At 38.0% G+C, this 451,821-nt stretch overlaps 2 protein-coding genes and 1 long non-coding RNA gene across 10 annotated transcripts; 1 reads left to right on the forward strand and 2 right to left on the reverse strand.

Annotated features, from left to right (window-relative positions):
• Positions 1–944: 944 nt before the first annotated feature.
• NHS (NHS actin remodeling regulator) lies at positions 945–245,307 on the reverse strand. 2 transcript variants are annotated; one of them, XM_026714262.2, is made up of 9 exons: positions 244,487–245,307; positions 26,875–27,027; positions 21,690–21,820; positions 18,998–19,060; positions 16,819–17,014; positions 11,678–11,809; positions 7,203–10,151; positions 6,045–6,171; positions 945–2,894 (listed from the first exon to the last, which is right to left on the reverse strand). In XM_026714262.2, exons 1-9 carry the CDS (start codon positions 244,920–244,922, stop codon positions 2,264–2,266), a joined length of 4,818 nt encoding a protein of 1,605 aa, XP_026570047.1. In that variant the 5' UTR covers positions 244,923–245,307; the 3' UTR covers positions 945–2,263. The 2 variants fall into 2 exon arrangements, with proteins under 2 accessions (XP_026570047.1, XP_026570048.1); XM_026714263.2 differs by lacking the exon at positions 18,998–19,060 and having other exon boundaries at positions 244,487–245,044.
• A 50,728-nt stretch (positions 245,308–296,035) lies between these two features.
• On the forward strand, positions 296,036–303,166 carry LOC148125106 (uncharacterized). Of its 3 annotated transcripts, XR_015744537.1 has the most exons (4): positions 296,036–296,260; positions 300,141–300,291; positions 300,409–300,533; positions 300,639–303,166. It is a non-coding gene; the product is annotated as an uncharacterized LOC148125106 (long non-coding RNA). The 3 variants fall into 3 exon arrangements; XR_015744535.1 differs by having other exon boundaries at positions 300,141–300,533; XR_015744536.1 differs by lacking the exon at positions 300,141–300,291 and having other exon boundaries at positions 296,040–296,260.
• Positions 303,167–331,448: 28,282 nt separating this feature from the next.
• REPS2 (RALBP1 associated Eps domain containing 2) lies at positions 331,449–446,643 on the reverse strand. Of its 5 annotated transcripts, none has more exons than XM_087938263.1 (18): positions 444,633–446,643; positions 416,042–416,165; positions 411,290–411,438; positions 409,334–409,460; positions 405,389–405,480; positions 403,288–403,426; positions 398,100–398,163; positions 392,445–392,587; positions 390,603–390,694; positions 388,713–388,779; positions 379,737–379,779; positions 375,349–375,485; positions 360,786–360,844; positions 357,683–357,760; positions 339,715–339,792; positions 337,898–338,046; positions 336,192–336,297; positions 331,449–333,812 (listed from the first exon to the last, which is right to left on the reverse strand). In XM_087938263.1, exons 1-18 carry the CDS (start codon positions 444,861–444,863, stop codon positions 333,744–333,746), a joined length of 1,947 nt encoding a protein of 648 aa, XP_087794389.1. In that variant the 5' UTR covers positions 444,864–446,643; the 3' UTR covers positions 331,449–333,743. The 5 variants fall into 5 exon arrangements, 4 of the variants coding, with proteins under 4 accessions (XP_087794389.1, XP_087794391.1, XP_087794393.1 ...); XR_015744538.1 differs by having other exon boundaries at positions 333,676–333,812; positions 336,192–336,319; XM_087938265.1 differs by lacking the exon at positions 339,715–339,792 and having other exon boundaries at positions 333,040–333,812.
• Positions 446,644–451,821: the final 5,178 nt, after the last annotated feature.

A 451,821-nucleotide genomic window follows, 5' to 3' on the forward strand; every position in this document is an offset into this window, starting at 1 on the left:
TGCAGTCTGCATGCTCAGTGCAATTCCTTGTTTATAACTACTCAAAAAAAATATTATTAGCATCATTCTGCAGCAATTGCAGAGAAGACCATCCAACAGAAATCTGAAAGCCAACTTAAGGATTTTCTCAGAGAACTGCTGATGTAGGTACTTTCATATAAATAGCAATAGCACTTAGATGTATATACCGCTTCACAGTGCTTTACAGCCCTAAGAGTCAGCATATTGCCCCCAACAATCTGGGTCATTTTACTGACCTTAGAAGATGGAAGGCTGAGTCAACCTTAAGCCTGGTGAGATTCGAACTGCCAAATTGCAGGCAGCTGGCAGTCAGCAGTAGTAGCCTGCAGTACTGCATTCTAACGCCACCACAGCTCTTAATAAGAGATTTGATTCCCAGATTAAAAAAACAAGAATAAATGGTTATCAATTTATTCACTGAGAAGGAAATGGAAGGCAAATTGTTTAATTGAATAAAAATGTTTGAACTTCAATAGTATTTGCTAAATTGCAGTGTTGAAGACTGCTGTATAACAGCGCAATTCTTAATATATTTATTCAAATACGGCAGACTTATTTTAGCGGTTCATAAAATTGCAGGATATATTAACTATAATGAAATAAATGGGATATGAGCATAGCCTAGGATTCAGTTACTTAAGGCTCAAATTTAATTTTTTTTAAAAAACTTTAATTTAGTATTAAATGTATGTTCTCTGAGCCATCCCCAAATGTCACTTTAAAAGATTTTGTCTTAGGATAGTAGCAGGTTTTGTCTCTCTCTTTCTCCGTGTGTGTGTGTGTGTGTGTGTGTGTGTGTGTGTGTGTATTTGTGTATGTCTATCATGTATCTAATTAGTTCTTATTCACTGTTCTATTTGGATTTTGAGAATTAATGCTAATTTATTTTAATTGTAAATTAACTTTTAAGGCAGATCTTTGCATTTATTTTTTATATTTTGTATTTTGTTACTACACTATTACTTATTAAACCTCATTTCCCTCCAATTTCCAAATGAATATTTGGTTGATTGTCTATTTTTTTCATTTTAAAACTTTTCTTTCCTATTTTTTTAATCTACAGTTATTTATATGAACTTTTGATTCTTTTTAAAAATTTTGTAGTGTCTTTGCAGTCCTCATGTTCAGTGCAATACCTTGTTTGTAAGTATTCAACAAATAATATTTTTACTAGATCATCCTGCAGCAATCGCAAAGAAGACCATTCAACACAAATCTGAAAACCAACACAAAGATTTTCTCAGAGAACTGCAGTATGTAAACAAGTGGAGGATGACAAGGAAAGAAACCAAATGAAAAAAAGGAGAACGGAAACAAACTTTAAAGAACTTTAAAATTGTTTTAAGTGACAAGTGAAGAAATCAGTCAAAAGTGATACAATTCTTGATATACCAAAAACTTCCACATAGCTACACTTCTCAGAATTCTTATGAGGGGGAAGCCAGAGCAGAAAACTTGGTTTATAAACATTGTAGTATTTGTCAATTAGCCTCTTTTCAAATAATTCATTTTAAAATTAGCTTGCTTGGAATGACATTGTCAAAGGAAATCAGATATTACTTAATTTGATAGTTTTTATTAATAGGATTTCCACTATTCCACGTATTAAATTTATGTTAGAGGCTTTATTTATTTAATAGTGGTAGTGATTGATATGTAAATAAACTTGATCTGAAAATTGTATTCACAGAATACAGTCATTACCATATATTTATCCTTTTTTATCATATAAGATAGTTTTCATTTGTCACCCACAACATTTTTCTCTGCAATAATTTTATTTACATTTGCTTATCAAAAATACAGATTATGTACATCTGTTTTATCCATTCTATTTTGTTTCAATTCATTTTAATGTAAAAAAATTACTAATTCCTCATCAATTTTATGTTTGCCACCCCTAAGGAAGCACAACAGTAATGCAATGTTTCTGGAGAGAGAAAATAAGAGTATAGAAAACTGGGTAAATTTACATTGAGGGTGGAAATAAGAAAGAGAGGGAGGGGAAAAAAGAAAATTAAAGTTTCACCATGTATTTCTAGTCATAGAAAATGGGACGTAATAAATACCTACAGATCATTTAATCCCATCTTTCAGCAATCTTTTAACATTTTCAAACATCACGTATTGCCTTGTAAGGTATTTGACTGCTACAGAATAGGCTTTTTAAAGTGAAATGAGCTTAGTAAATGCAGAGTTCCCCCATTTAACAGTCAGAATTGTGCTCAGACCCTTTGGCAACTTATGTTGAGCTTTGAGAAGATCGATCATCGTGTGGACTCCCATCTGAATTCTCTGTCTCTCCTTCTGAAATGGCTTGCATTGGGGTGTTATACAATCTGCAGCGGACACTGTATCGGCTACTGCTTGCAGCGGGAGGTGCTCGTGATCGTCCTACACGTGAAGATGCTGATGTGGGAAAACTTTTGGAAGAAAACCCTTCTACGTTTATCCTTGGGGGGCACGGAGAGAGAGGAGCTAATGCCTCAGCTCTTGATGAAGCTTGGAAGGCTTCATCTGCAGTTTGAAGAGGATCCCCAATTAGTTCTCCAGGAGACTTGGGAGAAACAGGACTCTTTAGTATCTCAGTGGCTGACATCCTATAGCTAGAATCAGACCGACTACCTTTTTTCAAGAGCAGTAGTTTAAATTCCTCATTTGATGTACTGGACTTTTTGGCATTCCGATAAATAAGTCCAGGAGACCTCTGGCTGCATGCTGGACTTCCCACACTGGTAGGAGTAAGGGGAATATTAGTTGCAGGTGAGGTGCTGCTGACAGAAGACACACTATTACTACTAGATGAAGCTTTCAGTCTGTTCTTTGAAGAAAGGTCTCCAGAATCCTTTCTTCCAAGCACTTTCCTTTTTGACCTGTTATGAAAAGAATTATATTCAATATTCATGGTACTGAAACATAAATATTCATATCTTTGTGAATTTATCTAATTACACATAGTCAAATTTGATACAATTATATGTTATATGGCATAGCATTTTGGGGTCCATTGCCTAGATCCAGAAATTTAAATCAGATCTCATTCTAGAACTCCCCTATTGCACTATTAATAACTACATAACTACAAACCTAAATCATCATCTGTGAAAATGAGGGCTCTACCTTCCAGATATTAGAACTGGCAATGATGTCTAAATTGGAGAGGCAAATGGAAAAATTATAAAACAAAAAGACTAGGGCTGGTGAAATGGAATTTAGTTATATTGTGGCTTTCCTCGCCCCTGATAATTTAGGAAACAATGCAAAACAAGAAAAAGGGACAAATCTGGTGCCAGTAATATATGGTAGTTGTGATATGCAAATTATGATGACATATCTGGATCATTACGATTACAAGATTTTTTTTAAAATGTCAAATCTCCCAAGGTCACTATCTTGATAGAGTTTGGTATCCTTATATGAAGATTAGTAAGATTTCAGGTCCCCTAGAGTTAATCTGTGCTGCCTCATCAAGCCTAGGAAGGATGAGCAAAGGATGCTGGAAATGTACACCTAAAGTATATATACTCCCAGTAGGATTGTCCAAGTCATAAAAGTCATCCTAACTGTCCAGGTAAAATGAGATAGTGCTTATATTGATCAGCAGAGATATGGGAAGATGCTAGAAATGGCTGATTACTTTAGCAACAATAGTAAAGGCATCAATTCATACTTCTATATTTTACCAAGAAAATAATATAGATAGTCTTTATAAAGCAATTTACATTATAGTGTCAGATGGTGTCAGGTTAAATGGCACTGAACATGTTATACAGCATGAGCAAGGATCATTTGGAGTACTAAAAGTATTAATGGTGTGGCTAGATTAAATCTTTTAAAACATCTAACTGCTGAGGCTGCTATGAAGGAAAAGAATCCAAAACTGCAAAAATAAAATTACATTGGGAACATGCTAGAATATAAGAAACATGAACATGGGAAAGCTCAACACCATGAGAGACAATAAGATACAAATGAATTAGTTACATATTGACATCTTAGATATAATCTAATAATAATGGACTAAAATTGGCCACTTTCAATCTTAAGATCTTACTAATTATTACAATTTGAAAAAAGAAAAGAAAAAAGAACAGTGTTGATTTAGTTAGAAAAGCTTTATAAAACCCTAGTAAGACCACACCTGGAATAGTGCAACCAATTTTGGTCACCATTCTACAAAAAAGATGTTGAGACTTCGGAAAAAGTTCAGAGAAGAGCAACTAAGATGATCAAAGGCCTGGAGACTAAAACGTATGAAGAATAGTTGCAGGATTTGGATTTGGATGGCCTAAAGAAAAAAAGAATCAGGTGTGACATGATAGCAGTATTCCAGTATTTGAGGGGATGCCACAAAGAAGAGGGTGTCAAATTATTCTCCAAAGCACCAGAGGGCAGGACAAGAAACAATGGTTGGAAACTAATCAAAGAGAGAAGCAACCTGGAATTAAGGAAAAACTTCCTAATAGCGAGGATAATTAACCAGTGGAACAGCTTTTGCCTTCAGAAATTGTGGGCTCTCCATCAATGGAGACTTTTAAGAAGAGACCAGATAGTCACTTATCTGAAATAGTACATGTTCTCCTGCTTGAGCAGGGGGCTGGACTAGAAGACCTCCAAAGTTCCTTCCATCTCTATTCTATTCTACAAATATAGCAAAGACAATATTTGCATGCGATAGAGGCAATGACTGAATAGCATCAGTTAGACTTAATGGAAAACTCTTTGCTATAACAATTATCCAAGTTATGCTCCAACTACTGATGTGAAAGACCAGAGGTTGGTGAGATTTATCTTCATGTTCAAATTGAAATTTATAGAAAATGCAAGCAATCCATACTGCTTTTGGTTGGAGACTGAAAAATAACTGTAGTAAGTAGCAAAGAGAATAATGTAGTTGGCTATACCACACAAGAAATAGAAATAAAGCAGAAGAATGGTACCAGTTTTTGCGAATGCATATTTTTCATTGCTACATAGTCTTCAACAAATAAAATGTCAATGTACATAGACCTTGCCAGACAGAGTACACAGAAATAAAATTGACTATATTATTTGTAAATGAAGCTAGAAAAGCTCAATTAATACAGCAAAGACATGCCCACTGGAAATAGGTCAAGCAGCAGCAGAATGTAAGATTCTACCCAAACTATAGCAATGAAACTAGAGAAAGACATAGTGGCCAAGATTGGAAGACATGAGTCTGCATATCAATATCAAAGAAGCAATTTAGCAGATTGTGCAAAATATTGCACAATATGCTACATTTCACATATTAGCAAAATAATGCTTAAGATCACTCAACACAAATTAGAACTCAACATAGGAAAAGGAGAGAGCAGATGTTCAAGCTATCTTGAACACAAAAAATGGGAAACAAGAGACATTAATGGGAAAATCAAAGAATACCAAAAAGAAGTCAATAATATGTACTTAATTGTGACATTGAAGGTCTTTGAATGTTTCAATTATATCAAGTTGTGGAATATTCTGTGGAAAATTGGAAGTCTAGAACTTTCCCATTGCTCTATGCAAAACATATACCTAGGAGAGGAAGCCATGGAATATGGTGTATAGAACATGGTGGCGAGGGAGACATACCATTCTGGAGAAAGTCTGTCTGTGCAGTTGATCCAAGCTGACACCAACTTGATGGCAGATAATCAAGTGATCAATCAATAAAATATTTCATATAAAAGTCATGCATTAAACCTGTATCCCTGCTTTATTTGAGTGGGAAACATTTTCCCTGATGTTTTCTTCACTTTGGGGTTTTGCAGGTTCTACTGGCACTTGCAGGAGGGAGAAACGAGGTGGGAATACGGCCACTTCATTTCGCTTTCACAAAGCAGTTTCTAAGGAGCATTTCATTGAAACAACGTACTTATCTGATGGTCTGCAATTCCTACTTTAAATTATAGAAATAGTTATATTGGTCTGGACTGAAAAATAGTTTCTGAAACAAGCATTTTATCACCATTATGCTATTATAACAATAAAAAGTAGTTACAGTAACATTAACTTACCGGTGAATTACTGCAAACAAATCTTCTGTTGTTCGCGGTTTATTTGGAGACACCAAAAACTCTTCTACTTCGATTTGAGAATCCTCATTTAAGGGTGAGATTATAGAATCATCACTCATAAAAGATTCTTCAAAAAAAGCAATAAAGAAAACTGCTGATAATCAGGTATCAGAATTTGATTACATAGTTTCCTTAATTAATGGAACTAGGTGTATAAGAATCAGAACTAAATACTGGATAAACTGTTACATTAATATTAATGATAAAGAGCTCTTTTGTGGCTGAAAATTAAAAGGAATTGCAGATTTATCTATATGCATACATAAATAGTCCTTGGCTTATGACAGTGTTTGGGAATAGAACTTTCCATCGCTAACCAATGCAGTCATAAAGTTTAACTCCATTGCTTAACAACAGCAACCCCTGCAGTCCCAGTTCCCATTGTTAGTCAAATCCCTCAACTGTTAGGAAAGGTAATATCCTGCTGGCTTCCCACAGCCAGGGTCAGTGGGGAAGATGGCAGGAAATTATAAATCCCAGGTCAGCAGGCAACTAAGTGGTTGCAGCTTGGTGACAAAGAGAGCAAGGAGAGTGCAGAAAAGCATGGTTCAAGGTCAGAGAGGATGCATGAGAGATGCAGTGTGTATTGGGGAGTGGGTGCAGAAAGGTGCGAGGGAGTGTGAGAAAGGCATAGCTTGGATTGAAGAGAGTGCATGAGGATATGTGAGAGGGGTAGTACAGGTTAGGGAGGGTGCATGAGTGGCTAATGTAGTGCAAACACAGAGTCCGGGGGACTTTCTGTAGAAGTCAGCAGGGAAGGTTGTAAATGGCAATCACATAATCACAAGGTATTGCAAAACTGGTTGTGAATGCAAACCAGTTACCAAGTTCCTATATCATGATCATGAGACCATGGGGGTGCTGGGGTGGCTGAACCCCAAGAACCAGTCATAACAACTATTTGTTCAGTGCTGTTGTAACTTTGAATGGTCATAGGTCAAGGACTAGCTGTATATTTCTTCAAAGAATCCTACATTTATTAGTGCAATATGTTAGGGTTTCACTGAAATTAATGGAAATTATCCATTAATATAATCAAGGAAGTATTTCTAGCATTAAGTGCTACCTCTAGCAGTGTAAGAATAATTAAGAACTAACCTTTTAAGGTATCATCCTCTGTAGTTTCTTGTGTCTCAGCTGCTCTGCTATCACTGTCATCTGAGGCACTTTTGGTTGGAATACCTGACATATCATTTTCAGAGCATTTTTCACTTGGTGAATCTATATTTGAGATCTCTGGTTCATAATTGATATTCTCAGGCACTTTGTCATCAAGTTGGCTTATATCAAGCTGTTGCTTCAGCTGATAACAAGTATCTGTTCCCCAAGTTAAGGAGTCAGACCGAGGAATATCTTCATGTAGTGTTTCATATTTCAACTTTTGTTCACAGTGTGCAGGTAATTCATATGGAGACTGCATGGGGTAAATACTCTTATCCTGTTCTGATCCACAAGTAATTTTGCCTTCAAGATTGCTTGGAAAAACGGTTGCGCCTTGTGGAAATTGTTCATCAGAAAACCCACAAGCTTTATTAGTTGTATGCTCTAGCAAAATCCCATGTACTGAATGTATTTGATCTGGTATACTCTTAGTTGCTGGAACACTCTCTACTAATGAGTTTAGATTCTCTTGACAGATATTTCTTTCACTAAAGAGTAAACTATCTTCTCCTAGTAGTTGTTCTGGACTTATCTGTACTGGGGAGGGATTGATATAAGACACTATGGCATCTTCCATGAAGAACTGATGGGGTCCTTGTTTTTTACTTACATGTGGTTTCATTTTGCATGAAGAAATAGCAGTTACCAAACTATGTTCTTGAATGGGTAGAAAATCTGGATTGTTTTTCTGTTTCCTTTCTTCAGGCTTATTAATTGATCGAAGATGTACTGACTTCAGCACTGAAGGCGTAATAGCAAGAGCTGGTGAAGAATTAGTATTCAGTGCTTCTTCTATCATATTTGATTTATTATTATTGAAAGCATGCAGCTGGGGTCTGGGAGCATATGGTTTAATCAAAACATTATGAAGAGCACTTAGGTCAAGATGAGTAGGAGGTATAACTGGAAATTCTAAGTCTTTGTTTAAAAATATGTTGCCATCTTTAGAAGAAGATTGTTGTAATGAGGATTTCCTTTCTGGTACTTTTGGCTTTCTTTTACTACCTCCTGGGGATAGGGGACCAGAAAAAAATGATGTTGGAAATGATGATGTTGGGGTTTCTGACTGACTGGAATAACCACTTGAAGGAGAAGCTAAACCAGCCAGTTTTTCTGGGGATGCCAACTTAAACTCATTCTCAACAGAAGGAAGAGAAGGAGTGGTGGCTCTTGATCCAGACTGTGATGTCTGAGATTCAGAACTTTCTGGTGACTTTATGCATTCTATGACTGTAGTACCCGTAGCAGTGCTTGAATTAGATAAAGATCTATAGGGATCATTAGATTTCAAGTCATTTAGAAGCCAGAGATCTGCATAGTGAGATTGTTCAGCACCTTCATCTTTAAATGATGCAATGTCCATGGAATCAAATGGGAGACCCTTTACGTCATTTTCATCCTGATTATGCCAGGAAGGTTTCTGTTTACTTGGCAGGCTAGTACTTTCTACCCTTGAAGGTGTGTTTGCAAACTCGAGGGGCAGCTTCATTTCCCTAGAAGTATGAGGCATATGTTGCTGCCCACTAGTTATCTTTGGTTCTTTCTTCTCCAAAATATCTGTTCTACTATCAGATTTCCTTAAAGATGAACTGCGTTTTGGTGGGGCTGGCTTCGCCTTTGGTTTCTTTAGAGAAATGCCTGGTTTTCCTTGCTTCCCATGATCCAGATAAGCTTGCCAATTGCAGTGAGTGAGATTGGAATCAAAACTTGCATTCTGGACATTTTCAGAGCCCACAGCTGCATAGTTGCAAATATAACTTTTATTTCCTTTGAGTCCACAGTCGAAGTGCATGGAGGTATAATAGCCTTCAGTATCAACTGAAAAATGTGAGCTAGTCTCTGCTTTATCCAATGGAGTCTTCTCTACAAAACTGTCATAAGTGGCCATGCTTGTAAAACTCGGACAGCCTAGACTATCAGTCTTAGGATGTTCGGGGCTGAATTCTTGATGGCAGGATGCATCATGATGATGATGCAAATAATTCCACTCACTGTCACTTGTGTTGCTGTTATTAGGGTCATCTAGTAGATCAGAAGTGAAAGAACTTGCCCTGTGACCTCTAATTTTATGTTCACTGTAGGGTTCAATTATGAAAATACTTGAATCTTCATTAGCATTAGGGGCAATGTTCAGTGACAATTCTGAATCGCAGTGTGAAGAACCTGTCAGTGGAGGTGAAGCAGCAGGAGGAATTGTTTCAGATGTTTGGGAAGGACATGTTGAGCTACTTCCACTCCAGTTTCCACTGGATGATTGATGTTCATCTTTCTGGTCCATGTGACTGCTGAGAAGAACCCCAGCTGTGGATATAGAGTGAACTGGACTTCCAAAGGTATCAGAGTTTGAAGAAATATCACAACTTCCAGAATCTACTATTCTTGATAATCTTGACCTCCCTCTTTCATTTGAGTTATGATTTGGACTATGAAAATGCAGAGAACAAGCTAAACCCCTGGGATGATGTTCCTGTGAACAATGGTTATTAATGGCATCCTTACTCTTTGTGGAGATGCGTTCTTGATTTGTTAAAAAGTGCTCTGCCTCATATGCTGAAATTTTGGCACCATTGTTGTGATCTTTTTCATTGGCTCTAGCACCTTCACGAGGAAGACTCCTTGATCGAACACGATAGCTCATTGATGTAAACATAGAGTCACCATTATCTGTCAGCACCAATATATTGCCAGCTGAATGAGACAGTGAAGCTACTGCACTTTGACCCCTCTGAGCTCGTATTCTTCTCCGGGATGGGGCAGCAATGAGAATATCTTCTGTTTGGCACTCAGAGTCTCGGGTACCTGATCTCCTGTTGATGTTATTAGAGAAGTCTGGATTTGTATGCACAATGACATTCCGTTCTCTTGCTACTGGTGATTCATCAGAATCTAGGATATATAGATAAAAATTTGTGAGTCAACACAGCTTTCAACTGGCTAACAAATTATGACATTGACATTGGCCTAAAAAGTTCACAAGGTAGGTTTTAGTTTTGCTAATGAAATTTTCACAAAGTAGAATTAAAATAAAAATAGTTGCTATCTTCACACGATATGTTTCACATACCAATGCTTAACACTACCAAAATTGACCCTTATTAAAGAGGAAAACTAATCTGAACAGAGAAATATCAATCTATTACTGCTACCCTCGCAAGTGGTGTTTTCTGTGCAGACTCAAAATGCATACTTGTAAAGGAGTAATCAAATCATGTGTATCTGAAATTAAGGAGCTGGCTAGTTTTATGCCAGCCTGATCTTTCAATTGTTGCCATAATAGAAGAAAATTGATTCTTTAACAAGACAAGCTTTAGTGACCTTAATCTAGTTATTACTTGATAGTTCAGTGTAAGAAAAAAAAACTAAGTGAACTTGTCTAATCAAATGAATATTTAGCAATTAAAAGAAAAAAGTAATACATAAAAATATGGGGGAAACTAGTTGATCAAGTTTTCAGAACAGATAATATATGTACAACTGTTTGGAATTGTAAGTGTAATCCAAGTAGGAATCAGAAACAGAAGAGTTAATTCTACTTTGTTATAAAGCTACATTGACAGAATCTTACAAGTCTGAAAGTAGATGTCTTCCCCTCCCCAAGTCTCATTTACAGTCCAAGAGAATCTCCCCTGAGCCCTTTGCCCTGTCCTCTATCCAGTTGTGGACTCACAACAGATAACAGATAATCAGAATTGGAAGGGACCTTGTAAGTCATCTAGTCCACCCACCCACCAAGCGGCAGACCCTTTCTGACAAATGGCAGTCCAATCTCTTCTTGAAAGTCTCAAGTGATGACACTCTCACAACTTCTGAAGGCAAGTGTTCCATTGGTTGATTGTTCTCACTGTCACAAAATTTCTCATTATTTCCAGGTTAGATCTCTCCTTGTTCAGTTTCCATCCATTATTCCTTGTCTGACTCTGCTGTCTCTTATCTTACCAGTCCCTTGACAGTGTCTTTTGGCCCAGTCTCCTAACTTTTCCCCACATACCATCATCACTGGAATAGATCTTCTAAATAAATTAGTCTGTGACAATTTATCAGCATGTTCATTACCAGGATATATTTGTTAGGTTTTTACATGGAAAAATAATTTTAAACTACTTACTTTTGATGTATAGAGCAAACTAAAAGAACACAATTCAACAGAAATCAGGTAAGATTGTATTTAGACAATGTGAGCTAGTGGTATATCTGTACTACTAAGGGACACCCACAACCCATTGAGACTGATTCTGTAAGGAGCAATAGAGATGGATGGCAATATTTACAAAAAAGATGAAACAAATAAAACATACCAAATACATCATATTTGAAACCACAGTCAGGAATTTGGAAAACTGTTGAGAAAGCAAGCTAGAATTGCATTAAGACAGCACTACAGATCTCTAGGGAAGATTTCATTTATACTCCACCTATTTCTTGTTGGACTCTTCTGGGGATGCCAGAGATGGTTTTTCTCCTTCTCAGTTTCCGTCTTCGCTGCAGTACGGATTGGGAGTGAACAAGTGAGCAGCGTATACTAGCTTCTCGGTCAAAACCAACTCCTGCAATCCATAAATAGGTGATATTAGCTTTTAGAAACAAAAATCCCTAATGGTTTTAACTGGAAGACTACATCGGGTCAAATGAATTTATCAGATTATGCATGAAAAAAATAGAAGACAGACCTTAGAATTCTTTTTTAAAAAAATGCATACCACAGCTAACCCTCACAAAAGAGAGAAGGAAGTGAAAGGAATGAGAGGAAGTTAGCTACTCTCTTTATAATGACTATTTACCAAAATGTTTTTCAAGATTATTACATTCTAGAGGCCCCAATATATGTAAAATGAAAATTCAAGAGGAGGATGAAAAATTTTCAGCTGTAAATTACTAAAAAAAAAAAAAGCAGGGGGGGAGAAAGATTCTATGCATTACTGATATGTAATAGGGAGGTTAAAATACTATGACAAATCCAAATGTTTTTTGGATTTTCCATATGTCAATCCATATAAAATATCATTCAGATTGATGTTATATTGGTATCTTTTGACACTATTTCTAGATACAAAAAAAAGTCAACCAACTAGCAAATATTTTGCCTCCAATTGGCAGAGTTTTCTAGAGCTCCAGGCAGGATTTATTTGCTACTTAGGTTTTAGATCTGGTAATCGTTGAAACTGAAGATGGAACCACATGAATGCAAAGCCCATGATGTCTCACTGAAGTGGACATTCATTTTCAACTGAATGCTTCCTCCTCTCATTGATAATATGAATAGGGTCTTGCTTCCACTTGTTCATAAATTTGCAAAGACTATTTTCTAAACAAATACATCAAAGTCTTTTCTCAACACTAAAAATCTGGTGAAAAGACCACTATATGAAGAAAAATAAGTTAAAAAAATAATAAAACACCCTCCATTTCTAATAAAAATGTATACTCTCGGTATCTGTCAAGAGTACTAACTAGGTGGACTGAGTACCATTGTGCTATACTGTATTTAGTCTATTCTGAACTGTTTTATAATTAGCTATCAATTTTTGCTTTTAACTATAATCTGCCAGGAATCACCTGTTGGGGAGTGGGAGTGACAAAATGTCCACATGTATCATGACTTATGATACAAATACATAATGATGGAGCTTGCATTACAATATTATTGCGCGCATCATTTTACATCATCATTTTTACAACATTGTGATTTACTGAGAAAGCCACTGTTTTGGAGTGCAGTGGCATAGAAAATTCATAAAAAAATAAATGTAATGTTGTACTGACACACACAGTAATTATGATGGTAGGTTAATAATAATAGTTTAAGTTGTACATGTATTCCCATTAAAATATGATACATTAAAAAGCTGTAGCAAAGCAGAAAAACATTTAATGAAAAAAACATTTAATTGGTAGTAGGCTGAAGGAGAATACATAAAAGCAATGCAGATAATTCAATGTGGCATTTTGATCATGGGCAAAGCATTCAATGGGAACATACTTCATGAGCTTTCATATAGCTGCATATGGTTTTGCTGTACACACTATCCAAACCAAAACGTTTTCTGGACAAGGTCAAAAGAAACTGCCATTTCTCTGGAGGTAGTTTCCCTTCAGCAATAGGAATTATTCGACCTAATTCCTAATATTGAACATAAGCCATGTTGATTTTGGTTTATAAATAATAACATTCTTTATTAACTGTATAAAACCTGTATTAACACGTTTAACACTTCATTTTTTATTTTTTGCTTCCTTGGTAAGTGAGCCTATCAGATCAGTGGTTGCCAACCAGTGGGCCAGGGACCACTGGTGGTCTGCAAGAAAATTTTGGTGGTCCACAGAAAAAAGTCACCCCCCAAAGCAATTAATCCAGGCTGCATGGGAACACAAGGCTGTGCTGACCACATGGCCCACGGGAACACAAGGCTTGCATTGCAAACAATATGAGGTAGTGAGGGGAGGGGGAAAAGGGCGGAAGGGGGGAACTTGCCCCACGTGCCTGGACTAGCCACTGGGTTGCTTCTTTCTGCTTCTTTCTTCTTCTGCTTTTGGCTACATGCAAGGAAAGCAGCAGAAATCTTTCTTTCTCTCCCCCAACTCTGCCAGAAATGAGTCTTTGGGACCCCGCAAGGCCTCCTGCTCCAAGAGGCTGTGCCAGCAAAGACTCATTTCTGGTGGAGTTTGGGGGAGAGAAAGAAAGATTTCTGATGATTCTGCTGCTTTCCTTGCATGAAGCCAAAAGTCTCTCCCCACCCCCCTGAGAACAGAGCTGGAGATGGTATCCTGTGATCCCAAATAAAGAATGATTGATCAGTAGGAAAACGGGATGGGGAATTTTCCTGCAGACTTTTGGGGGGATTTTCCCAGGGTCTCTGGTCCGTGGGATTTAAAATTATGAGTTTGGTGGTCCCTGAGGTCCAAAAGGTTGGCGACCCCTGTATCAGATCCATCTTCTGATTACATAAGAAAATGTCATAGTGAGTCCAAGTTTTCAGTCAATGGAACAAATATTATATGATACATCAAAGCAGATTTCCTTCTGGTTGGTTTACGAATTTATTACCATACTTTCTGTAGCACAGCCAAATGTCACACTTCATAAAGCCTACTTGTAAATTTGAAGTGGGCCAATGGATTAGCTGCCCATGTAACCATCTTGTAATTCTGCATCACTGAGACCGTCGTTCATATGGCTCTTGATGTGGTTGGTTTTCTTACTGTGTGAGCATAATGGAATTGCCCACAAGTTATTTAGCATGATTTCTTGAAATAGATAGAAGTGTGAATTTACTTTGGGAACTTTTTTATAGGAACATCCTGTCTATGTGGAATGTCTATGAATCACTTCTCATCACTCCTACTCTTCTGAATTATGATACCAGAAATGTATCTGCCATATTGGTGTTTTAATTGGGACATCCCTTATGGGCTTCAGTGGTGGATCTGTTATTGCTCACAGCATCAAACAAACAATTTATTGTGGGTGATGGTGATAGGGAACTCCTTCATTTCCTGAAGACCTTTGGTAAGATTTTGATATACTTGAAATATATCAAAGTATATCAAGCTTCCAGTGGTTGCTTTGACATTTTGAGGAGTTAATTCAGGGAATCAATGTGGCTCTTCAAAAAATTTACATAGGTCTAGTGGTTATGACTTGAAAAGCCCAATATCTCTTTTTTTTAAAAAAAAATGTTATGCTCTTTGTTGATTGTTTTTGGAAAGCAAACTGAGGTATCTTTATGCCACTCGTTCTTATCAGTATATACGTTAAATAGTGTATTAACTCTGGCATTATTATTATTTTATTGTGTACTGATATGGAAACCATTGTGATTGCTCAGAGGCAATACTGTGTACAGAGAACCTTTTGAGATCTAAATGAATAAATTAGTCTATTCATTCAGATTTATTTTTGGTTTAAGCTATGGAATGAGATGAGGAACCAATGAGCCAATACAGCTAATTCAGAAATGTTACCAATCATGGATTTTCATTCTGACTTTACATTGTATTGCAAATTCCCATCTCTTTCTCTCTTTTTATGTATCATATATAATATATAGAAAGAAGATTTCTAATAAGTGAAGGGATTTTGAAAATAAATTGTACACATCACTTAGAATATTATTCCTATACATTAGCATTATGGAAGGCATTGAAGCAAATATTAAAATGTTATTAATTTGCTGTAGCACTTATGACTCATACCATATACTGTTGATGAGAAATATTGCACTGTTTTATTACATCACATAACAAACATGATTATCACATAGCGTAAAAAGCTGTTGAATTCAAGTATGCCTTTCTAATATAATTATATCAGCATTAATGTCCATGGAAAAATCACAATGTAGAAATTTAATATGAAGTCTTTCTCACTGAATTTAATGGGGCTCATTCCCATATTAATAGATGTTAAAGTTATCAAAAAAAATTAAGAAATCTTATACTTATATATACCCTCCTATTCTTTCGTAAAGGCCTAAAGTCATGGCTCTGCTAACTGGCTTGAGGCCCCAATGGGGGAATGGAGATGGTTAATTAACAACAGGTTCCACCTCTTCCCATTCAGTCCCCACCACATGTCCTTAAATTTTAATGTTTGGCTTAAATTTATTTATTTCTTAATGTATATCATGTTTCCCAAAAATAAGACGTATCCCAAATTAAGCCCTAACTCGATTTTTACATGTGCACCAAATAAGCCTTATCCCCAAAATAAGCCTTAATTAAGACCTCGTTCACTGTATCCCACCATTTGATTGTATGAGGTGGGGTGAGGTACATGCATAAAAATCAAGCTAGGGCAGGGGTGTGTGGTGGGGTAGAGCTTCTCCACATGCACCACACCAGCTTACCTTAGGACTGCTGCAGCCAGGCCTTCTACGCTCTGACGCCTGTTGTGCCACTGCCTGATTTCTTCTGTGGCTGGATACCACATGATGCATTGTGCCAGTGCCACTTGCAGCAGGAGACCGTGTGGTGCATCACACTGGTGCCGTGGCTCACACACGCAATGACGCAACATGCCATGTGACTTCCTGCTGTGAGCAGCCTCACTGGCGTGACATGCCATGTGGCCTGCTGCGAGCAGCAGCACCGGCATGCTGAGTCATGTGATGTCCTGCCGCAAAGGTGGCACCGGCATGATACACCATGTGGTGTCGGACTGTGAGCTGCTGCGAGTGGCTGTAGAAGAAGTCTGGTAGCAGCACAACAGGTGTCAAGGCATGGGAGGTCTGGCTGCAGTGGTCCTAAGGTAAGCAAGTAAGACATCTTCAGAAAATAAGACCTGGTGCTTATTTTGGGGCCCAAAAGAAAATAAGACTAGGTCTTATTTTGGGGGAAACGTGGTATGTGTATAATGTATATGTATAGATAGACTTTTATGAGTGTAAGCTGCCCAGAGTTACCCTATGCTAAGATGAGGACAATAAAATTTATAAATAAATAAATTTGCTAATTGTAACATTCTATATTTAGATAAATATTTATTGCAATAAAATAAGTTATTAAAAAACCTTCAAATCAACCACCACAACAAAAAAGGAGGACAAAAGATTTGTACCAGTGACGTTGATGGGGATAATACAAGAGGAAATCACTTGGGCATCTTGTTTCATTTTCTCCTCTGGTGTTGGAAGGGGCAGTACTTTGCTCCAATTTGTTTGTTTATCCAGTGTAGAAGGTATATTATGTATTGGGTTTTTTGGCCTCTGCCCTAGCATGATATCTGTATCCTCTTCCTCTGAAGGGTGGTGGGACTGTAAATAAATTTAATCAAAATTAGCATCCAACAACAAAATAGTAAGAATTGGAAGTAAAAAAAGGAAGGACATTCCTTGGAACTTATAGAAATTTTCTTTCATGTTGTTTGCAAGCAAGCTTAGAAATAAACAATTTACATATGATTGACAAGCTGCAGCACTGATTTCAGTAGAACTCTAGCATGGCCTTCTATATATTTTGAAAGATATACATATTTTGTATTTTTAAAATACCTGATTTTACTTCAAAGTAAAGTCTCTCTGAAATCAGCAGAATTTAAACAAAGGAATACTGAGCTATGGATTTAAAGTTAATGAAAGGTGTTACATTCACTCTGTCAATATACTTAACCATGCCAAGTAAGATCTAGTGATTGCATTCACAGACTCTGGATTGTTGTTAGTAGTTTCTATGAAATACAAACCTGGTTCATTTGATTAATTTACTGTTCATAATACAGTGTTAAACAAGAAAACGGGGTTTTGGTCACCAAATTAAATATGTCATGTGAACACAGACATCTAATAATAAATACTGGATATCAAAAGAAAAGTTGAAAAGTATCGTTTGAACCAGGAGCTTTAGAATACCTGAAAGCCAATTGTAATTCAGAACAAATAATTTAAACAAAAGGCAAAAGTTAAAGAAGTAAGAGACATCAACTACCTCAAAGAGTAGAATTTGAAAGAAAGAGAAAGAAAAAGAAAGAAAGAAAGAAAGAAAGAAAGAAAGAAAGAAAGAAAGAAAGAAAAAGAAAAGCAGGATTGTTGTGCTTTGTTGCTTTACTATGTGAGAGTACAACGATAGGACAATCTAGACAATATCTGGAGAACTAAAAAAATAACAGTTTCTTGAATGATAAATACAGCTTTTCCCATTTTAAAAGTGCATATTTTTCATTTAATCAATCATCATACTCTATAGACTGGAAGTAGCCATCCTGAAGTTTGTCTATTACCTATGTTCAATTTTCAGTTTCAGTTTTGATGACTACTTGATATTTTGCCCTTCTGTTTATTCGGAAGCATTTCATTCTTTTAGTTTTTGTTAAAAGGACAAGATTTAATTTTTGCATTTTTAAAGTCTGCCACAACACTTAAATATTTTTATTTTTTATATTTGAGATCCATAGTCAAGTTAACTTTAGTTTATTTTTGTCACAAATGTGCTACTCAACATTCCTGCTGAAGGCACATAATAGACTTACAATCATTCTTAACCCCCAATGTCTATGCTGAAGGCTGCACTTCACAGTGATTTAACCAACTTATATCAAGCTACGTTCTTACCTTGCCAGAAATGCCTGTAATATTATACATAAAAATGTAAAAGAGACCCGTCTTCTTGGAAAATATTTCTATCCATCTCTAGGTTAGGAAAATATTGCCATTTTCTTTCTTTCCAGCTTTTGTGCTGTTCCTGGCAGCCATGAATAGTTCATATAAACTACAAGCACAAAAGACTTTGTTTCCTAGGTAACCTCTGAGCTAAAAAGTTGGTGCACACAAAAAATGGCCCCTATAGCCTGTATTAGCTTGCATTTTGTGACCAATACCTTCCCTGCATAACAATGTCTTTTGGACAAAAAGAATGAAGTGACCTGACCACAATCTCTGACGGTCTGCCAGGGTTGCTCTTCAGCAAACAATAGCAGTGATAACAGTCCTTTGACTAGGTCCATGCGGTAGCTTTAACATCATTGGATGCATTCTTGTAGTTTTCCGAGATCACCATCTATTTTTCTAATTTACTTCAGGCATTTAGATAATCAACAAAAGAAAACTTGCTCATCGGCTATTAAATAAAATAAAACCTAACACCAAATTGGCATGGAGGATGAAAAAAAGTTAATGGTCTTTGTTGATAAAAGCATGAAATAAAGACAACAAAATTAGTCAGCCAAAAGAGCAGCAAAGAAAGATTAGGGAGTGAAAGGGACAGATTGTATAAGGAGGTTTTATTCGGTTATTTTCCAATACCTTTTTACTCCATGGAGTCATGTGGCAACATTCAGTAGGGGAAGACGAGCGGGTTCTATAAAACTATAAACATGAAATGTGGAGGGAGAGGGAAATGATTAAAAATTAACACATATAACAAATGTTTCTATGATTTTTGATCAAAGTACATCTGAAATGCATAGTGTAGCTTTAAAAAAGTTTCTTCATTGCATTCTGCTTCTGTGAGAAATAAACTATGAAATTTTTATCATGAGAAGCTGTTTATCAACTATAATATGCTGCTTAATTTCTGCATATTTAGACAGAGTGGTTAGCTACATGGGGGGTGTTAATGGGCATAAAAATAATGTGTGTAGATTTTTCCTATGAAAGCTCTTTGATAGTTGACAATACCATCCTTACAGCAGGAAATAATTCACTGATTATATAATTCAATTTACTCTGATATATGGGTTTTAGGCCATACTATATAGTCAAACCATGGAAATAGGTATGGGAGTATCAGATCAGTAACTTTTGCCTATTAATCTCAAGTAATCTAATCATGGAATTTCATCTGATGAAATGGAACCATATAATTTATAAAGAGCTAGTCAACCTACTGCAGCACTAAAACAACTTTTAATTTTTCTTCATAAGGTTGTCCTTATTGTTTTATAATAATTTATTTCATATTGTATATACACTATTCCTGAAACGGATCGCTGTTAGGTAATGTAGAAATATCAATAATAACATTGTCTGTGTGACTTAATATTGAAATTGGCCATGATGGCTGAGAATGATGGCAGTGATGATTCAAATATTTGGAGGGCACCAGTTCAGAGGTTTCTTCAAGAAGAAGAAACAATCATTGAGTTGCAAAACTCAGCATAAAAGATGGTTTGAGAAGAGAAAATTAGGGAAAGATGTAAAGTCTTCTTCAACTACAATAAAAATTGTTTAACATTATTCATTCATTAAATGGTGACTTCACTCAAAGTATTCAAGCAGAGAGTGGACAGCCATCTATAAAGGTTTTTTTTTTTAATGTCACCAAAAGGTCCTATTCTAATCTTATGAAAATCATTAATATACATGCACTGAACTTGCTAGTACGTGAATATGAAGATGCAGTGTTAAAACACTGATTGTAATTAGATGCTATGCAATGTAAGTGAAAGTGAGACCTATGAGGGTATACAGCAAATCATGTCACAGTTACACTTTTGCTGATTCAAAAATTTGTATCAGTGAGGGGAAATAACTGTTATACGCTAGGTCTATTTTCTTGAAAGGGATGTACAAATTGGGGGGGGGTTACAATTTATCAAAGAGAAAGCATGTAATTCAGACTGTCAGGCAGAAGAAATAAATTCCATCAGAAGGAATAGGTCACCTGATAAACAGAAAACCAGGGGGACATTGCATTTACTTTTCCATTTTAAAACCTAGCAAAGGTGAGGACATCTTTTATTGCTGAAAACTGCTGTCCTTCAAACAACTTGCAGCAAAAAGGTATTCCGGGGAAAAGAAAAACATGTGCTCCATCTAATCTTGGATGATGTCCAGTGAATTTCATCAACAGTATTATAAAACTGAACAGAGAATTTTCCTTCCAGAAGCAAACTGAGCCATCTGATTAGATAGGGGTATCTACAACAAGCTGAAATTTCATTAGAATGAAAAAAAATGTGCAACTGGTTCTACAGTGCAGTGATACAGTACAAATGATTTGAATTTACATCACAACTTCATGATGCACAGTTCATTTCCCTCTTTTCCCATGTAAATATCCCAGTCACGTGATACAAATCAAAACCCCCATGGTACCTCACTACCTCCTCTATTCTTGCAAATGCTTGAAAATTTTGGATGACCTAGGTCAAGAGTTTCTCAACCTGGGCAACCTGAAGATGTTTGGGCTTCAACTCCCAGAATTCCCCAGCCAGCCACAAATGAATTCTGGGAATTGAACTCCAAACAACTTCAGGTTGTTAAGGTTGAGAAACACTGCCCTAGGGTAACAAGGCCACTTTATTTCAGTGAGTTTTTATATAACCTGAAATGTAACAAAAGCAGAGTTTTCTAACATGGTGCCTTGTTCTGTATTACTACTACCATTTTTCTTTTGCCACATTTGGTGTGAATTTGACTTCTGAGAGTTGTAGTACTTCTTGAGAGTTGTAGTACTTGACTCACTTGAAGGATTATAATTTGGAAGAAACTAATTAATCAATCAATAAATTTGTTTGATGGCATCTTCTCTAGTTAATATACCAACCAGCATGATGATTTTGTAATAGAAATCCTCATGTTATTGCTTTATTGACCATTATTATCACAAATAAATGCATATATCCTAGCATAGGCTCCTTCTGACTAACACAAATAATTATCTATCTGCTAAAAATGTATTTAAATTTAGAATTTATAGTCAGACCAAATAAACATTTTTTTTAAAAAAATGTGGCTTGATTAAAAAAAAAACATACTGGCAGGAAATTGAGATAAGAATACCACACAATTGTTGTTCATTTTGTAATCTACTGATAATTAGGCTTTACCTTTATACCTTTAAATTGGCAGATGTTATTTCTCCTGGCATTACCTGGCAATTTTCTCCCATTAGTTGACATTTAAGATAAAGATGTTTGGCTGGATAAGTTGCTGGTAACCCAAGCTGTACTAACACATCACAAATGCATTAAGAAGACAAGGGAGAACTTACTTTTAGCAAATGATGGTCCTTAGTCTCTTTTTTCTCCTTAGTGTGGATCACAGGAAAAGACGGAAATGGGGGAGCTACCACAGTTTGGCTCACAGTTTTTTGTTCTTGGTTATTACCCTGGTTTCGGTGCTCTGTAAGAAATAAGAAGGCAATTGTTCAGCAATTTAACATTTAAAAATATGACAAAAATATGTGAACTCAATCCAGATGCATTGCATGGTAATTACACTTAGTGATGAATTACATGTAGTAACTATCTATAATAGTTCTATCAATATATTTCGACTTTCAGAATGATCATATTATAAATAGCACAGTTACAGAGAATGGAAACATCTGAATGAATTCACAGCAGAAACACAGATATTTAATTGGAAGTTATCTCTAAACTCCTACATTATATTTTTCAGTGAAAAGTGTGGAATTTTCTAAAAAAAGTGGTGCCTCAGTGATAAAGCCAATATTATGTGGTGGTTAAGGTATCAGGCTAAAAAAACCAGGAGACTGAGAATTCTAGTCCCATTTGATCACAAAGCCAGTTGGGCCAATCACTCTCTCTTAGCCCTAGGACCCAGACAATGGCAAATTAGTTGCCAAGAAAACTGCAAGGATTTGTCCAGGCAGTCACCAAGAATTAAAAACTGATTCAATGCCACAAATGCTTGCTTATAAATACTCTTCAGCAATAACTAATTTCCCAAACAAATTTTTGTTTTTTTATTGGATGTTATGATGAAACTAACTGACATCTCTGAAAAAAACACACACATAAAAAAATAAACAATTTCTATTTTCATTTGTTCCCATTCATTCAACATCTACCATCAATAAAATCCATATGGTAGGGAATGAAGCTGCCATAGTATAACTTTGATTCCCCAAAGACAAAAATTGTTCAATATTTATTGATGCAAAATATTTAAGAGAAAATGTAATTGTGTGTTGAGAAACCACTTTATAATAATAGTAGTAAAAGTACAATATATATTTTTCATTACACATGACATTGAGTTTTGGAAATATTCAGAATCAGAATAGAAGCTGGAAAGGACCTTGGAGGACCTTGCTCAAGCAGGAGACCCTAGACCATTTCAGAGAAGTCACTGTCCAGCCTCTTCTTAAAAACCCACAACTTCTGAAGCTGGCCATGGAATCGGAATTGGCTGGGTGCAGGAACCAACACTGTCCATGGCCCTGGTGCGCTGCTCACTTACGTGGGCCAGCCTTGCTGTTTGAAGTCTGAACGAAGCCTTCAACTGAGCGAGGAAGCACTGCAGGCCCTTCACACCTGTGTCCAGCCCACTGGAGTTTGTTGCGCTGCGGCAGGAATCAGACCCTGTCCCATGGAGTCTGCTGCCGCTTGGATGGGGAGGAGGAGGAGAAGAACAGAGAGGTTTGCGCCAGCTGGCCAGGTAGGGAGCAGATCAGGTGGGGAGGGGCAATCATTAGGTGGATGCCACTGCTTCAGTGGGGAGGATGAGAAGAAAAATGGCTGCTCAGGTGGTTCCTGCCTGTCCCCCCACCTGCCACTGCCAGCAGCTTAAATGTCCCAGCTCTAAAGCAGAGATTGCACGTTATCTCTCTCATACACACACACACAGTTTGGAGACACCCCCCACCTTCCTTGTGGCTGCAACTGCAGCGCTTCAGTGCCTGTCTGGCAGGGTGCTCAGGTAAGTTGGTGTGGTGGGAAGTGGCTCTGCAACCCCCCTGCCACTTTGTACTCCACCCCCCCACTACCTTGTTGCTCAGGTGGCTCCTGCTGCCTGTGCCACTGCCAGCAGCTTGGCTGAAGATTGCTATTTCTCCCATATAACGCCCCCACACACACAGAGTTTGGAGAGCCCTCTTCTCTTTCCCCCCCTCTCTGCAGCAGCAGTTGCGGTGCTTCAGTGCCTGGCTGGTGGGGCGCTTAGGTAAGCTCCGCATCCCCCCGCCTTGCTTTGTATTCCAACCCCCACTGCCCCACTTTGTGGCCATTGCACCAGTGCATTGCTCAGCCTCCTGCTAGATTACAGTGGTGAGTAAGAAGAAGTGGCCAAGAATAAAGCAATGCGAAGGGGTGTGGAGGACGAAACAAGGCAGGAGGAGCAGAGCTGCCCCATCTGCCTCACCTTGCCTGAGGGCCCTTCAGCCAGGCCAAACCCTCACACACACAGATGCCACTCAGGGCAGCCACATCCCTCTTCACTAACCTTTCCAGCTTCTTTCACCGCCACCTTGTGCAGAGCAACTAAAGTAGTCTGTGGGACTATGGTAAAAAATAGTTCGGACCTTCTAACTTCTCATGAAAAAAAAAGATCTTGTGAGGCTGGAAGGTCTGAACTATTCTTTTTAACCATAGTCCTACAGACTACTTTAGTTGTTCTGTATGCAGTGATGGAGAACTGGGCCTGTGCATATGCAAGCATGCCAGGATGGTGTGGGCTGGGTCGAAGTGAGGAAGGCTGGACCCTTACAGTTTCCAGGATGGCCACACGGGCCGGATTTGGCTGGATCTGGCCCGCAGGCCTTGAGTTTGATACCCCTGCACCTTAGTGTCAGTCTCTATTTCCATGACTTTTTTGTTTGATAAAAAATTTAAAAATTCTAAAAATTAAATATTATCCTTGTTGCGAAGTGTCAGTTTACAATAGTTTATAAGAGTTCTTGGCTCTTTGTTCTCTGTCTTGAAAATTCATCACTATCTTCCCCGTATTAAGTCTCTTTTTCTGTGCTTTTTTATTTTTTCCCTCTTAGATCATTAAGAATTTAAACATTTCTAAATAATTATTTTTTTTTCAAATGTTTAGGTGAGAAAAGAAATTGAAAAATTGAAAAAAGAATTTTATAATAAACTGAAAAAATAAATTTAAAATTGAAGATTTAAAAATTAAAAAATAAATAAATTTAAAAATGATATTTGAATGAAGAATTGAAAAATTGAAAAAAGAAATTGAAAAATTGAAAAGGGATTTTTCTTAAAAAAATTAAGAGATTCTAAAGTTTAAGAATTTGTAAGAGTTCTTGGCCCTTTATGAAGGAATATGAACTTCTTTTTTGTTGGATGTCTCAGGCTATTTTTAAGGAGATGCTTTGCTCTTCTCCCTGCCTTGAAAGTTTATCCCTTTCCTCCCTGTCCACAAGAGTTTTGTAATTATCCTTTCCCCCCGGATTTCTTGCCCTTTGGTTGCCTGGCCACTGCCGGAGTTTTCAGGTATGATGTGTTGATGTGGGCATTCTGTTTAGTTTCACACCACACTGCTCCCAGCTGCTGCTGTGGGCACCACTGCTCAGTTAGTCCTTTGTGCTGCTCCCAGTCACTGCTGGTCCACCAGGCTGGTCTTAGTCGCTGCTTGGGGTGCTTTGTTCCTCTGCCACAAAGCTCTGCATCACTTCTGCTCAAGGTCTGCCATGTTGCTCACAGCTGCTGATCTGCTGCCACTTAGCTCTGTTTTAGCGCTGCTCAGTGGCTTCCATTTGCCTCACACTGGCTCCACTCAGGTGTCAGGCTGGATCGCTGGGCTGCCTCTCTATTTCTCAGCTCGCTGTCTCTTCTTCTCTCAGATGGGTTGGGCCACCTCTCGGTTGGGACACTGGGCTGCCTCTCAGTTGGGCTACCTCTCAGACAGGCTACTTCTCATCTCCTTGTTCAAGGAGTTCAAGTTCTCTTTTTAATCCCTTCTGTAGCTTCTCTTGATGTTGTCCACTTGATACAGAGTTTGTAATCCACACATGTATTGAATATGACAGATGAATAAATTTGAAAAGGAAAACAAAATCTCAGCTTAAAAGGAAAAATATAGTATCTCAGCTGAGAGTAAAAAAAATGTCAGCTTGTAAAAAAGATTACACAAATATATATACATGATATAAAAAGATAATACAAGGTAGCCCATAAAATTCCACAAAATATTTAAAAAGTATTAGAACTTTATAAAAATATTGTAAAAAATATTGCAGTCTCTGACTATTTGTAACCCACAAAAAAGGTAGAATAATTGCAGTCCAGGGCAATAAAAGCAGTTCAGGGCAATTTACCATCGAGGTAATAAAATTTACAACCCTGTTGTAAAAGTTTACAATAGTTGTAAACATTCAATACAAAGACTGGAATCCTAATAAATCCTTATAATTATGCAGAGAGATAAAGAAAAAGAAAACAGGTCTGCACTTATTAGAGAAAGAGAAGGGATAAAAGAACATGCATGCAATCAGATCTGTATGCAATTCATTTTGCAATTATGTTTGTGTAAGCATGCTCTGTTAATGATAAAAAGAACTACGCAGTCAATATTGAAGAAAAACAGTTCAGTCTATATAAAAAAAAAATTCTCAATGTCACCAGGAGAACAAAGGAACTGCAGTCTGATTACGCTATAAAGCAAACCTCACCAGAATCAACTTTGCATCCAAATAAAGATTGATTTCCAAGATTTTTCTTCTCTCCAAAATCCAATCTTTTGTTCTATTCATTCCCCCCCTGTAGTTGCAATTCCGTGCATGTTTGGGGTGTTTTGTTTTATTGTTTGGCTTTTAATTAGATTATTCAGGAGTGCCCCATTTCTGCATGTCTACTCTCCAAAGGGACTTGCCATGTTAAAGTTGTGATCTTAATATATTTTTGTTTTATATTCATTATTTGAGGAGCCATTTCCCGACCACAAGATGGCAGAAGAAGATAAAATTTATCTAAAACAGAACAGCTATCATCCAGAGAGCTGTTATATAATTTTACTATCAGTATAATATTTCTCCTTTTAGCTCTTGGCAATGCTATTAAAATAAACCTCACCCTCTATTTGTTGTGAAATTATTTAATATATTATTTTAAGGAAATTATCATATTTTCAATATGTTATTGTTCTGAAATGTTAAGAAGAGAACAGGTTATTTATACTAATATCTAAGGATGACATACTTTTTTAAGAATTCGAAAGTGGAATAGCAAAGAGAAACTGTCTGGAAATGGATTTTACTGTAAGAATGAGAGGAGAGGAAAATTAAACCATTGTAAATATGTGTCAGTTGCCAAATATTTAATCATGTGATCCTGGGAATGCTGTGATGATCATAAGTTTGATGACCAGTCTTAAGTCACTTTTTTCAGTGACACTTTAACTTCAAACAGTTGCTAAATGAATGGTTGTAAGTCAAGAACTACCTGTAATTGGATTTTTGTAAATTATGCAGAAATAAAAATTACCCTTTCTCAACGCTCTCAAATTCTGCTTGGCATGGTGATGCAGCTCCTCCACACATGCTGGCCTGGTGGAAGGAAGGAAGATGTTTCTCTCCTGATGCCAAGGGGCATGATAATACACGTTCAGTTTGCTTTCCGCATCCAAGTTTGAGACAGCTGTAGAAATAAATGAAGAGGATACTTAAAGAGATTTCCAGCAATGGCCCAATCCTAGGCAGTGACAGATATTTCTCCATCAGGGCACAAAGGGAAAATATATGCTGCAAACTCTACTTAGGCATCAGTAAATGCTAAGCTCCATTCAGTTGCCCCGACTCCCCTCCCATAAAAGATATTACAGGGTCATAAAAAGAAAACTCTGTGTGTGTGTGTGTGTGTGTGTGTGTGTGTGTGTGTGTGTATTTCACAAATCTGAATTTTAAAGAAACTCATCTTAAGTAAACTATGAATATAATAGGAGAAACCAAGCAAATCTTTGGTTATTATTTATATATACATAAACATAATTTTATATTTTGAATCTGATAAATCACCCAATTTTTTTTATTATTTCACCGGTTATACATATTTTGTAGTTTGGAAACTGAACAAGTTTCCTAGATATATTTCTAACATTCATCAGTGATCTCATACGTTCATGGTTCTTCATCATACTCATCATACTTCATCATACTTCATCATTGTAATCTTTTCATGATTCTCTTTAGAGATGGTATCAAGTTACATGTGAATAAGAGCCATTGTTAATGCCATTCCATTATCAGAATACAAAACCAAAGCTTGCAAGGTCTAGTAATGAGTGAATTTATTAATCAATAAACATAATGTTGCTGATGTTGCAGAAATTGTGGAACCCTGAGCATTTGGGGCTGGCTACATTGGCAGGACAAGGGAGTGTCCATGCATCATAACACAACTGGAACAAATTGATGCAAAATGAGGGTTCGGTGGGAGTCATGGAGTCATTAGATTAGGATAATTGATTTTGTGATTGAATTTAGACAAAGTACAAAGAAAACTTAAAATGTGAAAAAAATATGATTGGAATTTGTAAATCAGATTTCCAATTGGAAACTGATACAGGCATGCTATCTAACACATATTCTGCATAGAATAATATTGTGGCCATATATCTAGACATCTATAATGGGTGAATGTTGTAGGTGGCCAAAAATATTACCATATATAAGACACATGAATACCAAACAACATAGATTAAATTGATACACTAATTAATATGTTTGAGAATGGGGTCCAAACTGAGATTATGTAATGTACACAAACATAGAGAGAGAGGCCCTATTTGCCAACATCACATTAGACTTTTGTAGAAATGCATGAAACAGCCAAGTAGAAAGACTATTGCTAAGCAATCAGGACTTATAAGATTCCTAACATTAAATTATCCCCAACAATATGATTTTATTAAGTTCCCAACTAGGTGAACCTAAATATGGAATCAGAAATAAATATTTCATTAAGGGCAACAGAGCCTTTTGGTAAAAAGGTGTGACAACTAAGATTAAAGAATCTCAATAAAGTTTCCCAACAACATATAAATAAGGTGACCAACTTTTTTACAATGAGAAGGAGGACACAAATAAATTGAAGAAAAAAAACCAAAGCCACTTGTGCGCGGTGCCCTCTTGCGCATGGTGCACTCTTGCGCGTGGTGCACTCTTGCATGCGATGTATTCTTCTCAAAACAATTCTCCTGTGTGGAGCACATGTGTATCATAATCATGTCTCACCGCACCGAGCCTTGACGAATTGTCATGTCAAATACAAATACATCACATCACACACAATGGATCGGCCTGGCATCGATCCAATACGGAGATTTATAGATTAGTCTTCAAATATCAAAAAGGAGGACATGTAGGAGGACATTTTTTGAGAGAGGACAGAACTTACAAAAGGAGGACTGTCCTCCCTAAAGGAGGATGATTGGTCACCTTAATATAAAGAAAGGAGTGGCTATATTGGAGCATGTGAGGATTCTTTGGTGCCTGGAAGATTTGAAGAGAGTTTCTTGGCATCCTCAAAATGTACCGAATTATCTAGTAGTTAAATAGTCCTTGACTTATAATCATAATGGAACCTGCCCATTAAAGATGGAGATCATCCCTGCTCTCCCTAATGCAACTGTGAAAAAAGGTGCGGGTTGTTAATTAGAGCATGGGGTGTCTTGAGGATGAGGGAGGCTCTAGGACACCAGTTTGCTCTAGTGGTTAAGGCACTAGGCCAGGGAGACCATGAGTTCAAATTCTGCCTTAGCTGTGAAAGCCAGATGGGTGACCGTGGGCAAGTCACACTCTCTCAGTCCAACCCACCTCACAGTTATGTTATTATGGGAAAAATAGGAGGAGGGGGGAGCACAGGTGGTCCTCAACTTATAACTTTGTTTAGTGACCATTCGAAGTTACAATGGCACTGAAAATATGTGACATGACCATTTTTTACACCAACAACCATTGCAGCAACACCTACAACCATTGCAGTCATATGATCAAAATGTAGATGTTTGACAACTAACTCATATTTATGTTGGTTGCAGTGTCATGGGGTTATGTGAGCACCAAAGAATCCTCCCCTGCTCAGAGGTGGTATTCAGCAGGTTCTGACCAGTTCTGCAGAACCGGTAGCGGAAATTTTGAGTAATTGGGAGAACCGTCAAATACCACCTCTGACTGGCCCTGCCCCCATCTATTCTCTGTCTCCCGAGTCCCAGCTGATTGGCTGGGTCTTTTTTTGTTGTCCTGTACAAGAGAATGGAGCTGGAAAGCAGGTTAGTGGGGTGGGGAAGGAATGTGATTTTGCAGTATCCTTCCCCCAGGAGTGGGGTGGGAATGGAGATTTTACAGTATCCTTCCCCTGCCAAGCCCACCAAGCCATGCCCACCAAGCCACACCCACAGAACCGGTAGTGAACATTTTTGAATCCTACCACTGCCCATGCGCCAGTATAACCACCCCTCTCTTTATATGTTGTTAGAAAACTTTATTGAGATTCTTTAATCTTAGCTAATGTTATTGTCACACCTTTTTCTCAAAATGCTCTCTTTGGGGACCTTCTGGGGAAATGAGATTCACTTCATAACCTTGTTATGAACTTAACAATTGCAGTGATTCACTTAACAATGATGGCAACAAAGATTGTATAATGGGGCAAAGCTCACGTAACAAATATCTCACTTAGCAATAGAAATTTTGGGCTCAAATGTGGTCAGTAAGCCGAGGACTACCTTTATTAAGTATGTTCACTGCCATGAGTTATTTCTAAAAATAATAAAGGTGAGATACAAATAGATAAATGCCATTTTTATTTTGAAAATCAAGTTTTTGGTGTTCCAAAAGTGTTTTGGTGTTCCAAGCATCTATGTCCCGAAGGTGCTTTTCAAAAGGCAACTGAAAAGCACCTTTAGTATAATTATGGTCTGGATGATTAAGAATCTCCATAGACATCTAAGCATCTATGTATTGCTATCAGCAAGCTCTGCATGAAATACATCTGAAAGCCTAAATGAAGTACCTGACTTCTTTTAAAAAATTACATTTATTGCCCTCATACAGGGCAGATATATCATATCAATCAAACTCTGTGGTGGGCAATTTTTCCTGAATAGATAGATGACACTGAGCATTTTCTATCCTAAATTCCTATTAGTTAAATAAGTCATACGGATATACTGTAATTATCTAGTTATATAAGTGTTGGTGTAAATCAAATAATCATGCACCAATCGTTTATTTGTCTATCCTGCCCAACTTGAAAATGACTCTGGACACTTCACAGGATTATAAGATACAATTACACAAAAAACAAAACCACACAATATTCTATCAAACACAATTGACATATGAGAGAACTACAAAACATAAAATATCTCAACATTTAATAGATGAGTATTACATTTTGATTATATGAATAGAAATCTGGCATATTGAATAAATACCAGTGTTGTTAAAGACTATTTTTAAAATGGTTTAGAAAATCGTGCCAACCATTGGCTTGTTATTGTTTCCATTTCCCCTACACTCTCATGATTCAATACAGATGGGTTAATGGAAAATAAAATACACAGCATGATATGTTTTAAAAATAACGTATGGTTAGATCTTGGCAGGACTTATACACTCATTTACGCAAGATGACCAAGCCCAAGTATTTCAAAACAGTAATAATACATACCTATTTCTTAATTAAGAACATTGGTGAAGGTTTTGTTTAAAAAATTCCAGTCACTATATACTACTCATTACAAAAATTAAGAAAGCAACAACTTTTAAAGTTAAATGAGGCTAAATTGTAAGAGGAGGAAAAAAAATTGAATCCATAGCCAAACAGAATGATGGGCAGAAACTGAACTGGGCAGCCTGTTTTGCACATGGAGAGTTTTAGATTTAACTTGTATGGTCTTTTAAAAGGGCTAAAAACAATTCCTATTTGAAATCATGGGTGACTGTTTCCCATCAGTGTCAATAAAACTCAGGTAATAACCCCTTATAGCTTTTTGCATTAAAAAATGAACATAAAAAATGAGCCCCTTTAGAAGACCATAGGAGTTAAATTTTGATGATTAGGCAGAATAGGCTAGAAAGAAGAGAGGCATGATCTAAGCTTTCTTTATATCTTTTTTATACTTTTTACTACATTATTTACTATTCCAGTTTTTTTTCTTTACCTTCCTCTTACCTTGTTTTGTTTTATTTTGCATTTTTAGCTTTTTCTTTCTCCTTTCTTGTTCTACTTTAGTTTGCATTAGTTCTTATTACTGTTGTTAAAACTCTTGATAAAAATTAGGTATATATGAAAAGTACTTAATTAGTAGATGGATACAGGCAATCTTCTTATGACCAGTTGCTTAGCAATCATTGGAAATTATGACAGATCCATCCAAAGCTTCTTATGATCCAATTTCAAAATTATGGTTATGTTGCCTCCATGGTTGTTTATCCTTATGACTGACTTCAGGGATGATGCAACCCCTTCTCCGCACTTATGTCTCCCACCCATCCCACCATGGCTCACTGGTCTTTGGCCTGCTCACTACTCAACCATCAAAGGCAGGGGTCTCCAACCTTGACACCTTTAAGACTTGTGGACTTCAGCTTTGCTGGCTGAGGAATTCTGGGAGTTGAAGTCCACAAGTCTTAAAGTTGCCAAGGTTGGAGATCCCTGATCTAAGGGAGCCTAAAGTTTGGTAGCAGAAGCTACCAGGAAGTGGGGGTCTGAGAACTCATTATCATTTAACCTTTTCTTTCTTTTTCCCTCTCTCTCACATACACAGACACCCAAGGAAGGAGACAAGGTAGTAAACCATCTACTATGAATCAACTCATTGGACAATTTGACAACCAGGAACTTATTGTATAATCTTGAGGAAATATGTAAATTCTTTTTTCATTTCACATATAATAAGGAAGCAATAAAAAGAATGCAATAACAATTTATATTGTGTTCAATAGCTGCAAAACAAATAATACAATCATTCTAATAAAAATGACACAATATTTTATGGAATTTTAAAGTGCTACAATATTCAGTATGATCTGCAAGATAATGTTCTTACAAAATCCCACACAAGGGATCCAACTGCAAGGATTGTACTGGATCTCCTTTTATTGTTTAAGACATGGCTTGTTACTGAAGCATTAGGACCTGAATGTTACAGAAGCCTAATATGTATGTGTTTATATTGTGAGCACGCTATATTGTATAATGGCTTCTCCTTTTTTTCTTCTTTTTCATTGGATTATTTCCAATGGTATCTTAAATTTCTTGGGGGGGGGGGGGAGGGAGGGTTAATAATATTTATTGAAAACTGGCCACCAGATTTATTTCTTTTATTAATTATTTGTCCTGCCCTTATTACTCTCTAAGTAATAAAAGTATTTTTCCAAGTTCAAAGATGGCAGAGGAAGTATAGTTACATCGCGGGTAGAAAAGTTGCTTCTAAAAGAAAATAAAATGGTAGGAGAAAAGGTGGAGAGAGAAAGATAAGTCATAGAAAAATAAAGAAGACTGGAGAAAGGAAAGGAAGATTGGAGAAATTAAAAGAGAGAGAAGCCCAGATGCACCAAGAGTCCTACCCAAGAGATAAGAGGCCCATCAAAGTGAGGTGAACAGAGAAGCAAACAGACTGCAGGCAGCAAAGCCAACCAGTTGAGAATAAAGAGGTGCACCAGTGAGCGAATGGGACCAGCTGTGGAGCAGGGAGGAAAAACAACTGTGGGTGGAGAGGCCAGCTGACTGAGGGCAGTATAATGACTGGCAGAGAACAAAGAGGGGAACCAGTGAGAGAGCAGAGTAGGGAGGAAGGAAAGAGAAGAGGAACTTGCTGGGGACCATCCGGATGGTCCTGTTTGCTGGTGGAAGCAGCACCCCTGGAGCGACAGACAAGCAAACGGGAGCCACATGGCTACATAGCAAAAAGCAGCAGCAGCGTAGCAGAAAGGAGAGAGAGCCAGCAGCAGCATGGGACAGTGCAGTGAGCTAGAGCCTGAGAGCACCACAAAGAGCACAGGGGAAAGAGATGTTGGAGCTGAGTGGAGGACTGAGTGGAGCAGACCACACAGTGCAGCTGACCTGACCAGAAAGCTGCACGGCAGGCTGAGAGAGCTGATCAGAGCAGGGACGAACCTGAAAAGACCTGAGCACCGAAGGATAGAAGAGAGCTGACAGAGAAAACAACAAGAGGCCAGAGCAGCAAACAACAGAAGTGGAGGCAACAAATTAAGCCTGGGGTTCCAATAGACAGGGAAGGAAGACCCATGTAGAGAATAAAAATACAGGACAGAAAATAAAAGATAAATAAATAGGCAAAAAATATGGACAGGAGTGGAAAATTAGAAATCAAGGAAGAATAGGATTAATAAAGATCAATCAAATAAATAAGGCAAATCTTAAATAATAAGATAGGGGAGAACTGGAGCTCAAAAACTTTTTAAAAATATAGGGAAGAAAGGGATAAATAAAACTAACATAATAATAAGCAAATAAAATAATAAATAACAAGGTATAAAAATAAACATAAAAAGGCAGCAAAATGATTTTTTAAAAGATACAAAACTTTTTATCCTTAAAAGAACCAGCAAAAAGAAACAAACTCATGGAATAGGTGACTGATACTATTGTGGTATGCAATATATGTTCCACGTATGTGCTTATTCCGAAAGAATACTCAAATTATACAAACTGATTGAACCAAATAAAGAACAGATAATTCCCAAAGGATTTGACCCTGCTGATAAGCCCTTGGAAGAAGACAAATGGAGGTATGTCACACATAGAAGGAAACACAATAATCAAAGAAAGAAACAACACAAATCTAACAAACCCCTGCTGCCCAATCTAACCTAATCAGAAGCAGCCCCATTAAAACTGAGCAACCAATTTCTCCCCTTAGTTGAAAATACTCACACGCACAATCTCCCCCTCAAAGAAAATATGCAAACGCTTAGAAAAGAGACATCACCAAATATCCCTAAAATAATCACATTAACAAATTCACCTGGGATCAGAGGTGGTATTCAGTAGGTTCTGATCAGTTCTGGAGAACCGGTAGTAGAAATTTTGAGTAGTTCAGAGAACCGGCAAACCACCTCTGACTGAAGATTTTACAGTATCCTTCCCCTGCCACGCCCACCAAGCCACAGAACTGGTAGTAAAAAAAATTGAATCCCACCACTGCCTGAGATAAACAGAAAAGCACCCCAGACTACACCCCCTAAAAAGGAAGGCAAGTGTTGGTGATAGGAAATTCTATTCTCAAAGGAACGGAACCAGCCATCTGCAGACTGGACATACAATCTAGGGAGGTATGTTGTCTCCTTGGAGCAAAAATCAAGGATGTGGCTGGGAACCTAACCAAAATAATTAGGTCCACAGATTACTACCCTTTTCTACTACTACTTGTAGGGACAAATAACACAAAAAGGACTTGAAAACAATGTTGAGTAATTATGAGCGGCCAGGCAAGAAAGTTAAGGAGTTGGGTGCACAAGTAGTTTTTTCATCTGTACTACCAACCAAAGATCAACATCTAGTAAGAGAACAAAGGATTTTAGAAGTGAACCACTGACTAAAGGGTTCATGTAGCAAAAAAAAAAAAAGTTGGATTCCTGGGCCATGGTCTGCACTACCTCCATGATGGGCTTTTGGCAAGGGATGGGCTGCACCTCACAAAGACTGGGAAGAATGTTTTCTGAAAATGACTGGCTCAACTTATCAGGAGGGCTTTAAACTAAAATTGAGGTGGGAGGGTGACCAATCTCCAGGACCTAATTCCAAGTAAAAACCCCTAGAATACAAGTCAAACAATGAGGTAAGGAGGGATGGCAAGGAAGACAAACTCAAATACCAAATAGGAGATATAAGGAAGCATACCCAGAATCAGACATAAAGACCTCAAGTGCCTATATACAAACGCACAAAGTTTGGCTAACAGACAGGTTGAACTTGAACTATTAATACATGAAGGTAGATATTATATAGTTGGAATTACAGAAACTTGGGGGGATGAAACCTATGACTGGAACATACTGATAGAAGGATCAAACTGTTCAAAAAAACCAAGACCCTATAAAGAGGAGGTGGAGTTGCCTTGTATGTAAAGGAGTACTAAATTGCTACAGAAATGCATGGAACCAAAGACAAAAACCTCCTAGAATGCATATGGGTCAATATAAAAGAAAAAAAAAGAATGATATTGCCATAAGTGAATACTACAGGCCATCCAACCAAACAGAAAAAATAGATGTACTTTTTGCCCACCAACTAACAAGTATATGTAGGAATCACACTACAATAGTAAAATGGGGGACTTCAATTACTTGACATCAATTGGAAGACTAACTCCTCACCAAGTGAGAAATAGAATAGGTTCCTGACCAACCTAGCTGACAACTTCATTGTTCAAAAAGTAGAGGAGGGAACTAGAGGGACAGCCATACTGGACTTAATTCTTACAAAAAGAAAAGAAGTGATAGAGGGAGTCAAAACTGCAGGAACCTTGGGAGAAAGTGACCATGTCATACTAGAATTCAACCTAACGCAAACCCAAGTTATAAAACATAATGATACCAGAGTCCTAGATTTTAAAAGAGCTGATTTTGACAAACTCAGAGAATTTGGGAAACATTCCTTGGATGAAAATCCTAAAGGGGAAAACAACTCAAGAAGCTTGGGAAATACTGAAAAATGTGATAATAAAAGCCCAGTCCAGCACAATACTACTAAAAAAGAAAAACAAGAAATCCAAGAAGAAACCAGCATGGCTGCACAAAGATCTCCCTGACAAATTGAAAGACAAAAGGGACAAGTACAAAAAATGGAAAGAGGGACACACAACTAAGGCAGAATATCAGCAGATAGCCAGAATCTGCAAAGACAGTCAGGAAAGCAAAGGCTCAGAATCAACAAAGACTTGCAACAAAAGTCAAAAATAATTTTAAAAAGTTTCTTCCAACATATAAATAACAAGAAAAAAAGGAAACAGTTAATCACTAAAGAGAGAAGATGGCAAGGAAGTAACAGATAGCAGAGAGAAAGCAGAGCTGCTTAACTCATTCTTTGCATTGGTTTTCATGCAAAAAGAAACTATAGCCCAACCTACCAAAAACAACTGTAAAAAGCAGACTAGAAATAAAAGTTAAAATAAGCAAAAAAATAGTAAGAGAACACTCATCTGATCTTGATGAATACAAATCACTGGGACCTGATGGAGAGTTCTAAAGGAGACCTGATCTGGGACCTGATCCCAGAGTTATAAAGGAGCTGGCAGATGTAATCTCAGAACCACTGTACCACATCTTTCAAAAGTCTTGGAGTACTGGGGAACTACAAGAGGACTGGGAAAGAACTGATGTGGTTCCCATCTTCAAAAAAAAAAGTGGCGGGAACAGACCAGGAAACTACAGACCAATCAGCCTAACATCAATACCCAGGAAGACACTGGAAAAAATTATTAAAAAACATCTGTCAACATCTAGAAATGAGTAAAGTACTAACTAGAAGTCAGCATAGATTTGTTAAAAACAGATCATGCCAAACCAATCTTATTTCACTTGGCAACATAGTGACTAAGTTAGTAGACCAGCAAAGTACTGTGGACATATTATACTTAGACTTCACCAAGGCATTTGACAAAGTAGACCACAACCTAAGCTAGAAAAAAGTGGGATAGATAGCATCACCATCAGATGGATTTGTAACCGGCTGACAAACCGTACTCAATGAGTAGTACCTCATTGAGACCTTAACGGTACTACATCTACCTGGAGGGAAGTAAGCAGTGGGGTACCACAAGGCTCTGTTTTAGGCCCAGTACTCTTTAATATCTTCATAAATGACTTAGATGAGGGAATAGAAGGGGAACATATCAAATTTGTAGATGATACTAACCTGGCAGGAATAGCCAAAACCCTAGATGATAGGCTCAAGATCCAGACTGATCTTGACAGACTGAATACTAGGTCCTATCTACCAAAATGAAATTCAGCGTAGGCAAAAGTAGCCAATGATCAGGGACTACAGAACAAAATCTGAAGAATCCTGGATTCCCTAATTCTTCTTTACATTAACCATATCATTGAAGTGAGGAAACAAGATATTATAGAACTAATGTGTCAGCCTTCAAGATTTTCTCATAATGAGCCCATCAGAATATGACTCGTGCATACATTGATGACAATAGAATCTTAGCAAAGTTTTTCTTTTCTTATTTTTAACATGGCATGAGCTTTTAGCCTTTGTCTTCTAAATTAGGATTCTAATTTTGATAAAGATTTGGTGACCCATTGAGGATGAAGTGTTAAGGGTTGTTGGGATACCAGTGACTCTTAGCTAAGAGAATGAGGAAGTGTTTGCATGGGGAATACTAACCAGTGAGATTATCCAGCTTTACCCACGCTTTTCCAGTAGTGTTTATAGCTTAGGCAATGATTTATGTCTTACTTTGCTGTTACTCCAATATGATGATAAATAATAAAAATGATATTTTATAAATGAAAAGGTGACATACATCATTCAGAGAGAAACACAGTTCTCCTGTCTTGGAAATAGAATAAACAAGGAGCAAAAGACTGAGGAAGTATGCAGTGAAGAGTCCTTTGTATTTTCCCATGTGTGGACTTAGAGTATAATCCTAAATCTATCTGCGTCTTCAATATGAAGGATGATTGATTGTCAAAACAATCTGCACTCTGTTTTTAGCAAACCTGCTAATGAAACTGAAAAACTCAGGGGGCTTTTTAGTAGGAAAATAAAGCAGAGCAATCACTCTCTGTTAAAAGATTTGTTCCATTATGTTCCTCTGAATTGCTTCTAAAAACCAGTATTGAACTTTAATCCAGGGGTAGAAAAAAAATGCAGCCACTAGCATTCGCTTTGTGGCCTCCAGAGATTCCCAAAGCTGGTGAAAATGTTGGCCCTTTTTCATTGGGAGGGGAACCTGGAAGAGAGACAGCAGTGCCTTAACAATTCAGTGAAATCAACTTCCTTAGATATTACCCTAAATATATTCTAGGAATTTATGATGCAGATCCTGGCTTCCTAACTATACTAAACTGGCTGTCATCTATGTATCTATGCTATCTATTTCAGACAGTCTTTTTCAACCTTTCTATTGAAAAAGGAAGTGCCCCTTATAAACATTTTAATTGAAGGTCAGCTGTGTTGAATAAAAAAGGACTTCTGAGTAAGAGAACATAGAAGAAATGGAGAGAAAATGTCAAGCAATTTTCTCTTTCAAGGAAATCAATGTGGAAAAAAATAGAGGGCTTTTCAAATGAATTTCTTGTATCACTCAATTTTTATTCTCACCAGTTTAAAGTAATTTAAAATTTCTTTTGTTAATACAGAGAGGGGAAGATAGTAAAATAACTAGCAATTTGATCTTCCTTTCCTTCCTTCCTTCCTCTTTCTCCTTTGTGTTATGTGCAAATAGATGACAGCTACTAAGAATTGGAGTTAAGATTCTTAACTAGCTATTCCATAGCAATAGCAATAAGACTTATATACCGCTTAAGTTAGGCATCTAAGTTAGTTAGTTAAGTTTGTTAAGCAAGTAAATATTCAGATTTATAAATGAGTTCCCAACTGCTCTATCTTGTTGCAAGAATAGATTTTTGGGGACATGTTTGCATCATTATCTGCAAACAACTGAAGTGAGTTCTGACATTATAGTGACCTTGCTGAAATTCTTCAGAATCTCAGGTTTGGGAAACAATGTATTGTTCCCCTGCTTCTTGTTTGTGCCAGCATTTCTATTTGTTCTGTCAGCAATTATCATGAGTAAGCCAGGATCTAAGAAGAGTGGCTTTCAGTTCCTCTGAGTGATCAAAGTCTTTTCCTAGAGAAGTGTGGGTTTCTTGGCTCTCCTATATAATAAACCCAAAACCTGGCATTTAAAACGACAGCTTCAAATTCCTTCTGGGAAAAAGAAGGATGGAAGAGTTAGTGGCAGAATATAAAGCAGATGAAAACATAGGTGAATTTGAGTTCATTTACTTTTGATGAAAAAGAAGCATGAAATAGTGCAGTTTTTCCACATGCAAGCCTAAAAATCTTTGGCAGGTCACATGCCTTCAGCAGCCCTGGGTATTATGCTGCAGCTCTTTTAGACAATTTTCCTGTTTTGCTTACGAAGCCACTTTGCTAGACAGATTTGCTTCTGCATGTATCAGAACAAGGCTCAGGGAGTGAATAGCGCAGCACATGCATTATTGATTATTTCAGATGTATATTAATAGATAAGCCTGTAGCAGTACTTCACACTGTGTCCTGTCCTGATGCATTAGAATCAATGGATAACAGAAGTTTATTCTTAGAGAAATGCTGTATATGTATGATTTTCAATGGTAGTGAATTCAGGTGTATATTGCACACATATTGTACATAGTAAAGTATAAAACAAATAAAGTAATAACTAGAAGTCAGCATGGGTTTGTTAAAAACAGATTATGCCAAACGAATCTTATTTCATTCTTCAATATAGTGTCTAAATTAGTAGATTAAGTGAGATACTGTGGACAAAGTACACTTAGACTTCAGTAAAGCATTTGACAAAGTAGACCACAACGTATTTCTTGGGGAACTAGAAAAAAGTGGGATAGATAGCATCACCACCAGATGAATTTGTAACTGGCTGACAAACCATACTCAATCAGTAGTCCTTAATGGTACTACATCTACTTAGAGGGAAGTAAACAGTGGGGTGCCACAAGGTCTTAAGCAGGGGTGGGATGGTACTGGTTCTGCCCGGCTATATAGAACTGGTAGCTCTGAAGAGCAGCAGACACCAAACCAGTTCTGTAACATCAGTTGAATACCACCCCTGGTCTTAAGCCCAGTACTCTTTAATATCTTCATAAATGACTTAGATGAGGGAATAGAAGGGGAACGTATCAAATTTGTGGCTGATACTAAGCTGGCAGGAATAGCCAACACCCTAGATCAGAGATGTCATGTTGCCCCAGCGGCATCATGTGATGTATCAAGACTTTTTTCTCCTTTGCTAAACTGGACATTGGCATGGCCAAAGCATGTCACATCTGGCCCATGGGCCAGGAGTTTGACAGCCCTGCCCTCGATGATAGGCTCAAAATCTAGGTGGATCTTGACAGACTTGAACACTGGGCCCTATCTAACAAAATGAAATTCAATGTAGAGAAAAGTAAAGTCTTACACAGGCAAGAAAAATCAAAAGTACACATATAGACTGAGTGAAACCAGGCTTAATAGCAGTAACTGTGAGAGGGATTTTGGAATCTTAGTGGACAACCAAGTACATATGAGGCAACATATGCCGTGGCAGTCAAAAAAGCCAATGCAATCCTAAGTTGCATTAACAGAGGGATACAATCAAGATCAAATGAGGTACTAACACCACTCTATAAAGCCTTAGAAAGACCACACCTAGGATACTGCATCCAGTTTTGGTCACCACATTATAAAAAAAGATGTTGAGACTCTAGAAAGAATACAGAGAACAGCAACGAGGAATGATTAGGCGACTGGAGACTAAACCTTATGAAGAATGGTTACAGAAAATGGGCATGACTAGTCTGGTGAAGAGAAGGACCAGGGATTTGAAGGGGAATGTTTTGAAAACCAAACAAAGTAAAAGGGAACAGCAGAAAAGGGAATTACAGAAGGCAGCTTTAAAGAGGGAGGGGGATAAAAACTGGAGTAAGAAAAGGAGGGGAATAAATGAAGGAAAAAAGGTGTAATAAGAAAAAGAACCAGGAAATAAAGAAATATGGAAATCAAACAAAAATGAAAAGAAATTGTTTATTCAAAAGACATAGAGATAATGACATAGAGATAAGAATTAAGAAAGAAAGGGGAATTCTGCAAGGTGATGAGGTGTAGTATAAATGTATTTAAATTATAAATTATTTAGAAAGTAGGAAAATATAGATTTTTAAAATGGAAAGAATGGAACTGATATTTCCTTGTTATTAGAATATATGTTTTTTTTAAATTAAACTAAATATATAGATAAATGGAATAAATGTGAAAAAAGAGATACTATGATGAATCTATTAACTATATTTAATGAATTTAAGAATATAGTTGAAATGAATGAGGATGGCTGTAATGAGATTAATATCAGTTTTTATGATTAATTTAATATATTAATATTTTTTGAAATTATAAATGATTTGATGTAATTGAAGGGGAAAGTGCCATGCGAATCTGATTTAAAAGGTATATATATGTTATGTAGTTTATTTTTTATTTATTTATTTATTTATTTTTGTCAATTGCTTGCAAGATAATAGGTATAAGTAAAAACATAGTTATGAATAATGGATACATATAAGAAAAATAAAAAACAATAAAAGAGACAATAGGACAGGGAAAGTAGGCACATTGGTGCACTTATGCACGCCCCACACAGACCTCTTAGGAAAGGGGTGAGGTCAATAGTAGACAGTCTAAGGTTAAAGTTTTTGGAGTTTGGGGAAGAAACCACAGAGCCAGGTAAAGTATTCCAGACACTGACCACTCTGTTGCTGAAGTTGTATTTCCTGCAATCAAGTTTGGTGAGATTAACCTTGAGTTTGTATCTATTGTTTGCTCTTGTATTGTTACGGTTGAAGCTGAAGTATTCATTGACAGGTAGGACATTGCAATGTATGATTTTATATACTATACTTAGATCGGACCGAAGGCGGCGTAGTTCTAGGTTTTCTAGGTCTAGAATTTCAAGTCTGGTGGCATAAGGTATTCTGCAACTAGAAGAGTGAGGAACTCTTCTTGTGAAATATTTCTGGACTTTCTCAACTGTGTTAATATCAGATACATAATGTGGGTTCCAGACTGATGAGCTGTGTTCAAATATTGGTCTAGCAAATGTTTTGTATGCTCTAGTTGTTGTTAGGAGATTATTATTATTAATTCTTAAGGTGATAATTAAAAAGTTAAATGAGTACTGGGATTTAAAGAAGAATCAACTATAAGGTGCAGGGGTGGCACACTGTAATTGGTAATTGTGGGGCAAACTTTTTTGAAATGTTTGAATTGAGATGGAATCTTTGAAATGATGAAATAAGAATATGCAATGAAATTGCAAACCTGACAGATAAAAGTATAAAGCACAATGAATATGAAGATATGAGAATTATTTAAAGTTAAAAGAAATAGGTTAAGAAATGAATTGAAAATATATAAAATAAGTTTGAGGAAAATATTTGAGAAAATTAATAGAAAATATGTAAAGTAATGATAAGATATGAAATTAAATGTGAAAGATGAATATGTAATCAAGGTCATGTTTGTATGGAAATATGAAAAACTGGAATCATGCTGTTCACTAAAAAAAGATGTTATTGAAATGTGGAAAAATAAAATAAAAATGTTTATTAAAAAAAGAGAGAGAAGGACCAGGGGAGACATTAGCAGTGTTCCAATATTTGAGGGGCTACCACAGAGAGGAGTGGGTCAAGTTATTTTCCAAAGCATCTGAAGGCCAGACAAGGAATAATGGATGGAAACTGAACAAGGAGAAATTCAACCCAGAAATAAGAAGACATTTTCTGAGAGTGAGAACAATCAACCAATGGAACAACTTGCCTTCAGCAGTTGTGGGAGCTTCATCACTGGAAGCTTTCAAGAAGAGACTGGACCTGTCAGAAATGGTGTAGGCTCCCCTGCTTGGGTGGGGGGTTGGACTAGGTGACCTACAAGGTCCCTTCCAACTCCGTTAAATCTGTTAAAATAAAAGGTTTCCCATCCCAAGTTGACTTTAACTGTAGACTGTAAGAAGAAACTTGGGGCATCAAGTTTTACAGTTTTTTTACCAAGGTTCCTGCTTCCATATGGAAAGCAATTCCTATAATTTTTACCTATTTGCCCAGGTCTCTGTTTGTCCGCACCATCAGCTAAGTATACTCTTTGACCCTCTAGTTTGCAGGCTAATAAGACCCTAGAAATGGAATTCTAGTTCAGGAAACACCCAATTTGTCTTTGATGACCATTATCAATTGTCAATTATCATTATCAATACTAAAGAACCCTTTTCCAGCAGTGACCACAATATGATTGACTTTTGTCTCAACATATGTCCACACAAAAACCACCACAATGATGTGATCCCCAATTATAATTTCAAAAAAGGCAACTATGATCTTATAAACAACGATCTCTCATCCCTTGATTGGCAATCTCTATTCACTGGATGCAATACTGTTGAAGACCACTACAACATATTTTTACTTGAAGTCAAAAGAGTCATCAAACTATATGTACCAACAACTACTCCCAAAACAAAACAAAAAAACAGATTGCCCATAACAATAAGGAAACTTCAATCCAAAAAGAGATCACTCTGGCGGAAAAACAAATCTGGTCACGTTGCCAATTTCAAAAGCCGATACAAAAATTTATGCCACCAAATAAAGACCGAATGCACCAATTATCACATTAAACAAGAGGAAAACCTTCTAAGCACCAATTCCACCAATGCTTTTTACAATTTTGTAAACAACAAACTAAAAGATTCAAGGTCCATCCCACCCCTGATAGGACCTAATGGTAAAGACTGCAACGATGACACCATTAAAGCCAACATCTTTAACACATTTTTTGGCTCAGTATTTGTAAACAGCAATGGATCATGCCCAGCATTTCCTAGCCGAACCACAGATAACTACAGTGATCTAATACATATCGATTTTACAGAAGACAATGTTGAAAAAGCACTACACAATCTAAAACCATCCCTATCTATTGGACCGGATGGAATATGTGCCTATTTCTTAAAAAAGTTATCCACTGCCATAGCCAAACCTCTAAGCATAATCTTTGAAAAATCTTTCAGGACCAGTTCCTTGCCTAACCTATGGTCACAAGCCACAGTCATCCCCATCTTCAAAAAGGGAGACCCTTGCCTAGTTGAAAATTACAGACCAATCTCCTTATGCTGCGTCACCTGTAAAGTCATGGAATCAATTATTAACCAATCCATCATCCTCCACTTAGAGACAAACAACCTACTCTCCAATAAACAATTTGGTTTCAGAAAAAACCTATCCTGTAATCTGCAACTCTTACACTGCAAAAATATATGGGCCACACAACTTGATCAGGGCAAAACAATAGATGCAATCTACATAGACTTTTGTAAAGCCTTTGATTCAGTGGTACATGACAAACTACTACTAAAAATAAAATCCTATGGTATCTCTGGACAACTGCATAACTGGATAGAAGCATTCCTGTCAAACAGACAACAAATGGTCAAAATTGGGAGTGTCCTATCAAATTCTGTACCTGTCAATAGTGGTGTCCCCCAAGGCAGTGTTCTAGGACCAACTCTCTTCATACTCTACATAAATGACCTCTGTGATCATATTAAGAGCAACTGCGTTCTTTTCACTGATGATGTAAAGCTGTTCCATACCACAGACAATACTGCTACCCTTCAAAAAGATCTTGACTGTGTATCAGAATGGTCAAACAAATGGCAACTTCAAATCTCAACAAATAAATGCCCTGTCTTACATATTGGCAAAAAAAATCCGAAAATAAAATACAAGCTGAATAGTCAAGATCTTGTTGATGATCCAAGCTCTGTAAAGGACCTTGGAATACTCACCTCTAATGATCTAAGTGCTAGTGCCCACTGCAACTACATAGCCAAAAAGGCATTAAGAGTTGTTAACCTAATCTTACGTAGCTTTTTCTCTGGTAATATCACACTACTAACTAGAGCATACAAAACATTTGCTAGACCAATACTCGAATACAGCTCATCAGTCTGGAACCCACATTACGTATCTGATATTAGCACAATTGAGAAAGTCCAGAAATATTTCACAAGAAGAGTTCTCCACTCCTCTACTCGTTGTAGAATACCTTATGCCACCAGACTTGAAATTCTAGACCTAGAAAACCTTGAATTACGCCGTCTTCGGTCTGATTTAAGCATGGTATATAAAATCATACATTGCAATGTCCTACCTGTCAATGAATACTTCAGCTTCAACCATAACAACACAAGAGCACACAACAGATACAAACTCAAGGTTAACCGCACCAAGCTTGATTGCAGGAAATACGACTTTAGCAACAGAGTGGTCAATGTCTGGAATACTCTACCCGACTCTGTGGTTTCTTCCCCAAACCCCAAAAACTTTAACCTTAGACTGTCTACTATTGACCTCATCCCTTTCCTAAGAGGTCTGTAGGGGGCGTGCATAAGCGCACCAACGTGCCTACCGTCCCTGTCCTATTGTTTCTTTTATTTTTCTTTTATTTTTCTTATATGTACTCATTTCATGTATTCATAATTATGTATACACTTTTACTTATCTCGTAAACAATTGACAAATAAATAAAATAAATAAATAAATAAATTGTTGTCTGAACTGAGGTTATTTATTTTGCTCTACATTTTGGTTGACTTTCAATTCAGGAGACTAGCACGAAATATCAATAGCTTCAATCCATTCTTATTTTACACAATTTAAAATCAGCCATAACTGTAATGGTAATAAAATAAAATATAATGTAAAACATCATCAATCACTAATTAATAAATAATCTTATTATATTTCAGGTCAACATCAAAGTGCCATATCTTTCTTACTACTATAATCTAACCTCTGAAGACATTTCTAAAAGTCCAGAGTTAACAATGTTTCAGAAGATGACAGGAGCACTCACTTTCACATCTGGGAGCATGCTACTCTACCCAAAGAAAGCTCACTTCAATATCATCTCACACTGAACATGCCAGTAGGTGGGATCTTCCATAGGCCCTCCCTGCATATTGGCTAAACAGATATAAGGCTGTCTCAGATATAGCTAGATATGTAGTATAAAGCTGTATAAGGCTTTATATTTAATGACTAGCCCTTTGAATTACATTTGGAAGGAACTGATAACCAATGCAGCAATCCTGTAGCCGCAGAATGATTTGATAGTAAACACACAAACTTCCACAGATTTTACCAATTGAAAATTCTGGACAGTTCTGAAAGATAGTTCCATGTAAAGTAAACTGTAGTAATCCAGTTAAGAAGCAACAAGGGTATGAATAAGAGTTTTTTCTTCTATGAAAGAGCATAGCTGGTGAACCACTGAGAACTGGGAAAAGGACTTTGAACCATAGCTTTCCCTTCTTTTTCCAGTATATCTATTTTTTCTGTCAACACAGCTACATTTATGGTTTTGTTTTCCATTCCAGAAAATACACGTCTTTCTTATGTGTATTTTCCTTTTTTTCTTCTTTTTTTCTACATTTTGAGGATCATACCATGACAGATATGATTTCCTTAAAGCAGATTTTTTTGAAATAGTGCATTCTAGTGTCCAGATTATTTCACATTTGCTCTCATTAATGCTACTGGGAGGTAAGTATTAAGAAGTGTGTATCAAGGGAGGGAGGGAGCGAGAGATTTAGAAAACGGAATCTGAGAAAACTAGATGATAGATCAGAGTTTATTACTTTCAGTAGTAGTCAATAAATTCATATTCTACTTTCCTTCTTTTCCCATTATTATACCTTTCCCCACCCCATCCCAAGCTCTGTAATATCCTAAAGCACTGGTTTTACCTCTGTCCTTCATATTCAGATGTATATACAATACAGTCAAAGAATAATGTGTGTGTTTGTGTGTGTATATGTATCCATACTATGCCACAGTGAACCTGTATAGTGCATGATATGGTTTCTGGCATAATGTTAGCATACAAACAAAATTTAAGGCTGATGCTCAGATTTTCCAATCCAGTGCTGTCAAGTATGCTAGATTACAATTTCCAGATTTCCTAGATGTTGGAGAATAATAATTCAATACATCTGGAGAGCATTAGGCTGTCATAGTTATAACAACTAAATGTCTTTAGTGACTCTCTGAACTGAAGTGGTAGAAACCACACTAGATTATTGTAGATCAGGAGTGTCAAACTTGATTTCATTGAGGGCCATATCAGGGTTGTGTTTGACCTCAGGAGGCCTGGGTGGGCGGGGCCAGCTTGATGCCACTCATGTCATGTCATTCGCTCTGCCAGCAAAAATGGCTGCAATGGCCTCCTGCAACCCTCTGTCAGTAAAAATGGAGCTTGGGACAGCTGCATGCGGCCCTCGCAACTGCTGTTTTCACTGGAAGAGGCACCACTGGTTCTTCGCTGTTTCCAGGGTGGCCCCACAGGGCACATCTAAGTACCCTGTGGGTCAGATCTGGCCCATGGGCCTTGATTTTGACACCCCTGGTGTAGATACAGCGGTATATTTTGTGCTCTTTCACCAGATTGAAAGTGGTGTTTGCTATAAAAAAGCATTTAAACTAAAATTTCTCCTCAATGTGTTACATTAAAATTTATTATTTAAAAACACGAAGAATTACAAAATATAATCATCTTATTGAGTATGAAGTAATTGTATATATGTGCAGCAATTCTTTATATCTGAGTCAACAGGATTATGAACTAACTTCAAAGCTTCCCAATGAGATAACATTTCTTTCTTTTTCTTTCCCACAATTGTTTCTACTACTGCTATTTTCTATACTACACAACATATCATTTCCCCCCCCCCCCCAAATTATCCAAAAGACATCAACCCACAAAAAATGAAGATGGGGGAGATAAGGTTGTATATTTTGGGTGGTTTGAAGAAGTAAAACAAATAAACATACAATGTCATTGGAAATAGGTGACTCTTTGGCAGGTCTCTGCTGATTCAGCCAAAAAATTCCAGTTAGCAAGCCTAAGCATGTCCTAAACATTGTTGGATCTCAAAACATCCATAATATTTCAACATAAAGCTATTCAGTGTCTTAAACTATATTCTAAAATTGCATATCTCCTGTAACATCCATCTAAAAGGTTATGGTCTGAAATGACCTTTTTTTGGAGATAGCAAATTATCACTAGTGATCAAGTATGAATAATTGATAGACTATATTTCAATGTTATTGCTTCAATACCACTTCAAGCTTGTATTAACCATACCTATAGAATGCATGCACATGCATACACAAACATATACTTTCTATTTCTGATCATTTTCAGCCACAGGGACAGAAAAAAAAACAAATATAAAAGATTTCAATCAATGCTAAAATTATCTCAGTTACAGATAGTATACATGATTCATTTGTTCATTAAATTGGCATCAAAGAGTACAGAGTTAACAGTACAAATGAATTCATCATATGTAAATACAGAATTATTTTAATATTAAAATAGTGTTATGGTTGCAACAGAATTAGTTATTAACGAATCCTTCCAAAGCCTGTTGCTTTCCAGATGTATTGAAACTAAACTTTGCAGAATTCCCAGTCCAATGACCATTCATTAGTGATTCTAGAAGTTTGTAGACTTAACATGTCTGGGGGTTATTTTTTTGAGGAAGACTGACATCATATTTATGACATTTATTATTATTACCTTTATTGTCAGAGTAGAACATGTGTACAATGAGATTGGCTGAGCCTCCTTTAGTGCACGCCCCTAACACAACTCATAATGAGGACAGAAGCCCCTAACCCAGTCCCAATCTTATTATACTATGTGATCTTGTTGCACAATGCACTGGCCCTGCAAGTCTATCATTCTATGTTGATATGAAGTTATTTTCCGTTCAGAAGTCTGACAGCCCATGGGTAGAAACTGTTCTTCAGCCTGTTGGTGCAGCTGGCTATGCTTGTATATCTCCTCCCCGATGGCAGGAGAGTGAAGAACTGCTTACCGGGGTGTGAGTCCATATAATGGATAATATAATTTATCCTTTATATCTACATTAATGGTTCTATTTGTCATATTGGGCACTCCTTATAACATAAATTACCCATGTATTGAACCTGTCAACTATAAATTTAAAATATACCAATTCCAAGGAAATTAAAATCTCTTTAGTCTAGATCAGCTTATGCAAGGAAGTAAAAGAATACTACATTACAAGGGTAAGAGATTTCTAGAAACCATTCAGTTTCCTTCCATTTTAGGCAGACTCATTGTCATTTAAACAACACAACACTCCAATTTCCCTTCCTCCCCTTCTCATTCTAATACTGGCAATAACGATGACTAAGCATATAGCTGGATGGAATGGTTTTTAGAACCTGCAACTAAATTTAAGTGATTAGACCACTTAAAAATAATTGTTCTCATCTTTCCAGGACAATTGAAGATCAGAGAACAATTAGGTGGCACCCATTCTGTCTTCCAAAGCACCAAAATGCAAACAGATGAATTCTCTATAGCCACTAAGACTTTTGCAATCACTGCAAAGCCAACCAGTGTCCCAAGCAGACTCACCGATTGCAATGGATTGCAGTCTATCATGAAATGTTGTAAACTGGAAAGGCAGAGGTTTCTCAGTTACTGTGTTAGTCACCCACTTCTTACTTTGCACTGATTTTCATTGCCTGTAAGTCTTTGCATACTTGAAAAGGGAGGGGGGAGAATCTTTCTTAGCGTAACTTCTTATGTCTTGCTGCCATTCTAAACGTTATTACAAGGTTGTCATATATCATCAACCAGCTGTGTTTTTGCAGAGCAAAAAGCAAGGGGAATGTCCTTCAGAAAGAGGGAAAGATATGATTTCCACTACCTCTACCCATATTTTAGTTTTTGTGCTGCTTATATCATGAAAAAAATTAAGACTCATGAACAATCAGTAAAAATAGCAGAAATATTAAAATTATCTTGTAAATGCCCACCATCTTGGTGCAATCATTCCATGTTTATAATGATCTTTGGAAAAATTCCAAAATGGATATTAATTTGGGGAGGGGAATGGAGTGTTGGGGAAGCAAGTATATGAGATACCCTTTCAAGTTCAGGATGGCCAAAAAAGGCTCACCTGTAATGCTTTTTAGTGTAATGAGAGTTGGAGTTGGGTGTGGGAGAGAGAGGTACCTGAATCAGAAATAAAGAACCAGAATATGTAGCAATAATAACAGATTTTTACCATTCATCTTGCAAAAGATTAGAAATCAGGAAAATGTTTTTTATTTATTGATTGATGACACATTATGTTTTGGGGAAGGAGGTGTACCTTTACAACAACAAAACAGCAAATACAATTCCATTTATGATGGATTTTCAACTGCAGTTGCTCTTCTTTTCCCTTGTTTCTGTCATTTGAAAAGTACAGCCGTGTGCCAAATATCTCTTAGTGGCTGGCAGCTTCTGCATCTCCACACCTTGCCAGCAAGCAGAAATGCTGCATACTAAACTCTTGCAGGCAATAAGAGAATCAGACAGAAAACAGCAACATACTCCTGCAATTTCTGCATTCCGTTAAGATAAAACTTAAAATACAATGCAAAACATTTGGAAAATTCCCCCAATAACACCATCAAATATTACTTTTAAGAAAGCAAACATGGTACAATATTTGTTTTAATCAGAATAAATAAAGGATGATGCAAGGAGTGATCTCTATAGGAAAGAAAATGTATTACCATTGGGAGAAACTCCTGGTCATTTCAATTTTCCAGTCAATTCTTAGAGTCACCCAGTGATTGCAGCTTTTCCTTTTAACTTCACTTCCCAGCTGTGTAAAGAATTAGTTAAAAATGATGTCACGGCTAATCATCTCACTCCCTTTCTTAGTCTTCGTCCCATTCACTTGCTGAAAAAGCCGAAGCTGCTACTCTGATCATGCCAAGCTGACCAATAAAATGGGATCATCCAAGTTCCGGCGTCAACCACTTGGCCATGCAAGGGCTGATCAGTGCTGCATCACAGATGCTTTTCTTCTCAGGCTACTGCAGCACTTCTGCTAAAACTGCATTGTTAAAAGGTCCCAGGATATCCACACAGCCCTAATTGTTCTAACTTCATTATGGGTCCAACCTTAACAGAGCCATCCAACTTTATTGTTAAAGGAAAGGATCTTTTTCTTGGATTGAGGGGAAGTGCCATCTTTCCCAAATTAAAGGGGCCCCTAGGGTTGGTTTTTTTTAATGCCTTGTTGCATTAAAACTGATCCATCTCCCCCGTTTTCTGTTCCACCTCCCTTCTTGGAATATTACATCGCCAGAATATGATTCCAACTCAAAACCAGTAGTGGGGGAAAAAATTCTGAATGGAAGCTATTTGCAGTGGAGTCATGCACTGAATTTGTGATGTAGAAATCAGAATCCCTGCAGTTTTAAACAAAGACTCAGACCTGACATAAAGCTACTGGCATTTTAAAACCTTTTCTTGAAGATCAGGACATTGAAGGGGTAGGCTCTTCCAATCAGATTAATGGTTGGTACTGCAAACTGTGCACCCAAATACTAGTCCTGTGTAGGCTGGTCTACAAATGGATCGTCTCTTGAATTTGCATCTAATGTTTACCTTTCTGGAATGGCGTTAAAATTCCAGTTGAAATGTGAAGGTATTGTAACAAAACCTCTTGATCAACAAGGACAGAAAACAAACCATCTCCTAAACCACAGTAAGCAATGCTCCATAAGAACCCTCTTCCCAATGTTTCATTCTCCAGCATTTCAAAAGACATGTATAAAAATGATGCTATTCCTAATTATCTGCAAATTAATTCAGCTATGGGCTCAGTATAGAGCCATAACCTCTCAGCAGCAAGGCAGTACCAGCCATAAAGCAAGGCCTACTAAGCAGCTAACTGCCCTGTTTGTAGCCATGGGCAACCCCTTCCCCCCTCCCCTCCAAACTTGCATATTTTCTCCTTGGGTGACACTGGACCTTGTATTGAGAATTACTCATCCCTGATGTGGACTGGAGGCAGAACTAAACATTCTTTATAAGACTCGGTTGCATAATGGAAGGCAGCCGCCTGATTTTACTTCATCTTTCACCCATTCTCAGCCTAACTGTAGAAGCCAGAGAGATTCAAGCAGAAGCAGCTGCAACATTAGTTGCAACAGGAGTGAATTTCAGCATGCATACAGATAACCTCAGTCTGTGGAAATTGGACTTATGCAATATCTATTCCACTCTTCTTTCCTGTAGAATTATACACCCAAATCAAACACAATAGGGAATTAACAGCTTCTGTAAAAAAATTACCCTTTATATGTACCTATAGAGCAAGACCTATGGAAACATGTCATTCTTAAAAGAAAACAGCCAAGAGCAAAGCCCCTACTATCTACTACCCTAGCCCACTCTAACAAAGCCCCTCTGCAACTGAACAATCAGTTTCACAGAATCCCCCTAGAACAGGGCAGTGGTGGTATTCAGTGGTGGTTCTGACCAGTTCTGGAGAACCAGTCGCAGAAATTTTGAGTAGTTTGAAGAACCAGCCAATACCACCTCTGACAGGCCCCACCCCCATCTATTCTCTCCTCCTGACTCCCAGCTGGGTCTTCTTTTGTTGTCCTGCACAGGAGAACAGAGCTGGAAAGCAGGTTAGTGGGGTGGGGAGGGAATGGGATTTTGCAGTAACCTTCCCCCAGGAGTGGGGTGGGAATGGAGATTTTACAGTATCCTTCCCCTGCCACGCCCACCAAGCCATGCCCACAGAACTGGTAGTAAAAAAATTTTAAATCCCACCACTGGAACAGGGATGTCAAACTCAAGGCCTGTGGGCCAGATCTGGCCCGTGAGGTGCTTAATTCTGGCCTGCAGGGCACCCATGGAAAGAGCAAAGGACAGCCTGAGGTGCCTCTGCCAGTGAAAATGGTGTATGGCCCCCCCTGGGCTCCATTTTTGCTGGCAGATGGGTTCAAGTGGCTGTCCAGGCTGAAAATAGGGCCCAGGAGCCTGTGCGCAGCCCCCAGGCTCCATTTTTGCTGGCAGATGGCTTCAGGGAGCCATCCAGGCCGAAAACAAGGCTGGCAGAGGGCTTCAGGAGGCTGTCCAGGCCAAAAATGGAGCTCAGGGGGCCATATGCACCCCCCCCAGCTCTATTTTTGCTGGCAGAGGGCTAGCAAAACAAACTAAAAGCAAAACAAAACACAAGGAGAAATGTTTCCCCTTTTGCATTTGAGTGTCCAAGGAGGGACAGGAAAAGAGAAAAGGAAAGAGGAAAGACAAAGAAGGGGAGATAAGAAGAAAGCAAGGAAGGAAAAAGAAGGAAAGGGGAAGGAACAACAACCAATGAGGAAGCAAACAATTTTAGAAATGAACCACTGGCTTAAAAACTGGTGTCATCAACAAAAATTTGGCTTCCTAGACCGTGGTGTGCATTACGTAGATGAAGGGTTACTGGCAAGGGATGGACTGCACCTTACAAGAACTGGAAAGAATATATTTGGAAAACGACTGACTCATCTTATCAAAAAGGCTTTCAACTAAAATTGAGGGGGAAAGGAGGGTAATCTTCATGACCTATAGCAAAAATCACTAGATAACCAATCAAATAAGGAGGAAGGGAGTAAAGAGAAAAAAAGAAATTAAAAAAAGAAAAACATAATAAAATAGAGAGGATGGAAAGGATCTAAATCCCAGCTACAAAGCAGGAGATATAAGAAGCATACTCAAGACCAATAAGGACTCAAATGCCTATAGGCTAACATTCAAAGGTTAGGGAACAAACAAGGTGAACTTGAAATATCAGTACATGAAGACAGATATGAAATAGTTGCCATTACTTAAATTTGGTGGGATGAAACTCATGACTGGAATGTATTGATGGAAGGATACAAACTTTTCAAAAGAAACAGACCTAACAAAAGAGGTAGACTTGCATTGTATATAAAATATAACTATATCTCTTCAGGAATACACAAAACCAAGAAACCTTCTAGAATCCATATGGGTCAATACAAAAGGAACAAAAAATGACGTTGCTATAGGTGTATACTACAGGCCAACCAACCAAGCAGAAGAAATAGATGAACTTTTTGCTAACTGATTAATGAATGTATGTAGGAAATATATCACAGTAGTAATGGGAGACTTTAATTACCCTAATATCAACTGGGAGACAAACTCTGCAGCAAGTGGGAGATTCCTAACTAATTTAGCTGACAGCTTTGTCATCCAAAAGGTGTGTGTCTGGGGGGAGGGACGGGACTAGAAGAACAGCTATATCGGACCTAACTCTTACTAATACAGAAGAAGTGATAGAAGGAGTTGAAATTGCCAGAATCTTGGGCGAGAGTGACCATGTCATATTGGGATTCAATATAATGCAAACACAAGCAATAGAACATAATCCAATTAGTGCCTTAAACTTTAAAAGAGCTGATTTTAATAGACTCAGAGACAGCCTAAGCAAAATTTTATGGCTAAAAATCCTAAAGGTGAAAACAACTCAAAAAGCATGGGAAACATTGAAAAATATGATCATAAAAGCCCAGCCCCACACAATACCACTGAAAAACAAGAAATCCAAGAAGAAACCAGCATGGTTGCACAAAGATCTCTCCTATAAACTGAAAGATGAAAAAGATAAATACAAAAAATGGAAAGAGTGACACATAACCATGGCAGAATATCAGCAAACCCTAAATCAACCCTGAATCTGTAAAGAAGTAAGGGAAACAAATACTTTGAAAAAGAATCAAAGATACTTTTTTTAAAAAAGTTTCAACATATTAATAACAACAAAAAGTCAAGGAAACAGTTGGTCCAATAAAGAGAGAAGATGGCAAGGAAGTAATAGGCAGTAGAGAGAAAGTAGAGCTGCTTAACTTATTCTTTGCATCACAAAAATATAACTATAAAAGACAGACTAGAAATAAAAAACAAAATAGGCAAGAAAATGGTAAGAGAACACTTGTCTGACTTTGATGAATGACCTTGATGTATATAAACCACCAGGATCTTATGCATTACACCCAAGAGTTCTGATAGAGCTGGCAGATGTTAAATAAGAACCACTGTATCATATCTTTAAAAATCCTGGAGCAACGGGGGACTATCAGATGATTGGAAAAGAGCTGATGTGGTTCACATCTTCAAAAAAGGAAAAAACAAACAAACCCAGGAAACTACAGACCAATCGCCCTAAGATCAATATCTGTGAAGATACTGGAAAAAATAATTAAATAACAGATTTGTGAACATCTAGAAACAAATAAAATTATAACTAGAAGCCAGCAATCTTATTTCATTCTTTGACGAAGTGACTAAATTAGTTAGACAAGTGAAATGCAGTGGACATAGTATATTTAGACTTCAGCAAGGCATTCAAAGTAGACCATAATCTATTTCTTACTGACCTAGAAAAAAGTGGGATAGATAGCATTACCATTAGATGGATTTGTAACTAGTGGACAAACCATACTCAATATGTAATCCTTAATGATATTACATCTACATGGAAGGAAGGAAGCAGTGGGGTATCACAATGTTCTGTCTTAGACCCAGTACTCTTCAATATCTTCATAAATGACTTAGTTGAGGGAATAGAAGTGGACTCATTAAATTTGCAAATGACATTAAGGTGGCAGGAATAACCAACACTCCAGAAGACAAGCTCAAGATCCAAAAAGATCTTGACAGACTTGAACAATGGGCCCTATCTAACAACATGAAATTTAATGTGGAGAAAAGCAAGGCTTTACATTTGGGTACAAATACAGATTAGGCAAAACCTGGCCTTAATTGTGAGTAACTGGGAAAGGGACTTTGGAGTCCTCGTGGACAATCACTTAAACATGAATGAGCAGTGTGTGGCAGCAGTCAAAAAAGCTAATACAATCCTTTGTTATATAAACAGAGGCATAGAATCAAAATCACGTGAAGTATGCGTACCACTTTATAAAACCTAAGTAAAACCAACTTGGAATACTGCATCCAGTTTTGATCACCATATTACAAAAAAGATGTTGAGACTTTGGAAAAAGTGTAAAGAGCAACTAAGATGATTAAAGATTTGGAGACTAACCTATATGGTTGCAGGATTTGGATTTGGCTAGTCTAGAGAAAAGAACTGGGGGTGGGGGGAACATGATAGTAGTATTTCAGTATTTGAGAGGTTGCCACAAAAAGGAGAGGGTCAATTTATTTCCCAAGGTACCAGAGGACAAGACAAAAAACAATGGATGGAAACTAATCAAAGAGAGACAACCTGGAATTAAGGAGAAACTTCACAACACTGAGGAAAATTAACCAGTGGAACAGCTTGCCTTCAGAAGTTGTGTGTGCTACATGGGGGTTTTTAAGAAGAGACTGGACAGCCACTTGTCTGAAATGGTATAGGATCTCCTGCTTGGGCAGCAGGCTGGATTAGAAGACCTGCAAGGTCCCTTCCAGCTCTATTCTGATTCAGACTCATTCAGAAAAATAAAACATGTAGGATAATCTACCATTTTGCTTCTTTGCACAAATGAACATTTACTAGCAGAAATCCAACATTAATTTGAGTAAAGGTCAATACATGGTGCATTTCAATAGATTATTTTAATGATTATTATTTTAATGTTAATTCCACATATCTATAAGACAGAGAGATGCTAGTAGCTTGTAGCTCACTAACAAAACAGAAATTGCATTCCCATCATACTGTCCATGAAGGCAACCCCCTACTCTTAGGACTTTAGAAAGGACCTTAGATTCAATGTTCATTTAAATTAATAAATCACTGGCATAAGAATCAGATTCTTGGATGATTTAGTTCAGTATTAGTTCTCCATGATGTCTGCCATAGGCATTTCCCAAATATATCTGGATATATTGTGAACATGGACTTTCTACATCCAAGTGTGCAAGGGTGTTATTAATGCTATTCCCTATGGAATAGCATTACAGAGGAACTTCATTCAGAAACCCCAAAATAACCAAGTGGGTTGTTTCATGGATGTCTGAAGGTTGGTGGGCAATATCATGGGCATGTTGTGCAAATGCATGAATAATTGTGTGACACAAACAATGCAATTTGTGCCATGTATTTGATGTCATGACAGACAAGATCATATAGCATAGCCACATGATATATGGTTTATACTAGACCCTCTTGGCTGTCTTCTACATAATTATTTTGACTTTATTCTAACCCCTTTATGGGTAGATCCTCTCAAATCTCAAAAAATTCATGAAAATGTGAACTACTACATGGAAATGAAAAAATAGGAAATGCTGCTACAAATGAATATTTGGCTGAGAGGAGAAGACACTTTGAACAGCTATCACATCCCAGTGAGTCTAACCTTATAGATAGGCTATATAGAGCACTTAATTTTTTTCTATTATACAGCTTCTTATATTCAAATTAATTCAGACCAAAGATCTAACATTTTCATGAATTCTGGAGTAATAAATTCATGCATTATGGATTATAAGACTACATTACATTATAAAAACAAAGTATTAATAAATATTTAATCTTTATTTCCTGATTTTTCTGGTTATTCAGAAAAAAATAAAGGCCGGGTTGGGAGTAACACTAGGAAAAAAAATGAATCGTTATTTTTCCTCAATACTGAGTATTCATTTAAGCTCCAATCAATACTATATTAAGACTCTCTAATTGACATTTGATATTACTATCCATATTATATAATTTAGAGATTTTTCCAGCCTGGTAATCTCCAAGATGTTTTGGGATAACAATTGCTCAAACTATCAGCAAGCATGGACTTCAAACTTTCTGGAAGTTATTTCTAATATATCTGAAAGTCAGGGTTTAGGCAGGGTAATATAATACAATCATTATGCATTTCACTTTTTATTCAGATTATTCTTGTACAGAAGCAAGCTTATCTAAATCTCTAGTGCTATTACCTTTTCTTTCTGTTTCTGTTTCTTGGGACATTAAACTTGAATAGTGTTCCTCATAAAGTTCTTAAAAACATTAAACTTATTTTTCTATAGTTGTTCTAAGTCTCTCACATCACACATTTTTTTATTGTTTGTGTTTTGGAATCATTGATACTCATGGTGACACTGATTGCCCGAATTAGTTCATGCCTTTCTTGGAAAGGTTTTTTGTTTTAAAGTATTCACTCTTGCCTTTTTCCTAGAGCTGAGAGAAAGTGGCTGGGCCAAGGTTTATATAAGGTGGAACTAGAAGTCACAGACTCCTGGTTTTTCGCCCATGCCATTCCTACAATCCACTGTAACTTGAGAGACCAGCTGGAGATTTTAAAAGAATAAGAAACTATATAAATACCTCTATCTATATTCATATCTATCTATATTTATTTATATATTAAGTTGAAATTGTATAATGAAAGAAATGTGTATATAGAAAGATGATAAGGAAATGTAAAAGATATCTTGATGCTGATATAATGATGTATAAAGTTTTATTTTATGTTTTTAAATTTTGAAACCTAAATAAAATTTAATTAAAAAAATAAAATAAAAACACAGTTACAGGGGGGGAAAAGTTGATGTTCAAAGTTCCTGAATTGTTTTTGTTTGCTTAGCCTGCTTGAAAGAAAATCTGTGACTTTTACTTTGAAGTCTTTGGTCAACATTCTACTAAAATTGGTCCCGTTTTTCTTTTGTCAACCTAACTCTGTACCTAACAGAAGGAAAATGTCATCTTCTGCCAAGATCAAATTAGCTGTGCAAACTTCAATTATACATACAGAAATGTTCACTCTAACATTCCAGGTCATATATTAGCTTTTCTAGGCAGGAAGATTCACCCTTATGCAGGAAAACATTAACTTGGTTAGATGTAAATCAAATGGCAGCTTTGAGGTCTGTTTCAGTTATACTGGATATGAAGGTCAGAACATATATGATGTAATAGCAATCCCAATTTACATCATTCACTTGTAAACTTGTGTGGGGAGAATACATGGGAAATAAGATAAATAATACTCCTCTGGTTTAATGTGCCCAACCAACAGTAAGAAATTCTCTTTCAGCTTGTTTCTCTGTTCATACACAACTGATCAGCTAGCGGGGGTGGGGGGATCTTAAAAGCAGTGGTATTCTAATGACAAATTATAGATTTCATCCTCACCTCCTGGATGCAAGAGAACATACTGTTAATATAACACATATTGCTTCACACATCTCCTTTGGACTAGATATAGCAGCATCTGAAAGCCTATCTACAAAGCTCTCTGTGTCAAAGCAAGATTGCAAAGTGGGTAGAGGTATCTGAGTTCCACAATATCAGATTTGTATCCAGGACATACAAATGACTTCAACCAAAGAACAAAATGGCTATCTTCAGAAATCATCTAGATTGGCAATTGATTCCTTCACAAACATTGACAAAGTACAGCATTTTCTATTCTGCATAATTAGGATTATGAGATATTACATTTTTCTCCAAACCCTAACCATCCCTGCCTATCCCACTACATAAATAGCTGTTTATGCTGCCCTTTTCAACATCTGCCTAACTGAATAAAATGAACAATTATCTCCTGAAAGACTCTTTAATATGGAATATGGCTATAGACTAAGATATGAAAATGTCTTCATGCTCTGATTAAGTAATTCTAGAGTTCTCATGACCTTGTAGTCAGTTTTCTGTCAGTTTCTATGGCAATTTCCTTTCCCTTCAAACTCTGCAATCACAGGAGTTCAGCATGGAGATTCGCAGGGGAGGGGTTAAGCATGTCTAGTTGCACTCTTTCTAATATGCAGAAACAGAAGATAAATTGTGAGTGATGCAAAGGCAAAGGATTTCATAGCTGGTCTTAATTTGCAATTAACCCATAGGAATGGGAATACCAAGAGAGAAGGAAAAGGGCGCTGGTGCTTACCTGACACGCCCATTCTCCTTGAGCTGCGAAGAGCATCCAGTAGTGGGAGGTGCTTCAGTCTCTGCTCATCTAGGCTGGGCTTAATTTGCGGAACGCTCCTCCTCCTCCACAGGACTCCTCCCCAGCGTTCCCCAGTTTTGGCGAAGATGAAAGAACAAACACCCTCGCCCTTAACACTGTAAAAATTCATTGGCTGAAACAGGATCCCACCAGATGGAAGTGGGTGGGGCTAGATGCTCTTCACAGCTCAAGGAGAACGGGCGTGTCAGGTAAGCACCAACACCCTTTCTCCCACGAGCTGCTCAGAGCATCCAGTAGTGGGACATACCAAAGCTTGGCCTGTCCTACGGGAGGGACTCCGTCTGTTTTGGGATCCCCTCCTGGTCCTTATGGACCCATTGCAGCACCCTTCTGCCAAAGGAAGCCTTGGCTGATGCAAACACATCTATTTTATAATGCCTAATGAAAGGCGATGGAGAGGCCCAGGTTGTGGCACAACAGATGTCAGTGATTGGTGCCTGCGTGGCCCATGCTGCTGATGTTGCGGTGCTCCCTGTTGAATGAGCTGTTATGCCCCTGGGCACCTGAAGTGCTTGAGTCTGATACGTTTTCACTATTGCGGCCCGTAACCAATGGCCTATTGTGGAGGATGAGACCTTGCATCTCTGGTTTTTGGGCTGAAAAGACACAAATAAAGCCTCCATTTTTCTAAAAGAGGCTGTGTGGTGAATATATATTCGTAATGCTCGCCTCACGTCTAGCTGATGCCACTGTCTTTCCAGACCTTGGGATGGCTTGGGACAAAAATTAGGAAGTATCAGTTCTTGTGCCCTGTGAAAGGCTGAATTAACTTTGGGTATGAACGTAGCATTGGGACAAAGGACGAGCCTGTCGGAATGGAAGACGCAAAGATCTTGCCTGATCGACAAGGCTGCCAGTTCTGAAATACGACGAGCGGAAGTGATCGCTACAAGAAAAACTACTTTATACGTCAGAAATTGAAGATTTGACAATTGCAAGGGTTCAAAAGGGCACTTAGTGAGTGCAAGAAGGACCTTGTTAAGGTCCCAAGTGGGATAACGGTGAACCATTGGTGGGCATAAGTTTGTGGCTCCTCGAAGGAAACACTGTATGCGTGGATGATGGGAAAGGGATAAGAGACCTTCATAATGATGACTGACGCCAAGGCTGCCACTTGTCTTTTCAACATATTAGGTGATAATCCCTTTTCAAGCCCATCTTGTAAGAACTCTAGGATCTGCGTCACAGATGGAGAAATGGGATCAATTTGAGACTTAGTACACCATTTGTAGAAACTGGACCACGTGGCATTGTAGATGCGAGTTGTTGAGGGGCGTCTGGCAGCTTGGATAGTGGCGATAACTCTGTTGGAAAACTTTTCGCTCTTCAGACGACACCGCTCAATCTCCAGACGGTCAGGTGCAACCATTGAGGGTCCAGATGTTGAAGGGGTCCTTGGGTTAACAAGACCCTGTCTGGCAGAATTCTCCATGGTGGTGATACAGATAGACTGCAGAGGTCTGCAAACCATGACCGTCTGGGCCAATAGGGAGCTACTAGAAGCAGTTCTGCCCTCTCGTCGAGCAGCTTCTGGATGACCTTGGGGATCAGTGGAAGTGGCAGGAATGCGTACAGAAGCCCCAGGGGCCAATGGCAATGGAGCGAATCTAAATTTTCCGCTCCTTGTGAGGGGTATCTGGAAAGAAATCTCGGGAGCTGAGTATTGAGGGGGGAAGCGAACAGGTCTACTACTGGCTGCCCAAATCTCCTGACCGCCTCTTGAAAGAGGGTTGGATGGAGGCACCACTCCGATGGATCTATCGTGGCCCTGCTTAGCCAATCTGCTTGTATATTCGACAGTCCTGAAATGTGTTCTGCTCTGATAGAAATCAGGTTGCTCTCTGCCCAACAACACAAATGCTCCGCTTCTTGCATGAGGTGTTTTGACTGAGTGCCCCCGTTTGTTTATGTGAGCTTTCACGGTTATGTTGTTGGTCAATATTAATATGTGTTGGTTGCGTACCTGTGGAAGGAAGCTGCGAAGAGCCAGGTGTACTGCTCGAAGCTCCAGCTAGTTTATGCTGCGCAATCATTCTATGGAGGACCAGCGGCCTTGGGCTGTGAGCGATTGAAAGGGAGCTCCCCATCCAATCAGGCTGGCATCGGTGGTGATGGTAAGTCTGTGGGGCTCTTTGAATAGGCAACCCTTATTTATGGTCTGGTCCACCAGGGGAGAGATATGAGGACCTGTGATGGAACTTTGACCTTGTATTTGGAGTTGCTTCGGCCGGATCGCTGGTACAGGAGCAGGAACCACTGGAGGGATCTAGTGTGGAGCCAGGCCCAAGGAATAATAGATATACATGAGATCATCTTGCCTAACAATTTTGATAAATCAGCTAGGGACACCTTCCTGCGAACCCTGACCTCCTTAACTAATTGATGAATGCTGTTTTGTCTATCTGGTGACAGGAAAACTTTGCCCTGCACTGTATCTATGACTGCCCCCAGATGGATTAATCGAGTCGAAGGTGTTAAATGACTCTTTTCCCAATTGATTGAGAACCCGTGTAGTTGTAGGGAGTGTAATGTGGTCTGAGTATCTATGACTGATTGAAGAACAGAAGATGACAGAATTAAGATATCATCGAGGTAACACTGCAGTCGTATGGGGACACCCCAAAGATGAGCAGTGAGGGCTACGAGAACCTTTGTAAAGGTCCTGGGGGCAGAGGCTAGTCCGAAGGGAAGAGCCACATATTCAAAATGGAGATTATTATAACAGAATCTTAAACATTTATAGTGGGATGGCCAAATTGGAGTATGTAAGTACGCCTCCATCAGATCTATAGATGTAAGGACACACCTTTTCTGATACCAAGTAAGATAGATTGTAGGATGTGCGTTTGAATTTGCGATATACTAAAAATTGATTAAGGCGTTTCAAATCCAAGATTGCTCTCCACTCCCCTGAACTTTTGGGAACAACGAAAAGATGTGACTAGAAACCTCACCCTCGTTGGTTGGTAGCTACTGGTTGGATGGCTTGTATGTCCAGTAAGTGCTGAATAGCTGTTTCCATAAGACCCCGTTTAACCGGATCTCTGGAAAGAGGGCACGGCATAAAGAAGTCTGGGGGAGCGGATTGAAACTCCAGCGTGAGGCCAAATCTGATCGTGTCTCTGACCCAGGAATCAGATGTTGAGGAGTCCCATTGGTCCACGAATAATTTAAGGCGGCCACCAATGGGAGGCGGGTCCATGGGGTTATCTTGGACGCTGGAAAAATCTATTTCCCGCTCCTCGGAAGGATTTCTTGGGTTGGCCACCCCTTCTGTTCCTATCCCCAAAGTCTGACCTCTCTGGCTGTTGCCCTGGTCGGAAAGGTGGGGATCTTTGGTATCTGGTTGAGAACGGACCCTGATAAAAGGGCCGAAAGGATCCCCTCCGAAAGGACTGAGGGTTTCTAGGGTCTGACCTCTGAAAAAGGGAGGGTAAAATTTTCTTTTTATTTTGAGTCTTGATGAGTAGCGGATCGAGGGAAGGGCCAAACAGTCTGTCTCCCACTAGAGGAAATGAAGTGAGCTTGCATTTATGTTTAATGTCCGCTTGCCGGTTCTTTAACCATAGCAAGCGTTGTGCTGTGACATGTGAAGTGATGGCTCTGGCCGAAAACTTAACTGAATGAAAGGTTGCGTCAGCTGAGAATTCAGCAGCTGCTGTCAGCTTTGCAATGTCTTGGTGTGCTCTAGTATTGGAATTGGGGACATGCTCCCGTAATAGCTGGAGCGATCTGAGGGAAGAATGGGTAAAGAAAGAAGCGGCCGTGGCTGCTCTAATGGCCCATGCATCAGACTGATGGGCCCTGCGTAGGGCTATCTCGGCCCGTTTGTCCTCCGGCTTTAATGCCTCCAGTGCCTCACTGGGAATGGAGGACGAGGACGCTAATCCCACAATGGGTTCATCTACCTCAGGAGTATTCAACAATTTTAAGAAATCTGGGGCCAAATTAAAGAATTTCCTGTCATAACCAGTGGGGGCCGGGTACACTGCTGCAGAAGCCCACTGTTTCTGTACCAGGTCTGCAAACATGTGGGGGACTGGAATCACGTCTGCCTCAACAACAGGTTGGGTGAAAATGAGATCCTCTGGTTCCTCGTCTGATGGAGTTGGAGTGGTAGAAGGGGCCGACTTGTCCAGTTGTGCAGTATTTTGGGCCTTGAACAAAGCTGTGGCTGGAACAAGCCTGCAAATACAGGTTGGTCGGGAGCGAGGCTCTCATCCTCAGACATCCCCCTTTCTAAGGGGTCTGTTTCCAACATGGCCGGGTCAGTATCATGCATTGATTCTGATTCACTCTGGTCCATGTGTTCAATGTGTTCCACCTCTTTCACCTCCTCTTCCTGCTCCTTCTCCTGCGGCTTCTGTAGGAGCATACCCCCTTGACACTGTATCTAGGTATAGCGTAGCTCCAACGTGGCCCATGACCGAACTGATTGCGAATCATACTCAGCGGGTGCGGGATGATCCCTGGTCAGAACTGCATGTTGCAGGCCGGCTGCGATTCCCTGACGGATAGCCATCTCCATCCAGGTCTTCATTCACTCTGGCACATCCTCTGGAAGAGATTGTTCCTGTCAAAGACCAGCAGCCGTTGGTGTGAATGTCGCTTCGGGTATTCTTCGCATGGTTGGTGATTGAGCTGACTGGACCTGTTGACTCAGGGGAGCCACGCTGCGCCTGGATGAGAGGGAGAGATCTAGGGGAGTAGGAGGGAGGAAAGAGGAGGATGGCTCCGGACTGTGTGGTGAAAAGGCTTGAGAGGTCCTGTGTGCCTCCCATGTGCACTTACCTATTTGTTTTTCCAGAGCCTTTTAGAGTGGTGGCCATATTTGCAATTTAAAACAAGGTACAAAAAAGACGTAGAAGAATTTGGAACAGAGGGAAAGCCGAACCAGTTAGATAAAATATTAGAGGGAACAGACAAAAAATTAATCTCTAAGATGTATAATTATCTATTAGAATTTGAAATGGCAGAAGAAATAGTAAAGGGCCCCATGATCACATGGGCAAAGAATGTAGGGCATAACATTAATTTGGAAGACTGGCAAAAAATTTGGAAGCAAAATTATAAAGTAACAAAATCGGTGGTCTATAAAGAAAATCAATACAAAATGTGTTATCGGTGGTATCTGGCACCTTCAAGGTTGGCTATAATATGTACCCAAACCTAAGCCCGCGTTGTTGGAAACGTAAGCAAATGAGGGGGGTACCTTCTTCCATGCCCAAAAAGTAAAAAATATTGAAAAAAAATCAGATTTTGGATAAAAGAAATTACAAATATTCAACTAGAATTCAAGGCCGAAATATTTTTATTGGGAATGATAAAAGGTGATTATGCAAAAGAAATGAAATATTTAATTCTTCATATAATTACAGCAGCAAGAATTGCGTTGGCAAAATGCTGGAAGGGTGACCAAATGCCAACAAACAATTTGATAATTCAGAAGGTCCTTGACTGCTCTGAAATGGATGTACTTACCCAAAAATTAAAAAATGAGGTTGACTCAAAATATTGTACAGTATGGGAAAAATTGTACAATTGGATTAAAAACCAGGGAATAAAAAGATAAGGAATAGAAAAAATAAAGTGGTTAGACTAAGAGTAGTTACTAGAAATAGGAAATGAATATTAGAAAAATTGTTTTTGAGAAAAGAACACACTGTCTAATTGATTAGAAATGTATATGTTTTATGTTTATTCATTTTGTTTTACACATTGATTTTGTTTGAAACAAAATGTATTATATTATGCATTGTACATATTTTTAAAAGATCTTTAATAAAGTTTATTTTTAAAATTTTTTTAAAAGTCTTGTTTTGATTTGTTCTTTGACATCAACCACCAGCTTGCTTCTTGGCCTCTGATATAACGTCTCTAATGTGTATACACTCTGCTTGCTGCCTCTGTGTCCTATTTCATACATCTCTCTATTGATGGGGCACGACAGGGCAACTGTGGTACTTGCATTGGTTTGTCAATGAACTTCTTTATTTCTGCTATAGTCAGTTTGCACATCAAATGTGGCTCATATACACCTTCAGACCAATCAATCAGCTCCAGTAGGGTGGATGCTCTGGCTTGACCTCTACCCAGTGCATGGTCCCATCTTCACAGCCAGTATTAACCTTTGTACAATCTCCTCCAATGGCCTTCAAGCTTTTGTCAATGCCTTTCTTCTTCATGAAATACACCAGATTTTCTGCAATCACTTGAGCAGGTTTTCCTGTTTTTGAGCCTTTCTCTGGAGTGAAATGATAAAGATATCTCCCACCTGGCTCACTGTACACAGAATAATGTTCTTCTTTGATGGTACTGGGGAATTGGTGGTCTGAAAAGTGTAGTTATGTATTTACCAAGCACATCTAAATTATATTAAAGTAATGAAAACATCTTTATAATCCCCAAGGCATGTCACAACTTTGGAGCACCCCTAATTTTTGGAAATTGAAAGTTGAAAAATTGACACGCATTACACCCAGCATGTATGCATCTTGGAAAAAGTTATAGAGAATAAGTCAGTGATGCATTAACAGCTTCAAAGATCCTTTTAGAAGACCCAAGTAATGTGACTAACTTTGTATTATTTTAGTAATTGTCAATGAAAATTATTGTTACTATTGATTTTTGGAAATGACTGGTTTTATTCTGCGCTATCTACTTAACATCCACTAGATGGCAATAGGTGATGATGAATGTAAATGATGGGCTGTTACTGTAATGAAAGCAAGGAGCACCAGCTGAAACTATGCAGTGTCTTTTCAAAAGCCATGCCTGGATAATAAAAGCCTTCTAGATCAGGGATGTCAAACTCCCGGCCCGCAGGCCAGATGCGTCATGTGCTGGCTATGCTCACGCCCAGTTTAGAGAAGGGAAAAAAAGTTATGATACATCATATGCGATGCTCCCCTGACAATGAGAGTTTGACATCCCTGCTCTAGATTCTAAAAGAAGCAGGGAGACATGGGAGGAGTTAGTTACCATGCTAAGTGCAAAACGATACCAAGAGGTGGTTTACTTTGCTTCACAGACTGAACACCTTTGGTCAAATGGATGATGCCAGAATGTGAAATATATTATGGATAATGTGTATAATAGAATGCCTGACTATTGTTCTGAAGAAATTTTACAATGGAATAAGGCATACTGTAGGTAGTGAAATAAAGTGATTCAGAATAGGAAATGGAATAAGACATTATATATATTGTCCTCACATTGGTTTAATTGTGCACTAAACTTAAGAATAGCATGACTGTAAAAAGTTATAGCTGGAATTAAACCTGAAGGATGAAATAGTAATAAGGTGATATTTTAATTTGTTAACTAAATGTAGAAAAAAAGACGTAGAAAAACTTATAAAAATAAAAGGTGATTTTTAAAAATTATTAAATATCAAGACAAAACTGATGTATACATAATTAACTTAGAGTTGACAGTGAAGAAATATTTGAATTTAAAGTTTCTCTAATCCAAAGGAATCCTTGGTTTGAGAAAAGTGATGGTGACTATATTGGAGAAATAAATAGGAGAGAGAAGAAAGTAATGACCATCATAGATAAGATGATGATGAAGGACAACAATATGTCAGTAACAACAAAGACCAGCATAATTAAAGCAATAATTTTTACAGTGGCCATATAAAGCTGTAATAGTTAAATCTTAATTATAGATTTAGAAGTGACAATAAAATAGATTTCAAGAAAAATTAGACAATCAATTCTAGTTTTCAATCTCAAACCAGAAGGTTTTTGACAGCACAACATTTTCTAATCAGAATGCTTCAAAAGCAAAATAATTTGAGCCTACCCAATCTATTTATTGTATTCTATTCAGAGCACTGAAGATCTTTATGATATTGAACAAAAAAATGACATGAAATTTAAAAAGCAAGAAAAAGAAAAGCATAAAGGAAAAACACATACTTTAGAACTGATTTTGCAAAAGTAGAGAGTAATTGCTCAATTTATTATGCAGATCAGAAAAAGGGAATAGATTCCATTTCTCATATAAACTTTTGTTTGTTCTAACAATTTCCCGCTTACCATCAGGAAATGTAGACAACTATTGTAGAATACAGTAATACCCCGCACTCCGCCCCCCACCCCGTCCCTGCCTGTCTGTATTAAAGGTCTTTTCTCATGAAAGTTCATTTCAATCACAAGTTGGTTCCCAGGCGTATTCTTATTTCAGAATTAATTGTCCACCTCTACATTACCAAAGAAGCTATTAAGAGGGCATTGATTGTTGTTAATAGCTAGAGGCCATCCATGGTTATTTATAGACATACACAGGATGTTGATTAAGAGTAAGTAATTATTCTGCACTGAAAATGTAAATCACAATTTTTTGTTGACAAGTTGTGGGTGCAAACAGGCAAGAAGAAAAAGGAAGAATGATGTTTTCATGGAGAACTCATTTTTCCTCTCTCCATATATTAAACAAATAAATAAGCATGAGTATACTTAGCACTTATACCAATAACTGTAACACAATATAAGCATGAAAGGATTTAAAGATGCTATACTGATTTTTGCTTCAACTTTTGTCAATCCTGTCTCCAGGCACAGAAGTGCATTTGAGACAACAGCAAATAATAGGCCATGGGTCATAATCATAGTTATAATCATTAATCACAACTTACAAGCAACAGAATTATACTTGATTAGAAATAATGAAAATTGTATTTCAACATATTTACACATATTTGCTTAAGGAAGGCTACTCTAAATTTGAAGTGAAAGTAGGAAGGGAACATAGTTTTCAGTGAGCTAAAATGATATTATATATTAACACTTCTGCTTTGATACATTTTAATTGATGTTTCCATATTAGAAATTGCATATTTGACAACTGTGTTTCTATAAATCCCTCGGCAGCTGAAGTGGTAAAAGAGGAAGTTAAGAAGAAAGTTCTACAAATGCACCAAGAATTCCTTTGAAATACTCAAGAAATTAAGGACTTGGCATTAGTATCTGATATTTCTAGAGTCACACATTTCTTGTTCCTCCCTCATTACACCTAATCCAGCATTTTTTTTAAAGTTGTGAACCAAAGTTGGATTGTATATTGCTATACTTTAGATGGCATAGAGAAATAATAGTTTACTTATTCAAACATAATGGCTAATTATGGCTTGCTGTAAGCACAGAATAATGATAATTAAATTATGGATGGAAGAATTAAACTTGACAGGCAGTTATGTAACACAAAGCAGAGGTGGGATTCATCCGGTTTGAACCGGTTTGAGCAAACTGGTTAAAATTTGCACGGTTTTGGGTTTGGATCAGTAAGTGCCATCCGGAAAGTGCTGAAGCAGATAGAAAACAGGCTGCTTCTTTTTGCTGCAGCGCTTCTGGATGGGACTTATAGGTCTGAATCCAAAGCAGTAGCTCATGACTAAATTTTACTGTGCTGCGCAAGACACTCTCCCGCCAGGCCACCAGCAGAGTAACCCACTCTTACTCTCTCTTAGCATTATGTTTTATTATCAATCTATTGAAAAAATCTTAAGTTCCTATATTAGCAAAACAATATTGAAAATAAATGGTATTTGCTATGTTAAAATAACATATTAACCAGAATCAAAGCAGGAAAGTAGAAACAAAATTCATTTCTGGCTTGCCAATGTAATTTAGCAGTCAAGTAAGTGTGACTAACAGCTTTTTTCTTAAAAAATAAAGCAAAAATCCTCTTCAGATTATTATGACTGTTGGGAATTGAAGCAAAGGTCCATATTAGATCTACTAATAGCAATAACATTTAGACTTATATACCACTTCACAATGCTTTATAGGCCTCTCTAAGAGACTTACAGAGTCAGCATTTTGACCCCAAGAATCTATATCCTCATTTTACAACCTTGAGCAGGTGAGAAAAGTACAGTAAAAGCTCCAGTATTACTAGGATTTCTGTGCAGTGTGGATGAGCAGAACAGACTCAGGCAAATTATTTTTGAACTTTTATGTAATAAACCACAGCAATAGTCCAGCATGAGTTACATTTTTAAAAGTAAAAGTAGCATCTGGGAAAAAATTAAGTGCTTTTGGAGACAAAATGGAGGGAAATAATAACAGTTTTTGTTTTTATTTGCTTTTCTGAAGCTTTCTTTTCTGTGCAAAAGCTGATTTTAATATTTGTTTTTAACAATTAAATAATTGCTAAATAACTATTACCATGAAACTAATCAATTTCTGTTCAGAGTTGGTATTTAGCAGGTTCTTACCAGTTCTGGAGAACCGGTAGCGGAAATTTTGAGTAGTTTGGAGAACCAGCAAATACCACTTCTGACTGGAGATTGTACAATATTCTTCCGCTGCCACACTCACCAAGCCACGCCCACAGAACCGGTAGTAAAAAAAATTGAATCCCACCACAGATTCTGTTTTTTAGTCTACTACTATCAGCAGAACCAACAGATAATTTAAGACACTACACTTGAAAACATTTGAAGCATACCAGACTGAGAGAGGCTGATATGGATTATATATATATATAATATATATATAATTATGGGAAGCTAGCCACGCCCTTCCTAGAAGAATGAAATATTTTGAGGAATATTTAAAAAAGGCAGAATATTATATTTCCCTAAATGAGAAATGGAGAAACATGTTTTTTTTAGAGGCAGGAAGCAGACTCAGTCTTTCTTAATAGCCCTCAAGCAGAAACTGAGGAGGCCACCTTTTAGAAATGCAGATTTGGTAATCCATTCAAGGCAGGGTATTTTGAAACAGGGAGATTAGAAGATTAGATTTTTTTTAGGGGTCTTCTAATTATTTCTTAGGTTTTGGATTAAAACATGGATTTTTTTTGTATTTTGATAATCTTCTAAGCAGTAAACCACTAGGGACCCATAGGCAGGGGTAGGATTCTACCAGTTCGCACCTGTTGCTTACAGAAACTGCCTCTCTGTTAACCCTTATTACATTCTTGGCAGGACGAGACTTCCTGTCTCTGGAATGTCTCTGGAGTTATTTTTCCCCTCCTTTGCTGGTACTCTGCTTGTGTGGAGTGACCATTCAAAGTTACAATGGCACTGAAAAAAAGTGACTTATGACTATTTTTCACACTTACAACTGTTGCAGCATCCCCACAGTCATGAGAGGCCAGGCAAGGAGATGCGTGCCTTGATATGAGTGATATTGAGTTGGCCACACCCAGCCAGTCACATGACCACCAAGCCACCCCCACCAAACCAGTTGTTAAAAAATTTGAATCCCACCCCTGCCCATAGGAGATTAAAAAACCCAAACTTCTGCTGTTCTTAAGAAATTTCACACAGCTGAATTTCTGCTTTTAAAATGCAAACAGGAAAGAATGTTTTCTCTACCATCTAATCTGATTTGAATATTAGATGAGAGTTGACATGATTGCTCATCCCCACAAGCTTTTCCATCTATACAAAAATCTGGTATAACAGAAACTTTAAAAGGCTAGCAAAAATATGTTCTTTCACCAATCATATTTTCTGTCATTATCATGCATCAAATGTTAAAGAAAGTTAATGCCAATCTAGTCTGCTGCGATAAACTTTAAATCCAACTTTGATATCTCATATGCTGACTATGGCAACTTTTTAAAATGTAGCATTTCTTTTAAAAAGAATGTAAATATTTACTTAAGGAAACATCGATTATATTGTTCTTTTAAAATTTCTTGTTGTACTTGATTTAAAAATGTGCTGTATTTTCCAAAGATCAACTCTGTATATATATTTTTGTGTATTTTTCATCAAGGGGAAAAGAAACACCAACTCCTGGAAAATCCTGTTCTAAGCTCACTGTTTATAATAATGGAAATCAACCAACTTGTCTTAAATACAAGCTCTATTTCTTTCTATTTCTTGTTTAATAGTTTGTACAATCCAAAACATAGGGACCATTTTTCAGCATTACCCAAGGAAGGAAAGAAAGAAAGAAAGAAAGAAGGAAGGAAGGACACTTACAAAGCTCTTTGGAGGAGAACTGGCGCTTTCAATCTCTCTAGGAGGAAGCTGGAGCCCATGGGGGTGCCCCAGAGAAAGCCCATCACTCTAAGGACAGAGCTGAACGCTCGGGAGATGGGAGTCTCAGTGAAAAAACTCCAAAACCCCAGTGGTTGGTTACTCTGGGAATGAAGAAGGAAGAGCCAGAGGAGAGGAACTCAGGCAACGAGAGTGGCATGCCGTCTGAGAGAAGTGAGATGCCCAAGGAGAACCAGAAGCCCCAGAAGACATGGGGAACCTGGCCCAGAGACTGCTGAGGGAAGCATTCAGGAACCATCAAGCCCACGAGGTCCTCATTCAACTGGCTGCCCCCTCCTGAGCCACCCCTAACTAAACGGGGGATGGAGGGACAGTCCAGGTGGCCTCTCCTGGGCCAGCACCAGCTCAGGAAGCACAACCATCTGTAACACCAGCAAAGCAGCCTCTTCAGCCAGCCTCATCTAGAACCTTTCTCTGGCCTTGTGCTGAAGAAGAAATCAAGACTGGAGGGTAAGAAATCAAACCTTTTCTAACAGGCAATATAATACTTTGTTTAAGCACAGACACACAAAGTCCCCTGCACATATACACCCTTCCTTTCCTAAATATATCTAGCATTATCAAATTCCTACCTCAACATCTAGCTATTTCCCCAGATAAAGCAAAAAGAAAATCTTGCCATCGGAAAATATATTTTAGCAATTGTATCTTAAAACAAAACTAACACCAGTTAATACTTTTGAAACAAGTTCGCAAAATCCACCAAAGATTAGAGCTTCCAATGAAATTTTAGACGTGATTAAGGTGTGTTTCTCTTTAACGAAGGTAAATAATAGTGAAAATCAAGCCCCTAATCGACAAGTATTCTTATTTCATTTGATTTTTTTTATGCACTATATTCATCTATTGTCACTCGGTGCCGTTCCACATGCTTGTTGTAGTACAAGAAATTCCCTAGTTTTATGTTACCTACCAAATAGATATGTCCATGGAATCAACAATGCTTCTTTCTAAGGAAATTAGTAATTACCTTTATATCTGCACCAAACGAAAGCAGCTATTATACTGCGAACATTGATTGATCAATCAATTTAGTTTATTACAGTCATAGACCAGAGACCAGAACAAATAAAAACACTCAGTAAATGTACAACTAAAAATTCTAGTATAAAATAATAAATAGCAACTAAGATCTATGATAAAATCCACTCTGTCAATTATATATTGTCAAACTATACTAAAATTACAATCCAAAACTGTGTAGCCCGTTGTCAGTTTAATACTAAGAGGGAAAGGAACAAGCAGAGCAAAGGGATTGCCACATTTGTTGTAGAACATAACTATGGTGGATTAGACACGTGTTTCTGATGAATCCCCAGTGCTGCTGCACAGAATCTAGCCACTTAAGCTGTACTTATGGACTGTCCCATCTTTAAGCAGCCACTGGAGATAAGCTACTGCAAACACTGAAAAACATAAACTCTAGGAAAATTGATTTAAAATGAAAATTCTGCATCTAATGTTCTCTTGGTAATACTGAATTCACATTAAGAGCAGACAGCTTCCCTTTATTGATGAAAATGATCAGAGAGAATTTTGGAAAATATGTTTTATTTGATTAATGGGCAACAAATGTACTATTTGCTGTGATCAGTTTTCTATTTATTTATAATCTATTCTGCAGCACAGAAATTAATTTGTATAAAATTTTATCTGTATAAGCAAATTTTTAATTATTATTATTATTTTATTGTACAATGTTCTTGGTTATGTATAAGATTTCTATATTCACAATAACAGTATACTGCCTGTATAAGTAACTTTTCATAGACATGGAAAGAAGAAGCTGAGGTGGGGAACATATTCTTGTTGGTAAAAGTAAGCAAACACATTGTTTTCTTCTTCTTCGTGTGTTGTTGATAAGAGTTTGCAATGACCTACTCCTAAAACATATACCTTATATAATAGAAGTGTTAAGCTTGCAGTATAGCTTATTCTGCTACTTGCACTGTTCATGGGTGTATATGTATATGTGTATATATATATGTGCACAAACATACACAAAGTGATGACTTATAGAATCAAGTTGAACCTATAATCCAGGCAGAGCAATGTTCCCTGGAGAAATCAGAATGTGAAGAAGCAAGGCTCTCTTTGGTTTTGTTGATTTCTAAGTAGGCCAAACCATTTTGGAAGATAGCCAGGAACTCATTTAATATTTATCCCTGACCTGTTTTATTCTTTCAAGATTTTGGTATAAAATTAGTTGAAAGCTTTTTCTTCTATAGTCTTGAAAATGCATCACTGTTAGTGCTATCTTCTTAAGCAAGGGTTATAGTACAGATATAAATAATGAAGTCAGAACAGCAACTTTCTTGATCTATCAGCAGAACTTTAATAGTTGCTGTTAAGACACTATTAATCTACATTTGTTACATCACGAGAAAAAAAATTAAGAGTGCAATGCCTTACTTAACCTTCATTTCTTTTCAGTCTACACTAGAAGTATTAATGCAGAATTAGGAGAATTTACACTTATCTTTATTCAAGATAGTGCCTCAAACATTCTTATTAACCCAAAAGATTTATTAACTCTTTAGGACACTGTAATGACATTTAGATGCTACAAGAATAAAAGGTTGTGAAACCTACACAATGAATGAAATGTTATGGCTAATTGGATTAAACTTTTAAATTTTATTACTTGGTCCAGCATGGAAATCTGAGACAATAAAGACTGGATGTGGAGTTACAAGTAGTAACAGGTATGAACTTTAATAATGCAGTGAGAATTTTAAATCAGGGACCCCCAGCGGAGGTATGACAAATGAAGACAGCTTTGCAGAAGTGAAGTCAATGAAAACAGCAAAGATCAAGGAATTGGTGATAAGACCAGTTCCCTGAATCCTTTCCAAGAAGTCAGGAGATTGCCCATGTACACTCTGTACATCTGCTCCTAAAAGGATTCCGAAGGATCGAGGTTTACTGTAGGTTTCAACACTGGAAGATGCTGAAAGATTAGCTGAAAGATTAGCCATCTTGTTTGCAACCATGGTGGAGACTTTTAAAGAACATTAAGACTAACATTAAACATTAAATTAAGAATTTTCTAATCATTTCTGGAAGTTGGATATTAATTGTCTTAAAGCAATTAGAAATCTTTGGAACAATAACTTTGAAAAGTCTTCATCAGAATTTTTTTGTTGGATCTACAAAAGAGATTTGTTAAAGCATTGAGGAAATTGTGCAACAGGATAAAGTAAGATTGAAAAGAAATCAAATCCTATGACAATATTTGATTGAATCAAAGATTAAGACCATTAGAAATAAAACGAAGGAATATAATATTGGTTTATTTGATCAAGATTAAATTAAGACATTTTTTCAAAGTTTTGCATTGTGAAACATAGACTTTTTGCTGACACCAGGACTGATGTTTTATGTACTTGCTTATAGATAAAGGATGGGATATGGGATGAAAAGATATCTATTTAATGTTATAGTGGGTGAAGATTTATTAAATATTTATATTTGTGATGAAGATTGAAAGTTATTTTTATGTATATATTTTCATTTTCTTCATTATATTCTTTCTTTCTATTCTTCCTTTCTATTTTTTTTCTAAGTTTATTTGTATTAGTTTCTTCTATTGTAAATCAGCATTCATAATAGAAATTCTATTAAAAAAACAAGAAAGTTGGATCAGAATTGATTTTGGCTTAAAAGACAAATCCCCAAATTCAGAAATTTGTATGATGCAATTGATCATACAGTATTAAAATCAACAAGGGTATTTTCTATTGATTTTAATCAATTTCTGTTAAATCATTTTCAAAATGATGAAAAGGTCTGTACAAATACTTGATTATGCATTGATCAATATGATGAATCTGGGTGATGGCTATTTTTTCTAAGGTCAAAAATATCAAGCTACGAAAACATGCATCAATTACCATCTCATCTCTTATTATTTGCAGTAATGAATACTGTCACTATGGTCACAACTCATTATTTTTAATCTCAAAGCACTGAACTATTGGAAGTTCTAACAAGAGTATAATTAGACTACACTGCAGTTTGCTTAGGTTTAATCTTCCAATTCTAAATGTACTGCAGTTAACACGTTGCAATGAATTTCCTGCTTTTTATTTTCATAATAATAATTTATTAACTGTATATGCCCAACATTTAAAAACAAAGAATAGAAAAAAATTCAACAGAAATAGCACAAGACAGAACAAGAATGGCAAAGAAAATAACCTCAAAAGGGAACACAAAGCAAGAAAGGGGCATTAGTCATCCTTACCAAAGACCTAGGCAAAAAGCCAGGTCTTTAAGGTCCTTCAAAAAATCATCAGTGGTGAGATTCAAATTTTTTCACTACCGGTTCTGTGGGTGTGGCTTGGTGGAGGTGGCAGGGGAAGGATACTGCAAAATCTCCAGTCAGAGGTGGTATTTGCCAATTCTCCGAACTACTCAAAATTTCCACTACCGGTTCTCCAGAACTGGTCAGAACCTGCTGAATATCACCTCTGATCAGGGTGGGAGCCATCCAAATCTCAGGAGAACCTCATTCCAGAGGACAGGCATGAAGACAGAGAAGGCACACTTCCAGGACACCAATAGGTGGCATTGTTTAATTGGGCCAACTCTGCCCGATTAAAACAGCAGGGCACATACTACAGGTAAAAAGGATGCAAGTTTTATTATCTTTTAAGGTGGGAGCTACAGGTTTGTGAATATGGAGATTCAGCCAAAGTTTCCAAAAGTGGCATGCTTTATTGTGCTTCAAAACAACCACCTCCATGTTGATATTATTTTAGTAAATAATAAGTTTTCCATTCATGTAAAAGCATCATAGAACTGAATAAAGCATAGGCTATAAAAAAATATCCCTTCCTGAACATGAAACAGAAATATCTGTTCCTGAATATCAATCTGTTCCTGAACATGAAACCTGCTGAGCTGCTATAAAGTATTGTTGGGTTGATGTAAGACAAGAGTTTTGATTTACAACCGATCTTATTGAGCTTGAGCTTGATAATTGTCCCTCAAGAACTCTATGAAACTTATTCATTGCAAATGCTGTTAACATCCGATTCTCAGGAAGCAGAATAGTACAGCTTTCGGCAAAGATAGAAGAGATTTGGTTAAACCCAGCTTTTATTATTTTATTAATCCTTTTTTTTCTTTTAAAATCATTACTAATTTTGAAATTATGTTATATTGTTGATATAACATTTTTCTTCGATTAATTTGATATGATAAAAAATTAAAATGAGAAAATGAGTGGGATGACCCGGGGCATGACACAAAGGCAACACAGTCAGAGAATGAGTTCCTTTATTAGCTCCAACTTTGCCCCCAGTGACCTGGTTACCTTCTGGTCTGGAGAAAAACTCTCCCACGAACCTGCAACAACCTTTGGCTGCAGATATTCCAGTCCAAATGTTGTAAACTGAAAACTTTAAACTATAAATCCAACAAGGCAAATAAGGTAATTAAATCCGGGCAGAACAAGATATGGAGTTCCAGAAACAAGTAACAAGACAGTAAATCAAACCAGTTGGAGGATGCCAGGAACTCAGGTAACCACAGCCAAATGCAAGATAAACTTAATGTTTGTTCCTGACAACCGCTCCACCCACCTGCCTCTCCTTTAAATACCATCCCCAGGTGTGGCTTGTAAAGGGAATCAGGGGCCTTTCCTCTCTCGTAAGCCACACAACCCATGTTGCTCTCTTCTCTGTTCTTCCCTGCGTGCCCCCTAGGATGAGGAGGGGCTGGGCTTGGTCTTCCTCTCAACTCCCTCTCCCTTGTTCTACCTCGCCCCTGCTTTTCCCTGCCTGACTTTGCCCTTCCCCAGTTTCCTCTACAGCCAATGGAGCCACTCTCCCGCTCCTTGTCAGCTGTTCATCTTCCTCCTCGGATTCAGACTCCAACGGGGGCATGACAATAAGTTTCCTAGAATAAGAAAGCACTCTCAAATTTCAGATTTCATTTTTAACATCATAACATAGTAAGCTAACTTGGACATAAGTACAACTCTCTCCAGCCCGCCCCCTATTTTTTAAAAAATCCCTATCTTTCTACTTTCCCAATTGCTTTTGTAAAAGAATACTGTTTTCAAAGAATGTTAAATAGCATCTTCAACCTTTTTTTCAAGTTAACCACCATTCTGGAGGCATGGAATATATTTTTTCCCTAATTTGGGAGTTGGGGATTTCTCCTCAGCCGGTTATCTATATATATATACTGTATATTTCTCAAAACACAGGAAAACTAGCCAGAAAATATTTCTTTCTATACACTGATAAGGCCTATGTGGAAACTAAATTTCAAAGCGATTTGGTGTTTTTATTTTTTGTTTCTTGTTTTTATCCTTTCTTTGCTCCTGAAAGACTCAAGACAACTCATCTGGAGAGTGTAAGAGCCAGTTCACTGCTACAAGCAAAGAGCCTGATGCCAGCTCAGGACATTTTCATCACAAAGGACTGGTGGGAACCTAATCTCCTATCCAAAATAAATTAACTTCTGGCCTTTGACATTGTGTCGGCAGAAGGCAGTGTTGCAAGACTTTGAACCTGGATTTTACTAAAAGAAGAAAGAAAAGAAAGAAAAAGAGCTCTTGCATTTGATACAGTATATAGCATGCATTAGGATTATTTTGTAATAGTTTCATTATTATTTTCTGCAATAAATGTTTTCATTGGAAGTTCTTACATCTTTGAACTCCTGTTTATCTGTTTGTAGTTCAGCTTGTTGGGAGAATCTTATAACCCCTCTGGCCAACTTTAATTAAGCCTATTATTTTTTACAATTAACTCAGTTAAATGTCACAGTTTAATGCTTACAATTTGGAGCAAAAAGCTTCTGAATTCCTTATTCTCTCATTAGAAGGATGAAAATGCTTGGGGTTTGCTACAACTTATTGTCATTTAGAGGAAGGAGACAACTTGGGGACCTCACGTCATCTCCCAAAGACCTGTTCACACTTTACAACTGCATCACCTAGCAGTAGAAATTCTGGTCACAATTCTGGTCATTAAATAAGGCCTACTTGTAGTTGGTCCGAAAGGAAATCAACTCTGACTATTCTTTGGAAGGACAGATATTGAAGCTGAAGCTCAAATACTTTGGCCACCTAATGAGAAGAGAGGACTCATTGGAAAAGACCCTAAGGTTGGGAAAGAGAAAAGAGAAGGGGCTGGCAGAGGATGTGTTGATGCTGTAATCGATGCAATAAACATGAATTTGGGCAAACTCCAAGAGACAATGGAGGACAGGAGCGCCTGGTGTGCTATGGTCCATGGCAGGGGTGGGATTCTACCAGTTCGCACCTATTCGCTAGAACCAGTTGTTAACATTCTAAGCAGTTTGGAGAACCGGTTGTTAGAAGAAATTACTGGCCTAATCCTGTCAGGAAGGCAGGAAGGAAACATTCTGGTGTTGCTTACAGAAACTGCCTCTCCATTAACCCTTATTACATTCTTGGCAGGACAAGACTTCCTGTCTCAGGAACTTCTCTGGAGTTTTTCCCCCTCCTTTGCTGGTACTTTGATGTGTAGAGTGACCATTCAAAGTTACAATGGCACTGAAAAAAGTGACTTATGACCATTTTTCACACTTAAAACCGTTACAGCATCCCCACAGTCATGAGAGGCCAGGCGAGGAGATGCATGCCTTGATATGAGTGATATTGAGTTGGCCACACCCAGCCAGTCACATGACCACCAAGCCACACCCACCAACTAAGCCACACCCACAGAACCTGTTGTTAAAAATTTTGAATCCCACCACTGGTCCATGGGGTTGTAAAAAGTCAGACATGATTTAGCGACTGAACAACACCTGTAGTCAATTTTTCTTTATATTTAAAATTAATCCATTTTTTCACAGTAGTTCCTTTATTGCAGTACTTTATTGCATTTTTGGCTATTAGAGTGGGGTCATCAGCAATAAAGCAGGTAATTGATGTCTCTTGCTCCATGTTAAAACCAAGCACATCTTTTCTTAATTCAAATTGTTGAACCAGCACAGGATACAGCTGGGTTGGTCCAGTATAGAACTTCGAAAGATTTTCTGCATTTTTAGCAGGATAAAGGTATTTGATATAAAGGAAAGTAGATCAGAAAATACTACTACTGAAAATAATACTACTACTACAGTACTACTGTACTGCAGAACCATTGTCAGTGAGAACATTGCCCATGGCTTAGAAGAAACTATAGAAGACTCATTTCTTCATTGACATGGAGAAAAATACTACTTCTAACTGCAGAAGTATTGTCTAGTGTAAAGTTTGTTAGTAAGAGCAGTTATCAGTGATATGTGTCTTTTGCAGGCAAAGTAAATGGGAAAAAATCTTAATGTAAAATCTGGTGATTAGTCCTGGAAATGAAATGGAGGGATGCCTAGATGGCATTTGGGACAAAACGAGCTCCCTAAAATGACAACTATATATAGAAGATTGAAAAGAGAGGATTAAAAATAAGAAAAGACTGAGCACTTTATATTCCTCTGGAAAAGACACAGAATAGTTCATCTCTGTTGTTTTCCATATACGAATACTCAGAAAATGAGCAATAAACAAGTTTAAGTTTTTGTTTTTAATACAGGAAGACAAATATGATTTTAGGTATATTTAATAGATATAAAATAATTAATGGAATTGCTTCTGCGATTGTAATGCAGTAACTGAAGGATAACATTCATTTACAAAATGAGAAGCAATATAAAGGAATAAAGTTTTATATTACAAATTTTTAAAAATATCCACATCTACTAAGAAATTCAAATGAATGAATTTAAATATACTATACAGACCATTTCGGTTAAAATAACTGGAGGAACTAATAAAAGAAATATTACTTTGTTGTCCTCTAGCACTCTCCCAACTATGGGGATGCTATGGATAATGTTTTCGAAAACCATATTACAGATTTTTGAAAGAGTCATGAAGTAGTAATATTGAGAACTATAATTACTGCAGCATCTTGCAGGATATGAATTTTTACCAAATATGGTTCTTTCAGAACCTTCTTTACTTGTCTTTAGACGATGAAGGGACACATGTATCAATTAGCCTTGACTTAGTCAAGGAAATGAAAATCTTCTAGAAAAAAATGTCCCAATGTTTGACTTTAAAGGAAATTAAGATCAGAATAACAAAGCAAATTTGGGGCTTTTTAAAAATGGATTTTAATCAATTTATTAAATAATAAATTCACAGGAACAAAGTTTAAGATGGCTCAGAGGTCCTGAAAAACAGACCATTAACTCTTTTTTTTTTAATGTGTATTATAAGCATTTGTGTGTGGTGTGCATAAAAAAAAACAGATGGGCTGTATTTAAGAGAACAACAGAGTTGGAAGAGACCTTGAAATTCTTCTAGTCCATGGGTGTCAAAGTTGCCGTGTCATGTGACATATCATGATATTTTTTGCCTTTAAGGAGCTGGGGTGGGCGTGGCCTGCACGTGACACATCCACAGTTGCTCTGTGATCATATTAAGAGCAACTACATTCTCTTCGCTGATGATGTAAAGCTATTCAACACCACAGACAATACCCTCCAAAAAGACCTTGACTATGTATCAGAATGGTCAAACAAATGGCAACTTCAAATCTCAACAAATAAATGCTCTGTCTTACATATTGGCAAAAAAAAAAATCAGAAAATAAAATGCAGGCTGAATATTCAAGACCTTGTTGATGCTCCAAGCTCTGTCAAGGATCTTGGAGTACTCATCTCTAATGATCTAAGTTCTAGAGCCCACTGTAACTACATAGCCAAAAAGGCATTAAGAGTTGTTAACCTAATCTTACGTAGCTTCTTCTCTGGTAATATTACACTACTAACTAGAGCATACAAAACATTTGCTAGACCAATACTCGAATACAGCTCATCAGTCTGGAACCCACATTATGTATCTGATATTAACACAGTTGAGAAAGTCCAGAAATATTTCACAAGAAGAGTTCTCCACTACTTTACTCGTTGCAGAATGCCTTATGCCACTAGACTCAAAATTCTAGACCTAGAAAACCTAGAACTACGCCTCCTTCGGTCCGATCTAAGTATAGTATATAAAATCATACATTGCAATGTCCTACCTGTCAATGAATACTTCAGCTTCAATCATAACAACACAAGAGCACATAAGAGATACAAACTCAAGGTTAATCGCACCAAACTTGATTGCAGGAAATACGACTTCAGCAACAGAGTGGTCAATGTCTGGAATACCCTGCCTGGCTCTGTGGTTTCTTCCTCAAACCCCAAAAACTTTAGCCTTAGACTGTCTACTATTGACCTCATCCCTTTCCTAAGAGGTCTGTGGGGGGCATGCATAAGCGCACCAACTTGCCTACCATCCCTGTCCTATTGGTTCTTTTATATTTTTTTAAATTTTTCTTATATGTTTCCATGTATTCCTAACTATGCTTTTCCTTATACCCATTATCTTGGAAGTAACTGACAAACCAAATAAAATAAAATAAATAAATAAACCCATGGGCTGTGCAAGAAGGAAACATTTAGCATTTCAGATAATCGGTTGTTCAATCTCTTCTTGAAAACTTCCAGTATTGGAGCACCTACAACTTCTGGAAGCAAATTGTTCCACTGATTAATTGTTCTCCTTAGTTCTAGGTTGTTTCTCTCCTTGGTTAGTTTCCATCCATCGGTTCTTGTCCTGCCTCTTCAGCTGCTTTGGAGAATCGGTTGACCCCCTCTTCTTTGTGGCAACCCCTGAGATATTGGCATACTACTATTAGGTCACCCCTAGTCCTTCTTTTCATTAAACTTGACATACCCAATTCCTGCAACTGTTCTTCATATGTTTTAGCTGCCAGCCCTCTAATCATCTTTGTTGTTTTTCTCTGTACTCTTTCTACGTTCTCAACGAATTTTTTATTTGCATCACTGTTACAGTTCTACACACAATTCTAATGGGGAAAAACCTTAACTGCAGAATTAAGCCTGTGGTATTACAAAAAGCTTAGTGAATGTAAAAAAATGGTGCTTGCATGTGTGTTTGTGTGCGTATGATAGATACAGGACATGGAAAGAGATTCAGGTCACTAAAGAAGTATATATACAGAGAAAGAAATTGTCTCAAGAAGCCTAAAGCTCCTTGTTGATCTCAGGACTATCCAGTTCCTCTAGCTGCTGTTTACTTAATAACACCTGTCATTAAAAGCTTTCACACAATCATTTACTTTAACCAAATGATCCTAGAAGTGAAAAACAGTCATGAAAATTATTCTTTCCAGTCTTCTGCGTGACAATAACAAAACTGCTTTTCACAGCCTAATTCATCTTACTGTGCAAGATTGTTCATTTTGGCTTTTTGGCTTTGCTTCCATCAACTCATATGTGAGAAACAACAATCTCATAATGTTGACTGCCATCTGAAAACTGTGAAATCTAGAACCGATCTTTCAAAATAACTATCAAATGTAGTCTTTTCCCACTTGCCTTCCTTTTTAAATCAGAAAATGGGGAAAGCCCTATTTCTTTTTAGTTCGCATATTCCTGCATCACTGCAGTTACATGATCAAAATTTGGGCACTTGGCAACTGGCATGTTGTGGCAACCTTGGGTCATATGAAAGGTATTTGTGACTTTCACAAGGGCCACAAGGGGGTTTCTAATAAGCAAAATAAATAGTGGAAGCCATATTCTCTTAACAACCACAGTAGTATAATTGGGTGTGACTCACTTAACGACTGTATTATTTTGTGACAGCAATTTTGGTCCCAATTGTGGTTGTAAATTGAGGACCACCTGTATGCACTATTTTCACTGGCAGAGCCAGTAGAAATACCATTTGGTATAGCTCTTCAACTGTGCCTCAAGCATCCCTATCAGTACTCTCCACAGATCATATATCTTATTCTAACCAGAGCATGTTAGCTTATTCAGCTGATTATTTAGCTACCATAAACAAAACAAGCCATGACTTAATGCAATATGTGACAACTCCTCATTTTCATCCTCAACATCCAGCCTTTCTATCCACAGGAAAGCCAGGATTAAAAACGTCAACAGATAAGTAGAGTTTTAGTCTTAAGTTAAAAGTTTCATTTATCCAGATCTATGAAATTTTCCTTAAAAAGTCAAGAGTAATTTATGAAACACAAAACACAAAAGCCAATTTCTGAAATTTACTTTCACTATCTATTTCATGTATTTGTATAATCTTGAACTAAATTTTCCTTTTGGCTTTGGTTTACACATTTCAATTATATATCAAATTTTACTAAACACTTTGAAAGTAAAACACAAGCATTTCATGTTGGCAAAATTGTCAAAAGAAATAAATATAAACAGGAAACAACATGCTTCAGAGTGCAGTTATTGCACTTATTGGTGAAGTTGGACTTACAAAGTAAAATAGAACAATAGAAAATATAAAAGGCAGACATCTTCTTTTTGTATGTAATATAAATGATAAAATCCAACTGTTTCCCCGTAATGCCTTCATCCTACTCAAGCATGTTTACTGATATTTCTTGGTGGAAATGACTGGAATTATGAAGACTCCTATATCTCCTTTCTTCTTATTGTTTAATTGTCACTGAGACTGGATTCCCACCCTAAGAATTTTATTACAAGCCGTTGCAATTATCTGCAAACCCAGACTAATGGCCTCATTTTTCTACTCTACTAGAGTTATCATATCTAGATTTCAAAACTTCAGATGACCAATGGATGGCAGCAAAGTGGAACAGATGGCTAACTCTTTGTTGCCATCTAGTAGTTACCTATACTTTTTGCCACTTAGATATCATAGCACAGTGATCCTCAACCTTTCCAGTACAGTGGACTGGTGGAGGCAGCAGTGAGATTGGGGTTGGGGGGAGAGGGAAGAGGAATTGGTTTCACACATGTACTACTTTCAGAAATGCAGCTTTGCACACGTATCTTTGTGCATGCTCACGCACCACTTCCACGGCCTGCTTCTGAACTTGCTGTGGCCTGACCCTGGGCCATGGACTGGGGGTTGGAGACCCTGCATAGCATGTATTGATCCCACAAAGCAAAATTGATCCCACAAAGGGACTAATCTGCTATAAAAATAAGTACTCACTGTGGCTGACACTCAAAATGGTGTCTATTAATTCCAATATAATCCTTTAGGTATAATTTTTTATACTTGCAGTACTTGTAGAAGCCTTTTTTTTCTGTAGCTGAAGAAAAGGCTTCCTTCATATTTATATTGATCTCATTTTGTGAAATAAACAGAGCAGTCTCACATATTTTAAGTATACATACAACTAATGATTTGGAAATTTGAAACAGTTTTATCATTTGTACAAATGAATAGAATGCAGCACATCATTATAAGAAGTCCCCTGGGATGCAAATAAAAGAATAAGTAGACAATAGTCTTTTAAAAGACGGGACACAACAGATACTCCCAGCTATGCAGCCGAAAATAGAACAAGATCCGTTTTGGTCTACAGAATCTTTTAATGGTTATATTATCAAATCTTTTAGTCTGTACTTACTGTATTAACACACAAAGAGGTCTTTCATTAGCTGCTTTCGTTATGAGAAAAGGTCAGTGGAAAGTAAATGATATGTTACCTTTTGAAAGCCAGAATTACTTGAAAACGAAACTAGTTAGAGACTCCCTTTCCATTCTCTGTTGCTTCGCCAGTGTTCTGTCGAAGTAACTGAGAGGAACCAGGATCCACAACAAAGTTTATTCAACAAAATAAGTAGCAATACAAACACTGACTAAACTCTCCCCCTACTAACCCTCTTTTATACGTAGTTAAACCTAATAATTACTCAATCTACTTAACTGCATTCCCTGTGCTTGCGCCACAGGGGAAGGAAGGGGGATTGCTCCGTGCCTGCGCCTGCACGGACACAACAAAAAGGGCTTTGAACTAAAATTGGGGGAGGGGAAGGGAGGCAATCTTCATGACCTTTGAAACCTAATTCCAAGCAAAAATCACTAGATAACCAATCACATAAGGACAGGGGTGGGATTCTACAGGTTCGTACCTATTCTCTAGAACCAGTTGTTAACATTCTAAGCAGTTCAGAGAACCGGTTGTTAGAAGAAATTACTGGCCTAATCCTGTAAGGAAGGAAGGAAGGAAACATTCTGGTGTTGCTTACAGAAACTGCCTCTCTGTTAACCCTTATTACATTCTTGGCAGGACTAGACTTTCTGTCTCAGGAACTTCTCTGGAGTTATTTTTCCCCTCCTTTGCTGGTACTCTGCTTGTGTGGAGTGACCATTCAAAGTTACAATGGCACTGAAAAAGTGACTTATGACCATTTTTCACGCTTATGACTGTTGCAGCATCCCCACAGTCATGAGAGGCTAAGCGAGGAGATGTATGCCTCAATGTGAGTGATGTTGAGTTGGCCGCAACCAGCCAGTCATATGACTACCAAGCCACACCCACCAACTAAGCCACACCCACAGAACCGGTTGTTAAAAAGTTTGAATCCCACCCCTGCATAAGGAGGCAGAGAGTAAAGAAAAAGAAGAAAGAAAAAAATAAATATAATGAAGTAGAGAATGATGGAAAGGATGGAAATCCCAATTACAGTGTAGGAAATATAAGAAACATGCTCAAGATCAATAAAGGACTCAAATGCCTATACACTAATGCTCAAAGTTTAGGGAACAAACATGGTGAACTTGAAACATTAGTATATGAAGGCAGATATGACATACAGTAGTTGCCATTACTGAAACTTGGTGGGATGAACCTCATGACTGGAATGTACTGATGGAAGGATGCAAACTATTCAAAAGAAACAGACCTAACAAGCAAGGAAGTGGAGTTGCATTACATATAAAAAAGATCACCACATCTGTACAGAAATACACGAAACCAAGGATGAAAACCTCCTGGAATCCATATGGGTTAATATTAAAAGAGGGAAAATGACATTGCTATAGGCATATACTACCATAACACTAACCCAACGAAGCAGAAGAAATAGATGAACTCTTTGCTAATCAATTAACAAATGTTAATCGAAACATACCACAGTAGTAGTGGGAAACTTTACCATACCACAGTAGTAGTGGGAAAATTTAACTACCCTGATATCAACTGGGAGACTAGCTCTGCAGCAAGTGGATGATTGAACAGATTCCTAACCAACTTAACTGACAACTCTGTCATCCAAAAGATAGAGGAGGAAACTAGAGGAAAAGCTACACTGGATTTAATTCTTACTAATAGACAAGAAATGATAGAGGGAGTTGAAGTTGCCAGAACTTTGGGCAAGAGTAACTACGTCATACCGGAATTCAATACAAGCAATAGAACATAATCCAACTAACGTCTTAAACTTTAAAAGAGCTGATTTTAACAAACTCAGAGAGAGCAAAAACTAAATATCATGGATAAAAATCCTAAAGGGGAAAAATAACTCAAGAAGCATGGTTAGTCTAATGAAGAGAAGGACCAGGGGAGAGATGATAGCAGTGTTTGAGGGGCTGCCACAGAGAGGAAGGGGTCAAGCTATTTTCTAAAGCACCCGAAGGCCAGACAAAGAATAATGGATGGAAACTGAACAAGGAGAGATTCAACTTGGAAATAAGGATAAATTTTCTGACAGTAAGAGCAATCAACCAATGGAACAGCTTGCCTTCAGAAGTTGTGGGAGCTTCATCACTGGAGGCTTTCAAGAAGAGACTGGACTGTCAAAAGTGGTATAGGGTATGCTTGGGCAGGGGGAGTTGGACTAGATGACCTACAAGTTGGATTAGATGACCTACAAGAGGTGAGCTATTATTTCTCTAGAAGCAGTGGTATATTAACCATAAAGCAGACTCAACACGTGCTTAGGGCACCAGGCCCAAAGGGGGCACCACAAAAACGTTTATGTAGCCTAAGCTTGGCTTCATTTGTACAGTATGTACAAAGGAGGGGGGCACCAAGATTTGTCAGTGCTTCGGGCACAAGTGAGCCTTAATCCGCCACTGACTAGAAGGCAAGTTGTAGACCTTTTACTAATATTCAACTTACTGTATTTTGATTGCCTTGGGACATTGTGAAACCACCAGCTGTAAAGCATTTGTCTTTGATCTCTCTAACTCTTTTCATAGCTGGCAGACAACTGTTTCTAACCACTGCCTTCAACCTTACTTGGCCTATTAATTCAAGTATTACGGAGGTGATCTTTAACTTTTGACCTTTGCTTATGTTTCAAGTTTTCGAATGGCTTCCTGCCTGTGATTAAAGGATGACTGTTTATGGGAAAGCAGTGTATCTACTATTTATTATTCTGCTAATTGTGTATAACTTCTTTGGACTTTAATGGATATGTTTATGTACACACTACTGGCCTTTCTCAACTTGATAGTCTCCACATGGCATGACATGGGATATAATAGTAACATGACAACTGTGGAATGGTATAGCTTTAAAGAGCAGCTTTAAAGTGCTCTCTCGGGGTTCTTCTGAAATTCTACTTTCCAATTACTAAACTGTATTTTTAAATGGTTAAAACCCCTTTTAATTAAAAAAAAATGATAACCTTCCTTGCATTTTTAGTTAGAAATTCCTACCAACATGTTCCAAATTTTAAAAAAGTAAGACATTTAAGCAATCATTATCTTCATACTAGAATTTATATTCCACCAATAAAACAGTGGCTTTTAGCTGACTGCACATCACAACATGCAGTTCAGAAACACCAGTCATTTCTTCTTTTTTTTACAATTTTTTTTTATTTTATTTAAAAAAAAACAAAATTACAAATCTGTTTTTACAGATTTACATTAACAGCATTCGTGTCACTATTAAGACATATATCTCCTTTCATACCTAAACATCAATTCTTATTTTTATCCTCCACCCATTTGTACCACCTATCCCAAACCGCATAATAGTCCAAATCATCTCTGCCTTTTAGTTCCACTGTGAATTTATCCATTTCCACACAGTCCATTATTTTTTGTATCAGGTCTTCTTCAGATGGTATCTTTTCTTTTTTCCATCCCTGTACGAAGGCTATTCTTGCCACCATTATAATATATATAATGATGTATTGGATGACCTTGCTAAATTTTCCCTTAATTATTCCGAGTAAAAATATTTCTGGTTTGAGTTTTAATTTATGTTCTGTAATTTCTAATAGCTTTGTATCCTCATCCAATATTTTTTAACTTGTGGGCATTGCCACCACATATGGAAAAAAGTTCCTTCTTTATGTTTATACTTCCAACATTCTGCTTTTGTATTTGCATACATTTTAGCAAGTCTTGCTGGAGGCTAGGTGCCATCTACAAAACATTTTGTACTGATTTTCTTTAAATGCTGTTGACAATGTCAATTTACAGTTACTAATCCACATTTTTTCCCAGTCCTCTAAATTTATATTGTGACCTATGTTTTTTGCCCAGGCAATCATCGATCCCTTTACTATTTCTTCTAGTTCCACTTCCAATAAATAATTATACATTCTTGTTGTAAATTTTACCTCCTTGCCTGTCAAAATTTGGTCCAGTTGTTGCAAATCCTTTTCTATCCCTTGTTCTTCTAAATCTTTTTTTAAAATAATTTTATTTATTTTATTAAAAAAAACAAAATTATAATTAGTTTCATTTAACCTTTTCTTCCCTATATATTTTTAAAGTTTTTGAGTTCTAATTCCTCCCTACCTTATTATTTAAGATTTGCCTTATTTATTTGATTGATCTTGTTCTTCCTTGATTTCTAATGTTCCACACTTGTCCTTATTATTTTCCTATTTTATTTATTTTTTATTTTCCGTCCTGTATTTATTTTTATTCTCTACTGGAGTCTTCACTCCCTGCCTACTGGGACCTCTAGCTTAGTTTGTTGCCTTCACTTCCATAGTTCGCTGCTCTGGCCTCTTGTTGTTTTCTGTGCCAGCTCCCTTCTATCCTTCAGTGCTCAGGTCTTTTCAGCCTCATCTCTGCTCTTGTCAGCTCTCAGACTGCCATTCAGCTTTGTGGTCAGCTCAGCTCCTCTGTCTGGTCTGCTCTACTCAGCCCGCCACTCAGCTCCACTGTCTCTTTCCCCATTGCTCTGCGCACTGTTCTCAGGCTCTGCCTCACTGCACTGCCCTTTGCTGCTGGCTCTCCTCCCTACTGCGCTGCCATTGCTTTTTGCTCAGCAGCATGTGGTTCCTGTTTGCTGGCCTGTCGTGCCAGTAGGCTGCTTCCACCAGCAAACAGGACCACCTGGATAGTCCACAATCTTCTCTCTTCTCCTCCTGCCTGCTCTGTTCTCTCACCAGCTCACCTCTTTGTCCCCTGACAGTTTTTGTGCTGCCCTCAGTCTGCTGGCCTTTCCTCCCCACAGCTGATTTTCCTCCCTGGTTGGCAGCTGCCCCCCTTTGCCTCTTTGTTCTCCGCTGGTTGGTTTTGCTGCCCAGAGTCGGTTTGCCTCTCTGCTCACCTCACTTCAATGGGCCTTCTAGTCTCTTGGGTAGGCCTCACAGGTACAGTTGGGTTCTCTCTCTCCTAATTTCTCCAATCTTCCTCAACAATTTGAAAAATATCTTCCACAGAGCAAAGAGTTTGTTGTTTAGTAAAAAGAGCCTTCCTATTGTATGCAAAATATAATATTGAATAAAAAAAGCTGTAAGAATATTTCTTCAAATCAATGGACCTATGCCTACATAGCAAAACCAGAAATGAGGAAAACAGTGGTATGATATCAGCAAGACAAAGAATTAATAGAATTCAGGTAGACCTTGAGTAATGATTGGCTTAGTAACCTTTTGAAATTATGATGGACCCATCCCTGAAGCTGCTTATGTCTCATCTTTGAAGTTACAAAGACACCTATACATGTCCATAGTCCCATGACTGCATTTTTTACTCTTGGCAACTGGCTCGCCTTTATGGCTGTTTGCAGCATTGAGCAGTCATGTGATTGTGATTTGTAATATTTTTTTTGCTGGTTTCCAGTGTTTACTTTCAGTTTCCAGCAAAAAATGCCCATTGGGAAATATGATTCACTTAATGACCACAGCAACAACCATATTATTTGATGACTGCTTATGATTATGGGATTTGCCTAACAACTGCTGCAAAACATGTAAAAAAATTGGATTTGGTCATGTGATGCCTCAACTTACATCTGCAAAGACTATGGCTGTAATTCTAGCCTCAATTATGGTCATAGGTTGAGGACTGTTTGTACAAATACACACACATACAAAATGAACACCGATCTTGAATATCTGTTAAAGCCAGACAGAAAACAAAGGGAAATAGAATATAGTTTCCCGGATAGCTGGGCTGGTTTACTCACATCCTGAGCCAGAATTCTTCATCTACACCAGAGATGGGAAAGATGGTCCCTTTACGACTTGTGGACTTCAATTTCCAGAATTCCTGAGCCAGCATGCTCAGTCCACAAGTCATAAAAGGGCCATTGTTCTCCCACCCCTGATCTTCATAGGTTTTTCCATTCCCCAGCCTTTAAGTGTATCCAACTATTGTTCTTTGCAACCTTCCTGTGATTACAAGGGTTCACATAAGCTGTTTCAAATTGCAGCCCAGGTGGTATCTATGCTACAGAGCCCCAATGACAAGTTTCTTCTCTTCCAAATGATGAATTGTCCTTGTTCAATCACTAGTTTCCAGCTACTGAAAGCTAATCTGCTGTTGCTTCTGGAATTAAGAAAAGCATTAGAAATACGATATATTTGATATTGTAATTAGGGGAAACCACCTTCAATCAACATATCAGTACTAAAATTAATTGTGTAAAGAAAAGAAATTGTGCTGCATTCAGTTACAGAGAAATAGGGAGTCTGAATATATATTGGGGGGGGGGCAGGGAGAACCTAAACTCATTTCAGAAGGGTAAATTGCTCTTTCCATGGCCTTCATGAGCTCCTATGCTCACATATGCCTCTTCTCCGCACTAAGTAGTCATACAATCTTGGACCTTCTTACCACTTATATGGAAAGGAAAACATAAATATCTTGAACATTTTCCTTATACTCAAGAACAGTATTCCTCAATGCTGGCTAGGGAATTCAGGGAGTTGAAGTGCATCTTGCCATGGTTGAAAAATATTGCCCTAGAAATTTGAGAACCAATTTTCAAGGGGGGGGGGGGAGAAACTCTAATGATCAAACAAAAAGGGTTTTCATTCTATTAACAAAAAGTATTTTTGTTAGTAAAAGAAAATAACTGGATTCTACTGTCCTTTTTGAAAGGCTGTGCTTTTTGGAGAGCATATCTATATCTGAAAGACCTGTGGAAAATGTAATAGTGGATTAAGCTAATAGTGGATCAGCCATCTACAAAAGTATACAATATAACAATAATAAATTATTCAAAGCTCATGCTTCATCTCACTAAGATGTTTATCTAGCATTGTTTTTTTCTATTGTTAATGGAAAATATATTACCCTGAGCAGACAGGAATGCCTAGTGAATTATATATATATTTTTTCAATGAACTGTCTTTGAATACCACCTTGTATAAATACTGGAGGGTTTTTTCAGAAAGGGCGTTGGTACTTACCTGATACGCCCGTTCTCTGTGAGCTGTGAAGAGTATCCAGAAGTGGGGAGGTGCTTCAGTCTCTTCTGGAAAGGCTGGGCTTAAAACTCCGGGACGCTCCTCCTCCTCCATGGGACACCTCCTCAGCGTCCCCCAGTTTTGCGAAGACTGAGTGCCAAAGTCCAGGACCATCACCTAATCTAGATCCCTGACTGGAACGGAACCCCACCAGACGGAAAGAAATGGGTGGGGCTGGATGCTCTTCACAGCTCACAGAGAACAGGCGTATCAGGTAAGTACCAATGCCCTTTCTCCTATGAGCTGTTCGGAGCATCCAGAAGTGGGACATACCAAAGCTTGGCCTGTCCTTAGGGAGGGACTCCGCCTGGACCGAAATCCACTCCTAAACTCTATGGACCCTCTGCAGGACTCTTCTGCCAAATGAAGCATCTGCTGAGGCGTAGACATCGATTTTATAATTTCTGACAAAGGGAGATGGTGAAGCCCAAGTTGCCGCTCTGCAGATTTTGTCTATGGAAGCCCAAGTGGCCCATGCTGCTGATGTTGCCGCACTCCTTGTTGAGTGGGCTGTAATGCCCTTAGGAACTGAGATGGACTGGCATTTGTAACTTTTACCTATGGTGGCTCTCAACCATATACCAATGGTCGTCGACGACACCCTATGTCCTAAAGTGGATGGGTTGAAGGATAGGAATAGAGCCTCAGATTTTCAAAATGCTGCCGTGCGGTCTAGATAGATGATTAACGCCCTTCGAACGTCAAGTTGATGCCATTGATGCTCCAGTCTATGAGATGGTTTCGGACAAAAATATGGAAGCACCAACTCCTGGGCTCTGTGGAAGGCTGAATTTACTTTAGGGATGAACGATGGATCCAATCTGAGAACCACTCTGTCCGCATGAAATACGCACAGGTCCTTTCTCATCAACAATGCTGCCAACTCGGAAATCCTCCTTGCTGATGTGATTGCAATTAAAAAGACCACCTTATATGTCAGGAATTTGAGACTAGTGGTTCTTAAAGGCTTGAATGGGCCAGTTGTAAGTGTGGTTAACACCTTGTTGAGCTCCCAAGTGGGATAGCGGTGAATTACAGGAGGTCGTAAGTTTGCAGCACCCTTAAGAAAGCTGTGGACATGTGGATGGTGCGCTATGGAACGAAGGTCACCCCAGGATATCACTGAGGCTAAGGCTGCCACCTGTCTGCGTAAAGTATTTGGAGATAGGCCCTTGGTCAACCCCTCCTGTAAAAAGTCCAATAATTGTCCTATTGATGGGGCAGTTGGGTCAATCTTAGACCCCTGGCACCAGCAATAGAAAGCGGACCATGTGGCTTCGTATATACAATTTGTAGAGGACCATCTGGATGCTTGTATGGTAGCAATGGCATCCTCTGAAATCTGTTGGGTCCTTAAACGGTTCCACTCAACCTCCATACGGCTAGGCTGAGCCATTGTGGGTCCGGGTGAAGTACCAGCCCTTGCGAGAGGGAAAACCCCGACGGTGGAATTTTCCAAGGTTGTTCTCGACAGGTCCTGTAAGTCTGCGAACCACGTTCGCCTGGGCCAGTAAGGGGCAACCAATATCAGTTCCGCTCATTCCTCCAATAACTTCTGGATCAACCTGGGTATTACAGGGAGTGGAGGAAACGCATAAAGAAGTCCGGGAGGCCACTGAAATTGCAGAGCGTTGATAGCCTCCGCCCCGAGTTGGGTACTTTTAAATATACCAGGGCAATTGGGCGTTGAGGGGAGTGGCAAATAGATTGATCACTGATTGCCCAAACCTCCGCACTGCTTCCTGGAAGAGAGATGGGTGTAGGCGCCACTCTGCCTGATCTATCGAGGCCCTGCTGAGCCAGTCCGCTTGTGTGTTTAAGGCCCCTGCTATGTGCTCTGCCTTGAGTGACAACAGATTGGCCTCAGCCCACTTGAACAACCTGGCCGTCTCCAGCATCAGAAGTTTGGAGTGAGTATGCCCCTGTCTGTTTATGTGGGCCTTGGTTGTGATATTGTCTGTCAAGACCAGAATGTGGCGTGATTGGAAAAGGGGTAGAAAACTGCATAACACCAGATGAACTGCTCGCAGCTCCAACAGGTTGATGCTTTGTGATTGTTTGGAAATAGTCCAAATTCCCTGTGCTGTGTGGGATTGGAAGTGAGTTCCTCATCCTACCAGGCTGGCATCAGTTGTGATCGTTGCCCTGCAAGGTTCCTTGAAAGGACACCCCTTGTTTATCGTGTTTTCTGACCACCAGTGAAGCAATCGGAGAACATTGTGCAGTACCTTTATCCGGACGTTGGAAGTGGCTCTTCCAGATCACTGGAAAGGAACCCTTGCAGATCTCTAGAATGGAATCGAGCCCAAGGCACAATGGAAATACAAGAAATCAGTTTCCCTAACAGTTGAGACAAAACTGCCAGGGAAACCCTCTTTAAGGCTCTGATCTCTCTGGCCAAAGACTGGATACTATTCAACCTGTCCTGAGAGAGAAAAACCTTGCCCTCCACGGTATCTATCACTGCCCCTAAAAGAACTAACCTAGTTGAAGGGATCAAATGGCTTTTATCCCAATTTATGGAAAAGCCGTGACCTTGAAGGGTCTCCAGAGTAATCTTGGTATCCAAATTTGCTTGATGTCTGGAAGATGACAAAATTAAAATTTCATCCAGATAACTTTGTAAACGAATAGATTTGATCCTGAGCGGGGCAGCCAAAGCTGCTAGGACCTTGGTAAAAGTCCTAGGGGCCGAAGCCAGACCGAATGGTAGGGTGATATATTTGCAGTGCTGAAATCTAAGGTAATCTAAGCAAAATCTAAGGTATTTGTAGTGACCAGGTCTGGTATATGTAGATAAGCCTCTATCAGATCTATAGAGGTCAGGACATTGTTCTCTCTGATGCTGAGAAGAATGGACTGGAGAGTAGTCATTTTGAATTTTCGATAAACCAATGATCTGTTCAGACGTTTGAGGTCCAGAATTGCTCTCCAGCTCCCCAAACTCTTTGGGACCACAAAAAATAGAGAGTAACAGCCTTGACCCCATTGTTCCAATGGGACCTCTCTAATGGCCCGAATATGCAGAAGATGATTGATAGCCTCCTGCATCAACGCTCTCTTCCGGAGGGGAGGATTGAAACTCTAGCACCAAACCAAACCTAACAGAGTCCCTGACCCACGCATCAGAGGTGGAGCTGTCCCATTGATCAGCAAACAATTTTAGCCGCCCTCCAATGGGAGCTGCTGTCAAGGACTCACTTGGGGCGATGAAAAAATCAACCTCTGGTACCTCTGGGGTTTCTTCTATTTTGGCCTCCCCGCTGACCTCTATCGGAAGTTTCAGACCTATCCTGTCTAAAACTGGGCCTGTAGCCTGATGTTCTCTGCAATCTGGGAACATATGGGCCTTGATAGTAGGTCCAAAAGGAACCCCTTCGAAATGACTGGGACGTTCTGTTTTCAGACCTCCGAAAAAGAGGAGGAAGCACTTTTTTCTTGTTTCTATTCTCAATAAGCAGGGGCTCCAAGACACTGCCAAATGATTTATCCCCCAATATTGGGGCTGATGCCAGCTTGCATTTATGCTTGGTATCCGCCTGCCAATGTCTGAGCCATAGCAGTCTCCACGCTGATACGTGAGATGCTATGGCCCTAGATGAGAATTTGACTGCATTAAATGTGGCGTTGGGAGAGAATTCTGCCGCTGTAATAATCTTAGCAATGTCCTGGTGGGCTCTGACATTTGATGCCGGCAATATATCCCTCAAGTGGAAGAGCCATCGTAGGGAGGACCATGTAAAAAAGGACATAGCTGTAGCTGCCCTAATGGCCCAGGCATCAGAAACATGCGCCTTACGGAGTGCCAACTCTGCTCTCTTTTCCTCCGGTCTCAGGGCTTCCTCGGCCTCGTTGGGAAAGGTTGAAGAAGAGGCCAGTGCCACAATGGGCTCATCTACCTGCGGCGTTTTGAGAAAATTTGAAAACTCTGGTGCCAAATTATAATATCGTTTATCGTACCCTGTTGGGGCTGGGTAGGATGCTGCTGATCCCATTGATTGTTTTTGTACTAATTCAGCAAACATTCGAGGGACAGGAATAGTTTCTGCCTCATTAGCCAGTTGTGAGAATATTAGATCCTTGGATTCGTCCTGAGACCCTGTTGACAATGGATGAGGGCTTGATGTGCCTAGTTTAGCGGTGTTCTTTGCTTTGAACAGTAAAGATTTAAAGAGGTGCAGATGAAAAAGGCCAGAAAAGGTAGGTCGGTCCGGAATGAGGCCTTCGTCATCTAACATTCCTTGTTCTAGTGGGTCAGCCTCTGACAACCCCAAGTCCATCTGATGGATCGACCCCACCTCCATGGGAACATCCTGGTCATCTAATTCCACCTCCTCCCGAAGACCCTGGGCTGGTATGTCAGGGATATTGGGGAATACCTGAGTTTGATGATGTCCCATATGCACAAAGGACCGAGCAGACAGGGATCCCGCTTCCGAAGTAGCCGAAAACTGTCTGGTCTGGATGGATTGCTGAACTCCAGCCACAATGCCCTTTTGTATGGCTATCTCCATCCATTGCCTCATTTCGATGGGAATAGTCTCAGGTAATCCCTCCTCCTGTCTTAAACCGGCGGCCGTAGGGGTGAAGGTTGCCTCTGGGATTCGCTGGGCAGTGCTCATTGGAGGAGATATGCCTATGGGAGGCTGTCCAGAAATAGCCTGTCTGGGCTGGGTGGATAAGTCCAAGGACCCCAACAATGTACTTGGGCCCTGATCCGATTGTTGTGTCATAGCCATCTTGTCCGCCTCCCTGGCCTGTTTTTGCCACTGCCTTTCCAAGGCTTGGTGCAGTCTATGGGCATCCTTATCCACCACCTTAGAGGCCTTTTTTGGGCCCACTGACTTATCTCAGGACTTATTTGTCTTGGAGTGGAAGATGTTGTCACCTTACATTGTGGAGGACTGAATCTCACGTCTCTAATTTTAATAATAATAATAATAATAATAATAATAATAATAATAATAATAATAATAATAATAATAATAATAATAATAATAATTTGTACTTAGGGGTGGTGCCTATGCCTGTGGTTGAAAGTAGGGCGCTTCTCCAGGAGTGTAAGTCTATATATATATCTCTATATACAAACACACATATATATACATATGCCCATATCTATATGTAAGCCCGTATATATGGGAAACAGTATCTAAGGGTCCCCAGCAAGGGAAACCCCCCAAGCGCTCCAAGCAAGAAATATTCAGGATCCCTGGTCCCCAACAAGGGAAACCAGCTATACAGGTCCTGGATGGATCCTTTCCTGTCAAAAACGTCCCGCTGTGTGAAATGGCACTTGAGGCTTCACTCCAATGTAACAATCCAAAAGCAATTCCTGTTTAAGGACTAGTCTGCTTATCCAAGGCCAGCAGGCTAAGAGAGAAATAATCATTTTTCCAAGCAATTTAGAAAGGAGACATAGTTGTATTTTCCTAAGAGTTCTGATCTGTTGAGCCAAATCTCTGATGCTTTCTTGTCTGTCAGGGGAGAGGAAAACTTTGCCTTCCAGGGTGTCAATGATGGCACCAAGGTGAATGAGTCTAGTAGAGGGTGTTAAATGACTTTTTGACCAATTGATTGAGAACCCATGTTGTTGTAGGTTTACAAGTGTAGTTTGAGTGTTTGAATTTGCTTGATTGATGGAAGATGCCAGAATAAGAATGTCATCCAAGTAGCATTGAAGTCGGATGGACCTATCTCTGAGTGATGCTGCCAAGGCAGGCAAGAGCTTTGTAAAAGTTGTGGGAGCTGAAGCTAGGCCAAATGGGAGAGCGATATATTCGTAATGGACATTGTTGTAACAGAAATGAAGGAATTTGAAATGTGAGGGCGTAATTGGGATATGTAAGTAAGCTTCCGTGAGGTCTATGGAGGTAAGGACATTGTCTTTTTTGATGCTGAGTAAGATGGATTGGACTGTGGTCATTTTAAATTTTTGGTAAACTAAATATTGGTTTAGATGTTTTAAGTCCAGGATTGCCCTCCATCCCCCTGAACTTTTAAGGACCACGAAGAGGTGTGAATAAAAACCAATACCTTTTTGACTAGAAGGGACGAGTTGTATGGCCCGGATCTCTAGTAGATGTGCTATGGCTGTGTCCATAAGAAACCTTTTTTTCTGCGTCCCTGGAAATTGGGGACTTCATTAAAAAATCTGAGGGGCGGGGGTGGAGCTGAACTCCAGTGCCAGACCAAATCGTACTGTGTTCCTGAGCCATGTGTCAGTGGTAGAGGAGTCCCATTGGTCAGCAAACCTTTTTCAGCAACCGCCAATGGGAATCTCGTTGTGGTCGTTACTTGGACCTGCGGAAGGGCCTAGATCCTGTTCCTCGAAATTGTCTCCTAGGATGGAGTCCCCTTCTATATCTGTCCCCAGGTTCAATTCTATCTGTCTGTTGTCTGAATCCAGGCTGTCTTTGAAATCTTGGATAGTAGGGTTGGTAGAAGGGGTGAAAGGAACCCCTACGAAAGGGCTGTGGTGATCTGGACTCTGATTGACGAAAAACAGAGGGAAAAAATTTCTTTTTGGTTCTGGTTTCAATTAGGAGGGGTTCAAGTGCACTGCCAAAAAGTCTGTTCTCTGAGATGGGAGCTGAGGCAAGCTGCCACTTGTGCTTGACATCTGCCTGCCAATGCCTGAGCCAAAGTAACCTTCTAGCCACAATTTGGGAAGCAATGGCCCTAGAGGAAAATTTAACTACATTGAAGGTAGCATCTGCTGAAAACTCTACAGCAGTGATTAATTTAGCCACATCTTGATGTGCCCTAATGTTTGAGGCTGGAATGGTATCCCTCAGGTGGCAGAGCCATCTGAGAGATGATCTGGTGATAAAGAAGGCAGCTGTGGCTGCTCTGATGGCCCATGCATCCGAGACGTGTGTCCTGTGGAGGGCTAGTTCCGCCCTCTTTTCCTCAGGCTGGAGAGCCTCTTCAGCTTCACTTGGGATGGCTGAGGAAGATGCAAGCGCAATGATAGGCTCACCCACTTCTGGAGTGTTTAGAAATTTAGAGAACTCAGGTGCCAAATTATAGTATTTTTTATCATGTCCTGTGGGAGTGGGATATGAGGCTGCTGCAGCCCATTGTTTTTGTACTAAATTGGAAAACATGTATGGCACAGGGATAACCTCTACCTCAGTGACTGGTTGAGAGGATATAAGATCCTCTGTTTCCCCAGGAGTATTTGGTGAGGGAGGAGTACCCGTATTATCCAGTTGTGTGGTGTTCTTGGCCTTAAACAGCAAGGATTTAAATAATTGTGGGCGGAATAATCCTGTAAATATGGGGAGGTCAGGTGAGAGGCCTTCATTGTCAGACATTCCGCTTTCTAGCGGATCCACCTCTGACAATACCTGGTCAACAGTGTGTACCGACCCTTCCTCCATTTGATCCATTGGATCCCTTTGATTTCCCATATACTGTGTGTACTGAGGGTCTCTGACAATGGGTAACGATAGTTCTGCGGGGGTGGTGGTACCTGTTGAAGATGTGGATCTGTGATGCCCAGAGATCGTTCAGAAAGAGATCTGCAACCCGAAGCTGAGGGTGTTCGTCTTGCCTGAATAGCCTGTTGGACGCCTGATGCTATGCCCTTCTGGATAGCTAGCTCCATCCACGCCCTCATGTTGGCAGGGATTTCCTCCGGAAGTTCCTCCTCTTGTCTGAGGCCAGCTGCAGTTGGCATAAATGTTGCCTCTGGGGCCCTCCTTGGAATGTTAGAAAGACCCTCCTGGGGAGGTTGTATCGATATGCTGCTCCTTCTGGATAAATCCAGAGGGGCAGTTGGAGGACTCTGGACCTGTGAGGTAGAGGGTATGATGAATGGTGAAGAGGTGGGCTGTGCAGCTGCTCATGTACGTTTTTCCACCTGCCTTTCTAATGCCTGATGGTGTCTGCGTGCATCTTTCTCTGTTGCTTTAGAGGTCTTTTTGGGCTCCATGGACTTATCTCTATTTTTAGCAGTTAGCCTAAATCTGGAGTTGTAGCTGCTGGCCATGGCAATGCCTTTGACAGCAATGAAAAGAGGCTATGAAATTAGGTGGCTGGAACACCTAGGGGCCTGCTCCCTTAAGGGGCAGGGGTTCCTGGAATAAATAGTTCCCTGATGCCTTTAACAAATGTTGTCTCCTTGTACTGTTTTACTTCTATCTATCTATCTATCTATCTATCTATCTATCTATCTATCTATCCATCCATCCATCTTTTAATTACTTAAAGATTTGTAGAAATTTAAGTTAATCAAGCCAGTTTTTGAATAAGTACTTGTAATATCAAATATGCGGACCAGAACAACCCCCTCCAGACCTGGCACCTATATGAGGGCACAGAGGTCTGTAACTGATAATTAGATCAGTTTAGCTGCACTTATTGCCTGTGGAATCCAGCAGTTCAAGTCCTCTATCATCCAGTGGACTGGTGGCAGGGACTCCCCCTTCCCAGGTCCCTAAGAAAGGAAACCTTGTTGGGAAACTTTCCTCACAGACAGTAACAAGTACTCAGCAAATTTAACCGCGCAGCCTTTAAAATGCTGGCTGCCTCGTGGCAGAATAAAAACGAAAGCAGCTATCACCGCCCGGCCTGCTGAAAGCAAAACCGCTCAGAGGGAAGGCGCAGGGGCTAATTCCCTGCCCTGAGGTGTTCTGCGGGAAAAGCCTCGTAATAAAAAGGGAAAAGGGCTGCACTTTTAAATGGAAGCTTTAAACCTCGAAGGGACACAACGTTTACTCAGCTGGCTGGGAGATCGGAGAGATAATCCTCTTTGTTTAGAAGTTTAAGGCAGCATGTCTCTGAAAGGAGAGGCTTTTAGCCTCAGGGCAGATTGGAAAGATAAGCCTCCCCGTTTGTGAGGTTTTAGCCTCGAGAGGCTGGAACGTAAAAACAAAACAAAACAAAAAAACGAGCAAAATGACTTTTGGAGGTTCCCAGGGGGGTAGTTGGTGACAGAAAATATGGTATTACCTGACCTGAGAAATAAATCAGCTAAATCGCCAGTGTTCTGTTCCAACCAGGAAAACAATAACACAACCTGTCTGAAGAAAGGCTGAGCTAAAAACCGGGGACGCTAAGGAGGAGTCTCGTGGAGAAGGAGGAGTGTCCTCAAGTTTAAGCGCAGCCTTTGAGAAGGGACTGAGGCACCTTCCCATCACTGGATGCTCTGAACAGTGAAACCTGTCTGAACTGAGTGCAATCTAATCCGGTATTTAACAATTTAAAATAGGCAAGAAAATTGTAAAAGAGAACCTGTCCAGCCTAGACAAGTTCAAATCACCAGGACTCAGATGGATAAAACCCCAAGGTTCTGAAGGAACTGGCAGATGTGATCTCAGAACCACTGATCCATATCTTTCGAAAATCCTGGAGTACCAGGGAACTAATAGAGGACTGGAAAAGAACTGATGCTCCCATCTTCAAAAAGGGGAAAAATGAATCCAGAAAACCACAGACCTATCAGCCTTACATCAAAAGATGGAAAAGATAATCAAGCAACGAATCTGCAAGGCAAACAGAGTCATAACCAAAATCCAACATGGATTTGTCAAAAACAGATCATGCCAGAAAAATGTATTGCATGCTTTGATAAAGTGACAAAATTAATGGACCAGAGAAATGCTGTGGATATAATTTACTTGGATTTCAGTAAGGCATTTGATAAAGTAGACCCTAAACCACTACTTGATAAGATAGAAAACTGTGGATTAGCCCGCATCATCAACAGATGGTTTCATAACTGGCTGACCAACCATACTCAACATATAGTCCTCAATCAAACTGCAATTATATGGAGGTAAGTATGTAGTAGGGTACCCCAAGACACTGTCTTAGTCCCAGGACTCTTCAATATCTTCATCAATGATTTAGGTGAGGGGATAGATGGGGAACTTTATAAATTTGTGGACGACACCAACCTGGCAGGAATAGCCAACACTCCAGAAGATAGGCTTAAGATACTGATTAATCTTGAGAGACTTGAACTTTGGGCCCTATTTAAAAAAATGAAATTCAATGGTGAAAAAAGTAAGGTTCCATATTTGGGCAAGAAAATCCAAATTCACACATATAGTATAGGTAGTACCTGGCTCAATAGTAGTAATGGTGAGAGGGATTTTTGGAGTCCTAGTAAACAATCAAATATGAGCCAGCACTGTGCTGCAACTGCCAAAAAAGCCATCACAGTTCTAGGCTGCATTAAGAGGGATAGAATCAAGATCACATGAATACCACTTTATAATGCCTTGGTAAGACCACACTTGGAATACTGCATCCAGTTTTGATTGCCACAATGTAAAAAGAAAGTCGAGACTCTAGAAAGAGTACAGAGAAAAGCAAAAAAGATGATTAGGGGACTGGAGCCTAAAACATATAAAGAATAGTTGCTGCAATTGGGTATGTCTAGTTTAATGAAAAGAAGGACAAAGGGTGACATGATAGCAGTACTCCAATGTCTAAGCACAATGAAGAGGGAATCAAGCTATACTCCAAAGAACCTTGAAGGCAGGACAAGAAGAAACAGATGGAAACTAATCAAGGAGAGAAGTAACCTAGAATGAAGGAGAAATTTCCTGACAGAACAATTAATCAGTGGAACATGCCTCCAGAAGTTGTGAATGCTCCAACACTTGGAAGTTTTAAAGAAGAGATTGAACAACCATTTGTCTCAAATGGTACAGGCTTCCTGCCTGAGCAGGGGATTGGACTAGAAGACCTCCAAGGTCCCTTCCAACTCTGTTATTCTGAATAAGCTATTTTGTATAAACCTATCGACCTACCTACCTAAATTCATACATACATATATGGTTTCCCCAAAAATAAGACCTATCCCAAATATAAACCCTAGCTTAATTTTGTGGGATGGGCCTAATATAAGCCTTATCCCAAAAATAAGCCTGGGGGATGGCCATGGCCAGCACAAGAAGCAGCAAGCACATGTGGCTGATGGTGTCCGGCAGCAGCCACAGCCCACAGCTTCATCTGTTTGCAAATTGGGACATTCTGAAATGGAGCAATTAGCTCTGTTTCAAAATATCCCATTTGCATGCAGACAAAGCTTCGTCTCCCTCTGGGCAGTGGGAATGTGCAGCAGAGCCAGGCGAGGCAAAGCACCCCCCTCAAAAAAGACCTAATGGGTCTTTTGGTCAAATATATTTGTGTGTGTATGCATATATATATTCATATATATATATATATATGAATATGATCCGGTCTTATTTTCAGGGAAACATGGTACATACATACATACATACATACATACATACATACATATTAACATAGTATAATGTAATAATCTCAATTTTGTAATATAAAACATAAGTATGTGGCCATATGACCAATTGCATGTCCTAACCCTGAACCTCTGCAAGCCTCAGAGTTAAAAATGGCTGCTGCTGCAGCAATGACTGAATCCAAGTCACATGGCTACAAAGGCCTCTTTTTGATTGCAGTTTTGAATTTCTAACATAAGTACCCTTTCTGAGTAAATTCATTCTTGTGAAAATTTGCTAAATGGACATCCATACCTGGGAGACTACCTGTACATATACAAGTTACTTGGTCACTTACTATCCTGTCATATGTAATGGCAGAGTTATCCTTTGATTTTATTATACATTATTAATAATTATTTGCTTATTATATTTTTAATATGCCCAATAACCAGAGTTCAATGGGGAAGATACTTAATTAAAGCATTTGAACAATACTAATTAATGAATGGTACAGGAAATTTAAAAAGTAAAACCTATCCTAAGAGCTGGAAGAACGATGACTTGAGCTGGTTGCAAAGGGATATCCAGGTGAGCATCAAGCCAGCTTCTCAAGAAAGGACAGTGCTCAAATAAGGCCACATCTATGAAAGGTAGCCTCTTCTATAACCACCCGTTTAACTTCTGTAACCACCATTTAAGTTCCTTGTTTTACCTGAATGATATCCTACAAGTATCTGCTCTGTATGTTTCACCCCTCTCCCCAAGCACATTGCTATGTTCTTTTATTTAATTGTTTAACCTTTTTTAGAATGAAAAGCACCCAAAATCACTGGGTGAGGGGTAGTCTTTATCTATGCATCTATGTTATCATAAAGAGGGCTTGGAAAATTATTTCATATTAATTTAACTAAAAACATTATTTGATCATTTTCCTCATTAAATTTAATGTTTGGAAATCACTAAAGAACTGGTCCATAGCTGGCTCTGTGGGGCATCCAAAGAATTGAGGAAGTTTGTTACCTTAGGTTAGCAGGATCATACCATCTACCCTGAAAAAATATGAATAAAATGAGGGGATACTCTTAGCAACCTTTAACTACAGGTGTGACAAGGAATCTCTCAGATCATCCTAATTGGTCCAGTTTTAATATTCTATAATGCAGTTCCTCTCTTCCCTTAACCTCTTTTTTACTGCTATTTCAGCTCTTTTGTTAGTGTTGCTTTCTGTTCTGCCAGCAAATCTTACAGTCAGCCCACTGAAAATGGTTTTAGTTGGCAGAATTTCAGCAAAAGGAATACATTGTGGATCACACTAACCCCCTCCAGCTCAATGTATTTTTTAACCTTTGAAATGTATCTCTTCACAAAATTGATATTTAATCTTTCAGTTAATTAAGCATGCTATTAGGTGGAGAAATGATCTTTGGAACACACTTTCATTTTACACAGAGTCATTTTTAATGTTTATGCTACAAAAAGTTTCACTGACATAATGCAACTTTGCATGGTTGTGCAATGACTCATCTGATCAGGAAATAACTGTCTCTACCATTTAGGTCACAACACAAAATTGATGTTGGAGCAAAAAAAGCCTTTGAATTCTGGCAGTATTCAAATGTAGTTACCTGACATATGTTTAACTTTAATACAAGACAGCCTTCAGCCTTTGATGCATGACAAAGAATTCTGAATATTGGATCACTCATATTTAGACAGAGCTATTGGGACTCAAGAACTGATGTGTGAATGGTGCAACAAGATTAAAATATTGTCCCTAGCAGAGTCAGGAAAGAACAATTGTGACTCTTCATTTTGAATGCATTGTTTTATCAGGAAGAGCTAAATAGCAGAAAATAATGTAGTAGAAGAAAGAAAACAAATTATAGTGCGATTCCTAAGTTTTCTTCCTAGTCAACTGATACTGATGGCCCGCAGAAAGCCACCTACATAGTTTCAATTACACTCTTCCTAACAATACAGAAAGAAAGCATGCCTGCCAGTGGGGGGGCTCACAGCAAGCTCTGAGGATTGTGGGAGACCCCCTGCAAGCTCTGGGAATGGTGTGGGGGAGGCTGGCAAGATCTAGGAATGGTGGAGGGGCTAGCATGACTCGCAGGCTTACCTGTGAGCAGGCAGATCAGGGCTGCTCAGTTGGGGTGCAGGCACCATGTGGGAAGGTTGGTTAAAGGCAAGCCACAAGGACCCAGTGTGCTGCATAGGAGGTGAGGAGTGACTGGGCGGGGCAAGCATCAGGCGGGTGGGGTAAGCGAGCATCGGATGGGCAGGGCAAGCAAGCGAGCAGTGACTGGGCGACTGGGTCAGGAGCATAGCCAGCCAGAAGTCACTACTGGTTCGGCGACCCACACCAAATCGTCGCTACCGATTCACCTGAACCAGTGCAAACAGCTGAATACCACCACTGCTGCCATATCCTTTCAACAGGTAGGATTTTGCCTATTCTTCCATGGCAAGTGCCCTTCTTCCTTAATAGGAAAAAAAAATCTAGCGCTATTTGTGAACAGTTATTGGAGAGAGGTTTTGGGGGCTAAAATATTGATAAAGGAATCTTGTATCCAAATTTAATAAGATTTCAGCCAAATCAAAGTATCTCATTTTTAACAGCTTCAATCCCTTTCAGCCTCTGGCTGTTTTCCAAAACAAAACAAAAATCAATAGTTAAGTCATTAGAAAATCTTTCACCACTTCCGGTTTGCAAGGCTTCGGCGGCGGCAGGAATCCGTGATCGTGCGCGGTTCCTGCTGCGCTCGCCGCTGGAGTGCCCCCGATCCAGCTGGATTTGGGGGCTAATAGTTACCCCGTAGAGGTAACTGAAGACAGGGGAGACCCAGCAGGGATCCGGGGGAAACGTAACCCCCCTCCTCAGCTGGCTTAACTCCCTTTTCCGAAAGCGGTGGAGCGGCGGTCAACAATGGCTGCCACAAAGAAGCTTTCATCCGGATAAGAATGTGCAGGAGGAAGCTGAAGAAAGTGGAAGTTTTTGGCTGAACCGGGATAACAAGTAACATTTAAATACCCTGAAATTTTAATTTCATTAAAGATACATTGTTCCCAAAGAAGATCAGAAAAAGCGGTGGATGAAAGTTAAAAGGGAAAGTTTGTTTTTTCTCACTCTCCTTCCTTATGGTGATAGAAGATGGAAATCGGAAAAACCCACTTTGGCACCAGCAGGTAATTAAATTTGAAAATTAAAGCCAAGGGGACATTAAAGATTTCTGAACATTGGAATTAAAAAAAAAATTTTTTTTTGCTATAAGTGGGAAGGGAGAGGAAAAGAATTAATATTAACATTTTGCTGGAGGAGGCTGCTTGGAACTTACAAGATCAGAGTTAAATTGTAACAAGACTTCTAAAAGATATACTTTGGAACTTTGCAATTGAACTGTACCCCAGGAAGAGAAAGTATAAAAAGAAGAAAGTGCTAAATGAAACAGTGTGTGTCTATTTGGATTGCTTAGTGACTTTAGGACCTTTGAAAATTATTATTTGAAAGATTAAAAACATTTGGGTTGTTTAAAAATTTTTTACAATGGCATTTCTTGTTGATGAACTGAAAATGGAATTTAAAAAGCTAAAAGAAGAGGAACAAGATAGGAAGGGCTCTTCTGGATCTGTTTTTCATTTCTTAGAAATGGCAATTTCTACCTAGCAGAAATTACAAGAACAAGAAGGTTGGGATGAAGAAGAAGAAGCCATCTTTAATGAACAAACAACTTTAGCTGGGGAAGAAAAGGGAAAGAGGGGAAAGAGAATGGAGAATTTAAGACTTAAAAAAACAACCCAAAAAGGGAAAAATAAGGTGAAAAATCGATGCAATGTCAGAAAGCAACAGAAAAGAGGAATATAGAAGAGGGTGGAGATTAAGAGGGTGGAGAGCAAGAGACGGGGGGGTGTAAAAAGGCTAGATTGGAGAAGAAAGGAAGGGAAAAAGGGAAGAGAAGTTACAAAGGTTTGAAACGAGATGTAAAGAAACAGGATTTATTCAGAGATAATGGGTAAAAATATAATTAAAAAAGAGATTCTGCAAAAGTACGTAAGACTGTATTGTTGTATTTGTATTTGAAATAATGTTAGAAAACTGGAACAGTATATGATTATAAAATGGGATAAAATATTAAAAGGAATTGTAAAATGCTTAAGATTTAATGATAGAATTTAATTTGCTATGGATTATTGTTTTAATTATATTATAAACTTATTATTTTCCTATTTTAAAATATAGTACGTAGCTTTAGAATGTACTAAGCAGAATCAGAATGAAAATTATATATTATTTTAAGTGTTAAATTTAGGGGAAAGATATAAAGGCGTCATACTTCAATCAGTGATTACAGGAGAAATTTTGTGTTAATGAGAAAAGATAATAGATAATTGAAATAGAACAGATAAAAGATACACGCATAATGATTTAAATTGAGATGAAATAAATAAAATAGAATTAAGAGAGTGAAAAGAGGGGAGAAGCTATATCGAAAATGTAGAATGGTAAATAAGATATGAAATGATATATAAAGTGAGCATGAATTTGATTTATGTCTGTACAAAAAGATGTAACCCAGGACTAAGCCGCTTTCCAAAAAGAAGTTTTATATTTTCATGTTTTGTGTTTTGTTTGTGTATGTTTGTTTATTGAAAATTAATTTTAAAAAAAATTTTTTAAGAAAATCTTTCACATGTAAAAAGTTACAGCTTTAAGTCCAAACTCTTTCAAAAGTCTTGAAGAAGCCAAAGCCATTTCAAAACCAAATGGTGACTCACCCTCTGCCGGTTCCTGCTGGCATCCCCAATGTTCTGGCAAAGAAGCAGTGTTTGATACCAGCATAAGAGATGCATCTCCCACCAACTCTATTCCTTGATTTTAAAGGAGTAGCTGCAAAGTTACACTAATAATCTATATGGTACTAAAACCCTTAATGTCTGTTTGTTTGTAATCCACAGTTGTGTAAAATTGGAAAATATAGGACAACCCGTTAATAAACAAAAGTAACTTAAATGGACCAGTTTACAGAATGTTCTCTATCCCGTTCTCTCTGACCTTTTTGCCCAATCAGCCAAGGCCCAACAGGCAAGTAGCCATTGATATTAGAACTGAACTGAAATTTGAAATCTGTTAATGAGGTGGCTAGTGAGGGAAGGATAAGGGTGCAACTCAAATGCCTGCTGATGAGATAGGGATGACTGGGAGGTGCTGGCAGTCAATGAGTGAGTGCTCTTCCTCCTTGAAGGGAGGGAGCCCTTGGAGATATGCTAGAATGGGAAGAAGGGATACAGTTTTTCTCACAGACCACTGAGTCTTCTTTTTCCTCCCCATCCAATTATCAGACTGGCCCCAGCTACTCCCTAGGAAAAAATGACCCTTGACTCCATAGGCTTTAGAGAAAAGGTACTTTTACTAGAGATGCTGAATGCAGCATGGATGAGGCAAGCTCTGAGGAAAAACCGCACAAAAATTGTGTAATGAAAGCAATCCCCAATGTCCAAAACCCTGTCCCTTGGTTTTTAGGAAAGCACCTTAAGGACAATGGAACCAGAAAGATACTGAATAGTCCCAAATTACAGAATGATATCAAAAGCGTCCCACCCATTTTTGGGTTGGCAGCCTACATTTTCTGTCCAATTTATTCATATTATATTAAGCTTAGAGACAAAATATTTTGACTACAGCTTGACTCTTAGTTACCGAATGGACATGTCTGTTGTTGCTTGTCAACAATATGCAATGGTTTTGCCTCATCCTTCTTCTAGTGTTTGTTTTGTTTTTTCCCCGAGACCTTGAATTTCCAGAAGTTCCATGCAAGTACTAACTATGTCTAGTCTTGGTTAATATTTCTGAAATTAACAAAGACCATCTAGATACTGTCATCTGTTCTGATAGGCTGGAGATACCCCAATAGTATTTCATACACACTGCCATACCACTCCATACTGCCATACCCAAGTTATGGTTAGTACAACCAAAACTATAAAAGTGACATACTGGCTATCCAGGATCCATGAAAAGCAATCAAAGAGTATGCTGACAGTGTTGGGCCGCTCACATTGGGTGCATTGCACATTACTATGCCAATAACGCACAAAGAAATACTGGGATTAGAAAATCTATCAGATCTCTATCAGATGAAGTGGCACAGCCCATCAAGTGGCACAGCCCTGCTCTAGACAAGGGGCCCAAATATAACTATGCTCTACAGCTTATTTTCCATACAGGATTGCATATAGGAAAGCCAGGTTGGTCTAATGATTAAGGTACCAGGCTAGAAAGCAGGAGGCCATGAGTTCAAGTCCCACCTTAGCCTTGAAACCAGCTGGGTGATTTTGGGTCAGTTACTCTCTCTTAGCTCAATCCACTTCACATGGTTTTTGTTGTGAGGAAAATGGGGGAGGGGAGATGATATTGGATATGTTCACTGCCTTGAGTTATTTGTAAAAATAATAAAGGTGGGATATAAATAAATAAATTACACTTCTATAGATCCATCCTATACCCCCTTTTCGCCCAGATGAAGTTAGCAGATTATTATCTATTTGTTCTTTGAAAGTAGATAATAAAGCAGTCAGATATATCTAAAGCTTGCTTAAATAACTCTCTCCCTTCAAACCTCTCTGTGAGGTTCTCATTATTCATCAGATTTTTCCCATTTTTTCTTCAAGAGTTCAAGGTGATTTCCGTGAGGATTTAACTTAGTTTTAGTCAGGATTCCAAGAATAAGAGTGGACTTGAATCTGGAGCTCTCCAGTCTTGGTCTAATACTTTAAGCATTAAGTATCACAGGAGCTCTTGTTTCTACATAGAGAGAAATAATAGTAACAGTAACATTTCACCCAGTGTTTTCTAAAACTGGTCCACTTCTTCATTGTCCTCTGTGTTGGTTGAATCTCAGTATTCTAGCACTATGAACTATTCCCAAGCTAATCCAACCTGCACACCATTTGGCTATGTTGGTACATAAAAAGCATTGTCTCCCTGAGGGAATTTTAACTGGTCTGTTTTCAATAAATGCCAATTGCAGTGTTGTTGCTCAAAGCTCAGAAGGCTTTAATAACATGGTAGTTTAAACCTGTCCTCCTAAGGGGTTAGATGAGGGAGGGAAAAAAGGCGAAGAAGTTTCTGAACTCTTATGCATTTGGCTTTTAAAAGGCTTTATCTAGTGAGCTCCATGCAAGCTGTATTACAATAAAGATGCAGCCAAAATCATTAATGCCAGTTCTGTAGAAAGCCTAACATTCTATGTTGTGAAATATTCTGCTTGGCAACAGACAAATAAGTGCTCTCATCCATGAAGAGGGTGAAAGTGAAAGAGAGATTCTCAACTATTGCAAAGAGGAAATGTTCAGTCTAAAAAAACAAGCAAGACTATAACAACATAAATCATTCAGAGTTAGAATAAGAAAAATGCTTCCATGCAACTCAGGTTGTAAATGACAACCTGAAAAGCAAGAGAAAATGAAGTTTTGAAAAGGAGCTTTGGGGCAAGATAGACTTACTCTAAGCAGAACAATTTTCAGGATGCAGAATAGGTATCCAGCAAAAAAAATTCAGTCTTGTTTATAATTCTCAACATAACTTGAGGCCAGAACAGATAACAGAAGAAAGCTATGTAAAAAATGCTTGTCCTGTGGTGCCAGAATCTGCAAGGAATGAGGCCCTATAATATCTATTCCAACAATCATGTTGGTTTAATTTAATTACTAATTAAATCATTAGGGCTCCTGAACAGTTGTGCAGCAAAGATTAACAATGCAAATAAATACAACCTCGCTTTACTTTTCTGTCTGCAGATTTTTAAAACACCATCCTGATTTAGTGTATTCCTCCCCATTAAAAAAACTATTCAGAATAAATTGTAATCATCAAAGGGCTGTGTGATGACCCAGATTTGAAGTCATTCAGAGCATGCATAAATATGCACATTGTACCTGTTGTCAGTTCCTTTTAAAAAAACTGCATTTTTATCTGTGTTCATATAGTTCCAGCAATGTGAATACCCAAAAAGTGCATTTAATTTAAGGAGATATTGACAGGTATGACACCAGCATTCTGGAATCCAGAGTACCGTCTGTCCCTAATTGTTTACTTTGAGTGAATAGGAGGTTTTGTATGTATCTTCAAAGGATGTGTCACGGTAAATATAAATTGTCTGTAAATATAAATATAAATGTGTGTATGTGTGTGTGCACATAGGTACGTATGTATATTTAAAAATACAAATTACCCTGCTTTGGTCTTTAACACCTACTTTTCTCTAACATGTTTCTAAAGGTAAATTTCTTCGTTGTTAGCTTTTTACTTTTTTAATGCTTTGTGCATGCAACTGTCATTAATGTATCAGATGCTACTTTGGTAGATTTTTAAAAGTTAGATAAAACACCATATAAATTTTGTGTGCTACTTTGATTCCTGCTTGGTGGTAGCAGAAAATCCAGATATGATCTTGTTAGGATCCATGGCTTCTCATATAATTACAACTATCAGGTGACAAAAGATTAAACTTTTCAATGGTATTTGTGCCATATAAAGTGCAATTCCCATTTATTTGTATTCATGTTGTGGATTAAATTAAATTGTTTTGAACTTCATATGGGCTTCTTCAAATGAAGAGTTTTAGCTGCTTAAGGTCATGTTAGAATATGAGATGCAAAGAAATGTGAACACTTCTTAAGACACACAATGAAACCGTATACCAGGAACCATTAGGCACAATTCACCTTTATGTTTATTTATTAAATCAAATTAAATTAATTAATCATATCTAACAACCTTATGATAATCTGGAAAAGATAGAGTATTTTTTGGTTTACTTATTCCTCAAACTAGCTCTGGTCAATGATCCTGTTTAGGCTAGGTGGCTAAACCATTTTAAGCAGTGCTTTGTGTGGGATATTGTTTTGGGGAAATAACAATAGTTTAGCCCCAAACCATGAAAAACACCAGAATATAAATTATTTAAACAATTCTTATTCATAATAAAACTGCAACAACTAACTGGATATTTCTGGTCTGAAATCCATTTACTGTCCTTCTCACTAGAAAAATAAAGATTACAGTTTCACTGATGTGTGCATTTGAGCCATGAGTGAAGATGTCATTTGCTTCCCCTTCATCCTTTTAATAAAGTTATTGTGATTTCTTCATAGTAACTTAACAATTCTCCAGAAACTATAAATCAGTTGGAGAGCATGATACCAAGCTTAAGCCTCTTTCGATTTCAACATGAATCAACAAGAAAGCTGAGAAAACCAGAATACCTGTAGTCATTTCTTAGATTAAGATGTTATATGATAACAAATGTTGAAACCTGAGGAACCATGGAAGGGAGAAGCTACATAAATGTTGCATCAACCAAGTTTAAACTCATCCTACCTTAACTGGCCTCCCAAAAATGCTGGATGCCAACTTTCTTAATATATTTGGTCAAAGTCCATCTGGCTGATACTAGGTTGTGGCAGTCTGCCTTTACTATGTGTGGTTATCATGTAACCATTACTCCAACTGGCAAATTACAGCCTATGAAACACTGATTAAAATTTAGATACTGAGAAATGGTACAAGTTTTAACTCTAGACTGTAGTTTTTGCAGAGTTTGCAGAAAGAAAACAACGTTTCTGCTTCAAATCATGACGAGTACATCTGAGATTTAGTTTGGAGACATCTTACCAGTGGTGTAAAATGACCTCTGTTTTTTAGTCCAATGTTCACTAAATGAAATCATCCAAGACTTAAGCCACAAGTATGCATTTGCAGACATCATGTTGCCTTCAGCTGCACTTAAGGGCTATTATCTCCAGTTTTTCTCATTGATGGAATACTGTTCAAAAGAAAAGAGATTTTGGAGCTTGTCCAATAATTAAGATGTTGTGCTCTAAAGAACATAATAATAGGGTGAAAGAAATCCCATAACTTGTCAGCTGAGTATACGTATAAAAAAACTTCAAAAAGCAGTCTGGCTGAGAGAAAAACATATATATTGTAAAGATTTTAAGTGATTGAGTGCACCATTGGTTTAGAGCAGAGGCAACTTCAAGGCTTGTGGACTTCAACTCCCAGAATTCTGAAAGTTGAAGTCCATGAGTCTTAAAGTTGCCAAGTTTAGGGACCCCTGGTTTAAAGGAGGGGTGTCAAACTTGATTTCATTGAGGGATGTATCAGGCTTATGGTTGACCTTGGAGGGCTGTGATGGGTTGGCCATGGTGGGCATGACTGTGGTGGGCAAGGCTATCTCGACATCGCTCATGGCTAGGGGCACCTGTGATGGCCCAGGTGGGGCTGGGGGAATCATGGTCTCCAGCAGGGGTAGAAAAGAACAGAGTGAGCGCCAAACCCTTGTCCACCAGAGGAGCCTTGCCATTCCTCTCAGGTCACATGGAGGACTCCTGGACAGTGGCACAGGCTGCCTGGAGCCCTGGGCAGAGGAGGGCAAGTCTTCCCCAACAGGCTGCCCAGCTGCGTTTACCTCCTCCTCAAGGCTGCTGCTGCTGTGCTCGCTCTCCTTGGCCAGGTTGCTCATGGTGTATGCTGGAGGGTAAAGTGTTTGGGTCAGAGGGAGACCACCCCCTCTCCATGCGAGGAGACCTGGCTTTGTAACCAAAGCATCAGGAATAGGATGGGAGAGAGGTCAGGAAGAGGGTACAAGGAGATGGCAAAAGGGCAGCAGGGCTACTGATGGCCAAGTGCTAAGGCTGGACTTTCCTCAGACCCTCCTCCCTCTCATTATAATTTCTTTCCTTCCTTCCCTTTTTCCTTTTCTCTTCGTTCTTTCTTTCTTCTTCCTTCCCCTCTTTCCTTCTTTTTCCTTCCTTGCTCTCTTCCCCTCTTTTTTCTTTGTCTTTCCTCTTTCCCCTTCCTGTCCCTTCTTGATGCTCAAATGCAAAAGAGGAAACATTTCCCGATGCCTCCTCACCTTGTGATCAAATGCCACTTTTGCTAGTAGTTTGCGGCCACTTAAAAAACTAAGAACAAACCAGGCTCAGTTCAACCCATACTTGCATTTAGTGGGGGCATCCACAGACAACAGTACAGCAAAACTGTTCAAACGATGGCTGTAATAATTGATCACAGCTCCTCCGTTTTTATGTGCAACAGCTTTAGCATTTAGGAAGAGAGGTTAGTTGCTTTTCTACTAATACATAATCCTTAAAAGGGCTCTCTTGTAGGGACCCTGCCATGGTCTAATTCAGATTGGAAATATAGTGAAGGAAAATATTTCTCCCCTCTCTGTTATGTCCTGTTTTACCCACTGGAAATGGCTGTTTGCCACACACAAAGAGGGGAAACTTTCCTAAGAGCTCACAATTCAAGATTACCAATGTTAACTTAGATTGCCAACAAAGTTCTATCTGTGACAAAACAACACAAAATTGCTTTCTCCTTTGAACTGAGGCATCTCCAACTGGGTTGCCTCTCCTTTCTTCCTTCCTTCCTCTTTCCCTCCCTTTTCCTTCCATCCTCCCCCGCCTTTTTAAATTTGCCAGAGACTCCAGACAGAGACTTTCCATTTTGACCCCTCCCCCATCATTCCCTCTGTGCCTGATGGGCCTCTGCATGGCTCTCAGCTAACTTCTCTCACTTGGATTTTTATTACCTCCCTGGCTTTAAGCCACCTCTTCCTCGAATGCTCTCCTACACCCACATATAATGCGCACCCACAAAAATACACTGCAGAAACAATATCCCTGTTATGCCCCTGCTGGAGTCTGAATCCAAGGAGGAAGACTAACAGCTGACGGGGAGTGGGAGTGTGGCTCCGTTGGCTGTGGAGGAAACTGTGGAAGGGCAAAGTCCAGCTGGGCAGAGCAGGGAAGAGGTAGAACAAGGGAGAGGGAGTTCTGAGGAAAACCCAGGCCCATCCCCTCTTCATCCTAGGGCATGCAGGGAGGGAGAAGAGCTCAATGTGGGTTGCATAGCTTACAGGGGAGGAAAGGGCCCTGATTCCCTTCATTAGCCACACCTGGGAAGAGAGTTTAAAACAGATGCATGTTGAGTGCGGCATCTGCTGGGAACAAACATGAGTTTATCTTGTGTTGACTTGGTTATCTGTGTTCCTGGCATCCTCCCAACCATGTTGAATTACTACCATTCCTTCATCTCTGTAATTCCTTCTCTTGCCCTGCTGGACTAATTACCTCATTTTGTCTTGACTGGACTTATAGTTACAGCTTTTGTTGACCATGTTTTGGACTTGATTCTCTGCAGCCAAAGGCTGTTCCTGGGAGAGTTTTTCTCTGGCCAGAACCAGGACATTGGGGGCAAAATTGGAGCTAATAAAGGGACTCTTACTGATTATCTGATTGTGTTGCCTTTGTGCCATGCCCCAGGTCATCACAATCCCAATCATGCCAAACTACAGATCCATCAAGCCCGCCACTCACCTGCCCAGCCCCCTCGCACCCAAGAGTAGCCGTAACAAGCAAGACCAGATTTTATCATAGATTTTAGTTTGTATTTATTATTTTATACTAGAATTAACTGAGTATATTTTATTGTCTCTGGTCTCTGACTGTAATAAACTGAATTGAATTGAACAACTAGATGCAGGAAATTCTAACAGGAATCTGCCTTTGTCATAGGATAAGGAACTTGGGGGTAGAAAATGAAAATGACATGAAGCCAGTTGGATGGATAACTTTTGCTGAGACTCTTGCTCAGACCAAGAAAAAGGGTCCTAGCAAACCTTTTTGAAAACATTGCCAAGAAAACTGCAGTCATTAGGCATCAAAATTGACTGCAGGACTTCTGCCTACAATAATTTAAGTAATCTTTCCTGATTTTCCTATGAAGGCAGACTGCTGAAATGGTACTTTGTAAATTATTTCACGATTGAGAAGTAATTTCTATATATTATTTATCGGCCTTGGTTAGTGTTCCAAAAATGTTGGTTCTAAGTAAACATGCATTCTTGTTTTGATGTTGGGGAGTTTTCATAAATCCAAAAGTGAAACTTTGAATTAGATTTACTGATTGTCTTTTGGAATTCTATTCTAACTTGCTTTTTCCACTTACCAGGAAAAATGTTTGACAATTAAGCAAAACATGCCTCTGAGTAAATATGCAAAGGACCTTGCTTCAAAAGCATGCTTGGAAGGAATCTTTGTGCTTTAAACTGGCAGGTGTGATTGCAGGATGGAAATAGATTCTGTTTAAAATAAAAAGTCCATTTGTTATTGCTGCTCATTTTATCAGGGCTGGAATTGTCTTCCTCCAAAATCTTTTTGATGCTGGAATTCTGTCCTTGGACTGGAAAAAGTCCCCATCACGTCCCAATGAAATGAAAGCTGTGTAGCTGTAATCTCTTGAGAAACAACCAAGCAAAAATAGTTCAATCTATTTTTTATCATGGTTAAACCGATCAGCATCTTGTATAAGATCAAGTAAGCTTTTCTCTCAGATAACATAAGTAATAATGTTCCATCTCCCCGACAGACCCTCCATAGTTCAAGGTTTAGAGTGTCTAAGCCAGAAGACATCCCCTTGGGATAGGAGAAGGCTTTTGAAATCAACCCTTTTTGCTTCTTTAGGAAGCCTAGTGCTCTTGAAGATTGCTTCTTGAAGAAAAAAAATTAATCAGGTGAGTCCCTGGCTGAGGTGGGGCAACCAAGCAAGTTCACTATGGAAGAATCAGCCATTTGTAATGGACAATAAAAGGTGCCACTGCTTCTTAGGCACTGTTTTTTTGTTTGTTTTTGCATATCTACCTTTCATGTTGAAAGAAGCTTTGTCTAGTTGCAGCCTGCCGTTTCCTTTTTTATGGAATTATTGTCATTTTTCAAGTTTTGTGATTTAAGATGGCAAGAAGGAGGCACTGAGATATCTGAGCCAGACAAAAAAAGCCTGATATAACGTGAAACTAAAGCATTGTGGAAACTATTCCTGAATTTTTGTAATTTTTGGCTTAAATCTTTCAGAGAATTTTATATCGTTAGCTGACTCAACAGATTTGGGTTTTGGAGTTTAAACAAGAACTCTCTGTATGAAGTGTGGAGACTGCTGCAAGGGGTGAACAGTTTCATTGTTAACAGTTTCTGATTGGTCATCTTTGGTTATCTATGGTAAAGATCTAAAAAGCCTCTTTTTGAGGCTTTTATATATAATAGTGCAGATTAAGCACAAGAGGGAGCCAGAAGACTATAGTATTGCTAACTCTTTTATAGAACATTATTAGTCTTATTAAACCCAGTGCAATATAGGTTTCAAGTCCACAAATCTGAAATTTTTAACTTTTAAACTTAAATTTTGTAATTTTAAACCCCAAAAGATGATAATGCGACAGAGAAATTAAAAAGATTATCAGGAGATATAGAACTCTTAGTGCCATTTATGGATGAGTACATGTCAAAAACTCATGAGCATATTCAAAATGTCAGAATAAAGCTGAAAACTAAGTTCAATTCGATAGCTAGGAAACTCCAGGAAGAAATCCAATGTTTGAAAGAAGTTATGAAACAGGTGAAAGCCAGAGTACATTGTATGGAGCAGTGGTCGTCAACCAGTGGGCTGCGGCCCACTGGTGGTCCTTGAGAAAATTTTGGTGGTCCACAGAGAAATGTCACCCCCAGAGCACCCCCCAAAGCAATTAATCCAGGCTGCCCAGGAATACAAGCCTGCCCCGCCCACATGACCCATGGGAACCCACCCCGCCCTCTTTACCTGAAAAACTTACCTGGCAAATTTGCCTGCTTACTCCTTACCTGGCAAACTTGCCTGCTAGGTTGCTATTTTTCCTTTTTCCAACCATCAGCTATTCTGCTGTGCCGGGAGATTTAGATTAACTAGAAAGCAGGAAATCGTTGGATTTCTTGCTTTCTAGCTAATCTTTAGATCTTCAGCTCTGCTTTTAAGTAGAGCCGAACCTCCCTTGGGACTGAAGGTTCTATTATTCAATTGCAGACTCAGATAACCGATGGCAGAAACACAGATCTCTCTAAATGAATCTGTGATTCTGTGAGCAACTCAATCTGCCTGCCTGCTCTGCGTGATTTTGGGTAAAAGTTGCTCCTTTTTTAAATAAAAAATTCAATATTTACATACATGGTGTGTTGTGAGTTAATTTTGTGAGTTTTCTTGCTAGCAAATTTTATGGGTTTGCTTGCAAGCAAATTTTATGTGACAGACTGAGCTAGCCAGTCTCACTCATCTGATTTCATTCATCTGAATGAATCTGTGTTTCTGTGAGCAACTCAATCTGCCTGCCTGCTTTGCCTGATTTTGGGTAAAAGTTGCTTTTTTATATAAAAAAATCAATATTTATATAAATAGTTATAATATCTACATACAAGCCATGCCCAGCCAGTCACATGACCACCAAGCCACACTCACAAATTAGGCCACACCCACAGAACCAGTTGTTAAGACATTTGAATCCCACCACTGCCTCTATGTGTTTGGGGGTGGGGGGGAGAAAGAGAGGTTAGATCAGATCTCTCTCTCTCCAATGTCAGCAAGACACTGTCAGTCAAAATTCATATTAGTGGTCCCTGGGATTTAAAATTATGAGTTTGGTGGTCCCTGAAGTCCAAAAGGTTGGAGACCTCTGGTATGGAACATGTATTGGAGAAGACAAACTTTTTATGTGAAGCTGAATTGGAAGAGATAACAACTCTGGAAACTCAGATAAAAGAATTTCAATTAAGATTTCATGGAATACCTAAACAACCAGGAGAAGATATCAGATTAAAAATGGTGAAGGCCTTGGCTCAGTTAATTAATAAAGAGGAAAACAAAATGGAAATTGATTTAGGCAAGATATACAGAATAAACTCCAGATTAGCCGCCATGAGAAAGTTACCAAGGGATATTGTAGTTCATTTTGCAAAAATGATCAGTTTCTAAATTGCCATTTTAAACACAGGCTGAAAATGGAAATAGATATTATTGTCTTGAAGGAAATTGCAGTCAGAATTTTGAGAAAAAGGAAAGCTTATGCTTTTCTTACTGACATCCTGAAGCAGAGAAAAATTTTATTCCTTCTAATTAGAAGGGGTGATATTTACTTACCATGAGCAAAGATTTAGGCTGAATTCCATAAAGAAAGCCAAGGACTTTTTGTTTTGTTTAATTCCAAATCCAGGTGAAGCAATGGGTATAGAAAAGAAGTTAGTGGTGGAGCAAGCCCCAAAAGGTGGCATTGAAGAAGATGATGTGGCAGAGAGAAAAAGAAAGAAAAAAAGATGTGGCCAAATAATATTAAGATAATTGTACAGGAATATACCATGATGCTTAAAGATGGAGATTAAGTCTATCACGTGGAACATTAATGGAGCACGTGCCCCATCTAAGCATAAAAAAAATTTCATTATTTGAGGAAACTTAATGTTGATATAGCCTGCCTTCGAGAAACACATATTAAGAAACAAAATAAGAAATATCTGATAAATAAATGACTAGATGATGAATTTATATCAGCTGGTGTGAAAAAGATGAATGAAGCTGTTTTATATACACTGCTCAAAAAATAAAGGGAACTCTTAAACAAAACAATGCAACTCCAAGTCAATCACACTTCTGTGAAATTGAACTGTCCACTTATAGCAACACTGGTTGACAATCAATTTCACATGCTGTTGTGCAAATGGAATAGCCAACAGGTGGAAAGCATAGGCAGTTAGCAAGACATCCCAAATGAAGGAGTGGTTCTGCAGGTGGTGACTACAGATCACTTCTCAGGTCCTATGCTTTCTGGCTGATGGTTTGGTCACTTTTGAATGCTGGTGGTGCTGTCACTCTAGTGGTAGCATGAGACAGAGTCTACAACCCACACAAATGGCTCAGGTAGTGCAGCTCATCCAAGATGGCACATCAATGTGAACTGTGGCAAGAAGGTTTGCTGTGTCTGTCAACGTAATGTCCAGAGCATGGAGGCGCTACCAGGAGACAGCCCAGTACACCAGGAGACATGAGGAGGCTGCAGGAGGGCAACAACCCAGCATCAGGACCGCTACCTCTACCTTTGTGCAAGGAGGGACAGGAGGAGCACTGCCAGAGCCCTGCAAAATGACCTCCAGCAGGCCATAAATGTGCATGTGGCTGCTCAAGCAGTCAGAAACAGACTCCATGAGGGTGGTATGAGGGCCTGATGTCCACAGGTGGGGGTTGTGCTTACAGCCCAACACCGTGCAGGACATTTGGCATTTGCCAGAGAACACCAAGATTGGCAAATTCACCACTGGTGCCCTTCACAGGTACTGGTACTTTTCACAGATGAAAGCAGGTTCACACTGAGCACATGTGACAGACGTGACAGGGTCTGGAGACGCCGTGGAGAACGTTCTGCTGCCTGCAACATCCTCCAGCATGACCGGTTTGGCAGTGGGTCAGTAATGGTGTGGGGTGGCATTTCTTTAGGGGGCCGCACAGCCCTCCATGGGCTTGCCAGAGGTAGCCTAACTGCCATTAGGTACCAATATGAGATCCTCAGACCCCTTGTGAGACCATATGCTGCTGCGGTTGGCCCTGAGTTCCTCCTAATGCAAGACAATGCTAGACCTCGTGTGGCTGGAGTGTGTCAGCAATTCCTGCAAGATGAAGGCATTGATGCTATGGACTGGCCCACCCGTTCCCCAGACCTGAATCCAATTGAGCACATCTGGGACATCATGTCTCGCTCCATCCACCGGCACATTGCATCACAGACTGTCCAGGAGTTGGGGGATGCTTTAATCCAGGTGTGGAAGGAGATCCCTCAGGAGACCATCCGCCACCTTATCAGGAGCATGTCCAGGCATTGTAGGGAGGTCATACAGGCACGTGGAGGCCACACGCACTACTGAGCCTCATTTTGACTTGTTTTAAGGACATTACATCAAAGTTGGAACAGCCTGTAGTGTTTTTTTCCACTTTAATTTTGATTTCCATTGATAATTTTTGTGTGATTTTGTTCTAATGAACATGTAATGTAAGTAATGAACAAAGTATTTAATAAAAATATTTCATTCATTCAGATCTAGGATGTCTTATTTTTGTGTTCCCTTTATTTTTTTGAGCAGTGCATAAAAACCCAATTTAAACCCAAGCTACTTATAGCAGATGAATATGGTTGATTTGTAGTAGTGGGAATTGAACTTAATGGAATAAAATCAATAGTAGTGGGTGTGCATAGGCCAAATGATGATAGAAGCAATGTTTTTGAATATGTAATGAACCAGTTACTACCCACACTTCTCACATAGAAACTGCCTTATATTGGGGGACTGGAAAGGAGTGACTACACCAGCTTTGGATAGAACATCCATCAAGGGGATCAAACCCTCACAGGGTAAATTATCCGATTATCCAATACTTTTTTGACAATCTATTATTAATAAATTCATGGGGATACAAAAATGGAGATGCCAGAGAATATACCTTCTTTTCTGAAAGATATTAATCTTATTCAAGGATTGACTTGATATAGATATCTAAAAATATCGCAAATAAAATTCTGAAAGTGGACATTCTGCCTAAATCTTTCTATGCGTATAATCTAGTGCTTTTGTTTTTAAGAGAAAAGAGCTCAAGTTTCAAATGGAGATTAAATGAAGCTATTCTACAAAAGGAAAGGATTGTAAAAGATTGTAAAAAGAAACTGCAGGAGTGCTTTGAGAATAATTTGGGTAAAGGGACAAGCTTAACGACAGTATGGGATGTTAGTAAAGTGGTTATGAGGGGCTATTTTATACAGCACAATCAATTAGAGAAGAAAAAAATCACAGGAAAAGACACAAAGGATATTGGATGAAAATTAGACAGAAAGAAATTCAGCTGCAAAAGACGCCTATGGATTCTAAAAGTTTATGCCATATCTAATTTTTATGGCAACAATTACCTATGTTAACAGTACAGGAAATAAAAACAGAACTGAACTATACAAAACAAAGATATTTCAAATTTGCAAATAAACCAGGTAGATCAGAGGTGGTATTCAGCAGATTCTGACCAGTTCTGGAGAACCGAGAGCGGAAATTTTGAGTAGTTCGGAGAACCGGCAAATACCACTGCTGACTGGAAATTTTACAGTATCCTTCCCCTGCCACGCCCAACAAGCCACGCCCACAGAACCAGTAGTAAAAAAATTTGAATCCCACCACTGAGGTAGATGGTTGGCATATAAATTAAGAAAAGAAAGGGAAAAGACAATGGTTTGAAAAATCTGTGAAGGCAGTAATGTAACAACAGATAATGAACTTTTTAAAAAGTCCTTTCATAATTTCTATTAAAATTTGTATACAAGACAGGAATAGACGAATATCTTTTAAGACAACAGTTGCCTAAACTATCACAAACCCAGAGATAACTTATGAAGGACCTGATAACTGCCTTTGAGGTATCAGAAGCCATTAAAAAAATGAGGCCAGGCAAAGCCCCAGGCCCAGATGGTCTCACAAGCCAATATTATAAGTGCTTCAAGGATGAACTTCTTTTAACCACTAAAGGACACAATGAATGATATATTACAGGGGGGAAAGGGACCCCAGACATGGAAAGAAGCCAACATTGTGTTGTTATCAAAGGAGGGTCAAGTTATTACAAAGACAAAAATTATAGACCAATTTCATTATTAAACCCAGATTACAAACTTTTTGCTGCCATTTTGGCAGAGAGACTAAAGAAGATTTTACAGGCATATGTACATGAAGACCAAGCACGCTTTCTGTGAGGAATGTCTTAAATATTATTGAATGCTTAAAATGAGAAACAGACTGCTTTAATATTTTTAGATACAGAAAAAGCCTTTGACAATCTAAACTGGGCCTTTATGTTTAAGGTACTGGAAGAAATGGATTTTGGAAAGAATTTTATCCAAGGAATTAAAGCGATCTGCATGTCACAGAACACAAAAATTGTCATACATGGTGATTTAACTAACTCATGTGAAATTCAAAATGGTACAAGGATGCCACTTGTCCCCTCTGTTGTTTATTTTGGTATTGGGAGTTCTGAATAGAGGTATCAGATAATAAGGAGTATAAATATTAAGAAAGTAGTTTAAAAATGGAGGGCATTTGCTGATGATCTGGTTATATTTCTACAGGACCCCAAAACAATATAGAATATTGGATGAGGAAATTAAATGAGTTTGGGGCTTTGGCAGGTTTCAAAATAAACAAACAGAAAAAAACAATGCAGATCAAGAATATGTCTTTTCGGGATAGTAATATATTGAACAAAAAGTCAGGCTTAGGGTTGAGAAAAAGGTGAAATACTTAGGGATTATGTTGACAAATACAAATGTAAAACTGTTCCAAAACAATTATGTCCCTCTTTGGAGGGATATTAAACAGGACTTGCAAAGATGGGATAAACTGCACTTATCATTAATGGGTAGAATCTCTGTAATCAAGATGGATATTTTACCAAAGATGCTTTTTTAATTTCAGATGTTATCACTACTTATAACTGACAATCCATTTAAACAATGGCAGAAAGATATTTCTAAGTTTATATGGCAAGGGGGAAAGCCAAGAATTAGATATAAGCTACTGCAAGATGCTAAGAAAAGAGGCGGTTTGAGTCTACCAGACATGAAATTATATTTTGATGTAGGCTGTCCGGCCTGAGCAAAAGAACGGGTGAGCCTCCAGAATAAGAGGTTCCTTGAATTAGAGGGCTATGAATTAAGGTTTGGATGGCATGGCTACTTATGGTATGGTAAAAGTAAAGTTAATTTGGATTTAATAATCATTTTGTTAGACGTGCCATAAGAGTTTAGAATAAATATAAAACAAGGCTCTCTACGAAGTTTCCTCCTTGGGTGTCATCCCAGGAAGCTTTCTTTAGAAAAGAAATGGTGGCCAAATTGGCTGATGTATGGTAAAATTTTATCTTTTAACTCTGGTTGCCAAGGGAAGAACTTGAATCAGAAGGTTATGTATGCCATTCATTTACTTATCAACAATTAAAAAAAAGATTTAAACTGGATAAAAAGTGCTAGGGATTTGACTCTATTAAAAGTTAATTGGAAACTTTATTATGTGGAAATGCTGAACGTATTATTGCTAAGATCAATAAAATGTCATTGAAATTGAATTTGGAAAATGAACATGTAAAACATTGTATGATTCAGTTGGCAAGGAATTTTGGATATAATGTGATGCTTGAACAATGGGAAAATATGTGGACGAAGGTTTTAAATCTACATTAAATTATAATCTAAAAGAAAATTTATGTAGGATGATGTATCATTGATACTTAACACCAGGTAAGTTTAAGACGTATAAAGGTATGTAAAAGGAATGTTAGAAGTGTAAAAGTAAAGAGGAGACTTTTTATCATCTATGGTGGACATGTGATAAAGCAAAAAAAAATTGAAGTGTGATTCATATTTTAATACATAAAATTTTGAAAATTGAGATAAAGATGGAACCAGAATTTTTCCTTTTGGGCCTAATGGAAAAAGACATGGAGAAAAAATTTGGAATTTTGTTACTATATATGTTGACAGAAGCAAGACTATTGTAGGTACAAAAATGGAACGACACTTCAATTCCTACCATGGAGAAATGGTTGCAGAAGTTGATGGAGTTGGCTGAAATGGCAAAATTGACTATTTTGATTAAAGAAAAGAATATAAGTACTTTTGTTTTCACATGGAGACTGCTTCTGAACTTTGTGCTTGAAGTGGAAAAGAATGAAACTTTTATTTGGGGGTTTATTGATTAGATTGATGGATCTTTCTAGAAATGGCTTGTTTATATTATTATGAAAAAACAAAAAAGTTGTGATTTTGATGTTAATGCCTTAATTTCCTGCAACAGAGAGAGTTGGAAGTCAATGTTTCTTTTTCTTTTTTTCTACCCTTCCTCACTATTCTTCCCCCTCTTCCTCTCCATTGTTCTTCTATTTACTTTTGTATGTTGTATCTTATTTTATATTATAATTCAAAAAAATATGTTAAACAGAGAACAAAGCACGGGAGGCTGTTTATTGTGGCAAAGGGCTTTCAAGGCCTTTGCTGATGAGAAAGAAGGTCTGGAGGCAGGCATGCGCCCCTCCTGAGCTTCATTCTCATCAGCAATGGCCTTGAGGAAAGCCTTTTGCTGCCCCAAATGGAGGCCAAGAGGGATGCACGCATTCCTACCAGGCTCTGTTCTCATTAGCAAAGGCTTATAGACCGGAGCCTATAGGCATGCAATCTGTCATCCCTGCAGTCCTCAGCAAGCCTTTGCTGAAGGCAAAACTGTGGCAGAGGGGCTGGGGAGGAGACCGCTCCATTGATCATCAAGATCTATGTAAGGTAAGTGACCTGGTCGGCAAGATGTGGGGGGAAGCATGTGGCCTTGGGTGGTTGGAAGCACTAGCCCCCCACCCCATGGCTTTTCCCACCCTGCACAATCGTGCAGTTAACAACCCACACATTCAATTAGTAATGCATCAGCAAAAGCAGGGAGTGATCATGTTCAAGTTATGTGATCCATTCCTATTAATTCTCAGGTTATGAATGCAACTGGCAGGCTCCATTACATTTGTAACTCAAGGATTAGCTGTACAGCATGAAATATGGTGAAGAGGGGCCTTGTATATTCTAATCTGTTATTCTAATGGAAAAAAATCAGTCATGATTTTTTAAATACAAAAAGCCATGAAATTATAAAATGATTTTTATTTTTGTTCCTTTCTAAATGAAGAAATAGACCACTGAGAAAACTCAACATATATGAAATCAAGCCCATCACTGCTCTTATTTACTGATCTGGGATATGTGCATAAAAGCTACACTTAAGATGAGGAACACAATCAATCCAAGGGTTCTGTCCTACTCTCCTTTAAGTGAGTTGAATTGGACCTATTTCAGTGCTGGGATTTAGCCAGTTCATACCAGTTTGCCTGAACTGATTGTTAACTTTTGTTGCAGTTCAGTGAACCAGCTGATCCCACCACTGGCTGGCCCTGTCCTTCACCTCTTCCCTCCCAGACAGTCCTCACCTGCAGTGGTGTGAGCCCTGCAGGCAGGAAAGTAAGGCCAATGGCGGGGGAGGGAGCCTTCCGCAGTCGACCAAAGGGCCATCTCAGCGGGGGACATGGCAAGGCTCAGCCACCTTTTGGGCCCAGCTCTTGGCTTCCACGAGGCCCAAGAGAAAGCGACTGGATGAGCACACAGCCCTTTCCGTGGAGCAAAGCCTTGGATGACCTGATCCATACTGAAGACCTTGAGGGCTCCAAAGTGTCCATGCACCTCCGCCAGCCCAAGCATCCTGCCCTTCAGATCCCAATGGGTCCAGCGCCCAGCAGCAGCACTCCTAGCTAGCAAGGGCTGCATGTTCACAACTCACTGCACCGCAGCGAACTCACCCCCAGTGTGGCACTCTCCCTCAAGGACCATCCACCCACTGGCCAGGCTGGCTCAGAAACAGTGCATCCTCCCGTTGCAGGCTGGATGCGAGACCCGAGGTGGAGGAGAGGGCGAACAGGCAGCAACTTCCCAGAGGCCCCGTGGAAGCTGAGAGCTGGGCCTGAAAGGCAGCGGAGCCTCACCACCCTCCCCATGGTAGCCTACCTCACCGCCGCTTCTCCCCTTCTCCAAGCCCAAGCAGTTGATCTGAAAAGTGCTGGATTTCAAGGAGCTCATTGCTAGAAGGAGAAGTGCTGCTGGAAGGCCAGGTGAGCCCTAACCCTAACCACTACTTCTCCGGCTGCCAAGCCTGAGCAGCTGATCTGAAAATCACTAGATTTTTAACGTCAAGGAGCTCAGTGCTACAAGGAGAAGTGTCGAGAAGCCATCAGCAAGACTTCACAGGGCACTGATGGAGCTGAAGGGGGTGTTGCTGGTGCAGGAAGCCTCCAAGGATGCCGCTTCGACCGTCTCCTCCACAGGGGGCTACTGGCCTGGGCAAACTTTCAAGACAAGCAGAGGCATCTGCTGGACAGCACTGAAATTGATCATTACAACAGCCTGGTTTGTCGGGTGGTCACTTTTGGGGATTTTGGCTCTGAGAGGTGGGTGGAAAGGGGGGAAATGGTGACCAGAGGGCTGGGAAGGAAAGGGAGGTGAAAGGCAGGCACTTCGCTTCTCTCTCTCTCTCTCTCTCTCTCTCTCTCTCTCTCTCACTCTCACTCTCTCTCTGGGCTGGAGAGCTCCGACCAAGCTTTGCAACTGAAGTTCGTCTTGGAGGCTGAGGGCAAAGGCAAAGGCTTTGGGGGTGGAGAGAAATCAAAGATACTACTTCTTGCTGCAGTTGTTTGCAATTTTGATAGCCAAATTGATTCACTAAATAGGGGCAAGGACAATGACTGGTGTCTCCAAACTGCATAGAATCTTAGCTAGGGGCTCTTCCCAAACCCCTGTGAACCCCCAGCAGACCACCCCTGAGAGTTGCCCTACCTAGAAATCATATTTCCAGGATCCTTAAAATCATAATTCCACAGTCTCTTTTTTTCTCCTACTGATTTCATACTGCAAAACTCTTACTATCACTACAACAACTAAGTTTTCTTCTTCAAAGTAGCATGAAGAAAAGAAAGGTAAATGTGATAAACTGTTTATTGTAAGACAGCCTTTGTCCATGTTGACCGTGATTGATGAAAAATGTAGTCTACTGACTGGGAATAACTGAAATTGTAATCTATCAATTCTGATTTTTGAAAGAAACCATGTCAGAAAAAATTGAACAGCATTTACTATGACAGTATCACATTTTGAGAAAACTGTCTAAGAAAAAATAAGTGTTTATCGGAAACAAAGCTTGACTATTAATAAAATATGGATCTCCCCCCCAAGTTGAACTAGGAAGAATTAGCAGTTAATAAGGAATCTTAGAGAGGCAGCTGTGTTGTGTGAAAATAGGAGGCATAGCACAAATAACTAAATACCAAACATTTTAAAAAGATGTTTATGTTTTAGTGGGTTTGCAATGAGAAGTAACGGAAGAAGTATGCACTTCTGGAAAGAAAGCCCTCTCTGCATGCCCAAGATTGAGAAACAGAGATATTGTTATTTGCTGCAGTTTGGCCCAACAAGATTTGAGAAGACCCAAAAATTGGAGGGCCCCCCACAAAAAGAATAGTTTTCAGGGGATTGTGTCTACCTAGAGAAAATCCCACATTTTGATGAAAGAAGATGGGAAAATTTTCAAGCTCAGATTGTCATGACCATTTAGTGGGAAAGCTGAGAACTGTAAAACACATGTGAAGGTAGCCACATAACACATAGGAGTGGGACTTGGTTTGATATTGTTTTTCTACTTAACTGTCCTAATGTCCTACGTTTGTTTTAGGGCTTATGTCATAATATAAGGTAGTCATAACTTGAGTTTCCTTGAAACAATAGCTTGTTTTTATCTTATAAAAAGCATTCCATAGAAACACAGGGTGTTGATTGTAGTTTACAATTTAATATTTCAACCACATACTTTTCCTCCAATCCAGAATCATTATTATTAGCTAAGAATGATGGGAGTTTTATTACACACTTCTGAAATGGAGATACTAAAGTCTCCCATTAAATTAAATTATTTGCTGGACTCACATAGGGCTGTTCTCATATGAACTCTGAGATAAAATGTAACCTAAATGACCTCTCATGTTTAAAACCTGAACGTCTATGGAGATTCTTACTTATCTAGGTCATGATTGTCCCAAAGGTGCTTTTTTCAGGAGGCAACAGGACTTTCTTGTTTTTTCTTTTGAAGACATTTCATTTCTGATCCAAAAAACTTCTTCAGCTCTGACAGGATAGTGGAGAATGGAAGGATTTATATTCCTTGCAGACAGCTGGTCATTTGCATTCTTTTAGAGAGGAGTTGAGGCCACTTGGAGGTTTGTCTGTGTCCTCAGGGTCACCTGTGGAGGTTTCTTGGCTGCAGAATATTTTCTGCCGTATATCCCTTCACTGTTGAAGAAAGGCACAGGGTATTGGGATGCACTTTGAGATGAACACCTTCTAAATGGTGTGGGAGTATGAACAGATTTCCAGAAATATTGCAGACTACAGGAATAATTTGCACTTCAGTTTGAGATGCAGAAAACACAGACTCATCCCCAACAACCTATGCATGTCTTCAACAATGAAGGGACACAGGGCAGAAAACATACTGCAGCCAAGAAGACTCCACACCCATTTGCGCTACTCAAATGACCCTGAAGACATAGATAAACCTCCAAGTGGCCTCAAGCTGAAGAAGCTTCTTGGATGAGAAGCAAAACATCTTCAAAAGAGAAAACAAGAAAGTCCAGTTCAGAGGTGGTATTCAGCAGATTCTGACCAGTTCTGGAGAACCGGTAATGGAAATTTTGAGTAGATTGGAGAACTGGCAAATACCATCTCTGACTGGAGATTTTACAGTATCCTTCCCCTGCCACCTCCACCAAGCCACGCCCAGAGAACCGGTAGTAAAAATTTTTGAATCCCACCGGCTCCAATTGCCTCCTGAAAAGCACCTTTGGGTAAAACCTGAATGCTAGCTGAAATTCGACAGATTTTCTGCTTCTATTACTACTTTTACTGCTTAAAGTTTACTGTTAAGTTAAAGTTGAGCCCTGGTGTCTTAATAAAGATATCCATATAATTTTCTTGGCAACAAAATAGAGGTAGTTCACCATTCCTTTTCTTCTGGAAAGTTTTTTCAACTTTCCAGTCCCTCTTACAGTGTAGTATTTTTTGGTGGTCTAGTATCCAAGCAGTATCCTGATCTATGTATCATGCTTTCTTATAGAGATCAGCCAAGCCCAGACTTATTCTGGACTTCCAAATGCATAGACAACTGAGAAATAATCATGTAGAAAAATATAAATATAAAAAGCATAGGTTTCATTGGGATACATATTTTTAAAATTCTGATAAAGTTTATATATTTCACATTTCAAAGCAAATTAAAATTGGCAGACAATATAATTAGCAACAATGGGCTGTTTTATATGTATGAGAGGTATAGAGAATGAATTTACACTTATTTATCAGTGTTTAGCACAAAGAGAAATGAGGAAATAGAAAAGTGGTATTTTTTCTATATAAGCCTAATATATATAAATCTCATTTCTTTCTCTGCTGATTTTCTCCAATTTCCAGATTAATTCCATTCCTTGCTGTTCAATGTACTACAGCTTGCCTCTTATGATATATGATTTGTTCCTCTGGATATGTTTGATAAGCATCCATCTACGGTCCCACCTTGTACATAATATTGTTACATTTGGAGTTCATTGAGGAATAGAAAGACAAATATTCAAATAAAATCAACAGCAATTAATGGCTTAGGAGGCATTCCAATCCATGATTGTATTGCACAATTCAAAACCACCATCACATTCTTTCAAGCTCTCTTTCCAGATGTTCCTTGGCTAACAGTTATATCCATTTGCCATCCACAAACATGAAATAAAGAGGTCTCAGATCTGGAAACTATAAAGGGTTTTATATTTTATATCTATGTTTCTATTACTTCAAGACAGAGAAAAGAAGTATCCCATAAAAAGGGGCAGGAATGCATATTTTACAGACTCAATCAAACTTGTTGAAGAATTAGTTACAAATCAATAAATGGGTGCAAATCATATTTTTCAGGCAGAGAAATTAGCCTAGTGTAACATCTTCTCTACTGAAAAAAGGCCAAATATTCTGAAGAAGCCAGTATAATATCCCTAAAATCAGATAGTAATTCTATATAGCATTACATGCTTTGAGCAACTTTTGAAGAGGTTTTCAAATAGAAGAATGGAAAAGAATTCTCAGATTTCCAGTAGTATGATGTTCTAAGACATCAATGAGCACAGTGTGGCTAGTATTTAAACCTCTTCCCCCCCTTTTTAATGGCAATATAGGATTATACTATAATTACATTATTCATCATATGAGACATATCCCTTTCTTATTCCACATTAAAAATATTGCTCATGCTCACATCCTGGTGGTATGTGAGCACATTCCCACTTGCGTGATGTGCTTTTTGTCTGAATCCAGGCCCTTGGAACCCTCATGTCAGAAGGCTCCTCTTAAAGATCTTGCTGGAGTCCATCAAAAGTTTCTCTGCCAATAATAAAATTCCAAATTTGTGACACCACTGAAGCAAAATTAGAACACTAGTTCCCCCAAATCCTGCATATCAGTTCTAAATCTTTCTTTCATTTCTGCAAATTCTGCCATCTGGATAAGCTTAGGACAGCATTCCCTCCCACTGACATGCACACAAAGATAAACTCTCTAGAGTTGTAGCCTGGAAGTTTCCCCCAGGCCCTGTACCGATTTCCATCCCTCTCCTCCCACCTCACCCCCAGTTAGTAATATATGCTAGTCGTAGCTTTATTTTTGTTTCCTTGGTTGATCCCTCCATCTGCTTATGACTGCATCAATTCATCAGTCGTGTTCCTGTCTCTTGCTGCTCTACACCGTAGTACCACTCAATCATTGTCTCCTATAAACCAGTCAATCCCCTTAAATAAACCCCCCAGAGCTGGTAAATCCTTCTGACATTAGTCAGACAGTGAAAGAAGCTGAACTTGGCCTTTTTCTTTCTTTTTCCTCTCTTTCCTCTCTAACAATAATTGTTAGAGCTTGCTGACCTCTAATCAAAAAAGGAAGCAAGCAGGTTTTTCAAAACAAAACAGCTGACCTGGCATTTGTCTTCCCTCCCACTTCTCTTTTATGGTTTGGTATTGGTTTTTCATTCACAGTGACATATATTAGAGTCATGCTTGAGATGTCCCTAGTAGGACATTTGGTAATGAAACTGGGACACTGTTTATTTGTCTCCAGAAAAAAATAACGGGCCTGAGCACCGCCCACCTGCTTTTATGCACATTACTATAGCCCAGGGGTGGGCAATTAATTTTCCCAAGGGGCCTCATTAATTTTCCCAAGGGGCCTCATGAGAAACTGGACTAAACCAATAGGGCTGTGAAGGTGCCTAAACACTCAGGCACATGCCTAAATTGAAATAGAAACTGACTTCAAAATAAAAGCAATGAAGTTGTATTGCATGCGTGGCATACACTTATTTACATTTGATGTATAATTTCCAATTGACCTCATATGGGCTGGATAGGGACAGTCAAAGGGTGTAGCCTAGGACAGTCAAATGCCCAGGTCTACTATAGACAATGATACAACTGTACTTGAGCACAGTTTATTTATTTATTTTATTTTATTTGGTTTGTCAATTGCTTACAAGATAATAGGTATAAGAAAAAACATAGTTATGAATACATGGATACATATAAGAAAAATAAAAAAAACAATAGGACAGGGACAGTAGGCACATTGGTGCGCTTATGCATGTTGTGATACCGTATACAAAAGCAGCCAAAAGACACTGCCAATTTATATTGTTACACACTGTTCCAGAATTGTCTGCAGTGTTTTTCAACATAACACTCAAATAAAACTAAGCCACTGATGAGGGTGTTAAAGTTTTTGCTATTTCTTTCTTCTTCCAAAACATAACAATCAAATGCAAGCAGTAAAAACCAAACAAAAACATCATATAAAGGAGCAACAAGGAGCTATTCAAATTGCAGTAAATATAGTAAGCAATGTCAAATCTACTATGAGTGAGGATGGAAATAGCTTTGGCTGACATGGGAAATTAAGGCTGATAGGAAAAAAATGGGCCTCACCTCAAGGCCACTTAATCATAACAGCTGCTAGGCTGCTATAGTCAGCTTATCTCCAACTCTTTTTGAATCCCCTAATCATATGATTAATAACACCTAAGATCGTAATAGTTTTAGTAGTGCCAAACATCTCATACTTTATTGAGTGAATGTAGAAAAGGGGAGAAAGGGATGAAGTTCATTAGCCTTGCCCTTCTTACCTTGTATCCAGAATTTGCTTAAACTGAAACCCAGAATAATCAACAGGTTCTAGATTGGAGTGTCCAAACTTGGCAGCTTTAAGACCTATGGAGTTCAACTCCCAGAATACCCAGCAAGCCATGTGTATGCATGCATGTCTATGCATCTTTATCACCCTATCTGCTGGCTTTTGAGAGTTCCTTATCAAACACTTTTTGTGTGTATGAAGTGGAAAATACACAGGTTATGGCTCAAGATGGGCCACAATCTGGCCAAACTGAAATCTAGAACAGATATGCCCAATCTTAGCAACTTTCTCTATGTAGTCAGTTGTTTTTTCATTGTTCATTGTTTCTACCAATTTGTCTAGAATTTGTTAAACTAATCAGCCTATAATTTCTCATTTCTCTCCTGGGTACCCTTTAATTTATTGGCTAGCTCCCAGTTGTTTTAGCCCAATCTGAAGACAAGTTACATATTTTCTGCCACATGGTCAGCTTTGTCACAGTTCAATTTTCTAAAAAAAACTATTATTTTGGCTGGATGCCTTATATGTTTGCTATTGCAAAGTCTCTCTAAATGTCCCAGAACATGTTCTTGGTACCTCAATTTACTCCACTTTTTCCAATTCCATTCCTGGGAAAATCAATGCAGGCTCAGATATCTATTTTACATATAGTTGCAAAGAATTCCTTTTATTAAGCTCTTACTTGTTTTGACAAATAGAATATAATTTCTCTGCAATCTCTCTACATCCTCTTGGAGCTTCCTTTTCACTCCTTTGTCATCTCTTGGACCAGACTTTCTCTAGCTGATTATCTGCTTTAAATAATTTAAGGTTCTTATTGTTCCCCTTAGTAAATGTTTTTGCCACCTATCCTTCAAATTCTATTTTGCATTCTTTCATATATCAGATACTCATTCTTCAAGAGTCGGATTCTTTTTGATTCTCCTTATTAGAACAGCCTTAACTTGCCCAGATTCCTAGACACTAGTAGGTAGCTATGTTGGTCATGAACTTAGCTGACTGTTCTTGCATTGCAGGATACATTCCAATCGAGGTTTTATTAAAATGGACTTATAGGAATTATTATGAGATTTGGCTTGTTTGTTCTTTTCAGATTCCATTTTACCAGATCCCTTTTTTTTTTAGATTTTCTTCTTTTATTGTCTTCTTTATTGGCCACTAAGGAAGAGATTAGCTTGGACATGGGTAAATGGCAACTTCAGAATATGTGTGTAAGTAAGTAAAGAGTATAAGAAGAAGGCATTCAAAAAGCAGCCAACTCATATCAGCATTGGGTATGTGTGAGACAAGTTATGTTTCATGTCTGTGTGTGCATGAGAAAGCAAGGAAATAAGTCGGCCAACATCAAAGAAAAAATAAATTAAACAGGCCAGTAACTTAAGTGGAAAAACATACAGGGTTGTATTGGTACTGTTGATCTGGAGGACATTATTTGTCAATACCTTACAGAGAGATATCAACTTGGATAATTTGCTGAAAAAAGAAGAAATACTGAATAATAAGAACAGTAAGTACTACACAAGATCAAGCCTATGTTTGTTTACTTCTATCTCAAGCTGCAATAATAGAGAACAGATGCTGGCCATAATTTTAAAACAAGGTTGCTTTTCCAGTTCAGTTAATTTTAATTTACTAATTGTATAGGAAGCTAGTTTGTCCTGGCCAAGAACCTGTCTTAAGCAATTACTGCAAATTATGCTACCTTGCACCAAAAATGGAAGTTTTCTAAAACAACAATAGCTGATTACCTTAAAGCACGCCTGATTTCAGCTGATAAAGAATATTAGAGAAAAGTCAAACCATCTCTGGTGGCCAAAATGGAAAAAAAGTCAAAATTCATACCCAAGGGATAACTTGATTAGGACAACCCAGGATTTTAAAATGGTGTGCAACTTACAGAAAGCCCTCTGTGATGTTATACAGAGACATGACTAAAAACTTTCAATTCAATTTTTGCTCAATTTAGGCAGAATAAAATAGTATCATCTTGTGGAGGCCTGCTCAGCCTATTCCCTAAATGATAAGTCTGGCAATAATGTTGGGAACTTTCTCCCTTTCTCTCCACCCAAGCTATCTGAGTCTGTAATTTGGTCAATTACTGAAAGAATGTTATTGGTTGCAAGTAAATCTCAATGAAGAATATTCTGAGCTGAAAAAGTTGCTTCTCTGAGATGTTATCTTACAATTCTACCGCAGTTCCTATTTCTCTGTTATAATAAGCAATTGTCTATGTTCTAACATGACATGGAAGATTTTCTCTATTCTTCCTACTACTGGTAAATACAATTAAAAGAAATGCACAGTTCCATTATATTCAAGCTCTATGAAATTCTCTTTTTAAAACATTTTAGGTGGCATCTCTGAACAATCCTGTTTGAATTCAAAAAGTGGAGTAGGGTGGAGCTGCTTAGTGCTTTGAATGAAACCATCATGGATTCCTGGGCTAAATTGGACATTTAAAAAAACAAACACGTGTCCCAGATCAACATATTTATAACATTATAAGAAAGCAACATGACAAGCATGTAGTAAAACTGGAAGAGATCTTTATAATTTACCCCTCCTCTGTTCCAATAGTCCAAGAGAAATCCTATTCCGGATCTCAGTATATTTCCTGTGAGGATTTTTTTTTTAAGATCTTAGATTTTAGAAGACTTCCAATATTAGTACCAAAATGTCATAGTCACGATAGTACCATAGTCATGACCTAGCAAGAGATAACATATTCTGAAGAAATGAGCAATTAAAAAGAATAATCCTGGAATTTTGCTATATATTCCTGCATGAAAATATCCACAAAACAAGAATTACATTACAATTAAATTTCTCTGCTTATTATCTGATCCTAAAGTCATAAAGTTAAAAGGTATCTCTGATATCTTTCCCTTTTTCTTCTCCCCACTCCTCCTCCTCCTCCTCCTCTTGCTCCTCCATCTTTCCATTTCACTGCAACACCTGGGATCCACTTTGACAGTGACGGGGTTTGGGAGATGGTCAATCCCCATTCATAGCATGGCCACCAACCAATCACTGCACCTCCTCTCATGAGGGCAGTGCCAGCTGCCAATGCAGAGGTGGGGAAGGCAGAAGGCAATCCTGCCCACCAGAACAGCCTGGCAGTGGTGGGGTGGAAAACTGAGCAGCACCAAAAACAGCATTCCTTCCTTCCTTCAACTGTGCAGCAATTGATGGTCCCCACTTTCTCACCAATCTGCACTGCCCCGCATCTCCCTCATCCATTCTGGAAATGGCAGCCCTGTTTTCTGCTGCTTCTCCTCCCGGCATTGTGTTCCTCCTTTGAAAGGAGGAGACGCAGGGCGATACAGGCCAGTAAAAAGGGGGCACCTTGCAGGTGGAGGAGAGCCGCATCTCTCCCCCAACTTGGAAAATCCCCCTCATTTAAAGATGAGGAGCAGCGGCAGTCAACATGGCTGCCATGAAGCCGGGGACAACTAGAACACCTTAGAAAGTGCAAGAGCGAAGAGAACAGTGAATAGACATTGTTGCTGGGTGAGACAATTCTTGCTTTTCTTAAAAATTACCCCAAGGAAAACAACAAATCCTAGAGAAGAGATTCTAAAAGTATAAACATTTAAGCATCAAAAGAAAATACTTTTAATAGAGATTTATGTTGAAAAGTAAATTGAGAGAGTTACAGATGAAAGGAAAAGTGACTACTTAGACTCCTGGAAATTTACAGAGGAGGAAAGGGGTATTTGATATCTGGTGGCTGTGACTTTTAAGTGTTTATTGCCTTTGTTTGATCGCGGGAAAAAGAGACTCGAGACCAGTGTGACTTTCAGCTCTTTATTTCGTTCTCAAAATCTGCTCAAACCGCGGAGCCGCAGCAGCCTCTTTTATAGTGGCTGCTCGCGGCTCGCGGCCAATAACAGCTCCTTGAACCTCCCGCCGTCAAACGGACCAATCCCAAGGTAGCAATACAGGCCAATCAGAATCGAGTAATTGGACCAATCAGTAGGCAGTATCGGTGGACCAATCAGGAGGCAGTATTACAAGTATGCTAATATAGAACACCCCTCCCCTCTTGGTTTAGTCCAACCTACGTTACGTAGTCACGTAAGTAGGTGGGGCTTTTATGGTGTCTACTTGACCTGCGCAGCTCAGTTGCGTTGTTGTCTTCGGCCGGTTCGGACGGTATCACTGTTTCTCCCATCCTTCTCCGTGGAACCTCCTGGAAGGGTGAGTCAGCCATGCCACTCCCACCTGGCCTACCTGGGCTGGTTGAGTCGGCCATGCCACTCCCGCCTGGTCTACCCAGGCTGGTTGAGTCGGCTCGGCTGCTCCCTTCTGGAGTGGCTTCGTGTTGGCTTTCCGCTGCCTGCTCCGTTCTACCGAAGTCATCTCCAGGTAAGTAGTTGTGGTTTCTTACTGGGCTACTGGTGGTGTTGGTTGGCAGTTTATTGTTGGAGTTTGTTGTGTTGTTTCTTGTGTTAGTGGAGGGTTTCGCCCTCCCCTTTTATTTGCGTTTGAGGAGTCTCCCCCCTCTCTGGTTTGGTTATTGTTATTTTTTAATGTTTGCTGTGGTTCTGGTGTGTGTGTGTGTGTTCTTCTCCTTCGCACCTAGGTTTGTTAGTGTTTCTTTCTAGTGTTCGTGATCTCAGTTGATCTATGTGTCTCCTCCAGTTTCTTCCGTCCTCAGTCTCTAGTCTGTATGATCGGGGTCCTGTTATTTGTGTTATTTTAGCCGGTATCCAAAGTGGGTCCCCCGTGAGATTTTTTGCGTAGACGAGGTTCCCCGTTCTGAATGTGCGGTGCTTACTGGAGGAGTCTGGTGGTTTTTCAGGGTTGTATGTGGGGTGTAATCTATCTAGATGCGATCTTAATTTCCTGCCCATCAATAGTTCTGCTGGGCTTTTATTTGTCGTGGTGTTAGGTGTAATGTGTTGTATGGTTAGCATTGTGCAGATTTTTTCTTGGATGTCCCCCGTTTCTAGTTTCTCTATGGTCTCTTTTGTATACCGAACCACGCGTTCCGGCCGACCGTTCGTAGCCGGCCGACCAGGTGCTATCAGGGCATGCCTTTATGCCCTGTTTGGCAAGGAACTTTTTAAATGTCAATGCCGTGAATTGCGGCCTGTTGTCTGAAACCAATAGATCCGGCAACCCATGTGTGGCGAACAGCTTCCTTAGCTGTCTGATGATGGCCTCTGTTGTTGTGGAGTTCATAGTGCTTACCTCCAACCAGTTTGAGTAAGCGGCCACTGTTATTAAAAATGTGTGTCCTTTTGTCGGCCCTGCAAAATCTATGTGTATTCTCGACCAGGGCCCCCTTGGCGTTTCCCAGTCGAGCACAGGTGCAGCAGGGGGTGTAGGTCTGGATTTTTGGCATTGTGTGCATGTTCCCACCCATTTCTCAATATCCTTGTCCATCCCTGGCCACCATACATAACTCCTGGCCAGGGCTTTCATCTTTACAATACCCAGGTGTCCCTCATGCAATATATTCAGTACTTGTTCCTGAAGTATTTCAGGTATGATTACCCGATCCCCCCACAGTATGCAACCTTTTAACATTGAGAGCTCTGTCTGCCTGATTCAGAATGGTTTAAAAGTCTCGTCCGTATTGGTTTCTGGCCACCCTTTACCTACCCAATTTAAAATCTGTGCCAGCCTTTTTTCTCTTGCGGCTTCTTTCGCAATGTCCGCCGTGGTTATGGGTAGGTTTGGTAGATCCTCGATTTGTAGTGTGGATGTGGCTGGTGCCGGGTCATCTTCCAGTTCAGGTAGGAGGAAACGGCTCAAGGCCTCAGCGTGTGATATGCTCTTCCCTGGCCGGTGGATTAATGTGTAGCTATAGGCAACAAGGAACTCAGACCACCTTGTCATCCGTGGTGACAATATGTTTGGGGTGGCCTTGTCCCCTGCGAGTATCCCCAAGAGTGTTTTGTGATCTGTAATAAGTGAGAAAGTCCTACCGTAGAGGTACTCATGGAATCTTTTGACTCCTGTGATTGCTGCCAACGCCTCTCTGTCCAACTGGATGTAATTTCTCTCTGCCTTGGACAGTGTTTTGGAGTAGAACACGACCGGTGCTTCTCTCCCATCGGGTAGCGTGTGGCTGAGTATGGCCCTGATGCCGAACGGTGATGTGTCGCAGGTGACTGTCAGAGGCAGGGTGTCGCTGTATTGCTTTAGCACAGATTCGGATGTCAGCAAATCTTTAATTCCCTGGAATGCGGCTTCTTCTCATTGCCCCCAGGTCCAGGTAGCTGTCTTATCCAGCAATCTGTGTAATGGTTCCGCCATCGTTGCCTTCTGCGGCAAAAAGACATTATAAAAGTTAATGAGTCCCAAAAATGCTTGTAGCTCTGTTTTGTTTTTTGGTCTGGGGGCTTCTTTGATAGCTTTGACTTTCTTTTCCATGGGGTGAATTCCTTCTTTATCTATTAGGTACCCCAGGAATTCAACTTTCTCGGTGGCTAGCTGGCATTTTTCTTTTTTTACTTTGAGTCCCGCCTCTTTAAATCTCTGTAAAACTTCCCTGAGGTGGCTTTCCAATTGGTTTTTGTCCTTAGCTGATACTAGCACATCGTCGAAGTATGGCACCACCCCTTTTATTCCCTGTCATAGGCACTCCATCAAGCTTTGGAACACCCCTGGGGCCATGCTGACTCCAAATTGCAGCCTTTTGCATCTGAATGCCCCCCTGTGAGTCACAATGGTTTGTGCCTCCACTGTTTCGGGGTCAACTGGCAATTGCTGGTACGCTTGGGCAAGGTTGAGCTTCGCGAAGACTTTTCCTCCCCCCAATGAATGAAGGTGTTGTACCACTGGAACGGGGTATGCGCTTTGTTGTAGCGCGTGGTTGAGGGTGGCCTTATAGTCTCCGCAGATGCACACAGACCCATCTGGCTTTATCGGAGTCACAATTGGGGTTTCCCACCGTGCGTGGTCTATTGGTTCCAATACCCTCTGTGTGATGAGCTTATCCAACTGCTCATCGATCTTCGGTTTTAGTGCAAAAGGGACTCACCTTGCCTTTAACCTGATTGGGGCTATGTTCGGGTTCAAATTAAATGAAATAGAGGACCCTCGGTACTTGCCTAGTTTGCCGTCGAACACATCCTGGAAATCCCTCGTCAGGCTCTCCTCCCAGTCTGTCTCAGTGACACTGTTGATTCCGGTCACTCCGATTCCCAGAGGCGCGAACCATTCGAGTCCCAATAGGCTTGGCCGATCCCAGTCTACAATTGTTAATGGGAGGATTTCTGTATGTTCTCTGACGTTAACTTGGAAGTGTCCGAGTCCAACTACGTGGATCCTGTTCCCCTGGTAGTCCTTCAAGGTCAGTCTTTGGCTCTCTAATTCCTTTCTTCGTATGCTTGGTATCAGGTTCTTAAGTGTGTTCCATGATACCATAGACCACTACGAGCCAGAGTCCACCTCCATCTCGCATTGTTGGCCTTCGATGTTGACTTTCACGTGTACCTTTCAGGCATCTGTTGCGCTATAGAGTGCCCAATGGTTATCGTTTGGTGGGTCTCTTCCTTCTGGTAGGTTTCGTTGAGCCGCTTGCTTCTGTTTTCTTGGCTCCAATGGCTCCCCGCTTGTCTTTCTCTTGTCCTGGGGGAAGTGCTGTCTCGATGTCTGGGGCTGTAGCTTTTTCGGTTCCGGCAGACCCTTGCTATATGTCCCCGTCGTTCGCAGTGCCGGAAAGCGCGTTGAAATGACACTCGGAATGGGGGTGGTCTCCTCCACACCCGGCGCACTGGAACCCCGACTTACGTTCTCTCCTCTCCCATCTGTTTCATTCCAATTGGAGTCTATGCATTTCTTCTTCTTTGTCTTCGGTCTCGGACAAGGATTCGATGTCCTCATGGTGTGTGGAGGTGGTGGTGGACTTGTGGTTGCCCTCTGGCTTTTTCTCTTGGGCTTGGCTCACCTCTGCCGGTGTTCCTTGGGTTGCTGTATTCATTAGCTGCATGGCTGCTGCTGATTTTTTTGCGGCTTCAGCGGCAGTGGCTTCAGCGATGGCTTCAGTGACTGTGATGTTTGGTCGGGTCAACAGTCAGCTCTGCAACGTGAGATCTCTCAGTCCGAGAACCACGCGGTCTCTCATGGCCTCATCCATGTTGAGGAACTCACACGCCCTTCCAATGTCCCTTAGAGCCGCTACGAAATCCCCGACGCCCTCCCCTTCTTTCTGGTCTCGCTTATAGAACTTGTGTCTCCGGATAAGGTTGGAGATGGTCGGCACATAATGGGCTCTCAGTAGCCGGTTCAAATCTGGCCATGCCATCTGCTTAATGTCATGGGGTTTGGCCAATGCCTTGGCCATTTTGAAGACTGTGGGCCCACAGTGCATCAGGAATACAGCTCTCTTCCTTTGATCAGTTATCTCCTGTAGCTCATTGCTCTCGAGGAACATGAGGAATCTGTCAATGTACAATTCCCAGTCCTCTGCCATTGGGTCGAATGGTGCGGGTGGCGAGTTGTTGCCTGCCATTTCTTCGGTTGTTCGGTCCTCATTGCCACGTGCTCAACTAGTCTTCTTGTCTCAGGATCCCACCTTCATCGCCAGTGTTTGATCGCGGGAAAAAGAGACTCGAGACCAGTGTGACTTTCAGCTCTTTCTTTAGTTCTCAAAATCTGCTCAAACCACGGAGCCGCGGCAGCCTCTTTTATAGCGGCTGCTCACGGCTCGCGGCCAATGATGGCCCCTTGAATCTCCCGCCGTCCAAACGGACCAATCCCAAGGTAGCAATACGGGCCAATCAGAATCAGGTAATTGGACCAATCAGTAGGCAGTATCGGTGGACCAATCAGGAGGCAGTATTACAAGTATGCTAATATAGAACAGCCTTACACTTGCCAGAGGTAGAAAAAAGAAAAACATTTTATAAAAGAGACAGTAAATGCTGGAACTGGTTCCTCTAAATCAGTGGTTCTCAACCTTTTTTTGCCCATGCCTCACCTAAGCATCTCTAAAATCCTGATGTACCCACTCCATGATATATAATTCTTATTATTCAAAAAGTGAACTCCTACTCACAGGGAAGCCTAGAAGCCCATTAACTTGGTTTAAACAAGGTTCCAAAAAATATGGCATTTATGAAAGAGAAAAATTAAAGAACAAAAGACAGTAGAAGTACTGAGGAACTTAAAAAATAATAGTATGAAGGGATATGAAAAAACAGCAAATAAAGTTTCAAAACATATAATAGAGAACTGAAATGCATAAATATAAAATAATTTTAATGAAACCTTTTTTGTAATACTTTGATCATATTAATTACTATACATACCCAACAAATGTACCCAACAAAGGTACCCAACAAATTCAAAATACAATTTGACCTCACGTCAAGATTATTTTTACAATGCAATTCTATCCATATCTATTCAGAAGTTAGTACCATTGTCTTCAATGGGGCTTACTTCCAGGAAATCACACAGGCCTGGAAAGGACTACTACGCATGTGTGGCCCAGCCCCAGATTGAACTGAGAGAAAAAGTCTTGGAAAACACAGACTGGGAAAACACAGACTAAAAATAATTGTAAATGTAATATTTTTTTCCCTTAAACTTGGGTTTTGGTTATGTATTCTCACTGCCGGGCTTCCCTCAGCAGCCATCTACTCTGTCTCCGCACAGAGCAGAGTTGCAACCAACCAGCAGCAAAGCCCACAGGAAAGAGAGAGAGACTCTGCCAGTCCCATGATCCTTAATGAGAACACATCTGATTGGCTGGCAGTTGCTCCCTCCACCCCCCAGCTGGGATATCCTTTTCAGACCAGGCCCTAGGAAATGCAAACAAAGACAACAACAGGTAAATGAAACACAGCTGTTTCATCACAAATATATAAGAACAATTAGTGGGCTTTCAAAAATTCAGTTAAGAGCTGATGTTCAAATTGCCCCCATTAAAAATCAAATGCCCCCCTCCCGGTGGGGCATGGGTCCCACATTGGAAACCACTGGTTTAGAGATTTGGTGAATCTGTAATTGTGATATATTTTGTATGACTGTTAACTATTTAATTAGATTGCCCTTGGGTATCATCATGTTCTTGTATTATTTTGTTATATTTTATTATTTTATTCTGTTTTTAACCTTATTTTCCTAACCAGTGAGATGAGTTGTCATATAAATTGATTTAATGAATAAGTAAATATTTACATATTTCAAATTGGCAGACAGAATCTCTTCATCTTTGTTAAACATCTTCTGGAAGAAATCCCACATAGATGATCTTACTGTCTGTTGACCAGGACATCTATCTTAGGTCAGGAATGTCAAACTGAAGGCCTGTGGGCTGAATCCAGCCCACAGCATGTTTAAATCTGGCCCGCGGGGCTTGCCTGGAAATATCAAAGGATGAGCCTGCGGTGCCTCTGCCGACCAAAACGGGCCATAGAGGAGATGCATGCAGACCCCCATGCAGCCCATATTTGGCCTCCCTGGCCTCCAGCAGCACTCTGCCGGCCAAAAATGGGCCTCACAGAAGCCTCGCGAGCCCCCCACTTTGCCTGGCAAGGTGTTGCAGGAGGTGTCCATCCTGTCTCTTCCTCTCACTCCCCACCTCCCCACAGAGGACAACTACAATGCTGATCCGACCCTCAAAGAAATCCAGTTTGACTCCCCTGCCTAAGGTAATAGTACTTTTGCTCCATCAAGGATAGAGATATTTTAAAGATTACATTAGAATGCAAACTATTTCTGTTGCAGAGAAAAAAAGGAAAACGTTCTTTCAGAGAATTAATTCAAACAAGTGATGAGATATGATTTCAACTTGCTTAGTTTCCTGTAACTCTAGTATAAGTTTGGCAGTTGCCAAAAAGTCAATCACGCAAATCTTGAGGGAAGCATGGGCTAGGTAAAGATGCCAAGATAATTCTGTTGTTTAATTTTTCAAGTCCTCAAGGAACTGTTGCCTGACCCTATCTAACAACTGAACCAATCCTGGATGCATTTAATTTTGAGAAACTAGTTTCATACCTTTCTCTATAATCAAAGAATACAACATCCTGTTAGATAAACCTCAGATTTCATAACTCTGTTCTGAGTTCTTAATTAACTGACAACAATGTGAAGAATGAAAATCAGATATCTTAAAAACCCAAATCTGTTTATTCTTACTGTATTTAATGTCCATTTATTTCTTGCAAGAGCTATTATCTTATTCTCCAGGTGTAAACATTATGTAAGGTCAATCATGCATGACTTTCTCTGTTGATCAGAACAATATAAGAGATCTGTTCTCCCACTTCTAAACCTTATGCAAACCTGCATCCAGTATTTAAACAGTCACACTGATGTATGTATGTATGTATGTATGTATGTATGTATGTATGTATGTATGGTATTCAGCTTTGTTCGGGTATTTTCCTACTTCATTGTAGTTGTGCTTTTAAAGTTGTAGCAACGTTTCGGCAGAATCTCATCTGTCATCATCAGGCTTCTGTATAGTGTTCATCTGTGAGTCAGACTTCTGTGAGTCAGAAGAAAAAACCATTCTGGCACAGCAATAGGCTGCCCCAAATTTAAATCTGAAACCACTGTAAAAGTCTGACTCACAGATGAACACTATACAGAAGCCTGATGATGGCAGATGAGATTCTGCCGAAACATTGCTACAACTTTAAAAGCACAACTACAATGACGTGGGAAAATACCCGAACAAAGCTGAATACCATACATGTAAGTACCCGCGAAAACTTAAGAAAAAAAAATATATATATACATACATATACATATATAGATACACACACATACATATATATATATATATATCATGGCAGGTGCAATCAAACTGTTTTCTCATCAAAACCGCAGGCTAAGGTTCCAATGAAAAACAAAATACAACAAAGCCTGACAATTGACTGCTGATAGCTGATATAATCTAAGGCACCAAATCATAGGGGAAAGGAGAATAATTAAGATAAGTGACATAAGCCAGGTTTCATGCCTAAGGTGGGACTAGAACTCACAGCATGATGCTTTAAGCACTAGAAGAAACTGGATCTCATTAGATATTAGTGCTTCTAGATTCCTTCATATATTATTTGGGAGTAACAATGAGGGCGAGATTGCAATCTTTTGCAAAACTAGTGTGGATCATCCAGTCAAAGCAGCAGAAGTCCTGTTTGCTGAGCAGACTAGCAGTACAGTGCAATGCTAATTGCCTCCTGGCCCAGAAATGCTATGATCAGCATTTTAGAACACAAGAGCAGAATGGCAACAGAAGAGGTTGATCCAGGGCTGAGAGACAGAGGCTGCAGCAGTATCAGCCTGAAATGGCCAATGAGCAGCACTCTCTCACCATCTGATTTTACCACTTGTGAATAAATGGGAAAACACATAATATTTTATTCACCTTAACACTGGATGTTATCAGCTTAATTAATGTGAAATATTACATTAATTAATACCTATATAACTAAAGACTTAAACTTGTCTAACTTATGGGATAAAATGAAGGCAACTTCATGAGAACATTACAAAATATGTTAAGCTATACTGTGGTTCAACATATGTAGGGCAAGGCTTAGAAAAATACAATGTATTTATCCCTGCCTATCCATTGGGCTCAGCAAATGTTTTGAGCTAGCCTGCTAAGGCTGCCTCCCTAACTAGTGCTCTACAGATATAATGCACATACAGGCCTCATGGGATGATTATTTATTGTGGTACTGATAAGCAATTCATATATACATTCAATGAGGACCAAGCCAACCAGAACTTCTGTCCAGTTACTTGAGCTCTAAAAGTATGTATAAATCACTAAAAGAGATGAGTGGGAAATATTTCATTCCCAGCAAGAATGCCTTCAGATACAATGATTAATTAAAAGTTAACTGAAGAGTGCCAATGTAAGTTAATCGTTAACTTTTTCTTTTTTCTTGGTTCATGACAATGGATGACTTCCATTGGGGTTGCATAGTTTTATAGCTTGTATCTATTAAGCACAGTAATACAGAACAACTCCTGAGAAATAACACCAAATAACTCACTCTTTGAACAAAGAAAATATTGTTAGTTCTTTCCCCCTTTAATTGGAGTTCTACAGGAAAATAAAAATGACTCATTTGCAATCTAGATATGGGTAATGGAGGAAAATTCCATGAATTTATGATATAACTCAAGCACAGTGAATTAAAAACTGAAAATCCTAGATTTCCTTTAAATGTATATTATGATATCGTTAGTTTGACAGCACTGATTCTGATTTCATCTGGAAATTAGTTCAGGGCTTTTGTTGTTATTATTTTGTGCCTTCAGCAAACTAAAGAGAAACCTGCATTCTGTTGACTTAGCTACATTTGTAACTTTCAAATTCTATATTGCAGGAGTAGTTTTATTATTAATGCTTAACCACATTCTTACAGTTCAATAGCAGCATTTTTTATTTAGGCTTTAATTACAAATATAAATACAGACAAACCCATGCCAACTGGAAGCTATACTGTAAGTAGTTTATTTTATAGTTTTCCCAATTCTACTTTTTAAAAAAAGCAAAGACAAAACCCCCAAACAGATATTTTTAAAAAATATGCAAAAAACCCATATTGCAAAATGAGCAGCAACTGGTAATCATTAAACAGAACGCCTACATAAAGCAGAATGTGTGTTCCTAATAAGCAATTAAATGCTGAGGCACTTCTTCAAAACATCAACATTTTCAAATTAATGGGACATTGTAGCGTTTGGTGGCTGAGGAATTCTGGGTGTTGAGGTTTACACATCTTAAAGAGGCTGAGTTTGAAAAGCACCGAATTTGTATGCATTCCACTTGATGTCTAGGATGCTAACTTATTGTATATTGTGGCAGAAACAACTATTTTCCTAAGTTAGGATGTTCAACAACTGATGAAAATTGGCCTTCAATTTCCTAATCACACAATATGCTATGGCTCAGTTTTTGAAATAGATGAAGTTGTTTTCCTAGTCCACATGAAGTGCCTACTCCTGTTGGATCATATAATTGTTTAGCGTCAGGTGAGAGGGACAGTTGGTCTACTCCATTTATTTGACAGGAAATAGGTAATGTAAATAAAATGCAAAATCCCCATCCATTGATTCTGATGAGCTAAGGCTGTAAGGAGTCTTTCAATGCAGAAAATAATAGGATACTGACCACAAATGAGCAAGGATAGGGGTTTTTGCAGAGTATCGTGGATAAAGACAAGATGATGTCTGTGATAATATGACCAAAGCTCTATCTGTTTTTAGGCAAGTTCTGCACACAAAACACATAAAACACAGAGCTTTGATCACACCATCACAGATGACATCTTGACTTTTTTCACCATACCCTATGGAAGCCCTTGGGCAAGGCCCTTACTTTCTCTGGTACTTCTCTGACACTGACATTTGCTTCTCTCTGCATGTCAATTTCTATATGTGTTATTGCAATGAAAATAGCCATTGGTTATTAGAGAGAATATAGCCATTAGCACCCAACACTTTAGAAGAAATATGCTTCTGCTTTCAAAGTAACAGTGGGCATTGTTTTGGTATGCAGTCCATTTACTATTTTCAGAACTCTAGGATGATACATGACACGTTATATCAAGAGAATTAAAAGACAGAGAAATTGACAAAACCAAACAATAACCAAACAAATAAGTGGAGCTGCAACGGGAACATTGTGATAATAATTATCTTCAGACCACATAATTAAAACGTTTGGTGTGTTCATCCATGTCATGCAGAAATAGGGCATAGATGCAGGTTTTAAGCCCTTCATCTGTGAAAGCATCTGCTTTTGCAGTGCTTGCTTTAGTCAAACAGTCCAATTCAGGTTTTCTAGTGGGTATTGAAACTCAAAGGAGTTACAGTCTGCGCTGTTATTCAGTTCCATGGCTGCTCCAGATATAGCAAAAGCAGCGTCTTGTCTCATTGCTCCTTTATACCATCTGGGCAAAACCTCTCAGGTACATCTAAGCATTTGTGACTTTTTAATGAATAAAACTGCACCAATTTCCACAACTACACATGCAAATAACAGGAGAATAACTTAGCTGTCAACACATACCACTGCTGCTTTTTACATATACACTTTAAAAAAATGATAAGTATGTAGATGTGACATTGGTATTCTCAAAAATAATGACAATTGTGTGAAAGAACATGTCTATGGGTAATGTGCACATTTAAATGGTGAGTTGGACAGAAAGAAACAACGTACTGTATTTCCCCAAGAGACATACCTTCTCTGCCTCAATACTCACTTTATGAAACATTCTTCTCCCCAAAATTAGACTAGCTCCATCTCTTTTGGTGTTCCAAAAAGCCCTAAAGTCTTGGCTATGTTGTCAGGCCTATGCTCCCAAGAAGACCAAGGACATACTCAGATGATCCATTGTTGAGGTGGCCATTTTCATCCTCCCATGTGGTTTGCATTTTTATTTATTAATAAGGTTTTATATTGTACATATTTCATTTTTATTTATTTTCTTATTGATGCTTGTTAGCTGCTCAGAGTCATCTTTGGTGAGATGATTGCTATATAAATTTGAAGAATAAATAAAAACAAATAAATTTCATATATTGTCTAGTAAATAAGTACAGCTTCTAAGAGAGACCATGAAAGCTGAGCAAAATAAAATAGTAGAAAATAGCACAGTTCCTATAATTTATTTATTTATTAAATTTATATGCCACCCAATCTCACTATCCAAATTGACTCTGGGTGATTTACAATATAATGGCAACAGATAATGTTCTATTCCTTATATTTACTTTCCATCTGAGGACATAAGCCTATTTACAAACTGTCCCAAACAATGAGGTATAAAGGAATGGATTAAAAACAACACAACAGCTAAATGTCAATGATCAAACCCTTAATATAACAGTAGTACTTAAAATAATGGCTGCTCCCACCAAAGATATACTGAAATAGAAGCATCTTCACAGTATCAGAGAAAGCAAATGGGAGCTACTTGTATTTCTGGAGGGGGGGGGCAATCTCCATATCATGGGGTCACTTTTGAGGATGGTTGCCTTCTGGCCAGCCCATAACCACATGCTTGAGGAGGTGGAGGCTCAGCAGAACCTCTCTAGTTCTTTGGACTGGATGGACAGATTTAATTTGGCAAGGAAACTCCTGTTGTAATCATCTAGCACACTTTAAATAATCAACAGCACACTGAACTGCATATAGAAGAATTATCAGAAAATCAAAGATATTTAGTAGAAATATATACTAATTCCATAGCAAGGAAGATAAAGCAGGAATGATTAAATTTATTATTTTATTCAAAGTGTAGATATGTAAGTTACATTTTTCACTTAGATATCACATCTGGCCTTTTGTGCTTGTGATGAAAAAAAATGAAAGTTTGACTTTGGTTTTATTGGTCAGATAGATTTGTCGTTATAGAAATGGTTAGTGATATATTAATGTGTAAAAGCAAAAAATTGAGGCTGGAATGTTTTTATCTTGTACTGTACTAAAAAGAGCCAGAAATCAATGCCTCCCACCCTTGTACCTCACACTTTCTTTTCCCCTCTCCTTTTCCTTCCCTTAATTTCCTTTCTATTTTTCTTTGTATTTTATATATTAAATAAATAAATGTAAAAAAATGTTTGGTTTTGCATGTGTCCGTGTGTGTGTGCATGTATGTGTATGTATGGATATGGGGGGGGGGGGTGTTTCCCCAAAAATATGACCTACCCCAAAAGGAAGTCCTAGCTTGATTTTTAAACATGTGCCCAATATAAGCCCTACCCCCCAAAATAAGCCCTAATTAAGATCCCACCCATTCCAGAGTGCATGAGTAAAAATTAAGCTAGGATGGGGATGGGGGGGTGGAGCTGCCCTACTACTTACCTTTGGACAGTTGCAGCCAGGCCTCAAACACCCTGACACTTGCCTTGCCCACCCATTTCTTCTGTATACACACACACACAAAACACACATTGGTATTCAGCCGTTTCTCACCGTTTTGCCCGAACCGTTAGTTAATTGCTTATACAGTTCAGAGAACTGGTTAAAAATAAAGTGCAAGAGAGGTTTTTTTCCCTCTCTCTTGCTTCAGTTAATAGCTCCGGTCAGACAGCCAAGAACCATTTAACAGTTGCAGCTGGAATGCAACTAAATGAATCAAGTCAATAAACAACAGAAACTGACAGGATTAGGGTAGGGAAACCCATCAATCACCCATCTAGGGATGGGATTAACCTCTTCCCTTCAGGAAGAAGGACAAGATTACAAACATTTTTATTATAAAGAGTATTAAGTGACACTTCTGTGATCAGCTGATACTCCCTGGACTTCCCCAAGACCTTTTGTAGCTGCTGCAGTGTTGGCTACTTCTTGTTTCTTCCTGGGGGGAAAGATACAGGATGGGACAATGATGCAGCTTGATCCTACAGGCCCTGGATTTAATGCATGTGTGATCCAGCCAGCTGTATTGCTTCTGCTGTGAAGTACACAATTTAGAACATAGAATAATAGGGTTGGAAGGGTTAATGCCTTTTGACAGCACTCCCAGGCTTTCAGTTAGCCTGAGTGGCTGCTCTTAGTTTCCCTCTCAGCTGCTGCATTTGCTTTGGGGTTTTGACTTTTTTAAAAAGGGGCAATGGCTGTTTTATGTTTTCTGCATTGTTTTAGTGTTTCCTGGCACTGTCCTTTTGGGGTGTGCTTCCCTCACTCTTTTTGAAAGCTTCTAGTGATGGGGCACCCACAACTTCTGAAGGCAAGCTATTCCATTGGTTGATTGGTTTCAGCCTTAGGAAATTTTTCCTTAGTCCTAGGTTGCTTCTCTCTTTGGTTAGTTTCCCTCCATTGTTTCTTGTTGTGCCTTTTGGTGCTTTGGAAAATACTGTAGATTGACTACCTCATTTTTCTAGGAGTCCCTCAAATTTTCTGACAAAACAATAAATCAGTGAAACAACTTTCCTCCAGAAGTTGTAAATGCTCCAACACTGGAAGTTTTTAAGAAGAGATTGGATAACCATTTGTCTGAAATGGTGTAAGGTTTCCTGCTTGAGTAGGGGGTTAGACTAGAAGACCTCCAAGGTCCCTTCCAATTCTGTTCTTCCACAGACCAAAATAAAAATAATTTGCCTCTGATTTGCAGCAGGTATCCAGTGAATCACATTTAAATTAATGTGATTAATCTTAAAAGCAAAGTATTGTTATAAACATGCCCTGTGGCAGTTACATACATGTCAGGATGCATACAGACAACGACCCAGGTACACAGCAATTTCAGAACCATTTATATAATTTTTGCAAAAAAAAATGAAAAAGAAAGAAAAAAGAGCAAGTCAATCCTAATGTCAAAGTTACTAGCAAGAAAAAGTGAGTTCCTTCCAACAGTAATTCTTTCAAATGTTGCAGAATATAAAACATCTTTAGAGATTTGGGCCACTGATGCATTCTGGAATTCTGCAAAACATATTCTGCAAAACATATCTCCCCTGCAAAATGGTGGCAACCTCTCTGTACCACACAACCTCTGATACCTTTACATCTCACTTACTGTACATTCCTGCATCTTCTGCTGCATGTGAAAGAATCTGGTCTAAGTTTGGCAATATTCATACCAAATCTAGAAACAAACAATGGTTGTTTTTTTAAAAAAATCCAGTAGAAGAAGCAGGAAAGACAATGTTTGAGAGGCTAGGGAGAGAAATAAATAATAAAATAAATAATAAAAAAATAAAATAAAAAGAAATAAAGTAAAGCATACATTTGATAAACACCAGTTTGCATACAGAAAAAATAGATCTACAGAGGACGCTATAGCCATCACTCTTCACACTGCTCTGACTCATCTAGAACAGAGTGGGAGCGGCTATGTGAAGATACTTTTTGTGGATTTTAGTTCTGCGTTTAACATAATTCTTCCACGTAGACTAGTGTCTAAACTTCTGGACCTTGAGCTTTCTAATTCAATCTGCCTTTGGATTATGAATTTCCTGTCTGGCCGCTCACAGAGGGTCAGATTAGGTAATCATACCTCGTCAGCCCTTATTCTTAACACTGGTACACCACAGGGGTTGCGTGTTGAGTCTCTTACTCTATACTCTTTATATGCATGACTGCATTCCAACTCATGCTAGTAATACTATTGCTAAATTTGCAGATGATATAACAGTGGTGGAGCTTATCTCCGGGGTGAATGAGTCTGCCTTCCGAGATGAGGTGGACTGGTTGCTTTCATGGTATGGAGACAATAACTTGGTCCTCAACACCAATAAGACCAAGGAGCTTATAGTGGAATAGAAGGAACAGATCAGACATCCAGACCTTGCTTATCAATGGAGACCGAGTGGAGCAAGTGGCCAGTTTTAAGTTTCTGGGTGTTACCCTAAAAGAGGACCTGACCTGGGGTGCCCACATTGTAGCCCTGGTCAAAAGGGCCCAGCAGAGATTATACTACCTGAGGCTTCTCAGAAAACAACAACTGAATGGAAAAACTGCTGGTGACCTTCTACTGCTGCACCATAGAGAGCATTTTAACATACTGCACCTCTGTATGGTTTGCCAATTGCACAGTGGCAGATCGGAAAGCACCCCAGAGGGTTAATGTCATTGCCCAGAAAATCATTGGTTGCCCTCTCCCCTCTTTGGAAGAGCTTTAAAGTTCCTGCTGCCTTAAGAAAGTTCAAAACATTCATTGGTGTTGGGGGTTTCCGGTTCAATGTGTGAAGGGTGAAGGATGTGTGTTTGTATTTATTTTCATGGTCATGGTCATGATGTGCACTGAAGATGGTATTTGATTACACTGTGCGAGGTGCAATGACAATAAAGTAAACTAAATGTATTTCTATTCAGAATATTAAAAAAGGCCATTATAATCCAAAAAGAAATCTATAAAACACAATGTAATTCAAACAATGTAAATATTAGTCAATCTTAAATCTAATTTTATAAATTAAATTAATAAATATTCTAAATATATCAACAAAATGGGAACTAAGTAACAAGTAAGAAAACTACAAACAAATGTACAGGATTTTTAGAAACATTTTAAAAAAGATTTGTAAATCTAAGATGATGTCACTATATCTTTCAGGACATGAGAACTTCAAAGTATTCAAATCTGAAAGTGCAGGAGTATAGAGATAGCGTTATACTATACTGGATCTAAAAGGATGTTGGCTATAATTTGTAATTTAGACACCAATGTTCTTTGTGATGTTTGATTTGTAACAGTATCATTCCTATTCATTGTCAGCTTGCACTCTCTAAATATGTTTATAGATTTGTAAGCCCTTCCCACAGAGGATCATTCATTAGTAGCTCTTTTTCTTTGCAGTGGTTGTTGAAGCATAGAGGCCCCCAAGGTTATGAAGGTCTAAATCTGAATTCTATCCCTTTCCAACTGAGGCCAGTCAGAAAAGCAATGACCCGATCAGCCTCTTACTTAAACCGTTATCTATCACTAACATCCGTGACAAAAGTCAACCACATGCCAGATGGCAGCAGTTGCTGGGATCTTCCCTGTTAAACCAACATAATTGCTTGGGGTAGAAATCACAAAAGGAAAGGAGAGAAGGGGAGAGGGAGAGATTCAACTTAAAAGGGTATGCTAAAAGCATGAAAGCAAGTTCTACACACTCTGTCATCTCTAGCTAGATAAAACAAGATTTGATATCAGAATGTAACAATATACAGGGCCTAGTGGCCATCCTAATTGGAAAGCTCCTGAAGTCCCCAGCAGACTTGATAAACAAAATCAAAGCAGACATTTTCTCAATGTTATTCTTAAGTTCCCACAATTCTTAATTATTCATGATCAACCATTTATGGACACCCTTTTCCATGTGAAAGGGACATTAAGTCATTTAGGGAAACACTACCATCACTCAATAAATTTCCCTATGTAGAACCATCTAGAGCCATCCAACCATCACTGTGCCAAAGTAACAGTAATAAGTGCAGCCTCTGTATTATTTGCTGCAAAGTAATATGGTTAATTTGCTGTATTAATTTGTTTCTCAGTTGCAGAGCTGAGAAAATACAATTAACAAGAATCTGCCTTTTTGTTATTTTTCACACTGGGAAAAAAGGAGTATGTATTACAACACTGGGAAAAAAAGAGAGAGAGAATATTTAACTGTGGGCTTCTGCGTCGGCAGAGCCAAGCAACTGGAGCCGCTGTAGTGCTCTGACAGCACTCCAATTCCTCTCTATTCTGGCAGCAGCTTTTTTTATAACATTGAATAGAAAGGACAGCTTCAGCATCAGCAAAGCCGAATGTATTAGGACCACAGTAGCCCTGTGATCGGGCTACAATTTCTAATATGACCGAAAAGTTCATTGACTGGAGAATCTCAGCGTTTCTGCCTAAAGATGAGAGCCATTTTTTTTTTTTGCCACGTCCCTTTAGGGCCAGACTGAGTTGTGAACTGGGAAAGTGACAGTTGACAGAGAGGCATGGTAAAAAAAATGAAGGACTCAGTCTCTGGGCAGAAAGGCATGTATCTACCCATGTGTGGATTCTCCAATTGACGTGCTGGAGAATACATTAGCATTAGCACTTAAACTTATATACCACTTCGCAGTGCTTTACCGCCCTCTCTAAGCAGTTTAGAGAGTCAGCATATTGCCCCCAACAATCTGGGTCCTCATTTTACTGACCTCAGAAGGATGAGTCAACCTTGAGCCAGTGAGACTCGAACTGCCAAACTGCTGGCAGCCAGTGATCAGCAGAAGTAGCCTGCAGTACTGTATTCTAACCATTGTTCTTAATGCTGCTCTTAATACAAATGGAATATGCAGTATTTATTATTATAAAAAAGGAACAAATTGTGAAACAGCAATGATATAAACCATAAAGAGGACTCAGTCACAGGCAGGAAGCAAATAATAAGGTCACCCATACTGACTCTGTTTAAAAATGTATACAGTGTGCATTTAGGAAAGTTGTATTATAATAGGCTGTGTGTATTTCTTCAAGTGAATTAGTATAGGCTCTTCTGCTAATTTATTCTCAAGAGAACCTCTGTAAACCAGGAAAGCCCATAGAGTCTGGGCACAGAAAGAATTACACAAGCCAAGGCAGCTATTGTAATCTCATTCCAAGTGGTGCCGAAAGCCTTGATTAAACCATGATCTGAGACTCAAGGGCAATCGCGAGTTCTCTCTGAAACCCAATCAGATCCATTAGCTGATTTGCATAACCTGAATAGATTCAGCATCCCTGAAGCAGGGAGGAGCGATAGTAAACTTTGCAGGGAATGATCCATCCATGAGAAATGACTGGTATTACTAGTTCTCAACTCCAGATTTTATTTCCACTGCCCTGAGTAAAAACCCAAATCTAACCAGAGACCTGTCTGCCTTGTGAGTCAGGTTCTCAATAAGATGGGTAAGATTCCATCTTCAAGTCCTCAGATTGGAATTAGATGCAAAAGAATGATTGAGGAAAACAGACAAAAATTGCAAAGAAAGGAATTTTCAACCCTGAAATGTTTTTCAAAATTAGAAATTGTGCTATTATAAAAGTCAGTTCACATGTAAATATAATTCTCTTTTTCTGCACAAAGCCATTGTAGTTTCACAACTTAATTAAGAAATCATGTGCTTTTGTTGTTGCTGTTCTTAAAACATTCAGGAAAAAAAATCCACATGCATCCATTGCTAATCTTCTTGATCTATTATCTCCTGTTCCTATCAGCCTAGATTCGTTTATGCATCCCAGATGATAGCCAGCCTGCTGCCACCATCCACATTTTGTGTCATCTTGAGTCCTTAAGTTAATTTGGTGTATAGCTAATACTAGTTTAGGTTTAGGTAAGTATATTGTCACCTAGAGAATGAACATGTATGAAGTACCACTGTCATGCCTTCCCTACATTGTTCTACCTTTTTTCACCAAGAGAGAATTGTCAGAGCCTTTCTGCATATTGGGGCAGCATTACAATTTACAAGACTTCACCTATTTGAAGAGAGGGGAAGAAGATTAATAGAAAAGGCAATCTCTCAAATGGACTTAGACATGAAAAACTCATTTTTAGCATAGTAAATGTAAAAATCTGAAAGGTTCTATGGGAATAGTTTGATATTATTATAGTTGCAAACATCAGTTCAGAGCAGAGAAGCTGCTACAAAGGTGAACACAAAGAAAATCTTCCTTACAATTTTTATCTATTGTGCATAAAATTTTATATAGACAAAGAAAATAATATTGCAGGTATCTTGCAGAATCTGGCTATAAACTGCATTTATAGCTATACTGTTATCAAAAACACTCCTTCCAGTGTTTCAGAAAATCATTAAAAAAAATTAATGTTTCTCTTTTAAGCTCATTTGATATGATCCATCATGATTTTTTTAGCTTGCTTTCACTTCTATGTGTTTTGTTTATATAATCTGCATTGAGATCAGAATAGCACAACAATTATCATTAATTTCAGAAAGATGGTTAAACAAAACAATTTATGTGAAATGCTCTATCACAGAAGCTGTTTTTTGGGTTATATTTATGATAAGATGTTCAGTTATTCTCAGCTGCTATTTTTGTGTTTCTAATTATTGGTTATTTTGTTTTTATTTTGTCATGTATATGACATGGGCAGCCATATAAATGTATTAAATAAACAAATCAGTAAAGTTGGCTTTACCATTAACTGGATTATTTATAATGATACCACATACTTCTGAGTAGCAAGATTTTTGTGTGGGTTACTTTGGCTACACTTAGTCTGTCCATGAAGCAACTTTTCTTGAACTCTGGCCAACCTGGAAAAATTATAGGTCTGTTGACTAGTAAAATTTCACGAAGGTTGTTCTAAATTATGAACTGCCCAGAGTCATTTGTTGAGATTGCCGCTATAGACATCAAATCAAATCAATCAATCAATCAATCAATCAATCAATAATTCAAAGCTAATCAGGCTGCCTTGCTAGTGCCACACTGTAAATATTTTAAACGAGAAACTTAGGAAAACCCAGCTATATATTCATGAGTAGGCAAATCTTTGGGATAGTCTATACAGACTGCAGATAAGGTTTACATGATTGTGTCTTCAATTAAAAATATTCCCTAAACATTGAAAACTCAGTGTCAGTAACAATGTGATCTAGACAAATAGTAACTGCGATCTCGGGTGGTGGGGGATGTATGCAGGGTTCTCTCTTCCCCTGCATTCCAACCCCTGTGGAGGACCATTTGATCCTGCAAATTTTTTATTTTCTGAAATGGTATGGTCTGGATACAAGTTTACCAGCTCAGCCGGAAGAAGTAGGCCAAAGATGCTTGAGATCATGGCTGATCCTACTCCTGAAGGTTGGCATTTGTTAAATTACATGAAATTGCTTAGAAATGGAAGGATGCAGGAAGGAACCAACTAGCAATCAGGCATTCTCATTAAGGGCTGAGTCAATTTACAGAACAGTGAAACAACAGTTTTCTTTTATAGTATAATGAAAGAAGGGAGAGGCATGCACAGTTAATTCAGCATGCCATCTGGTGCAATTCTGTTCTAAAGCAACAGAACTAGAGCACCCATTAGTCAGCCAGACCAAGCGTCAACCAAGAACAATACTTTCAATAGTTGTTTTAGTGACCTAAATAAGGCAGTCCAAATTATTCTTAAAAGTGTAACTTAACACACTATGCCAAAGAGATCTGAGAGAAACCTGTTTATTTGTTCTCTTTCTACTTTCTTTTTGTATGCACTTTTGAGCCTTCACCCAAGTTATCAAATTGAGGTTTCAGCAGTGATATAAAGCAGACAACTATTACCATTATCCTCAAATATTGAGGGAAATCAGAAAGGTTAAGTAAAAGAGGCTTATCTACAAGCAAACGGAGAAAATCTTAGATTATGCTCTTGGTCTTTGCAGAAAACCCATTCTCGGAATCTGATTCATGTGGGAGCAGCTGGTCCAGCAAATCTTTATTTTTAATCACAGCATGTACAAATGTAGAGATCCCATGATAATGGAAAGAGACAGCTTATTTTAGGAACTGAAAGAAGAGTTTACATTTAAAATACTCAGCATCCCAAAGCTTAATCAAGTTGCCCTGCTTCTGGAAGTCATAGATTAATGATGCTATGCATATAGCAATGAAGGATGTGTGTCTAGGTGCATGTGCAAAAGTGTGCAAGCATGTGCTAAAGACACACCTGCTTTACCATGATGTATAGGCTTTTACATGTTGCATGTTGGGATTCACTGTTTTTTTTTTCATGGATGCTGGTTTGATTTTTATTTTCTAGTTGATGTAAGGTATTTTTTCACCTTTTTTCAGGCTAGTCATGCAATCAATGGTAGACATCCAATTATAAGTCTTATTGTTTCACCTACTTGGCATAACTGGTTTATTGGAGTGGGGGGGAATCAGATTTCCTTGATTTGGTCTTCTCATTTTCAAACATTTGGAAAACTGAGGACAAAAGAAAACATTATTTTATTTTGTACTTTATAAACCTCATGTCAAAAGATTCGGCTTTAAAAGAAAAATAAATCACCAGGGAAGAAGAGAGGATGGCATTTCCCTTCTACACTAAAAATAGGACTTGGTTGCATTTCTATTTATGTCTTCAAAGGAAGAACATTAACTGGTCAGACCAGTTCTATTTAAAAAAGAAAAGAAAACAAAGAAAAATCCATCAACAATGTAGCAGAGCATTAGTTTTACTAGAAAAAGAAACAAGCAGCTATCAAAGACAGTTTGGAGCTGCTGGCCAAATCTATTCTGTCTGTGACACATGTCTTGCCCTAAATAGGCAGCAGCCCTTCTTTGCAACTGGATAGAGTTGTTTTGCTGCTTTAAGGAAGGGCCAAATTTACAGTGATGGTAATGAGCGTCTGTGGGGATGTGGGGGCGTGCAAAAAATTCAAGATGACAGCGATGACTGTGAGATCAAAGGTCTTTCCTTTTTCATGGGTTATAACTTATGAAAAAAAGGGTGGGGTTTTGATCACACAATCACAACCATTATAAACTCACTAAAGGACACAAGCCACTTTCTCATGCATAAAGAAAAAGGCAAATTTTAATCTGCCAACGTTTTTACTGTATTCCTTCTGGAATTATTTATCACTGGGCTTCAATACCACTCTATACCACTATCATGAAATGAATGCCTAAATGTAAACTGTTATGTCCTGAGGACTCAAGGAGTTCTCACTCAGGTCCACTCACTTTGTGTGGGCGTTATTCCCCCATTCCCATTGGTCGGTTCTCCCCAGCAGCCAGCTATAAAAGCAGGCTGCGGGGTCCAACTGGCTGCTGATTGCTGCGAGCCAGTTCCAGGCTTGGCAAGCACGGTCAGCCTCTCATTGCTCAAACTTAACACTGGCGACGAGGATGGGATGGCTACCAGAAGCACCTTGCAACCGCTGAGTCACTAGCCACCGATCTACAGCCCAGAGAGAGCGATCGGCTGGCAACAAGGGAAACGCTGATCCGCAGCCAGAGAGAGCGGTCAGCTAACGAAACGAGCGATCAAAAAGAGCAAACGCAGATCCGCAGCCAGAGAAAGCGGTCTGAGTCAAATAGTTAGAAGCGTCTGTAGCCGCTTGTTAGCCTCGCTACGGGAAAGTGAAGCGCTGCGAGCCGCAGCCGCTCTGCATTTGGCGCGAAATTCAAACGGGTGTCATTTGAATTTCGAGCCAGTAGGAATCACAGCACAGCGCTGTGGAGAGTCACTAACGCCCACTTTTTTTTTGGCGCGAATCAAGACACCTCCAACGGCTAGCAGCCAACGTGGTAACCCAGAGAGAGAGAAAGAGAGGGTAGCAAAAACCTCTCCAGAGCTGATATCACTAGTAACTCACGAGCGTTCGTAGTCCCAGAGAGATTTCTCCCCGCAGGTAGCCCAGCCGTTCCAGCACCATGGGTTCCAATCCAGTATTCCCGGCGTTTAAACCAGACGAAGAGAAGTGGGAATCGTATAAGAACCGTTTCAATCATTACATCGATGCGGTCGGCCTGTCGGATGCGGGAGAGCATCGGAAAAATCCTATTTCCTAATCTACTGCGGAGCCACCGTTTACGATACCGCTGCAGCACTCGTGGCGCCGAGAGAATTAAAAACGCGTTCCGTGGTCCGAGTTGCTTGAGATCCTCACAAACCACTACGCTCCCAGGCCTTCACAAATCGCCAGGAGGTTCACGTTCCGAATGAGGAAGCAATCAAGTAAGGAGACCATCAACCAATATATGGCCGCCCTCAGAACAGCAGCCCTGCACTGCGGGTTTGGAACATACCTGGAGGACATGCTCCTCGATCAATTGGTTTGTGGGGTCAAGGATCTCAACCTACAGAGGCGACTGCTAGCTAAAAAGACCTCAACCTCGCGCAAGCGGTAGAGGAGGCCCTAGCAGCCGAGCTAGCAACAAACTCAGCCACCGAAATTCAGGACCCAAGCGCCAAGCTAGCAGCGTTCCCAGTCCATTCCGAAGAGGTGGAAGCGGAGGAAGGCCACAACGATGAGAACGATGTCCATCGCCTCACCAATGACAGACGGTCGCAGGTAGGGGCCAAACAAGAATACACCGGTCCACCCAAGCACATCACCCTGTGCCTAGCCTGTGGGGATCACATCAAAGGGCCACCTGCAAGTTTAAAGGAGCCGTTTGCAACAACTGCCATAAGAGGGGGCACATTGCGAGAGTCTGCCAAGCCCCCAAAGCGCTGCACAAAGACCCCGTCCTCGCACTCGGGACCACAGAGGCAAGTATTAAACTGTCGCATGCACCGCCTTGCCAGGCGTACTTGCCACTCTGTTAGTAAAATTTCTCTCTCCGTTTCCCTAGAAGGTAAACCGTGCCACATGGAGGTTGACACAGGGTCAGCGCTCTCAATAATCTCGTGGAACACCCTCAAGAGACTCCACCCCAGCCTATCTACTACCCGGCTTCAGAGATGCCAGTTCGGTCTGAAGGACTACCAGGGGAAGGCCATTCCCGTGATTGGCAGAGGCAAGTTCTTTGTCAGTTTTAGAGCTTTTAAAGGCCACCTACCTCTAGTGGTAGTTAACGGCAATCTACCCACCTTATTGGGGCTCGATTGGTTTCCCCACCTCGGCCTAGGGTTAACAGGAGTCCATGCTGTCTCAACCTCAGACACTGACTCCTTATTCGCTGACTACGCAGATGTGTTTAGCGAGGAGCTGGGGTGTTATAATGGAACCCCCATCTCGTTCACCGTTGACCCCCAGGCAGTCCCAATCAGATTAAAACCACGTAGAGTTCCATTTGCTATTCGACCAAAACTAGACGCTGAATTGGATAAACTACTAAAACAAGGGGTCATTGAGCCAACAGATTTCGCCAAGTGGGAGACGCCCATAGTCACACCCTCAAAAAGATGGTAGCCTGAGAATTTTCTCGGACTACAAGACAACAATCAATAAATATTTACAAGTTAGCGCCTACCCGTGCCCGTCATTCAGCACTTATTGCACACATTCGAACCGGGCAGTATTTTTGCTAAATTGGACATGTCTCAAGCATATCAACAGTTCCCTGTTGATAACCAAACAGCGGAACTTCAGACCATCGTCACTCACAGGGGTGCCTTCCGATGCAAGCGTCTCCAATTTGGCGTAAGTGTTGCCCCGGGTATTTTTCAATCCCTCATGGAGCGGATTTTACAGGGCCTCCCTGGTGTAGTACCCTACTTGACGACATCTTGGTCTTGGCCAGGGACAGACCCCAACTCTTCCAGAGAGTGCGAGCAGTGTTAGAGAGGTTCAGACAGCATGGCCTCAAGTTAAAAAAAAGAAAAATGCGCCATTGCCACTAGACAGGTGGACTTTCTGGGTTATAAAATTGACGCCTCTGGCATTCACCCCCTGGAGTCCAAGGTCAGGGCGATCCACGAAGCTCCCACACCGACCTCCAAAACGGAGCTACAAGCTTTCTTGGGACTCCTAAACTTTTATGCATCCTTTTTGCCCCAGAAAGCCTCAGTAGCCGAACCCCTACACAGATTACTAGACAAAAAGTCACCGTGGCACTGGGGGCACAAAGAAGACCAGGCGTTTAACGCCGTCAAATCACTACTTACGTCAGAGGCAGTGCTCATCCAATTCGACCCCAACCTTCCTTTAGTACTGGCAGCAGACACATCCCTTTTGGAATTGGGGCGGTCCTTAGTCACCGACTCGCCAATGGCGCCGAGGCCCCCATCGCCTTTTTCTCCAGGACGCTCTCGGCCACGGAGCGAAATTACAGCCAAATAGACAAGGAAGCCCTAGCAGCTGTTGCAGCCGTGAAAAAGTTTCACGAATTCCTTTTTGGCCACTTCTTGAACTGGTCACCGACCATAAGCCCCTCCTGGGCCTACTGGCTGGCGACAAACAGACACCTCAAGTCCTCTCCCCTCGGATGACAAGGTGGACGCTTTTCCTAGCGGCCTACTCATACAAACTTATCCACCGCCCGGACAAAACTCTATCCCACGCTGGCGCACTCAGTCGCTGCCCCTTACCCGCTCCGGCTGAAGACCCAGCTCCTGTCAATGCCATTTTTGAAATCACCCAGTTGGACCTGCCCATCACCGCCCTTGACATCGCCGCCAAAACCAAGGCAGACCAAACGCTCGCCCAGGTGCTCGACTGGGTGAGGAGGGAGTGGCCGGGAGGCAATGTTGATAACAAATTCGCACCCTTTAAGACTCGCATGCAGGAGCTGTCCAGTTTGCAGGGTTGTCTTCTGTGGGGCACTCGAGTGGTCATTCCGACCTCGCTGCGCACCGAGTCCTGGAGCGTTGCACGAGGGACACCCGGCATTGTGAGAATGAAGGCGTTGGCACGCAGCTACGTGTGGTGGCCGGGTCTAGACGAGGACATTGTCAATTGGGTAAGTTCCTGCAGCATTTGCCAGGAATCCCGTCCTGCTCCCCCATCGCCACCCCTACCAGATGGGAGAGCGCCAGCGCCCTTGGTCTAGAATCCATATCGATCTGGCCGGCCCGTGCATGGAAAGATGTTCCTAGTGGTCGTGGACGCTTATTCCAAGTGGATAGACGTGGCGCAGCTATCCCACCACCACCACTAGCAATCACCAACGTGTTAACGCGCCTGTTCGTTACACATGGACTACCCGACTCCTTGGTCTCCGATAATGGCCCACAGTTCGCATCAGTAGAATTCAGCCGTTTTGCAGCCAACCTAGGCATTCGCCACATTTTCACAGCCCCATTTCACCCTGCGAGTAATGGGTTGGCTGAAAGGGCCGTCAGGACCACCAAAGAGGCCCTCGCTAGGTTTGGCAGAGATGACTGGCACCACAAACTCTCACGGTTCCTGATGAGCCAGCACTCAACCCCTGTACAGTCACCAATAAGTCACCTGCGGAACTTCTGATGGGCCGGCGCCTGAGGACTGTATTAGATAGACTGCACCCACAATACTGCCCTGACTCTCCCTCGCTTCCACTTCGGGGTTAGACATTTTGTGTTACAGGAACCGATATTCGCAAGGAATTTCGCTGGGGACCCACTTTGGATTCCGGGCGAGGTCATCGCCGTCACCGGGCCGAGATCGTATAGAGTAAGGCTGGAGGATGGTCGCGTCTGGAGGAGACACATAGACCAACTCAGAAGGCGCCTCAGCAACCTCGCAAACAAGAATCCAGAGTCTCCAGTCGAAGGGGAACCGTCTCATCCGCCACCCAGCCACACCGCACCCAGTGACCAGTCTGCGGCAGCGGTCGCCCGGTCAGCCCAAACTCGGACGACAGTGCCCAGAGAGTTGACCAACCGGATCCAACCCTCAAGAGCTTGACCCCAGAAACCAACCCGGTGGTTTCCGAGGATGCCCAGTCCAGAGAGAGTGTTGGCGACACTATGCCAGCTCAACCGTCACAGACTGATACCGAACAGTCAGACAATGTTCCCGAGTTGCGCCGCTCCGGGCGCCAACACAAACCCCCATCTACCTCAAGGACTATGCGTGTTCGCATCTGGGGGAAGGGGTGTTATGTCCTGAGGACTCAAGGAGTTCTCACTCAGGTCCACTCCCTTTGTGTGGGCGTTATTCCCCCATTCCCATTGGTCGGTTCTCCCCAGCAGCCAGCTATAAAAGCAGGCTGCGGGGTCCAACTGGCTGCTGATTGCTGCGAGCCAGTTCCAGGCTTGGCAAGCACGGTCAGCCCTTTATTTGTAAAATAAAGTACTGTTGCACTCATGCTCTGGTTCAGCCTCTCATTGCTCAAACTTAACATAAACCAAATTGGGAAGGTTGCTGTTTCCATATATTATACCTAGGAGCTCACTTTTCTCTTAAGACTATCCCTCCCATGGCCATTCCTATCATTAGGAAAAGTAAAACGGTTGCTTTAAGCTGAACATTTAGGAATTACAAAATTATTTGATATTTATTTCCTATTTTAGCTGTCTCTTGCATTGTGGCTAAATTTTTCCTGCAAGGATTCAAGAAAGATACTTATGAATTCTTCTGCTTTGTGTAACAAAACAGTTAGCCTAGTTGAGCTACCATGTATATTTACATAGGTGAATGGTTTGAGGTATGTCATTATTATACTGCCTAAAGTGGCAAAATGTCTGAACTATCCTCATCCTTACTTCTACTTAAACTGGAGAAACTTGGAGCTTAGACTCGGGGAGTCCTCTTGTGTGGAGGCTGAAGGGGGGGTATTGGATGCCCAGACCAAAAGAGTGCCGAGAAGGACGGGATCCTAATATCCAAGCCTACACGCAAGAGGACTCCCCAAGAGATGTCAGAGTGTGTCTTCTGACCCTCCGGTGCTCACCTGCAACTCTCTGCGCTCCTCCAGGCCTGGCATGCTGAGTGGGGGGAGCAGCCCTGATGTCTCTGCTCCCCCCCCACATGGCACCAGACATCGCTGCCTGGGGAAGGCACAGGAAAATAAAGCGAGCAGAAACATAGCTCTCACTGGGGTGAAAGAGCTGAGATCAGGGAAGGCCAGTGGTGGGATTCAATTTTTTTCACTACCGGTTCTGTGGGTGTGGCTTGGTGGGTGTGGCAGGGGAAGGATACTGCAAAATCTCCAGTCAGAGGTGGTATTTGCCGATTCTCCAAACTACCCAAAATTTCCACTATCAGTTCTCCAGAACTGGTCAGAACCTGCTGAATACCACCTCTGGGGAAGACACAGACAACAGAACGGGGTGCTTTTCAAAGGTGGCAGCTTGTGTCTTCTGTTGCCTGTGCCTTCCTCGATCTCAGCTCTTTCGACCCAGCAAGAGCTGTTTCTGCTCGTTTTCCTGTGCCTTCCCCAGCAACGATGGCTGGGGCCGTTGGGTGGGGGGCGCAGCAGAGCAAAACACTGAGAGGGACAAGAAAATTGATGATGACACCCCCACCCCACATTCTGGACCTTTGAACTGGATGGTGAGTGCAGACTTGCCCACTCTGCCCCCTCCCACCACCAGCAGCTGGTACTTTTCCTGCCCTGGGCCGTCCCTACAGCCTGCAGCCATTGAGGAAGAGCCCAGGCCAGGAGAGGTGAGGTGGAAGGTGCTGGAGTGCCGCACAAATGCAAGTAGTGTGGTGCTTCTGCACCTTCCAGCCATCTCCATCGCCCCTTCAGCCCGCCTGTGGCACTAGCCGCCTCTTGCTGCAACAGCACCATTACCTTGTCTTAGCTGGCGAGGGCTGCACTGCTTTTTGCATGTTACACCACCTGCAAATTTGTACATTACAGGTACCAGCCCCTACGGCGGAGATTTTCAACCCCACCACGGGCTGGTCCCATATTCCAGAGCTGCAGTAGTCACAAGACTGGCCCTTTGGTCATCCCAGAGCAGCTCATCCATGAGTGATGTCGAGCTGGCCACACCAACACTGACCATACCCTCCCAGCCACCTGAGGTCAAACACAATCCTGATGCGGCCCTCAATGAAATCGACTTTGACACCTCTGCCCTATAGTGTCATCTTAAGGGTAGAAGTTGAAACAGTTTATATCCAGAATGTGGGGGGTCTGTAGATATTTTCACAGCCCTCTTTCTGGCTCATGCAGTACACAGGTCCACAATGGAAGGCAGGCTGGAAGCAATTGTTTTTTCTGCAGTTCTAATTATCCGTTGAAGTCGGTGTCTGTCTTATTTGGTGCAGAGCCAAACTAGACAGTTATAGAGGTGCAGATGACAGACTCAATAATTCCTCTGTAGAACTGAATCAGCAGCTCCTTAGCAATCTGAATTTTCTGAGTTGGTGCAAGAACATTCTTCGTTGTACTTTTTGGGTGACATTTTTGATGGTAGGCTTCCATTTTAAGTCTTGAGATATTACAAAAATTAGAAACTTGAAGGTCTCTACTGTTGATACTGTGTTGTCTAGTATTGTAAGAGGTAGTAGAATAGGATGGCTCCTCCCCAAATCTACTATAATTTCTACAGTTTTGAGTGTATCCAGTTCAAGATTGTTCCGGAAGCACCACAAGGCTAGTTGTTCAACCTCCCATCTATATGCAGATTCGTTGTTGTTTTGAATGAAACCAATCACTGTTGTATCATCTACAAACTTCAGTACTTTAACAGAAGGATCCTTTGAGTTGTAGTCATTAGTATATAGAGAGAAGTGGAGAGATTACTCAGCCATGTGGGGAGGAGCTGTGCTAATTGTACAGGTATCTGGTGTGATTTTGCCTAGCTTCACCTGCTGCTTCTTATCTGTTAGAAAACTTATGATCCACTTACAAGTGTAGTCAGGCACAGCTAACTGATTTAGTTTAGTTGAAGAATATCTGGAATGATGAATTTTAGTCACAGATCCATCTCCAGAAGAATTTTTATCATGATAGATTCCTAGCATTCTGAAGACAAAAGGCCAGACTGCAATATTTAAATACAATTAAACTGATTTAAACCTGCCATGTAGATGATGGATTTATTTTAAGAATAATTATGGTTTGTAGCTTTTATGGTGATTTTATATTTCAAATAATGATCCTATTTTGTAATATTGGCATATAACTGTATTGTAATCAACACTAATATTTTTAATTGAAACAATAAAATAAGGAGAGGGAGAAGCTGATAGTATTACTGTATGCATTTAAAATAAATTGAGGCTTCTGAAGATATATATTAACACCAATATCAGAGAACCTTTCAGAGGCTGCAGCCTTGAATTAATTTCTCTTCACTGCATACCAAACAGCCAGTGGCATAAGAGCAGATTCCAAGTTTTACCTTAGCACTGTCCAATGGAGCAGCTGCATTGCAGAAAGCAACTCGCATGCATGTCCCCACGCTGTCAGTTTGCAGCATGTCATTTCAACCATTTGAAAGAAGCCAGCCAGGCAAAGCAAGCTCATTACAACCAGTCAAACACCCAGGATGCTGACTGGAAATACCCGTTTCCAAGCAATTCAGTGCCACCATAATTGATTACTAAAAATAAAAAAAATAAAAGTCAGTAAACAAACAAACTCAGACAAAATTTCAATTTTTTTTTAACTCTTCCAAAATGTAGTTCAGTTTGTCATATATATGAAATGAAGTGGGGTTTGCAATTCTGCCTGATTCAAATTTACTCTTTGAAGATCTATATAAGATCTGTTGATAAAAGGTACGAGAGTGGGCAGAAAGAAAATTTCTGGGAATAGCAGCTAAATGTATGTGAGTTATGTATGCATTTACCGTATTTCTTGAACAAGATAGTGGGATGCTTTACTCTGACTGATTTTGGGCACTAAACAGAACAAACTAAAGAGCGATCAGTCAATTGACTATTATTGCCATCAAGTTGTTTTTGACTCCTAGTGACTACATAGATCTCCAATTAAATTTCCAAATAACAAAATTTTTCTCTGATTTAACATCCATGATTTAAAAACAGTGCAATAATTAATTCAGCATTCATGGTAAATAATAATAGATGGCTATCCCCACTCATCTTATGGTCCAACAATCAACTGAAATAAAATATCCTTTAATAAGCCTATCACACCACTGTGACAAGATGTTCCTTCATATGGGCCTATCTTTGAGACAATCTGCCTCTAGGTATAAGCTAGGTACAAGCTCTCTGTTGGGACCAGACAGGCAAGCAGTATCTCATTTAGATCCAAAAACAACCAAAGCTGCAAGATTGAATGTTATAGTATATTGTTTGATTTTGGAGTAGCATATTGTCTGAACCCAGCCATTATGACTTATCAAATCATGTCTTAATATGAAATCTAAATCCACCTTGTATAATCCTGATGGGCATTCTAAAAGTTACTATAATATGCAAGAGGAAAAGAGGGAATGATTGTGCTAGCTGCCCCTCCATAAATTGCATTTTCAACACTTCTCTCATGTGCAGGATGAACTTTTGAAACAAAGAACCTCTTTTATCCATGGAATCCCTCAGCATGGTTTTTAATCTTTATTCTTCCATTATCTTCACTTCATAGATAAAGCAGACTAACTGTTTCAGAACTTCATCTTGCACATAAAGCAGGTAAAGAAACCCAAGATGGAGGGAGGGAGTTAGCATCTGTATCCATTTCGTTGTCTAGTAAATAGCTTGTATAGAATCTGAAGTAGATTTCTGTGACATTGTCTCTTCAAGTGTTTCTTGTTTCAATTCTGTGATGTTTGCGGCTAAATTAGAAGGACAGATCATGTCACCCATTTGTAAATGTTAAGAAATGTGAACTGGGAGCAGAAGTAGCATACATGTAGCTGTGCATTCTGAACCTTATCAAACACTGTTGATCCTACTAACCTTATCCTGATTCACTCAGAAGATAACTCTCTGAAAACTGAATAGAATAGAACCAAATGTTGTATGGGAAGCTGGCCAAAGAAATAACAAGACAGGATTGACAGTGAGCTAGATTAAGTCAGGATCCATGAGGATTTCTTTATTTAGCGCATGGCAACCACTACTTATAGTGGTTCAAATGTTAATGTCCAGTCCACCCAGCCATTTTAGGTGGTCACAGGTGGTCTATGTTGAATCCATATCCATGAGGAAATTTATGGTTACTGCTTTTAAAGCAGTTGAAAAAATTTCTTCTCAAAAGTCATGCTTTGCAGGTTTATTCTATTGTTATTCTCCAAAACATTTTGTGTTATTTAAGAAGCAAGAATTAGGTGTACCAGCTGACCTAGAAAGTACCCCATAGTGGCCCATCTCAATAAAAATGGCTACCTGTCTATTTCCAAAAGGCTTAGAAAATTAATTACAAAGAGAATTTATTTTCTCAAGTGTACAATCCAAAGATTACAGTATGTATTAGCATGTCTTTCTGACAAAACAGCTTAGTCAATATACAAAACACACTGCCTCTCTGCTCTGGTATAATATTCCCCTAGTACAACTATGTCTCTTCCAAATTCTTTTTACAGAGATCAACATGGGCACAAACTGGGCATGCTGACTTACAAAAAAAGCTCCCTATAAGAAAAATACAAGGAGAATGAAGTTTCATACAGCTCACATTCAGAAATAGGGACATGATTTGTTTACTGCACCACACAAACATCCATTGATTTCTTTAAATCAAAATAATTTAAATAACCCTTTTTACCATTCTTCTCTTGAACGTGAATAAAGAAATAACCCTAAATAACAAGCAACAGCTAACTAGAACTGACGTGGGGTTTGCCACTATAACAGCAATCTTCCCCTTTGCGCAGGCAAAGCAAACCTTGTTGAAACTGCCATCTTTACCCCATGGATGTTTTAAATCAGCAAACCTTAGTGATAACTGATTTTAGGTGACATGTAATTGTCTCTTTTCCAATGCAATGGATAAAGTAACTGCGTTTTGTTTGACTTCATGCATATCTCCTAGCTATTTCGTTCTATGAAAATGTTCTGCCTCCCAGTTTACCAAAGCTGTCATTCATAGCAAAAGGCAAATTAAACAGTAAAACAAAAACAGAAAAACTGGAAAAATAATTCCACGCTCGTTACTATATCCATTATTGTTGTACAAATTTCGTATCAGCCCTCAGGAACATTTTCAACTATTTTGATTCTCCACCCCTGACCTTTACTTGACACTGCCTACAGATCTCTTTGAAAGTGGATCACACCATGGAATATTGAAACTCATAAGCTTGTTTCATTAAAGGTATATATTTGCTTTTCCTGAATGGCTTCATAAATCCTGTGCTCTCTGCAGAGTATCAGTAATGAAATATATTTTATGCTGTTGCTGCTTACATTTCTATTTGAATATATTGAAACAATAAATTGTTGGAAACAGAAAACTGTTTTGGATCAGCAAAACTCCTAATTGGAGATTGTTCTAGATAAGCAAAGTTCTTGCTTAGAGTACTTAAGCTTTTTTTAAAAACTGAAATATTGTTCCAAATGAAGAACAAACTCTAATTCCGAAGTTAGCCTTAGAATAGTATACAATTTAGACAAGATCTTTGCTTGAATACTTACAGAATTCTTTGAAAACAAAACATTGTTTTGATAATAAAGGTATTAATATATGTGCTCAGTCATGCTGTTATATATATATATTCTTTTGCCAGAAACATATTCTTAAAACTCTGCATTCAAAAGAAAGATTTTCTAAGCAGATATTCACCAATCATCATCATTCACACTTATTATTAGATTTTGAAAGCGCCCAATCACTTTTTTTGTGTACCTTATATCATTCTCATCCATCCAAGTAGCAGATTTTTCCCACAGACCACATTCAGAAAGTTGCAAATTTTTTCCCCAAACTCCTCTCTGAATCTTCCAATAGCACAATTAATTAGATCATAACAAGCAGCTATCATCAATATATTGATTTGTACTTTTAAATATAACCATAACAAGCCAAACTATACTTGTGACATTTTAGTCTTTTTATTTATTATTAAATGGATACTTAATTTCTTGCATATATTCATCAACTCTATTCCACAACAGTAGACCAACTTTGTTCAGATCTATTACATTCTTCCCTTTTCTCTTAGTTTCACAGGTATGTAACATTTTGTAGATTTTTATAATAAGATTTTCAAATGACATTTTAAACCAGCGTTTTCTGCTGTAGTGTTATCCACTACTACAAGAATCTGAAATTGTGAAACATCTGTCCTGCTCTGCCTTGGAACTTGGTGAAAATATTTTAATTAATTAATTAGCCACCCATCTTAATTATGAGAAGTTCAAACTATCAAACCAACTGCAAAGCTGGGCTTCCCATGATTAAAGATTTTGAGAAGCTTTGACAGTAAGGGAAGACCTGATGAACAGGACAGGACATATACTATATCTTGCTAGATTAAAATAATTTAAAAAATGATAAGCAATGAATGCCAATGGACTTTGTTCATTCCAATGGCAATACTCTACACAAAAGAAATGCATCTTGGATCTGAATGTAATTTACTTACACAGACAAAAAAGAATAATGAAGAAAATGTGTCTGACAGCTTTCATACTCCTAGTATAGCTGGAATTATGTTATTTCAAATTTTATTTTGCAGGAACTTTATTCTTTCAGACTTTGAATAACACTGCACATACATGCAGACCAAGTTTGTTTTTATTTGTTCTGGTCTCGGGTCTATGACTGTAACAAACTGGATTTATTGATTGATTGATTGACTAAGCTGTTGATCAATTCCATCAGTAAACAGTTTCTCCAAGATTATCATTTATAAGTGCAGCTGTTGAATCTGTGCAGCTTTCTGTACAGTGCTGAAAATAATTAATTGGATAATGTGGAGGCTAATACTGAGGGGAAAAAATGATACAACTTAAACTGTATCAATAATCCACCAATCTTCCAAGTTTATTTAAAATGAATATTTTCCCCCCATTTTATGTTCTATACAACATGGGCCAGTTAGCTCTCTTCACAGTATGTTGATCTGTTGCCTTGCCCTCAACTTTAAAAGTCAGGGGGCAACCCAATAGTAATCCAAAATTATCTAGCAGCATAATCATTGCATTCACAAGAATGCTTTGAGTTTCTCAAATCCCATTTGGTCCTAGGGATTAAGTTTATTTCTAGTCAATAGGTCTTTGGGATTGGCCATTCCCACTAGGCTACCTGCCAAAGAACACAATGCTGGACACTATCAAAGCTGACATGAGCCAGAGCATAGAAAAAACTCAAAGAAGCAGTGCAAGATCAGAAGATGTAGGGAAACCTGGCCCATAGAATTGCCAAGTCTTGGACCCAACTGAATGGATGATCATCATCAGTTGGCTACTGTTTGTGAATATGCCTGATAGGCATTTTGTGAGTGTGTCCAACACACATTCTCAAAATGCTAAATGCGCCTTTGGCACAAGAATTCCTTGCTTCAAGCTGAAAAAACTCCTTCAATATCTCTTCAAAGGATTAATTCCTCTCTTTCATACATAGTAACCCTATCCTAGTTCTACATTTCATACTGTTGTGTACTGGGCTTCAGTAGACAAGGAACAGGCAGCATAATACAACAACATTTAGTGACTCTAAACTGGAACTGAAGAACAGCAGGCAAAGGCCTGTAATTTTACACTCTGGGCCCACAGGGCACTTAACCAATCATAATACTTGAAAACCCCACCCAAATATGAATGTTCTCAGTTTCCCTCCAAAACAGTTGGAGTTAACAGTTGGGGTCATCTAAAGGTTAGTCTCACTTTAGCAGGGCCTAACACAACTTTATATGCTCAATACATAACACATACCATATTTTTGGATTCTGCAGGAGATTCTGCAGAAAGCCAGATGGCGTATTCAATACAGATACAGATTTGATGTCATTGTCAATGTAATTTTATGTGTAGAAAGGGAAACGGAAGAAAGAGAGTTATCCTCAAAGAAATCACTTGTTTTTCTTTCACAGCTAAAAAGGAGAGCAGATACCTCTCTTTTTGAGTTTTCTTCAAAGGATAATTTCTTAATTATCCATATGGATTTTATGTCTGTATTTGATGCTACCTCAACTGTAGCTCATTAATAGCCATCTAGCTACAGATAAACTTGCAATTGTGGACATTCTGGTCATTTTAGAAATGATTTAAATTTAATTATGGCTTTAGCAAGAAAGTTTTCAGTTAGAATTTCAACTTTAAACTGAAATTGGCAATAAATCTGTAAGCAAATAGGTAAGAATTGGTTTGCACCATTATATAGATGCATAGGGACCAGTTTATCTACCTCAAGCAGATTTATCTATTTTACGTATGGCATGTGTTAGCCAGGGATCACCAAGGTGGCTGGCTGCCTCCGTGAAAGGAATTTTTTTGGTGTGTGTGTGTGTTATCTTTACCTGTAGGACTCCTGAATGCCGGTAGGCAATCAGGGGGGGCTTTTGTCCCTCCCCGGTTTATTCACTCACGGGAATTGAGCTGCCGACCTCAGTGGTGCGCAGGCCCAGAGTCTTACCACCTGAGCCACTGTGGCCCCTACCTTAAGCAGAGAAGAATGTTCTTTTGAGGCCAGGATGTTTTAAACTGTTTTCATAGGTAGAAACTGAAGTCTAAGAGATAATATGTGATTAATAGTATCAAGCTATTCTAGAAGGTCACTTACACATCCTTACCCAATGTCACTGCTTTGTCCAACAGGCATAATTTCAGATTGTATGAAGATGACAGCAAGTTCCAAAATGGATGACAGTGGTCCACCTAAACTCTGATTAGTACAGTACTCTCTTTAAGCCGTAGGCCCTAAGTGGAGTAAGTTTCAAATCACAAATAAGTCCACCAGTTTCTCTGGTGATAGAAATTTATTTAATTATTTATTATATTCTGCTCCTCCTCTAAGAATTCAGAATAAAGTATACTCATATTTGATTGTCACGACCTGTGCGGTATGCTAGGCTAGTTCAAAATTGTGTATATCTTATACTGAAAGAAAATTTGATCCTAGATCTCCACAGACAGAGTCTGACATTTTATTCACTCTCCCACCCCAACTCTATGAAATTACTTTCTAAACCATTAATTTGTCTATTGCTAGAACCATTCACTTTAACAATTTGGAAATCAGTTTTATTTCACTTCCATCATTTAATATTAAGGGAAAAGTCTCTCTGTTTTCAGAAAGAGTTTTACAACAAAAAATAATACCCCTAATCTTCAACCTACATTAGTTTATTTAGTGACCAAAGTTACAATGGCATTCAAAAAAGTTTTTCATGTTTATGACTGTTGCAGCATCCCTGTCACATCATCACAATTCAGATGCTTGGCAACTTACTCATTTATGACAGTTGCAGGGTCTTGGGGTCATCTGATCACCTTTGGCAGCCTTCTGACAAGCAAAATCAATGGGAAAGCCAGATTCACTTAACAACCATTTTAATAACTTAAGAACTGCATGTACACTGCATGTGGCAAGAAATGTCATAAAATAGGACAAAATTCACTTAACAATTGCTTTGCTTAGCAACACAAATTTGGGGCTCAATTGTTGTAAGTTGAGAACTACTTGTAAATGGCATCCAGTTCTAATTTTCCTCAACCTAGCATGAAAAAAATATATGCAAAGGTCTTTTTTCCTCAACTGTTTCCCAAACCATTTCTACATTCTTTACAAGGTTCCATTTTTGCTATAATAAATTAGTTTCATCTGAAGCTATCCAGGTCAGTGAAAGAAAATTGAATATACACACACTTAAACATATATATTGAAGAGACATATGACCAAGAGCACAATTTTTCCCCTATACACACCTAAATCACACCTAAAGCAGCCAACCTCCTGTATGTATCCTTAGTCCAATTTCCAACCTTGTCAATCTCCAACCATAAATTTATAATTCATAATATCTGTATGAAAGATGCACACACTCTATAATCCTACTAAGAAGACTATTGGGCAAAAAGGACTTGATGTAATTCTGGAATTTCAGAATTTCAGATGTTCAGAATAAGCCTCAAACTAATTTTGTTCAATCTGCAGAAAGAGCTGAGAATACATTTTGAGGTAAGCTATGTTACATGTGATGCCTTTTGGTCATTAAGTTCTTCTTTTGAAAATAATGTATATCTTTCGATGCAGGTCCTTTTTTCTGGAGCAACAGAAAATTCATTTGGCTCATTATTATAGCCAACAGATTAATTTTTATTGTCTTTTTGTAGTTAGAGTAATCTAGAATTGTGGAAGCCTTTTTACTCATTGCAACACATTTCTGGCTCATATTTAATTTTTGATCTACCAAAATGCAGCTGATTCTTGGCTGCCATGTAGCTGGGACAGCCGAGGCAACCAACAACTGTGCAGGAATGGTGCAGATGAACAGTGACTGGAGCTGAGTGAGAAAATTCCTTTTTATTTAGACCCTAACTTTAAAGAAAAAAAGAAAGAGGAAAATCCAGGAAAAGAGACTCTTAGAACTCTTTTTCAAAGTGGTGAACAACCATAGAGAGAAAAATCCTAGATCCAAAAGAAAAGAACTAAGGGGAGAAAAGCTAAAGAACCTTAAAACATAACAAATTGGACTTTTAAATTGGGTAGGCATTGTTTTGGTAAGGCATTATAAAATGCTGGACCATCTACTTGAATCTACTTGAATAGCTGACTTTGCTTCCATAAACTGAACTAAATTTGGATTAATTAAATCTATAACAGCACTGAAATCTAAGTTGAGGGCACCATGTACTGGTGAATGGAATATACTAAACCCCTACAAGTTTAGAAATTTTTTGGATGAAATAAACAACATTCATCTGGACAACTGTGGTGATACTTACTGTTCTATAACTAGTTACTTTATGATTACTGGAGACTCTTATGAGAATAAGGAAGACTTTTAAGTGAAGCATAAGTGATATTTGATTTGCCGAAGCTTCCTGGACTACTTAAATGGAATTGATTAATAATCCTGAGATGTAAAGAACTATGATTATTGAACTTTCTGAGGAGTAATATTGGACTGGAATATATTGTTTTGGGTCTTGAGTAAGAGCGGGTCTTATTAAATTATGACAAGATGCTCCATCAGGGGGAAAGGAGTGAGATTTCAAGAGAAATGGCGTTGATGTTTCAAAACATTAGGGGTACTATGGAAAAGAATCACAGAGAGATAAAGTACCGAATGCAAGGCATATATGGGAAAATAAAAAATATGCAACAACTGATAATGAATGAAGATCAAAGAGTCCAGGAAAGAGAGGAGATAGCAGAAAGAATGGAAGAAAAGATAGAATGGACAAACTAGCAAACAAAGCAAAAAGATGAGAATGAAAAAACGATAAAGACAACAATGACTGATGAAATAGGAGATAGGGGTTTGGGTGGATACTCTGGAGACCTGCCAGCTTAGGAGGATAGAGATGGGAGAAATATTCAGTCTGAATGGTGAAGATACAGATGTTGACAGAGATAAAGATTCAAGAGCGGAGTACGGGAGGCAAGCCAAAAAATGAGTAATAATTGAAATATTAATAGTTGAGAAATGATGGATAGAAAGATGTGTGTGTGTGTGTGTGTGTATTCTTTTTCTTTTTTTCTAATAAGATGGCCTGATTAGAAATTTGAATAGAGGTAGAAATAAGCATATATATTTACTTCCTTTATATGAAGCTATAGTTAGATGGAAATGTTTAAATAATAGGAAGACTGGTACTTGAATGGCATATTGTGACTCTGAACAACCAAATAATGAGGGGCTATGTCTTTTAAAAACATGTGTATTAATATTAGGATTAGCAATGGTGACCTGATTAGAAGCTAGAATAGAGGTAGAAATAAGAAATAGGGAGAATATTAGCAGATATAATTTTTATATAATAGAATATAAGTAATAATTAGATGGAAAAGATCAGAGGTTGAAAGGTGGTATTGGAATATTGAAATATTGAATAGCTACTTTAAAAAACCATGTATATTAATACTAGGATTATATAAGTTTGTTTGATATAACAACTATTGTGATTATCATTATTAATGTTTATATCAAAATGAATTATACTCAGGGGCCACACTGTTTATGTATTGATATCGATGTATACTTAAAAATAAAAATCTATTTTTTTTTAAATGCAGTTGATTCTTCATATCCAAACACAGACCTTTTCATTTAAATCAAATACAGCTCCACCCACCCACCCTAGTTCTTTCTCAGCTTTCCAGCATATCAAAACCATCTTAAGCCCTTTTACCACTGCTAGTTTTGGTATTAACTGCAAATCAGATAAGCATATTTTTACTTCCACATCCAAATTACAAAGGCATCAATTCCTAAACCATGTTAGAATTTGCAGCATCCTACTTGTGATTCCTGTCCTGCTGACATGCAGAACTCTTTAGTTATGGTTCATTGGCCAGCTATATGTTCACCGATCAGTAAATCCATTTCCACAATCATAGACAATGTGTCAAAAGCTCTGATGAAATTAAAATTTATTCTGTCCACAGCAATTCTCTAATTTATAAATCAATTCATTCATTCTGAGTCTTGGGGATATTTCTGTACAGGATCTTCGCTGTTCTTAGTACTGCACTGTTTTGGACAGATAATTCCAATGTTCCCAGGATCTGTTGGAGCTACTCTTTCAGTTTAGGAATCACAGCCCCAAACCAGTGGTGGGATTCAATTTTTTTTACTACCGGTTCTGTGGGTGTGGCTTGGTGGGTGTGGCAGGGGAAGGATACTGTAAAATCTCCAGTCAGAGGTGATATTTGCTGGTTCTCTGAACTACTCAAAATTTCCACTACCGAACTGGTCAGAACCTGCTGAATACCACCTCTGCTCTAATGCTCCTACCTCCAGTGGTACCAGCTTGGGTTTACTTTCCGCATTCTCTCCAGTTCCTCCTTCAGGCCCTGGGTACGTCTCCAACTTCTTCTTCCTGATGTTGCTCTTACTTGGCACCACTTCACCTATTACAGTTGCTGTCTTTTAGTCCTTATCTACTATCACAATATCTGGTTGATTGGCTAGTACCTGTTTGTTTGTCTGGATCTGGAAGATCCACAGGATCTTAGCTTTCTTGTTTGCCATGACCTTGTGTGAATTCTTCCATCTGGACTTAGGAAGGTCTAGCCCATATTCTGTGCAGATGGTCCATATGGTCCTGTAGTGTTGGACCTGGTGTTTTTTATTGAAGAAGGGGAATTTTATTGAGAAAGGGATAAGTTTATTACAAGAATTGGAGGAATTTGGGGCAGTACCAGGATTAAAAATTAATGAGAAAAAAATATTAGCGAAAAATTTGATAGAAAGACAGGAAAAAGACTTAGAAGGAAAAATGGGATTGCAGATGGTAAAAAAACCTAAATATTTGGGAATTTGGCTATCAGGGAGATGTTCATCTATAAAGGAGGACAATTATAAGAAATTACTTCAACAGATAAAGAAGGACCTGACAAACTGGGGGAAATTACAACTGTCTTTATTAGGGAGGATAGCAGCGATAAAAATGAATATTCTACCAAAATTACTATGCTATTTTCAGACAATTCCTATAAAATTAGAAAGAATATTTTTTTTTCAGGAGCTAAACAAGTTAGTTATGAAATTCATATGGCTGGGTAAAAAAGCACGAATAAGTCTAAAAACACTACAAGATAGTAGAAGTAGAGGCAGACTTGGACTCCCAAAATGGGAACTGTATTACCAAGCAGCAGTACTATTATGGGTGAAGGAATGAATAAATTTAAAAAACAAAAGAATTTTGGCAATTGAGGGCTATGACTTCCAAGCAGGGTGGCATGCCTTCTTATGGGACAAAAAAAACAAGACACATTCATACTTCCATAGACATTTGATAAGAGAATCACTACTGCAAACTTGGGAAAAGTTTAAAAGAAAACATTATACGAAGATACCAAAATGAGTCTCACCAATGGAAGCGATATTACATCCAAATATGAGAGACACAAGGAAAATGGTCAGATATGAAGAACTATTGGATAATCAGGGGAAGTTAAAAATGATTGATAAATTAAAAGAACAAGACATAATTATAGATTGGTGGTCATACTTACAAATTCAGACAAAATTTAGGAAGGACTTAGAAAAACAAGGTATAGAAAAGGATTTAGAACAACTGGACCAAATTTTGACAGGCAAGGAGATAAAATTTATAACAAGAATGTATAACTATTTGTTGGAAGTAGAATTAGAAGAGGAAATAGTAAAAGGATCAATGATTGCCTGGGCAAAAAATGTAGGGCATAATTTAAATTTAGACGATTGGGAAAAAATGTGGACTGTCAACTGTAAATTGACATTGTCAACAGCATTTAAAGAAAATCAATGTAAAATGTTTTGTAGGTGGCACCTAGCCCCAGCAAGACTGTCCAAAATGTATCCAAACACAAAAGCAGAATGTTGGGAGTGTAAACACAAAGAAGGAATGTTCTTCCATATGTGGTGGCAGTGTCCAGAGGTTAAAAAATATTGGATGAGGGTACAAAGATGGTCATTAGAAATTACAGAGCACAAATTAGAACTCGAACCGGAAATATTCTTATTAGGAATAATTAAGGGAAAATTGAGCAAGGTCATCCGATACATCATTATACATATCATAACTGTGGTGAGAATAGCTTTCGCACAGGGATGGAAGAAGGAAGAAGAAGACTTGACACAAAAAATAATGGATTGTGTGGAACTGGATAAACTCACAATGGAATTAAGAGGCAAAAACCATTCGGAGTATTATGCGGTTTGGGATAGGTGGTACAAATGGGTGGAGGATAGAAACAAGAGCTGGTGTTTATGTATAAAAGGAGAGGTATGTATTAATAACAACATGAGCACTGTTAATGTGAATAGAGATTTGTATTTCTGTTTTTAAAAAATAAAAATATTTAAACACATATGGTCCTGTAGTGTGATAGCTATCATGCCTGATAGGACTTTCCATATGGTTGAAGGGCAGATTATTGGTTGGTAGTTGGAGTGCTGTTCTCTTGTGGAAGTATTTCATGATCAACACTGTTCTTCCTTGTGATAGCGTGGGTACTACTAGCAGCTAGTAGCTGGTTCATCTGTGCTGCTAGACATTCCTTCACTGTTTGTTTCATTAGCCAGTAAACATAGATCATGTGCATGCCACGTGATGTCCAGCTCTTCATGTTCTTGACCCGCTGCTAGATGTCTGCTACTGTGATGGTGACTGGTTCCAGTTTTGGGATATTGTTGTGATCTGCTCTTAGGTTCTGCAGCCACTTCCTTTAGTGTTATTTCTCTTTCTCCCATATGGTCTTCCAGTACTGTTTTTACTATTGGTGGCTGTGCGGTTACTCCGTTATTGCACTGCAGTTGGGAGTACACATGAATGATTTGTTCCAGTAGCCCACTCATTATCAGATTGTCCTGATTCCTCAACATCTAATGCAGATCTTTTACTCCTGGTGATGTCCAAGCCAACATTATTCTCCTATCCTCATATTTTTGAAATAGGCAGGAGAAGTGTTAGGGTTTTTTTGCTCAAAGTTGCTATTACCAAGGATTTTGAACCCTGGTTTCCTGCATCAAAGTCAAAATTCTAACCATTACACTTTCCAGTTGCTGTAATACATAAAAAATATAAGGCTTTCCTGGCAAGACCTGTTTCGGTAAACTGATTTCTAATACCTAATGAGCCCTAAAACTTTTAAAACGTTGTTCACTTTTCTTCTCCAAGGATGGAGACATTTGCCACTTAGGCTTCATAGATTTTGCCTGTCCTCGAAGAATCTTCAGAACTTAGTAAGTAGGCTTTGGAAATGGACCTTCAAATCTTTTTTATTATCTTAAAATGAATTTTTGAATATATGAATTATTTGAATACATGACCTTTCTATCTTGGCCAAATCTTATTTCCTCTAAAACCTGACAATCTTGCATTTGTTTTCCAGATGGAGGAAACTAATTATCCTAATCTATGCTAATAAATATTCATGATCTCACCATATAACTTTGTATGTCAAACCCATAAACTTTTGCCAAAGAGAAAATCTACACATTTGAAAGAATCGGATATCAAGTATGTATAGGTAATCCTCGACTATGATCACAATTGAGCTCAAAAATTCTGTTGTTAAGTGAGACATTTGTTAAGTGAATTTTGCCCCATTTTATGACTTTTCTTGACATAGTTGTTAAGTGAATCACTGCAGTTGATAAGTTGGTAACATGGTTGCTAAGTGAATTTGGCTTCCCCATTGATTTTGCTTGTCAAAAGGTGATCACATGACCTTGGGAAATAGCAACTGTCATAAGTATGAACCATTTGCCAAGCATCTGAATTTTGATCACATGATCATGGGAATGCTACAAAAGCTGTAAGTATGAAAAATGGTCATAAGTCACTTTTTTAGTGCTGTTGTAATTTTGAATTCTCATTAAATGAACTGTTGTAAGTTCATTACAGGACTACCTGTATTTGGCATTTTATGGTGCTGATCTTTGTTTCAGAAAATATCTCAACACCAGGGACAGCATTTCCCTTAGACAGAACAAACCATCTACCTTAGGCAGTAGAAAAAAAGAAAGGCAAGAAGTGAATCATTCGTTTATCATTTATTCAATACTAGAGTGTCTATATGTAATTAGATTACCCATATCAATTAAAACTTTTATTAAAACTGGTCTTACTAATTAAACGAGTATTTTTTTTAAAGAAATGCAAGATGATCTTATTAGCAGGGCAATTTCATAAGCTTTCTTTCTTATATGGTAAGCAAAAAAAGAGGAATTCAAAATGACTTTCCTGAAGGAGGACATTTTATATTAAAGCTTTTGTTCTGAAGAATCTTTTATTCTTATACAGTTATGCAAATCCAGTTTAATAAGGAATTTCAGATCCAAGGATTGAGGATTTCACCTATAGTATGAGTTTGTGAAAAGCTGACTCTTTGAGAACTGGCTATTGAAATCAGAGCAGTTATCCCTAACAAGTGTGAGTTGTGCTGCAGCCTCAAATTTCTCAGTGAATAATTTACCATGCCCAACATTCCATGGTCAAAAGACTTTTGTGAACTTTAGCTGAAAACATTAAAAAGACACCAAGTTGATAAATGTGTTTTTCTTCAGTATCAGCAAATGTGTGATTCTGATCTCACTGGCCAGACTTTTTTTACTTGTATTATAGAGTATTTGCATATTATTTTACTAAGTCATAATGCTACAGCCACTTAATAAGGAGTAACTCTTATGAACTAGATGTACAGTATAGAATTGTAAATGTCTATTCAAAATTGCCTATAACCCAGCTGTCATCTCCAGTATATTCTCTGAATGAAATATTGAGTGAAACATGCTGCTTTAATATTGGACAGAGAGCAATCCAAGCAAAATCTTCAGAAGCCATCACCATCAGTGCCTTCTGCTCCAGACATCTTGGATAACAGTCATCTTGATTGTTGAAATGGTAGCATTGTCTAATAGGTCAAGCTGTTGGCTTCCATGTGCTAGGTCTCTGTATCATTCCTAGCAAATGTGAAAGAGTGTGATTTTTCCAGGCAGACCATTCGGGTTTTTTTTTTTTAAAAAAGATTGTTTTCCCTTCTTTTTCTCTGCCAGTCAGCTCATTCAAGTAGACAATAGCTTGACTTGTTTCTTAGTGTGGCCTAAATCCCGGTCCAGCCTGGCAGGAGGCTACCCCATTCAGCTATACTCAACTATACTTGTTATCCTTTTGGGAGTTAATGACTTGGATGTAACATCATTTCAGGCTAGCAGCTGGCAGGACTGGCTAGGCAAAGCTCAAACAACAATAACAGTGTATCCCAGACACAGGCCAAAAACAAGAAACTGTTGATCAAGCCTCTTCAATAATTAACTTAATGCTTCCAGTTAAGGATGACCGAGTTGGCTTCTTGTTCTACGTTGGCACAGTTGTTATAGCCCTTTGCCAATTAAGAAAATCAGAACAGACCAAGCTGCAAATATATTCAGAATTCTTTATCCAAAATACCATCTGAAGAGATATGCAGTATGTTCTTCTTTCTCATAAGTAATACTTGATATAAATATTCCAATTGTTTCTGTTAAAAATGAGGAAGCTAAAATGTGCACAGAAACAATTTACCCTCTGAAGTATTAATTAGTCCTGGTGAAATTTCTCACAAATCCTCTACTGCAACATTGTCTGACAGTTAACTACAGTGCCTATCATTCCTATGCAAAGATAAAGGACTCTCTAGCTCAAACATCTGAAATTTTTAGGGTGTCTATCTTGCATTTTCCCTTGTTTAGGTGTGATTAATAACAACTCCAAAGGTTCTACTTAACAATAATTTTTAAAGTTAGGCAAAGGTTAAATATGTGGCTTCTGATGATGTCAAAATGATTTCATGATACAATTGTTAGGATGTATCATCACTTCTAAGGTAAAAACCTGGTAGCATTTGGAATAATGATTAATTGTATTATTTATTTTGGAATGGAGTTCATTTATTTTTATTTATTAAATTTATATTGCCACCTATTCGCTCATAGTTTCCACTATACCAATCATCTAGTCATCTGATGTTATAATATCCCTGAACCTTTTTTACATCCTTTTACAGAGGTGCTTTTTAAAAAAAACCTTGATAGCTAAGCATCTGTCTTCTCTCTCCGTCTATTCTAGGAGAAACCTATATTCTCTCTCCATTTATTATAGGAGAAACCTGGAGCTGAGTCAAGGGCAGACTCCCAGTCTTTAGCCCAGAATCCAGCCCTGTGAATCATGCTAATTTTTACCACTTTAAAGTAGGGCCAGTTAAGGAAAATGACTGCAGATTTCCCTGGCTTTGTTTGTTCTAAAAGTCAACTGTCATCGGGTTAGAGTATTTGCCTTAAACTGTGGTGGGCCTGCTCACAAACACAATAAAGCAATAAAAACATTTTTAAAATTCTCTTTGCATCCCCAAACACAATACATCTCCACATATCTCAGGTGAAGGTGAGGGGACAACTTCAGTGCTTCACTAAGCTCCACTCTCCCACTTCCTCAAGGCTTGTGGGAAAAGCCAGATTAAACAGAGCTTTTTGGAAGTCTAGGAGAGAAAGGAACTGCTAGATCTCAAGAGGAAGAAGGTTGCAAAGGGCAAGACTACCTCCAAGAAGCACCATCAAAGCTGATTTCTGCCAGAGCAAAAAAACAACCCAAGTTGTAGTGAAAGACCAGGCCCACAGAGGCCAAGAGTTGGACATGACAATGGATAATATTATCATCACCTCCAAGAAGGCATGCTGCCTATGTCCTGCTAGGTAGCACTGGTCTCAAGAAAGCACTAGTTCTATTTCTTAAAACCCTGGCCTAGTATTCTTTCAAAGGAGTGCTAAATAAGTGTATGTAACAGTTGGCAAGGCCTTGGATAGCACTTGTCAGGTGTCATGAAAGCCAGTGTCTCTGCAGCAGCCGGGTCTCCCATCTTTTATGCAGTTCTACCAAAATGGCAATGAAGTGGAGAGCCTAAGGAGTGGAGGAGAAAAGATGCCTCCAGCAGTCTAAGATAGGAGCCCTTAACTATCTCAGAATTCTTTATTGGTTAAGTGTGACTGGACACACAGGGAATTCGTCTCTGGTGCATAAGCTCTCAGTGTACATACAAACAACAAAGTGATAAGTCACAGATCATAAATCATAAGATAAAATAATAAATCATAAAATACAAACAATTGATAAATTATAATATACCAATAGGAGAAGGTACTGGGAAAGATGAGAGGTGACCAAGATGAGAAGATGACAAGGATAATAGCTGATAAAGCACGCTGTACATGACAAAAATTGTGTCTCCCTGTACTCCCCAGGAAGAAAAAGAAATTTCAGTGGCCCCTCCTTTTCCTGCTGCTCTCCCGAGCAACAATGTTTTTAAAAATGACCTGATTTCTGCCAGATTCACTACAGCCTAGAGGGCTGTGTGTAGTACCAGCAACAACATGCAATGTACATAGAAATCAGTTTTCACTCAGTCAACCACAGCAAAGGAAAAAAATGGCTTCTCTCAAAGGAGTTGAGTTAAGATAAAGTTATCTCCATTCTTGAAAGCTATTTCAGAAAAGACTGCCTGGGAATCTACAGATTATTTCTTGCCTTTCCTTTGACAACCATTGCAAGCATACTAGTTACTGATATGCCATCTAATTTAAACCTGTCTAATTTGAACCTTGCCACGTCATTTATCTCATCACACCATGGCTCTATGTACTCCATTATAAAGCCTCAGTTGAACATTGGACAGGATATAAAGCAAATTGTACTTCATGATGAGAGAAAAATTATATTTGAATGAAGAGAGAACTTTGCATTTGCCATCGAACGAATTTGTGCCAAATTTTAAGAGTGTGAAAGACAGATTCCTCCAAATGTAGTAGATAAAACTTCAACAAATACTCTACATAAATGAGCTCTGATCATACTAAAAGCAACTGCATTCTCTTTGATGATGATGTAAAGCTATTCAACACCACAGACAACACTGCTATCCTTCAAAAAGACCTCGACTATGTATCAGAATGGTCAAACAAATGGCAACTTCAAATCTCAACAAATAAATGCTCTGTCTTACATATTGGCAAAAAAAAAATCAGAAAATAAAATACAGGCTGAATAGTCAAGACCTTGTTGAAGATCCAAACTCTGTCAAGGATCCTGGAGTACTCATCTCTAATGATCTAAGTGCTAGAGCCCACTGTAACTACATAGCCAAAAAGGCATTAAGAGTTGTTAACCTAATCTTACGTAGCTTTTTCTCTGGTAATATTACACTAATAACTAGAGCATACAAAACATTTGCTAGATCAATACTCAAATACAGCTCATCAGTCTGGAACCCACATTATGTATCTGATATTAACACAGTTGAGAAAGTCCAGAAATATTTCACAAGAAGAGTTCTCCACTCCTCTACTCGTTGCAGAATACCTTATGCCACCAGACTTGAAATTCTAGACCTAGAAAACCTAGAATTAGCCACCTTTGGTTGGATCTAGGTATAGTATATAAAATTATACACTGCAATGTCCTACCTGTCAATGAATACTTCAGCCTCAACCATAACAATACAACAGCACACAATAGATACAAACTCAAGGTTAATCACACCAAACTTGATTGCAGGAAATATGACTTCAGCAACAGAGTGGTCAATGTCTGGAATACTCTACCTGATTCTGTGGTTTCTTCCCTAAACCCCAAAAACTTTAACCTTAGACTGTCTACTATTGGCCTCACCCCTTTCCTAAGAGGTCTGTAGGGGGCATGCATAAGTGCACCAACTTGCCTACCATCCCTGTCCTATTGTTTCTTTTATTCTTCTTATATGTATCTATGTATGCATAAATATGTTTTTACTTATACTTATTATCTTGTAAGCAATTGACAAACCAAATAAAATAAAATAAATAAATAAATAAAAATATCATGGATAAAAAAAGGTAATCAATTATCAAATCTTAGACACTGGTTAAAGTAGAATCTGATAGATGGTCATCACAAACAAGAATCTGTTTGCAAGGCATATATAGCAAATTAATTGGCAAAAAGCATAGATCCCTTGAGTAATTATCCTTCGGACCAAAGGTCATTTACTTCCTTTTGGGCTTTGTCTTGATATAAAGTAAGGGTTCCAGATGACCTCAATAAGCAAGGAGGAAGACATAGGAAATTTTAGAGAAAGAAATACTTCTCTTGAGTAACCTGCACCCAAACTAATAGGGATTTAAGACAATAACTAGTACTTCATCTCTCACTCAGAAACAAATTGGCAGCCAGTGCAATGCTTTTTGCATTGTTGTGCTTTTTCTGAGTTCTTGCAGGACCGGCCAGGTTGCTGGATTCTTTACAAAGTGAAATTTGTTTCCTTGATATATTCAGGATAGCTTTAAGGTCCCTTTCTTCCAGAAAATGATGATGCTAGCGTCTCAACCAAATTTTATAAAATAATGTTCCTGGTCATAGTCTTTGAAATCAGAATGATATATGGATCTAGAAAAACCCTCAGGTGTGTAATTATTTTGGGAAAGTGTTACACCATTGAGAACATGGAGATTAGTTATCCCTCCAGAACTATGACCTTCCAATTTCTCTGGATTTGATTTTGATTTATTATTCTCATTTACTCCATTAATTCCTGGAAGGAAGTGCTGGGAAGCCTAATTATTATTCAAATATAACATAGAGAAATGGATTAGGGTATCATTAGCATACTAATAGCACTTGGACCAATTTGTTTGAGGATCTCTCCTAGCAATGTAGCATGGCTATTGAAAAGCATTCCCAAGATAGCACAGCCTTGAGATATACCATAATTATCTCTAGGGAAGACAACTTGAAATTTGCCTGAGAGATAGAAACTGAACAATTTAAAATCAATGCTTCTGATTTTCCTCTCTCTCAGGCTATCCAGAAAGATACTATGGTCCATTAATAATAAAAACTCTGAAAAGTCAAAAGAAATAAAAATTATATATATATAGGCAGTCTCAGTTGTACAGTCCATCTAAAACCAGGTTGAAATAGATCAAGGTAATCTACTTCCTGCAGCTTTGTAGCTATAATGACAGTAATTATAGCTACAAAGCCCTATGCGGGCTACCACAGGTGCCTCGGCCACGAGGGATGTTGAGCTGGCCATACCCACCCCAGCCACGCCCACCCAACCCCCCAAGGTCAACCACAAGCCTGATGCAGCCCTCAATGAAATCAAGTCTGACACCCCTGACCTAGTGGTTATCTGTATTTTTTTAATCTTGTATCTGACAGCTGTATTCCCACTCTATCCAGTGCCATGCCCTTCTATCTTAGTTGGGCAATGGTGCAACCTTATTACAGCTATCTTTGCAAGTTTTGAACGGCACAGAGCAAATGCTTATATAGCACTGGGATTTGCACAGTATAAGGCTCCCAAGCTAGTAACTATGGTATACCAGGGATATGGTTGGCTGAAAAATGTTTCATCTGTGGGTAATTCTGCTAACTGTGTAAGCACAGTTTTGTTATATAACTGCAGTGGCAATAAAAGGGATAAGATGTGGCTTCAGAACACAGTAATACACTGAACTGTTTAAAATCATATCAGATTTCTTTTGTAAATCATTTCCTCTATGCCACTTCAAAAAGTTTCATAGTTTTCAGTGCTACAAAGTCCAAACTAAATAAGTAATGTATTACTGATTGTTAGAGCTGGGCAATGGTGGGGGAATAGCTTGCTTGCATGTTTTTAGCCGAAATAACCTGCCAAACTTATGCAGTGTTACACTGAACTGCAACTCTCACTGTAGCCAAGATACATTCCTAAATTCCAATAAACCTTCAACCATCTATAATCAATAGTGAATCCAAGAAGATCATCCAATTAAGGAAAGGGTTCCCTTTCATAAAATCATTATTGGACCAACAATTCTTGCAAATCAGTCTATCTCAGGGATTTTCCTGTAATCCAGTGATTACCTTGTGGTGGGACAGAAAGAATAAGGCCTACAAGATTCTGACAATCTTTGCAAAACCACAGAGATATTTTCCATGGAAAGCTTAAGGATCTCTCTTTATTAGCCAGTTTTGGGCATCAAACTCATTATCCTTGCACAGATGTTCTAAATATGAGAATTTTTATCATTAGAAGTAAAAAATGACAAAGTAGAAAACTGGTCTAGTGGAAGAAGGGACATAGTTATTCTATTAAACTAATAAGGAACTGAAAACTAGAGACCAATCATTTTGGAGAACGGCATGTTTCTAGCACTATTCATTCAGGAAGCAATTGCCTGAATTGTCATTGCCCAGAAGATCCTTGGTTGCCCTCTCCCCTCTTTGGAAGAGCTTTACAGCTCCCGCTGCCTTAAGAAACTTCAAAATATTATCAGACTTCCATCTCATCCTGGGCACCTTTTTTTTGAACTATTACCATCTGGCAGACAGTACAGAATAATAAAAACAAGGACAAATAGGCTGAAAAAACAGCTTCTATCCCAGGGCAGTAGCTCTGTTGAATTCTACTGTATAGTGTAGTGTTGGGGGTTTTCAATTCAATATGTGGAGTGTGAAGGATGTATGTTTGTGTTTATTTTCATGGTCATGAAGTGCACTGAAGATGGTTTGATTTCATTGAACGAGTTGCAATGACAATAAAGTAAACTAAGTTTTCCATAGAACTGTCAAAAACATTCATTACTGGTTTTATAGATACATGAGTCACAAATGGTTCTGGGTTACCCTAATCAGATATAAAACTATGGATTACAAATACCACATAGATATACCCAACATACTAAATTATGTGATTTGATTTAACATATCTTAGGAATCTAGCTATTGTGGTTAACAAAATGTGATTTATGACAACTTGTGTCAACTTGTGTAAAACATAGTTAAGCAAACCACATTTAGAATATGCTTGAAATAGATAATTGTTTGGGCTCCCTCTAAATCTATTGCTCTTTTTTACTCTCTTGCTTCCTTGGACATAAAGTCTTCAAGATATCTTTTCTACCTTTTCAAGGTTTTTCTTCTGCTTCAGACTAAGTTGTTATTTGTTCTTCTTTTTGATCCAGCTCTTCTACCAAGTTTTTTTTTGAGTGTCTCATATTTTGAGACTCATATTATTGGTGCTATCTTCAAACCCTGCTCTCTGCTTTTCTAACCCACCACCACCACTAAATCCCACCCATCCTGTAAGTTTGCATCCATAAAAGAGTCATTTTCTCACCCATAGCCTGGCACAGTGTCCAACTTCTATGTCTCTTTTTCCATAAGCAAGGTAGTGTGCATCTCATTGTGCATCTTTTCTTTTACCAATATCAAGCTCTGTCTCACTTTGTCAGAGATGCAGAGTGTGAAAGAATGAGAATTGTCCATAGCAAAATTCTTGCTCTTTCACACAATGCAAACTACATTCTTTTGAACTTGGAGCTTATTTCTAAGTAACATTTGGATTGTCCTTCATATCACACCAAAACAGAGTATTTAAGAGGTTGTAAAACCCATAACAATCTTATTTTCATACAAAGGGATGCATGCTTTTGGCACAGAAGACATAGTTCATGAATATAAATGTTTTATAATATAAGTCAAGGTGTTTAAAACATGATCTGTATCGAAAGAGGCTCTGGAACAATTCCGAATGGCTTGAAACACTGTGGGCAAGGGACAAAGGGAGAGCAATTACTGTTATCTTCTCCTTATGGCAACTCTGCTCTTCCCTCAAGTCTCTCTCAAGAATCATTTTGTCAGGATTCTGTTGTAATTAAAGGTTTTGACTGGGCTTGTGAAGACCTAGTTTCAAGATCATCCTCAGCTCCAAATGGTCACCAGGTGACATTATACCAATCATACTACAAGGCTGCTGTAGTAATGAAACTACATTACATTACAGTAATGAAGAAGAATTGCTATGTAGACCAACTTAATTTCAGGCACAATATAAATTTTACCAACAAACAACCTCCCCTGCCATCTTTACATTCCATATATATCCACTGCTACTTAGTCTTCCTCTATTCCAGGGGTGTCAAACCTGCAACCCACAGGCCGGATGCATCATATGCTGGTCATGCCCACCTCCGGTTTAGTGAAGGAGGAAAAAGTTGTGATAGATCACATGACAACGTGTCATCATGAGTTTGACACTCCTGCTCTGTTCCATTCTTATAATCTATTTAACAATCCCTGATGTCCGATACCGAGTACATTTCTACTTTTTCTAATATTGTACATAAGCAGGACAATCCTACTCAAGTTTCCTCAGCAAGCCAGGCTGATTTTCAAGGGAAACTTTCAAGACAGTGGAAATATTGGGTCTCAGTCTAAAAGGACTTTGGGGAGTGCCTTATTTTTATGATGTACAGAGTTGGCTGGAAGGAGCTGAAGGATACAGTGTGTGTGTATGTGTGTGTATATTCATTTGTGATTGTCATAGATGAATGTACTTGTATCCCAACAGCTAACCAAATGAATCAAAGGAAAACCATAGAGCAGCATAAAACCTAACATGAAAGAACATATGCACAGGCTATTGAAACCTTTCTTAAGTTAAAATGCCAAAAAGAAAGAGTCTACTCCAGATGAAAAAAGTGAGAGTTGCACTTTCTATCTAGACAAATAAAGTTCTGATTAGGACAATAACTCTTTTCATGTAAAATTAACTACCATATTTTTTACTGGTGCATACATAGTTTCAAACATTTCTTCTTATATGTCTTATTCAATTCCAATTAAAAATATGGAGAATTTTACACAATACTTTAAAAACAATCAGTTGTAAAATTAAAGCAGTTCAAATCTAAATATAGCAGGAATCTCCAGAATTCCTAATGAACACTTAACAAAAAAAGGTCCTTTCTTCCAGAGGTGGTATTCAGCAGGTTCTGACCAGTTCTTGAGAACCAGTAGCGGAAATTTTGAGTAGTTCAGAGAACCAGAAAATACAACTTCTGACTGGAGATTTTACAGTATCCTTCCCCTGCCACACCCATCAAGCCACGCCCACAGAACCGGTAGTAAAAAAAATTGAATCCGACCACTGCTTTATTCTCATTAAGAATATACCTCTGAGGTTTGGTGGTTTAAAGTCACATCTAAATGTTAACCTGTTTGACAAGATATTTCTCAAAAGTCATGCAAGTGTGCAAATAAGACCCATATGTAACCACTTAATCATAAATACACCCATAATCCTATATAATTAAAAGCTGTAACAAAGGAATTAGCTGATGACAACCACTTAGGAAATAGGATCCAATCTATATTATGACTTCTAACCTGTGAACTAATTTTGACACAAATAAAAATGTGATTTTAATCACAAAAGAGAGAAAAGGGAGAACAAGAGGGAGAGAAAAATAAGCAGGTTTACAAGGAAGTCGACATCTGGAGGATCAAAGTAATGTTCTTTATCTTTAAAATAATTACATGGATAGCTTTTGATAGAGGCTTGTTCAGTTTTGTTGGAATTAATTTAGAATCTTTACAATTTGCTAGATATCATTTGATTTAATTGTGGATCATGTCAGCTTCCCTTAGTTTTGTTAAGTTGCAAAACAAGTCATCTTATAATGAGTCAATTTATACTGGTATCAGGTATTGCAATCAATAATCGTTTTTGTAGTTTCATAAAGTTCCAGAAAAATATATATATTTTAACAGACTTTTCCATCACTGGTGCTCAGATTCTAAAAATTCCAAGGGGTAATTGATTCCAAAGTCAAGAAGCAAAATATGATGCAGTCATTCTGACATGTGGGGAAACTAAGCAGTCAATTGTGCAATTGAAACACTTGCACAGGAACATGATTGGCACTCCAATAGTTCTCTTTGTGTATCTAGGAAACAAAAACATCTCAGTCTGAACTCCAGTTTATACCATCAAGTGCAATCCAGAAAAGCAACTAAAGGCTAAGGTTAAAAACCCTAATCCTAAAAATCAGAGAAGTCTCATTGAACTCCCAAGGGTCCCAATTTCAAATCAGAAGAATGCATTCTAGTGCCTCCAGATCTGGGTTCTATATTTCCCATATTCCTTAGCCACTGACTCTGCTGGATATTGAAATTTCTGGAGGCTGTTTAGAAAATAGATATGTATAAAATAGTTTTAGAATAAATTACACAGACCAGACCACATTCAATATTTTAAAGATGTTTTAAGGTGTTGAGTCAATTTAAAAAAAAATCTCTTGCCTTTATTATTTTTGTAAATAATAAAAGCAAGATCTAAAAAATATATTAGCTCAAAATTGAGGCAAAAAGCAAATGTCAGAATCCTGTGAGTTTTGCTGAGAGAGTGTAACTGGCCCAAAGTCACACATCTGGTTTCCATAACTAAGGCTGGACTTGAATTCATGGTCTTTTGCTTTCTAGCCTTAACCCCCCAGACTGGACTGGCTCCCATTTTGAATGCATGCTTAATTCCATGAATTTCATGTTTGTTTGTTATATATTTGAACAAAATGTGTATGCTGCTCAATTTCCACATGGGTCTGAGTGGCTCATTTAAAAAGCATAATATTAAAACCATGTAGTCAGCACGTGGATGGTTTACACAAAACTTCAGAAAGCATAAGTAAAAAGTCACAAGCTCAAATGCAACAGGGAGGAGGTCAACTTTATATCCAGGCACATCTTAGGCGTAGGCATCACAGCCTTGGAATATTCAAATTATTCATCTTCCAACAACTTATGCAAATAGAAAACTGTTGACATACAGTATTTTAAGTGATGCTGGCAATATGAGCAATTCTTTCAATGGTGATTAATGTACACTATTTTTTTCACACAAATAAATTATTATTTAAGGCCCTGGGCATTTGTGCATAAACAAGCTCTTAAACATGATTACATTTTTCTAGATTATGTTTATTGCATTAATCTTTTTCTAACAGTATGATCACAGGTTGGCTCAACTAGTTTATAATGCAGAGCCCCATAAATTACACACTTTATCTCTTTAGTTGACACTATGCTACTAGGCAGTAGATCTCCAAATTCTACTACCATGTGATCAGATGACTGAAATTGTACTTATATTAAATATTATATGGTGATAAGTATGTGTACTACTGAAGGTGGAACTCTGCTTTCTTTATTTTCCTACCATATTCCATCCATTCTCCAGCTGAAACTTTCAAAAGCAGTTTGCTTATCTACTTTGCTTACCACTTAGCTGCAAATTCCTTGTTGGCTCACATAATGTGGTTTAATGCTTGGAGGACAGACTTCACACTATATAATTTACTCTGTCGATCCAAGATGAAGATGGCAAAATCATGATTGTCTCACAAGTTGCTTTCCTTCAGAGAAATGCAGTCTTAAACCTTGCGCACACACCATGTACAAGTAAGGGAGAGGTCTCTAAGTGAGCAGAACATAATGTGCAATGTTTGGCCTTTTCACATTCAGAATGAAAAAAAAACAGGCAGTGGTTTCTGTAGAGAAAAATAATATTTAAAATGGAAAAACAGATCACTTGTCAGAGAAGAAAATGTGCTGCAGGATTTTATAGTTTAACATACCAAAACACTTGCACACCACCACTTTGAGTTGTACAAAATATAGGCAGATATTAACAGCAGCAGAAGCAGCAACACTTTGTTTCTTCAACATGCTCAGACATGTTTAAACATCTTGCAGTAATGTAAGCCATGACACAAGAAAAAATGAGAGATCTAGATGAATATGGCCAACATCTTAAGCTTTTATCTTTTTTATCCAAAAGAATTGGCTAGGCCTAGAACAAAATGAAACAAATAATAAACAAATCATTGAATAAGCAATACATACACATTCATGCATACATACACATCCCAAGCATGGAGACTTTTATCCACATCTGAGCTTACAAACTGCCAATCATGCCTGTGCTTGGGGAGAAGGCCCTCTCCTTCCTCTGTGGATAAAAGTTCCCAACAATTGAATGCAATGTGTGTTTGTGCGTGCACGGCTGTAAGCAGTTTGGGGAGGCAAGGAGTTTGTGGGGCACCAAATTGCCCCCACATGGAGTTAGCTGGTACGACTTCTTCCATCCCAATCCAGCCGTCCCAAATCAGCAATGCCCAGTGAGCAGTGTCAAGCTGGCCATGCCCACCCAGCCACGCCCACTCAGTCACAGCAACCCCACTATTGGCACTTTGTGGGCAACCATAATACTGATGAGGCCCTCAATGAAATTGAGTTTGACACCCCTGGTTTAAGGCATCAGGTTAAAAAGGGAGAGAAATTAGTTCAAGTTCTACCTTAGTCATTTGGGTACTTTGGACCAACGACCCTCTCAACCCATCCCACATCACAGGGTTGTTGTTGTGGGGAAAATAGGAAGAGGAAAGTATGCTGGATATGTTTGCTGCCTTGACATATTTGTAAAACTAACAAAGGAGGGAAACAAACAAACAAATAGTGGAAACTCATTGGGTGAGTTTGGGCCACACAGCTTCTGAGTTCCACCAACTTCACAGAAACAAAAATTGAAGAGAGTACTATGTTATGTCATGCCATGCTATGGAGGAAAGATAGTAAGTATATCAATCTAAAAACACACCAAAAGCAGCTATCAGTGTCTTCCCATGGAGTGATTGTTTCCCCCTGCTTTAGTCAGCCCTGCCTATTGATTGATGACTTAAAGCCTAGATACACTAAATACACTTTCGACAATAGATTGTTCTGCCAGAACATGCTGGGTTTTTTAGCACATTTACAGCTAAACAGACTGCACTTTGTTTCTTTTTCCTTTATACATGAAATGCACTGTTATGTTACTTATACATGTGATGAGGTTACTGTATGGTCAAAACAGTGCAAACAATAAATACCACCACTATATATTCTTGCAGTTTCTGATTCCAAAATTTTGCAGAAGTTACCATACCGAGATCTTACAAAGAGATCCTATCCTGTAATGTGAGTGGCTTTCAAGATGACAAAGGACTAAAATACAGAAAATAATGTTTTGAGGGAAGGCAGCAAATTGAAGAAAAGGGAGGAGGTCATATGAAAAACAAACAAATTTATATCCCATTAAATGATTAAAATGTCAGTTCCACTTTACAACTTGCTGAATAAGTCCAAACCAATATGGTATCTTCACTTTTTCATGTTTGTTATGAAAGAGTAGTAGCTTGTTGTTAATAGCTTGGTGCTCCATATGTTAAAGACACTATATTCTAAAGGTCAATTACTATTGTTTGAATCTTTGGTAAATATGCTTATATTTTTTAAAACCTGATAGTTTGTAAACCACACAGATTCATTAGAATTCAAATGGAGTTGCAAATAATAAATAAATGCTTTATTCCATTTAATTTCTAAACAAAATTTAGAAACCATTCTGTTGTGTTTGAACATCAAAGCATTTTAAAAAGAACATTCCAATCCTTAAAAAAAAAAATGATCACACAACTATCTTTTAAAAGATACACTAAAAGGATATGAGTGTGATTTAATTTTTTTTTACAAAATTCATAATAGAATACCAAGAATCACAGGCATCAGGTTCAGGTTTCAATGACATAAAAATGACAAAATAGATTTCAGAGTATTGCAGTGCAAATCCTGGCTTTTTGTACTTGTGTCCTAATGCTGAACATGTTTCATTCTTCGCTCCTCCTTGACTTCTCACCCTATGGGTACTTCTCCAAAGGAGTAAAATTACTGCTATAAGCAAACCTTAGGACATATAAATGAATACTGAATACAAGCAATTCAGATTAGAATTTTTGTTGAAACATATAAAAAAGTAAGTGTAAATGTTAATTGCCTGCAAATTCTCCTCCTCACCCCCATCCACAAACACTTTCTATACATTTAGGGGAAAACATACAGGTAGTCCTGGATTTACAACAGTTCATTTAGTGGCCATTCTAGGTTACAACAGTACTAAAAAAGTGACTTGTGACCATTTTTCACACAACCGTTGCATCATCCCCATGGCCACATGATCAAAATTTGGGTGCTTGGCAACTGACTCATATTTATTTGTTTGTTTATTTGTTTGTTTATTTATTTATTTGATTTGTCAATCGCTTACAAGATAATAGGTAAAAGTATAAACATGAGTAAGAATTATCTTTTAGGGTTGCAGTGTCCTGAGGTCATGTGATCACATTTTGCAACCTTCTGACAAGCAAAGTCAGTGGGGAAGCCAGATTCACTTAACAGTCATGTTACTAATTTAACAACTGCAGTGATTCACTTAACAACTGTGGCAAGAAAGTTCATAAAATGGAACAAACAAATGTCACTTAACAAATATCTTACTTAGCAACATAAATTTTAGTTTCAATTATCATCCGGAAGTTCCAGCTGGTTCAAAATGCAGTGACCCACATGGTTTTGTGCAAGCCTCGGTGTACACATGTGTCATCTCTCCTGCAGGAGTTGCAATGTTTGCCAATTTGCTTCCAGGTGCAATTCAAGATGCTGGTTGTCACCTTTGTGGCTTGGAACCAGGTTATCTGAAGGAGCACCTCTTGCCAGTCACATCCTCCCAATCCACTAGAGCAGGGAGGCAAGGAATGTTGCAGGTCCTGTCCCCTAAGGAGGTAAATCTGGCAGAATCAGAAGAAGGACCTTCTCCATGGTGGCTCCCTCTGGAACATCATCCCTCCAGAAATTAGACAGCCCCCCCCACCCCCATTCTGACACTCTTTCGGAAGGCCCCAAGGACATGATTTTGTCAATGGGTCTGGGGAACTCTTTCTTCCCACTTGGAACTGAACCCAGATGGACATTTCTTCCAACAATATGTAATTTCAATCTGTTGCTTTTTCAAGTTGTAATCCAAGGGAATTGAAAAGATTTACTGTACTGACTGGAGTTTTCTACATTTTGTGTCCTGTCCTGGACATCCCCTTATTTAATTATACCAATGTTCCTCAACCTCAACAATTTAAAAGATGTGTGGACTTCCAGAATTCTCTAGCTAACCATCTGGTATCCCACTTTCATAATGCAAAACATACCTACAAAATACCTGACACAATTTGCTTATTGATTTTAAGTACTTCTCTTTCCCAGTATTGTCTATATGACAGGGTGTAAAATAAGAGCACAACTAATTAAAGAGGTACTAGAACCCTACATTATGAAAAACCAGGTGTTTAGAGACAGAAACCAAAGCTATTTATTTAAGAACAGATAGCTCCTAATTGCAACTTGCAGCTGGGTTGTGTTCCTCAGAGATAAGAGTGTTGACAGACTACCATTATCATTAGAGCAGGGGTATCAAACTCACAGCCCAAGGGCCAGATGCATCACGTGCTGGCCACACCTACCCCATTTTAGCAAAGGGGGAAAAAGACATGTCATGACATGATGCCACGAGTTTGACACCCCTGCATTAGAGAATCAAATTTCAATACTAAAAGAAAATCAGTCAAAGCAACACTCCATTCATCAAAGTACTGAAAACCACTCTAACAGAATGCAGGGATATTAAGAAACAATGCTCCTTTTGCAGAAACTAATTATTGTGAATCAGAATTATAATACATGAAACTTGTTTTTCTTCAAAAGGACATATTAGGTTAAGTCACCCTCCCATAAATTCCTGAGTTTTCTCAGCTTGCATAGGATATATATATCCTGAGGCCATCTGAGGGTGTAAGACTGAGGTATAATAAGATTAAAGATACGGATTTTAAAAATTATTTACTCACAAATCATGATAGTTTTGATACTTTTTTGTTTATAATTATGATTTACAGTTTATTGTGTATACTCAGCTTATTGTGGTTTATTCAATAAACCACAGTTAAGCACTCAATGGTTTAGCACCCAGCTGATAATAGATCCAGCTACATCTATTAACAGCTACATCTATTAACTTTTCTGAATTACAGGCTGTAGTATTTCTAGGATTTGCTAAGACCCATTTACTAGAAATGCCACAATTTGAAGTGCAAAACATGATCTGCTGTACTAGGTTCATCCCCTTTCTAATCTGTTTTATTCAAGCTTTCTCTTTAAAAAAAAAACAATTCAGGTGCCTGCAAATATAGTGATTGCACATGAAACTTGTTAATTGCAGTTGGAATTTACCATACTTCCTATTTGCACATGCAATTATTTAATTCCATGGATAATCATACTAACTCCGCAGACAGTTTGTTCGGGGAAAAATTGAACTGATAAATCATACAATTGCTGTAATTCATTATCATGTAAATTCCATCTATAATTGTATAATTTCCAGAGATGGGGAAACAGGGAGTTAAAACAGGGAGGCTTTATAACAGGGTGTCAAACTCAAGGGCGCTTAGATCTGGCCCATGGGCTCATTCTGGAAACAGCAAAGGACTGGCCTGCGGTGCCTCTGCCAGAAAAACAGAACCTGGGAGAGCTGCATGTGGCCTTCCCAAGCTCCCTTTGTCACTGGCAGCGGGGTCCAGGAGGGTGTCGTAGCCGAAAACAGAGCTCGGGAGCCCATTTTCTCTGGCAGAGCCCTCAGCCCAGGTGTCATGACACGAGTGATGTCAAGCTGGCCACACCCAACCTGGCCAAACCCCATGAGGTCAAACACAACCCTGCTGTGGCCCTTAATGAAATTTGCTTTACAAAGTTCAAACACAAAGGCAGGAGATGCTGGGAAGATTAACTCAATCTATCTTGATGTTACCTCTCACAGGTTTTCTATAATTTATTTATCAGGCAGTAGTTGGATGGATCTGTTTCTAAACATTCATTCAAGTTTGCATGTTCCCCACAATTTTAGTATTAGTAGAATGCAAATGTGATGTATTTAACAACCATGGGTTTGTCTTGTTTTAATAAACCACGGGTTTGTTAAAACAAGATCATGCCAAACCAATCTTATTTCATTCTTCAACAAAGTGACTAAATTAGTAGACCAGCGAAATACTGTGGACATAATATATTTAGATTTCAGCAAGGCATTCGACAAAGTAGACCACAACCTACTTCTTAGTAAGCTAGAAAAAAGTGGAATAGATAGCACCACCACTAGATGGACTCGCAACTGGCTGACAAACCATACCCAAACAAGTAGTCTTTAATGGGTCTAAGATTACATGGAGGGAAGTAAGCAGTGAGGTGCCACAAGGTTCTGTCTTAGGCCCAGTACTCTTCATATCTTCATTAACGACTTGGATGAGGGAATAGAAGGGGAACTTACCAAATTTGCAGATGATACTAACTTGGCAAGAATAGCTAACACCCAAGAAGATAGGCTCAAGATCCAGATGGATCTTGACAGACTAGAACACTGGGCCATATCTAACAAAATGAAATTCAATGTAGAGAAAAGTAAAGTCCTACCCTTAGGCAAGAAAAACCAAAAGTACACATATAGACTGGGTGAAACCAGGCTCAATAGCAGTAACTGTGAGAGGGATCTTGGAGTTTTAGTGGACAACCAGCTAAATACAAGCCAGCAGTGTGCAGCAGCAGCCAAAAAAGCTAATGCAGTCCTAAATTCCATTAACAGAGGGATACAATTGAGGTACTAATACCACGCAATAAAGCCTTAGTAAGACCACACCTAGAATACTGCATCCAGTTTTGGTCACCACATTATAAAAAAGATTTTGAGACTCTAGAAAAAGTACAGAGAAGACCAACCAGGATGATTAGGGGACTGGAGACTAAAACATATGAAGAACGGTTACAGGAACTGGGCATGGCTAGTCTAGTGAAGAGAAGGACCAGGGGAGACATGATAGCAGTCTTCCAATATTTGAGGGGCTGCCACAGAGACCTATTTTCTAAAGCGCCTGTAGGCCAGACAAAGAATAATGGATGGAAACTGAACAAGGAAAGATTTAACCTGGAAATAAGGAGAAACTTTCTGACAGAACAATGAACCAATGGAACACCTTGCCCTTGGAAGTTGTGGGAACATCATCACTTGAGACTTTCAAGAAGAGATTGGACTGCCATTTGTCAGAAATGGTGTAGGGTCTCCTGCTTGGGCGGGGGTTGGACTAGATGAGGTCCCTTCCAACTCTGATTATATGTTATCTCTGTTATCTGTTATCTGTCTTCACTGCTACATGGCTGCAGTGACTCTTTTAAATAGAATAAGCATGGGAAGGGGCTAGGGTTAGAGCTGAAATTAAATCAAGACCTAGGTACTAATGACAGAGATAAATATATTCTAATAGTAAGAGATGAAATTAATGCTTGATTGGTGTATGTGGCCAATAATTATGTCTCATCCTGATTTACCACTGCGAAATATTGGAAAAATAAATGTCAGTGCTATGTTGGGAAATATAACTTTCTTATTGGGAACGCAAGGCATTTTTAAATAAAACAAGAGAAGAAAAAAAATATACAGGACACAGTGATATTGCCTGACACTTTCCAGAGCCCAGCCTGCTGTTAAAAATAACTTTTAGAGTAAACGTTAATGGTCCCCAGGCTCATAATATTCACCTACTATGATATAATATATTTCATAAGAAAAGAAGGGTTATCAAATTCCTTGCTGAAAAACAGAATGCTATAGTTGGGCACACATAAATGAATGAAGTTGCACAGAGCAACTTTGTTCTCATCCCTTTCTTTCAAGATACTTTTGGTAGCTCTTTCTTGAGAACGCTCTAGTTTCACATTAGGTTTTTGCCATCAAGACCAGACTACAAATCAGTTAAATGGATCACCCAAAGGAATGAAGGCTGCTTCAGGTTGAAATACCTGAAGGACCAGGTTAGAGACAGGAGATCTTGGAGAAAATCTACTTAGGTCAATACCAACTGACTTAGGTCAATATACCAATACCTTAGGTCAATACCTAAGGGTCAATACCAACTTGATGGCACATAATCAATCAATCATAAAGTAATCACTGGAATTCATTCTAGAATAGCCCACTAAACACCAGTGGAGATGAACTAAAAGAGCAGCCCAATGTTTGGGGAAAATGAGGTCGTATGGTATTAATAGATAACTTTTTTTTACAGTTGTACACTTTGTACAACTTGATTTGCTTATGAAAGTATGTTGGGAATGTACATTTGAAAAATATTTTCAGAAAACAATAAGAAATATAATTGGATTTAAACTGTTTAATTTTGTACAAAGGAAGATACTCACTTCTAAATTCTAAAAAGAATATAGCCACTGTTCATGTTTGCTATTTGGAAAGAAACAGGTGGGTCAAAAGTTAACATAAACCAATTATTGAATGAAAAGGCACTTTCAACATATCAGTACTCATTACAACCAAAACCCAATATTAAAATAAATTGAATGTTATTCTAACTCCATAGGCATCCATGGAGTTGGAATATTAAAAGGGAAGTTATGAAACATGATACAAAACCCAGAATTTATATTTTTGTGTCAGACACTAGGATACAGGTACATAAGGGCAGACTTTACATCATAACTTCACAGCATATTTCATCATTTTGATATAATTTGCTTTGCCAAATTTTTTTACAACTGATTCTAAGAATTTCTTCAAGAAATGTCTCTCTAGATACACATGAAAATACGTTATCAAATTTAGATTCATATACACTATAAAATATATACTGTAATTCATCAGTGGTGGGATTCAAATAATGTAACAACCAGTTCTCTTGCCCTAATGACTAGCTGGGTAGGCATGGCCGGGTGGTTATGTGACTGGGTGGGTGTGGTCAACTCAATGTCACTCATCACACCAGCCCCACCTCCTGGCCAGTCTCCCTTTCCACAGGCCTTGGGCCTATATGCAACACCTCCAGAAATGAAAGGGTTAACCAACTCTCAGTTTCCTGGTGCAAATGCCCACCCCCCCAGTGAAAGGATGGGGAGAGACCAGCAAAGCATTCTTTTCCCATCACCAAGGAAAGTAAGACATTGGAGGCTGAGCTTATCAGAAAGCAATATATTATGTCCTAACAGACAACATTTCACACTTGTGGTGTCACAGGCAATAAATCCCACTGACTCCTCAGAAGTAACTTACAATTAAAGCTCATTTGCACCCCCGAAATAATAAATAAATAGCAGAAGGAGAAGGATTGACAATATTTCTGTGCAGGCAATTCTGAAAGAGACTAAGCTAAAGCTGGATTAGCCCCTTCCTTCCTTCCTTCCTTCCTAACTTCCTAACTTACTTACTTCCTAACTTCCTAACTTACTTACTTCCTCCCTCCCTTCTTTCCCCCTTCCTTCTCCTTCTCCTCATCCCCATCTCTTTCCTTTCTTCCTTCTCTTCATTCTTTCCTTCCTTCCTACTTTCCCTCCTTCCTTCCCCTCCTTCCCATCTCTTTCCTCCCTCCCTTCCTTTATTTTCAGCCTGTTTTCTGGCTGTTTTGGGGCTGTTTTCCAAGCCATTTTCCAGCTTGTTTTACGGGCTGTTTTTGGCTATTTTTCAGGCTGTTTGGGGGGCTGGTTTTTGGCTGTTTTCAGGACATTTTCCAGGCCGTTTCTGGATGTTTTTCAGCCCATTTTTGGCCATTTTTCAGTCCGTTTTGGCCATTTTGGGGGCTGTTTTGGGGGCCATTTTCCGGGTAATTTGGGGCTGTTTTTCAGCTGTTCTTTTGGCCATTTTAGGCTGTTTTGAAAAACAGCCGAAAACAGCCCAGAAAAAGGCCAAAAACGACCCCAAAATGGCCAAAGATAGGGCCACAAATGGCTGTTTTAGGGGTCCTTTTTCAGTCCATTTTTGGCCTATTTTTGGCTTTTTTTTACCATTTTCAGTCAAAAAACGGTCTGGAAAATGGCCCTGGAAAATGGCCTGGAAATGTCCCCCAAATGGCCCAGAAAACAGCCCGAAAAACAGGCAGGGCCAGGGCCAGCCAGTGGTGGGATTAGCTAGTTCACCAAACTGGATAGAATTTTAACAACCGGTTCACCTGAACCAGTCCAAACCAGCTGACTACCACCTCTGTAATTCATGTATTAAATGTCAATGAAAATATAGAATAGTATTAAAATAGTTTATGTTAATGTTCCTTTTCTCTCTTATTTTTAATGAAACACACAGGAATAACAAACATCTAATCACATTCATTTATCAAATCTAAGCTCCTCATGCTACCAACAGTTTCTATTACTGATTTTTTATTTTTGCAGTTTCATCATTGCACCTGGAAGATATTGCTTATAAAAGGAAATCCTCTAGTTTTTCACTGTTCTGCTCTATTCCAAACATCTGATTTTTCATGCAACAAATTGCATTGGACAATTTATCACTATCAAGGATGAGCTAATACATAATGTCAAAGAAACAAAGATATCTCAAAAAGAAAATAGGTTTCTTTATTTTCTGAATTCATCTGTTTCTGGCAATGCTCATTTGTAGGAACTAAATAAACGACTAGTTTATTACTTATGAACTGACTGAGAAGAATCAAAACCCTTGAAATAAGTGAGGTCCCTGAACTTTAGTGGGTTTTATTTGGACAAATGGATATTGTTGTCATACAATGTACAGCACTGGCCTCGAGTCAATAATTTTACACAGAAATAATAGGGCTGCCTATAATTGATTATATCACCATGGAAAAGACATTTATGCTGCTTACTCATCTGCAAAATACATGCAAAAATAATTGCATCTCCTGTTGGCATACTGTGAAGCTTTATTTCAGAGGAATTAACACATTCTTGATACTCCATAAATAAAACAGGTTTTTGGTGAGTTTTAATAAAAGACATGGTAGTAATTTTAAAACCTTGGTCTGGATATAAAGCACTTGTATGCTAACCCTCTCCTAGCTAATGTGTTCAATAATTTTACATTATAAATCAATGAATTGTCTGTCAGTGTTGCTAAGCTGTAACTTTTCTTTCCCATCTATGATAATGAAATACCTCTAGTTAGCAGTGAAGCCTGGCAACAGGGGCCCAGCAGTTGTCCTCCTACAAGAGCAGAATTTCAGCACTAAACTCTTAGCAAATACATGGTAGTCCACCCAGTTCTTCAGAAAAGAAAATTATAGGCAAGAAATACCAATTTCCAAAATCTTTCCAAAATCTACTATGTTTAAAAATATGTTGGAAACTGACACTTTCAAATCACCTGTACTTCCCAAAAAACAAAACCAGACAAAAAACCCTAACCCCAAACTCTAATGTAGAGAAAAACAGAACTTTCATGAGAGAAACTTATCTTCATCATAGAGAATATTTACACTATAGAAGATTCATATAACTGAACCTTTAGATTTTAACAACATCTAGCTGAACTTCAGCAAGATAGCACAGACACTATAATCTCTAATTTCTTGTCCCAGCATCTGAAATCCATGTTATGACAAATCTTGGTGCCCCCCTTCTTTGTACATACTGTACAAATGAAGCCAAGCTTAGGCTACATAAAAGTTTTTGTGGTGCCCCCCTTGGGCCTGGTGCCCTAAGCATGTGCTTAGTCTGCTTAATGGTTAATACACCACTGAGGGCAGACCAATAGTGATAATGCCTCTCCTGCTGCTGCTCAAATCTGTTGTTTGTTTCTTCTATTCAGAAAAACTTCCTCACTTGCTTTTTTTATATGGGAGAGTTTCCATTTAGTCTTCAAACAGAAGTTTCTGGAAAACTGATTTACAAAAAAAAATTGAATGTTAAAGAAACAGAGGAAAGGTGGAGTTTTATGTGCAACCACTGATGAACCAAGCTTTTGGTCAGTTTGTTTTCACTGATTCAGAGAACGGGGTGCTGAATCCATGACATTCTTTCCTGGAAGGAGCACCTCATCATGAGTTTCCCGTTGGCACTGCTCTACAGAGTGAAGGAATGAAGACAAATGGTGGGGAAGGCAGGAAGTATAAACCGTGCCATGCGGAAATGTTCCTACTTTCAGCAGAAAAAGTAGAACTAAAAGCTTTAAACTATTGCATTGTAAGCTTTCTGCTTTTTCAAACAATCCCTGTTTCCTAATATCAAAACGTTTTAAAATAATTGAACCAAAGTTAGATCAAAGCATTCCCCTAAGAGTCAAATGGACAAAATATAGCATTTTAGCTACCAGACTGGATATAACAGAGGACGGGGTGGGGGGGTCGGGGTGGGGATTCAGCTTTGCTGAATATACTCCATAAAAGGAAAATGCTACAGACTGCTTGGATCACTGGTAATTATCAAAGATATTGAGTCTTATCACACTGCAAAAGTAGAATAAATACTACTATATTCAAGTAAAGAGAATAGTAACACAATCCAAGAAGAACACCAGGCCATATTTTCTCAAAGCAGGGCTGTCAAACTCAAGGCCCAGGCACCAGATCTAGCCTGCAGGGTGCTTAAATCTGGCCCGCAGGGCCACCCTGAAAACAGTGAAGGACTGGCCCATGGTGCCTCTGCAAGCGAAAATGGAGCTGAAAATGGAGCTTGGAAGCCCATTTTCTCTGGCACAGCACTCGGGCCACCACAAGCATCCCCAACACAAGTGATGTTGAGCTAGCCATGCCCACCCTGGCCACGTCCACTCCAGCCCCCCAAGGTCAAACACAATCCTGATACGGCCCTCAATGAAATTAAGTTTGACACCCCTGTCGTAAAGAAATACAATTCAACTCATGCTGAATTTTCCTTATCCTGGTATGTGTTAAGGAGCAGCTGCACCATCACCATTTCAAGGCTCAATTCTCAAAAGCAGGTTGAAGATCACAAACATCTTCACTTCTGCCAAAGTCAAAATATTGAAAATAAAGAGCAAAGGACCCCATTCTAAGCAAATCATGGAGTAAGAAAACTTCCCTCATAGCTGAAAAATAATAAACATACGCCATGAATATGGTGTTTCTACAAGAGAGATCTGAAAAGCTATTTTGCCCTTGGAAAGACCAGTTAGGACAACCAAAGTTTGGGAGATAAGATAAGGCAAAAGTTTCTAAGAACAGGGAAATGCACTGCCCACCAGGAAAACCTCAGCAGCATGTCAGATAAATTGTAGGTACTGTGGTTGTCCAATTGTACCATAACTAAGCTGACATTACAAAAAGGAGTTGATTCTAGAACTATGAAAGTCTGTGGAAAGAATACCTCTGGATAGCATCTTCTTGAGAAAGGCTTCTTGAGCATTTCATACAATACTTTGTGAATGTATATTATAAATCAGGTGTAGGGAACCTGGTATTGCTTTGAATTACAAACTCCCAGAAATCCATGCAATATGCTCACAGGTAAAAATGTTTGCAGATGAAGTTCAGCAGTATCTACAAGGCCATAGATTCCCCATTAAAGACGTAGACAACTGGAATTCTGAATATTTATAAGAGCAAATTTAGCAAATGGTGAACTGTGACAGAATTATAGTCAAAGAGTCACAAAGAAGACGATATTCACTACGGTTGAAGAGTCATTTCAGAAATTTGCTTTGTAGGACATTGGAATTCAAACGCAGTATCTCTTAAAATATCATTTTTCCCTTAAGAATTCTATATGAATTTGAAAAGGCTCATGGCTATTTTAAAGCTTGCTTTTTAAATAGCTATGTCAGTTTTAAGAACTTTTCCAAGGAGAAGCTTGGGGGGGAAAAGTCTGACAGCTTTAAAGAAATCATATGCTCATTCTCCCTATGCATTTTGGAATAGGCCTTCCAAATCCATTTTAAAGCATGAGTAGACCTAGTCCTTAGTTCACGACACCAGGGAGTTGCACCTTCCAGATGAATGTGTATACAAACTTTTCACACATTTCTTAATGAACTGAATGATTGGTGCTGTTTGCACTTCTCTCAACATGAGTAGAGTGGTAGGATGCAAGTAATATATCCAGAAATGCAGTTCCATTTCATTATCACCAAACCATAACCAATTAAGGTAAATGCATTGATAGGACTCTGAATTTAAGTTCTCAGTAGTTATACAGAAAATGAAGAGTAAATCCAAAGTTTATTATCTAGCACTGAATATTAGTCTCAGATGTATTCTGCAATGCAGGGATGAACTTTCTGACCTACACTAATGTATTAGCATAATTATTCTAAACAAATATAGATTTTAGTTAGAATCATTCTTTAAGCACATTGTGTATTGTATGTGCTTGCTCAAACACAAGTGTTTTAATTTAGTAAGCTTGTCACTAGGTATTTCCAGATAAACACTGTTAAAATAGCATCATCTTCAATATAGTTACTTGAAAGATATTGAAAATTAAATAAATACAGTATAATTTTAAATCAAATTTTAACTTTTTTATTAAAAAGGCTCATCAAGGAATTTTTATTTCAAATTAACACAGTCTCTACTTTAAATGACAACATTCAAACATTATTCAATTTTTTTAATGCAGTTCTTGGATAAATAGGGTTTCAGGGAGAGAAATGTTAATTTAAAAGGAAACCAAGGCAAACCATGCTATTCCTTAAATAAATAAACCATTTTTTAAAGGAAACCCATTTCGAAAATAGAAATTATGCCTTTGGAATTTAGTCATTTGAATGAGAATGTTGTATTCCACACTTTGGAATAAACATTTCTGGTTAGTATATCCAGATACTTAGATAATTTTTTTCTAAATTTTCACTGGAGGGAAATATTACAATTTATTATACAATGCAGCTTTCTATTCCTTTAGGTCAGCAGCCCCCCACCTTTTGGGCATCAAGACCAAGTTCTGTGGAGAGAGGTTTTTTCATGAACGGGAGGGGGCGTAGTTTTATGTGCCACCTGCACTCCACAAAAGGGGCTTTGCTTGTTTGTGCATATCAGTTTCTGGCAAACCCCCCCCCCCCAACAGGGTTGGGGACCCCTGCTTTAGATTATTATAGGATAGTCCTAACTTCAGTCTTATTTATATTTGATTGCTTCCACTTCTGTAAATTGGGTCTGAGAAGGAAATCCACTGGCTATTTGTTGTGCACCTTATTTCGTTGTTCTCAGGTTTCTGAGTACAATGACAATAAATTTATCTAATTTAATCTAATCTATTCATTATAAATTCAGGAGCACTCAGATTGTCAAAACATTGTACAAATTAGGTTCTTGTCCAAGTTCTAAGCAAAAATTCCTTAAATGCAAAAGTAGAGATGATTAACAGAATAACAGCAACCTATATAATGAGACAAGCTCTCTGGCCAAAGTCCTTGAAAAAAAAAACACCTTAAAAAAGCTCTTTTAAACTGAGAGTGGGGATGACATAAATCTCTAGAGGGAGGTTGCTCTAAAGGACAGGTGTGACTGAGAAGACACACTTCCTGAACTCCATCAGATGACAGTCTTTAATGGAAGAGACCTGGGGCGTATAACTCTGCCTGATAGTTTAAGATAGTTTCCACAACCATGGAAGACAGATGAATCCTCAGATAAGCAGCCCCCCAACAAAGGACTTTATAGGAATAACCAGAACCTTGAATTAAACCTGGAAACTTACTGGTATCCAAGGCAGTTCACAAAGCATGCTGTAGCATAACTGCCCACACCCCTGCATTCTGGATCCACTTCAACTTCCCAATTCAGAAGATGAGTATTTTTTACCAGTGTAGCAATAACTAAAATTCCCTTTTCTACACAATTGTTAAAGGAGTACAGTAGAGCTTTACATACTATTCCTAATTAGAAATGCTAAATTGACTTTATTTCTGCTTGGAATGGTGTAAAGATCAGATTATTGTTCCAATCAACATATTCTGGGTAATGTTATAACAAAATTAAGATATTATATTTCTTTAATTTTTAACATACTATTCTGATACAAGAATTAGAAAATCCCTAAAGAGAGATACGTTTAAAAGTCATTTACATCCAATAGACCTACCCACTCCAAATCAGAAAATGATCATGGAGAGTGGGTTATATACACAGAACATTAGACATACAAACTTGTATTTGTTTCCTCTTAGAGACACTGTATTTAAATTAAAAGGGGGTGTGGTTCCAAGACTGGAATTTCTGAATCTGTAAGTCCTATGTAACAGAGCACAGCTGTTGCTCTAAAGTGACCAAGTCTCCTATTAAAGGAGAATATCTGGAAATATTCCTCATCAAAATATCATTCTAAAAATGTCTGGAATACCAGTGCTGAGCAACCAAGGAATGTCAACTATGATAGGCCACTTCCCAGTTTCATCTTATAGACAAATACAGGCAAAGAGCTAAATTCAGAACTCTAATTGCAATGGGAACATTTGGGGGGCTTATTTATATGCATTTGGTTGATTGTTAAACTAGAATTCATCTCACTTATTAAAATATAAATTTCCTTTGAAATTTTAAGAAGACCTAAATTGATAAAAATTACAAAAGCTTCCTTCTGATTTCTTATCTGAAGTTTAGCCATTGCCAAAACAAATAAAAATTTGCAAGGTTTCAAACCAGGAACTCTGGCATATTTATTTCATAATCTGCAGAAGAGTTAAAATGTTAGCTTTAGACTACTTTTTAGGAGAATACAGCCAGTTTGCCTGTGAACACCAAACAAACTACAAAAGGATTATCCCTAGATTGCTTAGCCATTTTCATTGGCAAAGAAGCAAGGCAGATCAGCTGGAATTGACACTTGGCTTATTTACAAAATGATATAATGTGACATCCGATGCCAATTGCTTGTTGAACTTTTTAAACCTTACTTGGCTATCACTATCTCCCTTTGAAATAAGAATGGTGACTCTTGGCTGCTCCCTATAACATCAAATAAGCCCTTTTGAATTGTCCATTCAAAAGGGCTTATTTGATGTTCACATTGCACAGCCTTGCAAGATAAACTTAACATATATAAAACTGTCCTGAATTTCTCCCTGAGAAAGTCACTAGAAGGAATTCTAATAGCTTCTAATTTTCTTCCTACCCTTTACACATCAAATATAGTAAAACTTCAACAAAAGTTAAATTTCCATAACCCTGAAGATGATGGTGAAAATACAAACCAAAGGCTTCAGAAAACAACAACCTTACCTGTTATTGAAGTAGGTTAGAACTATGACTCCCTCTGTGATTAAAAATTTAGAATACAGAGCTTAAATGCCAAGTATAGTGTACATTAATCAGTAGTTTAAAATTTGGCTTTATTTTGACAATCTTAACAAAGCTTAGGAAAGACGTGGGTGTGGGAAATTATTTCAATGAAAAAGCTATGCTAATGTTTTTTTAAAAACCTTTCAGTCTAACGTCAGAATAGATATCAAATTTTTGTTCAGTCACGTGAAAGCTGCTTGGTTTGGGGATTTTAAGAACAAAGTATCAAGATTATTGAATGCTGACAGATTGAAAGAAAAGAAACAATGTGTATATAGGTGATGTATGTTACAAGCCATATTTGTTTGGTTTAGACACATTTCTCAACCTTTTCAACTTTAAGATTTGTGGACTACAACTCCCAGAATTCCCCCACCAGCTTGATTGCTGGTTATAGCAATTATGGAATGAATATTAATATTACTCCCATTGAGCATCATGACAAGCTACAGCCTTCAGTATCACTTTGCCTAATTGGTGTCTGTCAGATATATCAGGATTCCAGAATTCTCAATCAAAATATTGTCTTAAAGTTCCATTAAACACTTATTTACACAGGCAGGTGGACAAATTTACACATCACCAAATTACTACAATGTACTTCCATATGGAATAACACAACTCATGAACTACCCCCCCCCCAATTATTGCTCCAAGCTTTCTATGTGGAAATACTGTATATGCCTTCTATCAGCAGTCCTCCCCCTACAACTACAATTGGGCCTGGAAATTTGGTTATTGAGTATGGTAGTTTTTAAGCAAAATGTCATGTAACTACTTTGCTCAACTACTGCAATCCCAGCTCTCTCAGTTGTGGTCAATAAGTGACCATGAAGGTGATTAATTGGTGCACCAGGAGAGGGCCCAAGCATCCTACCACACTTAGGAGGTCTGGCCTACCAATGAGAATTACTGCAAGAATGATGGCATCTGCTAGTGTTTGGGGCAGATTTGAGGTCTGTTCCTCTGGCGCGCAGGATTTTTCCTCCCTGCATGGAGGCGAGTGGAAAATCTCTCATTGCACAGGGAGAACAGACATCAAATCCAACATTTCCTTCCACTTGCAACCTTCTCTTTAAGTTTATCCATTGACTTTCTAAATGCGAACAGGTAAGCCCTCAAAAACAGAGGCATTGTCTTCAATTTATTTGAGTCTGCTAAGTTGTAGATTACATATAAATTGCATGCAGTCCTCTTACTATTTCTAAGTGGTATATTATTTAGTGAAGAGTCCATATAGGGATTAGTTTGCAAACTTCTATCTTCATGGGGTTGTTGACAATGTGAACATCAGTAACATCATCAATAAACATTCCAAAGTGCCCATCCAATGAATACAAGAGCTTGACTTGGCCTCTGAGCCTTCAATGCCATTTCATGTGATTCAGCAAGGGACTATAGTAGATATTCTTGTGGCTGCATATTTAGAGGGGAAAATGTATAATGATGGATAAGCCCTTTTTATTACTAGCATGGATTAAGCCTTTGTCCATGTTTTCCAACATCTCTGTACCATTCCCAGTAAAATTCCAGACAGCCACCATTTTTTCTTAGAATTTCTTTTTAAATAATCCTCTTGTAAAAACCTAAACATTCATCACCTCTGGATTCAGCAGAACAACAAAGAGTTTATACAGGAACCCTGCAGAGTTGTAGCCATTTGTCTCTTTACTCCCATCCAACTTTTTGTCTGGCAGCTACTACATGAATTCCTGTTTTAAATAAAATTTTGGATATTTGAGCCATAAAACTGCATTAAGGAAGAATAACAGTCCAGACTTTCTGGTAAGTTGCAGCAATATTGCCACCAGTCTTTGATTTTATGTAGGGTAGCTAATATCCTGAAACATTTTCCAAGAATATGGTTGGAGGAAAGCATACTGAATTAGTGTGGCTTTTGAAAAAAGAACACTACCATAAATACAGGAAACCACCAACAAATCAGGATTGTTAACCACAGAAAGAAAATACTGTTCTTGGATTCTAGTAGCTTTATTATTCTTATTCTGGAGGCTAGACATGTCCAGGGTCTATAATTAGTGCCCTCTATTGTATGTGCAAAATCAATTCTGGTTTCAGAATTCCTGACATAAATTTCTTAACAGGCATAGTTTTTCCTATGAAGAAAACCATTGTAAAACAGCCTCTTCTCCTTGCAAAAGTTCTCTAGATGGTCATTTAAACAACAAAGAGAGTTCAAGGTTCATAACAGTTTTCTGTTGCTCATTATACACTTATGTAGGTCCCCTACTGTGCCATTGGGAGGTTTAAGACTAGCTGTCTTTTATTTTTTGGTCTGTATGAAAATCAAGCCATGTAATTCGGAGAAGATCAAACAAATGACAGGCAAATTGCCTTAATCGTGGGGCTCTCTGGAAAACCAACACCCCCTTTTTAATCTTTTATTTTGCATGCTCCACTGATATTCAAACGCACATCATGGAAAAAGTGAAAACATTTAATCAGGTTACAAAGAATATCATAATAGCCAGATAGACCATCTATAAACACTTTTATATGTATAAATGTTCATTAGTAATCACTTGACCTGAACTGGAGACCCAAATCAGTCTTTCAATAAGAGTGTAGTGATTATCTGAATATTTATTTAACAATATTCCAACAAGAGCAATTTTGTTTTGATGTAAGCCATATACTGTACAACGTGCCATGTGTATGCAAGACCTTTTCAACAGTCACCTTTAGTACACCTTTAGTACCCTTCTGCCCAGTATTTAAATCTTTAGATATCCTTTTCTCTACAAAATGCAGGTACAGAATAGGCAATCGGGAGATAATAGGCTCATCTTGAAAGCACTGGTTTTTCAAGCGTTATCTTGCAAAACATAAAAGAGTTTGAACACTCCAAATAGGTTTTACTCAGTCTATCTATCCTGCCAGGATATCCTTCACTAACAAAATAACTTTTTCAATGCTGAAAGGGTGCCCAATACCAGGCTCATAGGCAGGGACCCATCAGACTCTACTGAAAAATGACACCCCTAGATGTGAATGTTATTTCCTGCAGAACTAAAGCACTTGGATTAAAGAAGGAAATGATACCCATGAGAAATCTCAACTCTTGTGTTGTTGTTGTTTTTTACAACAGTGTTTACTATCAATTCAATATGGAGCATAGAAAGATGGACATTCATATTCCTTTCCTTTGCATTTTGTTGACTTCCTTACCACTCATCAAAATACTTCCTTCTGCCTGGATTAAATTTCAAATCCCTCCTAGCTAATCCATTATTGACATCAGACATTGATTTAATATTTACCTATCTTTTCAATACAAAACCTATTACAAAAGTTAACCAATCTTAAATCTTGGCAAGACTGTTTTTGAACAGAAAGGATTTTTTCTCCGCTACTAGAAATAGAGGATATTCCTCAAAGCTGCATTGTCCATTTTCTGTTCCCCCATCTATTTCTATTCCTTGCAGCTGTCTACATTGTCTCTTATTTTACTCCAAAAAGTATGCAAGCTTTCCATGATGTAGAAGGGGTTGACATTAAGGAAATTAGTAAAAAAATGGCCTTCTTGTCACCAGAAGACATCCTAAAAACTGTTGCATCTGAGGGAAGCCCCCCCCCCCCCAAAGAATGAAATATTTTTGGGAAATGTTAAGCCCAAAGAAGGTATAAAAACCCTTCACTCTCAGCTCCATTTTTGTCAGCTGCACCACAACCAAAAACATGTGGTTCTGTTCATCAATAAATGGATCCTCTTTCCAATCAGCCTCCAGCCTCCATTTTGTCTCCAGTGCCTTTCTCTCAGCTTTTAACTAAACCAGATGGATATTTCTTCCCACAATTTGGCACCCCAGATGGGACTCCAAGCTAGCCTGACCAACAAACCTGGCTGAGGTAAGCCTCTCTTGCCGCAACAGACCTACTGAGTCTGTGGGTGTATTCTCCTGGACCTTGGCCGTTTGGAGCAAGGGTAATAAAGTGGTTTTGAATTTTGAACTCAAAGGCTGCTTGGAAAGAAGGTGAGTACCTCTAAATTTTTAAAGCCCAGCAAAGCAAGTGAAATGTGTGTATGCCTGTGTGTGTGAATGAAAGGACCCTTCTCCCAATCATAGCTGGATCCTGCTCTCTCTGTGCCTTTCCTAACCACAGAAAGATCTGTTCTACCAACAGAGTCTGGAGAGCATAGGGGATTTGCCAGACCACATGACCTGTGTGTGAAAATGGAATGGAAAAGTGAATAAGAGAGTTGAACTTGGACAACCAGCTGGGAAGTCACTAAGCAAAGCCCTGTGTTAAGAGGTGCCCATACTCGACTGCTTAGAAAAAGCAGCAGATCCTCACAGACCCCTGAGGGTCTGAAAACTGATGGCTGTGTTAGGAGGTGCCTATACTCGATTGTGTAGGGGCAGCAGGTCCTCCCAGGCTCCTTTTTGGTCCAAAAACTGATGGCTATGTTCCCTACAAAGGGAGTTGCCCATACTCTGTGAGGGAACCAGAGTCCTCCCGGACTATGTTTTTGTCCAAAAACTGATGGTTGTGGCCCGGCTAAGCCAAAGTGAACCCCACATCGGAGGGGGAACATGGAAAGCTGTGGCTGGAGGGTTGTGATGAATGGCAGATGCTCGAGAAGAAGATGTGAGCAAGGAAATTGTGTAAAGAGTGGGCTTTGCTGGAAAACCAATTTGGCTAAATAAAGGTACTTAAAAGAAAAGGGAAATATATAAAAAGGAATGTTGGTTTGGTTTTTTGTTTTTGTTTTCTCTCTCTCTCTTCCTCTCTGTCTTCCATGCATCCACGTGATATGTTTGTTAAGATTTGTGCCTTCCCTCATTAGAGTTAACTGAGATTTATGGTGGGAATGATCAGAGTGTAAACCTGAGAGTTCTGTTTTCCTCTCCTATTCTGTTTTCCTTGTCTTTGTGTGTATATGTGTGTCTTTGTGTGCCCTCAAGGTAAGTGTAACTGTAAAATGTATCTGAACCCTAGAGACAAGAATTTTAAATTGCTGGGGGGGGGGGGCGTGTAGATTTTGCAGCAGAAATTCAAATCCAGAAAGCACACACAAATGACTGATTCAGTAGGATTCATTAACTTCTTTATATACATAACATTTGAAGTAAAGTTTACAATACCAATGGTAGATTCTTCCAATGAGATAAAGGTTACAAGTAAAAACACAAGCAGCAGCTACAGAATTCAGGGCAGAGACTAGAGCCACACCAAGGCTACTTCTAGTTTCCCTTTCCAATTCTTCTCCCATTGGCTGATCTGTTGCCATGCCTATTCATTGGACAACTTTGTTACTAAGCTCTATTCCAGTTCATGAATATATTCTGACAAAAAGTTAAAGCAATGAAAAGAAACAAATACCCTTCACCCTAGTTTGTCTGGCCAGTAGACAGGGTAAAGAGAATGCTGTTCATTTTTTCCTTCCCTCTCTGTACCTTTAAGAACAGCCCAAGGTTATGAGTGTTTTAAGTTCATTTACAGAAAAAAAAATCATTCTTGCACTTACTGTATGTGGTTTAAGTGATTTTATCTGTCTATTTAACATCTGCAGTGTTAACCTTAATGTTTTTTCAAACTCTGTCTGCAAACTATCTCTCCACCCCTCCATCTATTATCCTCCAACAATGCCTTTCCTGGGAGGATCACCCCCAAAGTGAGGAGGGGGTCCTGTTCTCATGTCTTTCAGCCCTGCACAGACAACTCTGCAACCTTTGAAAGCAGAGCACACTGACCCAGATGCTACCTCCAGAGGAGACCTTCCATTCATTTGAGCCAAAGTATTGGATTTGGATCCAGCTATCCACTAGAAAGTCATCACAGCAACCAGAATGGAGCAGACTTTCCCAAGCCTGACTGACTGGCCTTACCAACAAGCCAAGCCTAACGCCACCCAGCAGACATGAAAGAGGGGACCCTGAGTTAGACAAGTAAAGATTAAAAGACGCTTTTCAATCCCCAGAAGACAGCTGGAAAGACTATGGTGGGACGGCAGAAATTCATTGCCTCATTTATATTGTAATCTGATAAATAGATTCATCTAGGGATGGCATTTGGGAATGGTTGGCACAGCAAGCCCTGAATACCTTGGACTTCTCTCTGGTGGGAAGGAAATTTGTCCAGCATGTTTGCATTATCTGTCTTGTAGAAGTAGCTACATAAACACACACATCATTCAGAATCAGACTGAGGTTATCCCCTTCACTTACCTCCAGACAAAGTTTCCCCTAGGTTGGTTTTTACTCTGTGGAACTAAGGTCCAAGCAATCATATCTCTCTGCCAATTCCATGCAATACCCTCACTTGAACAGATAGCAGAAAAGAGATCTCCAAACCCCAAGCCCTGATTTGAACTCACAAATTATGCTGCCCAATAAAGCAGGATAAGTTGCATGGGTGGTCTCATTAATAGGAGTCCCAGGGCTCATTGTGCACAATTTCAAACTACTAAGAGCCTGGATTGCACAATGGCTAACCTCAATTTAGCTTCATAAACCCTGGATCCACTAAATTAAGAGCTAAGACAGGTTCAAGGAAGAAACCCTTGGAAATGGGCAGCCAGTAGTTATTTACTAAAACAAAATCATGGCTGTGAAGAATTTGGGGCTTGTGCTTGCTTCAAACCTGCCTGGAAGCTCACATAAAGTGAAATTAATTGGCACAGAAAATTAGATACTGTAAATTTCTTTCCAGAACTTTTGCCCTGGCTGCTAGGCCTTCATGGGTTGAAAGCTCACCTTTTGGGAGCCACTGAAGGGATACTTTTCTGATGCCACTATCAATGCCTTCCCTTTTGCATCTACAGTTTGATCAATTTTGTCAGAAAAATGTGTGTGTCAGCCACTCATATTTTGGCAAAAGGGGGAGAATTGTGGGAAGCCCTCTCCCCAAAGAATGAAATATTTTCAGAAAACATTGGAAAAGCAGATTATTGTATTTCCCTAGAGGGAAAGATAAAGAGGCATGCTCTTGGAGACTGAAAGCAGCCCCCACCTTCCTTTATCCCACAGCAGATGTCAGCACTTAAAAGATAAAGAGCTTATTGAAAGAAGCCAGGTGCTTTAGGTAGCTCTATTCATAGGCAAAGCAAATACTGTAGGCAGAAATCCATTCAAGAGAGGATATTTTGAAATTCCCTGCAGCAAGGTCTGAACAAAGGTAGGATTAGCCCTCAACTACAACAGGAATTGCCCAACGCCCTTTCATTGCATCACGCTCAGAAACTTCAACCAAACTTAGTTCAGATAAACACCTAGGATTTGTACTTTGCCTGTAGAACCAGCTATGAACCCTACATAACCCCTACATGGCCCCATGGGAGTCTGACAACAGCCAGTAGAATACATGTTCTTAATACCAAAAGAAGACTCAGACTTAATGCAGATAAAAAATTACAGGCCAACATCACCACTAAATGCAAACTACAAAATATATGCTTCACTAATTGCAGATTTAAAAGATACTTGAATGAATTTATACACTCAGACCAGAATGGATTTTTACCTAAAAGGCAAATTAAGAACAATATAATTATTTTGAACACATTGGAATATTACAAAATGCATCCTGAAAAACAAATGACATTGATATTCTTAGATGCATAGAAAGCATTTGATAATGTAAATTGGCAGTTTATGTTATTACAATTAAAATACTGTATATGGACTTTGGGGAGAAATTCATTAACATGATTGAGGCAATATACTCCAAACAAATTGCAACGGTGATAGTTAATGGGAATTTTAACATAAGAAAAGGCATGAGACAAGGATGTCTGCTGTCCCCCCTATTTATATTAACATTGGAAGTATTAAACAGAAATATTCAGAAGACAAAATATTCAGAAGACAAAATTCAGAAATAAAAGGAATGGAAATAAAAACAGAAGAATATAAATTACAGGCATTTGCAGATGACTTCGTATTTATTTTAGAAGAACCACAAGAATCTGGACCCAAGTTAATAAAAATGATAGCAGAGTATGGTGAAGTTGCAGGACTGAAAATGAATAAAGAGAAAACTAAAGTATTAGTTAAAAATGTTACAGAGAGACAAAAAAAGAGTTGGTAGAGAAGATAGATATTCAGATAGTTAAGAAAGTTAAATAGGAATCCAGCTAACAGCAAGATGTGCAACTATTAAAGAAGATAACTATATGAAACTGTTATAACAAATCAAATAGACTTGGAGAAATGGAAAAATCTGCAGCTATCGTTGATAGGTAGGATAGCCACAATAAAAAATGAACATTTTGCTGAGATTTGTCTTGAAAATTTTGCAAGATGGATAAACTAATTGTATTATTATGTTGTGATTAATATTGATATGTTTATTAAGATTATTAGTATGACTTTGGTTATTGTTGTATCTTTACTTAAAATTAATTGTGCCCAGACAACATGCTGTTCAGATAGACATGGAATTTTTTATGCTTTTTAAAAGAAAAATGTACCAATAAAACATATATTTAAAAAAATAATACATGTTCTCGCACAAGAACAGGAAGTTCAAGTGCAAAGCCCAAAGAAGGTATAAAAAACCCTCACTCTCAACTCCATTTTTGTCAACTGCACCAGAACCACAAATATGTGGCTCTGTTCATCAATAAATGGATCCTCTTTCCAATCAGCCTCCAGCTTACGTTTTGTCTCCAGTGCCTTTTTCCGGATTGGAACTGAACCAGACGGATACTTCTTCCCATAATTTCTTAAAGGGCCTGGATATTGTTTAATATTGCACAAGCAATCTAACAAAGGAATTTATTTTATGAATTGCTATAAGAAACCTTCTTTTTCTTTATGCATATTTTTCATCCCTTTTCTTTTTGCACAAACATCCAAGGATCTTCTGATCATTAATAGCATTTCTAAATGAATCTTTCATGCTTTTCCCTGTAATGTCCACTTGTTTTCATTTAAAAAGCTATTTATCTTTATTTAAAAGGAAATTGAATCAGACATCCAAACAAACATGCTTTCATCATGGCACTTCCACAAAGTATCAGGAATCCCAGGTATCGGCATTGTTATCTGCAGAAAAATAAAGATTCCTTATTTGTATCCTAACAACACTGCAAAAAATGGCGCCTCTTCAGAGCCAGTTTGGAATTTTCCATAGCAGATAAATACAGCAAATAAGCTCTCGTGTGTATGCATTCCTGTGTCAGTACAATATATGTAGTTTTAAAGTTAATCTGAAAATGCAGGGCTTTTATAAACATAAAATTATGAAACTGTATGAAAAATGAGGAGAATCTGATATTTTTTCAGATTAAGTTTTTTGTTTTCTAGGACAGTGATTGCCAACCAATAGGCTGGGGACCACTGGTGGTCCATGAGAAAATTTTGGTGGTCCGCAGAGAAATGTCACCCCCAAAGCACCCCCCGAAGCAATTAATCCAGGCTGCGCAGGAACACAAGGCTGCATCGCCCACATGGCCCACGGGAACACAAGGCTTGTGTCACTTACATTGCGAACAACACAAGGTAGTGAGGGGAGGGGGGAAAGGGCGGAGGGGAGGAACTTTCCCCACTTGCCCACGTCTCACCTGGCCACTGGGCAGCTTCTTTCTGCTTCTTTCTTCTTCTGCTTTTGTCTGCACGCAAGGAAAGCAGCAAAAGTCTTTCTTTCTCTCCCCCAAACTCTGCCAGAAATGAGTCTTCGGGGCCCTGCAAGGTATCCTGCTCCAAGAGGCTGCGACGGCAAAGGCTCATTTCTGGTGGAGTTTGGCGGAGAGAAACAGACTTCTGCTGCTTCTGCTGCTTTCCTTGCATGAAGCCAAAAGTCTCTCTCTCTCTCTCTCTCCCGCTGAGAACGGAGCTGGAGACAGTATCCTGTGATCCTAAATAAAGAATGATCGATCGGTAGGAAAATGGGATGGGGAATTTTCCTGCAGACTTTTGGGGGGATTTTCCCAGGCTCTCTGATCTGCAGGATTTAAAATTATGAGTTTGGTGGTCCCTGAGGTCCAAAAGGTTGGTGTCCCCTGTTCTAGGATGAGCTGTTTGCAAAAGTGTTTAAGATGGCAATGCTGAGCATTGTGAAGAATGTTATTGCCTTTAAGGGGATTTATTCCTGAGTAGACAAAAAAGGATCGGCTAATCAGGAAGTGTCCAATTTATACCACTGTCATAAATTCATTAGATATTTCAATGTAAGTTATTCACTTTTGTTCTGAAATCAGCTTTCCTTCCAAACCAGTAATTTGACTATAGTATCATGTTTCATTCAGAGTAAAATTCAGAATAAAATTCATCCAAATCAGAGTAAAATACTAAAAGAATCTACTTTTCAACCATCATTATCCTAAATACATTCACATACAGTACATTATACATGAAATAATATTAAATTTGATTAATTTAACTAATTCTAGCTTGCCTTTTAAATTAAGGATATTGTGATAAGTAACATCACATAATTGTATTTTTGCTTTATTTTTAATCAAAATATTCTTTTACTAATATTGTTATTTGAGGGGCTTGATTTTGGATTTAAGGAAGCAATGGGGTGCCCATTTGGGGAATTCAAATCAATCATTCTATGAAGGTACCTTTCTAATCCTGTCAATTATCCAGCTATAACAAAATGTGAAGCTGCAATAATTTATTATCAGATATCATGAAGCCTTTTTGGTTAATTAAGCTTCAGTGTTATATAAAAGGGATGACTCTTTCATATGTTTCAGAAGCATCTTTTAGCCTTTTTTTTTGGAGTGGTGAAATTTGTCTACTGAATTTATCTTGCTGCCTCTGAACAGCTAGTAAAAATTGTTAGTCTCCCTGAGGAAAAACAGGTGAGTATATAAAAGCAAAGAGAATTATGTCATCCCCATAAATCTTTCTAAAGCAAACAATATTTTCCATTCTTATTAAATGCTTTTTTAAAGATTGGAGTTTGCTTTTGTTGTATTAAATTATCTTCCAGGTTTGATGCTAATTTGATATTAGACATCCATGCAGGTATGCATTTTTTCCTATATAGGTTACATTCTTCATAATAAAAAAACACCTTCGTAACCTACATTTGGGAAGGACCAATAAACTACCTGATTGCCTTCTGAGCTACTTACCTGTCTCCTTAGATCATATGGGGTGGTTTAGGAGAATTCAGAAAAAAATAATTCATGATATTCAAGCTTAAATCTTACTTGAACAGACCTATAGTTCTTGTGAATAAATCCTCCAAAATTCAGTGGGAAATTACTTCTGAATAGACATGCATTAAATTGAACTGTAACTCAAGGCCACAACTATTAAAACCAAATGGAATGCATCATCTGAGTCCCACATAATTCTTTGTGACTTCATAGACATATCCATATATCTTTCTTGCAAGGACAGGGAAGAAGTAAATCATTCTCTTCAGAGAGAGAGAGAAAGGGGGAGAGGGGAGGGAAAGAGGTTTATTTTTCTAATCAGGTTCAGTCCTTTTTAGTTTAACAAAGTCGAACCAGTGTTAGAAACAAGACAATTAATAAGGTATGGTAAGGAAGGAACCCCATGCAACCTATTATAGCCCCTATGCCACTTTTATTCTTAGCAAGCCAAGGACTGCTCTGTCCAGCTTCCTAAACTGTGTAAAGAACCAATATCTCTCACACAACATCATGTTAAAAACTGCTTCTATTATTTGACTGCATTTCAAAGATATTTTGTCCTCCTATTTGCAGGAATGGGGAAGGAAAAAAACAACCCCAAATATTTCACTGGATGCAGTTTTTTGGACTGTTGCTTCAGGATACTTTTCAGGGGGAAAAGATCCTGCCCGAAGTGACAATTTTACAGGTTACAGTTTAACAGAGTTGGAAGGGACCTTGTAGGTCATCTAGTCCAATCCCCTGCCCAAGCAAGAGACCCTACATCATTTCTGATAAATGGCAGTCCAATCTCTTCTTAAAAGCCTCTAGTGATAAAGCTCCCACAACTTCTGAAGGCAAGCTGTTCCATGTATTAGTAGAACCATTAAGGATTACTCGTTGAGTACTGTTTGTCAGCCAGTTACAAATCCATATGGTTGTGATGCTATCTATCCCCACGTTTTTCTAGCTTACCAAGAAGTAGGTTGTGCCCTATTTTGTTGAATGCCTTGCTGAAGCCTAAGCATGTTATGTCCACAGTATTTCGCTGGTTTACTAATTTAATCACTATGTTGAAGAATGAAATAAGATTGGTTTGGCATGATCTGTTTTTAACAAACTCGTGCTGACTGCTAGTTATTACTTTACTTGTTTCTAGATGTTGGCGGATCTGTTTTTTAATTATCTTTTCCAGTATCTTCCCAGGAATTGATGTTAGGCTGATTGGTCTATAGTTTCTGATTCTACGCCCCCCCTTTTTTTTTTTGAAGTGGAAACCACATCAGCTCTTTTCTAGTCCTCTGGTAGTTCCCCCGTGCTCCAGGATTTTTAAAAGATGTGGTAATTTTTCTGAGATGACATCTACCAGCTCCTTTAGAACTCTGGGATGTAATCAGTCAGGTCCCAGTAATTTATATATTCATCTAGATCAGGTAGGCATTCTCTAACCATTTTCTTGCTTATTTTAAGTTTTGTTTCTAGTCTGTCTTTTACAGTTATGTTTTTGGTAGGTTGGGCTATAGTTCCTTTTTGCGTGAAGACCGATGCAAAGAATGAGTTATGAGCTCTGCTTTCTCTGTGCTGTCTGTTACTTCCTTGCCATCTTCTCTCTTTAGTGGAATGACTGTTTCCTTGATTTTTTTCTTGTTATTTATATGTTGGGATAAACTTTTTTAAATTACTTTTGTAGCAAGTGTTTGCTCATTCTGAGCCTTTGTTTTCCTGACTTCGTCTTTGCAGATTCTGGCTATCTGCTGATATTCTGCCTTAGTTGTGTGTCCCTCTTTCCATTTTTTTGTGCTTGTCCTTTCTGTCTTTCAATTTGTCAGAGAGATTTTTGTGCAGTCATGCTGGTTTCTTTTTGGATTTCTTGTTTTTCTTCCCAGTGGTATTGTGCTGGTCTGGGCTTTTATGATCATATTTTTCAGAGTTTCCCAAGATTCTTGAGTTGTTTTCTCCTTTATGATTTTCATCCAAGGAATCTTTCCCAAGTTCTCTCTGAGTTTATTAAAATCAGCTCTTTGAAAATCTAAGACTTTGGTATCATTATGTTCTACTGGTTGTGTTTGTGTTATGTTGAATTCTAGTATGACATGGTCACTCTCACCCAAGGTTCCTGCAGTTTCAACTCTCTCTATCACTTCTTCTCTGTTTGTAAGAGAAGTCCAGTATGGCTGTCCCTCTAGTTTTCTCCTCTATCTTTTGGACAATAAAGTTGTCAGCTAGGTTGATTAGGAACTTATTTGATTTCTCACTTGGTGCCGAAATTTTGAGGGAACATAGTTGAAAATGCATGCTGGGGAGAGAACTCTTGTGACAAATTAAAAGCTATTTGTAAACACTAATTTCTCCTTTAATCAAGTTAATAAAAGGAGAAGGAAGAAAATACTGTAGATGAAGGAGAACAAAATTTTGAATAGAAAGTTGAATAAACTTAACACTTTAATGATTCTTTCTCATATTCTTCTATAGTCAAGGTAAATCTAAACAATGTTTCAAATGTTGGCCAGAATTAATATTGCTTTTTCATCCTTTAGTAATATTGAGGTTACTAGCCAAATACTCAAAATGAGATTTTGTCCATTGTAAATAGTCCAATTGGCCAGCTCTCCCTACCTGGTACTTTACTTTTTAGAATCAAGTGATTGGATAAATAAATTGAATGAATAAATAAATTGATAAATTAAATAAATCGACGAATTGAATAAATAAAATAGCAATACAGTAGAACAGCAAATGGCTCCCTTTCCCCAAATAATTATTTTTTTCAAGCCAAAAGCCTGACCTGTGTACTTGCACCTAGAAATGTTGTTCCACCTCAGCTATACTTTCCTATATAAGTAGTCTTTGATTTACAAGGGTTCATTTAGTGACCATTCAAAGTTACAACTGCATTAAAAAAGTGACTTGTGACCATTTTTCACACTTAACGGCCACTGCAGCATCCCAACAATCATGTCATTAAACTTCAAACATTTGGCAACTGATTCATATTTATTGACGGTTGCAGTGTCCTGAAGTCACGTGATCCCCTTGTGCCACTTTCTGACAAGCAAAATCAACGGGGAAGCCAGACACACTTAACAACCGTGTTACTAATTTAATAACTGCAGTGATTCACTTAACAGTTGGGGCAAGAAAGACCATAAAATGGGGCAAAATTCACTTAACAACTCTCTCACTTAGCAACAGAAATGTTGTGCTCAATTGGGGTCATATGTTGAGGACTTTCTATACTTAGAATGCAAATGAATGGAATCTGTTTCATAAACAATTCATTTATAATAGAAGCATTAATACAAGTAATTCTCTAGATTGCAAAATGAAGCTCGGCCCATTATTATTATCATTACAGGTAGTCCTTGATTTACAACAGTTCACTTTGTGACCAAAGTTACAACACTGAAAAAAGTGATTGATGACTGTTTTTCACATTTATGACCATTGCAGCATCTCAGTTGCAAGCACTGGATGCTTAGCAACTGATACTTGGATGCTTGGCAACTGGTTCATATTTATGATGGCTGCAGTGTCCTTGGGTCATGTGATTACCTTTTGCAATCTTCTGACAAGCAAAGTCAATAGGGAAGACAGATTCACTTAACAACCATATTACCAACTTAACTATGCAGTGTAAAGTGGGGCAAAACTCACTTAACAATTCTCTCAGCAACAAAAATGGGGTCTCGGTTGTAGTCGTAAGTAAAGGACTACCTGAAAGAAGGCGAGCCGCCTCGCTGACGGATGGTAGATCGCGACTCTCTGTGCTCTTTCGTTGGAGAGCCCCAATTATTATGATTAGGGGCTGAAGCTGCCTTGAAGGAGCAGCGGAGTAAGGGGAAGCCACAAGCCAGGTTGAGGGGAGCCGCATCTCCCCCCCTGGGCTTGGTCTTTTTCCCCCCAAAGACGACTGCAGTGGTGGTTTAAAATGGCCACCCCAAAGAGGACGACTCAGCTGGATTAAGATTTGTGCAGGAGGGAAGAAAGAGGTGGATAACATATGAACCGGGACAACTGGGCAATACAACTAAACAAAAGTACCCCGGGATTAAGGTAACATGGAATTTTTAAGAAAAGAAAAGTGAGCGGCGAAATTACAAACGGACAGAGAAAATATATATATATATATTTTTGACAGCTAAGCGGGGCTTCGAACCAGGAAAGGAAGAGGCTGGAACTAAAGATTTAACAAAATTGGACTAAAATGTTTTGGGAATAAACAGGCATAAAATAAAGCTGGACTTAAGATTGTCAAAAAATAATAATAATAAAGTTTACAAATTGGAGACTGGACTGTGCTGGAATATTGAGGTTCGAAAAACCCTAAATAAAAAAATAGGGGAAAAAGGTGAAGACTTTGTATAATGGAGGGTGTCACCTTTTGACAAAAACTTGAGCTCAAATAAAAGGGAAAGCATCCTGTGTCTGAATGAACTTGTGTGGATATAACATTACAGAAATATTGAAACAAAGTAAGAATCTTAGAAAGTGAAAGCAGAACCAGAATAAAGAAAAAAGCAAGGAAAGACTGACTGTGGGATTGATGTTTTTGGTATAGACCCTGAGCTGGAATAACTGAGAACTTTAGAAAATTGAAAGAAGAAAGAAGGAAAGTAAAAGTGGTTTTTTTGTGGACTCTAACGATCATAAAATATAAGAGTGTGTAATGATGATATCTCTTCGGGAATTAAAAATGGAACTTAAAAATATGAGAGAATTACTACAGGAAAGAGGCGAATCACTTTGCTCTGTGTTAGAAAAAATGGAAATGGTGATTGAAGAACAAGAAGGAAGAGCTTCAGAGGAGGAACACAAAGAATGCTACAAAGAAGTGGGGAAAGAAGGAAGGTTAAAAAGTTGAGACTTAAGAAGGCAATCAAAAGAGGGAATACCTGTGAAGTCAGGAAAGGCAGAAAGACCCAGCAGAAAAGGGGAAAAGAAGATATTAAGAAAGAGAGGGATATAAACTGGAATGAGAAAAGATATGGGGAAAAGAGGGGGAGGAGAAGCAGTAAGAAACAGGTGCATGAAATAAAAAATACAGAAACAGTAAAATGTTGAAAAGAAATGGTTTTTTCAGAGATAATGGTTGATGAATTAAAATTCTGCAGGGTGACAAGAGGTAATAAGAATATTTCTGCAATTAAAAATATTTAGAAAATAGGGTAATATAGATACTGATAACGCTTATTAAAAATCAAGGGGGGAAAATATGCTGTGGAATCCAATTGAAAAGATGTAACTATTATTATTGTAACTTCTTAAAAATAACAGTTTATTGGGAATCTAGATGAGGGAATAAAGGTATATTTTAATCATTGAGGTGTCACACTCAAAACAGTAAAAGAGGGGAAACCTATACTTGTTTTTTTTTTAGTGTTAAAATTTGTATTAATCTAGAATTCATAAAAAGAATGTGTAATGGAAAGGGAATATGACAGACTAAAGAACCAACTAAATTAATAAGTTAATATAGACTATTAAAAGCAAGGAGAGACATTGGTAACCTTTTTATTATTATTATTATTAGTCAAGCACATATTGTTTATCTTTATTTTTAAAATAAATATTAAAGGATTATATTTGAAATAATTGAAATGAAACAAAAAGATGTTTTGATTGAGATTAATGAAAGAGGCTAGAATTAATGTGTTTCTCTCCTTACTGAAAATTTGGAATGGAAAAGGTAATAGTAGAATTAAGTATGCATATACGAATGTATAATTGCTGTCATATTTGTTGTAAAGGTGATGACCTGGAAATATGTTGTCCACTAAAAAGAGATTTTTGTTTTTAATGTGAAAAACTGAATAATGCTAATTTTATCTAGGTATTTATTGGAGTATATATTGACTCTGCATTTTCTCTGTTGGCTTAAACTGTACTGTACTGTACTTTTAATAGTTACTCTTTTGTTTTATTATTAAATTCTTCTCATATATTTGTTAATTTTGTTGGCACAAGTACTTGTTGGTGAGAGAAATAATTAATGGCATCATTGCTGGTCTGTGTATAATTTTATTTATCCATATGGCAAGTTATATTGCTTTGAATTTTAAACAAACTTGCAGTCTATTTTTATATTTACAGTTTGCTGCTCATTGCGGAATCACATATCATAAAAGTTATGATTTGGTATATGTATTCTAGTTAATCTTAATAAAGAAGGGTAGTCAGAAAGATAGCTGTCCCTTTGCAGACATAATGCTGGTGATAGGGTTAAGTCACATTATCCACATCATAACTGCACAATTTGTAGAAGGACCACACTGATAAATTTAAGATAATGGTGGGTTGCAAAGAAATGCCTAACATGCCAATCAATTGTTTGGCAACTAGTGGAACAGCAGCAGAGCTGGAACTGATGGCAGCAGTGAACTCTGGTGGCATTGCACCCAGTAAAGCATCTTTCATAGCAGTAGTGGTGGTGGTAAATTTGACTTAAAAAAAAATGCTGTCAGTTTATCCAAAGCTGCTTGGTGGGACACATTTTGTTAAGGCCCAATATACATTATGGGGAAACACCATAAGAAGAACTAACTCTGCCATTTGATAGAAGAGATCACCAATAGACTCAGTGAAGTATTGGACAAGAAGCCCATTTTTATAGCATAGCCCATCCTGCCTGCTGTGCTGTCAGGCACACAGGTCCACATTCGAAGGGTTCAAAATTACTGATTTATTGCTCAAGCCTATGGACAGGAATCTTCTTAAATTAAGAGTTTGTCTTTAGGTAAAACTAGATAAAGTTCAATGGAATCCAGGGAGGGTGGTGGTGGGAGTTTGGACTTCATCCTCTTGTGATTGCATAGACTCTAAACTGATTTGTTGCTTGACTCTTCCACCTGGCTCTGCCAATCTCTCTCCTTCATGCACTCAGTTGTGGTTTCTAGTCACCAATATTCTCTAAACTGCCTGTCTTATCAGATTTGGTACACCGAATGGGTTTGTATGTATCATCACATGAACATTCACATTTGGGTGGTCATTTGGTAGAAGTAAAACATGCATGTTTGTTTACCGTAGCTACTGTTCTTAATTTCCTCTTTAATCTGTGATGTATATGCCAGGAAAAAGTGTATGTTTTAAAATGCAAGGAAAACTTTAAGCCTACTATTCTCAGTTCTATTATTTACACCTCTGAATCTCTGATTGTAAATCTTGGTGGTTGCTTTAGACACCATTGAGATTTAAAAAGCAGCCCTAGCACCCAGCAGCTATCTAACATAGATCTTTATTAAACTAGTGATTAAACTTTTAAATCACTGTTTTTAAATTAAATCAGCTCCCATGACATTACCTCATCTCAACATGACTGTAATTAATTCTGCATCCATGGTCTGCAATATTTGCAGAGCATAAGCCATTTCAGGTTTTTTCTAACGAGGAAATTGAAAGAATTCTGTTCAATTGTTGGGAAAACAATTGCACTTCTTCATCCTCAAGACGTAGTTGCTGTCATCAATCCAAAATAAACTTGCTTGTTTGTCGAAAAATATTCTTCATTTCTAATGTCCCATTTTTTGTATACAAAGCTGTTACGACATGTAGTTGTGGATATTTAAAAACTAAACCTTTATTATTGCCACTTGAAAGAGAATGACCTACAAGACATTTTTACCTCCACACCAAGAACCTTGAATGATCTAAGGCCAACTCAGATATCTATATATATTCTTAATGATGCTTGCAAGTTTTCTCATTTCCTCTATTAAAGTTCATTTACATGAGATATAATTTTCAATTCAGAACAAGATGTACATCTGAATTTCAGTAAATATAGGAACATGTGTCTGCTTCTGCTGCCTCTTGATTTGTTCACTCCATCATTTCAGATTCAGACTTCCCATTGATAAGTAAAGGCCACTATTTGCTTGACTGCAGATGCTTTGGGCAACCAGGACCTTGCTTTAGCAGTTCTTTGGCAGAATGAAGAATTGTAAAAACCTACATTTCAATGACTAATTTGTATACTGTATAAGGTACAACTTTCAACTTGGTCTACAGTGATGAGACAGGCACAATTAAAAACATTAAGGCAGAAGTCTCCAAGTGTGTTTGGGACAGAGTATGTTGTATGATAAGCATGGTCAACAGAGGAGCGTGGTGGCTCACATATGGTTAGGACGCTGGGCTCACAATCAGCAGGTTCATATTCAAAACCCAGTTGCTGCCATGTGACCAGATGAGCTCCCGTCATTTGTTCCAGTTCCTGCCAATCCAGCAGTTTGAAAGCAAGCGACCATGAGTAGATAGACCACTTCAGTGGGCAACTTTATGAGACATGAAAGGAGCCCCCAACTGGGCATCGTCTGGGCAATTGTGATTTCACCAGCTGGTCCTTTCACCACAAAAAGAAGCACCTCATGCTTCCAACACAGAAAAAAACCATGGTCAATCACAAAATACCCATTTACCAAAAGGCAAACTACTATAGTTATTTCTGATCTCCACCCTTTTCTAGCTATGCAAAATACTCATCTTTTCAACCAATACATTGAACTATTTTGTTTCATTAGAATGCTTCTTGGAGACATGGGTGGTAAGAAACAAGAGCTTTGCTGCAGTGGTGGGATTCAAAAAATCTTACTACCAGTTCTGTGGGCGTGGCTTGGTGGGTGTGGCAGGGGAAGGATACTGTAAAATCTCTAGTCAGAGATGGTATCTGCCAGTTTTCTGAACTACTCAAAATTTCTCCAGAACTGGTCAGAACCTGCTGAATACCACCTCTGCTTTGCTGGAAATAGACCATAGCTGAAACTGTCATTTTGCTTGCTAGCTTTTCATTAAAAGAATATTTTATAAATTCAGTGACTCAGAGAACATCACTAGAAGAAACACTGGCTAAATAGGTCCCTTAGGTGGCGTATCTGAGATCAGTTGACCCCACAAGTTCACTCTCAGGAATTGTTCACAGTGAAAGGGAACGACTACAGTTAGGTCTTACCTCTCATCCATTTTTCATAAACCATTCTACAAATACAATAGTAGAGAATAAAAACATATACTGGTGTTCTAAAATGCCAGTTATCTTTTCTCCTGCTTTACAAAATTAACATACCTTTAGGGATGTCATTCTGTTTTCTTACTTCATACAAAAAAACATCCAGAGGTTTTAGTTTGGATTCCTTATCTTGTAACACAACATATAGTTGAAAAATGCTCCACCTCCAGGCACTTTCAGCACATACGTGGAACAATGGAGAAATCACTATGCATTTTATCATATACAGTAGAAGTTGTGTAGGCTGGTTTATTTCTCTTGACCCATCCCCATTCCGGAAATAATACTCAGAGACTATTAAACAACTCCACCCACTCTATTCTCAACATTATTCAAGGCTGTGGGGGAAATATTTCCACTGACTAAATGGCACAAAAAAGGAGAAGTCTGCATTTCATCATTACTCTGGTTTAGTGAAATTAGTCAGTTCTCTCAAGGCAATGAAGATGTAGATATTGCAGAGATTTTTTTCTATCCCAGAAACTGAAACAAATATGGAGAGGAGGCAAAGGTAAGCCATATCAGAAAAAAAAATTATAGTGGAAAAGTGATAGTCAAATACTTTCTCAAAACAGAACTTAATCATTTCATTACACGTAGTCTTCAAGTTATGGCAATTGAGCCCAAAATTTATGTTGCTAAGTGAAGCATTCGTTAAGTGAGTTTGCTGCACTTTACGACTTTTCTTGTCATAGTTGTTAAGTGAATCATTGCATTTAAGTTAATAACATAGTTGTTAAGTGAATCAGGCTTCCCCATTGATTTTGCTTGTCAGAAGGCTGCAAAGACTGATCACATGATCCTAGGACACTGCAACCATCAAAAATATGAACCAGTTGCCTAGGATCTGAATTTTGATCATATGACCATGGGGATGCTACAATGGTTGTATGTGTGAAAAACTGTCAGAAGTCACTTTTTTCAGTGCTGTTGTAACTTTGAATGGTCACTAAATGAACGGTTGTGAGTTGAGGACAACCTGTATTGTAAGGACTACACTGCACTACTTTGAAATTCATGAAATTATAGTTAGCTGTCTTCCAACTTCTACCAACAATAGAAGTTCACTCACATAACAAGATTTAATGAGCCAAAGCAAAGTTTAACCATTGGAAGGTGCAGTGGCATATTAGCAGTCCACAAATCATATGAGGTTCAATCCCCAATCATTTTAAGACTCAGAAAGATCATCAGATTCCTGGTGCTTTGTATATTACACTCCATCATCTGAGTTATACTGGTTGGAAATTGTGGAAAACATATCCCCAAGCTATGCAGAGAAGCCAGGGGTTGGAAGTAGCCAGTCAATTCTATTGCTACGTGATGCAAAAGCTTATGTGAGAATTGGCAATATATATTCTAGGAACCAAATAGCTACCACCAAAAACAAAAGCTTTGCTTTTTCATCCTCCAGTTCTAGCAGTAACCAAATAGATCCTGAATTGTTGGACTTCAGCACCCATATGCTTCTAACAATGATGATAAGGGCTTTAGAACCAATTGGTTTCCGCTCTTCTAGCCCAACAAAATATGTGATATTGTATCCTTTACATAGAAATGTCTTCCTCCTCATAAACTACACCATAAGGTACTCATCAACCCTAAATATTAAGACTGCAAACTGGAGAGAAGAAAGAAATATAGCTGTTGCATTCACATTCCATAATGTTTTGCTTCTACCCGGTTAAGTCTGCTCACTTTCGCACACTGCATTGTAGCTTCCATTCATCTTTATTTTTCTATGGAAGGTCATAGGGTCAATTTAGAAGGCAGCAGACTATACAGAAATAAAGATACTGGAGACTGGTACTTGCTTTTTTTCTTTCTAGGTGCAAAAATGAATGGAAAGGAAGCTTGTCAGTGCTAAGAGACCTGCATCACATTGCACAAACCAGTTTAAATGATAGAGGTGTGTCTGAAGATAGATATTTCACAAAATCACCTAATTCTAAAGACCAACTATTCTTTTTAACAAATAATTACTTCCCAGATTATTTGGTCGTAAGTGCTTTATTTTTAAATATTCATTTCCTGAGACATTTGGGGTATTTATATTGAATAGTGTGTAATCCACATGGATTCTCTCATTTAGTGCATCCCAATGTAGTCCAGAGTTAGAAAATATCAAGTGTAGAGTACATTGCCTCAGGTCACACACTTCAGTGTATTGGGGGGGGGGGATGCTAAATATTGATTTTGATTTTGTCTTGATTACGCACCCCCACACACAGATTGCATCCGACCTTTTGGAAGAACGGGACTACTCCTTTAAACTATTTGTCCCCCAAATTAAACAAAATTTAAATCTTTCATACATGACTTATCTCTAAAGTATTCATGCCAGTGAGTTATATGAAGGAGGGGGAGGGGAGAGATTATAACAAACACAAAAAGACACAGATAAAGAGCTTCTAGATTAAAACAAATGTGATGCTATTTAAAATCACAATGTCATAATAACTAAATAAATCATATTTGTTTAGAATAAGCACTTTTTAAAAAAGAGAAAATGATATGTTTTGAATGTAAGTACTTAAGAAAATGAGGCTGTGTAACCACATACAGGCCTGCCTAGAAAAATGCAATAACAAAATCTAATCCAGGGTGGTCTGGCAGGCTCAAGCTGGCCCAACTATTGCTTCGACTCTTTGGGTGGTCATCTGGAGCTGGGTGAACTGCAGGGCCTGGCTTCCCAGTGCATCACAAGATCAGCTCCTCTATCTCTAGGTCAAAGCTGAGTCAGGGATTGGCAGAGACTGTTAAGAAATTGAAGGAAACTGAGCTGATTTGCCCAAACATGGAATTGTCGCTGGCACAGGTGGAGCAAAGGAGGCTGATTACTGATAGAAAGAGTGATCATTCGACAAAGGGCAATAAGCCATAAATTGTGAGCTGCGTGTCTGATTTTCTTTCTTTTCCAGAATACAATGCAAAAGATTTCAAATTATTCTTGATAAAACTAAAACAAATTAACAACATTATATAGTCCAAACAAGCACTTTTCAGATTGCACTGAGATGAGTGGGATACGTGTACTTGCCAAATCTTCTAACATTCATTTCATGGCTTTTGCACTGCAGACAGCTTTGTTGACTTAGTTACATATCGACTTGTAAAAAGCAAAACAGAAAATACACATTCATGCTCATTATACTTAATCTCTCGATAGCAGGAGTGAATACCATGTATTCCCAGGACTACACATGGACCCAACTCTCCTTCTTGTAGCCCTTGGAGCCCCACCAAAATAATACTGCTAAAAATAGTTGTCCACGTTTACCCCAAAATAAGACTAAGTTTTATATGTATTTTTGCTCTAAAAGACCCATCAAGGCTTATTTTCACTCACTGTACAGGAGGCAGTGAGTGTGCGAGGGCCGACGGTGTCCAGCCGCAGCCACTTGGGAGTGGGAGCACTACTACTGCTGGGCCAGCCCTCTCCATCCCACCACCTGCTTGTCCACGGCCACAACAGGCCAGGTGGCTGTGCAGTGTGTCCAGCAGGCCAGTGCCACCACCACAAGGTGAGTTGAGACAGGCGGCAGGGATGTATGCGTGGAGCTGCCTTCTTCCACTTGACAGACACCCACTGAAGCTGCGCAGAGCAGGGGAGGTATGCGCCTACCTTCATCTTAATTCCTTGAACCTGCATTCAGGCCTTTAACTCTTGATTTATTCTACAGGTAGTTCTTGACTTACAATCATTTGTTTAGTGACTACTTAAAATTACAATGGCACTGAAAAAAGTGACATAACAAAAAAGTTGCAACCATTATAGCATCCACATGGTCATGTGATTAAAATTCAGTGCTTGGCAACTGGCATGTATTTTCGATGGTTACAGCATTTTGGGATCATGTGATCACCATTCGCAACCTTTCCAGCCAGCTTCCGACAAGCAAAGTCAATGGGGAAGCCAGATTTGCTTAACAACTGCGTGATTCACTTAACAGCCATGTTAAAAAAAGGTTGTAAAATTGGGTGAGACTCATTTAATAACTGTCTTGCTTAACAATGGAAATTTTGGCCCCAGTTGTGGTCATATGTCAAGGACTACATGTAGGATAGTGGCAGAAAGAGTCTAGATAAACTGGCATTCAGATCAGCTTTATAGCATTAACATTTGCAGAAAAATGAGTGAATAGGAAGCAAAGCTGGGGAGAAAGACTTGCCACCCAGGTGTAATGGGAAGTAATACTATACCTGCAAGATAAAGGGAAAGATGGAACATTCCAACAATTAGAAGCTGAAGCACTACATAATTACATGCTGGTTGTTGATACATGCAAGTCGTAGGATCTTGGTTGTATGAATTTTCTGAGAACCTATCAAAAGTCTACAAGCATATATTGTTGATTTTATAATGTTCTTTGTTTGTATTTCTATAACACCAGAGTGCTTTGGGACTAGAGCAGGATAGAAATACTGTAAATAGATGTGTATGGGAGCAATTACTCCTTTAGACAAACCTCCAGCCTGATTCAATAGATCTTTTTAGGTTCAATGGAACATTGAGCTAATAGTTCCAAAAACAAAAACTAGTTGCAGAATTATAACCTCTCTAGAGATGTCTACTTGGCATTTATTCTTTTCATTTGATGTACCAAATAAAACCCTCTTTTTAAACTTCTCACTTTAATTTATTATACTGTACTGTACTGTACTGTACTATACCATACCATACCATAACATAGTATAATATAATATACGATTTTCTGCCAGTTGAGTCAGTATTGTTCTTTCTGTTATATACTTCTAGCACTTGCTGATTTTTAGATTTCTCTCTACAAACCATTGTTTTTAATTTTACTTAATTATCATCTATTAGGATTCTAGTGATTTTTTTTAATTACTGGTTTAATGTTTGTGATAAACCTCACCCTGAGATTCTCATTTTAAATATTTTTATCCCACCTTTATTATTTTTATAAATAACTCAAGGTGGTGAACATACTTACTATTCCTTCTTCCTCTATTTTCCCCATAACAACAACTCTGAAAATAATTAACAGAGTTGAAAGGGACCTTGTAGGTCATCTAGTCCAGGGGTCGCCAACCTTTTGGACCTCAGGGCCCACCAAACTCATAATGTTAGATCCCAGGGACCACTAACCGGTTCTGTGGGTGTGGCCTAATTTGTGGGTGTGGCTTGGTGGTCATGTGACTGGCTGGGCATGGCTTGTACGTAAATATTATAAATATTTGTGTAAATATTGATTTTTTTTATAAAAAAGAGCAACTTTTACCCAAAATTAGGCAAAGCAGGCAGGCAGATTGAGTTACTCACAGAATCACAGATTCATTCAGAGATCTATCTATCTGCCATTGGCTAGCTCAGTCTGTCATATAAAATTTGCTTGCAACTCACAACACACCATGCATGTAGATATTGAATTTTTTATTTTAAAAAAAGAGCAACTTTTACCCAAAATCAGGCACAGCAGGCAGGCAGATTGAGTTGCTCACAGAATCATTCAGTGATTTATCTATCTGCCATTGGCTAGCTCAGTCTCTCAAATTTGCTTGCAAGAAAACCTTCAGTCCTAAGGGAGGTTTGGCTCTGCTGAGCCAAAGATCCAAAGACTAGCTAGAAAGCAAGAAATCCAACCATTTCCTGCTTCCTAGCTAATTTAAATCTCCCGGCACAGAAGAATTGATGATGGTCGGAAAAAGGAAAAATAGCAATTTAGCAGGCAAGTTTACCGGTTAAGGAGTGAGTGGGCAGGGAGGGTTCCCGCAGGCCAAGTGGGCAGCGCAGCCTTGTGTTTCTGCTCAGCCTGGATTAATTGCTTTGTGGGGGTGCTCTGGGGGTGAGATTTCTCTGCGGCCCACCAAACTTTTCTCATGGCCCACCAGTTGGCAACCCACTGGTTGGCGACCGCTGATCTAGTCCAACCCCTCCACCCAAGAAGAAGAAATTATAACCAAGCATAAATGATTAACTTAAGGTGATATATTGGAATTCTTATTTATGTATTTACATAACACATTTATGTAGCCTCTCAACTCACACACAGTGATTCTGGGCAGCATACATTAAAAATCCACAGTTAAAATGTAACAATTTAAGCACATCCTCAGGGAAGGATCTGGTATCAGGAGGCTATACATGTCAATGTTCAATGTAGAACTATTTAAAAGATTCAAAGTAAAAGGGCTTTTGGTTTGAACAAGGTAAGATGGAAATTGAAATAGAATTATATGAATATGCTATTGCTAAAATGTACAAACTATTATTGAAATTTGAATTAAAAGATGAACAAGTGAAATAATGTATGATCAAATAAACTAAAAACTTTTGTATAATATATTATATATAAATAGAATAATGGGAAAATACATGGATGAAAGGATTGAAATTGGTGTTGTGTTAAAGAAAATGTAAATAAATTGATGCACCATTGATATTTACCACTGGAAAAATTGTCTAAAACGTATAAATGTATCTCAAATGTATGCTGAAAATGAAAACATGAGGGACTTTTTATCATGCTTGGTGGGCATATGAAATAGATAAACAACTTGGTATTCAAATCCATACATTAATTCAGAAGGTTGAAAAAACTAATATACAATTAAGATCAGAAATATTCCTTTCGGGACTGGTGGATACAGTTAAAAAAAACTACAGAACTTCATTTTTATGTATGACAACAGGCCTTTACATGTGCAACAATGGAAAAAATTGATACTATCAACTGTGGAAGAATGGATGGTGAAATAGAGAGTGGCTGGGTTGACAAAAGTGACAACCTTGATAGAGAAAAGACATTAGTTTTAATCTTGATTGGAAACCTTTTTGGACTTTTTGCATGAAACAGAATAAAATGAAGTTATGACACACAAATTTGATCAACAGAAAAAAGGGCAGATAATAGAAATATGAAAAGTAAACATACAGTAAGAATTTAATGTAAATTTATACTTATATATGTTGCAAAAGAAAATCAGAAGTAATATCTTTATGTTTCTTTACCTTCTTCCTTCTGCACTTTTGATTTTGATTCTTTTTTCATTCGTCCATCTTGTACTTCAATTATCAGTTTCGGTTATTTTTTATTTGTTTAATTGAAAATTTTCATAAAATTGTCCTGATTTTTTTAAAGATCAAGAGAACTAATTCACAGAACAAAGAACTAGAAAGTAAACTTTATGAGTAGAGATGGAATGAAGTGGAAATGTTAAATTTTGGAGAGAGAAATCAGCCTCCGCCTTACCACCTACTTTTAATTTGATGGTCAACAAGTCAGAGGAACACTTATAAGCTCACCATTCTCAGTATTCATAGCAGAGACTATAATGCAGCATCTAGAAAACAGAATACTCCCAAACAAAGGTATGGACTCAGTATGTAGATAACATCTTTGTCATAATAAAAAAGGAACAATTAGAGAACATGCAGGAAACAATCAACATCTTCAAAGGAAGAAAATTCAAAGGAAGAAAACAATAATACACTACTTTTCCTGGATCTCCTCATCAATAGAGGAGAAGTTGGTTAATTAGAAGCACAACTCTAACGTAAAACTACCCACACTAACCAAATTCCACTACAAAAATAACAATCCAACCTAATACAAAAGGACCTGTGTAAAAATGTTATTCAAATGAGAACAAGTGCACTCACTGCAACCCAAACATTAGAAAAAGGAAACAGACCACCTATATAATATATTTCAACTAAATAGATACTGATGCAACTTTATCAAAAAGTATCTGACCACCCAATCCACTACAGCACAACTAATTTAAGCTATGAAAAAGACAACACTGCCATACATGGAAAAAAGACACAGTGTCCCAAGTAGAAGAAACAGGAGTCATGTATAATGTACAATATAAGGACTACAACAGCCATTATTAGCCAACATAAAGACAAAAGACTAGCAGAGAGCATCCATGAGATAGCAATCAAAAAACAGGATGAAAATTCCCGAATTTCATGATTCATGGAAGGCTTCACCATAGTTTCAACTGGGAAAAACTGAGCATCCCAGACCAAGTTAAATCCAAAAATGCTAGTGAACTCCTGGAAGGTATGCACTCAGACAAATCAACAAACATAGGTACATACAGATAAACAATATTTACATTCAAAAGAAACAATGAAAAAGCTAAAAAGGAAACCAAAGACCAGAACACTTCCTATCAGCAATCAATACTCAGATAACCAAACAATCAAGTACTGTTAGCAAATTAGCAGTATAAAACAGCCTAATCAAAGAACTACCAAAGAAAAAACCACACACCCCAGCAATATTGACAGAGCAATTCACCAAATATAAATAGAGAGAGATCCCTGCTCCCTTCCAACCCTGAAGATGTTACCTACAGTGTAATCAGGTAATGAAATGTCTGCAAGCAAGCTCAGACTCCAAAGCTTTAATTTGGTTTCTCACATTAAACAGTAGCTTGAATTCAATGGCCCTTTCCAACTCTTGATTCTGTGCCGTGTAAATTCATTGTCATGTTGTTTCTCTTGTGCCAGGATGGAGTTAATTATTTCCAATTAAATCTAAGTATATTTTCAGAATGAGGGGGAAGCCCAGATATAGCACTTCTCAACTTCACAAGCATCCTTGCTGTGCTGCAATTAGGGATGTCACAGCACCAATTGTCTTCACAACTGCAAGGCAATCTAATGGCTTAATAAACAACACTTTTTCCCCCTACAAAGTGAGTGTCTACACATGCTAAATTTGCAGCATTAATTAAAAACATTATTTCTCAGTGGCTTTTGGGAATATAAGAGCACATTATGCTGCAGCAAGTTCAGCAGAAAATGTGTGTTTATAAAGGTTTGAAGCAGCACATGGTCCAGGTAGAGGTTTTGTTTTTGTTTTTCACTTTGTGCTCACCAGATATTTTAGATTATAACTAGTACTTAGAACTATGCAAGTTGAAACCAATGGTCTCAAGAGCTCAGGTCTGAAGGGCAATTAGCTGGCTTCCAGACAGAGTGATCTTAGCACTTATTAGATCAAATAGCATCTTGAATCATGGGATCTACAGTTTTTTTTTCTCCCTAGCAGATTTTTTTCTGATAAAAAAACACTGAAAATATTGTCACATATTGAAGCTAGCTTGTTGACACCACACAATGAAGAAGTGTCATTGTATTAGAAAAACAGCATCTGAAATTATCAGTCTTGAAAGGGTTAGGATGTGGAACACAAACAGAAACAGAAATAGTTGAATTTATCACTTACTGACTTCCACTTTCTTCATTGGCTTCTGTGGAGAATTTTGCACGGTTCTTATTAAGAAGTTAGAAAGTTAATAAACCTTTGGTGACAAATTATGAATTTATTCATTTATGTGCTTAATAATTTGCCTTCCATTTCCTTCTCAGTGAATAGACTGATAACCATTTATTGTTTTTGTTTTTTTAACCTGGGAATCAAATCTCCTCTTATTAAGAGTTGTGGAGGCGTAGTTATTAGAATGCAGTACTGCAGGCTACTTCTGCTGACTACTGGCTGCCTGCAATTTAGCAGTTTGAATCGCACCAGGCTTAAGGTTGACTCAGCCTTCCATCCTTCCGAGGTTGATAAAATGAGGACCCAGATTGCTGAGGGCGATATGCTGACTTGTAAATTGCTTAGAGAGAGCTGTAAAAGCACTGTGAAGCAGTATATAAGTCTAAGTGCTAATGCGATATGTAGGTATATTGAACACTCAAAGCTACTAACAATGACCCTAACTCTAACCCCAAAACATTAAGGAGTTTAAAAGACAGGCTAACATGGACATTAAAGTAAGTACTGAAATCAAAACCCTGCAAAGGAGATACAGGTAGTCCACATAGCAGAGAAGCCAAAGACTTTGATTCAGAAGACCATGAAGCTGTAAGAAGGTGAGATGTAAGGAAAATAGCTTTCCCCACTTGAATAAAAGACCAGCTTCTCTGCCATGAGGGCCTGCAGGCTTAGTTTGGGCCCAGTCCGGCTGGCGACAAGCAGCCTCCTGCTTGTTGCTGACTGGCTAGTTCGAATGAGCAGCTTCAGGAACTGGGCGTGGCAGCCAATCAACAAGGGGGGCTTGCAGTTCAGCCTGATGAGACAAAGGAAACAAGCTCCTTGTTGATTGGCTGCTGCTGCTATCAGTAGTTTGACACCCCTGATCTAAGCATTCAGAGCTTGGGGGCCAAATTTAGCACTCCCAAAAATAAGTCTCATAACCTAAGAGTCATGAGAAGATCCTTCTACACATCCAAGAAAGACAGGATCTAAGATCAAGAGATCTTCAAAGTGGGCCTTTCCTGCAGATCTTAATTTTCAGGCCTTTATTAGATTTGTATTTCATCTTTCCTTCAGGAATTCAAGATAGCATGCATAGCACTTTATCCTCCAATCATTTATTAACACTGTGCTAATCTTTTGAACTGAGAATAAGAGAGGTGCAAAATAACCTAGAGAAATGTTGTATTTGAAGTTGGACTTGAACCAAGGCCTTCCTGATACAAGCCTTCACCACAACACCACTCTAGATTTTTCATTCCATCTTTAAATGTAAACTTTCCTTAAAGAACTGTTGTCATATTCTTCCTAATATTGGGAAGATATGTGTCTATTTCTTAGTATCTATTTCTTAATGTGTCTATTTCCCACATTTTCTCCATGGTGGACCTCAACAGCTGACATACTAACTACTTATAAATGCTTGCTATTATAAGCCTTATAATAAAATAAATAAATAAGAGAAAAAACATGTGGGATTTTCAACCCACCGCTCCCCCAGATGCTAAGTAGCCCAAAGCCACTTACCAAGTTCACCGCATCTCATCTTCAGAATATGCCTTTTGAACCGCATAAAGTCAAATCACCGAAAGGATAAGTATAACTTTAGTATTCAAATCTAGATACTTGCATAAACAGCCACATGCCAGATAAGACAGTCATCTTTTATAAGATAGGTAAATGTGAGGAATAAATAAAATTCACCTTTTCCAGGACAGAGAGGCAGTATCTCTAGAGACTGTAGAAATGAATCAAGCCTGCTTCTCAGAAATGCCAAGAACTAACTATTCTGAGAAGCAAAGCTTCTATTACTGAACCACAGCTCCTTCCATAACACACAGGTACTGTATAATATTCCCTTTGTGATCTTGCAGACACGGTAGATATGTTCAGCAGAGAGTATTCAATACCTGTACAGTGTATTTACTGAACTCAAAGCACCAAATTCTTTGAAAGGAGACAAGGAAATTAAACAGGTAGAGCATCATAATGGCTCGTATATATAAGCTCAAAGACTAAGATGGAGAACATCATAAAGTTCATAAACCCAACATCGTAGTTTATAATGCTTCTTTAACCTTGAATTCAACCAAAGAGTTTGGGGTTCTAATCTAGTTTTCTAATCCCATTTTTCAAATATGCTAGACTGTAAATCCAGTTGGCTAAAAGATGTTGTTTGATATACCTGAAGAACACTAGCTTCATAAAAATATTCCAATCCAAGTGTTTAACTCATTTAAGCAGTAGCCAGTAACCTCAAATCAGTGGGTGATCGATTCTACGTGAGTACTAACCATAAATTAGTTGAGAATTTCAAAGGATAAACTTGGGGGATGACGATCTGATGGATAAACATCCCTTGTTGAGGGACTGGAGAGAAAGAGAGAGAGCACTACATGCAAGACAGGACACATCCATAAAACCCCTAATATTACTGTGCTGTCCAGCCAGTATATAGTAATGGGAATTGAGATAGTTAGGAATTGGGAGCTGTCCCTTAAGGGAATGCATCATGGTAAATGTAGTTAAGGTATCCTGGGAAATGTAGTCCATGTCATGTGGCCACATCTGTAATCCCGATTGGTCACTGAATTGACCCTTGGTGGGTTGGGGGAGGTTTCTTCACTCTTGCTTGGACCCCAGCAGCATGCTGGTGCCTCACCCTTTGCTCTACCATTAGCGGGATGAGAAATTACCATCTTTTTACACCATAAAATGCAGCTATGCAGAGAATTGGACATAGCGAAGAATCTCGTCATAACCATGAGTTATTTGAGAATGCCTGATGAACCAATAAAAAGACTTTGTATGGATGCTTTGTGGAGTTACTCTGTCTGCTTTATATTAAGAAGCAGAACAATTATCATCCTAATCTAGTGCTTCTACATGTGCAGGCCAACAACTTTCCTATTCTCCACAACTAATAGAATCATATTCCTTTCTTTTACATCCAGAGACATTTTGCCAGGAAAGGCTGATATTGCTGAAGAGAAAAAACCCTTCCAGCTTTCCTCAAAACTGGTGCCTCCTCTTGTTGGGAGTATAATTTTCAGAATGCTTGCCAATAGAAAAGCAGACTCCAGAATGCTGAGCTAAGACTTAACCTAGATATTTTTACATCATATCCCTGAGTGTGAGATTCATAGACTCTAGCCATCCAGTCCTGCCCATCCATCTGACATTTTTCAAAGCTAACATTTATTCGTTTGCTTATTTATAGGTTGTTTTTGGATAATGTATATCCCTTCAGATTATATCCTAATAGTTCCATTTAAAGCAGTGCAAATGGACTAGATGAGTGACGGATGACCACTTGCAATGCCTCTTACAGTGGCCACCGACAAGGGCGGGGAAACTCAAGTGTCCTTGCTGGTTTGGGTTAAGGAAACCCAGTCATTGGCAGGCGCAGGCTAGGAAAATCTGCGCTAAAACGCTCCCCTTCTTTCCCCGCGCCCTCCGTTAGATGCTTCGCTATCACCAGCTAGCAACACCACCCCTTTCCCCGTGAAGCGGCAGACACGGAGCTTCGTCTGTTATCTCTGCAGAATGGTCACCTTGTCTGTGCCGGGGAGGGAGGGGGAGCGGACCCCCATCTTGCGCCGCACGCCTCTCTCACGCATGCACCATGTGGGCGCCTGCCCCTCTCACCCCCCCAGTCTCAGCCAGGGAAAAGTGGGTCAGGCAGACCGCTGCAAAGTCTCGGGTGGCGGAATGCAGATTGCTCCCGTTGCCTCCCCCGCCCCCGTTCCTTTCCCTGCAGCTATAGCCGGGGACTCCTCTCTCTCTCTCCTCTCCCCCCCCCGCGCTTCACCTTCTTCCGCATGAGATCAGCGATTGATCCCCTCCCAGCACGTTAGGCGTCTCCCGCGCATCGCTGCGCCGTTTTCCACGGGCGGGGGCGCGCGGAATCCTTCGCTCTCCTTCTAATCCAGCCCATGGAAAGGTTTTTTTTTTCCCCCGACTAGAACCGAGGACTCTAAGGATGCGGGCTCGAGGCAGGTGGGAGGCCGGGCTATGGGGATGCCTGAAAGGCGAACAGCGGCTCGTCTCCGTGCCACCCACCGAGTTTTTTCCCCGGCAACCGCTTGGGAAACCAAAACAACCCTAAAGCCTTTTTGTTTTGTTTGGTCGGTTGGTTGGTGGTGTTGTTTTTTTTTTGGGGGGGGGGGGCAGAAATGGCTCGTTCCAAGCGAAGGCGCGCACACGCCCCAATCAACTTTCCGCACAGTTCAACTCGGCCCCGGAACCTTCCGCCTCCTTTATCCCCCACCCCCACCCCCCCATGTCGGCGAATCTGCCCCATCTGCACTTCCCGCAGAGGGGAAAACTTTCGCCTTCTGAAGCCTGCATCCTTTTCCAGCAGAAACAAGGGCGGGGGTGGGGAGGAGAGATCGGGAAGAGCCGCGTTCAGGGAGTCAGGGCCACACCTCCCCGAGATGCCCAAGCAGCACCATTTTATCTCCCGCGCCCCCTTTTCCCTCCCTCGCTTAGCACCAGCAGCTCATCCATCAGAGCAAATCTGGCTTCCACTCTCCCCTCTCAGAAAAAGCGAAGGGGGGGAAAAGAGAGCCAAGAGCCATTCCCCGGATTGCCTCCCAGGGGCCCGATTACCCTTCAGAGCCATAGGAAAAAAGAGCGAAGGTGAAGGTGAGCCGGCGCCGAGGTCGCCTCAAGGGGAAGGAAAGGCGTCTTCCACTTACGCACTGCCTCCTGCTTGGGATCCAAACCGTGGAAAATGGTTTGGACGCCGCCAATCCGGCTGTGCAGCGCCTGGACCCTGCGGTGAGTGAGCTGGATCTCGCTCTCGATTTCTTGGAAGAGGGTGCAGGCGTGCTTGGCCACATCGGAGAGTTGCCGGAGGATCCGCGAGAGAGCCACATTGCTGACCGAGCACAGATCCAAAAGCATCAGCGCCGCCGCCGCCGCCTCCTGGTTCTCCTTTCCCTCAGTGGGCAGCGCGGCAGCCAGCCCAGCCGGAACCTCTTCCTCCAGCTCGTCCATCGCCTCCCCAGGCTCTTCTTGGAAGAAGCTCCCTGGCTGAGGAAGCTCGAAGCCCGAGTTCTCGTCTAGCACCGAGGCGATGTGCTGCCGCCGGCACAGCCTCTGGGGCTTCACGATCCTCTTGGCGAAGGGCATGACCAAAGCCTGCGGCGTCACACTCGGTGTGGATGTCGCCGCTTCCCAGCCCGCTTCTCCCTTCCCAGCCGTCCTACAGCCAGCCGTCCAAGCCGCGACTCTCCGCTCCCCGGCTGCGGGATCGGGGGGCTGCTTCCACCGCCTCTCCCAAGCCCTTCACTTGCTAACAGTCGGCATCGGCAGACGCGTTATTCCCCCATGGTGATCTTCTTCGCCGCCTGGATCCTTTCGCTTTTGGAAAGCGAGCGCTGCGCCGCGTCCCCGGCCACCTTCGCCGCCCGCTTATCGGTTGCTTCTCTAATCGCTCCTTCCTTCCCTCTTTCCCCTGCTTCTTGCAAGCTTCCTCCTCTCTGTCTCGCCTCTCGCTTCCCGACACAGCAGCTCCAGCTTTCAACGCGAGAGAGCGGGATGGATTTTTAAAAGATGGCTTGAAAACCCGGAGAAAGGAATTCGCCCAAAGCTTTTGTGAGGAGGAGCAGGCAGGGAGAGACACCCGAGCTCACATAAAAGGGAAAGCGAGAGGTATTCCCCCTTTTGACCGCATGGAGTCACTGCAGATTCCGAGCAGCCGCTGTGTGCCAATGCACCATCAATGGGCAACGGGAGGAAAACGGGAGGAAGGTAGACGAGGGAAGCCTTGAAAAGTTTGACAGCTAAAGCAAAACACCTCTTGTAAGATGGGTTCATAAGGCAGCAAGAGATGCGCGCGCATTTGAAATAGCATGCATAAAAGACTGGTGCAGAGGGGTTTTTTTTCCCCTAGAAATATCCTTGTGGTTTAGGTTGCAATCCAATCACAGTTAAAACTAAATATCTAGGACAGTGGTGGCTAACCTTTTTGAGCTCCTGTGCCAAAAATTGTGGGTGTGCTTGCGCGTGCTCACTCGCATGCCAGTATCCAGAAGGCAATGCACCCACCACAACCCCTGCGCATGTTTGTGCAATGCCCCCCCTCTGCCGCCCCCTTACCTGCACTGCGCCCCCAGCTGATTTTTGGCCAGTTTGAGGCCCTTTTTGGCCTCCCAGGCTTGAGGAAAGCCTCTGCAGCCTGAAAAATAGCCCCGTTCTGTCACTTGCGGAACAGGCCTATTTTTCAGGCTGCAGAGGCTTTCCTCAAGCTTGGGAGGCCAAAAAAGGCCCCAAACCAGCCAAAAATCAGCTGGGAGGCACATGCATGTGCAGTGAAGTAAGTTTGCCTGTGACTCATGTGCCAGCACAAATGGGTCTGCATGCCACCTGTGGCATGCGTGCCATAGGTTCACCATCACGGATCTAGGAGATGAATTAACAATCACCTCTTTTGTGTTCTTGTATACACAAGCCTCAGTTGCCATGCCCAAGAACACTAGAGTTGGATCCAAAACCACCAGAAGAACATGAGGCTGCATTGTATAAGTGAAGGAAAATCAACTCTATTTCTTCAATCAAATTAAAGAGGATCTAAAATGGCCTTCACTTGAATTGGATTTCCATAGTTTCCATGGCCTTTAATTTAGTAGTCTAGCTTAGAACTCTACAATTTCTTGGATATCTAACATCCAAAACCTGATTGACACCCCCCCACACACACACACCGATAGTATCCAGGTCCACACAGTAGTGGGGTAAATGTTTAGCTGACTACCAGTGTTCTGTCCCCACTACATGTTGATCTGTGTGCAGCTCGACATGCAGCAAAACCCACCTATCCTTCAATAAAATGGACCATATGCGTAGATCTGAATGCTTTATTGGGAGAACTGAGGAAATGAGGATACATACAGTGAGAATCAGATACAGTATTAAGTTACTGCTGAACATAACAATTAATAAATACAAGCAGTTTGAACCTCACTAACGATGCTGGGGGGGGGATGTGGATTTGTCCTTGAATGACCATGTGCCACAGATTAAAATGGCTCCTTCTTATTGCTTCTGCCTTCTCCAAATACTAAAGGAAATGGAGCAGGGGTGAAATTCAAACATCTCAGCTCACCTTGGCAGAGGTGGTAGTGACAATTTGAATCGGTAAAAAATCGCCCCTGGTTGCTATCACTATTATATCAAGTATACCAAGCTATGCCCACAGCCACGGCCACACAGATGGTAGGGGAAATTTTTGAATTTCACCCCTGAAATGGAGTCCGGCTTCCCAGCGTGCACTTGATTTGAGAGTGTGGGTTGATGGGTAAATGGGTGGAGTCCACTTCAAACAATAGAGTTGGGGCATATTTGTCTCTCTGGCCACTAACCGCGGCTAGAGAGCAACAACAGTATATAAAGTTACTGTATTTTTCAGACTATAAGAAGCACTTTCCCCCCCCCCTAAAAAAGTGGGTGGAAATGTCTGTTCATCTTATAGAGTGAATACGGGCCTGTTTGGGGCCTCCTGAACCCTCTGCAGGTCCCATTTTCCCCCACCCCAGCATCCAGAAACACTCTGAAGGCCAAAAATTGGCCCATTTTTGGTCTCCAGAGTGTTTCTGGATGCCGGGGAGGGCAAAAACAGGATGCATAGAGGCAAAAAACTATTTTTTTTCTTGTTTTCCTCCTCTAAACTTAGGTGTGTCTTATAGTCTGAAAAATATGGCATATGTTGTGGCATGACAACCAGGAAAGTGAACTCAGTGAAACCAAAGTTCCAGAATCACAACCTCTGTAATTCCCACCTAGCTAGTTGAGAGTTCTGATATTTGTAGTTACAATCTCTTTCAACCAAGAATAAGCCCAAGAATAAGACTGAAACAAAGATCCATGCCTCCTGAGTTTTGAAATTATTTGAATGTGATTTGTTCATGACCCAGTTCATAAACCCTTTCTTTTGAGAGGTTCGTCTTTTGACAACAAGTTTGAATTAGTTTTACTACTAGAGGTGTTCTGTTTGTTTTCAAAATACTAGAAGGTACATAGAAGGTAAGGTTGAGGAAATTCAACTTCAAGCCCATCCTCAGCCTGGAAAATCGCTGGCTGGCAGTTAAGCCAAGCAACCTTTTGGAACTTTTTTGCACGGGTGAAAAAAAGGATTTCCACATAAAACAACCTTGAGCTCTTAGAAAAAAGAATATAAATCTAAGCAATAGATAATTAAATTTCACTACTTGAATATAATAATGAGGGTATATTTTTGATGGACTAAACTGTTCTTGGAATTTTGGAACACAGAACAATAGGTCATAACAAGTACAATAAAGCTGTTTGTTAGTTTTTAGCAGCAAGAAAAACAACGAAGTTTTCTGGCATAGGCAATAATAAATTGCTTTAAGGAGCCTATATATATATATATATATATATATATATATATATATAGAGAGAGAGAGAGAGAGAGAGAGAGAGAGAGAGAGAGAGAGAGATTATAAAGCCCTTTGTAAATTAATCAATTACCAGCAGGAAATGGATATCTGGAATTGCCCTGGAAATGTTCCCAGAAAGATATAGTATTTGAAAGCCATAATTCCTAATTAATCATTGAGGACATCTTATGCAGTTAGGAATTTATCACATGCCTCCCACCAGAGTTTGCTTATCACAGTAACTTGCAGGATGCATTGCTTCCATCAGTAGATGCTGGGATCACATCCACTGCCTTGTGCTCAAGTCCCTTTTGACAGCCATCCAGCTTCCTCTAATTTGATGGCAAATGGCTCTCATTTTTCAAAGAAGTAAAAAAGCTGAGCTGAAACTTTAACAGTATGTTTACATAATCCCCCCCCCAAAAAAAGACAACCCATCCTTTGTAATGACTATATTTGCTTAATGCCATGGCCCAAGAAAGCTATTCATTGCCACACCTCAGAAGCCCCTAGTCATAAAATCATTATTTAGCTTTAAATTACACACACTTAATAGAATAGAATAGAATAGAATAGAATAGAATAGAATAGAATAGAATAGAATAGAATAGAATAGAATTCTTTATTGGCCAAGTGTGGTTGGACACACAAGGAATTTGTCTTGGTGCAAATATTCTCAATATACATAAAAGAAAAGATACATTCGTCAAGAGTCAAGAATCATAAGGTACAACACTTAATGATAGTCCTAGGGTACGATAAGCAATCAAATCATACTAGGAAACAGTCAATATAAATCGTAAGGATACAAGCAACAAAGTTACAGTCATACAGTCACAAGTGGGAGGGGTTGGGTGATAAGGAGTAATGAGAAGATTAATAGTAATAGTAGTGCAGACTTTATAAATAGTTGGACAGTGTTGAGGGAATTATTTGTTTAGCAGATGGCTTTTCGGGGGGGAAAACTTGCAGACATATGCCAGATGGCGCATTAGGCACAGCCTTGCTGAAGCAAAATAGATCTAGGTCTACTCAGTACCATAGATGAAAAATCGATTTCAATACTTTGGGCCCATCTGGGTTTCCCAGTTGCAGAAAGGTATCACTGTACTACTCAAATGGCTAGATTCACACAATAAGGCAAGTCAAAGCCAAAATATGTTTTTATTTTTCACTGTATTAAAAACAACAGATGTATATACATACTAAGTATATATAAATATATGTACTTTACAACTGGGCAAGCCATGATTCCATGAATTTTCACATGTCTCCATGTCCCATGCTTCCAGATGCTTTGCACAAATAATGCAATTTGTGCCATTTGCACAGATGATGTCATGAAGTACATGACACCCCCCCACACTAATAATGGATTCTGGTAGATTAAAGTAACTTCCACTATGTGTTTTGGATTAGATACCCCTCCCCCCAATTTCTAATACCTGAATCAACTTCAATTATGGCTGAACTTAAACTTAGAATGTTCCCTAATCGTTTTTATTATAAACATAGGTGAAACATAGTTTTAAGATGTCATCTGAATAAGAGTGCTCAACATACCTTACTTGGTGCGGAAAATTCTGGCTACAATCATTCATGCCCTTATTACCACCCAATTGGACTACTGTATGCCCTTGCACCAGTGAGATGGATGGCATAACAATTCAATACATTTAATAAATAAATACTATTGGATTGTTTCTTTAATTCTGCAAAACAGAGGAAAGACACCAGTGTCCTATTTTGTCTCTCTATTCTGATATTGTTATAACTATAAAATAACTGTAAAACTGTTATTTTCTCAATTAAAAATAGAAAAACAAAATGGTGTTCACTCTGGGTCTGCCCATGCTATTATTCACAGTAATTTTCCAACAAAGATTACTTGGAAATTACAAACTGCTCCAAAATGCAATACTCCATCTACTCATAGGATTCCAGGATTGGGAACATCAATTCTGTAGGCTCTGCACCAGTGGTGGGATTCAAATTTTGGTTCTGTGGGTTCTGTGGGTGTGGCTTGGTGGGCGTGGCAGGGGAACAATACTGTAAAATCTCCAGTCAGGGGTGACATTTGCCGGTTCTCCAAACTCCTCAAAATTTCCGCTACCAGTTCTCCAGAACTGGTCAGAACCTGCTGAATACCACTTCTGCTTTGCACTGGGTATCAGTTAGCTTCTCAGTTCAATTTAAGGTGCTCATTATGGCTTGGCCCCAGGGTATCTTAAAGAGCAAGTGATTGCCACTTCCCACTAGAATCAGCCCAACTCACTAGTTCTTGTATGGTAAAACTATTTTTAGTCCCACTTTTCCAAACTGATAAAGACTACAGCTACAAGCCTTTCTATGTTGGCAACAATGTTTTGGAATGATTTCCTGAGGGAATTCAGGTTAATGCCCTCATTGTGGATTCCTTAGGAAAATATTAAAAATGAAGTTATTTCTCTTAATCTTAAGCATTGTGTCATCTATTACTTTTCTGTTTTTTACCCATTTATATCATTCTTTTAGCTGGGGAGCTGTTTCAATCATATTGTGGATGTTTTAATTTTTGTTACATACTGGGTAAGTCACTGAAAGTCATTACATTATCGTGGTCTGTAAGTTAAATATAAATATAATTTTTCTTATTTTCTTATTTAGATAATATGAAATTGAGATAATGTACTGAAATGATTTAATAATTGCTATGTTTTCAGCATGGAAACGGTTGTCTAACCCTATCCCTGCCTTCAGATATTCTGCCCTTTCTTAAACTGAGGCTTGCAGTTAAATTGGTGAGATTTGATCTAGATGAGCCTATCAGAGCAATAACTAATGAGGAAGGTTCTTTTAAAATCCCTGGCTCAAAAAAGTAGGACTGTTTATGGGTCAAGAATTTGATTTAGTAGATGATGACTTCCATTAACTGTGACTGTTAGACATGCTGTCTAAGGTAACTAATCAGTTAGGGTAACTATGCATGTTATTATATGTATTCTTTTTCAATATTATTCATTTTTTCTATTTGTTTTTTATTTATAACTGAAATTAATAGTTTGATCATAAAAAATAAAATATAAAACAGTAAAACATACATTCAGCCCTAACAAGAACAACAAAAAATATACAAAAAAGGAGGAAAAATGGTCAATTAAATTTAACATTTAACATGTAGGATCCATCTGGCTAAGTGCTGAAAGAAAAGAAAAAGCAATAAATTCATTTGAGTGTATATGAGAAAATATTACTACTATTACTAATAATAATACCATGAGATTGAATCAGCTCAGTTGTAAATTATAAGGAACTATTTACTGCCACACTTTGGTTTGGCTTTCTTTCAAAAGGTTATATGAATGGATTATATTTTCTGCTACACCATCACATCAATTGTCTTTTGCAATTTGACATTCATTCTTTTTTTGGAGGCAATTGTTTATTATTTAACTCCCATTTGTTTTGCATGTTATTTCAACTAATCTGGAAAAGAAGAGAAAGCTACTGAGAAAGCATCTGACCATTCTAAAAAACACATTAAATAAAATGAGCAACAGAAGAGGGTAGGGAAAATGCTTTATATCTTCTTTCTCTGTTTTTACAATAGTAAGCAAACAATATATAATGTGGACTTTTCCCCCCACCCCTACAAGGGACATGCTTCTCTAAAGAGATTTTAAAGAATGAGTTAGGATATTAAGGCAGATTTCATGTATGAATTTAATGATCTGGCCATCAGCTGACTGGATCTGTGCATTGTACTAAGCCCATAAATTGATGAACTATAGTTCATACAGCATTCTAAGCTGAAACTATACAAACTACATAATGGTTTTTACAGGATGCACAAATCAATCCATGAACCTAAACTACTTCATAGGATTGTTGTGAGAATAAAACAGGAAAAAGAATCTCTGGAATTGGGAAAGAATGCAATTAATAATTATTATCAGGGTTATCTGCAGGGGCTTTTGACAAACTCAAAATGGTGAGAGCTACTAGATGATGATGCATGTGCATCAGTGGTGGGATTCAATTTTTTTTTACTACCGGTTCTGTGGGCATGGCTTGATGGGCATGGCAGGGGAAGGATAATGTAAAATCTCTAGTCAAAAGTAGCATTTGGCAGTTCTCTGAACTTCTCAAAATTTCTGCTACCAATTCTCCAGAACTGGTCAGAACCTGCTGAATACCACCTCTAATGTGCATGTGTTGAAAGGGTCACCCACTTCAGCCCTGCCATTTTGATACCACTCACCATCCCTGTAGGTGCCATTTTTGCCAAACAAAAATAATGAGGAAGCATGTTTAGTTTTGAAAGACTAATAAGTCACAAGGCGAATCCAAGAGTAAATCTAAGGTGAAGTTTTAGCAACAACCAATTAACAAACTCAATATGTGTTTAAAAATAATTGTGTGAATTTCCAAAATTGGATAAGAAAGCTTGATTTACAGAGTTCAAAGTAAATAACAACACCTTTATTACTTTTTATAAGTAACTAAAAGGAGCTTCTATCTCCTATTTTCCCCATATTAACAACCCTGTGAGGTGTGTTGGGCTGAAAGAGAATGATAGGCCAAAATCACCCAGCTTTCATGTCTGAGGCTGTACTAGAACTCACAAACTTCTGGTTTCTAGGCTGACATACAAACTAAACCACAGTATTTTAAATCAGATTATGTCTTAGTATGACATTTACTCATTCTAACAGTGGGTAGTTTATAGTTATAGTTTATTGAATAAACACAAAGTACCCAAAGTCAAATTTTATCAAACTACTTTAAGGGTAGCAAGAATTAAGGATTTTCTGTAACTCTTCTGCCATCTAATGATTGTATGGGTTTTTGTAGTACAGATATGGTAATTCTAAAATAAAAAAAATGTATACACAGTGGTCCATCCAAGCAGTAACTCAAAATAAATTGAAGATGATGACTAGTAGATCTAGTTACATTGGCCCTTTAAAAAGTATAGGATAAGATATACCTTCTCTTGTAAAGGTGCTCTGAACATGGCAAAAGTAACTTTGGAAATATATTAATGCTTTTGAAAGCACATAGTGATTTAAGGCAGTTGTTCCCACCCACCCACTTTTGGTCTTCAGCCTGAATATGTGACAACACAAACGGCTTTGGTCTTACCTAACACGCTCCTTCTCTGTGTGCTGAAGGAGAATCCAAGGCATGGGTTAACTCCTCCTCTTCTGCTTGGAGACTGAGTCAATCAGATCCTTGGCCATGCCTCCCTTGCCTGAGCATGCCCAGTTTTGATGAAGGCATCTGACTTGACTTATTTCTGTGCTGATGCTGACTTCCCCTGGACTCTATACGGTCACCAGGATGGGGTTGGATTCTCCTTCAGCCCACTGAGAAGGAGCGTGTCAGGTAAGACCAACACTCTTTCTCCAGTGTGCTAAATGAATCCAAGGCATGGGACATACCAAAGCCGGCTGTCCTAAGGGTGGGTAGCTGTCTGGTGTTGAGCCCCCGATTCTGTGTGCCCTTTTTGAAGTCTTCGTCTGCTGAAGGCCACCTCAGCAGAGATGAAGACATCCAACTTGTAGTGTCTTATAAACAGGGATGGAGAAGACCACATTGCTGCCTTGCAAATGTCTTCAATAGAAGCCTATGTATTCCATGCAGCCATCATGGCTGTGCTTCTGGTCTAATAAGCTGTCACTTGTTTGGGCAAAGGAAGAGCCTGAAACTCGTTGGTTTTGGCAATGCATGCCTGTATCCATTGGCCTATGGTCGATGGTGTAACCTTATTACCCATTGTGCTTGGCTTGAATGACACAAACAATGATTCTGTCTTTCTAATATCCTTCTGGCTGAAGTGGAACTTTGATACTGTCTTGTCGCTCCTGAGACAGGAAGACCTCACATGACCTGGTATCAATGACTGCTCCCAGGTGTAGCAGTCAATTTGTAGGAGACAGATGACTCTTGTCGAAATTCACAGGACACCCGTGGTCCTGCAAGGTCCAGATTGTGAATTGTAGTCCTCTGCTGTTCTGACAGGTGAAGAGGAATGTATTAATATGTCATCCAGATAACATTAGATGTGCACTGGAATCACTCTGAGATGTGCTGCTACCGCCACCAGTACCTTGGTGAAAGTCCTGGGCGCTGAGGATAGACCAAATGGTAGGGCTTTGCATTGATAATGCTGACTGGCATAATGAAATCGCAGAAATTTCTGATGAGATGGGAGGATAGGTACGTGTAGATATGCTTCCGTGAGGTCTATAGATGTCAGTAAGTCACCCTCTTGAATGCTCCCCAGTATTGACTGGAGGGACTGCATTTTGAATTTTTTGTAAACTAGATGTCCGTTTAACCTTTTCAGGTCTAGAATTGCTCTCTAACCCCTGAGGTCTTTGAAACTACAAACAGGATGGAGTAAAAGCCCTCACCCTGCTCATCCTATGGGACCGGTTGAATAGCCTGGATGTCCAGCAGGTATTGCACTGTTGCCTCCATGAGGCTTCTCTTTGTCTTGACCCTTGAGATCGGACAACTTATAAAAAAACTTGGAGGTGTGGAGAGGAATTTGAGGGTGAGACCTAGTCTCACCGTGTTCAGTATCCAGGTGTCTGTAGCAGTTGATTCCCATTGCCTGGAAAATAGGCTTAATCGCCCACCAATGGGAGGGTTGGGTTTGTTGTCACTTAGAACGATGGAAGAGACGACTGCCCGTGCCTTAAAATGGGCGTTTGTTTTGACCTTGTTGCCCATTTCTGTCCCTGAAACCGGATCTGTTCGGTTGTCTGTTTGTATACATTCTCTGGAGCTGGTGAATGCCATGTCCCACGTCTGTGGCCTGAAAGGAGGTCTTGCAAAAATAGGGTGATCGGTCCATTCTTTTATACACTGAGGGTAGAACCTTCCTTTTGTCCTTTTGTCTCCAGCAAATTGAGTCTAAGGCTTCTCCAAATAGCTTGCCTCCCTTGTAGGGAGCAGAGGCTAGTTTCTACTTAGACTTCATGTCCCCTTGCCAATGGCGAAGCCACAGTGTTTGACGGACTGCTATGGGAGTGGCCATGGCCTTAGATACGAACCTGGTGGCATTCAGAGTAGCATCTGCCAAGAATTCCAAAGCAGCTATCAGTTTGCTGATATCTTGCTCAGCGCGGATGTCCCCAGGGCAACCCTCTCCCACATCTGGCCTAGCCAGACGAGTGTGGCTCTGTTGAAAAAGGATGTGGCTTTGGATGCTTTGACCACTCAGGCAGCAGCCTGGTGTACTTTGTGGAGTGTCAGTTCTGCCTTCAAGGAATCTTCTCCATCATTATTCAGAATACAGAAGGAGGTTAAGGCTGCCACCAATCCTTCTAGAGCTGGTGGTTGTAGTTCCTTGGAAAGATCTGTGGCCACATTATAGAATCTTTTGTCGGTACCACCTGGTGCTGTGAACACCACTGGTCGGATCCATTGCCCTTTAATTATGTCTCAGAATAACTCCGATGAGGGAATCTCCTCACTCTCCTTGGTTGGTTTGGCAAAGAGTCGCTCACCTGGGTCTGTCAAATCTATTGCTGACTCTGTTGAAGTCGGGTCAGCCCCCAAATGCCTTGGCCTTAAACTTGCTATTAAAAAGATCAGGTTCAGGCGAGGGTCAGGTTCAGAAGTAAACCTTAAAATCAAACACATGAACTTTACTTTGTTAACCGTTGAGGCAACATTAAGTTTAGGGACTTCAGATCTTTTTCTGTAATTCTGTCTCCTAGCAAGGGAAGATCCCTCTCATGTTATGGTAATTGTGGTTTAAGGCTACAATAAAGAAGAATCTGAGCAGGACAAAGCATGTTTTCTATTGTCTGGAGGCGGCATTGACAAGTTTGTGGTCATGGCGTATGAAGTTTGAAAGAGATTTAGCTCACAAGCAAAAGTGCAGATGGAGAAAGTATGCTACCTGCTGTTATAAAAGTAGGTAAGGCAGCATAGATTTGCATAGATTTATTGGGCAAATATTCAGACAGGTGATTATAGGGATAATTTAGAGATTTACCATATGATCAGTAAAATCTTTCCTTCCATCATAAGCTTCTCAGTGTATTTTGAAGAACTTTAAACTGTTGCCAAATAAGTTTCAGGAAATACCTGTTCTATCTTCTACTAACATATCCCTTTGTATTAAAGTTTGTAGGATATAACTATGGAACACACGAATTTCTTCAGACTTGATGGATCACCATCACTTAACATTTATCCACCTCTCTGTCTCATTACAGATAGCCTCGTTTAATGACTGCCTCATTTAGTGACAGTTTGCATTTGTGGTGGTGATGAAAAAGTAACTTGGCAATTAATCCTTGCATTTGTGACATCCACAGGTCTGTAAAAGAAAGGAAACCTGAAGTTGAATCATAAACACAGGGATCACTTAGAGACTGCTTTGCTTAATGGCCACGTTGACAGAACTGACAGAATAACTATGGTCACTAAATAAGAATTTTCTGTCCAGGAAAAAACATCTTCTGGTTAAAATACAAATGTAAGTTTCCTGATAAATGCATGAACTGGTGTTGCACATCAGAACCTGCTATCTGTTCCGTCTCTCACTGGGTTTATATATTGTGGATCCACAATACAGTTGATTTGTTTACTGTGATGTGTGAATCCTACAATCTATGAATCTTATGTTCTGCCTAATACTCTTTTATTGAGAATCTAGTACTTGGGGTGTCATATTAGGCAGTCTCAGGTTCTAGTCTATTTTGACCACTGAAGCTGATTGGGTGAAAGCTCAATTCTCTCTTAACCCAACAATCTTACAGAATTGTTGTAGAAAAAGGGGGAGTATTGTACTATGTACATTGCCTTGGGTAACTGAATAAAAGGCATGACATACAGCAAACAAGTCAATATATTCATTTGTGCAAAAACAAAACAAAACTGGAGCTATATTCCTACGACCTTAGTTTTTCTCTTGCTTTTTTCCAGACACTCTCTGAGAATAAGGTGGTCAGCAAAACCAGGCCAACCTATGACTTTTGTTGGATTAAAATAGTTTTTAAAACCTACCAAAAATATCAATAATGGCTGGAGAGGAGCAAACTTAATCCCAATGATCCAGTCACTGGCTTTGCTAAGGAATTTGCTTACTGCTTTATCAATTCCATTCAGGTATTTGGGACATCTGATCTATCTCTAACAAAGGCATCCACAGGCATGTCTTCAAAGAGGATCAAACTGCAGTGTAAATTATAAGTTTTGCACATTGTGAATGCTGCTGCAATGCAGTTGATAATTCTCCTCATATGTATGCTTTGTAGTTTTGTGTCAAATTGCACAACAAAAGCTGCACTGAAATCTTTTAATTGTCCAGAGTCATTGAAAATTAGATGGCAGAAAGTTAAATATTATTATTATTATTATTATTATTATTATTATTATTATTATTATTATTATTAAAAACATAGAACATCAGTTTTTATTTAAAAACATTTTAAGTGAATCTTTATTTTTCAAAAGTTTGACATCCTCATATTATTTTCTTTTTTCTTTTAAAGTTTTATTGTTTTTAAGACAAACTTAAACAAACACAACATAAAAACATCAAGCCATCTTCCATATATCTACATACAGTGTGTCAGTTGGTTTACAAATTGTTTTGTACTTCCACTTCATAGTCTTCACTTACAATTACATTGTATATGTTCTCATATTGTCAATCAAGTATTCCTAAATACATTAATATCATTATTAATCAATCATTTGACTGTACTATTATTCATTCATGTTTTACAAAATAATCCATATTTTACTTAATTTGTTTTATGACAGTTCATATCATCATCTCAAATCTATCCTATAATCATTTTGTAGATATAATTTAAAAAAAATCTTTATATATTCATTATGTTCAAAAAATCTACATATTTCATTACCATGTTTATTGTCTAACCATTGATAGAATAGATCCCAAATTTTATAAAATTGTTTATCTTCTTGTTCTCTGATTTCAAATGTCAGTCTACTCATTTCACCACATTTCAATATTTTCTTAATAACTTCCTCCTGTGTTGGTATTTTCTCATTTTTCCAGTTTTCAGCAAATACAATCCTAGCCGCTGTTAATACATTTACAATCAAATATTTCAATTCTTTACTGTATATTTCAGGTAAAATTCCCAATAAAAATATCTCTGGTTTCAAGTCTATATGCTTTTTTGTCATTTTTTCCAACCATGTGTGGATTTTAGTCCAATATTTTTTGGCATCCGCACACGTCCACCACATATGGTAATATGAGCCAGGTATCTCATGACATTTCCAACATTTTTCAGATTTGTTCTTGAACATTCTTGCTATTCTTGTCGGGGGAGGGGGGGAATGTCACCTGTAAAACATCTTATACAGATTTTCTTTATATGCTGTTGACATTGTCATTTTATACTTTTGAGACCACAATTTTTGCCATTTCTCTAGATCAATGCCATGTCCAAAATTCTTCCCCCAAACAATCATTGTTTCTTTGATTTGTTCTTCTTCTAGTTTAATTTCTAATAAATATCCATACAATTTTTTAATCACCTTTTCATCAGTACCTGTCAAAATCTTATCTAAATCAGTCAATTAATCATAGAAACCTTCTGTTTTAGAATCTTTATCATACCTAGAATGTATTTGCGTATATGAAAACCAACTCATCTTTATACCTTGTTCCTCTAGTTTTTGCATAGATTTAAGTTCACCCTTTTCATTCAATATTTCACCATATCTAACTGTTTGTTCCTTTTTGTATATTATAGGATAAGAAAATGCTTCAATAGTCGATAGCCAGACTGGAATTTTCAAATAACATTGCCTTTTAGTCTTCTCCCAGTTTAACCACAGAGACTCCCATATATAATGTCTTCTAAAATACCCCTATGTTTAAGTTCCTTTGTACCATAAAAAAGCATGCCACCCCAACAACAGATCATGTCTTTCTAATGTCAACAATCTAGCATTTCTTAATGTTATCCATTCCTTAACCCACATCACCAACCCACCCACATTGTAGCTTGGTAGTAAAACTCCCAATTAGGCAAACCAAATCCTCCTCTTATTCTAGCATCTTGCAAAAGTTTTAATTTTATTCTCGCTTTCTTACCTTGCCATATATATTTCAACATAATTTTATTTAAGTCTTCAAAATAATCTTTTCCAAGCCTAATTGGAATTGTTTGGAACAAATATAAAATTCTGGATAATATATTCATCTTGATTGTTGATATTCTCCCTGTTAATGACAGTTGTAGATTTTCCCATTTCGCCAAGTCTAGTGCTATCTGCTGCTTGACTTTAATATAGTTATTCTCTTTTAGTGTGCTACATCTTGCTGTCAAGCGTATCCCCAAGTACTTGATCTTATTTGTGACCTGGATTTTCAAAACATCCACCAATTCTTCCTTTTGTCTTAATAACATATTCTTTGTCAGAATCTTTGTTTTGTCTTTATTTATTTTCAAACCAGTCACCTTCCCATATACCTCTATCTTTTCTATCAATTTTAATGCTGTTTCTAGTGGGTCTTCTAAAATGAAAACCAGATCATCTGTGAATACTTGCAATTTAAATTCTTCCTTTTTAATTTTCATCCCTTTTATATCCTTTTCTTCTCTAATATTTCTGTTTAGCACTTCCAAGGTTTAACACAAACAACAAAGGTGACAGTGGGCACCCTTGTCTTGTTCCTTTTCTTATATCAATAGAGTCGGTCAAATCTCCCTCTATCATTACCTTTGCCATTTGCTTATGATATATAGCTTCTATTGCTTGGATAAAATTTTTACCAAAGCCCATCTGTTCCAGCTGTAATAACATAAATTGCCAATTCACATTGTCAAATGCCTTCTGTGTATCTAAGAATATCAAAGCCATTGTTTTTCAGGGTGTGCCTTGTAGTATTCCAAAGTGTCCAAGATTACTCTCATATTGTCTTTAATTTGTCTCTTTGGCAGAAATGCATTTTGATCAGGGTGAATAAAATTATTTAGGTATTTTTTAAGTCTTTCTGCCAATATTGAAGCAAAAATTTTATAATCTGCATTTAGAAGGGAAATAGATCCATAGTTCTTGATTTGTAATGGGTCGGCATCCTCTTTTGGAACAAGTGTAATATAAGCTTCTGACCATGATTTAGGTATCTTCTTCTTTAAAATAACTTCATTCATAACTTCTAGCAGTGGAAGATTCAACGATTCTTATAGTGTTTTGTAGAATTCCGCCGGAAGTCCATCTGGGTCTGGTGTCTTTCCATTATTTTGCTTAAGTGCTTCAGTTAACTTTCTAGCATTATTTCAATCTCTTTAGGTATCTGGGGTAGATTAGCATTCTGTAAGTACTGTTTAACTCTTTCATCATCAATATTCTCTTGTGTGTATAGTTTCCCATAATAATCTCGTATAATTTTCTTCTCTTTATTTCCATAACAAACTTGGCCTTGATCATCTATTAATTGCAGTATTTTCCTTGATTCTTTCTCCTTTCTCAATTTATATGCTAACCATCTACCTGGTTTATTTGCATCTTCAAAGTAGTTCTGTTTTGCACCTTTGATTTTCTGTGCTATTTCTTCTCTTTCCATTAATCCCATTTTATGTTTAATTATATCCATTTTTAACTTAATGTCCTTTTTCTGTGGCATTTTCTGTAACTCTTTTTCAAGTCCTTTATACTCATACTATAATGTCTTAGAGGCTAGTCTTTTCATGGTATTTCTTTTACTTGTATAGTCTATTATCAAGCCTCTGGCATATGCCTTCATTGTATCCCATACATTCTGCACTGTGTCTTCTTTTTTATTTTCTTTAAAGAAAAAAGCCAGTTCTTTCTCCATCCTCTGTATGAAGTCTTTTTCTTTTAGTATAATATTATTTAACATCCATCTAGATCTTCTTTGTCCTTTCCATTTAATTGTCATTCGGTTATGATCTGCCCAAGTACTTGTTTCAATATTTACTTCTTGGATATTAGCGAACAATTCTGTTGACATCCATATCATATCTATTCTGGACCATGATAAATGTCTAGAAGGTGCATTGTTTAGTCTTAGCATTTCTTTCTCTCCATGCATCTTTTAAATTTATTTCATCTGACATTTTTAAAAGGGATTTAGGGAGAGTCTTTCTGTTTTGCTTTGTTGTTTTCTGTGTTGTATAGTCCAATTTATTGTCTACAATTCCATTAAAGTTTCCCATCATAACAATATTATCATAGTCCAGTTCAATTATTTTCATATGTAATTTTCTATAAAATTCTTCTTGATTGTCATTTGGGGCATAAATTACAATCAGGAGTGTTTTCATATTATTGTCCATTATTTCCACCATTAATAATCTTCCATCATCATCCGTATGGATCAATTTTGCTGGAATAATATCTTTAATATATAAAACAACTCCTCTTTTCTTGCATTGTGTCAAAGAAGTAAATATTTTCCCTAACTTTGGTTGTATCAACAGTTGTTCATGTTGCTTTTTAATATGTACTTCTTGTAGGCAGATTATATCAAATTTTAATTTCTCTAATTTGTGGAAAGTTTTCCTTCTTTTAACAGCTGAATTAAGTCCATCTATGTTAATTGTAATCAGTTTTTTCTCTTCCATGGTTATACTTTATAGGTAGGTTTGGCAGCTCTCATCGATCTTGGTTCAAATTGTTCTTTAGCTTCCACCTTTCCACCTACTGCACCTTCTTCTTTTTCGGTCACTATTTGGCAGTCCTCTTGGAATTCTATTAGTGACATTTCTTTTTCTGTCTCTTCCTCTTTCCCTCCGAAGTATTCTGTGTAAAATAATTCAGCTTTCTCAATTGAGTCAATTCTGTGTCTCTGTTTTTGCCATGTAAACATTAAACCTTCTGGAATCAACCATCTATAATTCACCTCTTTTTTAAGTAGAATTTTAGTCAGGAATCAGTATTCTCATTTTTCTCACTCTTCTGGGTACTTGTTTCAGGACCACAATCTCCTTATCTTTATATTTCAATGTTTTCTCTCTTGGCACCTGCAATATTTGCTTTTTAATGGCTTTCTTTGTAAATCTGATGTGAACTTCTCTTGGTAGGCTATTTCTCATTATACACTGCTCAAAAAAATAAAGGGAACACAAAAATAAGACATCCTAGATCTGAATGAATGAAATATTCTTATTAAATACTTTATCCATTACATAGTTGAATGTGCTGATAACAAAATCACACAAAAATTATCAATGGAAATCAAATTTAGCAACCCATGGAGGTCTGGATTTGGAGTTACACTCAAAATTAAAGTGGAAAAAAACACTGCAGGCTGATTCAACTCTGATGTAAAGTCCTTACAACAAGTCAAAATGAGGCTCAGTAGTGTGTGTGTGGCCTCCACGGCCTGTATGACCTCCCTACAACGCCTGGGCATGCTCCTGATGAGGTGGCGGATGGTCTCCTGAGGGATTTCCTCCCACACCTGGACTAAAGCATCTCCCAACTCCTGGACAGTCTGTGGTGCAATGTGGCATTGGTGGATGGAGTGAGATGTGATGTCCCAGATGTGCTCAATTGGATTCAGGTCTGGGGAACGGGCGGGCCAGTCCATAGCATCAATGCCTTCATCTTGCAGGAACTGCTGACACACTCCAGCCACATGAGGTCTAGCATTGTCTTGCATTAGGAGGAACCCAGGGCCAACCGCACCAGCATATGGTCTCACAAGGGGTCTGAGCATCTTATTTTGGCACTTAATGGCAGTCAGGCTACCTCTGGAGAGCACATGGAAGGCTGTGTACCCCCCCTAAAGAAATGCCACCCCACACCATCACTGACCCACTGCCAAACTGGTCATGCTGGAGGATGTTGCAGGCAGTAGAACACTCTCCACAGCATCTCCTGACTCTGTCACGTCTGTCACATGTGCTCAGTGTGAACCTGCTTTCATCTGTGAAGTGCACGGGCGCCAGTGGCAAATTTGCCAATCTTGGTGTTCTCTGGCAAATGCCAAACGTCCTGCACGGTGTTGGGCTGTAAGCACAACCCCCACCTGTGGACATCGGGCCCTCATACTACCCTCATAGAGTCCGTTTCTGGCCGTTTGAGCAGCCACATGCACATTTGTGGCCCGCTGGAGGTCATTTTGCAGGGCTGTGGCAGTGCTCCTCCTGTCCCTCCTTGCACAAAGGTGGAGGTAGTGGTCCTGATGCTGGATTGCTGCCCTCCTACAGCCTCCTCCACATCTCCTGATGTACTGGCCTGTCTCCTGGTAGCGCCTCCATGCTCTGGACATTACGCTGACAGACACAGCAAACCTTCTTGCCACAGCTCACATTGATGTGCCATCCTGGATGAACTGCGCTACCTGAGCCACTTGTGTGGGTTGTAGACTCCATCTCATGCTACCACTAGAGTGACAGCACCACCAGCATTCAAAAGTGACTAAACCAGAAAGCATAGGAACTGAGAAGTGGTCTCTGGTCACCACCTGCAGAACCATTAGTTTATTGGGGTTGTCTTGATAACTGCCTATGCTTTCCACCTGTTGTCTATTCCATTTGCACAACAGCATGTGAAATTGTCAATCAGTGTTATTTCCTTAGTGGACAATTTGATTTCACAGAAGTTACATTGTGTTGTTTAAGTATCCCCTTTATTTTTTTGAGCAGTGTATATCTTGTGAAGACTCGAAAAACCTCATCTATTCCATCCATCATCTTCTCTTTGGTTATTTCCAGAGCTTCAGCCAAGATTTCTATCATTATCTCAGCTAAGTTTTGTCCCTTTTCTTCCTCTATATTTTGGAATCTGAGATAAAATTCTGATCTGTCCATCTCCCATCTCAGCATCCCACTTTTATCTTGTTCAACCACAGTTAATCTGCCATCAATATCTCCAATCTTCTTATCACTTTGTTTATCTTCTTCAATTTTTTGGAATCTCTCATCATACTTCATCATCACTTGTTGAACATTCTCCACCTTTTCATCAGTTTTTTCTATTCTCTTTTCAATATTCTCTGTTCTTGCTTGTATGCTTTGAATTCCTTGCATTATCATCTGCAACATCATCTTTTCCTTTTCTTTTTGTTGTAAAATCGTCTGTATTGAGCGTTGTCCTCCAGATGGTGAAGAGGAAGAAGTAGGAATTGAAGAACCAGCCACTGTTAGTTTCCTGCTCGTTTCAAACAATTCAAAATCTTCAGGTTCTTCTAGACCTTAATCCACTCATGAAATAACCAATTGTAATTCCAAGTAAAAATAGTGAAAAAAAGAAGCAAGATAAAAAAAGATTCTTCAGGTTTTTGTATACCTTAATCCAATCGATTAGTTAAATAGCAGTAAAAACTCAAAAAAGGAGGGGAAAAAACATAAACAGAAAAAGGAAAAAATGGTTAAATCTTGTAGGAGGCAGAAAAATAAAAAGTAAAAAACTAAAGAAGAAAAAAAAAGAAATTCTTCAGGTTCTTCAACACCTTAATCCAATTAAAAAGTCTCAGGTATGAAAAAGTATACAAAAAAAGGAAGCCACAAAAAGGAAACCAATATAGAAAATAAATAAAAAATGCAGGAGAGGGAGAGAGAAAAAAGAAAAAAGACTACTCCCTTAAAAAAAAAAAAAAAGAAAATATTAATACTAAGACTTGTCCTTTAAAATGAAATGCAAAAGTAAAAATTAGGCTCCAAAAGCACAAAGAAAGACAAAAGCAAGTTCCAAAAGTCCAAAGATCCACATAACTACTACAAATAATAAACTGATATGGAGCGGGCTTGTTAAAGTAAGGAATAGCCCAGCTTAAAAAAGAGAAAAAGAACACACTGCACCTATTTAGTTGTCCAAGGCTTTTGTTAAGTTTTATAGCTCTCTTCTCTGGAGTCTTATCGTCTTTTTTCTATAAACTTCAATACCAGACTCTAGATACTGATAGAAACCAGAAGAGCACCTGCAATAATACTCTCCCATGCTCTTCCCTCTATCTTATCAGACAGGCTCAAAGTCCTTGAAAAGAAGTCTGAATTCTTTCTCAGCTTTGTCTGGTCGAGAGAGGGGAAAAAAGAGAATCAATATTTCTAAGCCTCTAGTTGGCAGTGTTACAAAGTTTCCTCTGCTTTCACTTTCCCCCTCCTTTTCCAAACAAAATATAAAGGTCAGGTCCTCTTTGAGGGTAATACCCAGAAACTTAAAACTGGCCACTTGCTCCACTCGGTCTCCATTGATAAGCAAGGGCTGGATGTCTGGTCTGTTCCTTCTATAATCCACTATAAGCCCCTTGGTCTTATTGGTGTTGAGGACCAAGTTGTTTCCACACCATGAAAAAAAACCGGTCCACTTCATCTCAGTAGGCAGACTCATCCCCCCCGGAGATAAGTCCCACCACTGTTGTATCATCTGCAAATTTAGCAATAGTATTACTAGCGTGAGTGGGGATGCAGTCATGCACATAAAGAGTATAGAATAAGGGACTCAATATGCAACCCTGTGGTGTACCAGTGTTAAGAATAAGGGCTGAAGAGGTACGATTACCTAATCTGACCCTCTGTGAGCAGCCAGACAGGAAATCCATAATCCAAAGGCAGATTGAATTAGAAAGCCCAAGGTCCAGAAGTTTAGACATTAGTCTATGTGGAAGAATTGTGTTAAATGCAGGACTAAAATCCACAAAAAGCATCCTCACATACACCCCCCCACACACACTGTTCTAGATGAGTCAGAGCAGTGTGAAGAGTGATGGCTATAGCATCCTCTGTAGATCTATTTTTTCTGTATGCAAACTGGTGTTTATCAAATGTATGTGGAAGACCAGAAATGATGTGCTGGCAGACCAATTTCTCAAAGCACTTCATGATGATAGGAGTGAGCGCCACTGGTCTGTAATCATTGAGGTTATTGATAGGGAACTTCTTTGGCAGTGGAACAATGGTGGAAGCCTTCAAACAAGATGGCATAGTGGACTGGGATAAAGACGGATTGAAGAACCTGGTAAAGACTCCAGCCAACAGATCAGCACAGTCTTTAAGCACTCGGCCAGAGATACCATCAGGACCTTTCTAGGGTCCACAGCCCTCAGAATGCTCCTCACCTCCTGTTCCTCCACAGTGAGGTGGGGGCTACAATTGGCTGGTAGTTGTGTTTTATCTGTCTCTGATGTCTCCACTTCAAAGCGAGCAAAAAAATGATTCAGATCCTCTGCCAATGAAGCATCCCCCTCAGCAGGGACAACATTGGTCGGTTGATGGTTTGTAATTTGTTGAATCCCTCGCCACACCTGCCTCATATTATTATTATCTTGTATTGTTACGGTTGAAGCTGAAGTATTCATTGACAGGTAGGACATTGCAATGTATAATTTTATATACTATACTTAGATCAGACTGAAGGCGGCGTAGTTCCAGGTTGTCTATGTCTAAAATTTCAAGTCTGGTGGCATAAGGTATTCTGCAATGAGTAGAGGAGTGGAGAACTCTTCTTGTGAAATATTTCTGGACTTTCTCAACTGTGTTAATATCAGATACGTAATGTGGGTTCCAGACTAATGAGCTGTATTCAAGTATAGGTCTAGCAAATGTTTTGTATGCTCTAGTTAGTAGTGTGATATTACCAGAGAAAAAGCTACGTAGGATTAGGTTTACAACTCTTAATGCCTTTTTGGCTATGTAATTACAGTGGGCTCTAGCATTTAGATCATTTGAGATGAGTACTCCAAGGTCCCTGACAGAGTTTGGATCATCAAAAAGGTCTTGACTATTCAGCTTGTATTTTATTTTGATTTTTTTTGCCAATATGTAAGACAGAGCATTTATTTGTTGAGATTTGAAGTTGCCATTTGTTTCACCACTCTGATACATAGTCAAGGTCTTTTTATATATATATATAAAATTTTTATTTGGGTTTTCACAAAACATAATACAAGTAAAATTTCTTTTTTTGAGAATAGCATGGTCCCAGGTTATCACTTTTCCATACAGACACAAATTCAATTTCATATTCATCTTTGTGTTCTATTCCATATCTTATTACTATTTTAACATTTTCTCAATAATTTTTCCCTTCCCTTAGTGTTCTCAATCTTACTTTTAATTATCTCATTCCTTTCTAAATTCAATTATATATATCTTTTTCTAAGTTTCAATACCTTTCTAGTCATCATATTTATACTTTCGTCTGTCCTGTTCAATTTTGTATTTTCTTTTCTCATTAAACAAAATTTCCCCCTGTAGTTACTAATTGGAGTATGACACCTTTTATATCTTTTAATTTTTATCCATTCAACTCTTATTTAAACTTCAATTTATGCCTTTACAACTATAACATTCAATATAACACATAACCTCTACCTCTGCTTGGTACATTCTTAAAATACGTACTAAGTTCTTAAAGAGAAAAAAAAATATGTAACAATAATAAATAAAATACTTATTCTATTCCAATTCAGCTCTATCATTAATGTTAGTTATAATCTTTGACATCTTTGACATTTCTTTTCAATAGGATATCACACTTCTAGGAACACTTACAATATTTCCATAATTTTTTCATGTTTCTTTCATATTCCTCTTCACTTAAATTTTTATAACACATTTATAATAATTAAAATGTTACCCACTTTCCTAATTTTATTCTCTCATTCTCTTTATTTCATTTATTTATTAAACATTCCATACATTACAATGAGTATTTTATCTATCATTTTAATCACACTTATTTCATATTTTCAAAGTTCATTTCTAATATAACAATACTATCTTATGTACCCTTGCAGAATCCCCCTTTCAATTAAGTTTTCACCCATTATCTCTGTGTCTTGTATGTTTTCCATTTCTCTATGTCCTGATTCTGTCCTTTATAATTTTTTTCCATTCCCTCTTCTCCCTCTTCTTCTCCCTTCCCTTTTTGACCCCTTCTCTCTCTAATTCTGATTCTCTCTTCTGTAGTCCTCTCTTCTGTTTCTTCCCAATGTTGTAATTACTTTTCAAACTATTTTTTTGGGGGGGGTTGTTTTTTCAGATCTTAAATTTTTCACTCTCTTTCCTTTCCCTTTCTTTTCCCCACATAGAAATACTTGATCATTGAAAATGGCTTCTTCTTTGTCCCACCCTTCTTGTTCCACAGGCATTTCTTGTTGTTTCTCTCATAGTTTAGGATATCCATTTCTGAAAATTGAAATACGAAGCTATTCCTTCTTGTGCATCTTCTTTCTGTTTTTTTAAGTTCCATTCTCAATTCTTCCAAGAGTGATACCATTTTAAAAACTTTTAAACAACCACCCGATTAATTTTAGTCCTTTAGGTCCAACAGCCAAAAATCCAAAAATCACCAAGTAATCCAAATAATCCAAAGCTGTTTCTTCTTGCTTCTTTTTTCCACTTTCTCTTCCTGGGGTTCTATTATCTTGTTACAAAGTTTCAGTTGGAATGTATCTTTTAGGAATCTTGTTAAAGTTTCACTATTAATTCCTTTTACTTCCAGGTGGTCTCCTCCATTTTTCCAGATCCCACCCTTTCATTTTCTCCTTTTCTCTCCTTTCCTTCTTTTAAAGGTTTTTTAAAATCCAGAAGTCTTTATTATCCCTTTGACATTTTATTTTCAGCTTAAATGCCTGTTAATGTCAAAGTGGATTTTTGCCAGTATCTTGCTTAAATCTCTTAGCTGTCAATATGGGGAAGAAAAGAAAAAAAAACCAAATCCTTTCCCTTCCCTCTCTCATTCGCAGCTTCAAAGTCTTCTTTGGGAACAATGTTGTTCTTTATAATTCAAATTCCAGGGTACCTTATATTGTTGCTTTTCCAGTTTGACCCGGTCAGTTTCTCTTCTTATCTTCCTCCTTCACATTCTTTTCCAGTTGAGTTCTTCTTTGAGGTGGCCATTTCTGACAGATGCAGCTCTCCACCCTGCTGGCAGTCTCCCCCCTCTTCACCTCTACGGGGTGGCTTAGCCCTGAAACCAGCCAGCTCGGGGCACTCCAGCGGCAAGCACAAATTGAAACTGCGCACAATCGCAGATTTCAGTCTGTCTCTGAAGAAGCTTAAACCTGAAGCCATCGAGGTCTTTTTGAAGGGTAGCAGTATTGTCTGTGGTGTTGAATAGCTTTACATCATCAACAAAGAGAACACAGTTACTCTTAATATGATCACAGAGGTCATTTATGTAGAGTATGAAGAGAGTTGGTCCTAGAACACTGCCCTGGGGAACAACACTGTTGACAGGTACAGAATTTGATAGGATGCTCCCAATTTTGACCATTTGTTGTCTATTTGACAGGAATGCTTCTATCCAGTTATGCTGGTGTCCAGAGATACCATAAGATTTTAGTTTTAGGAGTAGTTTGTCATGTACCACTGAATCAAAGGCCTTACAGAAGTCTATGTAGATTGCGTCTATTGCTTTGCCCTGATCAAGTTGTGTAGTCCATATGTTTTTGCAGTGTAAGAGTTGCAGATTACAGGATAGTTTTTTTCTGAAACCAAATTGTTTAATTCATGGCCTGAAGAGACTATATACAATGTGAACATGGCAGTAAAAAGATGTTGCCATATCTATGACATGTTAGGTAGCAGTAGAGACAAGCTCTTAGGCTAGAGAATTGAAGTAGCTAATCAGTTGCCTCTTTTCCTTTCAGGAATAAAGTAGGGTAACCATTTGGTACTGTATATTTGCAGCAACCCATTGATTAGCCTTTTTTTTTTAAATACTCCATTTATTAAAATAAAGTTTAGTTTTTGACAACCAATTGTCATTTTCATCCCCAAAGTTAATCCACTTAAGTAGCTAATAATATTATACTTAGTATCCTGACATTACAGGATGCCCTTTGGCTATTTTGTCCTTATAATATTAACTGATATTTGTGTTCATTGTACTCCAGAATATATAAAATCTGTCTATGTCTACTAACCTACACAGAAATATGAAAAAGTACATCAATATTTTGATAGGAAAACTTTCAGTGCTTTATTAAGATGAAAAATATGAGATTATGTTTATTTGAAATGACCAAGAAGAAGAAGAAAACCAATATATTCAGAAAGGGTCCTGAAGTTCATTTAGTCCAATTTCTTGCCAATCCTGGAAATTCACCACTAAGCATGCCTAAGATAGGAAATAGAGAATTCTGAGAATATTTTAGGAAGCAGATAGGGAGTTGGGGTTAGTTTGTTCTCATATACCTCAGTGAGGTTCCCCAGCGCTGCACAGATATTACTAATGATGCACACAGATTGTCATAAGACATACAATCACTAACAACCCCTTTTTATAAAATGGCAATTTCATAAAACTCCTGAGATCATCTTAATATATGAAAACCTTCTACCAGCGCTTTAAGATATTCCCTAAACCCACATGCATACGACACAGCTTGTTTAATGCACATACATTTTAATCAATCATTTTAATCAATGATTAATTAGATAAGCACAAGTTGGTAAGTTTATAAAATCATAATAACTGAGTTCACATTAGGCAAAAACTAACATATTGCATTTTTATTCAGTGTAGGTTTTTTTTTGTTAAACTTACCATAATAAATTTATACTTTATATTTCTACCAAGCTATCCAAGGCAGCTAACAATACTGAATACAAAAATATTTCTCAATGAAAAGAATAATAATCAATTATAAAGGTAAAAATATTATTTTTACCCCCCACCATACTGAGGATAATAAAACTAGTGTCCATTTTATTAGAGCACATGAAGAATACTTTGGAACTGCAAACTTCGTTATTTGCCAAAGTGAAATTTAAACTAAAAGCAAATATTTTACCCTAAAGGATGTTCTTCTTAAAATCCACCTAATCTTAAAATGGTGTTTGCTGAATAGCACATGTAGGCTTAAACCATGGCCACAAAAAAAGGAGCATAATCATGTTCAACTTGTAGGCATAGTATTTTTTTCTTATTACCTGTTCATTCCTACAAGAAACTATAAATATAGAAATAAAAATGTTTCCCTTCCTCGTCAGCCTAGATTTGCCAACTCCTGCTAAAATATGTTGGAGATTGCCACATTAATTGCCATACATGTGTATACTACCACTACTACTGCTACTACTGCTACTACTACTACACACACACAGATATTTGAGGGTTGGTGGTCAAAAAAGCCAAGAAGGCAGACATGATCCTTTCCCGAGAAAAATTAATGAAAATTTCATGATTCTGTATATATGTTTTCTTCTGTGACAAGAAAAGAAATACACAGCCAGGGACATTTGCAAAGGGAAGTAAATGTCAAGAATTATCCACAACTGTGCAACCAGCTTTGCATGCATTGCATGACACCAGTAAAAAGGGGATAGAATGTCACCTGGCAGCCATCCAAATTTTTGCAGCCCAGTTTTGGAAGTCCTATGTCTAAACCACAGAGAACTTTCTAGGCATTGAACATTGGAAATTGATCTCCCACCCAATTCATAAGGAAAAATAATTAGGGAAAGAAAACTCTCCATCTGGTTAAGTATTCATTAAAATGAAAGATTCCATTTGTTCTAGGAGACATATAACCCAATCCAGTACTTCTTCCGAAAGGTAATATAGATTGATCTTCTGCAATGTGGGTACTATTCAAACTATAGTGTAAAAAGGCCTCTTTACAACAAGGCTATGGTTGGAACTGGAAAAGAAAGCCTCTCAACTCCCACTCTCAAGTAACGATCTCAACTGTAACGATCTCAATAATCAGTTTGCTTTCAACTGGGGTGGTCAACATCCCAGGATGCATTTTTCCTTTTTACCCAACTGTGCACGGATTATGGAGAAGTTGGATTTTTATCACTGCACTTCAGAGACTTCCTATGAAGCCTATTATTTAACTCTGATTCCAAAGAGCTCTTAATGTTTTTTGAAGGTAGTGTTTCCAACAGTTTACAACAGAATGATATTTCACAGCTGTTTTTAATTTAAAGCTGTGTATGTGTGATGATGCCCTTTGAAATCTGTACTATGATGATATGTTGCATGTGTGTGTATAAAGCAGTATACAGCATTTAATCTTAATTTTATCACAAAATACTTATAAAATAGAAGAAAAATTATTTCTTTCAGAAACCATAGTCAGAGGTAACTAACAGATAAATTATAATCTGCTCTCCTAAATGTTCAGTTTTCATTTTAAATATATATCTCATTATTTATGGGATAAATATTACATACATCATGCTATTTATTTGCTCAATAAATAAGCAGTCATATTCTTGCTTTTCTATGTTTCTCAGAGATGTGGAACCCATGGTTCTTTCACTATTGCTGAATTAATGTTACCCAGTTTTAATATAATGAAAAAACAAGCTTTCTTCAATTGAAGTCCCTCCAGAAGTGTTTATTTCAGCGCCCACATATTCACATCAACACAATGGCATTCTGGTAGCTATTGGATTATGAAGTTGGAGAAAGACTATCCCAGAACAAAGTAGGGTTTTGTTTTTGTTTGAGGTAAAGTATGCCCTAGAGTAGGTATAGGGAATCTATGGCAGCAGAAATCTATGGGGAAGTCATAATATTCCTATTAGTCAGATTATCATGGAAAACTCAGAAGGAAGGAGCTGAACACCAACTGTTTATTCAACAATTGTTGGGCCCAGCTTTACAAGAAAGAAGAATCCCCCAAAACAGAAAAGTAAAGAATTTTATAAAAGATTACAAGGCAGAAAACCCAAAGCATCTGAATTGTTGGAAACTTTGGGAGAAGTTAATTATGTTCTTGACTTCATGCCTGGAGTCATTTATTTGTTAGATAAAAATCACATTTACAGTCCATTGTCAAGGAGATGGACAGATGTCCCTAATTATGGACAGAACAGGTACAATTGTCAGATCCCAGGTAAATCAGACAGGAAACATGAGAGGCACATGACATGGACTTTGTAATTTGTTAGCTAACATAGTTATTTTATTTTGTATTTTTAACATAATTATTTTGTATTTTAATTTGACTTTTTTTCTTTTAAAATGATGTTCAGGTTTATTACAGACTGAGGAAGAGCTTTTAACATGAACTGAAAAGATAAACAGGCTGAAGATAATCTCCAGATAAGAAAAAAAAATGTCAGTACAAATTGCTTTATCTCTTTCATGAACTCTAAACAATCTTTTTCCTTACAAGTTACACCCCTTCTGACATCAGATCTCATTTTAATGAACATGTGTAATATTATGGGATGCAAATATGTAAAATGTTTGACTACATGTAACTGATTTCATATGCAAAGGGGAGGCTACTTTTATCCTGTCCAATCAATTTTCCTCTTGCATTTTTGTTGTTGTTATGTTAACTATAAAAAGGAATGTAAAATGGTTCTTGAGGGTCTCCTTTTCATAGGGAGATCCTACTTCATCAGAGTACTCTAATAAACTGCTTTTAAATGATCTTCTGACTCAGTTGCTTATTGGTGAGGCAGAACCTAGGACCAGATTTGGCTATCAAACATGACAACCTGGAAAAAAAAATCTACTTTATTATAAGGCTAAATTAAAGAACCTCGTAAGTGTAAAGGCACAGATTTCCCATCTCCACTTTTAACTGTCTGGATTCTTCCTAAGTTTCTTTCTCTGACCATTAAATGACTGTGGCAGCCATGTATTTATGTTCTAAACCATATAAAGTGCCATATAAAGTGCCACTTCTGATATATGGGAATCCCTTCATCTCATACAGAGAGCAGAAGATGTTGTGGTTCATCAACATATACAGGGCCATAGGTTCCTGACACTTCCCATACCCCTGAAGAGAAACACTGGCTGGATTGATGCATTACGCTAAGCCTGACTGTCTTAATCTTGGTTTGTTTAATATGCCACACATGGCTGTGTTCATACATTACATTAAGCCAAGCCAAAAGAAAAATAGTTTGACCCAGTGCGCTCTGTAATTTCAGCTTGTGAATTCTTTGGAAAGGGAAAGACCACCTTGGATTTATTTGTAGAATAAATGGCTATGCTTGTGAGTGAGACGGTCTTGGCAGCAAGATAGATGCCTTTTGTATAAGAGCATAGAGAATTTCACTTCTGTGGGTTAGGAAGGAAGTTTTTAGACCTGAACATGGGAGGACTGATATCCCTCATTTAGCACTGTAAGGGTACTATTATCCTCAAATAAAAACTAAGCAATTCTGAAAAGTTTGGGAACCAGTAAAATACACTGTACTTTGTGATTTTTCCATTGCTGAAGAGGCCCAGTTGGGAAGTGATATATCTGCTTTAAAAGAAATCCACAAAACCCATTCCTTTTGGAAGTGTCAGGGAAAAGCCACCAACTACTTTGAAGGAATTTTCATCAGGCTTCCACCACTAGGTTTTCATCAATAAACTCTTCACACATTACCAACAGTTTACATCAGGGATGCCCAACCCCAAGTCTGGACTGACCTCAGTCTGCGGCATCATGCCAGAAACTGACAAACAAGAGAAGCCCCACCAGTGGTGGGATTCAATTTTTTTTACTACCGGTTCTATGGGCATGGTTTAGTGGGCGTGGCAGGGGAAGGATACTGTAAAATCTCCAGTCAGAGGTGGAATTTGCCGGTTCTCCAAACTACTCAAAATTTCTGCTACTGGTTCTCCAGAACTGGTCAGAACCTGCTGAATACCACCTCTGAGCCCCACCCACAGGTAGCAGGCAGCATGAGAAACCACGCCCCCTCCACTCTGTGGATAATCTCTCTCCACATAACTGGTTCCTGGTGTCCAAAATTTTGGGGACCACTGGTCTACATTCAATAATTTTTCACCAGTACGCTCTTCACAGATTATGGACTGTCTGCATTTGGATTTGAAGCAATTCTCATGACTGCTTCTGCATGCTGGGATATGAATCAATTCAATATCAACCAATTAAAATGCCCACAATGAAATTGGAGAGACAAATTCAGTTTTCATCCATTGGCGGATAATTTGTATTTATAAGTCATGTAGTTGTTTAAAAATGATACAAATGCAATCTAATGCAAATGCCTAAAAAACAACAATGCCAGAAATGATTAGAGAACATAAATGGATATAAGAAAGCCAAGTTTTTTTCTTAAAAAAATAAACTCTCGGCATTACAACATACAATTAACTTTTTAAAGGTTAAGAACAAAACCCAGCCAAGAAATAAAACATACTGTAATGAGGTCTAACATAATACACATTTCAACCTCCTAGAAAAACAAAACGTCTAAATCCAATGAGGGAAAGAAATCATGACAAGTTTTCTGTATAATATTTTTTTGGAGTCTTTGGAATGCAGGATGGTACATCTAGGAGGAGGCATCAAGCCCACAAATTGTGTAACTGAGCTCATACCATACCAAGACATGGCGCATGCGCTCACCCACCCACCCCTATATATCTGTGTGTATGTGTGTGTGATGTTTTCACGGGTATTTATATGTATGGTATTTAGATTTCTTCGGGTATTTTCCCACGTCTTAATATTTGTGCTTTTATTATAGCGATGCAGCTGCTAATCCTGACACACAAGATTAAAAAGAACCCAATATACAAGCCTGAGGATGGCAGATGAGATTCTGCCGAAACTTCGCTATAATAAAAGTACAAATATTAAGACGTGGGAAAATAACCGAAAAAACCTAAATACCATATGTGTGTGTGTGTGTGTGTGTGTGTATGTAAGTATGTATGTATATTTATATATATATATTCTCAAACAGAGTTCAACTGTGTTAAACCATACAGTGTATATTACAAGAAGATGGTGGATCCACAATTTGTCATGTCAATATAGAGAAACAGATGGCAACATGTAATGCCAAGAATCAAGTCCACCAAATAAAACAACTTATATTACTAAATGGAACAGAATACACCATTCCAGCCTCCCAAGTCTGATGGAAAAAAGCATGTTTTAAATGACTTCTAAAAGCTAGAAGGAAGAAGGTCAGTCATGTGAATATCAGGGAATGCGGTTCTTTTGAAGGAAGGAGGAAGCAATGAATGGGAATACTCCCCATGGTACATAAAGATTGCAATCCTTGAGAAAAATGTTTAATCATGATTAAAATTCTTATTAACATTGCTTTTTTTTTCAATGAGAACATCCCAACCAAGTTATCTATCTTCAGACAGGGTTGGAATTGGGACAACCGCATCACTTGATAAAAAGTTACCCAATTACCTTAACACAAAGAATCTACAAGGATCCGAAAGAAGAATCTTATCATTTTAGAGAACTATAGCTCACTTGGAAATGCAGTGAACTGTCAATGCAAACTGTCAATTTACCATTTTAAAATGCCTAGACATTTCCACGGAGTTGAGATCTAAAGTAGCAAGCATTTTTTTTCATCTCTAAATCTAATAATGTCTTTCAGCAATTTTGATGAAACTCTTAAATTATATAATATCTGGAACTGGCATGCAATACATGTTTCCACAGTTGGTCTTTCACAATTCTCATTTTCCTTCTAAGTTTTGGGAATGTCTAAATATACTGTATTTTTCGGTGTATAAGACACACTTCCCCCCCACAAAGTGGGTGGAAATGTCTGTGCCTCTTATATGTGCCTAATGTTGCTGAAGCCCTGCCCAGCTGCTGGCCCCCACCCATTGGCCTCTGCCTCCCAGCAATTTGCCTCCTTGCAGCAAACAGCAAACAGACTGGTCAGTTTCAGCATAGCCTGATTCAGCATGAGCATCTGATTGTCAGTTGGATCTGCCTCCTGGAATACCAATGATCAGCTGTTCCAGTGTGCAGGGATCACCACCATCTATTGCCACCTCCACGCACTCCATTTTCTGCCTCCACATGCCCATTTTTGTCCTCTGTGCATCCCATGTGGCATGTGGAGGCCAAAAATGGGACACAAAGGGGCAAAAAATGGGGTGCACAGAGGCCAAAAATGAGATGGGAGTACCAGACCATCTTATTTGTCTCTTGAGAAATCTATATGTGGGTCAAGAAGCAACAGTGAAAACTGGACCCGGAACCACTAATTGGTATGCAGATGATACCACTCTAATGGCAGAAAGTGAAGAAGAACTAAAGAGCCTCTTGATGCAGATGAAGGAGGAGACTGCAAAAATTGGCTTGAAATTCAACATTAAGAAAACTAAGATCATGGCATCAGGCCCTCTAAATTCCTGGCAAATAGATGGGGAAGAAATGGAGGTAGTGACAGATTTTATTTTCCTGGGTTCCAAGATCACCGCAGATGGGGACTGCAGCCAAGAAATTAAAAGATGCTTGCTCCTGGGGAGGAAAGCTATGGCAAACGTAGACAGCATACTAAAAAGCAGAGACATCACCCTGTCAACAGAAGTGCGTATACTCAAGGCTATGATGCTGGAGAAGACTCCTGCGAGTCCCTTGGACTACAAGGCGATTAAACTGGTCAGTCCTAAAGGAGATCAATCCTGACTTCTCTTTAGAAGGCCAGATCCTGAAGATGAAACTCAAATACTTCGGCCACCTAATGAGAAGGAAAGACTTACTGGAGAAGAGCCTAATGCTGGGAAAGATTGAGAACAAAACAAGAAGAGGACGACAGAATGAGGTGGCTGGATGGAGTACCTGAAGCAGTCAGCATGAGTTTAAATGGACTCTGGGGGATGGTAGAGGATGGGAAGCCCTGGAGGAATGTTGTCCATGGGGTCACAATGGGTTGGACACGACTTTGCAACTAACAACAACAACATAAGGTTATTAGACTGGAAATTCCCAACTTTCTCAGTTCACAGAACTCTTTGTGTCTCATTTTTTCATAAGTGATTCAAGCCAGCAAACTCCCAAGAGCGGGACAGAATATTTTACTTCTATACAACAGATATATATGTTTTATTTGTAGTTTTCCTTTAACAACCTTACATATTTTGTGTAAAGTATATTGACTGGGTCAATATACTTTTTTACACAATGCTAACAATAATAATACAATTAAATATACATAATCTCTGTCTTCCAATTTTCAACCTTAATACGCACATTTTAATTGTAATAGATTATTTTATATTCAATGTATATAATACTATTTTCCCAATTTGTGCTTATTGTTTTTTTACCATTTGTTAGGGTTCTTCTATATTCATATCTATGTATGTAAACAATACAATATTTTTTTTAGAATGCACCCAAATGCTTAAACTATGATGCCTTTAATGTGAATCTTCTCTTTAGTGCTTTCATTTTTCTATGGCCTGACTGAAGACCTGGTTGGGCCTCGAAACTGGATGGACCAAGGTCTCAGTCAGACCTTTCCAGTCTGGTACTCCCCAGATATGTTGAACTGTAAAACTATTCTAGGCTGCAAATATCACTTTATTTGCCATCTACTGTCCTAATAGCTCAGAGATGAGGCAATTGCATATAAAATAACAATAGCCATCTGTCCCTACTAATCAACAGGTATAAACAAATAATTATATAAAATAACCTGCTCTATATCCTGTAATTACCCAGTCCAGATATTCTTTTAATACCATTGCATGGCTACCCAATATTTCTTTTCCTTTCTGTGATTATTTCTGATGCCAAATGTTCATGCTCTGCAAGCTTTAACTTGCCCATGAATTTACCATTTAGAATGTGTGATGGTATAAATATGAAAATACAGTATTATAAGCAGAAGAGGGGACTTGCTAAATCTAAGAAATATCTCCAGGATAAAGGGAAAACATACAGCTCAAAAGAAAGAAATTGCAGCTACATTGGGTTCTGTCCCTGTCAAAGCTGGTTTAAACTATTGCTCAAGTTTAAATTAAGTATGAATGAGAAGAATTTTTAAAGAATGCTCAAAGATTCATAAGACTTTCCTTATTTTGGGATTATGTTTGAACTGCTTTAATTTAAAAAATGTGGCTAAAAATAGGAGTATCTGGGAATACATTATAACTTAAGTCAGCAGCATACATTGAAATAAAGCTCTCCAATGAAAGCCAGAATTGATTTAATAAAAACCAGCTGTACAATCCAGTATCAACGTGCATATCCCCAAAGTTGGATGATTTGTTATTTATCTCAAGCCATTAAAGTAGGAACAGGGGTTCTCAAATAGTAAGCTTCGATACCATAGGGATCAGGTCAAGAGCAAATGGGGGAAATTGCATTTTAAAAAAAACACTAATCAGGTATGTGCGGATAGCAATACCAAAACGCATTCTTTCTTTTTCTTCTCCATAGCAGCCTTTGGCGGACAAAGTCTAGAACACATCTTGAGAGACAGCTAAATCTCTGAGTCAAGCCAGCTGTGAAAACCATAGGCAATCATACCACCATTACGATTGTGGTGTGGTCCTTGTTGGCTAGTGATTTCCTGATCGGTACGTAATAGTATAGCTTAATTTTTGTTTCGTCTGTGCAGGTGGTGGGGTTAATGTTTTCATTCACTATTTTAAATGTCTAACCTATGAAATAAAGTTCTAAGAAGCTTCTTTGGTGTAAAGAGAAAAGCAAATGTAACTACCACTGGAGTTGATGAAATGTAAAGCTTGACTCAAGAAAGCATAATGAAAGTTACATATCTTTTAGCAATTGACATGATTATTTCTGTTACAAGGCTTCTTTCAATTAAATATTGGAGAGGGGTTTTTTTTTTCATTATGGGCTGGAACTTAGTTCATGTATTATTTTAGGTGTTGTAATACCACAATGTTTGAGAAACTTCATATACAGCAGAGTGCAGGCAATAATTCTGGCTGCAGTTCAGCTCACTGCAGAATTTTGCATTTCAGTGAATATTTACACTTAAAATGGATACATGGAAGAAATAGGAATAATTGTCTCAAGCTCTAGGGAAAGAGGAAACTCTTCCAGAAATATAATTCAGTATCCGAAATTATTAGATGCCTTCAACAGGCAATGGATTTTTTGATCTGTAAATTGAGCCATCTGGGTTGATTGCAAGTGTGGCATATTTAATCTCATCTTCTATTAGATGCACCTTTACCTAATGGAGGCAAGCAAAAAGGAAGACATTTCCAATTTCCAATGAAGATGCATGTCTTTCACTGTACCGTCAACCCTTTCATAGCATTTGCCTTTAAGCCAAAAACTTTCCCAAAATGGCTTATATAAAAATAATAAACATTAGTAAATCCAGTATTAAAATAAATTGCTAAAAACCTAACTGACTGAATTCCAGGAAGACTCCAAAACATTCAGAAAAAAAGCCTATGTCAGAGTTCCAAGTAACCCCTCCAACAGAATTAAAACTCCAAGGCAAAGTTCTTCCTCAAAGTATAAATTTATTGGAGACATCATATTGGCACATTTGGGGAAAACCCGAATCTAAAATCCCACGTTTTCCCCACCCAAAGTAAAACCCAGTTTCTTCCCCTGCATCTACCTCTGCATCACATGATCCAGTCACATTCACGTCCCAACTCCATCCAACTTCTCTCACACCTTCCCAGGTGCCAGTTGGACGTCCTTGCTCCCAGGGGAAAGAATGTTATGATTATACACCCCCACTATCTCCACCTCCCTGCTTTTGTTCTCACAGCTAGCTAAACCATCGCTGTGGCTGTGGCAGCCCTGTGGCCTCTCTTATAGGATGACTATAGGGTTGACAGCCTAAATACATGAATTTTGAGACTTCCTTAAAAACTGCCACTGGGAAAAGTGCCTGTTACCAATCAATGCTTCTAATCAATATTTGAAATTGGGTAGAGAATAGTAAGTGGTTGAGGAAACCCATCACTAGATTTGGATAACAATAATGGGAAAAAAACTAGACTGCATAACTCTGAATAAAATTAAATAATACAGATCTCCATGCTATGGAAAAGTAACATATCACGTTGTGAATCAACATTTTCAGCACACTTGGAAAGATAGCTTTTGGGTGGGGGGTGGGAAGGAGCTCCCCAATTTTTGGAATAAAGTATTTCATCTTTTGGAATTGCAATCAATTGTTCCTGTAACTAAAAAATGGTCATCTTTCTGAAGTTGTTGCTCATATGTATCTTTTAAATTCCACAACACAGCAAAAGTCTAGGGAACTGAACCTACTCCTGTGTCTTAAATTATCTCTTCATTTTCCTTCCTATGTAATTTTCAATAGGGATACTTTAAATATATCATGCATTATATTTTATTTTTATTACATTTGGCCTCCCTCCCTTGAAATAATATTATTCTGCCTCACACACATCGCACACCTCTCATAATCTCATAGCAAAGCTGAGAAGAGAGATGATGCTAAAAGCTTTACAACTGTGCAAGCAAGTTCTTTAATTGGAGATGAAGGAAGAAAATGAGAATTATGAGTGGGCCTACGTCATCTACTGCAGAACCGGATTTGTAAAACACCCCAGACTCACCTCTACCCACTTATAAATCAAGTACCTAGAGTCACTACAGAAGGGCATGCCAGCTTGTCTTGCTATGTCTCTTCGAATGTACAAGGAGATGGTGGTTCAAATGCATTATAGTAACGACTGTCATAAATTGATCTATAAATTGCACTTAAATTTGGAATCAAGTTTTAAATCCAAAATTGTGATAGGGTTGTCTAGAATATGATCAATATCATGTTGCCTGTCATTGCCCTGGACTTGGTATTTAAAACAAAAGATTTCAAAAGAAAAAAACATGTTATTACTTTACTATATTTATTACTTTACTCTACTACTTTATTTACTGTATTATTGTACAGTAAAGTAATTATTATTTTACAATAGCAATGTCAGGAATTACAGAGAGATACAAGAAAATGGGGGATAAAAAGAACTGTATCACTTAGATGTTGCAATTCTTGACTGAACCATGCCCCTGCTGCATAACTTTTGAAAACTCCATTTCATCTTTCTTCTTTTGTCAGCCCAGCTGGAAAATGGGGAAAGAATTAAGGAGCAGAAACTGGCTCAAGGCCAGATGCTGAATATGCAATAAGCCCAGGTAAATACTTTAAAAATAATAATAATAAAAGAGGTTCCACTTGCCACATGCTATTTTACACATCAACTGCTGAGCCAGAGACCATATATTATAAGATGTTTAATATAGTAATGCCAGAAAAATGGGGAAGAGATAGAATACTGTAACATATCAAGAGAAAGCAGCACAAATCTTTATAGAAAATATGATATCTTGCCAAAAACAGCACAGGGTAGTTTTATATTCCACTAACCTTCCCAGACTCTCTGGGCTGAGGCTTAGGCTCCAGCTAACAAGTATATAAAGAAGATTCTTCAATGTTGAATTCCAGAGGGCTCTTTGAAGGATTGTGGAGAAAGCAGGAAATGTGGTCCTGCCACAGGGACCACCCACTTTAGTTACCATTGTGAGCTGAATCTTCTAACCTGCCCTTGCAATTTCCTTTATCTCTTACAATATGGCTTGAGCTATGGTTGCATTACCAAAAGCCAGAGCAGCTAAACTATAATCCCAAACCAGCTCCCCAGACTTGATTACATTCCTGATGCACAACATAGTTTATTTTATGAAATATAACTTTGGAAAGGGAATTAGAAATATGTTCAAAAGTGTAATAAAGTCTTGGGGTCTTTTGTTCTGTTGATTTACCCTCTAGCTAAACTGTTTTTACCATTCGTGCTTATTTATAGCAGATTTGCAGACTGCCTCTTTGTATGTTTGCATGTAAGTGCACCTGCATACATGAAGGTTGAATCATACAAAATTACGAAGAAAAATGGCTAGCTAGTTTTATAACCCAGATTTGTTTTGATTTTAAAAAGTAAGGACATAGTTAATTAACCTTTCAAAATAACACATTGGCTCATTAACTATACCTACAATGTTACTATAGGCCAAAGATAGGGTTTTGTTAAATATTCACCATGCTTGTATCATTTCTTCCTAGTAAACTGTATGAAGAGATGTAGCACCTGAGAATGTAGAAGTTCATTCACAGCTAAAAGAAACTTCCATAAAGAGTTTGAAAATGAAACTGGAAGAGGAGCATTGAGTTGATTGAATCAAATATATAGACAAGGAACCATAACCATTTGATAGGAGCTGGAGTAAGATATGTTGCAGACACAGAAAAGGTTGAGAAAAAAACTGAGCTTTTATATACACCATAGATGGCCACCAATGAGAATGGCTATTTATCCCAATTTATTCTGTCTCTCATGTGTCCTCTCCATCCAGATTGGCTGCTATATTCTCCTCAATGCTACATGGGATGGCACTATCTCCAATTATCTTCAAGCATCTTTTAGACCTGAGTCTCTGCTTCGTTTTCTCCTTTGGGGTGGTTTTTTCTTCTTCTTTCAGATGAAAAAAAAACATCCAGAAAAATATAAGTTATGTAAGAAAAAACCTATAATGGGAATGGTAGAATGAGTGATTATTACTAGTTGCACTGATCACTGTGTCTTCAATAAGAGCAAGAGATTTTAGGAAACACAATATTTTTACCTGTTTTACCTCATGCACAGATTGTTTCGGTTTCCACATAACAGTTATACACTTTCAAGTATCCTAGATAAAATTGAGTTGGTCATATGGGTGACCCATTTTATGACTTATGATAGGTAGACTCTATTATGGTCATAAGTTGAGGGCTACCTGTAATATCATATGCACAGGACATCTGAGATAGTTGGCAATTCAACAAATCAAACCATAAATAATAAATAATAAATGTATTATTGTATCTTTTCCTTCCTAATGCCACATGTTTAGCTAGAGTCGAAATAGAAGCAAAATTATTGATATTAGTACAGTATTTAAAAATCTTCTTGAAGAGATCCATGGGTAACTGGTCATCAATTTTTATTGCAGTGTTAAATGCTGCTTTTAAAGCTGAAATTCAAATTAACAATTAGTAGCTATTATTTTCTATCAGTTATATATATATTTGTAAAAAATTTATTTGGGTTTTCACAAAACATAATACAAATAAAATATCTTTTTTGAGAATAGCATGGTTACGGGTTATCACTTCTCCATACAGACACAAACTCAATTTCATATTCATCTTTGTGTTCTATTCCATATCTTATTACTATTTTAACATTTTCTCAATAATTTTTCCCTTCCCTTAGTTTTCTCAACCTTGCTTTTAATTACCTCATTCCTTTCTAAATTCAATTATATATATATATATCTTTTTCTAAGTTTCAATATCTTTCTAATCATTATATTTATACTTTTTTCTGTCCAGTTTTGATTTCATATTTTCTTTTCTCATTAAACAATATTTTCCCCTGTAGTTACTGATTGGAGTATAACACCTTTGTATCTTTTAATTTTTGTCCATTCAACTCTTATTTAAACTTCAATTTATGCCTTTACAATTATAATATTCAATATAACACATAACTTCCAGTCGAATTCTTCTTGGTACATTCTTAAAATACACACTAGTTTCTGAAAGAAAATATATATATATATATTCTTAAGTTTTCGCGGGTACTTACATGTATGGCATTCAGCTTTGTTCGGGTATTTTCCCACGTCATTGTAGTTGTGCTTTTAAAGTTGTAGCATCGTTTCGGCAGAATCTCATCTGCCATCATCAGGCTTCTGTATTGTGTTCATCTGTGAGTCAGACTTTTACAGTGGTTTCAGATTTAAATTTGGGGCAGCCAATTGCTGTGCTAGAATGGTTTTTTCTTCATCCCGATTGGTTGGGAGTCTTGGTCTGTGTTTATTGGTCTTGGAGTTTGCTGTGTTCTGCTTGATTGGTGTTTCTAATATCTTGTCTGTTTTTTGGCTCTTTTTGTATCTTGATTGGCTGGCAACATTGTGTTACTTTATTGGAGGCCTTTAGTGTAGCTTGGCTCCAGGTAAATGGACGGCTATCATTAGTTAGGAAGCTAGGTTTCATCTGGGTGCCTGGTTGGGGTGTGTTTGAGCTGGAGGTATCGGGGGGATCTGTTTGTGCCCAGGTGTTTGCCTGGCTTGTGGTGTGGAGATTTTTTTGTTTGTGAGTGCAGGCTTCCAAATGATTGACAGTCTGGTGGAATCATCTCTTCTATTCATGCTTTCTGTCTTTTTTCAATCTCTATGGCTTCTCTGATGATTCTGTGGCTGGGGTTTTCTATAGTGGCTAGGGTTTTGGTGCCATTGAAGTTGAGGCTATGACCTGTGGCTTCCATGTGTTGGACTAGTGAGGAAGTGTGTTCCAGCTTTTTGACTGCATTTTTGTGTTCATCCAGATGGGTACTTATTCTTCTATTGGTCTGTCCAATGCATGTGGCCGGGCATAATGCACAGGGGACTTCATATATGCCTTGGTTTTCCAGGTCAATTTTATCTTTGGGGTTTCTAAGGATGGCTGCTATTTTTCTGTCTGTTTTGAAGGCAGTCTTGATGTGATGTCTGTGTAGTATCTTACTAATTTTGTCTGTAGTACTTCTTATGTAGGGCAGGACAGCTGTTCCATAGGTCTGTTCATCTTCTGGGTCTCTATTATGTCTCAGTGTGTTTTTGTGGATCAAGCTGGTGATTTTGCTTTTGTGGAAGCCGTTGGCTGTCAGTATTTTAGTCAGGGTGCATAGTTCAGTCTTAATGTGTGTCTTGTCTGCCAGGCGTTTGGTTCTAGTAATTAGTGTTTTAGCCACGGAGTTTATCTGTGCTGGGTGGTAGCGGGATTGGGCGTTGAGGTAGCGGTTAGTGTGTGTTTTCTTCTGGTATACAGTGTGTCCTTGTGTGCCATCTGTTTTTTGTATATTAGTACATCTAGGAATGGTAGTTGTTTGTTTGTTTCCGTTTCCGTGGTGAACTTGATTTGGGGGTGTGTGCTGTTTAGGTGTGTAAGGAAATTATTTAGGTTTCCTTTTCCATGGGGCCAAATCACAAATGTGTCATCGATGTAGCTTAACCATAGTTTGGGTTTGTGGATGGCATTGGCCATCTGGGTATGAGAAACATTTTCATTAACTCCTCTGAGAGACCCTGAGTGGCCGAATGTCACTTGGGGAGTTTCTGTGGCAGGGGACAAAGCCCAAATCTCTTCAGTCCAATGTTTTAAACACTTAACTTACTAAGGGCAGTGGTGGGATTCAAACAATTTTACTACTGGTTCCATGAGCATGGCTTGGTGGGCATGGCAGGGGAAGGACACTGTAAAATCTCCAATCAGAGGTGGTATTTGTCGGTTCTCTGAACTACTCAAAATTTCCGCTATAATAATAATAATAGATACAAATAATAATTTGTTGGATTCCCCTTCCCCCAGCAGTATTTTAGTTAATTTAAAAACATCAGGCAATGAAAAATCTTAATATGACTAAACAAATTCTTAGGGGCCCCTGGACCAATAGTTTTATCACAATTTACCTTGAAATATGTATTTATTTATTTGTATTCCAGCTTTATTATTTTTACATAACTCAAGGCAGCAAACATACCTAATACTTAGTGGTAGGATTCAAATAATTTAACAACCGGTTCTTTGCCCTAATAACTGGCTGGGTGGTCATGTGACTGGGTGGGCGTGGCCAGGGTGAATGTGACACAGAACTCGTGTGGTACTAAGGCAAGACTTCCCTGAGACCCTCCCTCACTCTCATTATACAGGTAATCCTCCAATTGCAAATGTAATAGAGCCTGCCAATTATATTTGTAATCTGGGGATTTGTTTGACTGAATCACATTAAATGAATAGGATCACACCCTGCTTTCCCCAATGCATTTGTTAATCAAATGTGCAGGTCCTTAAATGCACATGAGGTATCTCAAGCTGGGGAACAGCCTGTGGGGCCTAGTGCTGGAGCAAACCCATCCAATGCGTCCCACAATCCACTAAGATACCTCATGCTCCCCTGGAGCCCCCACAATTGCTTCCCCCACCCCATCCTGCCCTGCTGGGTCTCCACAGACTGGGCCTGCTTCACTAGCGTCTCAGATTCCACTTATTCCTCTCCACCCCACTTCCTATGGATTACTTACTCTTTTTTTTTTTTTTGCTACAAAGGTATAATTTTTACTAAATAAGCCATTATACACTTGAAGCATTGTGAAATGCAATCTGATCAGAAACAAGAAATTTGACAAGCTTGATACAATGCTTGATAGTAGTATTATAAAGACTTTTCCATGAAATGTTTAAATACTCAGAATTTTTAAGTCTGGCAATCTTATGTCAAAGATGGCTAAAATGAAATGAATACCTTTGAAACACTGAATTCTGTGACATGGATTTCAAGAACTACAAGAAGACAAAACTACATTAGTTGTTCAGTGAAGTCTCATTCTATCATTAGCAAAAGGTTTCTCAGACTCTCAAGCAAATATAAAACTTGCTGGATTTGTGATTATTCTCCCCTATATTGGAAGCTGTTCTTCTGCTAATGGAAGCAGCTATCAGTTAACACTGGTACCTTCTAAAACTTTAGCAAGTACCAGTATATATTTTGGAAACATTGTTTTTTACTGCTTTTTACTGTGGCAATAAGACCACTTTAGAGACCAGCATTATATAGCTATAGGGATTTTGCTCCCTTAAGAGTTCTACTACCTTTTTTTCTGCTTATGTTATTCTAAATAAACAAATTATTAAGAAAAATCAGTTAAGGAATAGAGCTTTAGAGGATGGTGAGAGAGGAACTAGGTTTGAAGAAATTAATATTCACTTTGCTTTTATCAAAACAAAAATGTATAATTTGCTGCAAAAATCAAAGGATGGAAATAAATGATTTAGTTGCAAATCAGGGACATTTTTTACATATAAACATATTTTTAAACATAACCTTAAGAGGTTACATTCATGCTAACTTAATTACCTCTACTTCCCACTGAAAATAATGGAAATGTTAATCTTGCCATTTACTTTATTATTTACTTTTTGAAGATCTCCAGAAGAGGCTGGCCCACTGGCAGAGAAGCCAAAGTGTTTTATTCAGATGATGGTGAAGCTGGAAGAACATGAAATCTAAGGAAAACATTCTCACCAGTTTCTGAGTAAAAGACTTCGGCTGGAGCCATTTGGCCAGCAGGTCTAAGCCTGGCCTGGGCCACAGCAACCTCCTGCTTCAGGGATTGAGGTGGAAGCAACAGCCAATGAAAGGGAAGGTTGCTTCCTTTGTCTCCTTGCGCTGAACTGCAAGGCCCTTGCTGATTGGCTGCCACACCCCAATCCCTGAAGCTGCTCATTCGTACTAGCCAGTCAGCAGCAAGCAGACTGGGCCCAAAGTAAGCCTGACCAGACTGGGTAAAAACTAAGGCTGCAGGCCCTCATGGCAGAGAAGCCGAAGACTTTTATTCAGATGGAGAAAGCTGTTTTCCTTACATCTCATGTTCTTACAGCTTCACTGCCTTCTGAATAAAAGACTTTGGCTTCTCTGCCACGTGGCTCAGCCTCTTCCACAGCTCTTCACAAAGTAAGTACAGTAAAGCCATGGGAAATGGGGTGGGGAGGGCAGATCGGGCCCAGGAACTCTGTGAACCCTAGGAAGGCCCGAAGGGGGCCTGGGATGGCTGGATCAGACTCAGGAACTCTCTCCATTTCGGCTTGTAAGAGGCCTGGGAGCCCTAGGGAGGCTCTGTAAGAGTCCATGCGCACCGGCAAAGAAGCAAAGAAAGGCTCTCCAAACAGGCAGGTAGCTGGGCTGCGTTGGAGGCAGCGGAGAATGGCGAAGGAAGGCTCGGCAGAGATCTGGGCCATGTGGGAGGCTGGGGCAAAGACAGGCAAGCTGGCTAGCTTGCAGAGACCGTGTGGTTGAGGCAAGCAAGACAGAGAGCAGGAGCAGCCATGCGGGGCGAACGAGTAAGATGAGGAGTGACTGGGTGGGACGGGGCAGTACAGAATTTTAACAACTGGTTCACCTGAACCGGCCCGAACCGGCTGAATCCCATCACTGCTAATACTTTTTCCTCCTTCTATTTTTTCCACCACAACTCTGTATGTTAAGTTGGACAGAGAGAGAGTAACTGGCCCAAATTCACCCAGCTGGCTTTTATGCCTGAGGCAGGACTAGAACTCAGCTTTCTAGCCTGGGGTCTTAATCACTAGACTAAACTGGCTCTCAATATTCAAAACAATACAATTTTGGGATAGAAATCTGAATGACCTGTGAAAAACAATGGAAGTCAATTGGCATCCAGATATGTTTTCTGAAAGGCAAGCAAGCCTGTTTGTTTTCCTTTCCATCTTCAATCTATTCTTTCCCACTGAAGCCCATCATACAGGAACAAGCAATTGCAGTTTTCATGGAAACTGAAGGGCTTTGTAGCCCTGTATTTGATTTGTATTGGGCTAACCAGCATTTGGATGCCTTTGATTAAAAACTTGAATCATGTCACTAATGCCAAAATTTGAAAAGAAAAAAAAAGATATTGGAAAAAAACAACATACTGAAAAATGCTGTGTGCTTAATTAATCTTTTCCAAAGCAAGCTGTCTAGACAGCCAAACAGGTTAGAATAAAAGCAAGATGAAAGGTGCAAAAATTCAAAATATAACCATAGCAACAATAATAAGAGAAGAAAGTAAATTAAGTCTATGCTAAATCTACAGGGAACCTTGACAAGACAATGAAAAAGAGGGAAAACAAACAAATATTCTCAAAAACACACTAAGGTAAGGAGTGAAATTAATGCATGTGGAAAAATTCTATATTCAGTTTTCTGAACTAACTTGACAGTCTGGAGTACAAAGCTTTAAGTTTGATCTCACAATCCTCAATGGGCTACACAGTTATTAAAAGATATAAGGACTAAATGAAATGGGGCATGCAGTCAGATTGGTCAGATGTAAGATTCTCTTTTATTGTTTTATTTATTTTTAAAATACTGTATATGTATATATATATAGCAATAGCATTTAGACTTATATACCCGTTTATACAGGGGTGGGATTCAAAAATTTTAAGAACCGGTTCTCTGGGCATGGCTTAGGTGGTGGGCATGGCTTGGTATTCATGTGACTGGATGAATGTGGCTTGGTGGTCATGTTATTGGCTGGGTGTGGCCAACTCAATATCACTCACATCGCCTGGCCTCTCATGACTGTGGGGATGCTGCAACAGTCGTAAGTATGAAAAATGGTCATAAGTCACTTTTTTCAGTGCCACTGTAACTTTGAATGGTCATTCCACACAAGCAAAGTACCAGTAAAGGAGGGGAAATAAACTCCAGAGATGTTCCTGAGACAGGAAGTCTAGTCCAGCCAAGAATGTAATAAGGGTTAACGGAGAAGCAGTTTCTGTAAGCAACACCAAAATGTTTCCTTCCTGCCTTCCTTACAGGATTAGGCCAGTAATTTCTTTGAGCAACTGGTTTTCTGAACTGCTTAGAATGTTAACAACCGGTTCTAGCGAATAGGTGCGAACTGGTAGAATCCCACCCCTGGCTTTATAGTGCTTTACAGTCCTCTCAAAGCAGTTTTACAGAGTCAGCATATTGCCCCCAACAATTTGGGTCCTCATTTTACCCATCTCGGAAAGATGGATGGCTGAGTCAACCTTGAGCCTGGTGGGATTCAGTCTACCAAATTGCAGTAGCAGTAGCTTGCAGTACTGCACTCTAACCACTGCGCCACCGAGGCTCCATTATATTACATTACATTACATTACATTACATTACATTACATTACATTACATTATATGCCACCCATATCATCAATAAAGCAACTCTGAGACTCTTTTGTTTCAGCATTCCTGGGACTTTTACTAGTCAGTTTGGAATGACATGAAATGAATGCATCAGGGAGGTAAGAAGAAAGGATTTGGAAACATACTAAATGAAAACCAGTCTTTACATAGAAGAGTAATAAGTTATTAGTCCAGATTCTGTAGTGTATTAGCTGTATCAAAACTATGAATAATCACATTTATCAAATAATATGTTATAAACACCTTGGTTCATGCCATATGTTTCCAACAACCTCAACCAGCATAGTTAATAGGAAAGATGGGTAGCCTTTCCTCTACAGTACATAATCTACATTTACATGGTAAGGACTGAGAAAGGGTATAAGAATAACACAGTAACTGAGGTAGATCAAGAAACTAGAAAACAGTGTGATAAAACTGAGGTTACTCATGCATAAATATAACCTTATGCCCAAGATTTGAATAAGCTTTATTAAGCTCCATAAAGATGCTTTACAGTAAATATGCCTATCATAGATTTTATTCTACCTCTGCTTGAAATTAGTATAAACAGAATAATAAATGTATCTTGACTTAGAAATATTAATGAATGGAGTTGAAAAGAATGACTGATTCAGTGAAAATTACCAAAATACACATAAGAATAATGTTTCTTTGGCGACTATACTCTGAAAGCCATTGAAGCAAATTCTGTTTTAATCATCAGAATAAATGATGTCCAGTTGCTAGACAATATAGATGCTTGTTATAGAGCAACCTTAAATTAAACTATGGTGTGGTAGTTTCCTAATGGAATCACCACCCTGATTCCTTAATATTACATTTCTCCTATTACATTTCTTCATAAGTACAAATACTGTAAGTGGTAGATATCTTAAACCAGGCAAAATAGATTGTCATTTTATCCAATAACAGACTCTGTTGATACTTTTACAGTGTTGTTATATAATTTCCATATAGCTATTTTCCCTTTACAAATACTGTGTGAAACATGCCAATATGTCTAGAGAAGCCAGTTATTCTATTTCTCTAATTTGTGTTTCATATTTAAATATTTGGGGTTTTTTTCTATCAATCCTCTTCCAAAAAGGTTCTCCACTAAAGAGTCATTTGTTTTGCAATCAGGTTTTAATGTATGTTGAAGTGATTTAATGTTGTCACATATGAGATTCTTCTTGCTCAAGCAGTCAATGCATTCTACCGTTCTTTGCACCAATAGATTACTATCAAATAATCACTGGCACTATATACACATTGCACTATGTGTAACTTCCTTCCAGAAATGAATGACAAAAGAAAAAAGGCAGAGGTGCTAATTCAGCCCCATGTACATCCTAGTAAACCATTGAAGATCTGAACAAATAAGTATTCAGGGTGCTACTACAGGAAATCTCAAATTTAGGCAGTTCCAGCACCCATGCAAGTAAAGACAGACAGTAAAGACTAAACATATCTCTATACCCCAGGAAATATACTAATATAAGGTTAGGGGAAAAAGAAAGATATTTAGAGATCAACTAAAAAATTTTGTCCATGTTTTTTTTTCTGAATTCTCTCCACCCTCAGATTTTTACATTTGTATACTGGTCTTTATTAAATTACAGCAATGTGGTGGTAAATGAGAGTGCTAGAGAGGAAGCAAAGGCATTGCTGGATAGGAGAGAGACTCTGTAATTAGATTTTGTATACTAGTCTTAGAAAAGCCAAAGACTGACTGAAACACAAGCATGCCCTTCAGAAAGTGACATCATGGAAATGATACTCTGCACCATGTGGTTGTTTAACCACAGTTATGGTAATTCAACTTCTGGCCCCTTGGTGTGTGGCTAAACAAGCCAAGATCACAAGAACAAGAACGGCTCTGGGAATTTTTTATTATTTTATTCTTTTCATTTGTGGAGTAGACTGGCTACATTTTCTGCTACTCAGTTTTCATTTCCCCAATCTTTGATTCTGAAAAGTTAGTGGCCAGTAACTTCAGTACAAAGAACCAGCTGAGCTTGATCTGCAATGTCATTATTGATGTTAGAAAGAAAAAAGAAAGAGAATTATGTTCTTCCGAACAGAATCAGATTTTAGAAGGATTCAGATATGTTATTGTGCTTCTTATTATTTAATGCAATTCCTTTTTTCCACAATCAGAGCTTGTTTGACAACAGAGCATTTATCTCGGCAGAGTGTTCCAGGCATCAAGAAAGGAAACCAACAAACAAACCTTTTTTGGCTCTAACAATCATATTGGGTTTATTTCCAAATCTGCTAAAATACAAACTTAACAAAGAGATTGATTACCTTCCTACATGATTTTTCTTAAAAAATGATATTGGACTTTTGATTATAAATTATCAGTTTAATATTACTCCAGCCCAAACACTGTGTTTCTCGATGTTTCTCGGGTAGAATAACAAAGAACCATGAAAAAGTGCATTATAAAACTTTTTATAACAAGAATATCATTTTCAAATATCTTTTTCACAACCAACCTAAAGCAGTATAAAGAGAGTATTAGTTTGTTCTTTCTTATAGGAAATTCACTATTGCAGATTTATTTTTATTTATTAAATTTATATAGCAGAGCAAAATAAAGCCATATCTTGAAGATCCACCATTCTTATTTAGACAACAGGATGGATGCAAAAGATTTCCACTGATGACTACAAATCAAGTTACATGCATTTGGGAGAAGGTAGCAGCTTCCATATGCAGGCATCAAAATATTAATGGCATCTTGAATTGTGCAAAAAGCAAGTCAAAAGTAAATGCATCTTCAGCTGTATTTTATGCTAACTGCAGTCTCCCAACCTTTTCAAGGTGCAAAGCAAATTGCAGCCAACCTAAATTAGATGTCATACTTCTGAAATAAAAGATAACAGCCTATGAAGCCTTATGATTTCTCACATATTATATTTCCAAGTTTTCATATATATATATATATATATACGATGTTTGCTCTATGATCTCAGTCAGTATCCCTTTTCTTTAATATTATTTTCAATAGATAGAGCAACGTGATGGCCTAGAAGTGAAGATGCTTGCCCTCCCACTTAGAAGGTTGAGAGTTCAGTCCTAGGCAGCAACAGATGTTTCTCTATCAGGGTACAAAGAGAAAATATCTGCTGCAAATTCCACATAGGTGTCAGGAAGGGCATCTGGCCGGTAAACACTCATCTCCATACAGTCACGCCGACCCCACTCCAAAGAAAGGGATTACAGGATTGTAAAAGAAAAAAAAAGCAATGGACAGTAAATTTTCTTCCCAATTGTATAGCCTTTACTTGGACTCCCTTACAAATATAACTTTAATGCTGGTTTAACTTTCATGTGGAGTTTTCATATTGTTTTGTTTGCTTTGTATCACAGACTGCTATGGAAAGCAATACTGTAGGGAAACTAAAATTATAGATCTAAAAGAAGGAGAGTGCCCTAGCTCCCAAGTACTGCTATGTCAAGCTGATTGTGTTCTTTTTAAATACTGTTTCAGTAACTTTACATTAGCAATATGCTGTAAAATGCATAGTAGCAACAGATCCAGACTTACTTCTTGCATTGTGGCAACCATTTACAGACAGATATTGACAGAGACAGATATTGATCCTTCATCCACTCTAAAATCAACCTCCACATGCATATTTCTGTCCCAGTTCAGAAACGTGCATTTCTTACTTATGTTGGCTTGATTATTCCTATTTGTTTGAGTTAGAAAACTTTCATTTTGCCTAACCTAAGCAATTTGTTAGCTACTTTTTAGAAGAATAACTTTCTCTTCAACTGATCTAATGGTAAGTGGTAGTACTAATGTTTTAGGCCAGTGTTTCTCAATCTCAACAACTTTAAGATGTTCTCCCAGAATTCCCTAGCCAGCATGCTGGGGTTGACAAACACTGTTTTGGGCTACTATTTTATTCCAATTGTTAGAATTGGAATTGTTGTGTGGTACGAATGTTGCCACTTTAAAACAGAGTAAGAAATTTTCTTTTTAATTACTTTTTTCTTTCCAAGCTTCTTGCCTTTCCTTTATCTTTTGTTTATTTATTCTAACAGTACAGTTCCACCATTTCATTTATTTTTCAGTTACCTGAGCTGGATTTCACTCTCAACTTTCAGACAGCCCAAATATTCCATGGTTTGTTTGGATGTTAAGATGAAAGCCTTCTACTTCTTTGCTTTACACACATCCCCCCTCGCACTGACACATAAAGTTAAATTTATATATACAGAATATACAATCTATACCAGGGGTATCAAACACAATTTCATTGAGGCCCAAATCAGCATTATGGTCACCCTCAAAGGGCCAGGTGGGCATGGCTGGGTGGTAATGTGCAGTGGTGGGATTCAAATAATTTAACAACCAGTTCTCTGCCCTAATGACTGGGTGGGCATGGTCAACTTGATTGGTCTCACCCTTAGGAAATTTCTCTTTAGTTCAAATCACAATCAAATAGCACTGCTCCAATATTTAGAATAGAATAACAGAGTTGAAAAGGACATTGGAGCTCTTCTAGTTCAACCTCTTGCTTAGGCAGTATATCCTATATCACTTCAGACAAATGGTTATCCAATCTCTTCTTAAAAACTTCCAGTGTTAGAGCATTTACAACTTCTGGAGGCAAGTTGTTCCACTGATTAATTGTTTTGTGAGGAAATTTGAGAGAATCCTAGAAAAATGAGGTAGTCAATCTATTTTCCAAAGCACCAAAAAGCACAACAAGAAACAATGGATGGAAACTAACCAAAGAGAGAAGCAACCTAGGACTAAGGAAAAATTTCCTAAGGGTGAGACCAATCAACCAATGGAATAGCTTGCCTTCAGAAGTTGTGGGTGCCCCATCACTAGAAGCTTTCAAAAAGAGTGAGGGAAGCACACCCCAAAAGGACAGTGCCAGGAAACACTAAAACAATGCAGAAAACATAAAACAGCCATTGCCCCTTTTTTAAAAAGTCAAAACCCCAAAGCAAATGCAGCAGCTGAGAGGGAAACTAAGAGCAGCCACTCAGGCTAACTGAAAGCCTGGGAGTGCTGTCAAAAGGCATTAACCCTTCCAACCCTATTATTCTATGTTCTAAATTGCGTACTTCACAGCAGAAGCAATACAGCTGGCTGGATCACACATGCATTAAATCCAGGGCCTGTAGGATCAAGCTGCATCATTGTCCCATCCTGTATCTTTCCCCCCAGGAAGAAACAAGAAGTAGCCAACACTGCAGCAGCTACAAAAGGTCTTGGGGAAGTCCAGGGAGTATCAGCTGATCACAGAAGTGTCACTTAATACTCTTTATAATAAAAATGTTTGTAATCTTGTCCTTCTTCCTGAAGGGAAGAGGTTAATCCCATCCCTAGATGGGTGATTGATGGGTTTCCCTACCCTAATCCTGTCAGTTTCTGTTGTTTATTGACTAGATTCAGAGTGTATGGCTGCATTCCAGCTGCAACACGGAGCCATTAACTGAAGGCAGGGAGGGAGGGAAAGGGAGAGAGAGAGAGAGCTGTCTTGCACTTTATTTTTAGCTGGTTCTCCGAGTTGCATAAGCAATTAACTAACGGCTCAGGCGAACTGATGAGAACCAACTGAATCCCACCTGTGGTCATGTGACTGGGCATGGCCATCTTGATATCACTCACATTGAGGGACACTTCTGATGGGCCAGACAAGACTGGGAGCGGTGATCCAGAGTGAGTACCAAAGTCTGGGTGAGCCAGCAGAGCATCGGTGCTTGTGCACAGCTAGGGAAGGTGCCTGGGGAGGGGGAGTGTGGTGTGGTTGAACAGTGCTGGGTGTGGTGGTGGGGCAGCCAAACCGCCCTTTCGATTTTAGGCTGAAGTCCAGGCACGGAGGCAAGAGAGAGGTCTCTGCCCACTGCTGCCTATGGTGGGCTAGCATTTTTACTCCCCTCCCCATTGCAGTTCATGCAGTATTGTTCAATCCCCCCCGGCCCCCTCCTCAGCCATGCAAGATGACTAGATTTGGGGGCAATGAAATCCCGTGCTTGAAGGCTTGCAAAGGCCTTTCGCACCATTCCAGTCTCGGCACCAAGAGTGTTTACAAGCCGATGGGAGGCTTGAAGCAAATGATTTTGCTGCCCCAAAGTCTCATCAGCTTGCAAATGCTTTTCATGTCAAGATTGGGACAGCATGAAAAGTGTTTGCAAGCCGACAAGACTTTGGGCCAGCAAAATCATTTGCTTCAAGCCTCCCATCGGCTTTCAAATGCCTTTTGTACTGTCCCAATCTCAGCATGTTGTCTTGTGCGGCTGAGGAGGGGGCTGGGTCATGGTGAGGGGGGACAGCTGAACGGTCCATTTGGTTTTAGGCCACAGTCTAGGCGGAGAGGTAGCAGCAGTGGGGAGAGGTCAAAATGGGAAGCCCCTGCCCACTGCTGCCTGGCCATTAGATGTGGTAGCTTCCTATTTTCACTCCCGCTCCCCATTGCAGTTTGTGCAGTTTGACTACCCCTCCCCCCATGCCCCAGCACCATTTGACACCCCTCCCAAGCACCCTCCTCAGCTTTGCACAAGTACTGATGCTCTGCCAGCCCCCTGCCCAGGCATCAGAAACAGTTGCAAGCAGCCTTTGCCTGCCGTCTCTCCAGGCACCCTTCCCAGCCCCGCTTGCCTGAGGTGGCACCCGGCTGCACTTACCTTGAGGCTGCTGCTGCTGCCGGTGTCCCCATGAGACAAAGGGAGGCAAAACCAGGCAAGGCCGGATGTGGTGAGAAGCCAGGCATGATAAAGCATGGCTGCGAGGGGCGGGGTGAGGTGGGGCAGGGCTAGGCGGGGCAAGGCGGGATGGGGCAAACAAGCTGCACATGCCCAGAGGGAACACCCAGCTGGGCCAGGCCAAGGCAGTAAGGCTGGTCCCTCGCCCTTTCCAGGCCAACCTCACGGGCCAGATCTGGCCCACGGGCCTTGAGTTTGACACCCCTGCTCTATACTATATTATATACATAAAACAAAATGTCCAGGAACACCTGCTCAGACAATGGAAAATGCTTGGTGATTACTTTAAGAAAACAATTGATCATTACTTCTTGATAGAGGATGGAATAGAAACAGGAAATTACCAATGGGAAGACATGCTAGCCTGCATTCTAGATGGAATGTCTTGTAGGCTGATGCTAAGGCAGGGTTTACTCAAACAGACTTGAGCACAGGACAGGAGCAACCTAAATGTAGCTTATAAGGATATAACTTTAGCTACTAATGAATAAGTATTTTTATGACATAGATTAATGTTTTCTGGAAAATACTTTACATTGTGTTGTTCAGGAAGTTAGATGAGAAATGCTTTAACATGGAGGAGAGGAGAGGAGAGGAAGATTATGAAATCCATAGTTAGATAATATCATACCTGATTTGACCAACTGAAGGTTCATAAAATGGTGAGGCATATTTGGATATAACGTCTTTGTAAATGACCAGTTTGGTCTAATAAAGCATTGTTTTAATTTGATCTAGAAATAAGGACTTTATTAAGAAGGGTCTTAGATTATGAAGAGACTTGTTGTTACATTCAAGCAAATACAAAGATGCTTTGTCTTCAGGCCTGTGGCAATTAAGATGAAGAGGCAGACCTATGTATGTGCTCTTAGTTCTCTATCTAGTTAGAGAACAATTTAGCTAAACATCTGAGCAGGACTAATGAAGTTCCTCTAAGGGTGGAATATGTCATCTGAACCTTTGATTCTGAAAGTCCCATTGCTGCCTACCCCCCAAAAGAGCAAAGGTATTTGAAATAAGGAAGCATGTGTTTCATTTATTCTGATTATTCTGGTATAGGCTTGAATCCATTAATAGGAATATTTTAGCATGATTATGGGGTGCAAAATGGGGAAGGCCAATTTTCTCACTAGAAAAAGACCCAGATGGTGATGGTTGGATCAGAACCCTTTTTTTTTTTCAACATCTGGTTGCTATTCAATTTTGAGGATTTGGAACCCAACTATAATTTTCCCAGAGAAGCAAAACAATATTGGGTCAAACTGCTCTTAACTACTACCATAGTTAAATTCTTTGTGCTGTGTTTGTTTTTAGCTTCATACAGTGAGTAAACTCATACGGTTTTCCCACAATTTTTGTGCATGTTGTTTAGAAATAGCCACTTATAAAGAATTGGTAATGAGAAAATCCCATGAAACATAACAGTAATAAATATATTAACACCGGGTTCAGAATTGGCATGTATGTATGTGAACATATCCTCAAGCCAGCACTATTTCTTCATTTAGTGTAAAATTCTTGTTAGACAAGTAAATCCTTATGGTCATGGCATAGAAAATATATTGTCAACCTATTCCACCACTGGCAGCGAATTCTATGCCAATTGGAAAAAAAATTGGAAACAAAAGGAAACAAGTTTCACTAATTTCAGGTTTTTAATTGCATTTATGTTGTTACTTTTTTCTTGAAGGTTTCATTTTCATGGGATCTGACCTAATTTTATTCCCATCAGTCATCCAGCAAGATAGGTAGGTGAGGACACACACACACACACACACACACACACACACACACACACAAAAGGAGGGGGGGTTAACTTAAGTCATTCAGAGAGCCACATGATTCCGTGGGAACTTGACTGACTCTCACTGCAATAAGTCTCTTAATTACATCTCACTATACTTTTCTCAAGCATGTGTGCACATTATGAAAAACTCCAATTTCCACAATTATATTTCAGATGTCAAGACCTGGAAAAATAACCTGCTCCTATTGTGTTGTCCTTATCACAAAAGATACCCAACTTTTGTTCTTGATTACATCTTTTAACATACTATTCTCTAGCAATGAACGTTGTAAGCTAATAATATATAAAATCTGCTTTATATCATGAAACAGAATCAGAAAGCTATTTCGATTTTCAGGTACAACACCCAGTTCAGTACAGGCTTTTGAATTTAAGTTTTTCTGAGAAATTTTTTATCCAACTTCTGCTTGAACACATTCATCAAAAAGGAACTTAATAAAACAAGATAGATTCCACTGTTGAATTATTTGTAATGTTACTAATTGTACTGTTGTAATGTTGCTACTACTGTACAGATTACAGTTTCTAAAGATACTTGTAGCTGAGAATGAATAGTTTATTTTATAATCCTAATCACTGGAATTTTTTAGATAAAATATGTCATAAAAAACTTGAGATTGCTTTGTTCACACTGAGCTATGGGAAACTCCAAATATTCTAGCCTGCCACATTTATTAGGCCAAGCACCAATGTCTGGAACCACTCATAAGAATTTTCCATAGTATTCATTGTGACTGTAAAGAAGAAAACTTTAAAAATCTGAGTTTGTTTTAACAACTCCAAGAATGGTAAGACTGTCAGAGTTCCTGAATAAAAGAATTTATAAAAGTCTTTGTGGTTGCCTATACTAATTTCTACCTCAGTTTGTTCTGCTGTTTCCAAATTCTGGGGTGTTCAATTTTATGCCTCCCACACAAACACCTTGAAGAATTCTTGGCTTCTGGTTCCAGGTCTATTTTGGCATATATCTCTGGATCAGCCCCAAAGTAAAGCAATTCTTGCTTCTTTTATGTTAATTATCCGTCTACAGATAAAAAATTCTTGAAAGACATCTGATTACAACACTAAATAGTCAGAAATGAAATGGATTATGGGGAACAAAAGGAGAATGCTTGTCCTGGGATATACACAGAGATACCTTTCTGAGGAAACTGTAGACACTAGTTCTTCAATCAAGAGTAGTAAGTAGTGCAACACATAACAGAAGATATGTTCTCCTAGGGGGGAAAAAAATGGCCTTAATAACTATCATAGCCCCCAAAGTCAGCTGTTTCAAAAATATTTTCTTCCCTTTACAGTGGGATATAATTAGTGAGCACTTATGATACAGAGAGATCCTTATACATAAGTCACAAGTAACCGATTGAAGAAGGGTAAGGTTAGAAGAAAAATCCACCAATGCTTAGTTCTGCAAGATTTGTAGGTAAGTGAGTAAATAAACACACATCAGCCTGGATTTGTTTTCCAGAATGACAAGTACTAATTGCTAATGGTTTATGCACTAATTTATTTTTCTTTCTTTTTTTAGGCATCTCCAGTAAAGCAGGTCTGTTGACTTAAAAAGAAAAAGTTTTATGTAAAAATCTTGTGGAACTTGTTTAACCAGAGAGAATAATAGTACAGGAAAGAAAACTCTGAGCATCTATAAATTATGAGAGATAATCCCTATGCAATTCTCAGAGACAGAGAATAAGGAGGTCCTAAATCCTTCTTCCAGTTATTTTTGAGTCCACAACACTACATGAACTTGCAATCTGTTACTGAACTACATCTCTTTATTTCAAAAACAAAGAGTTTTTGTCTTAATAATGAGAAAAATTTGCTTGCTTTCCTATATTTTTTAAACTCCCAAGTTCCATTTAGGTAAAGGCAATCAGAACTCTATCATTCTTTTTTTTGTACAGTCAAACATTACGAATTGTAATTAGGTGTGCATAGCTTATATGTAAGGCTGCCCTATTTCTATTCTGCATATATTTATATTTCATGAGTGTATGTGACCATGGAAAATGCAAGTCAAAACTGCAAGGTCAAGGATGGCTGCTGTGGCTATCAAAGAAACAACCCATCTAGAAGCCATTTTAATGTTTAGGTTATTGCAACTGGATTATACTTTTGGTCTCCATTAGCACCATTTGAGCTTGGTGTTGCTGATGTGTAACTATTTCAATCTGCATAGTGATTTGCAAACCATGGCTAAATAGGGAAATGAAAATACCTGGGATTATGAAGCATGCTATGGTTTGTTTTAATTACTCACTCTTAGTCTTTCCTCTTGCTGATGGCTACCCAACAATGGTGAAATTGTATGCTGGGATACAATAAAGACCCAATACTATCTGAGATAGTGGTGAGCCTACAACAGAAAAATATACTGTACTACTTTTCACCCCAATAAACATTAACTGGTCCAGATTATAATTATGTTGCTTTAATTGTATCAATATGAGCAAGGATTAGTATTTCCAGTCCGATACATACTCTTCATACATGGTTCATTTCCTATCATATATTCAGCACAGGTTTGTTCATCTTTACTGTTACTTTTGGCAGTAATTTCAGTTTATTCTTTTATTAGAAAGGTAGAACAGTTAAAGGATGGAAAAACACATCTGGTTTCCATGTGCTGGTTTCTCCCATAAATTCCAACATGAATTGCATTCTTAATGTGTTTGGTTTTAAGAAGCCACCTTCTTTGGCAGCTGGAACAGTCTTCTGATGTCTTGGTTGTAGGTTTAAGTGAAGGAAAATGAGCTACATGCTAACAGATATTTCTCTATTCATTTAAGAACAGAGTTGCTAATACATAGTCAAGCATCAAACACACTCAGAATTATTTTCAACCAACTCAGGTAATAACTAAAACTGTAAAACTACTCTTCCCAGAAATTATTTAAATTCTTAAATTTAGATTGCAGTTTTACATTTTCTATCCCATATAAGGCAATTAAAACACAAAGGTAAATAAGGAAGCTCTTATGTGAAAGAAACTCATTTAGTATTTTACAACTAGACAGGTAGTTTGAATAGAAATCATTCAACTGGTACACTATTTCCTGATACCCAACCCTTTGTTCTTGTTTAATATTCCACATCCTGCTATTTTTGTACTCAAATGGTTGTACCATATTCACTTGTGCCAAAATGCTCCCGATTGTGGTCTTTTCTGTTTTAGATAAATCTAGCAATAATAGTTAAACTTTGATATATACATACCTTAATTGGACCTTACAGAATTGGTGGCTCAGTCTCACTTAAGAACTGCCCTTTGAATGACTTTTCAAAGTTATGACAGCACTGAAAAAGTAACTTCGTAACTGGTCCTTGAACTTATGACCATCATAGTATCCCCTAGTCATGTGATTGTGCTTCAGGTGCTACACAACCTTTGGGCATTTACAAACACAACAATGGCCTGCAGTCAAATGATTGCCATCTGTGTGCCTCACAGCCAACTTCCAACAACAGTAAATGGAGAAGCCAGCAGTAAAATCACAAGTTGAGTCGTGTGATGTCTCAACAAATAATTACAGCTGAGGTGAAATTATAAGCCCACCAGAGTCATCTGATGTCTTGTTTAATCATGGCATTGCTGAGCAATGAGTTACTTATCCCAATTGTGATTGTTGGAGACTGTATTTGCAGGTTCAAGTTACTGTGAAGCAGCAAAGCTTAAGACCAGAGGTCTCCAAACTTGGCAAGTTTAAGACTTGTGGATTTCAACTCCCAGAATTCCTCAGATGATTGTTGAAATCCATGTCTTAAAATTGCCAAGTTTGGATACCCCTGCTTAAGATCATATCTGGTATGAAGTTAAAGCCTGATAAATACATCAGGGAAAGCTGGCTCATATAGAGAAGAAAATAAACAGCTATTTATCAAAGGTCAGTCTTCAACTTTTGATCATGTACATTCTGCTATGCTGATTGTTGAAATTGTCCTGTTCTGATTTTGATTCAAAGCAAGGATCTATGTTCTTAGGTACTTTTACATAAAGAATATTTCATGAATACATTTGCATTAACATAATAAAGAATGTTATATATCCACTTTAAAGTGCATTGCAAGCTGATTTGATTATTCTGTTTGGACTGAACTTAATACAATAACAATTTCAATATTAGTAATGCCTCGTTCCTCCTCGGTCTGTCATGCTAAAGGACTAGGCTGTTAGTTAAAGTAAAGTTTGGGTTTGGTTTGGCCCGTGCCTTGACAGACCACGAATATGATCTATTTCCTGTCCAAAATTGATCCACTGGGGAAACTGAATGAGCTAAATGAACATATGTAGTAAATATGCATCTCAAGCTACTTTTTCATTCCAAAGGGTTTAATTACAAAGAACACTAACACTAAAAATAAAGGAATTGTATTAAGATTGCTTCTATAGCTGATGGAATGAAGCAGTTGCCATTATTTCCTTTTTCTCCCTTTAATTTTATCTTGCTGGGATAGAGTAGGTGATCTGAGAAATAATCCCCTGATAGGAGAGGCTGAAGATTGTGTGGTGGGGCATTTGTAAACTAGTACACAGGATTTTATAGGGTGCCCTTGGGGACAAGCAGAATTCTTTTTTTAAAGAGATCAAGCTTTCAACTCCAAGCGAACAGCAGGTGAAGAAATCAAAGAAGCACAACACACAAATACACATATTCCTGAAAATAAGGATGTTAGCTCAAGTCAGAGGAAAATTTGTTATTCTGGTACAGGGCTGTCAAACTCCCGGCCCATGGGCCAGATGTGTCATGTGCTGGCTGTGCCCACACCTGTTTAGTGAAGGGGAAAAAGGTCCCAATATGTCATGTGACGCCACCATAATGGCTTGAGTTTGACAGCCCTGTTCTAGAACATATGTGTTAGGGGCTCAGCGGAAGAATTACTGATGCTAGCTGTTAGCTTCTGTCTATTACTGTCAGCCCAATGCAATGGTATTGTGCCTTGTGCCCTGTCCTCCTCCTTATATGCCAGTGGATGAGCAGATTTAAGTTAGTGGCTGCAATATTTTGATCAAAATATTGCAAATAGGAATTCTAATAACTTAGGGAAATAATAAAAAGGTGAAGAGAAATTCACTGAAATTAGAAACACAACTTCAGATTTTTTTTTAATTGACACCATTAACCTTTTGTTGAATATCAATGGTGTGCAATGCTTCAGATTTCAGAACACCGAATGTGAACTGAGCAGCTATGTCCAAGTCATTAAAGTAGCCTTGTCTGTTTCCAGAATCTCCCAGAAACTTCCTTGCAGCAACTATATGACTCTTGAAAGGAATATACACATTCTTGTATGCGCTCCAAAGCAGCTGTTTCACATCAAATCCAAAATATTACACAGCTCTACTGGATATATGTGGCATATGTTAGATAAGCTTGTTGAAACACAGGAAGATATGATTATAGTAATATCCCTCTAGCAGAATTTTAACTGGGCACATATCGGAATGAATGGATTTCAACATTTCATTTCAAGTACAAGTTAATTTGATAACTGAATATATAAAAAAAAATCAAAGTGAAGGCAATGTGTCTGGTCAAGATCAATTATGTTACTAGTTGATGGATATGAAGAGTTGAGTCACATGTTCACTATACTACCAAAAGGTCAAATTAGACATGAATAATAGAAGATGATCACAAACACAGTGAGGGAATAACACATTTCAGAAGTTTGAAAGCAGACAGAATGGTGGTTAATTATGAGGAATTTTTGGAGGGTTTTTGAGAATAGTGGTATATGTACACAAAGTGGAGAAAAAGATTTCAGAGTTACAGATTATATGGTTGTAGATATGGATGAGTAGGCTATATGATGTTAATTGAAAAGTAGGTGTACAGATAAAGGAAGTATGGTAGCAATGGCTTTATAGCTCTCACTTCTGAAAAATTGTGGAGTAGAGAATGCAAGTGGGCCATAGGTACAATAGATTGAGTGAAGAAATAAATTCCTATCTGCCAAAATGTAAAAAAGGGGCACAGAAAGGAAGTCTCCACTAAAGAGTCAAAGCTACAGGAGAGGTCCTGTATGGAGATTTTTGGAACAATGGTGAAATAATAGAGATTGGCCAAACAAAGAGAGGGAAGTATTATAGAAAGAAACACTAAACAGTGCTTTCATTTCCTCCAAAGATGTTCTGTTGCCTAAGAAAACAAACAGAAATTACAACTGGGTGAATAAATCTTGGAATCAGCCTGCCAAGGAATGCAGAATGCATAAGAAGGTAGACATTGGAGAAAGTATAAGCACAAAGTGAAGAAAAGTGAGAGATAATACACTTAGTGTTTCTAAAAGGCACTCTGTTAAGGTACTTCAGATTACATAAATGAGAATAATCTCCTGGTTATATGTGCTTCTCTATATCATTTTGTTTGTTTTAAAAGGCCTTTTCCAGGTGCTTCCATCAAACAGGAAGAGGTAGGTAGAGTGTTGATCTTATAGTCATGGGTGCCCTTCCCATATCAATCTGATTGGCATTGAGGGGTTAACTTACACTTTTCATAATATTTAATCACTGATTAACAGAAGTTGCAGCTAATGAAACAGTTCAACAATATATTTCATAAATTCCTATAGGAATATTGCAGCTCTGTCAAAGAAACCCTGGCATCATCTTAAATCTTTCATTGTCTAGGGATGTAGCATTTTTATTTTCCTTAATGTTTTATAAAGTCTTTCCAAGTTCATACTGTATAAAGCTTTTGTGATTTGTGAACATTTGGACTGCTTTTCTCCTGGACTGTAGCTTTTCCTTTGAACCAATCATTATTATCCAAGGTCAAGGACCTGTATTTAACATACCTATTCCTTGGTCTGACCCATATATTTATTTCAAAAATGTCAATTAACAACAGCCTTTATCTTCAAAGTTAATCATGAGTAACTGGGTAGAGCAACATACCTCAGTTGCACTGAATGTACATTTTGAAGCCACTTTCCCAAAATAAAAGTAAATGCACTGCATGGTAGTAACAGCAGAGGTCACATTGTTAACCTATTCTGGAAAGCAGGCTTCCTTCCTTTGGTTTTGTTATTCATTGAAGTCAAAAGGGTGTCCTGAACACTGAAATGGGTTTGAAATGGCTGGGTTTAATCTGATCAGGGGCATTCTCTTGAAATAAAGTCATAATTGCAGCAGAACATTTTTACAGTAATCAAGGCTTTGCACCTCTAAAATGGGAACAAAGGACTGGGGAGAGGAGAATAACAAGCTATCAAAAGGTAAGTCCCCACCCAAAAGGAAACTTTTTAACCTTTTCCAGCAGTCTCCTGTTCATTTTTCTCTTTTTTTCTGAATTTATCTTTTATTTAGTTTCTTTAATGAGTGTCTTTTGAGAAAACCATTCTTTATATCCTTGTTTCTCCACAGTTATCTTCTATGAGATTTTATTCCACCACCATCTTTTTAAAAATCAAAAATGAGAAAAGTTTCCCTAACTTACACAGTCATTTTTTCGCTCTCCATCCTCCTCCTTGAAAGACAGAAAAGGACATATGATTCTTTTTCCCTAATTGCAGGACATTTCAGAAAATGCACTTTCCACCTTCCTTTGCAACATTGCTTTACATCCTTACTCTATGCATACTCTGTATGTCCAAGTAGCAGCAGGCAACTGTGAGCAATTCCATACTTGGAATCCTTCTGGAGAAGGATAGAACTATAAAGATGTCCTAATGAGTTTTCAGATGTGGCTTAAGTTTTGTTTGTTTATTAAATTTGTGTACCATCAAATCATCCTGACTCGCTTCAGCTTATAACAAAGTAAAATACAATAAAAACATCTGCCATAATTAAAGCACAAGCAAAAATAGAAGGGTTCCATAATTAAAAAGGGGGAAATAACAATGCTTATTCCAAAACCTCTAGGATAATTGAACCCCCCCCCAAAAAAAAAAATAAAAAAAATGAATTAATTACAGCAGTGATCTTCAAACTTGGCAAGTTTAAGACTTGTGGACTTCAACTCCCAGAATTCCTCCTCCAGTCATGTTAGGTCAGGAATTCTGGGAGTTGAAGTACACAAGTCTTAAACTTGCCAAGTTTGAAGACCCTTGAATTACAGGGTTAAGTTCATATCTCGAGTGCGCACAAGTCTCAAGAATCAGGACTGATGATTGCAGCCAGATTTCCTTATCATGACTTTTCTGTTTTGAAAAAGCAAAGGATGTTTGTTACATTGCTTCCTTATTTATGGTATTAATACTGCTTCTTCACAAATTCCATGAAAATAGGACATAACAATTAAAACTTCAGGAAACTATAAATTTTTAAAACAGCATTAAATCAATATTAGCAAGCTCACTGCTCATGTTTTAAAAGGTTAACTCAAAAGAGATGTGACTTAACTCTTTCTGAAGCATCTTGAGAAGAGGCACTAAAGAAAATTTAGTGAACCTTTAAAGAAGAAAAAATCCATATTTGGAATCAATGTGATATGTGGTACATCTTAAGATAAAATAAATGATATAAATAGATACTCTGTTGAAGGGGAAATACTTTAAATTCATTGGCTAACGGCTGAAAGAGCACTGCCAGCTAGTCTGCTTTGTCTCTTGCTACTATGTTGCTGTCCTGAATAAATGGTTACAGTTACCCTTTGGCTTCGCCTCCATGCTTACCCGAAGATCACAAGATCTAACAATCAGAATCAGAATAGAGCTGGAAGGCATCTTGGAGATCTTCCAGTCTAGCTCCTTGCTCAAGCAGGAGATCCTATACTTGTGGTGGTGAACTATGGCATGTGTGCCACAGGTAGCACACAGGTAGCACTCATGGTGTGGGCACATGAGCCCCAGCCAAACTTACGTGCACTGCGCATGCGCGTGCCTCCTAGCCAGGGGTGGGATTCTACCAGTTTGCACCTATTCGTTAGAACCAGTTGTTAACATTCTAAGCAGTTCAGAGAACCGGTTGTTAGAAGAAATTACTGGCCTAATCCTGTAAGGAAGGTGGGAAGGAAGCATTCTGGTGTTGCTTACAGAAACTGCCTCTCTGTTACCCTTATTACATTCTTGGCAGGACTAGACTTCCTGTCTCTGGAACATCTCTGGAGTTTTTTTCCCCTCCTTTACTGATACTTTGCTTCTGTGGAGTGACCATTCAAAGTTACAATGGCAATGAAAAAAGTGACATGACCGTTTTTCACACTTACGACTGTTGCAGCATCCCCACAGTCATGAGAGGCCAGGCGAGGAGATGCATGCCTCGATGTGAGTGATGTTGAGTTGGCTACAACTAGCCAGTCACATGATCACCAAGCCACGCCCATCAACTAAGACACACCCACAGAACCGGTTGTTAAAAAAATTGAATTCCACCCCTGCTCCCAGCTGATTTTCAGTCTGTTTGAGGCCATTTTTGCCCTCCTGGAGGCTCAAGGGAAGCCTCTGCAGCCTTGGGAGGCCGAAAAATGGGCCTTCCGGAAATACTGGAAGTGCCAAAATGGGCCCGTTTTCAGCCTCCAGAGGCTCCAGAGGCTTCCCTCAAGCCTCTGGGAGGGCAAAAATGGCCTCCCCCTTGTTCCAGAGGCCCTCTGGAGGTTTAAAATGGGCATTTCTGGTATTTCTGGAAGGCCCATTTTTCGGCCTCCCAAGGCTACAGAGGCTTCTCTCAAGCATCTGGGAGTGCGAAAACAGCTTTAAACAGGCTGAATATCAGCTGGGAGGCACACACATGTGCAGTGCAGGTAAGGGGGGGTAGGACTCTTGTGCGCACATGTGCAGGGGGGCTGGGCGCATTGCACTGAAGTTGCTGGCACGCATGTGCTTTCGGCACACCACAACATCACTGTCGCCATCACTGTCCTATACCATTTCAGACAAGTGACTATCTAACCTCTTCTTAAAAACCTCTAGTGATGAAGCATCCACAATGTCTGAAGGCAAGCTGTTCCACTGGTTAATTGTCCTCATAGTTAGGAAGTTCCTCCTCAATTTCAGGTTGCTCCTCTCCTTGATTAGTTTCCATCCATTGTTTCTTGTCTTGTCCGTGGATGCTTTGGAAAATAAACTGAACCCCTCCTCTTTGTGGCAACCTCTCAGATACTGGAATACTGCTCTCATGTCCTCCTCTAGTCCTTCTTTTCTCTATTCAAGCCAAACCCAAATCCTCCAATTATTCTTCATCATATGTTTTCATCTCCAGGCCTTTAGTCATCTTAGTTGCTCTTCTTTGCACTTTTTCCAAAGTCTTAACATCTTTTTTGTAATGTGGTTACCAAAATTGCATGTGTGGTCTTATTAATGCTTTACAATAAATACTATTAGTACTACAGTACTAATACTTCATGTGATTTTGATTCTATGCCTCTGTTTATACAACCAAGGATTGTATTAGTTTTTTAAGCTACTGCTACACACTGCTAACTCAAAAGTGATAGTCCACTAAGACTCCAAGGTCCCTCACAAAGTTAGTGTTTTTGAGCCAGGTTTTGCCTAATATGTACTTGTATCTTTTGTTTTTCCTGTCCAGGTGTAAAACCTTGCTTTTCTCCATTTTTCTAGTTTACCAAGAAGTAGGTTATGGTCTACTTTGTCAAATGCCTTGCTGAAGTCTAAATGTACTATATCCACAACATTTTGCTGGTTCACTAATTAAGTCACTTTGCCAAAGAATGAAATAAGGTGTCAGGGCTCCAATAAATTCACCCCCATTCAAATCAAAAGTCTCTAGCTGCGTCTCAGAGAAAAGAAAATTGATTTATTAGAAGTGGCCATGTTGGCGTTAGCTGGGTGCAGCCAATACTAAATTACATTATACATTTCTCCCTTGACCCTGGTCTTCCTCCCACCCCCTGGATGTGAATTCTCCAATGGGACACATGCGTCCCATTATTATTATACACAAAAAACTACAGTGTACACAGCAAATGAGATAACTATGCTGGGTTTCGTATCACAAATCACTAGTTGAACACTTCCCAAGCATTTAGGACTGCATGATGTATTGGCGGATTATGCGAGCAGATTCCAGTAAGGTGACCTTCTGCAGCTGACCAATGGTGATTTTGTCAGTGCCAATTGTTTTTAAGTGCTTGCCTAGGTCTTTAGGCATGGCACCCAGTGTGCCAAGTACCACTGGAATCACCTGCACTGGTTTATGCCAGAATCTCTGCAGTTTAATTTTCAAGTCCTGATATCTGGTGATTTTTTCAAATTGTTTCTCATTGATTCTGCTGTCCCAAGGTATGGCAATGTCGACAATCCACACTTTTTTCTTCTTCACAATCATGATATCCGGGGTATTGTGTATCCAAAACTTTGTCAGTCTGTATTCAGAAGTCCCACAGTAGTTTTGCATGCTCATTTTCGACCACTTTCTCAGGCTTCTGATCCCACCAGTTCTTTGCTACAGGCAGATGGTAGTTGTGACAAAAGTTCCAGTGGACCATCTGAGTGACTGTGTTGTGACATTGTTTGTAGTCAGTCTGAGCGATTGTCTTGCAACAGCTTTATTACTGTTATTGTTATTATTATTTCCAGTATCTTCCCAGGAATTTATGTTAGATTGATTGGTCTGTAGTTTCCTGGGTCTATTTCCCCCCCCTTTTTGAAAATGGCAATCACATCAGATCTTTTCCAATCCTTTGGTAGCTCCCCAGTGCTTCAAGATTTTTAAAAATATGGTACAATGGTTCTGAGATAACATTTGCCAGCTCTTTTAGAACTCTGGGATGTAATCCATCAAATCCCAGTGATTTATATTCATCAAGATCAGATAGGTACTCTCCTATCATTTTCTTGCTTATTTTAATGTTTATTTCTAATCTGTCTTTTACAATTATGTTTTTGGTAGGTTGGGCTATATTTTCTTTTTGTGTGAAAATTGATTCAAAGAATAAGTTAAGCAGCCCTGCTTTCTCTCTACTGCCTGTTATTTCCTTGCTATCTTCTCTCTTTATGGGACTGACTGTTTCCTTTACTGTGGACTAACAGTTTAATGGACTGACTGTTTCCTTTACTTTTTTCTTGTTATTTACCATGTTCCCCTGAAAATAAGCCCTATTATCTATTTTGTGTGTGCCTAATATAAGCCCTACCCCTAAAATAAGCCCTACTGTCAGATGCCATAAAACTCTATCAGGATGCTGCCATTAAGGTGGGAGGGGGAAGGCTTGGGTAGCTTTCCTTTACTCCTTTTTCTGCTTTGATGCATCCTTTTGGGGAAATAGGAAGGGGGAAGAATGTGCCTGGGGCCATCTGTTTTGTCTCAACATTGGAGGAGAGAGATTGTGGCACCTGAGAACTGCCTGTTATCACCTTCTCAGCCTGAAGTTCTCACAACATCTCCGCACCTTGGGATTGACTCACAGTTGAACTGGACATTGGGAGAGGTTTAACCTAACATTCTGGTGTGGGAAATTCAGATTCTGCCTACATTCTCTCTGCTGTCTTTGTCTTCCAATAAAAGTTCCTTTTGAAATGCCTCTTGTTTCAAGAGTTCTGCTTTCTTGAGAAGACTGGCGAGGCAGGACTTTAAATTAGGCAAATTCTGACTTTCCTGTGCCAGAACATTACGTTAAACCATTCTGGGTCCAGTACTTTCAACTATTTAACTTCACCCTCTGTTATTTACTGAGGGAGAAAAATTACCTGGCGAACGCCTTGTCCACACTGTCCCAGTACAGTAGTGCGAAGACAGAAATGGTTAAACCCATGCTCCCTGCATTGCAATTAGCAGCTCATGCCACCACGAGATTGCAGATGAAAGGGGACCCACCTATGGACAACAACAACACCTTAGCTTTCAAACAAGCCCTAGAAAAGGATGAGTGGTTTCTTAACCACAAAAACACTTACTCTATGCAAGACAGACTACCATGGGTGGGAGGCAAGCTTTATGGCTCAGCAGCAAAAACCATGCAAGCCTGCCATGACTCAAAACTGGTGGGACACTTTGGGTTTGTGAAATTGCTGCATTTTCTGAAACAACAGTTATGTTGGCCATCCTTTAAAAAGGACATTGAAAGCTATGTTGCTAGTTGCCCCACTTGCAACACAATGCAGACAAGGAAAAATGCCTGGACTTTTGCAGCCAGTAGCTGATCCTTCAGCACCATGGAGAGATAGTTTTATGGAGATAGTGTTTTAGGACCAACTCTCTTCATACTCTACATAAATGACCTCTGTGATCATATTAAGAGCAACTGCGTTCTTTTCACTGATGATGTAAAGCTATTCAACACCGCAGACAATACTACTACCCTCCAAAAAGACCTTGACTATGTATCAGAATGGTAAATCAAATGCAACTTCAAATCTCAACAAATAAATGCTCTGTCTTACATATTGGCAAAAAAAACCCCAGAAAATAAAATACAAGCTAAATAATCAAGAACTTGTTGAGGATCCAAACTCTGTCAAGGACCTTGGAGTACTCATCTCTAATGATTTAAGTGCTAGAGCCCACTGTAACTACATAGCCAAAAAGGCATTAAGAGTTGTTAACCTAATCCTATGTAGCTTCTTCTCTGGTAATATCACACTACTAACTAGAGCATACAAAACATTTGCTCGATCTATACTTGAATATAGCTCATCAGTTTGGAACCCATACCATGTATCTGATATTAACACAATTGAAAAAGTCCAGAAATATTTCACAAGAAGAGTTCTCCGCTCCTCTACTCATTGCAGAATACATTATGCCACCAGACTTGAAACTCTAGACCTAGAAAACCTAGAACTATGCCACCTCTGGTCCAATCTAAATATAGTGTATAAAATTATACATTGCAATGTCCTACCTGCAAATGAATACTTCAGCTTCAATCATAACAATACAAGAGCAAACAATAGATACAAACTCAAGGTTAACCGCACCAAACTTGACTGCAGAAAATACGACTTCAGCAACAGAGTGGTCAATGTTTGGAATACTCTACCTGATTCTGTGGTTTCTTCCCCAAACCCCCAAAACTTTAACCTTAGACTGTCTACTATTGACCTCACCCCCTTCCTAAGAGGCTTGTAGGGGGCATGCATAAGCGCACCAATCATGCCTACTGTCCCGGTCCGATTGTCTCTTTTTATTTTTCTTATAAGTATCTATCTCATGTATTCAAAACTATGTTTATTCTTATACCTGTATCTTGTAAGCGATTGACAAATCCAATAAATATTAAAAAAAATACTAAAATATTTCCATTGATTTCATTGTGGAGCTCCCTGAGAGCATCGGAAACATGGTCATTTAGGTGGTCATGGACCTATTTTCAAAACAGGTCCACTTTATCCCATGCCAAAAGATCCCAATGGATAAGACCCTAGCAAAACTGTTATTACTTCACATATACCACTTGTATGGTGCCCCATGTCATATTGTATCAGACCGAGGGGTCCAATTCATCTCCAAGTTCTGGAAAGCATTTTTGGACCTCTTAGGGACTGACCAAGACTTTAGCTCTAGTCACCATTCTCAAATGAATGGGGCAATAGAATGAGTTAACTCAGTTCTGGAGCAGTACATCAGATGCTTTATTAATTACCAACAGGACAATTGGACCAACCTGTTACCATTCACAGAGGTTGCTTACAACAATGCTGTGCACATCAGCACAGGTTTTACTCTGTTCCAAGTAGCTACAGGTCAAGATTTCAATCCAAAGCCTGAGCTGCCCTCCACTAAGCCCACTATTCCCTCCTTGAGGGAGTGCATCAAAGCAGCCTACAAAGTGCAGGTAGATAAAAAGAGAGTGGAACCCAAATCATTAGAATCGGAGACCAGGTTTACCTGTCCACTCACTTCCTACAGTCCCCACAACCATCCAAGAAACTAGGACCAAAGTTTGTGGGGCCTTTCCCCATCACTTGCATCATAAACCCGATCACAGTAGAACTGCAATTGCCTAAGTCACTACGACAAGTCCACCCAATCTTCCACTGCAGCCTACTGAAACCAGAAGTGACCTTGCCTTTAAGACCTGTGGCTCCCTCCCTGCCGCAACCTATCATGGTAGAGAGTGAACAACATTTTGAAATCAAAGAAATGTTAGATTCAAGGAAGGACCATGAGACCACATAATATCTAGTAGCATGGAAGGATCTCCCCTCATGACAAAATGAATGGGTTCATAAAAAGCACATTAGAGCCCAAAATAAATTAAACTTTTCCACCAACTTTACCCCAACAAACCTAACTAATTGTTTCTATTATTTTCCTTCCTCTTTGTTATTTTCTTTCTCCGGGTGGAATTCTCCTTTTCTTAGGGGGTGGGGTAGCATGTCAGGTCCCATAAATCTCTATAGGGACACTGCCATTCTGGTGGGACACGAAAGGCCTGGGGATGCTTTTGCATGGGATTTTCCTTTGTTCCTTTTTCTGCTTTGATGTATCTTTTGGGGAGATGGGAGGGAGGAAGAATGTGCCTGGGGCCATCTGTTTTGTCTCAACACTGAAAGAGTGGGGTTGTGGCACCTGAGAACTGCCTGCTATCACCTTCTCAGCCTGAAGTTCTCACAATATCTTTGTACCTCAGGATTAGCTCACAGTTGGACATTGGGAGGGACCTCAAAGAAAGCTGTTTAATCTAATGTTCTGACACAGGAAATTCAGATTCTGCCTACATTCTCTCTGCTATCACTATCTTCCAATTAAAATTCCTTTTGAAATGCCTCTCAGGAGTTCTGCTTTCTTGAGAAGAGTGGCAAGGCAGGCCTTACACCTACTTAAGTTCCTGCACAGCCACCCACCCTCCCATTCCATCTGGTTGCTTGTGGTTCCAAATCCATGAGGTGAGGTAGGGGAGTGGAGCTGCCTGCATGCCCCGCGCTGGCTTACCTCAGGGTCCCTGCAGCCAGGCCATCCACACCCCAACACCTGCCTCGCTTCATGGCATTGGCTCCACCAGCCCCATCCAGAAGGACCTCATGTGTCTGCCAGCTGACTTCTTGTTCACATGGTTGCAACGGAGTAGGCCAGGTGATGTGTGGTGCGGCCGTGAGGCAAGGCAAATGTCAAGGTGTGGATGGGCTTGACAGCAGAAGCCCTGAGGTGCAAGGTTCATGGGACAGCTTCACCACCCCCGCCTTGTGGACGGAGCATGTCACTCAGCCTGTCCATTATGGCTGTGTGAGCAAGCAGAAGCTGGCTGGTGGCCACATGAGGTCCTGTAGATGGGGCTGTGAAGCTGCCGCTGCAAGGCAGGTGTCAGGCTTGGGTGGCCTTGCTGTGGAGGCCCTAAGGTAAGACAGTGTGAGATGCATGGGTCAGCTCCAGACTCCCACCTTGCAGCAGAGGCACTGGCACACTGCGCAGCTGTCTGCCCTGCCGTGAGCAAGCAGAAGTAGTGGGCGTCCCATGTACTCTTAAAGTACATGGGGGAATAAGACATTCCCCAAAATAAGCCTTAGTGCTTATTTTGGAGCCCAAAGGAAAATAAGACCAGGTCTTATTTTGGGGGAATGCAGTTTCAACAGTATATGTTGAAACTTTTTAAAAATTATCTTTGACTTTTGTTGCAAGTCTTTGTTCATTCTGAGCCTTTGCTTTCCTGACTTCATCTTTGCAAATTCGGACTAACTGCTGACCTTCTGCCTTAGTTATGTGCCCATCTTTCCATTTTTTGTACTTATCCTTTTTGTCTCTCTTTGTTTTTCAGAGATCTTTGTGCAACCATGCTGGTTTCTTCTTGTTTTTCTTTTTTACTGATATTGTGTTGGAATGGGCTTTTATGATAATATTTTTCAGTGTTTCCCATGATTTTTGAATTGTTTTCCCCTTTAGGATTTTTATCTATTAAATCTTGCTTAAGGTCTCTCTGAGTTTGTTAAAATCAGCTCTTTGAAAGTTTAAGACACTGGTTGTATTCTATTGCTTGTTTGCATTATATTGAATTCCAGTATGACATGGTCACTCTTGCCCAAGATTCCAGCAACTTATTCTCTATTAGTAAGAATTAGGTCCATAATAGTGTTTCCTCTAGTTCCCACCTCTACCTTTTGGATGGCAAAGTTGTCAGCTAAATTGGTTAGAAATCAGTTTGATCTCCCACATGTTGCAGTTTGTCTCCCAGTTGATATCAGGGTAAAGTCCTCCACTATTACTGTGGTATGCTTTCTACATACATTTGTTAATTGATTAGCAAAGAGTTCATCTATTTCTTCTGCTTGGTTGGGTAGCCTGTAGTAAACACCAATATCAATGTCATTTCCCCCTTTTTATATTGGTCCATATGGATTCTAGGTTTTCATTCTTGGTTTTGTGTATTTTTGTAGAGAAGTTGTGATCTTTTTATATACAATGCAACTCCACCTTTTTTGTTAGGTCAGTTTCTTTTGAATAATTTGTATCCTTCTATCTGTACATTCCGGTCATGAGTTTCATCCCACCAAATTTCAGTAATGGCAACTATATCATATCTGCTTTCCTATATTAATACTATTACTAATACTACAATAGATACTCAATACTATCTATTGAGGTACCTTTCTAACCAGCAAGTCTGTGTTAAGAGTTGTTAATATGGCATAGGATACATACAATAATTCAATAGGTAAATAAAGGCTTAATTTGGGGAAAAATTAAACAATTAATTAAAATTGTTCAAAATTTAGTTTAAAAAGTCCTTCAAAAATGGCTGAGCTGAGAGATCATGTGCAAATATTGAATATACTATTGACCTCACCCCTTTCCTAAGAGGCCTGTAGGGGGCATGCATAAGCACACCAACGTGCCTACCGTCCCTGTCCTATTGTTTCTTTTTATTTTTCTTATATGTATTCATTTCATGTATTCATAACTATGTTTATACTTATACCTGTTATCTTGTAAGCAATTGACAAATCAAATAAATAAATAAAATTATAACCGCCAACTACAAAGATTTCAGTGGATACAAGGAGCACCGGAGAGTCATCACTTGGATCTTGCTTTGACCATGAACATTCCAAGTAGCTTGAATCAAACCACATCCTATCCAGTTTTGCAACAGGGGTGTCCAACTTTGACAACTTTAACATTTGTGGACTTCAGCCCCAGAATTCCCTAGCCAGTATGATCAAAGAAGGGGAAGTGACATATTTTCTGTTCCAAGGCAGCAATTTTCATTATTATTTTAATTTCAGCAGGTGGAACCCTATATATTAAATTTACATATGAACACCATTTTCTATGGTGGGTTTGAACAATGTCACGGGTCAAAATGACCCTTTACATAACCTGCCACATAAAGGTAGAATACTTCTATTTGGACCCCATTTTATTCTCTCAATTACACCACTCAAACTGGCTGTTTTGCTATTAAATACTTATAGGACAATTTGGAAATATTCCAAGAAATACCAAAAAAATGCTCAGAGTTGTGTAGATCTCATGGTTGAATACTTCTTTTGTAAAGCAAACTACTAATAAATTTTCTAGATTCTTTGAACACACTGAAAATGCTATACATTAATTATTAAGTTTTATTTATGTAAAATATGTTAGTTTAACACTTCTACTTTTCTCTGACATTTAACTATAACTTCCATGTAAAAGAATGTATTCCTATTCAGAATGATTCCTCTATTTCCGATTTTTATTTTACAGCTGGCAGCAGCAAAGAAATATGACTTCAATCAGTTATGGGCCTCATCTCTGCATGAGCCCAAAGTTGAAAAGATGTCATGGGAAATGTTTTGAACTCCAATTTCATATGAAATATCCACTATTTGGAAACTGTACAGGTTGAACATCTATTGAATATATATGCATGAGTTGTTTTCCACAGTTAAACATAGACCAAAGCCAAACTCTCAGCCAACATCTTGAAAGTTTGCTTGAACTAAGGCTCAGAGTGGCTGTTTTTCAAATATAGTTTTGACATACTCCAATAAACTTTAACAGGTGTGGAATAAGGATTGTAGATTCTCTAATCAAAGGAATGTAAAAGTTTAAAGTAATGGGGAATTGTGATAAATTAATGGGCTAAATTTAAACAGGAGGGCAAATATCTGCCTGACAAAATTTTCAAAGCACATCAAGAAAATTTATTCTAATAACCTGGACTTAATTATGAACTAGGCAGAAAGTTGTTTTCCAAACTTGTATTTTTAGTTTTTCTCTTCTTCCTTTTCTGGCAAAACTAAAAAGAAATTGAAAAACAGCAAATGAAATGGAAAAGTACCAATAACTGTTAATGTAAACTGGTTCAAATTTACATATGGAGTTGTTCTGCAACATGAAGGCATGACATCAACTAAGATGTCCCTCTGCTTGTAAGAGTTAAGTATGCCCTTTAAAAACTGGCCACAAACATGTTGTTGTACATGCTGTTAGGATGTGGAAATCAGAACATGTTGGAAATGAGAATTATGGCAATCAGTCCAAAACATCTGGAGGCACTGTGCTGAAGACAGAATCTTGGGCATATCCTCACTTTAATTAGAAATTGGTGACATTTCAAACTGTGTTGACCCTATTACTATTCAAAGATTTAGAAGGAGACCGAGGGCTTATAATACAACAGTAAATCTTCTCTCAGCAAGTGAAGGGAAACATTTATTTTGAATTTGTGCTTGTCATCTGATTGCTAGAGATTTCACGCTGTCTGAAAAAGGATGTTGATAATTCCAAAGAGAAACTATTGAGACAGTTTGGAAGGCATACAATCCACCAGCAAATAATCTACTATGTATCATATAATTCACAGCTGGTAATGCAATATAAAACATTGTGTGAAGTGATATTGCTTTGCATGATTTTCTTTGAATCCAAAGCAAGATCACTGTATATCATGGCTTGTCCCCAAAATAGAATCATTTCTAAGTTCTCTGACACCCTCAATAAATTGTGTTCTACTCTTCTACACATGCTGTCTAGATTCTTACAGCTCTTTTTAAAGGACTCGTTTTGCTCTTAGCCTTTCCTTCCTGAATCCAGCCTGTCATTTCTGCTCTGAAAATTTGATGCAAAGTAGGTTCCACTCATTTCTCTGCTACTATGATAATCTGTGTAACAGTCCTTAACACTGACAGAATGGGAACAGTATATAAATAATTGGAAGCAACCCATATAGCTAATGTTAAAGTAGGGAGGTCATTATACTGTTACAGCTTTGAATTCTATGTTTCCTCCTGTAGCCATTCAGTTTTACAGTATACTTTTTTCAGATTTATAAGATACTCTGAGAGCTGATTCCAGACATGCATGGAAGGCATTACTAAGGGGAAAAAAGAGCATTTCTACTGCTAAGACAGGTACAGGTGTATCAAATATAAAAATGCTGTTATAAAGTGGATATTATGGCATAAGCTTAAATTGGGGGAAAGTTTTCCAAGAGAACAATATAGTATTTCCCCCCAAAAGAACAGCAAAATATTGTTTTCTTATTTAAAGAGAGCCGAGGACATATAGGTTCCTTGGGGAAGCAAAGCAGATTGGGATTCAGCCAGCATTTGGATAGGCCATTGAAACCCTTCACTAATTTTTGTCTTGAGTTCCTTGCTGTGAGAAAGCAGATATAAGTGTCATTAATTAAATCCAGGCAGTTGTTTAAAAGAAATACCAAAGAAATTAATGAGAGCTACAAATATGGCTGTTTCTACAAAACAATCAGCAACTAGAGAGATACTTGATTCATCCGAGCAGTTTGATGGTAGGAACTCAACTATGCGGATTTCTGCTCATCTTTTTTCCAGTGACAACTGGTGATCATCTGTCCTATCACCTATTACTATGCTCTTTACTATTTAAGGAAATGAATAGAGCTGCAGATTACTAAAACAGGTTACATATTGAATAAATACTCCGTTAGTAGTGTAGATAATTGTTTGCTGGGTTCAGGGTCTCAGTAATGAATGGCTTAAACTAGAAGTGGGCTGCTGCAAATCCTGACCAGTTCGCTTGGACCGGTTGTTCCAATTCTCCACGGTTCATAGAACTGGCAAATCGAACCACCAGCTGACCCCGCCCCCACCCATTTTCCGAGCTGTGTTCTGTCATTTTTCAGTCCGAAAATGGCCTGAAAACCAGCCAAAACCAGGCCGTTTTTCGGAGCCATTTTCAGGCCATTTTTCAGTCCAAAAATGCCCCCAAAATGGTGAAAACAGCCTGAAAACTGGCCCAAAACAGACTGTTTTTCAGGACATTTTCCAGGTGTTTTCTCGCTGTGTAACTTCAAATGGTCACTAGTGAACTGTCGTAAGTCAGGACTATCTGTGCCTTTGTGCCATTAATTACTAATATGGGAAAGTCTGTAGTGGCAGAAATAAATTGCTTTTGAAACTTGGAAAAAAGTGAAAAAAAGTTGGCTGCTTTCATAAGCATGGTAAGTCATTATTTGTTTAATATGATGTTGTAGGCTAGGTTTATTCAACATGTTCAGTCAAACCAGGTTTACAGGCTGCAATAACCAGGTTTACAAAGTAGGCTATGCCAAAACCAAAATACATTATAATTCAGTAGAGTGTGTTATGCTATTATTGTTGCACAGTCTGCTGTTTCTTATGCCTGGACTAGCTATAGAAAATAAAAATGTAGAATCATTTCATAAGTTCATTTAAAGCCTAAATGTATGAGTGTTAATAGATGTGAAAGTAATGTAAAAATAATTTATATAAAAAATACAATAGTGGTAAATCCTGTGACTCAATATGGGTCAGCTTAGCCAGCTGCTAACTATTGAATAGGTAATTTCAAGGGTTCAGCTGTTCCTTCTTTGAAAAAAGAATGACATTGCTTCAGACATTCAGACCATATTGGCTAAAGCATTGTTTCCTTTAATTTCTTCTATTCATATATTCTGGGTGCAAAAACATTTCATATACACAAGGGTGGACATGTTATTGCATCGTATTTCTGAAATGACAAAAATTGTCTTAGGATAGTATAGCAATTTGAAAAAAGATTATAATGATCTCAAGGATGTTATTATATATTAAAAAGTTGGTAGAGGAGCAAATCACAATAGTTTTAATAGCACAGTATCATCATATAGCAAATAAAACATATTTTTACAATGTTAATCACTTGCAATAATCATGCACTGGCAAAATAGATTCTCTTATTTCATAGAGTACACAAATTATTTACCAGTCTTTCCCAAATAAAGCTATCAACCAAAATATTTATTTCAAAGTTGGTGTGTGTCTGGGTTAAACACTCAAGATTTGGCAGTTTTATTCCTATCCTAAGGCTATTCAAAATACAAGAATTTCTTTCCAAAGATTTCCCATAAAATCCTCCTCAAAATTAAATGCACTAATTTACAAGAAATAAAAATAGACTGGAGACAATAAATAGTATTTACACTGTGAGGAGAAAATACATCTTAAAAAAAAATCCTATTTGTTCAATTGTAATTCGTTGCTTTTCCTTCCATTGTCAAGAGCAGTTTTGGATTCAGAATATGTTCATCTGCTTAGTTAAGACACACAGTCACCTCCAAATAAATCTTACCCTACCCATTCTAATTATTTCGAACCTTTGTTTTATTTTCTACTAAAGTTCCAAAACTGACACCCAGGTACGTCCCCCAGGGTCCTAATTGGAGGCTCTCCCAAATTAGCTTTTTTTTTTCTTTTATGCAATTCAGGGTTTTAAGAGTTTAAAATGGTGCCTTAAAGGTTTGTGAACATCCATTTCATACCTGGAATCTTTTGAAATTGTTCAACTGGGCCTTGTACCTACCCACTTTTGGAATAAGACTCTTGACATAACAAATAAAGCTGGCCCAAGTTGCTTATCCCTAACATAGGAACGTTAAACATTATTTTTAAAAACAACACATATTAAAACATTGCAGTTAATGTTCCAAAGCCACAGGATTAATGATACTCATGATGTAAAATTACTGTAGCCTATGATTTAGTTCTTTCTTTTTTTATGTAAAATGAGACCACCAGTGAAAATTTTGAAAATGAAAATCTAATATATAAGCAGCCTACTTTTTTATACAGCAGCTTATTCTACAAGAAATTTAACCATGCCAACTTCAGAACTGGTATTATTCCTGACCCATGTTTTAGGCATTGTACAGAAAAGAGGTGACATGGTTTTTGACTCTTGTATGTACATGTTTTTTTAAAATGGTATGTTCCCCTCGGCTGTTGGTGCAGTGACAATGGTTTCTTAGTGCAACACTGGCAAGGAGCTGTTAAAAATTAGTAGAGAACTGAGGTGCTCTAAACCAGGGGTCACCAACCTTTTGGACCTCAGGGCCCACCAAACTCATAATTTTAGATCCCAGGGACCACTAACCGGTTCTGTGGGCGTGGCCTAATTTGTGGGTATGGCTTGGTGGTCATGTGATTAGCTGGGCATGGCTGGTATGTAAATATTATAAATATTGATATAAATATTGATTTTTTTTTATAAAAAAGGAGCAACTTTTACCCAAAATCAGGAAAAGCAGGCAGGCAGATTGAGTTGCTCACAGAATCACAGATTCATTCAGAGATCTATCTATCTGCCATTGGCTAGCTCAGTCTGTCACATAAAATTTGCTTGCAAGCAAACTCACAAAATTAATTCACAACACACCATGTATGTAAATATTGATTTTTTTTTTAAAACAATTTTATTGATTTTTAAAAACAAACAAAACAGACAAAACATAAAAACATCCAACTTACTTTCATAAATATACAAACAGTGTATCGGTTGGTTTACCAATTTTTTGTGCATCCATTTCGTGGTCTCAATTACGTTACATAATATCTCATATTGTCAATCAGAAGTTATATACCCTAGTATCACTATTAAACAATCATTTGACCATAATTTTATTCATTCATACTTTGTGAGATAACTATAATTTACTTAATTTATTTTATAACAAATCATATAGTCATACCAAATCTATCCTAATAACATTTTATAAATATAATATCAAAAAAGAAAAAAAATAGATCTTTATATATTCGTTACTTTCTGAAATTCTAAATATTCTATTATTGTATTTTATTATCTAACCATTGGTAGAAAAGGTCCCAAATTTTATAGAATTGTTTATCCTCTTGTTCTCTAACTTCAAATGTCAATCTATTCATTTCAGCACATTCCAATATTTTCTTAATAATTTCTTCCTGCAATGGTATTTTCTCATTCTTCCAGTTTTTAGCAAATACAATCCTAGCTGCTGTTAATACATTTACAATCAGGTATTTCAAATCTTTACTATATGTATCAGGTAAGATTCCCAATAAAAATATCTCTGGTTTCAAGTCTATGTGTTTCTTTGTCATTTTTTCCAACTACATGCAAATTTTAGTACAGTATTTTCTAGCGTCCTCACAAGTCCACCACATATGGTAATATGAGCCAGGTATCTGATGACATTTCCAGCATTTTTCAGATTTATTCTTGAACATTCTTGCTATTCTTGTTGGGGAAAAGTGCCACCTATAAAACATCTTATACACATTTTCTTTATAAGCTGTTGACATTGTCATTTTATAATTTTGAGACCACAATTTTTGCCATTTCTCTAAATCAATCCCATATCCAAAATTATTCCCCCAAGCAATCATAGTTTCTTTAACTTGTTCTTCCTCTAGTTTAATTTCCAGTAAATAACCATATAATTTTTTAATCACCTTTTCATCAGTACCTGTCAAAATCTTATCTAAATCAGTCAATTTATCATAAAATCCCTCTGTTTTAAAATCTTCATCATACCTTGAATGTATTTGTGCATATGAAAACCAATTCATCTTTATACCTTGTTCCTCTAAGTTTTGCATCGATTTAAGTTCACCCTTTTCATCCAGTATTTCCCCATATCTAACTGTTTGTTCCTTCTTATATATTATAGGATAAGAGAATGCTTCAATAGTTGATAACCAAACTGGAATTTTCAAATAACATTGTCTTTTGATCTTCTCCCAATTTAGCCACAGAGACTCCCGTATGTGATGTCTTCTAAAATAACCCTGTGTCTTAGTTCCCTTATACCATAGAAAAGCATGCCAACCCAAGAACAAATTATGTCCTTCTAGTGTCAACAATCTAGTCTTTCTTAATGTTATCCATTCCTTAACCCACATCAAATTTGCAGCTTGATAGTACAACTCCCAATTAGGCAAGCCAAATCCTCCTCTAGTTCTGGCATCTTGTAAAAGTTTTAGCTTTATTCTGGCTTTCTTGCCCTGCCATATATACTTCAACACAATTTTATTTAAGTCTTCAAAATAGTCTTTTCCAAGTCTAATTGGTATTGTTTGAAACAAATATAAGATTCTGGGTAGGATATTCATCTTGATTGTTGAGATTTTCCCTATTAATGACAATTGTAGATTTTCCCATTTCCTCAAATCTAATGCTATCTGCTGTTTAAGTTTAATGTAATTGTTCTCTTTTAATGTACTACATCTTGGTGTCAAGTATATCCCCAAATACTTAACCTTATTCGTGATTTGAATTTTCAATAAGTTTGCCAGTTCTTCTCTCCGTCTTAGTAACATATTCTTTGTCAAGATCTTTGTTTTATCTTTGTTTATTTTCAAACCAGCCACCTCACCATATGTCTCTATCTTTTCCAGTAATTTTGGAGCTGTCTCTAGGGGGTCTTCCAGAATAAAAGCCAAATCATCCACAAAGGCTTGTAATTTAAATTCTTCCTTTTTGATTTTCATTCCTTTTATGCTTTTATCATCTCTAATATTTCTATTCAACACTTCCAAAGTCAATACAAATAGCAAAGGCGATAGTGGGCATCCTTGTCTTGTACTTTTTCTTATATTAATAGAGTCTCTAAATTCTCCCTCTATCATAACCTTGCTGTTTGCTTATAGTATATGGCTTCTATTGCTTGGATAAATTTTCTGGCAAAGCCCATCTGTTCCAATAATAGTATCATGAACCTCCAATTCACATTATCAAATGCCTTTTGAGCATCTAAAAATATCAAAGCCATTTGCTTTTCGGGGTGTGTCTCATAATATCCCAAAGTGTCCAGAATTACTCTCATATTGTCTTTGATTTGTCTCTTTGGCAGAAATCCATTTTTATCTGGATGAACAAAGTTATTTAAGTATTTTTTAAGTCTTTCTGCCAAAATTGCAGCAAAGATTTTATAGTCTGCATTTAGTAAAGAGATAGGTCTATAGTTCTTAATTTGCAGTGGATCAGCCTCTTCTTTTGGAATAAGTGTAATATAAGCTTCTGACCATGTTTTAGGTATCATCTTCTTTGACATAGCTTTGTTCATGACTTCTAGCAATGGAATGCTCAACGATTCATGTAATGTTTCATAAAATTCTGCCGGAAGCCCATCTGGACCTGGTGCTTTCCCATTATTTTGCTTCTTAAGTGCTTCAGTTAATTCCATCATTGTTATACTACTTTCTAACATTTTTTCAGTCTCTTTAGGTATCTTAGGTAGATTAGCATTCTGTAAATACTGTTTAACTTTTTCCCCTCGATATTCTCCTGCTTATATAGTTGTCCATAGAAGTCTCGAATAATTTCCTTTTTCTCTTTATTGCCATAACAAACTTGGCCTTGATCATCTATTAACTGTAATATTTTCCTTGATTCTTTCTCTTTTCTCAATTTGCATGCTAACCTTCTACCTGGTCTATTTGCATCTTCAAAGTAATTCTGTTTAGCACTTCTAATTTTCTGTGCCAATTCTTCTTTCTCTATTTGACACTTTTTATGTTTAATTATATCCAATTTTAGTTTGATGTCCTTTTTCTGTGGCATCTTTTGTAATTCTTTTTCACGACTTTTATGCTCATCTTCTATAACTTTGATGGTTTGCCTTTTCTTGATGTTCTTTTTCCTTATATAGTCAATTATCAAGCCTCTAGCGTATGCCTTCATTGTATCCCAGACATTCTGAATTGAAGTATCTTCTTTTTTATTCTCTCTAAAGAAAAAGGCCAATTCTTCCTCCATCCAATGTATAAAGTCTTTTTCCTTTAAAATGGTATTGTTTAGCATCCATCTCGATCTTCTTTTTTGTCCTTTCCATTTAATTGTCATTGGATTGTGGTCTTCCCAAGTACTTGTTTCAATGTTTGTTTCTTGAATGTTAGATATTAGTTCTGTTGAGATCCAAATCATATCTAATCTGGACCATGATAAATGTCTATTTGAATAAAAAGTATATTGTTTAGTTTTAGCATTTCTTTCTCTCCATATACCTTTTAAATTTAATTCATGTATCATTTTGAAAAAAGATTTGGGGAGAGTCTTTCTGTTTTGCTTTGTTGTCGTTGCTGCATAGTCCAGTTTATTGTCTACAATTCCATTGAAGTCTCCCATCATAACTATATTAATATAGTCCAGTCCAATTATTTTCATGTGTAATTTTTTGTAAAATTCTTCTTGTTTATCATTCGGAGCATATATTGCAATCAGGAGTGTTTTCGTATTGTTATCCACTATTTCCACCATTAATACTCTTCCGTCTTCATCAGTATGAATCAATTTTGCTGGGATATTCTCTTTAATATATAAAACCACTCCTCTTTTCTTAAGTTGAGTCAAGGAAGTGAATATTTTCCCTAATTTTGGCTGTATCAACAACTGTTCATATTGTTTTTTAATATGTACTTCTTGTAAACAAATGATATCAAATTTTAATTTCTCTAATTTATGAAAGGTTTTTCTTCTTTTAACAGCTGAGTTAAGTCCATTTATATTCATTGAAATCAATTTTTTCTCTTCCATGATTATATTTTGTAATTAGGTTTGGCAGCTCTCGTAGATCTTAGTTCACGTTGTTCTTTAATCTCCACTTGTCCACCTACTGCACCTTCTTCTTTTTCGGTCCCCATTTGGTCCTCTTGGGATTCAATTGCTGGGATCTCTTTTTCTGCCTCTGCCTCTCTCCTTCCAAAAAATTCAGCATAAAATAATTCTGCTTTCTCAATTGAATCAATTCTATGTCTCTGTTCTTGCCATGTAAGCATTAGTCCTTCTGGAATCAGCCATCTATAATTCACCTCCTTTTTCAGTAGCATTTTGGTCAGGAATCGATATTCTCTTCTCATCTCTCTGACTCTTCTAGGTATTTGTTTTAAAACCACAATCTCTTTGCCTTTATATTTCAACATCTTCTCTCTTGCCACTTGTAATATTTGTATTTTAATGGCTTTTTTTGTAAATCTGATGTGGACCTCTCTTGGTAGGTTGTTTCTCATCGCATATCTTGTAAAACTCGATATATCTCATCTACTCCATCCATCATCTTTTCCTCTGTTATTTCCAGAGCTTCCACCAAAATTCCTATCATTATCGCAGCTAGATTTTGTCCTTTTTCTTCCTCTATATTTTGAAATCTGAGATAAAATTCTGACCTGTCCATCTCCCACTTCAGCATCCCACTTTTATCTTGTTCAACCACTGTTAATCTGCTGACAATGTTTCCAATCTTCTCATCTCTTTGTTTATCTTCTTCTTCAATTTTTTGGAGTCTCTCATCATACTTCACCATCATTTGTTGAATGTTTTCAATTTTTTCATCGGACTTCTCTGTCCTTTGTTCAATGTTCTCTGTTCTTTGTTCAATATTCTCTATTCTCTTTTCAATAGTATCTGTATATTGAATGTTTTATTAAAAAAGCAATTTTACTCAAACTCAGGCAAAGCAGGCAGATTGAGTTGCTCACAGAATTATTCAGTGGTCTATCTATCTGTCATCGGCTAGCTCAGTCTCTCAAATTTGCTTGCCGTGAGTCTGCACTGAATTTGCTTGCAAGCAAACCTTCAGTCCTCAGGGAAGCAGAGCTGAAGATCTAAAGGCTAGCTAGAAAGCAATAAATCCAACCATTTCCTGCTTCCTAGCTAATCTAAATCTCCCAGCACAGCAGAACAGATGATGGTCAGAAAAAGGAAAAATAACAATTTAGCAGGCAAGTTTACCAGGTAAGGAGTGAGTGGGCGGGGAGGGTTCCTGTGGGCCATGTGGGCGCAGTCTTGTGTTTCTGTGCAGCCTGGATTAATTGCTTTGGGGGGGGTGCTCTGGGGGCGAGATTTCTAGTAAATAATAGAAATACACTAACAGATGACTACTAATATTTAAAGGGATATAACTACCAGTTGTTAGAGGAAATTTCTAAACTATATTATTGTAGGCAGTAATTATTACTGTCTCCAAAAAATAGAACATATATATTTAATATAATTAAGTATTTTTGCACACAAGCTTTTGATAAAATTGAAATTATTCTTGAAATGATTTAAACAGCTGTATTATATGTAATACTTCCAGGTTACTATTTCAAACAATACCAGTCAAGACATTGTTTTGTGTCCAATTGAAGTATATTTAAACTGATGGCATTTGTATTGCAGTCCTATGAAAAAGTTTGCATAAAATTGTTCGTTTAAGATTTATATAGTGCACTCCTAATAAAGTTCCTTATATGCTTAATGAGTATATTAATCAATCATCAAAATAAAGAGATGCACCTGTTTTACATTTTGAATAAAATCTAAAGCCAGCAAAAGGATCTGTTAACCTACCCTTAGTTTTTATGTGTAAACTTAATTTTAAACCAAGTGTACTTTGCGTTTAAAGGAATGGCTTTGTATTTGTGATAATGCAGTGCAGTTCTGTCACCACCACTTGAGAGAATGGCATTTTCTACAGGAATTTTGTTTTATGATGCAAGGATTAAATAAAAGCATATATTGCAAATGTGATTGGGGCCAAGAACACAATTAAGATTTTTACTATGAAAACAAGAAAAAGCAAATCCTAATTAATGGAAATGGGTAGGATTTCATGATGTTGGACTCTATGCTGGCTTTACAAGTTAATAAGACTTGGACTTTAAAAATGAATAATATGGGCTATAAAATGAACCTGTCTGTTTCAGTTCCAGACCATGTAATCCCACATGCATTTTAACAGTAGCCAGATAGATGCCTTTTGTGAGCAAAGACCTTATCCTGTTGTCCTTCTCAATTTAAGGAACTGATGCATTGCGGCCTTGCCTTGAATACTAAAGTTCTAATGAGGTAATATGGTCACTGTTAGTTACTGTACGCTTCTCCATCCCTCACCGTTGCCCTTACTTCTCAGGCCAGGTGGGGGAGGGCAAGGGGCAGGACCAGCCAGTGATGGAACAGTAAGCTGGAGTAGAGGGTCCAATGCGGATCTGGAGCTGCAAGTTTCCAACCCCTCCTAGGTCCTTGACAAAGTGAGGGTCATCTACAAGATTGTTTACGCCCAACTTGTATTTGGTGTTCTGATTTTTTTTGCCAATGTGCAGGACAGAGCATTTATTAGTTGAGATTTGGAGTTGCCAAATGCGTGACCAATCTGACACAGTCAAGGTCACTTTGTAGGGCAGCGGCATTGTTGGTGGTGTTAAATAATTTTACGTCATCAGTGAAGAGGACACAGCTGCTTTTAATGATTGCAAGGTCACAAATTGAGACAAAAATCAATCATGCTGTGATCACTGTTGGAAAAGGGTTCTTTAACTTGTAAACCATAAATTGAGTTTAAGCAATTACAGAAGATAAGATCTAAGCAATTGTTGAGCCTAGTATTGTTCATGACCAACTGCTCCAGCCCGAGAGTCGTAACAGCATTGTACAGAGTTGCATGCATAGGTTCAGTTGTACATTCGTTTAGGGTCCAATTAATAATGGGCAAATTGAGGTCACCAAGAAAGATAAAGGAGTGCGGGCAGGAAGCTGCCCATATTAGTAGTGCAGTTAGCTTGTTTGTATGACCAAGGTCATAATCAGGGGCTCTTTAATGTAGCAAGAAATGAACTGCGGTATTTAGGGACAGTTCGCAGACAATGGTCTCAGGAAGAGCAAACTCCTGTGTAATGATTATCTTCTTCAGACCTAGAGACTTTTTAGAGAAGATAGCAACACCACCCTCTCTACAATTAACGCAGTCAGAAAATGCCAGTCACTTACTGTAATAATGGAGTCTGGAAATGATACATTCAATCATGTCTCGCAGACAACTATAAGGTCAAATAGGGCTGCATTTAGAAGCAGGAGGAATTTGGGCATTTTGTTTGTGAGCCTTTTTGTATTAAGTAGCTTGCATTTTAGGCCTGCAGGGGTGGACCTGAAGGAACTTGGAGGCATGCATGCCTACTTTTGGTTGTTGAGGGGGCAGTTGTTGAGGCATGGGCCACTGATGTTGCGTTTGATAGTCAGCACAGTAGTCTATGTACAGGTCACAGTCTCTCCTTGGTCCTGGCAAGCTCCGCTTGGAGCACGTTGCAGTATGGACAGGTTGGGCTGTGAACGAAGTTTCCTATGGTTTGTGCAGTTTTTGGCGAGTTAGTGTATTGTGGAAATGAATTTGTGTTAGTTTCACTATTGCAAACGACTCTGCAGAAGCGTTGTGGCCACTGAGCCGTCACTATTCTTGAACTCGGGGCCGTCGCAGTAAACATCGATTTCATTAGGAGCGATGGTTGATGCCTGGAAGTTGTTGAGAATGTTGCGAACCTTTGTGATGTCGTTGGACTTGGTGTCATCCAGTCCAAATAAGATAGCATTGGGACGTTTCTGTTCGTGTTCAAAGTCTTTGACAAGGATGGAAATCTAGCAGGATTAGTGATTTCCTGTGGCTTGGATTGTCGTGCTGTGTCATGATTCCGGGATATTGGTATTTCACTTTTCCACATTTTACCCTTTTCTTCAAGGGATGCTAGACGCACTTCTAAAGTGTCCACCCGTTCAAGGAAAACAATAAATTTGTCAAGTCTGGTCTTGCAGGATGGGCAGAATAGTGGAAATACAAACTGGGAGGTTTTTAGTGATGTTAATTGAAGAAACTGGGCTACACCTTTCATTAATCCCAAACGCTTGTAGTGGGCCTTTGAGTGACTTAGGGAGCATTTGATGGTACTGTCATCCTCCTCAAATGCTTCATCACAGACAAAGCACATGCAAGAGTCATAAAACTCATCAATAGCAGTCCCCTTCTCTTTGGATGGGGGCTTGGCAGTGGTGTTTGCCAGTCATGATTGTCTGAGGCGTTGGTGTGTTATTTTTTTTTAAAAAATTATATGGCTGGGTTCTTCACAGCAGCCAGTGGGAGAATCGCCTTCCACTTAGCTCGCCTCATCAGCTCTCGGGAAGTTGGCCTCCCTTCATAGCGGTAGTCAACTCACTCCCTGGCTCTCCCTGGCTGCCCAGCTATTTATTGCTGTTCATTTTATTGCTTACTTTTTGCTTGGGAGACTCCTCAGATCACCTCGGCTTCCCTCCCTGTTAGCCTCAGATATGAAATTGTCTTGCCATTTGTTTGGCTTCAGGGGCCTTTCTGATGTTACCAGCTAGCCCCAGCTTCCTTCTTTTGGCCTCTGATGGGGATTTGTCACACTGATGGCTGGTGTTGAGGAACTATCTGGTTCGCCGATACCTCACTAGACGGCTTTTTCAGCCAGTCTCTGGGCTAGCTAAGCAGATGAGGCAGTAACAGCAAACACATTGAGAAACACCAGCCGTTTATTCGTTCACAGCCTTAGAGACAGCAGGAAGCAGTGAGCATGCAAAAGAAAGTTACCACTGGGAGTTCCTCCCACCAGCACTCCATTTATCCATCCCACCCAGTCATTATTGACACATTCCCCTACATCTGGCAGTCTTGCCCCAACATCCACCCAACATCCCTTCTCTTACTCGGATTGTTGTTTTGCTGTCTGACACCACGGTGTATGCTATCCGCCCGTCACCAGCTTGCACCCAAGGTACGTGTGTGTGTGGCACTCTCCACCAGTCAATGAATCGATTCAGCTTTGGTTATAGACAGGCGACTATCACGAGCTATCGGCACTGCCCCCCATCGTCTGGGCGTCGCATCATGGGCTGTTGATGTGTCGCTGATGTTCATTGTGTGTGCTGGATGCTGCTGTGGCGCCGTGAGTCCATTCTTTCCATCTGGATGAGGGGAGCATGGCTAACTACCATCAACCGCCTCAGTACAACCCAGTGCTGAGCCATCGATCCGCTGACTCCTGTGAGGAGCTCCAACTCAAGCGGAGCTCAACAGGCTGCAGATCGGCTTATATTCTGTCCTTTTAGATTTGTTTCTCCATTTATTTGAATCACAGGGCCTCCAAGATGACTCCCATGTGGGCAGCTGGATTTACAATTGGTTTTTAGGATCTTATTTGTCCAAATACTTTTGCTGCTACTTTGTAGATCTGTAGGACCTAATCTATTTATTTTTGTTAATTTCGTTACTTCTATCTCTGAATTTGGTTACTGGTACTTATTCTTACTATTTTTAACACATGCAAACAAATGATAGGGAAATTTTCATTTTTCATTTACCATATTTTTCAGAGTATAAGACGCACCCCCCACCAGAAGTGGCTGGAAATGTCTATGGGTCTTATACAGCGAATGTTGCTGAAGCCCCAGCCCCCGCCCTCAGTCTTCAGCCTCTGCCTCCCAGCAATTTGCCTCCTTGCAGCAAGCAGCAAATGGCCTGATCAGCTTCAGCATAGTCTGATTTAGCACAAACAGCTGATTGTTGGTTGGATCTGCCTCCCAGAATACCAACAATAAGCTGTTCCAGTCTGTAGGGATCGCCATTGACTATAGCTGCCTCCACACACCCCTTTTGGCTCCTCATGCCCTTTTTTTGTCCTCCACATGCCCCACGGGATGCACAGAAGCCAAAAACGGCACATGGAGGCCATAAATGGGGTGCACAGAGGCCATAAATGGGGTGCATGGAGGTGGTGATAGGCGGTGGTGATACCTGCAGACTGGAACAGCTGATTGTTAGTATTCCAGGAGGCCAATCCAACTGACAACCAGCTGTTCATGCTAAATCTGGCTGTGCTGAAGCTGACCAGGCTGTTTGCTATTTCTGCAAGGAGCCAAATTGCTGGGAGGCAGAGGCAGATTTTTTTTCCCGTTTTCCTCCCTCAAAACTAGGTGCATCTTATAGTTCAGAGCATCTTATAGTCCAAAAAATACAGTAGTTGCATAATAATTCTGCACACTAATAGTTGCCCAATAATTGTGCAAACATAGATATTCTCCTAAGAAAGCCAAAACCTCACTTTTACTTTCTTAAATATTTAGGTTTGAGATTTATTAACATTTTTGGATTGACTTGAGAGCTTAGTTGTTCAATAATAAAATAAATCCTCCAAAATACAACTTGCCTAATAATTGTGCACAGTGTATTAAACTATGGCTGCAGGCCACTGTACATTGCTTCTTTCAAACTGCAGCAGATATATGGGAACAGTGACAGCATGTCAGCTTTCAGAAATAGGCAAGGAATTGATATGCATCGGTAAGTTGTAGAGAGAAGAGTGCGGATATATTTTATCAATACAAGAGTTGTGCTTTCTACCAAAGGTGATTAGTAATCATAAAAACAAGGGAGGGGAGACTAGGAAGATATACACGATAAATACAATGTGCTATAAATGCTTATAGAAAGCGTATGAAAATAATAAAATATGAATCAACATTAAGCAAAATATAAACTAATTTGTTCGATACACAGATGCACAATATAAATGTCCTTCTCCATGTCCTTTGGAAATAAAGGTTTGGCTAGATTAGTGGGGAAATAGTCTAGGTACTATGGTTGCCATTTGGATGGTGTGCATCTTCTTGCCAATAAGGTAAGTGGTACAAGAAATGTAAAGATACCTGGCAACTATTTTTTCCAGATGAAGCTGCCTTATTAGAAAAAACATATGCCAACGTATTATACAAAGTGCCATGATTCATAGAACAAACTGTGTAAAAATAATGTCATAAGACAGTTACAGGGCGGTGTTGCTCCAGTTGAATTTCCAGTGCAATTCGTTCCTTGTGAACTTCCTAGATAGCACAAATGATATGAAATAATTAGAGAGCAATTTGGCAGAAATATGTATATATAAAAAACAATTGTTTTAAAATGCAGACTTATGAACTCTACTTTTGCAGTTTCTGAGTTTTACTATGTGTCCTTTTAATAAACTATAGCAATAACAAAATAAACTGACACTCAAATGTTGTCAGTAATTTGAATGCTCCACCATTATCCTGATTTTTTTTTAGTTTAGTTTACGTTGTGATTCCACAAGAAGTTTCAATACCTAAGATACAAACATTTTTTTCCAAAATATGTTTTAAGTTTCTGAAAACTAAACCATAGACTTTTGATAGAATAGAATAGAATAGAATAGAATAGAATAGAATAGAATAGAATAGAATAGAATACTTTATTGGCCAAGTGTGATTGGACACACAAGGAATTTGTCTTGGTGTAATTACTCTCAGTATACATAAAGAAAAAATACATTCCTTAAGAATCAAGAATCATAACATACAACACTTAATGATAGTCATAGGGTACAATCAACAATCAAATCATACTAGGAAACAGTCAATATAAATCGTACAGATACAAGCAACAAAGTTACAGTCCTACAATCACAAGTGGGAGGGGATGGGTGATAAGGAGTTATGAGAAGATTAACAGTAATAGTAGTGTGCACTTTGTAAACAGTTGAACAGTGTTGAGGGAATTATTTGTTTAGCAGAGTGATGGCTTTGGGGAAAAAACTGTTCTTGTGTCTAGTTGTTCTGGTGTGCAGTGCTCTATAGCGTCGTTTTGAGGGAAGGAGTTGAAACAGTTTACGTCCGGGATGTGAGGGATCTGTAAATATTTTCACAGCCCTCTTTTTGACTCATGCAGTATACAGGTCCTCGATTGATCTATCTATCTGGCACTCTTGAACTCTACTGTGATACTGATCAGTTGAATGCATTCATTGATAAAGAGTTTTAGGGACCATCCTTGAATTAACTCAACTGGTCAAAAATATGAAAGAAATGCAGTCAATAACCCATGTCAATCACTTGATAAGAAGTATCACTGGAAAGAAGATTAACATTAATGTTACATATTTTTTCCATAGATGTGGGCAGTAAATTATATTTCAGAAAACAGTTGTCTCAATTTTATTTATAATTTAGGAGTTATTCTGCTGTCTTATTTGTAGGAAATGGACTTATTTGCAGTTAAGAAAAAGAATTCTGATGAGTATCTTATGTGCTATATATATATATATATATATAGCCACAACATACATACATACATATATATATATGTATGTATGTATGTATGTTGTGGCTCCGGGCTTGGATTCAGCTCCTGTGATTGATATGAGTTCAAGTAAGGAGGTCATGGCAGAAAAATATGAACCGGCCTGGCTTAGTGATTGGACTGATAACCAGGATGAGGAGATGGACGTGACAAAGGACGACAGACCTGATGTATTAGAATTGTCAGGACCTTTGACCTCCTCTGGTTCCTTATCTGATCAACAGCCGGGAATGGCTGACAGGGAAGTTTTGAGAGAGTCTCCTAGTGGAGATGAGAACTTGGAAAATTTGTGGTTAAATGTAAAAAATAGAAGACGGTTGAGAAGGCAAAATCAGCTGGAGCGAATGAGGAGAGGAGTCAGTAAATTAGCACGTTGCCTCAATGAGTATAAAAGGACACAGCTGGGCTGGTACATTTTGCCAGGAACAAAATGACTATTTGAGTGAGGACGTTACAGCAAGAAGCTCTGAGACTGGAGATTTATTGCCAGGACTGGTTTGCTGGACAGAGTAAAGATTTATGCTGTGGTTTCTGCCAGCCGTTATCTTGTAAGACTTCTTTCCGTTTGATTTAATTGTGAAACGGCTGCTTTCTGTTTTGTTCGTTTGAATTTTGAAGGGGAGTCATAACATATATATATATGTTATATATATTCTGGATATATTAAATATCAAAACCCAAATTATTATAGCAAAGTATATTTTGCATCAAAAAGATTAGTTAACTAGAAAAACGTGTTTTACTTTCCACTTCAAATACATTTTGAATAATGGGATTGTCTCTGCAAAAAGGACATTTCCTCATCCCATGACCACAAAGTTTTATTTTTTTTTAAGTGCTAATATGATTAATATATAAACATTTATTCATTCAGGGACATGAAGGGAGAGCTTCTGTCAGTGTAGAAAATGGTATGAGGACATAGGGAACTCATATTTATCACTTCCATAAATATATTTACATTTATTTAATTCATGGAAGGTTCCTTTTCACTCCAGTTCTCAGCTACCCATTCTTCTGTTTCAAGAAGAACATTTCTATTTTATACTAATGCTTACATTTTCTTCATGTACAAGTGCAAAAAGAGATGTATGAGCATTCCTTACCTTCAGTTGTTGCTGGAGTTCACTGTTCAACCGAACTAGCACTGCATTAGCTTCTTTGTTTTTACGAATAGCAGTCTGAATAGCTTTCTTCTGCTTTGAAGACGGTCTGCCAGAGATAAAGACAACCCCTATTTTTAATTAATAGGACAATTTAGATGATAGACAAAGAGGACATGGTGGGCTTAAATTAAAACAAAAGGAAAACATTGGGGAATGCACCTTTAAAATATGTAACCCCTGTCATTACAGTATAAGTAAACTATTGCTATGATTTCCAACCTGATATCTAATTTCCCTATAGAATTCTCCTCTGTGTTTATTATTTGATTTATATCCCAGTTTTATCTTGTATCATTCAAGGTATAATGCTATCACCTTCTATTTCCCCCAACAACATCCTGTAACCGGGAATGGACTAAGAAAGAGTCCCAAGTCAGAACTTGGCCCCAAGTCACCTAGCAAGTTTTCATGCCAAAGGAGGAATATAACTCATATTTCCCAGTTTCTTCAAAACTTTATTAGGAATATTTGCATCCAGATACATTTGTTATTTTCCTTTATTAAATAATATTTTGTTAGTTTCCTTCCAAATCAAGTAGTTTATGTATTACAAAGAAGTAGGACAACTATCTATTACATGCACTACTATATTTGCTACTATATTTGCTTAATAACATATAAATCAGTCCTAAATTATGATGCCACAAACTAAAACAGATTTATTTTTGGAAGATTATCCTCTGGATTTGTTATACCTTTCTATTCCATTTTTAAAAAGAAAGATATTTACAATTTTATTTATAAAGAAAACTAATGAATGATGACAACAAAGCCAAAATTATTTCTAAGAGGTATTTTATAGTTCTCAATGAGGTGTTGACCACATGAGCTAAAGCAGATACTTTATTTTGCAAACACACAAAGCTTATGTGAAAATAAGTCCTTGACTTGTTCTATCTTTCTAAAGCAGTTGACAGTTTGAGCTCTTGAATCTCCAGTGCCTTTTCCTGAAAAATTTAGTCTCTTCAACTGACTTCTTCCACATCTCTCAGATCTAACTATGGAAAACAAATATGTTTATTTTAATTCATTTTCCTCTAATATATTATACCACTAGGAAACACCTCCTTATAAATGAGGCTCAAACAATACTGCTTGCAAATCACAACAGTTCTAAGGAGACTTCAAACTTCCACATTATTCACCCTTCCCATCCATTACATATGCCTTAAAAGGGTATGATTTATAGTAGCTCCTTGCATCTTAGAACATTTGGGGAAAAGCAAGGACTGATTGAACATATTCAAATACTAGAAAATGTTTCTGTGCACAGAAGTTGTCCTCCGTTAACCTAATTAGAGTCCTGGAAGGGACATACAATTTTCTATCCAGGCTCTTGCAAAACTCTCCACCCACAACTGAAACATGGATTAACTGTTCTCTAGAGAGTCCTCTACATAGTCCAGAGGGTAATATTTTAGCAGTACAGACATTTTTGACAATGGATTAGCATTCCCCAAACTAATAAGAAATGAATTGCACAAACTGTATCTCTATCTGTTCTTTGTGTCCCTAAGAGATATTTTCAAAGTAGTTCACTTGCATTTTATCCCATATTACCTCTGAAAGAAATCTAAGCCCCTCTATGTTGTCAAAAAACCCACACCTCTCCCATTTTCTCATGTAGCATAAGTCAGCCCTTTTACTTTGGAAATGCATGGTGAGGTTTGACGGTAGGTAAGGAAGAAGCGGTTGCACTTTTCACTGGAGAAAGTTCCTGGTTCTCCAGCATGTGGCTTTCAGGTCGGAATTTCCTGTGAATTGGCTTTGATGGTAGCTGAGTAAGTACAAGGTCCTATAAAGTAAAATAAAAATCATATTTTAAAATATTTTTATTAGACATTTCAAAGAAAATATGGAAACTTGTGAAGAAAAGGAACAAAGAAGAGATAAAACAATAAACAAGGGATCTGCAAACATTATAAAAGCTAAAATTTTCCAGTTTTGTATACTGTATCATTTGTTGATTGTGAATAATGGAATATATCATATCTTTTTATAAGCCTGAAAATGACTATTAAACTCCAAACCAAAATTTCCCAAACTTTCTTGGTTAGTGGCTCAGTAATTTTTTTCATAGTGCTTCTCAGTTTCCAAATTGTGTACCTTATTACCAGTCAATACATCATATGCTTTATTGATGTGTTCTCAGGCCCAAATCGTCGTTAACTTCAGCAGTAAGCTTTGACATTGGCACAATACAGAAATATTTCTGCAACTCTTTGTTTTGGACTGAAGCAATATTTCAACTATTAAATGAAAAATTGGACTAAAAGTGAACACTTAAAAGAATGTTACTTGAAATACGAAGCAAAAGATACTATGGAATATGGGTTAGGGAATGTACAGTATTTCAATACAAATATAATACCACACAATACAATACCATAACTCTAGAAAAAAACAGCATTGTAGAATGAATTATTTTAGCCTGAAAATTAATTTAATTGAAAACATCTGTAAAGTGTGCAATCTATACATTGTTAATGTTAACATAACTACTGCTAAAATAATATTGTGCCATCCTGTAGAATCTTCCATGTTCAGGGCATGCATGTTTATTTGGCCGTCTGAAATTGCTGCCAACCTGTTGAGTCCAATCCAGGTATCTTACTTGAACATTCTGCCAGGGATGCTGCAGTTTTCTTGCACTGGACTCATTCCTATATATAGGACAGGGAGTTCATCTGCCCAAATAATTCATCTTTACAAATGCAACATGAGTTGTTCTAAAAATATTGTCACAGCATTAATCAATTGAACTTAAAAATACATCTCAGCTCAAAATTCCTGACTATATAACTTCATTAATTTGTTATTATGAAATCCTTGGAAAAAAATCTTATTTTAAAAATTAATTAATGAAGGGAAAGTCTGATTTTTTCCACCAGAAATAATTTCAATGACAATAGGATATTTTTTATAGAATCTTTATTTTAAAATAGGTATATTTCTTTTTTTTTTAGACCTAATACTGAGATAATCTTTCCTTGGATTAAAAACTCTGAAAGATTTTCAGATGCTCAGATATACGTTTGCTGTCTTGAGTTATTTATAAGAATAATAAAGGCGGGATTTAAAAAAAAACACTAATAAATAAGTCATACACCTGTTGATTAGCTTTTTGATTAAGATTGCCATTTTAAAAGAGATTTATATTTTCTCGAAAAAAAATTCAGAGACCAAGATTAAAATATTAAATGAGCATTTTCTTAGCTTTAATATTTTCTTTAAACACCATGACAATAACAAACTTTATTAGAAACTAAAAATGGCAAAATGGCATAAACAATGGGAAATAAAAACAAGATTTGAGCAAAAAATAATGAAGAACAATCTTGAAGTTATCTACACCATACTGAACAATATAATTATTAAAAATAAATATATATGGCAGTATATAATTAATTTTATAGATCTAAAACAAGAACTTAGTACTGAAGAATACATGATATGTCCTTACCTTTTTTGCTGGGCTGCTTTCTTGTGATGGGGACATATTCACTGGCAAATGTGAGTTTATTTCAGAGTCTTGTTCTATCTGTAAAAATGTGAAAACTTCTGTACTATCAATAATTGCAGACTTTCATTCTTAATTTGGGTATTGGGGGAGGGATGATGGCCATGATACAAGCTCTGTCATTTTTCTAGGCACATTCAAATTTAACATGCCTCCACATATAAACAGTAGAACTCATCTCCCAGAGTTGATTATTGGATTCAGTAGATGCTTTTGATAGACAGTTTTTACCATTTGATAGGACTTCCAGAGATGAGCTTAGTTTTTAAAGGTTAGGAAGTGTCAATGGGCTGGAGTAGTCTAGAAGCTACAGAAAATGAATGAATAAATATGTTTTCTGAAATTCCCATGTAATAAAGTATTTAGTGTATAAAACTTTTAGTGCACAATGTTTTACATGTAGTGAACAAGGTGTTGAAGGATAACTTCATTTTCAATTAAAAAGATTTTGAACACTTGAATAATATAACCATCAGGCATTCCATATATACGATCTATGTATAAAACAGCAGCACATCTCATTTTCTAAACTTTCCAAACTGAATATTTTTTCATTTTTATCTTTTAATTTAGAAAAACCAGACCACGTAGATAAATGTGCACATCTTAATAGAATGCATCTTAATACAAGTGGGAAAATTGTTGAGGTAATTCCCCGTTAGGAGAATGAGCACATACAGGGAAACTTTCATCCAATGAGGAAAGAATGATGTAAATTTGATGCAGCTCTGAAAATATTAGTTCTTTTTTTTTTTAACAAATTTTATTCAGTTTTTCACATAAAAACAAAAATCTCTTTTTAGTGGACAACATATCTCCAGGTCGTCACCTTTACATACAAATATGACAGCAATTATACATTCATATATGCATACTTAATTCTATAATTACCTTTTCTATTCCAAATTTTCAGTTAGGAGAGAAACAAACACATTAATTCTGGCCTCTTTCATTAATCTCAATCGAAACATCTTTTCATTTCATTTCAATTATTTCAAATATAATCCTTTAATATTTATTTTAAAAATAAAGATAAACAATATGTGTTTGAATAATAATAATAATAAAGGTTACCAATGTCTCTCCTTGCTTTTAATAGTCTATATGACTTATTAATTTAGTTGGTTCTTTAGTCTGTCATATTCCCTTTCCATTACACATTCTTTTTATAAATTCTAAATTAATACAAATTTTAACACTAAAGGAAAAAAAACAAGTATAGGTTTCCCCCCTTTTACTGCTTTGAGTGTGACACCTCAATGGTTAAAATATACCTTTATTCCCTCATCTTGATTCCCAATAAACCATTATTTTTAAGAAGTTACAATAATAATAATTACATCATTTCATTTGGATTCTGCAGCGTATTTTCCCCCCTTAATTTTTAATAAGAGTTATCAATATCTATATTACCCTATTTTCTAAATATTTTTAATTGCAGAAATATTCCTATTACCCCTTGTCACCCTGCAGAATCCCCTTTTTAATTCATCAACCATTATCTCTGAAAAAACAATTTCTTTTCAACATTTTACTATTTCTGTATTTCTTTATTTCATGCACCCGTTTCTTACTGCTTCTCCTCCCCCTCTTTTCCCCATATCTTTTCTCATTCCAATTTATATCCCTCTCTTTCTTAATATCTTCCTTTCCCCTTTTCTGCTGGGTCTTTCTGTCTTTCCCAACCTCACAGGTATTCCCCCTTTTGATTGCCTTCTTAAGTCTCAACTTTTTAACCTTCCTTCTTTCCCCACTTCTTTGTAGTGTTCTTTGTGTTAATTGTCTATTTAAAATGTCTTCTTGAGTTGACTCCTCCTCCTCTGAAGCTCTTTCTTGTTCTTCAATCGCCATTTCCATTTTTTCGAACACAGAACAAAGTGATTTGCCTCTTTCCTGTAGTAATTCTCTCATATTTTTAAGTTCCATTTTTAATTCCCGAAGAGATATCATCATTGCACACTCTTGTATTTTATGATCGTTAAAGTCCACAAAAAAACCACTTTTACTTTCCTTCTTTCTTCTTTCAATTTTCTAAAGTTCTCAATTGTTCCAGCCCAGGGTCTGTACCAAAAACACCAATCCCACAGTCAGTCTTTCCTTGCTTTTTGTTTTATTCTAGTTCTGCTTTCACTTTCTAAGTTTCTTACTTTGTTTCAATATTTCTTTAATATTATATCCACACAAGTTCATTCAGAAACAGGATGCTTTCCCTTGTTTGAGCTCAAGTTTTTGTCAAAAGGTGGCACTCTCCATTATACAAAGTCTTCACCTTTTTCCCCTATTTTTTTAAACCTCAATATTTTCGAACCTCAATATTCCAACACAGTCCAGTCTCCAATTTGTAAACTTTATTATTATTATTTTTTGACAATCTTAAGTCCAGTTTTATTTTATGCCTGTTTATTGCCAAAATATTTTAGTCCAATTTAGTTAAACCTTTAGTTCCAGCTTCTTCCTTTCCCGGTTCAAAGCCCCACTTAGCTGTCAGAAATATTTTCTTATTTTTTTTCCTGTCCCTTTGTAATTTCGCCGCTCACTTTTCTTTTCTTAAAAATTCCATGTTACCTTAATCCCGGGGTACTTTTGTTTAGTTGCATTGCCCAATTGTCAGATTTTATCAATTGTCAGATGTTATCCACCTCTTTCTTCCCTCCTGCACAAATCTTAATCCAGCTGAGTCCTCCTCTTCGGGGTGGCCATTTTAAACCACCACTGCAGTCATCTTTGGGGGGAAAAAGACCAAGCCCAGGAGGAGAGATGCGGCTCCCCTCACCCTGGCTTGCAGCTTCCCCTTACTCCACTGCCCCTCCAAGGCAGCTTCAGGCCCTAATCATAATGATTGGGGCTCTCCAACGAAAGAGCACAGACCATAGCCACAGAGAGATGTGATCTATGGTCTGTCAGTGAGGAGGCTCCGCCTTCTTCCAAAATATTAGTTCTTTTTTATGTAGCTCTTGAAAAGTTATTTTCATGAAGTTTAAATGAGCTAACGTATTTCCACCTTTCAGAAGATGCACTCTAAACAGTTTACGTGTAAGATGTATGTGTGCACCTACACTGTCACGAACATAAATCTTCTTCAAATTCTCCCAACACCTAGCAGCAGACTCTTCTCCACGAATATGGACTAGTTGCTGGTCACTCAGTGTTAGTCCAATTATACAAAGAGCTTGTTCATTTTTCTGTTTAAAGCCAGGAAGTTTCTTGGCATCATCCTCATTAGCTGGATCCCAAGCATTTACAGCTGGTAGGTCTTGAACTACATTCCATAAACCTTCTCTACGCAGAAGTAGACTGCACTTCATAGACCAGGAAACATAGTTTGTTCCATCCAACCGGGTTATCAGTGATAGACTTGTTGGAGTGTCTTGGGCCATCTTTACCAGGATAGTAACCCACAATTAAACAGTAAACAGCTGTCTGTATACAGTATTGTGCATTCACACTAACTCTCAGTTAACTGTGCCTAGTATGGTCTGGGCCCATAACCAGTGTTGAGGTAATTCCCCGTTAGGAGAATGAGCGCATACAGGGAGACGTATAGAGAGTAGTGTTTGAATAATACACATACAGCACACAGATACACTGTCCAGTAAATGTAGGTTTTTACTTTCAGAAACGTTAAGCAAAGTCCAAAATAGGCAGTCCAAAGTCATCCACAGGTAAATCAGTCAGTTTTTTCAATCCAGGGATAATCCAATAACAAATTCCAGTGTCAAAAATAGTTCAGTAACAAACTTTCATCAAATCCAGAAATACCAGTTAATTAGGAAAAATGGAGGAACGGCAATACTTTCCAACAGAAGGAAACAGATACACTCACACTCTCTTCTGAGAATCAGACTAAAACTAAAACAACCCAGGTTTTGGGTTCTGGAAACCACACCTAATTACAGTTTTGCATTTTCTTAAACATACAGTTTTGAAATGTTTATCCTGGTTTATATATTTCTAACCCAAATACCTGTTAGGTGACTTATATTCCTAACAAAAATGCTGGAAGTGGGAAATTTATGCTGTATTATGAGGCTTCTGTTGTATGAAAGTGAAAGTTGGATATGTTAGGAGAAATATAAAAATGAATACAGTGGAAGTGGGTCCTCAGAAGAACATGTGGTAAGTCAAGAAGACATAGGGCAAACAAATGCATGTTAAATATAGTTTTAAGATTTATAAAACTGATGCATTGCTTCCTTTGTGAAGTAATCACTGAATCAAAGGGATATACCTGTTTTGGAGATGAAGCTGTTCAAAAAGAACAAAACAGCTACTGAGAATAGCTGCTCTTTTGTATCATATGTCCTGATAGAACTTCTCTACTCATGTGAATCATACAGTCAGAATTTATCTAGGATATACAAAGCCCTTAATATACAGTTAATTAAGGATGCTGTGGCTAATAGTACTGAATGCCAACAGGCCTAGCAGAACAGGGATAGCATTGGTCCTTCCATCAATGCCTCACTGTAAGAGCAATCTGAGCAACCAATTTCCATTCTGTACTCTGACCTGAACCCCAACTACCATAGATCCAGGTAATCTGCAAAATGAATGAGGATTTAATAGCAATACCAAATATATGAAGTGTGTATAAACTGGGAGAAAAGAAAGTTGTGGTTGGATGAAATTAATAAGATCTTCATAAAGAGAAGAATTTTGATAACAAAATGCAATACATGGTGAAATCCAGGATAGCTTTCAAGGAACGATATGGAGAGAATATAAGTGAATGTTAGTGGAATAAACTAGATTTATAGGTAATTGTGGAGTTTTTTTGGTCTTAATTTTTTTGGCTTACCATGCTTTACCTAGTGTTGGTAATATAAATGGGAATAATGATAAGCATGGTATATGTGTTATTTGTATACTAAAACAGCGTTTCCTAACCTTTGCAACTTGATGAACTGTCTGGGCGGAATTGGGTCGTGCAAGTGGTAGGCTGACGCACATGCAAGCTGCTGCATACAAACACTCTGACCAGCCACTCATGCAGCCCAATTCCAAATAGGCCATGGCTAGTAGTGGACCATGGGCTGGCGGTTGGGGACCCCTATCCTAAGATGGTTCTGATGCTAATTACAAACTTGAAGTACGGAAATTTATTCATTTTAAGAAACAGCATGTAAAAATAAATTATAAAAAACAATGATGGCCAAGCTGCAACCACTGTTTTCGATGTAATACATTCTACCAGAGAATGTTCAAGTCAAAACCTGGAAAATGCAGCTGAATAAATATTATGCATCCCTATTTTAAATAATAAAAGTAACAGAAATAAAAACTGGTTGCTATATCCTTAAAGTGCCACCTAGTGGAATCTGTCAAAATATTTTAAATTAGAGTGAAGCACTCCTATAATCACTACCTCAATGTAACAGTATTTAGATTGTTTTTAACATACAGTATGTAGAATTGCCTAAAATTGGCAGTTCCAAATATTGTATGTTTTTTAAAATTATTTTAAAACAAATCCATCTTTCAGTTATACAGTGTGTCGACTGGGTACGTATATCTTGTGCAAATGTTTATATTTTGCATACATTTCTTACTCGGGTTATATTCGTGTTACAAACTGCTCAACCATATATATTTTATCATTATAACAATATCATTTAACTTCTTACTTTATTTTCCAACCATTTATAAAATAAATTCCATATCATATAATATTCTGCTTCTTCTTGTTCTTTAATTGCCAATGTTAATCTACTCATTTCTGCACATTCCAATATTTTCATAATCACCTCCTCCTCTATCGGAATCTTTTCATTTTTCCAATTTTGAGCAAATACAATTCTAGCTGCTGTTAATATGTATATGATTAAATATGTTTTTTTTCTTTACTATAATTTTCAGGTAAAATCCTCAATAAAAATATCTCAGGTTTTAAATCTATGTTGTTTTGTCATCTTTTCCAACCACATATGTATTTTTGTCCAATATCTTTTAGCTTCTGTACATGTCCACCACACATGATAGTATGTTCCAGGTATCTGGTGACATCTCCAACATTTTGCTGATTTGTCTTTAAACATCTTTGCCAGTCTTGCCGGGGCAAAATGCCAACGGTAAAACATCTTATACAAATTTTCTTTATAAGTTGTTGACATTGTTAATTTATAGTTTCTATCCCATAATTTCTGCCATTTATCCAACTCTATCCCATAACCAAAGGTTTCCCCCAGGCTATCAACGTCTCCTTCACTTGTTCTTCTAATTTCATTCCTGTGTTTATTACTTCTGAATTATTGCTGAATTCATTTTCAGAGCTTTAACAGTCTTTCAAAAGTATTTTTTAATTTCAGATACATGCATATGTCCATAAAAGATGAATACTCTGAATTCATGCAGCCCATTTTTAAAACAAGAGAACGTGAAACCTCTGCAGAAATTTCAATAATAATAGTAACGGCTAATGGGTTAATGGTAATGACAATATTTACTTGAAGTCACTTTTCAGATGAGATGCCAAGAGAATTACAAAACAAAAGCATTCTCCAAAAATCGTAATTTATGGAGACAGTAACTGCCTTCACTATGTTGAATCTTTATGAATATGTTAATTACATATCACCTGGATATGCAATTTCAGATAAACATAAACTTTCTAAGCAATGTTAGGCAGAAAGGCCATTCAGTTTTCTCAGGACTGTACCAGGGGTGTCAAATTAAAGGCCCACAGGGCAGGTCTAAAAACAGCAAAGGACTGGCCTGCAGTGCTTCTGCCAGCCACCTGGATCTTGAGCCTATCTTCTAGGTTGTTAGCAGGGGTGGGTTTCTACTGGTTCTGTCCACCTCTGTAGAAACGGTAGCTCTGAAGAGCAGCAGACATAGAATCGGTTCTATGTCTGCTGATGTTTTTGCCCACCTACCCGGGCTCTTACCTGATCTTTATTTCCTGACTTTTCAACTTCAGCTGCCGAACGAGGCACAGCTGCAGTTAGAAAAGCAAGAAAAGAGGGCTGTTTCAAAGGCTGCTTCTCTGCAGGCAGCTGTTGATGACGATTTACAGGCATACCGCTCGCAGCCTGTAAGGAAGTTCGTAAATCCTGAACTGGTAGTTAACCCTGTCGTATCCCACCCCTGGTTGTTAGCTATTCCTGCCAGAACTACAATGATTATCCAGCCCTTGAAGAAATCCAGTCTGACACCCCTGGACTATATGGTGCAGCAACCTTTTTTGGATGCGGCACAATATAGTTGATTTTCTAGTTATCCAGTTCTAGTAATGAACAAATCCTTAATGATTAGGGTACTTGAAAAAGCAGCCAGAAAGAGCTAAGCATGAATTAAGTAATGTAAGAGTTATTCATATTTGTGTTCATTAACTGAATATATTAACTTTAGAGTGGTGCGGTGGCATAGAGATGAAGATGCTCACCTCCCAATTGGAAGGTTGGGAGTTCAATCCTAGGCAGCAACAGACCAGAAGGAATATGTGCCTGCTTCTTAAAAATGCTATCCACTGCCATAGCCGAACCTCTAAGCGTAATCTTTGAAAAATCATTTAGGACCAGCTCCTTGCCCAACCTATCTTCAAAAATGGAGACGCCAGCCTAGTTGAAAATTACAGACCAATCTCTTTATGTTGTGTCACCTGTAAAGTCATTTTTTTCAGAAAAAAAAAAACTATCCTGCAATCTGCAACTCTTACACTGTAAAAACATATGGACTACACAACTTGATCAGGGCAAAGCAATAGACGCAATCTACATAGACTTCTGTAAAGCATTTCATTCAGTGGTACTACTCCTAAAACGAAAATCTTATGGTATCTCTGGACACCTGCATAACTGGACGGAAGCATTCCTGTCAAACAGACAACAAATGGTCAAAATTGGGAGCATCCTATCAAATTCTGTACCTGTCAATAGTGGTGTCCCCCAAGGCAGCGTTCTAGGACCAACTCTCTTCATATTCTACATAAATAACCTCTGTGATCATATTAAGAGCAACTGCGTTCTTTTCGCTGATGATGTAAAGCTATTCAACACCACTGACAATGCTGCTACCCTTCAAAAAGACCTTGACTATGTATTAGAATGGTCAAACAAATGGCAACTTCAAATCTCAACAAATAAATGCTCTGTCTTACATATTGGCAAAAAAAATCAGAAAATAAAATAAAAGCTGAATAGCCAAGACCTTGTTGATGATCCAAACTCTGTCAAGGACCTTGGAGTACTCATCTCTATAAGTGCTAGAGCCCACTGTAACTACATAGCCAAAAAGGCATTAGGAATTGTTAACCTAATCCTGCGTAGCTTTTTCTCCGGTAATATCACACTAATAACTAGAGCATACAAAACATTTGCTAGACCAATATTTGAATACAGCTAATCAGTCTGGAACCCGCATTACGTATCTGATATTAATACAGTTGAGAAAGTCCAGAAATATTTCACGAGAAGAGTTCTCCACTCCTCTACTCGTAGCAGAATACCTTATGCCACCAGACTTGAAATTTTAGACCTAGAAAACCTAGAACTACGCCATCTTTGGTCTGATCTAAGTATAGTACATAAAATTATATATTGCAATGTCCTACCTGTCAATGAATATTTCAGCTTCAACCACAACAATACAAGAGCACACAATAGATACAAGCTCAAGGTAAACCGCACCAAATTTGATTGCAGGAAATACGACTTTAGCAAGAGTGGTCAATGTCTGGAATACTCTACCTGACTCTGTGGTTTCTTCCCCAAATCCCAAAAACTTTAACCTTAGACTGTCTACTATTGACCTCACCCCTTTCCTAAGAGGTCTGTAGGGGGTGTGCATAAGCGCACCAACGTGCCTACCGTCCCTGTCCTATTATTATTTTTTCTTTATATGTATCCATTTCATGTATTCATAACTATATTTATACTTATACCTGTTATCTTATAATTGCTTGACAAAATAAAATAAATAAATAAAAAATAAATAAGATGTTTTTCTATCTGGGTACAAAGACAAAATATCTGCTGCAAACTCTACATAGGTATCAGGAAAGGCATCTGACTAGTAAATATTTATCTCCGTTTAGTCACCCTGACTCCAGCATGATAAAGGGGATTACAGGATTGTAAAAAGAAAAAAAACCCTGAAAATATTAACTTTAAGATTTTACATTAGCCTTTTTGTAAATTATGGCCACATAACACCTTTAGTTATACTGACATCTCTATATGGGTTATTTAAGAATGGCACTGTGATGTGCTGTAATTTTAAAAAGGCAATAGCACAGATAAGACTCTATAATGAAGAAGAAAAATATTTCCAAAGTTTCCTGAAGCTAAATTCTACTTGTTACATTTTCTCAGCAACTGACAATTTCATGCTGGACCAGCCCTTCTGAAAGAATATGGGTTGATGAATAGACTTTAAGGACAGCCATCTGAAATGTTATTATACTGATTTCCATTACTTTTGTTGGTTTATTTCTTTAAAATATATATATATATTGTTTTTTAAGACAACAGACAAACAAAACATAAAAACATCATTCATGATATTCATTCATGTTTTACGAGGTAATCCATATTTTACTTAATGTTTTATGACAGTTCAAATTATCATCTCAAATCTATCCTACAATCATTTTGTAGATATAATTTAAAAATACTTCTTTATATATTCATTATTTTCTAAAGATCTACATATTTCATTACTGTGTTTTATTGTCTAACCATTGATAGAATAGATCCCAAATTTTATAAAATTGTTTATCATCTTGTTCTCTGATTTCAAATGTCAATCTACTCATTTCAGCACATTCCAATATTTTCTTAATAACTTCCTCCTGTGATGGTATTTTCTTATTTTTCCAGTTTTTAGCAAATACAATCCTAGCTGCTGTTAATACATTTACAATCAAATATTTCACTTCTTTACTGTATATTTCAGGTAAAATTCCCAACAAAAATATCTCTGGTTTCAAGTCTGTATGCTTTTTTGTCATTTTTTCCAACCATGTGTGGATTTTAGTCCAATATTTTTTGGCATCCTCACAAGTCCACCACATATGGTAATATGAGCCAGGTACCTGATGACATTTCCAACATTTTTCAGATTTGTTCTTGAACATTCTTGCTATTCTTGTTGGGGGAGGGGGGGAATGTCACCTGTAAAACATGTTATATAAATTTTCTTTATATGCTGTTGACATTGTCAGTTTATAATTTTGAGACCACAATTTTTGCCATTTCTCTAGATCAATCCCATATCCAAAATTCTTCCCCCAAGCAATCATTGTTTCTTTAATTTGTTCTTCTTCTAGTTTACTTTCTAATAAATATCCATACAATTTTTAAATCACCTTTTCATCAGTACCTGTCAAAATCTTATCTAAATCCGTCAGTTTATCATAGAAACTTCTGTTTTAGAATCTTTATCATACCTTGAATGTATTTGCGCATATGAAAACCAATTCATCTTATATAAATTGTTCCTCTAATTTTTGTGTAGATTTAAGTTCACCCTTTTCATTCAATATTTCACCATATCTAACTGTTTGTTCCTTTTTATATATATTATAGGATAGGAAAATGCTTCAATAGTCGATAGCCAGACTGGAATTTTCAAATAGCATTGCCTTTTAGTCTTCTCCCAGTTTAACCACAGAGACTCCCATATATAATGTCTTCTAAAATACCCCTATGTTTTAGTTCCTTTATACCATAGAAAAGCATGCCACCCCAACAACAAATCATGTCCTTCTAATGTCAACAATCTAGCATTTCTTAATGTTATTCATTCCTTAACCCACATCAAATTTGTAGCTTGGTAATACAACTCCCAATTTGGCAAACCAAATCCTCCTCTTATTCTAGCATCTTGCAAAAGTTTTAATTTTATTCTCGCTTTCTTACCATATATATTTCAACACAATTTTATTTAAATCTTCAAAATAATCTTTTCCAAACCTAACTGGAATTGTTTGGAACAAATAAAAAATTCTGGGTAATAAATTCATCTTGATTGTTGATATTCTCCCTATTAATGACAGTTGTAAATTTTCCCATTTTGCCAAATCTAGTGCTATCTGCTGCTTAACTTTAATAGAGTTATTTATTTCTAACAATATAATTGCTATTTAGAAATTGGCTTTGGACTCCCAGCTTGGGAAACCTATTATAAAACAGCAGGCCTAACTTGGATTAAAGAATGGGTAAATTTAAGAAATAAGAGAATTCTATTTTTAGAAGGACATGATCTACAGGCAGGGTGGCATGCTTTCATGTGGAGTTCCAGGGGTAAGGCCCATACATATTTCTATAGGCATATGCTAATGGACTTTCTAATACGAATATGAGAAGAAATTAAAAATAAACATTATATAAAAATCCCAGGATGGATATACACTATGGAGGCAATGATCCACCCAAATACATTAGATCTAGGAAGAATGGCCAGATATTATGAAATTTTGGACCCCCAAGGGGCATTAAAGACCAACCAGGAACTAAAAGATCTGGGACTAAATATAGACTGGATGCCGTATCTTCAATTAAAATCAAAATATAAAAATGACCAAGAGGAATTTGGAACTGAGATAGAACGAAATCAACTAGGTAAACTAATGACAGGTACAGAGGAAACATTGATATCAAAGATTTAGAACTATTTATTGGAATACAACTTAGCAGAAGAAACAGTGAAAGGACTGATGATAGCGTGGGCCAGAAATTTGGGACATAATATTTAATTGGAGGATTGGGAAAAGATTTGGGAAAAAACAAAAACAAAATCAGCATCATATAAAGAAAATCAATATAAAATGTGCTATTGGTGGTATCTAGCCCCTTCGAGATTGGCTAAAATGTATCCTAGTTTAAATCCAAATTGTTAGAAACATAAGCAAATACAGGGTACCTTCTTTTCCATATGGTGGCTTTGTCCAAAAGTTAAGAAATATTGGACCAAAATATGAAAATGGTTAAAAGAAATTACTAAAGTCCAAATAGAATTTAAAGCAGAAATATTTCTTCTGGGAATCATTAAAGGGAATTATGCAAAAGAGATAAAATATTTAATCCTGCATATAATAACAGCAGCGAGATTAGCACTTGCACAATGTTGGAAAGGAGATTTGATGCCGACAGGTAGTTTAATTATTCAAAAGAACTTTGACTGCATGGAAAACTTTCATTAGAATGAAGAGAGAAGGATGACTCAGTTTATTATACAGTATGGGAAAATTGGTACCATTGGATAAATGATAGAAATAAACAAATAAATAAGGAATGTATAATTTAGAAGGATAGAAATATGTATGTATGTATGTATGTATGTATGTATGTATGGCATTCGGCTTTGCTCAGGTATTTTCCCACGTCATAGTAGTTGTGCTTTTAAAGTTGTAGCTACAACTTGCGAAAACTTAAGAAAACAAATATATATATATATATATATATATATATATATATATATATATATATATATAAACAAATAGTATAAAATATGCCCTGGAATAACAATTGGAATGCAAGCACTGTCAAAATCGATTGTAACATACATAACACTTTTAAATATTTGTACTGTATTTTGTATTTTAAAGTTTTAATTTTTCAATAAAAGTTTATTAAAAAAAAAGAAAAAAAGAAATTGACTTATGTGAAATTACAGTCCTAGACTTAACAACAGTTCATTTAGTGACTTTTCAAAATTATAACGGCACTGAAAAAGTTGACTTATAATCATGCAGAAAATACTACTTCAGCAACAGAGTGGTCAATGATTGGAATTCACTACCTGACTCTGTTGTTACAGTACATCCTCAATCCCCCAAAACTTTAACCTGAAATTGTCTACCGTGGACCTCACTCCATTCCTAAGAGGTCTGTAAGGGGGCATGCATAAGCACACCTGCGTGCCTACCCGTCCCTGTCCTACTGTTCCCATTTATTCATACTCATTTATTATAGATATATTTATACCTATTTATACTTATGTTGATATGTTATATTCATACTTACACTTGTTTTCTCATACATGCTTGACAAACTAAACTAAATAAAATAAATAAAAATAAATTTTTCACACTATTGCAGCATCCCCATGATCATGTGACTAAATTTCAGACAGTTGGCAGCTGACCCATATTCACAGTAGTTGTAGTGTCCTCGGGTCACGTGATCACCTTTTGCAACCTTCTGACAAGCAAAGTCAATGGAAAAGATAGAAACTGCAGTGATTCACTTAAGAACTGTGGCAAGAGAGGTTGTAAAAGGGGCCAAACTCACTTAACATCTATCTCCCTTAGCAACAGAAATTTTGGACTCAATTTTGGTTGTAAGTTAAGGACAACTTGTACAGTGTATTACGTATAGCGGGTCTTATAAGTCTCTAAGTGAGCACTGCCCAAATATATAGAATTGGAGAGGAGGCACCAGGCCTGGAAGTGTTTATACTTTTACCTACTTCTGCTAAGATAATTCTCCTCACTGGAAAATCGCAAAAACAAGAGACCATCTTCCCAAAGCACAAAGAAAGGAGGTCTACCTTAATTTGCTACTGAAAACCCTGATATTAAATAATATTATCAATAAAAAGAAATGTTCTATATTTCTGTTGGCCTAGATTGCCATCTGGCATTCTAAATATAGTTATTCCTGTGAGGGTTTTAGAAATTACTGAAATTAATCAAGCTTTAGAACCAAGTTACATTATCACCCACACATCTCTCCTGAAGTATATCATATATATTTTAGTAAGCCAGTCAGAAATGCAAAAGTGTTTAGTCCTTTTCTAGAATGCTACATATAATAACATAGTTCTTCTCAGTAACCTATGCATAATAACAATATTATAATAATGCTGCTCTGCTATCTGGCCATGACAACATAGAGTGATAATTCTATGAAACCAGTTACAGGAAACCCATCAGTCTAGAAGCCAGATACAATTAATCAAAGAAGCTAAAGAATGTTCAATGCCAAAATCCTCCTTCCCTTTGAATCATTTCTGTCATTCCTCTATTCTGGAAACTGATTTTTTTTCCACTTGTATTTGGTATGTTCTTTTCAGCCAAGAACCCCATTAACTAATGTAACCCATATGTGTATAACAATTCCAGTTCTCTACAAAGCTGATTTATAAGCTCCAACTAGTATGTATAACATTTTGATCACTTTAATACCTAGAGACATACAAGATGAGTGGATGGCTTTTAGCTTTGGTCAAAATGCCAATTTTTGGTTAGTTTTTTTAAACTAAGTTATGTTTCATTCAATATTATTTCCTCCAGCAACAGCAATAACGATGACAGCATGACATAGAGAAAATTAAATTTGTCTTTTAATAGACAAAATAAAAAAGCTTTACCTCAGTGTAGCTCAGTGTTTATTCAAATCCTTGTGAAACCTTTTAGAGACTTTACAAAGTTACACAACGTTCTCACAGGTATATGGTAATCTTTCTGTATGGTTTGAGGAATGAACTATATCACACAAAGCCTGATAGATTCAGAAACAATTTGAATGATTAATTAAAAATAAAGAAGAAACGGAATATTATATGGTATGGGATTTATTTTATCAATGGTTAGAAAATAAAACAAATTAAATTGAATTAGATGAATATATAAAGCAATAAGATAAGATTGTTTAAAAACAGCCATCTGGTCTTCAGCATGTAGCTCGTCAGCCTCCAGACATCAGATTCCCATCACCCAGCAACAGTTCAGAGGTTCCTTTCCCTCCAGCCCCGGGGATGGGGGGGGGGAACAGAGAGGGGAAGGGAGGGAGAAAGAGAGAGAGGGGAGGGAGAGAGAGAGATGAGAGATCCCGGTGTTTTGTTTTCTGTGGGAAACAGGTCCAAATGACTGAGTATTTAAGTTGCAGAAACAGGCAGACAAACTAAATGCCTGAAGGACCCCATCCCGTCAGTGGGAGTCCAGGCACTTCAGCGAGTGGCATGCTGGATTCATATTAGTGGTCCATGGGATTTAAAATTATGAATTTGGTGGTCCCTGAGGTCCAAATGGTTGGAGACCCCTGATTTAGCCAATCATACAGTACATTCCATGTCAAATAATAATCTGTTTCCTCTCTTTCCTTTATCTCCATGGTCAACTTATCCATCTCGGCACACTCTAGAATTTTTCTTATCACATTTTCCTCAGGTGACATGCTATCATTTTTTCAATTCTGTGCATAAGTTATTCTTGTTGCCTTTAATAAATGTAGCATTAGCATTCAAAATATTCCTATTAAACTAGAGAAAGGCTTCTTCAAAATCTAAACCAAGTAATATCAAAATTTATATGGCAGGGTAAGAAACCAAGAATTAAATTGAAAGTGATGCAAGACACTAAAGAAAAAGGAGGATTTGGCTTGCCTGAATGGGAGTTATATTATTATGCAGCAACTCTAACATGGATAAAAGAATGGATTACATTGAAGAATAAAAGATTGTTAAAACTAGAAGGTCATGATTTTCAAATAGGCTGGCATGGAAAAGATACAGCACATAATTATTTCCAGAGACACTATTTAAGACAGGCACTGTTAGCAGTTTGGAACAAAATCAAATATCAAAATTACATAAAAATACCTATTTGGCTTTCCACGCTAGAAGCATTTATACATCTAAACTTGATAAATTTGAAGAAAATAGTAACTTATAGAGATATACTGAATGAACAAGGAGTACTGAAAACTAGATTAGAACTAGTAACACAAGGGGTAAATATAGAATGGTGGTTGTATTTATAAATACAATCAAGATACACACAAGACAGAAAAACATGGGGTATTAATAAAGAATTAACAATTCTGGATAAGCTATTGTTAGAGACAGATGATAAATTAATAAAAATATTGTATAGATATTTATTAGAATACAAATTTGAGGAAGATGAGGTTAAAGAAACAATGGTGCCATGGGCAAAAAATGTCAGTTATAATATTAAATTGGCTAAATGGCAAAAACTTTGGACCACAAGTAAGAAAATAAAATTGGCTATGGCTTATAAAGAAAATCTTTATAAGATGTTTTACGGGTGGCATCTTCCACCAGCAAGGCTTTCTAAAATGTTTAAAAATATATCTCCAAATTGTTGGAAGTCTAAAGATGCACCAGATACATTTTTTCATATGTGGTGGACTTGCAATGCTGCAAAAAATATAATAATATAATAATTTTTCAATTTCTCCTCTGAACCTTGTAGAGTCTTATCTAATTGCAATAGTTCTCTATGTATCCCATGTCTTTCTGTATCTTTCTTAAATCTTGCTTGTATTTGCCTATACAGCCATCATTCTGCCTCAATTCCTTGCTCTTTTAATTCTTGTTTAGTTTTTAATATCCCTTGCTCATTTAAGATGTCCTTATACCTTACTATCTTATCAAGATTTAACACATTTGGGTATATTGATACTTCCATGGTTGATAACCAGATCAGAACTTTGTCATGATTTCTTTTAATCTTTTCCCAAATTAATGCATTTCTTATTTGGTTTCTTTGGAGATAACTGTGCATCTTGTTTTTTTCCCATCCCATAAAAATGCGTGCCACCCTAATTGTAAGTCGTCTCCTTCAATTGTCAATATTTTTTTATTTTTCAACATTACCCAATCTTTGATCCATGTAAGGGCTGCTACTGTTTCATATAGTTCCCAATCTGGCAGAGCAAAAACTCCTCTCTTTCTGCTGTCCTGTAACAATTTTAACTTTAATCGCATTTTTGCCCCCAGCCAAATAAACTTTGATATTAATTTGTTTAGATCTTCCATAAATTTCTTTCCTAACTTTATTGGTGTCACTTGGAACAGAAACAGAATTTTTGGCAATATGTTCATTTTTATTGTGGCAATTTGTCCTATAAGCGATAGTTGTAATTTCTTGCAATTATCCAAATCCGTCTTAATTAGTGTTATCAATTTTGTATAATTATTTTCTTTAATAGATATACTTTTGCTGTTAGCCATATTTCTAAATATTTAATTTTTTGACAATTTGCATTTCCAATTTTTCTTCCAGTTCTTTGTTCTGTTTCTTAGTAAGAGTTTTTGTTATAAACTTTGTTTTTTTATTTATTTTAAGCCCTGCCACTTTTCAACATTCTTCTATTTTCCAAATTAATTTGGGTCCCGAATCTAATGGTTCCTCAAGCACAATACCAAATCATCCGCAAAAGTTTGGACTTTATAACAATGGTGTTACTAATTTAATAACTGCAGTGATTCACTTAAAAACTGTGGTAAGAAAAGTTATAAAATGGGACAAAACTCACTTAACAAATTTCTCGCTTAGCAACATAAATTCTGGGCTCAATTGTGGTTGTAAAATGAGGACTACCTATATAGTGTTTTAAGACATCTCTGTGTATAAGGCTGCTGTAAAATTAAAAATCAATCAAACAAAAAACAAGTGTTTTCTTGCATATCCTGATGAATGTACTATGTTCTGTAAACATTTTTTTACAAATTAGGCATAACGGATATCTCTATTACTTATATAATCAACAGTTAGAGGCATAATTTACAAGGAAGGAAGAGTTACCAAAACTACATTTCTATAGTTTTATTATAAACAATCTTATATTGCATCTGTCTGTATTTGAACAGATTAAAACTTCATTCCAATCTAAGAAACATATATATATATATATATATACATAAATCCAGCCCAATTTGTATTCATACATTTATGTATGCATAAAGAAATAAATACATAATTAAATAAAATTAGTTTGCTATCCTCAGTTAAAAAAAACCCTTTTCACCTATTAAAGTAACAGTTATTACTCTGTGAGTGCTCTCTCTCTCTCTCTCTCTCTCTCTCTCTCTGTGTGTGTGTGTGTGTGTGTGTTTGTGAGTTATGGTCCCACTTTAGGCATGATTTATGAAAGTAATAAAGTAGGGAGATAAACTGAAGAATAAAAAAGTTTGTTGATTCTATATTTATAGTTTAAAAGTCTACCTGTTCCTGAAGACTGAAGTTCATATAGCTTGATTTGGGTTGAGTGCTTGGCTCAGTATTTATGACAGGAAGAGAAACCTGCAGAACATAATCAGAGTCAATCTTTTTATGTAGCACGATCAGAAGAAGCAATAGTTAGATAAATAAATAAATAAAAGGTTAAATTTTTAACTTTAATTTTAAACTTGTAGAAAATTTTTAGAATAGTTTTCTTTGGGGAACAGACTTTCAAGTGAAGTAGGAATTTAGAAGAAAAATGAATACATATAATAAACATTTAAACAGGAAACCATTTTTTTGGTTTAAAAAGAAGCAGATTTTGTTATGTGGGACAGAATATGAATACCATTGACGCTGGAAATGACATCATGAAGTCAAGGAATGTGAGAAAATAAGATACAGAAGGAAAATTGTCAACAATGGCAACTTGGGTGGAAACACTTCCTGAATGTACAACATAAAATTAACAAGATCAATACTGCTCTTAATACTTCCATACTAATCAACTGTTTTTATTAGCCTTTTTATTATTGGCCTAAACAAAATTATAGCTGCAAAATTACAATTAAGATTTTTAGTTTGCCCAATTTTACAAGTGAAAATATTATGTTTGTCAACTGGATTCTACATCACTACAGGTAGTCCTTGACTTATGACCACAATTGAGCCTAATTTTTTTACTGTTAGGTGAGACATTTGTTAAGTGAGTTTTGCTCCATTTTACCTTTCTTATCACAGTTGTTAAGTGAATCAAGGCAGTTCATAAGTTAGTAACCCAGTTGTTAATCTGGCTTCCCTATTGACTTTGCTGGTCAGGAGGTCGCAAAATGCAATCATATGATCTTGGGACAGAGCAATGGTCATAAATATGAACCAGTTGCTAAGTACCTGAATTTTGATTGCATGACCATGGGATGCGATAGAATGGATGTTTGAAGAGTTTGATATGGGCTGAAAGACTGCCAAGGTCTTTTGCTTACCCAGTTATAAAAAATCTACAGTATTCACTCTTAAAACAAAAGAAATCAGTGATTCAGATATTGATGAGAAGCCTTTGATCATATTATTATTTCAAATATGAAGCATATTCTAGCCTTTTGCACAAATTAGACCTATACTTTTAAAATATTATTTCCAATAACAAAACACTCCTGGCTTTCAGTGGGTAATACGTGAGCCCTTCAATTCTTTATAATTTATTTGGCCTAACATTGATCTGAGTTTTTTGGCTTTGTTATTTTCCATTTACAGTCTACCTTTTCTTCTCAGATTTACATTTAGGCTACAATAACTAAGCGGGATGCAGTGGCACGCTGGTCAGTGGCTAAGAAGCTGAGCTTCTCGATCAGAAAAAATGGCAGTTTGGCAGTTCGAATCCCTAGCGCTGCGTAACGGAGTGAGCTCCCCTTACTTGTCCCAGCTTCTGCCAACCTAGCAGTTGGAAAGCATGTAAAAATGCAAGTAGAAAAATAGGGACCACTTTGGTAGGAAGGTAACAGCCTTCCCGTGTGCCTTCAGCGTTTAGTCATGCCGGCCACATGACCACGGAGACGTCTTCAGACAGCACTGGCTCTTTGGCTTTGTAACAGAGATGATTACCGCCTCCTAGAGCCGGAAATGACTAGCACGTATGTGCGAGGGGAACCTTTACCTTCACTTTTACCTTTAAACTTTGCAAATAGTGACTAAATTCTGATAGGCTGAAATAGTAGTAGTAGTCTGAAAATAAGTTGTATGCCATGTGAAATTCTACTATTTTTGTTGGGGTTTTTTGTTTGGTATCTTTGAGTCAGTTTTTACTCCTGACAAGTGCCAACACAAGTCCCTGCAGTTTTCCTGGCAGGAAATAGCTTGCAATGAAAGTGATGGCCTAAGGACACTTAGCTGGCTTTGTGATTAAGACAGGACTAGAACTTACTGTCTCTTGGTTTCTCACCTGCTGCCTTTCTATGGTATTTTTATATTATTATATGTAAAATAAAGGAATTATAGTAGCCTGATTTTTTTAAAAGCCATATAAAAGGTAAAGCAGTATTAATAGCAAATGATAGTACTATAATAATATAGAAGTTTGAGCATAAGCTTAGACAAAACTCCTACACTTATTTGCAAAAGAATATATACCACAGAACATGGAAGAAATCATTTCTGAGTAAATCTTTATAAGACTAATTCTTTAATGAAAATAGAAAAGAAAAAAAATACAGATTATTATTCCAATAAAATTAGAAAAAAAAATTAGGACAGCAAACCTCATCACTGTATGTTTAATTGATTAAACAAGTATTTGTGAAATATGATTTATTCTAAAATGTTGTATGCTGTATAATATTTAGTTCTCACTACATAATCAGCAATGTTACAAAATATCTAATATTTATGGACATGCTTACAGAAGACATTTTGTTATGTAAACATTGTAAGTATCAATTAGATTTGATTTATGCATGAGACCCAAAAGTGTGATAGAAATAAAACAAATGTATTTTTCTAGAAATCATCAGGATAATAGTTAATATTATAATATTGGGCAGTCAGAATTCATCAGTAATCTTAAAGGTAGTGTCTTGAAAACAAGCAATTAAGTTTTGTTAGAAACTATCATTTAGACTTCCAGAATAAGTCTCAATATTTAGGAATCTTTTTTCAAACTCCATTTTGCATAACAAGAGCAGGATTAACCAACTATTATTATATGAAAAAAAGATTCAGAAAGTATAGCACGGGTTTTACTGGTTGATTGATATTTTCAATTCTTTTAAGTTCCATCAAGAAACATACAGGCAGTCTTTGACTCTGTTTAGTGATTGTTCAAATCACTGAAAATTATTTGGATTATTGATTACTGATTATAATAATTACAGAATTTATAACAGATTTGGAAACATTTTCTTAATCCACTTTTCCCTTTGAATACCATTTTTTTTAAGCTATAGGATGTCTTGTTGAAGTTAACTACTGAATAGTTCCTAAAAATTATAATTAATGGTACTGTCTTTGTCTTGTGTGCTTTGATGGATGGTTGGGCAAGAAAAAACTTTTTTTATCTCTCCCTTTTAAGATAGATATTAAGCATAACATCATGCTGAAATTATTAACACACCTGTGATATAAAGGGCCTGGGAGGTAGAGCAGGTGGTGGTGGTATCCAGCCTGATCTAACTGTTAAAATCAAAGGACAAAAATAACACATATGAATGTAATGGATAGTCATATGTGCCTAGCAGGACAATTTAACTTCTTCACACAAATTAATTTAATAATACGAACTTGAACAATTTGTTACCATACTTCTGTCTTCACACATACATACACACACACACCAGAGTTGGATTGAAATGAGTGGCTACAGAAATTGAAACACACACACACACACACACACACGTGTGTGTGTGTGTGTGTGTCTATAGGATTAAAAACAACAGTCAACATTGATTCAGCTAAATACCGGCATAACATACATATGTACTATCAACTACACTTTTGGAAAGGAAATAGAAATGAAACAGAAATAGAAATAAAAGCAAAATTCCAGTATCAGCACTAATATTATATATTAGAAAGCATTTACGGAAAATGGGATTGTATAAAAAAGTAAAATTATATGGATAAGATTATTGAATATAATTAGAGATATGATGGCACTTGTTCTATTACCATGTTTTATTTAAAATTTGTATGAATATATTTATTAAATAGCTAGGAAAGATTAATGAGTAAAATAATATTGATTAAAGTATGTGTAATTTATCAAGAAAAAATCCTAAACTTATAAAATGTTCAGTACTATTTCTATTGTTATACAATAGAAATATGAGTTTGATATCTGATCTGTATCATACCATACTTAAGAATGGTATGATGCAGATCAGATATCAAACTTATATATTTTAATATTCACATTGGTTCTAACTGCATGACTGATATCATAATTAGTATGACAACCAAGTTACTGAAAGCAAACATAGATATAATACAAAGTCTTGATTAATTTTATGGTACCACTGATATACTATAAGTTTACATGTGTATATATTTGTGTTAAAAGAATCTTGGGTGCTGGAAACAATATTTTAACAATATTTAAGTATTTGTGTGCTAGAAACAGTATTATAACAGTGTTAGATTTTTATTTCAAGTAAATTCAATTTTTAATTCAAATAACAGCTCTGCAGAGGAAGAGATTTATTTTTCTATTTTTTAGCTTACAGTTGTTGTTTTCTTCTTCCTACTTAATATGCATTTTCAGTTCTAAGTCACTTGTTTCCTGTATCAACTCTACAAAATTGTGGAATGGCATTTTCAGTATGTAATCTCTGTTTGGATTTTATTATTCAATTCTTACTCATTTTCTCTGATCATAGGAAATTAAAGCATCAGTATTTTCTTCTATATTTCCCTTGGTTGGGAAAACCTTCCTGGCACTTCTCTAAAGGACACTGAATCTGATTGCATTTTAAGAAATTGTTATCAATTTCACAGAAGACAGAGAGTAACATTTTCTTCTTGCCTTGGTGCAAGTAAAGGGGAGCAGCTCAGCCTCAGTCAATATTAAAGACAGTACAGGTAGTCCTTGACTTACAACAGTTCATTTAGTGACTGTCCAAAGTTACAATGGCACCAAAAAAAGTAACTAATGACCAACCTCAAAGGAATTGAAATTGATGGGAATTAAAGCAAGTTTCCATCAGATATAGAAATTAAGTTCAGACCTAAGTTTGGAAGGGGGGTCTACAAACAATAGCTATTCAGATTGAAATGTAGTATCTATGTAGCACTGATACAATTACAGAATGTTCCACTGAAAAATATGACTTTGTTCACAAGTTGACATTAACCAATTTCTGGGGAAAAAAATGCCATTTCTAGGTAGTCAGCAAATTTGAATGTAAGCTATTTATGACGTATTTATACAATTATGTACTGGGATATCTTTGACTTTTTTCAAAATAGTGATGCTTCTGTATTATACTTAGTCAGAGTTCTAAGCATGTAAGCAAAAATCTGAATTAAATCAGAATACAGCTGGAAGGGACATTGGAGATCTTCTAGTCCAGTCCTCTGCTCAAGCAGGAGACCTTAGACCATTTCAGACAAGTGACTGTCCAGTCTCTTCTTAAAAACCTCTAGTGATGAAGCACCTACAACTTTTGAAGGCATGCTCTTTGACTGGTTAATTGTTCTCACTGTTATTCCAGGTTGCTTCTCTCTTTGAAGTTTCTACCCATTATTTCTGACCCTGCTCTCTGGTATTTGGAAAATAAGTTGACCCCCTCTTCTTTGTGGCAGCCCCTCAAATACTGAAATTCTGCTATCTTTTCACATTTCCTCCTTCTTTCCTCTAGATTGGCCATACCCAATTCCCACAACCATTCATGTTTTTGTCTCCAGGCCTTTACTCATCTTAGTTGCTCTTCTTTGCGCTGTTTCCAAATCTCAACATCTTTTTTGAAATGTGACCAAAACTGGATGCATTATTCCAGATATAGACTTACTAAGACTTTATAAAGTGGTCACATGATTTTGATTATATACCTATACAATCAAGGATTGTATTAGCTTTTTTGGCTGCTGCAGCACACTGCTGGCTCATGTTTAAGTGATCGCCCATTTGAAATCCACGGTCCCTCTCACATTTACTATTTTTGAGCCAGGTTTTGCCTACTCTGTACTTATGCCTTTTGTTTTTCCTGTTTATGTGTAAAACCTTGCTTTTCTCCAGATTAAATTTCATTTTGTTGGATAGGGTCCATTGTTCAAGTCTATCAAGATCTTTTCAGATCCTGAGCTTGTCTTCTCGAGTATTGGCTATTCCTGCCAACTTAGTGTCATATTTCATGAGTTACCCTTCTATTCCCTCTTCTAAGTCATTCATGAACATATTAAAGAGTGCTGGCCTAAGACGGAACTTTGTGGTACTCTACTGCTTACTTCCAACCATGTAGATGTACTACAATTAAGGACTATTTGTTGAGTATAGTTTGTCAACCAGTTACAAATCCATCTGGTGGTGATGCTGTCTATCCCACATTTTTCTAGTTTACCAAGAAGTAGGTTATAGTCTGCCATAACCTACCGGCTTACTCTCATCTGCAAATTTGATGATTTCCCCTTCCATTCCCTCATGACTTGCTGAAGTATATCAACAGCATTTCTCTCGTCTTCTAATTTAGTCATTTTGTCAATGTATGAAATAAGATTGGTTTGGCATGATCCTTTTTTAACAAACCTGTGCTGGCTACTAGTTATAAGAGTATTTGTTTCTAGATGTTCACGGGTGATTTTTTTTTTAAATTTTTTTCCAGTATCTGTTGTGGTTAGCCGGCGGCAGGGGCGGATGGTGGAGGAGAGCGAGGACTCAGATGAGGGGCTGGGACCATCAGGGAATAGACTGCTGCCTTCAGGGATTGTGGGAGCTGGCAGCAGTGATGAGGTTCCTGAGGAGCCTGTGCCAAGTGCGTGTGAGTGCAGGATGATTTGTAGAAGAGAACAGCAGGCAACTCAGGAGTAAGAATGCAAAGTAATGGTCCCTCCCTCCAGGGAATATAAGCCTGGTTTCAAAAGGCAAAAACACTCTGAGGACCCAGCATTGTGTGTAGAGACTCTGGCTTATCTGAAGAATTCTGTCAAGGTTTTTCTGGTTGGACTAATTGGCTGCAAGCTATCTTTTATCTACAAAGAAGTTATTTGTAGATTAAAGCTGAGAAGGTTTGAGTTGCTGCGTTTGTTTGAAATTTTCTTGCTGGTAACAGGGTTGGGTCAGAAGAGTATCTTCCCACGTATTGATGTTAGACTGATTGGTCTGTAGCTTACTAGGTTTGTTATTTTTCTTTTTGAAGCTGGGAACAGTATCAGCTCTTTTCCAGTCCACTGGCAGTTCCCTTGTGCTCTAGGGTTTTTTAAAGATATGGTACAATGGTTCTGAGATAACATCTTCCAGCTCCTTTAGAACTCTTGGATGTTATCCATCAGGTCCTAGTCATTTATATTCATCAAGATCAAGTACCACTTTCTTACTTATTATGTTTTTGGTAAGTTGGGCTATAGTTTCTTTTTGCATGAAAACTGATGCAAAGAATGAGTTAAACAGCTCTGGTTTCCCTGTTGCCTGTTACTTCCTTGCCATTTTCTCTTTTTAGTAGATCGACTGTTTCCTTGACTTTTTTCTTGTTATTTATATATTGAAAGAAACTTTTTTTTATTATCTTTGAGTTTTGTTGCAAGTGTTTGTTCATTCTGAGCCTTTGCTTTCCTGACTTCATCTTTGCAGATTTGGGTTATCTGCTGACATTCTGTATACTGCACACGTCAAAAAGAGGGCTGCGAAAATATTTACAGACTCCTCACATCCTGGACATAAACTGTTTCAACTCCTTCCCTCAAAACGATGCTATAGAGCATTGCACACCAGAACAACTAGACACAAGGACAGCTTTTTTCCGAAAGCCATCACTCTGCTAAACAAATAATTCCTTCAACCCTGTTCAACTATTACAAAGTCTGCACTACTATTACTGTTAATCTTGTCATCACTCCTTATCACCCCATCCCCTCCCACTTGTGGCTGTATGACTGTAAGTTTGTCGCTTGTATACGACTTATATCGACTGTTTCCTAGTATGATTGATTGCTTATTGTACTCTATGACTATCATTAAGTGTCGTACCTTATGATTCTCAACTCCTGACGAATGTATCTTTTCTTTTATGTATACTGAGAATATTTATACTAAGACGAATACCTTGTGTGTCCAATCACACTTGGCCAATAAAGTATTCTATTCTATTCTTAGTTATGTGTTCCTCTCCCTTTTTTTTGTCTTTTTGTTTATCAGAGAGATCTTTGTGCAACCATGCTGGTTTCTTCTTGAATTTTTTTTATTCAAATTCAAAGAGTTTGTCTAAAATAACAGGCAGGCAATTCAATGCTGTTAATGCTGAATCTTTTTTTCCTTAGATTGTACATTTTAATTTTTTATTAGTTTATAATATATAATAAAAATACAAGAAAAATAGTAGGAAAACAGGGAAAGAAAAAGAGAAGGAAAAAGTGTGGGGCAAGGGGGAAGAAAGAAAAAAAGACATTGACTTCCGACTCCCTTTGGTACAGTAGAATAAGCTAGTAATATCAAACCTCAAATTTTTACTTTTACATAATAATATTATAAACTAGCCATTTCTACAACAAACCTATTAATTGGTAAAACCCAAAATCAAAGTTTCATATTTTTCCACCTCAAGCATAAAGTCCAGAAGTGGATTCCAAGTAAAAAGAAGAGCAATTGTATTTTTTTCTTTAATCAAAGCAGTCAATTTGGACATCTCTGCTAACTCCATCAACTTTTGCAACCATTCATCCATTGTAGGAATCAAAGTATCCTATCATTTTTGTGCGTAAAGTAACCCTGCTGCCGTCAACATATATAACATCAAAGTTTCCCCCAAAAAATTCAAGTCTTTTTCCATTAAAACCAGAAGAAAGGTTTCTGGTTTTATTTTTATATTCACTTTGTGAATCTTCTGTATTAAGTTGTGAATATTTCTTTGCTTTATCACATGTCTACCATAAATGATGAAATGTCCCTTCTTTACATTTACATTTCCAACATTCATCTGAAATACCTTTATACATTCTTGACAACTTATCTGGTGTTAATACCAATGATAAAATCTTATAACATTTTTTAAATTGTAATTTAGTGTAAACTTTAGACCTTTCACACACATATTCTCATTGTTCCAGCATTACATTATATCCAAAGTTTCTTATCCACTGAATCATACAATGCTTTACATATTCATTCTCCAAATTCAAATTCAATGACAATTTATAAGCCTTAGCAATAATATGTTCATCACTACCATGCAGTAGGATTTCCAATTCATTTTTCAGAAAGTCATACCCATAACTCTTTTTATCTAATTTGAATCTTTCTTTCAATGGTAAATATGTAAACCGATGGCAGATACGTCCTTCTGATTCTAACTCCTCTTTGGTTTTGAGGATAGGATCACCAAAAAAAAAATTACTTGACCATAAGTCCATCTCTCTGGCTTCCCCGCCATTTCCTTTAAAAAAAAAAAAGCTTCCTGGGGGGACACCGAGAGGCGTCTTTACAAAAAAACACGTATTTATTCTAAAGTCTTAGGATGGCATGTCTACCAAAATGGTTATTAAAGTCAACATTTACTTTAAACTTGTCATAACATAAATAGCCATGCCATCCAAATCTTAATTCATGTCCCTCTAAATTGAGTAATCTTATTTTGAAGATTAACCCACACTTTTAGCCAGACCAAACATCAAATTCAATTCCAAGTCTGGTAATCTCAAACCTCTTCTTTCCTTAGCACCTTGCAGTAATTTCTATCTAATTCTTGTTTTTCCCCCTTGCCATATAAACTTGGAGATATCCATCTGCCATTGTTTAAATGGAGTATCAGTTGCAAATATTGGTAATGTCTGAAACAGAAAGAGCATTTTTGGTAAAACATTCATCTTAATTACACAAATTCTACTCAGTAATTATGATTGCAATTTATCACAATAAGTCTTTTTTGATATCATTCCAAAGAGGCACATAATTATTTTGAAACAGTTTTGCATTTGTATTTGCCAGTATAACTCCGAGGTAATTCCTCTCTTTCTCAACTTTAAAGCCTGACTTTTTAGACAATACGTCACCTCTGAGAGGTCATATTCTTAATAAGCACTGCTGTTTTCTGTTTATTTATTTTAAAACCTGCTAAAAACCGAAACTCATTTAATTTCCTCATCAAATATTCTACAGTATGTTTTGGATCTTGCAAAAATATAACCATGTCTTCAGCAAATGCCCTCAATTTCCAAACTTCCTTTTTTACATTTATACCTGTTATTATTTTCTCATCTTGCCCAATATCTCTATTCAAAATTTGCAACACCAATATAAACAATAAGGGAGATAGGGAGCATCCTTGTCTTGTACCCTTTTGAATTTTAAAGGATTTGGTTAAGTCCCCCATTAATAATAATCTTTGCTTGCTGTAATGTATAAATTACTTTAATCCCTTGGATAAAATTCTCCCCATGTCTTCATGTCCATGTCTTCCAAAACCTTAAACATAAAAGCCCAATTTAAATTGTCAAAGGTCATCTCTGCATCCAAGAATATTAAAGCTGCCAGTTTCTAATTGTGATGTTGTAAATATTCAATAATATTCAAAACAGTCCTCATATTATCACTTAACAGTCTTTTTGTCAGAAAGCCAGATTGATCTTCATGAATACATGCCTGTAATAACTTCTTTAGTCTTTCTGCTAGAATTGCAACAATTTTGCGATTCCCTCCCACCCCTAGATTTTCCCTATATCACAAAATTAAGTTTGCACTCTGATTGGTCTTTTGAATATATGGTATATCCAAACCCAGGAAACAGTTTAAAGACACAGCAAGAATTGTTTAACAATGTAGGAATTTACCATGGCTGATTTATTTATAAATTGCTGGAAGTGAATATAGAATTGAATTGCCTTTAATTTTTGAAAGAATTCAAAAATTCTGCTTTCCATTAACTATTAAGTGTTCTAGGTCCCTTCTATTAAACAGTACCATGTTATGGGAACAGGAAAATGTACCTTCCATGTCCCAGCATCTGTTGTATGGAAGAGTCTTCCCTGAGTGTCTAATGGCTCCAACTCTCGTTTCCAAAAGACTATTAAAACCTGGTTCCATTGAAATTAGCAGTCTTGTGTTTTTTTTAATTAAATCCAAAGAAAAAATATCTAGACAGCTACTGAACTATTACTATCATTGTCACTACCACCACAAAACCTCCTATACTATACTAACCTATAGTCATGTTCTCTTAAGCCATATTTGGCAATGTAATTAACCTACACAGAACCTGAGGAATTTGTGATGCATTATGAGGTACAAAAAGATTCATAGCAATTAAAATGGGTTAAAGTTGTTTTAATAATTAACAAGAGTTTACTATCTTCAACAATACACTATTGTGTCAATATAAAAAAGGTACATGCATGATATAATTTCATTTATCATTTGCATATTACAGGTAGGTTTCGAATTACAACCACAACTGGGCTTCAAAATTTCTGTTGTTAAGCAAGAAATTTGTTAAGTGAATTTTGCCCCATTTTATGATTTTTCTTCCATAATTGTTAAGTGAATCATTGCAGTTGTTAAGTTAGTAATAAGCTTAAGTGTGACTTCCAGTTTGTTTGTCGTTGGAGTGGAATCCGTGATCGTGCATGGTTTCACCCTGAACACACTTGTTGGAGGGTCCCAATCGAGACCAGAACCACCCTGGAGGGGTGGTGAAGAAGGGGGAAATTGCCTGGAGGGTTGAGGGGAGCTGCAACTCCCCTCCCTGACAGGAAAAACTCCTCCCAAAGGCAAGCTGTAGCAATGGTCCTAAAATGGCCACCACGAAGACAAAGAACAGTCCAGAAAGTAAGACTGTGCTGGAGCGGGGAAACAGCAAGTGGAGTGTGAACCAGGAAAAATACATGGATTTTGAGCTACCCCGGTTTTAAAAAATAAAGGACTATTTTGGAAGAAAGTGTGTGGAAGTGGCAACAAAAGAAAGTGAGAAGGAAATTGGATTTTATAAAATTGGCTTGAATTATTGTAGTGGATTAATTTGGAGGAGAAAATTTAAAAGAAAATATTTGAACACAACAAAGTTTTAGAAGTTAAACTGGACAACTATTGGATTATTGGCACTTAAAGGGCATAACTGGAATTGAGTGTGTTGAAAAGAAAAGAAAAGAAATAATAGCTAACGATTGAAATTAGCAAAATTGATAAAAGTACTATATTTAACAAAGAAAGTTAAAGTTAAGGAAGGAGTGGATTGTGGAAAAGACTCAAGAGTGCCACCTGATGGTACAGGAAAAATTTCAGTGACTCTTTAAAAAGTGCTCGGCCTTTCTAAGAAATTGGACTTTGGAATTTAAAAAAAAAGTAAAAGAAACTCCGTTATAATAAAATAAAAATCCTGGAAAGTGATATTAGAATATTACAAAGGGGAAGATATTTGAAAATATTGTCATAGAACTACCCGGTGACTGTGGAAAACAGTTGGGAAAGGGCAAACTAGAAAACTTGGAACAAAGTCTTAAGGATATTGATTGTTGAAAATAAACTTAAAATGCACTGGGTGAAATAATATATTAGACTTTGGGATTGAATACATCTATTAAGGAAGAGGAAAGAAAAGGAAAAAAGGAGAAAATATAATGGAGGAATTATTTGTTGAAATAAGATTGGACTTGCAAGATATAAGGGAAATGATGAAAATTAAACTTGAAATGTGGAATTACATATTACAGAAATTAGAAATGGTGACTCAGCTTGTAGAAAAACGAAGAAAACCAGAGGGGGAGGAGTTTAACAAAGAGGCCAGCTTTGAAGAACAAACGGAACAACAATTATTTAAGCAGAGGGAAAAAGGAGGTAAAATCAAAAAATTATGGTCTGATGTGATAACAAAAGGGAGAATGGTTCGGAAAATGAAAAAAAAAGAAGGAAAAAGCAGAAAAGGGAAGTACAAAAGAAAAATCGAAAGAGGATGGAGATAAGCTTAATAATTGAAATGAGAAATGGAGGGGAATAAGAATGGGGAAAAAGGGAATTAAGAGAAAGGACCAGAAAATAAAGAAAAACAGGAAGCTAACAAGGATGAAAAGCAATTACATTGCTAGAAGACCGAGAGATAATGGGTGAAAAAAAAGAAAGGGAAGGAGATTCTGCAAGATAATATGTTGTGATATATAAGAATAAGTAATGAAAATAGATAAGTATGTAACTGATATGGGGTTTTTTTAGTCTCTCTCTTTTTTATTAAAGGATTATTACTACATTAGACATGGAACTTAATGAAATAAATATAGAAATCGGTATAATAAGAATATTATATATTAAGTGATGATTAGTGATGTATAAGAAAAGAAAAAGATGAAATAAGTAACATTATGGAAATATTAATATCAATTGCTATAATTAATTGTTTAGATTAATACTTTTGTAATGTATAGATGACTTATAAGGAGAAAATGTAATGAAAAATCTGACACTCTCCCTCCCTCTCTCTCTCTCTCTTTATATATCTTTTCTTAAGTTTTCGTGGTTATTTATATGTATGGTATTTAGCTTTGTTCAGGTATTTTCCCACATTATAGTTGTGCTTTTAAAGTTGTAGTGATGTTTCAGCAGAATCTCATCTGCCATCATCAGGTTTGTGTATTGTGTTCCTCTGTGAGTCAGGCTTTCACAGCCGTTTCTGTTTTAAATTTGGTGCTAGCCTATTGCTGTGCCAGAATGGTTTTTTCTTCATCCTGATTGGTTGGAGTCTTGGACTGTGTTTATTGGTCTTGGAGTTTGCTGTGTTCTGCTTGATTGGTGTTTCTAATATCTTCTGTCTGTTTTGTAACCTTTTTTTTTTTTGGTCTTGGTTGGCTGGCAACATTGTGTTTCCTGTATTGGAGGCTTTTAGTGCAGCTTGGCTACGGGTAAACGGACAGCTATCATTTATTAGGAAGCTAGGTTTCATCTGGTGCCTGGTTGGGGTGGTGTTTGAGCTGGAGGTATCAGGGGGGATCTGTTTGTGCCCAGGTGTTTGCCTGGCTTGTGGTGTGGAGATTTTTTTGTTTGTGAGTGCAGGCTTCCAAATAATTGACAGTCTGGTGGAATCATCTCTTCTATTCATGCTTTCAGGTCTTTTTTCAATCTCTATGGCTTCTCTGATAATTCTGTGGCTGGGGTTTTCTATAGTGGCTAGGGTTTTGGTGCCATTGAAGTCAATGCTATGACCTGTGGCTTTCATGTGTTGGACTAGTGAGGAAGTGTGTTCCAGCATTTTTACTGCATTTTTGTGTTCATCCAAGCGGGTACTTATTCTTCTATTGGTCTGTCCAATGGCAGGGCATGATGCACAGGGGACTTCATATATGCCTTGGTTTTTCAGGTCAATTTTATCTTTGAGGTTTCTTAGGATGGCTGCTATTTTTCTGTCTGTTTTGAAGGCAGTCTTGATGTGATGCCTGTGTAGTATCTTACTGATTTTGTCTGTAGTACCTCTTATGTAGGGCAGGACAGCTGTTCCATAGGTCTGTTCATCTTCTAGGTCTCCATTATGTCTCAGTGTGTTTTTGTGGATCAGGCCTGTGATTTTGCTTTTGTGGAAGCTGTTGGCTGTCGGTACTTTAGGTAGGGTGCATAGTTCAGTCTTTATGTGAGTCTTGTCCGCCAGGCGTTTGGTTCTGGCAATTAGTATTTTGGCCACGGAGTTTATCTGTGCTGGGTGGTGGTGGTATTGGGCGTTGAGGTAGCAGTTGGTGTGTTTCTTCTGGTATACGGTGTGTCCTAGTGTGCCATCTGTTTTTTTTTTTTGGAGATTAGTATATCTAGGAATGGTAGTTTGTTTCTGTTTCCATGGTGAATTTGATTTTGGGGTGTGTGCTGTTTAGGTGTGTTAGGAAATTGTTTAGGTTTTCTTTTCCATGGGGCCAAATAACAAATGTGTCATCTATGTATCTTAACCATAGTTTGGGTTTGTGGGTGGCATTGGCTAGGGCTTGGATTCAAATTCTTCCATGAATAGTTTGCAATGACGAGTGACAGTGGTGATCCCACAGGGGCTCCTTCAATTTGCTTGTATCTTTGTCCTTTGTATATGAAATATGTGTTGGTTAAGCAGTGTTCTGCTAGTTCCATGAGGTGTTTGGGTGTTTGTTATTTATTTTTGACGATTTCGAGGGTTTCTTTTATTGGGACTTGAGTGAATAGTGAAACCACATCGAAACTTACAAGCAGATCTTTTTGTTCCACGTGTAGATCTTTAATCATTTCCAAGAGGTGGTATGAGTTTTGTACATGTGAAGCTACTGCTTCAGCATGGGGCTGTAGCTACTTTGCTAGGTATTTGGCTAGGTTTTGTAATGGTGCTCCTCTGGAGCTGACTATGGGTCTGAGAGGTATGTCTTCTTTGTGTATTTTGGGGAAGCCATATAGTTTGGGGCATCTGGAAGATTTTTCTCTTGGGATGATCGTCTGTTGGATCTCTTTGCTCATGTGGCTGGTTATAATTTTCTTCTTGGTTAATTTTTCCAGATATGTGGTTGGGTCTGTGTTTATGGGTTTGTATGTGGAGTCTTGGAGTAGGTCTGTCAATTTTGTTTTGTAGTCTTTTCTATCCATTACTACTGTGGGTATGTGTGTGTGTGTATGTGTGTATATAGATATATATTTCTTAAGTTTTCACGGGTACTTACATGTATGGTATTCAGCTTTGTTTGGGTATTTTCCCAAGTCATTATAGCTGTACTTTTAAAGTTGTAGCAACGTTTCGGCACAATCTCATCTGCCATCATCAGGCTTCTGTATTGTGTTCGTCTGTGAGTCAGACTTTTACAGTTGTTTCAGTTTTAAATTTGGGGCTAGCCTACTGCTGTGCCAAAATAGTTTTTTCTTCATCCTGATTGGTTGGGAGTCTTGGTCTGGGTTTATTGGTCTTGGGGTTTGCTGTGTTCTGCTTGATTGGTGTTTCTAATATCTTCTGTCTGTTTTGTAGCTAGAAAACCCCAGCCACAGAATTATCAGAGAAGCCATAGAGACTGAAAAAAGACCTGAAAGCATGAATAAAAGGGATTATTCCACCAGACTGTCAATTATTTGGAAGCCTGCACTCACAAACAAAAAAATCTCCATACCACTAGCCAGGCAAACACCTGGGCACAAACAGATTCCCCCTGATACCTCCACCTCAAACACACCCCAACCAGGCACCCAGATGAAACCTAGCTTCCTAACAAATGATAGCTGTCCATTTACTCGGAGCCAAGCTGCACTCAAAGCCTCCAATACAGGAACACAATGTTGCCAGCCAATCAAGACACAAAAAAAGCCACAAAACAGACAGAAGATATTAGAAACACCAATCAAGCAGAACACAGCAAACTCCAAGACCAATAAACACAGACCAAGATTCCCAACCAATCAGGAGAAAGAAAAAAACATTCTAGCACAGCAGTAGGCTAGCCCCAAATTTAAAACTGAAACAACTGTAAAAGTCTGACTCACAGACGAACACAATACAGAAGCCGGATGATGGCAGATGAGATTCTGCCGAAACATTGCTACAACTTTAAAAGCACAACTATAATGATGTGGGAAAATACTTGAACAAAGCTGAATACCATATATGTAAGTATCCGCGAAAACTTAAGAAATGTGTGTGTGTGTGTGTGTGTGTGTGTGTGTGTGTGTGTGTTATATAGTAAACAGGGAGAATGGTAATAAGGTAGAATGAAGGTGGCTAGCTTGAATTATTAACCAGAGGGGACAATTTTGAATTAATAAAATAAGGATTGATAAAATTGCAAATGTGACAGAAAAAGGTAATATCGGATATGAACATAGAAATGAGATGAGAATTTTAGATAACACTGTAAACTAAGATATGAGAATATCCTAAGAAAAATGAAACAAGTTATAATATGAATTGGAATTCGGTAAGATAAATTTTATACTTAATATTAATAAGGATAATGTGATATGAAATTGAATAAAGAAAATGAATAGGTAACTATGGTCATGTTTGTATTGAGATGTGAAACCTGGAACCATACTGCTTGCCAAATGAGAATTTTTTTTATTAAAAAATAAATAAAATTAGGGAAGAAATTGAATAATGAAATTACTAGGTATGTTTAACCGATATGGTGGTTGGCATTAGGAGAGAGTACTGAAATGTTGAAAATAAGCAATGAGGGAGTATGACTTAATGTGAATATGTGTATTAAGAGATATGATTGGTATTATTAATTTTGCCTATACTAAAATGTATCATATATTGATGCCACACTGTTACTGTATTGTTGTGTATATGTAGATTGAAATAAAAAACTTGCTTACAAAAAAAAAGGTTGTTAAGTGAATCAGTCTTCTCCATTGACTTTGTCAGAAGCTCGCAAAAGGGGATCACATGACTCCGGGACACTGCAGCCATTATAACTGTGAGTCAGTTGATAAGCATCTAAATTATCATGTGACCATAGGAATGCTGCAACAGTTGTAAGTGTGAAAAACAATCATGAGTCACTTTTTTCAGTGTCGTTGTAACTTTGAATGGTCACTAAAAGAACTGCTGTAAGTTAAAGACTATCTGTCACTGTCTCTAGTAACTCCACTGAAATTCTTTGTGGCTTTAGTTCTATTATGTTTCATTTATCTATTTAAAATGTCAACTACATTGCAGCTACCAAGGATCACGTATTTAAATACCCCATGTACTACTTTAGTATTTTTAAATTATTTTCTTTCAGGTTCTCTTCCACTTTTAAAAATTATTGAAGAATTAAAAAGCATTTTTCTTGTATAGGTTATATACATTGTTTACCATACTAAACATATAATTGATGCATTTGGTGCTACTATGACTTCTCATGATTGCTTGATATGGTACCATTTTTTTCAACAAAAATCTAGCTGTATTTTTTCAAATCCCTGAATGGGTCTTGGGGTTCTATCAGCACACTTTAAAAAACACTGTACTACAGGAAAAAATAGGGAAGATGTTTGGCAGATAAGAATTTAAACTGTCTGAATTTTTTAATACTATTATTTTAGTTTCTGGGGAAATTTAAAGCCTTCTACAGCTTACCTTGAGTGTTTTGCTGGAAAATTTTATTTAAGTCTAAAGAGGAGGCTCTGGAATGTGATTTTCGAGGTCGTGGTGGTGGAGCTGGTGGTTCTCCCCCTTTGTTCATTGTATCTTCAACAGATGTGCTGGAGTAAGACCTCAGAGGAAAAATATGAAATTGAAAAAAGAAAAATTATTGATGCTTTTTGCTCATACTACAAATAGTTCTAAGCACTCTTTTTTCATTATACTATCATTCATGACTCATCAAAGATATATCTTATCTTTTATACAAGAGCTGAAAGAAATTTACATGACAATCCAGTTTAACTGCATAAAAAAACCATATGAGGTAGTTTTGCCCAGAATATAACAACTCGCCGTAGGACAATTCAAGACTTCTATTTAATTATTTAGAATTATTAAAAATTATTTTAATTTTTGTCATTCAGTTTTCATTTTGTCCCTCCTTTGGCATTCTTTATTTAATTACTCTATTCCACCATTTCTTGGTATTAGTGTAATTCTTGTCCTGTGGCGAATTGACCATGGTAAGTTGTTAACGGTGAATTGGCTGTGGCAAGTTGGCCATTGTGAGATGTCCTAGATGCAGTTTTGCCTAGAATGTACTACTGACCCAAAGTTACCCAATGTCTGAATCTTCTCAGTCCTACTTGTATATCATAAATACCTTAACCAGCATATCAAACTGTCTTACTGGAAACTAATTGTATATATTTATATATATATTGGAAGCTATTCATTAAATTATGATATATCCCTACTTTTCTGTTTGGACAGTGCCCTGATAGTTTGCCTGAAATTGAACTTCTTTGTATGATTCATCAACATCTCCTTAATAAAGAATTGAAGGAATGGGTGCTTACAAAAATAATGTCTTCTTCTTAAGGATGACTGGTATAATAGCGGACAGGATGAAACTGTTCCTTAGAGTACCTGGAGTGGCGTTACTCCAGAGTAGATCTTTGTTTTCAGGAGAATCAGGGTATATGTTTTATACATACAAAATGAATATACAGTATTTAATCATTTATAGAAACTTGCACATCTGCTTCTGACTTCTTCCCCTCATTTTTTTAAAAGATAACTCAATTTAGTATCTGGCAAATTGTTATGGGAAAGAATCTGTTTAAACTGGAAGTAGTAAGTTTCCAGGGAATACATACAAAAAATAAGAAACACATGAGGAACAATGGATTCAGAGAGCTGTGCCACTTTTTGTATTTGATACCAAAAATACTTCGGAGTGTGGAGGATTATGAATGTAGCATCCATCAAGCAGTTATGTCTTTTTAAAGGATTATGTGACTATACTTTGTAGCTGCTGCAAAATCATAGGAAAAGTCTGCTTTTAGGAGTTGCAGATATTGGGGAATTCCGGTTTGCAGGGCTTCAGCAGCAGGCAGGAATCTGTGATTGTGCGCAGTTTCTGCCTGGGCTCGCCGCTGGAGTGCCCCGAGCCAGCTGGCTTCGGGGCTAAGCCACTCCGTAGAGGTGGTGAAGAGGGGGAGACCCAGCAGGGTCGAGGGGAGCCGCACCTCTCCTCAGTTGGATAAACTCCCTTTCCCAAAGGCGGTAAGAGTGGTGGTCAGAAATGGCCGCCTCAAAGAAGCACTCAGCCAGAAAAGAAAGTGCAGGAGGAAGTTAAGAAGTGAAAGTTTTTGGCTGACCGGGACAAAAAGTAACAACTAAGGTACCCTGGAATTTAAATTTTGCAAAAAGATACATCGCTCCCAAAGAAGAGTTGGAAGCAGCGAACGAAAGTGAAAAGGGAAAGTTTTTTTTTTCTTCACTCTCCTTCCTCATGCTGAGAACGAGAAGATCTGAATAAAGAAATCAGAAAAATCCGCTTTGACACCAACAGGTAATTAAACTGGAAATGTAATTAAATGCCAAAGGGACAATAAAGATTTCTGAACACTAAAAAATCTTTTTTTTTTTTTTGCTATAAGTGGGAAGGAAGAGGAAATGAATAAGGGCAGGACTTGGAAAGAGGAGACTGCTTGGAATTCAAAAGAATTTAAAGTTAAATCTGAACAAGACTTCTAAAGGATACATTTTAACTGGAACTTTGCAACTAAATAGTAACCCCAAGAAGAGAAAGTGAAAAAAGAAGAAAGTGTTAAAAGAAACAGCTTGTGTGTATTTGGATTGTTTGGTGACTTTGGGACTTTTGGAAATCATATTTGAATGACTAAAAACAATTGGGTGGTTGTTTAAAAAAAAACCCTACAATGGCATCACCTCTGGATGAACTGAATGAACTGAAAATCGAATTTAAAAAATATAAAGAAGAGGAACAAGAAGGGAAGGGCTCCTTTGGTTCCATTTTTCAATTTTTAGAAATGGCGATTGGTGTCTACAAGAAACAACAAGAAAAGACGGTGCAACAAGAAGATTGGGACAAAGAAGAAGCCATTTTTAATGAACAAGTAATTCTATCTGGGGAAGAAAAGGGAAAGCGGGGAAAGAGAATGGAGAATCTAAGACCTAAAAAAAGGGAAAAATAATGTGAAAGGGGATATAATGTTGGAAAGCAACAGAAAAGGGGAATACAGAAGAGGGAAATGGAGGTGGAGAGACAGCGGGGTAAAAAGGGGAGAGGGAAGAAAGGGAAGAAGTAAGGGAAGAGAAGTTACAAAGGTCTGGAGCAAGATGTAAAGAAACAGGATTTATTCAGAGATAATGAGTGAAAATTTAACTGAAAAGGGGATTCTGTAAAGGTACATAAGATTGTATTGTTATATTTGTAATAGAAATAATGTTAGAAAATTGGAAACAACATATGATTAAAAAGTGGAATAAAATAGTTAGTGTAATTTCGTGAAACTTTTGTGAATAAAATAAATGAAATGAATTAAATGAGAGAATTGAACTAGGAAGGAATGGGAACATTTTAACTACTCCACGTTTTATAAAATATAAGTGAAGTGGGAGGGAAGTAATTGTGGAAAGTTTATAAGTGTTTCCATAGAAGTATGATAGTTATTTGAAAAGTAATGTGTAAAATGTTCAAGATTTAAATGAATATTAATGATAGAATTGAATTGGTATGGATTGTTGTTTTAATTATGTTATATATTTATAATTTTTTTTAAAAAAAACCCACATTGTTTAGTTTTAGAATGTACCAAGCAGAATACGAATGGAAGTTATGTATTATATTAAGTGTTATAATTTTAGGGGAAAGATATAAAGGCATCATACTCCAATCAGTGATCACAGGAGAAATTTTGCTTAATGAGAAAAGATAATAGACTGCTGAAACAGGACAGACAAAGAATATAAGTATGATGGTTTGAATTGAGATGAAATAAATAAAATAAAATTAAGAAAGTTGAAAGAGGGGAGAAGTTATATAGAAAATGTAGAATGGTTGAATGTAGAAATGTAGAAAGGAGTTGCAGATATTTATTTCACACATTTATAAGGTCTCTGACTTTTCAACCAATATGATTCCAGGAGGTATTTAATAAAAATAAACATTAATAAAAGCACACATCATTAAAAAAACAAAAGAAACAAAAGCAAAATCCAATAGAGAAAATGGTGAACCAAAAAGAATAATTAAAAGAAGCAGAAGGGAACTCCACTGAACTAGACCCAAATACTGTTCACATTCCCAGGCACTTTGAAGACCCTTCCAAAAGTGAATTAAAAAGAGGCAGAGTTTAGCAACTACAAGTCAAATAAAGCTGACTTTTGAAAAGTTGGGGCTAGAGTTATTTTTGCTTTGTTTTATTGCTTTCAAATCAGTCTTTACTCTTGGAAACGTGTATATTTCAAATATCTTGGATCACATATTTTGAACGGAAACTATATAGTGGACACAGGGATTTAATTTTCTAAAATATGTGAGAAGGAATAAAAATTAATCCACTAATATATCTATATCTGACACATGAAAACCATCTGGTTAAAAACTACATAGGTTGTCATTTAGAAACAATAAAAAGTATCATCCCCAAAATACCTTATTTTGTTGACAGTTACCCACTTTGTCCATGCATTTCACAAAAAACAAAATAATTATCTAGTAAACTATATCATAAAATTTTTAGGCAATTAAAACTGCAGAAATAAAAGAGAAGTGCTGTTTACTAAATGAAATGCTTATTTTTGAGGAATGAATTCTATCTAAAACAGTTTATGTGATGTATTTTTATATCAAAACTATTGGGCACAGAAGTTGTCAGTCAAAAGCATTCAAAAATAAATTAGTACCTGTCCGACAAATTCAATATAGTATTTGAAGGTCCACTTCAAAAGTATTATTTGAATTACTGTAATAGCTAAATATCTTCATCTAATTTAGAATTGCAATTTGATGCAAAAATACTAAAATAAATACTGATTGATTGACTGACTTTTTATTTTTGCTTACTTACCTGGACCTTGGTCTTGTTTTAAGTGTCTTTGATTCTTGAACAACTAAAATGTAAGATAATTTGTTAATAACACTGTGAGGAAATAAAACTATTCATAATATTAAATGATGCAACGTTATAACTCACTCTAAATATGAAGCTGCTAATGGATCTCAACTAAAGCCAACACAGTTCTAGGCTGCGTAAACAGAGGGATAGAATCAAGATCACGTGAAGTGTTAATACCATTTTGTAATGCCTTGGTAAGGCCACACTTGGAATACTGCATTCAGTTTTGATCGCCACGATGTAAAAAAGATGTTGAGACTCTAGAAAGAGTGCAGAGAAGAGCAACAAAGATGATAAGGGGACTGGAGGCTAAAACATATGAAGATCGGTTGCAGGAACTGTGTATGTCTAGTTTAATGAAAAGAAGGATGAAGGGTGACATGATAGCAGTGTTCCAATATCTCAGGGGCTGCTATAAAGAAGAGGGAGTCAAGCTATTCTCCAAAGCACCTGAGTGCAAGACAAGAAGCAATGGGTGGAAACTAATCAAGGAGAGAGACAAATCTAGAACTAAGTGGAAATTTCCTGACAGTTAGAACAATTAACTAGTGGAACAACTTGTTTCCAGAAATTGTGAATGCTCCAACTTTGGAAGTTTTTAAAAAGATGTTGGATAATCGTTTGTCTGAAGTGGTGTATGGTTTCCTCCCTAAGCAGGGGGTTGGTCCCTTCCAACTCTATTATTCTATTCTATTCTATTCTATTCTATTCTATTCTATTCTATTCTACATTTAGATAAAACATCACTTTCATGATAAAACTATTAGAAAATAAGATTTCTATAGTACAGTTTATATTCGACACTATTTTGTCTTTCTTTCCTGTGAAACAAACATGGACATTGAATAAGGTAATGATACTGAGTTTTGGAACAGCAATTTTATAAGTGTCCAGACTTGAGCAAAATAAACTGAATTCTGTGACAATATTCCTTCTTTTTTCCCTTTCTAAAAAAAACAAGGTTCTTTAACACCTTCATTGCAGGCAGGTGGTTAATTTACTTATTTTACTATTACCTCTAAGGATTTGCTACATAATAGCTTAACTGAAACACCATCATTTTGAAACCCTCATTTGGAAAAAAAAGTTAGCCACATGACACTCATTCAAGAAAATCTGGCAAAAAAGGGAGCAAGAGGATGAGGGAAATTATTTATTAAAACATGATTAACTGGACGGAATTAATTATGTTTGTATTGGATCAGTGGTGGTATTCAGCCAGTTCGGGCAAACTGGTAATGACGATTTGGCGTGGGCCTCCGAACCAGTAGTGACTTGTGACTGGCCATGCCCCCACCCCGCCCGCCAACCTGCCTGACACTTACCCTGCCCAGTCACTCCTCACCTCCTATGCGTCACACTGGGTCCTTGTGGCTTGCCTTTAACCTGCTTTTCCACATGGTGCCTGCGCCCCCAACTAAGCAGCTGTGATCTCCCTGCTCATAGGTAAGCCTGCGAGTCACGCTAGTCCCCCCAAAGTTCCCAGATCTTGCTGCCACCAGGGCCCCCCCACCATTCCCGGATCTTTCCTGGCCCCGTAGCTTGCTGAGGCCCCCCACTGTCCCTGGGCTTGGCTAGCTGGCTAAGCCACCACGCAGCACTGTCCCAGCTCTCCATACCATGTGGCGACTGCAGTGCAGCTCTCTGGGAGAGAGGGAGGATGTCCCGAGGCTGCTGCTGCCACCTCTCACTTTCTTCCTTTTGTCCCCCAGTAGAAGGAAGAAAGTGAGTGGCAGTGGAGGTGCTTCAGGAGGACAAGAGGATGTCCCAGGGCTGCCTGCCGCAGCAGTGCCACTGCTGCCGCTCATTTCTGTTGAGGTAATTCCCCGTTAGGAGAATGAGCGCATACAGGGAGACGTATTTGAGAGTAGTGTTTGAATAATACACATACAGCACAGAGATACACTGTACAGTAAATGTAGGTTTTTACTTTCAGAAACGTTAAGCAAAGTCCAAAATAAGCAATCCAAAATCATTCATAAATTAAATCAGTCAGTTTTCAATCCAGGGATAATCCAAATATCAAAGTCCAGTGTCAAAAAACAGTTCAGTAACAGACTTACATTAAATCCAGTAATATCAGTCAATTAGAAGAAATGGAGGAACGGCAATACTTTCCAACAGAAGGAAACAGAGTTACTCACTCAGACACACTCTCTTCTGAGACTAAGACTAAAACAATCCAGGTTTCTGGCTCCATCTTATGGCCGTTTGAAAAACCACACCCAATTGCAGTTTTTGCAATGTCTTAAAGATATAGTACTAAAATGTTTATCCTGGTTTATATATTTCTAACCCAAATACCTGTTAGGTGACTTATATTCCTAACATTCTCCCCTTTTGGGTAAGACAATATAGACAACCTTACATTCTAAGTCCATAATCTTCACAGCTAGCCTTATGCTTTATAGAGCCTTGGGCCTTTGTAAAATGATCTGCTTTATTGTTTTCTGACATACAGTATTCTAGCTTAATCATCTTACTTTGCACACATTGTCTCACATTTAAATATCTTAAATCTGTGTGTTTCATTCTTGTTTTAACAGCAATATTTGAAGCCATCTGTATTGCTGATTGGTTATCTTCATAAACAACAATAGGATCTTTTACAGCAATTCCCATATCAATTAATAATTGCTTATACAAAACTAAATCTGTACATAATAAAGGCAAACATGAGAATTCAGCCTCCATTGTTGACAAACTTAGATGTTTCTGTCTAATAGACCTCTATCCAATCAATGCTTTTCCCAATAATACAGCAGTACCCAATGTAGATTTTTGTGTATTTATGTCTGTAGCAAAATCTGCATCAGCATATGCAGTTAAATTCAGTTCATTTTTAGGCTCCAAATACAATGCATGGTGCATTGTTTGTTTCAGATATTTTAACACGTTTAGCAGCTTGCCAGTGCCTTTCAGTTGGCTCAGCATTAAATCTCGCTAACTGATTAACACTGTATGCAAAATCTGGCCTTGACCAATTACTGAGATAAGATAAACTACCAATCAAGGACTGATAAATGTTCTTATCAAAAATTGGACTTTGAACATCACTATGGCTAAACTCCTGGCTCATCGGTGTTTTAGCCGGCTTACAAAGTTCCATTTTATAACTTTTTAGTAATTGGTTAATTTTATCTGCTTGTGAGATCTTGTATCCTCCTCTAGTTCTATCTATCTTTAAATCAAGATATTGTTTGATTTCTCCTAATTGTTTTATCTTAAATTTCTTTTCCAATAGTGAAATTATCTCAGTAGCTTCTTGTTCAGTTTTGGTGATTAATGCTATGTCATCAGTAAATAATAACAACAATGAAATCATACCATTACTTTCTCTTTTAAACAAACATGGATCAGCCATGCCAGCTACAAAGCCTATCTCAGTTAATTCTTTAACTATACATTGGTTCCACTCATATCCTGATTGCTTCAAACCATAAAGACTCTTTTTCAATTTCCAGCAATCATTATTATCATCTTTGATATCTAAAGGTTTCTTTAAATAAATAGTGTGTTGCAATGGTGCATGCAGATATGCTGTCTCTACATCCAAATGATTTACAATGTATTTCTCCTTAGCTGCCCACACTAATGCTGCCCTTAATGTAGTAGCCTTCAGACTAGGTGCAAACACCTCATCATAGTCATTTGCTGTCTGATTGAACCCGTGTGCTACTAACCTGGCTTTATGAATTACAGTCCCATCTACACCTGTCTTTAGCTTATATATCCATTTACATCCTATGGCACATTTACCTGGTGGTAACTTAACATTTTCGTACACATCCAGTTTTTTTAAAGATTCTAGTTCCTTATCTATTGCTTTCTGCCAAGCAGTCTGGTCCTTAGCGGGATACATTTTCAGTTCACTATAATTACTTGGAACTGTATTCACTTGGCATACAACAGTAGCCTGATATCTATCAGGTGGTCATGTTACTCGGGTTGAACGTCTTGGTAATACAGGGCTAACTGGTGGACTTTCCTGTGCCACCTGCTCCTGTTCTTCTACCTCCTCCTGTGCCTGTTCTCCTACTTCCTTTTGTGCTTCCTCTTTAATGGCTATTTGTTGTTTACTGATATCTTTAGGGACTATTTGGGTGTCAATAATAATATCATTGCTGGATTCCTGTTCCAGTTTATCCCACCCAACGTGCTCGAGAAATTTTGCACTAGCACTACAATAAACATGAGCTGTGCCTTGATTCCAGAATCTAAATGATCTATGGTTGGCCTCATAACCCACAAAAAATAACTTCTTAGCTCTATGTTGCCCTTTCAGTCTTACTTGTGAGGGAATATGCACCCATGCTGGAGCTCCAAATATGTGTAGGTAAATTAAATTTGGTTTTCTGCCATGCCAATGAGTGAATGTCAATTCTCCAGTTGTTGTATTAACTACATTGTTTAAAACATGGTTACTACACATTATGGCTTCACCCCACAGTGGTTCAGGTAAACCTGAATCAGATAAGATAGTGCGAGCCATGGCTTGTAATGTTTGCCCTCTTCGTTCTACAAATGAGTTATGTTGTGGTCTGTAAGGTGCAGAACGTTTATGCTCAACACCAGCCAATTTCAGCATAGTTTGGAATCTTTTGTTAACAAATTCAGTCCCATTATCAGTTACTAAAGTAATTACTTTACTTTTCATTTTTCTCTCAGCAAACCTTAGTCAGTTAAAGAAATGTTGGAATGTTTCTGTTTTGTTTTTCATAAGATAGCAGAAACCATATCAAAGTATCATATATAGAGTGTTCAACAAGAGCTCTGCTAGGGATTGAGTGTTCTCACCAATCAATTCCCTAACAATCTGTTGTTGAGGCTGAGAAAGTTTCCAGAACAGAATGAACTGCAGTAGAATGATGAATTGGAAAAAAAACCCTGTCTGTTTTGTGGATCAAAGCTTGCTAGATTCCAATTCATTCTGCAACAGAAAGGTTCCTTTCATAGTGCAAACTATATCTATTCATCAATGATACAATGCAAAATAAAGTATTCAAAACAGATTAAAATAATTTACATTATACAGATGCCTAATTTATTCTAACAGGAATGAAAAAATGACTGCAATAAAGAGAAATTATACAACAGCAATATTAGCAGTGAATTTTGAATTGATGACTACAACCTGAATAATTTTTTGGGCCAAGCAAAGGCAGAATTAATAATGATACTTTTTGCACCCTATAATAGCTTATTTAGCATAATTATAACTCACATTTCTCCCAAAATAGTCCTCTGTATGTGTTTGAGTAAACTACCTGTATTTCTCCAAAAAGAAGGCCGGGTCTTATTTTCTTTTGACACCCGAAAAAATGGTTAGGCCTTCTTTTTGGAGGGTTCTAATTATTGACTCACCTTGTGGTAGTGGCACTGACAGCCCCACCCAAGAGCCCGCTGCTGGCCCCTCTTCTTCTGAGGCAGCTTGCCACCACTTGCACGCATCACCCCGGTCTCCCTTTTACCTTCAGATACCTGCCAGAAAGCTCTCTGCAGCCATTAATAGAGCTCCGGATAGATCTGGAGCTCTATTATCAGCTGCAGAGGGCTTTTTGGAAGGCATTTGCAGAGCTCTATTATCAGCTGTAGAGGGCTTTCTGGAAAGCATCTGAAGGCAAAACAGAGGCCAGGGTGGTGCGTGCAAGTCGCAGCAAGTGGCCGCAGAAGGCAGCGAGGAAGGTGTCGGGGTGTGCTAGGCCTGGTAAGTAGGGCAGCTCCACCCCCATCCTAGCTTATTTTTTACCTGTGTGCCTCGCCCCATCCCCTGTACCCCAAAGTGAGCGGAGTCTTAATTAGGCCTAATTTTGTGGGTGTGGCTTAATTTGATTGCATGCGCTCAAAAACGTGAAAGGGCTTCTTTTCAAAGGGGGTCATCTTTTTGGAGAAACATGGTATAAACAAAAAAGCAAACACTAATCAATAGGCATTATAGATTTTCTTAAAAATTTGACCTTTTTTGATAATAAGAAAATACAGATTGGATACAACACATAATGTTGAGTGAGACCTAAGTGAATTGTTCTATCATTTTTAGCTTCTAGGTTCATAGTTTGTATCCCAATGTCAGTTCTATAGTTCAACAATGGGATAATCTGTCAATAAGTACTGGTTTACAGTGAGTAGATAACACACACAGATTACTTTCTGCTTAATCTCTACATGAATTTATACATATGCATTCTCAACAATAAAGTGTATTTTACTTGATAACATAGAAGAAACTCTGAAGGTGTCTGGGACAGTTATCTAATTAGGTGGTTATCTAATTTAGGTATCCACACAGAACAATTTATGTATTGTTATATCATACAAAATAATCGCAATTTTATTCTGAGACACTGACTCAGCTGCAACTTCCTCACTGTGTGCTATCACAGATTTCTAATAACAATGCTGTTCCTAGAGGAATTATCAAGGTACAACATGAGTACAATATGAGGACTTATCTTCACATTTTGGTAACCTTTTTCTTGCCATATCCTCATGATGTTGCCTTTATCTTATTCCCTGACAGCTGAGTTAGCCTAAAGTTATCTTTAAATATTCCTATTTAACAGCAGTGTTTCCCAGCACAGTTTTTGCCATGACACAATGTGTCAGGCTTTACCAATGGCTGTTGACATCATCAAACCACTTCCCTCCCATCATTGCAACTGCCCTCCATTTTGCTTTCCTCCTGAACAAGAGAGGACGACTGGTTTCCATGGAGGCACAAGTCAGTACAGTAACTTACGGACACTGTCTAAAATACATATCAAATCTTATGCAGGTTCCACATCAACTGAGGTTTAATGCCGTTTTGCAAATGCACTAGTCCTGTGTTGCACTAAAAGTCCACTTAAACTGAGAAGAAAAAACCTGATTCTATCCATTGTGTTTGTAAAGGAATTTAGAACTGACATTAGAGGCAAATGCCTATGGAGATTCTCAACCATCCAGGTCATGGTTAGTCTCAAAGGTGCTTTTTCCAAAATGCACCTTTTTCTTTGAAAATGTTTTGCTTCTCATCCAAGAAACTTATTTAGTTCAGAAAGTCCAGTTGCCTTTTGGAAAAATCACCTTTGGGATGCTTAGGGAGAATCTGAAGAAGAGGATATATGGTTCTGAGATACACAGAAATGTAAGAACGAAATTCAAAATAACCCTGTTTCTTGCCTGGGCTATCTCAAAGGATGTGGTACACTCTTCAATATTGAGAAATTAACATTTATTATATCATCTTAAATTCTTCCTGCATTCTCAGGTTAAATAGGAGGAAGAAGAAGGTGCATGGGATGGAGAGGACATGGAGGGTACAGAGCAATGAAAAATTTGATGGATCTTCACTGGAACTAAAATAAAAGTGTTCCTTGAGAAAGAGTTGGGTTGTTTGTCACTCCTCCTAGAAAAAACAAATTCATGGAACAGAGGATGAGGGTATCTTTGAAAGCCAACAGTGACAATCATAGCTGCCTAAATGCGCTAAATTTAGTTATTTTCTAAAGGCAACAAAGCTAGCTACTGTATTTCCCCCGAAAATAAGACCTGGTCTTATTTTCTTTTGGGTCCTGAAATAAGCACTCGGGCTTATTTTTGGGGAGGTCTTATTTTTTTGACATGCAGGAGGCAGTGAGCACAGAGGCCAATGTGAGTGGAAGTGCTACTGTTGGCCCCACCCTCTGTCCCACCTTCTACATGCCTGCGTCAGCAACAAGCCAAACTCTTGGTATGCCACGGCCTTCCCCTTCCCTGCCTGCTGGTCCTGCTGCTGCTGGGAAACTGGAGCTCAGGTCTTGTTGTACCGGGTACAGCCACTCTTGGAAGGATACCACAAGGCTTGTCATGCCGGTGCAGCTTCTCACAGCAGGATGCTACATGGTGTCTTGTGCCATTGCACGCAAGCAGCTCCACTGGTATGACGAGCCTCATGGCGTCCTGCCTCAAGAGGCTCCACCGGCATGATAAACCTTGCACCGTCTGGCCGCAAGGACCCCATGAATTACTTATATGAATTATTTAAGTAATTAGAATTATGCTTCTGGAACCATAATATGAATTGAAGCCATCCTGTCAAAAACATTGACCACCACCAAGATAACGATGAAAACTTGCACTTCAGGGAGATCAGTACTAAAACCCAAACACAATATCTCTGATTTCTGAGGGAGATAGGTGGTTAGGTGTGAAATATAAGTAAAATAAAATGTTCCTCAGACAGGCAGCCATGACAGAGAAGGTCCTTATTTTTTTATCTCACCAGATAAACTTCCTTAGGAAAAGATATCTATAGCATTCCCTGACTCCTCATTCTGGTAGGTCAGGTAAATGTAACAAGGAAAAGACAGTCCTTCAAATAATTTGGCCCTAAACTATATAAGGGGCTTGAAAGGTGACAACCTGCACATTGAATTGGATCCGGAAGCAGACAGATAGCCAATGCAGCTCCTGCAGGAGAGATAACACATATGTACATCTAGGCCTGCATAAAACCATTATCACTGCTGCATTTGGAATCAATTGAAGCTTCTGAATACTTTTCAAAGGCAGCCCCATAGAAGGGTCCAGGTGATACAAAAGAAGCTAAAAAGGGAAGAGTAGATTACTTATGTGAGTGTCCATTAAGCTTCTGGGGCATTTAAGCAAAATAAAGGATAAAATTGGGGATCAATCAGCCCCTAATGAACATTGCCACCTCTTGATATAAAGCTCCTTCCATTAATTTCAGACTCCTCACAATTTCTCACATGCTCCTGAACACTGTCCTCTTCCCTTGTCCCTATGACCTGTCAGCCAGGCTGGGTTGGACACAGGTTTAGCTCGCCTTCAGAACAGCATTATATCCTTAGCCATGAAGAAGCACTAGTATGGGTGTTTTCTATCCAATTGAATTTGTATAAAACATATTTACCACTTCAAAACTGAGACTACAATTTAGAACTGTACCTTGTTTATCATCAGTAATCGTATCCTGAATCAGGGCAGCTTTAACAGATTTCTCATCAATTGAAGGCTGTTTATGACAGAAAGGGTATCCATTTGTGAAGATTAAAAAAAAGTAAAAGAAGAAAGAAACAAATAGTCAGATGATTCAGAAATGTACAGGCTGGGAGAAGCCAATAATCTGGGGAGAGATGTAGAAGAAAATACCTTTAGGGATGAATTAAAATTCCTTAATTATTTTTATAATTTGGTTTTGAAAGTAAACCAGGTTTTTCTAGGATAAGCTGGTACTTTGATTTTGTACAGCAAAAGAGCCATATAATTGTGTCACATGCTGTATAATCTTATGGAAATACATGCCATATAATCTTGTGCAAGTTTTTCCAGAAGCATCCTACAAATGTCTAATTTGCTTGCTCAGGATTACAGTCTAGCATCATTCTGTTAACATTATATTTTATCACAGATTGAAATTTGTGAAAGGTGCTGCTTTATAAAGGCAAATTAACACCTGACAAATACGAGTACAACCAGAATATTTTATGAGCACGGTTCATAATCCCGGCAAAACATCAAACCATAACATTTTAGATAGTTAAAGTTCATCAAGCCTCTTATTGGGAATACTTTCATGAAACTAATTCTTTTGACTATAATAGAGAAGTATAATTTTATTGTGGCAATAAGAGGTACCCCCATACATATGTGAATTGTATTCACTTTCAACATCATGCAGTAATTTATACGGTGTCTGTCTTTTTCTTTGTCTTGCCTGTGCCATGTAGTAGGTCAAGGGTACATGCACTGTAGTTCTGCTTTTGCTCAGGTCTGCTCCGCAAGCTGCCAATGCTTTGCTGGGAACCCAGCGTATACTATAGTAGTTTGCATGCTTAATAAATTTATGTTGTAATTTTGAAGTAATTTAAGTGAGAAAGGTTTGGGTGTAATACTATTAATGACACAAAAGGCATGCAAGTGAATTGTTACATACTGACTAGATCAATAATTTAAAAAAATAAATGGTCACTAACTGGTTGAACAGAGGTTGCCTCAAACAGAATCAGTAGCTGTGAGTTATTTGGAACTTCGCATACGGTTTCGAGCTGATTATATTAAAAAAATGTAAGAGAAAGTTATAGAAAGAATGAATATTCATCTCTGGTGAGAAAAGTACAGGAAGGTTTGTTTCTACTTCTAAAAATTCAGGAATAAATTAAATAATATTTTAACTATTCGTAATAATGAATCAATAACTCAAAGTGTGCAAAGTCTTTAAAATTTACACTTATGTTTTTAGCTAAAGAAGGAAAAAATGAGGTAGGAGCTGACAAAAATGATCCTTAGGAATGCTTGATACAAGGGTTCATTCTCTTGCTGTGGATTCAGTATTTCTTAAAACAAAATTTCTCCCATAATTTCTCCCACTTTGGCATAACACTTTCTTTTGGCTGATTTTACTGGACTAAAACACAGCAAATTACATTTTGATTTTAGCTGTGTCATCTAGCAGCTGCACTATGATTACAGTGTTCCCCTTCTCAGCATTAAACCTCAGGTAATTGAATTGAATCTTCTTTCTCTACTTTGTGCTCTTCCATTTAAGAGGTGCATCGATTTTAGTGCTTACACAACTCACACAGATTTTGGAAGGGTTTGAGCTGCTGCCCTCCAGCCAATCCTTCACCATCTCTGCAACAATTAAATTTTAGTGGTGAAGGAAAAAAGTTGAGGAGAAACTATTGCTTTATAATTGGTCACCAACCCAATTAGATAAATGCACTAAAAACACAGAGAGAATAAAAGAAACTGTTAAAGGAAGTTATGACATGAAGACTGGTTTATACACCATTGTTATAATTTAAAGTATATTAAAACAAGATAAGTTGTTCATACCTCAGTCCTATTGAAGTCTCTTGTTGATTGACTTACTGACAATGATTCTGAATAAGAATTCAGTACATATTCACCTTTAGGTTTATGGGAAGCTATAAAAAAAAGATGGTTAAGTGCCTCAATCTTTATAATGATCATTTTCTAGACTTATTTTCTCATTGATTTCTACTTTAGTATATTCTATAACCTAATGATAACAATTGGCAACTCTTCTACTTTATAATACAAGACTGGAGTTTTTTATTTTGTGACTATCATTTGAATAAGGTTCCTATATATTAAAAATAATTTTTTAAAACTGAATGAACGTTATGGTAAGCTGCAGCATTTAGTTGAGCTTGATATACTAAAAAAGCTAAGTTGATGCTGAACTTAGTTAATGCTTAGAGGGGAAACTACAAGGAAACCCCAAGGCTATAGGAGAATGATAAACTAAAATGAAACTAGGGAGAATAAAAAGATATGGATAGATAAGTTAATGCCATTCAGTCACTGTTCATTCATTCTTTGGGATGAAAGTATGGGAAGTTTCTGATTATTCCCAGAATGCTGTAATTAAAAAGTACCTCAAAAAATAGGCGATATATTTTAAGAATAGGCAATATATATTTCATTGCCAGGCACACAACTGGTATAAATGGTGTTAAATCTTTCTAAACTAACTTAGAAGTCCTGATTCGGCCGTTCACCATAAAGTTCTCAACTTTCTTTGTGTAATAGTGTCTCTTTAAATATAAGAACAATACTCAAATAAGAAAAAAACCCATATAAAATATTTCCATATCAGTATTTTAGTGTCATTATACTTATTTTCCATTGGGAAGTTAAGATTTATAGAAGAGCAGTAACCTCACTAGACACATTAAAAACTACATTAGTATGCCAAGAGATACTTTGGATTTTGTGTGTGTGTGTGCAATAATTGTTACCTTAAACAGAAATCCAGTAATGGTTTCAAGTTGTTATTCTATTGAGATGTAATGTACTACAAAGTGCATTGCAGGGTTATGGATATACAATTAAAAATAATGTCAGCACAATATAAAACAATCATATTGGAAGGATCCAGATGACCGCTGTAGAGCAAAAAGGCCTTCCAGCTTCTAGGTCATGAGTCAATAATTTTAAGGATTTCAGACATAGACTTCATGAACATATATTAGCCTGTTCTGACCCAACCCTGTTACTAGCAAGAAAATCTCAAACGCACCCAACTCAAACCTTCTCAGCTTTAATCTACAAATAACCTTTTTATAGATAAAAGATGGCTTGCAGCCAATTAGTCCAACCAGAAAAGCCTTGACAGAATTCTTCAGATAAGCCGGAGTCTCCACACACAATGCTGAGTCCTTAGAACGTTTTTGCTTTCTGCAAAAGCAAAAACCTTTTGAAACCAGGCTTATATTCCCTGGAGGGAGGGGCCATTATGTTGCATCCTTACTCCCGAGTCGCCTGTGCTGCTCCAGCTGTTCTCTTCTATGAATCATCTTGTGCTCACACACACTTAGCACAGGCTGCTCGGGAACCTTCTCATCATTGCTGCCAGCCCCCACAATCCCTGAAGGCAGCAGTCCACTCCCTGATGGTCCTGGCCCCTCATCAGAGTCATCACTCTCCTCAGCCATCTGCACCTGCTGCCAGCTAACCACAACATAGCCAAGCTTTTTAGCCAGATATAAGTTTGCTATTAAGCAAGTCTTATCACTGCTGTTATTAAGAGACCAAACATTGATTATCCACAGTTTCAGAGCATCTTTCCTATAATTATTGCATGAAAACAGACTGTTGTTAAAACATGGTTTTAATTAACTGAAAACCTATATACAAACACTGAATATTTACCTGCATGAAGATAGTCAGGCAAGAGCGTCTCTGGCAAGCTGTCTGGCAAAAGATAGCCATTCTTCCGAGCAACAACAAGGTGAAAGGCAGCACAGAACTCTGCTAACGTCAATGCTCCATCACAGTCAACATCACTAAGTTCCCTTGAAATCAGATAATTATTTATAGAACCTTGTTTGTTGCACCACATTTTGCTCATACAGATATTAACATTTATACTAATGTGATTTCTAATTGTAATACAAATAATTTTATTACAAATATAAATTACAATTATACTTTATAATAAAAATATATTGCAATTGCAATAAAATTACACTTAAATTACTGTGATTTTTAAAAATTACTTTATTTGAATAACTAGGCAGGTTTTGAAATGTAACATTCAAAAAAAGTTGTAATGAGTAATTCTGATGTACATGAAACTATTACTGCTTAAAAGAATCAGAATATGAGTTTATAAGCACAACTAGAAGTGAAGCTTATAATGTTAATTTTTCTGAATTATATTTATCTGAACATGATTCAAACTTATCCTTTTAGACTCCTTAACATGCTCTTTAGAATATTTTTAGATTACTGGAACTTCTGGCTGGCATCGCGTGGCAACCGGCTTGAAAATAGTGAAGCTCCACCGAGCTCCGTGAAAACCAGCCGGCAACTGCTGTTGGGAGACCCTATGGGGTTCTAGACACCCTGAAGGGATAGTGAAGAAAGGAGAGGTGCTTTGTAGACCATGAGGAAAACCGCAATTTCCTCATTAGGTCCGAAGAAAGCTCTCCTGAACGGCAGCAAAGACAACGGCCATTTTGGGAAGTCACAACAACAATAGCACTTAGACTTATATACCACTTTATAGTGCTTTACAGCCCTCTCTATTATATTGCCCCCAACAATTTTGGGTCCTCATTTTAGCCACCTCGGAAGAATGGGAGGCTGAGTCAATCTTGAACCTCCTTGAATGGGAAGCTGAGTCAACCTTGAGCAGAAGTAGCTTGCAGTACTGCACTCTAACCACTGCACCACCGAGGCTCTTTGACACAAGCTGTGACAACTGGGACGAGAAAATTTGTGCTGGAATGGTGTGGGGACAGAGTATTGAAGCTGGGTGAGACAGCTTCAAACTTTTATGCTAGAGATCTAACCCAAGTTAAAAAATTCCAAAAAATAATCTCCAAGTAGCAAGTGGTGATTGGGTACAGGGAAAAAGATTAAAGACCCAGAATGAAAGAAATGTTTAATGGAAGCTTTAAAACATAGAAAGCTTGGAAAATATTCAACAATTACTTGAAAAGTGGTTATTGGGAGAAATTGCCTTTTTATTTTTAATCCCCTTCTATTTGTTTGACAATCAGCTGTTTGACGCTGTCTAATGCTGGAATTGGGAGTAGGGGAGCTATTTACCAGAGGAAAAAGAGCATTACAATATGGGAACCGAGGTGAAAGTGACAATTGTTTAACACAAATAAATGTAAGAAGAGAAAGTAAACACCTGGAAGGCCACCTGACCTTGATTCTATTTTTATTTATTTATTAATTTGATTTGTCAATTGCTTACAGGATAATAGATATAAGTATAAACATGAGTAAGAATACAGGAAATAGGTTTGAATAAATAGGGACAATAGGACAGGGATGATAGGCATGATGGCACACTTATGCACGTCCCTTACAGACCTCTTAGGAATAGGGTGAGGTCAATAGTGGTTAGTTTGAGGTTAAAGGAGTGGGGTTAGAGGATGTAACAACAGTGTCAGGCAGTGCATTCCAGGCATTGACCACTCTGTTGCTGAAGTCGTACTTTCTGCAATCAAGTTTGAAGTGGTTTACATTGAGTTTGTATCTGTTGTGTGCTCTTGTATTATTATGGTTGAAGCTAAAGTAGTCATTGATTGGTAGGACATTGTAGCAGATAATTTTGTGTGCTACGCTTAAGTCTAACTGTAGGCGGCGTAGTTTAAGGTTGTCTAAGCCCAAAATCTCAAGCCTGGTGATATAGGGTATTCTGTTACGAGCAGAGGAGTGTAGTACTCTTCTCATGAAATACTTCTGCACTTGCTCGATTGTATTAATGTCTGATATGCAGTGCGGATTCCAGACTGATGAGCTGTATTTGAGTATTGGTCTGGCAAAAGTTTCGTATGCTCTAGTTAGCAATTTAATATGTCTGGAGGAGAAACTTTGTAAGATTAGATTTAGAAGGCAACTTGGATGTTTTGAAACATTTAGTGAGCTCTCTGAAAATCTCTAAGACAAATTGAACTGCAAATAAATATATCTCTATTAAAACTGCTTATTGAATGGTGGAGTTGAAAGACTGAAGGAAATTTGTCGGGCCAATTTGGATTTGAATTACTTAAGCTACCTGATAGAGCATCCTACGAGATTTAAAAAAAAGGAAGGTCATAGAAGAAAAAAGAAAAGAAAAACTAAATAAGACTTTAAAATTTGGACAATTGGGAAGAAGCAAATTGGAAAATCACTAAACAACTTTTAAGGACTATAAACTTAGGGGACTTGGAGGTACAATTCTGGGATTGATTAAATTTTAGTAATTTTGGAGTTTTCAGATATTGGGATATTGGAGCCCTAGGGGGATATGAAGTAATTTTTAATATACTAAATTATTGCAAAATGACTCAACAGGGGACAATAGAGGTGTACAGTATGAAAAAACGTTATTGATGCTTAACATTTTATAAGAAACTGTGATAAAGAATCATAAGGAGATAATGGGATTGTCCAAAGAGAAAATGTGAGTGTAGAAGACCCTCAACAAAGGGGGAGGGAGATGAATATAATATTCAGAAAACAGATGAGAAACCAGAAGAAGTGGGGAGGAGACAAAACAAAACAAATTGGAAGAAAATGAAGACATTAAAGGGACATGACTAATAAGTATGAATCGAATAGATAATTCTTTAAGAGTTTACAATAGAATGGGGGGGGGAGGGAAGCCTCCCCAAAATAATGAAAGGACTATGGAGGGTGCTCAAATGATGCAGCAGCAGGAGACAAGGGGTAAGCCAGAGGGAATATTTAGTTGTTATAAAAATGGTAGAAAGGCAATAAGCTTCCAAGAGAGAAATATAAAAGAGGGATCAAAAAGTCAATGAGGAAATCTCAAAAAGAGTAAGAGATGATGGATAGAGATAAAATAACACTCAATATGGTGATTATATTAGATATTAAAAGAAGTAAAAAATATAAATTGAAAAAACAGTACAATATATATATAGACAATAGAATTTACTATAATAAAAAGCAAATTAAGGTTAGAAGGTGGAAGTCTATGGTATGGTAACCTAACTGTATTATTAATATTAACGATGTGTAAAAATATACTGAAACTTATAATTTTAGGTGATTGGAGATATAGTCCCGGGATTGATTAAATTTGGTTAATAATTGGTCCTATTGGTGTCTTTAAACAATTGGGATATTGGATTTATGGTGGACTATTGAGTAATTTTTAAAATATTAAAATACTAGAGATTTCATAGGGGATAACAAACATACTGCATGGAGAAATGTTATTGAAGCTTATAAGTACAATGTACAGGTTAAGGTTAGAGGTTGGAAGACTAGGATTATATATACCTAATTTGTATTATCATTGCTAGCATTGTGAAGATATATTGACCAGTAAATACACTATCACCAAAATATGAAGGGATGTTAAAGGAAAATTACAAATAAACACACACACACACAAACACACTCATATATGTATGTATGTATGTATGTATGTATGTATGTATGTGTATATGCAGGGGTGGGTTTCAAAAATTTTAGCAACAGGTTCTCTGCCCAGTTGCTGGGTGGGCATGGCCATGGTGGGTGTGGCCTAGTTGGCCTCCTGCACCACAGGGGCTTTTTGCCCTCCCCGGGCTTCAGAGACTTTCCTTGAGCCTCCAGGAGGGCAAAAACAGCCTCCCTAGGCTCTGGAGGCTCTCTGCAAGCTGGAAACAGACCCATTTCCAGCCTTCTTGAACTTCCAGGAGGCCCATTTTTGGCCCTCCCTGAGCCTCCGTGCATGCCCTGCACTTACCTGCATCCAAAATGAGCCATATGGAGACTCTAGGAAGGGGTGGGCAGGGCCAGCCAGGAGTGGGATTTGGGGATTCTCCGAACTGCACAGAATCTTAGATAGGGGCTCTCCCAACCCCTGTATCTCCCAGCATCCCACCCCTGTATATATGTGCATATGTGTGTGTGTATATATATATGTGTGTGTGTGTATGGTATTCAGCTTTGTTCAGGTATTTTCCCACGTCATTATAGTTGTGCTTTTAAAGTTGTACCAACGTTTCGGCAGAATCTCATCTGCCATCATCAGGCTTTTGTATTGTGTTCGTCTGTGAGTCAGACTTTCACAGCCGCTTCAGTTTTAAATTTGAGGCTAGCCTACTGCTGTGCCAGAATGGTTTTTTTCTTCATCCTGATTGGTTGGGAGTCTTGGTCTGTTGTTTATTGGTCTTGGAGTTTGCCGTGTTCTGCTTGATTGGTGTTTCTAATATCTTCTGTCTGTTTTGTGGCTTTTTTTGTCTTGATTGGCTGGCAACATTGTGTTCCTGTATTGGAGGCTTTTAGTGCGGCTTGGCTCCGAGTAAATGGATGGCTATCATTTATTAGGAAGCTAGGTTTCATCTGGTGCCTGGTTGGGGTATGTTTGAGGTGGAGGTATCAGGGGGAATCTGTTTGTGCCCAGGTGTTTGCCTGGCTAGTGGTGTGGAGATTTTTTTGTTTGTGAGTGCAGGCTTCCAAATAATTGTCAGTCTGGTGGAATCATCTCTTCTATTCATGCTTTCAGGTCTTTTTTCAATCTTTATGGCTTCTCTGATAATTCTGTGGCTGGGGTTTTCTATAGTGGCTAGGGTTTTGGTGCCATTGAAGTCAATGCTATGGTTGCTTTCATGTGTTGGACTGGTGAGGAAGTGTGTTCCAGCTTTTTTACTGCATTTTTGTGTTCATCCAGGTGGGTACTTATTCTTCTATTGGTTTGTCCAATGTATGTGGCAGGGCATGATGCACAGGGGACTTCATATATGCCTTGGTTTTCCAGGTCAATTTTATCTTTGGGATTTCTTAGGATGGCTGCTATTTTTCTGTCTGTTTTGAAGGCAGCCTTGATGTGATGCCTGTGTAGTATCTTATTGATTTTGTCTGTAGTACCTCTTATGTAGGGCAGGACAGCTGTTCCATAGGTCTGTTCATCTTCTAGGTCTCCATTATGTCTCAGTGTGTTTTTGTGGATCAAGCTGGTGATTTTGCTTTTGTGGAAGCCTGATGATGGCAGATGAGACTCTGCCGAAATGTTGCTACAACATTAAAAGCACAACTATAATGACGTGGGAAAATACCCAAACAAAACTGAATACCATACATGTAAGTACCCACGAAAACTTAAAAAAACTTATATGTGTGTGTGTATATACATACATACACACACACATACATACATATAAAGAACATTTTTAGATTACAGTACTACTCACGTTTTGTTAGGTCACTGAAAAGCATAAAATAAATATTAATTCACTTTCTACTTTGTTTGGATCACAGTATGAGCCACTGCTGAAGACATTTTCTGTTGCATTTGTTTACATACAGACAGAGATAAAATAATATTATGAGTTAGAAAATAGTACTTACCATATGTGTGAAAGTTCAGGAATCGGCAATTTAGATTTTGTAAAGAAATTCTTAGCTACAGAACCTGTTAAAAATGATGACCAGAAAGCAGTAAAACAAAAAGTTCAGCAACAAATTTTCTACTGGCATCCTTCTTATATTTCTTTTTAAAAAATGAATCCGTTATTATTTGCTTGTTTATATTAGCCTAGATTGAACATCATTTTCTTATGTAACTTCAATAGTAATTACAATATTTCTTGCAATATTCATCAGTATTTTATTTTTCAGTAAAATATTTTGAGGCTTCTGAAAGATAATCTTTATCTGTGGTTTGTTATTTTTACCTAAGCACTAACGCTAAATGTCTCATATTTCAGAATCTTAAGCAAAACAGAATTTGAAATTATATTCTGAATTTCCAAACTATAGTTAAAAGCTATCTGAAAATTGGCAGTGAGCAAAGTATGATTATCTAGCCCTTGCTGCTGAGTGTAGGCACACACAGAAACCTTAGATGGAAAGAACATGCGTGCGTGCATGTGTGCGTCTATATCTATCTATCTATCTATCTATCTATCTATCTATCTATCTATCTATCTATCTATCTATCTGTGTCTATGCACTGAAAAAGTATTTAAAACAATATAATTAATAATGCAATAGAAATCAATTAATAATTTCAATAATAAAACCTACAAAAAGAGTAGAAGTTGGAATAAATAGAATTTCAAATATATATATATATATATTGAACTTTCAGTGTATCATCTGGTATGAAGTGATATCACCTTCAAAGCCCTATGAAATAGCTCTTTTTTGAACACCTTTGAAAAGTTAATACTGTAGCTGTGCTTGTGTGACTTCAGTAGAAAACTGTTGCATAGGGTTTTTGCCATCCCACAAAAGGACCTTCTTCTGCCATCCATTGACTGGACCCTACCTGGATAGGATACTTGGATCAATTTCATTACAGCCAAGATAATTGGACATATTGTTTCTATTTGGAAATTTCACTCATTTCTTTGCCCCTGAATTCATTTAATTATTAGCATAAACCTACTCAGACAACTTAATACATCTAAATGCCTTGCATTTGAATATATGGCTATTGTGAATGTCTATATTCTTACGTGCATCCAAAATACAAAGCTGTCTCAATGATAATAATATAGATAGGTGTACTATATAAAGTTTGGTTTTACTATGAATATTAATTGCCCCGTCCTCTTCTAGGATTTTTCTTTATTTCCCTGTTCACATGGGATATAAATGCTTAAAATTCTTTGCAATATATACCTTTCTGATCTTAATCAAAATAAAATCCTACAAAGGAAATGAAAATTCATTTTATAAAAATACTTAAATTCCAGATGAACAGCAGTAATAAAATCTAAAGCAGGCAGATTTTAATTTAAAATGCATAGTGTTTATAAGCTAACAGATAAAATTGAAATTTCAATGAATCAGTTTTCATATATAGAATTTATTTTATAGAACTTATTGAAATGGCCAAGAATATCCATTTAAACAAAAAGGACTGCAGCAAAGTGCATGTTATTTCACAGAACAAAAGTCTATATACTGTCACAAGGATAATATCCTCCATATCTCATACCACATTACTAACGGAGAGGTACTATGAAGATCAGATTTAAAATCTATAGAGAACTGTGAATGAAAGTTAAATGTGACTTGTTAGCCATATTTTACATCTATCTGAAGACTGGCATCCAAAAGTTGCATTACTTTGGATACCTTCTGGAAGGAACAGAAAATGAGGCTCACGTCAGAAAACCTGGTAACAAACCCTTAATGATTGAAACTTCTGGAAAACACTGCTGCCCAATATACTCTGCATAGGAACTAATGAAGATGACTGTCACCAGTGTAGAAGATTAGTAGAAGAACTGTAGAAGAACTGTTTAGGTATAGGCATAATATTAATTGGAACTAGTTAAAAACAGAAACATTCTGTTTTATTTTTACCTTGACATCAAAAGTATTACATGATTTCATTATGCTATAATTTGGTCTAATTAAAAGTGGGAAATTACAATTTGAGTACTAGTATCAAAGCCTGTTTTTCAATTGTTTTGGAGGAAGGTTCACCATTAAAAAAATCTATTTTTCTCCTTAAGAAACAATAGCCGAAATAACTTGGGAATGCATAGTTATTTTATTTATATTTTCCTATAACAAATCAGAGTTCATCACACATTCAGCTAGATGTTTAGACAGGGTTGGCATTTGTTTCCACCTGATGAAGTTAAAAGCAATGTCGCATGATTACACTCTTCCGAATAGTGATTTTGTCAATGTTCAGGTAGTTCCTCCATTATTTGGAATTGCACCTAAGACACATATTACTATTGGTATTGTCTTTGCTTTCTCTTCTGGTTTTTGAATTTTCTGATTTTATCCAATTATTTCTCTTCCATTCTTCTGTTTCCAGGTACTGCCACATCCACTATCCAGACTTTTTTTTGGTTTTTTTTAATCTACATTGTTAAATCTGGGGTGTTGTCCCAGAGGTGCTTTTTCAAGAGGCAGCTGGACTTTCTTGTTGTCTGAGGTGTTGTGTTTTCCAAAATAATTTTGTCAATTAGAAGCTGATTTTTTGTTGTTCTGCTGTTTGGGTGATTTCCTTTCTGCTCAGGTGGAAAGAGCTTGTTTTCAACTAGATGCTGTTGTACTGCATCAGCTACCACACTAGTTAGCAATCTGAAAGTTGAGGATAAGCAAGTAATTGGTCTAGAATTGCCTGATGCTACCTGTCTTGCTGGAACTTTCATTATCTGCTAGCTGTTGCTAGAGGTTAACCAATCTTCAATTTCACCATTTTCAGTATTTTGTTAAACTGCTTGGTGCTAGGTGGGTGCAGAACAGATGTTTCAACCAAAACCCACATCATTTATCTTCATCTGATGCTGACCAACTCTTCAACTTCCTGGCTCTTTTCTCCACCATTTCTGTTTCTATTACTAATTCTTTCATTTCCACTTTTTTTTTTTATTCTCATCCACCTCTTTTAGCCAAGATGCATTCTTGCTATATTTCTTTGGATTGTCCCATAGCTGTGCCCAGAACTCCACTTTTTTTTTTGTCAGGTATTGAATGACTCACTGCAGTCTATCCACTGATGGATTGGTAGAAAAATTTCTGATTCAACTAGAATTATACATGCTGCCTATAGCGTGCAATTTGAGCTTCGTATCTGCCTATGTTCTTGGCTACAAGTAGTCCTCGACTTACAACTATTCATTTAAAGGCCATTTGAAGTTACAATGGCAGTGAAAAAACTATCTTAACAACTGTGGCAAGAAAAATTGTGAAATGGAGAAAAACTCACTTAACAACTGTCTTGCTCAGTCATAGAAATCTTGAGCTCAATGCAGTCATACAGGTCAGGGACTACTTATATAGTTGTTATTTGCTGTTTTATTATTTCTAGCGCTTCCTGAATCTTCCTTGTTTCTAGGTGGTATTTGTTGATCAGAAACTCTGATCTCATAACCCGGCTTCTTTTTTTTTCAACTGTTTTAAGTTGTTTGCCTATGATCTTGTGTTCCAACCTGATCTGTCATGCCCCTGGTGGAGACTGACTCTGAGGGAGATGAGGAACAGCTGACAGGGAGTGGAAGTGTGGCTCTGGAGGTTGTGGTGGAAGCTGGGGAAGGGCAAAGGCTAACTGAGCAGTCAGAGGAGGACCCAGGCCCATCCCCTATCCATCCTAGGGCATGCAGAGAGGAGAGGATAAGGGAGAGATGTGGTCTACTTGGGAGAGGGCCTTGATCCTCTTCATGGGCTGCAGCTGTAACAATTGAATAAGAGTACGGACCTGCTTACGGGTGAACGCTGGAAACAAAGCATGGAAATATTTCTAGTTTATGGTTCCTCTCTGAATTTGGCATCCTTTCAAGTGTGCATTATCTGTGGACGTCCTCCAGCCCTTATCTTGCCTGGTTTGTGTTGCTTATTCCCTTCTTCTTGTAACTGTTTGTGTGGGAGTTTTTCGTCTTTTGTCAAGAATATTTGGAGCTTGGAAGCAAAGTGAAGGAATAAAAGAGGCTTCACTTGTTTTCTGTGACTATGTTTGTTTTGAATCCCACCCTGGGTCATCACATGATCTTCCATGTTAGTGATGCACTGTTTAGTTTTTGTTTTTCTTGTTTGTTGATTTTATGTCTCAGCTATTCAGTTATAACTGCAGCCAAGCTGTCCATCAGTTGGTTTGTTTCTTGCAATGAGGTGGTGCTTATATTTGATATTACAGCATTGGCATCTTTTAATAGCTTGCTAGTTTTTTCTTTATAAAAAGTTACAGTGCAGGCGATTTATTCTGTTGTTTATGTGTAGTTTTAAATGCTCAGTTATTATTTCAATTCTTATTCTTATTCTTATACTTTTATGTCTGAAGCGGGAACAAGAGTACTATGAAGTGTTAATATTGTTAGTTATAAATTATGATTTATGAAAAAGTATACAAATTCAAAATAATAAAATTTCATAACTTTATATAAATATCTCATCAGCATTCCAATTTTAAAAATGGGACCTGAAAGTATTTAATTTTGTTTATATCAACCCCCTCTTAAGTTTTATTGAATATTACACATTAAAATATAGGATTTATTTCAAAATCACCTCTTTGGCTACTTATCATTCAAAATAAGATTAAAATCAGCAATAAAAGCAATGCTATGGTATGAGTAAAGCTAACAAATAAAATAATGGCTTTGAGTAATTGTTTTGTACACGTTCTACATATAATTTGTTTGGTTTTATTGGCAACTACAAATCAGTGTTTTTTGTAATACACTATGATTTCATAATTGAAATCCTTATTATCAGAATAATATAGTTTTTATTATCTCTATAAAGCATAAATAAGGGAAACTCTAGCTTTTTTAGCTCAAATATTACATTGCTATTAAAAACATAGGACAATATAGAACAATATTGATAGGACAATATAGAACTCCAATTATTATAGTAAATAACATTTACTTTCATGTAAATAATTCCATGTTTATGTATTTATTTAATAGATATCAGGAAACCAGTCCTATTGTGTATAATCCATCCCCACCCCTATCAACATACACACACACGCAGCTACACATTTTACACTTATCTATATGAATTTTGTTTACTTGCCCAGGATTCTCAGTCTAGTATTAATTTCTATGTTTACAAAGGATATTACCTGAAATGAAAGAGTTGAGATCAGGTTGTAAAGTCTTGAACTGATTGATATAATACTCTCGTTGTTCCTCGGTTACCCTCCAAAGGTCATCTGGGTAATTACTACTGCTGTCCTGTGATTCTCTTTCTACTAAAAGAGGCTTCAAAAAGGGAAAATGTTTTATTTGGAAGGATAACAAAAAAGCTGAGTGTCCTGATGTTTCAAAGCATTAACTATGCTCTGTTCTTACTATGCCATTCCTTTAAAAATAAACAGTGTTGATACTTCTGTTGAATTTGCAAAACATTATTTTCCAGAAGCCATACATATCAAAAATTTTCAAAAATGAATGTCGTGGATATTTAATGTGTAATCTTTTCCAGTGGAAGAGTTTACAAACTAATAAGATAAAATCTACCTATGAGGTAAAAAAGAAAAATTCTTAAGTAAATTGCTAACAATCCTTACATTTCCAAACAAGGAAAATAGGACAAGTTCCAAATTAATTACAGATAAATGGTTGATTGGACTCATTATCAATATTAGGATGGGGAAAGATCAAATCCCAGAAAACAACTGTAGCTTCTAACGTTTCCAAAGCAAACACATCAAGAATAAATAATTCAAAAGGGGAGGTTGTTTTTAGATACCCATTAATTCTACTACTATTAGATACTACTCTATCAGTACGTGACCATTAGGAACAGAAGACATGAGAAAGGACAGCAGTGAGAACTGATTCAGAAATGCCATTTAAAAATTGATTTATTTATTTGAATTTATCAACCACCCAACTCTAATGGATTCTAGATGTACCCCCAACTAAATGCAGTTCCAATTAAAATAAACTATAACAGTGAAGAACATCAGTCACAAAAACCAATACAGATTAGTTAACACTCATCTATCTTGCAAAATTTTAAAGGCTGTCTTTTCCTTGCTACAACTACCCACATCATAGTAACCCATGGTGCATAGTGGCACACACTTTTAGTTATAAATTTGAGTTTGATCATGGTGAATTAAATGAACTTTTTAGTTTTGGGTTAACCACCCAGTGTAATTTCTTCAAAAATTTTCTGACACATACTATGTCTCTGTTCTTTAGAAACCTCTTTCTGACATACAAAATTGTCTCTGTTCTATGGAACTCTTCTTTAGTTATACACAGATGCACTATTTTTTTGTGTACATGCAAATAATGGCAGCATGAATTCTCAAGGTAATGAACATTTTGATTTACTCAAGCTGCTGTCAACAAGAAAGATCTGGAAGTTTGTCTCAGTCTCATGCCCTTTGTCTTACCCATTTCCTTCTTATCCAGAGCACTGTGAAAAAGTGGACAAATGTTGATTTCAGGTAGGTGGAAACAAAGTAAAATATCTGGCATTGATTCAATACTGTTATGTCTCCTCCAACCTGTGACTCTTAATCCTAATATAAAAGCTAATATAAATTAATATAAGTAGTCCTCAACTTACTACTGTTCATTTAATGACTGTTCAAAGTTACAATGGCACTGAAAAAAGTGACTTATGACTATTTTTCACATTTACAACAGCATGGCCACATGATCAAAATTCAGATGTTTGGCAACTGACTCATGATGGTTGTAGTGTCCCAAGGTCATGCGATCCCTTTTTGTAACCGCCTAACAATCAAAGTCTATGGGGAAGTCAGATTCACTTAATTACCAACTTACCAACTTCAGTGATTCATTTAACAGATGTGACTAGAAAGGTCGTAAAATGGGGTAACATTCACTCAACAAATGTCTCACTTAGCAACAGAAATTTTGGGCTCAATTGTTGTCTTAAGTCAAGGACTACCTGTACTTAAGTTATGTGGAACACAATCTCACTTTATCCTGTAGCTGATCCTGTGTAGTTGTAAAATGCTTCCATTTCACACATATTCTAAAGGCCAGAGCTCATATTAGCTCCCAGGTATTTATTACTAGTTTTAGATTGCAATTGTCCTTTGCTGCAAAATACTACTAACCCTATTGGTCTCACTCAAGACTAGTTCATGTAACATTGATTATAAAAATCAAGTTTTATTTTTCAATACTTATGTAGCCCATGCAGAAAATTTATTTTCAATTGTTTTTGCATGTCATTACCTGAATAACACATGAGCGAGTTGGCATTGATTTGGGCCCATAATTCTCTGAAGTCAATCCATCGTGAATAGAATGCCTAGCTTCATAGGAACCTATGCAAGATTAAGATGAAAGCAAAACATATGCTAAAACAAAATAAAAAATTACAAAGTTTGGATCTTGTCTCATACTATATAATTTCAAACATGTATGTACACACGTGTAAAATTCACTTTATTACCATAACCACTATTAGGATGTATAAAGGTTAAGGAAAAAGGTTAATGAAGAAGGCTCAAATGGTAAATGTTTTTTTTAACACAGGGGCTTGATTCTAAATGGGTTAATTCATTATTTATGAAAAGCATCTAATATCTCTCAGAACAGCAGTTTCTTTTCATTTTTTACCTGAGCTCAAATTAAACTAAATTTGCAACTTTCTGCAGTAAGTTAAACCAACATTTATCATGTTCAGTTCACTCAATGTTACAACAAAGTTCCATACTGTTGTCATTTGTGAAATATAACAAATGATCAATATGCTTCTAAATTTCTATAGTGGTTGTTATTTAAAATGCTTATTTAATTAACTTTGTCTTCTCTCTGAAAACAATGTCGCCTTACAGTTGAGGGAAAAATAAGCAATGTTAATTATAATAAATAAAAAATAAATAAACTAGTCTTAATATAATATAGCTAAGACAAGTTAAGACAAGTAATACAAGGTGTTCGTTTATAGCATAAAATGATCAAAAGGCTTTGCATAGTAATATCCTTTAAATTTGTAAGATCATTTTCCTTTTTATATTTTGTGAACTTGTTACAATAACCATATTATCACTTTTATACAGATAAATGATTTCTTTTTAAAATATACAAATAAATCTGTTTTTTCAACATCGGGGCATCTGCTTACTTAGTTAATGTGTTTATTCTGACCATCACATTTCTAACAATTCAAACAGAAGCTGCCAAGGTCCCATATAGCAGACGTGTCTAAGATTCCTTATGATTTACTAGAGGCATACAAAAATAAAATATATGTACATAAAGTTTTGTTATTGTTCTATGACCTCATTCTCCCATATATATAATATCAAATACAAGCTGCATAATTAGTTAACTTCTCAGCTTAAACAATTTTTTGCAGTTAAAAATACAGTTCACATACCGTATTTGCCGGTGTATAAGATGACTTTTTTGCCCTGAAAAACATGCCTCCAAGTGGGGAGGGGTCGTCTTATACGCCGGCAAATACGTTGTTGTCACTCAGTGCAAGAGCGACGGGGGCGGAGCTCCGCAACTTGCGAAGCCCCTTCAAGCACAGCCAGAGTCTCTCTTCCTCCTCCTCCCCCCCCCACCCTCCGCCCGGCTCGGGGCGCTTGCGGAGGCCAATCTGGAGGTTGGTGGGGGTGGAGCGGGAGGGTCTCTGACAGGGCCGCTTCGCCTAGCCAGCCCCGAGCCACGTAATGGCCTGGGGAGTGGGGGGGACAAGGTGGCGGGGGTGGACTGTGGTGCCCTTCCTTCTGGGCAACGGGGCAGGGCCAGCAATTTGCTCGTCCTGCTTCTCCCTCCTCTTTGAAAGACCGGGAGGACTGTGCTTGGGGCGGGGGGTGTCCTCGGGAAGTTCCTGATGGGACCCCGCTGGGCAGGGCCACCTGGCTCCCAAGCTGCTTTCCAGGGTCCCCTTGGGAAGAAAAGGGTCCGGTGGGCGGTGGAAGAAGATAAGGGACCTCCTCCCGCCCCCTGTCCCGTCCCGTCCCTCCTCTTGTCCCCTCCCCCCCTCCCCGCTTAAGAGAGAAAGATCCACCTCCCCGGCACCGAGCTGCCACCCAGCGCCGTGTCTCCCGGCCAGCGCACGCTTGCGTCTTGGGAACCGGCCCAGCAACTTTAAAACCGAGCGGAGGCCAGAGATAGCCAGAATTACCCTCCACACCACACACACACACACACACACACACACACACAGAGAGAGAGAGAGAGAGAGTGAGTGTTGGCAGTTGTCCATCCCCCACCCTTGGGGGGTCATCTTATACGGCGAGTATATAACAAACTCTATATTTTGAGTGGAAATGTTGGGGGCTCGTCTTATACGCCCAGTCGTCTTATACGCCGGCAAATACGGTAATTGAAAAAAGGAAATAATACTGTGTTAAAAATAAATGTGTAGTGTGATTCTTCATATTTTGGAAGAAAGGACACTTTCTTTCATATATTTCAGTGATACAGAAAAGAGGAAGTTGTGCAATTAGTTATTTTTTTTATATTATTCAGCGAATAGAGATAGCTGGTCATGCCTCATTTTCAAAAATATCCCTTTCCCCATAATAATTCCTTTTTCTATTATCGTTCACTTCATTTGTAAACATTATTTTTGGAGGTTAGGAGGGACTGCTATGAGAGGGTAGAAAAGGAAAACATTCAACTAATGCCAGTATATGTATCAATGTGCATGGAGAGAGAGAAAGAGAGGAATGGATATATAGATGTGGATATAGATGTAGACCATGTGTTAAGAAATAATCCTTCATATATACCATTTTTGAGTAAATATCTTCAATAAATTTAAGGAAGGAAAGAATGGCTTGAAGGCATTGATATTTGAGAAACAGGCTATTTAAAATTTCATTTGACCAGCTAACTGTGAAAGTGAATAGATATTAAAATATCTGTTTACTGAATATAAACATGTTTTGCAAAGAATAAAGCATGTGTTAGATTATATGCTATGTTATATTTGTCAATACTGAAGCTGTCCTGATGAAGTAATTTCGTCCTCTTCAGTGTTGCCATATTGTAGCTGAGGGTCAGGGAGGTGGGATTTGAGATAGAGGGATTTTTGTACCAAAACAAAATTCTTTCTCTTGGGAACCAAGGACATTCTCACACCTGGTTGGAAGAAGGTGGAGTGATGCCACCTGGTTGTCAGATTGCATGGTGATTGGACCATATGACAGATTGTTTTGAGAAAGTAGAAAACCTTTTACTTTTAATAAGGTGAAAACCATGGCAGTTTCAGAGTTGGTTTTCACCAGAAATGTGCCAATATGATATTTCCAATAAAAGTCATCTTTCAGGGATTCAATTGCCTTGGAGTCTTGCTTGCAATGGATGTATTACTTGGAACCCTGACATTATTATTTAAAAATATCAATATGAAGTGTTGATCACATTCAGTAGATATCTGACTACAATTTAGCAATACGTTCAGTGAATTGTAAAAGGGATTTTGTAAACAATTAGAGAATATATTTGTGTTATAACAGTGAATATTTGAAGACCAAAACATTCCCAAGATTTCTAATATTCTACTGCCACAAGTTTTAAAAGATTTATTAGAATATGATTGTAAACGATTGTTAGGCATGAAATATTCTATTTTATTATGTGAAGAGCAAGAACAAGAATTGGTTCAATTTTCTAGGTGATAAAACTCTTAAGCAAACTGAGCACTCCACATTTTTTTAATGTGGAACCTGACCCTCCCAGGAAGATTCCAAGCAAATGGGGCAGGTTACAAATATTTTAAAATGTTGCCTCTGGCATGCTAGCTCAAACTTTTGCATACAGGTGTCTCTTATAATTCACAGAGGTTTTGTATAAAATGAGACTTAACAATTTGGGGTGGGGGTGGAGTTACTGCATATGGTGGTCTTCTTTCTACCATAAGCATTTCTTCCATCCATACAAGATGTGTCTGCAATAAATGTATATTTAATCCTCCTTGCTGAGTTGTGGCAGTTTTGCTAAGTCAGTGTGGTTGCAGGGTTCCATATTGCTCCTTAGAGCAACTAACCGTTATAGTGATTTGTTCAGCTGCTGGTAGATTTGCTCACTTTCTCATGCCATGGGGCTCATCTACTCTACATAGCTTCTCCTAAATCCTGAAGGAGTGTCTTAATCACACCTTTTGGTAGGGCTGCTTATAGACACTTACAATAACAGCAAAGGTAATCATTAACTTACCTCCGCGTTGTTGCTCGAGCCCACTTCTCAATATACAATATCCATATCCCAAAGGAATTCTCTGGTAAGTTGAGAGAGAAGCAGGATGGGAACCAATGGGAGACATAGGGGGAGACTTTGCTTCTTCCTTCAAGACAAACGTCATAATAATATATGTAACTGGATTATTGAATTTAAGTCAGTTAACAGTCAGCAAAATTTCAGCTTGCTCTGAAACAAATTTGTAGTGCTTGCCCTGAAACAAATCCTCTGTAAATATTCATATTACATATTAATATTTACTACCTGATTCTTGGCAATTGAAGCAAAGTAGTTTATTTTAATGGTTTACTTATCCAATTTATACAGCTACCCATCTCAGATAAATGACTCTGAGCAGCTAACAACAAATAAAAATAACATACAAAGCCAATAGGGCTGGGGTAAGTATAATCTCCAGGGGAATAATGTTCCATAATGTTTAGTGAGTGCCACAAAGTAGAATGATATTGAATGGCAGAATAGTTAAAATAGAAAGGAATATAATACTGAATGACCTTTTGTTAGGTAACTAACAGCTTGACACTTCACAAAAGGCAAACAGAAAGCTGTTGAAACATTTAAATTTCAACTTAAAGTTTCAACATTTACACTTTGAACAGTTGTTAGTAAGTCAGTTCAATTCAACCTTTATTGTCAATACACATGTGTACAATCAGATTGGCAGAGTCTCCCTTAGTGTACCTTCCCAACATAAATACGTATCAATAACTCACAGTGAAAGAAAAAAAATCCCTAAGCTAATAAATCATATTAATAACACACAATCCTCTATACATATATGTGCATAACATTACATTATAATATATTGCACCAATATGAACATGTTGCGCCGGCCCTGCAAGTCTATCATACCATATACTTATGATGTTATGTTGCATTCAGGAGTCTGACGGCCCACGGATAAAAGCTGTTCTTCAGCCTGTTCATATGACTGGCTATGCTTCTATATCTCCTACCCAAGGGTAGGAGAGTAAAGCAGTGGTGACCAGAGTGTGAATCATCCCTGAGGATTTTCCTCATTCTGTTAAGGCAGCGAGTCTTGGCAATTTCGTCTACTGGTGTCAGGGGACAGTCCATGATATGCCATGCTCATCACCCTCTGTAATGTCTTTCAATCCACAGTTGTTAAGCCAGCATACCATATTGTAATGCAATAAGTGAGGATGTTTTCTATTGTGGACTGGTAAAAGGAGGTCATCAGTTGTTGTTCCACCTTGTTCTTCCGCAAGACCCTGAGGAAGTGGACTCTGTTGGGCCTTCCTGGTCACCTGGATTATGTTGTTTCTCCAGGTGAGATCTTCGCTAAGGTGGACTCCTTTGAAGGAGAGGACTCTCCCTACACAGCCCCACCTCGATGTAAAGTGGGACAGGTTCCTTTCTCTTCTTCCAGAAGTCCAGGACCATCTCCTTTATAAGTCTTTATAGCTTCATACAAAACCAGCAAAAGTACTATGTTAAAAAAAGTCTGCTTATATTAAGACTTTCTTCTCTTTCTTGTGGCTCTCCCCCTATATCTTGTGAAGGATCTTTCAATCTACTATAAAAGATTTTGAGGGTGATTCCCTCCCAAAATTACTGACTAGCAGCTCTCTTAAAGTGAATGCTCTACTAAATTTGGCTCAAGTGATTGTCCACATATCAAATAAAAATCTGTAGTTCATCTGCTTAAGATAAACAGCAAGTTGATCATATAAGAGACAAGCAATCTTAAATCTCCAAGTTAATTGATATTTCTTGTTTAAAGAATCTGCAATAACTAAACAGCTGTAATTTCCAGTCTGTCTCAAGAGACTTTACCAATAAAATGAACTAAAGTAGTAATTATGATCTATCTGATTTTGTCAGCATGACATCATAAAATGAAAACTTTGTAGTTCAGCCCACAATAAAATATATATTTAAAAGGGATTTTACCTGTTTTTCTTCTTCACCTGGTTTTCTGAAGCAATTTATCTCAAAGGTTGTATGTAGACTCTGAAACTTTGCTCCATGTGCTTCTGATGGATTGATATATTTTATTTCACTATCACTTTTCAGAGCACTAAATCGAGGTAAAGGTAATTCTTAAACAACAGAAATAAATACAAAAGAAAAATGATTATATAATACAATATTGTTTAGCTTATTTATTGACCAAATGACTCCCCTTGAAAACTAATTATGTTACTTGAAAAATTAAAATTTAGTACAGACCCAATTAGTAGGAAAATACAAAGAGAAAGAACATTTTTGCATTTTGTATTTGTATAAAGTCTTAAACTTTTAGAGAGTATTTGACTATTTTTGATTATTTGTAAGAATATATAAACTTTCTTGACCACAAAAGCAGAATGGATCTGGCAAATAAAAAGTAAACTAATTTGGATGGAGGATTGATAAACAAAAAAGTAAATTAACTTGGGGAAGGGCATCTCCTTTTTTAGGCTTCTATTCTTATCTTACTCAAAACATTTAGATTATGTTTTTCCACCTGAAAACTTTCAAATTGTTTTATGTAGTAGATACAGATAAAAACGAATGCCCACCAATATTAAAACACTAAATGGAGAAGTTCTAAAATGCAGGTAACATTGCTGTGGTAAAACTGGGCAAAAAGCTACCCTAATATTACTTCAATATAAATATTTTTTGGCATTTCACATTAAGGCAAAATGAAAAGCAATTTTGGGTTAAGGAGTATGCAAATGCATAACTTGATTTTCTGTATCTGCACAAATATGCTTCCTGAAGTACTATATTTCTGTTTCTCTGCATTGCATTATGCATAGAGAAATACTTCAAAACAAATATTTCAATACAACATACATGTGTGTAAAAATTGGGCATTGTACTACAAAGGAAAACCCAATCAACCTCTATGTAATGCAAGAAATTCAAAACATAAAAATAGACGTGGTAAATTACCTTAAAAAGAGGTGTACTATATGAACCACTTGTATTTACTTATAAAATATTAATATGTTTTGTTTTACTAAGAACTCACTTGCTCTATTTGGGCTTTAAAAGAATGTGACAGAATGATGCATGTAGAATATTACATAATGCAAAAATGACAAAACCAGAAGATATAGTAACTTATAATAGCTTTTATGTCAGATTGGCTGACTTTCAAAAATTTAGTGAAATAATTACTGCTGCATCAAACTTAACATTGGTGCAGATTTCTTTATATAGATAAATATTTATAATAAATATTAGTTGTATTCAATTTGGAGGGAAACCAATTTGGGCTACAATCACTAATATATTTACAAGGATATAAGCCCCATAAAAGCTAACAGGAGTCAAAGTACAATACACATATCCATAGTCTCACACTAGACTAATCTCATTCACTGAAGATTAGCAATGTTAATGCAAATTATAATTTCCTAAATGAAACAATACATTGATATAATGGTTTGGCGCTAGTGTTAATGAGACTTTAAGCATTTGACTAATAATAATTAGCCACATAGCAATTGCTTTACAAATGAAGTTTCTATATTCCACCATTATAAAGGGCATATTTCATTCATTATAGCTGTTTTATAAGTTAGCAATTTCAGGAAATTTTACTCTGCAATATTATAAAACCTTGCATACAACTAGCAACTCAACTGGAGTGCAAAATTAGGCCATATAATTTAAATTATGATTGGAAAGCTAGATTATGAAAACATACTGGGTCTATTGGACTGATTGTTCTTACCTTCGTTGACCCAAATTAAAAGGACTAGTTAAACTTTTAAAGCTGCCCTGCTGTACTCACCTCCACTTCAATTCCCCATCTACCTCTGCCACTTTGGCCATCCCACACTCCATTGCCCCTGCCATTTGGCATCCCATCAGCCCTTCAATTGCCCCCGCACTCCTCCGTCCCTGCCACTCTTCTGCTCTCCAACACCCTGCACTCTGCAGTTTCTGCCAACACCAAGTAATCTTCACCAACTTCTTCCTGTTCTTGATGAAGATTGCCCAGTCTGGCCCTTCACCAGCTGCCCAGGCCAGGTGTAATTAGTCAACAATGGGAAGAAGAAAATGGCAAAGGTCAGCTGAAGCAAAAAAAAAAAAAAAAAGAAAGCAGGGTGGCCAAAAGGGAAGTTGTGAAGGGAGAAAGGGAGATGAGGGGAGTTAAAGTCTACTCTGCATTCATAAAAAGTAGTTAGGGGTGCCAAGTACAACAGTTTTAGAAATAGATTTATATTTGAAAAACCGGGTTTGCAGCGCTTTGGGGCAGGCAGGAATCCGCGATCGTGCGCGGTTTCTGCCTGCGCTCACCACTGGAGTGCCCTGAGCCATCCGGCTTCAGGGCTAGCCACCTCCATAGAAGGTGGTGAAGACAGGGGGGATCTGGCAGAGTTGAGAGAAATCACACCTCTCTTCCCTAGCCGGCTAAACCCCCTTTTCCGAAGGCGGTAGAGCGGCGGTCAGAAATGGCCACCACAAAGAAGCGCTCAGCCGGAAAAGAAAGTGCAGGAGGAGTTGAGAAGAAGTGAAAGTTTTTTTGCTGACCGGGACAAAAAAACAATGAAGGTATCCTGGAACTTAAAATTTGTGAAAGATACATCATTCCCAGATATTTACAAGTGGCGAATGGAAGTTAAAAAGGAAACTTCTTTTTTTTTCACTCTCCTTCCTAACGTTGACAGCGAACAGAAATGCATGAGAAATCGGAAAAACCCACTTTGGCATCAATAGGTAAACTGGATAATTAAATGCTAAAGGGATAATAAGGATTTCTGAACATTAAAAAAAAATTATTTTTGCTGTAAGTGGGAAGGGAGAGGAAAAGAATTGGAGCAAGATTTGGAAGTGAGGAGGAGATTGCCTAGAATTTTAAAGAATCCTTAAATACTAACAAGACTTCTAAAAGATACATTTTAACTGGAACTTTGCAACTAAACAGTAACCCCAGAAAGAGAAAGTGAAGAAAGAAGTAAGTGCTAAAAGAAACAGCTTATTTGGACTGTTTGGTGACTTTGGGACTTTTGGAAATTATCTTTGAAGGACTAAAAACACTTGGGTGGTTGTTTTGGAAAAAAAATTTCTTTCTACAATGGCATCACTTGTGGATGAATTGAAAATTGAATTCAAAAAATACAAAGAAGAACAAGAAGGGAAAGACTCTGTTGGCACTCTTTTTCAATTCTTAGAAATGGCGATTTGCACCTATGAGAAACTGACTGCGCAACAAGATGATTGGGATAAAGAAGAAGCCATCTTTGATGAACAAGTAACTTTATTTGGGGAAGAAAGGGAGAAGGAGGAAAAGAAAAAGGGGACTTTAAGATTTAAAAAAACAACCAAAAAAGAGAAAAATAAGGTGAAAAATGGATATGTTAGAAAACAACAGAAAGGGGGAATGCAGAAGAAGAAAAGGGAGGTGGAGAGACAAGGGGGTAAAAAGGGCAGGGAGAAGAAGCAGCAAGGGAGGAAGGAAGGGATGAGAAGCCTCAATGGTGTGGAGCAAGATGTAAAGAAACAAGATTTATTTAGAGATAATGGGTAAAATTTAATTGAAAAAGGGATTCTGCAAAGGTACATAAGATTGTATTGTTATATTTGTACTTAGAAATAATGTTAGAAAATTGGAAACAACATGTGATCAAAAAATGAGATAAAATATTCAGTGTAACTTAGTGAAATTTTTGTGAATAAAAGGAAGGCAATGAAATAAATGAGAGAATTGAAGTAGGAGGAAATGGGAACATTTTAATGATACAATGATTTAAAATATAAGTGATGTGGGGGGAAATAACTGTGGAAAGTATAAGTGTTCCCATAAAAGAATGATATTCAATTGAAAAGTAATGTGTAAAATGTTTAAGATTTAAATGAATATTAATATTAATGATAGATTTGAATTGGCATGGATAGTTGACTTTAGAATGTACTAAACAGAATCCCAATGGAATTTATGTACTATACTAAGTGTTATAAATTTAGGGGAAAGAGTTAAAGGCGTCACACTCCAATTAGTGTACAGGAGAAATTTTGTTTAAAGAGAAAAGATCGATAGCTGGAAACAGAACAGACAAAGAATAATAAGCATAATGATCTGAACTGAGATGAGATAAATAAAATAAAACTAAGAAAGTTAAAAGAGGCGAGAAGCTATATAGAAAATGGAAAATGTTAATAAGATATGGAATGGTATATAAAATGAACATGAATTTGAATTTGTGTCTGTATGAAGAGATGTAACCCGGGATCAAGCAGCTTTCAGAAAAGATGTTTTATGTTTTTTTGTTTTATGTTTTGTTTGTTTGTGTATTGTCTTTGAAAATTAATAAAATTTGTTTAAAAAAAGAAATAGATTTATATTTGTGGAATAGTTTAATTAGTGATGTAGCTTTTTAAAGTTCTGCAGTCTTACTTCTACTATACTGAGTTTTCATAAACAGGATATTAATGAGCCTGAATTCATAAAATGAAATTTCTATTAAACTTTTTAGTACAACAGGCTCTATTCAGCTTTTACTGAGATGATTTTTTCCCTGTTTGCTTATTATTAGTTTTCCCTTCCCTCTAGTCATTTATAGTTTCTTCCATGGTGTTTTGCAAATTTTTTACAAAACATAAAGACCATTTAATAAATATGTTAAATAAAATATTAAATTTTATTTTATTTATTAAATAAAAATACAATTGTTCAAAGTAAAGCAATTGAGTATAATCAGTTACCATTCTGAATACTTTCTATTCGTACTGGGAGACCAGACTGTGCAGCAGCTATAAGCTTCATAGCAGCATAAAACTGAGTACGACCAAAATAACCGACATGTTTAGCACCACACAAGTCTGTAATCTGAAAGATAAAAAGGGAGGGGATGAATATAGCATATGCCAAAAATATTGGTGCTTGCAGCGAAAGAATTACCGAAGCTACAAAAATATGTAGTAGTTAAAAAAAACTGGCAGCAAATAAACCAGTGATGCTGACATCTGGTTTACATTCTATAGCCCCAAATCTGCTATTTTACACAGGAAAAAGCCACAGACGAAATCCTCCTATATAAATGTTTTGTTCTCTTGGCTCCATTCTCAGCAACATGCCATATATCTGTGGCTTAACCTCTGAGCGATAAATTGTCCAAAAGAAAAAAAAAGGTGCCCTTGATACTTTTTTTTTCTTTTAAAGACGTTTTGCTTCTCACCCAAGAAACTTCTTCAGCTCTGACAGAATAGTGGGGAATGGAAGGATTTATATTCCTTGCAGACAGCTGGTAATTTGCATCCTTTTAGAGGGTTGTTGAAGCACTTGGAGGTTTATCTGTGTAGTACTCCATTCCCCAATATCCTGTCAGAGGATGGGAAGTGAAACGTCTGCAAAAGAAAAAACAAGAAAGTCCAGTTGCCTCCGGAAAAATAGCACCTTTGGGATAACCATGACCTGGATGACTGAAAATCTCTACAGACTATCAAGGGCATCAGCAGGATCTTGTTCTTTTTGTCAAAAGGTGGAAACAGAATCACACCACCTTACACACCACCTTTGTACATACATGCAATATCACTATGTACAGTACAAAAGAGGGGGCTTGCATGCAATGCTGCAAAGCTGCTTTAGTCATTCTTCTCCCCCAATGGATACTAACCATTACCTAGTTGGAACATACGCATTATATTTCAATTTTTATATACATCAGCAAACAGAAATGAAGGTTTAAATGCTCCTTTCTAGTGAATAGATACACTAGAAATGATCTCCTCATGTGGATAAGAGATAAACTGAATTGTAAAAAAAATCTCTTTTTAAAAAAATAATTTCAATTTGGAGGTCCACAGGTACTATTGTGGAATATTGCAGAAATTCTGGCACCTGCTTTGTACCATTTTCTGTACTTGAAATTCTAGATTCTGTAATTCTAGATTATAGCAACCTCAGCTGTCTTCTATGAAATCTACAAGTTTATACTAACAGAAGCAAAGTTTCAACCTTGACTTTTTAATATATAAATATTTGCCAACAATAATTTCTCAGTTTTGATCCTCAGCCACTATCAAAATTAATTTTCAAGACTGGAATTCTGAGAGCTTGTTAAAGAGATTCTCGTACAATGTCTACCATGGTGGATGTAGACATCTTCCATTTACCATAAGATAAATTGATAAATTGGGCTCCTAACATTACTGTTTTCCCATTTTTTCTCTAAATCGCCCCAATATTTCTTTATCTTTTTCAGTTTAGCAGCTAAATACATTTTAGGAAATAACATCATATAACTCCATTGTGAAAATAGCACAGTATATATAAGATTATTTATTTTTATTTTACAAGTTCAAAACATTTTACATTAAAAAGAGAATTATATTTAAAATTAGTATAATAATCTAAATAAAGCTTTCAACAACTATATAAAGAATTTAAAAATTAAAACAGAAAAAATTTAAAACATATATGTGACATTATATAGTATTTGAGGCCCAGAAAGTAGTGGCTTGGATAGCTTTATCATTGGCCATGAATAAACCGTCCACTGTAAATAATCCATCAAAATTGTGACATATCAATAAATGTTCAGAATTCAACAAACAAATGTTCTGTCTTACATATTGGCAACAAAAATCAGAAAATAAAATACAAGCTGAGTAATCAAGACCTTGTTGATGATCCCAACTATGTCAAGGACCTTGGAGTACTCACCTCTAATGATCTAAGTGCTAGAGCCCACTGTAACTACATAGCCAAAAAGGCATTAAGAGTTGTTAACCTAATCCTGGGTAGCTTTTTCTCCGGTAATATCACACTACTAACTAGAGCATACAAAACATTTGCTAGACCAATACTTGAATACAGCTCATCAGTCTGGAATCTGCATTACATATCGGATGTTAATATAGTCAAGAAAGTCCAGAAATATTTCACGAGAAGAGTTTTCCACTCTTCTACTCGTAGCAGAATACCTTATGCCACCAGACTTGAAATTTTAGAACTAGACAATCTAGAACTACACTGCCTTTGGTCCGATCTAAGTATAGTACATAAAATTATCTACAACAATGTCCTACCTGTCAATGAATACTTCAGCTTCAACCACAACAATACAAGAGCACACAATAGATATAAACTCAAGGTAAACCGCACCAAACTTGATTGCAGGGAATACGACTTTAGCAACAGAGTGGTCAATGTCTGGAATACTCTACCTGACTCTGTGGTTTCTTCCCCAAACCCCAAAAACTTTAACCTTAGAATGTCTACTATTGACTTCGACCCTTTTCTAAGAGGTCTGTAGAGGGCATGCATAAGTGTACCAACTTGCTTACCATCCTTGTCCTATTGTTTCTTTTTTTATTTGTATCCATTTCATGTATTCATAACCATGCTTATACTTATACCTGTTATCTAATACTTGCTTGACAAATAAATAAAATAAATTTCTCCAATTTGCAGTTACCATCTCCTGTGATATAGCCCCAAGTCTCCAAATTCTTCTTACATCATGATATCCCTGTTCTCAATCTGTTCAAAGTTTTCCATATGTGAGATGGTATTCAGCCATAGGTATAAAGTTGATCCAATTTTCACTGTAGCTCACTATGCTTATTTTTGGGGTAGGCCTTATATTAGGCCCACCCCAAAAATCAGGCTTATTTTTGAGGGAAGGTCAGGAAAAACGGTAATTTGTCCCCAAACATTTAGGGTTATCGCAATGAAGTATTGGTTGCTTTCTATAATAATTTTCAACTTCCTAATTCCTAGCATTTATGAGGTTAAAAAAATATAATTGGAAACATATTTGATTTGGGATTTTGTTTTACAGCACACTCCCTTTTCCATTTGGTTTTAAATGTATGGATTACATTAGGGAAGATTGCACATTCTCCTTATGTTTGTTTAATTAATACAGTTCATGTGTTATAAGAATGGCAGGTTGCAATAGAGGACATTTGGATTCAAAATAGAATGCTAACAAACGAACAATTTCAAAAATGCAGAGAAACAACTCTGTAAACTGAATGTAAAATCTTACAAGAATTTATTAAAAATGAGAAGTGATGTGGAAAAGTAAGTAAACAAAAGGCAATAACAGAGACATGTATCACCTGTGAGGCTAACAAACCTAGAAAACAACTTAAATTTCTGAAGATATCTTTATTGCTATTTGAGTAATTTTAGCAGAAAACTGTCATTTGGTGCTACCTACCAAAGCAACTCCCAGATTAACTTATGCCTAATATAATTAGGATGGAGTTATTTTTGAGTCTTCTAATTCCCTGCATACTTGAACTAAGGACCTTTTCCTGTAATAGCTTTGGTCATCCCAAGATTAGACACCTTGTTAGACATAAATAAGATCATGAAGCATCATATTATTTCAAAGACAACAAATATGATTAAATTATCAATTTTTTTCAGTGTAATAGATGGCTATGAAAATAGCAAGAGAAATTTACATTACAGAATCAATAATTTGGTCAATTAGAAAATTAGATAAAGTTTATGTGCTTCTGAGGATATCTGCTATCTTTTGTCTCTTCTATATCCCAAACATGGCACAGTGTTTTGAAAAGTAAGATGAAATGTATTTCCTTTGGCAGATCTACATGTCAGATTACTTGCCCTTATGGATTAGAGATAGTGCTGTCCATGTTTAAATCATTTCATTATTACCATAAATTCTTTGTTGACTCATTGTCATACATCAGGGATGTCAAACTGGAAGCTGGCAGGGAATGCGTCATGCTCAGGCCACGCCCACCCTGGCTCAGCAAAGGGAAAAAAGTCACAATACATCACATAACATGATTGAGTTTAACTCCCAGGATTTATATGGATTCTTTCCAGGATGAAACTGACCCTTTAGCTCTTATAATTATGTACTCTGTGCTATTCACCTTCATTTCTTCTTTAGAAACTCTCCACTGATTACCCTCATTTCTGGTTTGTTTTTTTTACTGCTGATAGTCAATCCTAAAAGATAGAAGCCACTCCCCACTTTAATATTTTCATTGTCAGCTTTAAAGGTAGCTGTTGTCATTACTTTACATTTGTAATATTTAATCGTAGTCCCATGCTTACACTGTGTTTAGTTCCACAGTAAAAGCATCCATATCATTTTTCAGCTATCAAAGTATTACTATTATTGTGCAAATTATTGATTTTTCTTCCTCCAATTTTAAAACTACTCATATTCCAAACCATTTTCTATCAATATATATTCAGTATTCAAATTGAATAAGCCAAGGAGGCTTGGCCCACTCCTCTGCCAAACTGAGACAGTTTGTTTCATTGTTTTCTATCATACTTTTACTTCTTGTCTTCTGCAGTTTTTACATGAGGAAAATGAACTGTGTAATTTCTCTAAGGACATTCCACAGCTTCACATGATTCACACAATTAAACACCTTTCTATAGTAAATGAAGGACATGTCTTCTTTTTCTAAAACCAAACTGAACAACTGGCATTTCTCTTTTCATTCAAGGCTTCGATCTGTGATGGATGGATCCAAGCATTTTTTCTAGGATATGATACAATAGAGTGGATACTTTATTGTCCGTAATGTAGACTGATTTCTTCTCATGTTCTCCAGATTAACTGGCATAGCTAGGTTAGAATTTTGCTATGTCTAATACAAATGAAATAGTAGGAAAAGTCAGATTTTAAGTACAAGGTTTACATTTTGGGTTCCATGCAAGCAAAATAATGAAAAAATATATCACTGATTTCTTATTATATTTACAAAGACTTGTCTGGACAAGTCAGAACATGATAAGACACACAAAGTAATCTGTTAGTATGGATAAGGACCATGATTCATCAGGCCTCTGTAGTTTCTGCTCTTTAAACTCATCAGGGTGCCTAGCACTTGAATTGATATAGAATTTCAGGTTGCATTTCATAAAGGTATCTGGGAATTTAGAAACAAATATATTTTAGTTACATGTTTATCTATATTTTGGACTTTTGAACAAAGAAATTAACTGTTATCTAACTTGATTATTTAATTACTTATGCTTTAATCTCAGATTTGAAACAGCCTTCCTAGATTTTCACTGTTAAGAATACAATAGAGTAACAGAAAGAACAATGAATTTCATATGAACAATATTGTTTTTCCAGTAAAGATAACAAAATTTCATCTTGGTTCCTTGTTCTACAGTATTGACATAATAGTGTAGCTTCTGCAATAATAATAAAGTAGTAGTTTCTTTGAAGATTATTTTTTTCTGGAATCCCAGTCTCAACAGGACTAATCCTGTTTAAAGTTTTCAAAGTCAATATTCTTAAGTATGTGCAAACTCTTGCTTTGATATGATGGGGTTGGTAGGGCTTGCTTGTAAATAATAGAACATCATCTTAAATATTATTTCTGCAAAGTAATATTTGAACACATATTACCAACCAAGCTTAAACTTATTTACTGTTATTTATTTCTTCCTTCAAGTCATGGAAGTTATAAAATACTGGTTTTTCGTGTGTGTGTGTGTGTGTGTGTGTGTGTGTGTGTACTGACCTAACCCTAGTTTTTAAAAGTATTGCAATATTTTATTTATTATGTATTATTAAAGTAAAATGAAAAAATACTAAAAAATTATGACACTTCCCAGCACAAAACACATTCAACTTAAGCAAATTTTTGGAAGAGATATTGAATATTTAGCTATTTAAACTTAATAATTCAGTATTCTGAACTGGATTATCCTGTGACAGCCTATTCTGTTGCAGAGAACAAATTAAATACCATGGGAGAAGGAGCAGTATTATTCTTTTCCTCAGAGGAGCCTATTTTTTTATTTTATTTATAACGTAACAATTCATTTGAAATCATTTATGTTTTGTATTTAAAAACTTATAGAAATTATTGTGCAGCATTAGAGTTCAGAGAACTCTAAATTTGCAGCACATAGGCATTATGATAGCAGATGTAAAAAGGGAAAATAGTGATTATAGCTGATGTAAAAAGGGGAAAATAAACTTACTCAAGAAAATTTTAAAAATATACTGCTTCCTTTAATTCAGAGAGGAAAAAACAAGTTCAAAACTACACCTGCCTTCACATGGGTCTCAAAAACAATCACAATAATTAACTTAAGCTCCAGAAAGACCTCATACTATTCACTGTATTACTAACCAAACTCATCTCACGCCATAGTCTTACAAAGGAAATTGATTTTTCTACAAAGCTATTAAAGGATTAGTCTTAGATTTAGGCCACTAAAAGATTTATATTCTATTTGGGCTCAGTTTTATAATAGGAAGCACAAAGGATAGCAGGGTATACATATTCAATAGCTTTCCAGAATAAAAAAAAATACGAGTGAAAAATATTCAATAAAAATGCATAAAACACATTTTTGGCACAAACATCTTTAGATGAAATGTGACTTATATAATAATGACATATTTAAAAGCAGCGGCACTATTCTCTTTACATATAACATCCAAGTCATTTTTCAAGGAATTCTCATTTCACAAAAACAAAGGAAATATTATAAGATATATCATTCTATTAGGGGAAAAGGTCAATAAAAGCCATTATCCTTTGAAACAACAAATGTTAATAAAGTCTAGAATTTTGTTTCTGGATTTCAGCCAAAATCGGCTTCAAGGCTAAGCAATGTGTGACGACACATAAGAAACTTTTAGAAACAGCTGATTCTTTATTTTGAAGAAAAACAAATCTGGAAACAGATAACAGATGTTCCACGGTTTGTTAAATCCATATGATATAATACTAAGACTTAAATGGACTAGAGCCAACAGATCAAAGAATACCATTCTTTATTTTAAAATGTGAGAAGCTATACCTAGATGTTGGGGACTTTTAAAAAACATTCAGTTTTTACAAATAAAGTGAAGACAGTCATAACATCTTAAGTGTGATAGATAAGACTGGAATGTATCTTCACTGCTATAAAAACTCTTATCATTATATTCTTGAATGAGCTATGAAATGTGGCATTTATGAAACACAGGTATCAACATTCCCAAATCAAAGGAGCAACTGAAATTATATTACTTATTATTATTCATTTGTTAATTTATTTAAATTGGTCAATGGATCTCAGTGGAAGGCAATACAATAAAGGAAATTGAATGGTGTGTTAAATGTGGTTGGCAGGTATTCAGCAAGCTAAGCAAAATGTTCAGGACCAATCTTAGCCATGTCTGAAAAATTTTCAGTTATCTAACATATGCCAGTGAAACATGGACACTAACCTCACAATCAACACAAAAGCTATGAGTGGCACAAAAAGCCATGAAAAGATACATGCTGAGCATTTTACAAGGTAAGATAAAATGGGCATGGTAGTTACCTGATACGCCCTTTCTCTGTGAGGAGCATCCAGTAGTGGGAGGTGCTTCAGTCTCCTCTTGAATAGGCTGGGCTTAATTGGCAGGATGCTCCTTCTCCTCCACGGGACTCCTCCTTAGTGTACCTCAGTTTTTGGTGAAGTCGAAGTGTTGAAAATTTCTATACTTCACCCTATCTAATGTTTGGCCGGAATAGTGCCCCACCAGATGGAAAAAGGGTGGGGGCTGGATGCTCTTCACAGCTCACAGAGAACGGCATATCAGGTATGTACCAATGCAGTGCAGTGTTAATTATCACTCTGTGCTCCCACACACAAACTTCTCTCATCAAGGCCCATCCTTGACTTGCTGGAGAAAGTTTATTGGAAACTGAATAACTTAACATTTTTCTTTCACAAATCTGTTAAAGGAGCATCTTCTATTAAATTATTGGACATAGATTGGAGAATGGAGTATGTGCCCAACCATATATATTTACAATCCAGCAGGAAATCCTACCCCACAAACCTCAGTGAAGTGAACAGGAGCTTGTAAACAAACAAAGTGTGGTAGACCTTTAGTCTTCTGTTCATTTAAAAGGCTGGTGCTGGTCGCGATGGGTTTCATCGCAACAAAGGACTTTGAAATTGAATAAAATATTTTTTAAAAATGTCAAAAAAAATGGTATGTACCAATGCCCATTCTCCCGAGCTGTTCAGAGCATCCAGTAGTGGGACATACCAAAGCTTGGACTGTCCTACGGGAGCGTCTCCATCTGGTTAGAAGTTCCTCCTTCGGCCCTGTGGACACTTTGTAAAACCCTCCTATCAAATGCAGCCTTGGTGGAGGCATAGATGTCAATTTTATAGTGTCTAATGAAGGGCAATGGAGAGGCCCAGGTTGCCGCCCTACAGATCTCATGTAGTGGTGCCTGTGTGGCCCATGCTGCCAAAGTTGCCACACTCCTGGTAGAATGGGCTGTTATAACCCTGGGAACTGGCAATGATTGCATCTTGTATGTTTTAGCAATCATGGCCCTCAACCACCTGCTGATTGTTGAAGAGGAAACCTTACGTCCTTGAGTGGTAGGTTAAAATGAAATAAAGAGGGCCTCTGATTTTCTAAAATTTGTGGAGTGGTATATATAAGAGCGTAAAGCTTGTTTCACATCAAGTTGATGCCATTGACGTTCGAGTCTATGGGTTGGCCTTGGGCAAAAGTTAGGAAGGACCAACTCTTGTGCCCTGTGGAAAGGCGAGTTAACTTTTGGTATGATGGTTGGGTCAGGTCGAAGGACCACCTGTCGGTATGGAAAATGCAGAGGTCCCGTCTCACCGATAAAGCTGCCAGTTCAGAGATTCTTCGTGCTGAAGTTATTGCGACTAAAAAGACCACGTTATAGGTTATGAAGTGGAGACTCGTAGTCCTTAGGAGCTCAAAAAGACCCTTTGTGAATGCAATTAAAACTTTGTCAAGGTCTCAGGTTGGGTATCAATGTACCACTGGCGGTCGCAAGTTTGTGGCCCCTCTAGGGAAACTGCGAATGCATGGGTGATGAGATGGAGCGGAGATCACCCCAAGAGATGACCGAAGCTAGGGCCACCACTTGTGTGTGCAATGTGTTTGAGGATAAGCCCTTGTCCAGACCATCTTGTAGGAACTCCAACACTTGTGCCACTGATAGAGAAGTAGGGTCAATATGAGATTTTGCTCACCAACGACAGAAAATTGACCAAGTTGCACTGTATATGCGATTTATGGAAGGGCGCCGCTTGGATGGTGGAAATAAACTTGGTGGAAACTTTCTTACTCCTCAGATGTCTCCGCTCAATCTCTATACAGCTAGGTGGAGCCATTGAGGGTCCGAGTGCTGAACTGGGCCTTGGGAGAGCAAGACTCTGTCTGGTGGTATTCTCTGTGGTTCTGCAGACGACAGATCCCTGAGGTCTGCATACCAAGTCCACCTGGGCCAGGATGGCGCCACTAGCAACAACTCCGCCTTCTCCTCTAGAAGTTTCTGGACCACTTTGGGGATTATTGGAGTGGGGGAAACATGTACAGCAGGCTCGGTGGCCAACTGCAGCAGACAGCATTGATGAGATGGTTACTGTGAGATGAACCTGGGTAGTTGTGTGTTACTGTGGGATGCGAACAGGTCAATGACCGGTTGGCCAAACCTCTGGGTCGCTTCCCGAAAAAGATCTGGATGTAGGCACCATTCTGCCTGATCTACTGTGGCCTTGCTCAGCCAGTCTGCCTGAGTATTTGACAGACCCGAGATGTGCTCCATTTTGATGGAAAGTAAGTTGATCTCAGCCCAAAGGCACAATCTCTCCGCCTCCTTCTTCAGCTGTCTCAAATGGGTACCCCCGTTTGTTGATGTGGGCCTTTGTCGTAATGTTGTCTGTCAAGATAAAGACATGCTTGGACCAAAGCTGTGGGAGGAAGCTGCGAAGAGCCAGGTGGACTGCTCTGAGCTCCAACCAATTTATGCTGCACGATTGCTCTGGTATGGTCCAATGCCCTTGTTCCCTGTGAGACCAATGGTGAGCCCCCCAGCCAAAGAGACTGGCATCCGTCATGATGGTGGCTCTGTGGGGGTCTTTGAAATGACAGCCCTTGTTGATGGGACGGTCCACCAATGAAGTGATCTCAGGACACTTGGCGGAGGTGTGACTTGGACATTGGTGTTGTCTCTTCTTGACCACTGGTACAGCAGCAAGTACCATTGCAGGGTTCTAGTGTGGAGCCAGGCCCAGGGAACAATAGAAATGCAGGAGATCATTTTCCCCAATAATTTAGATAAGAGAGCTAGGGGCACTCGCTTGATGGTTCTGATCTCCCGAGATAGTTCTCTAATGCTCTCCTGCCTTGTTTGGTGAAAGGAAGACCGTATCCTCCACCGTATCATTAATGGCTCCCAGGTGAACTAGCTGGGTACAGGGAGTTAGTTGACTCTTAGCCCAGTTTATAAAGAAACCATGTTGTTGAAGGGACTGCAAAGTAATAAGAGTATCTGATTTGGCCTGTTGACAGAAAGATGACAAAATTAAAATGTCATCAAGGTAACACTGTAGCCTGACAGGAGCATTTCTGATGGGCGGCCAGGTCTGCCACAACCTTAGTAAAGGTCCTGGGAGTGGAAGCTAGGCCAAAAGGGAGGGTGACGTATTCAAAATTGCAGATTATCATAGCAGAATCTGAGGTATTTGCTGTGGGAAGGCCGAATTGGAATGTGTAAATATGCCTCTGTGAGGGCAATTGACCTTAGGATGTCACCCTGTCTAATGCTAAGTAAAATAGATTGTAGGGTGGTCATTTTAAACTTTCTGTACACTAGGGAGCGGTTGAGATGTTTCAGGTTTAAAATTGCCCTCAACCACTCCCTGGTGTACAGAAAGTTTAAAATAACCACCCTACAATCTATTTTACTTAGCATTAGACAGGGTGAAGTCCTAACATCAATTGACCTCACAGAGGCACCACAAAAAGATGTGAGTAAAAACCTTTGCCCTGTTGGTCTGGTGCCACTGGTCGAATGGCCCGGACCTCCAATAGGTGGTTGATAGCTGTTTGCATAAGAGATTTTTTTCTCAGGGTCCCTAGATCTTGGGCATCTCATGAAAAAGTTTGGAGGGGTGGGTTGGAACTCCAGAGCCAACCCAAATCTAATCGTGTCCCTGACCCAGGAATCAGATGTTGAGGAATCCCACTGGTCGGCAAAAAACTTTAGCCTTCTACCAATGGGGGCATCTTGGTAAGAATTATTTGAGGCGGCGGAAGCCCCTGGTTCCTGCTCCCTTGAATTGCCTCTTGGATTATCCTCCCCATCTATTCCTGTCCCCGAATTTGGACCTCTCAAATTGCTGTCCCTGCTGTTATCCGGAGGACCTTTGGAAACTCGGGGAATAGGGTCCCTAATATAAGGGACGAAAGGAACCTCTCCAAAAGGGCTGGGGATTCCTGCTGTCTGACTTCCAAAAAGAGAAGGATCATTTTTTTGTCCCTCTTTTCTATGAGGAGCAGATCCAGGGCACTGCCAAACAGCTTTTCATCCGATAAAGGTGCTGAGGCAAGCTTCCACTTGTGTTTGGTGTCAGCTTGCCAATGCCTGAGCCAAAGTAGCCGCCTTGCTGATACTTGCAATGCGATGGCTCTAGAGGAAAAATTTACCACATTAAAAGTTGCTTCTGCTGAAAATTCTGCCGCAGTGATCAGGTGTCCTGGTGCGCTCGTATATTGGAGGATGGGATGATTTCCTGCAGCGAAGCCATCAGAGGGAACACAGTGTGAAAAAAGATGCGGCTGTGGTTGCTCTTATAGCCCACACGTCAGATTGATGAGCCCTGCGAAGAGCTAGTTCTGCTCTCTTATTTTCTGGCTTAAGCACCTCCTCTGATTCACTGGGGATAGTAGAGGGGGATGCAAAAGCCACTATCGGATCATCAACTGAGGGTGTGTTTAAGAAAATGGAAAACTCAGGAGCGAAGTTATAAAATTTCCTGTCATATCCCTTAGGGGCAGAAAACACTGCTGCGGAAGCCCACTATTTCTGTACTAAGTTGGAAAACATCTGTGGGACTGATATTACTTCAGCTTCATTTACAGGCTGAGAGAAAATTAAATCATTTGCCTCCTCCTGTGAAATTGGTTGTTGCGAAGATGTAGTCGCTTTATCAAGGCACGCGGTTGTCTTGGCCTTGAATAAAAGCAATTTGATTAACTGAGGGTGGAATAGTCCCGTGAAAGTTGGTCAGGTGTGAGGCCTTTGTCATGACATGCCCCTCTCCAGTGGTTCCACCTCTGACAGGGCTGGATCAATGTCATGAGCTGACCCTGTCTCTAGTTGGTCAATTTGTTCTTCTTGATCCCCCTCTTCCTGAAACCCCTGGGGAGGCATGTCGGGGGAGATATAAAATTCCCCTTGGGGAGGTACCTGAGGAACTTGCTGGTCCATCCATTAGTGACTGTCCTGAGTGAGATTTGCATTTCGAGATAGTGGACTGTCTTCTGGCCCATACAGACTGCTGAATGACAGCTACAATCCCCTGTCATATCACCAGTTCCATCCATGCCCTCATCCTGGGGGGAACATCCTCGGAGAGAGGATCCTCTTGTCGGCCACTGGCCACCGTTGGAGTAAATGTGGCCTCAGGGACCCGCCTTGGTGCGGCTGCTGGCGTTGAGGTACCAGGAGGAAGTTGCCTGGCAGAACTACGCCTGGATGGAAGAGAAAGATCCAGGAGAGGAGGGAGAGTTTGGGCCTGGGCAGCTCGAGGGGGAGATGGGGCTGGCAAAGTCCATTCTGTCTCCCGCATACGCTTCATTTGTTTCTCTTTAGCCTAATGGCATCTATGGCCGTCCTTTTCCTCGGTCGTTGAAGGTCTCTTGGAAGCTTTGGATTTGCCCAGGGCCCTGGTCATTGCTCTGGAGGTAGAAGCCCTTGAGCCGTTGCTGCTTGCCATTTCCACTATAAGATTTGTCAATGAGGCTTTAATATAAGGTGCAGGGAGACCCTTATAAATTCTTTAATCAATAATAATAATAATAATTATTATTATTATTTTGTATTATTGATCTCTAATCCAATCAATTTCAAATGAATCCAATTAGCAACACCTCTTCAGGCCAGAAGTAAATGAGTAACAATGGCCTGCAACACCTGCCTTGCACAGGTGGACTTAGGCCTTGGTGCTCGCTGTTGAGCTGCTGGACTTTTATTCTGTGTGGGTTAGCCAACAAAAACAGATCCACTGCCCCAAGGTTTTGGAATCAGGGGTGCCAATCCCTTGGTCTCTACGAGGGAAACCCAGTTAGGGAAAAAAGCCTCTCAGTGTATTTTTTATTTTGATTAATGGTGAATGGATGCCATGCAGTTCACAAAATGGTGCCTGCTGCTGCTAGGTGCGGCCAAAATTATCCAGCAGCTAGTTCCCATCCAAATCGCTGTTCTGAACAGCGAAAAGAGACTATGCGGGAAAGGATAAGAAGTGCTTATGCGTCCAATCCCCTTAGGTGTTCTGTGGGGGAAAAGCCCCAGCCGTTTATGAGCCGAACATGAGGCGCACTCACTGTTCAGAACAATGCTTGTTAACGATTGGGAAGATAAAGGCTATGGATTAGAGGTTGCCACCTGAAACTGCTCTTGAAGCGCTGCAATCGCTCCTCCAAAAGACAATAACGAGCCCCGATGGCCTGATTTTAAGGGGAGAATGTCAGAGGTTCCCGGGCTTTCAAATGGTCAATGTGATCACTTTGAAAGTCTATCTCCACTAGAAAAGCGCAACTAGCCCCAACGGCCAGATGGTAATAAAACTGTCGGAGGCTATTGGGACTCCTAGATGACAAAGGGAGTCCCTGAGTTAACTGAAAAAGGCAAACCTGATGTTTGAATCTGTCGTTTTAGCTGCTATTCCAGCCAATCTGGAAAGCTACCTATTCCAATGAAGACTAGAGCTAAAACTGAAAGTATATGATATCATCAAGAGAGTAAAAGAATTGAAATGGCAGTCATAGAATGGATCCCGCTTGATAAAAAGTGTCCATGAAAGAGATCTAAAGTAAGATGGATTGATGACATCAGCAACTATTGTGGGTCCAATTGGCAAAAGAAAGCTCAGGACTGTATTGGTTGGAAGCATGAGGAAGAAGCCTTCAGCCTGCAGTGAATAGACAATGGCTAAAATGACGGTTTTTATTTAATGCTGTGAATAATGAAACCACCTTAGTTTGGTTAAAGAAATGCTTCCTGCAGTAAGCAAGAGGAAGGGGGGAAAAGCTCCAAATTATTTTACTTTCTTTCTCCACTGTTTATAATTAGGTACATAAGGAAAAGCAAGACCTGGTCAATTGACCAAATATCACTAAATATTGGCCAATTCTTTTTTTTTTTGAAAATTTTATTGATTTTTAAAAACAAACATAAACAAACAAAACATAAAAAATAAAAACCTAAAAAATCTTTTTTGAAAGCAGCATAATCCCGGGTTACATCTCTTCGTACAGACACAAATTCAAGTTCATGCTCATTTTTATATTCCATTCCGTATCTTATTACTATTCTACATTTTCTATATAGTTTCTCCCCACTTTTAACTTTCTTAATTTTATTTTATTTATTTCATCTCAATTCAAATCATTGTACTTATATTCTTTGTCTGTCCTGTTTCAACTGTCTACTATCTTTTCTCATTGAACAAAATTTCTCCTGTAATCACTGATTGGAGTATGATATCTTTATATCTTTCCCCTAAAATTATAACACTTAATATAATACATAACTTCCATTTGGATTCTGCTTGGTACATTCTAAAACTACACACTGTATTTTAAAAAAAGAAAAAATATATAAATGCATAATATAATTAAAACAACAATCTATACCTATTCAATTCTATCATTAATATTAATATTCATTTAAATCTTAACGTTTTACATATTACTTTTCAGATAACTATCATATTTCTATGGGAACACTTATAAACTTTCCATAGTTAATTCCCCCCCACTTCACTTATATTTTATAAAACATTGAGTAATTAAAATGTTCCCATTCTTTCCTAATTCAATTCTCTCATTTATTTTATTTCATTTATTTTGTTCACAAAAGTTTCACTAAATTACACTGACTATTTTACCCCACTTTTTAATCATACGTTGTTTCCAATTTTCTAACATTATTTCTATTACAAATATAACAATACAATCTTATGTACCTTCACAGAATCCCTTTTTCAATTAAATTTTCACCCATTATCTCTGAATAGGTCCTGTTTCTTTACATCTTGCTCCAAACCTTTGTAACCTCTCTTCCTTTCCTTCTTCCCTTTCTTCTTCTCTCTCCCCTTTTTACCCCCCTGTCTCTCCACCTCCATTTCCCTCTTCTGTATTCCCTTTTCTGTTGCTTTCCAGCTTTATATCCCCTTTTCAAATTATTTTTCCCTTTTTTGGCTGTTTTTTTAAATCTTAAGTTCTCCATTCTCTTTCCCCCCCTTTCCCCTTTCTTCCCCAAATAGAGGTACTTGTTCATTAAAGATGGCTTCTTCTTTGTCCCATTCTTCTAGTTGTGCAGTCTTTTCTTGTTGTTTCTTGTAGATGCAGATCCCATTTCTAAGAATTGAAAAACGGAGCCAAAGAAGCCCTTCCCTTCTTGTGTCTCTTCTTTATATTTTTTAAATTCCATTTTCAGTTCATCCAGAGGTGATGCCATTGTAGAATTTTTTTAAACAGCCACCCAATTGTTTTTAGTCATTCAAATATAATATCCAAAAATCCCAAAGTCATCAAGCAATCCAAATACACACAAGCTGTTTCTTTTTACACTTTCTTCTTTCTTCACTTTCTCTTCTTCACTTTCTGTTACTATTTAGTTACAAAGTTCCACTTAAAACGTATCTTTTAGAAGTCTTATTGAAATTTTAGATTCTTTTGAAATCCAGGCAGTCTCCTCCTTCTAAATCCTGCCCTTATTATTTTCCTCTCCCTTCCTCCTTATAGAAAAAAAGGATTTTTTAGTGTCCAGAAATATTTATTGTCCCTTTGGCATTTAATTATATTTTCAGCTTAATTACTTATTAGTGCCAAAGCGGATTTTTCCGATTTCTTCTTCAGCTCTCTTTATTGTCAATGTGAGGAAGAAGAGTGAAGAAAAAAAAAACCTTTCCCTTTTCACTTTCTTTCGCTACTTCCGACTCTTCTTTGGGAGCGATGTTATCTTTTATAAAATTTAAATTCCAGGGTGCCTTAGTTGTTGCTTTTTATCCTGGTCAGCCAAAACTTTCACTTCTTATCTTCTTCCTGCCCTTTCTTTTCCGGTTGAGTGCTTCTTTGAGGTGGCCATTTCTGACCACCGCTCCTACCGCCTTCGGGAAAGGGAGTTTGACCAGCTGAGGAGGAGAGATGCGGCTCTCCTCGACCCTGCTGGCGATCTCCCCCCTCTTCACCACCTCTACGGGGTGGCTTAGCCCTGAAGCCAGCTGGCTCGGGGCGCTCCAGTGGTGAGCCTGGGCAGAAACCGCGCACGATCGCAGATTCCTGCCTGCCACCAAAGCCCTGCAAACTGGAAGTCAACACTCAATAATGGCCAATTCTTCAAGCTTTTGTATATACAACAGCGGCTCCCAACCTTTTGAGCACCAGGGACCGGTTCCATGGAGAGAGGTTTTTTTGTGGTACAGAGGGGGCTTGGTTTCTCATGCTGCCTTCATCCCGTGAATGCAGCTTCACTTCTTTGCACAGCCCGGTTTCTGGCATGCCATGGCCCAGTTGCTAGTCCACAGGCCAGGGTTTGGGAACCCCTGATATACAAGATGAGATATTTGAAAATATAGTTGCCATATCTCCCATATATTTCTAGAGAGTTGGGGATGCCTAATTTGCAGGATCTCTACAGGACTAAAAATAAAAAAGCATAAAAGAAGAAATCTTCTACAAATATAAGTTTATTAACAGAACTACCCAGACATCACTGGTTTTTTTATATGAAAGAAATAAAAAGAATTACTTTTATTACATGTTCTTATACCATGGAGTTCAGGTACAGCAAATAATACCATTTTATGTACAGTTAGTTCAAAATTCTATAGTTTTCAGCTGAAAGTGTCATGTGAAGAAAAAAGTTTAAAACTTCCTTTATTTGCAGAACTATCTACTCCCAGTCACTTCTAGCCATCCTATCGGGTCCAAGAGGAAGGGCATGTTGTGGATACCGTCGACAAAGTAGTAACTTTCTCCTTGCAATCTTACCGTACACAGCATTATTGTTCAGTGTTCTCCTATTAATGGTTTCTTGAACATTGACAAAGACTTTTAATTCCTTAGATCCCTGGAGATGTTCCCTGGGGTTCCCTATGTAGTACGTGCCTTGCTGTTGGGTGTGACTTTGGTTGGTTGAACATTCCTTGGGAGGGTAATAATGATGTTGAATTGCCTCCATTTGACAGTGGACTACTATAGTGAAGTCCAAGTTCTTTGGAAATAGTTTTGTAACCTTCCTCAGTCTGGTGCACTGTTCTTGGAGGTCCTCGAAAATCTCGTTTGTTCAATCTATGAAACACTTCCACATGCCTGTGCTGTGAAGATCAGACTTTGGTCATTAAATACCCAAACTCTGTTCTTTAGAATAGACAGGACCTTCCACACCTGATGTTCATACCATTCACTGAAACAACTGATTCTAATCTGACCTTTCAATGAACTGAAAATTCTGGAGGTTCATATCCTTTTGTCATACACAAATATAGAGCTTTGGATCATTTTCCTCAATAAATGAATGCACAAGTGTATTATTTTTTCTCATTTACCCAATTGGGTTCTGTTCACATATTTTTAGGACGTGTGGGAAAACAGATAATATTTTAGATTATTTTATGCAGAAACATTGAAAATTCAAAAGGTTCACATATTTTGAAGTCCCAATGTACACTGCTCAAAAAAAATACAGGGAACACAAAAATAAGACATCCTAGATCTGAATGAATGAAATATTCTTATTAAATACTTTGTTCATTACATAGTTGAATGTGCTGACAACAAAATCACACAAAAATTATCAATGGAAATCAAATTTAGCAACCCATGGAGGTCTGGATTTGGAGTTACACTCAAAATTAAAGAGGAAAAAACACTACAGGCTGATCCAACTTTGATTTAATGTCCTTAAAACAAGTCAAAATGAGGCTCAGTAGTGTGTGTGGCCTCCACGTGCCTGTATGACCTCCCTACAACGCCTGGGCATGCTCCTGATGGTGGCGGATGGTCTCCTGAGGGGTTTCCTCCCACACCTGGACTAAAGCATCTCCCAACTCCTGGACAGTCTGTGGTACAATGTGGCATTGGTGGATGGAGCGAGACATGATGTCCCAGATGTGCTCAATTGGATTCAGGTCTAGGGAATGGGCGGGGCAGTCCATAGCATCAATGACTTCGTCTTCCAGGAACTGCTGACACACTCTAGCCACATGAGGTCTAACATTGTCATGCATTAGGAGGAACCCAGGGCCAACTGCACCAGCATATGGTCTCACAAGGGGTCTGAGGATCTCATCTCAGTACCTAATGGCAGTCAAGCTACCTCTGGCGAGCACATGGAGGGCTGTGCGGCCCCCTAAAGAAATGCCACCCCACACCATTACTGACCCACTGCCAAACCGGTCATGCTGGAGGATGTTGCAGGCAGCAGAACGTTCTCCACGGCATCTCCAGACCCTGTCACGTCTGTCATGTGCTCAGTGTGAACCTGCTTTCATCTGTGAAGAGCACAGGGCACCAGTGGTGAATTTGCCAATCTTGGTGTTCTCTGGCAAATGCCAAATGTCCTGCACGGTGTTGGGCTGTAAGTACAACCCCTACCTGTGGACGTTGGGCCCTCATACCACCCTCATGGAGTCTGTTTCTGACCATTTGAGCAGCCACATGCACATTTGTGGCCCGCTGGAGGTCATTTTGCAGGGCTCTGGCAGTGCTCCTCCTGTCCTTCCTTGCACAAAGGCAGAGGTAGTGGTCCTGATGTTGGGTTGTTGTCCTCCTACGGCCTCCTCCACGTCTCCTGATGTACTGGCCTGTCTCCTGGTAGTGCCTCTATGCTCTGGACACTACGCTGACAGACACAGCAAACCTTCTTGCCACAGCTCACATTGATGTGCCATCCTGGATGAGCTGCATTACCTGAGCCACTTGTGTGGGTTGTAGACTCCGTCTCATGCTACCACTAGAGTGAAAGCACCGCCAGCATTCAAAGGTGACCAAACCATCAGCCAGAAAGCATAGGAACTGAGAAGTGGTCTGTGGTCACCACCTGCAGAACCACTCCTTTATTGGGGATGTCTTGCTAACTGCCTCTACTTTCCACCTGTTGTCTCTTCCATTTGCACAACAGCATGTAAAATTGATTGTCAATCAGTGTTGCTACCTAAGTGGACAGTTTGATTTCACAGAAGTGTGATTGACTTGGAGTTACATTGTGTTGTTTAAGTGATCCCTTTATTTTTTTGAACAGTGTATATGTCAATATTAGATTGTGCTGATCACTTTTGCCTTTGATGTGTTGGACTAAGTGTGAAAGTCAAGAAGATATTGGAGGTTCATAGTATAAAATGATTTAAGGAAAATAAAAAGTATATCAGAGGATGTGAAAAAAGACTTATTTGTCAGATTATACAAATACCAAAAAGTCAAAACAGCAATGGCTTAGCTATTGATATATACATTGCATTTACCACATCATATTGTATGTATAAATGAATTGAAAAGCCACAGACTGAATAACACCAAACCTTAAAAATATCCAGCTATTATCAGTTCTGTAAGAGACTAACACTTCTTATGCAAAACAAAGCACAATGGACTAAGAACAGCAAAATTAGATAACGTGAAATACTGATTCACAATAATTTTAAGACTGGAATTGCATGTAACATCTCTGCATAAAAGATGACAACTGCCTGAAAACAAGCAATTCTCAATTTGTGTTAGATTTATACCATTCTGCTTCTAAGAGCTCAAGGCAGCATTCTCAGAATTTCAATGTGGTTGCCCCCTTTTTAAATAGTTAATTATGTATTGTGATAAATAAATATTCCTGAGAATACCAGGGGCAGTCAAGAAAACAAACCTATGGATGATTGAACAAATCAATCCAGTATTTTCACTTGAGGCACAAGTGATCAAGCTCAAATTATCCTGCTTCAGGCATATTATGTGAAGAAATAGTTCTCTGGAGCAGTGGCCCCCAACCTTTTTTGTGCCACGGCCCGGTACCGTCATCACAAAATCATCCGTGGCCCGGTACTGGCATCAGCACGCATGGCAAGGCGAGCCGAGCGACCGGCCAGCCAGCTGTCCCCCGCTTCTCCCCGCCACCTTCAACTCCTCCTTTGTACCTGTGTCGATGGGCTTCGCGATGGCTTCGGGACGGTCACTCGGCTCGCCTTGCCATGCGTGCTGAAAGAATCCTCGTGCCTTAGTTTTGTTCGAAGCCGCCCCCCCCCTCGATGAAACTAAGCACCCAAATGCTGCTTTCTACCCGGAAAAGCTCACCGGAAGCACTTTTTCATCAAAACAAGATGGCGGCACCCAGCAAACCGGCGGCCCGGTAGAAATTGTTCCACAGACCGGTACCGGTCCAGGTGGTTGGAGACCCCTGCTCTGGAGAACATTCAGATGCTAGGGAAAATGGAAGGAAAAAGAAGAGGACAGCCAGCAAAAAGGTGGATGGATAGACTCAGTTTCAGGGTGATGAGTGCTGTGTTGGAAGTCCTTAAAGAACAGGTTAGGAATATATTGCTCTAGAGAAAATCTATATATATTGTTGCTAAGAGTCAGAAATGACTTGATGGCACATAATCAATATAAATAAAGAACTTTCTATTTAAAGGAATCACAAAGATACTGATCGCAATAGATACTTTTGTATATATGAAAAATTATTGCTTTGAAATGTGAGAAAAATATTAACAGTGGTGTCCCACAAAATAAATGATGCTTTTTAAAACCCTTTTCTTGTTTTTTGAAATGAATTCTTTGGCAAATAATGTTAATAAAATATGTAAATATAATAAAATACAGAAAATTATTTGCTGTAACTATTGAAGCAGAACATCCAAAATAAAGCTATTATTCATAAAGAAGAAAACAAAATAAATGTCTGAGATATAAGTATATATTTTATTAATAACAGCTCCTCCCCAAATTCTCTTATGCTGCCTCATGGTGGTAGGGATTTCCTGAGGAGTGAATTATTTTAGGAGTGCATGCCAAGATCACCCAAGGTGACATTGGACGCTGCTCATCTGAAGAAAGCAGGCAGCTATACAGTGATATAGGAAGTTGCTAAAGGCTAATTATTTTTTAAGTGAGAACAAAGGCATCATTTCATACTGTGTGGAAGAAGGCAATCCTGTATTTTGCAAAGAAAAATTATTAATTATATAATGCCAGATGATGGGACTGCCAAGTCAAATACCATTCAACCTACTAATGTCCTTTTGAAATATGGTACACTGGTATTTGTGATATAGCTAAATTAAACATCTCTGACCATGTAATTAAAGTTGTCATGTAGGAAAAGAAAATCCCAACATATAAACATGTAATTACAAAGTGGGAACATGGAACCACTCAACATAGTTAAAGATAAAATGAATTGGCTATACATTGGCAAATTGAATGGGACTGGAATTGGATACTTTTAATCAAAAGATTACAGATAGTCCTCAATCACAATTGAGCCCAAAATTTCTGTTGCTAAGCAAGAGAGCTATGAACTTTGTCCCATTTTACGACCTTTCTTGCCACAGTTGTTAAGAGAATCAGTTAAGCTATTAACATGGTTAAGTGAATTTGGCTTCCCCATTAACTTTGCTTGCTAGAAAGTCACAAAAGGTGATTACATGACCCAGGATACTGCAGCTGTCATAAATATGAACCACTTGCCGAGGATCTGAATTTTGATTAAGTGATCATGGGGATGTTGCAATGGTTGTAAGTGTGAAAAATGGTCCTAAATCACTTTTTTCAGTGCTGTTTAACTTCAAATGGTCACAAAAAGAACTGTTGTAAGTCTAGGACTACCCGTATAGCAATTTTCAGGTAACATGTCTATGCTCCAATCACTTTTGGAGGAGAAATTTGGTGAGTTTTATTACTATTGCAACATCTCCATGGTCATGTGATCAAAATTCCAGACCCAAGCGTAGTACACCAAATTATCTGCTACAATGTCCTACCAGTCAATGATTACTTCAGCTTCAACCACAACAAGAGCACACAACAGATACAAACTAAATCTAAACCTCTTCAAACTTGATTGCAGAAAGTACGACTTTAGCAACAAAGTGGTCAATGCCTGGAATGCACTACCTGACTCTGTTACATCCTCAAACCGCCACTCCTTTACCCTTAAACTATCCACTATTGACCTTAGCCAATTCCTAAGAGGTCTGTAAGGGGCATGCATAAATGTACAATCATGCCTACCGTCTCTGTCCTATTGTCCCCATTTATTCGTACCTATTTCCTATATTTATACTCATGTTTATTCTTATACCTATTATCTTGTAAGCAATTGACAAATCAAACAAATAAACAAAATAAATAAATAATTCAAGGTAAAGTGGAAGAATGGAGTTAGTTCATTTAGATCTGGGGTGTCAAACTCACATTGTCACAGCATCCTCACGTGATGTATAACAATTTTTTCTCCCCTTCACTAAACAAGGCATGAGTGTGGCCAGCTCATGATGCATCTGGCCCGTGAGCTGCGAGTTTGACAGCCCTGATTTAGATTATATAATCTACCCACCATTTTCGAGGATATCAGGAATTGCTTTGAAGTCCTGAATTTGTTAGGAAATCAGAGAGACCATGGAATGAAATAAACGAACTTATTAAGGATAAATGTAAAAAGAGATTGCAATAAACCAAGAAATAGCAAATTGAATGTCAGAACAATGTCAGCAAAACCAGGAAAGGAGGACCAGCAGCATAGTGGAGTTGATCAATTACAATGGCCACAGCTATACTGTTGAAGGACTTGAAGAGCTAATTTAGGGACAAATTAACTTGGACAGAGTCTTTATATATGGTTGAAGTCATACTGATGGATATATAAATTAACCAATAAAACTGAAAATTAAATATTAAATAGCAGTTTCGGAGGTTACCTCAGGTAAAGTTTACATTTTAACATGATGCCCATTATATCAAGTTGATGCTTTGATAAGCAATGAAACATACATCAATTCTTAACAGAATAATTCAAAAAAAATTCACAATGCTATAAAAAAGTCCTTAGATCAAAATTGAATGTGTGTGCTTATCTAAACATATCTTTCTTGGTCACAATATGATAATAGCAGCTGCACTGCTTGTTTGCAGTCTCTGTTAAATCAAGTCACATACATTTTAAAGAAATTACTGCAATAGCCAGTCACCATCTGTTGACTGAAATTAATATATTGGTATCAGCATTTCAGTAACTTTTAAAGAATGTAATACTGGTGTTATCAAGTTAATTCAGGTAATAAACTTGTTCTAGAGCTTTGCTCAATTTATAAATCAGCTTCCCTAGAAAGATTCAATGTCAGACCAAATTATACTGGAGTTTATCTGGAATATTATTTTATCTTTAAGTGGACTTTTTTTAGAAACACAACCTCTGAAATTTGTCATTGCAAAATTATCAATAATCAACATTTTGCTTTGCTATTGCTCTAATTATACTTATTTGAATTTTAGCCACTGAAAATGTTTTACCATTATTCTTCTTTATAATTTGTGTATAAATTATTTTGTTGTTGAACAAAATGTATGAAATTCAAAAATACAATGTACAATTATATTATTTTTGGTTGGTCTGGATAATTGAAGAGTATACTGTTTAAAGCTATACTGAGCATTTTACAGTAATATGTTTATTTGTAAAGCAACATGTGCTGATTTTACTGGCTGATAAACATACCACAAGATAAATTATTGAATAGGAACAGGTGAATTTAAATGAAGAATATTTTGAGTCATTCTATCAATGCTTTCCCAGATAAATTTCCCTGATAAATTACCAAAATATGTGGGACTTTTTCCATTTATTTATTGATTTATTAATTTATTTAGGCAATTTTTCACTCCTTTCATATCCAACAACTCTGGACTCTTACAGCCTAAACTTTACAACATTAAAATCAATTATCATTAGTTTTATTAGTTTTGCACATTAACCGATGTAGCTTTGATTTCTCTCATTCATTCCAAAAATATATCATCTGTATATCATGTATATATTTTATTGCCAATATTTGTGTTACACTAATTACTGTCATATCACATCCATAATACATTTTAGAAGAGCATGTCTAATTATCTCTATTATCCTTAGCCCTGAAAAAGAATAGCAAAAAATCAAAACTAAAATGTGAACAAAGATCTATTTTTCACTTGTATTGAACTCTCATTTTGTATAAATTTTGAATCTGTTTCAATAAGACATAGGAAATTTTAAAAAGATTGGAAAGACTATAAGGCTCTAAAGCACATGTAAAAAATGGAATTTTTGCTGAGAATGGTCACCGTGTTTTGCCAATTCAGAGTCATGGTGAATTTAAAAGCATTTACTACATTATTTTCTGATTCAGTTCTATAAGGATTACCAACATTTTGTAGAATTTGACAGAATTAACCTTTGTCTAACCTTCTGAAGTCTTAACTGCTAGGTTGGAACAGTAATAAATTTCAATGTTTAACAAGTATTATGAAGTAAAACAGGAAAAAAACTGTTCAGAATTGCTGGTATCAATATTTATTTTTATGTTAATTCATTCTCATGTCACATCTTGCTTAAACAACAACTTGGTATATACAATTTTGCTAACATCGAAGTCTTGTTTTTATTAAGACCTTAGAGCATAAAATATCATCTGTAGATACACTTGTAAAGAAATGAAAGCATTGTTCAAGGTGATGCCAGTTAACACTCGGACAGCATTAAGCACTATGTTTAGAGACAGATTCTCTACACCTTGAACAAAGAACAAGGTCTCAAATAATAGAAAAGGGTATTTCCAGGCTTGCAAATCAAGTCCTCTATAACTATCTTTTGCACACAGTGATCAAAGTGCACTGAAGTTCATTGCTTCATAGTGACACAGATAAGATTCTGTATTATGAAAGCATACCAAAAACCAAAACACAGGTGCTCAGGAGATTAGTACTGCTTGCAATGATAAACTGGCAGGGAGTTAATGGGAGACCGTTCTTGGGAAAGAGAACAGTTATTAATGTCTTTGAGGCTTAACTAGTTTTACCTGCTTCCCAAGTTATAGAGTTTAACAATTTCTCTGTGCATTGTTTTGATACTGGTTGGTTATGTAACTTCATACAAAGCCGACATTTTCTTCTATTTGTTTCATTTACTATAAAGGATAATAAAGAATTAATCCAAAATGGTATTATAAGAAATAAAAAGGTTGTTATAATGAATTAAGTTACCATCATGCTACTAGCTTTGTAAGAAAGAGGTGCTTATCATTGTATGTATATATCCTGGTTCAGACACTTCATTCATAAATCTAGGAATCCAGTCTTATTCACCTACCAAGATTTTTCTAATACATTAACAAAATTTGAGGATAGAAAACATATCGTAGTGATTCAGCTTACACAATTTGAAAGAACAATCCAATTACTGCAGGCAGGGTAGGCACATGAAAAGAACTTTAGAATTTGTGAACTAATTTTTAAATGTACTTGATTTTAAATGCACTTGATTATGAATAATTCCAGCTCAAAACTATAATTACAAAATTATCTGCATTTTTAACAATTGTTGCTCTTTCATCTTTAGGTTGTTTAATATTTTCACTGGGAAGGACATGCATAATTATTAGTATGGCTATATGTATATGACAATATTTTGTAATGAATTTAAGAAAGAGCTAGTTTGGTGTGGTGGTTAATGGCAGACCATGAATTCTAGTCCTGCCTTAAGCGTGTTGCTATGTGGGTAGCTTTGGGCTAGTCACTTTTGGCTATAAAAAGACAAAGAGCAATCCCTTTTGAAAATCTTGCCAAGAAAATGCAGGAACTAATCCAGGCTGTCCCTAGAATCAGTACCGATTTGAAAGGATACACAGAAAGGCAAAAAGAATGTAGGAATTAAAATGTAAGCTCGAATTCAGAGATAATTTTGAATTTTAAAAATAAATATTGGTTGTGAATACCATAACAATAAAACTTTGCAATGGTTTCAAAGTGAATTATTTGCTTTTATGCATGGACTTTAAATAGTTAAAAGCTGCAAAAGAGAGAGGTGCCTGCTCACCTATACATATGTGATGCTATTTTATTGAGAGACCACCTCGCCTTAAAACTACAACTGGGTAAAAATCAATGTGTCTAGTCAATGATTGCTTCATTCTCAGCTTTCTTTTATTTTATGAGGGAAGAATGTGGTTAACAGAAGGTGTTGCAGATTTATTCTATCATGACAGGCCTTGGGACTATCTTTTCTAGGTAGAAACTATTAAGCAAATATGTACTGTTGGGAGATGTTTTCGGTACTCACCGTGAGATATATCTTTGGGGTGGGAATCCAGAACAAGCCACTCTCCCACTTTGGAAGAATTTTACCCTCTTATTTAAGGCTGCCCCTCTAAGCTTTTGTCCTTTAGAAAGTAGACAAAGATCTTCCTGTCCCATAAAGCTTGGGGGAAGTAAATTTGATGGAAAATACCAGTAAATATTTAAACAATTTCAAAATTTAATATGTTGGATCTTGTAGATGTTTATAATGTATTGTTGTAAGCTACCTATTCAAAAGGTAGCATATAAATGTAATAAATATAATAAAGTGTTATTTGAAAAATTATGAGTCAGATTTTGACACAAAGGCTAAGGATTTCATTCCAGAAAATGGAGATTGAAAAAAAATACAGCTGACAGAAAAACAGCATAATCAGCACCTGGTAATGGAGAAGGCACATGGCATACAATAATAATGTATCTCTACAGCTGCAACCAATTTTTTCACTTTTTGTTTTTCTCCTTTGGTGGGCTAAAAAAAAACAAAGGAGGTTGGATGAAAGATTCAGCCAAGCTTGGGACTCAAGACAAACTACAAAGTTACCCCTGCATGGCCCCAGGGGAGCCTGACAACCAATCAGAATACATTTCTTTCACAGGAACAGGAAGCAAGTTCAAAGCCCAAGAAAGGGTATAAATATATTTCACTCTCCACTCCATGTAGTCAGCTACCCAGGACCTCAAACCATGTGGTCCTGTTCACCATTAAAACATCCTTCCAACTAGTCTCCATGTTTCCAGTGTCTTTCTTCCCACTTGGAACTGAACCCAGATGGACATTTCTTCCAACAATAACATTAGAAATAAGATTTAAGCAGCATTCAAAAATCTAAAACTTGCTAATAGTTACTCAAATAGTATGAACTTCATCTAACAACACTAATTAACTTGGGATTCACAGTAGATTTACAATATATTTGCAATTTATTTGAAAAACAAATCTAAAATTTGTGCCAAATTAAAATGGGTAAAAGGGAACCAACAACCAGTTTTATATTATCTTTCATGGGTATCTCTTTCATAGGGTTTTAATAGCTTTTATATTTAAATCCTATTGTTAATGTGATTTATATGAAATCATTTAAACCATTGTTCTTTTATGTGCATTATTTGGAACATGTGTTCATCTGGGGAAATATGTGAGATATTAGTTTTTTCTAGATAAACCCTTTCAATAGTTCAATCAATATACTTTTGCAAAGGTTAGCAATCCAGTGTATTTCTACAGTAGAAGTCAGATCGAAAAGATCCTCTTCTAATTATCATCAGATAGAAAGCCCAAGCCTACATACCAGTTTAAGGATTCAAGTCTTTTTTTTTATCCATGGTAAATCTCAGTACTTTCAAACAAGATGGGGCGATAAAAAGCTTTTTTTTTTTTGAGCTGAACAAAACTGTGTATTTGCTACAGCAACATATTTGCATTGAAAAGGTATATTCGAGTGAGAAGTAAGGGGGAGAGGGAGAAATCAATGAAAAATCCTCACCAAAATGTTTTAACGTTGTTATAAACCACGTTTTACTTAACTGACTCAAGCACATTAATTCTCATAATTCCAAAAAAAATAAAGTATACCAGCTGAGTTCATACAATATGCTTGGCTAAGATGTGCCAGGCTATTTTCTGATTCAGCGTGTTACACCACTGGCTTTTTAATTCGGTAAGGAACAGCCCAATTAACCATGTTAGCATGTTTTAGTATAACTAACATCTGCTGGTATAACTCCAATTAAGAGGAAAAAAGGATGCAAGCCAGCAGTTTTCCCAGGTTTTACCTAGCAAATGTCAGATTGCCAGTCTGGGCGAGGTCACATCCTCTACCCCGAAATTCTCACCCCAAAGCTGTTCTTGGTGGCCTCTCCTGAGATAAAGGCACTCTTTACATGGGCAGAAACGCTCTCATCTCTTCCTGACATCAAAATCCTACGCTCTTGCGTACGGCTCTGGGTCTCTTAGGTACCTGATGGAGCATCTCCGCGGGGAGCTGTGACGCTCTGAACAATTCTGCCACTTTACTGCCCCCCAGAGCGGGGAGGCCCAATCCCGGCCCCGTCTCGGGAGTAGGCTGGCCGCCGCCGCCGCCACAAAGCGAAAAGAGCTCGGAGAAATACTGCTGCTCGTTCCCCGCCAAAAAGAATGCCGAGTTCCCTGCGGCTGCCGGCCCCGTGAGAGGTGTTCCAGCCGGCTCCATTGCAGGGAAAGGGCGTCAATCGCTGTTCTGAGGCGAGGACAAAACTCCTCCAGAGGAGGAAAAATCCTCCGTCGTCGCGGCACTGAAGATGCAACCCCTCTGGTGGCGGCGGCTGCTCTCCAGCTGAGCGGCAGCCGCCCGCCCGCCCGCCTGCCTTGCCTGCCTTTCCCCGGTGCGGAAGAGCGCTATCTCTGCAGTGCTGGCCCTCAGGCGGGAGGAGGACGGGAAAGAGCGAAGACGAGTTTCCGCGCGCCTTCTCTCTTTTTGCGGCGGAGAACGCGCCTCTGCGGTCTCTGCTACCGCACCTCACGCCGGGCTGGAGTAGCGTGGGCAGTTGGCTGCTTTCGCCTGGGGCGTGGGGGGGAGCCAAGGGACTGTCGAGCTGGGAGGCTGTGTGAACCTCACAGGGCGAAGTATACGGCGTCTCCAAGACTTTAAAAGCAGAGCTCTGCTGCAAGGATGATGTTTCGGACTTGCTGCGCCTGAACGTTGTCAGAAGAATAATTTGGGGTTCCAACTCGAGCTAGGAATGTGCAAGAATAAATAAAAATGAGATCCGGACAGGTGTGAGGAAAGAAGAAATATTTATTCTTAAAAGCAAATAGGAATAAAGCAGCGGAGAGATTGGGATACAGCCACAGACCTTTAGGGCAGCTTGTCCTGGTGTGGAAGTGTCTATGTGGTGATTCTAAGGTGACACTTGAGGGGTGTGTGTGTGTGTGTCTGTTGTAGGTATGTCTTATGATGCTTATTATGACGGTGCAATTCTGCTGGGAGACCTACTGTAATTAACTTTGTGTTTTTTACACTGCCTCCTTTCATATGTGGATTAACTCTGAGTAACTTATTGGGTGTTAAGGAAGTTTGAGTAAAAGATTTTGTTTTTTTACTTGATTAGTTTCAGCTTGACTGTCAATTATCTACTGCAGACCTTGATTCTCAGACCATTGTGGATTCTGTTAACTTTTTAAGGGAAAATGAAAACAATATAAAGAAAATAAATTTTGATATTTTTTAAAATATATTTTATGTACACTGAGAGCACTTGCACCAAGACAAATTCCATGTGTGTCCAATCACACTTGGTCAATAAAGAATTCTATTCTATTCTATTCTATATAAAACTTGTCACAGCGTGTATAGCAGGCTTATGTAGCTCTCCTGGATTAAGCTATTTGGGGATTTTGACAATACCTTTTCTGCCCTGAAACTACCCTCTATGTTAAAAGTGGGGGTGCATTGCCTGTGGCTGATTTTCAACCATAGAAATTATTTTCCACTGAATATTTTCAAAAGCTAAAATAGTGCAATTTATTAAGGTAAGCCCCTCCTGTTATTGCAGGTGCACCTTAAATTTTAATATTGCCAGTATTTTATTATTATTGATTATGACATATTTTAAGTGATTTCAGGAGAAAAAATGGTAGTGGAATTACAAATTGGTAAGAGTGTGAGTGTGTACAATTAGGTTTAAGTGAAATGGTAATAAAAATACCGAAATTATACATGGATGGAGGTGGATTATATATTGTGGGTGAGTGTGCACATTTGCAATTGCATTTTTTAACAGAAAGTTATGTTGTCATCTTGGTTCCAGAGAAAATATGGTTCTTGTCTATAAAACCTGAAATGTTTTGTCTGAAATGTTAAGGGATTCCTGCTTGAACAAGGGGTTGAACCAGAAAATCTCCGTCCCTTCCAACTCAGTTATTCTGTTAATCCTGAGCCATATTCCATGTGTGCAGATCAACTTGTATTCATACTATGTTTCCCCAAAAATAAGACCTAGTGTTGTATGTATGTATGTATGTATGCATGTATATGTATATGTATATGTATATGTATATGTATATAGCTCCAAAAATGCATTAGAGCTTATTTTCGGTGAAACATGGTATCAGGGTGATCATCCTGGCGGGGCGCCGAAGAGTGTGCACAAGCACGCAATGGCCGACAGTATCTGGCAGCAGCCACAGCCTGCAGGCCCTTTGGCCAATCTTCTCAGGCTGCACAGCCTGTGCAGCACAGGTGAGTCCAAGCGCTGCTACCGCCGTGCTGGCTCTCAAAGCAGCAAGTGGAGGCAGAGGTGCAGGGTGGGAGGCACGCAATCTGGCCTGCTGGGTGCACCACGTGACAAGCAAAGAGAGACAGTGGGACAGAGTGGGCGGTCGGCTGTAGGTGGCTTGTCCTGTATGTGTGTCTGGAGGACAATGTTGAAGGACGATGTTGGATGGCAGGGACTGAGGGCGCAGGGACCATGGTGTGTGCCACCCTTGCTCTGCCACATGCTTTCCCTGGTGGTAGTAGTGGCACCAACAGGCAGAGACACAGGGGGCCACCGAGTCCATGTCCAGCAGTCGCTGCAAATACATTTCAGGCGGCTTTGAACTCAACTGGCCACTGACAGGGAGGAACCTTCAGACAGAGCAGCCTGGAGCAATTTAATCCTTTTAATTTACAAGTAGAAAACTGGTTACTATTTTTCCTTCTTTCTTGGCCTTGCTTTTCTCTCCTTTTCCTTGTCATCTTTCTTCTTCTTACTCTCCTCCTTCTCCTGCCCCCCTTCTTCTCTGCATCTCTGTTGGCAATGTTGTTGATGCGGTTGTGCAGCGCTACCACTGAACGATCAGGCAAGGCAGGCAATGAGACGGGGGAGTCACCATGCCATGGGTCCTGCATGCTTGGCACTACCTGTATAAAAAAAAACATACAGGCTGCATAATATACACCCAGATCACCAAACCTGTAGCAAAGCCAAGTCTACAAAGCTGTACAAAAAGCCTGTAGGGTTGAGGCTAATCTAATATGGGGAATGGGGTGATGTTCAAAATAGCAATATACCATCAAGTTATAGGAACAGGCTGAAAGAGTGCTAGATATGTGTCAGCTTACCTAAGGGTGCATAGATGCAAAAGAAGAGGTTAAAGCAGCAAGCAAGCTGCTTCAACCTGTATGGTACTGCTGGAAGGAAATTAGAAAAGTGGCAGAAATGACCAAGGAGTTCAGTTTTGGTTTTGTGGTCAGCAGCATCAGGAAGTAGTCAGTGGACAGCAATTGAGGACATGCAATAATCACACACACACACACACACACACACACACCTTAGTTACAATAGTTCAGTGATCAAAGTTACAACAGAACTGAAAAAAACAACTTATATGCAGTTTTCCTATGGTCATGGCTGTTGTAGCTTTCCTATGGTCACATGACCAAATTTCAGATCCTTGGCAACTGACTCATATTTATGACAGTTGCCGTGTCCCAGGGTCTCTTGATCACCTTTTGCTATTTTTTGTCAAGCAAAGACAATGTGGAAGCCAGAGTCACTTAACCAACCATGTTACTAATTTAACAACTGCAGTGATTCACTTAAATGTGGCAAGAAATTTTGGGCTCAGTTATGATTGTATGTTGAAGACTATAATTATAATCATGTGTTGCCATGTCATCATATATCATATCATATTTCAATACATATATGAATAGGGAGGAGCCAAGGCATTAGCCCAGCCACACATGGTTTGACCTCCTGCTCTTTCAATCTCATGTTACAGCATATTTTACCTCTTTCTGTTTCTTTGTTTCTTCCTTTCCTTTCCTTTCCTTGTTTCTTTTTGGTTAATTCTTAGTATACTTTGTTATAATAGACTTATTAATTAGACTTATTAGATCTTTTTTAAATTTTATAACCAGGCAAGATGACTGGAAGTAGAAGGCACAGGGAAAAGATTCTGAATGAATTTGAATAACATGGGGAAAAGAGCATCATGGTATCAGTGCAGACTCCCTTTATTCCTCAAAGTCTGCTAAACAATCAAAGATAAAATATTTTATGTGAAAGGAATCTGTAAGTAAAACAATTTTCCCTTCCACTTTTAATAAATTTTCCTTGAATCACTTGAATAGGATCTTCAAACAGAATTGGAAAAACAACTATATTAACTATCTGTCAGAGAAGAGTTAAATTAGAACCTGAATTTTCTTACGATTTCTCACTGTGTGTCTCCAGTACTTGACAGTTCACCTGCTAATCTCAAGGGAAATAAAAATAAGCTTAAAATCAGAATACTGTGGAAAAATTAAATGAAACTTTTGGCAAAGTAATGCCTTCTTACAACGCAAACTGTGACCTTGTTATTTGAGTAATTGTCAACTGTAATCTGGAATTGCTGAAAAAAATCCAGAGCTGTCGCATCTACCTTCCATAATCATTCAAAACTTTGTCAGATGCCACCAACTTTGCTTCTGCCCCACACCTACCCTTAAAAAAGGTTAGGTTTTTTGGTGGGGGTTAGCCACTCTCACTAAATGAAGTTGTGTAAGACGGTCCCAACTAAAACTGGCCATATCAGTACTTTTGGTTTCCTGCCTAGCAATTAACATGATATTATACACTACCTGGAACACCTTACCTACATTTTACTGGTTAAAATTGCTACAGATGAGTCTTCAAACTTTGACACTAAACTCTTCCATGGCAATGGAGTGGCTGAATATCACAGTCCAAATAATACTTGTTCTGGCTCTTATGGGACAATTAGAGCCCTGCTGACAGGTCGGCGCTAATTAGAGGAAATACTGGAAGCAAAAACACTAGTGCTTAGACAACTTCACAGTGCTTTACCACCCTCTTAGAGTTTTACTGTCAGCATATTACCCTCAACAATCTGAGTCCTCATTTTACCAACCTTGGAAGGTGAGTCAACCTTGAGCCAGTAGCCAGCCGGTAGCCAGCAGTCAGCAGAAATATTCTCTATATTATCCCCCACAGGGTTCACAAATCATGGGGCCAGGGGAAGAGCTCCTGCAGAATCACCCATGCAGGTTAACTTAAGTCCATATGCCTTTGGAAATTCACACACCTACCTTTAAAGGCATTTCCATATCAGACCACAAGAAGACCTATGTGGAAACTTACTAACTTGTTCCTCAAAGATTACAACAAGCCCTGCTTAGTAGATCCCATGCAGAATTATCATTATTCACTCATCACACACATCACACAATGAATTAGACTGCCACAATGCAAATACCATGGATGGTGCCAACTAAGACACCAAAGTGTTGAATTCTCAGAAGCAACCACAGAATTTGCTTGAGGCAAGCCAGCCCTTGGCAGAGACCCTGCTCCCATCCTCTGCTTCACCATCCCAACATTATAATATCATAACAATGGCTTGCCAACATCAGCTTATATGACTCTTACTGGATGCTTAGGCAATCTCCCTGTTGCACTTTGAAGTGTGCATGAGTATGTACACTACACTCATAGTGCTGCCAAAGTTGGAATGATGCAGGCTAGGTCCCCAAACTCTTCAGCCATCGAGCCTTCATGAAGTTTCAGATTGTTCATCAACCTCTAAATGTTTTGATCTATTGGTTAAGGCACAGGATAGAAAGTAGGAGACATTGAGTTCATGTCCCACTTTAGCCATTAAAGCCAGCTAGGCGCTTTAGGTGAGTCACTCTCTCAGCCCAATTCACCACATAGGATGGTTGTTGTGGGAAAAATAGGAAAAGGAAGATGTGTTGGATATGTTCCACCACCTTGGGTTGTTGGCCTTATTAACTAGTAAAGGCATTAACTAGTAAAATATTTTCAAATGGATAAGGTATTCGAATACATTATGATATAATTTAAGAAACTAATATAAAGTTATATCTAAGACTTGGTTCTCACTTTTTGGAAATATAAGAACTGTTTCTAAAAACCATCTTAGTTTTTTGTGAAAATACATACATTCCTCAGTAGGAAGGAAAGGCTATGGCACCGGTGCAGATAAAGATATAGTATCTGTATTTAAACCTCCCACACCTTATAAACATTGGTAGTCACCGTTTTTAAAATGCATCTTGTCATCAAGAGTTTTATATTATTTTAAATAACTAAATGAACAGAAGTGAGTGTATTTGTAACTCTGAATTGATGGTTGATGCAATTGAAACAATTAGATACTGTGCTAGAAAAATATTCAATGCATTTTAAATTTATTCTAGTTAATTTGTTTAGATTAATATAGTGCAATAGTGTAAATTGTTGAATTTCAAGCTCTAAATTGTTTCTTGCTATTTTTTAACAATGAAAACTGCAATTATAATGGCAGGAATAGAAAACATTTGTTAGTTTTCAGTTTTAATCATACCTGATTATTAAGCATTTTATATGAGCCTAGGTTCTAGAGAACCACAGTATCTACCTAATACTCTGTCCTCAGCCTTTTCATGTATGGATATTTAGATATACATACTTTGAGCTTTTTAAAATTATATTGCCAGAAAACTGGCCATATTTACTAGAGTGTACTCAAAGTTAATAATTTTCTTAGCACTTGTATTCAAGATAATTTTTTTCAAAGTGAGCCCATGTAATCAAGCATGTAAGAGAATTTTAGTTACAATCATCAGATAAAATTTGAACTGTCTCCTTTCTTCATAAGCCATAAGAATGATAGATCCTACCAAACCTGATGAAAATGAGCACTCTTACATTTCTTTTCAACAAACTGGCTATAATTCCTTGCTTTTTCTGGTTTCCTCTTAGCAATAACTATGAACTTAAAATGGTTTCCTAGGAACTTGTATGGAAACAGATACTCTTCTAGATCACCAGCTGTATATCTATAGAAAGTCTGAATTTTCTTGCAAATCCAAACGTAAGAAAAACATATGGAGCCATTTTAAAGATAAGAGGAATTGCTGAATAATATATTGCTAACTTTTACATGGACACGATTTGGTTTATCACATCCAATTGTCTCCTTTCTGGCTGAAAGAAAAATAAGGAAACATTTTGTTTTTCCTTTAAGCAGTGACAAGATGGTAGAAATTAGCATCTTGCAACCTTCTACATCACCTTCTAGAATCTAGAATCTTTTACAATGTAGTCTACATAAAAACATTTGGATTCAATATAACAGAGTAAGAAGTTAATTTCTTGTGCTGTATTTTATCTAAACAC

Source organism: Pseudonaja textilis, chromosome 8 (assembly GCF_049901715.1).
Source record: "Pseudonaja textilis isolate UNSWEBS1 chromosome 8, rPseTex1.2, whole genome shotgun sequence".
NCBI lineage: Eukaryota > Metazoa > Chordata > Lepidosauria > Squamata > Elapidae > Pseudonaja > Pseudonaja textilis.

What these genes read in the sequence shown, in the direction of transcription:
- NHS (XM_026714262.2), bottom strand. Translation starts at nt 244,922, where the DNA reads ATGCCCTTCGCCAAGAGGATCGTGAAGCCCCAGAGGCTGTGCCGGCGG. An exon ending in TGACTCCATGGAGTAAAAAG is followed by an intron (nt 17,015 to 18,997) that starts GTATTGGAAAAT and finishes ATTTATTTACAG; the next exon opens with TCCCACCACCCTTCAGAGGA. An exon ending in TATCCCCATCAACGTCACTG is followed by an intron (nt 11,810 to 16,818) that starts GTACAAATCTTT and finishes TATGGATTGCAG; the next exon opens with GAGTTGGTTTTGACCGAGAA.
- REPS2 (XM_087938263.1), bottom strand. Translation starts at nt 444,863, where the DNA reads ATGGAGCCGGCTGGAACACCTCTCACGGGGCCGGCAGCCGCAGGGAAC. An exon ending in AATAGAAAGTATTCAGAATG is followed by an intron (nt 411,439 to 416,041) that starts GTAACTGATTAT and finishes CTGTTGTTTAAG; the next exon opens with AATTACCTTTACCTCGATTT. An exon ending in CCTGAACTTTCACACATATG is followed by an intron (nt 392,588 to 398,099) that starts GTAAGTACTATT and finishes TCTGATTTCAAG; the next exon opens with GGAACTTAGTGATGTTGACT.